This window comes from Ambystoma mexicanum, chromosome 4p, assembly GCF_040938575.1.
Source record: "Ambystoma mexicanum isolate Mex_15411 chromosome 4p, UKY_AmexF1_1, whole genome shotgun sequence".
NCBI classification, from domain to species: domain Eukaryota; kingdom Metazoa; phylum Chordata; class Amphibia; order Caudata; family Ambystomatidae; genus Ambystoma; species Ambystoma mexicanum.
Window position 1 is genome coordinate 82134384 of NC_090927.1, and position 576716 is coordinate 82711099.

The window sequence follows — 576716 nt, forward strand, 5'->3', positions numbered from 1 at the left end:
GCCTCATTCAGAGTTAACAATCTCTTTGTTTTGACATGAAAAAGCGTCTGGTTAAATCTTTGTTGTAAGTAGAACCGGTGCAATTCTTATACATTTCTTTTGATGCTTTTATACATTTCTAGGTAGCGTCTTGTAATTATTCAGCTGCCTCATTCAGAGTTCACATTCTCTTGGTTTTGGCATAAAAGAACGTCAGGTTTCATCTTAGTTGTAACTGAAACTGGTACAATTCTTATACATTTCTTTTGATGCTTTTATACGTGTCTAGGCAGCGTCTTGTAGTAGGAAATTCAACATGATGTTAGGAGGAAGATTATGCAAAAGGAGGTTTTATAGATAGGGTCCTAAATAGTATTCCTCATTAAGCCCGTGGGGTGATAAAGCATCAAGTTTATGTATCCAGAATAATTCCCTTTGGGATAGTCTTTTGGTTAGGTCTCCACCTCTTGGAAGGGGGTGGATTAATTCAAGGATTGCCCATCTAAGTTGGGTAATGTTATGTTCACTCTCTTTGAAGTGTCTGTATACCGGTGATGTGGTATTACATGTCCTGATGTTGGATTTATGTTCCGTAAAGCGTTCCTTTGCCTTTCGGGTTGTTTTGCCCACGTAATATTTCCTACAGGGGCATCGGAGTGTGTAAATCAAGTTTTTGCTGTCACAGGTCGCGAAATCATTCAGAATTATTTTTTTTACCACGGCTGGGGTGTCTTATGTGGTCACCTTTTATGATTTTAGCACAATGCTGACAATGCAAGCATGGAAATGTACCGCTTTTTTTTGTTTCCTCAGTGTCGTTTGGCCAGATTTTTTGGGTCTTTCTGCTCTGATGAGAGAGTCCCTGAGGTTCTTTCCTCTCTTATAAGCCAGCATTGGTGGTTCGGGGAACAATCGGTTCAAATTCGCGTCTGATTTAATGAAGTCCCAATTTTTGGTAATAATCCTTTTTATCTGGAAGCTCTGACTAGAGAATTTCAGAGTATGAATTAATCTTGTCGTTGTTTTTTTGGGTTGTTCCTCTAGAAGTTTAGTTCGAGATATCGGTGCTGTTCTTTGGATTGCTTTGTCTAGTTTTTCATCTGGGAATCCTCTGTTTTTGAATCTTTGTTTCATATCTTCATATTCATTCTGGAGATTGCTTGTGTCAGACGTGATCCTTTTTAATCTGAGTAACTGGCTATAAGGAAGGTTATCCTTTAAGTGTGTCGGATGAAAACTCCCAAAGTGGAGTGTGTTGTTTGTATCTGTAGGCTTTCTGTAGATGTTGGTAACCAGATCAGTGCCCATTTTCGTAATGTTAACATCCAAAAAATGTATATTCGGTTGGCCGATTTCCAAGGTAAAAGTAATTCCTTTGTGACATTTGTTTAGGTAATCGAAGAATTGTTGAAGTTCTTCTTGAGTCCCCTGCCTAGCAGAACTGTGCAGAACAAATCTCTTAGTTAAAATAGTCTAATCCAAACTATTTTATCCTAAGTAGAACTGCCTCCTAGAAATCGTGTCATCTGTCATTTTTAAAGCTGCACAACTGTCACCTGTCAATTCTGCAGCTGCAAGCTGTCACCTGTCATTTTGAGTTTTACTTTAAATCCGAAAAACTACCTTTATTAAATTGTCCGTATCTCTGGAGCCGTTTGGGCTAGGAACTTTCCCCTGAAAGCTTAGAAATCTAAGCTTTCCAACAAGCCTAGAACCGACTTCCTACTCCTTATACTTTTACCGCAATCGCGATTCATGCACTCGCGAAATTTACCGCGATTTGCGATTTTGGCTCAATTTCTCCACTTGTCAAAATAGCAGCTTTTTGCTTTCCTTTGCTAAAAAATCGTTTATCTCTTAATAACCATCCCTGAATCATTGCTAAAGTGAGCCTGAGCTCATCCCAAGTATCTCTCACTCACCCTGAACCTCCTAAAGGGAATTAAAAGCATTTTCAGCATATTTCTCACTTCACTGCCACCACATTCAAAGCATTTGGGCCTGTGTTTCAAACTCCTACCTGTTTCCTCTAAGCTTGCTGGGGGGGGAACTGAATTTCGTATTGTATTTGATTGCATTCCTGAGAACTGTGTGCTCCTCTTTCCATCTCCTTCCATTTCTTACATTGCATAGGGGGGGGGAATTGCCAGAGAAAAAGTGATTATCTTATCTTTTGCTAAAATCATATCAAGTATTTCTGTACTGCATTTTATTCCTCATTGCTTTTCCCTTGAAACCATAAAAGTATTTTTGCTACTTTATCCATCCTATACTAACTCCTCATTGATTGTAAAGAAGTGTGCTAGTGCCAGATTACCCATTGTTGATCAACATCATATGTCTAAGTGTACTATCAGATATTAATTTATTATAAAGTGTGATATATATATATATATATATTGTTTAAATTCTCAAATAAACCTTTTAATTTGCAAAACAAACCTACTTCTTGGCTCAGTGGGGTCAGGGGGATTCTAAGAGGGGGTGTTATACAAGGGTGGTCATCCAGAGTACTGAACTAGACATAAAAATACATGAATAAGGGTTTTCCTCAGCATCCCAGACTAGGCATTTACTTGGCTGTAGTGTTGATTGAATATCGCTTACAGCTTCAGTCGAGATATTTACAGGGAGCAAAATATCCAACTTTACCATGAAGCTGGCCAAACCCGTAAATCTGGAGGGGCAATGTATGGTGGCGCACAATGAAGTTCAGTAAGTCCGATCGTGGGTCACTTTAGCCCTGGGGGAAGCTACCTCTATGAGAAAATGAACAAACCCTCTGAGGCTGTGGCCCGTCGGATTTCGCAAAGGGCAGTATTCAGGTGTACAGGAACCTGTGAGAGTCATCAACAAGGCTGTATTAAACATACCGGAATATGAGGACACAACACTAAAACTAGACCTACAGCAGCATAATCTTTTTCTACAGGGTCCAGACCCATCTGTTTCAACACCGGGGAGACTGCGCAACATATTGAACACTGCAACACATTGGAAATAAAGAACCGTGGGATAATACCTGTGCTGACATTAACAGGGTTTTTTATAGCTTATTGTTCTATAGTGATGTTGTGGAGTATCAACGGGTGGGGGATATCTACGCCCTGCTACTTAGAACCATGGAGATTAAAGGGAACAACAACAATATTGTGAACAATCAATACAACACATATGATTATGTTCCTGCATGTAAAAACCATTTTGACACCATAAACATACAGATAAGAGAAGACCAAGGGCAGTTTGTATCACTTAAATACAGAAAAGTCTGGCTGCCGTTGCACTTCAGACCGCTCCGGCTGAAAGATTAATAAAACAGCGTTATAATGGCTGTGGTAAAGCTATGGAGAGAAAGAGTCACACTGATGTTGCACACCTTGGTTAGTTATGTGTAAACTAAGTTAAATTGATAATTTGATAATCTTGGGGTGCAGAAGAGAGTAATACCACACTGGCACAAGGCGGCAAGCTACAAAAGAGCAGAAGAAGATTCCCAGAGTAATAAGGACCCTCGCATCCCCTGCACACCACTTCATTGCAATGCAGTCCAAATTCAATTAACTCTATGATTTTTCTGATTGTAATAGAAACCAAAGCAGCATTTTTCTTTCAGAAACAATTTTTTTCAAAACTATTTTAATGAAACAATATATAGAACAGAGCTCTACTCGTTTACGGATTACCCCTTCGTCAGGAGCAACATTATTTCATGATTCCAGCTCATTTCAATCTCTATGTTCTACAAGGTAAGTTCTACAAATTAAGATCAACAACATTTCATTATATCAATCTCTCAAATACAAAATCATTCAAATTTCAAAGTATTTAAAATATACCAACTCCCATGTTCAAGAGACATTATTCACCTGGATTATAGAGTGAGTCAAAACTCATTGTGTGTAGAATTCCTCCAAAGAGAAAACCCTCTTCAAGGATGGATGTCCAATGTGTTATCTATCAATCTAGGAAAAAACAAGTGTGTAAGGTACAACTCGATTATGATCTGTGCCCTGCAGCAAAGGCTGTATTGGCACATATAACTAATCATTTCCCACAGGCTATAACGTAATAGGAAATCTTACCTCTAAAATAGGTGTGAGTAAATGTGCTGAAATCTAACAAGAATTCATCATGCTGTGGATCACAAATGGATCTTCAGTTCTAAAAGTCTCTGATCAAAACGTCCACTCTTTCAGGGAATGCTGAAGGTTGTGTTGAATCACTTTCCAGTATCATCACCCGTTCAGAGTACAAGCTAGAGGCTGCAGATATATTAGAGAAATAAGAGGACTACATAGGTGTAAGATCTATCTAGTGTCTTTACTAGGATTAGATTAAGGTGGACTAATGGAGAGATTTGGATATAAAGGTGCCAGAGAATCCATATCTAGGTTACTTCTGAACCGCAGAATTCCTGTCCCTCTCCTGGATATCAGCATATGCGTGAACATATGAAAATGGCTGCGTTTATTTACAACGTGGTCCTTGACGTCATCAAGTCATGGCATGATGATGTCACAATGTAAACAACAGTCTACGCCCATGGATAACAGAGGCAAAGCAATATGCATCTGTTCTGTGAGCTTCCTCCTTAAGTGATGGAAACTGGAGTACTGTGAGGAGCTGTACTAGGTGTTTCATCCCATGTGTGATACTAACAAAGGGTTTACTACCCAGCCAATGTCAATAAAGTATAGAGCCAAATGTCCCTCCAGTTGCGCGATTCTATCAGGGGTCCAATTCTAAGAGATTTGAAGATTATTAATACAAATAGAAATACTGTAAATTAAAACAAATGATGCCAGTAGTAGGTAGAGTATACATTGAGAATAGAAGTCTTAAAATATGTAAGGGAAAAATGAATGGCTCTATATAGACTAGTGGTTGGCAATCCATTTGTATAAATACTCATTGATCATGTTCACCTTCTAGCCATTATATAAGTAAGCCGTGCCCATTGTACCCACTGTTCTACGGTAAGAGCATCCTAAACATCAGTCTCATCATCTGTAATCTATAATATCAAAATATATGATAGATAACATTCGAGTAAGCAGGATACTGCATAACATTCATACACGGAGGATGGCAGTTCCCAAATAATTAGGTGTCTGAACACACAATCCCACTTTTAATGTTAACATCATTATAAATGTGATTCAAAGGGTCTCATAAATGAATTAAAGATCTAATGTTCGATCCATTCATGGGTAAAATATCGATTCCATAACAATATAAGACATCAAAGAGATACTTGATAAAGCTCTCCACAATTAATGGATTAACCAAAAGACAAAAGCTTTCCTAACTAAACAGTTACGGATCACACTGATGTTCTACGGTTTCCCTAAAATTCATAAAGATTTGAGAAATCTGCCATTAAGACCAATAATAGCGGGAACAGACAGTGTATTTCACCCCCTAGCCATTTACCTGTTCAAAGTGTTACAACCGATTGTACCGAGCACATCAACATATCTTGATAGCTGGTTCCAAGGGTGTTCTGTAACTCCACTGAAGGTTTCTGGAAGCTTCTGATTTGGTGCGGAATGATTAATTCCCTGCAATGCAGCTTTGAAAGACCTGCTTTTTCCATACAATACTCTTGCAGTAGTATTTATTATGTATCATACATGCTAGTATTTCGGGGGGTGGCTTGCTTTTCCTCAACTTATGTTCAGGTTCCATGCTGTTCTTTTTATATGGCCAATTCCTCATTGAGCCTCTGAATTAGTGATTTTATCTTTCTGGATTTCTTTGAGGCAATGTTATTGAGTGTTTTTAGAATTTCTTTCCTCGGATTATCAAGTAGGAAGGTACCGTTGTTACGTAGGGTGGTATCCGACTTTGGGAGGGCTAAAATGTTGGGATAGGTTTTGTTGCTCACATTCTGTATTTGTCTTTGAAGGGTGTATTCATTCTTTCTGGGTACTTCTTCCAATCTGGGAGGTGGTGAATAGGTAGTTCCCATACATTGAGTAGTAAATGGTTGTGTGATCATCATAGGCCCACATGGTTAGTTTTGGCTATTAAGTGTCGCTAAAGTGCCCCCTATAAGCTGTAACTATTGCATTAGAGTACAGCCAGGGAGAAATGGCGTAAGAGGAGAGACACAACGCTTGTAGGTGTTGTTTGGTTTATTTACCCACCCATCGACTGCCCTTGGCCATGCTAATCCCTATGACCACTACCACACATTTCCTGCCCCTTCCCGCCCAAAACACAACATCCTGGGTACACTTTGAGCTGGCTTTGATCAATCCTTACCATCAATCCTTGCACTTGAACTGTCTACCAGAGTTTTTTCAAAGCAGTCTTCTGAGAGTTAATGACTTAACTGGAACTGTAAAGGCTCTACTAGTGTAATCAAAATCTCTCAACCTGTTCTGCCATTAGCCACTTGGTTTATGAGCACTATGTGTGTCCTTCACTGAAGTCCTGTAAAAACAAGAATTGGCAAAGCCAATAGTTTTGGCTTGGGTAAGTATTAGGCATTTGTCAGGCACTGCTATTGGATGCCCGGGTACTTGCACCATTTTGCAACTGCTACCATCTATAGCCAGTTAATACCACTTCAGCAGTGCCTTGCAAGTGCTTTTCTCATGCCTACATAAAAGCCCAAACTGTTGGCATTGCCATTGCTTTTTATTTTCTAGCGTGCCATTGACATCTAGGCAAGAGGAGTCTTTGATTCTGATTGTCGATTACCCATGGCTTGTTTGAAAAGGCCAGTATTGGGACTGTCGGGTTGATACAACCAGAGGCTGATGTCCCCTAGGATCAAACCTTTGCTAGCAATGGCCCGAATACTGCTAAGGATGTCAGGCCATACTCTCTAGAATGGGAAGCCTGCTATAGCTGTAAGGACACTCAGTGTCAGAGTTCAGGTAACGCCTGCTTCCACTGCTCTGTGGACCTTATTCTTCTTGTTCCCTTGTTGGGACTAGAGTATCTTTTTCTGTGTTTTATTATGTGCTGTACTTGTTATGCGTTATTTGTCTGTGTCCTCAAGCATCCGGTTCACTGATGCACATTATAAATTGATTAAAGTAAAAGTAAAAAAGTAAAAGCCCAAAACTTGTTTTCTTGTAGCGGAAGCCACTTTCCACAGATGTATGTGATTTCTTGGAATATATTTCACTTAATGGAGATTTCACCGAATCCATTTCACTGAAAAACGAAATTTACATTTTATTTTTTCTACTTATAAAATATAATGCGGGTGGGGGCAAGCCTCGCAGTCCCACCTCACCCCTCCCTACCCTAACTTATACCCTTATCCCACACCCCACCTACTATGCATTACACATATACCATTTCCCCTACCATTTTCGGTGAAATGGTATTTGAAGAAATCTACGGTAATGACTTTCCACTTCAGCAATTGCCGTGCCTGCAGCACAGCCTGCCTGAGGGCCTGCCTGTGTAAATTATAGCCACGCCTGCCTCATGCCTGACTGCCCCAATATAGAATACTGCCTTTCAGCCAAACTGAACCTTACTCATCTCAAACCTGGTAAAACCTGACCTCTGACCATTTATTGAATGCAAAAAAATCCTCCAAAATGGCAAATGTCCCCAAAAATAGTTGAATACACAACTGGCTGAAAATCGGATGCTTTCACGTTCAGTAGGAAAGAATTCCCATTTCAAGGTGTACAATTATGGAACCCCTCGGATGATCTGAGTGGCGCACACTAGCCTCTATAAAATCACTAACAGACTCTGGGGCTCCTTATAAGTTTGCCGGAATCCTGGCTGTAAATCCATCAGGATACCGCCACACAGAATTATTTATACCAGAACTCGGTCTGGCTGTATTACCGCTGGAGACCGAGTGCTGGTAGCCGGTGTAGGTCACCGTTCCACATTGGAATCCATGGGGGACTTTGCAGGGATTACAATTTTACTGAATTAGTTTGGGTTTAGGTACCGCATTCCCATTTCTACTGCACAAAAAGCCCAAAATCCATCTCAAAACAAGCCTAAAATAGGAAGGTGGAACGGAGATGTTTGGACAGTTTCTCTATCCGCTTCTGCAATTTAGTTTTTTCTTTCTGCTATTGCACCCAGACCTTCTCCTAAATTGCCTAATTATTAGTGCTCGCTGCAGAAATAGCTCCCACCTGTGTTGGCCACCCCCCTCTTTTGGTCAACGAATGCATTGCTTCCAAAGGTGACTCTGCTATCATAAACCAACAGGCACAGGTTGGATACAGTGAATTCAGGGACCACAGGTCCAAAGTCCACTGGTATGAAAATAAGAGTTGCAGGAAGAGATAGGATACAGGGTTTGAGCGTGGGTTTGTGATATGTTCCCCGAGATCCCAGCCGATCCACCCAGCGCAATGCGTTGCACGACTGTGCAGAGACGTCCTGTAGCCATTGCATCATCAGAATCCAGACACAATGCTCCAGGACAGGCTGTCATCCACTTGCGAAATCTGGCAAACTGTCCGGCAGCGGTGACTGATTCCAAAAATGGATATTATTGACTGCATCATTTCGTAATTTCCAGTGGACCAACAACTCTAGGGTGATGGCGTTGAATGATCCTAAAAGCAGAGAAAATCAGCAATGTTTTCTTAATATTTTATTCTCTCTCAATAGATGTATCTGAGGCAGTTTATACTCTACTCTGCTAGTATTCTCAATGGCTTGTCATGCCGATACATGACGACCGTCATGATATAAAAGAAGCATTGGCAATGCCAATAGTTTTGGCATTTTCCGTTGTTCTTTGCATTTTGCATTTATAGGCACCCGGCTGCAAGGAGAGTGCAAAGTTTGAAAGGAGGGTGTGATAAGGGGTGCAGGTGTCCAATAGAACAAGAAGGGGAATAGAGTAAGGGAGGAAGCCATTGATAGAGGGTGACATCGATGATGAGCAGGAGGAAAGATGAGCGAGAAAGGGTAGTAAATAAAGCGAGAGTGAGAGAAGAAGGATGAGAGGGGATAGGGAGAAGGAGTAAGAGAAGGTAGGATGGGGTAAGGTGGGTTGTGGGGGTAAATAGAGGTGGTAGGGTTCAGTAGAGAAAGAGGAGGTTGGGTGGGTAGATGGGGTATGGAGAGGGGAGTGGCTTGGAGGGGTAGAGACGGTGAGGGTAGGGTGGATGGAGGTAGAGAGAGTTAGGGTTGGATGGGTGTAGAGAGAGCAAGGGTAGGGTAGCTGGGGCTAGAGAGTGGGGTTTGGGTAGGTAGGTGGGGCTAGAGAGTGAGGTTGGTAGGGCTAGAGAGAGTGGGATGTCGGGTGTGTGGAGGTAGGGAGAGTGTGGGTGGCGTAGGGTGGATGGTGATAGATTTGGAGTAGGGTGGGTGGTGGTAGACAAAGTAGAGGTAGGGTGGGTGTTGATAGAGAGAGTAGGGCTATGGTCTGGATGGGAAGAGACTGGGGGTAGGGTTGGTGGTGTGGAGAGTGGTGGTAGGGAGTGGAGATAGTGCGGACTGGTGGGGTAGAGGAGAGTGGGTGGGGCAGAAAGTGGGCATGGGCAGGTAGGTGGGTGTAGAAAGGCAATCTCAGGAGATAAAAATCAGATCTGCCATGTTGGCAAAAGCAGAAAAATGAAAGCATCTCCTTGTCAATGTGAGCAGCGCTGTACCAGCATTCACACGTTTCAATAATGAGGCTTACACGGCTGAACTGGTCTCAACTCAACTTTCATGATAACTAACTCCCTTATTCCCAGTTCCCCATCACTTCCCCTTCCTTGGGTCCCGCCCGCAGCCAAAACCCACCTTCCACATAACGATGCGGATGGGAACCATGTCTGAATATGACAAACTTCCCCCTTTTTAAACACTTAGACTGATATTAGCCAATCTCTTCAATGAGTCTTATGGGTTTCGTTTTTGCTGCAAGGTGCAGCTTGCTGTTGGCAGTTCTGGGCTGTATGAGGGGGGTCTGTCTGCAAACCACTCACCATTGTCATCTGCGACCACTCCGCCCAAGACTTCCTCATCTCCCCAGTATGGGTCATTGGAATCGTCCCGAACCCATGTGTCCACACAGTCTTCCTGTTCATCCTCCGATGCTTCCCAGGGTGTCACTGCACCATGGCATTCCTTGAACTGTGACACATTTCTTGTGATTGCCTGTCCTTCCTCATCCATAGCCATGACAATGGCACCTTTCACTTTCGTGACTGTGAGAGGGCTAGGTGCGTGCGAAACGGGAGTCTCCCGTCCTTCTCTGGGTCTGGCGTACTAGCACTATGTCACTTAACTCCAAGCTGTAGTGTAACTTTCCAGTGTTTGAAACACATGTATTGGGCAAATTTTGTGAAATCCAAACTGGTAAACGGTGGGCGGTTGTCAGATTTGATCACCTGACGGAAGATATAGGCCATGAGTATGTGGTCCAGGACTGGAATGACCGCTGTCGGTGCTGTAGACAGTACTATTTGTACATCCGGGTACCTTGAGTACTCATCACGACCAGGGCACACATGCCGTCTCGGTGGGGTCCAAAGAAATCAACCTCTAGCTCTTCCCATACACCCCTGGGTAGTGTGGACATTAGCAGTGGGTTTGGGCGTGGAGCTGGCGCTTTAGCGCAGCATATTACACAGTTTTTTAGGGTGTTGTCAACTTGTTTGTATAGACCTGGAAATCAAATCTTCTGCCGCAGTAATTTCTTTGTCGAGACCACACCTTAGTGTCCCTCGTGGGCCAGCTCGGCCACTTGTTGGCGCAGTGACTTGTGCAGAACGATTTGACAGCCCTTCGTGACTATTTTATTTTTTTTGTTTTGTTTTATTGGTCAGACACAAAATGTCAACCTTTAACATACAGAAATGTACTATTCCATCGTTACATTTGAGTCTCTTTAGGTGACCTCCTCATTACCTTGTTTATCATTAAACTGTTCGTCACCCTCCCTTAGGGATTGAAAAATCTGTTCCACCAGTTTAAGGGTGTCTAATGTCTGGCTGACTTTATCAGCGGTCATCAGGCGTTCCCACCACTCCTCCTCGGTGGTGGTATCAAGCAGGGCAGGAATGTCCTTCCAATATAGACTCCTTATTCTTTGGAATTCTGGGCAAGAGAGTGTCTGATGCCTCATGGTTTCCAGTACTTCAGGGATCCTACAGAAGCGACACCATGCGTATTGCGTTTTAATCATTCTTCTTAAGCACTGTACTTCTCTTGACAGCAGTAAATTAAGTCTGCAGCGCATCAGTAGGTCCCTGTAGTGAGATGAGGGGAATCTTGTAAGGTACGGGGGTGGGGGGAGGTTACATTTTTCCTTTCCCAGTTGATATGACATTAGATATTTTGAGCCTTCTGGGAGTCATTTTCAGCCCAGTCCTTCTCTCGCAGAAGTTTCTTGGCCTTATCCGGATTATCTTTGAGTGTCTCTATTGAAATATTGTTCTGTAGTAGCAGATGACTACATTTCTGTTTCCAGATACAAAAAAGTTTCTCACCCTTGTTGTTTCTTGAGTTTACCAAAATCTCAAAAGGGATTGGAGGATTGTCCAATAGACATTTGCGATAGAGGGAGAGTGTTTTCCATAAGACTATCGAGACCATAGATTGAAGTCTTAACTCATGTCTAATTGTTATCACTTTAAGGCAGTTTGGAAGTCTGAGAATTTTCTGCCAAAAATAGGCCTTAATTTTCCCCCATACTGCCCAGGACAGATTTAGAAATGTCTCTGCTCCGTGGGTCAGGATAGGTATGACCTTTTGTTTGTAAAAGGAGATGATCAGAATCATGGAGTAAGTTATGGTTCTTTGATGCAGGGCCCTCCCCTGGTTTGTTAGTTTAGCTAGCCTTTCCCTGATGAAATTATATTGCGCCTGTTCATTGATATTTTTATTAATTCGGATCCCAAGGTATGTTGTACTATCAACGATTTTCAAGATCTGGCTTTCGATTTTCCAAATGAAGGGGGTCTTTTTCTTCCTGGCGCCTAATGCAGATTGCATTACCAGGATCATTGATTTATCTGCATTGATTTTCATTTTGTTTTGGTCGAGATAGTTCTTGAATTCCACTATACGCCACTGGAACCCTATTGCCGTTTGATCTATAAAAACGACATCATCTGCATAAAGAATCCAAGGAAGTTCAGTCCCTTCAAGCTTCGGTTGAAATGCTCGCACTTTTTCCTGGGATGCTTTTATGTCCTCCAAGTATAGGACGAATAGAAAAGGGGCTAGCGCACAACCCTGTTTGATCCCCTTAAACGTCAGAATCTTCTCTGTTGTGTCCCCTCGCTTTGAGACGATTATTTGGATTGATGTGTTGGTATAAAGCGCTTTTATTGCTTCCAGGAGGTCTTCTGGGCAGTGCCATTTTTCCAGTTTGGCCCACAAAAGATCTCTCTGACTGTGTCAAAGGCCTGTTCAAGGTCTATGAATCCTAAATAAATGTTGCCTTTCGTTTCTAGAGCACGTAGCTTTAGCAAGTTTAGTAGAAACAAGTTCAAAGAGGTGCCCACCCCAGTCATGAAGGCCGTCTGGCGTTTGTCCAAAATACCTGCCTTAACAGCCCAGTTTTTCAAGTCTCTCAGCAAGATTGAGGAGAAGATCTTCACAATGGAATCGGAAAGGGCGATAGGCCTGTAGTTCCTGGGTTTAATGCAGTCTCCTTTCTTGAAAATTGGGACAATCAAGGCTTCCTTCCAGGATTGCAGTATGGATCTGGTTCTCGTGACCTGTTCGAATAGAGTCAGGATAAAATCATTCCATGCTTCCCCATTTTCTTTTAGCATGTAATTAGAAATGCCATCGGGACCAGCAGCTCTTGAGGAACTCAATTGTTTCAGTCTTGATGATATGTCTTCCCTGTCGATCTCTATGATCCAGAGGGAAGGTTTACACTTCCTTTGGGTGAGCTTTGGGGCTTCTTCAACTTTAAAGAGGGCCATGTAGTACTTCGTCCAATCTTCCTTTGAGACTTGGTTGGTAACTAAGGCAGGCTGGAATTCTTTGCCTTTATTTATGATTTCCCAGAGGGACCTTGTATTAGCGGTGCTGATCGCAGCTAACATTTGTTCTGCGTCTGCCTGTGCTCTCCAGATCTTAGAGGATTTTAGCCAGTTGTTATACCGTTGTTTATATTGCTTAGATCTTTCCTCTCTATCAGGTGAGTTTCTTTGTCAGATTCTTCTAAGCTCGGCTCGATATTCCCTTCTCCTTTTGACCAGATCTATGTTATATGCATGTTCTCTTACAATTGCTGTGATTTTGTTTGTATCTCTCTTAAATTCAAATTCCTTCAGCATCCACGGTAGTCCACTGCATTCTGGTTCCTTTCCTTTTAATGTGTTTGTCTACATGAGTCACTAATTTAGGAATGGCAGATGCCCCATGATAGTTCTATTGGGCAAATGTTTTATTGGGTCACCTCTTTGGATTTCCACAAAAGTTCCACTCCCAACAGCACGTGATCGCTGGTAGACTGTTTCTTTACGGTGAGTGATTCAATCCACTTAAGTGTATTTCCTGTCACAAAGCAGTAATCCAAGTAAGCACTACTTAGATTACCAAACCAAGTGTCTGCACCTGGAAGGTCACCTTGTGTCTGCCCATTTAGCATTGCCATTTCTGTAATATTCATTTCTGTGATCCATCTATTTTCCCAGATTTCCAGGTTTGATCTTTGCTTCAATTGACCTTTTTTGTCCAAGAACTTCAAATTCAGGTCACCACATCAAATCACATTCGGAGCTACTCCGATATGTATTGATTAAAAGGAGTCTGATCTCCTGGCACCCTCTATTTTTTTACCAATATTAACACCTGGATGTATGAGTTGGGTGTTTGATGGTCCAATACTTGTAAATCACAATCCTCTTTAATTAGACTCAAGAGCCCAGCACGGGGCCTCCCCATCGGGCCTTTCAATGCAGGGTTAATGAAGGCTTGATATCCCTCGCATAGTGGGGTTGTTCTTAACCAAGCTTCCTGCAAATATATAATTTCAAACCTGCTGAAAAAGTCACTTTCCTCTGAGAATAGATGTCCAAAACCCCTGGTGTTCCATGAGGCCAGGAGAGGTCTACGGTCGATTCCATCCTGCAGGGTCTATTGCTTCTTTTTTTCCAACCTGATGTCTGGCTTTGTTGCTCTCTTATCGCTCTGCGCCTGTTTGGTGTCATTGGTTCCTAAATATTTCCCTTTTGATCTTGAGCTATCGACCATGTATCTAAACTTGGTCAGAATACTGTTCTTCAATGGGTGGAGGGATGTCAGATGGTCGTCCCTCCGGAAATATTTACGGACCTATCCCTGCGGGATTCTTCGGTGCGGTGGATTTCTTTGGTTGGGGGATTTGAAGGATGCCTTTGCCGGTGCATCGATGGATTTATGTCCATTGGTTTGATTTTATGGTTGGACCGTTCTTGCCCGGTTCGAGAGGATTCCTTCGGCCGTTGTCTTCCTGCCCTCAACCTCCAAGGTACTAAGCCTGAAGCCTATGTCCCGCAGCTTGTCCTTTGTTGACATCACCAAGTCCTTTACTCTCTGCAATCTTACGTGCATGGTGATTACATCCGATCTGCGTTCGTCTGTAAATTCAATGATTGCTATATCATCAGGTAGTAAGTTCCCTGAGGATATCAGCTGATTCAGCAGTGTTAGAGTATTTTTTCTATTCAAGAGGATCTTCTTATGATCTGTTGTAGTCCTTTCTAATTTTACTTGGTAGAAACTTAGGGTCTTTAATCTTGAAAAATCTAGTTGGGCCGGCTGATCTCCGAGCCTTTTTAGTAACCTCTCTTTCCCCTTCTCATACTTACTGGACGGCCTGGGAGATGGTGTTCTCTCTCGCTGTCTTTGTTGTCTTCGATTTTCCAAACCTCTTAAAAGATCCTGAGATCTTGTATGCGAGTGGTGCTCGGTGTCGTTCCGATTAGACGATCTTGCTGTCTCAACTTCATGTTCAATTCTTGATGTTCTTTTATCCTCCATTTGTCGTAGGAGGTCAGACAGTTTACCGGCCTTCCTCGACTGACTTTTACCCTGCGCATACTTCTTTCGGTCTTTCCTTCTTTTCTCATTCTTTTCTGGTGTATTTCTGTCTGTGGACTTTCTTTCCTTTTTATCAACCGGCTTTGAATATTTGTCTATGACTTGCCAGTCTGTCAAGCAGATGTTCTCCTATGATTCCTCCTCCTGATTGTTCTTAATTATTTCAATCAGGTCACTCAAGCAATCCAAAGAGTCCAAGTCCACTACAGGGACATGGTCACAGTCAGATCCCCTTCATGGATCTGGTTCCAGTAGGGGCTGGTCATGGGTCTTTTGACTTAGTTTCATTTCTCTTCTCGGCTTCTTAGCTGGAGGTATCATTTCTTCCCGGGGTGGGGTTTGAATATTCCTTAAGAAAGACCGAGAGCCGTTTGCTTTTCATTTGGATGCTTGTTTTTTTGTTTTCTTTTGAGAGGCCTTTGGGAGGGCTTGAGAAGTAGTGCAATCTATATTCGTTATTATAGGCTTATTCGTTTGATTTGGGTATTGAATCATTGAATAATTTGGTTTGCCTCGTTGTCGCCCAGTTTAGCGTTAGAGGCGTTTTTTGCTTTCCCAGTGCCCGATTGGCCTTTTCCCACAACCAGGGTTCCCTGGCTTGTTTCGGAGCATTTTTTGCAACTGGAGATTTGATTAGAGGCTTCCCTAGCTGGTTGTCTAGTGGCCTCATACTCAAGGAAGCTTTTATCTCCGTGGATTTCCTGATCCACTTATGGTCTTCCAAAATAGCCTCCATAAGTAGCTGTTTGTCATTTGAGTCCTGACGGGCCAGATCACATCGGTGATTTTGCCATTGACAAGAGATGTCCGATTCCTTCTTGAGTCTTGCGTCCAGTCTATTCACGAAACCAACAAGATCCTTTACCTGCTCCTTCACTTCCATGCTCGATGCATGGACCGAATTTAATGAGTCGTTGATGGTCATATATAGTTTTAGGAAGGGGGCAATAGCAATGTTCAGGGCTGCCATGACTACATCTGGGTGTGGATGACGTCATCCATTCTTCCTTTACTACAGAGTTCACTGATTTTCCCTAAGGAGTGTTCATCAATCGTCATACAGTGCGTTTCTTTTTCAAGCCTGGGGGCAGACTCACTAAGTAGGTCCACCATCTTTATCCCCTCCATACGTGGACAAGTTGCCTCTTGGGTCTTTAAAGTCGGGGAGTGGAGATTCATTGGCACATCTCCATCAAGTGCTGCTATTTTCTCCATGATGAAGGATAGACCTCTCTTTTTTTCCGTCATGATTCTCCCCGTAAGGTTCGAGATGTCTTGAATCAGTCTATTAGCCAGGCTTGTATTTGCCTGTAAAGGCGTCCATAACCCCCGGAGGCCCCTTAAGAGAGGCAGCGGGTGAGGGGTCTGCCAAGATCGATGCAGGGATCTCTTCATTAGATGTATATTGAGGGCCCTTCAAGCTGTCATACTCAGGATTACCGTACTAAACCTGTGAATCCGATACCCGCTTAAGCGGTTCCTTTATCAGGTCAATGTGAGGGGGAGTCACAGGTGGATCATGCAAATTCTCCCAAATATCCTCCTCCCAATCTAGAGCCTTGCTGGATCCAGAAGACTTGTCACGGTCTCCCTCTATGGGGGTGCATTGGAAAAGCTCCCTCAAATCAGTTGAATTCTTGGATCAGGTGGCTTTCTTTAGATTGCACTTCTTCAAAAGGCATTTGGATCGAGGTAGCACTGCGGGGACGTACACACCTGCGCGGGTGTCATATGCCGGCTTTCCCCTTCCACTTCATTCTCTGTGTCCTGAGCTGCATCCTCTGAGTCCATGGTGCTTTTTATTTTGTGGCAGTATTAGGTGGGGTTGGTATAGACGGTCTGATCCTTCACCACTACTATACAGGTAGACAGGATTACAAATTTTCCATTTGCCACAGACCGGGCAAGGACAAGAATCCAGCCGACTATCTCTCACGCCACTCCAAAGGAACATCTCTCCCGGAACACTCAATCGCTGATGCATATCTGCAATACATCATCCACCAGCTAATACCTTTCCCGATAATGTGGAAGAGGTATCAGGTAATATTAACCCCATATATATGGTCACCGTATATAATATAGCCGGGAAAAGGTTGTGGCAATATTATATGGGTGACCATATATATGGGGACAGGGGCAGCAAAGGTGTCCCCTGCATGTTACGTGCAATAATGTCCCCACAAAAAACTGCCATATTTCGGCAACATTGATGATGCTGTTGAGTCACTCATCGTGCACTTTCTTGGTCCCGTAGTGCAGCTCCTCTAGATGCCAATACAATGCAGCGGGATGGAGAGTTCAGGCTACCCTTCGCCGGCGCCCCCGGAATTAGGCTGCTTCAAACTCCTGCTCTGGAGCCTTAAGTGGACAGGCTCACGGCACAGCACAGCAAATCCAATAGGAAAAAAACAGCAAAGGTCCAAATGTTGCAAATAATGGCGTGGTCATTGTGCTGCTGGCAGGGGTCTCCCACCGTCAACACCACTTACGCACCACTTCCGACTATTTGGTCTTCGGTGGTGCAGAGTTCTTCTTGGACCAACAACATTGCTTTGATATCACTTTGATGTCACTCTGCAAGGTCTCCGCTAAGCGTTTTGTCTAAGTTTGCCTTGGCTGATGCATTGGGGGAGGTTAGCCAGCACTTGGTCGCTTGCTGACTCTTGCTGAAGCGTCTTCCACGGTTCCATGTAATAATGTCCCCTCAGAAATATTGGCATGCAAAAATGTTGCCGAAATATGGCAGTTTTTTGTGGGGACATTATTGCACGTAACATGCAGGGGACACCTTTGCTGCCCCTGTCCCCATATATATGGTCACCCATATAATATCGCCACAACCTTTTCCCGGCTATATTATATACGGTGACCATATATATGGGGTTAATATTACCTGATACCTCTTCCACATTATCGGGAAAGGTATTAGCTGGTGGATGATGTATTGCAGATATGCATCAGCGATTGAGTGTTCCGGGAGAGATGTTCCTTTGGAGTGGCGTGAGAGATAGTCGGCTGGATTCTTGTCCTTGCCCGGTCTGTGGCAAATGGAAAATTTGTAATCCTGGAGACAAAGTCCCCATCTTTCTATCTGTGGTGGAATCTGAGCTTGGGGGTTGCCATACATGGTGAGAAGGGCTTGGTGGTCAGTGAACACTGTAAATGTTTTTCCAAATAGAAATTGTTGTAAGAGCTTGCAGGCCCAAATGACCACCAGGCTTTCCTTTTCTGCCTGCAAATATTTCTGTTCGGTGGTGGTGAGGCTGTGGCTAGCATATGACACAACTTTATTGATGTGCAAGGTTCTGGGGTCATATTGCACCAGTATCGCTCCCAGTCCCACAGTCACTTCTGTGTTTTTAACAGAGCTGAAGTATGCCAGGTCAGAGGCTGAGGCAATGCGAGTGCGTATTTCTGCAAAGCAGCCCCACATTCTGTGTTCCAGATGAATTATTGACCATTCTTGGTCAGTTCTCTGAGTGGGGCGCTCACTGTCGTAAAGATTTCCAGGTAGCACGAACAGTAGCTGGCGAGGCCCAGGAATGACCTGAGGTTCGACACATCCATTGGGTGAGGGGCTTCTTGTAGTGTCTTGACCTTCTTTGGGTCCGGCTGCATGCCTTGGTCCGAAAATATGTGGCCAACGAATTTGAGGGTTTGTTTTCCGAACTCACTCTTGTCCTTGTTAAGAGTGATATTGACTGCTTCTACGGTGCTGCAATCCTTGCAATCCAGTCACAAACGTGGTGATGTATCTAGACTCCCGGGCTAGCTCCAGCTGATGGTAGCCTTTGTTGAGGTCGATCTTCAAGAACACTGTTGCACCACTGAGGAGGTGGATCATGTCCGTCATTCTTGGGGCTTGGTGTCATTCTCGCTAGATGGCCATCTTGGGCTGGCGCATATCTACGCACAGGCGAATGGAGCCCTCAGATGATTTCCTGGGAACTGGTACAATCGGGGACACCTATGAGGTGGGCCCCACTATGGGCACGATGATGTGGAGGTCTAGTAAGCATCTCAGTTCCTCCTCCACCTGTTTTAGAATGTTTATTGGGATACCCCTGTAGTGATGGGCAACTGGCTTGACTTCTGGATCAATGTGAAAGTCTCAGTTTGTAGTTGCGCAGTTTGCCTAGACCTTTGAAAAGGTTCAGATATGTTTTAGTGACATCTCCTTCAGTGGCCATATAATTGTGGGCCATCATGTGGTATAAGATGTGAATGATCCCATGTCAACGGCCGTTTTGAAACTCAAAATGCATCCACTGTTCGCTTCTGTGGAGAGGACATGTAGTCGTATAACGGCCGTGTGCGATTTGTTTCTGCAGGCCATGGTAAAAGTGTCCAAGCACGGCAAGAGTGTGTTTGAGTCGTAAAGGAAAATGTCGACCTTCGAGGGCCGCAGTTTTTGGTGGGTGGGGGAGGCGATTATAGGCCTCTTTGCTCAGAACATTCACTGTTGCACCTGTGTCGATGAGAAACTCAGTCGGTATGTTGCGCACTTGGAGGGTTAAGATGGGGCTCTGTTGCCACTCTGTCTCATTTCCAAGTGCCCACACATATCCTTTCCTCTGTTGAATTTCGTGCGAGGATGAGGAATCACTTCCTGATGCATATCTCCACATAGCAGACTCTCCGTCGGGGTCTGTGAGTGATTCACCTGTCAGGAGACCGGGGCGATCTTCTGGGCGGTTGGCAGCTGCTCTCGCTTTCCGTGGGATGGTACCTTCTATGTTTGTGGCTCAATCTCCTGTCGTCTGGTCAGTGATTGGGATGGCGTCTGCTGCTCCTCAGGGAGGCAGCCTGGGCGGTTGCTGCCAGGGCATTTCTGCAGACTGATCTGTAGTTGTTGTCACCCCTGGATGCTGCACACTTCTGGGCAAGTGCTGGGCACGTGCCTTCATGGGGAAACTTACAGCAGCACCTGTAGCACGATTTCAATGAGTGGATGGGTTTGTCCGGTAGAGCTGGTGTTAGTTTCTTGACGACCTCCTGATCTCTTGTGTCCGTTGAGATCTTCACTCGTCCCAGGCCGACCATCTACTGCGTGACTGCTGAGTCAGTGCAGGCCATCACTAGGATTTAATTGAGGCTCCTCTGTTTCTGAAGCAATTTCCATTTGAATTCTGCAGATTCTCACCCCACGATGACTTGGGAGCATAGTGCTTCATCACTGGAGTACCGGTGGAAGGAACAGTGCTTCATTCGGATGCGGAGCTGCATGACATAATTGTCCATGGTTTTCACCTCTCTTCTGCATGGTTGTATGAAGGATATGTCTCTCATAGTCCACATTGGTGTGTGGTGCAAAATAGGTGTTAAGTGCTTCTTGTATTTCCTGGTACATTATCTTTTCCTCATAACCCAATTCTTAGAGGATGTCTCTCACAGTGGCCCCCACTGCTAAGGTGATCATGTTTTTTATCTTTTTTCATTCATGGGGCCCATCTCCCCCACGTACACCCGAAAGTCCTTCATCCATTGGACCCACCGGGGCACCAGGATACCCGTGTCTATGAAGCCGAATGCCTGGGGTAGCTGCCACAGGGTAACATCACCCTGGCCATGGGGAAAAGTCTCCAAAAGTCATGCAGGCATGGTGGCTGGGATGGTACCTGGTCATTGCATTGAATGCAATACCATCGAATGACTTTCCATCTAAAAAATTGCATTGAAAAAAAGCATTGAATGCATGTTTTTTGAAGGTAAAGGGTTTCGTTTAATTTTAATGGGTTTTAAAAGATAAAAAAGGGAGCCATTAAAAATAAATATAAAAATAAAATGCATTCGATTCAATTTTTTTGAATGCATTTTATTCGATGGAATGGTCTGTCGATGGTAAGAATTCGATGAAATTACTATAAACCGGCCGCGATGTCTTCCTCTGACATTGTTAGTCACACTGTCCTTCCCCTTGCTGTCTGGAGTGCTGATCCATGCTGGTGCCACATGTGGGTGGGCTTCACCCAATTGTTCCAGGAGGGAGGGGTGTCCTTTGGGCCTTCTTTCCACTTCTTGAGATGTGTGTCCACCGGGAGGGGCTCACAGGCCGAGGTGCTTCTCCTCCCCGTTCTTTGGGCCTTCACACCCTTATCTGAGCGTGGCCACAGGCGGAGCCTCACATGACACGTTATGTTATGTTATGCTATGTTACTTGGCATTTATATAGCGCCTTATGTATCATTGGTATGACCTCAAAGCGCTGGTAGGTTGAACGCCCTCGGGAACCGCAGTTCAGGTCAGTAGAGAGAGAGTGTCGTATGGTACGTGGGCGCACCAGATATGTATGCAGCTGGTGTGGTTATTGCATGATAGCTGCTTCTTAGCGGTAGGTGTGGTGCTGAGGAAATCAGTTGGATGTGTTCAGTCTGGAGGGTGAACATGGCTCTGAACATGTTGTGGAAACAGTCCACTGTCTCACATCCCTTTCATGGTGACTTTCCCTTTTGGAATTTCCTTCCGGAATCTCCCGTATAGACTCCACAATAATACGTACCTGGGCCAACGCAGGCTTCGGTGTCGTCCGAGATGTCTTTGACCAGGTCACCTTCCACAAATGGCCAGACTTGCTGGTGTCCTTACGAGGTAAACCTTCCCATTGGTTGCAATATGCCAGTCTCCGCCGCTCACTTAAAAACAGGTGCCCGGATTTCAATGCAATCCCTTCCGATGACCTGATATTATCCGAGGTCCTGAACACCACGACCTTTAGAGGAAAGGTCTCCAGATTATACACCCGCCTTCAAACTAAGGCTGCTGTCCCTTTTTGTTAAATTTAGAGACACCTGGGGCGTGGATCTAGGTATTGAAATGACAGACCAACGCTGGGACCGCATGTGTGCCCGTATCCATGACATCTCATTTAACTCCCGATTTAAATTAATCCAATTCAAGGTACTCCACTGATTTCACTACGCCCTGATCAGATTACATTGGATGTCAAAGGACCACCCGCTCATATGCCCAAGATGTGGTTCAGATGACGCAAACTACATGCACTTGATGTGGTCCTGCCCACATCTCTCCCTGTTCTGGGAGGAAGTATGTACTACCATGTCTGCAATATTGGACTGCACTATTACCCCATCTCCATTAACCTGTCTTTTTCACAAACTTCCCGGCTTGGGCAGGACTCCAGGAAATTGGCTGGGTTATGCATGATGTTGTCAACTCATTGCATTCTATTGCTCTGGCTCCGTCCCAGGGTCCCCACACACACTCGGTGGCTTCGGGCCGTCACGTGGGCCTCTGATACGGAGGAGTGCTGGGTAGGCCTGCAACCAATGGTGTCTAGACCCAGGAATGTCTGGTCCCCATTTTGTTCTTATATCTCTTCCCTAACTGTTGACGCAGATGATGATGCCAGTGACCGGGCTTCCACAGCCACTACAGTTGTTTAGCTCAATTGCGTTAATTGTCACTATGTTATGTCTATTTCTGACTGCTGTGCCATCAACCGGATCTTTATAGCTTTGTACAATCTCTTGCCAGCCTGCGCTTACTGAATGTTTACCTACAATTATCCCGTAGGTTGCTTGTTTTCTTGTTGCAGTGTCAAGCATACTAAAAAATAAAGTTTAAAACAAAAAACATTGGGATAAAGGGGCAGGCCCTTGAAGAGCTGTGCCCCGGTTCAAAAAGTGGGAAGCACGACACTTTTTTGACACAGGAATATCAGTGCGCCAACCTACAAGCAGCACTAGTCTCAATGGTAACCATAACACTGTCACCATTTCTCAAACTATACGAATCTCTTCATGAAAACTATAAAGATCAAACAAGTCTTATTGCTCTGTTGCAATCAAAATTAATATTCGTTGAATCACATATTGAAGCAGCGAGAGGGAAGAGAGCAAGAGAGAAGGAATCCGAAAGTGTCATTCTCAAAACCTTAATCAATTTAATAGAAGAGGCAAGAGAAGACAAACGAGCATTCTTGGCTTGCTTCAGGCACACTGTCAAACTACTGAGAACACAAAACATGGAAAAAAAAGTAAGTCACATGCCCAGGTTCAAGTCAATACAGACTTCCTGCAAGGCCAGTGCATGCCGCAATTTGAGATATGTCCTATAATACCGAATGTAAGCAGTTGCACGGTAGGTCATACATCAGACACAGAAACGATTGCACTGTCGTCTGTTCCATCACTTGTCCCACATTGAGCAACAAGGGACCCGGAAAAAAACATGTGAAAGCAAAACAGATGCAACCTCCAACAAAGAGAACTACAACCTTATTATGGACGCACAACCAAAAAAACAAAGAACCTGCCTAGACACAAACAAATAGCGAGTGGCAGTACATGAAACTTTATCAGAAACCCAAGATCCATATCGGAACACCCACAGAGTAAAGTGCTTTTATCAACTCAACAAAGAAACAAAATGACAGGATAAAAGGATAAAAGAAACTGAGATGACTGTGCCCCAAATAGAAACAAGAAGTGAGCACTTAGAACGGGATATTGATCCACTCCTAAAATTATCCACCAATGCGGATGACGACGCCCCTGACACCGATAGTGACATATCCTGTAACATTACCATAGTCGATACAGAATACGAAGAATGTGTAGAAAGGCTTGCTGATCAAAGTTACCATTTTGAAACTTTGGAAGCAAGAAGAGCCAACATGGAAGCTAAAATATCTAAAAAAACAACAGCACACTCTGATGGAGGCCATGGTCAGTCGATCCAGACAAGAGAGATCTAAACAAACAAGATATAAAGAACAAGACAAGTGGGAGATATGGGGGAACAACAGCAAGTCAAAACCCTATAAAGCCCTTTGAATCGAGAAGCTTTACACACGTTTTCTTAGGTTCCTCCGTCCCCTTCGCTCTCTTCTCCTCACCCTCGATTGGTAATACTTGGGGTCGAGTCCCCTTTTCCCTATTATTTGTAGCAGGTGTCTCTTCGAACATCCTCCGCTAATCTAGCACTTCTCGCCTATTTTGGAGCCGCTTACCCTTATACTTGGCCGCCAGATAAGTGGCTAAATGTTCTAGGATCTCCTTATTAAAGGACCCTTCTTCCAGCCATGCATGGGACGATCCCTCCCCCTTTGTTTCCATTACCCATTGGCTATGATACTTCTTTATCCGGTAACTGTACAAGGGGAGGTGTTTACAAATGTGCGAGAGTGGGGTATCCATTCCCGCAATTTACAACTACTTTTTTATTCAATCCCTTTTTCACTGTCACTTTTAGCTATTGGGTTTCTCTATTGATATGTATACATATGTGTATATATGTAACAAGACACTCTAGCAATATTTTTTTACTTAATTTCAGAATAATCACATAAAACATAAACCATTGAACAATTTACATGACCAACTGACAAATGTACTTACAACATAAAACATAAAACATACATTCTTTTAAATATTCTTCCCCTTTGGTACATACGGAATCCATTCTGCGCGGAAATGGCAAGGGGGGAGGGATAGACCACCTCTCCCTCAACATTCTCCCCTTTCATTACTCCTAAAGTAACAAATACCCTCATCCGGTGTGTCTATGGTCCTCTGCCCTCTTTACTGCTTCATCCCAGGCAGGGGTACCCTTTATAGGCATCCAGGCTCTACAAACATTTTGCAACATCTCCACACCCCTAGCATATTCTTCAGGGGTGCAGGTCATGTAAATGCAATCTCTATCCCCATCTAGATCCACCCATACCTCCTTATAATTTTCAATTTTCAAGGTCTAAGGATTTTTTAATCGTCGTGTGGTACAAATTACCTACTTCATCTCCTGGGTTATATATTATGACCATGCAGTATTTGTGCTCATTGTGTTTACCAGTTTGTACCTGGACGTTCTTTGTGTTTACATTTTTTATTTTGGCCACATTCTGACTGCCGATTGTCACCATCATCATTGCACTGTTAGGTACTGCTTTTGTGCAACACCTCAACCCTAATTGGCACACACAGAAAAATAGCAGTAGGAAGACTAAATGTGTGTACAGCCTGGATGCATATAAAGGATACCTCTGCTTGGGATGAAGCAGTAAAGAGGGCAGAGGAACGTAGACGTACTAGAGGCGGGTATTTGTTACTTTAGGAGTAACAAAAGGGGGGAATATTGGGGGTGAGGTGGTCTATCCTGCCCTGTCACCATCCCGCATGAAATTGATTCCATATGTACTAAAGGGGGGAGACGTCACCACTGTTTCTTTGCGTGCATCATGCTAAATAATAGCAAATCGGCAAACAGATAACCAGGCCTTTGGTGCTATATGGAGACTCCATTTTGTGTTACGCAGGATGCCATCTTTTTGATAGGCCTAAAAATGACCTGTAAAAGCTGCCTCTCCCATGCCCAGCACCTTGCACAGACAGCCCTGAGCCCCTCCACCTACCTGCCAGCTCCACACATGCCCTGTTCTCACGGAAGTCCAGCTATGAATTGTTACAAATGTTCAGTATCCTTTCGTTGCAGATGAGCTCACTGCCCTATGTGTGACCAGAGCAGGCCCCAGTTTATGTGCCCATCCATTTCCACTAATATGCCTGCGCTCCCTCGACCCCCACCCGCGTCAGGTCACAGTTCACTGAGTCCATGCCCCTCCACCCTTTCATAGAGATACACATCTGGCCATTTTGTAGTGACCAGATGGAACTCCCAGCACAGCCTTAATGTAGGCCTTTGGTGCTATATGGAGACTCCATTTTGTGTTACGAAGGACGCCATCATTTTGCTCGGCCTTAAAATAATCTCCAAAAGCTGCCTATCCCACGTCCAGCGCCTTGCACAGACAGCCCTGGCCCACGCCACCTCCCTGCCAGCTCTGCACAAATCCTGCTCTCATGGACGTCCAGCAATGAATTGTTGCAAATGTTCATTATCCTTTCATTGCAGTGAGCTCATCTGAGATCACTTTGCAAGGGAGGGCTGCATTCGGGCGGTGGCAAATTACCAAAACAACCACAGGTATAGCAATGAACAACAGTATGGCCACCCCCACCCAGGTAGTCCTTATGGGCTGCACATAGGACCCTACAACCCAGATGGGCAGCCAGACAGCTGACCCATACCAGGATACAACTCCCTCAGACACCCCCCCCCACATTGCTTACGGACACACCCAACCCGTCCGAACCAAGTGACAAATACACATGCACGCACATTTGTCACTACCGCTAATGGTGCACCTGCACCCTATAAGAGAATGTGTGTGTTGAGTGAAAACATTTTCTCTTTCCCCGGAACGAATACCCACACAGACTAGGACAGCCCACAGAGAGCACTTGCATGTCCAGTCCTATCGACTACCTTACGGCCAGACGAGGAACCACTGGTGGGGGCAGAGATAGCAAACAAACAGTTCATCTTTATGGTGGACTCAGGGGCAGAGAAATCATGTCTATGTGAAGGTGATTTCTGGCTATCTGCAAAAATTCTCGAGACGCAGGGATTCTCTGGGGCTGTGGTCCCAGTTCCTTATACATAAGATTTGGACGTTAGCTCATGGAATAGGGAATGAGAGAACACACATGACAGCTCTCAAAAGAATTATCGCTCCCCACTTGAGTCATGTGTTGATACCACATATTATATGTTTCTATTGTACAGTCGGTCACTTACGTGCTGATAATCCTCTATTGCGCTTCTTTTTAGTCTTTTACTCTGACTAGTGATAATGGGGACAGGTTGGAATTTTACTTTGTTCACTATAGGAACGGGGGTCAAATTAGTATGCTATGGTTGGGGTTCTTTATAAAGAACCAATTCTCGTAAGGCAAAAGGGCAAAGAAATAAAAGAAACGTAATGTAAAGAATGTAGCTATAAGCAAAATTGCTACTGTGTCCACCTTCGGGAAAGGAGCACGTGTGTTTGGCTGTTGTGCGTGCTAACAGCATATATCTCACAAAGGTAAATATTCCCTTTTTTTTCAATGACAGTACTCCAACTGTGAGTGTCTGTACCTGCAAAGAGAATTGACACACGTATTGTACTGGACAATCTCAGTGCAAAATGAATTGTTTAACAATTGTATAACAATTGCTATAAGTGTAGGTCTTGGGGTTTTCAGAGTATTACCAGTGTGATGTTTCGGGATTGGAGCGCTGGGTAAGAAATTACCATATAGTAAAAGATTGCCTGGAATAATCCTTGCAGGGATGGCATTGGGTTTTTGACCAATCATGTGCAAGTTGGTTGCTTGTGCAGATAGAGTTCCTTGGATAAGAAAAAGCCAATGTTTTATGTTTGTTCTCCTGTGAGCTGCAGTCTGTTCATTATAGCCGGCCTCGTCCGCACTCTCATTGCTTCCACCTTTTCTTCCACTTCAGGGGTTGCCGGCAGGGGGGGTCTCACCTTTGTAGAGTTTAATGTCACTGAGGTGAAGCCAAGCCCGTCTTCCTTGAACCTTGACAGCTGTAGCGGTGGCGTTTCCAACTAGAAATGGGTAATCAAAGCTATATTTGTTCCATGTTCTAAAAAAGCTTTTTACAAGACCTAGATCTCCCTCATATAATCCGGGAGGCTTGGGAATAGTTTGTGAGTCATGCTGTTGGTCGTCTTCCTTGCTCTTCTTTGACCCCTCCTTCCCGACTTGTATCTGTTGAGACATAAAAATGACACGTGCTATCATATCAGTCAGATAATCCTGCATTTCTTTTTTTTTTAAAACTGTTTATTTTGCAGAGCGATACATTACAGGCAAAATCAACATATAATACTCATCCCACAACCCCTCCCGCCCCCCAGCCCATCCCTCCTATGTTTCTTCTTCCGCTCGGTTCATTTCTGTCCCTTCCAGAATTCTCGCGGTGTTCCGGGGTAGGTGGGTTATGGCCGGGAACCTCTGGTTATAGTCTAGGAATGGGGCCCAAGTGTCCTGGAAGCAATGCAGATTCCCGGCTCTAGCCGCTGTTATCTTTTCTGCAATCAAAATGTCCCACATCTTCCCCCACCACAGCACCATCAGTGGTCCCTTGGCGGTTTTCCATGTACGGGCCACCACAATCCGCGCTGCCAGGAGGCATTGAGTCAGGAGTGTGGTCTTTCTTCCTGATCTTGGGTAGCATCCCGGGATTGGGTCCCCCAAAAGGATGGTTTCAGGTTCCAGTGGGGGTGTCCTCTGGGTGATGCCTGCGAATGTGGTCAGGCATTGGGACCAGAAGAGTTGTACCTTTGGGCATGACCACCACATGTGGTAGAAGGACCCCGGCTGTCCACATAGTCTCCAACAGGCGGGGCTCAAGGCCTGGTTTATGTAATGGCACCTTAGGGGGGGTAGTACCAACGTAGTAGGAGTTTGTATGCACATTCACGGTTTGCGATGCAGGAGGACGCTCAATGAGTTTGTGACCAAATATCCACCCAATTCTGGTCAGTTAGCGGGTGCCCTAGCTCTGCCTCTCATTGGGCCATTGCTCGGGTTTTGGAACTGAGAAAGTCTTCCGAAAAGCGTTTGTATAGGGCCAAGATCCTTCCCCGGGTCGGGAGATCTTTCACTGTTAGTTCGAGTGGTGTTGGTGCATGCGTTGCTGCTTGCCGGGTTTGCGGGTGAGAACACCAGTGCCGAAGTTGAATATAGGTAAACCTGTCTGTTTCTTTTAGCTGGAAGGTCTCTTTACATTGTTCAAATGTTCGCGGGTGGCCTTCCGTGAAAAGTTGGCCCAGTGACTCTAGGCCTCCTCTTATCCAGCTCTTGAAATTGTGGGGATTGGTTCTGGGGTCAAAAGAGGGGTTCATAAAGACCGGGGAGAAGGGACCGAGGCCCCTCGGGATCTTTTGTTGCTGCCGTGCCCAGTCCCATGCTTTTAGCGTGTGTTTGGTGGAGAGTAGTAATTCTTCTCTGTTTTGTCAGAGGTGGGGTGGAGTGTGTGGGAGGAAACGTAGAGGGAGGGGCAGTCGGGATTGTTCTCCACCCATTGGGGGCGCCCTGAAGATATTAGCCAGGCATGAATGTGGGCTAGTTGGGCCGCTATTTGGTAGTTCTGATGATCGGGTACTCCTAATCCTCCTAGGCAAGCGTCACCCAGCATTGTTCTTAGAGGAATTCGGGCCTTTTTGCCCTTCCAGATGAATTGAAGTAGTTTCCTCTGGAGTCCCTGAAGGGCGGACGGCGGAATCGTTACGGGGAGAGCGGAGCATGCATACAAAAATCTAGGGAGGAGATTCATCTTGCTCGCTGTGATGCGCCCCATGAGGGAGATTTCCGGCGTCGCCCACCTCTTCAGGTCTTTTTCCAATTTATGAAAGAGTGGCGGGAAGTTTGCTTGATAAACCGTTTTAGGGTCCTCCAGGATCTGGACTCCCAGATAGGGGATCGCGTTTTCTCTCCATTGTATGGGGCATAGTGAGGCAAGTGCCTCATGGTCGCCCAGCGACAGGCCAGACCCCAAGGCAACTGACTTGTGGTAATTAATGGAGAAGCCTGTGACTTCCCGTAGTTGTCAATTTCTGTCAAGGCGTGGTGCAGGGAGCAAGCGGGTTCTGTGAGGGTGAGCAGGACGTTGTCTGCGTAGAGGGCTATTTTATGTTGTGTGAGCCCAGTCTGAGGGCCTTTGATGTTGGGGTTGGCTCTGATCCTCTGGGCGAATGGCTCCATCACCAAGGCGAACAGTAATAGGGATAGAAGGCATCCCTGCCTGGTCCTGCAGCCAAGCGCTATCGGGGCGGAAAGGGCACCGTTGACTCTAAGGAGGGTTTTTGGAGCTTGATAGTTTGCTAAGACCATCTTCTGGAACATGGGTCCAATGTGGAAGGCTTCCATTGTTTGGCTCATAAAGGTCCAGTCCACCCTGTCAAACGCTTTGACAGCATCCAGAGCCACCAGAATTAGTTTCTGTGATTTCCGGGTTGTAAGATCAATCAGGTTCAGGGATCTGCAGACATTGTCTCCCGTAGATCTATTGACGAAAAAGCCAGATTGGTCCGGGTGGATTATTTTGGGTAGTATGGCTGAAAGGCGGTTGGTGAGGATTTTTGAGTAAATGTTAGCGTCAATGTTCATCAAGGCGATGGGTCTGTATGAGGCTGGGTCTTTTGGGTCTTTTCCCTGCTTGGGCAGCAGGATCATGATGGATTCGGCCATCGAGGGGGTGACTGTGGCGGTGACCCTCAAAGAGTTAAAGAGGGCGACCATAGGGGCCACCAGTTGTAGTCGGAAGCGTTTATAGAATCTTGCTGAAAACCCATCGGGCCCCGGGGCCCGTGATTTGTTAAAATGGATTTCTGAAATCTGACCTGGAGGGGCAGAGGTTCAGAAGGCCAGCCTAGTTTCTTGGAACAGGGTAACCTCTGGACAAGCCAGACCAATCAGGGTAGCTATGGCGGCGGTCAAGACTAAGTCTCAAGAGGGGTGAGGGTGACTGAAAGACCTCAATGAGCACACAAAGCAAGGACACTTACAAATTACTCCAGACAGGTGTTATATTAAAAATATAGACCCGTTTATTACAAGGCCTTTGTAACATCGACCATAGCAAAGAATCACAATAATACTGAAGTAAACCAACACATCACAATCAATACAATATATATACAAGACCGAAGGGTCTAAGGAGTTAAAAGCACAAAATATGTAGACCACCTAGATGGGGAGGAAAACATGGAAGTGCAAGTAATCATTAGACCCAGTTTGACATCAGAAATACACCTAACTAAGAGGCAGTCCAAGCCCTACGAAGAGAGGAGCTTTATACTCAATAGTACATGCACACGCTTCTTCCAATGGACAAAATAGGGTCTCTTCAAGGGTCTCTGACAGTTCAGGAAGGTGGATGAGGCGATGAAGAACAAGTCCCCACTACTCAAACAAGACCTCCACTTGCGGGCAGAGGCAGGGTGAGAGTGAGGGATGGGGCCGCTATTTCGCAACAGCGGTTCAAAAGAAATGGGCTCCTGCGCGAGGGGCCACTGGTTGGGGTATGGACTACTCACTGGTCCCCGACGCAGGCAGACCCAGACTTCGCCAGTTCAGCTCACTTTGCTGGCAGGTTTGAATGCGATCCTCAGGATGTAGTTTCTGCGGTAGCAGGCTTCAGGGTCACGGGGGTCCCAAATGCAGCAATCGTGCACAGGTCGTTACCACAGCAGGGCAACACGGCAACTGCGTTTACTCTGGTCTGGGCGCACTCGTCTCACTTCAGACCTGGGAATACCAAGTGTATGAAATTCGGTGTGAGAGTGCCGTGGACACAGAGTTAGCAGTATGCCAAGTTTCGAGGGATTCCGCGAAACGGTGGCGGTGACAGAGCAAATGTCCCGTGTAAGCTGGTCAGCCCACTGGTTGGCACAGGGACACTTCCGAAGAGGCTTACTTGCAGGGTTTGATGAAGGTTCCGAGAATAGTTGGTTCCACTATTCCAATGGGTTGAAGCGCCTTCGCAGTCCTTCTAGGACGATCAGATGCAGAGGAGTCTCGCAGGACGACAGCGGGCTCAGGGTGCCAAACCTTCCAGCAGGTCACCAACGGTTCCTCGACTCGGCTTCTGGTTGCAGGATACTTGGCGCCTTATCCTTTGTTCGTGTGAACTCAGGAGATCGACATGGTAGTGGTTTTTTCGGCCTCCTCTTATCCAAAGTTCCCATTGCGCCAAAACGGAGAGGACCCAATGGGAGATCTGCTCACAAACACTCACTCCATACGTGGACCAATCATGGACCACGGTGGTCCCAGGCATTCAAGACACTCCAGCCTCTCTGTCACCCAGGATGTGTATTGGGAACAGACATCCCAGCCCACATCCTGGAGGCGTACACACCAGGCATGCAGAAACCCGCGAAAGCATTGGGTTTCGCGGGAAAGTGCATGACCAAATAAGGACTGACCCAGGTCGGCTCAACCTGGGGAAGGTGACGGGGCAAGATGGCCAAAGGACAGGACAAAGAACCTCGTGGCATGGCCATTTTGGAGCCAGGCCACCTATTCTTGCCAAACGCGGTAAGCACGGATAACATGGCAAAAAAGGGTTCAAAACATAAGATAAACGATAGCTGCCACCAGTCCTGTCCATGACACATCTGCACAGTTCATAATAAGTCCAGCGAGAGTTTCTAGGGCCTTTGGAAAGACTAGAGACCCAGGTGTACGCAGGGCTGGACTGGGAACTAAAAGAGGCCCTGGAAATAATTACTGGGGACCAAAAGAGGCCCTGGAAATAAAGCTCAAAGTGGCCCCATATGACGCATTTTCAGCAAGCCCAATGCCTTTCCTATGAGACATTCTGAAAATACCACAGAAAAGAGGCCCAGGGTGCAGAGGCCCACCGGGAAATCTCCAGAGTTCCCTATAGGGCAGTCCACCCCTGGGTGTACGGTAAGGTAAGTTACATTGTACACCTGTTAGATGTTGCACAAAAACTGCAACATGAGGCAAGGACTAAGGGAAACAAAGTCTCCCAGTACTGACTGTCTTAAGGGCATGTCAGTTTCCCCATAAGAATTGATCGAAAGCCCAGAGGAGTGCGGCCGAGGGCTGCGCTTCTCTTGCAAAGGTTCGATCAGGGTGTAAAACAGCAGTAAAAAAGTTTGGGGGTTGACACATGGAGGGAAAATTACATTCAAATATGAAATCTTTCCTAACACTCTAAGGGTATTAATGAGCTCCTCAACTTCTTCGCTTGTGATAGGTGTGTCGAGTGTTGTTTGGGCTGCCTCCTTCAGGTGGGGCAGCGTCGCCTTTTGTAGGTACTCCCGTTGTTTGTTTCGGTCTCTGGGAGTGGGGGACATCACTTGAGCCAGGTGGTCCGCCGCTAGTTGTTGTTTCTCCCGCTCTGCATAGTGGACCCTACCTTGGGAGTCCCGTAGCCCGGTGATGGTGTTGGTCCGTCTTGCCTTAGCTAGTTTGCTCTCTAACAGTTTATCCGCTTTGTTGTTTTTGGCGTAATAAAATTGTTTCGCCTTGGATGGGAGATGAGCTGTGTGTTCGGCGTAGTGTGCCTCGATTTTATTTCGGGCAGTACGGATCGCCCGTTGTGTCTTCGGGGACCATCCCTTCAACTTGTGAATTTTTTCTGCTTCTTGGAGCTCCTCCTCCAGGGTGAGGTGGATTTGGAGCCTAGCTTTATGACATGCAGCTCCCTGGGCGATGAGTTACCCACGGACCACCGCTTTCATAGCATCCCATGTAGTCGCCGGGGAGGTGTCTTCATTGGGGTTTTCCTTGAAGAAGTTACGGATCGTGGAGGCGACTACATCTCTCAGGGGCATGTCATTGAGGATTGGATCAAATAGGGCCCAGCGGCACGATGGAGGGGGTGCAGCCTGGTGGGCTCGAAGTTCCAGGATTATTGGTGCATGGTCCGAAAGAGTGCATGTTCCAATCGAAATGTCGTTGACGTAGGCCAGAGTTTGCAGTGAGATTAGGAGGAGGTCAATCCTGGAGAAGATCCTGTGAATGTATGAGTAAAATTAAAAGTCCCTTTCCGTGGGATGGAGCACCCTCCAGGCGTCCACCACCCCAGGGTCCTGAAGAGGCGCAGGATTCCCAGCGCTAATGTTAAGGTCTTTAGAGGAGGGGGGAGGGGTTGACTTGTCTTTCGTAGGGCCCGGGACTCCGTTGAAGTCGCCTCCAATCACCTTCAGCCCTTCTGAGACGGATGAGAGGGCCCTGCCCAAGGAGTCATAGAAAGCCGTCTGGCCCACGTTAGGAGCGTATGCGGAGACCAGCGTGTAGAGTTGTCCCAATAGGTGTAACGCTCACCTGATTCTCGCAGAGGCGCCGGTCTTGACTGGGCAACTACCGTATCTTCAAAGGTGATGTGTAGCACCCGGTTGGCTCTTTGGGCTGGACCTCTGTGCACTGTATGCCTGACTTCAAGAGTGAGACGTCTGCAGATAGAAAATATGGGGTTAATGAACTGGGGTTATTGGGGTGTCCCTATCTCTTCCTTTTTTGCTCTCCTGTAGACCCCCCAAAGGTTAACGCTCTCACCTTAGGTAAGTGAATGCCGAGCTCTCCATCTGCCTCGGGGCAGGGTGCTGTAACCAGTTTCTTCACTGGGTAGGTAGCGCAGGCCTCTTGACTTCAGAGGACTGCTGTCCGTCGTTTACTGCATGAACGGTAAGTTTCGAGTAATTCTATTGTCTTTAAAGTCTTTAGTAATGATGTCTCTTGTTTTGCAGGGTTCCGGCGATGGCGGATGATGGGCTGAAGTGAGTTGAAGATGGAGTCCGTGTGATGAATAGAAGCGCCTGGAAGCACGTAAGAAAGCGCTTGTTGCCTGCTTCACGATGCGCTCTAACTGTCTTTTATTTTGCAGGTACGAGTTCGGAGCGGCTGCAGGGTGCCGGAATACCCACTGGGTTAGATGTGGAAAGGAGTAATGGCACGTGAGTATTAAAGTTCCCCAATGTCTTTAAACGCACCTTGTTTTGTCTTTCAGATGCGGGATGCAGCGCCGAAGGCCTCCAGAGCGTGCGAAGAGTTGGTAAGCTTTTGTCTTTCAGATGCCGGAATGCAGTGTGAAGACCTCCGGAGCGCACGAAGAGTAGGTAAGCCTTTGTCTTTCAGATGCCGGAATGCTAACCTGTTCTTTCTTGTCTTTATAGGTGTTGCTGAAGACTGGATTCAGGATGGTAAGCCTTTTTTCCTTAGGCCCAGGATCCGATGCAGAAGACACGATGAGCGTTCTGCTGCAGAGGATGCAGAATAACGCAAAGCAAGATTCATCCACCGGGTGTGGTTTAAATAGCCTCCTGTAGTGCTTAGGTGTCTCCTTCCACAGCCACGCCTAGGTAAGAAAAGAGTTCCTGCCTTCCAGAAGAGTTCCAGTGTTCTGAATCTAGGGAGTGGCTCCTGCCCCACCCAACAGGAAAAGTAGTTCCAAACAGAAGAGGATCAGAGGCTCAACTGGCAGGCAAGTAAGCAGCATGGTCTGCTGCAGGTAAGTCCACCCAAGCATTATGAGCCCGGCGCTTCCAGCGCTGGGACTGGGCATATTTATGAGCCTGGTGCCACTGGCGCCAGGGCTGGGTCCAAAAGGTCCCAATTGGGACTGGTTGGCACTCGGAACCTGGGTTATGGATCTGCTTCCAAGGGAGTTGGGAAAACCCTGACCTTTTGGAAGCAAAGATCATGACAGTACCCCCCCCTCAAGGCCCCTCCCAAACCGGGCTTCTCCGGGGGTTTTGGCTTGTCAGGAAATGTTCAGTGAAATCTTGTGATTAGGCGAGGAGCGTGGACATATTCAGCAGGTTCCCAGGATCTCTCTTGGGGGCCGTAGCCTTTCCAGTCAATTAGGTAAAATAGTTTAGATTTGGAGATCTTGGAGTCCAGAATGCTTTTGACTTCAAACTCGAGTTCTCCATCAACTAGGATGGGTTTTGGAGATTTAGTTAGTCGGGTTTGAGGTTGCACGGGTTTTAATAGAGAGACGTGGAAGACCGGATGCATCTTCATGTGCGGGGGCAAGTCCAACTTGACCGCTACTGGGTTTGCTATGGTAGTGATGGAATAGGGACCAAGGTATCTTGGGTTGAATGTGCGTGGCCCTTTTAGAGGTAGATATTTGGTGGATAACCAGACTTGGTCCCCTACTTGATATTGAGGGGCTTCCTTCCGATGTTGATCTGCTCCTTTCTTGTATTGTTCTTTAGCCCTTTGAAGGTGAGAAACAGTTTCCTTAAAGGCTTGGGTGATTGTAGAATGCAGGTAGTCTACTGCTGGTGTTTCAAGATCTTGGAGGGGATCCAACTCCGAGGTTCGAGGGTGACTGCCGTACAAAAGAAAAAACGGTGTTTTCCCAGTTCCCGAATGGACAGAGTTATTGTAGGCATATTCGGCTATCCAAAGGATGTCTTTCCAAGTTTTTTCAGTTTGTTGCAGCATGCAGCGTAAATACTGTTCCAGAGTTTGATTGGTCCTCTCGGTTTGTCCGTCGGTCTGAGGGTGGTGACTGGTCGATAGTCTCACATCAATTTGAGCCGACCGACAGCAACTTCGCCAAAAATGAGAAATAAATTGACTACCTCAATCCGAAATTAGAACCGAAGGAAAACCGTGTAGTCGGACGATGTTTTCGAGAAATTCTCGGGCCAGAGTTGCTGCTGTTGGCAAGCCTTTGAGCGGAATGAAATGCGCCATCTTGGAGAATAAGTCCACGATTACTAGAATCGTATTGTATCCGGAGCATGGAGGTAGATCAGTGATGAAGTCCATAGAAAGCGTATGCCAAGGGCGAGGTGGGATGTCAATAGGGCGTAAGAGGCCTGCTGGTCTTTCCTTTTGACTCTTGTTTTGGGTGCATACTCCACAGGACAGTATAAAGTCTCTGATATCTTTTTTCCAAGACGGCCACCAGAAGTAGCGCTTGATCTTTTCTGAGGTCTTGGCCATACCGGGATGACCTTCCATTAAAGAATCGTGATAACAAGAGATTACTGTAAATCTGTGCTGGGTAGGTATAATCGTTCTTGGAAATACAATAGGTTGTCCTTTACTGCAAAGTCCTTTCCCTGCAGATGCCAATTCTGTATGTCTGCTGGAGTTACAAGTTGCCTGGCTTTATCCTTAACTTCTTCTATGGATTCTGTGGCGATTACACCCAGAATTCTTTGTTCGGGAATGATTGGTACAGGTTTAGGGTTGATCAAGTGTTCTTCCACTCCCATCCGAGAAAGGGGATCAGCTTTACCGTTCTTTGTACCAGGTCGATAGGTAATTATGAAGTCAAACTCGGCAAAGAATAATGCCCAACCGAGTTGTCTAGAGGATTGGGCTTTTGCGGTTTTCAAATATTGCAGGTTTCGGTGATCCGTAATCACAGTAAGGTGTGTCGGGCCCCCAGCAGATAATGCCGCCAAGCCTTAAAGGCAGACTTGATAGCCAGAAGTTCCTTGTCAGTAATCGTGTAATTGATTTCAGGAGGCGAGAATTTGCGGGACCAAAATGCCACGGGATGCAACTGATTGGGTACCGGGTCCTTTTGTGATAGAACTGCCCCCATGGCAAGGCTTGAAGCATCAGTTTCCACGATGTAGGGGAGTTCGGGGCGAGGGTGTTTTAAGATTGGTGCAGAGATAAATTTAGTCTTCAAATCCTGGAAAGCTTGTTCCGCCTCGGTAGACCATTCAAAACGTTTGTTTTTCTTTAACAAGGCAGTGATGGGCTGGACTATTCGAGAGAATTCGGGGATAAACCTGCGGTAAAAAGTTAGCGAAGCCTAACATGCTTTGCACACCTTTTACGGAGGATGGTGATGGCCATTTGAAAACTGCATCGACCTTCTTTGAATCCATACGTACTCCGCCAGGTGATAATATGAATCCCAAGAATTCAACTTCAGTCACGTTGAAAACACATTTTTCCAACTTAGCGAAAAGTTTGTGTTGACGCAATCTTTCGAGGACCATTTTCACGTGTTTCCGATGTTCAGATTCCGATGAAGAATAAACGAGGATGTCGTCAATGTAAACAACAACACACACATCTATGAGCTCTCTGAGGACATCATTCATAAAATATTGAAAGGCGGCCGGGGCATTGCAAAGTCCAAAGGGCATGACCTGATATTCAAATAGCCCATACTTGGTGCGGAAGGCCGTCTTCCATTCATCGCCCTCTTTTACTCGTACCAAGTGGTAAGCTCCTCTAAGATCCAGCTTTGTATATATGCATGCTTTTCTGACTTGGTCCAGGAGTTCAGGGATCAAAGGTAACGGATATCTATTCTTAACGGTGATCTGGTTCAGGGAGCGATAATCGATACAAGTTCTAAGGTCTCCTTCCTTTTTTGGAACGAAGAACAAAGCTGAAGAAGCAGGGGACTTGGAAGGACGAATAAACCCATTCGCCAGGTATTGATCCAGGTATTGTCGAAGGTGAAGGTTCTCAGGCTCGGTGAGGGCATAAATTCTACTACAAGGAGGAGTAGATCCAGGTATCAGGTCTACCTGGCAGTCATAAGACCTATGAGGAGGTAGAGATTTAGCCTGATCCTTCCGGAAAACATCTTGGTATTCTAGGTATTCGGGAGGTAACTGGGGAGTCTCTGAAGAAATTGCTGCCAGAGCAACACCAGGTGGAGGGTGACAAGTAGAGACACATTCTGGAAACTGGACCGTTCTTGCTCGCCAATCGATCAGAGGATTGTGTTTCTCTAACCAAGGTATTCCTAGAATAATCTGAAACTGAGGGGCCTTGATCACATCGAACACGATCTGCTCATGGTGTCCATCTTGACTTACTAGCGTCACCTCTTGAGTGGTATGCGTTACTGGCCCGGAGGCTATCTCCGTACCATCCACTGTAGTAATGACGTCCTTTACAGCCTTGGGACAAAGAGTTAGATTCATCCTCAAAACCATTTCATGATCCACATAATTGCCGATGGCACCGCTGTCGACGTAAGCTTCAATTGCATGTAATCGATCCGGATTATCAGGGCTAATGAGGACCATAGGTATCACGAAATGCGAGGTCATGGAACTGGTTTTCACGCTCGGCAAGAGGACCTCTATTCTTGTCGGGCGAGGTTGTTTGCCTGCTCAGAGTTTGTAACTTTGGTAACTGCAGCTCCTACTGCCTTCTTGGCAGGTTTCACCGGACAGTCTCGAAGAAAGTGCCTGAGTTTCCGCAATATAGGCATAATTGCAACTGTTTTCTCCTTTCCCGCTCCTTTTGTGTTAGAGGACCTTTCAGACCCCCTATTTGCATGGGTTCCCCAGAGTCTACTCCTTTGGAAGGAGTTGGCGACTTGGAAAATACTCGAGTATCAAACTTGGAACGGTCGGCCTTCCTGTTCTGCAGTCTATGATCTATTTGAACGACCAAGTCTATATAATCCGAACAGTCTTGTGGGGGATTCACTACTTGGGCTAAAACGTCTTTGAGCTCTCCACGTAGACCTCTATAAAACAGCGTAATCCTTTTGTCCTCAGGCCATTGAGTTTCCACTATTAGTCTATTGAAAGATGCAATATAAGCCAAAAGGTCTTGATTACCCTGTCGCAACGAAAGAAGCTCATTGTCCAAGGCCTGCCCCTGTGAATGTCTTGCGAACAGTTTTTCCATACTAAGCTGAAAGGCTTGAAAATCATGGAGAACCGGATCATCTTGATTAACTAGAGGGATCGACCAGTCTGCCGCATTGCCACTAAGGTACGAAAGTACAAAAGCTACTTTAGCTTGATCAGTTGGAAAGGCTGCTGGCCGGCATAAGAAGTGCAACCGGCACTGATTGATAAATACTGCAAACCTCTTTGGGTCACCAGAAAATCGTTCGGGCGGAGCCAGAGGTACATTCCCAGGTAGGTTGATCTGCACTGGATTCATAGAGGATGTTGAAGGAAGATTTGCCCCTGATGCGGGTAACGGGGTCTGTCCGGCTTGTGACTGTAGCAATTGTCTAGCAAGACCGTCTGTTCTCTCCTTGGAAATAATTAGTTCCCTTCTTAGAGCATTCGTTTCCTGATGAGCTGCATGCACTTCTGCCCTTAGTTCCCCAAGTACCCGGGCTAGGTGGTCAGTATCCGAGGTTTCCATAGCGCCTGGGCGAGAGTTTTGCGGTAGGCTTTGCGTTCTGTAATGCTCACCTGATTCTCGCAGAGGCGCCGGTCTTGACTGGGCAACTACCGTATCTTCAAAGGTGATGTGTAGCACCCGGTTGGCTCTTTGGGCTGGACCTCTGTGCACTGTATGCCTGACTTCAAGAGTGAGATGTCTGCAGATAGAAAATATGGGGTTAATGAACTGGGGTTATTGGGGTGTCCCTATCTCTTCCTTTTTTGCTCTCCTGTAGACCCCCCAAAGGTTAACGCTCTCACCTTAGGTAAGTGAATGCCGAGCTCTCCATCTGCCTCGGGGCAGGGTGCTGTAACCAGTTTCTTCACTGGGTAGGTAGCGCAGGCCTCTTGACTTCAGAGGACTGCTGTCCGTCGTTTACTGCATGAACGGTAAGTTTCGAGTAATTCTATTGTCTTTAAAGTCTTTAGTAATGATGTCTCTTGTTTTGCAGGGTTCCGGCGATGGCGGATGATGGGCTGAAGTGAGTTGAAGATGGAGTCCGTGTGATGAATAGAAGCGCCTGGAAGCACGTAAGTAAGCGCTTGTTGCCTGCTTCACGATGCGCTCTAACTGTCTTTTATTTTGCAGGTACGAGTTCGGAGCGGCTGCAGGGTGCCGGAATACCCACTGGGTTAGATGTGGAAAGGAGTAATGGCACGTGAGTATTAAAGTTCCCCAATGTCTTTAAACGCACCTTGTTTTGTCTTTCAGATGCGGGATGCAGCGCCGAAGGCCTCCGGAGCGTGCGAAGAGTTGGTAAGCTTTTGTCTTTCAGATGCCGGAATGCAGTGTGAAGACCTCCGGAGGGCACGAAGAGTAGGTAAGCCTTTGTCTTTCAGATGCCGGAATGCTAACCTGTTCTTTCTTGTCTTTATAGGTGTTGCTGAAGACTGGATTCAGGATGGTAAGCCTTTTTTCCTTAGGCCCAGGATCCGATGCAGAAGACACGATGAGCGTTCTGCTGCAGAGGATGCAGAATAACGCAAAGCAAGATTCATCCACCGGGTGTGGTTTAAATAGCCTCCTGTAGTGCTTAGGTGTCTCCTTCCACAGCCACGCCTAGGTAAGAAAAGAGTTCCTGCCTTCCAGAAGAGTTCCAGTGTTCTGAATCTAGGGAGTGGCTCCTGCCCCACCCAACAGGAAAAGTAGTTCCAAACAGAAGAGGATCAGAGGCTCAACTGGCAGGCAAGTAAGCAGCATGGTCTGCTGCAGGTAAGTCCACCCAAGCATTATGAGGCCGGCGCTTCCAGCGCTGGGACTGGGCATATTTATGAGCCTGGTGCCACTGGCGCCAGGACTGGGTCCAAAAGGTCCCAATTGGGACTGGTTGGCACTCGGAACCTGGGTTATGGATCTGCTTCCAAGGGAGTTGGGAAAACCCTGACCTTTTGGAAGCAGAGATCATGACAATAGGAGGCATTTAATTGCCACGTAGCGGCCCTCCAGGTCTATTGTGGTCTTAAGAATTTGTGGGTCTAGGCCCCTCTTGAAGAGGATCGCCGTTCCTCCTTTTTTGGTGCTATCCGAGGCCCAGAACTGCAGTGGGAAGTCTTTGGATCTAAGGTGGCCAAAATCCCCCGGGAGCAGGTGGGTCTCCTGCAGTAAGGCTCCACCTGTGTCTTAGTCTAGGAGTCGTTGGATGGTTGACTTGCGTTTAGCTGGGGAGTTCAGGCCCTTGACGTTGAGGGAGATGAATCGGAGAGTCCGGGAGTCCGGGGGATCCATCACGGCGGAGGGAGGAGGACTAGCTGTCATTACAGCGGGGTTGCAACTGCTGATCGCTCTGCTTCTGAACTTTTAAACGGAGCCTCCAACAGGAGGGCCCCAACTTGTACAACATGGGGGGGTCTGGAGATTCAGAAACAGACCCCCCCTTGGCCAGTTTGGCCATATCCATGCACTCCGCCAACGTGGCGGGGTCTGGCAACTGCCTAAAAAAGTAATTCCAAGGACTCATTGATGGTCTGTACCTCGGAAATGGGCATGAGCCGTGGAGGGCCCCTTGGTAGGCATCGATTTAGAGGCTGAGGAGTTGGTGTTTTCGGGAGGGTAATCCGGGGGCCTCAGAGGACCTGAGAAGGGCGAAGGCTCGCTGGAGGTACGCGGAGTGCGCGCAGGTAATCATTTCCGTCTTCCGTATCTCGGGGCTCGGGACCACGAGGTCCCCTTGGCTTTTGCTGGGAAGGCTGGGGCTTTGTCAATGTTATTGGCTACTGTGCGCGCTGAGGCGCCCTCAGGGGAGCCTGAGTGTAAGATTTTCTCAGCGTCCTCCAGATGGGTAATTCTCCGGAGGGTTCCGTTGAGGATGAACTGAAGAGCAGTAGGAAAGAGCCACCTCTATCAGATCTGGTGGTTTTGGAGGAGAAGGGTGAGAGGGCGGAGGGCTCTTCTCTCTCTGTAAAGTGAGTATTGAGAGGTCCTGGTAGATCTGAAGAGGGGACCCCTGGACGGATAGTCCATCTCGGGTGCGGCTTATATTCCGAGATGGCTTCCTTAGTTGTGAATAAGTGCACTCTGGTTATCACATCAGGAGGGGAGTCTGTTGTCACCCCTCTTCGAGGGCGCAGCATGTGAGTTTGGTCCAGTAGGAGCAACGATTTATCTAGGTGCGGGAGTAGGGCTTGAAAAATGTTCCCCACGTATTCGGGGAGGTCTTTGTCCGCAACAGGTTGGAACACCCTGGGTTCGGAGATTGTTGCGGCGAGCCCTGTTTTCCAAGTCCTCCTGTTTAAACTCAAGAATCTCACACCAATCTTGCAGGGACTGTATTGAGCGTTGGATCTCCCCCATTGATGTTGACTGGTCCTGAGAACGATCTTTAATTTCCCCTATGCGCTTTTCCACTTCTGTGACCCTTTGGTTGGTATCTTCAAGCTTTGTAGTGGGTTCCGTCATGCATGATCTGAACTCGGTTTTGATGTCTGCCATGAAGGCCTGGATATCTTCTTTGGTTGCTTGGGATTCTGTATCATCCGCTGTCTTTTGTGGGGCCATTTTGAGGGGGGTGTCAGTTTTCTTGGTCTTGTCGGTTGCCAGTAGCATTGTGGAGATGTCCGCATTCTTGTTGGCCTTTGATTGCTTAGCCATAGTGGTTCTGGGTAGGGGAAGGGGTTGCCGAGGTGTTTGATTTTAATCAGCTGGGGCCGCCGAGTGGAGATCACTGGACCTATCCTTAGCGGCTCTTCGGTTTGGTGGGTGTTCAGGGCCTTTGTTTGGTGGAGTGCAGGTGCAGGGGAGGTCTCTGCTACAGCAGCGGGTGGTTATGCGCTGTGGAGGCAGCCAGAATTTACCAGGCGTCCGGTAGCCAGGGGGTGGGAGGCAGATGAATGGGCCGGGGCACCCCACGAAAGGAGAAGAGGGGAAATCCCTGTTTAGGGTGATGTTGCTGGCTATGTACCAGAAGGGGCCTTAAAAGTGGGACAATGATGGTTAGGTGGAGCAGGCTTACCTCCGAGTGGGAAGCCCCCACGCCGCTGGCGCAGCTCCTGTAGGCCTTGTCGTTTGTAGTTGTCTGTAGTGCCTTTTCCGGGGTGGAGAGATGTCCGCCAAGCTCCGCTGGATGGGCAGGGGCGCCCCAAGATTGTGGCAGCAGTCTTTGGAGGGTGGCCCTGGATGGGGGCGGGCTGCACTCTGGGAGGGGGGCGAGAGGAGATCAGTGCAGGAGCTTATTCCACCAGCAGTACAGCAGAGTGGGCCAGGGTGCCCCAGATGCTGGCAGAGGGCCCTCCGGGCCCTAGTGATGTTCCGAGGCCGTGATGTGCTGGCCTAGTTGCCTGGAAGGAGGGAGGGTAGCTTGGAGGACAGCCCCCCTCCAAGGTGACCCCTTGTCTCTGCACCCTGTGGGTATAAGGGTCCGCTCTGCCCCCTGGCACCTGCATTCAGTGAGGATCTGGGCCGCGGCCGGGAAGGTAGCAGGAAAGGGGAGGCGTAAAGTGGAGGACCAGGAACGCGTCTGCCTCAGCGTGGGATCCCCGCAGGCCTCCGATGCCGCGGCCGCACTGGTACCACGGGAAAGGTCGGGGCACGCGGCTCCGGAACAGGCAATGATAGGAGGTGGTCCGCAGTCTAGGCTATGGGCGGAGAGGGGGCCCTCCTCTAGTCTGCCTCAAATCAGGCACCCAGCGGGGCTGAGGTCTTTTGTGTCCGGGGACCACATCAGCGCAAGTCCCTGGTTGCCATCTTGCTTTTCGCCGTTCCCAGTGTGTGAGGCTGTTGGAGGGGATTCACTGTCCCCTGGGCACTGCGAGCCTTCAATCTTGCCCTCCGGGTACCCCAGATCCTCCCATCATGTGATGCGGCGGGGGGATCATTGATTTTATGCCCAACTCCATGAATTTCTTCTTTTTTGGCAGGCCCGGCACGGAGGCCCTCTGAGGACCAGCCACTTCATCATCCTGCATTTCTAAACCAAGAACAGTAGATGTACTCTGGGCAACCGTTAGCGCTCTGGTGGGAGGAGCAAGGGGTGTGTACATGCAACAACCCATCACCAGCTTGTGAGGAATGTTAATGGTCAGAGCCGGGCTGATTGCGTAATTCAAATGGAACCAAGGGTAGGCAATAGAGCGATCCCTCTGTTTAGGGTCAATTATATTTTTGCTGTTCTCTTTTTGAGAAGATTATTGAGCCTCTCACAAATTCCATTTGCCTGTGGGTGCTAAGCAGATGAGAATGTATGCTTAATCCCCAGTAGAACTGTAATGCGTTTGAAGAGTCCATTTACGAAATGTGGCCTGTTGTAAGGCTGAAGAAACTTGCACACCCCCCATCTAGGGAAAACCTCACATATGAGGAATATGGCAGCACATGTGGCATCAGGGTGTGTACATGGGCTGGCCTCGATCCACCTGGAAACAGAGTGTGTCCTGCCATGAACTGTTGGCATATCATGCAGTTAACAATAAACACAGAAACAAGCTAAGTCAAATTGGGTGTAAACCAGTCTTCCGAAATCAACACTGTAAGACTCTCCCATGTTGTGGGTGTAGGGTAATGGAGCTGTTCTAACGCTACTTTAAGTAATGTGAGGGACATCACTGGCTTGTTGGTACTGTCCGGTCGCCACATTGCATTGGTAGGAGAGACGGAGCGGTTCTATTTGATATTGTCAAGTATTAAAGGCCACACAAAAAAGTCAGATATTTTTTGGCCAATTTGCCAATTAATATTTGCCAAAAATAATTTTGAACCCCCCTCAACACCTGCATTAAGCCTTCACCCTCTCCCCCATAAGGTTCGCAAGCACCCCCACTAACACAAACACATATACACACACCCTTTCTGCCAGGCCCTCCCCACACACACCAAACACCACCCCACAACACACACAAATACAAGCAAACACACACTTACCTCACCTCCATCTTCTGTCTTCCTGTGCTTGTCTCTGTTGTACATGTCAGCCCCTGTGTGCCCTTGTGTGCAACAGGGGCATGAATGTTAGATTTAGAAAGACTGCTGCAGTCACAGAACAGTCTTTTTAACTTGGTCTGTTTTAATGTCGTTTTTTTTTTTTAAAGCATGATGTTCACTTAATACCAACTGAGCATCCACGTCGTTTCCATAACTCTTGTTCCTTTTGTGGTGCGCAACCCTGTAGTTCTGCAATGTGTGCTATGGGCAGTGAATTAAAGCCTTCCTTCATCTTCATGCTACATGTTCTTGTGTACTTGTTAGGTGGTGCATTGAATTCAGAGATCTCTTCGAGATACACTGCTTTTTTAGCACTGTGTCTATGGCTGTGAAAGATTATGTCTCTTCCTATTGTATGGGCCACACAGTTCATTACAGCGATGGCCAATGGTAGCTGTAGTGAATCTATGTGCCTGGCTAGCAAAGGAGCATGCAGCACTGGTGTACCATCTTCCCATAGGATTCCCCACTTCTTCCAGCGTGATAGACCTGCATGTACTGTTTACATCACTTAGGCAGAGTCGGAATACACTGTTATTTCCTCATCCTCATGTATTTCGAGGGCTGCATTGAGCGCTACCAATTCTGCTGCTTGCACTGAAAAATGTAAAGACAGTCTCGCACCTGCCGGTACTTCAAGGATGCTGTTTTGTTGCCTTTTTATTATAGCAGTCCCAGTATGTCTTTCCCCAGAGCTTTGATCAATAGTTGAAGACCCCTCAATAAAGAATCAGCCCCTAGCCCCCAAGAGCATTTTCTCCAACATGGGGTATGTCATCATAATGTTCTGTGTATTTGGTGCAGTCATATACATAATCTCCTTCTTCCATTGGTTCTGCTATGAACGTTGCTGGGTTTACCACCCTACACCTGATCATTATGATTGCTGGGTTTGATATAATAACTTCATACACCAACGCTCTTTGCGTCTTTAGTGTGCTTTTTGGTTTTTTAAGAATGGCGAACAAGGCATGTTACACATACAATAGTATAATAGTACTCAACAGACCATTTTCATAGCTCTCGATTTCTCAATTTGCAAAAGGCTGCAGCAGCCAGCAACTAATCGTAGGAGTAATGACCTCTCATTACTGGGGCTAAAAGTCTGCTGTAATAGGCCAGTGGTTTGTGTCCCAGTGTAGACTCTTCTGTGTGAGTACTGCTGTCATTACCACCTCATTTGAGTGAGAGAACAGGAAAGATTCTGCACTGTAATCTGGGATGCCCAGGACTGGTACAGAGCATATTGCCCACTTTAATTCTTCAAAGGCTCCTGTCATCTCTTCTGTCCATGCTATGTGTCTGTTGTCCTTCTGGGCCTCCTTGAGTCCCTTCAACAAGGGCATGACCTGTGTGCTGTAGACAAAGACCCATGCCCTGCAGTAGTTGCATAGACCCAAAAACTGTTGAATCTCCCTTATCGTCTTTGGCTGGGGTGTTTTCATGATCGCCTCTCCTCTCTCATGGGTCACTTTGCAACCATCTTGTGATATCAATTGTCCAATATACAAGACATCCTCCTCATAATTTCGTAACTTTTTCTTGCCCACCTTGTACCCCTAGTCTGCCAAGACTCATCAACTGTAGTCATCTCTACACTGCTCTTCGGTTTCACTGCATACCAGAATTCAAGGTGTACATTCCCTAAGTCCATCTGGAGGACCCGATAAATATCGAGGGGGACTCACAGTACCCTTGTGCAAACAAGTGTGTTTCCACTTGTTATTTTGGTACAAAAATTAGGTCAGGTCTTGTAATATTAACTGTTTATTTATACAGCACTTATACACAGGCGGAGTGCTTCAAAGTGCTTCAAGGCGGGAGGGAGCAAGGGAATATAGTAATAATTCTTAGGCCTTGAAGTTTCCGAATGATCTAACCAATAAAACTAGCATACTAGGCCTGGCAGCGTTTCTCCTAGTACGCATTAAGTATTACAGTCACAACCAAGCTGGGCGGGGGGACAAAGAAGTTGAGGTCAGAGAGGCAGGAGAAGCAAACTTTCAAGTCATAACTGTGTTTGTATTGGTGCTTGCTGGGCCTGTGCTTGCATTGACGGCTATTCTATGTTTTGGATTTATGGTTCGTGTGTCTGATATTGTGTGTGATCTTGGGTGTAGTACTCAGGTGGCCCAAACTGTATGGTTGCGGGTATACCATCCGCCCTCTTGGGGCCTGCCAATTCTGTTCACCATTCCTCTGCTCCTCCACACTCAGGCAATGTATCCCAATGTTTCCCACATAAAACACTGCTGGGGTGTTCCTCGGAATCCAGGGGGTCCCCCATTGAATTCTCCTGCTTGCGGTGCCGGAACCCCAACCTCTCTGTCTTGCGGTGCAACCCCTCTGCCTCGTGGCCAATAATTATATTCTCTCCTTCCTGTAAAATTCCCTGCAGACATTATCTGACCCTGCTGTGTGTCTTAAGTAACCCCTCCCTCTCCACTTGTGAACACTTCGCCTTCTATGAAAAGGTTTGATAGCTTTTTCTGAACTAGCTTTTGTTCTTCTATTCTCCCCTCCTCAAGCTACTTTCTCACCTTCTCTTGCAATAATCTACAATGGTGAACTATTGTCAGGTGAATCTCTGGCCACGTTTTTACCTACATCCCATTAGTTTCTTCAATTGTCTCTGCACTTGCTTGGGTAGCCCTTTACATAGTGATAGAAAATAGCTATGGTTTTGTCCCACAGCTCTTGAGTTTCGAGACGCCAACGGTCTTGGATCTCTTGAATATACACAACGGGGTCCTCGTCTTCATGCATCTTGCGTGTAATGATCACATTTATGCTTGATGTCTCGACGTATTGTACTCTGAGTGCTTTCCATACAGCCATCCTGCAATTGTTAAACAGGGCTCCAGCATGTGCCGTGTTTTGAGTGGTCCCTCCGGGGTACCTGGCTCTTCTCTATATATTGTCAACCCTTTCCCCAATGGTGGCTGAAAGAAGACTTTTAATGTCACCCACTGCCAGTGTCATCTCTGCTGTCATTCTTTCTAGTTCGTAAATCCACTTTCCCTCCCACAATGTTAACGTCAGCAACTTACATCTTAAGTTATATTTGTCAATCTGTGGCCACGGTATGTATTGTGGCTGCCCTTCTCCCTTCTCTAATAATGGGAACTATGTCACTGCTATGTTGTCTCAGGGTTCAGGAAAGCTCTTGGTCTAGGTAAATACACCTGTCATGCTAATTTTCCTGCGTCCTGGCAGTGTCCTTAATCTATTTGCGTAAGCGGTTATTTCTTCTACATTATGTGATCTGCCCTTCGGCCCCCTGGGGTGCGCTGTGTGTTCGGCTGTCTTTTAGTCTTGTTTTTATAAATCTAACCACTCTAGGCTTCTTTCTAGATCCACTCCCATTGATGAGCTGGGCCATGCTAACTCTCCTTCCTTGTGATGTTATGTTATCTTTATTTCTAAAGCACACGTACGCCGAAGCATCTTGGCGCTAGAAGCAGTATAACAGGAATTGTGTAGGCCAATATTGAGATGTTTAAAACAAACAGGTTTTTAGGGCACGCTGGAAGGCCAGATGATTGCTTGTGGAACGAAGACTGAACAGGATGGAGTTCCATAATTTAGCAGCTGCCTCCAAAAAGGATCGGCCACCAACCTGCACAAAACAATACTGAGGCACCGGAAGGAGATAAGCATACTTGAAGTGGAATACTCGAAACGGTTGGTAGGGGCCGAATCTTTCCTGCAAGTATTCTGCTCCTAGACCATAGAAGGCTCGGTGGACCAAGGACAGTGACTTAAACTGTACCTGTTGCAGTACCAGTAGCCAGTGAAGTGAGTGGAAAACCGGTGAAATATGAGAGCCATACATAATGCCTGCGCAGATCCGGGCGGCAAGATTCTGAAGTAGCTGTAATTGGTGAAATAGATGGAGAGGCTGAGCAAGAAATAGAGAATTTCAATATTCTAGACAGCTGAGGACCAGATAGGATGTAGCCACAGGGTGAATGTGAGTCGGGAGGAATGGTAAAACCTTACGCAGGACTCTAAGTTGAAAGAATACGGCTTTACAAACAGCATCTACCTGCTCGCAGATGGATAGAGAAGAGGAGAATTTGAATCCCAGATTCCTTACCTCGACCACCAGTGTAGGGCAGAGTTCATATGGCCAAAAGACCGAAGACTAGGCCGAGGCAGAGGGTGATAGAGTAGAGTGGGCACCATAAGGGGGTACACCACCAGGACCCCCATCATGTGCCCTTTGAGTTTCAGCCTGTTGTCGCCCATCCACCTACACACTGCTGCCAGGCAACTCCTAAACTGAGACGCTGTGTCCGGCTGGGCAGACAAACGTATCTGGTCCCGTATGTTACTGACTTTGATTGTAAGGAAGCTGGATAGCTCATCACAGAATGAGTCACATTGGAGGTTATGGTAGGACCAGAAGATAGCGTTTGTGGCAGAGAGAATAGCCCCCTTGGGCGACTATGGGCCTTTTCCAAAAGGTGCATTTAACAAGATGAATAGCTAAATGTTGGGACTTCGACGCTTAGAAAAAACAACGTTATCATGGGTAGAGTATGAAAGTCGCCACTTCCGCCCAGCTTGTCAGCAAACCACGACTGGGAAGGACGACCTACCGCTTTACGTAATTTAAGTGGGGCCAGTATGTCAGCTACCAAATTAAAGACAACTTATAGTGCTAGAATATCCCAAGCTAAATCATGTACGAAATAACTTTTCGTTATCCGTAAAGAGCTTGAAGCCCCTATCCCTGTGCCAGACAACTGTACCAAGCATAAACTCTGGTGCTCGAATATACAGCAAGCACTAGCGAACAAAGTTACGACTCTACAAGTAAAAATTGCTAATAAAAAAGCCTCATTAACTAGTAACACGCAGAGCAGAACTTCAGCAGACTCCCCTAATAACACTGTCAAGCCTCCTAGATTCAAGTTCTCTAAAGTCACCATAATTTAAACAGAAAAAACCACACTATCACTCAAACCATCCAACTGTCAGGGCGACCCATGCCCCGCTCAATTTATAGGACGCAGCCAGAGATCTGTCACCCTTTATCACAAAACTTATCAACGTATCATTTATGTCCAATACCATCCCAACTAACCTCAAGGAATCATGGGTGCTCCCATTACTAAAAAAACAGACCTTATACCCGTTGATTCCCACCAACTACCGACCCATTACTACGGTGCCATTTCTCTTGAAAATCTTAGATAAAATGTCTTATTCACAAATCCAAAAACACCTGGAATCGAATTCCTTACTAGGGTCAAGGCAATCAGGTTTCAGACCTCAGCACAGGACAGAAACTGCATTAATAGACTTAAAGTCCCAAATCAATGAACTGAGAGATAAGGGAGACTCAGCCCTTCTTCTACTTTTGGACTTATCGGCCGTCTTTGATTTGGTTGATCACCAGGTCCTATGTAGCCATCTGGACACGGTGGCTTACTTCTCCACTGAAGCCACAGCGTGGATACAATCCTTTCTTAGTGATCGTACCATGAGAGTTTTCTCACCTATGGCTGCAGCCAACCCCATTCCTATCACATGTGGTGTGCCTCAGGGATATTGTGTCTCACCCACACTATATAACATCTTCACCAAGCGCCTTTTCGATGATCTGGATCATCTGGGTATCACCTACACCAACTATGCTGATGATACGCAGATCCTCCTACCTCTTACTGGTGATTATGAAAAGGATTTGGCCTTGGTGAACAAGGTTTATCTCATCATCCAGGCATAGATGGCCACGCATGGACTATGCCTGAATGATGACAAGACTAGGATCATCATCCTGGGCACCCCAAACTCCCTCAAAAAATTGAGCCCCAATATTCAGCCTTTAATATTGACAATAACATCATCTCAGTCGCCAAGGAAGTAAAAACCTTGGGGTTCTACTTGGATTCCACTCTATCCCTCAACAAACAGGTAAACGCCATGGCCTCGACCACAGCCCACACCTGCACACTGATAAGATCAGGCAAAGCATTCCTTTCGAATGACAGTTGCATTACCCTGGCCAGAGCACTCATACTCTCAAAGCTCGACTATTGCAACGCCATGTACATAGGGGCGAACAAACAAATAACCAAGAAAATCAAATTCCTGCAAAACAATGCTCTTAGAGCTGCATTGGGAATTGCAAGAAGAGAACATATCTCTGAGACGAGAAGAGCCAACAACTGGTTGTCTACATCTGACAAAATCAAACTAAAAGTTGCCTCGCTCACTCACAAACGTTTAAATAAGGCAGCCCCACTTTATCTGTCGGACAGAATTGTCATGAAACCTGCGACAAGAACAACCAGACTATCCAATACGAAATGCCTTCTGATTCCCAGATTCAAATTAACCAGAGTGGGAGGCAGCAGCTTCCAGGTTAAGGCAGCCCAGCTTTGGAATTCGCTCCCCCCACCTTAGAATGGAGTATTCTTACCAGAAATTCCGACAGAGTATAATTAGGGGGCTTAAAGACTCTGACCTCTAAGTGGCCCTATGACATCTTGTCAAATTGGCCCACTCCAGCCACTGATCACTGCATGCATTCCAGTTAACCTGCTTTTCCATAGACTACACTTTCCACGATCAGCCCAAAGCTTGAATATCATACCTGTAAATAGTCTATATGTAAATATTCTGTAGATATGAAAACTTACTTATACTCCTACGTCCCATGCCCTTTCCTCCATACTTATGGGACATTCCTCCATCCTGTGGGACGGGACCGGTGCACTTTGTAAAAGCACCCAAAAAGATTTGCAAAATGTTTAGTCCTTCCTCTCTTTCTACACGGGGTACGGCACAAGGCCGTAACCCCGCCCATCTGAGCTCTGCCACGCGCATCACTCATCAGTCCTTTTCTCCGCTCTTTCGGGACTGGACGCACTTGCATCTGCGGAAGAATTTCTTCCTTTTTTCCTCCTCTCTGGCTCTCGCTAGCGATCGCGTAGTAGTCTGTCTATGTCGTTTAAACTAGACTTTCCAAATTGTAACTCGTGTCAGCAGCGCTTTGTGAGGACTCCTGTTTCTATTGTGATTCCCTTTCGGTCCGGGCCCTTCAACGTCGGTTAGAGCGGTGTGAGGAGGTGTTTCAGCGCACTCCTCCTACGCATTTTCAATCCTTCATCGACTAAAAGAAGAAATGCCCGGTGAGTAATTTACTTTTTAGAGCACCGCGGCCAGGGGACTCCTTCTCGGGGTCTTCCCGGGCTGGGAGGAGCGTCGACCGCTCTGTCACCAGGGCTTGCCCTGAGGTGCCTTCTGGGCCTAAAAAGCGTACCAGAGTTTTCTCTGAGGGACTCCATAAGGGGCCTGTGGACACCAGAGTACAATCCGAGGCCCCTCCTGTGGGGGCTGCATGTAGACCTAGTTCTACTGAATCATGGGGTACCGAAGCTCGCTCCGAGGCCTACTTATCGGCTTCCCTCAAAAGTACCTGAGTGCGCCCCGAGGCCTCGGCTGGGCTTGGTAAGACCGAACGTATGCTCGAGGCCCGCTGTGAAGAGGCTTCTACCAGACTAAGGTACGAGGTCCCTCGTACAGAGGCTAAAGTAACCAACAGTTCTGAGAGGCCTGAGAAGGCCTTATCAGTGAAAGGTTTTTCTCACCGGTCCCACTCTTGTGGCGACACCAGAACCGTTGAGGGGTCAATGGGTGAGCTTTTGAATCGAAGTTCTTTCTTTACCGGCAGTGCCGAGGTCCTTCCTGTGAAGGCTAGTTTGGCTATTGGTATGTCGCAGAAACATTCCAGGCCGCATAGAACCAGCTCGGCCGAGGTTCCTTGTGTAAAGGCTAAAATGAAGACCCCTGATCCATCGGCAGGGACCCCTGCTTCACTTCCACACGTGCCGCAGTTCCCCTCAGGTGATGGCAAAATGGCAGCCGTTCCCGTCACAACCACCGCGGCTATTTTAGGTGCTTCCTGGTGCCATCAGCCTCAGGTGTAGGGATTGGTTCTGTGGGTGAACATGAGTTTCCTTGTGCGCATCCCTTTCATCCAGTTTACGACTGGAACGCTCGGATGCCTCTTCCGCACAACATCTTGCTGCCTGTGGGTTCGGCACCTTTAATTTATGTGGACACCTCGGGGATGGGCCTATTTGGCAACCCTCCCCTCTGCGTCCCTGGAATTATCCTCCTCATGAGAGGCCTCCTCCGGCAGCTCCAAAGCCGTCTCCGGAGGAAGCCTTTTTCGGCAAGTTTCAGATGCTCATGCGTACCGACCCCATGAGGGAGTATTTCAAGGGTCTTTTTAGGGAGATATACCCGCCTGCTCCTCCGGCTCCACCCGCTCCTCCGGTGGTTCTGCCGGCGTCGCCTTTGCCTGCGGTGCCTCCCCCTGCCCTTCCGCCCTTGCCCCCGTTGTCCCCGGTGGACAAGGCGGTGCCTGACATAGTTCAGCAAGACCCTGACTTCTCGGATGATGCGCAGGGTGATCAGGACAGCAAAGAACTGCCCTGCTCTATTCGAGCTTTCAACGACCGGGTGCTGGACATGATGTGTCTATTGGATCTTCCAGTGCCCGAGGCACCCGCTCTGCAGGAGGGTGTGCTTTCGGGGGCGTTCACCTTTACTCCTACGTCCCGTCCCCTTTCCTCCATACTTATGGGACATCTCTCCGTCCTGTGGGATGGGACCACAGCACTTTGTAAAAAGCATCCACATTTTTTTTTCAAAAATGTGTCCTTCCTCTCTTTCTTGCCAGGGCCCGGCACGCGGCCGTAACCCCGCCCACCTGTCCTTTTCTCCGCTCGTTCAGGACTAGAAGCACTTGCATCCACAGAAGATTTTCTTCTGTTTTTCCTCTCTGGCGATCGTGTACTAGTCTGTCTATGTCGTTCAAACTAGACTTTCCAGATTGTTCATCGTGTCATCGACGCTTCGCGAGGGCGGATCCCCATGCTCTGTTTAGAGTGTTTCGGTCCGGATCACCGTTGGGACTCCTGTATTTACTGCGATTCCCTTTCGGTCCGGGCACTTCAACGTCGGTTGGAGCAGTGGGAGGAGGTGTTTCGACAAACTCCTCCTACGCATTTTCAATCCTTCATCGACTAAAAGAAGAAATGCCCGGTGAGTAATTTACTTTTTAGAGCACCGCGGCCAGGGGACTCCTTCTCGGGGTCTTCCCGGGCTGGGAGGAGCGTCGACCGCTCTGTCACCAGGGCTTGCCCTGAGGTGCCTTCTGGGCCTAAAAAGCGTACCAGAGTTTTCTCTGAGGGACTCCATAAGGGGCCTGTGGACACCAGAGTACAATCCGAGGCCCCTCCTGTGGGGGCTGCATGTAGACCTAGTTCTACTGAATCATGGGGTACCGAAGCTCGCTCCGAGGCCTACTTATCGGCTTCCCTCAAAAGTACCTGAGTGCGCCCCGAGGCCTCGGCTGGGCTTGGTAAGACCGAACGTATGCTCGAGGCCCGCTGTGAAGAGGCTTCTACCAGACTAAGGTACGAGGTCCCTCGTACAGAGGCTAAAGTAACCAACAGTTCTGAGAGGCCTGAGAAGGCCTTATCAGTGAAAGGTTTTTCTCACCGGTCCCACTCTTGTGGCGACACCAGAACCGTTGAGGGGTCAATGGGTGAGCTTTTGAATCGAAGTTCTTTCTTTACCGGCAGTGCCGAGGTCCTTCCTGTGAAGGCTAGTTTGGCTATTGGTATGTCGCAGAAACATTCCAGGCCGCATAGAACCAGCTCGGCCGAGGTTCCTTGTGTAAAGGCTAAAATGAAGACCCCTGATCCATCGGCAGGGACCCCTGCTTCACTTCCACACGTGCCGCAGTTCCCCTCAGGTGATGGCAAAATGGCAGCCGTTCCCGTCACAACCACCGCGGCTATTTTAGGTGCTTCCTGGTGCCATCAGCCTCAGGTGTAGGGATTGGTTCTGTGGGTGAACATGAGTTTCCTTGTGCGCATCCCTTTCATCCAGTTTACGACTGGAACGCTCGGATGCCTCTTCCGCACAACATCTTGCTGCCTGTGGGTTCGGCACCTTTAATTTATGTGGACACCTCGGGGATGGGCCTATTTGGCAACCCTCCCCTCTGCGTCCCTGGAATTATCCTCCTCATGAGAGGCCTCCTCCGGCAGCTCCAAAGCCGTCTCCGGAGGAAGCCTTTTTCGGCAAGTTTCAGATGCTCATGCGTACCGACCCCATGAGGGAGTATTTCAAGGGTCTTTTTAGGGAGATATGCCCGCCTGCTCCTCCGGCTCCACCCGCTCCTCCGGTGGTTCTGCCGGCGTCGCCTTTGCCTGCGGTGCCTCCCCCTGCCCTTCCGCCCTTGCCCCCGTTGTCCCCGGTGGACAAGGCGGTGCCTGACATAGTTCAGCAAGACCCTGACTTCTCGGATGATGCGCAGGGTGATCAGGACAGCAAAGAACTGCCCTGCTCTATTCGAGCTTTCAACGACCGGGTGCTGGACATGATGTGTCTATTGGATCTTCCAGTGCCCGAGGCACCCGCTCTGCAGGAGGGTGTGCTTTCGGGGGCGTTCACCTTTACTCCTACGTCCCGTCCCCTTTCCTCCATACTTATGGGACATCTCTCCGTCCTGTGGGATGGGACCACAGCACTTTGTAAAAAGCATCCACATTTTTTTTTCAAAAATGTGTCCTTCCTCTCTTTCTTGCCAGGGCCCGGCACGCGGCCGTAACCCCGCCCACCTGTCCTTTTCTCCGCTCGTTCAGGACTAGAAGCACTTGCATCCACAGAAGATTTTCTTCTGTTTTTCCTCTCTGGCGATCGTGTACTAGTCTGTCTATGTCGTTCAAACTAGACTTTCCAGATTGTTCATCGTGTCATCGACGCTTCGCGAGGGCGGATCCCCATGCTCTGTTTAGAGTGTTTCGGTCCGGATCACCGTTGGGACTCCTGTATTTACTGCGATTCCCTTTCGGTCCGGGCACTTCAACGTCGGTTGGAGCAGTGGGAGGAGGTGTTTCGACAAACTCCTCCTACGCATTTTCAATCCTTCATCGACTAAAAGAAGAAATGCCCGGTGAGTAATTTACTTTTTAGAGCACCGCGGCCAGGGGACTCCTTCTCGGGGTCTTCCCGGGCTGGGAGGAGCGTCGACCGCTCTGTCACCAGGGCTTGCCCTGAGGTGCCTTCTGGGCCTAAAAAGCGTACCAGAGTTTTCTCTGAGGGACTCCATAAGGGGCCTGTGGACACCAGAGTACAATCCGAGGCCCCTCCTGTGGGGGCTGCATGTAGACCTAGTTCTACTGAATCATGGGGTACCGAAGCTCGCTCCGAGGCCTACTTATCGGCTTCCCTCAAAAGTACCTGAGTGCGCCCCGAGGCCTCGGCTGGGCTTGGTAAGACCGAACGTATGCTCGAGGCCCGCTGTGAAGAGGCTTCTACCAGACTAAGGTACGAGGTCCCTCGTACAGAGGCTAAAGTAACCAACAGTTCTGAGAGGCCTGAGAAGGCCTTATCAGTGAAAGGTTTTTCTCACCGGTCCCACTCTTGTGGCGACACCAGAACCGTTGAGGGGTCAATGGGTGAGCTTTTGAATCGAAGTTCTTTCTTTACCGGCAGTGCCGAGGTCCTTCCTGTGAAGGCTAGTTTGGCTATTGGTATGTCGCAGAAACATTCCAGGCCGCATAGAACCAGCTCGGCCGAGGTTCCTTGTGTAAAGGCTAAAATGAAGACCCCTGATCCATCGGCAGGGACCCCTGCTTCACTTCCACACGTGCCGCAGTTCCCCTCAGGTGATGGCAAAATGGCAGCCGTTCCCGTCACAACCACCGCGGCTATTTTAGGTGCTTCCTGGTGCCATCAGCCTCAGGTGTAGGGATTGGTTCTGTGGGTGAACATGAGTTTCCTTGTGCGCATCCCTTTCATCCAGTTTACGACTGGAACGCTCGGATGCCTCTTCCGCACAACATCTTGCTGCCTGTGGGTTCGGCACCTTTAATTTATGTGGACACCTCGGGGATGGGCCTATTTGGCAACCCTCCCCTCTGCGTCCCTGGAATTATCCTCCTCATGAGAGGCCTCCTCCGGCAGCTCCAAAGCCGTCTCCGGAGGAAGCCTTTTTCGGCAAGTTTCAGATGCTCATGCGTACCGACCCCATGAGGGAGTATTTCAAGGGTCTTTTTAGGGAGATATGCCCGCCTGCTCCTCCGGCTCCACCCGCTCCTCCGGTGGTTCTGCCGGCGTCGCCTTTGCCTGCGGTGCCTCCCCCTGCCCTTCCGCCCTTGCCCCCGTTGTCCCCGGTGCCTGACATAGTTCAGCAAGACCCTGACTTCTCGGATGATGCGCAGGGTGATCAGGACAGCAAAGAACTGCCCTGCTCTATTCGAGCTTTCAACGACCGGGTGCTGGACATGATGTGTCTATTGGATCTTCCAGTGCCCGAGGCACCCGCTCTGCAGGAGGGTGTGCTTTCGGGGGCGTTCACCTTTACTCCTACGTCCCGTCCCCTTTCCTCCATACTTATGGGACATCTCTCCGTCCTGTGGGATGGGACCACAGCACTTTGTAAAAAGCATCCACATTTTTTTTTCAAAAATGTGTCCTTCCTCTCTTTCTTGCCAGGGCCCGGCACGCGGCCGTAACCCCGCCCACCTGTCCTTTTCTCCGCTCGTTCAGGACTAGAAGCACTTGCATCCACAGAAGATTTTCTTCTGTTTTTCCTCTCTGGCGATCGTGTACTAGTCTGTCTATGTCGTTCAAACTAGACTTTCCAGATTGTTCATCGTGTCATCGACGCTTCGCGAGGGCGGATCCCCATGCTCTGTTTAGAGTGTTTCGGTCCGGATCACCGTTGGGACTCCTGTATTTACTGCGATTCCCTTTCGGTCCGGGCACTTCAACGTCGGTTGGAGCAGTGGGAGGAGGTGTTTCGACAAACTCCTCCTTTGCATTTTCAGGCGTTCATCAACGAAAAGAAGAAACGCCCGGTAAATTCTTTACTTTTCAGAGCACCCCAGCCAGGGGATACCTTTCCGGGTTTCTCCCGGGCTGGCAGGGGCGTTGATCGCTCTGTCACCGGGGATTGCCCTGAGGTGCCCGTTGGGCCTAATAATTGTACCAGAGTTTTCTCCGAGGGTCTCCGTAAGGGGCCTGTGGATACAGGAGCACGCTCCGAGGCCCCTCCTGTGGGGGCTGCTTGTAGGCCCAGTTCTACTGAGTCGTGGGGTACTGGAGCTAGCTCTGAGGCCTCTCTATCAGCTTCCCTCAAAAATCAGACCGGGGTGCGCCCCGAGGCCTTGGTGGGGCTTGGTGTCACTGAACGGATGTTTGAGGCCCGCACGAATAAGGCTGTTACCAGACCTGGTTCCGAGGTCCCTCGTACAGAGGCTAAAGCTACCAACATTTCTGAGAGGCCTGACAAGGCCTTATCAGTGAAGATTTTTTTCTCACTGTTCCCGCTTTTGCGGCGACAACAGATCTGTTGAGGGGGCAAAGAAGGAAAATTCTTCTTTTACCGGCAGTGCCGAGGTCCTTCCTGGGAAGGCTATTTTGGCAGTTGGTATGTCGCAGAAACATTCCAGGCTTCAGAGTACCGGCTCTGCCGAGGTTCCTTGTGCCAAGGATAAAGTTAAGACCCCTGATCAATCTACGGGGACCCCTGCCTCACTTCCTCACGTGCCGCAGTTCCACTCAGGCGATGACAAAATGGCGCCCGTTCCCGCCACAACGGCAGTGGCCATTTTGGGTGCTACCCCTACAACTACACCATCAGCCTCAGGTGTAGGGCTTGGTTCCGTGGGTGAACATAGAGTTCCTTGTGCGCATCCTTATCGGCCAGTTTATGATTGGAATGCCCGGATGCCCCTTCCGCACAATGTTTTGTTGCCTGCTGGGTCGGCACCCTTGATTTATGTGGATACGTCAGTGGAGGGGCCAGGGTGGCACCCTTCCCCGTTACATCCCTGGAATTAATCCCCTCATGAGAGGCCTCCTCTGGTTCCAAAACAGTCCCCGGAGGACGCCTTTTTCGGCAAATTTCAAACGCTCATGCGTACCGACCCCATGAGGGAATATTTCAGGGAGAGCTGTCTGCCTGCGCCTCCGGCTCCACCCGTATCTCCGGTGGTTCCGCCGGTGCCTACCTTGCCTACGGTGCCTTCCCCGACTCTTCCGCCTTTGCCCCCTTTGTCCCCCATGGACAAGGCAGTGCCTGACACGGTTCAGCAGGATCCTGCCCTGTCGGATGACGCGCAAGGCGATCAGGACAACGAGGACCTGCCCCGCTCTATCAGAGCTTTTCATGACTGGGTACTGGACATGATGTGCTTCTTGGATGTTCCGGTGCCCTAGGCACCCGCTCCGCAGGAGGGCGTGCTTTCTGGGGCGTTCACCCTGTCTCCTTTGGAGCGTACCAGCCTGTTCTTGCAGAAGGACGTTCTGGCCGAGGTCCGCAGGGTCTTGGGAAAGCCACACTCTGGACTTTGCGTCAATAAGAAAATTGATGCACGATACAGGCTGCATTCTTCGGAAGAGGTGGCCCTGTCATCTTGTCCGCCCCCCTCCTCCACAGTGGTGGCTGCGGCCACTTTGCAGTCCAGGCCTGCAGCATCCACTTCCACGGCGGCTACTCAGGTTCTGGGAAAGGAGGATAAGCTCATTGACTCCCTTGGGAGAAAGATTTTCGCCAACTCGGCCTTGCAGCTCAGGCAGGCCAATCCCGAACTGGTGTTAGCGGGGGCTAATATGCGGATGTAGAAAGGTCTGTCGGAGTTTGAGGAGTTCATACCGGTCGAGAAGCTGGAAGACTTCAAAGCGGGATTATCCGACGCCAGGGTCTTAGCCCAGGATCTCCTGGAGGCTGCGGCTCATCACGTAGACACCTCGGCTCGGGCCTTATGCTGGGGGTTGATACCTCACGGCAGGCGTGGCTGCATGCTACCAAATTCTCAAAAGAAGTGCAGGACAAGGTGTTAGACCTTCCGTTTGATGGTAAGGAGCTCTTTCATTCTACAACAGATGTAGAGCTGACCAAGACGAAGGATAGCACTCAGACAGCTAAGTCCTTGTCGGTCCTTGTTAAAGCCCCTTTCAAAACCCAGAGACCGTTGTCGCAAAGCTGACCCTTGTCTGGCTTTAGGAGCTTCCTAGACCGGAAATCTTGGAGAGTGGATACCCCTTTGGGGAATAACCGCCGGAGGCAACAACGGACTCGGTTTTTCTCCTGCTTCTCAGCCTCCTCCTCAGGTTCAGGTGGCAACACCACCGAGAAACCTACAAAATGAGGGTTCTCCGCGCTCGCACGAGACCCTGGTGGGAGGATGCCTCGCGTCTCATTGGGAGGCGTGGCAGACCATCACCGAAGACAGATGGGTCTTGTCAGTTGCTCGGGTGGGCTTCCGCTTACCCCTACGCCCTACCCCACCCTTCAACCCCCGTTTTCAGCTGTCAGGCTCACCCTCCCTCAAAGCAGAGGTTCAGAAACTTCTGGACCTCAGAGCTGTAGAACCCGTTCCCCTTGGGGAGCGACGGGAGGGCTTCTATTCCCGGCTGTTTACGGTGCCCAAACCCAACCAGGCTGGCCTGCACACCATCCTAGACCTTTCCCAGTTCAATCTTTTCCTACCCTGAGAGAAATTCAAGATGATCACGCCCGGCCAGATACGGTCCCCCTTGCAGATGGGCGATTGGCTCAGAGTGGTGGATCTTCAGGATGCGTACATGCATATTCTGATTTGGAATCCACACAGGAGATGCCTCCGTTTCTCTTTGGGAGAGGAGCACTTCCAGTTTTCAGTGCTTCCTTTCAGCCTCAGCTCTGCGCTGCGTGTCTTCACGAAGATGATGTTGGCGATTGCGGCCTATCTTCGTCTGCATGGTATCCATATGTGTATCCGTATTCGGACGACTGGCTCTTACATGGTCTTAGCCCGCGGAAAGGAGCAGGCAATCTTCAGTCTCTCTTTCAGCTCCTGTTCCATCTTGGGCTGTCGGTGAACTGGCGGAAATCATCCATGACGGTCTCGCAGGACTTGATTTTCCTGGGTTTTCGCTGGAACACGATCGACTGCAATGTGTACCTGACTGGGGACAGAATGGCGGATCTGTTAGCCACGTGTCAGATGTTTGCGCAGTCAGAGAGCTTGACGGCCTTGTAGTTCAGAGGCTTCTGGGCCGCATGGCCTCGTGCATGTTGGCTCTTCCTCTTGCTCATCTCAAGATGAGGCGGACTCAGATGGCTCTTCGGAGTTCTTGGCGTCAGGCTGTGGACCCGGATTTCAAGCTGATAATGATTCCGGCTTCCATGAGAGTGGACCTGGAATGGTGGTTATCTCTCAGCAACCTTTCAGGACCCAGCCCCTACGGTGACGATCACGACGGACTCCTCCCTCCTGGGGTGGGCTGCGACGTGAGATCTTCTTCAGGTCTCGGATCTCTGGTCGCCTCAGGACAAGCTCCTCCACATAAATCATTTAGAGCTTCTGGCGATCTTCCTGGCGCTCAGGGCGTTCAGACCGATCATAGCCAACAAGGTGGTCCGCATACACACGGACAAGCAAGGGGGAAGCAAGTCTCTCCCTCTCGTGGACCTGTCCATCCAAATTTGGGAGTGGGCTGTGCTTCATGGTTTTTGGCTGCTTGCAGTCCACATCCCGGGCCAGCTGAATGTTACAGCGGATACCCTCACCCGCCGGACAGTGGTCAACTACGAGTGGGAGTTGAAGGCGGAGGTCCTCTCATGGATTTTCTTGCGTTGGGTCACACCAGAGGTGGACCTCTTTGCTACGGCGGTAAACAAGAAGCTTCCTCAGTATGCCTCCAGAGGGGGGCTGAGAGTCTCCTCTCTGGGGGATGCTCTCGAGATTCCATGGCACAACATGAGAGCTTACGCCTTCCCGCCTCTGCTTCTAGTCCACCGAGCAATTTGGAAGCTGAAGAACTCAGTGAATTGCTCCCTTCTACTCATAGCCCCGTGGTGGCCGGCCAGGTTTTGTTTCTCAGAACTTCAACACCTGTCGGTGTATCCACCGATCAGGTTACCAGTGACCCCCGATCTTCATCATGGGGAACAGCAGGTGTGGCACCCCTCCACACAATCGCTCAGCTTGGCGGCATGCTGCCTGAGTTCAAGTCTTTCGAACATCTTAACTTGTCTGCGGATAACATGCGTATTATCCAGGCAGCCAGAAAATCCTCAACCAGGTCCCAGTACAGAAGCAAATGGCTCAGGTTCTGTCATTGGTGTTTAAACAGGCAGTTGGACCCAAGGGGGGCTACAGTTGACATGATTTTGTCCTTTGTATCCTTCTTAGCAGAGTCGGGTGTCCATGTTTCCGCTTACCTTTCTACGGACCAATGCTCTTACTCTCTGAGTAACCCAGTGGTTAAGAGGCATTTTGCAGGTTTGACATGCCTCTATCCTCCAATTCGTAGTCTGCACCCATCGTGGGATCTAAATGTAGTCCTGACGGCGTTGTGTCGTAAGCCTTTCGAGCCAATGACCACAGTGGGCCTCAAGTACCTGTCCTGCAAAGTGTCCTTTTTGGTCGCCGTTATGCAAGCAAGGCGGGTGAGTGAGCTCTAGGCCTTGTCGGTGGTGCATCCCTTTTTGGTCTTTCACAAGGATAAGGTAGTCCTACGGACGAATCCTGCTTTCCTGCCGAAGGTGGTAACTGAATTCCATCTGAATCAGTCGATCTCCCTGCCGGTCTTTTTTCCGAACCCTACCTCAGAGGCAGAAAGGGTTCTGCATTGTCTCGATGTCAGAAGGGCTCTTAAGTTCTATCTGGACAGAACTTCCGAACTTAGGAGTTCTTCTCAACTGTTTGTGACTTTTGGTAACCCTCAGGGTAAGCAGGCGTCTAAGGCGACTATTTCTCGGTGGATCGCCGCCTGCATTACAGAGTCTTTCACCGTCCAAGGGCTGAAACCTCCTAAGGGTATTCATGCACACCTGGTGCGGGGCAAGGCAGCCGCAGTTGCTTTTCAGAAATATGTCCCCTGGGAGTCCATCGCTAGGGCAGCTACTTGGGCCTCCCCATCTGCTTTTTGTAAGCATTATTGTCTTGATATGAGCTCAAGAGCTGATGCTCAGTTTGGTCAGGCTGTGCTGAAGAACCTTTTTCAGTAAGGGGTATTTCCATCCACCCGAGTTCCTGTTAGGAGTGCTTGGGAATCTCCCATAAGTATGGAGGAAAGGGGACAGGACGTAGGAGTATAACCAGGTTACTGACTGTAGTGACCACCTTACTCCTAGTCCATAGTCCCCTTTCCTCCATACGCCTGCCCGCCGTCCCCTCTAATAAGGTTCCTCTGTTATTGCTAATAGGTCTCTGACCTGGCGATAGAAAAGGACTGATGGGCGATGCGCGGGTCGGAGCGAAAGGTGGGCGGGGTTACGGCCGCGTGCTGGGCCCCACGCAAGAAAGAGAGGAAGGACACATTTTTTAAAATAAATTTTGGATGCTTTTTACAAAGTGCTCCGGTCCTGTTCCACAGGACGGAGAGATGTCCCATAAGTATGGAGGAAAGGGGACTATGGACTAGGAGTAAGGTGGTCACTACGGTGAGTAACTTGGTTAATCTCCTTCGGAGCGTACCGGCCTGTTCTTGCAGAAGGACGTTTTGGGCGAGGTGCGTAGAGTCTGGGAGAAGCCACACTGTGGACTTTTCGTCAATAAGAAAATTGACGCGCGATACAGGCTGCATTCTGCGAAAGAGGTGGCCCTAGCATCCTGTCCGCCCCCCTCCTCCACGGTGGTGGCTGCAGCCATTTTACAGTCCAGGCCTGCAGCATCCTCTTCTACGACGGCTACTCAGGTCCTGGGGAAAGAGGACAAGCTCCTCGACTCCCTTGGGAGGAACATTTTGCTAACTTGGCCCTGCAGCTCCGGCAGGCCAACGCAGAACTGGTGTTAGCGGGGGTGAATATGAAAATGTGGGAAGGTCTGTCGGAGTTCGAGGAATTCATTCCGGTCGAGAAGCTGGAGGACTTTAAGGCAGGATTGTCCGATGTCAGGGTCCTGGCCTAGGATCTGTTGGTGGCTGCTGTTCATCAGGTCGACACTTCGGCTCAGGGCCTTATGCTTTGAGTTGATACCTCTCGACAGGCCTGGTTGTATGCCACCAAGTTCTCAAAGGAGGTGCAGGACAAGGTGTTGGACCTGCCGTTTGATGGTAAGGAGCTTGACCAATACGAAGGACAGCACCCAGACAGCTAAATCCTTATCCATCCTGGTTAAAAGTCCTTTTAGAACCCAGAGACCGTTGTCGCAAAGCCGGCCCACCTCTGGCTTCAGAGGGTTTCTAGATCGGACATCCCGCAGAGTGGATACCCCTTCGGGTAATAACCGCCAGAGGCAGCAACAGACCCGGTTTTTCTCCCGCTCCTCAGCCTCCTCCTCAGGTTCAGGTGGTAATACCACTGAAAAGCCTGTCAAATGAGGGTTCTCCGCGATCGCATGAGACCCCGGTGGGAGGACGCATTGCGTCTCAAAAGGGAGGCGTGGCAGACCATCAACGAGGACCGGTGGGTCTTGTAAGCCGCTCGGGCGGGCTTCTGCTTCGCTTACCCCCTACCCCACCCTTCAACCCTCCTTTCCAGCAGTCGGGGTCATCCTCCCTAAAAGCCGAAGGTCAGAAACGGCGGGCCCTCAGAGCTGTGGAACCCGTTCCCCTTGGGGAACGAGGGGAGGGCTTCTACACCCGGCTGTTTACGGTGCCCAAACCCAACCAGGCTGGCCTACACACCTTTCTAGACCTTTCCCACTTCAATCTTTTCCTACCCCAAGAGAAATTCAAGATGATCACGCCCGGCCAGATACGGTCCTCTTTGCCAGGGTGATTGGCTCAGCGTGATGAACCTTGAGGATGCGTACATGCATATTCTGATCTGGAATCCACACAGGAGATATCTCCGTTTCTCTTTGGGAGAGGAGCACATCCAGTTTTGAGTGCTTCCTTTTGGCCTCAGCTCGGCGCCGCGTGCCTTCATGAAGATGATGTCGGTGATTGCGTCCTATCTTCATCTGCAGGGTATCCATGTGTATCCGTATTTGGACGACTGGCTCTTACACAGCCCTTGCCCGTTGAAAGCTGCGTGCAATCTTCAGTCTCTCCTTCAGCTCCTGTTCCATCTTGGGCTGTCGGTGAACTGGTGGAAATCTTCCATAACGGTCTCGCAGGACTACATTTTCCAGGGTTTTCGCTGCAACACGATCGACTACAGAGTGTACCTGACCGGGGACAGTATGCCGGATCTTTTGTCCACGTGTCAGATGTTTGCGCAGTCGGGAAGCATGTCGGCCTGGTGGTTCAGAGGATTATGGGCCACATGGCCTTGTGCGTATTGGCTCTGCCTCTTGCTCGTCTCAAGATGAGGCGGACTCAGATGGCTCTTCGGAGTTCTTGGCGTCAGGCTGTGGTTCCGGACTCCAAGTTGGTATTGATCCCAGCTTCCATGAGAGCGGACCTGGAGTGGTGGTCCTCTCTCAGCAACCTGTCGGTGGGTGCTGGTTTTCAGGACCTAGCCCCTATGGTAACGGTCACGACGGACTCCTCCCTTCTGGGGTGGGGTGCGACGTTGGATCTTCTTCAGGTCTCGGATCTTTGGTCGCCTCAGGACCAGTTCCTCCACATAAATCATCTGGAGCACCTGGCGATTTTCCTAGCGCTCAAGGCGTTCAGACCGATCATTGCCAACAAAGTGGTCCCAATGTATTACATCAACAAGCAAGGGGGCACCAAGTCTCCCCCTCTCTGGACCTGTCCATCCAGATTTGGGAGTGGGCGGTTCTTCATGTTGTCTGGCTAGTTGCAGTACACATTCCGGGCCATCTGAATGTCACGGCAGATGCCCTCAGTCGGCGGACGATGGTCAGCTATGATTGGGAATTGAAGGCAGAGATCCTCTCATGGATTTTCCTGCGTTGAGGCACTCCGAAAGTGGACCTCTACGCTACAGGGGCAAACAAGAAACTTCCTCTGTATGCTTCCAGAAACGGGCTGGGAGCCTCCTCTCTGGGGGATGCTCTCGAGATTCCATGGCACAACATGAGGGCCTATGCTTTCCCGCCTCTGCCTCTGATTCATCGGACGATTTGCAAGCTGAAGAACACAGTGAACTGTTCTCTTCTGCTCATAGCCCCGTGGTGGCCGGCCAGGTTTTGGTTCTCAGAACTTCTACACCTGTCGGTGTATCCACCGATCAGGCTACCGGTAAATCCCAACCTGCTTCACCAGGATCAACAGCTTTGGCATCCCTCCCCACAATCGTTCAGCTAGGCGGATCGCCGCCTGCATTACAGAGTCTTTCACCGTCCAAGGGCTGAAACCTCCTAAGGGTATTCATGCACACCTGGTGCGGGGCAAGGCAGCCGCAGTTGCTTTTCAGAAATATGTCCCCTGGGAGTCCATTGCTAGGGCAGCTACTTGGGCCTCCCCATCTGCTTTTTGTAAGCATTATTGTCTTGACATGAGCTCAAGAGCTGATGCTCAGTTTGGTCAGGCTGTGCTGAAGAACCTTTTTCAGTAAGTGGTATTTCCATCCACACGAGTTCCTGTTAGGAGTGCTTGGGAATCTCTCATAAGTATGGAGGAAAGGGGACGGGACGTAGGAGTATAACCAGGTTACTCACCGTAGTGACCACCTTACTCCTAGTCCATAGTCCCCTTTCCTTCATACGCCCGCCCGCCGTCCCCTCTAATAAGGTTTCTCTATTATTGCTTCAAGGTCTGTGACCTGGCGATAGAAAAGGACTGATGGGTGATGCGCGGGCCGGAGCTAAGATGGGCGGGGTTACAGCCTCGTGCCGTACCCCGTGTAGAAAGAGAGGAAGGACTAAAACAATTGCAAAATGTTTTTGATGCTTTTACAAAGTGCTTCGGTCCCGTCCCACAGGACGGAGGAATGTCCCATAAGTATGGAGGAAAGGGGAATATGGACTAGGAGTAAGGTGGTCACTATGGTGAGAAACCTGGTTATTTTACTATGTGTAACTATATTGTATGTATATTTTTATGCGTAACTAAGCTTTGAGTGATCATATGCAATACGGGCGTATACCATTGGGTAATAAACAAACAAACTTCCCTACCTCTCTTTGTCTGAACATATTGTCCCACATTTGTCATCCCTTTCTTCCCCCTCTCTATTCTCAAAGTCTAGTTTTTTCGCAGTGTTTGCCCCATATATTCCTTTCAGCGCCTGTTCGTGTAGACTCGGGTTGCTTGGTGGGATCCTACTACACTCCTTTTCAACCTATGGGTGTCCCCACGATCCCTTCTGCTCCTATATAGGTTGCCAATCCTCCTGCACATTTACACTACTTCATCTTCCTCTGGAAGAGTATGATTCCTCATTATGTCCTCCATCTCTTGAGTACGTCTCTCTAAACTTCTCTCGTCTGCGCATTCCTGATCCATACTTTTCACATTACCTTGAAGTATGCAATCCTTAACAAGCCTTCACACTTCTTTCTGCTTGCTTTCTCTACTTCGCTCTATCTGCCTTTCTCTTTTTCTTTTGTCTCCTTCACTTTCTTTTCTCCTACTTCCTGTTGCTTTCTCTCTCTCTGTTTTCCCTCTGCTTTTACCTTTCTTCTAGTTCCCTCTTTATTCCTTTCTGTTGTTTCTTCTCTCTTTGTAGGTTCATCTCACGCTGTCTCTCTCTTTTACTTCCTTTATTATCCTTCCCCAATCCCTTTCTTCCTCTTCCAACTCCCTTCTCTGCTGTCACTCTGATTCCTCCTTTTCCCTTTGACTCTTTTCTTCCCCATCTTCATCCTTCGGGCCATCCACATTTCTTCCGCCCAGTTTGAGTAATATTTGTCCTCCCAACCACTCATTCTGTATAATTGCTGCTTCCCTCTTCTCCTTTAGCTAGCTTTTTTGTCTCTGAATTTCCTGCTCTGCCTGGGTAAACCTCGCCTGCAACTCGCCGCGGCTCACTGTATTCATCGCGCATGCACACATTTTTGGGATTTTTTGGTTCTTAATTTAGCCCCATTGAGACATATTCATAACTATAAGCGGGTGGTGCATATGTGGTGTTAGTATACCCTGACGCTGATTTTAACTTTTTGGGTGGGTAGAATCCCTGTCCTTCATTTGGCGGACCGATGCTCTGGGGAGAGGGAGGAGGAGCCAAGGGTGCTGTGCCCTCTCCTTCATGTTGTTTAAGCAGCCACTCCTTTCATGGCGGCTCCTCTACCTTGTGCCCAAACATTTTCCATAACTCTAAAATGGCCAATCTCTTCTGCAATTTCTTCCCCTTATGTACATCATGTAACTATGTGGTCATGTGTTGCAGCACTACTTTCGAAAGACTGCTGTCTTGGGGCCAGGGCAATAACATTTTATCTGCTGTCGCCCTGACAACTGAGCGTGGTTCTTTTGGATTTAGTTCTTCTACCTTGGCAACATTTGCACAAAATTATTGTCTATTCCCATAATGGCACGTCACTACCTCTCCTCACGTTTTCTTCCTCCTCTTTTATCCCCATTATTATCCTCCGTTGTAACCACGTTCTGCATCTTTCCTCACACCTTTTGGCTTCAGCAACACCAATCGAGGTGCATCCGCTAAACGCTGCACCTGCTCAAGACTCCTCTCCTTGGGCCAAAACCACAACTCCACGCTCTACAATATAAAGCAACTGTCCACAAAGTCTCGCTATTCCCACTGAACCCACGTGTTCACCTTCTCCCCTCGCACTAACACTCTCTCAAGGAAGGTAACCTCCTCTATTTTTTCCAACCCCACTGCCAGAGTTTATCAAGTAGTCTTCCCGAGCCCTTATGTAACGCTCACCTGGTTCCCACGGAGGCGCAGCGTCGAAGGACAGGAAGGGCCCCTCTATTCTGGCTTCCCTGGCTCGTTGGATACCCTCCTGTGCGTGAAAAGGGAGTATTACCAACTGTGGAACAATGCTCAAGCCTCCCACTCCCTTCCAACCCTCCACGATACCTCCTCCACGATTCCCCGTGAAGCCTCACCTTAGGGTTTGGAAGGATGAGCTCTCCATCCTGCTTCTGATGCAGGGGCGCGTTAAAACCCAGTTACTTCACTGAATTGAGGATTGATGGGAGTTCAGGTAAGCTTGACTTGCCAGGTAAGGCGCTGTAAAAGTTCTGTTCAAAAGTTCAAGCTTAATAATAATGTTCGTTGTCTAATTGCAGCAAGCGCTAATGCTTATGTCTTTTTCCCATTAGGGGCCGGGGTTCAGAGTGCCGGAGATATGGCGCCGACCCGAAATGAAACAGTTCTGGATGAGCGCTCAGGTAATGTCTTTGCATTCGCTCATTCAATGTCTTTGTCTTTTTTCCCCATAGGGGCCGGGGTCCGGAGATGCCAGGAAGCGGCAGGACCCGAAATGCAGTGGGAATAATCCAACAGGTAAGACTTAAAAGGAAACTGAGCTTTCCTTATTCCTTTTTTCCCTCTCACCTTTGTTCTTGTCTTTTTTCCTCTAGGCGCCGGGGCGTAGCTAAATCCGGAAGATCGCTGCTGAAGATGGAAGCGCCTTGCAAAGGTGAGTAAAATGCAGCGCTGCAGCGATCGAAACAAAATGCCTTTAAAATGATGTCTTCCTTTTCAGGGCCATTGGAGAAATGACTCCGGGATGCAGATTAAGCAGGTAAGGGCTTTTCTTCTCCTATTCTCTTCCTTTCTCCCCTTGCAGGTGTTCCAGGGTGCTGGCAGGCGTGGCTGAAGTCAGGATGCAGGAGCTGACACGGTGAGCGTCCAGCCGCTAGGTGCAGAACAACGCAAACGCGTGTGGCTGTTCGGGTGGGGTTTAAATAGCCTTGGAAGAAGTTCCTGGTATGTATCCTTCCACCAATCAGGTTTGTATCCTTCCCCGACCACACCCGGGTGGTGAAGTAGTCCCATTCAGGCCTCAAGAGGGCCTGGATGAAGCAGCAAGGTCTGCATCAGGTAAGTGTGCACCCAAGCACTTAAACACATATCCTCTTCTATGAGCCTGGCGCCTAAGGCGCCAGGACTGGGGTCCGCTATGAGCCTGGCGCCTAAGGCGCCAGGACTGAGTCCAAAGGGCCCCGACTTGGGCCCGCTGAGACTTCCCTGGGAAAATGATGTCTGCCTCTGGGGTTGCTGGGCCCGGCCTGGCTCCTTGGAGGTAGGCATCATGACACCTTACCAGAGGATAACCAATAATGGATAATACCCTGTGCCGGAGTTTACTACGAGATCTTCCAAGACCCTTGTCCTATGCTATTCACTTCTTCAATCTCTCTCATATATAACAGCAAAAAGAAACCTTTCTTTGTCAGGTCAATGCTGTATACTTACATTCTGTGGATCGTCCGAGGTCCCCGATATCGTTCTTACCCCAATCGGCCACTCGCCTTCTGCCCTGTGGGATTGCACAGGAATTTCTTCAAAGGGGTTTCTGACGACTGTATTTTATTCATGCGTGATTGTTCTGGTCTCTACGGGTCACCTCTGCAGTCTTTGGGCTTGCGACTGCAAGATACAATTCTGAAGGTCCTCGCCAACCATCAGCCTACTACCATATGTAATGGAAGGGCGGGAAATCCAAACCCTTAAGTAGACCATGTATTCTGGTAAATCCCAGACCCAATAAATGGACAAGTCAAAATAAAGTACAAAGGCCTGTTTTATTCATCAGTTATGTAAAACAGGGTCAGCTGTAAGTAAAAACCCTCAGTGCTCTCAACTTTATCGAGCATGACAATGGTTTAAAAACAGAAAATAGGTTGTTATTAACGCCACATCACAAACTTGGTTACAACAACCTACAAGATTAGGGGATTGGTTAAGTGAATCGTATACATATAGAAGCTATAGGGTTCGTTTTTTCATTGATTATGCTTTATCTGCTGGCTCCACCTGAGACCACCTCTAAACTGATAATAGAGAATACATGTAATTTCTTTACCTCTGGATTGGCCACTGTATTTCCTTATAAATTATCATGAATAGCGGCTAAGGATTGGTTGGCGTGGACATTACCATCCTTGATTACTTGGTGGGTCATCAACACATGAGTAACTGTACAGGCCTGGGGAGAGACATCAGGAGGCTACTTCCCCAATTAAAACTTACCGGCTAACATGGCACTGGGCCTGTTTTCTGGGCCAATATGGGGCATATTCACGCATGATTATTCCAGTCTCTAATTCCCTAGGCCATGTGACAGAGCTTCCAGCTTTGAACTTAACCATGTCCCATACCGTGATTCCGAGACCTTTTAAGGAGTCGCTGGCAGGTGCGCCCCTGCATCCCTCTGTAATGAATAGGCACTGTCTTCCTCCGCTTAGATCATGTGTGGGTGAGACCACGTTTTGAATCATTCTGCTCGCCTTTTACTGGTATTTCTGATTATTTGGTTCTGGGTGTCTTTACCCCTCCCATCCACTGGAGACTTGGTCGAGCTACTTTTCTTCAATATTGTCTTCTAATTAATGAGCATCTGGTCTGCAATGAGTTGTCTTTCCTGGATTTAATCTAAGAGAAATGTTTTCACCCATGGGCGTTATCTTTCATTCTCTTCAGCGGTACTGACTCCCCTTTCTAATGTAACTCTGGTGGGGTTTGAACAGTTTGCTTCTGTGTTGCTTGTCGCATGGATTTTAGTTAATTCAGCAGGTCTGTGTGACTTGTGCACTCCGCTTCTCCCCTAGTGCCTTCCATTCACTTGACTTTAGCCTCTCCATCCATCTTGTTTTAAAAGGCCACTCATTCTTGTTGCTCCTGTTGCACTCTAAGCAGGCTTTTATGTGCATTCTTTTTAGCGTATTGCATTTCAGCATATAGAGTGTAGATGTTTTCTAACCTGTTGGGTGTGAGTGTGTTCTTTATGTCTAAGTGCAGTTTGACCTATTGTTTGCATAGCTTTATGATGGATGTGTATGTGTTTTGTATCTAATGCATCTATGTGTGTAAACTCCAACAGTGACGCCATTTGCTTTGACCCCTGGGTAACACCAGGTCCAGTTCTTCTTGATTCTGCACATTCTCTTCTTCTCTGTTAACTTCAGAATAAGTCTGGTACGGTTGTCTGAGCGAATACCGCCTTTTACTTCCATGATATAGCGGCAGAAGGGGAAAGCTCCATGAATGAAGCCCTACTGTCGTTCCTTCAATATGGAGGGGGGTGAGGGGCTGACGCTACAGATGATGCATTCTACTGTCTCTCAACACTGCAAAGAACTGAAAGCGTCCTTGTTGGCGTTGCATACATGCCAACATTCCGACGCACCTGGGAGGGAGATTTCGTCATGGAAATCAGGAGACGTACATTTTCCCATAACAATTACTTTAGGCGGGAGAACGTGAAAAATAGAATATTTTTCAATGATATGATATGACATTTATAACGTGCCTGTACACAAGTGTTTCTAGGTGCGACAAGATAAGGAGGGTGAAACAAAGGGAGTACACAACAATGATCTTACTAGGCTTCGTGTCCTTCAGATCACACAAGAAGAGGGAGGGGAGAAGTGCCCGGGGGGAGGGGAAGGGGGAAGTGCAGGTAACTCAATAAGTGCTGGCAGCGGGTGGCTCATAAATTCAGAGAGAAGAGACTGTAGGGTTACAAATACAGACCCTTAAGCGCTGGGGGAACCCGGAAGCAGTGCAAGGGCAACTGGACATGCAGGAGCCTGGGCCCGAGTTCAGAGGGTAGCCAGGTGACCAGTGCACAGAGCAGTCATGGACATCAGCAGGGGTGAGGAAGAGAGAAAGCGGATGCAAAAAGAAAGGTCTTGAGTTGCTTCCAGAACCGCAGGTGGTTCTACTCGAGTTTGAGAGAGGCTGGGAGGCTGTTCCAGAGGGAGGCCCCCGCCAAGGAGAGAGATCCACCCCCCACTCTCTGCTTGGTGAAGCGTCTGACCCTCAGAAAGTTGGAGGTGGATGAGCGCAGATCTTGGGAAGTAAGATGTTTAGGAAGAGAAAGTTGGAGGTAGTGCAGTAAGTGAGAAACCTGAAGGTCTCTCACCCGCTAGTCCCCGGAGATCTGTTGTCCAGGTGGCCAGGAGACAGTCATCGCTATTGGATCCAGTTCCTGCGAGCAGACCAGTGTGGGAGGATCACCCAGGCGAGGGGTCTTCAGTAAGTGGAAGTGGGACACTGAGTGTTGAGACACGGTATCCCCGTCCCTGTAACACCTTTTCCCCATCATAACCTATAGGATATTTAGAAGCTCTACCACTACCCCCTTTTCCCGCACGAACAATTTCTTACACTGTAACAGACAACAGACTAACACCAGAGCCCTTTACCTGACATGTTCCAACACTTCCGTCAGACAGAATCAGGCAGTTGACAGTAATTATGCACACCCAACGGCCCTTTACCTTCCCCACAGGGATAAAAGGCAGAGCACGAAAGCACACTTTGAGCAAGGCCGAACGCACAAGGAAACATCTACACCATATTGGCAGTAGAAAGGGAGAGGAAAAGCAGTAAGACCTGGACAGACGACAAAGGGGGAATTGCCCTTGCCTTTTTCAGCTCAGAATCGCAAAGCCTCCCGAAGGGAAATAGTAAGACCGGGAGTTACAGCTGGCGTGCGGAGCAACAGAGGTCAATGATACACGGGGGGCCCTCCCACTTTGATAACGCAGGCGGAAAAGGTAAGCAGGCTACTGTGGTAATATCCTTGTCCCCAGAGAACAAAGAAGCCAACGGGTTCAGCACAGACAGCGATTCGGGAGAAGTTCATGTCAAACCGAACTGTGTTAAACCCAAGGTTTGCGAGTTGCAAAATTTCAGCAACAGGAAAGAACTTATATATATGTTTGAACTTTAAAGAAAGCGCAGTTGAGGTCCAGGTGCAGAAGGGTCCGGCACCATGTGAGCGCTCATTCAAAAGGCTCTGACCAGGACCTGTTTTGTTTGAAAACTACAGCAACCAGAATGCCCTAGGAAAGGGTGGCGTGAGGTGTCACAGTGGTCCTATGAGCGTTACACCAAATCCCTTATAGAATCGAAAATCTCTGACCGGTTGCCAGAAGAAAGCTAGGGGAAGGGAACCCAGCTTTCCACTATGATTGTGAACTGTGATAATTAGCAAGTGTGAACCTAAAAAGGGGATGCCGAAAGAAAGCTAAAGAGAAAAAAAACACGCTTTCCGATGAGAATGAGCAATGCACAAACTGTGTTAAAATACATGAACTATTTTAAAGAAAGCTGTAGTGAACCCGACGGAGGGAGGCCCAAACTACAAGAAGGATCCGAGCCCAACAGACAGAGATCCTAGGGCGAGAGACAATCGCCCAAGGTGCAAGATAACCAAGAGAACTTTTTATTTGTTTGTCTTTGTGAAACACCCCCGGCCTTCTAACGCAAGAAGGAGACTTAGCCTCTGAACGTTTTTGATATCGTTGAACTGAACTGTGAACCTCGTGCTGACGAGGCCAAGGAGTGTGCCATGCTTGAGAGTCCCGCCCTTGTCCCGTGCTTCAAACTGGGGAAGGGAGACCCAGCCTTACCATCCTCACTCATCATTTTGTGAGCACTTCTTTCTTTTCTGGTGAACATTATCCAACACTCTTTTTGTAATTTAGTAGTAAGGATTGGCAATAAGTTTATTTTAGTTTAGGCCCTTTTTATTTGACAAGACGCCACTAGGACTGTCTTATTATTTGATGGTCGTAGCTTTAAGCTAAGATTTAGGTTTAGATTAGGCATTTATCTCACCCATTATAAAGTTCAATAAACACTCTCGAACTGTGATCACTTGTGTTTGTCTTTACTGTTGCCACCATGAGTTACTTACAGGTCCCAGGCCCCAGAAGGCCTTGTGGACGATGCAGAGGGTCTTGAACTTGATCCTTGCAGCCACAGGGGGCCAGTGAAGAGATTTCAGAGCTGGAGAGATACGATCCCTGTGCTTGAGGCCAAGGAGAAGTCTTGCAGTCCTGTTCTGGATAAGTTGTAAAGGTCGAAGAGTAGAGGCAGGCAGATTTAGAAAGAGGCTGTTGCAGTACTCCAACCTAGAGAGGACCAGTGCTCTGGAGACAGTGAGCTTCTGGGGGAAAGTGGTAAAAGGAAGAATACCTCTGAGGAGGTGATAGTTTGACTTCTCAGAGACATCACGATGTGAGGAGAGAAGGAGAGGGCGGAGTCGAAGATGACACCACAGTTCTTGGGCTCACAAGAAGGAGCAGGAAGAGGGCTCAGAGTGGGCAGCCAGAGAGAGAGAGGAAAAGAGGGAGCAGGTGTTCTGATGAGGAGGATCTCATTCTTACTGGCTTTAAGGCAGAGATCATTTGCGGCACACCATTCCTGAATTGCGGCCAGACAGTCTGGTATGAGAGAAGGAGCAGAGGTGGCTGAGGGGAGCCTGAAAGAGAGCTGGGTGTCATCTGCATGACACTGAAAATAGGAGTAGAAAGTAGCGATGCAGTGTGTAAGAGGAGGCAAGTAGTGGTTGAAAAGCCAGGGAGAAAGGTTAGACCCCTGGAGAAACCCACAGGTAGAGAGAGGAAAGACCCCAGTTGGACCTGAGAGGGTCATTCAGTGAGAAAGGAGGTCAGCCAGGCCAGGCCTGATCAGGATCAGTGATACCCAGGTTGTCACGTAGGCAATTGAGGAGGATGGCATGGTTGACTGTATCAAAAGCAAAGGATAAATCGAGGAGAATGAGGACAGAAGGAAGATTAGAGTCAAGATCAGGGAGCAGGTCATCACAAGTGTTCAGGAGAGCAGTTTCTATGCTTCTGACAGCTCTGAAGCCAGACTTGTGGTCGTGGAGACAACCAACAGATTCAGTATGAAGATTAAGCCGGGAGGTGGCCAGCTTTTCAGGAGTTTGCCCAGGAAAGGAGTGATGGAGATCGGGCGATAGTTAGCCGGAGAGGAAGGATTGCACAGGGCTTTTTTCAGAAGGTGGTGCACAAGGGAGTGCTTAAGGGGCAAGGGGAAGGTTCCAGTGGCAAAGGAGTGATTGCAGAAATCAGTCAAGGCTGGAACAAGGGTGTCGATGTGGTTTTTGATGGCTCTGGATGAGCAGGGAAGAACCTACTTTGACGAGACTCTAATAGATCAGACTTGTCTAGAAACATCGTCAGGGGTGAACAAGGGAAAGGAGGAGAAAGGAGGAGGATAACAGCCACAGATGGGCCAGGAGTGGTAGAGGAGGAGGAAGAGGTGGTGTAGGAAGAGAGGGTGGACAGAATGTGCTGTGTTTTAGTAGTGAAATGAGAAGCCAAGCTGTGCAGAGGGCCTGGTAGGGAACATGGGAGGTGGAGACTGCAACATGATTGGCCAGCTAATTGCAGATTTTGAAGAGTTCGGCTGAGTTGTTAGATGTCGCAGAGATGCAGGCTTGGATGTAGGCTCTCTTCTCTTCTTAGAGAGGACAGAAGGTCTGTACTGCCTTTGGAGCAGGGGGAAGGCCAGTTTGTCAGGGGGTGAGCCTGATGCCCTCCACTTCCTCTCAGCCACCCTACGCTTGCATTTGAGGTTGGCGAGGTCGGTATCGTACAAAGAGTTGCACTTGGATTTGAGCTCCAAACAGATCCTCATGACAGGGGCATGTACATCCAGAGTGTTAGAGATAGAGAGATGAAGGTTAGAGAGGGTTGTGTCGTGTGTGAGTCAGCCAAAGGTGCAGGAGGAGGAGAGAAAGTAGTGGAAAAAGACTCAACTGACACACCCTTCATGGGTCGTATGACCGAGAAGTTAGATGGCAGTGCTGGAGTCGGCTTGAATTGTGGGGTAGAGAGGGTGGGAGGAAAGGAGAAAATGGTCACTCCAAGAGAGTGGAGTGGTGAAAGGGTTAGAGAAGGGGAGGTCTGATGAGATCAGAACATCCAGGGTGTGCCCTGCAGAGTGAGTCGGGCCAGGGGGAAGAATTGAGAAAGAGAATCAGAGGTTGCGTAAGAGTCCCAAAGAAGGGCTACTAGCATCCGGGTGGATGTTCAGGTCTCTGAGGAGGTGGAGATGAGAGGAGGAATCAAGGAGGGAGGAGGAGAGCTCAGCCCACTCTGAGAGGAAGAGGGTGACCTGGCCAGGTGGGGGCCTCAGTGAGGGAGAGGCCAGGAGAGATAGACTGCAGAGCAGGCCTTCAAAAGAGGAGTAGTCCTGCATTGGAAAGACAGAGGCAGGGATCCAGTATGGCAAAATCATGGCTACACCCCCTCTGGAGAGGATCTTGTAGCCATTAGGAAGGCGAGTGTCAAAACTCATGACAGAGCTGGCCGTGAACCAAGTTCCTGATGACGTAGTACATCCAAATCAAGCTCTTGCAGGAGACGGCAGATGTCAGAGGAATGTTTGACAGCTGAGCAAGAGTAGCGATGTGGAACAGTTTGTCACATTTGAAGGACTTCCGTGGAGGGGTACAGGCCAGAGGTACGCCCTGCAGAAGTGTTAGAGGTGCCTGAGGATGGGCCAATGAGGGAGGAGACACCAGGGTGGCCAGAGAAGCAGCAGGCGGTGCAGAAGAGTGGGCTGATGAAGGAGGCAGCAGAGGAGCCAGAGAGGGGTAAGTAGGGATAGCAGGAGAAGAAAGGAAGTTGATAAGGCGCGTGTGAGCATCTATCAACAAAAAGATTTACCTAAGGGCCCTGGACCAATACGGTGTCATTTAAGTAGACATTAATTATGGTCTTGGAGGAGTGGAAGGGGGCCAGGAGGGCCTCCCACCGGGTGCCATCATTAATGGGAAAAGAGGAAAAAGGAGAGAGAACAAAAACCATATGGGGTTTCATAGACCTGGAAAGGGAACGACAAAGAGGATGTTGGTAAAGGTCTGTCTGGAGGAAGCGCTGGTAACAGGAAAGTGTTTCAAAGCGCTCTGGTGTCGGTATCAATGATAGGGTGGCCGGGTTAGAGACCAGGGTGTCCCTTTTAAGCTTCTTCCTGCCAGACCTGGTGAGAGGGATGAGACAGAGAGCACCATAGAGGGTGCGGGGAGAAAAGAGGGAGGGCCAGTAAGGGGAGTGGAGGTAGTGCTGGGGGGCAGACAGGAGGGAGGCACAAGGGGGACACACGAAAGAGACGGAGGCACAGCAAAGAACGAGAACAACAGACCTGCGAAATAAGATGCAATACAAACCCACAACAAAGCACAAAACACAACAGGGAACCTAAAAGTAAAGAATACAGGCAATGCAATGTAATGCCAAAAACTGTAGAGAACACAACATCAAAACTGTAGAGAACAACACAAAGTCAATGCCATAAACAAGGCACAATACACAACAGGAACCTAAAAGTAAAGAATGTAAGCAATGCAATGTAATGCCAAAAACCATGGAGGACAACAGCAATGTCAACACTGCGGCCTTGTCCTTTGAGGGCTTTGCCACAGAGGGTCCATACCTTCTCAAAGGCTCTAAAGCATGGATGTAGCGATGCGTGCTACGAATAATCGGGCTGCGTCTCATGCACACCTGCGTCGCTCAATACTGTCCTGCAAGGGCTTTGCAGCAGAGGGTCCGAACCTTGGTTCTTAAAGGCTCTGAAGCGTGGACCTAGCAATGCATGCTACGTATAATCCGCAGCACCTCCTGCGCACCTGAGTCGCTCAACAACGTGGAATTGTCCTGCAGGGGCTTTGCCGCAGACGGTCCGATCCTCGGTTCTTAAAGGCTTGGAAGCGTAGCAATGCATACTATGTATAATCTGGCAGCAGCTCCTGCGCACCATCACTGCTCAACACTATGGCCTTGCCCTGCGAGGGCTTTGCCGCAGAGGGTTCGAACCTTGGTTCTTAAAGGCGCAGAAGCATGGACGTAGCGATGCGTGCTACGTATAATCGGCAGCACCTCCTGTGCACCTGAGTCGCTCAACAACGTGCAATCGTCCTGCGAGGGATTTGCCGCACAGGGTCCCAACCCCGGTTCTAAAAGGCTCGGAAGCATGGACGTAGCAATGCGTGCTATGTATAATCAGGCAGCATCTCCTCTGCACCCGCGTCGCTCAACACTGCAGCGTTGTTTTGCGAGGGCTTTGTTGCACAGGGTCCGAACGTTGGTTCATAAAGGCTCGGAAACGTGGATGTAGCGATGCGTGCTGTGTATAATCGGGCAGTGTCTCCTGTGAACCTGCATGGCTCAACACTGCTGTGCCTTGTTTTGTGGGGGCTTTGTTGCATAAGGTCTGAAACTCAGTTCTTAAATACTCAGAAGCGTTGATGTAGCGATGCATGCTACGTATAATGGGGCAGCGCATCCTGCACACCTGAGTCGCGCAACGCTGCAGCCTTGACCTGCGGCGGCTTTGCTGCAGAGAGTCTGAACCTCGGTTCTTAAAGGCTTGGAAGCTTATCAATGCGTGCTATGTATAAACGGGCCACGTTTCCTTTGCACCTGCGTCGCTCAACACTGCAGCCTTGTTTTGCGAGGGCTTTGTTGCATAGGGTCCGAACCTTGGTTCACAAAGGCTCAGAAGTGTGGACATAGCGATGCGTGTTATGTATAATCGGGCAGTATCTCCTGCGCACATGTGTCGCTCAACACTGCAGCCTTGTTTTGCGAGGACTTTGTCGCATAGAGTCTGAACCTCGGTTCTTAAAGGCTCGGAATCGTAGACGTAGCGATGCGTCCTAAGTAAAATCAGGCAGCATCTCCTGCGCACCTGCATCGCTGAACACCGTGGCCCTGTCCTGAAAAATTTAGTCTCCCACCTAAATTGGGAGGATTTGCATGTATGGCATTGGTGTAGGCAGTGGACATATGGAATTAGCTGGAAGTTTCTGCAATTAATTGCGAAGATTTAATTTCACACTCAGGACCAGACATTAGTTGAACACGCTACTAATCCAAATTACTGGCACGCAGTCCTCGTGCTTCCCTATCAATCTTAGAGCCATCCTGGGAAAGGCGACATGTTTACACTCTTTAAAACACAGTAAAAAAGTAAACAATGCAATAACAAATAAATAAATGAGCACCGCAACATACACACAAGGGACATAACATACATACAGGAGACATACAAACCTAGTAAATGTGTCCCAGAATGTAGCTGGTAACCATAAAGCATTAATTGGCTCTCGCAAAATTTTGACCATCAAGGGAGTCTCCCGCATTTTGGCCCACAAATGGCACTTCCTTCTATGAATATTGATGTGAAACAATGCTGTGTTGTGTGAAGGAGTTGTGAAAGGGATGCAGGCCCTGCTGTGCCTTGCGTGTCTCATCCCTCTGTCCTCGGCACCTGCCTCACGGTGTGCAGTGGCGGGAGGCCAGGGACACGATGACACAATCACTGGCGCTGTCTCGGGAGCTGACAGACATGGGCTGATGTGTGTACACGATGGTGCATGATAACAGAAAGCTCTCGCTCCTTCAGTCTAGAGGGAGCAGGTGACTAGTGAGGCAGGCCAAGGATAGTTGGTTTATGTTTCAAGTTTTTTCTGAGTGATTCTGATTTGGTCACTACTTTATATTTAAATTATTTTAATCTCTTTGCTGCTCGTTGAAGTAAAGAAGAATTTGATGCATTATAGGAATACTCTGGTTGTGACAAAAGAATTGCGGAAAAATACACTTTTGATAAAGCAAGGAACCCTGAGACAAAAAGAAAAAAAAGATATATCTCCTGTTTCCAGAAACATCAACTTTTCCCAGATATCATGTAACCATTGGACGGACTGTGTTGGGATAGAAATGAGCCTATCCCACCCTCGTAGGCACTTCCAAATAAGTCAAACCCCATATGAGGCAATGTAACCTACAAAGGGGGAGCAGAACGCACCACCAGGTATCATATAAAGACCTTGCACTGCATAGAAGTAGGTGCTTAGCACTGGAAATGCCCACCACCCGTGACGCCATTTTGTGTTAGGCCTGGAAGGGGCAGGCTGCAGGCTCACACTGCTCACGTTCCTGGTTCACATAGCCCAAGTCCTGCACAACATGCTGGCTCTGCTTGATCCCTGTTCCCACGGAAGTCCATTTCCTCTCGTCCTTTCAGTGTTCCGAACATTTAGTACCGCCTCAAGGAATGCACCCTGCAAAGAGTGAGACAGCACCAGGCACTGTGCTGTGTCCATTCATCTCCACTAACCTGCTATTAGCCCTCTAACCCCCACCCCGCCAGGCCGGAGCTGGCATCACACCCCCAATACAGCCCCCACACATTTGAATTCCTTTATAAGCACAAGATCCCCAGGTCCTAACCTCCATAAAGTGTCCACCAAAGATCTAAAGCCTACACAACTGTATTTCTCTCTAGCAACAACACATGTTTCCTGTAGCATGAGGTACTGGGAAGGGTAAGTAAGAGATCAATGCCCAGGTGGGAGACGTTGGGTGCTGGAACTGCAGTATCAATGAAGCCCTGAATGTATGGATCAGCATGACTGTATTTTATCCTCTCTTCTCCCTGGCACCATTTCCTGTGCCGCCCAGGTGCCTGACATAATGAGTGAATAACCTGCCATAGCTGTTTAGTTTAGCCAGACACATTGGGCCTCATTACCAGAATGGAGGCAGCCATGCCCTTAGTAAGGGCATGGCTGCCTCCATACCGGGTCCCAGTACCGGGTTCCTTCAATGAGGAATAACTGGGTCATTCCGAGTTTGGAGGACCCGGTAATTCCTTCTTGAAGGAACCCATCCCCATTCCCATTTGAGCCCCCATAGGGCTCAATGGGGATGGGGAGGGAGCTATTAATGGGCCATTAATAACAGGCCCATTATTAGCTCACTGGTCCCCTCGCGGGACCCGCAAAGGTTGTCTGGTCTAACCAGGCGTCCTTACCGGGTCCCGCAAGGGGACCTCGTAATAAGGCATCCCGTAATGAAGGGTGCCGGTCCCGTACCGGCACCCTTCATTACGGGAGCTTTTAGTGTTTATAAACTCATGTTTGCGAAAGTAAGAACTGAGCGTTCTCGAACGCACAGTTCTTTACTGGCATTTGTATTTCGTATTATTAGACCTTGATATCCTTGCAGAACTATCTCTTGGCTTATTTCCCTAGCGGGGAGTATTTACTCTGGAGTGCGCACATAGAGTGACTTGCCTTCATTTGGTGACCCCTATGACATGATTCCATAACTCCAGTACTTGCTGCCATATCCAGGTGGCCTCTCCGGAAGGGACGTGCCCACCTACAGTGACCAGTCCCCCAAAACGCATACACAGTGGAAGTGGCATTTGTGGGTGCCGTCTTTGCAGAAATTCCACCTGCTCGTTGGAGTGGAGTGCGGCCCCAGGGAGATGCCCAGACCTGTTGTGGACTCCCCGCAAATGGAGGCTTTTGGAAAAACATGGACACGTCAGTGTGGATTGCAAGGAATAACAATGTTTGGGGGAAAGGTGTGGAGTAGTATGAAAGGAGGAACACGCAGTGAATGGAAGCGAAAGTATTGTTTGTCTTGTGATTGGAAAGGATTTTTGTTTTGTGGCCATTTATTTTCATTTTATTTCTTTTTATATATATAATTATATGTGAGATAAAAGAAGTAAAGACACGGAGCCTCTCCGAGAGAGGGGAAAAGGTGGACCCACAATGCACTGTCCCGACCAGTCCGGAAAACAAAGATAAGAGAAAAAAGTATATGGTTTTTAGCTTATTATTTTAGGTTATTTTATTATTGTATATTCTTTCTATGTGCTGAGGAGGCCCAGGAGGGGCGTGTATGGTGTGTGTGTGTGTGCGTGTGTGCATGTGTGAGTAAGAGGAGTGTTCAGAGAGTAAAATAAAGTGTTCTGGGGGAACTTAAAGTAACTATTTGATTTTTTGGTCATGAATATCTTTGCCTGCACTGACTGACTACATAGGGATGACCAGAGTAGATGTGTGCTAAGATGAAAGGTGACGGGAAAGAGCGAGTCACGCCGTTTCACCTTAAGTGGGTAGCACTTGCGTAAAGACATTCCTGACATGACACGGACTAAGCACCAGCATGGGGACAGACACACCACTGGACCACATACGTAAGACCTTACCCCTATAGTGTGACAAGATCAGAAAGTACGACGGTCAATGGGTAGCCGAAACTAAAGGTGAAGGAATGCCCCAGTCCTGGCCAGAGGGGAGACTTCGCTAAGTGTGCCTTAGACCATATGTCTACTTACCTAACTGCCAAATATAAGGGAAGGCCACTACAGAACAGATGAGAAACATTGGACTTATGGAGAATGTTTGAAGAAACTTAAACCCCACAGAAGGAAGGGGTGACACCAGGCAATGGGACAGTGACAAGCACAGTGGAGGGTGAGAAGGAGGGGGAGAAAATGAAAATGTTTTACCCTTTATAACTCGACCAGCGGAAGGGTATACGAAACCGACCTGTGTCTGGAGGATGATTTTAGCAGACCCTTGCACAGCCCCGCCCCCTCCAACCATTGCACCCCCACTGGTGTCCCCACATACAGGGGTGAACGCCAGAGGCTTAGAGGTGGCATTGGCCACTAGATGCACCCAGTTAGCAAGACTACAGGTGGCCTGTGAAACAGCGAGAGCAACCGAGGTCCCGATGCTGCCCCAGTACCCCTCCCATACCACCTGGGGAAGAGAGGAAATCTGGGGACTTTTTGTTCAGGATTGACAGTGCACCCATAAGAACCATACATCTAGAACGGGAGGGGGAAATGGATAGTTTGGGGTATAAAAATGTGCGGTCCGTGAGAGGAGACGAGGAATACCGGAGTGATTTCGATGACACAGCGGAAGGGGCAACAGGAGGGGCTGAGTTAGCACTGAGGGTGGAAAGCTTGTAAGACAGACGGTTAAGGCAACAGTTTGGGAGAATGCCGTTGGCAAAGAAAAAGGTTAGTGGCTTGAAAACCAGGAAAGTTAAAACTAAATTGCAGATGCCCCTAATCCACAAAGGCGCAGGACACACTTATTATGTTCTGTGGGCGCAGATGGATAAAAACAACCTCCTCAAGTCCCTCCCCAACTTAGGCCAGGGGCGGGGAAATTGATTTACGCTTTTGAAAAACACACCGCAGGGGTGCCCATCGCTATAGGAGACATTACAAGCTTGTTGGTATCAGCAGTGGGCGATCAGGCAGAATCGGTATGGGTGAAAGCAGGGTACCCCGGAGTAACACTAAGCATTGACTCCCACGATGGGGGGTCGTTCAACAATATTAGGGCACGTGTCTGGGATGCACTGCGAAGGACCTTCCAGAACTCCCGATTTACAATCAATCATGCAATGCACAATGAGAGATGAGGAAAATGCTTTGCAGTACATTCTTTGGGTTCAGGAGATGTGGAGAGCAGAAACAGGCAGTACCTGGGATCAATCAACATCTTTGTTTTATTTAATTGTGAAGCGGGTGCTCCCTAAGGAAGTGCAGAAGGAGCTCGATAAGATAGCGTGGGTAGAAGCAAAAGGTTGGCCTGAAATTCAAAGTATTAAAGTGAACCATTGTAGAAGAATCAAAGAGCGTGCAAAGGAAACTATTCAAAGAAGGCAGGCGGAGGAAGCAAAACTAGTTCCAAATAAACTAATGAAAGTAGCTGCAGTGTCTGTTCCACCACCCCAGAACAGATGTGAGAAGAAGGGTGTACTTCTGTGGCCACACAGGCACAGATGGCAGCAATTTGGGCTGTTAGGCAGAATCCTGTGCAGTGCCCGTAGGGACCACTACACACAATTAAGACTACAGGTGGCAATTTAAGTTTTACCTTTGGTACAAGCCTGTACTACTATGTTAAAGTGGTATCAGTAGCGGAGCAGTCAGGCTTATCTCAAGAGTATATTAGCAGTGGAAGAGATTACACAAAGGGACCACAATTACTGTGACTCAAGCAAACACTGACTCAAGATTTCAGGTAGATAAATATAAGTGCATTTATATTTAAACCATTAGTTAGCAACACTTCTATTAAATTTAAAAGCACACATTAAATACACTACAACTGACCAATTCACTTTGTACTTTATGAATCAAGGTAAGTAACCTGTGTTTGAGAGAACCAGTATAATGAAACAATACACGTTACCGTGAAAACGATTGTTATCACTTTTTGACAGTTCGGTCTACTAAATAAATGCGTATCCGCAGCAAGAAATGCTACCGGGGCAAAAACACACTTAGCACCTGAGATACCCAGAGAGAGTTGGGGGCAAAAATCGTAGCCAATATGTTAGTTAGGCAAACAGGATCGAAGAACACTGATGGACAGAAATGCAAGAGTCAAGAGGCCGGAGCCAGTGTCAATTGGAACCGTGTTCCTGTGTCGAGGATCACACGTCGGATAGTTTGTGATTCAAAGTTGCGAAGAGTGTCAAATGTTCGGAAGCAAAAGTTATAAGAAGGAGGGAAAAATAAGGGCAAGCCTTATAAGCGTGAAATAGGGATTTCACCCAAAATTCCTCAAGCAGGACACAGTACCTTTTCAAAGAAGAAGCTGGTGCCACGGCAGTTGCTCCTGGTAGTTTCCTGTAGACCCACGATTCCTGGCTTCGGCACGAAGAAGGATGATGAAGGGGGTCTACACCACACAGGGATGAGGCCGGCAGCAGTGACGATGAATAAAAGGTGCGTTCCTTAAAAACAGGAGAGACTCTTCCGGTGGCTATGCAGCGATTTCGACCATGAAGAGGACCTCTGGCTGAAGAAGGTGATCTGGTTATCCCTACCAGGCTCAAGGGAAGAAGACTCCGGACTGGATCTTCTCTTAGTCGTTGAAGGGTAGATAGCTCAGGACTGCAGCAGGGCTTCACCGGGACTGGATAGTTGCAGCAGTTGACCTCTCCTCCGCTTCTCTTCAGATCCTTGTAGTTCCAGTGGCGACTCTCTGCTTTCCAGCCCAAGAGACCTGCCTTTTAAGCGAAAATCCCCCATTCACACAGCCTGGCTGTCAATCACCCTGCCGGGGGGTTGTCCAGCCCGGACAACCACCTCAGCCAATCATGAAAAGTGCGACTTGGTTTTCCTAGGATACCCTGTGCAGGGGGTGACTACACCCCTCCCTCACATTCAGCCCACCTAGACACCCATGCGCCTTGAGGAGGGCTTCTTGGCAGAAGCCTGCCAAAAGACAGTGAACAAAGAGGGCAAACCTGGTTTGGCGCGCAAAGTAAAACACAAGAGGGTTTTTACCAAAAAGAAATGGTGAATAAACTGCACCGGGGTCAAAGAAAAAGCATTTGGTCAAGTGGGTTTAAGTTTGAGGCTAACATAATAGCCTACAATATCACCACGGTTATATAAGATAACCGCGGTAGAACATTAGGGTAGATACCCCTGCCACCAGCCATGTCTACATGTTAAAATAGCAAAAACAATGCTATACGAGGTACAGATAAAAAGGGCTAAGAGTTAACCCTTCCAGTACTCCATGTAAGATGGGATGTACTGGATCTGTGGTTAATTTGACTAAGTAAAGTTAATGGTAACTTTACCTTTTTCTGGGGGACAGTAGTCAGCCTCAGAAATGGAGTTGGTGGGAAGTCTCAAAGACAACACTGTGTCACTGCACGGAAGGTACTTTGGAACACACAAAAGATGGGGGCTACTGAAGTGGTGTAATCCAGAGTCCACAACTACAAAAACAGGTAAAAACACATAGCAAAACACGAGTAAGAGTGGGGGAAAAGCTCACACTCTTAGCAAGTGGAAAGACATAACTCCAGAGATCCAGCAAAGCTGCTGAGGGACTCACTAGGTAAGGGAAATTAGTCATGAAATGAGAATTCTCCCTAACATGTGCAGACAACGGGCAAGGACAGTGGGGAGGAAACCAAGACTATACAGGACCCCAGTAGCAAAGAGGGTGAGGTGGTCCCGAGGACATAGAGCATAGGGATTTGGTGGGCAAGGGCCAAGGGGTGGCGGACAGGGGCAAGTTGGTCATGCACCGGTGGGTTCACTTCTCCAGAGAATGTCGCAGCACACAGGGAGGGAACTATAACTATAATCAACAAATTTATGGAAACCCTCACCCTGGGAACTCACAAGGGCCCACTCATGGGTTGACTATGATCCCATACGAAATTCACCAAGCATATACTCAGTTACCTCCCCAAATCCCCGGCCCCTATCGCCCACCGCCACAGCAACAAGCAATGCAGCAACACCAGACATGCCCCAACCCTCAGGTCGAGGGAAGCAGACACCCTTTCGCCAGTGCACCAAATGGGGCAGCAACCCCCTATCAGAGAGCAACCGTGGTAGGAGCGAACCCCTTCTCGTTTCCAGAAACGGACACTTATGCTGACTAGGACAGCCCACAGAGAGCATGTCCCGTACTATGAATGACCTTGCATTCAGAAGAGGAACCACTGGTGGGGGCAGAGATAGTAAATACGCAATTCATCTTTATGGTGGACTCAGGGGCGGAAAAGTCATGTATAAGTAAAGGTGACTTCCCGCTATGAGGAAAAACTCTCAACACGCAGTGATTCTCTGGGGCTGTAGTTACAGTTCTATACATAGAAGATTTAGATGTTAAAATAGGGGGGAAAGTCGTGCAAGCGCCCCTCCTCTACAATGAAAGCTCCCCCGTCAACTGACTGGGAAGGGACCTGCAAAGCAAACTAAACATGACCATGACTATATAAATACAATAAATACAAATATCATTTACAGACAGAGAGGTTGTCTGTGCCACCCCTGGCATGTGCTCCCTCCGGGTGATGCTGGTGATACATGCAGTGGCTAATGAGATGGTGGTGAGAGGGATATCTGTGAACCCAGACATGTTCGTGTATGGCATTAGAGTGCTTGCCAGAGCAGTGACCCAGATCACCAGGAAAGAATGGAGGGTGCCTGCTGATTTCATTTTCCGACCTGTAGCACTCCCCAAAGTGGTTGCTGGTACTATCCTGTCACTAGACTTAGAAGGGTTGCAGGTGTCCGCCAAGAGAATTGTAGTACTGGGAACAGACACCCATGGGTGCCAATGGCGTACAGAGTTATGCATTGACCTTAATATACCCCTATGAGAACTGACAGATGGAGATTTGTTTGAAGATGACAATAATGATGGGGAAATAGTACTTGAGATATGTATACCTTGTGACATCGTAGTACAGTACCGAAAGGTGCAGAGCCCCCTCATAGCTATTGTTAGCAGGCCACCCCCGTTCTGTGAGAGCGATCCACAGCAGTTTCCATCACACTTATGGCCCACAAACCCACATGATGTAGGGATGATAAAGGAAGTGACCCCAGTAGGAATAACACTCAAACCAGTTGCAGTGCTGCCGAGGGTCAAGCAGTACCCTCTGTCCAGAGAAGCAGAGAAGGGGATTCAGGAAACATTACAGCACCTATTGCAACAGGGGATTATAAGGCCTTCCACATCACCATGTAACACTGTTATCTATCTGATCAAAAAGGCAACAGGGGGTAGTTGGAGGATGATCCAGGACTGGTGCCCCCTTAATGATATTGTACAAAAGGAGTTTCCTCTCGTTCCTAACCCACCTCCATCCTATGCAGCATCCCGAAACAGGCCACTCATTTCACTGTAGTGGACCTGAAAGATACATTTTTCTCAGTGCCCCTTGACCCAGGATAACAGCATTTACCCTAGGAGGAAAGCGATAGGAACTCCATTGCTTGCCCCAGGGGTACTGTAAAAGCCCCAGTACATTCAATAGAATACTGCATGAAGATCTTGGTAACATTCACGATCATTCAATATGTAGATGACCTGCTGGTCTGCAGCAACAGTGGGCAGAACTGTTGGAGGGACTCCCTTGTTTTACTCCAGTTACTGGCACAGAACGGGTACACAGTGGATCAGAAAAAAATCCAGTATTGGGTACCAGAGGTGCTCTACTTGGGGCAGCTCATCTCCAAAGATGTCAATAGAATAATACCAGATAGAGCTGCCACAGTGCGTGTCACCCCTAAACCAAAAACAGTGAAAGAGATGCAAATGTTCCTAGGGCTCTGCAACTATTGCAGGGACTGGATTCTAGATTATGCAGAATACACCAGGTCACTCCTACAAGGCCAGGCAAGAAAGGAGGAAACAACAATTCAGTGGACAGCAGAAATGATAATGGGTTTTAATGCCCCTAAAAGATGTCATTTCAACAGCTCCAGTTCTAGCGACCCCAGACTACACACAGGTGTTCTACCTATTTTCACATTCAAACAGTACCCTCATGACCACAGTGCTAACACAGAAAAGTTCCATGGGGCACAAGCCTTTGACATACTACAGCAGCCTGGTCGATTCTGTCACGCAGGGACAGTTCACTTGCGAACAAGCCCTCGTTGCCGCAACCTTCACCATTGAAAAGAGTTCCACTATCGTGATGGGATGCTCAGTAACGTTGTACGTCGAGCACTCACTGTTTGGAATACTAGAATGATCAAAATCTACACTGACAACCCAGAGGGCATCTGCATATGAAATGATTCTGTCCAGCCCCCACTTCCATGTGGTGAGATGCAGAACAGTAAATCTGGCAACGTTCCTCACAGAACCCTGCACTGCTGAGGACATGCAACAGCATGACTGTGTGACATATGAAGGGGCGGGTGGGCAATATTGCCAAAGACAGTACTTTAGAAGAAGGGGAAGTATTTTTCCTTGATGGGTCAGGGGAAGAGAGGTTTTTCACCTGTCTCATTGATCAAGAGACAGGTGAAAAACATGTTGGGGTAGCAGTGGTGCAATTGAAGGAGGGAGAATACGAAACACTCATTATGAAGAGATTACCCAGACATTATTCCGCACAAGCAGCAGAGCTTTTAGCACTAATAGAGGCCCTGAGGGCCTCAAAGGGGTGTTATGTTACCATTTATTGGGACTCTGCTTACGTCACTACGATAGTGCAGGTCTATCAAGGCAGAGGAGGAGAGGGTTCAGGAGGGCAGATGATTCCCCCATCCAGCATGCTGATCTATTAAATACATTGATTTTGGCCCTCACAGAGCCTTCAGTAGTAGTGGTTGTTAAATGTTTAGCTCACACTGAAAACACAGATGTAATATCATTGGGAAACGCAGCCGCTGACGTGGCAGCCAAAAAAGCAGCATACCTTCCCATCCACATGGGTGCAGAATATGTCTTAACTGCCTCTGTAACGCCCCAGACAGCAGATGCATGCACAATACTCCCTATAGCACAAATTGTCGAATTGCAGCGGAGAGCCTAAGCAGAAGAACAAAACCTCTGGCTTACACGTGGATGCATCCAATCACCCACAGACCTCCTGTGGCGACAGCAAGCGACAGGAAAAGTGGTAATGTCTGTCGAGCTACTGTACACGGCATTTGAACAATTACATTTTCCATTCCATAGTCTGAAGCAACACATTGCTGCCGATCTCCAGGAAGATTGGTTCATTCCAAATTTATAGGAACACCTAACACAAATCGTGGTCCAATGTACCTCGTGTCAAGTGTTCAGCACACGAACGATGCTGAGAACCCTACGAGGAACATTACCCCACCCTGTGGGCCCTTTCCATGAGCTGCACATTGACTACGCAGACATGGGAAAGAAGTGCAGTGGGGCAAGATACCTGATTGTGGTGGTGTGTCCATTTTCTCGATGTGTAGAAGTGGACCCATGTGCCCACCCTGATGGCAAGTGTGCAGCAAAATACCTTGTAAGAGAGGCCTTCTCCGATGAGGAGTGTTTGATGTCCTACGATCAAACAATGGGACCCACTTTTTCTATGCACTTTTCAAAGAAGTGACAACACTACTGGGAATAAAACCCAAAATGTGCTCCATGTACCACCCACAAGCAAACAGAAGGTAGAAAAAATAAATGGCCTACTTAAAAGCAGACTCTCCAAGCTATGCAACACCCTGAAAAAGAATTGGGTGTACTGCCTATCCCTGGCTCTAGTTCAGCTGTGCACCCAGCCCAGCAAGGATCACCACCTGTCCCTCCACAAAACAGTGACTGGCCGGCACATGCAGACGCCACTGTCGCCAGTAAGAAGAGCATCAGATGCTCACAGAGCTGCCACTATCCTAGGGGAGGAATTCAAACAATGCCTTATGCAACTCACATGAGAAATACGATGCATTTAAAAACAGATCGCACCACCCTACACAGAAGACAGAGAAACCACAACTACCTCACCGACTGACACCAACCCAACACAGCCCGGAGAGTGGATATACGTCAGATGTTTTGCCTGAAAATGGAACACACCCAGGTTCCACGGATCATATGAAGTTTTCCACCCCTCTTGCAGTAAAGGTAAATGGGCTTAGGTAGTGGATACACCTATCAGATGTTCGCAAAGCACCAAGCAACGCCACACAAGCCATACCAACTGAGAACAACAATACTACCTCAACATGAGTAGCTCTACACCAACCATATATGTGAAATGAAAACAGGATATGCATTGCTGCTACAGAATGAGCTACAAAAAATGAAAACTCTCTCTCTCTCTCTCTCTTTCCCTCTTTCCCTCTTTTCCTACATCCCTATCTTCCTCTACTCGCCCCATTTTTTCCATCTGCGCAGGTGTAATGCCTATGGAGATGACACTGCTGAGAGAAGCTTCAAATGTAGATAGTAGGAATAGAATTAGTTTCACAAGAGCATATAGTTATGATTGTGCTTTGCACTTCACGGCTATTTTATTTAATGATTTTAATGTTTGCATTGAGATTTATTGGGGGATGTCTTTTTTCTGGGCTGGCCATATAAATGAAGGGGGGGCAAATGGACATGGGATGGATACCAGTGGATCTGGAATGGAAGCATACCCTTAAACTTCACAAGGTAAACAAGACAGGGACGATCCTAAATGTTACTAGATCAGCAGGACATGTATCTGAAATGTCACCAGAAACCCCAAATGCCCCCATATGCCCTCCCTAGTGGTCGAATCCCAAACGCCCTCTCTCATCCCGAACATGACCACATGTTTTTTCCTTCACTTAACATCGAATGAAAGAATGAAGGGGAAAGCACATTTGTAGTGGGTGTAGAACAACCTGATGTGGTAACAAATCAAACCAAGTATAATGCCACCAATGTTACCTGTAGCAACTCCCAATCCGCTCCATGTAATAGCTTAATGTTTCAACTACTAAAACCACGCATACAAAAATCTCTATCTAACACCAGTATCTCTCCAAAAACAATGTTGGGGGAGAAGGATCCCCTTGCGCATTAATAGAAGGAAAAGACAAATACGCCAACATAAATATGATGCCTATCATGGCTTAGGGTTTGATGCAGTAGAATACCTTCACCATCCTGAGTACTCGAACAGCTGGTATTCCCATATGAGTGCAATAGAAAGGCAAACAACTAATGGGAGTTGCTACATTTGTTCCTTCATACTGCATGCCTCTGGGGAACCCAAGGTCTTAGTACCATACTATACTACCACAAGAGGTGCCCATATTAAAAACACAATGGGACAATGGGGGTCATTACAAGGTTGGAGGTAGCCATGCTGCTATTTGCGGCATGGCTACTCCCATACCGCATACCGGATCCGGGTTCCCTGAATGGGGAAATACTGGGCCATTCCAACCTTGGATGACCCGGTATTTCCCCATTCAGGGAACACATCCCCATTCCCATTCAAGCCCCCATAGGGCTCAATGGTAATGGGGACCATGCTAACAACGGGCCGTTAATAGCGGGCCCGTTGTTAGCATGCTGGTCCTTTAGCGGGTCCCGCTAAGTGCGCCTGGTAATGCGGTGGTAAGGGGTTGACAGCTCTGGCACCTTTACCAGCGCCGTTAACCCCTTACCGCCAACCTTGTAATGACCCCCAATGTCTAATTCATCTTGCACTATGTAGGATCAAGGGCACTTTTCAGGCACGCAGTGTACACCTAGAATTCATTGATCCCAACCCACGAAAATGCAAAATGAGCTCGAGCAGCCCCAAGTGCTTAAAGAACCACACCTACATATTGAAGAAAAGCGATACATCAACAACGAATGGCAAGACGCAATGGGCAGAAGGCCTGTTAAGGGGACTTGAAGAAATTCCAGAACTCATCGTGCAGAGCTGTAACCACGTGTGTTCAGAGCACATCAAGAAACTGACGTGAGTCACAGCCCTCAAGAGGCCTATAAAAATACGCCAGCTAGAATCACAAAAACTATGCTTCTAAACCAAATGTACCAGAACTGTCATGATCACAGACCTCAAGAAAGGTACAGCTGCTATAATGGACTCATATTGGATTTGCGGGAAGAGAGCATACTTGCACCTCCCACCTTCTTGGAGGGGCTACTGTTCTCTGGCAATGTTACACTCAGCACTACTGGTTGTGCCCAAAGAGCATCTAAAGGGGGGTGCCATGCTCAAAGATCCCACTGCACTCCCCACCGAAATACCTCCACCCACTGGACAATAACCAACAATGTTCTACATGCCCCTTTTGACACAACCCCATGGTCAGCTGCGCTGACAGAGAAGATCGTCAAATTACATATCCAAGGACACATATGATCTGCTTGCACAAATAACAGATGAATATAAACTCTACAACATGGCAGAGGCATTTTTTGCATCCCTAGTGCCCAGCATCCAGACAAGGGCCAGTGCCAAATGGTTCCAGATTGTTAGATGGGAATTGATGGCAAATGATACTGAAGAGGGGCTAAACGTCTTTAAGGTGGAATTAAGGGCCTTTAGACGAATGACAATGCCGAACAGGTATGTCCTTGACCTCTTGACAGCAATGGAGAGTGGTGTTTGCAAAAAGATCGGGAGTTCATGTTGCACCTTCGTACCTTCTGAAGACGCCGCATATGGGACATTATGACACATCATTGCAGCAGTACATGAACTCAGGGTAAAAATGAAAAAGGAATCTGGGGTCCAGTAAGAAGATTGGTTTACTGTGGCCTTCAACTGGGTCCCATCATGGCTCGGAACGTTGGTGAAAATGCTGGTTCCTATCATCATGGTCATCTTGGTAATTTTCTGCACGTGCCAGTTGGGTCTCCGGTGTTGTGCCAAAGCAGTACCTAATAGTGCAATGATGGTTACAATTGAGAAAATTAATAATAAAGTACCTTGTGACACACAGGAAGTACCTTGTGACACACGTGTGGTAGCTCTCCCTATGGGCGATGAGGTAGATGCTCTGTACCACACCACCATTGTACCGCCTCCAGGCCCCGAAAACTACAGGGAAGTTTGGGTATATTTAGCAGGGGATGGGGGCTGCATGTACATGACCTGCATGCCTGAACAGTATGCACAGCATGGGGAAAGTTTAAGAAGCATCTGTAGAGCATGGATGTCTACAAAGGGTGCACCGGCATGGGAAGAAGCAAAAAGATATGCAAATGAGCAGAAGTATGGGGGTGAATTTGTTACTGTAGAAGTAATGAAAGGGGGGCATGTTGGGATGGTAATCAACCTATCACACTCCCCCAGGCGCTTTCAAATAAGGTGAACCCCATATGAGGCAAAATAACGTACAAGGGGAGAGCAGTATGCACCAACAGGTATCATATAAAGACCCTGCAGTGTATAGAAGTAGGAGCTTAGCACTAGAAAGGCCCACCACCCGTGACACCACTTTTGTGTTAGGCCTGGAAGGGGCAGGCTGCAGGCTCACACTGCTCACATTCATGGTTCGCAAAGCCCAAGTCCTGCACAACAAGCTGGCTCCACTTCAGCCCTGTTCCCACAGAAGTCCATTTCCCTCCCGTCTCGTCAGTGTCACGAATATTTAGTATCGTCTCAAGGAATGCACCCTGCAAAGAGCATGAGACAGCAACAGGCACCGCGCTGTGTCCATTTTTCTCCACTAACCTGCCATCGGCCTCTAACCCCCACCCAGCTAGGCCAGAGCTGGCCTCACACCACTGACTCGACCTGCACACCTTTGAATTCTTTATAAGCAGAAGACCCCCAGGTCCTAACCTCCATAAAGTGTCCACCAAAGATCTAAAGCCTACACAACTGTACTTCTCTCTAGCAACAACACACGTTTCCTGTAGCATGAGGTACTGGGAAGGGTAAATCAGAGATAAATGCCCAGGCGGAGGCTTTGGCTGCAGGAGCTGCGGTATCAATGATCCTTGCATAACTATGTCTTGGCTTCTTTCCCTAGCGGGGTGTATTTACTCTGGAGTGTGTGCATAGAGGGACTTGCCTTCAACTGCCAAACTCGGGCTGGCCCATAGTTGAATAGGGCAATGCCCAACGGGCCGGCTAACATGGCACTTGGCATGTTTTCTCGGTCAATATGGGGCACTTGAATGACTTAGTGCCCTTGGGAGTTTTATGCAATGGCAATGTGCTTTAAAATAAAAAACTTTCCATGAGTCTGCCACAGAATTGTGTCCCCAGGTAGTCTTACTCACACCCCTCAAGTAACACGCTTTGGGCGGGTGTCACCCACCACAGAATCAGTCCTCTCACCCGCCAAGCTACCTACATGCCCATTTATTTCAATGGGCTCTCACCAACCCTAGTGACACCACTGCATTCAATTCAATGGCCTACCACATCCCCAAAACAAAATAATCTGTTTTCTTTTTTTCCAAGTTATCTTTTTTATAGAAATCTCGACGAACAATATGCTAACATTGCCATACATTAATGGCATGAATGAGGAATCGTAGGAACTTCATTTTCTATTGAACCCCCCACCCATCCAAATGAATTCCAAGCATCTGCATTTCATCGCCCAGATTGCAAACCCACAGTGTCCCGGCCTTCACATAACAGCTAGATTTCCAGTAAATGCTTCATAACTTCTGCCCTATAGAACATGTGCTCATTCCCTCGAGTAAACTCCAGGAAGGGTTCCAGGTACAGGAGAATTTTACCGTTTGATCAGACAGGTGTGGAGACAGCTTTTCCATGGATAGAACCGCCCACATTTTCACCCAACACTGAGGGATATGGGGACCTTCTGGATCTTCCAGAATCGGGCACGATGCATCCTCGCTGCAGACAACAAGTGAGATATAGGGGCCTGCCACTGAATCTATACCATCCTCTGGAGCCTCCCCCAAGAGTAGGATCAGCGGACCCATAGGTAGCAAGCAGCGTGTCATCTCTTTTATCCATCAAATTTCCTGCCAATATGTCCCATATATGTGCGAGATCCTCTAGTTGACCACACCCATGCCAGCAGCGCTCCAAGTATTCAGAGTGAATGGCTTGTCACCTTTGAAGTGTCATTTACTACCCCAGCACAATGTAATGGCTCCTTTCCTGATTATCATGCAACAAGAGTTTGTGTGCTCTGGACCGGATCTTTGCCATGAATTCTGTGTAATTTGCACCCGCAGATCCTTCTCCCAGTGCACCATATATGGTAGTTTGTCCTCCAGGGAGGCACATTCCAGTAGGCGATAGCAAGTGGACACCTTTCCTATTTATTATTTTATTTTATTGGTTTATATAAACCTTTAAAATATTTAATTCAGTACAACAACAGATAAGATTACATTTCATATGCCCATGTGAGCATTTTCATATTTGCTCCCAGTAGGGTATTGGCTTAAGTGCAGGCATATTCACTAGTGCAGGCATTTCACTTATTTCCTTTCATTGTTCATGTGTCTTTATCCGCCCTTTGTGTTCGCAAGGCCCTGGTTGATGGTCTCTAGCATGAATTTCAGGGCAAATGCCAGCTTGTTAGATTCATTGAAACACTTTTGCCACCATTCCTCTGCATGCAGAGAGCACGTTTTCATTATTAGTGGCCCAAATATCTTCGATCTATCAACTCTGAATGCCCCACAGAATAGTAGCAAATGCTTAAGGGTCTCCTCATGGTTGTTACAGAATCTACAATTTGGATTCATATTTTCATATTTCTTCCAGCGAATGATCACTTCTTTAGTTTTGAACTGATTAATTCTGAATTTCATAAGTAGATTTCCTTTGTGTTTGTCTGGGAAGTATTCCAAGCATTTACAAAGCTTGTTATATGCTTTCCCCTCCACTGGCACATTTCTCATGAGTGTATGTTTAGATTTTTAATCTACTGTATTGATCCAATCCTGCTCCCATAGTTTTTTTTTGCGCATCAGGGTTATTTACAAGTGTATCTTTATCCGTGCTTAGATAGCCAAGTATTATCTCACAACGCTCTACCCATGATAGGATCACACTATTTGACTCCCCATCAGCAGGATTGTGTAAGATATCAAATTGCGGAGGACACCTTTCTTGATTCTTGGCCCTCCAGCCCTTTAAGCCCTAGTCCCATAGGAGGTTGGCAAGCAACTCGCCTAACTTGATTATTGGATACCCAGTGCTGAAGTTGGGAATAACAAAAGCATTCCATTTCAGCAAGGTTAAACTTCTCTTTACACTCTGCAAAGGTAGGCGGTATCCAGTCTCTGTATATGTCCCTCAGCTGCAGAACTCCCAGCAATTCCCATTGTGCGAACCTCCCACCTCCCATAACCAGGGAAAGATCTGAGTTGGGCAACACTGGCGAAAGGGGATCCAGCCTTAATTTAAACCCACGCTGAACACAAGCCTTATACTAGTGGTGTAAGGTGGCCCAAGGAGTCTCCAGGAGGCCCTGATGGGAGCCCCTCATAGCTTTGGCAAGGAATGGGAGATGAACCAAGGGCCCGAGTGAACCAGCTTGTTACAACACCATCCATTTTGGCATCCTTTCCTCTGAAGCTCAGTCTAGCATCGGGTCAATCGGAGTCACCCGAAAATAGTGCTGAATAGATGGGACACCTAACCCTCCCAGACCCATAGAGTGCAGGAGAACCTTGCAGGGAATTCTGGGGAGTCAACCTTCCCAAATAAAGCTCCACATTGATTTCTGTAATTCGAGTAAGTCACACTTAGGATAACAATTGGTAAGGCCTGGAAAACATAGAGCCTCATGAGCAGGGTAATCTTACGTGCACTGATCCGACCCAGCCATGAGTTTTCCTTCATCTCCCATCTCTGCAGCATGTCCTTAGCTTCCTTCCACAGCAGGGGAATGTTGGCTCGTAGGAGAGAGGAGTACGTGCTTGTTATATAGACCCCTAGATATGGGATCATTTGCTTGACCCACCCAAAATGGAAGGCAGCCTCAAGGTGCGAAGAACTTCAGGGTGTTCCGTTATGGTCAGCCCTATAGACTTGTCATGATTAATACGAAGTCCTGATACCAGGAAAAACTGTTTAAGGAGGTCTACCAGCACCAGCAGGGGTGATAAAGGGTCCTGCAAAAAGCAGATGACATCATCTGCGTACACCACCACATTATGTGTAATCCCCATATGTGAAGCCCACAACACGAGGGTGAGAGCATATCCTTTGCGCTAGTGTTTCCATTGCTAATGCGAATACTAAAGGCGAAAGAGGGAAACCTTGTCTAGTTCCCCTACCAAGGGTAAGCAATTAGGACTGTTGGGGGTTAACCCTGATTCTAGTGGATGGAATTTGAAGGTTTGCCAGAATCAGCCTACTGAAGGAGGGGCCGAATCCATAGGCTGGTAAGAGGGCCACAATGTAATCCCATGACATACTATCAAAAGCTCGGTGTGCATCTAGTGAGAGAATCGATTACCCACTGAAGACCTGGGGAATTAGGGCAACCAAATCCACCACCCATCGGATATTATCATGGGCCCCTTATTTTTAATAAAGCCGATCTGATCACTATTAATTATGCATGGGAGGATCTCACCCAATCTAGTTGCTATGATTTTACTGTGTATCACTTTGCGTCAGTGTTTAGGAGGGCAATAGGGCGATAAGATGTGCAAACTTCTGGGTCTTTCAATTGGTGGCTGATTCGGTCATGGAGTCAGATACTTTCCATGAATTTAAAAATGAATTAAATAGCTTTGTGAGATGTGGGACTAGGGAACCAGCAAAGGTCTTATAACATTTATTGGTGAAGCCATCTGGGCCCGGAGCCTTGTCTGATGGGAGAGACCTAATTGCCTGGGCTATCTCCTGGGCAGAGATGTTTGCTTCCAGGGCGTCCCTTTGCTCCTCATTGATCTGCGGTAGACCTGCCTGATCAATGACACCCTGAATGGCTATTTGGTCCCCCTGATGTGGGGTGGATACCCTCCAGAAGAAGTCCTCCATCACTTGTTTCCCTGACTCTGTAATAGTTTGTTTGACATCTACTCCACTCAAGACACCAATATAGATCAGAGTGGCCACTTTCTTCAGTTTAGCTGCCAGTGGCCTTTTGACCTTGTTCGCCCCTGGAATAGAAATACTGCTTCGTTAGCAATATTGACTGGGCCGGCCTCCCCATCAAATGCGCTTCCAGCGCCTGCTGAGCCACCCTGAGCTCCCGAAGAGATCGCAGACTCCCTCTGTCCACATGTTGCTTTTCCTTCTCTTGGATCACCGCCTCCAATGCAGCCTGCTGAAGCCTCTGAGTCCTCCTCCAGGTCACCGACTGTTTAATGATGACTCCCCAAATCACAGCTTTCCCAGCATCCTATACAATCCCAAAATTGAGCACCCCGCTATCATTAATACAAAGGTAATTTGTGATGGCTTCTGATATCTGAGCTTTCAAGGCCACGTCTGTTAATATGGAGTTGTTATGTCTCCAGGGAAACTTCTGTGGTGGGGTAGCCATGGAGAATCTAAGCAGAAACTGAAGGGGGGCATGATCTGTGAGTGCTTTCGGTAAAATGGTTACCTCCTTCACTGATGGTATAAGGGTATCAGAGATCAAAACATATCAAGCCTGCAGAACCCCTTATGTACAGCTGAAAAGGTATACTCCCTTTCCCCTGGATGGAAGAACCACCATGCTCCCTCCACGGTGTCGTTATGGCATAGAGGTTTCATCTATCATTGCTAGTGGGGGCTAATGACTTGCCCACAGTCAGTCATTAACACAGTTAATGTCACCCCAGGATGATTTCTCCTTCAGCAGATTCGGCTCAAATCTCTGAAAACTTAGTAAAGAACATAGCTTGGTTTTCGTTGGGGCCATACATTGTAGCTACAGTAATTTTTCGTTCATCTAAGCGGGCTATAAGAATTAGATACCTCCCTTCCCCATCCCTCAACACCTTTGTCACCTTTAAAGGTAAGCCCTTATGGATCATGGTGGCGATACCTTTTTTTAAGACCACTGGAGGTGAAATATGCCCTGGGATATAACCTTCTACTGAGGAGCCCCTCATCTGCTGCCAGTAGATGCGTGTCCTGTAGGAAGACTAGGGTTGCGTCTAGGCAGGACACCCTGTGCAGCAAGGCCCTACTTTCTACTGGAGAATTTAGACCCCGCACATTCAGGGTCAGGCAGGGTAATCCAGAGGACACCATCATATCTCCCTTCAGGCCTGAAAACATCAAGGCAAAACATTATAAGAGTTAAGAGTATTCCATATAGATAATGTCACCCGATGCTAGGTCTGATGCATATTCGTTTGAACATAAAAAAATCAATAACCCTAACAAAGTGAGCAACACAAAGATAAAACCTTCTACACACTGTAGTGTACATTTGCATTGAAAAGTATTGGTGTTTTGGAAAGATTTATCATTGCTGCACCTTTCCTTCGATCTTTATGGAACCCCCAAACTTTTTGCTTTTATTTTTGATACTGACCAACTCATTTTGCAATGCAGTGAAGCCTTAAGCTTCACTACACTGGCTTTTGCTCATATGTTATGGGGAAACCGGCATGTCCTTCAGGCTATCAGTACTGGGAAACATTGTTTCCATTAGTCGTGTTACTGTGTTACTACTTTTGGTTACTTTTTATCACTTGTGGTAACTATTTATCATTGTACAATGCAGCTTACACTGCAGTACAATGGTGTTCACTTTTAGTATTATTTTAGCCCCAGACTAACACTGAGAGTATTTTTGGTTACTCTAGGTGTGCTAAAAGGATGAGCTGGTGTCAGCAGTGACTTTTCCCCCACTTTTTGGGACTTTTCATTTTAGCTTTACCGCGTTTACCGCCTTCGGCTACTTACTGTGGCCAGTGTCCACACATGCTCGTTCCACATGTTTTTTTGCATGTACTTTGGGCTACTGGAGGGATGCGTACAGGAGGCGGAGTAACCTCTGACGGGCCCATAGGATCAGAGCTCACTCTTGTGTACTTTAAGACAAGATAGCTGCACCTTGAGGTGGATGGGGTGCGGGATTCTCTTACTCCAACACCAATCAATGAGGACAACTCAATGGTTTGGCAAAGGGAAGTCTGTTTAATGACAAGTACAAAAAATGGGGAAACATGGAAATCAACAGTGATGCGATCGCCCGTCTCGCTTCAACTCCCAACAATCTTCATTCAAACAGCAATAGTTATAGTAAAAATTTGTCATCATTGACATCTAACACTCAAAGGTTTGTCATGCAATTCTATTGGTTGGAAAAGGTAATTTAAGTATAGGTGCTATATCTGTATATAGTAACAGAGTGTGAGGATTGGATAACTCTTACCGGGTGGGCGTCTACTCCATTCCCTCTACACTACTCATGCAAAACGTCATTAAAAGTATGACGTCTCATTGGTTCGACTATCTATAGGACCTTAGATTATTTGGCCACTTTGGTTGGGCTGGCTATAACCCTAAGTATACATTTCCACTTTAATTAGCAGCATGCAGAATGGTCACGCAGATGTGGTATGCCCTGATTCACCCTGCCTCCCTTCCATCAATCAGTACTTTAGAGCTATGTGTCAATTAGTTGGCTGAGGTTGGCCTCGAAACTGTAGCTTCTTGTCAGGAAAAGTTATGGTATCTCCTGTCTTTTGGGTGACATAAGAATTTGGTACCTCTTCGCGCTCGGCTGGTCTCGTGTTAGTACACTGTGAATCTGCTTCTTTTTCCTTCTATTTGTGCATTTAATTCACCTTAAGGCCCGCCACCTGCATGGGCCTCCTTATCTCGACCTTCGTGGGGCAGGCTGCTCTGTTCTTAAGTTTTGATTCTCCCAAGTTACTGTCTGCCTCCCTCACTTGGTGCACGAGCTGCTCCTTGCCGAGTTTCGATTCCGCCATTTCTCTTCTTGTTTCAGCTGGGATAAGAATCCTGGTCTGTTTTGACCCTTAGGTACCTGGGTTAATCCTGCTTTTGTATAAAGTGGATTCACACTTATATAATGTGCTTCGTTGAGGTAGATATATATTTGGCGCTTGCTGCTCTATTTTTCTACTAGCATAGCAAGCCGTACTGTTTTCTTAGCTTCTAGCGTTCAAAGCCTATGTACAGGCGTTAACTAGTTGCACACTTTCATCCTACATTATAGTTACGTTTCTTTGTATTTCAACATCGTCTCTTCTTCTATGTCCATTACATTATTTTCATACATTTCGTCATTGTGGGTCACCTTTTTGGTTGTCCTTTCTTTCATCGGTGAGTCTGTCCGGGCCCTGTGTCATCACCATTCGCCTCCAATTAAGGCCTTTTGGGTCTCTTCTGAGTTATTTTGTAAGTAGTCTTTATTTCGTGTCAATTGCTGGCACGGTTGTCTCAATGGATACCTTCCTGCCCATGGTTGTCTGCTTCCTCCTTTGGATTTGTCTTACTTGGTTCTTTTGTATCAATTTCTTCGTCTTCTAGGTTTGTACATGATGGTGTGAAGAAGCTTGTCTTTGGAGTCCATATTTTTGTCACTCCTTTCAACCTTCCTGCTGTTTTTACATGTTCGTCTTTGTTCCAGGTCATTAGCTGGCATTGTCCATTTGGGCTGCATTAGATCCATTTTCCTTCATATTTTCTTTGTTTTCTGGGATACATAAACTTTGTTCCTTCTGGCGCATATTCGCTGGCCTTCACAAAGTCTCTTATTTCATCATCAGTCAGGTCTCTGGGCTTCCATCCTGGCTTGACATCGATCATGATTTTCATCCCTATGGCTTTCTTTGCAGTTTTCTGGCATTGCGAGATTATTGTTTTGATAACACAAAATCCTACTAGTATCATCAATAGCAGGGCTCCCAGGAACTTGAATATGTCTGCCATCCATTGTGGGACCCATGAGAATAGTGATCCAAACCAGCTGTCGTCATCAACCTCGTCTGTTTTGTCTATCACCTGGTTCTGCAGGTTTGTTAGCATACCTATGGCTTCTGTTACAGTTCAATTTTCTTCGTCATGAGGAAGTATAAATGTGCAACATGATTCTCCGATTTTTGCACAAACACCTCCATCCATCGCTGTGATCATGTCAAGTTCATATCTGTTCTGGAGAGTCATCAGTCGAATGGCTCTTAACTCTTCCTTGAATGCATTGAATCCTTTCATGGTCGTGTTGATGGTCTGTAATAACCCCCATCTGGTTATTTGCAACCATTTAGTATTTGCTCCAATCTGGAATCTTGGCATGAGGATTGATGTGAACATCGGTGAGGTGAGGCTGAACAGCCTGTGTTCATATGGGATTGAATGAAATGCTTCTTCCGACTTGGCACAGAAGTAATTCTCTCTCTTCATTCGGGATATCAGTTCCACAGATCTCCTTTTCCTCAGGTGAGCATCAGCTTTCAGGAAACTGTCGAGATTCAGATCACCCTTTGGAATCACCAACGCTCGAACATGGACATTCACTATGGTGCATATACGTCCCCAATTCTTTGGCAGCCTGATATATGCTTTGGATCCACATGCCCAGTAATGATCCATGATTAGTGCAGTTCCGTGAGTCATTCCTGGAGCTTCAAAAATGTGTCTGCAGTTCTTATTCTTTCCCATATTCCTCGTGCCATTGTTCCTGAAGCACAATTTTGGGCTTTCCAGTGGAACTATCTGCAGGGGTCCTCCTCTGTCTTCGACCCAAGTCAATAATCTTGTGAGTTTGGCCATAGAGGTTTGCACAACCTCTGTGAGTTTTCAATTGCTTCCTTGCATGCTCCAAGGACCATCCATGCTCGGCAGATCTCCACTCCTCCTTCCCATCTGTCTGGTGAAAGTACTGTTCCCCAGATCTGCATTTGGCCTCTGTTCTTCCAAATTTGAGCCTCTTCTGGAGTTTTTCCTTGGACGTTCAGTTTCGGGTCTATTTCCCATTTTATTCCTGCTCCTTTAACTTCAGACTTCTCATACCTGATCACGTGATTCTTAGTATGAGCTCTATTTCTCGTCCTAATGTCCTGAACATAATCATCTTCGTCGGATTAATCTGCTTCAGTTGCCCATATCAATGAGGCATCCCTCCCCATGAACGGGCCTCTGGTGTTGCACATTGCTACGTGTGACAGACAATGGGCTGTTGGGACATCAATTTCTACAGCCACGAAGATCTTGGATTTCCCCATGCTATACGGTAGAAGTGCACAAACGAAGCATTCTCCTTCTGAAGTTCGTCTTCCAACTTCTTTCATGTGCTGGTACCGAATGTTGTTCCCTAGATGTGTTGTGCTGTCCAGGTAATCGTTCAGTTCATTGTTATCTTCATGTAAGCTTCTCTTGATTCTTAGTGTCTTTCTGTAGTTTGCCATAACTACATCCCTAAAAGTGTCTGTATGGCTTTTTGTTGCTTGTAGACTCTCAGGTATCCTGGTCCACAGTGCAGGCTTCTTCATCTGTATCGATGGTGTGGATGGAGGTTTTGCAGTTCTCTCCTTTTCTTCTTGCATCCTTCTTCTGTCCTCTATGTGCCTTTATCAACCACCAGCCTGTTGCTGGCCCAGTGTATGGCTGTATCGTAGGCCTGGTACTTGTCCCTCGTGTTCAGACTTGTGTGCTTGTCAATACAGTCTCTGTTGTTCTGCTCTTCAGTTCTTGTAGTTTTCTTACTCTGGCTATGTTTGGTAGTAGATCTACTAACATTTGTGTCCTTGCGGAGAGATCTTCTGCAGCTGCTTCTGTTTTCCGTAGGGCGTCTGACAGGACTGCTTCTGTTGACTCTCCTCTTACTTAATTTTGTTTTTTCTCAACATCTCCTGTGAAAGTTTTTTCGGTAGGCAGTCTCGTCTTCTCTGTTGCTTTTGTTTGAGGTTCTGTAGTCATTGGCACTAGGCCTGGTTTGTGTGCATTCAGTGTGTGTGTGTGCGAGTGGGTGTCAGTGGTTTGTCTTCATGCCTCCATGTCTCCAGCTGTTCTGCTCATTCATTACCTCAAGTATGTGTGTACCCCTGCTAATTACATTCATTTGCATTTCATTTACTTAACCATCAAATATCCTTGGGACTGGAATAACTATATACAGTCTGGGTGCTTTTGTGGGTTTCATGCGTACATCATCAGGTGGGTGCACTGAAATTGGAACGCTTCGTGCACCAATAAAAATGCAGTTCTGATCGTAAATGACAGTAAAATTATGATAAACACAATGCATAGGTACATTATAGTGTGATAAGTAAAGCAGCAGCATTTTCTTCCAGAGAAGCGAGAGTGCCCCTCTGCTTGTGGGAGGACCAGGTTACTGTTCTAGGCCCCCATCTCGATCATCTACCGAATGTAAGTGTTATTGTTCTCTCATTCAATATTTGACCAGTTTGTGTCATAAAGTGTCACGTGCTTCACAAGTGTCCCCCCTCTTGTGGAAGGTAATTGTCTCTTGATGCAGGATACAGTTCCTTTGCTATTATGCGAAAAATAGATTAGAATACTACTCTCGATAAGTCACTTTTACGGTGCATGTTCAAAGTAGGTGAGTTCCCAGTCCACCCCCCCGCATCTGCTTCAGTCCTGAGGACATGCTGTACACTGATCAATGCAGAGAAAATATCAACAAATACAACAAACAAAGGTCTTGATTCTGCTTCCTCGATCTGTCCTTCGGCGGAATGTTTCTTCAGAATCTCCTCAGATACTCTCTCTGAAAGTTAGAAAGCTCCACTTGTAACATTATGCCATGGAGGAGCATTCCCATCTGTACGACATTAGCTGGATCTCTGATGAAGGTGAGGATGTCAACCTCGATAGGTCTCCCCACCATCTCTGGAAAGTCAGTGACTAAACGAGAAAAAAAAGGACATTATGTGCCAGTCAGCTGTCTTCTGGTGACAGGGACATTTGTCCTGTCTTGCTGCTTCAGGATTATAAGTTCTTCCCTTGACGTGAACAATGTTTGCACTGTCCAGTCAGGTGGAGTGTGACTAGTATGCTGATTTTGTTTAACAAATTGCTCAAATGTTCAGTATTTGCTGGATCTCGAAGAAAGGTCAACGTGTCGGTGGTTCTTCCAACAACAGATGGGCGCTCCTCGATTATGCAAAAGAAAAGTGTATTGATGATTTCATCTAGTATCACCTGTGGTGGAAGCATTTGTGTCCTTATCACTGTACTCTGGTAGTACAATGAAGGCTTCCACGATGACAGTAAGCAGGTGCCAGATTACTTTCTTGTTGGCAGGATCTTGTAGAAATTCTGTGACACTGGTGACCCTTCCCACCAGTGACGGATATGATACCAATACTAAGTGGAAATAGGTGAGCACATCCTTTGTGATGTCTTTTCTGAGGGACACCATAAGTGTTGCCAAACAAAGTCTCGATATAGCATGAATCAAGATACTGTATTTTGCTTTCAAAATGTAAAAGTCCTTGGTCAACTTTTGTTATAGTCTTTTCCTCAACATGGCTTAAGTGTGATTTGGTTCAAAAGTCTGTGTCAACAACGTGCTGTGGCTTACTTGCACAATTTTCTTCTTCACCCTGCAACTAGGATGCACAGAGTCTCCGCTTTTATGTCCTTATACCCTTTTTGCTTAGGGGCAATGTCCAATGTAAGCCATAATTTGCAACATGGTTCTTTGTCTTGCATTACTGCTCATGCGTCCTTCTTCCTCGTCATGGATCTAGTCTGCACGTGCTGTGGTTCTTCTCCGTTGTCTGTAGTCTTTTTGCGGTGGGGTGCAGGCAGGGTGCTTTCTCCGATATAGAGCTTAATGTCATTGGGAAAAACCCATGCTCTCCTGCCCTGTAGCTTCACAGCTGACGGAGTACAGTCCTCCACGATGAAAGGACCATTAAATCTTGGCTCGTCCCACCTTTTCCTCATATGGTTCTTCACCAACACAGTATCTCCAGGGAAGACGAGTGGAACATGTAGACCTTGAGCTGGGTCTGTTGCAACGTCCCCCTCTGTGTTTTGTGCTGCGCCCTTTTCGTCGTTGCTGCAGCTGGTCTGAAATTACAGTAAGGCTGGATGTCATTCAGTTCAGGTACTTTTGCATTTCGGATCCCAGGACCTCTCGGGTTGGCTGGGCATCACATCTAGCTCTATCTCGAGGGGTAAGGGGAGTCTTCATCCTCCTCCCTGTGACTATCTCATGTGGCGTAAGATGATGGTCGGAGCCTGGTTGATTCCGAAGAGCAGACAATGCCAATGGGAGGCAGTGCGACCATCCCCTCTTTAGAGTAAGCTTCAACTTGGCTATCCTTTCCTTTAACAACGCTGTTGATCCTCTCACAAATCCCATTACCTTCTGGATGATACGCCAATGAGAAGTTGTGTTTTATACCATGCAACAAGCTAATCTGTTCAAAGACTGCATTTACAAAATGAGCCCCATTATCTGATCTCATTACTTCACACACCGCCCACCTAGGGAACACTTCCCTCAATTGGAATATGGCCGCACAGGTAGAGTCTGGGTGTGTACATGGACCTGCGTCTCTCCATCTAGAGAATGGACACACCACAACAATTAAGTATCTGTACCCGTTGCATACTTGAATCATGTCAACGTAATCGACATGCAGATGCTGAAAAGGCCCATTTGGCCGGGGAATTATTCCTCTCATTACTTTTAATGTGTGCCCAGCGGTCAATTGCTGGCAGATTATGCAGTTCACCATAAAAAATGCAACTGCTCAGTTAAATTTGGTATGAACCAGTCTTCCGCAAGCGTTGCTGCTAGATTCTCTTTTGTTAGGTGCATTGGTAATGCAATTGTTCCAATGCAATTTTTAGTAGGGCTACAGGCATTACTGGTTTATCAGAGCTGTCTTGCCACCACAGTCCGTCAGAGGGGTTTAAGGAACACCCTCGACATTTCCACAGGTTCTTCTCATCCTGTGGTGCCTCCCCTTGAAGCTCCATTAGTTGCGTTTGCCCAAGATCACTATAGGCTTCTGGTGTGGTTCGTGCTACCATCATCCTCTCATGGATGCAGGCCACTTCTACTTGCATAACCATCTCACTCTTGGATGCCATACGCTTGGCTTCCGTATCTGCTGCATGGTTTCCGCGTGACACAAAATCTGTCCCCTTCGTGTGGGCGGTGCATTTTATGACAGCTATGCCCACTGGGAGCTGTAGTGCCTTAATCAGCCTGTCCAATAACGCTGGATGCTTCACTGGCGTGCCGTCTGCTCAGAGGTAGCCCCTACTTTTCCAGCGCGCTAGGCCTGCATGCACTGTTGACGTCACATAGGCAGAGTCACTGTACACCGTCACTTCCTGGTCTGCGTGATTCTCAATGGCGAGTATCAATGCCAGTAATTCTACAGCTTGTGCTGAATAATGAGATGGTATTCATGCACTGACGAGTACTCAGAATTCTCCATTCGCTATGTGTCATCACAGCAACGCTTGTATATCTTTGCCCATCACTTTGTTCGATTCTCGAAGACCCGTCAATAAAGATGATCTCTCCTCCTGCCAAGGCATTTTCTTTTACCCTGGGGATTTCATCATAGAATTCTACATAATTTGTACAGTCATGTATCAGTTCTCCTTCAGTGACCTGCTCAGCTATGAACGTGGCTGGGTTCACAGTTTTACATCAAACTATTTTGATCGATGGATTTGATATGATCACTTCATAAGCAGAAGCTCTCTGAGATGTCAATGTGCCCTTTGGTTTCTCTAAAATGACAAATAATTAGTGCTCGACGTATAATGTCATGGAACATCCCATTACAATGGTTGTCGCCTTCTCTATGGCGAACGCTGCAGCAGCTAAACTTTGTTCGCATGGAAATTGGCCTTTCATTACTGGGTCCAGGTTTCCACTGTAATATGCCAGGGCTTGTACCGCAACAAGGTTCTTTGAGCGAGCACTGCAGTCATAATTCTGCCATCTGTGTGCGAGAACTGGTAGAATTCCTCTGCATAATTCGGAATTCCGAGAACTGAAGCCGTACAAATCGCTCTCTTCAGTTCAGTAAACCCTTTTTCCATCGCCTCAGACCATTCAATCTTTTCCTTTGTCACATGGGCCTTCTTTAGGGCCTGAAGTGAAGGCCTGGTATAAGAGCTGTAATCGAAAACCCATGCTCTAACATAGAAAGCTCTGCATTTGCTTTATCGTGTGTGGCTTAGCTGTGTTCAATATTGCTTCAGCCCTTTCTGGGGTCACCTTTTTTCCTTCATGAGAGATCAGCTGGCCTATCTACAGCACTTCCTGTTGAAAATATTCTAACTTTTCCTTGTCAACCTTATATTCTTTCTGAGCCAATATAATTAGTAGCTGAACAGAATCGTGTCTGCGTTGCTCTTCTGTGGCGCTGCAGATTAGAATGTCATCCACATACCGTAAGACATACCTTTCTAATGCAACATTGCTTAGGTCCATCTGTAGCACTCGTGGCAACCTTGTGCTTTTCAGGCGCATTTGTCTGAACGTGAATGACGTCAGATCTTGTGAGTCACGGTGCAACGGGATTGAGAAAAAGGCATTTTTCAAATCAATTTCTGTGAAATATTTTGCCTCAACGGGTATATTACATAGGATTGTAGATGGATTAGGTACTAGAGGGAACTCAGCTTCAACAATATTGTTTAATGCTCTTAAATCTTGGATTAAACACCAAGAACCCCCATTTGATTTTTTGAGAGGATAAACCACCGTTTACATGGTGACTCTGACGTCACTTGGATGCCCTGGTCCATCATGGCGGAAATTGTCTTCGCGATCCCTTCCTCCACCTTTCTGGACATGGGATATTGCTCTTCAAACAGATCGCCATCAGTGATGTCAGTCACTCGATACCCTTCTTCAATGGCGAAAATCCCGCACCATTGTCTGCCCTCATCATCGTAACCTTCAACCAATGCTACTTTCTGTCCCACTGCTGCAGCATGTATGATCAAGGGAAATACATGTCCCTCCTCTTCATGCATGGGTATTCTTGGTCTGAATAAAAACTCATCGGGGGTTCTCATAATTCTATCTGCGAGGCCTGGCAATCCTGCCATAAACCCACGCATGCCATATGCAAACATTTCTGGCTCTAAGGGTACAGCTCTCAAGGCTATGTGTCCTGAGTATGCTCTGATAATTTCACATACATTTGAGTAATGCATTCCCGGAGTGGAGCATATTATACCCTCCTCTGTGTACGAAATCGTCATGTTCAATTTTGTCATTAAGTCTCAACCCAAAATGTTTACTGGGGTCTGACATGAATACAACAAAGGTACATTCATTTCACACTCTCCTACAGAGACTGGGAGTGTGTCTGTAAAGGGAACTCGACTGTAAGATCCTGTAAACTCTGAGTATCTATGGCCTCGCCGTACAAGGAAAACTTGCCTTCTCTTATGCACGAGCGTGTTGCACCCATGTCAACTAGGAAGGAATATTCTTTCCCCCCTATAACGACATTCACGCTAGGTTCCCTAGGAGGGTCTGGTGTCACTGATAGGATAGAGCACATCAGGGTTCCCAGTGAGCTGTCCTATTTCATATATAAGTTTGGCCCACTGTACACTTGCAGATTTTCTCCATTCCCACTGTTGCCTCCCCTTCCAGTGTTTATGCCCTGAAAAGGTTGCAGTGGTGCTTGTTGGGATTGCCCTTGTGGTAAATTTCCCATGTTCGGTGGTTGTACCCCTTGTTGCGCACCTTGCTGTATGCCTGGCGCTTGCTGCTGCACCGTGTGATTCTGTGAAACACCCTGTTGTGAGACTGCAGGGTGATTCGCTGTGCCTGCTCCCATTCCTTGGCTTTTTTGCCACGTGCCTTGACTTTTGAACATGCGTGGCAAATGCCCCGTCATTCCACACAGCCAACATACTGGCGGTGTTAGGATTATTTGTCCATTTGACATATCTGGATTACCCATTTGCACGTTTTAAAAACCTCCTTGATTACCTTGGAAACCTCCCTGATTACTCTGCCATCCTCTTCCTCTAAATCCTCTTCCCATCGGGTACAGTCTTACGTTACCCTGGTTATTCTGCTGTGGATTAGCCACCTGTTGCATGTTTTGTTCAGCTGGGTTAGTTAGCATGGCTCCTTCAAGAGCATACGTTGATAATTTCTTTTGCACCAGCTTCGCTTTCTCACCCTTTCGAGTTGCCTCCTTTTTTCGATTCTTTTCTTGCAACAATCTACAGTAATGCGTGATAGTTAACTGTATTTCAGCCCACGGTTTAGCCTCAACTCCTACCAATTTCTTGAGCTGTTTCTGCACTGGTTCTGGCAACCCTTGGCACAATATGTGATAAAATACAGGTATAGATTTTGCCCAAGCTTCATGTTTTTCGAGTATTTACGCGTTTTGGAAATTGTGGATATAAAGTAACGGATCTTCTGATTATAGCTCCCATATTGGAAGTGTCTGGGTAAAGCACTCTTAGCGCTTTCCATACCACTGCTCTGCAATTGTTAAATGGTTCTCCGTCGTACACCCTGTTGATTGTGGTTACACCGGAGTAGCCCGCCTGTGTTCACACATCGTCTGCTCTCTCACCAAGTATGGCTATCAGGAGACCTTTAATGTCCCCTATAGCTGGCGTGTTTCCTCCTGTCATTTTTTCTAACTCATGTATCCACTTTCCGGCTCCCGATGTCAACATTGGAAGCTTGTTCTTCAGGTTTTCTCGATCCATGTGTGGCCATGGAATATATTGTGGTCTTGCTCCCCCTTTTCTAGTAGCGGAAATTGGAATGCGCAGCCTTCTCTCTCTTCTCACAAGCTCTCCTATCTATCGCAGGGGTAATATTCCTGCATCGCCGTCTGCTTGGCAATGTCCTCAATCTGTCTACATAGGCTGGTGACGGCAACCCCTCTGACCATGGGTTGTTCCTTCATGCCGGTCAGACTGCGCAGCAGACTCTGATGTCCTGGATTTGGACTCACTAGCGTCTGACCATCGTATCCCTTTGACCCTTGGGAGCAGCCTTTCGTGCCTTCTCCCTTCATTTGCCTCGCTCTCCTCCTCTTCGGAGTCAGACATTGGTTGTTCCCAATTCACGCAACTCCTTGTGTCATCATCGTTTCTACTGATTTCTAACCTGTCCAGGGACAGTTTCCTACTCCCACTACTTCGGGTGACATCCTCAGTGTCGTACAGCTGAGTGCTTTCCAAACGCTCGTCTTCCCCCTCTCCTTGGGATATTTGTTCTAGCCCCATTTCATCATATATTTTATCAATCGTTTCCCCGATGCTTCTGGTGTCGAAGTCCTCATCAATATTTGCCCTAGTCACACCTGGTACTGAATCGTACGCGGGAAAGAATTCCTCAGTGTCTTCCCAATCTACCACTGGATCAGGTTTTTTAACTTCCCTCTCCAAATATTCGAGATTGCGTGCCCTTTGTCTATGCTTGCCTTGGATATCGTCATCGAATTCTTTGCGCTGCCTCGCCTCTTCTCTGACTTTATCTTCTTCCCTTCTCTTTTCATCTCTACCTTCATCTGCCCTTTGAACTTCCTGATCCCTTCATCTTCTTATCCTTTTTTCACATGCCCTTTGTTCTTCTTCTAACTTTTGCAGTTTCTGTCTATCTTGCCCATAGGCTATTCTCGAGTTGCCATCAAGCTGCTTTTCTTGCTCTTCGCGATATAGCTGTTCTTGCCTCAGCCTATCTTTCCTTCTTATCCTTTCGTCCCTTAACTCCTTCTCTTTCTCCTTTCTCTGTGCCTCATCTAACCTCTCTTTAGGTCTCACTTCATCACTTCCTTTTCCATTGAGTTTCAATAATATTTGTCCTCCCATCCATTAATCTTTTGCGAATGCTCGCTCCTCAGTTCTGTCTTCGCTTCCTTTCCGCTTCTTTCCCTTTCTCTCCTTATCGAGAGATGCACTTGTCCGTGCCTGATCCTTTCTTTCATCATCGCGTCTCTCCTTGTCCCTTGGGACTGCGGAGGTAAGATTATTGTCCTGATCCTTCCCCTGATTTTCGTCACTACTTTGCGTAGGTGACTCATAAGTGGGGTTGCTGTACCCTGTGGCTGCTTTAAGCTCTCTTAATCGGTAGAGTCCCTCAGGCTTACTTCCCTCGGTTTCTGTTTTAGGCGGGCAGGTGGCGCGGTAGGCGTCTCACTCCCCTCTGTGCATAAATTTAATATCCAATCTGCAGGTGGCTCTTCCTCCTTGGATTGTTCGAACATTTTCCAGAGTTCTAGAACAGCAAGGCATTTCTCTAACTTCTTGCCTGTATATGTAGCATGCAAGTAAGTCATCACATGCTGTAAAACGGCTTTAGATAAAGACCCATTTTGTGGCCACGGCATAAACATCTTGTGGTCGGTACCCTTGACCCACTCGGTGCTATACTTCTTAAGCTTGGGTGCGTGTTTCGGCAGCTGTTTACATAAGTGTGCTAATGGAGTAATGTCTTCCTTGCTTAAATCTGTTTCTATTCCTCTTATACAATGCTCTTCAATGCTTCCATGCAACTTTAACACTTCCAACAATATGAGCGAGCACCAAAAACCGCAAGCTCCAATCCAATTTTTTCCGCCAAAATGTTATATTACCAATTTACTAAAAAAAAAACATCAATTCGTATGTGATTCTATCTTAACTATCGAATTGCATAAATCTTAATCGGGTCTCACACAAAACACACAAAAAGAATTCTTCCACATGTAATGGCACAACAGAACATATAAGACAGACACTTAACAGACTAGACAGACACCAGCTGGACACAACCATCTCTGCCTCTAATTATTACCCCTACATGGAGTTTAAACAAACTTCGTTCACAACGTTTTTAAACATGGTGGTAGCCTAATCATCCCCTATTATGTGGGGCTCTGAGTTCAGGTTTCTTCTGACTGCTATATTAAAGCGCAGGAATAAGGCGTATCCTCTTTCTTCTCATGTTTCCGCCCTGGTACCCTCTCTCTTCTCAGGTGTCCGCCCTGGTATTCTATCTCTTCTCGAGTGTATACCCCGGTGACCTTTCACTTATTCAATTATTTTCGAGTCATTATCCCGATATATATATATATATATATATATATATATATATATATATATATATATATATATATATATATATATATATATATGCATATATATATATATATATATATATATATATATATATATATATGGGGATAATATATATATATATATATATACATATATATATATATATATATATATATATATATATATATATATATATATATATATATATATATATATACAGTCTTCTCTACTTCTATTTTGTTTTTCCACCTACCTCCGTTACCTTTTCCCTTGCTTGTTTTAATGCCTAAGAACTTTGCCCAAGCACTCACTTTTTTATTTCACTCACCGTTCGCATCGTTCTTCTCTGGAACCTCAGGATCACCGCCTCCATTACCGCCTCTTTCAGACTTTCACCTGATCTGCTGCCCGTAGGAATGGAAATGGTTATGGTTTTTTTAAACAGGTCCCTTCAGACCCCATTGCGGTTTGGGATCAATTATGCTACCATTGTCCACGGGAAGCTTCACAGTCTACTCAGCCGAATGGCGAAGGACTCGTGATATTGCCGAAGACCTAGAGTTACTTTGTGTCAACGGTCAATAGGTGTCTTATTTTAATCAATAATCAATAATCAATGGTTTGGGACCATCCTCTGCTACCAAGTTTACAGGAGGGGGAGTGACCTCTGACGGGCCCATTGGATCAGAGCTCACCCTTAAGTACTTTAAGACGAGATAGCTGCACCTTGAGGTGGATGGGGTGCAGGATTCTCTTACTCCAACACCAATCAATAAGGACAACTCAATGGTTTGGCAAAAGGAAGTCTGTTTAATGAAAAGTACAAAAAACGGGGAAACATGGCAATCAACAGTGATGCGATCGCCCGTCTCGCTTCAACTCCCAACGATCATCATTCAAACAGCAATAGTTATAGTAAAAATTCATCATCATTGACGTGTAACACTCAAAAGTTTGTCATGCAATTCTATACTACTCATGCAAAACGTCATTAAAAGTATGACATCTCATTGGTTCTACTATATATAGGACCTTAGATTATTTGGCCCACTGTGATTGGGCTGGCTATAACCCTATGTATAAATTTCCACTTTAATTAGCAGCATGCAGAATGGTCACACAGATGCGGTATGCACCACGATTCACCCTGCCTCCCTTCCATCAATCAGTACTTTAGGGCTATGACTTTCAATTAGTTGGCTGAGGTTGGCCTCGAAACTGTAGCTTCTTGTCAGGAAAAGTTATGGTATCTCCTGCCTTTTGGGTGACATCAGACGTTGGTACCTCTTCGCGCTCGGCTGGTCATGTGTTAGTACACCGTGAATCTGCTTCTTTTTCCTTCTATTTGTGCATTTAATTCTCCTTTAGGCCACCACCTGCATGGGCCTCCTGATCTCGACCTTCGCAGGGCAGGCTGCTCTGTTCTTAAATTTCAATTCTCCCAATTTACTGTCTGCCTCCCTCACTTGGTTTGACCTTGACTTCCCAGGCACAAGCTGCTCCTTGCTGAGTTTCGATTCCGCCATCTCTCTTCTTGTTTCAGCTGGGATAAGAATCCTGGTCTGTTTTGACCCTTAGTAACCTGGGTTAATTCTGCTTTAGTATAAAGTGGACTCACACTTATATAATTTGCTTCGTTGAGGTAGATATATAGTTGGCGCTTGCCGTTCTTTTCTTCTACTAAGCATTGCAAGCTGTACTGTTTTCTTAGCTTCTAGCGTTCCAAGCCTATGTACAGCCGTTAGCTAGTTGCATACTTTCATCCTGCATTATAGTTATGTTTCTTTGTATTTCAACATCGTCTCTTCTTCTATGTCCATTACGTTATTTTCAAATATTTTGTCTTTGTGGGTCACCGTTTTGGTTGTCGTTTCTTTCATCAGTGAGTCTGTCCGGGCCCTTGTGTCGTCACCATTCGCCTTCAAGTAAGGCCCTTTGGGTCTCTTCTGGGTTAGTTTGTAAGTAGTCTTTATTTCGTGTCAATTGCTGGTACGGTTGTCTCAATGGATACCTTCCTGCCCATGGTTGTCTGGTTATTGGCACTTCAAACAAAAGGTGTTGCTCTTCTGATGGGCACTGGGCAGAGCCCTAGTACGGCTCTCTGGTGATTTAATTGCTCATCATACGTCACATATCTTGGTGTGTACGTTCCTGGTACTTCAAAATGGGTAGCTGGAGCGCAGGCCATATCTGGGACCTCCTCTACAGATGTGTGTGTTTGCTGGCAGGATGTGGGCTGGGACTGTCTGCACCCAATCCACAAACTGGTTTCAGTGTGTCTGAGTGGTATGCATGCATCTTCCCACCAGTGGCCCTAATTGGATCACTGGAAGGGTGTGTGTGTGGGTTACTTCTGTCATTGGAAAGTGATGTCAGCTGCTCTTACCTTGCTTTTAGGATAAGAAGGGGACCCCTGCACCAACTCTTCAGAGATCCTGGAGAAACCTCAAGGAGCCCAGAATCCTATCCAGCTGTGAGACCTGCGAAGAAACCGGAGACCTGTCAAAAGGAGGCTTTGGTAGTGTCATAGGACCGTCCTGTGGCTGATCAGCTCTGAATTTGAGCTACCATGCTGCCGACGTCACAGTTTCAAGTTTCGACCTGGAACTTTGGGGCTCCTCAGCTGGCCCTACAAGACTTACCTCTGTGAGATATCAGCATCCTAGCATCAAGGGGACCTGAGATAAGATGGAAAGTCTGACTGCGGGAGTTGAGTCCCTTTGAGTCGCTGTGCTGCAGTGACCACCGTCCGAAATTGCTTACCTGACCAGCGTCCAGTCCTGAGAGGGGTCCTGCATCGAGTTTTGCTGCATTCTTCATTTCATTTGAGAGTCCTTGCAACAGTGAAAGACCCCAACTGGAGATCAGCTAGAACCTGCAACCCCTGCGATTCGAGGACTGCGACTATCGGCAGGAAAAACAACCTCAGAGCCACTTCCTTTGTCCTGCCAAGTTTGAGGAATAATCTGAGTATGTGGGGTAAGTTACAGTGATTCTTACCTACCCCTAAACTCCCATTATAAGTCTGTGGGCTTATAAAAAACTTTATTATAAACATATTGGCTTTGCCAGTGCTTGCTTGCGCAAGACTTCTGAAAGTTGGGGCTACTTCTTTTAGCTACTTTTACTTGTACTGTGACAACTAGAACCCTTCACTGGACCCCAGAGACCCTACCTGCATGTTTTCCTGCCTCAAAGTTTCTGTGGAACTTTATCTGAACTTTTGGGCAAAAGGCCCCAGACAACTTAGGTCTGGACAATTTAAGTTGGGGATCGCTCTCTATGGACCTAAAGTGCATAATATAACTTTATCTTTCCTTTGCACAAGTTTGTGATGTATATTATGCTGTATGGTATGTGAATGTATATATGTAATCTATATACTCATAGGTCCTGTCCACTTTCCTCCATACTTATGGGACATACCTCCGTCCTGTGGGACGGGACCGGAGCACTTTGTAAAAGCATGAAAAATGTTGCAACATTTTTAGTCCTTCCTCTCTTTTACGCGGGGTACTGCACGTGGCCGTAACCGCGCCCATTTTAACTCCACCCCGCCCCGCGCATCGCCCATCAGTCCTTTTCTCCGCTCGTTCAAGACTGGACTCACTTGCATCTGCGGAAGGTTTTTTCTTCCAATTTCCTCCTCTCTGGCTCTCGCTTGCGATCGCGTGATAGTCTGGCTATGCCTTTTCAGCTAGACTTCCTGAATTGTTCTTCCTGTCAGCAACTCTTCATCCTCTTTGTTTAGAGTGTTTTGGTCCTGACCACCGGTGGGACTCGTGTTTTTATTGTTTTATTGCGATTCCCTTTCGGTCCGGGCACTTCAACGTCGGTTAGAGCGGTGGGAGGAGATGTTTCAGCGCACACCCCCTACGCATTTCCAATCCTTCACCGACGAGAAGAAGAAACACCCAGTAAGTTCTTTACTTTTTAGGGCACCCCGGCTGGGGGACTCCTTTCCGGGGTTTCCCGGTCTGGGAGGAGCGTCAAGGGCTCTGTTACCCGGGCTTGCCCTGAGGTGCCGTCTGGGCCTAAAAAGTGTACCAGAGTTTTCTCTGAGGGTCTCCGTAAGGGGCCTCTTGACACCGGATTACAATCCTGTGGGAGCTGTTTGTAGACCTAGTTCTACTGAGCCGTGGGGTACCGGAGCTCGCTCCGAGGCCTCCTTGATTGTAGCTTCCCTCATTTGTACCGGGGTGTGCCCCGAGGCCTTGGCGGGCTTGTCGGTACCAAACAAAAGTTCGAGGCCCGGCGTGAAGAGGCTTCTACTGGACTCTGGTCCAAGGTCCCTCGTTTAGAGGCTAAGGCGACCAACAGTACTGAGAGGCCTGTTAAGGCCTTATCGGTGAAAGGTGTTCCTCATCGTTCCCGCTCTTGAGGTGACCCCAGAACTGTTGAGGGGGCAAGGAGTGAGGTTTCGAACTGTAATTCCTCCTTTACCGGCAGTGCTGAGGGCCTTCCTACTAAGGCTAGTTTGGCTATTAGCATGTCACAAAAACATCCTAGGCCACACATTACTGGCTCGGCCGAGGTTCCTTGTGTTAAGGCTAAAATGAAGACCCCTGACCCACTTGTGGGGCCCCTGCCTCACTTCCACACGTGTCGCCGTTCTCCTCATGTGCCCACAAAATGGCGGGCGTTCCTGCCAAAACCACAGCGGCCATTTGGATGCAACCCTTACAACTACGCCATCAGCCTTAGGTATAGGGGGTGCTCTTTCAGGTGAACATCGGTTTCCTTGTGCACATCCGTTTCGTCCAGTTTATGACTGGAACGCTCGGTTGCCTCTACCGTAGACAACAGTAGGGAAGGGCCCTCTTGGCAACCCTCTCCCCTGCGCCCTTGGAATTACCCTCCTTATGAGAGGCCTCTCCTGTCACGTCTGAGTTATCCGCGGAGGATGCCTTTTTTGGCAAGTTTCAGAAACGTATGCGTTCCGACCCCATGAAGGAGTACTTTAGGGGCCTATTTAGGGAGATATGCCTGCCTGCGCCAACGGTCCTGGCTACGGTGCCTGTGCCTCCACCGGCGCCGCCTTTACCGGCTGGGCCTCCCCCAGCTCTTCCACTCCCGCCTCCATTGTCCCCAGTGGACAAGGCGATTGTGGTGCCGGATGTGACTCAACCTGATCCTGATCTATCGGATGATGTACAGGGTGACCAGGACAGCGAAGACCAGCCCTGCTCTGTCAGAGCCTTTCATGACCGGGTGCTGGACATGATGTGTCTGTTGGATGTTCCAGTACCCGAGGCACCCGTTCCGCAGCAGGGTGTGCTTTCGGGGGAGTTCACCTTGTCTCCTTCGGGAGCGTACTGGCTTGTTCTTGCAGAAGGACGTTTTGGCCGAGGTATGTAGAGTCTGGGAGAGACCACACTCTGGACTCTTCGTCAATAAGAAAATTGACACGCACAACAGGCTTCATTCTTCGGAAGAGGTGGCCTTAGCGTCACGTCCACCCCCCTCCTCCACGGTGGTGGCTGCGGCCACTTTGCAGTCCAGACCTGCGGCATCCTCCTCTACGACGGCTACACAGGTCCTGGGCAAAGAGGATAAGCTTCTTGACTCCCTTCGGAGGAAGCTTTTTGCTAACTCGACCCTGCAATTGCGTCAGGCCAATACAGGACTGGTGTTAGCGGGGAAAATATGAAAATGTGCAAAGGTCTGTCGACGTTTGAGGAATTCATCCCCACTGAAAAGCTTGAGGACTTCAAGGCAGGTTTGTCGGATGCCAGGGCCCTGGCTCAAGATCTGTTTGAGGCGGCGGCTCATCATGTCGACACTTCGGCCCAGGGCCTTTTGCTTGGAGTGGATACTTCTCATCAGGCTCGGCTGCACGCCACCAAGTTCTCTGAGGAGGTGCAGGATAAGGTTTTGGATATGCCGTTTGACGGCAAGGAGCTTTTTCATTCCACAACGGATGTGGAGCTGACAAAAACGAAGGATAGCACCCAGACCGCTAAGTCCTTGTCTGTCCTGGTGAAACCACCTTTTAGGACACAGAGGGCCTCATTACGAGTTTGGAGGCAGCCATGGTGCAATTAGCACCATGGCTGCCTCCAAACCGGGCTCCATTACTGGCTTCCTGCAATGGGGACTTACCAGGTCATTCCGACAAAAGAGGACCCGGTAAGTCCTCCTTGCAGGAACCATTCCCCATTCCCATTTGAGGCCCCATAGGGCTCAATGGGAATGGGGAGGGAGGCAACAACGGGCACATTACAAGTGTCCCGTTGTTACCTCCCTCTTCCCCTTGCGGGATCCGGAAAAGACGTCTGGTTTTACCAGATGTCTGATCCGGGTCCCGCAAAGGGAACCTTGTAATCAGCCCTGACGGAATGAAGGGGCCTGGTCCTGTATCGGCCCCCTTCATTCCGTCAGCTCCAGGGTCGTAATGAGGCCCAGAGACCATTGTCACAGCCCCGGCCCTCCTCTGGCTTTAGGAGTTTTCTAGACCGAAAATCCCACAGAGTCGATACCCCTTTGGGAAATTCCTGCCAGAGGCAGCAACAGAGTCGATATTTCTCCCGCTCCTCAGCCTCCTCCTCAGGTTCAGTTGGTGCCACCACCGAAAAACCAGCCAAATGAGGGTTCTCTGCACTTGCACGAGACCCCGGTGGGAGGACGCATCCCGTCTCATTGGTAGGCGTGGCAGACTATTACCGAGGACCGGTGGGTCTTGTCAGTCGCTCGGGCAGGCTTCCGCTTCCCCCTTCCCACTACCCCACCCGTCAATCCTCCTTTCCAGCAGTCGGGGTCGCCCTCCCTCAGGGCCGAGATCCAGAAGTTATTGAATCTCAGAGCGGTGGAACCCGTTTCCCTAGGGGAACGAGGGGAGGGCTTCTACTCCCAACTGTTTACGGTGCCCAAATCCAACCAGGCTGGCCTGCGCACCATTCTAGACCTTTCCCAGTTCAATCTTTTCCTACCCCAAGAGAAACTCAAGATGATCACGCCTGGTCAGATAAAGTCCTCTTTACAAATGGGCGATTGGCTCAGCGTGGTGGACCTTCAGGATGCGTACATGCATATTCTGATCTGGAATCCACACCTTATCTGGAATCCACACCGGAGATACCTCCGTTTCTCTGTGGGAGAGGAGCATTTCCAGTTCCGAGTGCTTCCTTTTGGCCTCAGCTCAGCACTGCGTGTATTTACGAAGATGATGTCGGTGATTGCAGCATATCTTCGTCTGCAGGGTATCTATGTGTATCCTTATTTGGAAGATTGGCTGTTGCGCATCCCTTGCCCACTGAAAGCCGCGTGCATCCTTCAGTTTCTCCTCCAGCTCCTGTTCCACCCTGGGCTGTCGATGAACTGGCGGAAATCTTCCATGACGGTCTCCCAGGACTTGATCTTCCTGGGTTTTCGCTGGAACACGATAGACTGTAGAGTTTACCTGACCAGGAACAGAATGGCAGATCTGTTGGCCACGTGTCAGATGTTTGCACAGTTGGACAGCAAGTCGGCTTGGTGGTTCCAGAGGCTTCTGGGCTTCATGGCCTTGTGCGTATTGGCTCTTCCTCTTGCTCGACTCAATGAGGTGGACTCAAATGGCTCTTTGGAGCTATTAGCGTCAGGCGGTGGATCCGGACTCCAAGATGTTTTTGATTCCGGCTTCCATGAGGGCGGGCCTGGTGTGGTGGTTGGCTCTCAGCCACCTGTCAGTGGGTGCGGGGTTTCAAGACCCCGCCCTGATGGTGACGGTCACGGTGGACTCCTCCCTCCTAGGGTGGGGTGCGACATTGGATCTTCTTCAGGTCTCTGACATTTGGTCGCCCCAGGACAAGCTCCTTCACATAAATCATCTGGAGCTTCTGGCGATTTTCCTAACCCTCGAGGCGTTCAGGCCGGTCATTGCCAACAAGGTGGTCCATATCCGCACGGACAATATCGTGTCAATGTATTACATCAACAAGCAGGGGGGCACCAAGTCTCCTCCTCTTGTGGATCTGAACATCCAGATTTGGGAGTGGGCGGTTCGTCATGGTGTCTGGCTGGTAGCAGTACACATCACGGGCCAGCTGAACGTCACGGCGGATGCCCTCAGTCGGCAGACAATGGTCAGCTTTGAGTGGGAATTGAAAGCGGAGATCCTCTCATGGATATTCCTGTGTTGGGGCACTCTGGAAGTGGACCTCTTGGCAACATCGAAAAAATAAGAAACTTCCTCTGTATGCCTCCAGAAATGGTCTGGGAGCCTCCACTCTGGGGGATGCTCTCAAGATTCCTTGGCACAACATGAGGGCCTATGCTTTCCCTCCTCTGATTCATCAAACGATTTGCAAGCTGAGGAACACAGTGAACTGTTCTCGTCTGCTCAAAGCCCCGTGGTGGCCGTCCAGGTGCTGGTTCTCAGAACTTCAGTATCTGTCGGTGTGTGCACCAATCAGGCTACCGGTGAGTCCCGATCTGCTTCACCAGAGGGATCAACAGCTGTGGCACCCCTCCCCACAATCATTCAGGTTGGCGGCATGTGTTAGGCAGAATCCTGTGCAGTGCCCTTAGGGACCACTACACCTGATTAAGACCACAGGTGGTAATACAAGTTTTACCTTTGGTACAAGCCTGTACTACTAAGTTATAGTGGTAGCAGTAGCAGAGCAGCCAGGCTTATCTCAAGAGTATATGAGCAGTAGCAGAGATTACACAAAGGGACCACAATTACTTTGACTCAAGCAAACACTGACTCAAGGTTTCAGGTAAAAAATATAAGTACATTTATTTTTAAACCATCAGTTATAAACACAACACCTCTATTAAACTTTAAACAAAACCACACATTAAATATACCACACTAACCAATTCACTTTGTACAGTAAGTCTCAAGGTAAGTACCCTGTGTTTGAATGAACCAGTGTTATGAACAAAACATGATACCGCAGATACGGTTGCGATCACTTTTTGACAGTTCGGTCTACTAAATAAACGCGTATCCGTGACATGAAATGCTACCGGGGCAAAAACACACTTAGCACCTGAGATACCCAGAGGGAGTTGGAGGCAAAAATCACAGGCAATATTTAGGTTAGGCAAATAGTATCGAGAAACACTCAGAGACAGGAGTTCAAAAGTCAAAGGGTCAGAGCCAGGTTTAGGCCGAAGGCCTGTGCCGAAGATCACACCGTTAGACAGTTCATGATTCCGTAGAGCCAAAGAGTACTTGAATATTGTCAATGTTCGGAAGCAAAAGTTATAAGAAGGAGGGCGAGCCTTGTGGATGAAGAAAAGGGATTCACCCAGTTTCCTCAACAGAACACAGTACCTTCTTCCAACAGTGCAGCTGGTGCCCTGGCAGTTGTTCCTAGTGGTTTCCCGCAGACCCACGATTCCGGGAGCTTCATTGTGAAGGAGGACGTCTGAAGGGGGTCTGCACCACACAGGGATGAAGCCGGCAGCAGTGACAACGAATAAAAGATGCGCTCCTTAAAAACAGAAGATGATCAGCAGATGGCTATCCGGACCACTACAGCAGTGTGCAGCAATTTCGACCATGACGTAGATCTCTGGCTGAAGAAGATGAGCTGGTTATCCCCACCAGGCTCAACGGAAGAAGACTCTGGACTGGATCTTCTCTTAGTCGTCGAAGGTAGATAGCTCAGGACAACAGCAGGGCTTCACCGGGACGGGGAAGTTGTAGCAGCCGTTGTTCTCTCCGCTTCTCTTGTAGTTCAAGAGGCGACTCTGACTTCTAGCCCAAGAGACCTGCCTTTTATGCGCAAAAACCCCATTCACACAGCCTGGCTGTCAATCACGCAGCAGGGGGGTTGTCCGGCCGGGACAACCACCTTAGCCAATCATAAAGTGCGACTTGGGTTTCCTAGAATACCCTGTGCAGGGAGTGACTACACCCTTTCCCCACATTCAGTCTACCTAGACACCCAGGCGCCAAGAAGAGGGCTTCTCTGCAGAAGCCCACCAAAAGACGGTGAACAAAGAAGGCGAACCTAGTTTGCCGCGCAAAGTAAAACACAAGAAGGACTTTAACAAAAAGAAATGGCGAATGAACCCAACCGGAGCCAAAAGAAAGACGATTTGGTCAAGCGGGTTTATGCTTAAGGCTGTTAAAATAGCCAAAAGGATTACCACGTTTATCTAATATAATCGCGGTAGATAGGTTAGGGTAGATACCACTGCCACCAGCCAAGTCTAAATGTTAAAAGAGCAAAACAATGCTCAGGGAGGTACAGACAAAAAAGGGGTACAGATTAGCCCTTTCCAGTACTCCATGTAAAATGGGGTGTACTGGGTCTGTGGTAAAAGTGACTATGTAAAGTAAATGGCAACTGTACCTTTCTCTGGGGGACAGGAGTCAGCCTCAGCGAAATGGAGTCAGAAGGAAGTCTAAAAGACAACCCTGGGTTACTACACAAAAGGTGGTGTGTAACCCATACAAGAACATGGGCATGTGGAGGGGTGTGCTCCAGTGCCCAAGATTTGAGTAACAACACATAAGCCAAAACACATATAAGAGTGACAAAAAGGATGCACACTCTTACCAGGTGGAAAAAATAAACTCCAGAAATCCAGCAAAGCTGCTGGGGGACTCACTAGGTGAGGGAAATTAGCCCTAGAAGGAGAATTCTCCCTAACAGCACGGTGCCTGAGTTCAGGTCTTTAGAGCATCTCAACCTGCCTGCTGATAACATGCAAATAATTCAGGCAGCCAGGAAGCCCTCAACGAGGTCTCAGTATACAAGCAAGTGGCTTCCGTTCTGTCACTGGTGCTTAGCCAAAAAGCTGGACCCCAGGGTGGCTACGATTGACACAGTGCCGTCCTTCGTGTCTCACCTAGCAGAATCGGGCATTCATGTTCTGTCATGCAGAACTTATCTTTTGGCGGTAGGCGCCTGTCTATCCATGGACCAGTGCTCTTATTCACTGTCAAATCTGGTGATTATGAGGCACTTTGCAGGTTTGACACATCTTTATCCTCCGGTTCGCAAGCCGCACCTGACCTGGGATCTGAATGTGGTCCTTATGGCGTTGCCCCATAAACTGTTCAAACCTATGCCTACGGTGGACCTTAAGCACCTTTCGTGGAAGGTGTCTTTTTTGGTTGCCGTTACTTCAGCAAGGCGTGTGAGTGAGCTGCAAGCTCTGCCGGTGGAGCATCCCTTCTTAGTTTTCCACAAGGATAAGGTGGTCCTAGGGGCAAATCCTTCTTTCCTGCCAAAGGTGGTCTCTGATTGCCATCTGAATCAGTCAATCTCCCTGCCGGTCTTCTTTCCAAACCTAGCTTCAGAAGCGGAAAGGGTTTTGCATCCCTTGGATGTTAGAAGGACTCTTATGTTCTATCTGGATGGAACATCTGAATTTAGGAGCTCTTCGTAACTATTGGTGACCATTGGTAATCCACAAGGTAGGCAGGCCTCTAACGCAACTATCTCCAGGTGGATCGCAACCTATATTACTGAGTCTTACACTGTCCGAGGTCTGCAGCCTCCTAAAGGAATTCATGTGCACCTGGTGCGGGGAAAGGCAGCCGCAGTTGCCTTTCAGAAATATGTCCCCTCGGAGACCATCACAAAGGTTGCTACTTGGGCCTCCCCATCGGCTTTTTGTAAACATTATTGTCTAGACCTGAGCTCCAGATCTGATGCTCAGTTTGGCCAGGTTGTGCTGAAGAACTTTTTTCAGTAGGGTTTTTTTCCATCCACCCGTAGTTCCTGTGAGGAGTGCTTGGGAATCTCCCAAGTATGGAGGAAAGGGGACGGGACGTAGGAGTATAACCAGGTTACTCACCGTAGTGACCACCTTACTCCTAGTCAATAGTCCCCTTTCCTCCATACGCCCGCCCGCTGTCCCCTCTAATAAGGTTCCTCTGTTATTGCTTAAAGGTCTCTGACCTGGCGATAGAAAAGGACTGATGGGCGATGCGCGGGACGGAGCCGAGATGGGCGGGGTTATGGCCGCATGCTGTACCCCACGCAGAAAGAGAGGAAGGACTACAAAAATTGCAACATTTTTGATAGATTTTCAAAGTGCTCCGGTCCCGTCCCACAGGACAGAGGAATGTCCCATAAGTATGGAGGAAAGGGGACTATGGACTAGGAGTAAGGTGGTCACTACGTTCAGTAACCTGGTTAATGTCCTCTTCCCAGGCATGTCTACAAAAAAACATGGCAAAGCTACAAGTCATCCAAAACAATGCCTTGCGCACAGCCATCCCGAAAAAAAGAACACATCACGGCCGCAGGGAAACAGGCGCACTTGCTCCCTGTTAAAGAGAGAGTTATCTTTAAAGCCCTTGCCCTCACACATAAGTGTATCCGCCTAACTGCCCCCCCTACCTCTCAGAAAGAATTCACCCCATCTCCTCTACAGGACCGACTAGAACACTCTACAGGAACATGCTCACAGTACCTAAAATTAAGAGAGCCCGAGCAGGAGGCGCCAGCTTCCCATACCTAGCAGTTCTGCAGTGGAACGCCCAACCACCTGCCCTTCGTGGAGAAAACTCCCCTCTGGCATTCCGCAAGCACTGACCACACGCCAGCTAACTCAAGATCTATTCCCACAAGACTAGAATGCTCTAATGTATTTTATGCAACTGTATGTAATGTATATACAACCCACATGCAAATGTTTTCTATCTGTAACTAAGCTACTCACAAGTAACAGCGCTGCGATGCCCAAGGGCTGCATGTACGCTATACAAATGTAAAATAAAAAAATAAAAAATAAAAATAAAATGCAGCTACTCGTGTTCAATGGACAGTGATAGAAAGGTAATGTGTCCCTGGAGGGGAGGGGATATTCCGCCTCCACACAGACCGTGTGGGGCTCAGTGAAGCAATACACTGATACAAGGTGACAACGATTGGCAAATACACAGAAGGAACAAAAAATCCTTTTTCTGCTTCATTTGAATGGATGTTCCCCGGACATTTCCCCAGCACTCTCCGGTTGCGAAACAACCTGTTGTGAAATGGGTTTGGCGGTGTTCCGGACACCTGTCACTGCCCCCTCCCTTCCCACCTGTGTGCGCCTTTAAATGGCAGGGAGCAGCATGCTGGGGAGTCAGACACTGTCCCCGACAGCAGCATGAAGGCGTCTGCAGTAAGCACCCTTGCCCTGGCCTTGGGCCTCCTCTGCACAGTGCAGGCCAGGCTGATCATCTCATCAGGTAGGAGCGAAATATTGCCTGTGGGGTTTCACAGAAGAAAGGAAAAAAGAGTACACCGGATAGTCAGCAATGATTCAACCCCACAGGGCTTCTATAAGCGAGCTTCTCTGTTGGGAATTAGCCACATAATGCCCCCCCACAAGCCCCACTCCCTGCCCATGGCAACCCTCAGAGACAGCAAAGAAGAGGAGGGGGTGCCTTGGGTGGACTGGCCTATAGGGAACTCTGGAGAGTTCCCGGTAGGCCTCTGCACCCTGGGTCTCTTGTGTGAGGTGTTTCCAAATTTCCCCATAGGAAAAGCATTGGGCTTGTTGAAAATGTGTAATATGGGGCCACTTTGAAAATAATTTCCAGGGTCTCTTTTGGCTCCCACTCCACCCCTGGCCCTGCTTAGGCACTTATATTACTGCCAGCTTGCATCTCAAGCCGTACGCATCACACCCCTTCTCTGTTGGGGTGCTCGAAGGAAGATATTGCTGGTGAGGGAGCAAACACCAGTGTCTATAGGTGGAAATATCAGGCCTCTGTCGGCCATTTTGAGAGGGTGAGCAGGGAGACTGGTAGAGTGCCGAGAGGGTGAGCAGGGAGACTAGTAGAGTGCTGAGAGGGTGAGCAGGGAGACTAGTTGAGTGCCAAGAGGGTCAGCAGGAAGACTAGTAGAGTGGTGAGAGGGTGAGCAGGGAGTCTAGATGAGTGCAGAGAGGGTGAGCAGGGAGACTGGGAGAGTGCTGAGAGGGTGAGCAGTGAGACTGGGAGAGTGCAGAGAGGGTGAGCAGGGAGACTGGTAGAGTGCTGAGAGGGTGAGCAGGGAGACTGGTTGAGCGCCGAGAGGGTGAGCCGAGAGGGAGAACAGGGAGACTAGTAGAGCGCTGCACTACCGCAGGTACTCCTTCCCTCCTCATCTCCCATTGGCAGGAATCAGGTCTGATGGAGGGGCTGCAGTTCAGTGCATGCAGAACTTTCGTGACTATGGACCTCAGTACAAGTTTGGCGGTATTTCTGCTTAAATACCGTCAAACTTGTTTACCCTAACAGCCACATGGTCCAGCAGATTTACTGCATGATTACAGTTGGGGTAAAGATAGTGTAATTCCCCATGTTTTGAGTACATAGGACTCCATGGGGCAGTAACTCCACTGCAATAAATCGGATCATTTTTGGACCTGAAGTGAGAAATCTACCTCTACAAACTTGCTGGAGGCAAATCCTCCACATAAAGGCCACATGTATTCTGCGCTACGGTAAAAGTGGCGTTAATTTTGTTACCGCCTCAAAAGTAGCAGTAACAAACTCAGTGCAAGGACATCGCATTGAAAAAGCATTCATTGATATGATATGGCAATTATAACGTGCCTATACACAAGTGTTTCTAGGCGCGACAAGACAAGAAGGGGGAAACGGAGGACAAAACAACGATCTTACTAGGGCTTGTGTCATTCAGATCGCACAAGTGCATGGAAGTCGAAGGGGAGAAGTGCAGGGGACAGAGATGTGCAGGTAACTCAAAAGTGCGGCCAGCGGGTGGATCAGTGCAGGTAAATCAGAAAGTGCACCCAACGGGTGGCTCATAAGTGCAGATAGAAGGAACCGTAGGGTTGCAGGTACAGACCCTTAAGTGCTGGGGCTGCCAAGAGGCAGTGCAAGGGCAACTGGACATGCAGGAGCCTGGGTCCAAGTTCAGAGGGTGGCCAGGGGACCAGTGCATGGAGCAATCGGGACATCAGCAGGGGAGAGGAAGAGAGAAAGCGGGAGCAAAAAGCAAGGTCTTGAGTTGCTTCCGGAACCGGAGGTGGTTCTGCTCCAGTTTGAGAGAGGCAGGGAGGCTGTTCCAGAGGGAGGCCCCAGCCGAAGATAAAGATCTCCCCCCAACTCATTGATTGGAGAAGCGACTGACCCTCAAGGAGTTGGAGGTGGATGAGCGCAGAGCTTGAGAAGGGAGATGTTTAGGTAGAGAGAGTTGGAGTTAGTGCGGTCCAAGGCCCCAGAAAGCTTTGTAGATGATGCAAAGCATCTTGAACTTGATCCTTGTCGCCAGAGGGAGCCGTAAAGAGATTTCAGAGCTGGAGAGATGCAATCCCGGGGCTTGAGGCCAAGGACAAGTTTCACAGTCCTGTTCTGGATAAGTTGTAGAGGTCGGAGAGTAGAGGCAGGTAGGTTTAGAACGGGGCTGTTGCAGTAGTCCAGTCTAGAGAGAACCAGGGCTCTGGAGACAGTGAGCTTCTGGGGGAAAGTGAGGAAAGGATGAATACCTCTGGGGAGGTGCAGCTGATAGTTTGACTTCTTAGAGATGTCAGAGATGTGAGGGGAGAAGGAGAGGGTGGAGTCGAAGATGACCCCAAGGTTCTTATCCTCAAAAGTAGGAGGAGCAAGAAGGCACAGACTGGCCGGCCAGAGAGAGAGAGAGGAAAGGAGGGAGCGTGTGTCCCAATGAGGAGGATCTCAGTCTTACTGGCATTAAGGCAGAGTTCATTGGCGGCGCCACACTCCTGAATTTGCGGCCAGACAGTCTGGTATGAGAGAAGGGGAAGAGGCAGCTGAGGGGAGCCTGAAAGAGATTCATTCATGTTTATATTACACATTGAAGATACAAAAATGAATTGTAGTTAAAGAAGGATATTTACAGAAATACTACAATGATAATAAAGTGATAACTGGTAAAACTGGTAAAACTGATTTGAGAAGGGTGGGAACTGCTACGTTTGTTTAAGTTACTTTTTTATCTAGATACATATATATGTTTGTATATTTGGGGCACACCTTGAGACCCTGGCACAAGGTTGAAGTATGAACAATAGAAAAGGGATCAGAACTCAATCTGGCACTAGGTGTGCTCTCCCCCGCTCTCCAAATGGAGCTGCTCAATTTTGAATTGTTGTAGTAATATTTATTTCATAATCATCACTCAGTACTCATTGGTTAAATTATGAAGAATCTTATCTTCTATTTTATTACTGAGGCTTAGGCGACGTTTATTGATATAGCGCCTGTTAGAGTATTATGCCGTCATCAGGGCTCTAGGCACTATCGTCATCATGTTACATTGTCATACAAAAATAACCAGCAAACATTTGTCATGTCAAACAACAATATTGACCACATTCCAGTGTTATGTTCAAAGGAAAATCAGTCCAAAGTCATTCATATCATATCATTTTGTTAACGGTGTTGTCCATAAAAAGACACGTGCCCCCATATTTCAAAGTACCAAAAGCATTAAAGTCATGAAAGTTCAAGAATCAACATCAAGTAATTGTGAACACATACCATTTGCGTAGATATCCAGTTAATTCAGATCCCAGGATATGAATCACCACAAATAAACAAAAGATAAAATGCAAGTAAGCTTCATGGTGGAACACTTATCTATGGTGTTTGGGTACTCTTAATATATGTTTTATACCTGTTTATAAAGTGGCACTATTTGCATTCCGTCCTGTTTCACTCCGCTATGATCTCAATGGTAACCTGCGAAGAATCACACCACCATAATTATGTTTATGTGTCCCACGTGTTCCCAAAGCTATTGTCTGTATTGTCCATTTATCTCCGCTTACCTGTGTTATCCATACGCTTCGCGTGACGCTCCTCGCTACGTAAATCCGCGTCCTGCCCAGATGTTTCGCTCCCGTTGCTTGGCGACCCGCGCCTGCTCAGGTCTGGAAAAGAAAGTTACTTTCACTTTCTTGCATACGCTGCAAGCCGGCGTTGCCACCGGCTCCAATTACACTTAAAGTGACAGCGGTGTATTATAAGATTCATATATTATTAACCTAATGCAAGTAAACTGAATACCATTTACCATGGCATTGATATTTGATTTCTATCGCGCTCATACACAAGTGTTTCAGAGCGCGACAAGGCAAGGGCAGGGGAACAAAGGGAGAGCAAAAACAATGATCTTACTAGGCCCAGTGACATTGAGAACGTGCAAGTGCAGGGTAGAGGGAGAAGGGGGAGAAGTGCATGGAAGGGGGAACAAAAGGAGAGTGTGGAGCGAGAAGGAAAAACAAAAATAATAATAAAATAATAAATGAATAATAAAGTAAAACTGACACTAGCTTAAACAGGCATTGAAAATGATCATAGTTGTAGCTTTTGTGTAGGCATGGGCTAGAACATGTTGTGATTACCCGGGCACATAATAGAAGTGCCGGTAAACGTCAATCTAATACCTATAGATACAATTATTGGCTTTGGCAATGCTTGTTTTTAACAGGACTTCAATGCAAGGGGCGGATATAAATCAGGTGGTTGAAGTCGCACTTGTTCAAGACATTTTGTTGCACCAGTATTGCAATTTAAGTGGTATTTAAGCCATTAACTCTCAGCACACTGCTTAGAAGTACACAGGCAGGCCAAAGTTTGATGTTACCACTTGATGGCGCTAGCTCAAGAGATCCCAGGAGGATGTGTTTAGGGCAGGTAGGGGGTTGGAATGGCAATGGAACTTAACATGTGCATTGCCAGTCAATGGGTAGACAAATAATAAAAGATGTCTGTCCCCTCTAAAATGTCATCTCCCACCAAACTGTAATCCAATGCAATCGTTTTTGGCGTTTACCAGCCAAAACTAAAAATAGACAGAGAAATAAAACACTAATAATATTATAGAAAAATAAGAACGGAAAAGAGTCAAGAAAATCAACGATGAGGAGAGGAAATATACAAGAAAATAGCAACATTTAGAAAAGTTTGCTATATAACAAACTATACATACGAGTCATCTCCTGAGAAATGGTAAAGTCAATGGGCCTCATTATAAGGTTTCCAGTATCCCACCAGTAATTCCAGCGAGATACCAGCAAACGGACCTTCCGTTACCAGCCCGTGAGGTAGCAGCAACCGCAGACAATTCCCAATTCCATGGAGTCAATTGCTGGTATTACCGTTGCAGGTAATACCGGCTCTTTTTTGGTGGTTGGGGCCCAATTTACTCCAACTCTTGGCTGGAGGTAAATCAGCCAACTCCTGCTGGCAAACTACTGCCACTTTTCCCGCCACTTTTCTTGCGCCGCCAAACTTATAAGACCCAATGTATTAAGTCACATTCTGGTGAGTTGTCTGGGGGTGAAGTGATGTAAATCAGTTTTAAGAGTGTGGGCCTGTGCTGGAGGAAGCAAGACTGATTTGCAATAAGAATACTTTTATTGGCTTTGCTTTGCACACAGGTAGCCCGGATTACTGCACAGTGTGTTCTGCTCTGCCCTGCTGCATTAAGCTGTAGTACATGATGTGATGGAACACTATGTTCTTTTTCTTGGATATGTAGACCGCTAGCATGCCATAGGTTTCACCGAGTATGTATATGTATGAGCAGGAACATGTAAGCATCAGAGCGCTGTACAAGGGGAGCGCCCCCAGGGAGTTGAACGAAGGCAGCAGGGGTAGCAGAGGAACTGGGGAAGGGGCAATCGCACCTGCTTATCCCATCTCAGTGCTCTTGGCCATAATGGGCCTTCATCACTCTCGCCATGGTCTCTGTAATCATTGTCACCAGGTGAGCAGTTCATGACCCCCCTTGATTGTGTGCAAAGGAAAGCTACTGGGCAGCTTCTTCCAGGGATGTCCTGTTAGGACCCAGTCGGCAAAGTACTGTGGACGAAAAAGCAGGACTGGCAATAGTGACCCTTACAGCACGAGGTCAGTCGCCCCTCATGTATACGGGTCCCCTGGGACCTTTGGGGAGATGTCCATGAGTATCAAAGGTCTGAAGAGAAAAAATTGCTTTCTTCAGAGAGAACCAAAAAAGGATCGATTTAGTAAATGTATGTGTGGGAGAGTGTGTGAAGGTATGTCGCGGGAATGGGAGGGGGCGGGGGCGCAAGTTTAAATGCTGAAAGTTACAGGACGGTCTGTAGTAGATGTTGCTAATCAGGCTCTGATAACTGATGCCTCTGACGTTATAAAGGACCAGGCAAAGCATAATACTACTCAGGAAGGTCTGCTGAGGCCTAAAACTGCCGACAACAATGAGGGCTAAGTCACATCTATTCTGAATTTCACTGGTTAACTCGCATTGCTATTTTCAGGGTTCAATCCCACCGCATGGCAGAGTCCCAGCACCCTGTAAATTGTATGTCAAGTAAAAATAAACATTAAGAAACGCTCTTCTACCAAAGGTGGAGGAATAAATAAACTAACTAAACTCTCGTTGCACTGATTGGTTCTCAGAATGCAGACACAATTGGCTGGGAAGCATCCCCTCCTCAGGGTGCATGGAGATCCTTACAGAACATCCAAAAGATGACTTTGAGATCCCCACTCCAACAACACGTGAGGTGGGGGTTTTGCCTGAACCCATAACAAATTCCTGCAGCCTCTTCAGGGGGGGTTGTCTTGGCATCAGGATATAATCGCAGGCAGATCCCTTTGCTGCTTGTTCAGGAGGGGTGGTATTGGCAGGGGGATATAATCACAGGCTGATCCCTGTGCTGCCTGTTGGGGGAGGGGGTGTTGTTGGCATTGTGATATAATCACAGGCTGGTCCCGTTGCTGCCTGTTCAGGAGGAGTAGTGTTCGCAAGGGGATATAATCGCAGGCATATCCCTTTGCTGCCTGTTCAGGAGGAGTAGTGTTGGCAAGGGGATATAATCGCAAGCAGATGCCTTCGCTGCCTGTTCAGGCAGGGTGGTGTTGGCAGGGGGATATTATCGCAGGCGGATCCCTTTGCTGCCTGTTCAGGAGGAGTAGTGTTGGTAAGGTGATATAATTGCAGGCACATCCCATTGCTGCTTGTTCAGGAGGGGTAGACTTGGCAAGGGGATATAATCACAGGCAGATCCCTTTGCTGCCTGTTCAGGTGGGGTCGTGTTCATAGGAGATATAACCACAGGCAGATCCCTTTGCTGCCTGTTCAGGTGGAGTAGTGTTGGTAAGGTGATATAATTGCAGGCACATCCCATTGCTGCTTGTTCAGGAGGAGTAGTATTGGCAAGGGAATATAATCGCAGGCAGATCCCTTTGCTGCTTGTTCAGCAGGGGTGGTGTTGGCAGGGGAATATAATCGCAGGCAGATCCCTGTGCTGCCTGTTCAGGAGGGGTGGTGTTGGCATCAGGATATAATCACAGGCTGATCGATTTGCTGCCTGTTCAGAAGGGATTATGTTGCAAGCAGATATAATCGCAGGAAGATACATGTGCTGCCTGTTCAGCAGGGGTGGTGTTGGTAGGGGGTATAATTGCAGCCAGACCCTTTGTTAGGGAGAATTCTCATTCTATTTCCCTTGCCTATAGAGTCCCCCAGCAGTTATGCTGGATTTGAAGGGTTTGTTTCTTGTTACCTGCTAAGAGTGAGACTCTTTTTTCCATTCTTAGGCATTTTTGCTACGTGTTTTCTAGGCTATTTTTGTGTTTAATGCTTATGGGATTTTCTCAACCCCATAGGAACCATCTTTATTCACATGTGTTACACAGCACCCTCTGTGCAGTGACACAGGGGTGTCGTAGCGACCCCCAAACATAGACTCCATACCCTGGGACTGACTACTGTCTCCCAGGGCATGTAAAGTCCCAATTGACTTTACTAGTCAAATCCTATGGACTAAACCAGTACAACCCATCTTACTATGGAAGTACTGGGAAGGGTTAATAGTTTTTCCCTTAGGTTCATTTTCGAGGGGGTACCACACAGTCCCTCTCTCAAAAGTTTCTGGCTGGTGGCAGTGGTTACTACTGTAAATATTCGACCGCAAATATTTCCCTATGGGATTTTCCCATTGTTCAAGGCTACCACCTTTTCTGACAGCCTCTAACATACCAAGGTGCATTTTAATATTAACTTTACTCCGGTAGGTTTTTATTGCCAGAACTTTAATATAACTTCTTTCTCGTGTCTTTCTCTAAACTCCTAACCCAGGTCGGGGATCCTTTGTTCGTCCGTTTGACGGGCTTCTACCGAGAAGCCCTCCTTTCAGCGCCACTGAGTCTGGGGTGGGTCCATTGTGTGGGAGGGGGCGTAGGACCCATGGACAGGGTTGCCTCAGCAACCCATGTCGCTCTCTATCCTGATAGGCTGGAGGGTCTCCCGCCAAGATGATCACTCCACTGTGCGAGTGACAGCTAGGCTGTATGAATGTGGATCTTTTTGCATAAAAGCAGGGTCCTGAGGAATGGAAGAGAAAGACGTCGCCACTATAACTAAGAAGCCGAAGAGGAGAGAAGCCAAAGACATCTGCAACGACTGAACCACCGGTGAAGCCCTGCTGCAGCGTCTCACCACTTTTCTCCACACGACGAGAGAAGATCTTCATCTGCAAGAGCCTTCCTCCCTTGAGCTGGTGGGGTCAATCAGTTTGCCAATCGCATTCTCGGACCTGCCTTGGTCGAATCTCCCGTACGCTGTACTCAGAGGCCAGATAGCCAGGCACCAGTCCACCCGGACCGCGATTTAAAGGAGCATACATTTTATTAATCGGTCAGCACCGCGGCTGGTTTCATCCCTGGGTAGTGCAGTAACTCGAACATTCCTCACAACGAGAGCTCCTCTTCCGCTGCTGGATCACCGGAATTGCAGGAACTACCAGGAACAACCGCCACCGCAGGAGCCACTTCTTCATGTAAAGGTACATTGTTCCGCCAGACCGCCCTTTCTTCGCCTTAGCCCTAAAGTTGTTTTAAATCCTTTATCTACCTGTTGGGTCGGGCGCCCCTCTCTCTTAACATTGTCTTTCGCCCTCCGGATCCACCTTTTCAATATCGTTAACCAAAGACTTGATTGCTGCTACAAGAACAGTTTGCTCCTGGGCCCTTGGGACTGTGTATATGTTTCCTTTGACTTAATTTAACTTGCTTGATACTGTGATATATGCATTTTTCTTAGACATGTATTAAAATAAATATATATCTTATTTTTAAATACAAAGCTTTGGTCAGTGTTTCCTTGTGCCATAGTGCTGTAGGCCTATTGTGTAAACCCTGAATACTGCTCATCTCCCTCTTGAGATAAGTCTGACTGCTCAGCCACAGCTACCAACTAAATCTTTGTGGTACAGACTGATACCAAAGGGGATTTATTGCTCTCACCTGTAGTCCTAATCTGGTGTAGTGCTCCCTAAGAGAACTGCACTGGATTCTGCCTAATACCCCTTTGCTGCCTGTTCAGGAGGGGATATGTTGCAAGGGGATGTAATCGCAGGCAGATCCCTTTGCAGCCTTTTCAGGAGGAGTAGTGTTGGCAAGGTGATATGTTGTCAAGGGCATAAAATCACAGGCAGATCCCTTTGCTGCCTGTTCGGGAGGAGTAGTGTTGGCAAGGGTATATAATCGCAGGCAGATCCCTTTGCTGCCTGTTCAGGAGTATTAGTGGTGGCAAGGGGATATAATTGTAGGCAGATCCCTTTGCTGCCTTTTCAGGAGGAGTCGTGTTCGCAGGGAATATAATCGCAGGCATATCCCTTTGCTGCTTGTTCAGCAGGGATGGTGTTGGCAGGGGGATATAATCGCAGGCAGATCCCTTTTCTGCCTGTTCAGGAGGAGTAGTGTTGGCAAGCTGATATGTTGTCAAGCGGATTTAATCGCAGACAGATCCCTTTGCTGCCTGTTCAGGAGGGGTCGTGCTCGCAAGGGATATGATCGCAGGTAGATCCCTTTGCTGCTTGTTCAGCAGGGGTAGTGTTGGCAAAGGGATGTAATCACAGGCAGATCCCTTTGCTCTCTGTTCAGCAGGGGTGGTGTTTGCAGGGGGTTATAATCGCAGGCAGATCCCTTTGCTGCCTGTTCATGAGGGGCGGTGTTGGCATCAGGATATAATCACAGGCTGATCCATTTGCTGCCTTTTCAGCAGGGGTGGTTTTGGCATCAGGATATTGTCACTGGCTGATCCATTTGCTGCCTATTCAGCAGGGGTGGTGTTGGCAGGGGGATATCATTGCAGGCAGACCCCTTTGCTGCCTGTTCAGAAGGGGATATGTTGGCAAGGGGATGTAATCGCAGACAGATACCTTTGCTGCCTGTTCAGGCAGGGTGATGTTGGCAGGGGGATATAATCGAAGGTACATCCCTTTGCTGCCTGTTCAGGAGGAGAAGTGTTGGCAAGGGTATATAATCGCAGGCAGATCCCTTTGCTGCTTTTCAGGAGGAGTAGTGTTGGCAAGCTGATATGTTGTCAAGGGGATATAATCGCAGGCAGATCCCTTTTCTGCCTGGTCAGGAGGGGTAGTGTTAGAAAAAAACAATATAATTGCAGGCAGATCCCTTTGCTGCCTATTCAGGAGGAGTAGTGTTGGTAAGGGGATATAATCACAGGCAGATCCCTTTACTGCTTGTTCAGGAGGGGTGGTGTTGGCAGGGGGAAATAATTTCAGTCAGAACTCTTTGCTGCCTGTTCAGGACGGGTGGTGTTGGCAGGGGGATATAATCACAGGCAGATCCCTTTGCTGCCTTTTCTGAAGGGATCGTGTTGGCAGGCGGATATAATCGCAGGCAGATCCCTTTGCTGCCTGGTCGGGAGGGGTGGTGTTGCCAAGGGGATATAATCACAGGCAGATCCAGTTGCTGCCCGTTCAGCAGACGTAGTGTTGCCAAGGGGACATAATCACATCAGATAGATCCCTTTGCTGCCTTATCAGGAGGGGTAGTGTTCGAAAGACGATATAATTGCAGGCACATCCCTTTGCTTCCTGTTCAGGAGGACTAGTGTTGGCAAGGGGATATAATCACAGGCAGATCCCTTTGCTGCCTTTTCAGGAGGAGTAGTGTTGGCAAGGGTATATGAAAGCAGGCAGATCCCTTTGCTGCCTGTTCAGGAGCAGTAGTGTTGGCAAGGTGATATGTGATCAAGGGGGTGTAATCGCAGGCAGATCCCTTTGCTGCCTGTTCTGGAGGGATAGTGTTGGCAAGGGGATATAATTGCAGGCAGATCCCATTGCTGCCTGTTCAGGGGGGTGGTGTTGCCAGGGGCATATAATTGCAGGCAGACCCCTCTTCTGCCTGTTCAGCAGGGGTAGTGTTGGCAAGGGGATGTATTTGCAGGCAGATCCTGTTGCCGCCTGTTCCGGAGGGATGGTATTGGCAAGGGGATATAATCGCAAGCAGATCCCTTTGCTGCCTGTTGAGGCGGGGTGGTGTTGGCAGTGGGATATAATGTCAGGCAAATCCCTTTGCTCCCTGTTCAGGAGGAGTAGTGCTGTCAAGGGGATACAGTTGCAGGAAGATTTGTTTGCTGCCTGTTCAGGAGGAGTAGTGTTGGCAAGGGGATATAGTTGCTGGAAGATTTGTTTGCTGCCTGTTCAGGAGGAGTGTGTTGGCAAGGGGATATGATCACAGGCAGATCAGTTTGCTGCCTGTTCCGGAGGGATGGTATTGGCAAGGGAATATAATCGCAAGCAGATCCCTTTGCTGCCTATTGAGGCGGGGTGGTGTTGGCAGTGGGATATAATGTCAGGCAAATCCCTTTGCTCCCTGTTCAGGAGGAGTAGTGCTGTCAAGGGGATACAGTTGCAGGAAGATTTGTTTGCTGCCTGTTCAGGAGGAGTAGTGTTGGCAAGGGGATATAGTTGCTGGAAGATTTGTTTGCTGCCTGTTCAGGAGGAGTGTGTTGGCAAGGGGATATGATCACAGGCAGATCAGTTTGCTGCCTGTTCATGAGGGGTGATGTTCGCAGGGGATCTAATCGTAGGTAGATCCCTTTGCTGCTTGTTCAGCAGGGGTATTGTTGGCAAGGGGATGTAATCGCAGGCAGATCTCTTTGCTGTCTGTTCTGGAGGGATGCTGTTGGCAAGGGGATATAATCACAGGCAAATCCCTTTGCCCCCTGTTCAGGAGGAGTAGTGCTGGCAAGGGGATAAAGTTGCAGGAAGATTTGTTTGCTGCCTGTTCAGGAGGAGTAGTGTTGGCAAGGGGATATAGTTGCTGGAAGATTTGTTTGCTGCCTGTTCAGGAGGAGTAGTGTTGGCAAGGGGATATAGTTGCTGGAAGATTTGTTTGCTGCCTGTTCAGGAGGAGTGTGTTGGCAAGGGGATATGATCACAGGCAGATCCGTTTGCTGCCTGTTCATGAGGGGTGATGTTCACAGGGGATGTAATCGTAGGTAGATCCCTTTGCTGCTTGTTCAGCAGGGGTATTGTTGGCAAGGGGATGTAATCGCAGGCAGATCCCTTTGCTGTCTGTTCTGGAGGGATGGTGTTGGCAAGGGGATATAATTGCAAGCAGATACATTTGCTGCCTGTTCAGCAGGGGTATTGTTGGCAAGGGGATGTAATTGCAGGCAGGTCCCTTTGCTGCCTGTTATGGAGTGATGGTGTTGGCAAGGGGATATAATCGCAGGCAGATCCCTTTGCTGCCTGTTCAGCACGGGTGGTGTTGGCAGGGGTATATACTTTCAGGAAGATCCCTTTGTTGCCTGTTCTGGAGGGATGGTTTTGGCAAGGGGATATAATCGCAGGCAGATCCATTTGCTGCCAGTTCAGGAGGGGACGTGTTCGCAAGGGGATATAATCGCAGCAGATCCATTTGCTGCCTGTTCAGCAGGGGTGGTGTTGGCAAGGGTAAATATTCACAGGCAGATCCCTTTGTTGCCTGATTAGGAGGGGTGGTGTTGTCATCGGGATATAATCACAGGCTGGACCCGTTGCTGCCGGTTCAGGAGGGGTGGTGTTGGCAAGGGGAAATAATGGTAGGCAGATCCCTTTGCTGCCTGTTCAGGAGGGGTGGTGGTGGCAAGGGGAAATAATGGTAGGCAGATCCCTTTGCTGCAAGGAGGCAGAACATGAGCAGAGCTCAGGCGGCATGGGAGGTCTGGTGTAGGAAAGGTCTTTTCCAACATTTTGGATACCACCCACATTCGTAGTTCAGCCCTACTTCAGCGCCACTGGGTGCAGTGTAATCTGGCAATTGCTGCAAAAGAGGGCGCCAAGTCCTCCAGGCAGATGCCCCCTTTTGCGTTAGAGTTTACAGCCAATAAACCATGGCTTGGATTTAGCTATAAATGGAGTGGGAGCTTCCCTTTGTTATTGTATGCCGTTATTCATTTTGTGGTATTTATTTATTGAGTGTTCTGGGGTGTTTTACCCAGAAATAATTAAAAAAGAAAACAAGAGCCAACAGGAAAAACCTGGATCAAGTGCCATGCATTAGTGGGAACTGACCGCTGGATGATGGGAAAACCAGGGACAGGGCAGACATGTGGCGGGGGAGTGCCTACATGCAGGTGTGGTGATACGTGCAGGGTAGGTAGCGAGCAGGAGTCAGTAGTCAGAGCTCCTTTCTCATTGGGTGGTGGAGTTTAGATCTGATTTGATGGAGTGTATAGTGATTGTGTATTTAACATGGGGAAAGGGACTCCTAGTGGTGCAGGCAAGAACAGAATAGGCGTGGAAGCTAGAGGTGTCACAGGGTACTTGGGTGATGGCGAGATAGTGGAGAATACTGAAGTGGAGGATCTTTGTATTTTGAGTAATGACTGTGTTCTATAGGACACGATTACTTGTATCCTGGTACTTACAACACTTTGGCTGCATAGCATCTGGTCCACATCTTTGGAGAGTATAGTCTGCCCTTGCCCTGGCTACCAACTTAGAGTGGAAGGATTTAAAGACCAAACGTGTGTGAGATGCTGTTAACTGGGCGCTATTTTCCAAACTGAAGTGTGAAATGAATACCAGCTGCGAAAGTCTTGATAACTGGGAACCCCCCACTAGGGTTCTCAAAATTAACAAATGTCACAAGTGATGTCACCAGACTGTAGTCGCGCTTGGTTCGATAATTGTCAGAATTCAGTTGAAATATAAGAATAAGTATCCAATAATTTATTTATTCCGAACAGCCGACATGTGTTTCGAGCAGCCAGGTCGTTCTCAAGGCCTAGACCGGATGCAATCTTGTTAAATCTCAAGGATTATTAAATTCCGTATTGAATAATTGAGTTGTTATTAAGTTGATGCAGATTGCACGGACGGAACTTCATGAATGATTTTTGTAAGGGGATTTAACCCGGGATTCACTCTATTTTCTGGAATTAAACCTTATAATCAAATCCTTCAATTTGGATTAATTTAATAACACATGCTGAGATTATGAAGTTAATGCTAGCACCCGGTCCATTGTTTGAATGACAGCCATCATCAATTAGACCTTTCAATGGAATGTTTCTCTATTATTCAATAAGGGACTTAAGAATCCTTGAGATCTACCCACTATAGTAGAGTGGAAGGAGGCTCACTTTCTACTCCATCTGTTCAACCATTCTGGCTAAAACCCCATGACAGGCGTTGTGGTGCAGGTGTGAGCACAGTGCAAAGCAGCATTGGCTCCCCCTTCTGCACATAACTCGGTTTGGTCACAGAGATGCTTCATCTTCATACATTGCTCCCAACGAAGAGTGTTCCTGCCCCTTCATGCATTGCTACCACTGAAGAGCAGTACTCCCCCTTCACACATTGCTTCTGATGAAGAGCAGTACTCCCCCTTCCCCAATTGCTTCTGATGAAGAGCCGTACTGCCCCTTCACACATTGCTTCTGATGAAGAGCAGTACTGTCCCTTCACACATTGCTTCTGATGAAGAGCAGTACAGCCCCTTCACACATTGCTTCTGATGACGAGCAGTACTCCCCCTTCACACATTGCTTCTGATGAAGAGCAGTACTCCCCCTTCACACATTGCTTCTGATGAATATCAGTACTCCCCCTTCACACATTGCTTCTGATGAAGAGCAGTACTCCCCCTTCACACATTGCTTCTGATGAATAGCAGTACTCCCCCTTCACCAATTGCTTCTGAAGAAGAGCAGTACTGTCCCTTCACACATTGCTTCTGAAGAAGAGCAGTACTGTCCCTTCACACATGGCTTCTGATCAAGAGCAGTACTGTCCCCTTACGCATTGTTTCTGATGATGAGCAGTACTGGCCCTTCACACATTGCTTACGATGAGGAGCATTACTGCCCCTTCACACATTGCTTCTGAAGAAGAGCAGTACTGGCCCTTCACACATTGCTTCTGATGAGGAGCAGTACTGGCCCTTCACACATTGCTTCTGATGAGGAGCAGTACTGGCCCTTCACACATTGCTTCTGATGAGGAGCAGTACTGGCCCTTCACACATTGCTTCTGATGAAGAGCAGTACTGCCCCTTCACACATTGCTTCTGATGAAGAGCAGTACTGTAATTTCACACATTGCCTCTGCGGAAGAGCAGTACTCCCCCTTCACACATTGCTTCTGATGAAGAGCAGTACTGTCCCTTCATGCATTGCTTCTGATGAAGAGCAGTACTGGCCCTTCACACATTGCTTCTGATGAAGAGCAGTACTGTCCCATCACGCATTGCTCCTGATGAAGAGTAGTACTAGCCCTTCACACATTGCTTCTGATGAAGAGCAGTACTGGCCCTTCACACATTGCTTCTGATGAAGAGCAGTACTGGCCCTTCACACATTGCTTACGATGAGGAGCATTACTGTCCCTTCACACATTCCTTCCGATGAAGAGCAGTACTGGCCCTTCACACATTGCTTCTGATGAGGAGCAGTACAGGCCCTTCACACATTGCTTCTGATGAAGAGCAGTACTGTCCCCTTACGCATTGTTTCTGATGATGAGCAGTACTGGCCCTTCACACATTGCTTACGATGAGGAGCATTACTGTCCCTTCACACATTCCTTCCGATGAAGAGCAGTACTGGCCCTTCACACATTGCTTCTGATGAGGAGCAGTACAGGCCCTTCACACATTGCTTCTGATGAAGAGCAGTACTGTCCCTTCATGCATTGCTTCTGATGAAGAGCAGTACTGGCCCTTCACACATTGCTTCTGATGAAGAGCAGTACTGTCCCATCACGCATTGCTCCTGATGAAGAGTAGTACTAGCCCTTCACACATTGCTTCTGATGAAGAGCAGTACTGGCCCTTCACACATTGCTTACGATGAGGAGCATTACTGTCCCTTCACACATTCCTTCCGATGAAGAGCAGTACTGGCCCTTCACACATTGCTTCTGATGAGGAGCAGTACAGGCCCTTCACACATTGCTTCTGATGAAGAGCAGTACTGTCCCCTTACGCATTGTTTCTGATGATGAGCAGTACTGGCCCTTCACACATTGCTTACGATGAGGAGCATTACTGTCCCTTCACACATTCCTTCCGATGAAGAGCAGTACTGCTCCTTCACACATTGCTTCTGATGAAGAGCAGTACTGTCCCTTCACACATTGCTTCTGATGGTCAGCAGTACTGTCCTCTTCACACATTGCTTCTGATGAAGAGCAGTACAGCCCTTTCACACTTTGCTTCTGATGAGGAGCAGTACTGTCCCCTTACGCATTGTTTCTGATGATGAGCAGTACTGTCCTCTTCACGCATTGCTTCTGATGAGGAACAGTACTGCCCCTTCACACATTGCTTCTGATCAAGAGCAGTACTGCCCCTTCGCACATTGCTTCTGATGAAGAGCAGTACTGGCCCTTCACATATAGCTTCTGATGAAGAGCAGTACTGTCCCTTCACACATTGCTTCTGATCAAGAGCAGTACTGGCCCTTCACACATTGCTTCTGATGAAAAGCAGTACTGTCCCTTCACACAATGCTTCTGATCAAGAGCAGTACTGTCCCTTCACACATTGCTTCTGATGAAGAGCAGTACTGGCCCTTCACGCATTGCTTCTGATGAAGAGCAGTACTGTCCCCTTCACACATGGCTTCTGATGAAGAGCTTTACTGCCCCTTCACACATTGCTTCTGATGAAGAGCAGTACTGTCCCTTCACACATTGCTTCTGATCAAGAGCAGTACTGTCCTTTCACACATTCTTTCTGATGAAGAGCAGTACTGGCCCTTCACACATTGCTTCTGATGAAGAGCAGTACTGTCCCTCACGCATTGCTTCTGATCAAGAGCAGTACTGGCCCTTCACACATAGCTTCTGATGAAGAGCAGTACTGTCCCTTCACACATTGCTTCTGATCAAGAGCAGTACTGGCCCTTCACACATTGCTTCTGATCAAGAGCAGTACTGTCCCTTCACACATTGCTTCTGATCAAGAGCAGTACTGTCCCTTCACGCATTGCTTCTGATGAAGAGCAGTACTGTTCCTTCACGCATTGCTTCTGGGAAGGGCAGTACTCCCCCTTCACACATTGCTTCTGATGAAGAGCAGTACTGTCCCTTCACACATTGCTTCTGATGAGGAACAGTACTACCTCTTCACACATTGCTTACAATGAAGAGCAGTACTATCCCTTCACGCATTGATTCTGATGAAGAGCAGTACTGTCCCTTCACGCATTGCTTCTGATGAAGAGCAGTACTGTCCCTTCATGCATTGCTTCTGATGAAGAGCAGTACTGTCCCTTCACACATTGCTTCTGATGAAGAGCAGTACTGGCCCTTCACGCATTGCTTCTGATGAAGAGCAGTACTGTCCCTTCACACATTGCTTCTGATGAGGAACAGTACTACCTCTTCACACATTGCTTACAATGAAGAGCAGTACTATCCCTTCACGCATTGCTTCTGATGAAGAGCAGTACTGTCCCTTCATGCATTGCTTCTGATGAAGAGCAGTACTGTCCCTTCACACATTGCTTCTGATGAAGAGCAGTACTGGCCCTTCACGCATTGCTTCTGATGAAGAGCAGTACTGTCCCTTCACACATTGCTTCTGATGAGGAACAGTACTACCTCTTCACACATTGCTTACAATGAAGAGCAGTACTATCCCTTCACGCATTGCCTCTGGGAAGGGCAGCACTGTCACTTCATGCATTGCTTCTGATGAAGAGCAGTACTGGCCCTTCACACATTGCTTCTGATGAAGAGCAGTACTGCCCTTTCACACATTTCTTCAGATGAAGAGCAGTACTGCCCTTTCACACATTGCTTCTGACGAGGAGCAGTACTGTCCCCTTCATGCATTGCTTCTGATGAAGAGCAGTACTGTCCCTTCACACATTGTTCCTGATGACGAGCAGTACTGTCCCCTTCATGCATTGCTTCTGATGAAGAGCAGTACTGTCCCTTGATGCATAGCTTCTGATGAAGAGCCCTACTGCCCCCTTCACACATTGCGGTGATAAAGAGCAGTACTGTCCCCTTACGCATTGCCTCTGATGAAGAGCAGTACTGGTCCTTCACACATTGCTTCTGATGAAGAGCAGTACTGTCCCTTCACACATTGCTTCTGATGAAGAGCAGTACTGTCCCTTCACACATTGCCTCTGGGAAGGGCAGTACTGTCTCTTCATGCATTGCTTCTGATGAAGAGCAGTACTGCCCTTTCACACACTGCTTATGATGAGGAGCAGTACTCCCCCTTCACACATTGCTTCTGATGAGGAGCAGTACTGTCCCCTTCACACATTGCTTCTGATGGTCAGCAGTACTGTCCCCTTCACACATTGCTTCTGATGAAGAGCAGTACTGGCCCTTCACACATTGCTTCTGATCAAGAGCAGTACTGGCCCTTCACACATTGCTTCTGATCAAGAGCAGTACTGCCCCGTCACGCATTGCTTCTGATGAGGAGCAGTACTGGGCCTTCACACATTGCTTCTGATGAAGAGCTTTACTGCCCCTTCACACATTGCTTCTGATGAAGATCAGTACTGTCCCTTCACACATTGCTTCTGATCAAGAGCAGTACTGTCCCTTCACACATTGCTTCTGATGAAGAGCAGTACTGGCCCTTCACATATAGCTTCTGATGAAGAGCAGTACTGTCCCTTCAAACATTGCTTCTGATCAAGAGCAGTATTGGCCCTTCACACATTGCTTCTGATAAAAAGCAGTACTGTCCCTTCACACAATGCTTCTGATCAAGAGCAGTACTGTCCCTTCACACATTGCTTCTGATGAAGAGCAGTACTGGCCCTTCACGCATTGCTTCTGATGAAGAGCAGTACTGTCCCCTTCACACATGGCTTCTGATGAAGAGCTTTACCTCCCCTTCACACATTGCTTCTGATGAAGAGCAGTACTGTCCCTTCACACATTGCTTCTGATCAAGAGCAGTACTGTCCTTTCACACATTCTTTCTGATGAAGAGCAGTACTGGCCCTTCACACATTGCTTCTGATGAAGAGCAGTACTGTCCCTCACGCATTGCTTCTGATCAAGAGCAGTACTGGCCCTTCACACATAGCTTCTGATGAAGAGCAGTACTGTCCCTTCACACATTGCTTCTGATCAAGAGCAGTACTGGCCCTTCACACATTGCTTCTGATGAAGAGCAGTACTGTCCCTTCACACATTGCTTCTGATCAAGAGCAGTACTGTCCCTTCGCACATTGCTTCTGATGAAGAGCAGTACTGGCCCTTCACGCATTGCTTCTGATGAAGAGCAGTACTGTCCCTTCACACATTGCTTCTGATGAGGAACAGTACTACCTCTTCACACATTGCTTACAATGAAGAGCAGTACTGGCCCTTCACACATTGCTTCTGATGAAGATCAGTTCTGCACCTTCACACATTGTTTCTGATGGAGAGCAGTACTGTCCCTTCACGCATTGCCTCTGGGAAGGGCAGCACTGTCACTTCATGCATTGCTTATGATGAGGAGCTGTACTGGCTATTCACACATTGCTTCTGATCAAGAGCAGTACTGTGCCTTCACACATTGCTTCTGATGAAGAGCAGTACTGGGCCTTCACGCATTGCTTCTGATGAAGAGCAGTACTGTCCCTTCACACATTGCTTCTAATGAAGAGCAGTACTGTCCATTTCACACATTGCTTCTGATGAAGAGCAGTACTGTCCCTTCACGCATTGCCTCTGGGAAGGGCAGTACTGTCCTTTCATGCATTGCTTCTTATGAAGAGCAGTACTGCCCTTACGCACATTGCTTCTGATGAGGAGCAGTACTGTCCCCTTCACGCATTGCTTCTGATGAAGAGCCGTACTGTCCCCTTTACACATTGCTTCTGATGAAGAGCTGTACTGTCCCTTTACACATTGCTTCTGATGAAGAGCTGTACTGTCCCTTCACACATTGCTTCTGATGAAGAGCAGTACTGTCCCTTCACGCATTGCCTCTGGGAAGGGCAGTACTGCCCTTTCACACATTTCTTCAGATGAAGAGCAGAACTGCCCTTTCACACATTGCTTCTGACGAGGAGCAGTACTGTCCCCTTCATGCATTGCTTCTGATGAAGAGCAGTACTGTCCCTTCACACATTGTTCCTGATGACGAGCAGTACTGTCCCCTTCATGCATTGCTTCTGATGAAGGGCAGTACTGTCCCTTCACACATTGCTCCTGATGAAGAGCAGTACTGTCCCCTTCACACATTGCTTCTGATGAAGAGCAGTACTGCCCCTTCACAAATTGCTTCTGGTGAAGAGCAGTACTGTCCCTTCACATTTTGCCTCTGGGGAAGAGCAGTACTGCCCGTTCACGCATTGCTTCTGATGAAGAGCAGTACTGCCCCTTCACATATTGCTTCTGATGAAGAACAGTACTGGCCCCTTTACACATTGCTTCTGATTTAGAGCAGTACTGCCCTTTCACACATTGCTTCTATTGAAGAGCAGTACTGTCCCCTTCACACATTGCTTCTGATGACGAGCAGTACTGTCCCTTCACACATTGCTTCTGATGAAGAGCAGTACTGGCCCTTCACACATTGCTTCTGATGAGGAGCAGTACTGGTCCTTCACACATTGCTTCTGATGAAGAGCAGTACTGCCCCTTTACCCATTGCTTCTCATGAAGAGCAGTACTCTCACTTCACTCATTGCTTCTGATGAAGAGCAGTACTGGCCCTTCACACATTGCTTCTGATGAAGAGCAGTACTCCCCCTTCACACATTGATTCTGATTAAGAGCTGCACTGTCCCCTTTACACATTGCTTCTGATTTAGAGCAGTACTGTCCCTTCACACATTGCTTCTGATGAAGAGCCATACTGTCCCTTCACACATTGCTTCTGATGAACAGCAGTACTGCCCTGTCACACATTGTTCTGATGAGAGCAGTACTGTCATTTCAGACATTGCTTTGGATGAAGAGCAGTACTGGGCCTTCACGCATTGCTTCTGATGAAGAGCAGTACTGTCCCTTCACACATTGCTTCTAATGAAGAGCAGTACTGCCCTTACACACATTGCTTCTGATGAGGAGCAGTACTGTCCCCTTCACGCATTGCTTCTGATGAAGAACAGTACTGCCCCTTCACACATTGCTTCTGATGAAGAGCTGTACTGTCCCTTCACACATTGCTTCTGATGAAGAGCAGTACTGCCCTTTCACACATTTCTTCAGATGAAGAGCAGTACTGCCCTTTCACACATTGCTTCTGACGAGGAGCAGTACTGTCCCCTTCATGCATTGCTTCTGATGAAGAGCAGTACTGTCCCTTCACACATTGTTCCTGATGACGAGCAGTACTGTCCCCTTCATGCATTGCTTCTGATGAAGAGCAGTACTGTCCCTTCACACATTGCTCCTGATGAAGAGCAGTACTGTCCCCTTCACACATTGCTTCTGATGAAGAGCAGTACTGCCCCTTCACGCATTGCTTCTGATGAAGAGCAGTACTGCCCTTTCACACATTGCTTCTGATGAAGAGCAGTACTCCCCCTTCACGTATTGATTCTGATGAAGAGCCGTACTGTCCCCTTTACACATTGCTTCTGATTTAGAGCAGTACTGTCCCTTCACACATTGCTTCTGATGAAGAGCAGTACTGTCCCCTTTACATATTGCTTCTGATTTAGAGCAGTACTGCCCTTTCACACATTGCTTCTATTGAAGAGCAGTACTGTCCCTTCACACATTGCTTCTGATGAAGAGCAGTACTGGCCCTTCACACATTGCTTCTGATGAGGAGCAGTACTGGTCCTTCACACATTGCTTCTGATGAAGAGCAGTACTGCCCCTTTACCCATTGCTTCTTATGAAGAGCAGTACTCTCACTTCACTCATTGCTTCTGATGAAGAGCAGTACTGGCCCTTCACACATTGCTTCTGATGAAGAGCAGTACTGTCCCTTCACACATTGATTCTGATTAAGAGCTGCACTGTCCCCTTTACACATTGCTTCTGATTTAGAGCAGTACTGTCCCTTCACACATTGCTTCTGATGAAGAGCAGTACTGTCCCCTTTACATATTGCTTCTGATTTAGAGCAGTACTGCCCTTTCACACATTGCTTCTATTGAAGAGCAGTACTGTCCCTTCACACATTGCTTCTGATGAAGAGCAGTACTGGCCCTTCACACATTGCTTCTGATGAGGAGCAGTACTGGTCCTTCACACATTGCTTCTGATGAAGAGCAGTACTGCCCCTTTACCCATTGCTTCTTATGAAGAGCAGTACTCCCCCTTCACACATTGATTCTGATTAAGAGCTGCACTGTCCCCTTCACACATTGCTTCTGATGAAGAGCAGTACTGCCCTTACACACATTGCTTCTGATGAGGAGCAGTACTGTCCCCTTCACGCATTGCTTCTGATGAAGAACAGTACTGCCCCTTCACACATTGCTTCTGATGAAGAGCTGTACTGTCCCTTCACACATTGCTTCTGATGAAGAGCAGTACTGCTCTTCACACATTTCTTCAGATGAAGAGCAGTACTGCCCCTTCACGCATTGCTTCTGATGAAGAGCAGTACTGCCCTTTCACACATTGCTTCTGATGAAGAGCAGTACTCCCCCTTCACGTATTGATTCTGATGAAGAGCCGTACTGTCCCCTTTACACATTGCTTCTGATTTAGAGCAGTACTGTCCCTTCACACATTGCTTCTGATGAAGAGCAGTACTGTCCCCTTTACATATTGCTTCTGATTTAGAGCAGTACTGCCCTTTCACACATTGCTTCTATTGAAGAGCAGTACTGTCCCTTCACACATTGCTTCTGATGAAGAGCAGTACTGGCCCTTCACACATTGCTTCTGATGAGGAGCAGTACTGGTCCTTCACACATTGCTTCTGATGAAGAGCAGTACTGCCCCTTTACCCATTGCTTCTTATGAAGAGCAGTACTCTCACTTCACTCATTGCTTCTGATGAAGAGCAGTACTGGCCCTTCACACATTGCTTCTGATGAAGAGCAGTACTGTCCCTTCACACATTGATTCTGATTAAGAGCTGCACTGTCCCCTTTACACATTGCTTCTGATTTAGAGCAGTACTGTCCCTTCACACATTGCTTCTGATGAAGAGCAGTACTGTCCCCTTTACATATTGCTTCTGATTTAGAGCAGTACTGCCCTTTCACACATTGCTTCTATTGAAGAGCAGTACTGTCCCTTCACACATTGCTTCTGATGAAGAGCAGTACTGGCCCTTCACACATTGCTTCTGATGAGGAGCAGTACTGGTCCTTCACACATTGCTTCTGATGAAGAGCAGTACTGCCCCTTTACCCATTGCTTCTTATGAAGAGCAGTACTCCCCCTTCACACATTGATTCTGATTAAGAGCTGCACTGTCCCCTTCACACATTGCTTCTGATGAAGAGCAGTACTCCCCCTTCACACATTGATTCTGATTAAGAGCTGCACTGTCCCCTTTACACATTGCTTCTGATTTAGAGCAGTACTGTCCCTTCACACATTGCTTCTGATGAAGAGCCATACTGTCCCATCACACATTGCTTCTGATGAATGTTATGAACTTCTGCAGCACAATACTCTCTAGGGATTGGAGTCTAAGTTCTTGGCATATGACCACCATTGAGAGGGCGTTGGGCAGCCACAGACATTTCCGCAGAAACAAACCTTCTAACAGAACCCAGATTTTCCAAGCCATACACAACATACCCTCCGCACCATATGAAAAAATGGGGACCACCTTCTGCTGGTAGAATTACAGGATCGGTATGAGGGAACATTTGCCATATGTTTGGAGGATTCTCATGCCTTGTGCTGCCAGGCGCTTGAAGTAATTGAGGCAGGGCACACAAGATATATTTCAGGAGCTTTAATGCATGGCCCCCGGAGGTCGGACCAACAGCAACGGAATCACATAGAATGTTATGTTTCACAGGGATCGATTGTGATCACGGAGTTCCGTGAGCTGGATCAAGTATATCATATGTAACATCTCCCTTACTGGGAGAAAACAAAAAGATTAAAGATGGGGGAAAGAGAGGCGGGGAACAGGGTGGAAGAACAAGGGAAGAGAAATATGTGGTTTGCAAACAGTAGATAGATTAGTAGTAGATGTAGTCGTTGTTGAAGTTTCGGAAGATTTTCCGATTTCTCCTCGACAGTCTTCTAATAGAGGTTCCGTCGGTGTCTCCATGTATTTCATTTTCTTCTGGTTGGCTGTGGTGGAGTGTTCCTCCAAGAGTGGAGTTTTTCCATGATGGGTTCCGTGTGTCATGTGCTCGGATGTACTGGGTCTGTGAATGTCCATTGTTATTTTTACCAGATCATCTCCCGACCACTTCTTCCCATCCTCTAATACAACAGATTTGCCTTGACAAAGGATGACTCTTTGTGGAGATCTGAAGTTAGTTTCGCCCTTGAGTGTCTTTTTTGGCTCTTTGACACAGACCCAGTCGCCTAAACAAATTTGCATTCCCTTTACAGAATGTTTTGAGTCATAATATGTTTTATACTTTGCCTGTTTCTCGTGTACTCTTTCCTGAATTTGTTCCATGTCTAATTTAGCTTCTCTACTGTCCATTAAGATCCACGCTGGTCTTAGACGGTTGGTTGCAGCTCTGCCTCGCATCATGGTGAATGGCTCAATGTTGGTAGTGGTATGTGGCGTTGTTCTGTACGCACATGGGGCTTCTTTGAGTGTTTCTCTCCATGGGAGAGTATTAGCGATGGCTAATTGGACTTTGCTCTTTATTAGTCTGTTCATTCTCTCCACTAATCCATTGGATATTGGGTGGTACAAGGACGTGGTCACATGTTTGATGGATCTGTTATTAAGAAATTCTTGGAATTCAGAAGATATAAATTGAGATCCGTTGTCCGAGACTACTTCCTTGGGATCTCCTTCTCTGTAGAAAATTTCTGTCAGGAATTCTGTGACTTTTCTGGTGGTAACAATCATTTCGGCAATTCCCCATTCAGTCCACTTGGAAGTATAGTCTACAAGCACTATTATATATATTTTCATAGGTTCAATATTTTCAAAGGGACCCATAATGTCTATAGCGATTTTAGACCATACATTTTTGGGTGGCTCTATAGGTTGAAGGGGGGTCTTCCTTAGGATTTTAGATTTGTCATTCATGGTGCAGGCGGGGCAGTTTTTTACCGTCTCTTCAGCTTCTTTCCACATATTGGGCCACCAGTAGTTACTTCTCACCCTATTTTTTGTCAGACTTCTACCTAAATGGCCTTCATGGGCTAGTTCGAGCAATTTTTTCCTGAGCGGTATGGGTGGAATCAGCCTGTCTCCTCTGAAGATATGTTTCTCATCCATGGTTATTTCATTCTGATAGGTATAAATTCTGCCAGGGCTTGACTAGGTTCAACCCAGCCATTGATTATCGCTTTCCTGATTTCTTGTTGCTCTACATCGGTGCTGGTGATGTTTAGCCAGTCATCTTTGGGAATGGCAGGGTTGACAATGGCTATAATGTCCTCATCGGAATGTTTGGTCTCATCTTCTTGGTTGGTGGACAACCTGGAGAGGCAATCAGTCACTTGATTTGAGGGACCGGGAGTATAGCACACTTGAAGATTGTACTGCATGATGTCGAGGAACCAACACCTAATCCTCGGTGACATGAGGTGGGGTGTCTTGGATTGAAGGACGTTCACTAGAGGCTTATGATCCGTTTTGAGTGTTATGGGTATGCCCCATATTAAGTTCCTGAAGTGCTGTAGAATCCACTTCACCCCCACAGCTTCTCTCTCAATGGTGGAATAATTTAGTTCTGCACCTCTCAGAACTCTTGAGGCAAAGGCGATGGTTACAATGCCCCTTTCTGTTGTTGTTCAAGGACGCCTCCAAGTCCGATCTTGCTGGCGTCTACAGAGATAATGGTTTTAGCTTTGCAGTCAAACATTGCTAGGGCAGGAGCTTAATTGACATTGGACTTGACTTCTTCAAACTCGTTCTTGCATTCAGTGGTCCAGACAAACTTGGTGGCCTTTTCCATGAGGTTCCACATGTGTTTCGTCTTGTTGGCATAGTTGCTTATAAATTTGGAATAGTATTCGGTCATGCAGAGAAAACTCCTGAGTTGGTCCTTGTTCTCAGGTTCGGCTATATTTAGTATGGCATCCATGAGCTTTTTCTTGGGACAGATTCCTTTGGCGTCGATAGAATGGCCAAGATAAGATACTTGATTGCACTTTATGTTTCATTTTTCTAATTTGAGAGTGAGTCCGCTTTTCTGGATCACTTGGAGGACGCCCATGAGTTTTGCATCGTGTTCATCTTCAGTACTGGTTGATATGAGGATGTCATCTTGAAAACAATGTACGCCCTCAAGACCTCCGAATAGATGTGACATTAGCCTCTGAAATACTGCTGCAGCCGAGGCGAGACCAAAGGGCATCCTGTTGAACATGAACGCCCCCAAAGGTGTTACAAATGATGTGAGGTTCTTCAAAGTCTCTTCCAATGCAATCTGGTGGTATGCTGACGAGAGGTCAATGGTACTAAAATACTTAGCTGGTTTCATGGTCGATAAAAGTTCAAATATGTTAGGAAGAGGGTGTCTACCCAACCATATGTTCTTGTTTAAATCTCTCAAATCGACACATATTCTTATGGAGTTGTCGGGCTTTCCCACCAGGATGATCGGCGCAAGCCACTCAGAGCTTTCTATGGGCTGGATGATATTTTCGGTATACACGCATTTTGTCGACCACTTCACATAGGCGAGTGAGTTCCTTTTTTAGAGCGTCTTTGGTACCAAAAGGAATTCCTTGGACACAATGGGCTACAGGAATGGTGCCCTTCTTCAAGACTATCTTGTGTTGGAAACCTTGGAGGAGTCCCACCTTATCACTGAATACTTTGGGGAACTTCTTGGCCAAGGTGGACTTTATGTCAGAGGACTTCATGTTAGTGGCATCACTGAGCACACTCAATACAGGGATTTCTTCTCCAGGGTGGATCTTTATTTGCAGAGCAGCCTGTTCTTCCCAGCCTACAACTGAAGAGCCATTCTTGGCCACGAAAAGCTTGCAATATGTCTCTCTGTAGTGAAATCTGAGTCTCACCCATGTGTATCCAATTATTTCAATGGGAGTTTTTCCATACCCCGTGGCCCTTACCGGTTGGGTCGTAGGTCTTGCATCTTTTTGGATAGCATCCCCAAAAATGTCTGGACAGCCACCATCGTGTAGGGGGAGCCTGTATCCACCATTACTTGCAACGGTGTCTCATCTATGTGCATGTCGACCCAAGGACCTTTGGGCTCTTGTGAAGAGGTGATGGTGAGTATCTGTATTGGTAGACAGGTTTGGTCAACGAGCAACATATCATCGTGACTCGGATCATTTCCTATGAATCTCACAGACCCTGATCTGTTAAAAGGTCTTCTGGAGTACCAGTTGGGCCTATCAAGCCTTCCGCGCATGTTTCTGCACACCTTCGCAAAATGTCCAAACTGGCCACATTTGTAGCACTCAGCATTGTTGACAGGACACGTCTTGTCAGCATCTTCGTGTTTAAACCATCCACATCTTTGGCAGTGAGCAGAATCTCTGTTGTCGCTAGCCGAAATTCTCCCTCTTCTGGGGTTAAATTTTGAGCCTTGAGAGGGGGGAGCTCTTCTTACTAGGTATAGCAGATTGTCGGTGGGGTTGATTTCAGATTCGGTTTCGACAGACTTGACTTCGATGCTCTCTCTTTGGGACAGCCTCTCCCTCATACAGTGGTCACCATATTCCATGCTTCTCGCTATTTCAGTGGCTTGGTCTAGGGAAGGGTTTCTCATCTGCCATAATTTTTGCTGAATGCATGGGTCAGCCACATTGAGGACGAGCTGGTCTCTCAAATACTCATAACCGACCCCAATAAATTCACAAGTTGACATTAGTACTCTTAATGAAGCGATGTAAGAGTCGATTGACTCACCCTTCAATTGTTTCCTGGCAAAGAACCCGTACCTCTCCAGTACTATGTTTGTTTTGTTGCCAAAATGCTTGGCAAGTTTGGCCAGAGCTGTGTCAAACTTGTGGTTGCCATCGCCCCCAGCATCATCTGTTTCTGGCAGTGCCCTAAATAGTCTTAGAGCCTCAGCTCCTATGCAATTCAAGAGAGTTGCTTCCTTAAGGTCATCATTAAACTTGTTGCTCCCAATGGCTCTGAGGTAGACGTGGAACCCGTCAACCCACTGTTTCCAGGGGCATGTTGGAGTTCCAGGGCATGCAAGGAACCTGGTAGGATGAGAAATGTTCTGCATGGCTGTTGAGGAAGGTCTGGAGTCGTGAGGTGTTCTCTGTGCACTGTGGAGATGGTAGAGTGTGCAAACACTTGTGGGTGATTTGTGGGGTTTTTGGCACTCTGGGGTGTAGAGATGTTTGTGGAGCACAATTGGATTGGGCTGGAGATGGTGGGGCACAGTTATTGTGATCTCTTGGGGATTGCAATCACTTGTTCGTAGAGTACATTTGGATTGGGTTGGCCTCGGATCTAGGGTTATAGCCCTCTGGTTTTATGCAACAGTTTTCTTTGTCCTTTTATTTATTTATTTTTTTTGCTAAATCCGCAGGTTGGGAGCTCTTATTCTATGGAGAGTGAGCTCAGCAACATTGTTGTCATGGTTACTGATCTCAGGAAACAAGGATGGCTGCGCGTAATCCTACGCATTGAGGTTCTTTCCTCGAATCGCTGTTAGTCGGTGATTCGTAAGACACTTTCCCGTGGCGAGCAGAGCCATGAAACCCCCCAATAAAGTGTAAAAAGGTACCTCTGGTGAGCGGTGGGATGCTGGGGCTGGTCTGCTGCGCCGGGGCCACTTTGCTTCGCTTCGCAGCTGGGGAGGGCGCTTGATATTATCTGCGTTGCTCTCTCAGGGCTGGGGAGAGGCCGAACCTCGCAGCCGGTGCTGCGGTCGTTGCAGGGCCGTGGGTTGGCAGGCAGCACAGTCCGGTACACTCCGGGGGCCGGGGTTCCCTTCCTCGTCAGCAGATGAAGTAATTGAGGCAGAGCACACGAGATATATTTCAGGAGTTTTAATGCAAGGCCCCCGGATGTCGGGCCAACAGCAACGGAATCACATAGAATGTTATGTTTCAAAGGGATCGATGGTGATCACGGAAGTCCGTGGGCTGCGTCACATATAATCATATATAACAGCGCTTGGTCTTTAATCTGAGCGCAGGATAGTGGGCACTGTCATCACAGTGCTTATTTATGACAACCCCCAAGTACGTCATTGTGGAATTTCCAACATATTGTACATAGTATTTATACACATTGAAAAGTAGCGTCAATAATTATAACGTCCGTATTTGGTACAATGTAAAACATTGTATTAAATTACATTGTATTGCATAACGAACATCCCATGAGGGGAAATATGAGAGGGAAAAGAGGGGGGAAAGGGGAAAGAAAGAGAAAAGACACAATTCGTAATGTTTACATAATTCTTGACCACAATGACTTTCGATTAGGCGTACATTTCATACTCGCTTGCCCAAAGGGACTCCACCTCACCCGTAATGTTATACGTCTCTTGATTCGATCAAATTGGAAGTGAGCAGTTGTGGTGCCTGTTAATGAGTAGGAAGAAAAATACATTGTAAGAAGTGCTTATTGTGATGCTGCCAGACAGTTCCCAGTGCATATTGTGCTAAGCACTGTTACCTTTCTCAGAATTAGTGGCCACAGGAATACCAGTGGCCCCTTCCTGATTCAATTATGTGTGTTCAACTTTAATCTGAAAAACCCGAACACGTGTGCATAAGTACCCATGTCTGATTATAGTCTCTTAACTAAGGAAGCTGAATATGAAGGGTCAATAGGAACACGGGCCCGAACCTACAATTTTTATTTAATTAGCATTTTTAAAGCGCTCACACAGCCTGAGGGCATCGAGGCACTGTTACAGGAATATGTCTCTTAATTGAATATTTACAATGCGCTTATACCCCAGAGATTTTTAAGCACAGACCTGGGATCGAACCTGTGTTGCTTCGCGTCATCTTGTTTCCAAGGCGAGCTCATTGCACTGAGCTATCCCCCGGGATAGTTAAATCGTTGCAGATTAATTGTTACCTGATCGTACACTTCAATATGCCTCCATAATATCCATATGCCTAATCCTAAATGTTGAGTGTATGTGAACCTGTGATCCCTAATTTAACTCGGATCCATCGTAATCTTACCTTTTTGATCATGGGAAAGGTCAATACATCAGGCTGTGGTCAGACAAGATCCGGCATTCAGCGTTCATCGCAGTGATACTCAGCGCCATTTTGCGGACGTGTAATACTTGCTGGGTGACGTCACTGGCTAGGTTAGGGTGCGAACAGCAAGATTGACCATGTTGCCAATTGGGTTGGACATCTTCATGCCGTAGCCTCAGTTAAGGTGGTTACACAATGTAACAAGTTGTTACTATAACACTTAAACGTATGATGGTGAAGTGTTATGAGTGGTGTTAAAATGGAAAAAAGGTCAGAAGCAGCAACTTTGTATGGAGAACATTGAGAACTAGGAGCTCCCATCTTGTATCTAATAGGAAGCCCGGTTATGATTCTGGGTGCACGTGCCACGCATACTGAACACAGTGAAGACCAGTCTTTAGCTGGGTATGACTCCAATTTCATACGCAGTCAGCATGCGGTAAGTAACTCCTTTATGGAACTAAGTGTATCATTAATACAAGTTATTAGTGGATGATGTATTAAGTATCCCAGGAAAGCGAGCTGGTAGTTGTTCTAAATCTTGTGTAAGTCTTCCCTACGGGGGCAAGGTATATTCCATAAATCAAGTCCCTCCGAAGGTCATCCCCCAATTGTTGAAATCAACTTTCGTTACAAGAAGACCTTGAACTCATGATCCAAATGTAATCCTTGTGTCACAGCGCAAAATTCGCATGTGAGTCTTGATTCTAAAAAAATTCAGCCGTGTTTACATGAACAGTGTTTTTTTGTCCAGGTTCCATGTTTATTTTTATTTTGTGTTATCTGAATTTGTCTCAAGCGTTGGCCTTACCCAGAGGGCTTCAGTTCATAAGGCAGCTCTGAAAGCATTGTTTAGCAAGAGTTGGAGTTCAGAGAGGTTCTTAGCTGAGGTACCTGTGAATAGGACATTACAATCATCCAATGTACTGCTGCTGAGCCTCTGGCTACTATTAAGCAATTGGCAGGTGCCAAGAATGTTCAGCTAAGGCTAATCAGCTTAGTAGTGTAAGCAGTGTGGAAGGCAAGGGAAGTGATGTGCGTGTGCATGTTGAGTTCCGCATCTAAGTAGACCCGAAGGGTTTTTCCTCGCTTGAAAACGGGATGGGGTTGTCGTCAGTGGTAAAGGAAGCGTGTGCAGGGTGAAGGGATTTCAGGCTGTGAGGGGAGCCCACAATGAGTGTCTCAGTTTTGTCCTTGTTGAGGCAAAGGTGATGGTTGGCCATCCAATTTTGTATGATGCTGTAAGTTTGCTTAACCAAGGTGGAGTAGTGGGAGTAGTTGCCTGTGAGTTTTGGAGAATCTTGGGGTCATCAGCAAAATTTGTGTAGGGAATGGCAGGGGAGGTGGTCTGGCTGAATTGTTAGGGGGCTTCTTGGAAAAGTGACGATGCAAGGTACAGTAGGGATCTGGAGTGGCATGGAGGTTGTGTGGGGTCCTTTACACACAGTCATGTTTGTTGTGTACGTGGTACACGAAGCGCGCATGCGCGGCCCAGCGGGCCGGCGCATGCGCGCTAGTTAATAAAGGCGGTGCCCGTGCAGTTCACGCCGGAGCACCGGAACGAGCAGACGTCTCCGGCGTGTGTTCTTGCGCGCCGCCACCGCGCGCTGGTGTCCCGACCCAGGGAGGCCCGCACACCACCTCAGGGCTCTCCCAGGGCACAACACTGGCGACGAGGAGGTACGGACTGCTTCCGTGCCCTGACAACCTCGGAGAGGCGGAAAGCCTTCCGTATTACGGACCCGCGGAGCGCCGGCGGCCATCTTGTTTTCACTCGCTCCCCCTTCACACGAGGCGGCAGTGGTTGCGGCCCGAAAGGGTGCTTGTGCGCCACTCGCCAGCTGTGTTTGAAGGACACAGACAATTTTTGGGAAAGCCCACAGTCCTGCAGGCGCAGGGCTGTGGCAATTAAGAAGAAAGAAGTGTGTTTTTACACCCCAACACTACCACGAGAAAAGGATAAGCCGCCATTCTCTCCAGACAGACAACTGTGAGTACTTGACGCAGAAATGGGTGAAGAGGCCGACGATGAGGGTGCCGCTGCCCCAATCCCCCGCAGATCTCGCAACTCCCTAGCCCCCATGCCGGAATTCGACACTACTGGCCCCCCTTCCAAGCTGGGCCCAAAGTGGCTATTGTGGGTCAAGAGACTAGATATGTTCTTCAGGGCATCTGAGGTGGACGATGATGACACCAAAGTTGCGACTATGATCTACTCGGCAGGCGCAGAAGTACATGGGCGCTGAAAGACAACTGGACGACGAGCCCCTAGACAAATTTTGCGCCCGTCTGAGACACCTGGCGACCTCCTGCAGATGGGTCAATGAGGAAGAAATGGTCCGCAACCAATTACTGCAGGGGTGCAGCTCTGGAAAACTTCGAAGGCAGGTACTGAGAGAACCTGGCCTGACCCTCCAGCAAATTTTGGACCTGGGTAGAGCACATGAGCTGGCGGAAGCCAGAGGTGCGAAAATGGACGCTGCCACGCGACCGAAGAATGACGAAGATGCATTCGCTGTGGGACGGTCAGCAGCTGGAAGGTCAAGGTGGGCGCCGAGAAGGCCTAGGACCGGAGAGAGCTGGACGAGGAGGCGCTCGCAGAGTGAGAGGCATCTCTTCGATCGATCAGGGCCTGCAGGACCTGGACATCGCGGAAGAAGAAGAGGAGGAGGAAGAGGTTTTCTACATCTCCGGCATCGCAAAAGGTCCTGGCACGAGGCGCCAACCCACATGCACTGTCAACATCGATGACGTTCCCACCCCCATTCTCATTGACACTGGGGCTTCGGTCTGCGTGCTAGCCACCAAACATTACGAGGCCCTGCCAGGCCCACCGGAACTATCAGCGTCCACGGCACAAATATATGCATTCGGGGGGGAAACACCCCTACCCATCCAAGGTGTGTTCGTTGCCCCGGTTTCTCATGGACAAAACACCATCAAAGCTAGATTCTTTGTCACCAGCGTCAGCCCACATTCCCTGTTGAGCTGTGCAGCGTCAGAGGCACTCGACATTGTCCACTTCACGTTTGGGGTATACCACGCCGATCTGAAAAGCATGTTACACAGGTTTGAAACTCTCTTCAAGGGCATTGGTAAACTGAACGCAGAGCCCATTCGCCTACACATCGACAAGTCCGTTAGGCCGACAGCCCTCAAACACCGCCGGATTCCTTTTCATTTAAGAGCCCAAGTGGAAGAGGAGCTGCAACAGCTAGTCGACCGGGACATCATTGAAAGAGTGGAAGGCCCCACCCCTTGGGTTTCGCCCATCGTAGTAGCCCCAAAGCCGAAACAGCCGGGGCTGTACGCATCTGCGTGGACATGAGGCTCCCAAACGCCGCCATCAAAAGGGAGCGTCACCTCACACCCACTCTAGACGACATCGTCAGAGAACTCCAAGGCGCCAAAGTCTTCTCCAAACTGGACCTCAGGTCTGGGTACCACCAGTTGGAGCTACACCCCGAGTCGAGGTACATTACGACATTCACTACTCACGAGGGGTTGTACCAGTACAAGAGACTTAACTTTGGAATCTCGTCCGCGGCAGAGGTCTTCCAGAACGCCATCAGAGGAGCCCTGTCCGGACTGAAAGGTGTCATTAACATGTCCGACGACATCTTGGTCTTCGCCAGGTCGGAAATTGAACATCTTAAACGGCTAGAGAACACTTTTGAGAGACTACAGGCGGTAGGCCTAACCCTGCACCAAGAAAAGTGCGAATTCCTCAAAGACCGACTGGAATTCTTTGGGTTCACCTTCCATGCGGGGGGCATATCCCCGGACCCTGGAAAAGTGAAAGACATAAGGGATGCGCCTCCACCCACATCACCGGCGGAGGTTCGGAGCTTCTTGGGGATGGTCAACTACTGCGGCCGATTCATCAAAGACCTAGCCTCTCTGTCGGAACCACTGAGGGCACTTACGAGGAATGACGTGGCTTGGCAGTGGACTGAGATTGAACAACGATCCTTCAATGCCATCAACGAAGCCCTGTCGGAGCAGGAGACAATGGCCTATTTCAACCCCAGCCGAGAATCAGAGATTGTGGTCGATGCCAGCCCGGTGGGACTGGGGGCAGTCCTCATGCAGGCAGACGAACTAGGGGTCATGAGGCCCATAGCATATGCCAGCAAAGCCCTCACCGACACGGAAAGACGGTACTCCCAGATAGAAAGGGAAGCCCTTGCCATCTTGTGGGGATGCAAACACTTTAGGATTTACATCCTCGGCAAACCCGTCGTCGTGATTACAGACCACAAACCCCTGATTCCTATCCTGTCCGGAACGTCATCCAAGCCGCCCCCCCGCATCGAAAGATGGATGCTGTCCCTCATTGAATATGGCGTCAAGTTAGTATACCGCCCAGGCACTCATAACCCCGCCGACTACCTTTCTCGCCACCCAGGCTCGGGGAACGCCCAGAGTCCCGTAGAGACGACAGACGCTGGGGACGCCGTGCATCTCGTCATTGAATCAGCCCTGCCAGTAGCCTTGTCGAGAGAGGACATTGCGGACGACTCGAACTCCGACGAGGCGTTCCTAAGAGTGAAAAGGGCGGTGGCCACCGGAGAGTGGCGGGACATCCTTCTAAACAATGCCAGGAGGAACCCAGAGGTACAAAGGGACCTACAACTGCTGTGGAAAGTTCGACACGAGCTCTCGGTGTCCACGGACGGCCTGTTGCTGCGAGGGAACCAAATCGTGATCCCCAGGTCGTTGATCACGAGAGTCCTCCAGTTGGCCCACACAGGGCACCAAGGCGTGGCCAGGATGAAGGCGCGCCTCAGGCTGAAGGTCTGGTTCCCCGATCTGGAACACAGGGTAGCCGAATTTGTGAGGACCTGCATCCCCTGCCAGGCCACAAGTCCTGTGGAGAGGGGTCCACCCATTCAGGCCATGGAACGGAGCAACGTGCCATGGGGAACAGTGCACGCAGATTTCGGCTCGACCGGAAGAGGTCTATATTTCTTGGTGGTCACGGACCAGTGGTCGAGGTACCCGGAAGTGGAACTCGTGGAATCCACCGCCAGCGATCACACCATAATGGCCATGGACAAAATCTTCGCCACACATGGGTTCCCATTGGAGATCTGCTCAGATAATGGAGCGCCGTTCCAAGGGCAGCGGTTCGCTAGATACTGCGTGGAACGAGACATCAAGCACCGGAAGGTGACCCCGCTGTGGCCAAGGGCCAATGGAGAGGTGGAGCGGTTCATGCGGACGCTTAACAAAATTTTTCGCATTTCTGTCAATGGAGGGGAGGACCTGCGACACAACCTAATCTACTTTCTCCGTGAGTACCGGTCCACCCCACATCGGTCCACCGGAATCACACCCGCCGAGGCGCTGTTCAGGCGAATACCCAGAGGGCTGATACCCGAAGCGGGAGATCGACGCCCAGGAGTGATCGATAGCGCACAGGTGACAGCAGACAGAGCAGCGAGAAACGAGAGTGAAACAACAAGGCGGAGGCTGCCGGAAAAGGAGATATCAGTAGGAGACACCGTCCTAGTCCGGAATAGGAAACCGGAAGGAAAACTCTCGATGACTTACGAAACCCAACCAATGGGAGTAACTCATGTCAAAGGTTCAATGGTCACAGCTGCGAACGCTCGAGGAACGGTAACCAGAAACGTGTCCTTCTTCAAGCGCATAGGACCCGTGGCAGCGGAGGGAGAAACCACTCCTGACCAAGGACAAGCAGCAGAGGCGCCGCAGGAAAGCAGTGAACCGCCCGAAGACCCTGGGGGACCAGAGAACCTCGAGAGATGCTCGCCCAGGTACCCGCGCAGGGAAGGGCGCCGCCCACCGCAAAGGTTCCAAGACTTCATCATGGACTCGGCAGCCTGAGTAACGAAGTCTGTTAAGTACAGTTTGATTTGAGCCACGTTGGCTCCCCTGTTTGATGTGTTTGTTGTTTGAGGGGAAAAAGGAGGGATGTTGTGTACGTGGTACACGAAGCGCGCATGCGCGGCCCAGCGGGCCGGCGCATGCGCGCTAGTTAATAAAGGCGGTGCCCGGGCAGTTCGCGCCGGAGCACCGGAACGAGCAGACGTCTCCGGCGTGTGTTCTTGCGCGCCACCACCGCGTGCTGGTATCCCGACCCAGGGAGGCCCGCACACCACCTCAGGGCTCTCCCAGGGCACAACAATGTTTTCATGTCTAATGGATGGCGGCACCACAGGGTAAATCTATAGACGTGAGGCAAATTCATCACGAATATGTGGTCTACATTATCTCAGAAATATAGTACCTGCCCAGGGATCAAGTTTCCTAATGTTACAGTGAGAGCGTGAGAGGGTGCGTCAAGAGCTGTCCATGTGTGATGCAGGTCTTATCCATCTGTTTGCATATATCATTTTAATACATTTAAACCTCTGTAGTGATGAGATTAAGAGATGATTCATGGATTTCTTTGTGAGATTTTAATGCTTGTTTATCTCTTTGTCGCAGAGAAGCGTGGCGAGTGTCCACAGCGCATCTCATGGTGCGATCGCCCACCACCGTATAATCATACGTGCAACAATGACTATGACTGCGGCGGAACCCAGAAGTGCTGCATCGAAGTTTGCATAAAAGAATGCAGGAACATCGTTCCAGGTAATAGCGTGATGTAATGTCTGGGATTACAATCAGAGTCTGGGTTAGTGATGCCCAGATCAAAAGATCACTCAAGAAATGAGATCCCAGGGGGAATGGATAGATATTGACTCCACCTGCAGTGTCTCTGTCACATTATGACTTTCTTTGCATGGGTTACTCCATGTATCCCGGTGGTGGTGGACTCAGGCAAGATGGGAAATGTGGGTCTTGCATAAACATAGAATAGCATGGCATATCAAGATAATATGTTGGCCTCATCTGCCGGCGGTAATCCCATATACTCTAGTCTTGCAATTAAACTGTGTTTGCCAGCTGTGATTGCCCTGTGGCATCTTCAGAACTAATTATGGCTTCACTGCATCTGTTGTAAACAATTTTTTTAATTGTAATTGTTTTTTTATACAGCGCTTATACACAGGTGAAGTGCTTCAAAGCGGTTTGAGGTGGGAGGGGAACAAGGGAATACAGTAATCATTCTTAGGCCTTGAATTTTCCGAATGAATCTAAACAGAGAACTAACATACTAGGCCTTACAGCATTTATCCAAGTGCAAGTGCATGGAGTGTTACAGTTGGGAGAGGTGGGGACAGGACAGACAAACATTGCTAGTCCCAGTACATTTAGATCAAGAATACGTACAGACGGAGGTGCAAGGAAGAAGGTGTGGAGGCCCTGTGCTGCCCTTTCTCTGTAGAAGCAATACGCTACTATGCTACTGAGCCTCTGCCTCAACGATTCTGAAGTCATGGGACATCATTTAACAACACAGCTCTGCTAGAATATATTAATATTCACCTCCACTTTTGCTTTGCACTTGTGCTTCTTAGATAAGACTACCTCCTCTCCAGCCTCTCCTCCACGCTACACATGTTTCGGTTCTTGTATTTCACCTCATAACTGTTCTTCTGCAGGCCGTGCACAAACGTTGTTCAACTGTAAAATTATCCCTAATGTATTCTCTCCTCACAGAAGAGTGCTCTCCGGGGGTTAAATCTAGGTAGATTGAAACAGAGGGGCAAGAGAAGACATTCTAAAGAGACATTTCATACCAAGTGGAAGCACAGCACACATCTTCAAAATACTGCAGTGCATACATAATTCCACTTCAAGGACAGTTTGCTTTGTTTGAACATTTCTATGCATTTCTTATGTGTGCACTCTACTGACAAAGTTCTTTGTGCTATACATTTTTATGTTGAGGACTATCCTTGGTTATAATTTTTTAGTCATTTAATTTATTCAAACTCTTCAGGCTGAGGCCAACCACATATGTCCATGTTACAATAGCCACAATTGCACCATGGTTATTCCTGGTTTGTCCCTGAGCAATGTAACATCTGTAGTTTTCCATGAAACACCGTGGCAAATGCCGTAGACAAAGCATGGCCATCCATGACCTTTGTCTGTGCATGTTCAGGAAGAAACCACAAAATAGCCATCGTTTTTCAATGAACTACAAAATGGCTGCCATGACATTCATAGCACAGTCAGAAGTAACCCTTTTATTTATTCAAGCAAAATTGTACAGTACATTTATTTTTTTTTTGTAAGTATTTATTTTAAACAGACAGGATAAAATGATATAAAACTTGATCAATCACGACATATGGTACAAAAGCAATACAGTTGGTTGCTCTTCCCTCCCCTCCCCCGGGTCTTAATGTTCCTCTTCCTGTCCCAGCTGCGAATATCGTCCCGTAAAGTTCTCCTGGCTAATTGGGGCTTGTATGTCAGGGCTGGATAATTCTGATCAAAGTCTAGGATCGGGCCCCAGGTGTTCTCGAAGCGATGTAGGCGGCCTGCCCCGGCAGCCGTCACCTTCTCCGCGATTAAGATGTCCCAAATCTTAGTCCACCAAAAAGGCATTAGTGGTCCTTCTGCGGTTTTCCAAGTGCGAGCTATTACATTTCTGCCTGCCAGTAGGCATTGGGATAGTAGTTTGGCCATAGGGCCAGATCTAGGGTAGATCCCGGGGACCGGGGCTCCCAGGAGGATGGGTTCGGGCTCCAGGGGAAGTCGTACCTGAGTGATGTCTGCGATTGTGCTAGGCATTGTTTCCAAAAGGTCTGGGCCCTCGGGCAGGACCACCACTTATGAAAGAAAGACCCTACTTGGCCGCATTGCCTCCAACAGTTCGGGTTAAGTGTGGGGTTCATATGGTGTAGTCTTAGGGGAGGATAATACCAGCGAAGAAGGATTTTGTAGGCGCCTTCTCTGTTCGTAATGCAAGATGAAGAAGTGTGGGCCCGCGACCAAATGTCAACCCATAGCTGGTCCTCGATTGGGTGGCCTAGGTCCGCCTCCCATTGGGCCATGTACCGGGTTTTAGAGGTTAGGAAGTCATTTTGGAGGCGTTTGTATAGAGTGGAGATTCTCCCCCTGGTTGGAAGGTCATTTAGGGTCAGTTCAATAGCCGTGGGACGGCGGGTGGCAGCTTGGCGGGTCTGTGGATGGGAGCACCAGTGGCGCAGCTGAATGTACGTGAATCTATCCTGTTCCTGAAGTTGGAAGAGTTCTTTACAACGCCCAAAGGTGCAGGCTTGTCCCCCTTCGAATAGTTGCCCCAGGGTCTCCAGGCCTCCCGCAATCCAGGATCTGAAGTTCCGGGTGGACCAGCCAGGGGAGAAAGCTGGGTTCAGGAACACCGGGGAGGAAGGGCTGAGTCCCACTGGGGTTTTATTTTGTTTCAGCGCTTTATCCCAGACAGCAATAGTGTGTTTGGTGGTCATCAGGAGGTTCTGCCACTGTCGGCGCTCGGAGGGATTGATATGCGGGAGAAAACGTAGCGGGAGCGGTAATTGCGCCTGTTCGAGGTCCACCCATCTCGGGCAGTTGGTAAGTATCTGCCATGATCGGATGCAGGCGAGTTGGGCCGCCATCTGATATTTTTGTAGATCTGGAACTCCGAGGCCACCCAGTCTAGCATTGCCCAGCATCGTGGTCCTAGGGATTCTGGGCTTCCTCCCTTTCCAAATAAACCGTGGCATTTTCTTTTGTAGATTCTGAAGGGCAGGTGCCGGGATTGGTACTGGAAGCGAAGAGCAGGCATATAGGAGCCTTGGTAGCAAGTTCATTTTACAGGCCGCGATGCGGCCCATCAGTGAGAACTCTTGTGCCGCCCACCGCTTTAAGTCTGCCTCGAGGTCCGTGAACAGTGGGAGAAAGTTTGCTCGATAGACTTCCCCAGGGTCAGCTGGGATCTGGACACCCAAATAACTGATGCTCTTAGTCGTCCATTGTATCGGACATAATGGGGCCAGAGCCTCCCGGACCTCCGGGGACAGGCCCACCCCCATGGCAGCTGACTTCCGGAAGTTGACGGCTAAGCCTGTGACCTTTCCATAGCTCTCTATCTCAGCTAGGGCCTGAGGGAGGGAAGTACGAGGTTCTGTGATGGTTAGTAGGACATCGTCTGCGTAGAGGGCCAGTTTATGGTGTATTGTATTCGATTGGAAGCCCTTAATCGCCGGGTTTCGCCTGATCCGTTGGGCGAATGGTTCCATAATTAGTGCGAAGAGCAGTGGCGATAACGGACAGCCCTGTCTGGTTCCACAGGTCAAGTCGATAGAGGGGGAGAGGATGCCATTGACTCTGAGAAGGGTCTTTGGCGCTGTATAGTTAGCCAAAGTCATGGCGCAGAACTCTGGACCAAAGCCAAAGGCCTCGAGAGTAAGCCTCATGAAGTTCCAGTTCACCTTGTCAAAGGCCTTAACTGCATCCAGGGCCAGAAGCACCAGCTCTCGGGAGTCTCGGAGGCAAGTTCCACCAGGTTCAGAGCTCTACGAATGTTATCAGCGGTAGAGCGGTGTGTGATGAAGCCACTCTGGTCGGCGTCGATTATCTCTGGCAAAATCCGGGACAGGCGGGTTGCTAAAATTTTGGAGTATATGTTGGCATCTATATTGAGCAGAGCAATCGGTCTGTCTGACGCAGGATTCTTCGGGTCACCGCCAGGTTTGGGCAGCAAAACTGTGATTGATTCTTGCATCGACTGGGTTATAGTGCCCGTGGTCCTGAATGAATTAAACAGCTGTGCCAGAGGTGGCAGGAGTTGGGGTTTGAAAACTTTATAAAACTTTGTCGTATAGCCGTCTGGGCCTGGGGCTCGAGATTTAAGGGATTTTATCGCCTCATCGACTTCCTCGTCGGTGATTGGGGCTTCCAACGAGTCCCGAGCTGCGTTTTCCAGTCGGGGGAGCGCCGCCCTTTGCAGGTATTCCCTCTGTTCTTTGACGTCTCGGGCCGGGGCGGTCATTACCTGGGTCAGGTGGGTCGATGCGATTTGAAGCTTGTCGAGATCTGAGTACTGAGTCTTGCCCTGCTGATCCCGAAGGCCCACGATTGTGTTATTCCTTCTTGTCTTGGCAAGTTTAGCCACCAGTTGTTTGTTTGCTTTATTATTTTTGGCATAATAGAACTGTTTAGCCTTCGTCATTTGATGGGCGGTATATTCAGCGTAGTGGTCTTCAATTTTCTTTTTTGCTATTCGGAGAGCTCGCTGCGTTTTAGGGGTCCAGCCCTTCTCCTTATGGATCCTCTCCGCCCTCTCAAGTTCCTCTTCAAGGCCCTGACAAATTTGTTGTTTATGCCTATGATAGGCTACCCCTTTGGCAATCAGTTCTCCCCGCACCACTGCCTTCATTTCATCCCAGTTGTTGGCTAAGGAGGTATCTCCGCTAGGGTTTTCCTTAAAGAAGTTGTTGATCGTGGTTGCGATTGCGTCTCTGAGTGGCATCTCATTAAGGATGGGATCATATAGAGTCCATCTACGCCGCTGGGGATCAGGAGATCCCTGGACTCGGATTTCCAAGGTTACCGGGGCATGGTCGGAAAAAGATTCTGGAACCTATAGTCACCTCCTCAGTGAAAGCGAAGATCTGCGGAGATTTCAGAAGAAGATCTATCCTGGAAAATGTCCGGTGAACATAAGAATAGAAGGAGAAGTCTTTTTCAGACGGGTGGAGTACCCTCCATGAGTCCACCACCCCTAGAGTTCTAAATAATCGCAAGAGGGCTAAGGCCGTGGTGAAGTCCCCGGCGGAGGGTGGATGCGATTTGTCTTTTACGGGGTCTGGGACCCCATTAAAGTCCCCACCGATCACTATCTGGCCCTCCAGAAAGGGAGAGAGAGTTGTGGTTAGCGAATCATAGAAGGGTGCTTGGCCAGAGTTCGGCGCGTACACAGAGACCAAGGAGAACAGCTGTCCCACTAGCAGGCATTTCACTGCTATGTAGCGTCCCTCCGGGCAGCTTATGGAGTCCAGTATCTGGGGATTCAGCCCCCTCCGGAACAGTATTGCTGTAATACCCCGCTTGGAGCTTCCAGACGCGAAGAGTTGCTTTGGAAAGTCGCAAGAGTGTAGGCGGCTGAAGTCTGCCGGGAGCAGGTGAGTTTCCTGTAGCATGGCCACAGCGGTAGTATCATTTTGGAGTTTTTGTAGAATTGATTTGCGTTTAGCCGGTGAGTTCAGGCCCTTGACATTCAGAGAGACAAACTTCCAGGTTTGCTGTTCCGGGGTGGGACCTGGGGTCGCTGATGAGACTTGTGGAAGGGGGGGAGCTACTGAAGAGTCAGCCATTATGTCGTGGGAGATATGACCATCTGTTATCCTGCTTTTGGGGTTTTTGCTCGGACCGCCAACGGGAAGTCCAAGATTTAACTGAGGGCGGGGGACCTATTATGGGGACAGGCCCTCCCCTGGCCAACGGGGCCGTATAACAGAGAATAGCCAACATGGCTAAAGGTATGAATAGTCTGAGTGAAATGCTCCAAGGACTCATAGGTGGAATGTACCTTGGAGCTGGGCATGGGCCGTGGGGGAGGCCCGCTGCATCGGGGATGGAGTTCATCCATGTTTCCAAAAGTGGCGGTCGGCTCCACAGCGCCGGGTTCGCTAAGCCGGGTCTCAGGGCGCAGAAGAGTCCCTCATGGGGTCGCTCTGGGTCATTTCCTCCTCCTAAATCTCGGAACCTTCGACCATGTGTTTTGTTTGGACCTAGGGGAGGCTATGGGGTCCGAGTCAGCCGCCGCTTCAGTGGCCTGTGGGGACGAGGTGTTAGCGGAGTCCGGATGCAATATACTTTTAGCGTCGTCCAGGTGATTGATCCTACGTATGCTACCCTTATAGGAGAATTGCAAAGCTGTGGGAAAGAGCCATCTGTATCGAATTTTTTGGGCTTGGAGGAAGGTGGTTAGTGGGCGAAGGGCTCGCCTTTTCTGAAGGGTCAACGGAGATAGGTCTTGATAGATCTGAAGGGGAGTCGTATGGAAGGTGATTTCGTTCTCGGAGCGACTTATTGCCGATATGGCTTCCTTTGTCGTAAAGAATTGCACCCTAGTGATGACATCAGGTGGGCCGTCTGACTCCACCCCACGACGGGGGTTTAGCCTGTGAGTGCGATCCAGTAGCAGTAGTGAGTCCTCTAGATCGGGGAGGAGAGATTGAAAGAAAAGGCCTACATATTCGGCCAGCCCTTGGTCTGGGACTGACATGGGAACTCCCCGAATGCGGAGGTTGTTGCGCCGGGCTCTGTTCTCCATGTTCTCCTGCTTATATTCCAGGATTTCGTACTTGTCCTGCAGAAGCCCAACGGAACGCTGGACCTCAGTCAGGGAGGAGGCGTGGTCCTGGGCGCGATCTTCAATCTCTCCCACTCTCTGTTCCATCTCCGAAACCCTTTTATCAGTATTCTCCAACTTGGCGGTAGGCTCAGACATACATGATCGAAATTCGGTTTTAATGTCAGCCATGAATTCACGGATATCCTCCTTGGTTGCTAGAGGTCCCTTGTTGTCCAGGGATTCTCGTGAGATGAAGGGGAGAGTGTCCAGTTTCTTCGCTTTGTCGGATGACATTAGCATTGTTGCTATGTCTGAGGACTTGGTGGATTTCGGTTGCCTAGACATAGTGTGGTCTGACAGGAGTGGGTCAACGGCTGCAGGTAGCTAAGTCGCAATGGTGGCGATGGTTTGAGGGTAGCTTGAGGCCTCTCAGAGGGTTGGGATGAGGGTTCCGATGTCTTGGTTGGACTCTGGTTAGCGTAGGTGATTTCAGTGCGAGTGAAGAGGAAGAGGATTGCAGTGTTGTCCCGGTCTCCCTGGTACCAAGTCGTCCAAGGGGAGGGTGAATGTGGGCCGGGGCGCCCCAGGAAGCAAACGGGGAGATGAGAGGGAGCAACTTAGATACTGGAGCACACCAGTCCAGTGTAGTCTTTTGGGGTGGAGGGTGAGGACCCAGATTGCCACGGGTGTTAGCAAGACTCTTGGTGGTAGCGGTGGCAGTAGAGGGTCTATTTCAGGGCGGATTGCTCAATAAAGAGGGCAGCAGAACATGGCGCCGCTGACCGGAACCACGAGCCAGTGGGTCCACTCCCGCAGAGGTGCAGAGTCCGGGGGCAATAAGGTGTTGCAGCCTCCTCACAATTGAAGGCAGGGTTGTTCTGCGGTGCACCCCCGAGGACTCTCCGGCTCCAGCCCCCTCTTCTGGAGTGGAGGCGGAGGGATACAGCAGAGGGCGAGAGCAGGGAGACCGCAGCTGCGTGTCGTGGCGCGCCGCCGGCGCGGTTGGGGTGGCTGCAGGGTTTTATCCCCTTGGGGATGTCCGGGGAGATGGGCAAAAACAGAGGGGGCCCGGGGCACCCACCTCGCCCTCCGCCATCCGCGCATCTCCCAGAGCGTTCCCCAGAGCGCCACCGGGAGTATCAGCTGGAGCTGGAGCACAGGCGTGTGGCTCGGGTCCCTCCGGTCATGTGAGGCGGGAGGCTCTTGGGTCCAGATCGACTCAGGGGTCCACAGGAGGAGCTCCGATGGCGAGGCCACGTCTCGGTTGTTGTCGCTGGGTCCCGTCCGCCATCTTGGATTACGCGGCGGAGGGGCCGCGGAATAAGGAGAGCCCGATTATCTTCATCTTGGCGATTCTGGGTCCCAGCAGCACGCCGGCGGGGCTCCGGACCTTCTCACACCCCCTCACCTAATTAGGTTCGAAAAACGCTGCATGAGAGCCTTAGGAAGCTGAGATGCAGCGGGCGTCCCACGGAGGCCATCAAGGAGGCGACTGCATAGTCAGCGCTCCAGGCCACGCCCCCGTACAGTACATTTATTAACCACTACTGTTTATAATCATCAGTCAGTCACATCAGCTTTATTCGGCATACAAACCATCAAAGCATACATTGTTAAAAAATCAATACAAATTGCAGAATTTAAAGAGACATTCCCACAAGACATTAAATATATCAAATGTAAGAACAGTGTGAGGAGCCAGGAATGAGATGCGGATACAGAGGGCTCACATTTTGAGCTATGAACCTTTATTTACAATAATAAGTGGTTGGAAAAATGCCTCACTATCCCTAATCTTGGAGGTATTTCCTTACCTCAACCAAAATGAATGGGCCTGTCCTTTGTCAAGAAGTTCAAAGTAATATACGTCCTGTGTCCAGAATCCTATTTTGGCCCTCACACACTTAAAGTAACTCTATGGTGCAGAGGGATATTGTCTCTGGGTCTCAAGGTGTACACATGTTCCAATCAAACAGAAAGGTATAACTACCAGCACAAGTTCAAAGTGAATGATGTTCACAATTCCAGGGAATGGCTCCCTCCCCAGGTTCCTCTTTACCACAACAAAAAGTTCCAACAAAGAATAATCAAGTTCCTTGTAACCCAAGAGGGTAACTGCCTCCTCTTGGTGTGTTCACAATTCCAGGGAATTGCTCCCTCCCCAGGTTCCTCTTTATCACATTCAAGACAGTTCAAGCATCCCCAAAGGTATGCATCTCCTTGAGTTTCTCTATCACTGTATCTTTAAGTGCGGGGTCCCAGACTCGCAGGTCACCTGGTAGACTCCCCTGCCAGGTTCTTCTTCTTTTTCCCCACTACTCACAATCTCAAGGGTATGGATCTTGAGGCTCTCTTCTTTAATGAAGTGTATTACAAATGCTTGACCTGGCCTGGTATACTTTTCTTTCAGGACTTCCACTTGACTTACAATCTCTTTCAAACACTTGGCTTTGCCTGTTGTACTCCCCTGCCAGGAATCGATGCCGTTTCCAAATACTTGGTTTGTGTTTCTTTCAAACATTTGGCTTTTCTTACTTGTAGGTAATTGCCTTTCTTTTTATCCACAAAACAATATTTGCCAAGTGTTGGCTTATCGATTCTTGTTTGCCAATGTGCGTTTCAATATTTGCTTTCATGTATTGGGTCTCTGCCCCTTTTCCAAGACCCCTTGTATTTATGGGATTCTCCCCTTTTATATATGGGTTCAATGAGCCTTTTGTGGTATAGCTCACATAATCATTAATTTCTTTACAGGCTTCACTTTGCGGCTTTTCTTTCATAACACGGCATGCATTATTAGGTAACCCAGTAACCCATCCATCTTCAAAGGGCTTAGTGGGTACTTTAAGCGTTTCTCGTGCCTCTCTGCTTCGCTTCACTTCAAGTTGTTGACTTGGCATGCGTCCCGTTAGTCAGTGGGCCTTCACCATGTCCATCTTGGCTGCATTTGGGTTCTGCGGCCACAGAGTCTCAGGTGGTGGGCCTTTTGCAGCCTGGTTTCTCTACGCATCTGGCTTCGCTTCCAGGACTCTTCTCTTCAGTGTTTGGATTGGTGTCAGCTCCGGCTGGGTCACCATAGAGCCTCTGCACTTCCCTCTCTTGGTTGTCAGCTGTGGCAGGTTCAAATCTGCCGGCATGATTGAACAATTTCCAATGGCTAGAGCATTGTGTTGGTTTACCGCTTTTAGTCGTCTTTGCTGCTCTGGCTTCTTACTCATTTTGGTTGCTGACACACCATTGGGAGTGATCATTACTGCTCCCTGTCTCTTCCTCGTCTCCATTAGTGGGATATTACTTCTTGTATAATATTGGGGAATACCTGAAGTAGACCTGAGAAGTGGTTGGGGAAGAGTGCTGCATTAGGCCTTCAAGTCATGGCTAAGGGAAGGAACAACCCTAAAAGGGAATGGGGGTTCTGTGACTTTATCTAACGATGTCATGTCATGCCCCGAGGGTCACTTCCCCCCATGTGATCCTCCCTCCTATAGCCTTCCCCATGGTCAGGATCAGGTAGTGGCCGCCGTCCCCTGGCCACATGTGGAGAAGAAGTGATGACATTTTCAGATTCATCCCAACTTAAAAAAACAATTGTTTGCCGTGGTTTCTACTATCGCGGCTATTATTGCTGTGTAGTCATTTATCAAAGAAGGGCCGCCACAAGGAGGGTATTTTTGAATACTCTGGCCTCCTCAGCCATGCTCAATAGAGACATTTGGCAACAAAGTATACAACATTAAGGTCGTCAGTATTTTTAGACAGCCATTGCTTTTTCCGTCCGTCTGTTAAATGCTCACCTGCCTGAAAAGCGGGAGCAAGTATCTAGCTCTTAAGTCCTTGTAGCCAGCACAAAGTATTATAAAATGAACGGGGGGACTCTAGTTGTGTATAACAGACCAGGCACACTGGACTGTTCAGACTACTTCAGTCCTTTGTTAAGCTTGCAACTCTCCAGGTGTCAGACCTGAGCTCGATGTAAAGTGCACATTCAAAGCAGGGATTATTGACATCCAGCTATAACTCAAACCCAAAGTCGGGTTTAGATCTCAAGTAAGTCAATAGACTACTGAGCTTGACACAGGCTTCTTCCCTAGCCCGCCTTGAGGCCTAGTTTGCAGCACTTTTAACCTTCTCCTTGGCGTCTTTGGTCCTGTTTTGTGGGAATTCCCAAAGATGCTCAAGGTTAAGTTCACCTAGCCAGTACTTCACATGCTTAAGCAGTGAATGGCACTCCTCCAAGGTCAAGATGCATCTTATCCCATCTCTGTATCTTGACAAGCCTGGGATTGTCCATATCCCAGTGCAGTATAGTATAGGCTTGAGGCTTACTTGGTCTTCTATTGGGCACAGGTCATACTCTAGGTGAAGAGCAGCATTTGGCGCAAGCTTTGACTGCAAGAGCAATGATTTAATGAATCTGTTTTCCGTGACCCCAGGGACCCAAGTGTCTGCGCCGTAAAGTGCTGATGGCAGGGCTTTGCTGCACCCTCACCATGGTTTGCAGAGAGTTACTGGGTTTGTCCAAGGTCATATTGGCTTTGATTAGTTGCTGTGTCCAGAGACCAGTTTCTAGGAATCTGTTGCCTAGGTAGTCATAGGCAGTGACCTGCTCCAATTGTGTACCATCGATGTCTATGTTCAGATTGATGCGTTTTGCTGGTCTGTATCTACAGATCATTGCTTTGTTTTTTGCCTTATTTAACTCCAGTCGAAGTTCTTTACGTCTGCTGCTAAATCTGGCCATGGTGTGTTTGAGGCCCATCAGTGTGGTTGACAGCAGCACTGCATCGTCGGCCAAGAAAAGCATCTGGAAATGTATCTTTTCCCACCTTGGGGTGGGGGAGGGCCCTGGCAATTGACTATCAACTCCTCAAGTACCTGATATAGAGGCAAAAGAGGAGGGGCACCAGGACACACCCCTGGTGCAGACCTCTCTGAACATCAAAGGGCTGGGTAACTTCTCCCCCAAGACCCCAATGTACTGCCGCAATGTTTCTTGAATATAACGACTGTATAATCAGGCCGGTCAGGTTTGGAGGATTTGCCAGGACAAGCCAAAGCTGTTTCCTCGGGACACAGTCAAAGGCAGTCTTAAGAGCAACAAACATTGCATACATTTTTAGCTCTTTTCAGGATCGTATATATCATCAATATCCAAAGGGACCGAAAGCTCTAGTCAGCTGTGTTGGTAGCTTGCTGGAAGCCAGCTTGGAAGTGGCTCATTGTACCTGCTGGGTCGACCCAAGCCTGGAGGCGCTCAAGAATGACATTTAGAGAAGAGTTTGCCTGCCGCATCAAGTAGGGATACTGGGCAATAGTTCCCCAGGATGCCCTTCCCTTCCTTTTTATAAATGGGCGCTATCTCTGCAACTGACCAACATTTTGGAACGGTTCCCCAAGCAAATAATGGCATTAAAACACACCATAGCACCGGCCCCAGACTAATGGCTCATCTTTGTAGATGTCAAATTTGGATTTTGTCCGGGCCCCGGTTTTTCCCACTAGTCCATTGCTCTTATGGCCTCCTCTACCTCGGTTACAGTGATGCAGTGATTTTCTTCTTCTGGTAGCAATCCCCAACTTATTTCTGAGTCTTCCTCATCTGATACCGGTGAGACTCTGGTAGCAATCCCCAAGTTATTTCTGGGTCTTCCTCATCTGATACCTGTGAGACCTCACTCTAGTAGCAATCCCCAACTTATTTTTGAGTCTTCCTCATCTGATACCGGTGAGCCTCTGATAGCAATCCCCAAGTTATTTCTGGGTCTTCCTCAAGTTATTTCTGGGTCTTCCTCGTCTGATACCTGTGAGACCTCTTTCTGGGTCTTCCTCGTCTGATACCTGTGAGACCTCACTCTGGTAGCAATCCCCATGTTATTTCTGGGTCTTCCTCATCTGATACCTGTGAGACCTCACTCTGGTAGCAATCCCCAAGTTATTTCTAGGTCTTCCTCGTCTGATGCCTGTGAGACCTCACTCTGGTAGCAATCCCCAAGTTATTTCGGGGTCTTCCTCATCTGATACCTGTGAGACCTCACTCTGGTAGCAATCCCCAAGTTATTTCGGGGTCTTCCTCATCTGATACCTGTGAGACCTCACTCTGGTAACAATCCCCAAGTTATTTCGGGGTCTTCCTCATCTGATACCTGTGAGACCTCACTCTGGTAACAATCCCCAAGTTATTTCGGGGTATTCTTCATCTGATACTTTTGAGACCTCACTCTGGTAGCAATCCCCAAGTTATTTCTTGGTCTTCCTCATCTGATACCTGTGAGACCTCACTCTGGTAGCAATCCCCAAGTTATTTCTGGGTCTTCCTCATCTGATACCTGTGAGACCTCACTCTGGTAGCAATCCCCGTTATTTTGGGGTCTTCCTCATCTGATACCTGTGAGACCTCACTATGGTAGCAATCCCCAAGTTATTTTGGGGTCTTCCTCATCTGATACCTGTGAGACCTCACTCTGGTAGCAATCCCCAAGTTATTTCTGGGTCTTCCTCATCTGATACCTGTGAGACCTCACTCTGGTAGCAATCCCCGTTATTTTGGGGTCTTCCTCATCTGATACCTGTGAGACCTCACTATGGTAGCAATCCCCAAGTTATTTTGGGGTCTTCCTCATCTGATACCTGTGAGACCTCACTCTGGTAGCAATCCCCAAGTTATTTCTGGGTCTTCCTCATCTGATACCTGTGAGACCTCACTCTGGTAACAATCCCCAAGTTATTTCGGGGTATTCTTCATCTGATACTTTTGAGACCTCACTCTGGTAGCAATCCCCAAGTTATTTCTTGGTCTTCCTCATCTGATACCTGTGAGACCTCAATCTGGTAGCAATCCCCAAGTTATTTCTGGGTCTTCCTCATCTGATACCTGTGAGACCTCACTCTGGTAGCAATCCCCAAGTTATTTCTGGGTCTTCCTCATCTGATACCTGTGAGACCTCACTCTGGTAGCAATCCCCGTTATTTCGGGGTCTTCCTCATCTGATACCTGTGAGACCTCACTATGGTAGCAATCCCCAAGTTATTTTGGGGTCTTCCTCATCTGATACCTGTGAGACCTCACTCTGGTAGCAATCCCCAAGTTATTTCTGGGTCTTCCTCATCTGATACCTGTGAGACCTCACTATGGTAGCAATCCCCAAGTTATTTTGGGGTCTTCCTCATCTGATACCTGTGAGACCTCACTCTGGTAGCAATCCCCAAGTTATTTCTGGGTCTTCCTCATCTGATACCTGTGAGACCTCACTCTGGAAGCAATCCCCAAGTTATTTCTGGGTCTTCCTCATGCGATACCTGTGAGAATTCACTCTGGTAGCAATCCCCAAGTTATTTCTGGGTCTTCGTCATCCGATACCTGTGAGACCTCACTCTGGTAGCAATCCCCAAGTAATTTCTGGGTCTTCCTCATCCGATACCTGTGAGACCTCACTCTGGTAGCAATCCCCAAGTTATTTCTGGGTCTTCCTCATCTGATATCCGTGATTCCTCACACCATGAATCTGGGCCTATGCTGCACTGTAGGTCACAGAGTTCGCTTTCACCTTCGCCCGCCACCAGTTTCCAGAATAGAGATGAATCACTGTTCCTGCAAGCATTAAGTAGGGTGTCCAATCTGCCCCTATGGACGGCTTCCTTTTTCATTTTGATCGTGTCTGGTAGGATGCACGAAGCTCCCGGTGGCAAGTTTTATCGACTGGCGGACCCTCGTTTAAGCATGAGCCAATTCTCCCCTTGGCTGTCCTGCAACCGGCATCAAACCATCCGTGTTGCTTAAATAATTGATGTTTGACTGTCCTTGATGGCTTTGTAGAAAAGGGATGTTACATAGCTCTCAACCATTTGTGACAACACCCGTTTTTGTTTTTGGCGGGTGAGTCCGCTCTTTACAAGGCGGGTGACACTCGCCAAAAGCATGTGAGTTGAGAGCTATAGATGCAGGCTTGGAGCCATGGCATCATTCCCCCTCAGTGTTGTGGACTCATTTGTCGCAGTATCACAAACTTCTTTTATATTCTGAATTATTGCTTCATAAATGTCTGGCTTACGATTCTCTTCTTCGATCTTAGCCCATTTCATGGTTCGTCTAACATGGCCCTCAACTGCTATATGCCTGCCTCCATTTCCATCCTCAGAATTATGGAACAAATAATGTAGGCTGATTTTCATAAATACTGCAAGCAGACTTTGTAGAAATCTACATCCATCACTTCTGATCGCATGGACAGCCAAAATGTGGCACGTTTTCCGGAATAACACATGCAGAAATGAGTTATCCCACGCATCTGGCAAATTCTTGAGGGCCAGCTTGTTCAGCTAGTCATAGTATTATCCAGAAATCAGAGGAAAGCACCTCACAGTGTGTAGAATGGTAGGGAGAATGTGCCAGGCCGCCCCTCGCTGCACGTGCTGAATAGAGGCTTGGAATATTACCACTAGTCATAGTATTATCCAGAAATCAGAGGAAAGCACCTCGTATCGTGTAGAATGCGTAGGGAGAATGTGCCAGGCCACCCCTCGCTGCACGTGCTGAATAGACGCTTGGAATATTACCACTAGTCAGAGTATTATCGCAAGAGTGGGCAGTCAATGACAAATCTTTGTCACTTCTTTTCCCAGTGAAACTGAAACCAGGAATGTGCCCAGAAGACCCCCGTGGATGCCACATGATTGAAGACGACGAGTGCTATGGCGACAACCACTGCCCCGGGGATCAGAAGTGCTGCGTCTTCCACTGCGGCTTAAAGTGCAAGAACACGACGACAGCAGCCGCAGGTACCGCCGATGGAACACTTAACTCTTGATTTTATTTCAGGATGAGACAGGTCTTGCCACAAGTGGGGAGTGTCTCATATATAAAACATTTCCTCATTAAATAACACGACAGGTGGTGAGCTGCATTTTCAAACTATCCCTTCTCACTAGTCATAGTTGAATGCTTGAACTCTGAATCTATCGAAAATTGTCAGGTTCGTCCAAGTCGAACTTCTCAATTGTTAATTGAGTTTCGGTTAAGCACTCGCTTTAGAAACTGGAATGTGGGGTTCAGGGCAGTTTCTATTCCATTTGGTGCCCAGGGCGAAACACTAGGAATGTGCCCCCCCTCAACACCACCGCGCGCGCCACTCTGACAGCACCACGCGCACCACTCGCACCACACCCCATGCGCCACTCCCAAACTTCACCATAAAGGGACTCCTACCCAAAGTCAAACAGTCCGTCACACAAGCAATGAATTGCCATTTGCAACGGTGGCCACTTTTTCATTGGTGCCCGAGACAATTGTATGCCCCAGTCCCACTTAGGCTGCAGATAATGAGGACTGGGCACACCAAGAGACAATGAGTATGGCACGGGATGCAGTATATACAACCAACAAAGAACACAAGATGCTGAAGGAGGTTTGGAGGCAACCTAAGCCAAAAGGACAATGACAAGGAGACACCTGAACCCAATAGACAATCACTTTAAAATTCTTTGAATGGGAATCAAGTGTATGCTTTGATACAGTAAAGTCTGACTGTTGACTTGTTATAAGAACACATGGACCCGGATTATTTATTTATTCATGCAATGTTTGTCGGGTACCTGTATATTCATTTATTTATGCAATGTTTGTCAGATACAGGTATCCGACAAACATTGCATAAATAAATAAATTATCTGTGTCCATGTCCCCGACAAACATTGCATAAATAAATAAATAAACCGGGTCCTGGCTTAAAGAATATTTACCCAGCAACACTGGTCTTTTATCAGCATAATGAAGTAACTCATCACCAGTGCCATGAAAGTGGTTTAAAGGGGAAGTGATATATAGTTTGGGAAAGAAGCAGCATGAATTAAATAGCGCCGCTTTAAACTATTATTTTGGCCATTTTCTGCACTTGCAGGGACACAGCATGGGCCCTAACGGGTCTCCGTTTGTATTGTATCGGGGCCAAGGGTGCGTCCCTGCAAGGCATGCCCAAACCCCCTACAGCCCACTGCACTTCCCCTCCCATCAGAATGCAAGCACGAAACCATTCAGGGACTTATGCCCCACCATTACCAGATTCCTGCCGGCATTGTGATGGGAGGGGTTGGCCTTAGCTGCAGGGGGACCTGAAGTGCTTTCATTGTTGTGCTTATGCCCCCACCCGAGGTCAGAGGGAGCATTACATTCGGAAGGGGCAGCGTCAGCACCTGACCCGCAGAACTTTCACCACAGCAAATCGGCGCCCCACAAACTGGGGAATTTCCTCTCCAGAGGCTCCAGGGACTGGGGCAATTGCGCCCCCCTGGTCTATTGCTCCCCGGGCAGCTGCCCTCCTCGCCCGGGCGAAGAAACGGGCCTGGTGGCGTTCTATAAAGCTCACACTTTTGAGGTTTGGTGTCAGTCTGTAAAATTGTATTCAGAGAGGCAGGGGGCAGGGGATTTTACCACGTGCAGGCACAGGGAATGGACTGCAATTACATTAGGAGGGTAGGATCTTTGTATGTAGAGAGAAGGTTGAATTGGAATCCCTGTCAACATAGATGCCCAGTGAATAATTTCATGCCTCCCCTCTGGGGCACCTCGCACCTAGCAGACACACATAAATTGTGTGCATGCAAAGTGCTGTGGGACCCAGGTGTGGAATGTTTTACTGGGTATCTATCATAGATGCCCATTAAAATATGCCATCACTGCCCCCGCTAACTTACAATGAGGGCCAGTGTATGCAGTAAGGATTGTATGTATGGTTTCGTCTCATGAGAGGGCGGAGTTTGCCAAATTAGCAACTTTTCTCAGTGAAACTGAAACCAGGACAGTGCCCAGCAGACACCATCAGTGCCAGAGCAACAGCGACTGCTCCGGGGATCTGAAGTGCTGCTACTTCCGCTGCGGCTTTAAGTGCAAGAACGCGACCGCAGTTACCTGTAATGTCTGATGCAACACTTAACTCATATGCTTTCTTCCAAGCGGAGACAACATTGCACAAAAATAACATGACGTATGCTGAACTCAGGGGCGAATTGGCAAGGGGGCAAAGGGGCAACTGCCCCCCAGGCTGGCTGGGCTGTTGCCCCATGGGCCAGAGCTTCAAAATGTAAATAATATAATTGCAAAGATGAAATCCTTCAGAATCTAGCCTGCTATGATGGAAGCGAGAGCTGCACAGCTTGCTCAGACTCTGTGTAAATGGGGCCAGGCATTCTTCTTGATTTCAGCAATACTCTAGATAGGCCCGGGAGGCCCCCACAATGAGTCTAGACTGCAGTGGCATGTTCATACCGCCCAGTGGCAATGTATGCATAACCAATCATGTGATCCTGCATAGCAATGTTGGCACCACTGCTCCCCGTACACGATTGGGAAAATGGCCATTCTGTTGTTATTGCGGAAAATGGCAGAGTTACCTTTAATTCGTGCTGGACTTGGATATAGCTTTTTTGGAGAGATCGATGTTGCGAGCAACACTGAAGCGGGGTCGGCACCGGCTCAGTACCCTCATCCGGGCCAAATGGGAAAACGCCCTCATTGCTAATGGAGACTTTCGCCTGACATCGACAAGGCGGTCTCTTGAGATATAACAGAGACACTGACAAAGGAATTCACGGGAACAACAGAAGGGGATACAATTGGCTCTATTGACCAAGACTATTGATGTGAGGTCCTAAGCCTGGGGAACGGTGCCAAAACTTTTGCACAAAACGGCGATAGATTTCGGCCAACTGTTGCTTGCCAACTACATTCTTGTGAGGCTGGAACATGAAAGGCACAAGAATAAAAATAGCTGACTACTCGCTAAACTAATCCAACACACACCATTTCGAGTTATTTACAAAACTGTATTTTTTATATCTGCATGTCCTGATGAGGTGCACTGGTTGGAATTCCTTCAACTAACTAGTTGCCCGAAACTCGAGTCGACACAACCACAGTCCCTACTCCATCCAGGAGTTGGATCTTACTTGGGTTTTATATAGAAACTACGTGGCAATTGAATATATTTAAAAGAGATCTGACAATATATGCCATTTTCAGAATATATGTTGATGCACTTTATTAGATGAAAAATATTGTCAAGCATCTAAAGGTCTGTGGAATAGACCAGGTGTTCTTATTTTAGAACAGACAATAGATATTGCGTTCGTTTGCACAAGTATGAATGATATTGGTTTGAATGGGGATGAAAGGGTATGAGATTAATATTATGAGATACGAGATCACTGGTTGTTGTGGTGTTTTGTTACAATTAGATTTTAATGATTGCAAACTAACGATTTTCTCTTTTGTACACATTTTTATGATGATGATGGTTATATTATAAAAATAAGAAAACACATTAAATAAATAAACAATGTCTTTGTCTACATTTTCATTTTCCACGAAGTTTCTTTAGTGGAAGGGATTGTTCATTGTTGTGTGACACACATTATAAATGCTAAGAGGGTTGGTACTTGTCATTGACACTTGTACGCTTTGTTTTGCCCCATACACGATTGGCCTGTTACAATCTACAGCAACCTTCACGACTCCTACTTGCCAAGGAAGTAAGGGTCCATATCTTATTAGAGTTTGTCCTCAGTTCAATGCTGCCCGAATGCTTCTCCTATGTTCTGGTGAATTTCTTTATCACCGTGGTGTTCATTTAAAAAGAGTTTAATAGCACCCTGAATAGCACCCAGGGATGTTACTTATACGGTGGTTATAGAAACGGCTGCTGGGCTGTTTGTGGTACTTAGTTTTGGACGCAGTTAAAAAACACACATAGAAATATATACTATTCAGGTATTAATTATTAGAAGACTACAAACTAAGGGGTTCATTCAGAGTTGTGCAGATTTTTTAATACCACTCAACAAAGTTAAGCAGCTCCGCCAGTGGTATTTCAGAAATATCACCTCTGATGGCGGGAATATAAAAGATGTTCTTTTCAGCCATTTTCAGCATCAATGTGAAGGGGAAATGGACTATGTCCAGCAGTGGCTCACATCACTACTGTTGATTTTCTTTAGGCACAAAAGGGTAAACACTGCCCCATTATGCATTATATGGGTACGGTGGTGAGAGGAGGTGGTCAGAGATGCCCACCTGTTTACCGTCTCAACATGGCCCTTTGTAGAAACGTGTTTCACTCTGCTGAAGGGAAGCACCTGTGTTTCCATTCTGTAGAGTAAAAAAAAAGATTACAAAAAATTGGGGCCTCTTGATTGTCTTGAGGACAAAATAGGTGTTTATATGCAAAAGTTCCACCTAAAATACCACCACCAGCATTCCCATGAAATGCCACTGATGGTATTTGATCAAACTCTGGATGGTAAAATCAATAGTACTTGCCAAATACTGGCAATTTTACTGTTGCCACCCAACTTTGAATGACCCCCTAAGTCTGTGATCGTTTTTCATTGGGCCTCATTCCAAGTCTACCGATGTGGCAAAAAGTGGCGCTGTTACCACCACTTTTCCCGCACTGCCAAATTATAATTTGTGTCAGATTTATCGGCGGCGGAATTACTGTGTGGTAAATTTTCCAATTTTCAAAGGAAAGTTGCGGCTTTACCTCCAGCAAAACACTGGAGATAAATCCCCCACTTTATACCTCAAAAAGGCGTCGGATTTACCATGTGGTATTTCCCCAGGCTGTAAATCTGCCAAAAATCCCCATGGAGTCCTATGGACTCCAAACATGGGGAATTACCACCACTTGTAATCTAATGGTAACTCCAGGGGCCCAACTGGTGGTAACGGTAACTACGTTTGGCAGTATTACAGCTGATTTGCTGCCAGAATACCACCAAACTCGTAATAAGAGCCATTGTTTTGTCCACAACACGCTTCTCTTCCATAACCAACAAAAGACACACTTGAAAATCAACACCAGTTTTCCGAAATATAGATACAAAGCCACATGAGCATAGATGCATCCCTCCACCTATACTTTACACTGTCACAAATACACTCAAACACATTACTGCAGTTACAGAAACTGAAACGCACACACACTCCACCTTATTTGAAGAACCACATGAATATAATAAACTCCTCTGGCTCCCTCGCCATTGCCAGGCCCAAGGTGTATTCCCTATGCAGTTCCCACTGCTTCCGTGAGTTGAAAGATGCAGCCGGCCTCCCAAGAAAGTGCCACTTGGGAGCACTAAAAAGATGCGCCCTCTTGCCGTCCTTTGCTCTGCATTGTCCAAGTGTAGACCCATGGTGTGCAGTCATAATATCGAAAAAAAGTCGAAAGTCATAATCTCGAGAAAAAAAACACTGAAAAAAAGTCGAATAATTAATTTTTTTATTTACATTTATTTTTTGGCTCTAGCATGCAAAAAAAAGGTAAAAGCAAAAAAAGAAAAAAAAGGGGATTTGGGGGGGAACCCCCAATTCGAATAAAAAAACATCATAAAAGAAATGTGACTTTTTTTTCGACGTTTTTCTTTCAAGATTTTGGCTTTCGACTTTTTGGTTTTCGATGTTATGACTATAAACCTAGACCCATTGCCTCAATTACCAGCAACACCCTGACCACGGCCTCTTGTCGTGTCTGGCAGAGGCTGAATGGCAAATCAAGGGGGTCTACTGTCTAACTTTAAGCCTGGGCAACGGACGGTGGCTAAAGGCAAGGAATGGACTTGGTGTGAAGGTCAATTAAAGGGCGTAAATGGCCAGGAATTGGTGACTGAGCAATGTGGGCAAGTGAAGGAGGTGTGTGCAAGGTACAAGAAGGGGAATTAGTTAATAGTTAAAGGATGGAGCAAAAGAGAATTGGAAGTTCTTTGTAAAAAACGGTGGCATTGAGAATATGATGCAAGGGAAGCACACTGGAGGATGATGGGTAAAGAAAATAGGGGAAAAAGATGGAGGTACACATCTGGAACAGTAGGTTGACTGTTGCTGGGATATATGGCTAACCTGCATGCCATTGACCCGATTGTGGCACTGGCTTGACCATATTTCTTTTTTCTGACTAAGTGATGCATGCTTGCTTTATGAGCATATGTTACAATTACTACTTCTCTAATATTTGTTCAGGTTGCTTTATCATGTGACTCGGTGCTTTGCAAGTACACGCAATTGTACAGACTAAGATTATAATTATAGTAATTTTTCATTATAATTATAATCATAGTTTGTTTCTCAGGTGCATTTGCCTCAGGATACAGATAATTAATAGGCTTCCTCCTTTTAGATAGATTGGTGCTTTGAAAACAAGATTTATTGAACAGTATACTAACTTAACCCTTGAAAAACAACATTTCTGAAAGCATTTTTTTGTTTCTAATATTGAAGATGGAAAAGGAGATGAAGTCTCCCCTGCTTTCTGAATTCAAAGCCATGGAACCAAGAAGGCAGTGCTCAAATCCCCACATCACACACTTCATACATTATGTGATATTGAGCAAATTGCTTGTCATTGCTGTGCCTTATTTTCCTTATCTATCTGCAGAGAAAGCCTTACTCATCCGAATTGTTCTCTATAGTGTTCCTCTATAAATGATTATAATGTTAACAATGTATGTTAAGCATACTGGTGAGGAGGCACAATGACAAGTGAGGGTCTCGTGATGTGGGAGATGGGTGCACAGGGTGCAGGTATGGATTTTTAGTTGTGGGCTGGGGAGGTAGTATGTGTAGTAGGTATGTGCATTTTGCTATGCCAGCTATGGGAGCAAATTATCACCCACAGGTTCAGCAATGACTCTGCTCTACCAATGCATATTCTAGCTTTGCCGCATCTTTACAGTGTTCTCAAGGATGGGGTCTGGCATGGATTCACATGCTCATGAATATTCCCTGTCGTCAGGCTGGGAATCCTCAGTAAAGAAAAATTCATTATCAGTTTCGTTTCTGATCTGTCTTTCTTAGTAGTAACCAATCACTAGTCTCTGGGTCATACTGTCCCCAGCCAATGACTGCCCTCTCCCTAAGCCCCGCCCCGGCAGCCATCCTCAGATTTTTACCGCACATTCAAGTGTTGGGAGTCCTCGTGCTATAGCTCTCAAGCTTTTACTGCGTTATTGCGCTTTTTCAAAGAGATTTATCTCATTTTTCGGTTTAATCGAGCCTCAAGCTCCACCATTTCTACTTCTGATCAACGGGGACCTGTTTCAGATTTATCTATGCCCCTCAAGGGTGAAGTTTTCGTCGAGTTACACTTCTTGGAGGATTCCAGAAGTTTCTGAGCCTATCTTGCGGACGAGAAGACTATGGCCCAGGAGAAGGGAAGCTCGACTCACGGCAAACTGTTCAGGATCTGCCCTGGATGAAACCTACAAAATGTGTTCAAGGAGGACGAGCATTCGAAATGCCTTTACTGCCTCCACGAGGACAAAGCTCACATGGAGAAGCTCTGTGCGTTTTGCATGAACATGTCGAATCGGACTATGAGGGATTTTCGGACCCGTCTCTCCAACTTGCTGGAAGGCAAGAGCCCAGCAGGTTAGAAGAAGAAGTCCGAGCGGTCTTCTAAGTCCTGTGAGGGCACACCGGCGATGGGGGCCCAACAGAAGGCAAAGCACCGCAAGTCCGTGGGCACCGGGAGCGCCAAACGGTCGGGCTCCTCAGCTGCCAGGCAGGACGCACCTTCACCGACGCCATCAACCTCGAGCCAATGCTCTGGCTCAGGGAAGAGAAAATCTGAGAACCCGGCTAAGCTTCTGGAGAGGCCCCGGTCGATCTCGAAGGAACCAGCGCCGAAGGGGAGCGAGGTGGTGACCCTCCCCCTAAGATGAAGGCCTCAAGCACGCCCAAGGTGGTGAAGGCATTGATTCACCCGGCTAAGGCCTCTATCGAGGGGGTCGCTGCGGCTCTGGTGAAGCCTGTGGAGGCTATCCCAGTGGAGGCGACCTCCGGGCCCAGAGTTTCCCTGCCTCCGCGGAGGGAATCCTCTTTTAAGCCCATCGAGAAGACCCCCGTGAAGACCCCGGTGGAAAAAGTGGGGGCGGTGGCCGTTACGAACACGGACACAACCTCCGAGGAGGAACTGACCGAGACTTTGGAAGAGGCCCGGTCCCACGGGAGGAATCCCGACGAGGGGGACGACTTGAACGAGGGTAGCAACGACAACGAGGTTCCCGTGGATGAGGAGCAACCGTCGTGCCCGTTACGCCCATCGCAGCCCGAGCCGCAGGACAGCTCGGCGGCCATTTTGACGGCAATTCAAGTCTTATGCACGGAGATAAGGACGAGACTGCCCCTACCCCCGACGGACGACCCAGCTGAACCGGGTCCATCAGGAAGCCCTCCAAACAGGAGAATTCATCCAGTGTCCCTTCAGCCCTCACGGCCTTCTCAGCCTTTGTCGCCTTCCCCGGTCCCGAGGGACGACACGGGAACAGACACGGCCACGATGGGGATGGATGACGACGGCGGTGATGACGTGACTGACCTTCCATCTCCGATTCTTCGGGTGTCCCCGCCCAACAAGATTGGCTCTTTCCACGCCATGATTGCCAGGGCGTCCGAGCTTTTTTAGCTCTGCCCCGAAGAGAAGAAGGCTTCCTCTACCAACGGCGCAAGGCCAAGAGGAAGACGGTCCTTGCGGTGCCGTTGCTGGATGACATCTGGGACGAGGGACTTGCCCTCCTCAAGAACCCGTCCACGACACCTGCCAAGAGGGACCGGTACCAGAAGAGCCTTTGGGCACAGCCGACCCCGGATTCAGTCATCTCAGCAGCGGCCAAGAAGAAAGCGGGGGGGGGGGGGCATCGGCTTCATCTTCAACTTCTCCACCGGACGGCGAGGGAAAGAAGCTGGACGCCATCGGACAATGAGTCATCTTGCCGGCGGCGACGACGATTAAGGCGGCCAACGCCCTAGAGATTATGGCCCACTACAACAGCGAATTGTGGTACAAGATTGCCCCCCTGTTGGACTTCCTCTGGACCACAAGAGAGCAGAGGCCCTGGCGATCCTACAGGAGGGTGAGGTGGCATCGGACCATGCCATAACTGTGGCCACGGACATTGCTGACACCGGTTTCCACCAGTTGGGCAACGGCTTTTGCCTTTCGACGGCAGGGGTTGCTCAAGGCGACGGATTTCCGCAGGATGTGCAAACCAAGGTTTTGTACATGCCCTTCGACGGCAACAATCTGGAAAGACAGTGGATGAGTCGCTGCAGACCATCAAGAGCGACACAGAGACGGCTTGGGCCTTGGGAGTTCTGCAGCAACGGCGGCCGCCCTTTCAGAACTCCGGAGGCAAGCAAGGTGCCTCCAAAGGATTCGGCGGCAGCTCTTCGACCTCCCGTCAGGCAGCCCGTTCCTCGTGGCAAGAAGCCTACAGGGGATGAGGAAAGTCAGGTGGATCTCGCCGTCGTCGCCAGGCAGGCCAAGGAGGCAAGTCTGCTTCCAAGCAAGAATGAACCGGCCGTTGCGTCGGACCCCACCGAAGCACCCCGGTGGGAGAAGTTCGTCAGCGTGTGGGAGTCCATCTGCACCGACTGTTGGGTGCTGGATGCCCTGGCCCATGGGCACACTCTGTAATTCCTAAAGAAGTGCCCCCGAATTCCTCCAGTGGCCAGGAAGCAAAACCACGTCCCTCAACTGCTGTTAGAGGTAAGGGCGATGCTCAAGAAAGGAGCCATCAAGCTCGTCCCAAAGAGGCTCCAGGGCTCCGGAGTATACTCAAGATACTTCCTCATCAGGAAGAAGACAGGAGGTTGGCGTCCCATCCTGGACTTGCCTCAGCTAAACAAATACATCAAGGCACAGAAGTTCCGGATGGTCACCCTCCAGCATGTGCTGGGCCAGCTGGAGGAAGGCGACTTCCTATCGTCGTTGGATTTGAAGGATGCATACTTTCACATCCCCATCCTAAAAGGACACTGAAAGTTTCTCAGGTTCGTAGTCCAAGGGCGGCACTACCAGTTCAAGGCCCTTCCGTTCGGATTGAAGTCGGCACCCCGGGTTTTCACCAAGTGCCTAGCACCAGTGGCGGTGCAGCTGCGCCTGCAGGGGATCCACGTCTACCCCTACCTGGACAACTGGCTAATCCGAGCAGGGACAAGGGAACTCGCCGTCGAACACACAGCAAAGACCGTCCGGCTGCTCACGGACCTGGGATTCTCCATCGACTTCCCCAAATCCCACCTGGTTCCGTCGCAGGTCGCGCTGTTTCTGGGAGCCAAGCTCGATACAGTGGCGCATTTGGCCTCGCCATCGGAGGAAAGAACGCAGACCATCCTGGGCAAGGTACAGCGTCTGCTGGCTACGGACGTGGCCAGAGTGAGGTCCATCAAGTCCCTGCTCGGGATGATGTCCTCTTGCATCTATCTGGTGCGCCTGTGCAGGCTTCGGATGCACCATCTGCAGGTTTTCCTCATCGCCCATTGGATGCAAGCGACGGGCAGCTTCGAGGACAAGATCTCGCTCAACGAAGTATTCCGCCAAGCAATTCAATGGTGGGGCACCCGCGTGCATCTCGCTGCGGGCACAGACTTTCAGACCCCAGCATACCAGATGACGGTGACGACGGATGCCTCCCTGGAGGGGTGGGGAGCGCACACTGGAGAACTTCACGCGAGAGGACTGTGGCTCCCGGAGGAGATGCCACCCCACATCAACATACTGGAGCTCCGAGCGGTGTTCTGGGCCCTCAAGTCATTCCTCCCGTCCCTCAAGGGCAAGGTGGTGAGGATCTTCACCGACAACACCACCACAATGTTCTACATCCGAAAGCAGGGAGGAACCAGATCCACAGCCCTGTCCAAGGAAGCCCAGGATCTGTGCCACTGGGCCGTTGTAGAGGTGATGTTTCTGGTACCTTTTCATCTAGCAGGGATAAAAAACACCATCGCCAACTGACTCAGCAGGGAGCTGCGCTCGTGCCACGAGTGGGAACTACACCAGGATCAAGTGGATCAACTCTTCCGGCGATGGGGCAAACCCCAAATCGACCTGTTTGCGACGGCGATGAACTCCAAGTGCCAGAGGTTCGTCCGCAGGTTCCCCCAGCCGAGGAGCATGGGCGATGCTTTCTCGTTCCCCTGGGACGGCCTGTTCCTGTATGCGTTCCCTCTGTTGCCGTTGCTGCTCAGGCTCATCAACCAACCCTGTGCAGGATGATCCTCGTCGCGCAGAGGTGGCCGAGACATTTATGGTTACCGGACCTTCTGGACTTGTCAGCGTTGCCACCAGTCAAACTGTCGACGGACGCAGATCTTCTCTCCAGAGAAGGAGGCACCATTCTTCACCACAACCCAGAGTCGCTGAACTTGCAGGCCTGGCTTCTGCAGCACTAGAGTTTGGAGGGTACGATATCCCGGCCGACTGCAGAGAGGTTCTTGCAAAGGCCTGTGCGTCCTCAACTCTCAAGTGCTACGGACACAAGTGGAAGAGGTTCTCTGTCTGGTGCCGTGCACAGAAGATTAACCCTCTACGGATTACAGCCCTTCAAGTGCTGCCATACTTACTGTCGCTGGCCAAAGCTGGACTAGCTCATGATTCCATCAAGATATATCCGGCAGCGATTTCCGGATACACCAGAACTGCAGGACAGTCGTCCCTGTGGTCTCATCGCATAGTGAAAGAGTTTATGAAAGGACTGTTTCGATCGTTCCCACCGGTGAAGACTCCAGCCCCGGCATGGGAGCTCAACGTGGTGCTGAGCGGGCTCATGGGCCCACCATTTGAGCCCTTGCATTCGGCTCAGTTGAAGTTCCTGTCGTGGAAGACAGCGCTCCTTGTGGCCATCACCTCTGCACGACGCGTGGGAGAGATTCAGGCCCTATCCTGCAAGCCTCCATACTTGACTTTACACGAGACAAGGGTAGTGCTGAGGATGCACCCCTCCTTCATGCCCAAGTTGCAGTCGGACTTCCATCTCAACGAGCCCTTGGTGTTACCAGTCTTTTTCCCGTTGTCTTAGTCGCCGGCCGAGAGGACTTTGCACTCGCTGGAGGTAGCTAGAGGGCTGAAGTTCTACGTGGACCGAACAAAGAGTTTTCGGAAGACATCAAAGCTGTTTGTGAAATTTGGACCTGTGAACCAAGGGAAGGCTCTCTCGAAGGCTTCCATTTCTAGATGGCGCTCCGGCTGCATCATGCACTGTCATTGGTTGGCAAACCGACCGTTGCCCGGCCGTCCGAGAGCGCATTCGACCAGAGCGATCGCTGCTACCACAGCGTTCTTGTCTGGTGTGCCCCTGCTGGACATCTGCAGGGCTGCTACGCGGAGGTCGAGGCACACCTTCACGAGATTCTACTGCGTCGGCCGGGATTCCAGTGAGGAGTCCAGAGTCGGCCAGGCAGTGCTGCGCAACCTGTTCGCTTAAGGTGAGCCTGGTGAGGAGGTAAAAGATGCTTGATGTTGAGTTTTATGTAATGCTTAATGTTGAGCCTTGCCACCTCCCGTGGTTGTGCATGTGTGTACTGCTATGTATTCTATATTCATGAGCATGTGAATCCATGCCAGACCCCATGCTGGAGAAGGAACAAGTTACTTACCTGTAACTGTTGTTCTCCAGGAAGGGTCTGGCATGGATTCACATGCAAACCCTCCCTCCTTCCCCTCTGCGGCTCTTTACTTGGTCATACTGCCACTTTACGTGCTACCAAATCTGAAGATGGCTGCTGGGGCGTGGCTTAGGGAGAGGGCAGTCATTGGCTGGGGACAGTATGACCCAGAGACCAGTGATTGGTTACTACTAAGAAAGACAGATCAGAAACGAAACTGATACTGAATTTTACTTTACTGAGGATTCCCAGCCTGACAACGGGAATATTCATGAGCATGTGAATCCATGCCAGACCCATGCTGGAGAACAACAGTTACAGGTAAGTAACTTGTGCCTTCTAAAACTAAAGATGGGCATGGGCTGGGAGGATATTGTAGCCTGCTGTCAAATTAAAAACTGCAACACATTGAAAACTGGGCTCAAATCCCATCTTTCCCATTTCACCAATTATGTTATCCCTTTGAAATAACTTTACTATGTTTGGTAAGTGGGAGAATTTCCAGGGGTTCGATTTCTAAGAAGCCAAGAACACAACAGAAAAATTATGTTTCATGAAAGGAAAGTAATGTCAACAATGTCTACTATGTATACTTGAGAATGTGTGGGAGGGTGAGAGGTTGGTATTGCGTTGACTTGTTCTGGAAGTTGGGGGTGCTGCACCGTGGGCTTGGGGCATTGCACTATGAACCAGAAAAGTAATCTTGCCTCCTCCGGTCCAATGTCGCCAGTCATCCCCTGGCTGAACTCCATATATAAGCTCTCCCTGGTCACTACTCCTAGATGTACTCATTTGCATGAATTCTGAATTACTCAAATATTGGTGGCTTTGTTCATAACGGGCTGGCTCTCTTTGCTTAGCTCCTCTCCAATGGGTGGCAGGTCGTGGCCCTTACCCCTTCATGGATAAGCCACAGAACTCAACAGTGAATCAAACACCAGTGAACATATTGCAATAGAAAAGCCGGCTAATCCTAGATTCTCTACAGCCAGGCAGAGGCAGAGATTTGACCGATACACACGGACGCACAAACGTCATTTAGTAATAGCCACAACCCTTTTTTTCCTGCTTTAATTAATTTAGTTATAAACGTCTTCCAAAAGTATGAACACAGTATAGAATTACAACAGCACTCTGTACAGAAAAACCTATAAAAAATAATGAAATCAACACAGTTTGAATTAACAAAACAAACAAGTGCCTGGATGAAAAAGCAGGACAGCAGGGCCTACCCAGATGCAAAACTGCAAAGTCGTTTTTTGAGAGACTTTCTAAATATCCAAAGTTATCCAAGTTAATTCTGGGTCTTCCTCGTCTGATACCTGTGAGACCTCACTCTGGTAGCAATCCCCAACTTATTTCTGGGTCTTCCTCGTCTGAGACCTGTGAGACCTCACTCTGGTAGCAATCCCCAACTTATTTCTGGGTCTTCCTCATCTGATACCTGTGAGACCTCACTCTGGTAGCAATCCCCAACTTATTTCTGGGTCTTCCTCATCTGATACCTGTGAGACCTCACTCTGGTAGCAATCCCCAAGTTATTCCTGGGTCTTCCTCATCTGATACCTGCGAGACCTCACTCTTGTAGCAATCCCCAACTTATTTCTGGGTCTTCCTCATCTGATACCTGTGAGACCTCACTCTGGTAGCAATCCCCAACTTATTTCTGGGTCTTCCTCATCTGATACCTGTGAGACCTCACTCTGGTAGCAATCCCCAAGTTATTCCTGGGTCTTCCTCATCTGATACCTGCGAGACCTCACTCTTGTAGCAATCCCCAAGTTATTTCTGGGTCTTCCTCATCTGATACCTGTGAGACCTCACTCTGGTAGCAATCCCCAAGTTATTCCTGGGTCTTCCTCATCTGATACCTGCGAGACCTCACTCTTGTAGCAATCCCCAAGTTATTTCTGGGTCTTCCTCATCTGATACCTGTGAGACCTCACTCTTGTAGCAATCCCCAAGTTATTTCTGGGTCTTCCTCATCCGACACCCTTGATTCCTCACACCATGAATCTGGGCCTATGCTGCACTGTAGGTCACAGAGTTAGCTTTCACCTTCGCCCGCCACCAGTTTCCAGGATAGAGATGAATCACTGTTCCTGCAAGCATTAAGTAGGGTGTCCAATCTGCCCCTATGGACGGCTTCCTTTTTCATTTTGATCGTGTCTGGTAGGATGCACAAAGCTCCCGGAGGCAAGTTTTATCGACTGGCGGACCCTCGTTTAAGCATGAGCCAGTTCTCCCCTTGGCTGTCCTGCAACCGGCATCAAACCATCCGTGATGCTTCAATAATCGATGTTTGACTGTCCTTGATGGCTTTGTAGAAAAGGGATGTTACATAGCTCTCAACCATTTGTGACACAAAGGCGGGTGAAAACACCCGTTTTTGTTTTTGACGGGTGAGTCAGCTCTTTACAAGGCGGGTGACACTCGCCAAAAACGTGTGAGTTTAGAGCTATAGATGCAGGCTTGGAGCCATGGCATCATTCTCCCTCAGTGTTGTGGTCCCATTTGTCGCAGTATCACAAACTACTTTTATATTCTGAATTATTGCTTCATAAATGTCTGGCTTACGATTCTCTTCTTCGATCTTAGCCCATTTCATGGTTCGTCTAACATGGCCCTCAACTGCTATTTGCCTGCCTCGTATAATCCATTTCCATCCTCAGAATTGGGGAACAAATAATGTAGGCTGATTTTCATAAATACTGCAAGCAGACTTTGTAGAAATCTACATCCATCACTTCTGATCGCATGGACAGCCAAAATGTGGCACGTTTTCTGGAATAACACATGCAGAAATGAGTTATCCCACGCATATGGCAAATTCTTGAGGGCCAGCTTGTTCAGCTAGTCATAGTATTATCCAGAAATCAGAGGAAAGCACCTCACAGTGTGTAGAATGCGTAGGGAGAATGTGCCAGGCCACCCCTCGCTGCACGTGCTGAATAGAGGCTTGGAATATTCCCACTAGTCAGAGTATTATCGCAAGAGTGGGCAGTCATTGACAAATGTTTGTCACTTCTTTTCCCAGTGAAACCGAAACCAGGAATGTGCCCAGAAGACCCCCGTGGATGCCACCTGCTTGAAAAGGACGAGTGCTATGGAGACAACCACTGCCCCGGGGATCAGAAGTGCTGCGTCTTCCACTGCGGCTTAAAGTGCAAGAACGTGATGAAAGCAGCAGCAGGTACCCCCGATGGAACACTTAACTCTTGATTTTATTTCAGGATGAGACAGGTCTTGCCACAAGTGGGGAGTGTCTCATATTTAAAACATTTCCTCATTAAATAACACGACACGTGGTGAGCTGCATTTTCAAACTATCCCTTCTGACTAGTCATAGTTGAATGCTTGAACTCTGAATCAATCGAAAATTGTCTGGTTCGTCCAAGTCGAACTTCTCAATTTTTAATTGTGTTTCGGTTAAGCAATCGCTTTAGAAACTGGAATGTGGGGTTCAGGGCAGTTTGTAGTCCATTTGGTGCCCAGGGTGAAACAGTAGCAATGTACCCCCCCAACAACCCACCTCACACGCCACTCCCACCGCACCACGCGCGCCACTCGCACCACACCCCATGCGCCACTCCCAAACTTCACCATAAAGAGACTCCTACCCAAAGTCAAACAGTCCGTCACACAAGCAATGAATTGCCATTTGCAACGATGGCCAGTTTTTCATTGGTGCCCAAGACAATTGTATGCTCCAGTCCCACTTAGGCTGCAGATAATGAGGACTGGGCACACCAAGAGACAATGAGTATGGCACGGGATGCAGTATATACAACCAACAAAGAACACAAGATGCTGAAGGAGGTTTGGAGGCAACCTAAGCCAAAAGGGCAATGACAAGGAGACACCTGAACCCAATAGACAATCACTTTAAAATTATTTTAATGGGAATCAAGTGTATGCTTTGATACAGTAAAGTCTGACTGTTGACTTGTTATAAGAACACATGGACCCGGATTATTTATTTATTCATGCAATGTTTGTTGGGTACCTGTATATTTATTTATTTATGCAATGTTTGTCGGATACAGGTATCCGACAAACATTGCATAAATAAATAAATTATCTGTGTCCATGTCCCCGACAAACATTGCATAAATAAATAAATAAACCGGGTCGTGGCTTAAAGAATATTTACCCAGCAACACTGGCCTATTATCAGCATAATGAAGTAACTCATCACCAGTGCCATGAAAGTGGTTTAAAGGGGAATTGATATATAGTTTGGGAAAGAAGCAGCATGAATTAAATAGCGCCGCTTTAAACTATTATTTTGGCCATTTTCTGCACTTGCAGGGACACAGCATGGGCCCTAACGGGTCTCCGTTTGTATTGTGTCGGGGCCAAGGGTGCGTCCCTGCAAGGCATGCCCAAACCCCCTACAGCCCACTGCACTTCCCCTCCCATCAGAATGCAAGCACGAAACCGTTCAGGGACTTATGCCCCACCATTACCAGATTCCTGCCGGCATTGTGATGGGAGGGGTTGGTCTTAGCTGCAGGGGGACCTGAAGTGCTTTCATTGTTGTGCTTATGCCCCCACCCGAGGTCAGAGGGAGCATTACATTCGGAAGGGGCAGCGTCAGCACCTGACCCGCAGAACTTTCACCACAGCAAATCGACGCCCCACAAACTGGGGAATTTCCTCCCCTCCAGAGGCTCCAGCGACCGGGGCAATTGCGCCCCCCTGGTCTATTGCTCCCTGGGCAGCTGCCCTCCTCGCCCGGGCGTAGAAACGGGCCTGGTGGCGTTCTATAAAGCTCACACTTTTGAGGTTTGGTGTCAGTCTGTAAAATTGTATTCAGAGAGGCAGGGGGCAGGGGATTTTACCACGTGCAGGCACAGGGAATGGACGGCAATTACATTAGGAGGGTAGGATCTTTGTATGTAGAGAGAAGGTTGAATTGGAATCCCTGTCAACATAGATGCCCAGTGAATAATTTCATGCCTCCCCTCTGGGGCACCTCGCACCTAGCAGACACACATTGGGCCTCATCACGACCCTGGCGGTAAGTTACCGCCAGGGCCGTGACTTTACCGCCATGGCGCAAACTACGTTTACGCAATGGCGGTAAGGGGATTTACCGCCCCATTCCGACCTTGGCGGGGCGGTAAATCCCCAATCCCCATTTACCCTTCCCCATTCCCATTTTTGCCCCATAGGGCATAATGGGAGTGGGGAAGGCGTTAATTACGCCACCGTAAATTACGGTGGCGTAATTAACACCAAGTTCCCTTACCGCCATGGTTTTTTACACCCGCTAAAAGCAGGTGTAAAAACCGCCATGGCGGAAAGGGAACTCGTAATTGGCGGAAAGGGGTTGGCGCAGCTAACGCTGCCGCAAACCCCTTTCCGCCAGGGTCGTAATGAGGCCCATTATCAATTGTGTGCATGCAAAGTGCTGTGGGACCCAGGTGTGGAATGTTTTACTCGATATCTATCATAGATGCCCATTAAAATATGCCATCACTGCCTCCACTAACTTACAATGAGGGCCAGTGTATGCAGTAAGGATTGTATGTATGGTTTTGTCTCATGAGAGGGCGGAGTTTGCCAAATTAGCATCTTTTCTCAGTGAAACTGAAACCAGGACAGTGCCCAGCAGACACCATCAGCTGCTTCAGGCCTGAAGCTGACGAGTGCCAGAGCAACAGCAACTGCTTCGGGGATCTGAAGTGCTGCTACTTCTGCTGCGGCTTTAAGTGCAAGTCAATCCTTACCGCTATGTTACAAATAGTGTGCATAGTGTTCATAAGAAAAGAAAGAAGTGTTCACAAAATCATAAGTCAGGATGGTATGGCCGGTGTCTTCCTTCCCCATGTTTTTAGCACAGGACAAGGTGGCACTCTAGAGCACAGTACACTCCTAAGCTTCTCTAGCACAAGCTTACAGTTCCTTTCTCTATATCAGGGCCTTCTGTAGCCAAGTCTCTTCTCTTGCAAAGTCTCTTGCTTCAAAGAGCCTGATATGCAAAAACAACAAAACAAAGGTCCCTTCTGCTGATCTTCATGTCGGGTGATTACCCTTCACCTTTGGATATCGCTCATCCGGGTTCTGATCCTTCTGTCAGTGTCAACCTACCAGAGCACTTGCCAATTTAAACAGAGGCCTCCGAAAGGCGATTTTGTCTTGCTGGGTCAATGTGTTAGCCTATGGCAAGATCACAGTTCACTCGGTGTTCCCCTCCGCTGGGTGCAAAAGCCTTTTCCACAATTCCCTCAGTCGGGTTCACACTTTCCCAATGTTCAAAACTTTAGCAACGTGTCAAGGACTTTCGATTGTACAAGGGTTTGGCTTGACCCTTGTATTACCACCTTGACACCTCATGCCGGCCTTTCCTATGGCCTCTTGGTACTTGTAGTTTCAATACTCTTTTAGCTCAACACATTCTATTTGTTCAGGAGAGGGATTGCAGCCAGAGACCTTCGAATGAACGCTCACGTGGCGCCGGACCACTCTATCTCTGGTACCCAGTTTGTTCATGAAAAGTGTTTGTATCTTAATCTTCCTAATGTTGCCACAGCAATCTTGAGCGTAACACAGTCCGGCCCACTATCAGGTTCTTCTGAATCACTAGCTCTGCTGAACTCGTGGCTTTTCTTTTGCTGCTGGAGTCAAGGACGCTACCACAATGTCTCCATGCCCTGGCTTTCAGTGCAGGTGGGTTCCATGTACCGTCGACATCCGTCACACCATTCACCAGCTGCGATTCCCGTTCTTATGTTTCTTTTATTGGAGGCTTTGCAGTTCTGTGTTCGGAAGGGCAAGGGCAACTCCATCCTTGATGTCCTTTCAGATCTTGCTGCCTTTCTCCTCCGTTTGAACTGCCGTCCTGGAATAGCTGCTTCCTTGTGCGTTCAGCCTTACTCAGAGTGTGCTCTCGTGCTTTGCCTTTTATCCCTATGGGGAAGGGAAAGGGCAGTCAGGTGTGTGTAGTTGTCTGCAATTGCCTGAGCTTACTTGACCCTTTTATTGGGACATGTCAGTTAAACGGCTCTGGTATTAGCCCATTGTCATTCACAGTGTGAGAAAGTGTTCATGTTGGAAAAGGGGGGGTAGAGTTTCTAAATATCCCACTGGGCAGGATGGGGAAAAGGTGTCATAAGGAAGGGAATACCGTGTCTCACCCTTCCGTGCCCCATTTCCACTCCCCGAAGGCTCCCCATCCAGTTGATCCTCCCGCATTGGTCCACCCCCAGGAACTGGATCCAATAGCGATGGTCGTGTCCTGGCCACCTGGATGACAGATCCCTGGGTACTAGTGGCTGAGACACATTCAGGTTTCTCACAGTGTCCTCTGAGTTCTGTATCTCCCTATGTTCCCTGTTCCCTGGTGGATGTTTAGGGGTGGGATCGTGCTTCCCTCTTTGGATATCCTGGCCCTCGTTCACTGTTGGAAGATTTCAGGCAGACTCTACCATCAGCCAGGGTCCAAGATTGAGTTATTCTTTGTTACATTTGGTAAAGTCTTCAGAAGGTTATGATATGATATTTTATTTATATCGCGCCCATACACAGGTGTTTCAGAGCGCGACCAGGCAAAGGGAGGGGGAGCAGGGGAGAAAACAAAAACAAACGATCTTACTAGGCCCAGTGACATTGAGAACGTGCTAGTGCATGGGAAAAGGAAAGGGGGAAAGTGCAAAAGAAAACGGAGGGGGGCAAAGAAGTGCAGGCACAGGATAAATAATACGTTAGTGGATAAATAAGTGAATAAATAAGGTGATAAGAGCAGTGATTAGTGCAGCCAGTGAAGGGTGCAGTACAGGGCAAGTCAGATAGGGTAGTATCTGATAAGTGCAGGAGAGGAGTGGGGGGACCTGTGAGGGTACAGATAACAGGCCCCTGTGCAGGGGTGGCCGGGAGGCAGTGCCGGAGGATATCCGGGAAGGCAAGTAACTGAGCCAAGGGGGCCCCGTTGGCAGGTGAGGCAGTGCTGAGAAGAGAAGGCAGATCAGCAGGGGAGGAGAGTGGCAAAGGCAGATGCGAAGAGGAAGGTCTTAAGGAGCTTCCGGAATCGTAGATGGTTTTCCTCCAGTTTCAGGGCGGCAGGGAGGCCATTCCAAAGGGAGGCTCCAGCCGAGGACAGAGATCTGCCCCCTGCACATTTCTTAGAAAAGCGGCGGACCCTGAGGGAGTTTGAAGTAGAGGAGCGAAGCGCTCGAGAAGGGAGGTATTTACGTAGGGGTAGTTGAACGTATTTTGGACCCAAGCCCCAGAAAGCCTTGTGGACAATGCAAAGGGTTTTAAATGTAATCCTTGCATCCATTGGGAGCCAATGGAGGAATTTCAGTGCTGGAGAGTACGATCCCGGGGCTTGAGGCCAAGGACAAGTCTTGCAGTTCTGTTCTGGATTAGCTGTAGAGGGCGGAGGGTGGAGGCAGGTAGCTTTAGAAAGAGGCTGTTACAGTAGTCCAGCTTAGAGAGAATCAGAGCTTGGAAGACAGTGAGCTTCTGTGGGAAGGAGAGGAAGGGAAAGGTACCTCTGAGCAGGTGTAGTAAGAAGTCAGATTATTTTGAGACTTCAGAGATGTGTGAGGAGAAGGAAAGTGTGCAATCAAAGATGACCCTGAGGGCGGCAGGCCAGCGAGTAAGGGGGAAGGAGGGAGAGGGTGTGCCAATGAGGTGGATCTCAGTTTTATTAGCATTTAAACAGAGATTGTTGGCGGCACACAAATTTTGAGTGGAGATTAGACAGTCAGAGATGAGGGAGGGAGAGGAGGTGGCAGAGGGAAGCCTGAAAATGAGTTGTGTGTCATCAGCATAGCACTGGAAGTTGGAGCAGAAAATGGAAGTATTGATTGAAAAGCCAGGGCGAGAGATTAGACCCCTGAGGAACACCACCGGTAGAGAGGGAGATAGAGAAGAGGAAGGACCCAAGTTGTACCTGGGAAGGTCGATCAGAGAGAAAGGAGGTAAGCCAAACCAGAGCCTGATCAGTGATGCCAAGGTTGTCACAGAGACGATTGAGCAGGATGGTGTGGTTGACCGTATCAAAGGCGTAGGAGAGATCAAGTAGGGTAAGGACAGAGGGAATGCTAGCGTCAAGGTTGGAGAGCAGATCTTCATGGATGTTCAGGAGAGCATTTTCCGTACTTCTGGAAGCTCTGAAGCCAGATTGGTGGTCGTGTAGTGAGCCGACAGAGTCAGAATGAAGGTTGAGATGAGAGATTGCAAGCTTTTCCAGGAGCTTACCCAGAGAGGGGGTGATGAAAATGGGGCGATAGTTAGCTGGACAGGAGGGATCAGCTGAAGGTTTCTTGAGTAGAGGATGCACAATGGGGTGTTTCAGGGGGGAGGGGAAAGAACCAGAGGCAAAGGAGAGGTTGCAGAAGTCTGCTAAGGGCAGGTGCAAGGGTGTCAATGTGGTCCTTAATGGTTTTGGAGGAACAGGGATGAACCTGTTTTGATGAGGCTTTCATAGATCGCACTTGTCTGGCAACCTCATCAGGGGAGAAAAGAGGAAAGGTGGAGAAAGAGGGAGGAGGGGAATATGAGGGAGGATCAGCAGGGAGAGGAGGGCAGGGGAGGGGAGAAGTAGAGGAGGAGAGTGTGGACAGGATGTCCTTAGTTTTACAGATAAAGTGTGAGGCAAGGTCATTACAAAGGGCCTGAGAGGCGAGAGGAGAGGTGGATACTGCGGCATGGTTGGCCAGCTCCTTGCAGATTTTAAAGAGTTCGGCCAAGTTGTTAGATGCTGCAGAAACAAAGGCTTGAATATGTGCTTGCGTCTTGGTTCGTACAGAGAGGCGATATTGCCTTTGGAGCAGGCGACAGGCCAGTTTGTCAGGGGATGAGCAAGAGGCCCTCAATTTCCTCTCAGCCACCCTACACTTACGTTTAAGTGAAGATAGGTCGGAGTCAAACCAAGTGTTGCACTTAGCTTTGGGCTTAAGGCGGATCCTCATGAAAGGGGCAAGAGCATCAAGGGTAGCAGTAATAGAGGAGTAGAGCAGGGAAAGGGCTGAGTCAGGGTGAGAGTCAGCCTGATGTGGAGGGCGGGGTGAGAAGGAGGCAGCAAAAGGCTCGACTGACACACGCTTCATGGGTCGGATGTCCGAGAAGGTGGGTGGCAGTCTTGGGGCAGGCTTGGCTGGAGGGGAGGAGATGGGAAGAAAGAGGATAGAAGGGAGTGATCTCTCCAGGAGTGAGGAGTGATGAGGGGGGTAGAAAGGGGGAGGCCTGATGAGATCAAGACATCAAGTGTATGGCCAGCAGATTTAATAGGGCCGGAGGGAAGGATAGAGAGGGAGAGTGAATCGCAGAGGTCGTGAAAAGTGTAGATGGAGAAAAGGGAGAATCAAGATGGATGTTGAGGTCCCCAAGGAGGACGAGTTGAGAGGTAGAGGCCAAGAGGGCTGAGGAGAGGTCAGCCCACTTAGAGAGGAAAGAGGTGACTTGGCCAGGGGGCCGGTAGAGCGTAGCAATAGTAAGGGAGTGGCTGGGAGAGAGAGAGAGCCTACAGACGAGGCATTCGAAAGAGGAATAGGTCTGAGTGGGGATGATACAAGTAGCAATCCACTCAGGGAAGATCAGAGCAACACCCCCTCCAGGCCGGTTGGATCTGGGTGCTGAGAGTATCTTGTAACCGTCAGAGAGGAGAGTGTCAAAACTTGTGACAGAGAACGATTTGCTAAAAGAGGGGCCCAGCCCTCTTTTAAAGCCACGTGGGCAACAATGATTGGTGTAGGCTAGGCCTACCTTAGTAACCCCATCCTAAGGTCCCTCCCAACAATCTTCTGCATGCCTGAGGTAAGAACCAGAGTGATTTGCAACAGGAAAGGTAATGGGGTGAAAAATGGGAACAAGGTGTGCCGCAGAACTAAACTGGCTGAACCCTTCACTCAACAGAAAGAGCTATGGGCTCACTTCCTTGTGCTACTAAGTCCCACCCATCTTCTTGTCTGTTGTGCTCAAAGAGTCACTTTGGTTAATGCTCCTCCCTGTGCAGTCCCTGTTAAAGCAGAAGGTCTCCCATGAAGCTGTGGTGAGACCAGACTCTCTGGCTCCTGCAAACCACATTCTCGCACGTTATGAATGGGGTCCCCCTACCGGGGTGGCATACCTTAAACAACAGACCCAGACATGACAGTTCACTGCCATCAATACTGAGAGACGGGAGCTGACTTCAGGTTCACACACTTACATATGAACAGTTGTTAGTTTTCCTGCATCCTTTCTTATCCTCTGCAGCCAGGCCCCGTGTGGGCCTGTTTGAAGCACCCTCTATTGGTATGATAATCGCTGCAGGGCCTAACAAAGAAGCAGGGTGGTTCCATGGAGCCTTTGTCAGTTAATCATGCTGACCATTGCAGGCGGAAGGTTGGTCCATCCCTTTGCTTGGAACGACATTGTGCACCCCTCGTGTGTCACATTCAAACTAAATATGACAAGTCAGATAGTACCTGTAGGCATTGTCCATCCCGGAGTGCGCAGGTCTATGCTTTTTTCGTGGTGTGAGCATGGGAATATATGTGTGGATTTGCCCCACACATTTTCCTGAGGTTGATCTACCATCCTTCCATTTAAATAGAAATTTCAAAAAGCTCAGGCGAGCGCACATCCATCCTGCCGATGGTCAAATTCCTCATAATTCCCATATAAGAACATACTCATGTTTGCTTTGTGCATAATGCCAGTAATGATACTGTAAGAAACCATGTCCATGCTTCTCGCAATATATGGCAGTTTCCCCACATAAGGACATGCTCCAGTTGGCTTTACCATTAAGAATGCCATGTCGCAGTATGAAAACATGTCCTAACTGAATGCACCAAAATGCCAGTTGAGTTGCACAATAACACTTATCATTTTTACTTTTATCAAAGATGCCCAATACAAAAGGGTTTTGAATTTATGTAATCTTTATTTATTTTTTTCTTATGTTAGCTTGATGCACATACAGCACTAACCCACCAATGAGCTTTGCAATTGGATATTATGCTTTGTATTTAAAACAATGCTCTTTATATATATTACAAAATACTTGAAAAACGAATAACTCATTAGCAAGACTGCTAGTAGAATAAAAGCAGTAACCTGAGTTTAAACTAATACTTTTAGTTTCTATGAGTGGATTGATACTACAGTAGAACTTGTTCTCTTCAGGGATACTTGGCTTACTCTTTGAAGCACGTATATACAATTAAGTCATTAGAATCTACAGGCTCTAAAATAAGAATGTGCTGTAAAGAAATATACATGTGGATGGAGCCCCCCCTACTGTTTTTCAATACAAAATGTCATACAACAGTAAGAAATGGTTACACTGGTTACACCAAAATGTCAGTCCAGCCATCCAACACTTGCCAGGCTTGCTTTATCAAAGGATGCCCAATACAAAATGTCATGCCATGGGAAGAAAGGGCTAGACTAGCTGCACCAAAATGCCAGACTACCCACGCAATAGACCATGCTTGCTTTATTATAGATGCCCAGTAAAAAACGCCATGCCTACCTGCTAGTGTGCTAGCGCCTGACACATAATCACATTCATTATGAATGTGATTGTGTGTGTGTGTGTGTCTGCGAGGCACTGGGGGGCCTAAGGGGCAGATTATGTGAGCGGGCACTGCAGCCCCAGGGGACAACCATGGAATTTCTTACTGGGCATAGATGCCCAGTGAATTATTTCATGCCTTCCCTCTGGGGCACCCAGCACCTCCGAGACACCCATTATCAATTGTGTGCATGCGAAGTGCTGTGAGGCCCAGGCGTGGAATGTTTTACTGGGCATTGCTGCCTCCGCTAACTTACAATGAGGGCCAGTGTACGCAGTAAGGATTGTACGTATGGTTTTGTCTCATGAGAGCGCAGAGTTTTACACATTAACAACTTTTCTCAGTGAAACTGAAACCAGGACAGTGCCCAGCGGCCACCATCAGCTGCTTCAGGCCTGAAGCTGACCAGTGCCAGAGCGACGGCGACTGCTCTGGGGATCAGAAGTGCTGCTACTTCCGCTGCAGCTTTAAGTGCAAGAACGACACCGCAGTTACCTGTAATGTCTCGGGGTTACATTTGATGCAACACTTAAGTCATATTCTTTCTTCCAAGCGGAGACAGGTCTTGTCAAAAGACAGGGATCTCTCCATCTCCAAGAAAAACATTGCACAAAAATAACATGACGTATGCTGAACTCAGGGGCGAACTGGCAAGGGGGCAAAGGGGCAACTGCCCCCCAGGCTGGCTGGGCTGTTGCCCCATGTGCCAGAGCTTCAAAATGTAAATAATATAATTGCAAAGATGAAATCCTTCAGAATCTAGCCTGCTACGATGGAAGCGAGAGCTGCACAGCTTGCTCAGACTCTGTGTAAATGGGGCCAGGCATTCTTCTTGATTTCAGCAATACTCTAGATAGGCCCGGGAGGCCCCCACAATGAGTCTAGACTGCAGTGGCATGTTTATACCGCCCAGTGGCAATGTCTGCATAACCAATTATGTGACCCTGCATGGTAATGTTGGCACCACTGCTCCCCATACACCATTAGGAAAATGGCCGTTCTCTTGTTATTGAGGACAATGGCTACCTTGAATTCCTGCTGGACTTGGATATAGCTGTTTTGGAGAGATCGATCTTGCGAGCAACACAGAAGCTGGGTCAGCACCGGCTCCGTACCCTCATCCGGGCCAAATGGGAAAACGCCCTCATTGCTAATGGAGACTTTCGCCTGACGTCGACAAGGCGGTCTCTTAAGATATAACAGAGACACTGACAAAGGAATTCACGGGAACAACAGAAGGGGATACAATTGGCTCGATTGACCAAGACTATTGATGTGAGGTCCTAAGCCTGGGGAACGGTGCCAAAGCTTTTGCACAAAACGGCGATAGATTCCGGCCAACTATTGCTTGCCAACTACATTCTTGTGGGACTGGAACATGAAAGGCACAGGAATAAAAATAGTTGACTACTCGCTAAACTAATCCAACACACACCATTTCGAGTTATTTACAAAACTGTATTTTTTATATCTGCATGTCCTGATGAGGCGCACTGGTTGGAATTCCTTCAACTAACTAGTTGCCCGAAACTCGAGTCGACACAACCACAGTTCCTACTCCATCCAGGAGTTGGATCTTACTTGGGTTTTATATAGAAACTACGTGGCAATTGAATATATTTAAAAGAGATCTGACAATATATGCCATTTTCAGAATATATGTTGATGCACTTTATTAGATGAAAAATATTGTCAAGCATTTAAAGGTCTGTGGAATAGACCAGGTGTTCTTATTTTAGGACAGACAATAGATATTGCGTTCGTTTGCACAAGTATGAATGATATTGGTTTGAATGGGGATGAAAGGGTATGAGATGAATATTATGAGATACGAGATCACTGGTTGTTGTGGTGTTTTGTTACAATTAGATTTTAATGATTGCAAACTAACGATTTTCTCTTTTGTACACATTTTTATGATGATGATGGTTATATTATAAAAATAAGAAAACACATTAAATAAATAAACAATGTCTTTGTCTACATTTACATTTTCCACGAAGTTTCTTTAGTGGAAGGGATTGCTCATTGTTGTGTGACACACATTATAAATGCTAAGAGGGTTGGTACTTGTCATTGACACTTGTATGCTTTGTTTTTCCCCATACACGATTGCCTGTTACAATCTACAGCAACCTTCACGACTCCTACTTGCCAAGGAAGTAAGGGTCCATATCTTATTAGAGTTTGTCCTCAGTTCAATCCTGCCCAAATGCTTCTCCTATGTTCTGGTGAATTTCTTTATCACCAGTGTGTTCATTTAAAAAGAGTTTAATAGCACCCTGAATAGCACCCAGGGATGTTACTTATACGGTGGTTATAGAAACGGCTGCTGGGCTGTTGGTGGTACTTAGTTTTGGACACAGTTAAAAAACACACATAGAAATATATACTATTCAGTTATTAATTATTAGAAGACTACAAACTAAGGGGTTCATTCAGAGTTGTGCAGATTTTTTAATACCACTCAACAAAGTTAACCAGCTCCTCCAGTGGTATTTCAGAAATATCACCTCTGATGGCGGGAATGTAAAAGATGTTCTTTATAGCCATTTTCAGCATCAATGTGAAGGGGAAATGGACTATGTCCAGTAGTGGCTCACATCACTACTGTTGATTTTCTTTATGCACAAAAAGGTAAACACTGCCCCATTATGCATTATATGGGTACGGTGGTGAGAGGAGGTGATCAGAGATGCCCACCTGTTTACCGTCTCAACATGGCCCTTTGTAGAAACGTGTTTCACTCTCTTGAAGGGAAGCACCTGTGTTACCATTCTGTAGCGTAAAAAAAAAAAGATTACATAAAATTGGGGCCTCTTTTGATTTTTTACCTGCACCTTTAACGAAGAGGACAAAATAGGTGTTTATATGCAAAAGTTCCACCTAAAATACCACCACCAGCATTCCCATGAAATGCCACTGATGGTATTTGATCAAACTCTGGATGGTAAAATCAATAGTACTTGCCAAATACTGGCAATTTTACTGTTGCCACCCAACTCTGAATGATCCCCTAAGTCTGTGATCGTTTTTCATAGGGCTTCATTCCAAGTTAACCGATGCGGCAAAAAAGTGGCGGTAATTCTGTTATCACCACTTTTCCCGCACTGCCAAATTATAATGTGTGTCGGATTTAGCGGCAGCTGAATTACTGTGTGGTAAATCTGCCAATTTGCAAAGGAAAAGTTGCAGATTTACCTCCAGCAAAACCCTGGAGATAAATCCCCCACTTTATACCTCCAAAAGGCTTCAGATTTACCATGTGGTAATTCCCCAGGCTGTAAATCTGCAAATAATCCCCATGGAGTCCTATGGACTCCAAACATGGGGAATTACCACCACTTGTAGTCTAATGGTAACTCCTGGGGCCCAACTGGTGGTAACGGTTACTAAGCTTGGCAGTATTACAGCTGATTTGCTGCCAGAATACTGCCAAACTTGTAATAAGACCCATTGTTTTGTCCACAACACACTTCTCTTACATAACCAACAAAAGACACACTTGAAAATTAACACCAGTTTTACGAAATATAGATACAAAGTCACATGAACAAAGATGCATCCCTCCACCTATACTTTACACTGTCACAAATACACTCAAACACATTACCGCAGTTACAGATACTGAAATGCACACACACTCCACCTTTTTTGAAAACCCACATGAATATAATAAGCTCCTCTTGCTCCCTCGCCATTGCCAGGCCCAAGGTGTATTCCCTATGCAGTTCCCACTGCTTCTGTGAGTTGAAAGATGCAGCCGACTGTCTAAGAAAGTGTCACTTGGGAGCACTAAAAGACTTGTCCCCTTGCCGTCCTTTGCTCTGCATTGTCCAACTGTAGAACCCATTGCCTCAATTACCAGCAACATCCTGACCACGGACTCTTGTCGTGTCTGGCAGAGGCTGAATGGCAAATCAAGGGGGTCTACTGTCTAACTCTAAGCCTGGGCAACGGACGGTGGATAGAGGCAAGGAATGGGCTTGGTGTGAAGGGCAATTAAAGGGTGTGTGTGAAGGGCAAGGAATTGGTGACTGAGCAACGTGGGCAAGTGAAGGAGGTGCATGCAAGGTACAGGAAGGGGACTTAGTTAATAGTTAAAGATGGAGCAAAAGGGGAATGGAGGCCTGTAAATTATTTGGAAAAATGGGGGCATAGAGAATATGGTGCAAGGGAAGCACTCTGGAGGATGATGGGTAAAGAAAATAGGGGAAATGAGATGGAGGTACACATCTGGAACAGCAGGTTGACTGTTGCTGGGATATATGTCTAACCTGCATGCCATTGACCCGATTGTGGCACTGGCTTGACCATATTTCTTTTTTCTGACTAAGTGATGCATGCTTGCTTTATGGGCATATGTTACAATTACTACTTCTCTAATATTTGTTCAGGTTGCTTTATCATGTGACTTGGTGCTTTGAAAGTACACAGAATTGTACAGACTAAGATTATAATTATAATAATTGTTCATTATAAGTATAATCTTAGTTCATTTCTGAGGTGCATTTGCCTCAGGATACAGATAATGAATAGGCTTCCCCCTTTTAGATACATTGGTGCTTTGAAAACAAGATTTATTGAACAGTATACTAATTTAACCCTTGAAGAACAACTTTGCAGAAAGCATTTTTTTTGTTTCTAATATTGAAGATGGAAAAGGAGATGAAGTCTCCCCTCCTTTCTGAATTCAAAGCCATGGAACCAAGAAGGCAGTGCTCAAATCACCACATCACACACTTCATACATTATGTGATCCTGAGTAAATTACTTGTCATCGCTGTGCCTTATTTTCCTTATCTATCTGTAGAGAAAGCCTTACTCATCCGAATTGTTCTCTATAGTGTTCCTCTATAAATGATTATAATTTTAACAATGTATGTTAAGCATACTGGTGAGGAGGCACAATGACAAGTGAGGGTCTCGCGATGTGGGAGATGGGTGCACAGGGTGCAGGTATGGATTTTTAGTTGTGGGCTGGGGAGGTAGGAAGCCGGTTATGTGCATTTTGCCATTCCAGCTCCTGTTTGGCTCTGGGAGCAAATGGTCACCCACAGGTTCAGCAGTGGCTCTGCTCTACCAAAGCATTTTCTTGCTTTGCTGTCTCTTTACATTGTTCTAAAACTAAAGATGGGCATGGGCTGGGAGGAGATGTAGCCTGCTGTCAAATTACAAACTGCAACACATTGAAAACTGGGCTCAAGTCCCATCTTTCCCATTTCACCAATGATGTTATCCTTGTGAAATAACTTTACTATGTTTGGTAAGTGGGAGAATTTCCAGGGGTTCGATTTCTAAGAAGTCACGAACATAACTGAAAAATTATTTTTCGTAAAATGAAAGGAAAGTCAATAATGTCTACTATGTATACTTGAGAATGTGTGGGAGGGGGAGAGGTTGGTATTGAGTTGACTTGTTCTGGAAGTTGGGGGTGCTGCACCGTGGGCTTGGGGCATTGCACTATGGACCAGAAAAGTAATCTTGCCTCCTCCGGTCCAATGTCGCCAGTCATCCCCTGGCTGAACTCCATATATGAGCTCTCCCTGGTCACTAGTCCTAGATGAAGTCATTTGCATGAATTCTGAATTACTCAAATATTGGTGGCTTTGTTCATAATGGGCTGGCTCTCTTTGCTTAGCTCCTCTCTAATGGGTGGCAGGTCGTGGCCCTCACCCCTTCATGGATAAGCCACAGAACTCAACAGTGAATCAAACACCAGTGAACATATTGCAATAGAAAAGCCGGCTAATCCTAGATTCCCTTCAGCCAGGCAGAGGCAGAGATTTGACCGATACACACGGACGCACAAACGTCATTTAGTAATAGCCACAACCCTTTTTTTCCTGCTTTAATTCATTTAGTTATAAACGTCTTCCAAAAGTATGAACATAGTATAGAATTACAACAGCACACTGTACAGAAAAACCTATAAAATATAATGAAATCAACACAGTTTGAATTAACAAAATGAACAAGTGCCTGGATGAAAAAGCAGGGCAGCAGGGCCTACCCAGATGCAAAACTGCAAAGCCAATTTTTAGAGACTTTTTAAATATCCAAACATCTGAAAATAGACGAAGATTGAGAATTTGTTCGAACGGAAGAAAACACTCCCAGAAACGATCAACAGAGGGTCGAAGATCTCCAGAAAATGAGGACCTCCATTTGAAGTTGATCGAAGCTCCTCACCCTTGTCAGACTGTCAAAATCACGAAGGCCAAGAAGCCTGCACTGCAGGCATGGCTATGCTAAGAGCAAAGGCCAAAACGCCTGCACTGCTGTCATGGCTATGCTAAGAGCTAAGGCCAAGACGCCTGCACTGCTGTCATGGCTATGCTAAGAGCAAAGGCCAAGACGCCTGCACTGCTGTCATGGCTATGCTAAGAGCAAAGGCCAAGACGCCTGCACTGCTGTCATGGCTATGTTATGAGCAGGACAGGAATCCTTGGAGTAGACCATGGAATCCACAGAGAGATAATCAAGCTGTATTTAGACATTTGGGTTTTGATGACATTTGTTGGCTCTGGAAATAAACACACCATAAGCACAGTCAAAGGGGATTTGTGAAGACCTCTAAAGATGGGTTAGAGTAGGCAAAACATGAAAGATCAGAAGGTCTCAGCCAACAAATGAAAATCAGCAACTTGGCCTAGAGTTTCGATAGCTTTGAGAGATTATAGTTCAAATGAAAAGATTAAACTAGAGGTGCAACGTATGCTTGAAAGACCAGTGGACTGCTTGGGGACCTCTCTTTTGTTACCGCTCTTACAGCTGAGCCTGTAAATGCAATGATTTGTGATTATGTTTCTTTTAGTCGCTGGGTGTTTTCCCCATCATTAGAATTGCGAGTTTCAATGTTTTCAATAATGATAGTTTAAAAAATATACAATGGTACGTTAGAGAAGTCAAACTGTTTAGTTTGACGCCTCCTGTGAAGTCTTTATGTGGTGAAGAACAGTCTGATGTCACTTCCTGTGATGCCCTTCTTGTGATGCCTTTGAGTGGTGAAGGGCAGTTTGATGCCACTTCCTGTGATGCCCTTCTTGTGATTCCTTTGTGTAGTCAAGGGCAGTCTGATGTCACTTCCTGTGATGCCCTTCTTGTGATGCCTTTGAGTGGTGAAGGACAGTTTGATGTCACTTCCTGTGAGTGGTGAAGGGCAGTCTGATGCCACTTCCTATGATGCCCTTCTTATGATGCCTTTGAGTGGTGAAGGGCAGTTTGATGTCACTTCCTGTGATGCCCTTCTTGTGATTCCTTTGTGTGGTGAAGGGAAGTCTGATGTCACTTCCTGTGATGCCCTTCTTGTGATGCCTTTGAGTGGTGAAGGGCAGTTTGATATCACTTTCTGTGATGCCCTTCTTGTGATGCCTTTGTGTGGTCAAAGGCAGTCTGGTGCCACTTCCTGTGATGCCCTTCGTGTGCTGCCTTTGAGTAGTGAAGGGCAGTTTGATGTCACATCCTGTGAGTGGTCAAGGGCAGTCTGATGTCACTTCCTTTGATGCCCTTCTTGTGATGCCCTTGGGTGGTGAAGGGCAGTCTGATGTCACTTCCTGTGATGACCTTCTTGTGATGCCCTTGGGTGGTGAAGGGCAGTCTGATGTCACTTCCTGTGATGCCCTTCTTGTGAAGCCTTTGAGTGGTGAAGGGCAGTTTGATATCACTTCCTGTGATGCCCTTCTTGTGATGCCTTTGTGTGGTCAAAGCCAGTCTGGTGCTACTTCCTGTGATGCCCTTCTTGCATTGCCTTTGAGTGGTAAAGGGCAGTTTGATGTCACATCCTGTGAGTGGTCAAGGGCAGTCTGATGTCACTTCCTGTGATGCCCTTCTTGTGATGCCTTTGAGTGGTGAGGGGTAGTTTGATGTCACTTACTGCGATGCCTGTCTTGTGATGCCTTTGATTGGTCAAGAGCAGACTGATATAAACGTCCTGTGTTGCCCTTTTTGTGGTCCCTTTGAGTGGCGAAGGGCAGTCTGATGTCACTTCCTGTGATGCCCTTCTTGTGATGCCTTTGAGTGGTCACGGCCAGTCTGATGTCACTTCATGTGATGCCCTTCTTGTGATGCCTTTGATTGGTCAAGAGCAGACTGATATCACTTCCTTTGATGCCCTTCTTGTGATGCCTTTGAGTGGTCACGGCCAGTCTGATGTCACTTCCTTTGATGCCCTTCTTGTGATGCCTTTGATTGGTCAAGAGCAGACTGATATCACTTCCTTTGATGCCCTTCTTGTGATGCCTTTGAGTGGTCACAGGCACTGGCACTGTTATGTAACATCCTCTGACTGAGACAGGCACCTTCCACTGATGTTTTGTAGAGGCCAGCTACAGTGTGGTCTTTAAGTGATCAATGACAGTGTACTGTCACTTCTTGTGATGTCATTTAAGGGTCATGGTTAGGAGGGTTGTCACTTGCTCTACCCCTTAGTATTGTGGCGAATGGCACCACAGCAGAGCCAGGTGAGAACGGTCTTAATAGGTACATGTCTATGCAACACAGTGACAAGTTCCTCCACCTCTGGGGTCCTGGAGATTGGCAAATAGTGATAGGGATAACTTATAAGGTGGATCTCTGGGGTGCACTGTGATGCTTGCATAAAGGACAGGTTTGACCCGAGAGTGTGCATTTTAAGCTAAGATGTGCACTGAAGGTCTTTTCATGAACATAATAAACAGTTCAGTGGGAGGTAAACCTCCAGTTCAGTGGCACTAGGACCCCACTATTGCTGCCTTATGGCATTTGTATCCCCTTCAGTCACAGGGTTTTCTAATCTGGCACACACTTTGTTACAACAAAAACTGGTCAATGGCCAAAAGTCGATTACATATATGTTCCTATCTTGTCCAGCTCAGGACCCTATAATCATGCTGGATACAGCTCATGGCTGAATAGCCAGTAGTCTCCAGAACAAGGCTTTATATGTGTGTTGTGTCCCGCTCATGGGTGTGTAATCATGCTTGGTAAAGCTCATGCTGACAAAATAAAGCTGTGCCCAGCTGGCAGCTGTATGATCATGTTGTATAGAGCGAATGGCTGCATAATCATGTTACATGATATGGGATACTTAGTGCTAGCTGGTGGTGTTACATGCTAAGGGGGTATTTAGTGCTAGCTGGTGGTGTTCATGCTAAGGGACTTATTTAGTGCAAGGTGCTGCTGTTACCTGCTAAGGGACATATTTAGTGCAAACTGGTGGTGTTACATACTAAGCCACGTATTTAGTGCAAGCTGGTGGTGTTATATGCCAAGGGGTGTATTTAGTTCAAGCTGGTGCTGTTATATGCTAAGGGGCATATTTAGTGCAAGCTGGTGGTGTTACGTCCTAAGGGGCGTATTTAGTGTAAGCTGGTGGTGTTACATCCTAAGGGGTGTATTTAGTGCAAGCTGGTGGTGTTACAAGCTATGGGTGTATTTAGTGCAAGCTGGTGGTGTTATATGCCAAGGGGTGTAGTTAGTGCAAGCTGGCCGTGTTATATGCAAAGGGGCGCATTTAGTGCAAGCCTGTGGTGTTACATGCTAATTGGTGTATTTAGTGCAAGCTGGTGGTGTTACATCCTAAGGGGTGTATTTAGTGCATGCTGGTGGCGTTACAAGCTATGGGTGTATTTAGTGCAAGCTGGTGGTGTTACAAGCTATGGGTGTATTTAGTGCAAGCTGGTGGTGTTCATGCTAAGGGGTGTATTTAGTGCAAGCTGGAGGTGTTACATGCTAAGGGGGTATTTAGTGCTAGCTGATGGTGTTGCATGCTAAGGGGTTATTTAGTGCTAGCTGGTGGTGTTCATGCTAAGGGACTTATTTAGAGCAAGGTCCTGCTGTTACCTGCTAAGGGACATATTTAGTGCAAACTGGTGGTGTTACATACTAAGCCACGTATTTAGTGCAAGCTGGTGGTGTTACAAGCTATGGGTGTATTTAGTGCAAGCTGGTGGTGTTACAAGCTATGGGTGTATTTAGTGCAAGCTGGTGGTGTTATATGCTAAGGGGTGTATTTAGTGCAAGCTGGTGGTGTTATATGCTAAGGGGCGTATTTAGTGCAAGCTGGTGGTGTTACATGCTAAGGGGTGTATTTAGTGCAAGCTGGTGGTGTTGCATCCTAAGGGGCGTATGTAGTGCAAGCTGGTGGTGTTACATCCTAAGGAGTGTATTTAGTGCAAGCTGGTAAATCATATAATGTGAAATCATATCATATAAAATGATGTAAAATATATTAAAACAATGTGAAATCTGGTGATTTGCTTCCATAATCTCTCCCCTCTCACTAGTCCTATAAACTCTGAAACATTTGCCGAAAACAACTTCTCAAAATTCTTTAGAGGTTCAACCAGCAGGTTATCTACTAAGTGTGTGCTTCCGAGGAATGGCATCAGTGGGTAGAAGGTACTGGGGAGGTAGGAGATCGGTGGCAGGCACAGGAACAGGGGATGGATTCGAATTGGGCTCCTGGTCTTTAGTTAAACTCAAAGTAGCGTCGAATTCAATGAAAAGTGGAAGGAGAGTGCAGCGTGCAGAGAAACTATTCCAAGATGGCCGCCATAAAAAAAACTGAAAGCTCCAGAGACAGCATATTTTCTGTCATTGCGGAGTTGCCTGTTCAGGGGAAGAGGGAGGGCACATCTGAGGGAAATGCCACATACGTTCCCCTCTCTGTAGAATGTGTGAACTGTAATCTGTTGCCACTACCTCAGAAAGCAAGTCACATCAATGGGGAATTCTGATCCTCACAAAGCATTCTGTGTGAGAGGAGCTGCCTCACTCCGGGATTTTCTGGGCTCTCTTCTCATGAGTGCCACTCAGGCTAGTTACTAGTGTAGGGGGCCTGTGCATCCTGCTGCGTGCGTCAAATTCAAATAAATATTTTAAAAAACAACACATGGAATTCCAATTATCCAGTTATTTAAATCTTATCAGCGTCCATGCTGTGCCGCTTTTCTGTGGTGCAGATGATAATCACCGGCAGGGCAAGTGAAGCCGACGGGTAATGGCACCACACTGCCCTTGGTAAATGCCCTTACTCTAGCTGGAGGTGGTTCCCTGGTGAGACACTTATCTTGCCTGCCCTTATGGCCCCTTTGTGCAATAGTTCCCCTGGAAAGTTCACTTATTTAGTGACAAAGCCTACAATAAACTGTTTCCAATACCACGGGGTATATATTTTATGTTGATCTATCAAATCTCTACACATGTTTTTATGTCTCTAATCAGAGCCTTTCTATACCAGTGTGCATCTTTTTAGATGCATTACCCCACTCTTAAAGCTTCTATATGTTATATTGTGTTTGGCCCTATATAGGGGCACTTACTAAGGAAGCAACCAATCACTATGCGATGTTGGTTTAGAGTTACAGCAGCAAAGTAAGCCGGCTCCAGGGAAGACCTATTCTACTGTAGATCTGGGGGGGGGGTCCTGCTCCATAGAGGTCCCAGCTGAGGATCCGTGATATTCCCCAAGTTCTTCCTCGAGACGGGCCTTGAGATTTATCCTGAACATCAAGAGCACTGGCGCCACCCCAACAGTGCCACCGGGAGAGTGTTTCAGCGGGCAGGTGAATCCCAAGAACATGCTTGTTTTTTCTTTACATGCCAGCCTCGTCCTGAGCCTTGCTATAGTCTAACTGCTAAAGGTGCAAGTTCAGAGGGTTTAGCTCCCTGTACAATGTTGCTACGTGGGGGCATGGTCAGGCATGATGTGGTCAAAGGACGATAGTAGGGTGCCAACATCCCAGTTGACTGGGCTAACCGAGGCCAATGTTATGAGGATTTATTGCAGAGCATCCAAGTTCTAGAAGGAGCTTGGTGGAGACATGGTGGGCTTACCCTGCCCCTTGGATCCAAGTTCTAGAAGGAGCTTGGTGGAGACATGGTGGGCTTACCCTGCCTCTTGCATCCAAGTTCTAGAAGGAGCGTGGTGGAGACATGGTGGGCTTACCCTGCCCCTTGCATCCGAGTTCTAGAAGGAGCGTGGTGGAGACATGGTGGGCTTACCCTGCCCCTTGCATCCAAGTTCTAGAAGGAGCTTGGTGGAGACATGGTGGGCTTACCCTGCCCCTTGCCTCCAAGATCTAGAAGGAGCTTGGTGGAGACATGGTGGGCTTACCCTGCCCCTTGCATCCAAGTTCTAGAAGGAGCTTGGTGGAGACATGGTGGGCTTCCCCTGGCCCTTTCCTCCAAGTTCTAGAAGGAGCTTGGTGGGAACATGGTGGGCTAACCCTGGCCCTTGTATCAACGTTCTAGAAGGAGGTTGGTGGAGACATGGTGGGCTTACCTTGCCCCTTGGTAGTAGGGAGGATAGGAGTTAGATGGTGGGCCCTGGCAGTGTGGTTGTCCAGTCAAGTGGAATAGGGTGTAGGCATTTGACTAGAGGCAAAGTGGGGAATTGGTGATTGAATGTGTTGTCCCTAAAATGTGAAGGTTTCAGTGCACGCTGTTTCATGTTCTTTGATTCAGTGAGGTCAAGGAGGGCATCTGCAGTGCTTTACATGACTTGGTTTTCTGGTATGTTGAAGTCATCAAAGAAGATTTATATGAGTATGACACTGATCTCATTGAGAAATGCCCTACACCTGGGAGGTGGGCGATATGGGGGTCTGTCTTTGCTATAGTGCCATGTGAGGCGCTCCATGGCCTCCATCGCCAGATGGCTCTGTACGAGACAAGCCAGATTTGTGGATGACTGCAAGTCCTACTCCTACCTTCTCATGCAGTTGGCATGTTGGACAGTGCACCGAAGGGGGAACGAGGATGTCTAGCACGTGGGAGGAAGTGCGAGAGAATCATGTCTCAGTGATAATGCTTCTATGCAATTACACAGATCAATTACTCGTGTGCACGCTCTGATCTGGGGCTCCGTCTGGGTCTCTGCATCACTCTTCCATGAGTTCAACTCGTCAAACATGAGTTTCTGTCTCGCTCTAGTGATTCCTCATGCATAGGCGGACTCAGCTGCTGCTAGTGCTTAAATGGCGTTCATGTTCCTCGAGCTAGCCAACTCTGTGGAGATGGCCGACACTTGTTGGTTAATGTGTCCACAGTAGATCGGCACACACCATCAATACATTGCTGCCACATCCTCATTTACAGTGAATAAAAACACCATTGCCTTTACTTTGCCCATCACAGGTGAACATGTTGAGACAATGCTTGATTCTCTGTAGACTGCTTAGATTCCAGGGTGCAAGTGCCAAAGCGTGATTTGGTAGTTTCGAGGAGTAGGAGTAGCCATGACTCCCACCTAAATTGCTGCTTTCAATTATACATTACCATTGTTCTAATGTGAGAACAAAACATTGAATTGCTGTACAGTAAATCTAATATCAGATCATCAAAAGCTACAACTACAAATACAGTGCAAACAAGTGCCTAGCGAAAGAAGGCAGGATATCAGAGCCTACTTCAATGCCAACCTGCAAAGCAGGTAGTCAAAGATGGCTAAATTGCAAACCATCGGAAATCAGATGAAGATAAACAGGGAGCATGTTCCAACAAGAGAGAACCCTCCCAAAGAAAGAACGAGAAGGGCTGAGAAGTACATGTCCTTGGGGACTTGCATTCGAAGTTGATCTCAACTTCCCAAGCCTCGTGAGGCCAACAGAATCCAGATTCCGGAGCCCAAGAAGCTTGCATGGCCAACATGGACCACATTATGAGCAAGGCAGGAAGCCTTGAAGGGGATCCTGGTACTTAGGTAGAGACAGCGACTCCCCAAAACAGCCAGGCTGCAGCATGAAGCAGGGCCTCCAGAGGAGCAAGAGGGGCTTCAGACCTTAGTTATAGTTGGAATATGAAAGGAGAAAGGAACAGGCAACCAAATGAAAACCCGAGTCAGTGGGTTGGATTGAGCAGAATGAACAGGAGGGGTGAGTTTCAGAACTGGGCTTTGTGATCTCTAGACATGTAAATAATCTTAAAGCTGATATTTTACATGTACTCATTTGAAATTATGTTTATTTTAGTGTTCACTCCCATCATCATATGTACATTTATGTTTTAAATAAAGATTGTTTAAAACACATGCATTGGTCCATCAGTGGAGTCAGAGACGGTGTAATATCCCTCCTAGGGAAGTCTTTGGTCGGTCAAGGACAGTGTGATGCCTTTTCCTTTGATGTTTTATTAGATTCATGGGCAGTGAGATGCCGCTTCCTTTGATATCTTTACAGATGCATGGGCAGTGTGATTCCATTTCCTTTGATATCTTTACAGATTCATGGGAAGTGTGATGCATCTTCCTTTGATGTCTATACAGATTCATTGGAAGTGTGATGTCTCTTCATTGAATGTCTTTACAGATTCATGGGTAGTGTGATGCCACTTTCTTTGATGTCCATACAGATTCGTGGGAAGTGTCTGTAAAGATTTCTGGGCAGTGTGATGCCTCTTTCTTTGTTGTCTTTGCAGATTCATGGGCAGTGTGATGCCTTTTCCTTTGATGTCTTTACAGATTCATGGGCAGTGTAATGCCTTTTCCTTTGATGTCTTTATAGATTCAGGGCAGTGTGATGCCTTTTCCTTTGATGTCTTTACAGATTCATGGGCAGTGTGATGCCACTTTCTTTGATGTCTTTACAGATTCAGGGACAGTGTGAGCCACTTCCTTTTGATGTCTTTACAGATTCATGGGCAGTGTAATGTGCCCTGCTTTTATGTCTTAATAAAGTCAATGGCAGTGTAATGCCTTTTCCTTTGATGCCTTCATGGCGACTGCAATGCCTCATGCTTTGATGTCTTTATAAACTCAATGACAGTGTGATGCCTTTTTCCTTTGATGTATTTGCAGATTCATGGGCACTGTGATGCCACCTACTTTGATGTCTTTACAGATTCATGGGCAGTGTGATGCCACCCCCTTTGTGTCTTTACAGATTCATGGGAAGTGTCTTTACAGATTCATGGGAAGTGTCTGTACATATTCATGGGCAGTGTGATGCCTCCTGCTTTGATGTCTGTATAGTGACAATGGCGTTGTAATTCCTCTTCCTTTGATGTCTTTACAGATTAAGGGCAGTGTGATGCCCCTTCCTTTGATGTCTTTAAAGATTCAGGGGCAGTGTGATGCCACTCCCATTGATGTATTTATAGAGTCAATGGCAGTGTGATGCCTCTTCCTTTGATGTATTTATAGATTCAGGGCAGTGCGATACCTCTTCCTTTGAGGGCTTTACAGATTCAGGGGCAGTGTGATGCCTCTTTGTTTCGTGATTGTCTGTCCAGTGAGGTTTATAAATGGTCAAGCATAAACAAACACATGTGATCGGTGGAAGGATATCAACCCTGACCACTGGCAATACTCTGGTCAACATCCCTTACGATTGTATTTTTTGTATCTCATCTGCACCATTGCAGAACTGTCTTGGAATGCCATCAAATAATACGGTTCATCCATCCATGGTTGTAAATGGTACAGTACAGTGTGATGTCACTTCCTGTGATATCTTTCAATCTTGCATAGCCTTGTGTTGCAGTAATACTCTTGGAAGCAGCTAGTTCTTCTAAAAGGATGATATTTGCGAACACATTCATGCCCAAGACCTTCTCCTCTGACTTCTCTAAGGACTGTCAAAGTGTGATGCTCATGACATGTGAGGTGGTGCTCCCTGGGGAAGAGTAATGTTTAGGTAACTGGCAGGTATGCCTTCTGATGTGGGGCTGCACCAGGAAGACACTATTATTGCCTTGCTATAGTGGTATCCCCTTCAGTCACAGAGTTTTTAATCCTGCCGCATACCTTTGTTACAGACAAAGCTGGTCAATGTCCAAAAGACAATTGAGTATGTAAGCAAAAGGACCCCGATTAGTGCAATAACGACGGCAGCTGCACAGGGAATCAGAAGTGCTGCAACCTCCACTGAGGGTTAAAGTGCAAGGAGCCAGAACCAGCCAGCACTCTGACTTAGGCTCACTGACCCAGAAAACCACCACACCCATTCATTAACAAGTAGCAGGCTGAAGAACTGTAGGGTTGCCTACAGCAATGCCAGAGGTTAAGATTAAGTCTAAAACTTCCAGCCATCACCCCTTTTGTCTTGCCTAAGGCATCCCGAGTGTGCAAAGAAATGGGTCCCGATCCTTAGCCACACCACCATGCACCTGAACGCTATCATGAATCTAGGATTAGACGTCAAATCATACGCCATCCAGCTCACAGCCGTAAAATCACTATGAGTGCAGGATATAACCCTACATAAGATGTCACCGGACTGGATCCTCTGTATTCAATGGAATAGCAGTCAGATTGATTCTGGGTACAGGGTTTTATCTAAGTAGATGGCATTCAAAGTGAAGGTGGTGTCCGATATCAAGGCAAGCGGTTTGAGTGAACATGTGAAAATAGCCCGAACTCATGGCATTAGCAGAAGCCCCTGGATAATTCCACAGGACAAATGTGATGAGTTCCACACATACTGAATGTGGGCAGATGTCAGACATTCCAAAATACAGTTGCATCTAAAACATTTGATGGCTCATGGTGCACACTTGTTTCTACAGGTTTCCACCAAAACTCCTAGGATTGTCTATTTAGGATCATATAAACAAAATCAAAACATTCACTAAGAAAAGCCAAAATGAATTCACTAACTGTACATCTTTCATTGACTCGATAGAAACTCTGCTTTTCTGTGTCCTAGGCATGTCCAGCCTCTGGCGTTATTCCACGTTCCTTAGCAAACCTTCTCAGGTCTTCCCGTACACTACACTTCCTTAAAGCTTATTTCCAGGGGTGTTGCTAGGTCTGGAAAAGTTCCGGGGCTACGCTAATTATGGGACTGTCAGGACTGGGGGCTAGCTAGCTTTTTTGGTTGTAACCCCTGAGCTTCTATCCGGGGCTATAACGGAAAGACCCGGGGCATTAGCCCCCTGAGCCCCCCCTAGCAATGCCTCTGCTTCTTTCATTTGCAGAATTGTGAGAATGAGATCATGTATTGACAGAATTGTACAGATTTTCAGTCAATGAGCTAATAAATGTAAACACATGTCATTATTAGGCATAACTGTGATCAGAAAGTCAATTTTAACTGTGACCGTTATACGCCTATATTATTATGGTTTGTGCTGCAATTTCGTAGGGCTGCAATTCTCTCTCGTGGGAGTGCCCACCTATTCTCTGAAGTCTGTCTACAAGAGACCCCAAAGATCCCACTCTGACACTGATCACAAATGGTCCCCTCTGAGGCATCCTGTCCAGCTCTGTTCTCCTGTTTCTTAGCCAGAATCGTTTTGGTTCCATCCGACTCAGACAGAAAAAGGTTTCAATGGTATTTGGAAGAAGAGCTGTAAACAATTCAGGAAGATCACCTGTTCCCCAGTGAGAACCAAGATGTCCTGCCCCCCACCCCCAGCGAGAACCAGGATCTCCTGCTCACAGCGAGAATCAAGATCTCCTGTCCCCCAGTGAGAACCAAGATCTCCTGACCCCCACAAGAACCAAGATCTCCTGCCCCCCAGCGAGAACCAAGATCTCCTGACCCCCACAAGAACCAAGAACTCCTGTCTCCCAGTGAGAACCAAGATATCCTGCGCACCCAGTGAGAACCATGATCTCCTGCTCCCAGCGAGAATCAAGATCTCCTGCCCCTGCGCAAGAACCAAGTTCTCCTGACCCCCACAAAAACCAAGAACTCCTGTCCCCAGTGAGAACCAAGATCTCCTGCCCCCAGTGACAACCAAGATCTCCTGTCCCCAGCGAGAACCAAGATCTCCTGACCCCCAATGAGAACCGAGATCTCCTGTCCCCAGTGGGAACCAACGTCTCCTGCCACCCAGCGATAACCTAGATATCCTGCCCCCATCAAGAATCAAGATCTCCTGCCACCCAGCAAGAACCAAGATCTCCTGCCCCCCAGCAATAACCAAGATCTCCTATCCCACAAGAGAACCAAGATAGCCTGCCCCCAGCAACAACAAATAACTCCTGTCCCCCAGCGAGAACCAAGATATCCCGTCCCCAAGCTTGAACCAAGGTAACTTTTTGAAGTCAGACAAAGGCATATTTACCTGCAAAAAAGGATGACCCATTTGTGTTTTTTATTCTGAAGACCACCAACTTGAAAGGGTCCCCAGTGCAAGGAAGGAGCATCAGCGACAAAGCAATGCAGAATGCATCAACACCACCACACTAGACCGGCTTCACACACCACTTACTAGCTTGTGTAAGGAGGTATGCGGCTGCATCTGGAACATGATGCAGTCTCAGCGTGAAGAAGGCCAGGAACCCCAGACACAGGTTGTTACCGCAGGGCTTGAGTTGGCTTTAAATTCGGAAGCAAGGAAAATCATCTGGGGATGGAAGCAGAACTCTAGGTATTTCTTTGCAGAGCATCCCTTGCACACCAACTGCTGCTGTGGTCACAATGAGCGGATTTTGTCCTTTAGCTGCTGCTGTGGTGGATATTGCCTTTAGCGGCTGCTTTGGTCGCAATGGGTGGAAATTGCCCTCTAGCTGCTGCTGTGGTCGCAATGGGTGGATATTGCCCTCTAGCTGCTGCTGTGGTCGCAATGGGTGGATATTGCCTTCTAGCTGCCGCTGTGGTTGCAATGGGTGGACATTGACCTCTAGAGGCTGTTGTGTTCGCAATGGGTGAATATTGCTCTTTAGCTGCTGCTGTGGTCGCTATGGGTTGACATTGCCCTTTAGCTGCTACTATGGTCACAATGGGTGGACATTTCCCTCTAGCACCTGCTGTGGTCGCAGTGGGTGGATATTGCCTTCTAGCGGCTGCTGTGGTTGCAATGGCTGTATAATGCCCTCTAGCTGCTGCTGACGTTGGAATGGGTGGATATTGTCCTTTAGCTGCTGCTGTGGTCATAATGGGTGGCTATTTCCCTCTAGCGACTGCTATACGCGGCCAGATGCCTGAGGGCCCGGTGCGCTATATAAATAAACAAAATACAAATGGTTGCAATGGGTAGACATTCCCCTTTAGCTGCTACTGTGGTTGAAATGGGAGGACAATGCCCTCTAGCGGCTGCTGTGGTAGCAACCGGTGGATATTGCCCTTCAACTGCTGCTGTGGTCATATTGGGTGGATATTGCCCTCCAGCTGTTTCCTAGCCAGAGTCTTTATTTATGGTTCCATCCGACTCGGATAGAAAAAGGTTTAAGTGATCTTTAGAAGAAGAGCTGTAAACAATGAAGGAAGATCTTCTGTTCCCCAGTGAGAGCCAAGATCTTCTATTCCCCAGTGAGAAACAACATCTCCTGTCCCCCAGCAAGAACCAAGATCTCCTGTCCCCCAGCAAGAACCAGAATCGCCTGTCCCCCAGCAAGAACCAGGATCTCCTCTCCCCAGCGAGAACTAAGATTTCCTGTCCCACAGCGAGAACCAAGATCTCCTGTCCCCAGCAAGAACCAGGATCTCCTCTCCCCAGCGAGAACCAAGATCTCCTGTTCCACAGCGAGAACTAAGATGTCCTGTCCCCCAGCGAGAACCAAGGTATCTTTTTGAAGTCAGACAAAGGCACATTATTTGCAGAAAAGGATGGCCCAATTGTTTTTCTTATACTGGGGAGCACCAGCTTGAGAGGGCTCCCGATGCCAGGAAGCAACATCAGCAACAAAGTTTACCCTTGTGGAATGCAGAATGCATCAACACCACCACACTAGACTGGCATCACACACCATTTACTCGCTTGTGTAAGGAGGTATGCAGCTGCATCTTGAACATGATACAGTCTCAGCATGAAGAAGGCCAGGAACCCCAGCACAGGTTGTTACCGCAGGGCTTGAGTTAGCTTTAAAATCAGAAGCTAGCAAAATCATCCAAGGAAGGAAGCAGAACTATAGGTATTACTATGCGCAGCATCCTTTGCACTCTAACTGCTGCTGTGGTCGCAACGGGTTGATTTTGCCTCTATCTGCTGCTGTGGTCGCAACGTGTGGATTCTGCCCTCTAGCTGCTCCTGTGGTTGTAATGGGTGGATATTGCCTCTAGCTGCTGCTGTGGTCACAACGGGTGGATATTGCCCTTTAGCTGATGCTGTGGTCGCAATGGGTGGATATTGCCTTCTAGCCACTGCTGTGGTTGCAATGGGTCGACATTGCCCTCTAGCTGTTGCTGTGGTGGATATTACCCTCTAGCTGTTGCTGTGGTGGATATTGCCCTCTTGTGGCTGCTGTGGTTGCAATGGGTGGATACTGCCCTCTAGCTGCTGCTGTGGTCGCAATGGGTCGATATTGCTCTTTAGCTGCTGCTGTCGTCGCAGTGGGTGGATACATGGGCGTAGGACATGGGGGAGCAGGTGGAGCAAATCCCCCCACAATTTTAAGTGGGGGGATACAATGGCATTTATTCCCCCCAGTTTGTGTCTCTCTCTGCAGCGTGTAAAATATGGTCTGCAGCCTGTCTGTGCTGTGATGTGGCCAACTTCAGACTGTCTGCAGGCTACATCAGCGGGTAAAACAAGAACTCTGCTTGGTCATTCGTGCCCACTCCACCCCTGGGCCTGCGCCTTTGGAGCGTGCCCTGCCCAGGCCAGGGAACAACATACTGCACGTGTCCTGAGTGTGCAGTGCACTGCTGCGCAGCATCACGCAGCTTCCAGAACGGAGGAGATTGGAGAAGCAAGCCAGGCAGCAACGCGTGCTCCTGAGAGACTGACAGCATGTGCATCAAGGTGGGAGAGAGACATAGTGAGACTCTCCGACTGCTGCGACTCGACCTCCTGAGAGACCTCAGCAGACTCAGTTTAGCTACTACCGTACTTTTAAGGTAAGTCAAAGTGGCCCCTAAGTCCTCTCTGCCCAGGTGCAGCACCTCAAGGCCGTGAGTGCAGGGGGTGGATGAGAGGGGCACAGCCTCTGCTCCATTTGCACACTGTTAAGTATAAAAACATTGCAGGCTGACTACAATGGGGTTAATGCACTGCGTACACGTAGCCCTCATTCTTCTGGGTCTGTTTACCAACACCCCCTGCCTCATTCCTGCACCTTGTCGCGCAAAAATACACATAACAATAAAGGTCTAGCGCCGCTGCCTGGTTTAAGGCGGTGGCCAGGGTACAGGGGAGCTAAAATGTGGCCCACCAGCACTGATCGCTACATCCTGCGAGGCGAGCAGTGGGAGTTAGAGATGTCTGATTCTAAAACGAGTGTGTTGTGAGAGGTGGGAGGGCCGGGCGTTGGTGGGATATCAGATGTGATCTCTAGAGGTTCTGCGTTAGGGCAGACCAGACTAGCCTGGCTTAGTGGTATTCTCCCAGGTCACGGTGCAGAGTGTGTCTCATTCTTGCCTTAGGGCCATCGCAGTGGATTTCATATCCCATAGCCATTCGGTGTATGGGGGGCTCTATGCTGATACTGAAAGCAACAATACACTATTAAAGGTTACACATCTTTCTTAGGAAAACATGACATGGCCCATTTAAGTACAGCAGCAGCCTATCTCACAATGGCCAGCACTGCCCCGTTACAATTATGGTTGCAGCCGTTCTGCTGCCCCATTAAAAGACTAAAAGGCCTGTTGAAACATGCAGAACTGTCCCAGAAAGAGTAGAGGGATTCTGCTCACAAGTGCTGCTACTCGGCCTTTAAAAGTATATCCCTGCTCTGGACATCCCATTCAGCTCAAGGGTTGGAAGAGGCGCATGCTGGGCGTACCACCGCATTTGTGTCAATTTTGACGCTTTGTGCAGCCCACCCACCAAAACTGAACAGAATGCACAAAACAACCCAGGTGTTTCCTCCAATCTAAATGGCCAACATATGCTATAAAATAAACACAGTGGTTGTAAATCTGATTAGCCTGATCACCTACGGCCGGGCTGGGGGACATCAAAAGGAGCAGAATGTGATGCATTCCATGTTGGTAGGTGGCGCAGGAAGTGTTGCATTCCATGTTGGTAGGTGGAGCAGGAAGTGTTGCATTCCATGTTGGTAGGTAGAGCAGAATGTGATGCATTTCATGTTGGTAGGTGGAGCAGGAAGTGTTGCAGTCCATGTTGGTAGGTGGAGCACAATGTGATGCATTCCATGTTGGTAGGTGGAGCAGAATGTGATGCATTCCATGTTGGTAGGTGGAGCAGGACGTGTTGCATTCCATGTTGGTAGGTGGAGCAGAATGTGATGCATTCCATGTCGGTAGGTGGAGCAGAATGTGATGCATTCCATGTTGGTAGGTGGAGCAGGAAGTGTTGCATTCCATGTTGGTAGGTAGAGCAGAATGTGATGCAATCCATGTTGGTAGGTGGAGCAGAAAGTGTTGCATTCCATGTTGGTAGGTAGAGCAGAATGTGATGCATTTCATGTTGGTAGGTGGCGCATAATGGGATGCATTCCATGTTGGTAGGTGGATCAGAATGTGATGCATTCCATGTTGGTAGGTGGAGCAGAATGTGATGCTTTCCATATTGGTAGGTGGAGCAGAATGTGATGCATTCCATGTTGATAGGTGGAGCAGAATGTGATGCATTCCATGTTGGTAGGTGGAGCAGGAAGTGTTGCATTCCATGTTGGTAGGTGGCGCAGGAAGTGATGCATTCCATGTTGGTAGGTGGAGCAGAATGTGATGCATTCCATATTGGTAGGTGGAGCAGAAAGTGTTGCATTCCATGTTGGTAGGTGGCGCATAATGGGATGCATTCCATGTTGGTAGGTAGAGCAGAATGTGATGCAATCCATATTGGTAGGTGGAGCAGAAAGTGTTGCATTCCATGTTGGTAGGTGGCGCATAATGGGATGCATTCCATGTTGGTAGGTAGAGCAGAATGTGATTCATTCCATATTGGTAGGTGGAGCAGAAAGTGTTGCATTCCATGTTGGTAGGTGGTGCATAATGGGATGCATTCCATGTTGGTAGGTAGAGCAGAATGGGATGCATTCCATGTTGGTAGGTGGATCAGAATGTGATGCATTCCATGTTGGTAGGTGGAGCAGAATGTGATGCATTCCATGTTGGTTGGTGGAGCAGAATGTGATGCTTTCCATATTGGTAGGTGGAGCAGAATGTGATGCATTCCATGTTGGTAGGTGGAGCAGAATGTGATGCATTCCATGTTGGTAGGTGGAGCAGGAACTGGTGCATTCCATGTTGGTAGGTGGCGCAGGAAGTGATGCATTCCATGTTGGTAGGTGGAGCAGAATGTGATGCATTCCATATTGGTAGGTGGAGCAGAAAGTGTTGCATTCCATGTTGGTAGGTAGAGCAGAATGTGATGCATTCCATGTTGGTAGGTAGAGCAGAATGTGATGCATTCCATGTTGGTAGGTAGAGCAGAATGGGATGCATTCCATGTTGGTAGTTGGAGCAGGTTGGGTTGCCGGTTCCCCTCCTCTACCAGCAGAAGGTGGTGCCACGTACACTTACTCTCCTTAAATGTGGTAACATTGCTGTGACGTGTTGCTTTTGTCCCAGTACATGTATTTAGGCTCTGATAATTACTAGCATATAATCCTTTTAAAGGGATATGAGCATCGGCATTAATGTGCTATTGAATTCCATTAAAGGACTGCTGGATAAGTGGAAGGCACATCGGCTCGGCTGGGTTTCAACTTGTAGCCTACATATTAAACATATATCTCTGCAGAGACACACAAAGGGTGTATACCCCAGACTTGCAGGTTAAAAGTAGATCTCTGCAGCAGGTGCAGTTACCCCCTGAGCTGTATGTACAAACCGGCTTGCACGGCTGGAAGGCCCCTACGGTGGAAGCAATGCCAGTAGTAAGCAAGGATTCCCTGACTTTCGAATGGCGGTGCATCAGCGTTACTGGTGACTTAAAAGAATATCCCATACAGGAATCAGGAGATCAATAAACCGGCCATGCCTCTGAAGGACTGTTAGGCCTAAGGTCTGACACAGTAATGCAGGCTACACACACTGCCCACCATTGTACAACATACATGCCAACACAGCGGGACAAATATATTCAAACACTGTTCCTGTTTAGGTTTTTTTGTTCTTTTCTTGGCAGCAAATGTTGGTTCTGTGTCAGCATAGGAGCTCTTCTGAGAAGTGCAGTTACTGTTCCTATAATTATGTACATCTGTCCTGTTGGAAAGTGCGGGTACTTGAGCAGCATTCCTTAAAAAGCATTGGCAATGCCAATCCTTTTGGCGTTCAGATGTTCTTTGCATGTTGCATTTATAGGCACCAGGGTGTAAGGAGGAGAGTGCAAAGTTTGATGGGAGGATGCGATAAGTGGTGCTGGATGAGAAGGGGAATAGAGCAAGGGAGGAAGCCATTGACAAAGGGTGGCACTGATGATGAGCAAGAGGAAATATGAGCCAGAAAGGGTGCAAGTGAGAGTGTAAGAAATAACGCGAGAGTGTGAGAGGAGGATGAGAGAGGAGGTAAGGTACGTGGATGGGGGAATAGTGGGTATAGGTTGGGTGGGGCTAGGGAGATAGAAGGGGTAGGTGTGCGTGGGTGGGGGTAGCTACGCCTGAAAAATTCACCAAAACCAAAACATCAAAAAGTAAAGCATCACTGAAATGCTACCTTCAAACTGCACAGAGCTCAGCTTCGAGCCTACTCTTCGCCTGTACCAGCATAACCAGCTGTCTCTGTACCTCTCAGGAACTGGGAAAAACAAGTATCAGCAATGCCAACAGTTTGAGCTATTGTAGAGGCATGGGAAATGTACTTGCCAGGCACTGCCGTAGTGGTATTAACTGGCCATTGATGGTAGCCAGTGCGAGTACTTAGGCATCTAAAAGCAGTGCCTTACAAATGCCTAATACTTGTATGCAAGCCAATCCTGTTGGCTTTGACAATGCTTGTTTATTCATGTGTGTGGTTCGTTGCTCTGCAAGCTTTTTTCACGCTTATTACTGTCTCTTAGCATGCATCTAGGATGTTTAGAGCAGGATGTTACAATGGTTTTCATGGTGTGGGTCGTGGCAGGTCATCTTTTGCTGGATTACAAGCAAAGGTAAGCAGGCCGGCATGGGTTGGGAGGATTTATTAGAGGGAATGTCATATTTATACAGTTAACATGCTCGATTTGCACATGGAAGTTGAAACAGAGAAGGAGCTGCTTCCTCTGTCATTATCCAGACAGACAGTACTTTTAACACTGTGCGTCGGCTCGACACAGTGCTCTGTGTAAGCGAGAAACAACTTTCATTGAAAAGCTTTCTGTTCAACCCTCATTAAGCAGACGGCGAGCCGCCCTCCAACAACCCTGGGCTATCACGACAAACATCAACACAATGCTTGCTGTATGTTTTCAAATCTTTTCAAGATGTAACTCTACTAAAAGGGGCCATTCTCCTGGCAAGTTTAGGACTAGATGAAACAGCGCACACCACAGCCACGCCAGCATCAGCCAGAGTTTTACATTAAGCATTCTCCTCCTGAACTCGATTTTGCTGCCTGTTTACTGCTTCCACTGGCTAGTTATTTGCCCGCACATACAGGAAAATCCATCAAACTAGCATAAGGCCTAACATCATGCTCTGTCATTCCATCAGTATATCATGTTTCTAGAGTTTGTTAATAGTTCAGCTCAGTTAATGGCCATAATCTGAAATGCTGAGTCCTCGGTGTAAGGCGTTTGTTTTGTATGGTATCCTCGACGCCAGAATGGTTGCCTCTTAGTGTGCGATATGTTAAATAGTAATATGCGTCTCCCATGGTCGATGATTCCAATAAGGATTTGGAGACCTTACATACGTATTTTAAAGCTTAAACATTACAGTGGTGCCTCCAGTGGAGCTTGTAGAGAGGTCCCCACCCTAGTGTGTGAGCATGGAGGAGTAGGTGCGTGCAGAGTTCTTGTGAGATGCGACTGAGACCAATAAACAAGTTGCTTGTTCAGGTATTCACAGGAGGATGGGCACTTCAGGAAGGAATCCTGGCCTCTTACTCTGTTTCATGAATTGAGAAACCTGAGGGGCAAACCCTCCTTTTATTTCATGAATCAATCATGATAACAGGAAAGGACAGTGGCTGTGGCTGAGCGGAGGTGTGTGCATTACCTTTAGTTGTAAATGTTTAGGCCCATTGGAGGCCGATATGGTTCCGCGATCACTAGTATGTTGAAAGCCACCTGTACTTTTAAAACGGCTCCTACATTTTTTGTGCAACGCTCGCCTGTGCTTTTTAAAGTCCATACAAGAATTAAAGTAGTTTTAACGTCGTCACCAGAGGTAAGTAACTTACTGTTCTTGGTAACATAAGGGAATCTGTGCAAGCCACATTTGGCTGGGTGGCTACTCCCGCCGTGGCAGATGTGGTAGCTGAGACAGCCACTCCAGTCCTGTGGCTGCAGAGACTGCTCCGATGAGCGCAGCAGAGCCTACCACCCTCATGGCTCAAAGTCCCATAAAGCAAAGTCCCAAGGTCCCAAAATGTCCCACCCAAGGTGTCCCCTGTGCCCCCCTTGCCAGATGCTTCTGTGGTGGCAATGGGTGGATATTGGCACTGAAGGATGTGATGGCAAAACCATACTTGGTGGTGTTTGCACCCTATGGTTGGATTTGAGTGGGTTTGCAAACATTCTGCACCCAGTGGGTGCGTGGTGTCCAATCTTTGGATAATCTGTGTGTACAGTGTTTGAAGGAGCATGCATTATAAGCATTCTAATGCCACTCAATAAGGCCTTTGAAAGTCTTATGAATGCTATGGACCCGCTGCACCGCTTTACCCTATATGGTCACGGAACGCATCGGTTTTCTTGCCACAGACTGATTACCTACTTTATCCCACACATTTATATGATGGTGACATGTCGTGGTCCATTGAATTCTTCTGTTCTCCACACACTTCTTCCTCTTCCATTTGCCAGAATGTGTCTTGTTTTGATTAATCGTTATTTTCTCAGCTCCAGAAAAGAGTGGCTCGTGCCCGTTGCCTCCCATGTTTCCGGTATGCATTTTCCCTGCCCCGCCATGGAACCAATGCGCCACAGACCAGGAATGCCAGGATGACCAGAAGTGCTGCGACGCCGGCTGCAGTCCACAGTGCAGGAAGCCCCTGCAAGGTACAGAAGCAGCCTAGGTCACTATTCATACATGTCGTGGGGTCCTGGGCGGGAGAAGGGGACAGGCAGTGAGAGGATTAGCCGGAGTGCTCACTAGGAGCCAGGACCTGAACTCTAACTGAGGACATTATCCCTGAGGCCAGAATACGATGAGTAAACACAGTGAGGGCCATTATGAGGCAGAAGTAGGCCAGATCACCCTTCACTGGCAGCAAGTGACAACCTGTGCCGTATTCATACGTTTTATTATTATTATTATTATTATGGTATTTATTGAGCTTCGAGAAGCAACTGAGTGCTTTACAGAGGTATACACCAATACAGATGCACAACAGAGCACGTGACAGCACACACAGGGTGAGAGACAGAGCCTGAAGTCTGCTTCTACCTCTCCCAGGCGCTCCGTGCTTCAAATCCACGTACAGCTCCGTCTATGTGCAGTTTCCGTGTGCACAGTGGTGATCTATGTGCAGTTTCCGGTGATCTATGTGCAGTTTCCATGTGCACAGCGGTGCTGGCACCCCTGTGGAATGCACCTGTTTTTTTGAGCTTGCTGAATCCCCACAGGGATGCGTGTGATGCCTCCTGCAAAGCGCATAAACGGTGAGCCGGATTAAGGGTACTGTATTGGCAGGGGCTTAAACAGGCTTTGTAGCCTGAAATCTCCCTGATTACAATCACCATTGCACAGAGAAGACGTGGGCCTGCTCGTGGCAGCAGTCCTTTAGTGCTATAGACGAGTGTGCTCGTCCTATTTCCATAGACTTGCATGATAACTCAGCATTTAAGGGGTTAACAGACCATGCAAAATGGCCGCCATCGGCATGGGGAGGACTTTTAGATGGAATAGTGAACATATCGATATGACAACAATGGGCCTCATTACGACCCTGGCGTTAACCATGGCGCTATTAGCGCCATGGTTGACGCCGGTATTTTTTCAACTCCGCCATGGTGAATGGCAGAATTACTGCCCCATTCCAAGGTTGGGGGGGGGTGGTAATCCCCCATTCACCATGGGCCCATCCCCATTCCCATTTTTGCCCCCATAGGGCTCAATGGGAATGGGGAAGGCGCTAATTACGGCACCGTAAATTACGGTGCCGTAATTAGCTCCTAGGTCCCCTTGCGGGTTGGTTTTTTAACACCTGCTAAAAGTAGGCGTTAAAGTGCAACCTGCAAAGGGACCTCGTAATCAGGCGTTAAGGGTTTAACGGCGCCGCCACCTTTTACGACGCTGTTAGCCCCTTAACGCCTGGTTTGTAATGAGGCCCAATGTGTTCTATCAGTATAATCACTGCTACGAGAAAAGACTATCAATAAAGATAATATCAGGAACTGTCCCAAAGAATGTCTTTTGATTTTATTGTTTAAAGCGCAGACTTATCTCGAGCGCAGCGGAGCGCTGTGCAGTGTGGGCAGCCAGCGTTTGGGCTGGCATCGTTTAACAGTAGTGCAGTACTATGAGTTACAGGGTTACAGAGTCTGCGTGCACTGACGTAGAGGGGCCACCCGCACCCCACCCGCGGTGCAGGGGTCCCATGTTGCTCAGGCCTAGCAGGGGGAGTCCAGTGGGGTGGGGGCACAGCAGGGCTTGCAGCGGGGTCCCCACATTTTGTGTTATGCCACTGTTTGTGTGTCGGTATGCTTTGGGCTCCGCCGTTCACTCTACCGCTGAGGGTTGTGGGAGTCGAAGTCCAAAACATGTGGTGAGCCAAAGGGTGCAGAAACACGGCCTAGGGTGTCTTTTCACCCTAGACCCTGTCCAATTTATCCACTTATGCATGCAAATATCTGAAAACCACATTCTGTGCACACAAAAGAGGACAACGTGGTTTAAATAGACACAAGACAATAGCCTCAATTAAAGGCCTCTATAATGGTATATGAATTCTGACGTGAATCTATCAAAGGTTTCAATATTCTGCAACAAGTCACCAGGCGATGTTTCTTTTACAAACCATAAAATGCATTGTGACCATCAGACCAATGCGACAGTCATTCTGCATGAAACTACACTATGGGCGAAATAGAGAAATTGGGTAGAATAATGGTTTGTATAACTATGCCCAATTTCTACAATGCATCACTAGCAACAGCACTTAAAACATGTACCTATTTTCGGAATTCGTCTTTTCCAGATAAATCTGGCCACTGCCCACCCTTCAAAAGCTCCATCTGCAAAACTGACCGCCCGTATCCTGGTACATGCAGCAGCGACAGCCAGTGTGAAGGGACTGAGCGCTGCTGCTGCCTTGGCAACGGCAGGATGGAGTGCACAGCGACAGGTAAGGAGATATGAAAGGCCGTCTGCAATGAACGTGTTTCTATCCCAGCCAAGGGAATCCCATGGCAGCGTCAGAGTGGGCCAAGGCGACAGTAAGTAGGTGGACTGGGGCTAGGCTCATTATGGCAGGCTCATGACCACATCATCTATAATGGAACTGGTTTAACTTATTCACCAGCAACCTCCAGTGCTTCTCACCAGACTCCCCTTAACCATGAAGGTACTTATGTTTGTACCGCCGATTTTTTGGCAAAGTAATTTTTTACTGCCATTTTGTTATGATTTTTTTAATGCCTAAATGAGGGGTCTGTCTGTCCACACTACCTCATCATGCCATTCCCCTACTCAACCCACCTCAACCCAACCCACCCTCCACTCTACGCACGCCATATTGCCTGCCCATGACGTGCATAAGAAGGCAGGCCTGTGTGCCTCAGAAACCCTGCGATGCAACTCTTCATCTGCATCCTGTAGCCTGTGAGCTCCTCGGATAAGAGGGTCCAGCGCCCATGATAGCCAGAAGCATGTCTTCTGGGCCAGTGCTTGGCTCACTCTCAACTTTAGAGTCTTTGGGTGGGTGGGGCCTGCTGCTGTCCTCAGAGGTCACCTATTTCCCAGAATCAGGCAGGGTCTTAAGGGTGGGGGAAGCAGCTCGGCTGTTGTGCTTCTGCCTCCACTGCTGCCGGGTTTTGGAATCTCACCAACACATTTCGGAGAGAAGCTGATATGCTTTGTGAGTTCCAGCAACTCAACAATGCAATGATTTCCCTACATCCAAAGTCTCTCCCTATCCATACTCCTTATCATGGACTGGTCTCTCACATCTTTTTAAAACTTGCCTGCAATGTGGCAATAATCCTTCTCCGTTCCAAGCACCACTGCTGCAAACAGGCAAGGTGGGGGGTTGGGATCTTTAAAAAATAAATGAAAATAAAGATATGGGAGGGGAAGGAAGGAAGATGGTGGCCCACATTGGGGTGACAGCCTGCGGGTTCTGTGCACCGCGGGCTGAGATTATAGGTTTCAGCCAGTGATCCACGGGACCTGATTGGCTGTGTGCTCCAGCATCTTGAAGCCTCTATTGTGCTAGATGGAATTACCAATAAAGATCACAGACCAAATAACCGCACAGACTCTAGGAATATGGCAACACGTTACTTTATTCACATTTAATAAAGCAGGGAGACCTGGCAGGCATTGTACTGATGCATGCACACACACAAGCCTGTTTATATAGAGGTTTTTTACCCCAATGTGCGTCATCTATGACGTCATCTTACGTGGCAATTAATAAAACCTATCGAGGGAAGGGATTGGTTAGGGGAACAGATCTACTAATAGAACATATAAGGATTAGTGCATCATTGGCTGCCCTTTATATGTAGGGCACGCCTTGAACTACCTGTAAATGCATACAGTACTGGTTATTTTGGACAAAATAGTTGGGGATTAGTCTATGCAACATTTTATGTTAGGTTGCGCACTAGACCCACTGATTGCTTGGCATTTCCACCCAACCTTGGACTTTCGGCTCGTTACAGCATGTAAATGAAATGAAACCTAGGTGCTTTGAATCACATCAGACTACTCCCTGCATTCCCAATTAATCCATCCTCTCACATCTGTTCGCCATAAGCCAAAGTCTTCCGTCTTTATTTGACCTTGTAGCCTGTTCACTGTCCTGGAACATTTGAGGAAGTGTGAGCACACCACTATCTTCATCTGAGGCTTAATGAATAGCCCTTGTTTTCGACTTCTAGATCACGTGTTAGGTGTAAGAGGATTCAATTCAGCACTACAGCCAAGTCAACGCCTAGTCTAGAATACTGAATGAAAACCCTTATTGATATGTCTTTATGTCCAGTTCATGCGTTCTGGATGACTACCCCTATATAACACCCCTCTCTCAGAATCCCCCTGACCCCACTGAGCCAAGAAGTAGTTCTGTTTTGCAAGTTAAAAGGTTTATTTGAGAAGTAAAGCAGTATATATCTATCACACTTTATAATAAATTAATAATTGGATATCACACTTAATCTGGTATGATAAAGATTAACAACGGAGAATCTGGCACGAGCACACTTCTTGATAATCACTAAGGAGTTGACATGAAATGGATAAGATAGCAACAATACTTTTATGGTTTCCAATGGATGCAATGTGGAATGAAATGCAGTACAGAAAATAACTTGATAGGATTTCAGCAAAAACAATGTAATCACTTTCTTGTACAATTCACCCCCCCTTTTTATGCAATGCAAGGAAATGGAAGGTAGGCACACAGTTCTCAGAAATGCAATTAAATGTGATTCAGTTCACCCAGCAACTTCGACTACAGACGTTGAAAACACAGGCCCAAATGCTTTTAAATGTGCTGGCAATGTAGAAAAAAATATGTTAAAATGCTTTTAATTCCCTCTAGGAGGTTCAGGGTGAGTGAAATCAAGTTATTATTAGTCCAGGCTCACTTTAGCAAGTATCTAGGAGTAACTAGCAGGTTAAACGAATTTCTGGCAAATGGAAGGCAAGCAGCAGCAGATTTTTACACGTGAAGAAATTTGCAAATCGCGGCAAAATTCGCGAATGCGTGTTCTGCGATTGCGGTAAAACTATAAGGGGTAGGAATGTGGTTCTTGGTGCGATTAAAAGCTAAGATTCTACGCTTTCAGATGAAAGTTACTGCAAGTCTCTAAGACAAACGGTCGCGGAGATATGAGCGATTTAGTGAAGGTCGTTTTTGGTTTTGCAAATTTTAAACGCAACACTTTTTCAGCTTTAAAAATGATGGCAGAATAACACAATTGCTAAGCTGCAGTTCTACTTAGATTAAAAATGGATTGAATTATATGATTTTAACTAAGAGATGTGTTCTGAGTTTTGCTGAGTACTCACAAGAGATTTTGAACCGGAAAGCGACTTGGTCACGGACTTCAGTCTGGTCAGGTCTTCCCGAGTTCCGCTCACAGCGCCTGGCCTCTGGAACTGCTCACAGCATCAGGGTCTGCACTCTGGATACAATGGCCTGGTCTCTGCTAGGCACCGGTTCTCTGGGTCGGGTCCTGCCTTCTCTTTGGATATTTCTGTCACCGGGTTCTTGCAAAAGTTCTTGGCAAAATTCAGACGGCGTCAGCCGGCTGTCTGAAGAGTTCAGTTGCAAAAAGATTTTCAGGCCTGTTGACAAATACTCTTGCTGGCAGTGGCCTTTTTGGTTAAGGTTCTGTAGTCTCTGTTTATCTTGGAGTCTAAGTGTTGGCTCCTTGAAGGTTGATGGAGGTAAGTATGGATTTTTCCGGCAGAGCGTCCCGCTGCAGATGGAAATGAATGTCTCTACCTAAGTTTCAGTGGTCCATTTATATGTTCTGCAAGTGGGTGTGTGTGTTGGTCATAACTAAACTTGCCCCTCTCACTTGTCATTGGTCCAGCTTTCATTTCTCCCCTGATTGGGGGAGCTAAGTTGTGTCAGAGTGATGTCAGCCATTTATGATCTCTTGAAAAAACTCCCCTGTCATCTGTGCACCCAAATCTATATATGATCAAAATACATATTTCACAGTTACACAGTTGTTTGAAATTACATACCCATGTCACATATCACATGAGGTATACTCTGTCCCAAATCTGCTGTTTCTAAGAGCTTGCATTCAAAAATGGCAACTTTTAGCACTTTTTAATGTGCTAAACAACATTGGATCTTCATTAAATTTTATATAACTGTTCCTCACATATCTACCCACATACCAATGCATTTTCGTTTGTCTAGCTGAAACAGGGAGTCTGTAATATTAATAAACAGCAGGGTTTTGTCCCAGAATATCCCACAATTTGGAGTTTGGGCTTGAATTAAAGGTACATTTTTTTTAATTAAGTCTCTCAAAGTTATACATTTCTGTCATTTGATTACAAAGAGTTATCAGTGTTTTTGTAAAATATATATTTTACTTTCAATTCAGTCCTCAGAGTGTTGGAGTCCGCCTCCAAGACTTGGGTGGGTCAGTCACATGTCTCCTGGCAGGCAGGCCTTTGTTGACAGTAAAACAGTAAAAATCAACATATTCCTTTCAGAGGAGAGGGGCCATTGTGTGGTCTCTGGGAAGCTGACATCAGGAGGCCAGGGAGCCACTTTGCATTTAATTAACAGAACCCTGTGATTTCCTGGCTTATTGTGTTGAGTCCTGAAGTGTCAAGAGTTCTCAGGACAGGCAACCCCTTTGAACTTTTGATTAAATAAGACCCCTTTCTTTGCACTAGACAGTTTTGCAAGACAGCTCTCCTGTCAGAGTTTAGACCGCTAGTGCCGCCTTGAGGATTTTGTTGGTATGCAATTTTGGGATCTTTCTTGGATTAATGCATTCTAAACAGGAATGGTTCTTACATGGTAGTAAATCCTTGCTTAACATTGTTTTGATGGGGCTCCTTACAGTAAGATTGTTATGTGGAACCCCACAAAAAGGTTGAATCTTTAAAGTGGTCCAATGAGTCACGATTTCAGCAACTTTTTTTCATCAGTAACAGTGGATTTTGTTAACAAAGACCTTTCTTTACACTGGTGGGTGGCAAGTTAGGTAACCATTTTGGTGTGCGCACAACTGCGCAGCTCTCCTGGATTCTGGGATGAAATGATGGGCGGCGACAGCGCATCCCCATCTTTACCCACTCCAATGATTTATTTTTGTTCTGGGGTAAAATGATGGGCAGCGACAGCTTAATCCCCACATTTACCCCGTCTAATGATTCCACATGGGTCAAAACCCTCCACAAACCCCCCCGCCCGACTGCGCTTTGACTTGAGTCGAGGGGGAGTCGGTTGCAAGGGAGGTTTTGAACCCTGGCGCTGGTATGTCCACATTATCTTCTTCCAATTCTGTAGATGGCACAGTTCAGCATCTTCCTCTCCATCCGGTCAGATCGATCAGTTCTCCTCGCCGGTCCTGATGGGAAGATTGGGCGGTACCCCGGGCCCCTTGCGTCTCGGCTCCCGGTCTCCGGATCGTCCTCCTTGTCCCGTCTCCAGGTTTTCTTTCTCCTAGAACGACAAAGGAAGAGCGGCAATACCTACTCATAGACGTCTTTCCACCACTGTTGAGATAGTGGGGCAGCATATGCATTTCATCAAAACGAAACATTACATTCTTATTTTGAAAAAAAAAACAGTATAACTAAGAGACAGTTTCATGCAAATCACAATATTTTAGAGACTAGATGTGGTATGTTTTATGATTGGAACTGAATTAGTCTGAGACAGTACCCGCTAGGATTCCAGAGGATTCCTCCAGTTGTTGCAGAGTGTGCCTGGGATGGCAACATTTCAACTGGTTTATGTGGACCCACTTGTCTTCCCTCGCTGCCAAAGGACCTTTGGGGATGTGGATTTTGTAGGCCACAGGGGAGATCTTGTCGATGATCTCAAAGGGTCCCTTCCATGTAGGCAAAAATTTCCGCTGTTTTGCCTGGTTTCTTTGGAAGTTGTATAGATAGACCCGGTCCCCCACCTGATATTCCTTCCTGGAAGTTTTCAGGTCATAATGGGTCTTCATGCTATCAGCCGATCTTTCTAGATTCCGCTGAGCATAAGCAAAAGCATGTTGAAGGTGTTTCCTTAAATTCTCCACATACTCATGAGTAGTGGAGGCATTTATCAGTGTCTGCTCTTGGGTCCTGTAGAGCAAATGCTGCGGAAGCACCATCTTGCGTCCAGTCATCAACTCAAATGGTGACATTTTGGTTGCAGATGAAGGGGTAGATCTGATGGCCATTAGGACCAGAGGTAATCGGATATCCCAACTTGGCCCAGAATCTGCCACAAACTTTTTTAAGATGCTCACAATTGTCCGGTTATATCTCTCTACTGCCCCAGAAGAAGCGGTCTATAAGCAATATGCAGCTTTCTCTTGACCCACAGTATCTCCCACATCTTTGTCATTACTTCACTGGTGAAGTGGCTACCTCTGTCTGACTCAATCCTTTGAGGTAGACCAAAACGGGAAAAGATGTGGTTAATCATCAAGGCAGCTGCAGTTTCTGCCTTGCAATTTGGGGCTGGGAGACATTCCACCCACTTGGTGAACAAGCATGTGATGGTCAACATGTACTTATTCCCCCTAGCAGAGCGAATCACGGGGCCTACAAAGTCGATTTGTAAATCTGACCATGGCAGTGTCATCCCCCGCTTTTGGAGAGGCGCGCGGTGCGTGAGGGATGATGGCTGAAATTGTGCACACACAAGACACCCCTTCAAGTATTGGTCGAGGTCCTGACCCATGTGTGGCCAGTATGCAACCTCTCTTAAGATTTCCAATGTTGTGTGAAACCCCCTATGACCGGCGGTGGCCGCATCATGGGCGTGACTTAACATCAGGCTTCGGAATGAGGTAGGAACCACCCACTGGTCATGGCCAGCTTTGGATTTCCTTACCAACAAACCGTCTTGGATTCGGAACATTTTTGGACATTTCATCAACACTCTTAGGTCCTCTTTCCCAATGTAATCGGTATCCGTCAGGGGAAAGTTCTCAGGGTCCTCAAGGTGCTGGTAAAATTGACCAATTATTGGATCCCCCTTCTGAGCGGTAATCAAATCAGCATCAGGGGTCTCCTTACTCCATTGTGCAATTGAAAGGTCATTGTGAGCATTTGTCTGGGACCTAGTGATAGCAGTGACCTGGATTTCCCCCAAAAGGGACTCAATCTCAATTAGATCCCCTTGGATGGCCCCGGTTTTGGCCAGCTGATCAGCTAAGTCATTTCCAGTTTTGTCTGGTCCCTCTACTTTGGAATGACCCTTGATCTTTTTCCAATAGATGGTCATCTCATTCGAGGTGACCAGATCATCAATGTTTTGGATCAACTTCCCATGTTTCAAGGGTTTGTTGTTAGCACATAACATGCCTCTGGTTTTCCAATTAACCAGGAGCTCCACGAATCCGTTCCGTACATAATCCGAATCTGTGATTATGACCAGTTCGTGGAGTTGATGCTGGACAGCAGTGAGGATGGCCTGATGCACAGCCATCAATTCTGCCACCTGACTACTTCGGGGACCAATTTTGTATCCAGCGGAGGGTTCTGGGGACTCATTCACCCATGCATTCCCTACGCCGGCCACCAGTTCTTTCTCCCCGTTGTTGTCAACATGGTAAGAGCATCCATCCACATAGACAGTGGGCATTCCCTCACACTTGTCCTCTTCAAAGACTTTGTGTGGGGAATTAAGGTATGCCTCCATGTTGTCCTTTATTTTTAGACTTTCGTCCTCGAGACAGTTTTCTCTGGCACAATCATGCAAGTCAGCCAGACCTTGCGCGAGGGGACTCTTCTTGTTTTGGCCATATCTGACCTCCACAGGAAAGCCTTGCATTGACAGAATCCAGAAAGTAATTCGGGAATTACTCACATTTCCGGCCCGGATTCTGTCACTTTGGAGATATTGCAGAGGCTGGTGTGGAGTCTCCACTATGATGTGTTCCCCCTGGATAAACGGGCGGTAATTCTTCAATGCCCACACCGTCGCCAGGAGTGCCTTCTCACAATCGTTGAATTTTTCCTCCACAGAGGATAAAGTTTTGCTCGCATAGGAGATTACTTTATTGACCTTGTCATGCTTTTGGTATAATACCGCCGTCAAGCACGTATTAGAGAACCCCGTCTCCAGGAAGAACTCCTTGTTTCTGACAGGGTAAGCTAGGCAAGGCGCTTGTGAGAGGCTTCTTTTGAGTTGTTTTACTGCCTCGGCTTGTTCTGGACCCCATTCCCACTTGACCCCCCCCTTCAGGAGATGAATCAGGGGTCTGGTGATCTCTGCGTAGCCCTCAATGAACTTTCTGCTGTAATTGGTCAGTCCAAGGAGGCTCCTTAGTTCCCGCAGAGTTGTGGGGTCTTTCAGTTTCTGAAGTGCTTCCACTTTCTTTTCCTGGGGACAGAGGCCCTGAGCAGTAATCTCATGCCCCAAGAAATTAACACGGGTTCTACACCACTGTGCTTTCTGAAAGGAAAGTTTTGCTCCGGCGGCCCTCAACTGCGTCAGAACATAACGGATCTCCGCTATGTGTTCCTCCACAGATGAACTTTTGATGAGGACATCATCTACATAAGCCAGGTTATCCCTCGCACCCAGGTCGGGCATGGCCTTATGTAGGAAAATATTGAACTCATTACCGGAGTTAAGGTATCCGAAGGGAGTCCGGGTCCATGTATACTGCTGGCCCCCAAAGGTAAAAGCCAGTTTGTATTGGTCCTCCCTACTGACAGGCACGGTCCAGTATCCATTGGTCAGGTCTATTGCAGTGAATACCTGTGACCCCTGGATCTGGGCCAGCCCTTGGTCAATGTAGGGCAGAGGCCATCGGGAAGTATGGACCCGTTTGTTGAGCTCCCTGAGGTCGGCGCAGAGTCTCCACTGGCCGTTTGGCTTCAATATTCCCAGCACCGGGTTATTGAAGGTGCTGTGGACTGGACGGATTATTCCCCTGGACTCAAGGTTCTTAATTATTTCAGTAAGGGACTCCATTGATGCGAGAGGCAAGCGATATTGCTTCACAAACACAGGAGTCATGCCAGGGTCCGTGGGGATTGTGGTTGTGTGGATGTCGGTGCGACCACAGTCATATGAGTCTACCGCAAAGAGATCTTGGAAATCCAAGAAAACTTGTTTCAACTTTTGCTTTTGTTCCAGAGTCACACAGGCATCAGCTAGGTTGACTCTCTCTTCCACCATCTGCCTGAAGCCTGGAAAGACTTCTGGTTTGGCTATTTCAGCGGCCTCCTCCAGCTGGGTGGAGAAGTCCCTGGTCAGGGTGCTGATTTGGACTGGAGGCTTCAGGTGGGAAAGGCAGCCCTCATGGACCTGGAAAATCACCTCATCCCTCCTGAAGTCACAAGTCACATCTTCCTTACCATAGGGGCAGGAAGTGTACACCAGGAAGTTCCCCCCATGCCGGGTAAACATCCTGTCTGGTGTTGTTTTGTCCTCACTGTCACTGTCAAAACAGTCCTTGGGGATTGGTCCTAACAGTTCATTTACTAGGTCGATGGAAAAATGTCGGTCATCAACCGCCATTCCAATAATAGTGCCTGCGGCTAGAGTAATACTCTTTAAGTCGCTGTTATCCACCTCTATTAGAATTGTGTCATGTTCTATGTTGACTAATGGAGTTGGGTTTACCCCCAACCCTTGCTGTTGGAAAGAAGCATTTAGATGTATGTAAGCATCAGGGTTTTTCAACTCTTGTCCCCTTTTAACTTTCACTTCCAGGGAGGATTGTCGGGTCCTTTCTGGGATGGTGACTTCCTCTTTAATCTGAATTTCAACTGCATAAGGTAGTAATTGAGCTGACCTAAATGCTTTTTCTGGATCATCAAAGCCCACGGACGACAAGCATTCCCAGTGTATGTACTGTGTACACCCTACACACAAGGAGGAAGATTAGTGAGATTTGCCATGGCTTCTCCAAGCGCACAACGAAGGACCGGCATGCCTATCTGGCTCAAGGCCAAGGTCTCTACCCCATTTGGACCACAGGGATAGAACTCACCAGGGTCCAGCCAACCTGAGCGGGCTTCTAAGCCCTTTCAGGGCACTCCTGTGGGGGGCCAAGACAAGGCCAAGCACTGCGAGTCTGCTTCCGTTGGGGTCCTGCGACAGTCAGGGCACACTCATTGTCCCCATTCGCCTCGATCTCCAGCCATCACTCCAGTTCTTCATCAAGAAGGGAGTCGGCTACCCCAGGGAAGCTGTGGGAGAAGCAGAGAAGGCCAAGCAGGACATGGGATCCATCCTGCCGGCAAAGGCCCAGGTGCCCCAGGCCAAGACGTCCTCTTCGATCGAGATGCTAGTGGCCGCCCTCTCGGCCCAGACCCCTCAGGACCCAAAGAAAGGGGGGGAGTGGATGAGCTACAGGGCACGGACATTTCATCGTCGAATGAGGAAGACGTTCTTTCCGTCCACGTAATCCCGGAGAGACGGGTGATGACGACAACGACAATGAGAATGTTGAGGAGTCACCCGCCGGACGACAACGACGAAGACGTCAGGGGAGGGGGTGACGACACAGGTGCTGGGCCCAGCATTCCTGTCCCCCAAGAGTTCCCCAGAGATCTGTTGCAGGACATTCTGTTGACTCTCCACACTCTCGTATCAGAGATTCAGAAGAGGATGTTGACGGCACTGCCAGAAACTCCACCAGCAGAGACTCCGTTGTCACCGGGGCCACCGGCGCCAAAGAAGAGGAGGAAGAACCCTACGCCTCCGCTCCAACCATCGCTGCCTTCATCCGCCCAGGGAGACGGGGATGGACACAGCGATGATGGACACCGACGACGACAGACTCTCTCTGCCACCACGGGGGTCTCTGCCGGACGAAGTGGGATCTTTCCATTCCATGATTGCCTGCGCGTCTGAACTTCTCCTCACCCCAGAGGAGAAGAAAAGGGAGGGCTTCCTGTACCAATGCCGGGAGGCGAAGAGGAAGACCGTTCTGTCGATTCCACTCCTGGATGACGTATGGAATGATGGGCTGGTGCTCCTGAAGAATCCCTCCTTGGCACCGGTTAAGAGAGATCAGCTTGAGAAGAAGTATCGGGTGCCTGCGGTCGCAGCCATCGCTGGATTCAGTGGTTTTGGCAGTGGTAAGGAAGAAGTTATCCAACCCGTCATTGTCGTCAGCATCTGTTCCCCTGGATGGCGAGGGTAAGAAGTTGGACGCAGTTGGTCGGAAAGTTATTTACTCAGCAGCGACTACCATCAAGGCCCTAGTGATCCTGGCCAGGTACGACCAGGAACCTTGGTACAAGATGGCCCAATCCTGGATTTCCTTCCTGAGGACAAGCGGGTTGAGGCAGTGGAGCTCCTTCAGGAAAGGGGAGGTCCTCGAGGAGTTTTGGTGGTGGATCGTCATTTTACCACCAGCCCTCCCACTCCATGACCCAGGAAGCCTACAGGGGGCGTTCCAAGGCTTTAGAGGTGGCCTGGCATGCTGGCCACGAAGCAGGATTGAACCAGCTGAGACTTCAGGCCCCCACCCCTGCATCCTGGTGGGAGGCGGCTGGCGAACTTGGTCACCGTGTGGGAAAACATCTCCACTGATCGATAGGTGCTGGATGCTCTTGCCCACGACACACCTTGGAGTTTCAACAAAGGTGTCCTCGTATACCACCAGTGGCCCAGCAGGAACAGCACATCTCGCAGCGGCTGCTGGAGGTGCGGGCCATGTTAAAATAATTGCAGGGCATCAAGGTGATTATATCGATCAAGAAAGATGCCGCCCTAATAGATGCGAGTAGGATGAGCTCTGAGGGTTTCAAAAGATGTCCCACTATTCCCCTATTCAACTTCTTCCCTATTTCCCTGGAGAAATTGGCAGAGGTAGTGACTCAGCTTAAAACCACTAGTTGTATAGGAGACCTGTGTTCAGCTGTCATCATAAAAACCTGTCCACTGACCCTGCTTGTAGCAATCTGCACATTTGTGAACACCTTGCTCATGGAGGGTCATTTGCTGTAAGATCTTAAACACCCATGGGTGACCCCCTTCCTGAAAAGACTGGGTCTTCCCATGGGAGATCCCTCAAATTATAGGCCTATCACAAATACAGCATTCCTTTTGAAGATCTTGGATCGGGTAGCATATAGGCAAGTTGCCTAACATCTTAATTACTTTCCCATCCTGGACTGCCGACAATCAGGATTCAGAGCAGGCCATAGGACAGAGATGGCATGATTGGAATTAAAATCTAGGCACCTTGCGCGCGTGGACAAGGGACTTTCTTCTATGCTCATGCTCTTGGATCTCTTAGCCGCTTTTGACCTGGTAGACCATCCTTTATTGGTCTCCAGGCTCAAAGAAGTGGCAAACTTTTCCCCAGCTGCGCCTCATTGGGTTGTATCCTTTCTCAACAACAGAGAAAGTAGAATCTGCTCCAAGACAGCTGAGGCTGCTGCTGTACCGACCAAATTCAGCGTCCCTCAGGGAGAGAGCATTTCCCCATGTTTATACAATATTTTCATGGTCCCCTTTTTCACATTGCTGGACCAGAAAGGGATTTGGTTTACCAATTTCGCCGACGACACACAGTGCATCATCGTGCTGTCGGGTTCTCACAACCAAGACAAAGAAAACCTGAATAAAGCTTATGCCAGCATTGAAAACTGGATGGTTTCGAATAGCCTGGCACTTAACAGGTCCAATACTGAACTCCTGATCATTGGTATGCAGTCCACATTATCCAATTTGGGCACGGCCTCTGAAGGTTTCCACTTAGGCGATGTCATGATTTCTGCCCCTCATGTCCCCAGCCCTCCAAGATGTCAGGCTGGAGCCAGGCCACGATCACCTACATGGCTCGCAAGGGCCTCTCCATCCCTCCAAAGACCCACTTGGAGTCAGACTTGGCGCTTGTGGCACCAGACTCCCTCACTCCCATAGGATAACATTGGGGATTGGACTTGTAGTGCATTGATGGGGACAAGATGGATGCCTCCACATATTTTGGTTCCCAGAACTGCATGTGCAGTCTAGTCTTTTGGGTGTGGTTCAGCCCAGAGACACCTGGGATACCCAGAGACTATTTAAGCCACGCCCAGGCTGAGAAACATGCTTTGTGTTTTCTGCACCTGCAGCGTGACACTCACCATGTTCGGATCGATCTCCAGTAGGCCTGCATCTTTCTTCTGCGCTCAGCTCCTGCAAGAACAAGAACACTGTTAGGAACAGCCTTACCTTGCAGTGCTTCTGCCCATCATTCATCGCTCCTTCTGTTCTGCGGGCATCTTCGGCGGTTTCATTCCCATCCCGGCACGCTGCTTCCTAAGGAAAAGGGAAAAGAACAGAAAAAAAGCATTAGTAAGCATTCAGCAAATCTTTGCTTATTTTTAAAGACTGTACAAGCTTCAAACGCTTACCTGAATCTCAGCCGCTCTGGGGGAACTCTGTCTCCGGAACTTCTCATCCATCTGCAAGAGGGAAAAGACACTCCAGGTTAGCGTGGAAACATCTAGAGGCGCCGCATACCGCGCATACTCACTGCATTTCTTCTTCATTACCGGCATCCACGCTGAAAACGTTGCGGCACCTAAAGGACACAGAAAAAGAACTCAGTTCAATACAAATACGAAAGGGTTGCATTGCGCATCGCGCTCTCACTCACCTTCAGCATTACTCATCTCAGCAGCACGTCGCCATCCCCAGACGCCGGCCATCATCTAAGGAAGGAAAGGAACGAAGTTAGAGAACTGTTCAAAAGACTCATTATACTTACCTGTTGGACTTTTGCCAGTGAAGTAACTAGGCAGCAACGAGCCCGCATCAATCAACGCGCCCCTGCGCTGAAAGCAGGACGGAGAGCACACTTTCCAAGAAAACAAGGTGAGCTGTGGATCAAAGGGAAGGGTTGGACCCCGGGGAAGAAGGGGTTCAAGCAAATAGAGACAATAGGGAGTTAAACTCTACCAATCCTGTGTTTCAGGCCCAGTCTCCAGTCGAGTAGACTCCAGGGAAGGGTTGGAGGCTGTAAGAGGTCAGAACAGGCTGAGTGACATCCCTGTGGATACCAGGTGAGCGTTACAGGCAATGTGAAGATTATTCCACTTAAGAAAGTTAAATCTTTAGGGGTTATTTTCGATCAGCATCTTACCATGAAGGCCCATTTGGGGAGCCTGGTCTCGGCTGCCACTTATTACCAAACTCCCTGCTCACTACCTCTCTGAGCACAGTGAGCAGGGAGTTTGCACACATTTGCAAGGAACTTGGGGTTGGTCACCCTGAGTTACTTGGGGGCAACCAGACGTGGACTCCCTGCTCACTGTGCTCAGAGAGGCACAGCTTCACCTCACTGATGAGGCCCAACAAGGCTGAAACAAGTGTAGGGGGTTGCTGGTGGTACTCTTGTTCAGAGAGGAATTGCCATAGCATTTCGGTGCTGGACTGCCCATGTGGGTGGGACAAAGACTGATATGCAAATGAATATTTCCCATCTGTGAAAGGTACAGTGAGCAAAAAGCGTGTGCTGCAAACTCTCATCTCAGAACAGGTTATCATGCCATGTTCTTTCTGGAGAGGAGCGCCTGCTGCCTTTTTTAAAATATTTGCAAGGAACCTGGGGTTGGCCACCCTAAGTTACCTGGGGGCAACCAGACGTGGACTCCCTGCTCACTGTGCTCAGAGGCACAGCTTCACCTCACTGATGAGGTCCAACAAGGCTGAAACACGTGTATGGGGCTGCTGGTGGTACTCTTGTTCAGAGAGGAATTGCCATAGCATTTCGGTGCTGGACTGCCCATGTGGTGGGACAAAGACTGATATGCAAATTAATATTTCCCATCTGTGAAAGGTACAGTGAGCAAAAAGCGTGTGCTGCAAACTCTCATCTCAGAACAGGTTATCATGCCACGTTCTTTCTGGAGAGGAGCGCCTGCTACCTTTTTTAAAATATCTGTAAAGCACTGAGCCTGTGCAGTGGCGATGCACCCTATCTAGCACATGTGATGGTGACATACAGCTTGCATGTAAAGCACTTTGCCTGTACAAAGGGACAGCCTGGGTATTGGAGCACCTGGGTATTGGGGCTCCCTGTAGCTCAACGGGTTGAATTTAAGACCTTGTGCATTGTACACCGGGCCATTCATGGTCAGGGGGCAGAATACCTTCAAGCTAAGTTCATGCATTACTGCGCCACTCGTCATCTGCGCTCAGCCACTTCCGAACAACTGGTTGTTCAAAAGCACAACAGAGACCGGGTTGGTGGCTGGGCCTTCTATATTGCTGCAGCAGATCTGTGGAATAATATCCCACTTATCATAAAGAAAACTCCTAATTATCTGGAGTTTAGAAGGCGGGATAAAACTTACGTATTTTGAACGTCATGGGGCTGTCTCCTTCTCTCCTAGTGCCATGATGCCTTCGGGCGACCGTGTGCTTTACAAGAATCAATAACATAACATAACATATAAAGACTGTCCATGTGGGCAGGACAAAGACTGATATATAAATGGATTTTTCTCTTCTGTGAAAGGTGCAGCGAGCTAAAGTGGGGCTGCGGACTCTCGAGTGGGTACCTTCCCAAAGAACAGGTCATTTACCATGTTCGTTCTCGCACAGGGGCAACTATGACTATTTCTTGATTGTTTAAGGGACTTAGGTTTAGCCACCCTAATTTCCTAGAGTCCTCCAGATGTCGACCCCTTGCTCACTGTGCTCAGAGGCACAGCTCCACCTGAGGGTGGGACAAAGACTGATATGCAAATGGAGATTTCCCTTCTGTGAAAGGTACAGTGAGCTAAAGTGTGGCTGCGGACTCTCGAATGGGTACCTTCCCAAAGAACAGGTAATCTAGGCGTTTTCGTTCTCGCAGCTTCTGATAATTTGTTGACACTATATAAAGCACTTACATTGGGTGATGGGCATGCACCCTTCATGTAAAGCACTTTGCCTGGGAAATGGGGGCACACCATGCATGTCCAGCACTTTCCCTGGGTATTGGGGATACCAAGAGCCCGATTCATGGAATTTTTAGCACAGACTTTGCACTGCAAAAATACAGTTTGCACTGACTTTGTACTGCAAAAATACACTTTGCACCACTCTGTGAATCAGAGTGTTCATTGGCAGTTAAAGTCACTTTGCACCAGTGCAAAGTGTGCTAAGAATTCCATGAATTAGGCCCCAAGTATGTAAAGCACTTAGCCTGGATAATGGGGACACACCCTGTCAGTAAAGCACTTACCCTGGGTAATGGGGACACACCCTGTCAGTAAAGCATTTACACAGGGTAATGGGGACACACCCTTCATGTAAAGAATTTAGCCTGGATAATGGGGACACACCCTTCATGTAAAGCACTTAGCCTGGGTAATGGGGACGCACCCTGTCAGTAAAGCACTTAGCCTGGATAATGGGGACACACCCTGTAAAGCACTTAGCCTGGATAATGGGGGCACACCCTGTCAGTAAAGCATTTACACAGGGTAATGGGTACACACCGTTCATGTAAAGAACTTCACCTGGATAATGGGGACACACCCTTCATGTAAAGCACTTAGCCTGGGTAATGGGGACGCACCCTGTCAGTAAAGTACTTAGCCTGAACAATGGGGACACAACCTGTAAAGCACTTAGCCTGGGCAATGGGGATGCACCCTGTCAGTAAAGCACTTAGCCTGGGTAATGGGGACACACCCTGAATGTAAAGCACTTAGCCTGGATAATGGGGACACACCCTGTCAGTAAAGCACTTAGCCTAGATAATGGGGACACCCCCTGTCAGTAAAGCACTTATCCTGGATAATGGGGACACACCTTGTCAGTTAAGCACTTAGAATGGGTAATGGGGACAGACCCTGAATGTAAAGCACTTAGCCTGGATAATGGGGACACACCCTGTCAGAAAAGCACTTAGCCTAGATAATGGGGACACACCCTGTCAGTAAAGCACTTATCCTGGATAATGGGGACACACCTTGTCAGTTAAGCACTTAGAATGGGTAATGGGGACAGACCCTGTCAGTAAAGCACTTAGCTTAGATAATGGGGACACACCCTGTCAGTAAAGCATTTAGCCTAGATAATGGGGACACACCCTGTCAGTAAAGCACTTATCCTGGATAACGGGGACACTCCCTGTCAGTAAAGCACTTAGCCTAGATAATGGGGACACAGCCTGTCAGTAAAGCACTTATCCTGGATAATGGGGACACACCTTGTCAGTTAAGCACTTAGCCTGGGTAATGGGGACAGATCCTGTCAGTAAAGCACTTAGCCTGCTTAATGGGGACACACCCTGTCAGTTAAGCACTTAGCCTGGGTAATGGGGACAGACCCTTCATGTAAAGCACTTAGCTTGGGTAATGCTGGCACTCTGCTTGTGGCTCACTTGCCACTGACTCTGTCATCCGGCTCACTTTTCTCTGCGACTGCACTTCCATGGGGGCGCGATCCTGCCTGTCCCGCCTCTCCGCTAGCTAAGTAAACCTCACTCCCCACTGAATTTGCAAGTTCCACTGCAGACTTCTGAAATAATGAACACTGAGATATTTTGTGCAGGATGTGTGGAAATAATTATAGATGATCAAATGAATGTATTTTATGTTCCTTGTGATAGTAAAACCGGGTACGTGCCCAGCTGCCAAGCTCCCCTGTACAGATTATAGCACCCCGGATAACTGCACAGATGATGGGGACTGCGAAGGAAGAAAGAAGTGCTGTGAAGGCTGTGGAAAGCACAAGCGCTGCAGGAGCCCTGATCCAGGTACCTTTGTAAGATATGTATATATGTATCCCAGTGCCTAAAGTGGCGAGCCGGGGCTCTTAGAGGGGCGTGGTCGAAAAGGGGTGTGGCGCCACAATTAAGAGAACACCTGTCTCTGCTGAATGCAAAAGGGCCATCACCTAACAGGAGGTATTCAGCGGAGGCAAGTGTTGCATCTTAATTGTGGTGCCATGACCCTATTTGGCATTCAAGTCAGGTAAATGTTGCCGTCTAATTGAGGCACTTTTGCACTGATCATCACACTAGCATCTGGGGCGCTAGGGTGATTGATGATCCCAGCATTTCTAGTGAACGGGGTGCCTTGCAGGGGGTGTTAAGTAGGCAAGGCTTTTTTTCTAAAGCCCAAGGTCTCACGTATACGTGGGAGCTTCGGCTTTAGAAAAAGGGCTTGGCTTCTAGTGGGATGGGGTTAGCAGGGGATATTAGCGAGTCCCGGTACGGCCCTGTCTCAGTCACAATTGTCTGTTCTGACTAGCCCCGCCCCACTTAAAGCTGTGATGTATCCCCCACTTGAGGTAGTGAAACTGCATGCTCCTCAGCTGCTCCTGTGATTGTCTTTGAATGATAGTGGGTGAAGCAGCGTGGACCGTACCCCAATATCTGGCATAATTCTTCTCTGTGTGGGTTTGAGGAAGATCCATTCCCACTATGGCGCCCACGATGAGTGTGTTGGTGATGGTAAAAACTGGGGTGGTTTTTAATGCCTCCCATTTTAATTGCTCCGCCTAACAATGGCTGAGATTGCATGGCGTACATCGAGCAGAATGCATGGGTTAAACCTCCAATCAGTCCCATCAAATACTTTCCATGTACCCCATGCAGTAAATATTCCAGCCAATCCAAGCTCCTAATTAGAGGGTATTTCAAAAACAGGTGGCATTCATAATGCAGCCACAAAACAAGGGGCACTGAAAAAACAGTATGCAGGGTGATGCCCTAACAAGCAGGTTTATTAACACAAAAAAGAGGGCAACTCACAACTGTGTGTGATTCTTACAATGCAGCAAGGTTTCCCTATACCAAAAGGTCTCAAACACACAGTGGCCCAGGAGTTACAGGGTCAGTATCGAACACAGAAGGATAGATCGAATAACTGACTACCCCTGCCTAGTCCCTGAGGGGAAGATTCCCTAGAAAACGCTGCTGGGCTGCTTATCTAAAAGGGACAGAAAAAGAGGATAGAGCGGCCATCAGCGCTTTCTAGGGAATCTTCCCCACAGGGAGTAGGCAGGGACAGTGAGTTATTCGAACTATCCTTCTGTGTTCATAATGCAACCTCTTGTTTCCAGATACCACCCGATTCATGGCGCGGCCTCAGCTTGATCCTAAGCACATAGGCAGGAAAGTCTGGATCTGCAGGCCATAACAAGCGATAATGGCCTGCTGCTACATGAATAGGGCGAAGCATAGTGAGGGTCTTTAATGAGGGCTGCAAGCTGTTACCACATGGTATGACCCACAGCTCCTGGCATTACTCTCATTTGCAAAATGGCATAACTTCAAGGTTCTACATTTTAGTGTGAAAAAAGCCTTGGTTTGTGCCATGAGAAAGTTTTTTTTGCTTTCCTGGCAGCCATTTTCTCTTTCAGGTCAGCTGAATTCCTGCCACTCCTATGAAAGAAGCATATGTGCGCTTGTCGATGCTGCTCCGGACGAGTGCCAGAGGGACAGTGATTGTTCGGAGACTCAGCACTGCTGTTGCTCCAATTGTAGGAGGGCCTGCATACCGAAAGGTAAGGACTTCCGGTGGCAGTCAAGATCTGTATAGACGCCAAGGAGGATTGAATGTGTCTGTTTAACATTTTAGCGCCAAGAAACCACACTCTCATGTACTAGAACTAGATGGCAGGTGGTACACATTCTGAATTCGGACTAACCATGTGAGTTGAGAGAGACAAGCACCACTGCTGTGTCAGTTGAGCACCTCTTGCCAGTAGAAGTGGGCACTTACACGAACATGGGACACACAGTGCATCTATAGTGCTTCTTCCGGAAAATGTGGATTCACCCTGCCCGTAAAGCACTGAGCCTGTGCAGTGGCGATGCACCCTATCTAGCACATGTGATGGGCAGATACAGCTTGCATGTAAAGCACTTAGCCTGTACAAAGGGACAGCCTGGGTATTGGGGGCACACCATATAAATCACTTATCCTGGGTAATAGGGACACACCCTGCATGTAAAGCAATTACTAGGGGTAATGAGGACACACCTTTCATGTAAAGCACATAACCTGTACAATGGGACAGCCTGGGTATTGAGGGCACATTATATAAAGCACTTACTCTGGGTGATGGGGACATACCCTGTATGTAAAGCACTTAGCCTGTACAATGGACAGCCTGGGTATTGGGGGCACATTATATAAAGCACTTCTCCAGCATTGGATCTTTCATAGATTTAGATGCTTGAATATTCCCCGTCGTCAAACTGGGAACCCTCTGTGATTAAAATTAATTATTAAAATGTTTTAATATACATCCCTTCTCCCCTAAAGAATGCATGTAGATACTCCATTGCGGCTTATGAGCCAGTCCATTGTGTAGTCCCTCCACCTCACTTTGGTCCTTTATGACCCCAACAATGAGGTGGCAGGGCTTAAGCTCCGCCTCAGGCAGCCATCCTCAAATTTTTCACTGCAGTCTATCAGACAGAAGGAATCCTCCAGCTCTCTGAGCTTTCAAAATTCTTTTCACCTTTGGTGTGTAGTATATATTTTCTAATATATTCTACTGTTTTCCCCTCCTTAAGGGCTTGCTATTCTGAGTCTTTGGACTCAGAGAAACATTTTTGTTGGTACTTTTTCATCGAGTGAAAGTTCTCCTCAGCATGGCTGAGCTTCAGCATGCCAAGAAGCCTTCCCTGTTCAGGAACTGCACGAGGTGCAGAAAGAAAGTGGTCTACATGAAGGATCCACATGACCACTGTATTTACTGCTTATATCCACATGATATCAACAAATGTGACATTTGCAGGACTTTCTCCTCCAAAACCCTGCAGGACAGACACCAGAGACTTCTGTTACACCTAGAAGCAAAAGAGCTGTCCTCGAGGAGTCTACCAAAACAGCTCCTGTATCATCTACCAAGCCATCTGAGAGACAAACTTCTAAAAGAAGGGCCTCTTCAGTGGAAAGGAGTTCCTCTCCCTCTCATAAGGCTAAACGAAAGTTGGAAGCCACTTCTTCTATGCCTCCCTTGGACCCAGGACACCACAAAACATGTCATCCTGAAGAAAAAATCACCTCCAAAGGTAAGGAGGCATTTTCAAAAAACCGTGGGGGGTGGGGCGGTCGGGGCAGCTGTCCATGGAGAAGCCGTCCACGAGCGGCAGCAAGATCAGGGATGCACTGTTGACCAAGCGTTCACGAAGCCACCGTCAACGACAACGACACTCCAAACCTCATTGTCCATGACAAAGTCCTCGTCGACAAAGTCATCGTCCACGAAGCAGTCGTCATTGAAGGAAGCACATCACTCGTTGAAGCTCTCGTCCACGAAACTCTCGTCCACGAATCTCTCAACGACGGGTCAACCATCTTCAAAGTCTTCGTCCACGGAACTACCGTCGACAAAACCGTCGTCGACGAAGCCATAGTCAGCGAAACCACCCTCGACGAAAGAACCGTCGATGATTCCAAAAAATTCTGTGTCTTCTGAAGAAATAGGACCCACAACACCATTTGCAGACATCGCGGATAAATCATCCAATGTGAGCAGTCTTCACAAGTCTTTGTGACCATCGTTTCCAATTCCAGTTACACCTGAGCCAGTTGGAGCACAACTATCCCCTTTAAAAGAGATGACGGTACCTCCTGACATCATTCTTCAGGAGGAGTTCTCCGACACGGAAATGCCGGGTGAGCAACCTTTTCTCATTCCTAAGGAAAACAGCCCTCCTCGGAAACCGCATTCAGAGGACATGGATGATCCTTATGACCCGGTGCTCATGGCATTGATGCAAAAAATCATCGAGGAGTTTAACAGGCGCCAAGAGCGGCAGAATAGATCTTCTGTACCTAAGGAAACCCCCTTGAGGGATCCTTCACCTCAGCATAGCACATCCAGGCACCCCCCTTCCAGGAGTAGACCGCAGAAAAGAGCACGATCACCTGCGCCTCCACGTAGATCCAGGAGCAGAACATGCAGTGCTTCACTGACAAGAGTCACATCTCCAGCATCACCTCATAGATCTTGATCACCAGTTTGAGACCCGACTACGGTACCTTCATCTGTGTCAGTATCTGATTGGCAAGGGGACCCGTTCAAGGATTTTTCGGATCCAGAGGAAGGAAAGATTACGCACAAACCGGATGCTCCCAGTGAATGGGATGATTATATTGTCGAGAAACCCAGGAAGAAGGACTCACCAGGTGATGCGCCACCTCCAGACGATTTGGTATTGTTTCATACTTTAATTGGTAAAGCTGCGGACTTGTTCAAATTACAAGTTTCTTCGGAAGAAAAGAAGTCGGTGCTCTACGAGCACAGGGACAAATGCAGAAGAACGGTTACCACCATTCCGCTTCTCAACACCATATGGGAGTCTTGAGTGGAAGATACTGGCCACACCCTTGTCCACACCTGCTTTAGTCTCAAGGCCTGAAAAGAAGTAAAAGGCACCTGACTCGGCTCCGCTTTGTTTAAGGGGTCATACGAAGCCAGACTCAGTCATCACAGTAGCGGATAGAAAGAAATTAGCCAACCCATCATCACCACTGTCAGCACCACCAGACAATGAAGGTCGTAAGCTGGAAGCGATGGGTAGAATGGTGCCTTCCTCAACATCTCTCACTATCAGAGCCGGCAACGCATTAGCCATGACAGCCAGATTTGACCTCAAGATTTGGCTTCGCATGTCCAAGCTGACCAAACACCTAACTGCAGATTTACAGTAGGAAGCCAGGTCCATCATTGGGGACGGAGAAGCAACTTCAGACCACATGATCGAGGCAGCTGTCGATGTGTCTGAATCAGGTTTCAGACAAATGGCCCACGGCACAGTGTTAAGGAGACAGGCATGGATGAAGCCACAAATTTCAGGCCTGAGGTACAGGCACACATTTTGGACATGCCATTCGATGCGCAAGACTTATTTGGCAAGAAGATAGATGACCACCTTAAAGGAATTGAAACGGACACAGATACAGCTCAAGCCATCAGTTCCTTGAAGGATAAATATAAAGACCGCAGGTCCTTTTGGCACTTTCAAGGTGAAGCATCAAAAGACAGAGGATACACATGTTCGTCCTATGGTCAAAAGTCACAAGGTAACACATTTCAAGGCAACAGATAATAGTCTGCCGACAGGTATTCCCAGAGAGGAAGGTGCGGCTCTTCCGAAGGAAAGTCCCAGAACAAACAGAACTGACCATTCGATTCTCCCCCCTCTATGCCAATCTCCTGTGGGGGGAAGGGTAAGCCAATTCTTTCAACGCTGGAATTCGATAACATCAGACAAGTGGGTATTACAGGTGGTTCGCAGCGGACACACATAGAATTCCTCGACCATCCTCCATCCATTGCCCCCACCCCTCGCAAAGTTCACATGCTGCAGAACGTCATGGCAGAAGTTCAAAAGTTACTGCACAAAGCAGCCATAGAGACAGTCCCATGTCCCATATCCCCAGTAAGGAAAAGGTTTCTACTCCCGCTTCTTTCTAATCAAAAAAGAAAAACGGACAATGGAGGCCCATATTGGACTTAAGGGCACTCAACAAATACATCAAACACCTCAAATTCAAAGTGATGTTCCTGCAAGGCGTCTTACCGTTGCTGAACAGAAACGACTTCCTAGCCACTCTGGACTTAAAAGACGCATATTTCCACATTACAATTCATCCTGCCCACAGACAGTTCCTCAGGTTTACCATAGGAGACCGACATTTCCAATTTCGGGTACTCCCGTTGGGGCTAAAATCAGCACCAAGGGTATTCACCAAGTGTCTGGCGCCTGTAGCAGCGAACCTCAGAAGGTTGGGAATGGAGGTCTTTCCATCTTTGGACGACTGGTTGCTAAGCACAAGTTCGCTCAATCAAGCTCAATTGGCAGTGTCGAAAACGTTAAAACTCCTAAAAGAGTTAGGTTTTTCGATAAGAAATGTAAAATCCTGCCCAGTACCCAGCAACAAGGTTCTTTTTCTGGGAGCCGAGTTTGACACCACCATTCCCAAGGTAAGGTCATCGGCGGACAGAGTAACTGCCATTCTTCGCTCAACATCATTGTTCCTAGAAAAAGAGACGACCACGGTACGCTCTTTCAAATCCCTCCTGGGCATGATGTCCTCATGTATATTTCTCATACCAAACTGCAGACTTCGCATGAGACCGATCCAGGAGTCCCTGGACCACCAATGGAAACAAGCCAAGGGTTCATGGGAAGATGTAGTCCAGATACCGACGGCAGTGCACAAGGCACTTCAATGGTGGAACACGGAACCTGCTCCAAGGGATGCCATTCCAGGCACCAACATCCACTCTTCTCTTAAGGACAGATGCGTCCCTTTCGGGATGGGGGGCAAACTTGGCGGACCTGCAGATAAAAGGGACTTGGTCAGACCAAGAATCACAGCTCTACATTAATGTCCAAGAGCTCAGGGCCATACGACCGGTTCTAAAAGCTTTTCTTCCAGTAGTGGTGGGTCAAGTCTTAACCATTCAGACAGACAATACAATCCCATGCACTACACAAAAAAGCAAGGAGGCACGAAGTCAGAGATCTTATCTCAGGAAGCTCGACTACTATGGTCATGAGCCTTGCACCACAAAGTCCAGATCAGGGCGGAACATCTTCCGGGAGTGGACAATGTCTTAGCGGACAAACTGAGCAGGGAGGACGCATCATCCCATGAATGGGAGCTAGACGAAAAGGAAGTTTAACAGATTTGCTCTGTATGGGGCCAGCCACAGATCGACCTTTTTGTCACTAGGATCAACAGGAAATGTCAAGCATTCACCTCAAGGTACCAGGAACATCAATCAGCAGGAGATGCATTCTCGGTGGACTGGACAGGGAAGTTCCTTTATGCCTTTCCCCCCATTCCACTCATAGCCAGAATTCTGCGCAGAATGAAGGAGCAGTATTGCTCCATGATCCTAATAGCACCAGACTGGGCGCGACAGATCTGGTACCCGACTCTGCAACATCTATCCATGTGGCCTCCAATTCGCCTCCAGGATCATCAATACCGCTTGACTCAGCAGAACCACAAAGTCCTCCACCACGACCCAGCGAGCCTCTCCCTCAAAGCCTGGTTCCTGAGCAGCGCAAACTCATGAACTTGAACCTTTCGGCGGACTGTTGGGACATAATCAGGGCCTCTAGAGACCCCTCAACAAGGATCACCGATGTGCGGAAATGGACCCGCTTTTCTAAGTGGTGTGAATCATCGGCAACTAACCCACTTACAGCTTCGACAGAACAGATACTACCTTACTTATTACATTTGGCTAAGGCAGGGCTCTCCCTCTCCTCCATCAAAGTTCACCTGTCGGCCATATCAGCATACACGACGACTCCAGAAGTGCAGTTGATGCGCTGATGAAAGAGTTGATGCATACTTATCCTCCTACACCCTCATCAGTTCCTTCCTGGAGCCTGAATACTGTGCCAACGGCTCTAATGGAACCCCCTTTCAATCCCATTCACAGATGTGAAATTAAATTCTTATCGTGGAAAAAAGCCTTTATGATAGCCATGACTCTGGCCAGGAGGATCAGTGAATTACAAGCCTTGTCTTCAGAACCTCCTTTTACTTTGTTTCAGCAAGACCGCGTCATTTTGAGGACACACCCAAAATTTCTGGCCAAGGTCTTATCAGAAATGACACTCACAGAGCGCATTGTGCTACCATCTTTCTTCCGGAACCATACCTCGGAGGCAGAAAAAGCTTTACATTCCCTAGATGTGACTAGGGTTTTGAAATTTTACTTGCAGAGAACTAAAGAGTTCCGATTATCTAACAGACTGTTCATTGTTTTTGTGGGCTGCACGAAATGACAATATATCCCCAAACAAAGTCTGGCAAGATGGGTCTCGCTATGCATTACCCATTGTCATCAATTGAAGGGCGACCCCCCTCTCCAAACCACTTTCAGCACACTCCACCAGAGGAAGAGCGGCATCTGTAGCATTTCACGCAGGGGTCCCCTTGAAGACATCTGCAGAGCCGCTACCTGGCGCCCTCTTCACACATTCGCTAAACACTACTGCCTAGCAGAAGATACCAACAAAGAATCTGCAGTTTGACAGGCAGTGCTCCACCACCTCTTTGCATAAGGTAGGACCAGCCTCCTTTCCCACCTTTCCCTGAGTATGTAACCTTTGTGTTGCCGCATGGTAAAGGTTTGTCAGAAATATTGTTTTTTCTTCATCTATGCTTATATGTATTTCTGATGCTTGTTAATCTGCTTAGAATCATATGCTGTGCATATCGTCCGACATCCAGTGGTAACCACGGAGTATTGCATCTTGTCTTTCGAAAAGGGGAAGTCGGCATAGGCGTGTCTGTAACACTATTCATATCGTGACGTGTGTAGTACCCAAAATCCCTCACACGCCGAGGTCCGTCAGATTGTTTTTTTCCACCCAGAAAACTGGTCGCCCTATAGCAGAGCTCTTACTAGAGACATTGTTTATCTTTACCGAATTGTCGGTTTATTTCCCATTAAGTCACTTCGCCCAACAAGAACATCAAGAACATCTTCGACGAAGACTACGGGGGAATCACCTACGGCTGTGGATTTCGGCGCCTAAGATCCGGCGGCTGGATTTTCCACGTGGTCGGGCCCTCTGGCAGACCTATACAGTAGGGAGAGTGGGGTCGGGGTGGCCATATTGTTTAGTATGTCTTTCCTCCTTTCCCCTCTTTTCCCTGTTGGTCTGGTCATCCTTCCCTTTTGCTATGGAAAGGAATCCTTTTAGATTCTGCCCTAAGTGTAGGGTCAGATATCCTTGGAAGGACGTACACAGGACGTGTAACGCTTGTCTACCCCTAGAGCACGACAAGAAGTGGTGTGCGGCGTGCAAACTCCTTCAGCCTAAGACCCTTAAGAAGTGCCGTGTAAAACGGTGGCCCGCGTACGGTATGTCACGCATGGAGCCTCCTTCCCCCACCGCCACGCCAGCTGAAAGTGACGGGGGTACTTCGGATGACCAAACGTCCAATGCGGATGTTATAGACCTTGAGGCGGATGCTTCTAGGTCCGCCACGCCCGTCCCCGGCTCTTCCAGGCTCGACTCTGGTCTTGCTACAGGGACTACACCCGCCGGCAGGGGCGTACAAGCGCAGCGCACTAAGCACACAACCCCTACGCCAATTTCGACGCCTTCATCGAAAAAAGCAAAAGCGCCAAGGGGCCGCCGAAGCCTTCGCCGGTTCCCTCGGATCGTTCAGATCCAAAGCCTTCCCCGCATCCGCAGCAGCGTTTTGCGACTGGGCAATCTAAACAAACTAAGGGCGCTACTCTGAAATCTACACGCGTCGAAGTGCGGGAGCCCGACGCTTCGACGGTTTCCAAGGCCTCAGTAGGCCCGAAAACTACAGCTAGGCCTCTACCGGAAAACCGACGGCTAGGCCCTCTAGTGCAGCGGACGGTATTACAACTGCCAACAAATCATCTAAGCCTTTGTCTCACGACAATTCGGCGACTATCGAAAGTAGCATCGGAAGAATCACAGCGGCGGTGGGCCTTACTCTGGTTCTGCCTAAGATTATGGACCAATCCGCTGGAAACATTTTCGGAGGATTGGGTTCCCGATTCCGATGAGGCTTACGAAGATAGTCGAGAGCCTCTTTCCGACACCCTGAGAGGTTCCTTTCGACGCCGTAGTGCAGAGAACGTCATTTCTCCTCGCGTAGGCCCGTTTGGGTCCTCTAAATGGACTACTGAAAAATTTGAGGGGTGTGTGGATCGGCTGGCGCAGATTATCAGTTCTTCTGATCATCCTCCTCCAAAAAGGGCTCGGGTAGACCCTAACCTCCAAATTCAAGAAGATCAGTGTCATGTTTTCCAACGGGAAGACGTGGTCCAGATGGACACATATAGAGACATCTATAATGAAGAAGAAGAAGCTTCTTTTCTCGAAAACCATGAGGAAGATCAACAGGATACTAGGGACAACTGGGAGGAAACCCAGCAGGAAGGTCAAGACCCATGGACACAGCAAGATCAGGACACTGATGTTTTGTGCCTAGACTCTCCTCCGTGCACCCCGGCTCACCAGGCCTCTCCTGTAGATGACCAGATGGCATTCAACTCCATGTTGAAGAAAGCAGCTGAATACTTCAAAATTGCCACTCAAGAGGCAGTACCTGAGCAGGATTTTGTGGAGGATATTATAAAAGAAAAGCCTCCAGCGAGTCAATCCATACCCCTCCTTAACTCTATTAAGAGACGGGTAGCTCCTTCATTGGTCTCACCTGCTCAGACACAGGCAGTGAACCCGAGAGTCCAAAAACTATTTCGACCTTCTCCCTCCGGCCCTCTATATATCAAAGGGCATGCCATCTCAGATTCACTGGTGGTGACTACCACTCGTAAGAGGGCAGGGGTACCCCTTGCCAAGGGAGAATCACCACCGGACAAGGAGTCTAAGCGGCTGTATGCCCTGGGCAAACGTGTGACGTCAGCAGCTGCATACACCATACGGGTTGCTAATAATACTATTCTATTAGCAAGCTAGGCTGATGCCCAATGGAATTTGCTCCATGAGGGCCTCCAAGAGGTTCCCGAACCCGCCAAGTCAAAGCTTCTCTCCATTGTAACGGAGGGAAGACTAGTTAACCAGAATGTGGTGAAAAACACCCTGGACACTGCGGAAACTGCAGGCAGGTCTCTTGTACAAGGGATCCTACTGAAAAGGCACGCTTGGCTGCGTACATCAGGATTTAGACCTGAGACTCAGGCCTCTCTCATTAATAAACCCATTGAGGAGACTAACCTCTTCGGGAAAGCGGTAGATGAGGCTTTGGAAACAGCCAAGAAGGAGCATGAGACTATTAGATCTCTGCATCAAATTACACAAATTTCAACACCAATCAAACATCTGATTGGCAGGGTAACCCTTGTTATACCACAAAAGACAACTTCAAATCCTCAGCAAAAAAATACAAAGACGCCATCTTCCTAGCTAAATCTGAAGCCTACAACCACCGCATCTCCACTGCCAACTCCCACTCTAAAGAACTCTTCAATATCTTCAAAGAACTGACCGTACCACCGACATGCCCTAATGAGATCGTCAAAGACAAGGCTTGGTGTACAGGCATTCAATCAGCCATGCTTGCAAAAATAAACCTCCTACAAAATAAGATATCACACCACTTCCATACTTTACCTAAGCAAAGCACACATGCACAGATAAAACCAAATGTAAAAGTAAGAAACCTGCCCAGATTTGCATTTACCGAAATCTCCGAGGCCGAGGTCACTGACATCCTCAGACACCTCAAACCGTCACTATGTAAGGGTGATGTTTGCCCCCCGAAAATCATCAAAGATTGCGCTGAACAACTCGCCCCCCTTCTCACAGCCTTCATCAATGCATCTTTCAAAACGGGCATAGACCCAAACAGCCCTAAAGAGGCCTAGGTACCCCCCTCATAAAAAAAACGACGCTAGACCCTGCTAATCCTAACAACTACCGACCCATAACCACAGTCCCATTCCTACTGAAAATACTTGATAAAGCCGCCCACAAACAAATTCAACTATACCTTGAATCGAACGCAATCCTAGGAAAAAGACAATCAGGGTTCCGCAAGGGACACAGAATGGAAACCACCCTTCTAGACTTAAAAAACGAAATTACCAACATCCTAGACAAAGGCAAGCCTGCTCTCCTCCTTCTCCTTGACCTTTGAGCCGCGTTTGATTTGGTAGATCACACCACACATACCAGTCACCTGACGCACGCTGCACACTTCTCTATGGACACAGCCTCATGGGAAACTTCATTCCTACAGGGTAGGTCTATGAAAGTGTTCTCTAACACAGCACATACAGCACCCTTCATTATCCATTGTGGTGTCCCACAAGGTTCCTCTACTGCCCCCATGCTCTACAATCTTTTTTACCAAGCCTCTCTTTGATAAACTAGACACGCTAGGGATCACTTACACAAACTACGCCGACGACACGCAGGTCCTTCTCCCCCTGACAGGGAATTATCACCAAGACGCCACCACCCTACAGCAAATCTACTCTACCATACAAGCATGGATAGCGACTAATGGCCTCTGCTTGAACGGGGACAAGACCGAAATCCTCATCCTAGGCCAGAAAACCACCCTTTCCAACCTCAACCCTCTGTACAACAACTTCAACATAGATAATTGCACCATCCCAGTCCTATCCTCAGTCAAAACCTTAGGGGTTCACAGAGACGCTACCCTATCTATGGACAAACAAGTCAGTGCCATAGTCTCGGCCTCAGCACTGAGTAATAAACTCATTAACGCAATAAAACCATTCCTAACCAAGGATAACTGCCTCTCCATCGCCCGAGCAACTATAGGAGCCAAGCTAGATTACTGCAGTGCACTCCTAGCCGACACCTCCCAAAAAAACCTATCTAGGCTCCAAACCACCCAAAACAATGCTCTCAGAGCAGCCCTCAGCACACCGAAAAGAGAGCACATCACACAAGCCAGAAAAACAGCTCACTGGCTCCCAGTCAAGGACCGTATCTCCTTCAAAATTCCCACAACCACCCACAAATGCATCAACCTCTCAGCTCCCTCCTACCTCGCAGACACGATAGGTAGATCTCAATCCACGAGACCGACAAGATCACAATACACCAATCAACTCACGATACCTCGCATCAACAGAACCAAGGCAGGAGGTATAGGCTTCCCCTTCCTCGCACCAAAGCTCTGGAACTCTCTCCCCACTGACCTCAGAGCTGAAACATCTCTCTTCTCCTTCCGAAAAAAACTCAAAATCGCCCTCTTTAACTAAAGCTGTTCTCGTGTTTGGCTGCTGCTCAACACACACATGTAAAATAAATAAGCAAAAAACATAAATGTATATATCGTCCAATGTAACCGTATGGACAGGAACTGTATGTAACTAAGTACAAGCAACACTGTAACTAGCGCCACAAGGCCTTCGGTCTGCTGTGCGCTCAACAAATGCGAATGAATAAATAAATAACTCTGCAAGCCCCACTTACTACCCCTCAAGGGGTCAGAAACGCAGCAAAGGTAGAGGCAGAGGCCCCAATCCCAGAGGAGCCACAGCCTCTGGTCAGAAATGACCACCAAGTCCAGGTCCCCTCCCATGTCACCCCGGTCGGGAGGCGATTAACATCTTTTCTCGGGGCATGGGAGGGGATAACTTCCGACCAGTGGGTCTTAAAGACGGTCGCCCACGGTTACTGCGTGGAATTCGCCCGACCTCCACAGTTCAGACCGCCGCGCTCCCGGCGCCTTTCACCGGACCATCTGGAGATCCTGATCCAAGAGATGGAAGCATTGCTGGGAAAATACGCCATAGAAGCCGTCCCTATTCTTCAGGTAAACAAGGGTATTTATTCAGTGTACTTCCTTGTACCCAAAAAGGATCTCACCATGTGTCCTGTTCTAGACCTGTGCCCAGCGAACAAGTTTATAAAACCACAGATGTTTCGCATGGTAACACTGCAGGAGGTGATCCCATTGCTGAAACAGGGGGACTTCATGGCAACATTGGACATGAAAGATGCATACTTTCATATTTCAATGTTGCCAGTACACAGAAAATATCTGAGGTTCATGATCCAGGACAAACATTACCAATTCAAGGTGCTCCCCTTCGGAATTGCCTTGGCCAAGGGTGTTTACCAAAGTCCTGGCAGTGGCAGCAACACACCAGTGCAGACTATCAGTCCCAGTTTACCCTTACTTCGACGACTGGCTCATCACCGGGGACTCGTTCGACGCTTATTTTTTTCGAACACCCAAAAAACAGTAGATCTCATCTTCAGCCTGGGTTTCTCGATCAATGAAAAGAAATCCAGTTTAGTCCCCAGCCAAGTAAAACAATTTCTGGGAGCTCTAATTCAGACAGAAGACGGTTTCGTCTTCCTCTCCAGCGAGAGGGTTCAGAACATGCTTTCACAGATCCGCCAATATATCTAGCCAGTCGGGAGGTGACGGTACGCAAAGCAATGCGCTTGCTAGGAATGATGCCGTCATGCATATACTTGGTTCCCCACACGCAGCAGCGCATGCGTACCATGCAAGAGTGCCACAACAGACAGTGGTGTCAGGCCAGCGGACAATGGGAAGATCTGGTAGTTGTCTCACCAGCCCTCGTTCTCCCTCTGCAGTGGTGGTCAAGAGAAAACCTCTTGAAGGGTAAGACCTTCACCACCCCTGCAGTGGAAGCCACTCTCACAACAGACTCATCTCTCACAGGGTGGGGAGCTCATCTGCTTCAACAGAGAGCGCACATAGTTTGGTCTCCTCAAGTAGCGTCCAATCATATATACTTACTGGAGCTGTTAGCGGTGTTCAAAGCTTTGAAAGCCTTTCAGGTGCAACTGCAAGGGAAGACAGTGCTGATTCTGATGGACAGCACTACAGCTATGTGTTACCTGAACAAACAGGGGGCACTCACTCTACAGGGCTATCCAAGCTGTCCCAGAACATTTGGATATGGGCTCTCAAACACAAGATGTTTCTGTTGTCCGAACATATTCTAGGGGAACTCTATCCTCTAGTAGTAGACGTACTCAGCTGAGATTTCCCTCTGCCCCAAGAATATGAATGGAAACTGCACGAAGACATTGTGTCCAACGTCTTCGCAGAATGGGGGTTCCCAGAGATCGACCTGTTCGCTACTCAGCAGAACGTCCAATGCCAAGACTACGCCTCCAGGTACCCCCAGAACCGATCCAAGGGGAACGGTCTCTGGATAACATGGTCCGGGAGATTTGTCTACGCTTTTCCCCCCAACTCCCCTTCTCAACAAGATAGTGCACAAGATGCACCAGAAACCAGTTACCCTGATACTGGTGGTCCCCATGTGGGCCCGCCAACCCTGGTTCGTGCACCTGATGGAAATGACCCTCTCCCCGCCAGTCAAGCTACCATGCCCATACAACATGTTGTCTCAGGACAGGGGGGAGACCCTACACCCATGCCCACAAACTCTGAATTTAGCAGCCTGGCTCCTGAGGTCATAGAGTTTGGACACCTACAGCTCCCCCAGAGGTGCATGGACATACTCAGGGAAGCGAGAAAACCTAAATCACATTGCTATGCCAGCAAATGGAAAGGTTTTGTCATCTGGTGCAATTCCAAAGGCATCAATCCCAACGATTGCTCACCCTCACATATCGTGCTGTATCTAACCCACCTGTTGGACACTGGGTTAGTATTCAGTTCCTTAAAGGTTCTCTGGCTGCTCTGGAAGCTGCACCACATCACAACAAAAGGTGTCGTGGTGGAAAATACCGGTGATTAAAGCCTTTATGGAAGGGGTTCAGAGGATTTATCCTCCCATTTATCACCCAGTCCCTGGAAGGGATCTGAATGTGGTTTTGACCAGGCTCATGAGAGCTCCCTTTGAGCCTATGCATAAAGCAAGTATGAAATACCTGACTTATAAGACAGCCTTCTTAGTGGGTATCACTTCTATCAGAAGGGTTAGCGACCTACAGGCTCTTTCTGTTCTAGACCCCTTTGTTACAGTCCACAAAGATAAGGGAGTTCTGCGCACACATCCCAGGTTTGCGCCTAAATTTATCTCGAAGTTCCATGTGAACCAGTCTATCGAACTACCCACTTTCTTCCAGAACCCTACTAACATGGCCGAAAGAAGCCTTCACACACTAGACGTGCACAGGACAGTCATGTTTTACCTGGAAAGAACCAAACCACTAAGGAAGACTAAACAATTCTTTGTTTCAGTAGCAGCTGGTAGAGAAGGGGATCCTGTCTCTAAATCAGCTATCTCAAGGTGGATTGTCAAATGCATCACACTGTGTTACACTGTTGCTAAGAGAGAACTGCCCGTCAAGCCTAGAGCACACTCTTCTCGAGGCACTGGGGCATCCATAGCATTCATTGCAAATGTTCCTCTTGAGCCCATTTGCAAAGCGGCAACCTGGAGTTCTGTACACACCTTTACAAAACACTATTGCCTAGACACTCATTCTAGGTCTGATTCTCAGGTGGGACAAGCAGTACTAAGACATCTTTTCTCTACTGTTCCTTCTCACAACCCACCTCCAACTCCGGTTACTGCTCGCTAGTCCATGCACAGCATGTGATTCTAAGCAGATTAACAAGCATCAGAAGACATGCATTACTCACCGTAATAGCATTTCTGATGATTGTATCTGCTTGGATTCACATGCGCCCTCCCTACCTCTCCGCTCGGGGTGGAAGGAACATAGATGTTTTACTACTTTCTCTCTTTATGTACTCACTCACTATAGCCTTGGGCTCCCTCATGGCAGAAAAAATACAATCGGAGGGACCTTGGGGCGCGAGGGTTTTTGGGTACTACACACGTCACAATAGGGATAGTGTTACAGACACGCTTATGCCGATGTCCATTTCCGGTCCCTGAAAGACAAGATGCATTACTCTGCGGTTACCACTGGATGTCGGACCATATGCACAGCATGTGAATCTAAGCAGATACAATCATCAGAAATGTTATTACGGTCAGTAATGCATGTCATAAATACATATATGATGGTGGCATGCTTTAACTGCTTGGTACTTTATTCAAGCATCTGAATCTATGAAAGATCCAATGCTGGAGAAGTCTTAGTTACTTACGTGTAACTGTATTACTCCAGGATTGGTATCTTTCATAGATTCAGATGCGCCCACCCGCCTCCCCTGAGAGGCTGCTCCTATGCTCAGCACCCATCATACTGTAGTTCCTACGGTTCAAAATCCAAAGATGGCTGCCTGGGGCCATAAAGGACCAAAGTGAGGTGGAGGGGCTACACAATGGAGTGGCTCATAAGCCACAATGGAGTATCTATGCATTCTCTAAGGGAGAAGGGATGTATATTTAAACAATTTAATAATTAATTTTTATCACCAATTTTATCTGACGACTGGGAATATTCAAGCATGTGAATCTATGAAAGATACCAATGCTGGAGAAATACAGCGACAGGTAAGTAGCTAAGACTTACCCAGGGTGATGGGGACATACTGTGTATGTAAAGCACTTAGCCTGTACAATGGACAGCCTGGGTAGTGGGGCACACTATATAAAGACTGTCCATTTGGGCAGGACAAAGACTGATATGTAAATTGATTTTTCTCTTCTGTGAAAGGTGCAGTGACCTAAAGTGTGGCTCTGGACTCTTCAGTGGGTACCTTCCCAAAGAACAGGTCATTTACCATGTTCGTTCTCGCACAGGGGCAACTATGACTATTTTTTGATTGTTTGAGGGACTTAGGTTTAGTCACCCTAATTTCCTAGGGTCCTCCAGATGTGGACCCCTTGCTCACTGTGCTCAGAGGATGGCCCCACCTGACTGATGAGGCCCAACAAGGCTGAAACACGTGTATGGGGTTGCTGTTGGTACTCTTGTTCAGAAGGGAATTGCCATAGCATTTCGGTGTCGAACTGCCTATGTGGGCAGGACAAAGACTGATATGGATATTCCCTTCTGTGAAAGGTGCAGTGAGCTAAAGTGTGGCTGCGGACTCTCGAGTGGGTACCTTCCCAAAGAATAGGTAATTTAGCCGTTTTCGTTCTCGCAGCTTTTGACAAGTCTTTGAGATTATATAAAGCACTTACCTTGCGTGATGGGGATACACCCTTCATGTAAAGCACTTTGCCTGGAAATGGGGGGGACACCATGCATGTCCAGCACTTTGCCTGGGTATTGTGGATACCAAGGGCCCGATTTATGGAATTTATAGCTCAAATACACTTTGCAGCACTCTGTGAATCAGAGTGTTCATTGGCAGTAAAAGTCACTTTGCACAGTGCAAAGTGTGCTAAGAATTCCATGAATTAGGCCCCAAGTCTTTAAAGCACTTAGCCTGGATAATGGGGACACACCCTTCATGTAAAGCACTTAGCCTGGATAATGGGGACACACCCTTCATGTAAAGCACTTTGCCTGGAAATGGGGGCACACCATGCATGTCCAGCACTTTGCCTGGGTATTGGGGATACCAAGGGCCCGATTTATGGAATTTATAGCACAGACTTTGCTCTGCAAAAATAAACTTTGCAGCACTCTGTGAATCAGATTGTTCATTGGCAGTCAAAGTCACTTTGCACCAGTGCAAAGTTTACTAAGAATTCCATGAATCAGGCCCCATGTCCTGAAAGCACTTAGCCTGGATAATGGGGACACACCCTGAATCTAAAGCACTTATCCTGGATAATGGGGACACACTCTTCATGTAAAGCACTTAGCCTGGGTAATGGGGGCGCACCCTGTCAGTAAAGCACTTAGTCTGGATAATGGGGACAGACCCTGTCAGTAAAGCACTTAGCCTGGATAATGGGGACACACCCTGAATCTAAAGCACTTATCCTGGATAATGGGGACACACTCTTCATGTAAAGCACTTAGCCTGGGTAATGGGGGCGCACCCTGTCAGTAAAGCACTTAGTCTGGATAATGGGGACAGACCCTGTCAGTAAAGCACTTAGCCTGGGTAATAGGGACACATCCTGTCAGTAAAACACTTAGCCTGGGTAATGGGGACAGACCCTGTCAGTAAAGCACTTAGCCTGGGTAATGGGGACAGACCCTGTCAGTAAAGTACTTAGCCTGGGTAATAGGGACACACCCTGTCAGTAAAGCACTTAGCCTGGGTAATGGGGACACACCCTGTCAGTAAAGCACTTAGCCTGGATAATGGGGACACAGCCTGTCAGTAAAGCACTTATCCTGGATAATGGGGACACACCTTGTCAGTTAAGCACTTAGCCTGGGTAATGGGGACAGATCCTGTCAGTAAAGCACTTAGCCTGCTTAATGGGGACACACCCTGTCAGTTAAGCACTTAGCCTGGGTAATGGGGACAGACCCTTCATGTAAAGCACTTAGCTTGGGTAATGCTGGCACTCTGCTTGTGGCTCACTTTGCCAGTAGAGTCTCTGTCATCCAGCTCCATATTTACTAATGGCTCACTTTTCTCTGCGACTGCCCTTACATTGGGGCGCAATCCTGCCTGTCCCACCTCTCTGCTAGCTAAGTAAACCTCACTCCCCACTGAATTTGCAAGTTCCACTGCAGACTTCTGAAATAATGAACACTGAGATATTTTGTGCAGGATGTGTGGAAATAATTATAGATGATCAAATGAATGTATTTTATGTTCCTTGTGATAGTAAAACCGGGTACGTGCCCAGCTGCCAAGCTCCCCTGTACAGATTATAGCACCCCGGATAACTGCACAGATGATGGGGACTGCCAAGGAAGACAGAAGTGCTGTGAAGGCTGTGGAAAGCACAAGCGCTGCAGGAGCCCTGATCCAGGTACCTTTGTGAGATATGTATATATGTATCCCAGTGCCTAAAGTGGCGAGCCGGGGCTCTCAGAGGGGCGTGGTCGAAAAGGGGTGTGGCGCCACAATTAAGAGAACACCTGCCTCTGCTGAATGCAAAAGGGCCATCACCTAACAGGAGGTATTCAGCGGAGGCAAGTGTTGCATCTTAATTGTGGTGCCATGACCCTATTTGGCATTCAAGTCAGGTAAGTGTTGCCGCCTAATTGAGGCACTTTTGCACTGATCATCACACTAGCATCTGGGGCGCTAGGGTGATTGATGATCCCAGCATTTCTAATGAAAGGGGTGCCTTGCAGGGGGTGTTAAGTAGGCAAGGCTTTTTTTCTAAAGCCCAAGGTCTCACGTAAACGTGGGAGCTTTGGCTTTAGAAAAAGGGCTTTGCTTCTAGTGGGATGGGGTTAGCAGGGGATATTAGCGAGTCCCGGTACGGCCCTGTCACAATTGTCGGAGCCTGCCAGGGCTCTGTTCTGACTAGCCCCGCCCCACTTAAAGCTGTGATGTATCCCCCACTTGAGGTAGTGAAACTGCATGCTCCTCAGCTGCTCCTGTGATTGTCTTTGAATGATAGTGGGTGAAGCAGCGTGGACCGTACCCCAATATCTTGCATAATTCTTCTCTGTGTGGGTTTGAGGAAGATCCATTCCCACTATGGCGCCCACGATGAGTGTGTTGGTGATGGTAAAAACTGGGGTGGTTTTTAATGCCTCCCATTTTAATTGCATCAGCTAACACCGGGTTGAGGTTGCATGGCGTACATTGAGTGAAATGCATGGGTTAAACATCCAATCAGTCCCGTCAAATACTTTCCATGTACCCCATGCAGTAAATATTCCAGCCAATCCAAGCTCCTAATTAGATGGTATTTCAAAAACAAGTGGTATTCATAATGCAACCTCTTCTTTCCAGATACCACCCGATTCATGGGGAGGCCTCAGCGTGATCCTAATCACTTAGGCAGCAAAGTCAGGATCTGCAGGCCATAACAAGCGATAATGGCCTACTGCTACATGAATAGGGCGAAGCATAGTGAGGGCCTTTAATGAGGGCTGTAAGCTGTTACCACATGGTATGACCCACAGCTCCTGGCATTACTCCCATTTGCAAAATGGCATAAGGTTCTACATTTTAGTGTTGGTTCGTGCCATGAGAAAGGTTTTTTTGCACAAAGAAAAATGGCCATCAGGATAGTGGGGAAGGCAGTTCTCGGACGAGCCCATTTCTATTTTCGTTGTGTCTGGAGGCCAACTTTACAAAATAGTTTCGCGGGACACTGGTAGCACATCAGATGTGGCCAGCCGTGCGCGCGGTTCCATATGTTGTCAGTCATAAACAACCAAATGCCCTCTCAACATTTTTGGCAACACTATTGGCAGATGGCATTTTAGCAAATACACAGCACAAAAAAATAACAAAACGGCAGGGCATGCAGGGCACTCATCTGTTAGAGCTCTGTCCATGCCCTACGGGGAAAAGTCATGAAAACCTCCTAATATGCAAATGCGTTCACAACCAGCAGGAGTGACTTCACAGAAAAAGGCATGGCAAGGAGCGTCATCAGTCTGCGATACTTGGAGTCACCAGGAAAAGTGACTTCACAGAAAAGGGCATGGCAAGGAGAGTCATCAGTCTGCAATACTTGCATTCACCAGGAGAAGGGGCTTCACAGAAAAGGGCATGGCAAGGAGCGTCATCAGTCTGCGATACTTGGAGTCACCAGGAAAAGTGACTTCACAGAAAAGGGCATGGCAAGGAGAGTCATCAGTCTGCAATACTTGGATTCACCAGGAGAAGGGGCTTCACAGAAAAGGGCATGGCAAGGAGCGTCATCAGTCTGCCATACTTGGAGTGACCAGGAGAAGTGATTTCACAGAAAAGGTCATGGCAAGGAGCGTCATCAGTCTGCGATACTTGGAGTCACCGGGAGAAGTGACTTCACAGAAAAGGGCATGGCAAGGAGCATCATCAGTCTGCGATACTTGGAGTCACCGGGAGAAGTGACTTCACAGAAAAGGGCATGGCAAGGAGCGTCATCAGTCTGCCATACTTGGAGTGACCAGGAGAAGTGATTTCACAGAAAAGGTCATGGCAAGGAGCGTCATCAGTCTGCGATACTTGGAGTCACCGGGAGAAGTGACTTCACAGAAAAGGGCGTGGCAAGGAGCGTCATCAGTTTGCAATACTTGGCGTCACCAGCAGAAGGGGCTTCACAGAAAAGGGCATGGCAAGGAGCGTCATCAGTCTGCGATACTTGGAGTCACCGGGAGAAGTGACTTCACAGAAAAGGGCGTGGCAAGGAGCGTCATCAGTTTGCAATACTTGGCGTCACCAGCAGAAGGGGCTTCACAGAAAAGGGCATGGCAAGGAGCGTCATCAGTCTGCGATACTTGGAGTCACCAGGAGAAGTGACTTCACAGAAAAGGGCATGGCAAGGAGCGTCATCAGTCTGCGATACTTGGCGTCTTGGAGTCACCAGGAGAATTGTCTTCACAGAAAAGGGCGTGGCAAGGAGCGTCATCAGTCTGCGATACTTGAAGTCACCAGGAGAAATGACTTCACAGAAAAGGGCGTGGCAAGGAGCATCATCAGTCTGTGAGAAGTGACATGGCAAGAAGGTATCATGAGTAAGCCGGGTGCCAAACACATGAATGGCACTACTACCGTTATTATATATGGAGCAGCAATGTAGTTAATAAACCATGTGTGAGGCTTTTTATACAAATGTAAAAGCAAATAACATAATGATATAAGCTATGAACTGAAACACTTACAGTGCACCCAGATAAAACACAGTGAAATGATATGATTTGCCCAGGATCCCACACTTTGGCTAAGTGGTGAAACCAGGATTTGGGCAGTTCAAGCACTTGACCACATACCTTCCCAGGTTTAGTTAATATAAATATTTATTAAGGCTTTGGTTGAGCTTCATATGCTTAAATAATACCTTGTTTACAGCAATGCCTTGCAAAGAACACACTATATAAATTGTCGTACAAAGGTTGAGAAACATGAGTATGGCCTTAGCTTTATTTTGCCCATCCTGCTTTGAAGGCCACCGTTTTCAACTTTTCACACAACATGCATAATAATGCACCCTTCTCATTTCTCATCACTCATCATTCACATTCGTTAAGGGACCCAAGTCCCTGCTAATATTCGTCCCTCCCACTCTCTGTGTATAATTGCTCCCATTATAATATACTCTGTTGACACAAATAAAGTGTTAAGTCGTGTCACAGACCCCTGTAAGAGACGCCCAGGGGCCTAGAACTCCAATACTTCACACAAAATCGTGAGCTTTGAGGTGGCAAGGATTTGATCACCCCCAAAGCAAAGTCAGCACTTTTCCCTGTCCCGAGATGGTTTGTGCCGGACTCAGGACCAATTCGGGACAGTCCTGCAAAATACGGGACAGTCGGCAGGCCTAGAGGCAGATGTATGGATAGTCGCGGAGAGGTGATGAGACGCAGGTAAGTAGCATTTTTTGACTCTTCTTAATGTAAGGAATCTGGGAAGGTGGCTTACGGGGAGAGTGGGAGGAGCCACCTGAAGCAGCCAACAGCTTGTTTCATCGCCAGGACTTTATCACTGGAATCAGTCTGCGTTCCGAGCAACCCGATTGGCTGTTTACCACAAAATAAATGCTAAAATAGAATATAGTTGTGCAGATGGCTCTTTGGATATCGTGCATGAAATGGATGGGGATGCAGAAAAACTCTGACACCAAATAATAAAACCAATTCTGGAAGATGGCAAAGGTTGCTGTTTTATTAACAATTATCTAAAACAGGGAGTTACAACAGACACCAACAGATGTTCGCTCAAGCTCTCAGTGGATTTTGCATAAAAACATCCTTTTATACAAGAGATACATCAGACGTGACGTCATACTACATGGCAAATAAGAAAAACCTACAAGGGATTGTGATACATTCAAGGGGAACATCTAAGTATACTTTCTATAAGGGGTGGGATTGTGATTGGTCATCTACTGTCAAGTGGACAACTCATGCCTACCTCTAAAACATGTAATCTTCAACACTATTAAGTACACAATATATCATTGGTCTTCAAACTATAAGGCCCTTCATTATATGGCCCTCTATAATTGGTTGGCATACTTGTGCCGTGTCTGGAACATTCGGTTCACTTAGCAGCACATAAGCTCAGACCCGGGTGCCAAGAGGTGGACTGGACTTTACATCCCCATCCAATTAGCCCAACATCTCTCATCACCCATGCCTTCTGCCATGAAGATTGTCTTTGAACTTGGCCTTGCAAAGTATTCTTGTCTCTGGGAAGGGAATATATGGGAGTGTGAGCACGGACTATCGTTGTTCTAGGACTCCAAACTCAACTCTGTTTCCATCCTTGGCTCACAGGACAGGAGACCACAATTTGGTCCATTTTGCAGCATTTAAATGTCTTAAAGGAATAAAACTTGGCACGCTTGGTGTTCTTTCTTTGCAGCTTAACAAGTGATGATTCAGCTTCTCATGTTCACTGCCTTCAAGAATAGATAACGGGCCTTGACTGCTTCATCTTAGGACACCAGGCCATACAGCCTTCCCATACATCTACAATCTCAGTGTATTCTTGCTGTGACACAGTTCTCAGCCTTTCTCTCCATGGCTCCGGGCTTACCAAAATTCATGACACCGATGTCCAGCTTCAATACAATAGCGGCTTTGCCTGCAGTCTATTCACTACATATAGCCAGCTTCTATGATCACTTACTCTACTTGCGTTACAGCATCTGTACAATTATTGAACGGCTTGCATTCTCTGCAATGCTTTGCACATGTGCAATCTTTTTTTTGCATATAAGTGTTTACTCGATCCTTAACTGTGTCATAAGTTTCTGTAAGATCCATACATTTTCTTCAACCAGTATCCTAAGTGTGTCACGCTCGTCTCTTGTAACGTCACTAGCTTCTCTTTCACTCTTTTTCATATTCCTTCAGGGAATTCCTCCCTCAGATTGTCGTCACTTCAGGGATACATTTGGTAGGGTTTTCTCAGTGGATATCTTCTTTTGAACATTCGCTCTGGTATGGTCACAGCAGCTGGTGTCAAGCATGGCACAATGTCAGGATTCCAACAGGAGGTGGGGGTTTGGTATTTCGTGCAGATGCATGCAGCTGCTCCTCTATAAATTAGTTAGCTAACATGGTTATATTTTTGTAATTTCCTACATGTGGCTAAAGTACCCTATTTTTCACTAAGTTACAGTCTCCATCTTTACCCAATTTGTGTTCAGGTACATGCATGACTGCTATAAAAGTCCCAGAAATTGTATCTGGTGCGTCAGAGCTTGCTTCGTTGCTAGTGAACCATAACTGACTGGATCTGCGGGTCTGAATCTGAGAGCTTCTAGCCACAGGGGGGGACTCGCAAGACCCCCTGTTTTAAACCACTCCAAAAGTGACCTGAGTGCAGGATCCCTTTAAGTCAGGCGAAGCTTGCAATGCGTGCAGAGGAGTTATGGGGATCTGAACCACCATGACATGTTTTGGGATCTAAGGAAGCTGACAGGATATCTCATACGCAGTATGACCAGGTATCCCAGCTCACTGGATCAGTGCACGGATGGATTGATCTGCAATTGACAAGTAAATGTCATGGCATGCCCCTCTCAAATGTTTATAAAATACGAATGATGTTCCAACCTGCGATGCCGCAAGCCGATGCGGCTCAACACTGTATCCGTGATACAAGGTGAGTAAGCAGATGCAATATTGGGTGTCTACAGTCATACGAGTAGATCTACTGAAACTTTGCACCAGGGCAGACACACTGCTGAACTCTTACTGGCTGCTTTACTATTGTGAACCAGCCCTGCTCATGTCTACATCCCTTTCTCCTGTTCTGAGTGTAATGGAAATGTGGTCTAAGACAGCCAACTTTGACGTCTCCCACAAGTAAGCCTCCGTCTTCATTTTTTGGCTTGAAATCTAATTCCGAAAACGTGTTTCCTTATCTGCAGCAATTGCTTTTTAGTTCAAAGAACTTCATAACCATCCGCGGCCGACAAGAAGGGAGAACATTAAAGATGGCAAGAGATTTCGGATCCGTCCCAAACATTTAATTGATTTGAATTTGGAATATAAACCCAAAAATCACACACGAATCTGCGAAAGGGTCAATCACATGAGGGGTTAAAGTATATGAAACCAGGAGAGGTTATCTGATAACATCCGGCCGCACAGCACCTCACAGCATCATTGAGAATAAAGGAATGAGTGAACGAGGGCTGGACATATACATGATAAAGGACATGTTTAACTGGCGAATGGAAGAAGAGATTAACTTTGTAGGTGCTTTTATCTAAGCTAGTCTCCTGTGTGTTCTGGTTGCCTGGTTACGGAGGATGAAGAGGCGGGAGAGCCTTTATGCCTGGGCTTAATAGAAGGTAGCCCTGAAAAATGGTCTTCAGTTAAAGAGTTTGTTTTATATCGAAGAAGGAACATTGATCGGAGTATGAGCTGCTCTGGAAGGAAGCCTGAAGTCAAAACTGCATAAATAAGTTGCTATACTTATAGACATTTACTTCGTTGTGGTCCGTGAAAGGAGAAGCTCCACGAACAGCTGATAACTCACAGCTAAGTTTGCGAGGAGCACTGAGAGAAGTGAAGCAGAGAAGTGATATTGGACTGAACCCAGCTGAGAGATCGGGGTAGATGAAACAGCTGGTCTCACTTCCTGAATGTAGAGAAAGGTAAGGCCCGGGTTGCGAGGACCTCTAGGAGCCATCAGTGGAACTGCAGCTAGGAAAAGAGAAGAACGAAAGAATAAAGAGAAAGTCAGACTTTAATAATAAGAAATAGAGTGCAAAGTGGAAGGAGAGAAAAATAAAAACAAAGAAGAAAGAATGCAAAGACTTTTAAGATGGGATTGAAAGTGGCTGGAGAACGTTCAAGTTAAATTTAGTAGATAAGAAAAGTTCCGTCTAAGTGACAAGTTGAGAGACTGATTCTGGCACAGCTTCTGGAATAATCTAAATAAATTTCACTTCAGCAGTGATGAGAAGCTAGACTTCTAAACAACTACAGATAATCTATCTTGCAGTTAAAAGTTTGTGTTCAGTTTGAATAAAAGTTGACAGTTTTTACAGACTATCAAGAGTGATGGCCTTTATTCCCGTGTTCATCCGCGCCCAACAAGAAGTGAGAACATAAAAGAGGGCAAGAGATTTCAGATCCGCCCCAAACATTTAATTGATTTGAATTTGGAACATAAACCCAAAAATCACACACCATATCCCAATCCAAAAACATCTGAGTAGAGGAACATAGTGTCAATTTTACAATTCTGAAACATGTCTGATGATCAAAGCCTCAACCCAAGCTGTTTGAGTTGCAAATGAGACAGGGAATGGGGCCATCCATAACCCTAAATTCTAGAACAGACCTGTTTGTTCCTCAGTGTGGAACAAGCCATTGGCCTTTAGTGGCTCAAAACCTCTCATGTTACATCTGCACCATTACATTTTGCAAACTCAGTATGTTGAAAATAGAATTGTGTTTTTTCACTATATTAAACGCCCTTCATATCAGAAAGCATGTATGTCATTATGTTAATTTGTTTGCAGACAAATCCAGAGGGCGCTGGTGAACCTTTGGAGGGGCGCCAATATTTCCCAATAAATTGTGCAAGTGACCGAATGACCGAGGGAGCGTGACCCAACCTAGGAGTGAACAGGGCGCCTTCAGTTTTGTGTGAAATGAAAGAAAATACTCAGCAGGTGCCAGTGTAACATAATGACCACAGTACATGGGTGAGTAGTGGCTAAACTGCGTACTCAGCCCCCCACTACTACTACGCCAGTAATAGTAAAGCGCCCTGATGCCCTCGGGCTGCCGGCGCTATAGAAGCAGACACATAACATAACATAACAATGATACTGATGATAAAGGTGAGACTGGCACAGCCAGAGAGGAATATCGCCTTCGCCTCTTTTGGCAAGCGCAGCCGAGGTCAGGCTAAACTCTTCAGAAAGGGTCTGAGAGGGGGGGCAGAAGCAATTCAAGCATCAACAGTAATGTGGGACCAAAACAAAGATTTCGGCAGCAAAATGTCAACGTTTATCAAGATGTCTTTTAAAAGCTATAGAAGGTGCACTTAAAAGTCACTGTGGTCCTTTTAGACAGGTCAGGGGGTTAGGCCCTCTTCAATTACGCTATGTTCTTATCTTTGGAGCACCACAGGGTCGAGCTAATGTAGCAGGGATGTCTACCACACGCCTTATTGGGCGACAGGTGTGGGCGGGCCCACAATATCCTAATATAACTTTACTGAAGACTTGACCCGCCTCTTATGTGTTTCGAGTCCCCACTTAACTGGGTCCAAGATCGCCCACCCTGTTGTGATGTAGACAAGAAATGAGCAAAGATCAGGGCAGGATTTTCCCCAAATACCCCTAACAAAAAAGACACTAGATTAAAGTAAATGGCACACAAAAGGAATGGTGGGAAAAGGAATGCTGGCGTACAATTCTTTTAGTTGTTGTTTGCTTACCTCCTCCGGTTCACCAGCAGGGTTTTGAGAGGTGTTTTAAAAAAAGAGGAAATCACAAGACACTATACATGATTAACTTAACCCTAAGCAGCTGCATATCCAGGGACATCATTTCAAAAGTGAGGTGTAGCGGAAGTGACATCACACGACCCTTGACCTCTAATAAATCTTACGGGAAATGATGTCATTTGATCACACCGTGAAGTGACATCACGTGACGCGATGGAACATGACCTTTCACCCCTTGACAAAATAGGAAGTGACATCACATAGCATTGTTCCTACACTACGAAAAAATATGTTTAAGATATCACTGTAATTCAGGTTGTATTTTAGAGCACATTTAAAAAAAAATGGGTGACTAGCCCAACAGTTTACAATTGGCGCTGTGGTTCAAAGGGGGAAAACATGGAATTTTTCACTGGATATCTATGATACATATCCAGTAACACAAAAAAATACCATCCCTATTCCCTGGGATCCACAGCACCTCAGAAGGAGAGCTGATTTTGACAGGTGGGTAGGGGATTGTGCAACAAAGGCATTTTAATAATGCCTTTGTTGTAGAACCCTCCTTCCCCCATCTACCCCGCCTTGCCAAAATTAGCTGAACGGACCAAAACAAACCAACACACTCACACACATACTGACATAACAATCACTCTATCGTTCATACACGCCCCTCTCCAGGTTGCTGTCTGTATGTGCGAGGAGGCGCAGGAGCTCCCTCTCGCACATACTGACATGCAGTACCCCAGCCAGCGTTTCTAATGAGCTGTGCAAGGCTGGCGAAGCAAAACGCCCCCAGCCTTGCATGGCTCAGGGAGCATGTGCAGTTGGGAAACTGAACTGAACTGTCAAAGGGAAACAGTGTTTCCCTTTCACAGTTCAGCCAGCCCAGGAGCACTCCCTCAGATGGAAAAAACAGCTGAGGGAGCTGGGCTGGCTCCTTCGCCCCTCCATAATGGGTGAGGGGGCCACAGGGTGGACGCCCCCTCGCCCATTATGGATGAGCCACCAGCTCAGACTGGCCTATAGGGCAATAGGGTATTGCCCATACCAAAAATGAAAAGTGCTAGTATAGGCCAGTCAAAATGGGCCACTTTTTTTGATAATGTGGCCCAGTTTGATGAGTTACTTCACTATGCAGCCAGTAGTTTTGACCACTGTTGCTGAAGAAATATTATTGAAATATCACAATTTGGTTACATTTTAACAAAAACCACCCCCTTGGGTACTATTCAAACAGTCTTTGACTAAAGGAATGAATATCATTTGCAACTGCTGGCTGCTTTTTCATTGGTGCCAGAGACAGTTTGTCCGACCATGTGAGCCAGATGTCATGCTGTTCTCTCATGCCCCCCTAGTCCCCACCTCGGATGCGACAGATTGAAGACCTCTGCTGTAATGTGATATGCATTTCATATCAGAATGGATCACCATATGTATCATTAATATCAGTATGTATAGGCCCATATTACTAAATTAGTGTGAATGCAAGCAGACGTCCAAAGCCAAATGATACTGATGTGTTATTATATAGAACTTACGCTTAAGCTCTTTACATACAACAAATATACATACAATATCACCCAACCTGTTTTGGTATTCACTTATAAACCTCAGAAGAATAAAAGGCTGAGTTGGCTTTGCCGGGAATTGAGCCTGCAAACTGCAGAACACACTCACATCACAGCAGTGAGCACTCAACTCACTGAGTTATCTTACCAGCTACAGCTATCGATAGTAAAATGAATAATTACATGTCTGAATGTTCTCAAAGTCAGAAAGCAAATTACACTCTGTAGTGGATACCATTAAACTGGCAAGTGAGATTTAACAGCAGGCCAGGTCATCTGCAGGTCTGGTGCCAAGTTGCCACATGTCAAGCATCCGTGGATCTACTTTCAGGCTTCAGATGTTGGAAAAATGCATACTATTGGGAGGGTTCATAACTGTGTATTAAAGAATTTAGAGAAGCTCAGGGAAAGCAGCGCACTCACACACCATCCCGTACTCTGGGCACTCGTGACCTCATACTTGCAAACAAATATCCTGAGCAGCATGCAATGGAGACAGGAAAGGTAGACACATTACAACAAAGCATTAATTGTGGCACACTGACATCAAGGGCCACTTTATGTGTTATGGTCAAACATTTCTACACTGTACACAATCTTTTAGGCACAATGATTTTGTCAAGTGGCCGAGGACACAGAGATGGAATATCTTGTGAAGATCGTAACAGAGAAAACGGCAGAAAAAACCATGCTATAACTGCAACTTGTGAAATGCAATATACGTAGTCCGGAATGGACACTTATTCTACTCTACATGATTTTGGGATGCCCTTTGAGTGGGATCTGTATCTGTGGATGTAGGGACCAACACTAGTGTCTGATTTAACCATTGGTCTGTGTAGATGGCAGCCTGAACGCCCTCAGTGCCAGCATCATCACTGTCTTCTGGCTGGCCTTCTGCTTTTCTCACAGGGATTGAGCGTTCAAAGGATCTTCTTTGGGTCTTCCAGCGGGGAGTCACAGCTGTATTGTTACTGGCCACTGGACCGGCTCTTCTTCAGTCACATCTGGTGTCATCTCTGCCTCATCCAAGACAGAGCAGGTGGTTCTGGTGCAAGGCCTTGATTTTCCTTGGCCATCCCGCTTCTTGCAGTAGGAGTTCTCCTAGCTGATGCTCTATGATGAAAGACTGGGACTCCCACTTGTCACCTAGCTTGTTGCGTCCTCTCTTTCCCAGGCTGCAGATCGTTAAACAACCCCTTGGTGAAGTGCATTAAACCGAACGTTGTCATAGCAGTGTTTGTTTCCTTCCGCTGTATTCTCTGCTTTAGCTCGGACAATCTGATCTCATCGCTCCAGCTGACGCTTAAGCTGGTATAGTTCCTGCTGCCTGTTCCATCTGCAAACACTCCGAAACACAAGGCTACAGGCAGTCTGGTGTCCCTTCCAAACATTAAGGTCTGCGGTGAAAGCCCGGTGGCATCATTCTTTGTACTATTGTAAGCATGGGTCAAGGTAGACACATAGCGATGGAACCAAATCCATTCAAGTGGGGTTCTCGTTGGCGATGGAACCAAATCCATTCAAGTGGGGTTCTCGTCGCCTTATAAATAATGGGCTAACATGGTGCATTTTACAGCACACTTCTTAGAAAAATTGGGTTAACTGCCAAAGAGTTGGTTTTGTAGGGTAAGACATGAAAAAAGTTCACAGAAGCATTTCTCAAACACATTATCATGATGCTTCTGCCCACAATATGTGCCAGTATAAAACATGTTCACACTGGCTGTGCCCATACATTTCTATTCTTGCTGCACCAATCTACGCTAGTAGTCCCATATAAGGATTCCCATGTTTGCTTTCAGCATAATGCCAGTAATGATACTACAAGGAAACGTGTGCATGCTTGTTCTACCAGTATATTGTAGTATCCCCTGTTAGGCAGAATTATATGGAGTACCCCTTGGGAACACCACACACAATTAAGACTACAAGTGACAGCACAAATTCACCTTTGGTACAAGCCTGTACTACACAGTAAAAGTGGTAGCGATGGCTGAGCAGCCAGACTTATCTCAAGAGCAAGTGAGCAGTATCAAAAAGTTACACAAAGGACAGCAATTACTATGATTCAAACAAACACCGACTCAAGGTTTCTGAGTAAAAGAATATACATTTATTTACACATCAGTTGTATAACATTTCACTAAAGTAAAGCAGTTAAATATCACACTCTTAATACACCACACCACTCCCAATAGGTTCCAGACAAGTTAAGCTCACAAATGAAGTGGGAGCAAAATGGTACTCCAGAAAGTGAGCGAAAGACAAAGTTAGGCAGAAATTGAACAGTACCAACAGGTAGGTAAGCAGGGCAATCTAGAAAGAGGAACTACAGTGATGGAATCAATTAAAAAATGCTTAGGGCCAAAGTCAATATGACAAAAGTCTTTTGCTCAAGATCACACAGCTCAGGGTAGTTTGCGGTTAAGTCTTTGCCAAGAGTTCCGGACGAAGTTGGTCAGCAGAAAAGTTAGTTTAAAGAGTAGAGAAGGACAAGCCCTCGGATTGAGAAAGATTTCTAACACTTTCCCCGCAGCTGAACAAAAGAAACAACCGGATTTGCAAAGTACCTTTAAATGGAGAAAACGCTGTAGCTGAGGCGGATGTTCCTGGTAGTTCCTGCAGGCTCACGTTTCCTGAAGCGACTGTTGGACTGGCACGAAGTAGGAAGACTGGAGGGTCCTGCACTACCCAGGGAAGAAACCAGCAGCAGAGCAAAGCAACAAATAAAAGGTGCGCTCCTTAACACCCAAGCAGGGTCTGACCTTCCTGGCTATCCGGTCCACTGTAGCGATGCACAGCAATTTGACCAGAGGAGGGAGTCCAGGCTTGCAGTTTGGGCGAACTGGTTGGTCCCACCAGCTAATGGGAAGAAGATTCCTGGAGGATCTCCTCTGTCGTTGGAGTTCGAGGATCGGACCTGCAGCAGGGCTTCACCGGGCAGTTCAGTCGTGGTAGAGGTCCTCTTCCGTCAGCTCTTCTTCGGTTCTTTCGCTCCAGTGGTGACTCTGCCTTTCCAGACCCAGAGACCTGCTTTTTATGCAGTTTTCCCCCATTCACACAGCCTGGCTGTCAATCACACAGCAGGGTGGCTGTCCGGCCTGGACAGTCACCACAGCTAATCAGTTCAGAGTGCTAAACCCCTCCCTCACATCCTGTCCCCCCCAGACATACAGGCGCCTAAGGAGTTCTTCTGCGTAAAAGCCTGCGAAAAGACTGTGAACAAAGGAACCAAACCTGGATGGGCACACAGAGTAAAACACGAGAAAGACATTTTCAACAAGAAATGGCGAATAAACCCAGCCGGAGTCGAAATAAAACATATGGTCCAGCGGGTTTAAGTCGAGGCTACCAAGATAGCCTAAAACATACCAAGGTTATTTAAGATAACCGCGGTAGGAAAAATAGGGTAGTTACCATTGCCACCAGCCAAGTCTTGATGAAAAGGGAGCGAAACAATGCTCCAAGAAAAACAGACAAAAAGGGATAAGTATAAACCCTTTCCAGTACTCTATGTAAGATAGGGTGTACTGGGTCTGTGGTTTTACAGAGGTTAATAAAGTTAATGGTAACTTTATATGTTCTGGGAGACAGTAGTCAGTCCCAGAAAATGGAGCCTGAGTTGGGAAGTCTAAAAGACAACCCAGTTTCACTGCACTGAAGGTGCTGTGTAACACATAGTCAAAAGATGATGCCTGTGGAGTAGATGAGGCTCCACAGTCTATGAACACAAACATGTTAAACACACACAGCAAAACACATGTAAGAGTGGGAAAAAAGGCTCACACTCTTACCAGGTGAAAAAAATAAATCCTAGAAATCCAGCAAAGCTGCTGAGGGACTCAGTAGGTAAGGGAAATTAGCCATTCTGGAGAATTCTCCCTAACACTCGCCCCCCCAGACTAAGGGACAGGAGGATTTAATCCGCTCCTATATGAATCTCTACCTCTAGTCGGTTGAAAACATCCTAGAGAGACCATCAGCATTGTGGTGGTGACATCCTGCTCTGTGCTCAATGGTGAAACTAACTCTTGCAGGCCGATTGACCATCTCAGAAGTTTTGGGTTTTCCCCTTTCATTTGCGTTAACCATCTCAGGGGTTGGTGGTCTGTTTGAATCACAAAAGTAGATCCATACAAGTATGGTCTAAACCTCTCCAGAGACCACACAATGGCAAAACATTCACGCTCTATGGTTGCCCACCTTGTTTGTGGTTCCTTCAGTTTTCTACTGATGAAGCAAATGGGGTGCTCCCTACCTTTCTCATCCAGTTGACTAATGACTGCACGTATACCTATATTAGAGGCATCCGTCTGCACAATGAAGGGTTGATGATAATAAGGAGCCCTTAGGACTGGAGCTTGACAAAGGACTTTCTTCAAGGCTTGAGTGCCCTCCTCATTCCATCTAAACTTTTTAGGGAATTTTGGAGAGGAGATCACATTCAAGAGAGATGCTATGGTCCCATAGTTCTCTATGAAGTTCCTGTAGTACCCAGTGAGACCTAGGAAAGCTCTCACTTGGGTTTAGTAGTAGGGGTGACCCAGTTGTGGACAGCTTGTACTTTGCTAGGCAATGGCCTTATTTCACCTCCTCCTACCTCATGATCAAGGTAGACCACTTTGCTCTGACCAATTTGACATCTGCTTGCCTTTATGGTCAGATGCGACTGCTCAAGAGCCTGCAAAACATATCCCCAAGTGATCAATATGTTCTTTCCATGTAGGGCTGAACACTGCAATGTCATCCAAGTATGCCATGCAGAAGTCCTCCATCCCATTCAGAACTTGATTGGCCAACCTTTGGAATGCAGCAGGTGCATTCTTTAATCCACAGGCATAACCCTAAACTGGTAGAGGCCTGCTGGGGTGGAGAATGCAGTTTTCTCCTTGGCATGGTCTATCAGGGCTATTTGCCAATAGCCTGACGTCAGATCAAATGTACTGAGGTACTTGGCTGAACCAAGTCTATCCACCAGTTCATCTGTCCGTGGCAAAGGATGAGCATCAGTCTTAGGGACTGCATTTAGATCTCTATAGTCCACACAGAATCTCAACTCCTTGGATCCTGCCTTTGGTACTAGAACAACTGGACTAGACCATGGACTTGTAGATGGCTCTATAACCCCAAGATCAAGAATCTTGTTGACCTTTCCTTTGATGTAGGATCTCACATGTTCTGACATTCTGTAACTTCTGCTTTTCACAGGTAAACAGTGACCATGAGAATATCATGCTGGGCCCAGGGGGTTGTGATGCTGGAAATGCATCTGAGGGACAGGGCCTCTGAATCCTTGTCCTTTTTCTGTTTTTACCGTGTGTTCTGTTATGTTTTCTGCCCCGGAGTCCATGTGGGACTCCTGGCAGTGCAGCTCTCTCTTTTGGTTTGGTGAACAGACCCATGGGATACCCTTATGGCACCCATGGGTGGGGGTACAACCCTGTGCCCCTAGTGTATGTTTTTGGGTACCTGTGGGTGACCCCAGAGCAGGGTATAGGCTGGTGGCAGCTCCGTGCTGAATTTGACAGGTGCTCCGGGTGTCCTCCATTTTGGGATACCACGGCCCTGCCATTGGGATCTGTTGATTCCTGATAGGAAACAAGATGGCCCCTGTGGCCCCTTGCTTTCTATGGCCTGTTATCTTGTTTTCCCAAAGTCCTGGGAAGCCCTGTCTCTGTCCCTTCCCCCTGACTGGCTGTTGGGTGGAAGTTCCATGTATGGTATTGTTGTGAAGGCCCAGCTAGACTGGCTGGAGCCTTCTCAGTGACTGTATGTTGTGGGTACCTCCTGTGGGTGGGACCTGGGTGAATGGAGTGTGTGACCAATATACACTTCTTGTTGTGGTTGTCTGGTTTCTGGCATGAGAGACAAAGACTGAGACAGCCCTGCCCGAAACTGGCCTGAATGCAGTGTGTAGTGTTGAATGGCTGGGTACTTGTCCCAATCCACATTTCTTGTTGTGAGTGTCTGGAAGGGAGGAGTGTGGCCTGAATGCACTGTGTGCCTGATTGGCTGACTGACTGCATGAATGCCCTGCAGTATGATTGGCTGCTGAGTGTGTGCCAGCAGCGTGGATGAGAGAGAGGATAGTATATCTGGGGACCTCTCACCACTGGAAAAGTGTTCAGAAGGAACCATTGGCTCAGAAGCGACCATTGTGTTCAGAAGGGACCTTTGGTTGAGAAGCGACCATTGTGCTCCTAAAGCAGCCAGGGAGCTGAGTCTCCACTCTACGAGTAACTGGAACTGCTGATCCTCGACGTCCAGCTGGAAGAAGAAGACTTGCTGTGGCATTTGCTTCGACCGATCCGAAGGCTGTCGAAATCGTCGAAGACTGACCCGAGAGAGGACCTGGTAAGGCGCCCTCTTCCCGTGCTCCGAGGGACCATCGAGCACCGCTCCATCTTGGCCGAAGCGCCCTGGAAGACAGACCCCCGAAAGGTTGTCGACCCGAGACGGGACCGCTGAGGAGATCGAAGTGAAGCACCCGGACATCGACGCCGTCGAAGTCCATTGTCGTCGACCAGGGTTTGCAGGTTTGTGTAACCGCTGGAGGCCCGTCGAAGTTGTGTTGCCCAGCCGTGGGAACCACTTGACGCTGTGCCGCCGACGACTGGAGCCGTCCGCTCCTTTGCCTAAGAACATTCAATCGAAGGACTCTCTCGACCGCATCGTCGACCGCTGATCCGGCCGGAGAAAGTCGAGGACGACCAACGCGCCGAGGAGAAACCTGCCGGTCGGTTTCCCGCCACCCGACGACCTTAAAGACTCGGACGACTCGACGCCCTTGCTGGGCTTCCGTCTCTACAATCTTTGCGGTCCAGAACTATTGTCATCGAGGTGCCCCGCACACCTCCGCCTTGCAGGACGCCGACGCTCCGACGCCGACGAGCACCGCTTGGACGAAGTTGCCGCCTCTTCGACATCGTTCTACCTCGTTTGTCGACGGACGTTCGACGCCCCGTGCTTCCCGCTTGAAAGGGAAGGCATTCAAGAAGGGCCATCGATTCCCCGTCGCCGAACAACGAGTTCCTCGACGTTTGTCGACGTCTCTTCCAGGAGCTCGACTCCACCAGGTACATTGGGGGGTAAAAACATTTTAGGAGAGAATAAGAGTTGCAGAGCAATATATGGACTGGGCTTGTGGTATCTCTTTATTTACAGGTTGCCCAGGTGGGGGGATCTCCACACAGAACTGTGTCCAGTGGTAGGGGCCAGTATTCTGCCTATTGCTTAACCCTCTGATTTTCTCTCCTCTCTCTATTGCTGGTTTCACTCTATTGGTCTGTGTGACATTGTACAGTATTGTTAATGCACTGTATTGAGATCTAGGGTGGTACCACTTTAGGATTGTAAATATTGGCCATTGTAGATTTTGCCAGAGTACAAAGTGAGTTATCATGATAAATGTACATAACCTTAACTATTGATTATATAAAGACTGTGTTCTAACCGATACAGAGTGTGGATATTCCTTTGTGGGGGCTTTGGGGATACACTGTACTTAAGAACCAGCCTGCATCACCTCCTGAGAAGCTAGGCCTTGATTGCTCGACCATTGCTACCGAATAGAGAATCTTGGCTGGGGTCTCCTGTGCCTCTCCTCCACCATATAGGGAGCAGAAGTACAGACACCCCCCACCGGTCGTTGAGATCCGTTCTCTCACAGGGGTAAAACCTGGTGATAGTGAAAAAAGGGAGGCAAACTGATTTAACAGAACTTTGCACTCCTCCTGTTGTTCAGAAGTCAGTTGAGAAGAGAGATTGACTCCTTCTATTTTTTCAACCAAAGGTTGGCCCCTGAGGAGGTCAGGTAGAGGTTCACGTTCCTCTTTCTCTTGAGCAGAAGCTAGAAGCAAAGCTCCCACTTCTGGTCTCGAGACATATGCCTTCAAACGGTTGGTGTGAAAGACTCTGGGAGCCTCCTTAGGTCTGCCTAAGTCCACCAAATAGTTCACCTCTCCAAGTTTGTCCACAACCTCGAAGGGTCCTATCCACTTGTCCTGCAAGGCCATCTGCCTTGTTGATACCATAACTAATACAAGCTGGTCTTGAGTAAACTCAACCTTGCTGGTCTTCTGGTCATGCCAATGTTTGACCAGAACCTGACCTGCTTTTAAGTTATCACTAGCTTCTGCCATCCTGTGTGACATTCTCCTCCGGAGACCTATCACATAGTCAGTCACTCAGACTGGCTTGGGGGAAGGAGCACTCTCCAACCCCTCCTTAATCAGGGCCAATGGACCTCTGACTGGATGGCCATAGAGAAGTTTAAAGGGACTGTAACCACTCCCTCCTGAGGGACTTTCCTATAAGCAAAGAGAAGGCAGGGCAGTAGAAGGTCCCACATTCTTTTAAGGGGTTCCTCTAAAGCACCTATCATGCTCTTCATAGTACGATTAAACCTCTCTACCAGTCCATTTGTCTTTGAATGGTAGGCTGTAGAGAACTTGTAAGTGACACCATAGTTTTTCCACATGGCTTGCACGTAGTGGGACATAAAATTGGATCCCCTGTCGGATAACACTTCCTTAGGAAACCCTACTCTGGTAAAAATGCCAAGTAGAGCCTTAGCCATAGCCTGAGCTGTAACAGATCTCATAGGTATGGCTTCTGGGTATCTTGTAACATGGTCCACTACAACCAGGATAAACCTGTTCCCTGAAGATGTGGGAGGGTCAAGGGGACCAACAATGTCGATGCCCACCCTCTCAAAAGGAACTCCCACCACTGGGAGAGGCACCAGGGGTGCCTCATTCTTGGCTCCACTCTTGCCAGAGGTTTGGCAAGTGTGACAGCTCCTACAGAATTTGTCAACTTCTGAACCCATCTTAGGCCAGTAGAAGTATAAGGAGAGCCTTTCCTTGGTCTTTTTGAAACTCAAATGACCAGCCAAAGTAATCTCATGGGCCAACTGTAGGAACTGGAGTGTGTTGGCAAGTGGCACTACAATTCTTTTGCAGTCCCCAGGGACAGACTCGGTCGGTTCACTGTAGAGGAGGCCATCTTCCCAGCTTCACCTATGCTTTCCAACTTCTTGCCCATCAAATTGGTTAGCAGCCTGTTGTCAAAGACTCTCGAGAGTAGGACACTCTCTTTGTCCTCTGCTGAAGTCTGCCCTGTTGGGTCCACCTTCTGCCAGTAAAGACTGCAGCTCAGGATGGTCAACAGGGTCAAGATCTCCAACTAAGACAGTGTCTTCTTCCAGATCTGATTCTTTAGAAACTGGCTCAACCACACAATGTTGGACCGCACACTCTGCCTCAGCAGGTGGAGGAGTCACAGGTGTGAACATGGACAATCTTGGGGATGTCCTTGTTGGTAGCAAAGGAGTGCTGTCTGACTTTTTCCTTGAGGTCTTGGGTTTCCCCTTTGCCTCATTCTTTTTAGAAATAGCAGTGAGAAACTCCCGTGGAGTGAGAGTGATAGTTTCCTCTATCAACTCCTCTGGAGAGCCTCTCAAGATCCTCTCCCTTGCAGGCCTAGTGAGCTCCTGTCTCCTTTTACTGGGAGTTGGATAACGGAAAGACATCCAAAGGAAACAATTCAAGAAATGTGGTATCAAGGATTTTATTAAACCTGATACTAATTTAATGTATGAAACAAATCATGATTAAATCTGCACTTGTAAAAACAATTTACATAGCAGGAAACAACTTTTATTTAAAAATAACACATCTATATAATAAAAATCATCTTATTCAATCATCCAAGCATTCAACCTCATCCATCCATTAGACAAACCACTCATACCAAACACCAATAAATGTACAATAAAAATATATAAGAAAATTCATCACAATTGATTCATCTGAAAAGTTTATAGAAAGAATATGAAATCAGTTTGACGGGCCACAATCTGTAACATCAGTGGCCTAGGCAATTAAGATGGGTCCCAGAGTTTTCTGACCACGACCTCATTTTAGTCCAAACTCAACCGGTTTCGACGTATATACTTTAGTGTAGTGACGTCTTCATCAGGAGTAACAAAAGTATATTCTAACATAGGAAAGCAAAGAAAAAAAAAATGGGAAACATCAATGTATGAGCCCCCTTTGCTTGGAAAGATAACATATAACAACATATGGGTTCTAGTTTACAAACCACTAAACAACACTAGTAAAAATTATGTATATAATGAAAAATAAAACAATGGGTAATCGTATACAGAAAACTGCTTCCAACCCGGGGTGTCTCTGGGATGGACCTGAGGTGTCTGGCAGAAGACAGTGCTACCCTCATGTATTGGTGTCTCTGGGGGGCAGGTGGAATGTGGAACCAGGCCATAGGCAAAGTCAGTACTTCAGATGTGCACACAATTGACAAAGCCATTATATAAAACCTTCACTATTGCAGCTAATGGAAGGCTTGTGGACAGAACACAAAAGTCACATACTTAAGATCTAACTTAGAAAGGACATAGCAATGGCCAACAATGGACCACAAAAATGCGTCCACGGGTGTAAGGCTGTGACCGCAAAGAATATTAACTAACCTTCATTCACACAATGGAAGGCTGTACGTTTCTTCCTTTAATTATAAGCTGGGTCCACTTGTATGAATTAAATAACAGCGTCCCAGCAGAGGTTCCTGCAAACAACGGAATGCATAAACGCCATAATTCCTCCCTGTAGGATGTAAAAAGGCAAAAAGGCATGTACGCATCACCTAATTGGCTCCCACAGTATAGGTCATAAGTTTAAAATTAAAATGGTGGGCTAACAGGTCTTACCGGAAATGTCCGAAAACTCATTCAACCAGCGGCCGTAAATGTGAAGATGACTCCCCGGAACCAGGGAGAGCTGCGCCTGATATTGTGTGGGCCTAAACACAACACAAACATTTAAGTATGTGTAAAAGGACCCATTTGTTCTTACAATTATATCATGGGCTACACCCAAAGGAGACTACTGCAAATTGATAGAATAAGTTCATAAACCAAAGCCAGCTAGTATGTGCAGTATCTGATTATTTTTTACAAAAATACGGACAATCGAAAAGCTTACTACTTAAGAAATTTGAAAAAGTAAAGTGCCCAATATTTCTGACCACAAACAGAATCACTTAGCTGAAGTGGAGCCTGTAGAAGACCCACATATATGGGACTCCCTTCTACATGTAGTAATTTCAAAGAGCGATTCGAAAAACAAACGCACGGCAGAGTGTTTACCTGAGCAAAGAAGCCCTAAGGGCTCTCACGGCAGCTAGTCACCCGTACACCAGCTGGGTCCAATTGGAAGTGGCGTGCAACAACGTATCACCATTTCCGAAATGTATGCGTAAAAAACATCATGTGATCACGTAATCAGTCACGTGACTTCAAACTAGGCTGGCCTACATTCTAAATGGCCGCACGATCTCAGGAGAAAGATGCACATAATTCGAACACAAGAAGTGTGCTACAGGACATATCCACACGGTTGCGAGGGAAATGACGCGCTACGGCAGAGCACTTAGAGAGAGACACTGTCAATTATGTATGGGCAAAATTAAATTTATGCACATTATAATAAGTACTGTAGATGTAATAAAAACAATAATTAATGTCTCTTATCTACACTCGAAGGCAATATCTCATTTACCCATAAATGAGAAATCAATTGGATGCTACCAATGGGCAGAATAAACTAACCAGGGGTAACTATAGGAGGTCCCATCAGGAAAAAATGTGGAAAAAATGGACCAGAAAGGTAGTTGGTAACACTTACCACCTATAAAACTAACCCCCACAAAAGGCTGTTTGTGAAGAGCTATAAAGATTAATATATACAGATTCGCACTCAGAAGCTCACGGTCCAAAGATACCAGATATTATGGTGAGTAATGGTTAGTTACTCGAATTCCATGGTTCCAGGGTATTGAGGCCCAATGTTAATGTTTTTAGGTTAAATATCCACATTTGTTCTTTGTAATCTAAGTTTTTTAATAGTTGGATTTGGTTTTGTGCATATACTTTTTCTATGCAAAACCATTCCATCTGGTCAACCGTGTGACCCATCTCAGTGAAATGGATTACCATTGGGGCATTGAGATTTCGGGTTCTGATCTTAGAGCCATGTTCATTAATACGGGTACTCACTTCTCTGGTGGTTTTGCCTACATAGAGCAACTGACATGGGCAGCGAATGGCATAAACGACATTCTTACTTTTACAAGTGGTAAAAGTACGAAGGGTCCACTTTCTGGTCTGTGATTCAAATGACATAGTTTTTTTTAGAAAACTTGCAAGCGAAACATGAAGTACTAGGGTAGTGTCCCACCACTGGGTTGGAGCTAGTATCGCAAATTGTATGGACTTTAAGAAGAGTTTTACTGGCACGAGTAATCTTTTGCTTAAAATTTTTACTTTTTTTTAAAGCAAATAGAGGCCTAGGTATAGAAGTTCCTGATGTATTAAGAATTCGCCAGTTTTCTAAGATGATACCTCTAATAGCATTTCTATGTTGACAAAAGGTTGATACACATACTAGTTCACCTTTCTTTTCAATGTCTTGCTTGGGTGTCAGTAGAAGGTCTACTGGGAGGCCTGGCGTTGCTTGACACAACTCCCAAGAGTTTTCAGGTCATTACCCAACAGGACTCTCCCAGGAACTTCACTCTGCACACTAACAGGTACTTTGACAGTCATATCATTACACTGGATGAGAGCTGGTAACTGCAGAAGCATTTGCAGAGTGCCTCCAGCTAACTTGGTGAGGCGTTTGGGTGCCTTAGCAACATCCTTCACCTTGAAAAACGATTCATCCACCACGGTTATGCTGGCTCCAGTGTCTCTGATGGCAGGACTCTCCTGGCCATTCACAAGAACACTATCTTTATAATACTCTTTAGTATTATCTGGGATGGAATTATAGACATCTAGGTTATGTTGTTCCCACAAGCCCAGGGACACTAAAGAAAGACTAGGTGAGACTCTTATGGGTTCATCAGCCAGTAGGTGAAAGTTTCCACTTGCCATAGGTACTTCTTCCTCTGGGGAGAAGGCTAGGGAGACAATGTGGTTCCCTGAAGGTTTACGCTTACATCTGGGATCCCCTTTCACATGGTCAGTTGACCCACAAACATAACATTTTCCAAATGTCTTGATGAATGGGGGTTTGTTCTGACCTCCATCTGGTTTGGGTCCAGATGGTACACTAGCCTGATTTGGTTTCCCTTGTGATTTACCCTTATGTTGCTGTTTGTGGCCCTCTTTTGGATTGGAGGTATTAGAATTCTCCTTGTTATCTTTATTTTGGCTGCTGTCCCTGATCCTCCTTCTGATTGGCCCCAGAATCCTTGTGAGTAGCCCTGTTGGCAACCCACAAGTCAGCAGCCTTAGCTAATTTCTTGGGATCTATCTCCTTAGAATCAGCCAAGTGCTGTCTGAGTTCAGGAGAGCAGGCATCATAAATTGACTCTGTTAGGCAGAATTATATGCAGTACCCTTTGGGAACACCACACACAATTAAGACTACAGGTGACAGTATAACTTCTCCTTTGGTACAAGCCTGTACTACACAGTTAAAGTGGTAGCAGTAGCGGAGCAGCCAGACTTATCTCAAGAATAAGTGAACAGTATCAGATAGTTACACAAAGGACAGCAATTACTATGATTCAGGCAAGCACTGACTGAAGGTTTTCAAGTAAAAGAATATACATTTATTTCACTCTTCAGTTGTATAACATTACAATATTATAAGCAGTTCTAAAATCACTCTCTTAATACACCACACCACTTCCCTTAAATTCCAGACAAGTTAAGCTCACAAAAATGAAGTGGGAGCAAAATGGCGCTCCAGCAATTTAAAAGGGGGGGAAAGACAAAGTTATTAGAAATTAAATCAAACCAACAGGCAAGTACTCAGGGCAATTGAACAAGAGGACCTACAGTGATAGAATCAGGTAGAAAATGCTTAAGGCCAAAGTCAATGGGTCAAAAGTCTTTTGGTCAAGATCACACAGTTCAGGGTAGTTTGCGGTAAAGTTCGTGGCACGGTGTCCAGATGAGGTTGGTTGATGGAAGAGTTAGTTCAAAGAGAAGAGAAGGACAAGCCCTCGGATTGGAGAAAGATTTCAAACACTTTCACTGCGGTTGAACGAAATGAGCAACCGGATTTGCACAGTAGCTTGAAACGAAGCAGAAGCTGTAGCTGAGGCGGACGTTCCTGGTAGTTTCTGCAGGCTCACTGTTCCTGAAGCGACTATCGGACTGACATGAATTAGGAAGACTGGAGGGTCCTGCACTACCCAGGGAAGAAACCAGCAGCAGAGCAAAGCAATAAATAAAAGGTGTGCTCCTTAAAACCCAAGCAAGGTCCGACCTTCCTGGCTATCCGGCCCACTGTAGCTCTGTACAGTGAATTCGCGAAAGCTGCTTGGGTTTTAAGGATTCACACAGTCTGGCTGTCAATCACACAGCAGGGTGGCTGTCCCGCCGGTACAGTCACCACAGCCAATCAGTTCAGAGTGCGACATGGGTCTCCAAGGAGACCCTGTGGAGGGAGTCCTAAACCCCTCCCTCACATCCTGTCCCTCTCAGACATACAAGGGCCTAATGAGGGCTTCTGCGTAGAAGCCCGCGAAAAGACGGTGAACAAAGGAACCAAACCTGGTTTGGTGCGCAGAGTAGAACACAAGAAAGACATTTTCAACAGGAAATGGCGAATAAACCCAGCCGGAGCCGAAATAAAACATATGGTCCAGCGGGTTTAAGTTTGAGGCTACCAAGATAGCCTAAAACAATACCAAGGTTATTTAAGATAACCGTGGTAGGAAAAATAGGGTAGTTACCACTGCCACCAGCCAAGTCTTGATGAAAAGGTGAAAAGGGAGCGAAACAATGCTCCACGAGAAACAGACAAAAAGGGATACGTATTAACCCTTTCCAGTACTCTATGTAAGATAGGGTGTACTGGGTCTGTGGTTTTACAGAGGCTAATAAAGTTAATGGTAACTTTATATGTTCTGGGAGACAGTAGTCAGTCCCAGAAAATGGAGTCTGAGTTGGGAAGTCTAAAAGACAACCCGGTGTCACTGCACTGAAGGGGCTGTGTAACACATAGTAAAAAAGATGATGCCTGTGGAGTAGGTGAGGCTCCACAGTCTATGAACACAAAAATGTTAAACACACACAGCAAAACACATGTAAAAGTGGGAAAAAAGGCTCACACTCTTACCAGTTGAAAAAATCAATCCTAGAAATCCAGCAAAGCTGCTGAGGGCTCAATAGTTAAGGGAAATTAGCCATTCTGGAGAATTCCACATAAGAACATACTCCTGAGCTTGGGGCCCTTGGTGGTTAGCGCGTCATGCAGTAGATGGGATGCAGAGTAACTCTTTACACCAAATAATCAAACCACCTCAGGAAGATGGCCAAGTTCTTTTTACTGTTTTATTATCAATTGTCTAAAACAGGGAGTTACAACGGATGTTGCACAGCATTCTCTCAAAGCATTTCATAACAAACAACACACCTATAGTAACTACTCGTCCTGCGTGACGTCATGCTACGTGGCAAATAAAAAAAAACTATAGGGGGTTGTGGTTGTTTCAAGGGGAACATCTAAGTATATTTTATACAAGGGATCGGGTAGTGATTGGGTCTCTACAGTCAGTTGGACAACTCATGCCCACCAATTGCAATTCATCCTCAAAAGTTACTAGAAACACAGTACCTCATTGGCTCTCAAACTACAAGGCTCTTCTTTATATGGCACTCTACAATTGCTTGGCATGCTCGTGCCATGTCTGGAACATTCGGTCCACTAGCAGCATGTAAGCTCATACCCCAGGTGCCATGGAGTGGGCTGGACTGCACCTTTCTACCAAATTAGCCCAACATCTCTCATCACCCATGCCTTCGGCCGTGAAGATTGTCTTTGAACTTGGCCTTGCAATATATTCTCGTCTTTAGGAATATAAGGAAGTGTGAGCCCTCGATTATCATGGTTCTAGAACTGTGTGCCCAACTCTGTTTTCATCCTGAGCACACGTGATAGTAGACCGCAATTCGGCTCATATTGCAGCATTTAATTGTCTTGAATAAATCAAACTTGGCACTCATGGTGTTCTTTCTTTGCACCTTAACAAGGGATAATTTAGCTTCTCACGTTCTCTGCCTTCAAGAATAGATACCCAGTCTTGGCTGCCTCCGGTCTTGACACCAGGCTAGGCTGCCCTTCTCGATTCCTCCATGCTCCTAGCTAATTCTCTGCTGCAACACAGCTTTCAGCCCTTTTCTTCATGGTTTGAGCTTACTAAAATTGAGACAATGATGTCCAGCTTCAATATAATGCCGGCTTCACCTGCAGTCTATTCACTACGTATTGCCTGCTTCTATGATTGCTTAGTCTACTTGCGTTGCTGCATCTATACAGTTATTGAACAATGTGCATTTTCGACAGTTTTCTTTATATGTACAATCTTCATTTTGCACATAAATGTTTACTTGATTCTTTTCTCCGTCATCAGTTTCTATAAGGTCCATACATTCTCTTCTTCAGACACTCTTCTCAGTGCGTCATGCTCGTTTCTTGTGACGTCACCAACTTCTCTTTCTCTCTTTTCCATATTCCTTTGGGGACCTCCTCCAAGAGATTGTTATCTCTTCAGGAATTCATCTGCTAGGTTTTCTAAGTGGATACCTTTTTTCGAATGGATTGTGTCCTCCCACGTATTCCTCATCTTAGATGTTCGGCCAGCTTGCTGCTTCTTTCTTCAGAAATATTTTTCGCCAGAGGTCGCTGTGCTCGTGGCCACGTAGTTTTAGTCCCTGGAGGGACACCATCTTTGCCAGCTGTCATCCAAAGTATAAAGGGCTCGAGCCGTGCCCGTTGGTCTCAGTTCCGTTTTTCCGAGCTTCTGCTTTGTGTTTCGAAACAGCGTGTCAGTTCTTTCATTGAAAATGTCTTCACCTTCAACTGCTACCAGACCCAAGAAAGGTTTTAAAAAGTGTCTTAAGTGTGGAAGGAAGATGTCCATTACGGATCCTCACCGCAATTGCCTTTGGTGCCTAAGCCCTGACCATCGGGTCGACGAGTGCGGTTTGTGTCAGGCGATGTCGAATAAGGCTTTTAAGGCACGCCAAGGTAAGCTAGCGGTGGGAGAGGAGTCTTTTAAGTCTGCAAAAAGACTCCGGGGAGTCGAGTAGTAAATCTCGTCACAAGTCAAAGCGGTCGAGGTCGAAGAGTCCCTCGAGGAAATCTTCCTCCTCTTCATCTAAAAAATCAAAGAAGCGACGTCACAAATCTTCTTCCTCTTCTTCCTCCTCGCCTGACAGAAGGTTCATTTCATGTCCTTCTAAGCATGATTCCCCAAAAAAATAGGAGGCCTTTAGGGCTTCAATGCTAAAGATCTTTGAGTCAGGCATTGACTCGACACGTCCTTCGACGACTACGTCGAAGCCAAAGATGGCATCGATACCTTCAACCACAGTGTCGAAGCCTCTCTCGACGACATCAAAGCCTTCCTCGATGACATCGAGGATTCCTTCGAGCATATCGAAGCCAGCGTCTATTCCATCAACGCCTTCGATGCCTTTGTCGGGGAAATCTTTAATACCGATACCCAAAACGACATTTATGGCTAAACCTAGGTCAATGCCGCCACGTTTACCAGAAAAAATCTTCCATCCTATGCCCAGGCAGGAATTCTTTTAATCTATGTCTTCTATTTTTGAAGAGAAATCCTCTGATGAAGAAATTACATCAGCTGGTGTTAGATTTGGGACAAGAGAAGTTCCTAGAGAATTAATAGACTCAAGTACCAAAATGGCCGACCTTTATGACTGCCTACAATCGGCTAGTAGCCTAGATACCTCACCTGAGGTAGAATTTGAAAGACCAGACCCTACTGACCATGCAGAATCTGGGTATAGGAACCTCATGCGAAGAGTCATCGACTTCATGGGGTGGAAGACAGTGTCCCTGAGTTACGACTAGGATGACATGACAGATATTATTGATGAAGGACCTCAGAAGGATCCGATCCTTCCTTTCCACAAAGCTCTACAAAAGAGAGTTATGGCAAATTGGGAAATCCCAGAATCTTTGCCAGCTGTAAATAAATAAGTTGTGGGAAAGTACAGACCTTCACCTTAATATCCAGAGTATCTGTCTAAGCATCCCTCACCTGAGAGCTTGGTGATTCAAGCTGCGACTGCAAATAAGCAATCAGCTTATCCCTCCATGCCCCCTGACAGGGACGATAAAAATATTGATGCTTGGGCAAGGAAAGTGTTCACTTCGGGCAGTATGGCCCTTAAATCTACTAATGTGACTTGTACATTAGCTAGGTTTACTTACACCCTGTGGGACTGCTTGAATGCAGCGGCTGAACACATCACGGAGGGTGAGGAATGTGATGGTTTCCTGGCGATATTAAGAGATGGAAAGGAGGCTATGGAGGAGTGCCTCAAGTCAGGACTGGACACTGCTGATAGTGTGAGCAGGTTCATGGCGGCTAGCACGGTTTTACGCAGATTTGCTTGGCTGAGGAAATCTAGTTTTGCATCTGATGTACAGTCCAAGTTACTCAATATGCCCTTTGACGGCTTGAGGCTGTTCGGCAGCAAGGCAGACGAGAGCTTGGAGAAGCTGCAGACCTCAAAAGCGGCAGCAAAATCACTCAGCGCCGCTATGAAACAGCCTCAACACACTCATACGCAGGCTCATATTCCTGGAAGAGTCGCCCTTTTCGCTTCTATTCCTCCTTTGGAAAAGGGGGGGTGGCAGGCCAGTCAGAGAGGCCAACAGAGAAAACGCTTTCGTGGTGGAAAAGGGAGAGGTGCTAGATCAGCCACAGCAGCGGCTACTACCTCCTCAGCCACTGCTGCAGCCGCTGCAAAGCCACTTTGAGGTCTTAACCCACAAAACCCTGGTGGGAGGCAGAATCACTCGGTATCTGGACGAATGGCGGGCATTACGTCAGATGCCTGGGCACTAGAGATAGTGACCCATGGTTACTGCCTTCCTTTTCATCAAAGACCTCAAGATGATCCACCGGGAGCCAATTCTGTAAAAATTCCAGACCCGCTCCTTGTGCAGGAGATTTTAACCCTGCTAGAGAAAGGTGCAATAGAACATGTACCTGTAGCGGAGAGGAACAAGCGTTGGTACTCCTCTTATTTTCTCATCCCCAAAAAAGATGGAGGGTTGAGACCCATCTTGGACTTAAGAAACTTGAACAAGTTCCTCGGGAAGGACAAGTTCAAGATGGTGACCCTTTCTCAAATCCTTCAGGCTCTTCAGCTTCAGGACTGGCTGGTTTCATTAGACCTTCATGATGCTTACTTTCATGTGCCAATCCATCTCAAGCACAGAAAGTACCTGAGGTTTGCAATTGGCGGATCTAACTATGAGTTTCGAGTTCTGCCATTTGGGTTGACCTCCGCCCGAGGGTTTTCACCAAGCTGATGGCTGTAGTGGCAGTGAGTCTCAGGAGAGGAGGGATTCATGTCTACCCTTACCTGGACGATTGGCTAATCAGGGCGAGTTCACCAGAACGAGCCCAGGAACACTTGACCATGACCTGCCACTTCTTACACAGACTGGGCTTCTCCCTCAATTACAAGAAGTCACAAATGATTCCAAGCCAAAGACTCCACAATTCATCGGAGCAGTCCTGGATACTACCTCAGGGAATGCTTCGCCTCCCGAGGAGAGAGCTCACCACATTCTGCAGATGGTAACGAAGTTTCAAAATGCCCAACATCTACCGGCTTTCGACTTTCTATGGTTGCTAGGCCCCATGGCATCCTGCATTTTTCTGGTGCCAGGGGCTCGACTGAGGATGAGATCCCTTCAATGGGCCCTCAGGACTCAATGGTCCCAGTTTTCAGGGGCGATGTCAGATCTTCTGCAAGTCTCGGCCAAAGTAGCTCAAGATCTTCTATGGTGGGCTTGCAAGGAAAATATCCTCAAGGGGGAACAGTTTTGGCAACCATGGCAGGAGATAACGGTTGTGACGGACGCCTCACTCACGGGTTGGGGAGCTCACACCAACGATCTGATAATCAGCGGTCGTTGGTCTCCATCGGAGTCCAAACTACACATCAACCTTTTGGAGCTGAGGGCAATCAGACTAGCGCTGGAGGCCTTCCTGCCCTCTGTACAGGGAAAGATTGTCCTAATAATGATGGAAAACACAGTGGCCATGTATTATCTCAACAAAAGAGGAGGCGTAGGATCATTCCCACTGTGCAGAGAAGCAATGCAGCTCTGGTTCTGGGCAATGCAAGAAGGAATCTCTCTATCGGAAATTCATCTAGCCGGAGAGAAAAACACGGTGGCAGATGCTCTGAGCAGGCAGAGCACAGTCTCCCATGAATGGGAACTAGCTTCACCATTTGGGGAACCCCTCAAGTGGATCTGTTCGCGACTGGTACCAACCGAAAGGAGCTCTAGGGGACGCGTTTGTGGTGGACTGGATATTTCCACTCCTATACGCGTTCCTTCCAGTCCCTATGATTCCTCAAGTAATCAGGAGGTTGAGAACGTTCCGGAAAACCATGATCCTGATTGCCCCGGCTTGGGCCAGGAGAACGTGGTACCCGGACCTTCTGGACATGTCCATCTGCTCTCCAATACATCTTCCACAAAGAGAGGATCTCCTCTCGCAAAGGTCAAGTTCTCCATCCAGAGGTCAAAGCTCTCAGCCTTCATGCGTGGCTTCTGAGAGGCTGAGATATTATGATTGGGACCTTCCGGACGACGTTATGGAAATTTTGCTTTCAGCTAAAAGGCCAGCAACAAAATCCTTGTACCGGTGTCGTTGGAAGAAATTCAGTAACTGGTGCAGGGGTAAGAATGTGGATCCTTTTCAATGTAGCACTCCCATGGTGCTTTCCTTTCTTTTACATTTGGCCAACTCGGGGCTCCAAGTTGGTACTATTAAAGGATATTTAGCAGCGCTATCTATCTTCAAGCGCTCCTCAGAAGAAATTTAATATTTTAAGATGACTTTAGTTGTCCAATTTCTTAAAGGGTTAACAAATGTGTTCCCTCCTACACCTTTTCAGGTTCCCATTTGAGACTTAAATTTAGTTTAAAAATGTCTCATGTGTGCCCCTTTTGAGCCTTTACATTCTTGACCTTTAAGGCTCCTAACTGTTTTACTAGTGGGTTTAACTTCAGCCCGCAGGGTGAGTGAGTTTCAGGCCCTCGTGTAAGCCTCCTCACACTATTGTCCACAAGGATAAAGTTATTTTGAAGGTCAAACCTTTTTTCAGATTTCCATCTGTCACAAAAGTTTACTTTGCCTTCAATTTACCATCCTCCACATGCTAGTAAAGAGGAGCAAAGGTTCCACAGGCTAGACCCTAAAAGGGCTCTCAGCTTCTATAGCTCTAGACTTGAAAGATTTAGACAAACTGATCAGTTATTTGTCGGTTATACTGGGCATAAACATCTTACCTGCCATGCCTTTTATCCATTCTGCACTATACTGTTTGAGCTTGGGCATGTGCGTTTGGCAATGTCTTACATAAATGCATCAGAGGAGTGTTTCCCATTGTGATAAGTCTCAATTGCCTGTCAATAATTACCAGGTTTTACAAAATATTTTTGCCACTTTTCAATATTCTTAAAACAACAAATATGAGCGTGCTCCAACAATCGCTGCTCAAGCCTCTACCTTTTCAATTATGTCTGCCTATCTCTGGATTGGTGCCAACCACTTCCCTAGATAGTCTTTTTAGCTCCTTAACTTCGTTTCAATTCCTTCACAACTTTTGTCACTTCTTCAACACTTTAACTCAACACATAACACAAACAGACTAGTCGACTTTACACATTTACTAAAAATACTCAATAATCACCTCTTTTCTCCTCGCCCCTATTCAAATATCCTGTCACAGGATTTAACTTGTCCCCTTATGTTAACCTGTTTACACTTAGCCTAGAGACTGCTACTGGAGTGTGAGACGACTTCTTCTAGACCCCATTGGGTCAAGCTTCTGGGCACTTCTATCTCTATCTCCACACATTATTTCCTGTTACTTTTAAATTACCACAATCCTGTCCCCTTAAGTTGCCATTCCCCTCAGTCTATTCACCATTCAGTTGTTTTAACTTAAGGCCTTCGGTATCGTCTCCTCCTCCAACCGTCCCCTTTCGCCTTCCATCCGCAGAGTGCCTATGGAAACCAGGTAGGGATTTCGTCAAATAAGGACCCTGCCCACCGTCTCAGTCTGTCTTGCAAGATTTCTATACGGCCGTTCTCTAAAGGAAACACTGCGATCTTCCAGCTAGATGGCAGAGGATGCCCGATTGTCTGAAACTCTGGAGCTAACTGATCTATGGGTCTGAACCACCCTACCAGTGCTACCACGTGAGTTTAGGGCCCTTCATGGGTAGCGCATCATGCAGTAGATGGAATGCAGAGTAACTCGTTACACCAAATAATCAAACCAACCAAGGAAGATGGCTTTTACTGTTTTATTATCAATTGTCTAAAGCAGGGAGTTACAACAGACATCAACTGACGTCGCACAGCGTTCTCTCAAAGGATTTCATAAAAAAACAACACTTTTATGGAAAAAAGTTGTCATACTACATGGCAAATAAAAAAAACCTAAGGGGGTTGTGGTTGGTTCATAGGGAACATCTAAGAATACTTTCTATATGGGATCGGGTTGGGATTGTATGCCTACAGCCAGGTGGACAACTCATGCCCACCCCTAGTGCAAGTTAGCCTCAAGATTATTAGAAACACAGTACCTCATTGGCTCTCAAACTGTAAGGCTCTTTGTTATATGGCCCTCTACAATTGGTTGGCACGTTCATTCCATGTATGGAACATTCAGTTCACTAGCAGCATGTAAGCTCATACCCCAGGTGTCAGAGGATGGGCTGGACTGTACCTCCGTACCCAATTAGCCCAACATCTCTCATGCCTTCTGCTATGAAGATTGTCTTTCACTTGGCCTTGCAATATATTCTCGTCTCTGGGAATATAAAGGAGTGTGAGCGCACGATTATCATAGTTCTAGAACTACACGCCCAACTCTATTTTCATCCAGAGTTTACGTGACAGGAGACCGCAATTTAGCCCATTTTGCAGGATTTAATTGTCTTGATTTAATAAAATTTGGCACTCATGGGGCCTCATTAAGAGGTTGGAGGTAGCCATGCCGGTTAGACTGGTAAGACCGGCATGGCTACCCCCAAACTCGGGTCCGGCTCCGGCTTCTGCGAAAGGGGAATCACTGGGCCATTCCAACCTCGGCGGGCCCGGTAATTCCCCTTGCATGGGAGCCGGAGCCGGTACCTCCCCATTCCCATTTGAGCCACCATAGGGCTCAATGGGAATGGGGAAGATGGTAGCAGCAGTACCGTTCATAACGGTACCGTTGCTACCATCCAGTTCTGCTCGCGGGTGCCGCTCTGCACGCCTGGTCTGACCAGGCGTACAGAGCGGCACCTGCGAGCAGAACTTGTAATGTGGCGGTACAGTATCAACAGCACCGGCAGCACTACCGGCACCCTTGTCACTGTACCACCAATATCGTAATGAGGCCCATGGTCTTTTTTCGTTACACCTTAACAGGGGATAATTCAGCTTCTCACGTTATCTGCCTTCAAGAATAGATAATCAGTCATTTCGAGCAAGGGCTGTTTCGTAAGGGCTGATTGTGCTGAGGATCCCCTGCTCGATGTGAGACCTCTTTTGCACTTGGAACGCTGTCTACGCTGCTACTGTGAACACGTGACTGTGTGGGCTCCTCCTCCCTTTCCCAGCAATCCCTACATCAGCCCTGCGCACGCGCATTCGCGCGCACGCATTTCGAGCAAGGACTGTTTCGTAAGGGCTGATTGTGCTGAGGAACCCCTGCTGGATGTGAGACCCGTTTTGCACTTGGAACGCTGTCTACGCTGCTACTGTGAACACATGACTATGTGGGCTTCTCCTCCCTTTCGCAGCAATCCCTACATCAGCCCTGTGCTCGCACATTAGCGCGCGGGCATTTCGAGCAAGAGCTGTTTCGTAAGGGCTGATTGTGCTGAGGATCCCCTGCTGGATGTGAGACCCGTTTTACACTTGGAACGCTGTCGAGCTGCTACTGTGAACACGGTGCCAGCCCCTTGTGGAACTGTAACCACTTTTATTTTTATGAGGTCTTAGCGTTATAGTGCTAGAAACAAATACTTGATTAGTGTTTTATTTCTTGTTTTTCAGTGACTGTGTGGGCTCCTCCTCCCTTTCCCAGCAATCCCTACCTCAGTCCTGCGCATGCGCATTCACGCACGCGCATTTCGAGCAAGGGCTGTTTAGTAACGGCTGATTGTGCTGATCGTGCTGGAAGGGTTGGAGGGTAAGCCCTATTATTGGATTTAAGCAGGTTGTATTAATAAACTGCATAAAGATGTTGCTTTACAAACAAAGATAATATAATATAAATGGTTAGATTGTATACCAACATGCCGCCTGTAGAACCTCTAGCTAACTGCCCGTACGATTTCCATAGTACACCGAAACTAATCGCACAGGGCACGCATCTGCGAGGTTCAACTCGAGGCTGAGCAATGTCTCACACAAGCGACATTCGAAATTTTTTTTCTGAATATCCGTCTTTAGGGATAAAAGCACAGATGAGTGAGTCTGATAAGCCAGTAAGCGCTCTTAGTGACCGGAGGACGCTGACGGCTGAAGAGGCAGTGGTTGCCGTCCCGAGAGAGACTCCTGTAGACTTATGTACGCCTTCAGACTCACTGCTGGCGGCTTTCATGGAAAAGGATTTACTGGGAGATTATGCGTTACCCATAAATCCTAAAACAACAGTTGAGGCTTTGATACACATACTCCCCAAACAAACGCAAGAGGATGCCATAGTAGACCTCATGAGCCCTCCGCGAGGTGCAGCGAAAATATACAGGAAGTCGTGCCACAAATCTCAGCTGCACCGTCCCTCCCGATGAGTGAGGAAACAGACAAACAACTAAATGACCCAGTGGATGTGGAACACTTATCACAATCTCCAGTAAAATTTCCAGGCTCTTCCTTGGAGTCTTCAGTGCTCTATATTTCATTCACACAACCCTCGCCGTCGCACTCAAAACATAATATGGAAGGATCGTTGAGGCCAGCAATACCACACATGGATACACTCAATGAAGCGACGTTGCAAGCCATGAACGTGGTGCTTTTGCCATTGGTGAAACTATATGAAAACTTACATTCAAGAATGATGGATCAAAATTTCCTTCTGAAAGAATTACTAGAAAATCAAACATCACAATTACTCGGGGAAAACTCCCTGTCTGTGCCAAATATAAGTGGGCTGCAGGATAATAAAATAGACCCACGATGTCTGACAAATACAGATAAGAATCACGAGATAGAAGCTGAGTCCGCACAAAAGGAAGAGAAGAAAAAATGTGGCATGAATGAGAAGATGAAAAATGCTATGAACGAAAAAAATGTAGGGCAGTGGTGTGTGCTGAAAGAGAATGGTGGAAATGAGATAAAGGAATTACACGCGTTCACTACCGTAGAACCCGTAAAAAAAATCGTCACCACTAAATGTGCCAAGTTGCGCGAGTGACTCACTATATAACATCCTCAGCGCTAATACGAAAAACAAGAAATGCAACAGCGACTTACCGGTGGCAAAGAAATCCAAAAAACAAAAATTAACGAAACTACAGAAAAATAGAAACTCCAGACAATTTGTGAAAATATTATCCATTGCTGATAAAAGGGCGCATAAAATAGCGCAGCGATAGTGCGTAAATACAAGGCACTATCACGGAGCAAGCCCAACTCTCCAAGTGGGAAACCAGAAATAAAGGAAATACCAACTATTGCCGAAACAGATCTCAAATATGGCCCACTAGAGCGGTTAGTAGAAGAAGTGACGAAAATAGAAAAACCAGGTACCACATTGAAAACATATCCAGTAACTACACAAGAGAGCGTGAATTTGACGGGTGAACGATCAAGTCAAAGTGAAAATAACTCATTTGCGACATTAGAAAGTAGGCGAGAGGAAATTCAAAAATATATGAGCCTATTTGTGTCACATTGGAATCCAAATTTGAGAGCATGTAATAATGAAGAACATGATTTTACTAACAAGACAAGGTGGATAAACAAAGCTTATATAGACAAATCACAAACATGGCAAAATAGCAAGATTTATGGTGCTGGGCCTACTATGCCAAATAGCCTGGCTATAGAGCAAAGCAAGAAGCAAGAAGCAAAGAATAATTATAAAAATCGGCACAACAAATGTAATGTTGAAACTCATGTAAATCTAATACTACAATGCCGTGGTGGCGAATTTGGATTATATGATCTGAACAGATGTTCGGTGTTAAACATCTTAAACAAAATTCCAAATTTACAAGGCACTAAATCTGAGGACATAGCGCAAATGTGATTCATTCATGACCACGATAGATCCGTGGCGAAGATGTGGATGCTGTCAACTGTCGTAAAACATGCAATCTGGCAAGCAAGAGATGAAATATACAAGCTATGTTTTCTGCTTATAAATCCAAAAGAAACCACATAGGTCACAAGTAGGCAGTTAAATGTGTATCAAAGAACATTTCAAGAGACGACTGCATGCTTGAATATCTACTGGAACCATCTAGATATTCGGGACAGCCGCTTCTTTAAAGATCTGAATATTTGCCTAAACATGATTGACAAAAATCCAGAAATAAAACACACCATCAAAGCTGGGGATTTAAATATGGATTGTATGAATAGCAAAGGTGGAAAGACGAAGGAGGCAAAGAAGCAATGGACTACTTTGATGAAAGAGAGGGGATACAACCAACTTAATGGTGCAATAACAGGAGATATTCCTCCACAGCCGACTTGGTCCCAGTGTCAACGGTCTTCAATCATTGATTATATATACGTGGACCATGCCCTATTCGATAACACTATACTGTTTAAAATTATAAATCGACTACAGAGCGACCACAACATTTTACAGATGAAGTGGACATGGCCCAAAACAACTTTCAAAAATGCGCGGCAGCCTTATGACAAGGAGCTGACCATCTCCTCGAAGGGGAACCAATTTAGTTGGAATCCATCAAGGCTGAAGGAATTGCGATCAGCCATATCTTACCCAAAAGACATTTTAGAACCAAATATCTCCTATTTAGATGGAGAATATGTTGCCATCCTACAAATATTCAAAAACAAGAGGCATTTAAAACTAGGAACAAAACAATTGCATCTACATGTGAAGGATGAAGAGATCCGAAGGCAGAAGGCCATTCTAAAAAAGACCATAAGATTCTTGATGCAACAGGATGGGCTTAATAAAATACAGGAGATTACAAGATGCAAAAATAGATACAGAAACTGGATAAAACAGCATAAGGCATCAATGATCATAAAAGATGCTCAATCTATGCTGCACTCAATAGCCTCCAAAAGTTCAGCATTATTCTGGGGTCTAATCAAAACAATATACAATGACAGGCAATCGATTTTGCAGATGAGTGCTGTGCCAGAAGAAGTATGGATCCAATATTATGAATCTCTATACGCGGAAACCCCATGGCCTCGACCAGCACGAGAGGAGAAGACATATCTGATCAACTAACTTTTGATGACCTTGACATTACAATGAATATCAGAAAACTGAGCACATCCAAGGCACCGGGGCCTGATCGCCTGTCGAATGAAATGCTGAAAAAGAACCTAGAAGCATGGGCCTCCATCTTATATATCATATTTAAACAAGTGATACACAGTAAGGAAATATATACAAAAAGGGGGACAGATCAGACCCGTGCAATTATAGACCAATTGCCTTACTGGATGCGCCGGGGAAGATCTTTGCACGGTTTGTACTGAAAGATTTCAACAAATGGTCCAACAAAGCAGGCATCAATGATCCCTCCCAAACGGGTTTCGTAGTGGGCCTAGGTACCGCAATCAACCTGCAGGTGCTACATGCTATCAAACAACACGAACAACAAGTAAAACAAGCACTTTACATGGCTTTTGTGGACTTCGAGACTGCCTTCGATTCCATATCGAGGCAACTACTATTCGCTAAAATATAAAAAAAAAATCTTGTCCATTTTACCTACAACATTGGATAACTGAATTCCACTCCAACACTGTTATTCAAGTAAGATAATCAATGGATGGAACTATATCAAGAGCTATTAACACCTATAAAGGTCTGAAACAGGGTTGCCTACTGTGAAGAGCTCCACCACTGCACCATTATCCTTACCCGTGCCAGAATCTTACCCCAGTATTGAGATCTCTGCAGAGCTCCCACAATGCGTCTCTATCCTGCACTTCACCACACACAGTTATGTAAGTACTGAGCCCTGTGCAGAGCTCCACCAATGCAGCATTATCCTTACCCATGCCATAATCTTACCCCAGTATTGACATCTCTGCAGAGCTCCCACAATGCGTCTCTATCCTGCACTTCACCACACACAGTTATGTAAGTACTGAACCCTGTGCAGAGCTCCACCAATGAACCATTATCCTTACCCATGCCAGAATGTTACCTCAGTATTGGCATCTCTGCAGAGGTCCCACAATGTGTCTCTATCCTGCACTTCACCACACACAGTTATTGAAGTAGTGAGCCCTGTGAAGAGCTCCACCAATGCACCATTATCCTTACCCATGCCAGAATCCTACCCCAGTATAGAGATCTCCACAGAGCTACCACAATGTGTCTCTATCCTGCACTTCATCACACACAGTTATGTAAGTACTGAACCCTGTGCAGAGCTCCACCAATGAACCATTATCCTTACCCATGCCAGAATATTACCCCAGTATTGAGATCTCTGCAGAGCTCCCACAATATGTCTCTATTCTGTACTTCACCACACACAGTTATGCAAATACTGAGCCCTGTGCAGAGCTCCACCAATGCACCATTATCCTTACCCGTGCCAGAATCTTACCCAGTATTGACATCTCTGCAGAACTCCCACAATGCGTCTCTATCCTGCACTTCACCACACACAGTTATGTAAGTACTGAACCCTGTGCAGAGCTCCACCAATGCACCATTATCCTTAACCGTGCCAGAATCTTACCCCAGTATTGAGATCTCAGAAGAGTCCCCACAATGCGTCTCTATCCTGCACTTCACCTTGCACAGTTATCTAAGTACTGAGCCCTGTGCAGAGCTCCACCAATGTACCATTATCCTTACCCATGCCAGAATGTTAGCTCAGTATTGACATCTCTGCAGAGCTCCCACAATGTGTCTCTATCCTGCACTTCACCACACACAGTTATCTAAGTAGTGAGCCCAGTACAGAGCTCTCAGTATGCGCCATTATCCTTACCCGTGCCAGAATCTTACCCCAGTATTGAGATCTCTGCAGAGCTCCCACAATGCGTCTCTATCCTGCACTTCACCACACACAGTTATGTAAGTACTGAGCCTTGTGCAGAGCTCCACCAATGCACCATTATCCTTACCCGTGCCAGAATCTTACCCCAGTATTGAGATCTCTGCATAGCTCCCCCAATGTGTCTCTATCGAGCACTTCACCACACATGGTTATGTAAGTACTGAACCCTGTGCAGAGCTCCGCCAATGTACCATTATCCTTATCCGTGCCAGAATGTTAGCCCAGTATTGACATCTCTGCAGAGCTCCCACAATGTGTCTCTATCCTGCACTTCGCCACACACAGTTATCTAAGTAGTGAGCCCAGTGCAGAGCTTCACGAATGCACCATTATCCTTACCTGTGCCAGAATCTTACCCTAGTATTGAGATCTCTGCAGAGCTCCCACAATGTGTCTCTATCCTGCACTTCACCACACAGAGTTATGTAAGTACTGAACCCTGTGCAGAGCTCCACCAATGCACCATTATCCTTACCCGTGCCGGAATCTTACCCCAGTATTGACATCTCTGCAGCAGTCCCACAATGTGTCTCTATCCTGCACTTCACCACACACAGTTATGTAAGTACTGAACCCTGTGCAGAGCTCCACCAATGCACCATTATCCTTACCCGTGCCAGAATGTTAGCCCAGTATTGACATCTCTGCAGAGCTCCCACAATGCGTCTCTATCCTGCACTTAACCACACACAGTTATGTAAGTACTGAGCCCTGTGCAGAGCTCCACCAATGCATGATTATCCTTACCCGTGCCAGAATCTTACCCCAGTATCGAGATCTCTGCAGAGCTCCCACAATGCGTCTCTATCCTGCACTTCACCACACACAGTTATCTAAGTACTGAGCCCTGTGCAGAGCTCCACCAACGCACCATTATCCTTACCCGTGTCAGAATCTTACCCCAGTATTGAGATCTCTGCATAGCTCCCCCAATGTGTCTCTATCGAGCACTTCACCACAAATGGTTATGTAAGTACTGTGCCCTGTGCAGAGCTCCACCAATGCACCATTATCCTTACTCGTGCCAGAATCTTACCTCAGTACTGAGATCTCTGCGGAGCTCCCACAATGCGTCTCTATCCTGCACTTCACCACAGACAGTTATTGAAGTATTGAGCCCTGTGAAGACCTCCACCAATGCACCATTATCCTTACTCGAGCCAGAATCCTACCCCAGTATTGAGATCTCCACAGAGCTCCCACAATGCGTCTCTATCCTGCACTTCACCACACGCAGTTATGTAAGTACTGAACCCTGTGCAGAGCTCCACCAATGCACCATTATCCTTGCCCGTGCCAGAATCTTACCCCAATATTGAGATCTCCACAGAGCTCCCACAATGCGTCTCTATCCTGCACTTCATCACACGCAGTTATGTAAGCACTGAACCCTGTGCAGAGCTCCACCAATGCACCTTTATCCTTACCCGTGCCAGAATATTACCCCAGTATTGAGATCTCCGCAGAGCTCCCACAATGCGTCTCTATCCTGCACTTCATCACACGCAGTTATGTAAGCACTGAACCCTGTGCAGAGCTCCACCAATGCACCATTATCCTTACCCGTGCCAAATTCTTACCCCAGTATTGACATCTCTGCAGAGCTCCCACAATGCATCTCTATCCTGCATTTCACCACACACATTTATGTAAGTTATGTAAGTACGGAGCCCTGTGCAGAGCTCTCAGAATGCACCATTATCCTGACCCAAGCCAGAATCTTACCCCAGTATTGAGATCTTCGTAGAGGTCCCACAATGAGTCCCTATCCTACACAGTTATGTAAGTACTGAACCCTGTGCAGAGCCCCACCAATGCACTTCATCCTGTCTTGGAATGTGAGGTGCCTATTCTTAAGGGCCATAAACAGGTCAGGAGTACAAGATTGTTAACCTGAATATTGATTAGCTGAGTCTGCATCCAACAGATTCAAATAGTAAGTTATTTGCATATTGAATGGTTAGCCTGAAAACCCAGTGGCTCTGAAGGCTTGAGCACCCCTGGAAAGCACCATCCTGGCTTGCAGTGTGACCTGGTAGCTCAATACTGAGACCTGCACATTTCCGCTCCCCCGGCTCATTATGAGTTTGGGGATTTCTGGGTGTTAAATCCACTGGGATACCACCAAATGGAATTAATGTTAGCACACTTGGTCCGTTGGTATTACCACCAGATTACAATGGCGATAGGCAGTGTTGGTCTCCATTAAATTGAGTCCATAGGGCTCCTTGGGGGATTTCAATGGTATTACTGCTAGCAGTAATACCGTCATTTTGGGTGGTAAAGTGGCTTTTTGCTGGAGGTTTTTTCTCCACCTTACCCACAAAGTCGTAGTTGGGTGGTGCAGTAATGCGGCGGTATACTGCTGCATTTTACCCACACTGTTAAACTCATAATGAGGCCTATATATATATAGTTAAACAGCATCTTTAAGAAGAAAGTGGTTTATGCACCGGCTGCAGGTACATGGGCAACCTGCAAGTTTAATTCCTGAATGGGTCGAGGAGGCGTTACAGCCATCCAAGGTTGATAAAATAAGTTGCTTTATATTGTCTGATAACACTTGTTATGCACTGCCTGGAAGTAGTTCAGTTAAAAGGTGCTCTGCAATTTGAGTCTATTTCTTCTGCACACTTCAAATATTTACTAAAGCACTGCAAAGCATGGCTAATATGCCCTCCAGCCGCAGACAAGCATTGACAAAGCCAGCAAGCAGTTCTGACTTTTGTGTTGGCATTGGATAGGCATTTGGCAGGCACCGCCATTTATTTATTTTTGCATTTATAAGTAGCGCACTAAGCCCTTAAGCCTCTAGGCCCAGTTCCATAGCTGAGATAGCAATGTGTGATGGCACATTCAGATGAAGACAGTTTAGGTAATAAAGTCCTTAGGTGAAAAGCAATGTTTTTAGATCCTTTCTAAAGGTCCAGTCTGAGGGTTCACTTCTGATTGACAGAGGGAAGTTGTTCCATAGTTTGGCGGCAGTGACTGGGAAGCTGGTACCACCATCTCTCAATCGTTTGAAGGTGGGCACTTTGATGAGGTGAGCGCTACATGAGCGTGTAAAATGAGAAGGGTGGTATCTTTCGAAGCGCTGAGAGAGGTAGGGCAGTGCAGTGTTCGTGAGCAAGGCGGTGAATGAGGGACAGGGTTGTGAATTTGATCCCTTTGTGTATTGGTAACCAGGGAACCTTTCTTCTGGTATCAGAGATATGCTTGTATTTGGACATCCCTAAGGTGGCTCACAAGCGTTGTTTTGGATGGTTTGGAGCTTGCATAAATTGCGTTTGGATGTGCCTGCCTGCAGAGCGTTACAATAGTCGAGTTTAGCTCTGATCATTGCTCTAGCTATGGTGAGGCCATTGCCGACGGGGAGGAAAGGTCTGCTGGCATGTGCAAGTTTGGTAGTGTCGGCGGCCCAGGGTTTTGGCAGAGGTTGAGCTGGGAATTGGGGTTCCTGTGATAGTGAAGGCATTGTATGCAAGGTCAAGTTTGCAAAGTGAGGCACGTGTGCCAATAAGGCCAGTTTCTGTTTTGCCGTTGTTGAGAGAAAGGAGGTGTGATGCCATCCAATCTTGAATGATGTCGTAGGGAGAGTTGATGTTGCTGCATCTTGTTGGTAGTTGCCTGAGACTGGGAGGAGGATTTGGATGTCATTGGCATAGTTAATGCATGAGATGCCCAGGGTGTCGAGGTGGTCAAGGAGGGGTTTGTATATATGTTGTAGAGGGTAGGCGATATACAGGATCCTTGTGAGATGATACAGGTTACAAGGGTAGAGGGGGCAGTGTGGTCACAATGAAAACACGGGTGGATCTTCTGGATAAGAAGGAGGCAACCCAGTTAGTGGCAGCTGGGGAGAGGTTGGCAGTTGTGGTAATGTGTTTGGCAAAGGGTTTGGTGGTAAGTGAGGTCAAAGTCTGCTGAAAGGTCAAGCACGATTAGGAAGGAGAGTTCACCAGTCTCTAATATCCTCTAGGTGGTCTTTCAGATGGAGCAGGGCGATTTCAGTTCTGTGTCTTCGCCTGATGCCTGATTGTTGGAGACCAATGATGTGGCTTTCTTCTAAGTAGCATTGGAGCTGGAGGTAAGCGGCTCAGTCTAGGATTTTTAGGATGAAGGGACAGTGATGATGGGGTGATAGTTGGTTAGGATGGTGGGGGTCCAAAGATGGTTTCTTGAGTAGAGGGGGAATCCAGGCTTCCTTGAGGCTAGTTAGGACTTGAATAGTGGTGAATGAGGTATTGATGATGGCAGTGATGATAGGGGCAAGTGCTTCAGCACAGTCCTTGATGATTGGGACTGGGCAGGCATCTCCTTTGCAATGCAACGGTTTCAGGCTTTGTATTATGTTGGTTACTTCCTGCTCTGTTTGAAGGTGGAAGTTGAATGGGGCAAGGGGTTGGCAGAGGACTCTGGTGGGGGGACAGGTAGTTTGTTGAAGTTTCGAGCGAATGGCTACTTGTACTTTGGAACACCAGGTGTCATATTCTGAGAAATCAGTGGGTAGTGCAGAGGGGTTTCAAGTTCTCGAAGGAAGGAGAAGAGTTCATGAGTATTAGATTTCACATTGGTGATTCTTGAGTTTTATAAGGTGGATTTGGCTGTGTATGGCGTTTCTATAATCTTTGGCCAGGGAATAGAGATATTTGTTGGTATTTGATGGGATTTTTCTCCAAGTAGCTTTGGCTGGACTTTTCTTGGTGCAAATGGCGAGGAGGTCGGGGGTGAACCATGCATTTTTATGGGTCGAGGATTTGGCTTTGCATACTTTAAGGTTGTTTGTTGCTTGTATGATTGCTTTGGTGTAAGTGTCAGCAAGGGTCTCTGGATTAGGACCTACATTTGAGGTGTTCATGTGATCCGAGAGCAGTGGTAGGAGGCGGTCTTTGGTGATATCTTTGGTGCAGCGGGACACTGATTCCAGTAGGAGTGTGTGAATGCTGGATGTGTGTTGGATGTGTGTTTGCTGGTGGGGATGGAGAATGTGATCAGATGGTGATCTGACATGGGGCAAGGAGTGATGGAAAGGCTAGAGGTGTGGCAGCTGAGGTTGGCTAGCCAGTTTCAGGTGCGTCCTAGGATATGAGTAGGTGCAGGTACTCTGTGTGTTAAACCTTGGCTGTGGCTTGGTCTGTTGCATTTTTGTCATTTAGACATAGATTGAGGTCACCTAGGACTAGGAGTGTAGATTTGGGTTTGAGATTGGAGGTGATGATTTGTAGGTGGTCTTTCTCAAGCGATAGGGGGACCTGGTGGTCGGTAGAGGAGATACAATGTGACAGTGTCAGTGGGAGATAAAGAGATTTTAGAGACGAGGAGCTCACAGGTAGTAAGCATGTGTTGGATACTCTGAGGGCAATGGTGTTTTTGTGTATTATGGCTACTCAGCCTCCTTTGTTGTGATTTCTGTCGTTGCATAGGATGGAATAGCCTGGTGGGATAGCGCTTGTCAAGGCAGGACTGGCTGCTGGGTTAAGCCAGGTATCTGTGATAGCCAGTGAAGATTGTTGGTAGTCATTAGGTCAAGGATGTCAGGTGCATGTGCTGGGACGGATCTTGTACTGATAAGGGCACATTTGAATGGTCGTCTTGTTGCAGGGTGTTACGTTTTGTAGAGATTTGTAGCTGCAGGGTTATGAGAAGATTCCTGGAGTGAGGTGTAATGTTGCGAGGGCAGATAGGTTCTTGGGAGGTGGTTGTAGTGGTGTAGGTCCACGTTCGGAGTAACCTTTTGTTATCATGGGGGTGCTGGAGTGGTTCTGGTAATGTGTGGCAGCTAAGTGGCTGTGGTGCATCTTGGTGGCAGTAGTGGGGTGGGCTCAGTTTCAAGAGAGGTTTGAGGCTTGCATGGAGGTGGAGAATTGCTATGATGTGTTTTACTCTGTTTGTGGCTCAAAGTACTGACTTGGCTGGTGAGGCATGGGGTTGGACACCCTGGGTGAGAGATTGTGCAAATGTGAAGGGGTGTGGGCAGGTAAGAAAGTAGTGAAAGGGGGTGCTGCTGTGGTCAAACGTAATGGCTGCTCGAGCGTGAGCGTGTGGCTCCATGCAGGGGAAGTGCTTTTTAACTAATTCTTCCTTATTGGTGCCGTGTCTACACGAGAAATTCTACGGATCGATTCCCACCGTTATACAGGTGGTACTGTCCAATTTGGGTGTCACAAGAGGACACTGCTGCAGAGAAAATCCTGCTCTAAAATCTACCGCCTCATCATCCCGCGGTGCCCTGTGGTACGCCTCCACAGCGTGTGGATCCCAGAACACTCGAGTGGCGGGGTGCTCGGCCCTGTGACTATCCCTCACTTCCGCGGCACTGCCTGTGCCCACCCCAGCCTCCCCACAACTTTCACCCTGCACAGTTACGCCGGGAAGCCCTGCACACCACCAACCTGCTCAGGGTCTGCCCACGTCCATTGCTGCTGACTGTGCACCCCGCACCCCCACAGACTCTGCCAGCTCTACACCTCAGGGGGCCCCACTACACGAGTGGTGTCCCCCCTTTGTATGACCAGCAGGCGACCAGCGGACCGCAGTGCAACCAGCCTGCAACACAACGGGACAACATTGCCATTCCTTTGTCGGTAGACAAGGTACAGAGTCCTCATTACACATAAGCCTGCGGGCTGTGCTGCACATCCGGCATTGTAGCCCTACAGCTGTTCTCCTGACACTGAGCATTGAGGGGATTGCGACCTGTCTCCTATAACCAAGGGCAGCCCTGAGCGGATCTTGCTGAGTTGCACTGCATTTCAATGACCCGAACATTTCAACAAGCGGCAAATATCTAAACATTGTTAAATCGGCCCACTCCTTGTGGCTCCATTACTGCGACAGGCCTCCCTGCTAACACTCCGGATTTGGCTGCCTTGGCACCCGTCAAATGACAGCCGCAGCGTTCTCCCGCTGAGGCAACAAGAACTCTTGCTAATACTGCTGCTGGGTGAGCCCACTTCATACTGCCCCCCTTTCACCACTCGTGGCTTCTGCACTATCCCAGACCCCGGTGCCCACCTGAAGTGGATTGCAGCCGTCTGTAGGGCCCAGTACTGATCCTGTCCATAATCTCTTGTGGTCGACGTGATTGGCAAGTTATCACCCGAGGTCCCATAATACGTGGGAGTTCACAGTCCACTCGACTGCAGATTGGGTAAGACCTGACTGACCAGAAGTGTTCACACCGCTGGTCCTGGTATACCTGATCCGCTTTGGTGTCCTTACTGAATTCTTCTCCTGGCCTCTGGTGCCGAGAGCCATACCATTCTGCCCTGGACAATGGATTGTCTACTACATCAACTTTTTTCTGCGGTAACCTACTACTGCCACATCTTCACGTGAACCTGCCTCGCTTTGTACTGCACTGAAGTCACACTATTGGAAAATCTCAATTGCCATCTTCAGCTGGGGAGCTCATACCACAAATCCTTGTTCCCTGTGTAGCCTGTCTTTACACCACCAAAGTTTGCAGTTCTCGCCTACGGTGTAACTAATGATGCTCACTTGGTGCTGGGCCCACTGCCTATGCCCGGCAAATTGGTGGCTCCTTGCCAAACTCGACAGAATCCTGATACGTCTGTCCTCTCAGCGCCACAGCTCAGCTCTGATCAGCCTGCATTGCCTCGGTTAATGGACCCGACTACTCTGTACATTATTAAACACACACTCTCCACGTTTCATTAAATGCCTGTTTAATAATCACTGGCTAACTTTGACTCAACGGGGTGTCGCTCCCGCGCCTTGACCTCCTCACTGTCCAGTGCTAATACATGCTCTCTACTTACATCCAGTGCACCTCTGGGGAATCCGCAACCCACAGGAATCTGGTCTGAACTGGACCAGTTGGTTCTGGAGGTCACTACTGGCCACCCCCTGCTGAACCTTATCTCGACTGGAACCACTTATGGGACACTTATATGTGAATGCTTGACCCCTCGCCAAGATCTACTTCCTGCATGCCTCATCGGCCTGCATCCAGGTCAGTCTGCTCTTTCTGTAACACACGCAGACCTACCACTCTCCTGCAGACTGTGTGGGATAACCCTATTGCTCATCATCACCCGCTGTAGCCAGGCTCCCCTGCCCGGATCAGTCACTGCCGTTCCCTGGGCGCTGCACGGTTCGCCTTTGTGGGAGCTGGTGGGACCATGACGAAAGGCGCTAACAGGAAGCAGAGCTCTATCAACATGTTCACAAAAGCGGCACCGAAACAGAGTGAGCCCTCGCCTGAATCTGAACCTACCACGTGAACACCTCACGATTCCTCTGAATCCCAAAAGATGATGGACTACATGCGCAAGGGATTTACTGTGCTACATTCTAAACTAGACGACATGAATGGGACCATATCGTCGATCAAAGCCCATATGGCAAAAACTGACAGCCGGGTGGCGGAAGTGGAGACGAGGGTTGGGATGGCTGAGGATGACATTATCGCCCTTCGGACAGAGGTGACTACTCTCTCTAGACAGAGCCTGGACGTTAACAAGAAGAATGAGGACCTCGAATCACACTCCAGGCGTAACAACCTCTGCATTATCGGGGTCCCAGAGGATAAGATCGACGTCTCCATGGAAGACTACATCAAATGCACCCTGCTTGCACTACTGGATTCCCCAAAACTCTCCACGCAGTTTGCAATAGAGAGAGCCCACCGGGCCGTGACAGCCAACCCCAGGCCGGGTGCACCTCCTTGCCCAATCATTGCAGGGGTTTTAAACTACCTGGATAGAGACTCACTTCTCTGAGCGGCGAGAGCAAAGGGGGAACTCTTCCTTGGCTCCTCCAGGGTCCACCTACATCCTGACTTTTCGGTGTCTGTTCAACAGGAACGTAAGACCTCTCTGGCTGCCAAGAAGAGGCTGCGAGAGCTAGGGGTCAAATACTCGATGCTTTATCCTGCTAAATTTAGGATTGAACACTCAAATCAAGTCTTCTTCTTCACCATCCCCAAGGAGAACTCCAAATTTATCGACAAACATTTCCCGGGATGATCACGCTAGTCTCAGATGCTGGGGCCACACAGATTTGTTCCTTGAGTATTGTGTAACATTACCAAGTGCAGAGCTGGATCTTGTTTATAGTACTCCCCGCAGTTTGCTGCTTATCCCGGATCAACTGATATCTAGCTCTGTCACGCAAGATTGTTTTCTCTACCTGTTATACATTGCTTTCACACTATGCACCACTTGCCTAGTCAACTCCCTGTCTGGGATGCATCGCCTCTCATGGCCAGCGCACGGTCCCCCAGGCGATGCTGCCACTGTCTTTAGTTCAGCTGGGTGTTTTGCTTTCCACCTCTCTGATTGGGAGAGGGGTGGGGGATGGTTGGGAGGGGTGTTTTGTTGAAAATTGCTTGACTTGCGATAGGGAGCTACAGTACTGAAACATACCCAGATTAGCACATATAGATCGGGCTTCCACTCGCATTTATACCAGGCCCTATGACCCAACTTATGCCTCACTATCTGGTTCTATTAATAGTCACCACCTGTCAGAATGACTGAGGACAGCTCTGTTTGCATGAGTTGGAACGTCAGGGGACTGGATAATTACACTAAAATGTGTAAACTACAGTTATATGCTGAACGGTACAAAGTTAAATAGCTTTTCCTGCAGGAAACCCATGCTCGTGCTGGTGGGTGTGAGGGGTTCACTATAGCATGGCTTCCCCAGCGTTAATACACTGACTATTCCACCAAGAACCGTGGAGTCATGACCCTGATACACAGGAGTCTTAAGTTCCAGCATAAGGTGGTCCATGTGGATTCCCTAGGTCGCTATGTCTTATTGTTTGGGACCCTGCTGAACAGTGAGGTGGTGCTACTTAACATATATGACCCCGTTTTTTATATGCATCTGTCATCTCTGCTTTCTGAGTTCCCCCTTGTCCCAATCCTCTGGAGCAGGGTCTTTAACACAATTCTAGACGTAGATCTTGATAGATCAGGCTCCAGACCCCGCCAACTCTCCAGAGCAGCTAAAACATTATAGAAGTGCAGGCCCAGTTGATGGTGTCAGATGCATGGAGACTGATTCATCCAACTTCCCTTGCGCACTCCTTCTACTGCTCAGTTCATGATTAACATTCACAGATTGACAGATGGCTTGTCTCGGATATACTTATCAGAAACATCACACATATGGCGATTCTCCCCGGAACGTTCTCTGATCATTCCCTGCTAAGAATCTTCCTTGGATGAGGCACAGATAATAATGGGGCTCATTCATGGAGATTAAAACCACACTCCTTATTGGACATTGCCTTTGAGACAGAGCTGGGAACTGCCATAGATGACTTTTTTGCATTAACCACTGGGTCAGTCCGCATGCAAGCTACTCTATGGGAGTCGTTCAAAGTCTGCATCAGGGGCATAGCTTACACCTCTTCTCAGTTGCCCGATGCCCTTTCTGGTATCGGTTTAGAACTAGATACATTTCAATCCCACACAGAACAGGAAAGGAAGTTCCTAGACAACCCCCAATCAGCTTACAGATATGGGGAGGCGGAACTCCCTGGTCATGCCTTAGCTAGGCTGCTCCGCCAGGAGTCTGGTTCACACCACATTCCAGCTATAGAGAAGGCTGATGGCACCCTGGCCCTGTCATTGCAAGATATTAATACAGAATTCCGTTCATTCTATGAATCCCTCTTTTCCAATGCCGACAATACCTCTGAGGTCGATGTCCAGGCATACTTATAGACAGTCTGCCACTCTCCGTCCTCTCCACCGAGACTAGGGACTCCCTAGACAAACCAATTACACCTGTAAAAATATCTAAGGCCATCGATTCCTTGGTCTCTGGAAAGGCCCCTGGATCCGATGGCCAATCGGTCGAATTTTATAAGTGTTTCAAGGCCCGCCTGGTCCCCCAACTGTTTGCTCTATAGGAGGAAGCATGTGAGTTGGGCATTCTCACCCCCTCTGTGAAGCTATAATTTCTGTATTACTTGAACCAGGTAAACCCCCCACACAATGTGGCTCATACCAGCCTCTCTCCCTCATCAATTGTGATGTTAAGATCTATGCTGAAGTGTTAGCTCTGAGACTGGCCCCATACATGTCATGTATCATACACCCAGACCAGGTAGGGTTTATCCCCGGGCGATCCACCTCCCTTAATCTACTTTGGTTATTCAATATTCTCACCCGGATTGACCCGAACATACAGGCAGTGACAGCCACCCTCGATATGCAGAAAGCATTTGACTCTGTCTCCTGGAGCTACCTCTGACGGGTCCTCGATGTTAAAATGGATTTCTGAACTCGGACCTGGAGGGGCAGAGGTTCAGAAGGCCAGCCTAGTTTCTTGGAACAGGGTAACCTCTGGACAAGCCAGACCAATCAGGGTAACGATGGTGGTGGTCAAGACTAAGTATCAAGAGGGGTGAGGGTGACTGAAAGACCTCATTGAGCACACAAAGCAAGGACACTTACAAATTACTCCAGACAGGTGTTATATTAAAAATATAGACACATTTATTACAAGGCCTTTGTAACATCGACCATAGCAAAGAATCACAATAATACTAAAGTAAACCAACACATCACAATCAATACAATATATATATACAAGACCGAGGGGTCTAAGGAGTTAGGAGCACGTAATATGTAGACCACCTAGATGGGGAGGAAAATAGGCAGTGCAAGTAATCATTAGACCCAGTTCGACATCTGAAATACACCTAACTAGGCGGAAGGCCGATCCCTACGAAGAGAGGAGCCTTATGCTCAAAAGTGCCTGCACGCGCTGGTGCCAATGGATAAAGTAGGGTCTCTTCAAGGGTCTCAGGCAGTTCAGGAAGGTGAATGAAGCGATGAAGAACAAGTCCCCTCTACTCAAGCAAGGCCTCCACTTGTGGGCAGAGGCAGGGTGAGAGTGCGGGATAGAGTCGCTATTTCGCAACAGCGGTAGAAAAGAAACAGGCTCCTGCGCGAGGGGCCTCCGGTTGGGGTATGGACTACTCACCGGTCCCCGACGCAGGCAGACCCAGACTTCTCCAGTTCAGTTCACGTTGCTGGCAGGTTCAGCTGCGATCATCAGGACGTCTTGACACTGTGTAGATTCCGTGTAGCAGGATGCAGGGTCGAGGGTGTCCCAAATGCAGCAAACGTGCACAGGTTGTTACCACAGCAGGGCAACACGGTAACCGCGTTTACTCTGGTCCGGGCGCACTCGTCTCACTTCAGACCTGGGAATGCCAAGTGTATGAAATTCGGTGTGAGGGTGCCATGGACGCAGAGCAAGCAGTAGACCAGGTTTTGAGGGATCCCCGAAACGGCGGCGGTGACAGAGCAAAGCGTCCTACGTAAGCTGGTCAGCCCACTGGTTGGCCCAGGGACACTTCCGAAGAGGCTTACTTGCAGGGTTTGATGAAGGTGCCGGGAATAGTTGATCCCACTATTCCAATGGGTCGAAGCGCCTTCGCAGACCTTCTAGGACGATCAGATGCAGAGGGGTCTCGCAGGACGACAGCGGCTCAGGGTGCCAAACCTTCAGCGGGTCACCAGCGGTTCCTCGATTCAGCTTCTTGTTGCAGGATACTTCGCTCCTTAATCCTTGTTCGGTGTGAACTCAGGAGATCGACATGGTAGTAGTGTTTTCAGCCTCCTCTTATCCAAAGTTTCCTTTGCGCCAAAACGGAGAGGACCCAATGGGAGATCTGCTCACAAACACTCACACCATGCATGGACCTATAACGGACCACGGTGGTCCCAGGCATTCAGGACACTCCAGACTCTCTGGCACCCAGGATGTGTATTGGGAACAGACATCCCAGCCCACATCCTGGAGGCACACACAAGGCATGCAGAAGCCCGCAAAAGCGTTGGGTTCGCGGGAAAGTGCATGACCAATTAAGGACAGAACCGGGTCGGCTCGAACTGGGGAAGGTGAAGGGGCAAGACGGTCGGAGGACAGGACAAAGAACCTCGTGGCATGGCCATTTTGGAGCCAGGCAACTCATTTGTGCCAAACGCGGTAAGCGTGGATAACATGGCGAAAAAAGGATTCAAAACACAAGAGAAACGATAGCTGCCACCAGTCCTGTCCGTGACACACCTGCACAGTTCATAATAAGTCCAGCGAGAGGTTCTAGGTCCTTTGGAATGACTAGAGACCGAAGAACGCGGTAAAGTAAGTTACAGTGCACTCTTGTTTCATGTTGCACAAAAGCTGCAACATGAGGAAAGGACTAAGGGAAACCAAGTCTTCCAGTACTGTTTTAAGGGCATGTCAGTTTCCCCATCAGAATTTAGCGAAAGCCCAGAGGAGTGCGGCGGAAGGCTGCACTTCTCTGGCAAAGTCTAGATCAGGGTGTCAAACAGCAGCAAAAAGTTTGGGGGTTGCCACATGGAGGGGAAATTACATATAATAGGAAATCTTTCTTAACACTCGAGAAGAGCAACTTTGGTCCCCGCTTTCAGTCCTGGGCCAAATTCCTTTATTCTTCTCCCGTGGCTAGAGTCCGCACCGAGGACAGGTGTTTGGCCCTCTTCCAAATAGCCAGGGGCATGAGTCAGGGCTGCCTCTTCTCACCCCTATTTTTTGCCATAGCCATGGAGCCCTTTGCTGACAGGATACATCAAATGCATGCACATAGAGGTCTGAGACTGTCTGGCTCCCCTGAGATCATATCCTTATATGCTGATGACGCCTTCCTCTTCATTCATTCTCCTGCAGAAAACCTTGCCCTAATTCTCGATGATGTCATCCACTTCAGCGAGATTTCGGGTTTAAAGGTCAACCCGTTCAAAATCTATTCTAGCTCCACTAACTGAAGTCACCCCCCCCCCCACCAGACCCTTTAGATTTCACATGGTCACAGTCTGAGACAGGCTGGGCTAAATTACCAATCTCTCTGGCAGGGAAGATTGGCATCCTTAACATTAGCTTACTTCCCCAACTCCTTTACAGGTTCCTTTATATCCCTTTATGCCCTGGCCGCAAATTCTTTCAATCACTGACCTGCATTGTAAATACCTTCTTGTGGCCTTCTGGCGCATTCCGCTTAAAACTAGACACATTATATGTTCCTATGTCTGGGGGGGCGGCTTTGGCACCCCTAACTTTGAAAAGTATTGGATAGTTGCTCAGGCGCACTACGCCTCGCACTGGTTTGTATCTATAGACTCTCCACCGCATACTAAACCCAAGCGCCTTGCTCTTTATTCTTCCCCTCCCAACGTGTTAAGTTTGAATCTCTCAACCCCGTAGGCTCCACGACACTGGCCTTGGCTAAGCTGTGGAAACTGGCTAATGTCTTACATCCCTTTTCATGGCAACCTTTCCCTTTGGAATTTCCTCCCGGAGGCCCCTCATGTAACCCCTGCCACAAAACGTCTCTGGGCCGATACAGGCTTTGAGGTCGTCCGTAACGTTTTCGACCGGGGTAACTTCCTAGAATGGCCAGATTTACCAGCATCCCTGTGTGGGAGGCCCTCCCATTGGCTGCAGTGTGCGGGTCTTCGCCGATCCCTTAAAAACAGGTAGAGACAAAGAGGGATCAGTCGCATGGGCCGCATTGCTAGATTGATAGGTGTGGGTGACGGTTGTGTATGTTCGCTTTGCATGAGTAGTGGGATTGTAGGTGTAGGGCAAAGGGGGAGGCTAATGAGACCTGGAAGGCTAGGTGCGATGGGGAATTAATATAGCATGTACTGCAGCTTGCTAGGGTCACAGTGTGCTTACCTGTAGCTTGAAGTTGCAGGAAGAAGCCATTGCAGATAGGATGTGTGGAGGGTACCGGGTACCGGTCAGGGGCACCAAGGGTTTTGGTCCTAGGTAGGGTATGCTTTGGTGTGTAGTGGATGGGATGGTCACATGGGTTGATGGTGGGGCACCTCCCATGCTCTGATAGGCCCGGACAGGTATAGGCCCTAGATTGGGGCCTTGTGTGGGGGCCGGTTGTGCCTGCTGGCATATTTCTGGCTACCCATTAGGCTTAGATGCGTGGCAATCAGGTGGCAGGTCTCTGTATGGGGCTTGAGCGATCTCACATTGTTTGAGTGCATCGACAATGATGCATTTAGTAGAAGAGATGGTGGCAGCCATCATTAAGCGGGACTACTGGGCTATAAAATGGTAGCAGCTGGGCAATGTGTGATGATCTGTGCATGCGACTACAGTGCCAAGCAAATGCCGATTAAATACCTAACGCAAAGCGAAACTGTTGGCTTTGCCAGCGTTCAGCAGACGTGGCGTGTAAAGGAAAGGGAGCAGCACACCAAGCTTCCTCAGGGTGCGCTTTCTTCTTGCAGTGCAGCATTCTTCTCTGCCCACACCCCTTTCCTACCTCCCCCACCATCTCCAGTCCTCTCTATCTGCACTCCCCACCCCACACTCTGCCTCGCTCTCAGGCCCACTCCTCAACCCTTTCCACCCACGCAACCACTTTTAGCTCATCCCCTCCCTTCTCAAACCCTCTAGGCCTCTGCATGCCCCTCTACTCCAAATGTCCACTTCACAGCTCTGTCACTTCCTTATTTGGATCCCGTTGTGCACCTCGCCAGTGTTGGGGGCCTGGCCCATCCAACCCTCTGTGACCAGGGTGCTCTGGGAGGCAAGGCGGCAGCCCCAGGATCGCTACGCTTGCAGACCGTAAGACATTCTCTGGAGCCGGAGTTGGGAGGCAGCTGGCGAGCGGGAGGTCCCTTGCTTTCTCTGCGTGCGTGTGGCGATGGTCATGGGCGTAATTTTAGGGGAGACTGGGGGGTTTGTCACCCCCAACTTTCATGACACACCATTTTGTCCCCATTCATTTGGCTGGGGCACCTTTTCTTCAGATGTCATGTCCCCCCCCAACATTTTCAGCAAAGTTACTCCAATGGCGATGGTGGGTCTTGTGGCGAGCAGACTCCCCTTGAGCTCAATGCTGACAGCAGCCAGGGGATGCCTGGCATGGTTGTGGGGCCAAGTCAGAAGGCTGACTGTGTTCCACAGCACAGAAGGCTGCAAGGTGTGGTCCTTCATTCAGCCAGGCCACACAAGACCCCTCTTGACTGAGGACTGCGGCCAGGGAGGTTGCCGGCAGGGGGTGCTGGGGCTGATCTTTTTCTAGAGCTCGTCTTTTGTCCACCGCTACACAGGCAGGCTGGACTGTATGTTTGTCAGGGAGGCTGGCGATGTGTGTGTGGCCATGGTGGGAGGCACTGGGCCAGTGAAGTGTGCACCAAGGAGGCTGGCTGCGTCTGTCCACAGTGGGACAGCTGGCCAGTGGAGTGCACGCCAGGAAGACCGGCTGCGCCTTTACATGATGGGAGGCACCTGGTGAAGGGAGTTATACAAATGCAGGTGGCCGTGGAGCCACACTTTCAGGGCTCTCCGATCCGCCATCCGCGAGCATACCATGGCAAGCACCAGAGGGCCGACACAGCGAGTCACGTCAGGGACTACGGTGGTGAGGGCTCCATTGCCCTGGGGGCCATGCTCCAAATCACGAGGTGGGAGCGAGCTTGGCCGCACGCCAAGATGGGTGGGCGCAGACTGTGCCCCATGTGACCGGGATCGGCATAAGGCTGGATCTCATCCTCATCGCCTTTTTTTAGGGGAGCAGTCTATCCGGCACACTGTGACCTGGGTGCTCTGGGAGGCAGAATGACAGCCCCAGGATTGCAGTGATCACAGTGTGCAAGACATGCTCTGGAGCTGGAGTTAGGAGGAAGTCGCTCGCCTCCTTGTATTCATTACCTCCACGTGACTAGGCACGACTCTCGTGGTGAGGTGCTTTAGTCAGAAGAGCCAGCACTCCTCTGACAGCGTGGTCTTCTATGTGGTCTTCTTAGTCACTTCCTTGTTCCGGTCCTGTTGTATACCTCGCTAGCACTGACAGCGTGGTCTTCTCAGTCACTTCCCTTTTTCAGGTACTTTTGTCCACCTCACCAGCACTCCTCTGACTGCGTGGTCTTCTCAGTCACTTCCTTGTTCCGGTCCTTTTGTCCACCTCACCAGCACTCCTCTGACAGCGTGGTCTTCTCAGTCACTTCCTTGTTCCGGTCCTTTTGTCCACCTCACCAGCACTCCTCTGACAGCGTGGTCTTCTCAGTCACTTCCTTGTTCCGGTCCTTTTGTACACCTTGCCAGCACTCCTCTGACAGCGTGGTCTTCTCAGTCACTTCCTTGTTCCGGTCCTTTTGTACACCTTGCCAGCACTCCTCTGACAGTGTGGTCTTCTCAGTCACTTCCTTGTTCCGGTCCTGTTGTACACCTCGCCAGCACTGACAGCGTGGTCTTCTCAGTCACTTCCCTTTTTCAGGTCCTTTTGTCCACCTCACCAGCACTCCTCTGACAGCGTGGTCTTCTCAGTCACTTCCTTGTTCCGGTCCTTTTGTACACCTCGCCAGCACTGACAGCATGGTCTTCTCAGTCACTTCCATGTTCCGGTCCTTTTGTACACCTCACCAGCACTGACAGGGTGGTCTTCTCAGTCGCTTCCCTTTTTCAGGTCCTTTTGTCCTCCTCACAAGCACTCCTATGACAGCACGGTCTTCTTTTGCACTTTTTCCGGACGGTCTCTTTAAGACTGTACACCCATCAAACAAGCGGTATGTGAAGGAGTGCGGGATATTCAGAGTTGCCGTAAACACAGCATTTAATTTATTGCTACATATGGTCATGTCTGCTGTGTTTTTGCGTTCTTTCCGGGTGGGCTATAAGCCCTGTTTATGTGGGTCTTCTTCACCGTTCTCTGTGGAAAGGCAGGAGTTTGTAATGCCCAGATGGCACAGATTTGTTTGATAAGAATGATGGTCCGATTTACTGCCGTGATGCACAAACCTTTCATGCTGAAGTTTTGATGTATGTAAATATGAACATGTGCAATATTCTTTATGGCACTTTCTGACTCATGGCACACACTTAGGCCCTTAGCCATCTGCTTTAAGGGTCAGTTTTAATTTCAGTTGCTAATTCGACCACATCTGCAGTGGTACCAAAGTGAGTAGAACTTTGCATTACCTACAATGTGCATGAATTATACTTTGCACATGAATTTAGAAATATGTCTTATTGATCTTGTCTACTTTTAACATGTTTACTTCACCTGGATAATCCATGTAATTGCTCACACGATCCTACGGGCTTCATCCAATCAAATCAATGCATTGAATCGATTAATGGATTTAATATAATATACCTGTGCATTTTGTGTCTGCCAGTTGGGACACCTCGCTCACAGCGCTCATGATTGTCTCTGTTCCAGTGAAACCGGGGGCTTGTCCGGATATAAAAGCCAGTTGCCTGCTCCCCCTGCCAAAGGCAGAGTGTAAAGATGACCTGGACTGCGGAGGGCTGAAGAAATGCTGCAAGCTGTGTGGGAACCAATGCATGAACCCGGCTTCAGGTACCCCCTTTGTGTACAGCGTAACAGAATTAATGTATGCGCCGCGAGGCCCCCAATAGTGGCAGAAGGGTGTTATACAAAAGCACTTACATTACATGACATTGCATTGCTCTGGGGTTCTGTTCAGCCAGACACACCACACACAGCCACAGGCCTTCAGAGAAGTGTGAATGAGGGGCAGGAAGAATTGTCGGAATGCGGCTTGCAGGGCAAATCCTCAGGCAGCTTCAATGGGTATTCTCCAAAAGACATAGGAGCCTTTGGGTTAATTATTCTTGCATTTAATTAACTAAATTAATTATTTATAACTCGCTTAATTACCAGAGGCCAGGCTATAAGTGCGGGATGTCTTACTTCCAAGGGGAGGAAGGATAGCTCAGGGGCCACACTTTTGTCTTGGAAGCAAGACAACGGTGGTCAACACAAGTATTTAGCGCATTAAAATGAACAATAAAATAAACAAGACAAACATGTTGCCCCTGAGCTATCCCCACTCCCAATGCCCCTTTTGTCCAGTCACATTAAGTGATGTGATCATTTTTCTTCCGGCCTTCATAGGGTGTCTGGGTTGTAATCTGCTTGGTGCACAGAGGACAGGGCACACTAACCAAATGTTGTCTTTAATTAAGCAATAAGCCCCGAGCCGAGGGAGGTATTACTGCATCAAGTAATGCCCCAGGGACCATAGTTACAGGCCCTGGGGCATTATCTGTCACAGTAAAGCCCCCCCCCATGTTTTGGCTTTATTTCAATTAGTACTCTGGCCCATTGGACCGCTGGATCGTGGTACTAATTGTGTCTTTATTCGGTTGCAAGACGCTTCGTCGTTCAGCAACCGAAAAAAAGAAAATATCCACCGTTCTCACTTGACATGGCAGCCATTGAAAAGAGCAAAAAACTGAAAACAAAGAAGAGGGGCGTCAATGAAGGGGAGAAAGGATTACATGTAGTCCCTTCACCATTTCCTTCATCGCCACTCACGGAAGGACCACAGAGCAGCAGCAGCAACCGGAGACTTGTCAGGCTGGTAACGACCCGGCGAGGGCCAATCAGATTGTTTGTAAAAATCTGTTTGTCTCTTGCCAGGTACTAATACAGAGTGTGGAAAGCATATATATATATGAATTGGTCCTCCAGCTGCCTCTGTTTAAGGAGGCAGGCAGGTGCCTCCAATACATTTAACATGTTATACTCAGACACTGACTGATTTATTTCTAGTATTCATTTATTCATTTCTCTGTTTTATTGATATTTTGTATAGTACACAGGCTGTTGAGCAGTATTTCTTGGTGAGGGGGGGAGGGTATTGAAGGAAATAGGCACACAGACAAACCTTGTGCGGTTTACAATGGATTATAAAAGCCAAGCTGCAAAAACCTCTGTAAAGCTGATCATGCAATGATCCCAGATAAAGCGCTACGGCAAGAGCATGCAGCTGGGCCTAGGGATGTACTAGGTTAGTCATGCTTGAGGCCTAGATCATGTGTGCTAGTAACATGCTAGTAACATGCTAGTAACATGCTGGCCAGCTGAACTCGCTCTGATGCTGCCCATCCAAGTTCGGTTATGACATTGTTTTAGGGTTCATGTCGTTTTAGGAAGGTCAGTCTTTGAACTAAAGTGTAGCATTTCAAACCCATGTAGAGAGATCAGACAATTCATTGAAACTGGAACATTTCTTTATAAACTTAAGTCACTCAGCCCCAGTCGACAGATTATAAATGGCAGGAACTAGACGCATGGATCAGAATCTGTGCTTAATAATGGCTTCAGAAATCATCATCACAGAATGAAGAAAGCAACATTCCCTCCCATCCAGGCAGTGGCTGTGGAGCCATACAGGGAGAAAGGGAAGATGGGGAGGGCGGCACTAGCATGAACACTGTGAACCCCCAGTCCTCGAGGACAAACCATCATCACCCCAGGGTGCACAGGCTTTACTTTCTTCACTTTCCTTTACCTCATGAACCCTTCAGAAAATAAGGCACTATATGCAGCCCCATCATGAATTAAAATACAGAGGCTGTAATAAGGAGGTTCTGCATAATCCCCCCCACCAGTGTGGAGCCAGCGCTGTAAAAACATGTGCTAGCGCTGCAATCCAGGAGACTAAATGACCAGGAAACACCCATCGAGGTTCTCTCATAGCACACTGGATTGCACACTTATGAAAGCTGCTAGTATAGAGAGAAGACTGGTGGGACAGCCCAAGCACAACATATAAACAGACAATCTACACACTGCTTACTCCAGGGACCTAGTGGATACTCCGAAGTGGGCAAAGATGACACTCTCCTTATAAGGAGTCACCTTATCGGTAGTCAGCTTGGAACATTAGGGGAGTCCAATCTCTGCAACTAGATCCTGATCAGTATAATTTCCGACTGCCCGACTGTCGATGTAAGCCTCAATGGCATGCATTCTTGAGGACCGTTGATTGTTGATTAGGATTACTGGTATTGCAAAGTGTGAGGTCGGTGGCTCCTTTCTCTCACTCGACAAACTGACCTCTACGTTTGTCGAGCTGGGTAGTTTTCCGACTTAGGTTCTTTCTCCTCATCTTTCTCAGTGGCCCCGACGACCTTCCTAGGGGGTTTTACTGGGCAGTCCTTCAGAAAGTGTCCTGATTTTCCACAGTATAGGAATAGTTGTTGCTGCCTTCTTTTATCTCGCTCTTGTCTGGTTAACGGGGGTCGCACTCCCCCAAGTTGCATGGGCTCCACAGGGTTTTCTTGTGCACGAGTTGCATTGTCTCTTGACCGAACATACACTGCCCGTGGATCCATTTTGGAGCGATCTGCTTTTCCGTCTTGTAGCCGGTGATCTAATTGCACGACTAAGTTTATGAACTCCGAACAGTCTCGAAGGGGGTCTACTACTTGAGCTAGAAGGTCTTTTAACTCTCCCCTTAACCCCCGATGAAACAACATGGTTCTTTTGTTTTCAGGCCACCTAGCTTCAGCGACCAGTCTGTTGAAAGTTGCGATGTACGTTACCAAATCCTGATTCCCCTGTCGGAGGGAAAGGAGTTCATTGTCCACTGCTTGTTCTTGAGTGTGACGGGCAAACAGTTTCTCCATCTCCCTCTGAAATCCCTCAAAATCATGCAATATAGGATCATCATGGGTCACTAATGGTACTGACCAATCTGCTGCGCTACCACTCAAATACGATAGAACAAAGGCCTCCCGAGCTTGGTCATTTGGAAATGCTCCTGGCCTGCAAAGAAAGTGAAGGCGGCATTGAGTCATGAAAGAGGCATATTTCAGTGGATCGTCTGTAAATCGCTCCGGTGGGGCTAAAGGAACTGCTGCTGGTAGAGCAATTTGCACCGGAGTTGAAGAAGTGTAAGGCAGTGTAGGGTTCTGCATCGTTGGATTGCCTCCCGGCAGAGGTGTCTGGCCTGCTTGTGATTGCAAGTATTGTCTGCTAAGGTCTTCTGTGCGCTCCTTAGTCACAATTAAATCTCTTCGGAGAGCATTAGTCTCCTGACGGGCAGAATGAACCTCGGCGCGTAATTCTCCTATCAGTTGGGCCAATTGGTCTAGTTCTGAGGTTTCCATGGCGCCCAGGTGGATTTTAGTTTGGAGGCTTCGCGTTCTGTTACGCTCACCTGGTTCCACGGGGGCGCCACTCAGCAATCGGGGTCCAGGTATCCCTCCCTGCGATGCCCAGTAGTGACCAGCGGAAGAATCCTGCCAGAAATACAGGTAAACAAGGTTTAGGACCGGGCAACTGGGATTAACAGCCTCCCACCACCCGGTAAGTCTGCGGCCCCTCTGGGCTTCCTCTCACCTTGTTCTTGATGTTGGCGGGTTCTCTGTCCTGTTGTCTCGGCAGGGGCGTGTAGTGCTTTGCGGGCAATGGCGGTCGAGTTACTTCACTGATGCCGGCCCGACGTGAGTCTTTCAGGTAGGTCTTATTGCTATGGTGTTTTGCTGTCCTAGCATGCCTTTCCGGAATTAACAATGTCTTTTTCTCTTCCTTAGGTACGTGGAAGTCCAATTTGTGGCGAAGAGTGGATTCGGGATTCGCTGGTACGTATTAGCGTTTTTGGAGCGCCTGGAAGCGGCGAGTAGGCGCTTTACGCAGCGCTAAGGTGTCTTGCCTTTGCTAACCTGTTATCTTTTGTCTTCACAGGTCGCGGTGCTCCGCCGGAGTGTAGAATTCCAGAGGTGTTGCTGAGTGAAGTGCGAGTGGCGAGGTAAGCCTTTTGGCGGAATTCGTTAATTGTGCACAATGTCTAATGCTTTGTCTTTCCCTTTCTGCAGGTCCGTCGATCCGAAGGAGCACTGGTTCCAGGATACCGGTCGGAAGAGCTGAGGACCGCTAAAGATGAAATTCAGGTAAGCTGCAACCTTTTCTAACAATGTCTTTTCCTCTTTTGCAGATGCTGTTCTTCCGAGGTTCGTGGCTGAAGCTGAACATGGTGAGCGTCACGTTGCAGGGTTGCAAACTAACGCGAAGCATGTACTGGAGTTCGGGTGTGGTTTACATAGCCTGCATGCATCCCAGGTATCACTGGGCCTGCCACACCCAAAATGCTAGACTGCATGGTTCAGTTTAGGAACTGAGCCATGTGGAGGCATCCATGCTGTTGCGCAATGCCCTTATGTGCCCTGATTACTGCTCTAGCATATGAATCTGGCGCCAAAGGCGCCAGGACTGACTCCAAAAGAGTCCGGGGGCAAATGTCAAGGTTCTTGAAGGACTGATGGGGTAGAAGTAGCCCACCTGGCCATCCAGGCTTAGGGCAGGGATTGTGACAGCACTCCCCCCTAAGGCCCCTCTCAAGGTGTTCCTTCTGTCCGGCCCAGGTTTAGTTGGGAAGTTTCGATGGTAGCTTTTAATCAGACGTGGTGCGTGAACATTTTCACAGGGTTCCCAGGATCTATCTTGGGGTCCAAAACCTTTCCAATCGATTAGATAGTATAACTTCCCTCTTGAGTACTTAGAATCCAGAATGCCTTTAACTTCGAATTCTGGTTCCCCGTCGACAAGAATGGGTTTCGGTGCTGCTTCAATCCATGTACCAGTCTGCATTGGTTTTAGAAGGGACACATGAAATACCGGATGGATGCGTAGATTGGATGGTAAATCTAATTTGACGGCTGCCGGATTGATAACCGCCTTGATGGTGTAGGGTCCCAAATACCTGGGTTGGAAGGTCCAGGTTACTTTGATGGGTATGAACCTGGTGGCTAGCCAAACCTTGTCTCCTACTTGATAATCAGGGGCCATAGTCCTGTGTTGGTCGGCGAATTGTTTTTTAGTTGGTTGGGAGATCCAATTCCGAGGTACGTGGATGTCTTCCATACAGAGAATAAAAGGGTGTTTGTCCAGTACTGGAATGTATGGAGTTGTTATAAGCGTACTCGGCTATCCATAGCAAGTCTTTCCAGTCTCTTAGCTCGCGATGTAACATACACCGCAGGTACTGCTCAAGGGTCTGGTTGGTCCTTTCGGTCTGGCCGTCTGTTTGAGGGTGATGGCTAGTGGATAGCTGAACGTCAATTTGTGCCATAGTACAGCACTTACTCCAAAAGTTAGAAACAAACTGACTACCTCGATCGGAGATCAGGACAGATGGAAAGCCATGTAATTTAACAATATTGTCCAGAAATACCTTGGCTAACGTGGATGCATCTGGAAGTACCTTGAGTAGAATAAAGTGGGCCATTTTTGAGAACAGGTCAACAACTACAAGAATGGTGTTAAACCCTTGACTGGTAGGTAGCTCAGTGCTGAAATCGAGGGAAAGAGTATGCCACGGCGCTGGAGGAATGTCCAAAGGTTTCAGAAGGCCAGATGGTTTGTGCTTTTGCAATTTATTCTGTGCGCAGACTCCACAAGACTGAATGTATTGGATGATATCTCTTCGTCAGGTAGGCCACCAGAAGTTCTGTTTAACCTTGGCTAAGGTTTTGGTAATTCCAGGGTGTCCTTCGATTAGGGAGTCATGGTAACTTGAAATAACCTGTTGTTGTAAGTTCTTGGTGGGTATGTATAAGCGATCCTTGAAGAATGGTAAGTGGTCTTGGACGGAATACTGTTCTCCTTGCGCTTGCCACGCAAGGTAGGCATCCGGATTCATGCTCTGTTGAATTTCTTTTTTCAGTTCCGTGTGGGTTAAGGCAGTAGTAAGGCCTAAGAGTTTGTCTACTGGTATGATGGGCACTGGATCTGGAGCCGTATAAACCAAGTCATTAGTGTCAGTACGAGAAAGTGCGTCAGCCTTTCCATTCTTGACGCCGGGTTGAAACGTTAGGACAAAATCATATTCGGCGAAGAAGAGAGCCCATCGCAGCTGACGTGAAGATTGGGCTCTGGCTGTCTTAAGGTATTTCAGGTTTCGGTGGTCAGTGATTACTGTAATGGTGTGTCTGGTTCCCAGAATGTAGTGTCGCCAGGCTTTAAAGGCGGACTTGATTGCCAAGAGTTCTTTGTCTGTTATGGCATAATTTATTTCTGGGGGTGAGAACTTCTTTGACCAGAAGGCTACGGAATGTAGCTGGCCAGTTTTGGGATTCTTTTGAGAGAGGACAGCTCCCATTGCTATACTGGAAGCGTCAGTTTCCACGATGTACAGGAGGTCTGGACGTTGATGTCGCAGGATTGGTGCTGAGGTGAATCTCTTTTTTAGTTCCTGAAAAGCCTTTTCTGCGTCTTCAGTCCAGGCACATTTTTTGTTGTTTTTTCGCAATAATGCAGTGATTGGGTGTACGATTTCGGAGAAGTCTGGTATAAACCAGCGATAAAAGTTTGCAAAGCCTAACATGCTTTGTACTCCTTTTACAGAAGTTGGTGATGGCCATTTCAGAACGGCGTCGACTTTGTGCAGGTCCATCCTGATGCCTCCGGGAGTAAGAATGAAGCCTAGAAACTCTACTTCGGTTACGTAAAAAAGGCACTTTTCCATCTTGGCAAATAAACGATGTTCACAGAGCTTGGCGAGGACTGAACGGACCTGTTTGACATGGTCTTGTTTGGAAGTTAAGTACACCAGGATGTCATCAATGTACACTAAGAAGCAGACATCAATTAGCTCTCTTAGGACGTTGCATAACCCAAAGGGCATAACTTGATATTCAAACAAACCATATTTAGTACGGAAGGCAGTTTTTCGTTGATCACCGCTTCTGACCCGAACCAGGTGATATGCTCTCCGAAGATCCAATTTGGTGTAAATTTGAGCATCTTTGACCTGGTCCAGCATTTCCGAAATGAGTGGCAAAGGGTAACGGTTCTTTACAGTGATCTGGTTCAATGCGTGGTAGTCAATACAGGTCCTTAAATCCCCTTCTTTTTTCAGTACGAAGAACAAAGGACTGGCTGCAGGGGACTTCGACGGACGGATGAATCAGTTTGCGAGGTATTGGTCTAAATGGGACTTCAGGTGAAGGTTTTCGGGTTCAGTTAGAGCATAGATTCTCCCATAGGGGACTTGGGCACCAGGGACAAGGTCGATTTGACAGTCATAGGGCCTGTGGGGTGGCAGGGTGTTTGCCTGGTTCTTCTGGAATACATCCTGGAAATTGTGGTATTCCTCAGGCAGATTACTGATTGCACCCAAGACAGACGTCGTTGTTTGGGGAGTTGTTGAACTACTGCAAGCTGTCTTCTGTTCTTGGTAATAACAGATTTGAGAACAGTCACTGGGGAAGGTTAATTTCCTGTCTCGCCAGTTGATCAGAGGGTTATGAGCGACTAGCCATGGCATCCCTAGCATAAGCCAAAATTGAGGCGCTTTTATGATGTCAAACTAAATGACTTCTCTATGCCCATCCTGACACAGCAATGTTATTTCAGCTGTGCATTGGGTAACGGGTCTGGAAGCAATTTCAGTTCCATCAACTGTAGTCACCTTATCGGTAGTCGGCTTGGAACATTAGGGGAGTCCCATCGCTGCAACCAGATCCTGATCAATATAATTTCCGACTGCCCCACTGTCGATGTAAGCCTCAATGGCATGCATTCTTGAGGACCGTTGATTGTTGATTAGGATTACTGATATTCCAAAGTGTGAGGTCGGTGGCTCCTTTCTCTCACTCGACAAACTGACCTCTACATTTGTCGAGCTGGGTAGTTTTCCGACTTAGGTTCTTTCTCCTCATCTTTCTCAGTGGCCCCGACGACCTTCCTAGGGGGTTTTACTGGGCAGTCCTTCAGAAAGTGTCCTGATTTTCCACAGTATAGGAATAGTTGTTGCTGCCTTCTTTTATCTCGCTCTTGTCTGGTTAACGGGGGTTGCACTCCCCCAAGTTGCATGGGCTCCACAGGGTTTTCTTGTGCATGAGTTGCATTGTCTCTTGACCGAACATACACTGCCCGTGGATCCATTTTGGAGCGATCTGCTTTTCGGTCTTGCAGCCGGTGATCTAATTGCACGACTAAGTTTATGAACTCCGAACAGTCTCGAAGGGGGTCTACTACTTGAGCTAGAAGGTCTTTTAACTCTCCCCTTAACCCCTGATGAAACAACATGGTTCTTTTGTTTTCAGGCCACCTAGCTTCAGCGACCAGTCTGTTGAAAGTTGCGATGTACGTTACCAAATCCTGATTTCCCTGTCGGAGGGAAAGGAGTTCATTGTCCACTGCTTGTTCTCGAGTGTGACGGGCAAACAGTTTCTCCATCTCCCTCTGAAATCCCTCAAAATCATGCAATATAGGATCATCATGGGTCACTAATGGTACTGACCAATCTGCTGCGCTACCGCTCAAATACGATAGAACAAAGGCTACCCGAGCTTGGTCATTTGGAAATGCTCCTGGCCTGCAAAGAAAGTGAAGGCGGCATTGAGTCATGAAAGAGGCATATTTCAGTGGATCGCCTGTAAATCGCTCCGGTGGGGCTAAAGGAACTGCTACTGGTAGAGCAATTTGCACCGGAGTTGAAGAAGTGGAAGGCAGTGTAGGGTTCTGCATCGTTGGATTGCCTCCCGGCAGAGGTGTCTGGCCTGCTTGTGATTGCAAGTATTGTCTGCTAAGGTCTTCTGTGCGCTCCTTAGTCACAATTAAATCTCTTCGGAGAGCATTAGTCTCCTGACGGGCAGAATGAACCTCGGCGCATAATTCTCCTATCAGTTGGGCCAATTGGTCTAGTTCTGAGGTTTCCATGGCGCCCAGGTGGATTTTAGTTTGGAGGCTTTGCGTTCTGTTACGCTCACCTGGTGCCACGGGGGCGCCACCCAGCAATCGGGGTCCAGGTATCCCTCCCTGCGATGCGCAGTAGTGACCAGTGGAAGAATCCTGCCAGAAATACAGGTAAACAAGGTTTAGGACCGGGCAACTGGGATTAACAGCCTCCCACCACCCGGTATGTCTGTGACCCCTCTGGGATTCCTCTCACCTTGTTCTTGATGTTGGCGGGTTCTCCGTCCTGCTGTCTCGGCAGGGGCGCGTAGTGCTTTGCTGGCAATGGCGGTCGAGTTACTTCACTGATGCCGGCCCGACGTGAGTCTTTCAGGTAGGTCTTATTGCTATGGTGTTTTGCTGTCCTAGCATGGCTTTCCGGAATTAACAATGTCTTTTTCTCTTCCTTAGGTACGTGGAAGTCCAATTCGTGGCGAAGAGTGGATTCGGGATTCGCTGGTAAGTATTAGCGTTTTTGGAGCACCTGGAAGCGGCGAGTAGGCGCTTTACGCAGCGCTAAGGTGTCTTGCCTTTGCTAACCTGTTATCTTTTGTCTTCACAGGTTGCGGTGCTCCGCCGGAGTGTAGAATTCCAGAGGTGTTGCTGAATGAAGTGCGAGTGGCGAGGTAAGCCTTTTGGCGGAATTCTTTAATTGTGCACAATGTCTAATGTTTGTCTTTCCCTTTCTGCAGGTCCGTCGATCCGGACCGCTAAAGATGAAATTCAGGTAAGCTGCAACCTTTTCTAACAATGTCTTTTCCTCTTTTGCAGATGCTGTTCTTCCGAGGTTCGTGGCTGAAGCTGAACACGGTGAGCGTCATGTTGCAGGGTTGCAAACTAACGCGAAGCATGCACTGGAGTTCGGGTGTGGTTTATATAGCCTGCATGGATCCCAGGTATCAATGGGCCTGCCACACCCAAAATGCTAGACCGCATGGTTCATTTTAGGAACTGAGCCATGTGGAGGCATCCATGTTGTTGCGCAATGCCCTTATGGGCCCTAATTACTGCTCTAGCATATGAGCCTGGCGCCAAAGGTGCCAGGACTGACTCCAAGAGAGTCCGGGGGCAAATGTCAAGGCCCTTGAGGGCCTGATGGGGGTAGAAGTAGCCCACCTGGCCTGGCTATCCAGGCTTAGGGCAGGGATCGTGACACAGAGTGCATTCAGGTTTCCTAGGAGAATAAGCACAGGGAGTTTCGGGCACCTCCCTCACATCCTGTCCACACCACTTCAGCACTGAAACCCGACAAAGGCCAACAAACAAAGGGACCAAACCTGGTTTGCCACGCAGAGTTAAACACAAGAAGGACCTTTCCTAAAATAAACGGCGAAAAAAGTCAACCGGAGTCTGATTTTACAGATAGGTCTTGGGCGCTATCTTGAAAAACATGGCTGACCCGATTTTTTGCTACCATTGTTCGCGGTTGGGTAAAATCATGGTAGTTTGATCTAAACCACTGTCACCAGCTATTTAAAGTAGAAAAGGGTAACATTTGACTGTTACATGAGTGTTTTGACTCAGGGGATGCTAGGCAACCCCTCCAGCACTCTATAGGAAGATAGTTTTTGCAGGGTCAGTAAATATAAAGAGACTAGTAAAGTCAATTTAACTTTACATGCTCTTGGAGACAGTAGTCAGTCCCAGAGAAAGTGTTTAAACCTTGGGGAGTCTGAAAGACACCCCAGTGCCACTGCACTGAAGGTGCTCTGTGACACAAAACACCATAACCAAAGAACACAAAAGTAAAACACACATCAAAATACATGGAAGAGTGGGGGAAAAAAGGCTCACACTGTTCCCGGGTAGAAAAATCAAATCCTAGAAATCCAGCAAAGTTTCTGGGGGTCTTAAAAGGTAAGGGAAATTAGCACATTTTGAGAATTCTCCCTAACACAGAGGAGGAACAAAGCCTTGTGGACAAGGCAGTAGGAGAGTTTCTAAAGAAAATGGCGATAAGGCCAGCGCAGCAATGTCTTACCGGTGAAACAGAAGCAAAAGGTCAGGCCGGTGATAATCTCAGATAATTTAACGCCTTTCTCGTGTACCGACACTGCAAGATAGAGGAAATCCATCTCTTCAGGGACATTTTGCAGAAAGGGCACTGGATTTGAGGGATGCCTATCTAGCAGTACCCATTCCTGAGATGCACCAGCAATTTTTAGAATTCCTCTGGTGATGGCAAAGTTTGGAGTTTATGTGTCTCCCTTTTCGGACTAACTTCAGCACTGTCGTGCTTCACAAAGCTACTCAAGAGTGACACTGATTTTATACATCAAGGATATTTGTCTCATGGCGCAGGATCCGATGCGGCTGCCAGAGCAAATGGTCCCAACGACGGGTCTCCTAGACAAGCTGCGGTTTCTCATCAATTGGGAGAAATCCGAGACCAGGCCACAGCAGAGAATGGAGTTACTCTGGTTTATCACAGACTCAAAGCTGGGGCACTGTCTCTGTCCCTGTAGAAAATGAACGACCCTTTGAAACATCACAGTATTGACTTTCCATTCAAGACTAAACTTCAATCACCTCTTCTGTTTAAAAGTTCTTTTAACTAACTGATCAATTTTCCATCAATCATATGTCATAAAAAGTTGCATTTGCCAGTAATTTTAGAGTCACTTATCTAAGAAGGAATCTGCTGAACCTCCAAAGGAACCTGACAGCAGGTGCGGTCACTAAACAGGCAGACAACACAGGGCGGATCCCTGCCGGATTTGGAGGCGGTTCATTGCATGTTTTATTCTTCGTTATACCCTGTTCGAGATGGAGTCATTCATTAGGAAGCTACAGCGAGACAGTAAAAACGAAAGAGGAATTGGGGATGAGGAATTGTGAGGTGATAGGACCATAACGTTGTGATTCATGGACTAGGACAAGTGTCATGCCTGAGGGCAATAGAGTTTCAAACTGCAAAGACTACATTGTCATAGAAAATGTTTTTTTCTTTGATTTATGTGTATTTTTTTTTCTTTTTTAAGACTGCTGCTTGAGTTTTAATAAAGAAAAGTACGCATAGTACGAGCCTCTGTGTCTTTAATAGAATCATAACTTTCCTGAAAGTAAGTATGGAAAATCTGGACCCTACCACAGTACTAACTGCCACGGAGTTTACCATCAGACAGCATTTCTGGCTAGTCCCTTTTTTCTGGCAATGTATTCCATATCGTGTCATGGAGGGCCCCTACATTCCTCTGTCAAAAGAGCTGCCAAATCTCCCTAAAAACGTGGGAGTCTCTAGCAAAAGGAGACAGACACCTGCACTCTCGTATTTGAGCAGGATTTTCTTTCTTCATCTGCAAAGATCTTCAGCTGTGCCTCAGACAGTCCCTTTGTTTGTGGCAACACTGGGTTGAAGTAAGTAACACACGGCTGAACACAGCACTCAACAGCACATGCTGGTCCGACTGGGGCTAAGCTGTGTCCTGTGCACCTCGACTGCTGAATTTCCAGCTGATCTCAGTGGCACATTTGGATAAAGAGGGATAAATGGGATAGATGAGATGATCATGTGTGTAATTTCAGCACAGGTGGTGTGCGAGAGGCTATACAGCCCATGTGATGGTCTGACATGCGTATTCTGGCACACAAACATGACTGTAGTGTCTGAAGGGAAATGTTCTTGCTTTGCTTCTAAATTTGATTAGAAACCAACCTTAAGCCTCAGCCCGAGGAAAATCCAGACACTTTCCAACAGACTGGTCCCTCTGAATGTTGCTATGCCTCATATGTCTCACACTCTGCCCGACTTCTATTGTCCTTCAAAGGCATGCATGAAATGGACAACTGCCCTCAGGGCCACAGCTTTATGGAAGAAATGGCAGCAATTATATGGCTTTTCCCCTAGTCCATGTTGGCAAGAGAGTAACAATATTCTTATATTGTGTCACAAGTCTCTCCCCTTCTCACCTGTTTCTCCTTGCTTGTGACCTTCTTGGATGTGGCTTCTTTCTTTCGCACGGTCCGGGATTTATACAGGCCCGTGTGCAGGTCTTCGGATTCCAGCTTGAGGAGTGCAAGTCCCACGCCAAGTAGCGTTCAGATATCCAGGACCGGGAACCAGGAAGGATACAGCTTCCTAACTCGGAGGCACGGAAACCCGTGAACCGAGCACAGGAGAAATCCAGGAAGATGAGCACGGAAGAAGGTAGTACAAGGAAAGGGGACGGAAAAGGGAGTATATTCAGGAAAATGGGAAACAGAACTCGGAGGGAGGCCCAGAACAAACTCCGGCAACACACTTCTGACTACACAAAGCGGTAGCGTTGTGACGCGCAGAACCACGGGGGTGTGACTGTTTTGTAGGAAGTTGAACGTAGTGCATAAAGGCTGGTAAACCGCGTTCCGTATTCAACGACCATGTTGGAAGGATCACGGAATTCAGTCCTCTATGGGTCAGGGACCACGAAGTCCAGAACGGACGTAATCGGCGGTTCATGACATACTGCAGGCCCATGTGAAATATAGCTCTGTCTTAAAATATATGTATCATTTGTTTGTCCTTCTGTAGGCTGTTGATTTCTAGGAGTCATAGATGTGTGTGATGTGTTGCATTTTGATAAGTCGTTCATTTTGTGAGGCCCATTGCTTCCAAGTCACATTTTACGTGTTACTGTGTGGGATCTCAGCAGTGGGTCAAAGAATAGAAGAAAAGCATGACAGGCTTTAGTTAAAAACAATATTTCCAGAGACACATGGGCTAGATGGAGCCTAGGGTCCCCTGGCATATTAAACAGGCCAGGCATTTCAGGAGCTACATAAGGAAAGAAGAAAAGCCCTTTACCCTGGATTAGGGGGTGCAGAGATTGGGGACTCCCAAAGCATTGATACAAATAGAAATGCGACATTCACAAATAGAGTGTGAGGTGTTCCTTGGTCTGTTGTGGTGTCGTCATGTCCACCTTTACATTTTTCATCATCCAGTCACGATCGTGATGGACCCAACACCCCTACTGCCAATTTTCCAAGGGTAATTTCTTCGCACACCACTCCCATTAGAGCACTTGATTGCAACTGTCAGATTACATGGTCACTGTCCATTTCGATGCAGTGCCTGGCAACCCCATGGACTACCTGTTGGGTTATCCAGATCTTCGGGCATCGACTTCGGAGGCAGTGGAAGTTAAGGCGAAAGCTCTGGTTAGCATGGTCAGATCGATGACTCGTCCTGCTGCTATTTAAATTCGTTTTCAGCTGTGTGCACATCGTGATTGTCCTGCTGGTGTTTAAATTCATTTTCAGCTGTGTGCACATCTTGATTGCCCTGCTGCTGTTTAAATTCGTTTTCAGCTGTGTGCACATCGTGATTGTCCTGCTGGTGTTTAAATTCATTTTCAGCTGTGTGCACATCATGATTGTCCTGCTGCTGTTTAAATTCGTTTTTAGCTGTGTGCACATCTTGATTGTCCTGCTGCTCTTTAAATTAGTTTTCAGCTGTGTGCCCATCTTGATAGTTCTGCTACTGTTTACATTTGTTTTTAGCTGTGGGCATAACCTGCTTTTCATGAGAATGCGTTAACAAGTCCACCCCTCTGTACTCAGTCTAGTCTGCTACCGGTTCCCTCACCCTTCCTCAGTCCCATTGTCCCTCTGTGCTGTTATTCCCCTCAGCCATACACCTGCTACCTCCCCTTCCTCTGCGTGTTCCCTGTTTTTCTGTGCATATTACCTCCCCCAGCTCCCATTGTTTTTCTCCCAGTCGTGTTCCCTGTCTCCCCCACTTTACCTACTGCTCTCGCTGCACCTCTGTGGCCTCAGCCTGGTTAAGTGTACCTCACTCTCTGCAGTTTGCTATGGCGCTATCTATCTCTCCTATCTTCTCAAACTGCTTCTCTATCTCTTATCCTTCACCCCTTACTAAGTCTGTCAGGAAGAACCTCAAGAAGGACATACTGAGCTCTAACCCAGGCCTTCCGATTGCAGGCACCTACGTCATTGCCTCTGACAGAGAGACACTCACAGACATACTCTGACATTCTCTCACCCGTCCTATGGACTCTCCATATGATCGCTCTTCTCTCTCCTTTCTCTTCTTTGCCCATCAATGGTGGCACCCGCTGGGAGGTCTTTCTTGCCCTCTCCACCTCCAGGGTCATTATAAGTGTCTACTGCAATGGTACTATCATGGTCCAGGGTCCTCAACCCAACCTTCTACTCTTTAATAGGCTCCTGCCCCACATTATCAACCTCCCTCTGCCTTCTGCACCAGCTCCTTCAGCCGCCCTGGCTCCCATGCCAGCTGTGCCCACCTTGGCTTCATTGCCACCTCCTAACTACCCTTCTACCCTCGCCATGGCTTTCTTGCCACCACCCCACACATTGACAACCCGTCTGCCTTCTCCTCTTGGGTGAACCAGTCACCCATTAACACTGTATCTGGGGCTCCCTTGCCCCCTGTGGTGCCCCCCGCACTGGCTCCCTCCTCACCCATTATGGTCCCGGCTCCCTTACCGGCCTTGGCTCCTCTGCCCCTTTCTACCTCTGTCCCTCAGGCACTATCGTCACTTAGCGGGGCCCACTGTCCCCTGCTCCCCCGTAAGTCTTTCACTGATTGCAATCTGCTCCACATTACCATGTAATTACCATGGTAAGCCCTTACTCAGCTGTCAAACACTCCTCTGACATCTGCAACATCCTTGAACTCCTGTATTGTGATGTTCTTGTCATCACTGAAACCTGGTTCAAGGATTGCTCTGTCACAAGTTTTGACACACTTCTCCCAGAAGGCTACACAATGCTCTCATTTCCTAGACCACATAGACCAGGTGGGAGAGTAGCATTGATCTTACCTGAGTGTATCGCTGTGTCTGTCATTCCCACTCAGGCCTACTCATCCTTTGAGTGCCTGATCTGCAGGCTGTCCCTCTCTCCAAGCTCTTCACTGCTGCTGTCCATCTTCTATCGGCCACCTGGTCAGCCCTCCCTAATGGGCTGACCAGGCCTCCTCTCTCCTTTCCTCCTCTTCTCATCTCCTCCTACTGGGTGATCCCAACATCCATCTTGACTCACCTGATTCCTTAAGACGTTTATGCAACCTTTGCGACTCTCCCTTTCTTTGCATCTTACCGTCTGGCCCAACACACAGCACTGGCCACGCCTTGCATGCTCCCTTCTCAACTGACATTCCGCTATCTATCCCTCTCACTACTTCTCTCTCCTGGACTGATCATTTTCTCCTCTCTTCTCACTTGAAGCTCTCTTCTCCCCTTGCATAGGTAAGCCTGGCACTGTCTCCCGTCTACAAGGTCTTCCGACCTATGCAAAGAGTCTCAGTAGCTGCCTTTGCCTCTACCTATTAAGCTCCTTCCACTCCTGCAACTGACTCCCACCCTGCCACAGCCCACTCAAACTTTACCCTCTCTGTTTCCAATACTCTTTATATTCTTGTCTCTGTCATGAGGGTATGACTGAAGCATACCAAAAAGTGCAACTCTTGGTATGACTCCAAATCAGCTTCCGTTAAACACAAGAGCAGGGCAGCCAAATGGAAATGGGATTCCTCTGGCGCACCCTCTGACAAACTGGCCTGCCACCTCCTCCAAAGGCAGTATAGACTCTGCATCTGCTCCCACAAAAGAGTCTTTATACAAGCCAACATCTCTGCGGTATCCAATAACACAGACACACTTTTCAAAGTCTGCAAGGAATTAGCCAACCCTACCACAGCCTCCTGCACTATTGCACCCACCAAGGCAATTTGCTCGGCCCTGGCTGCACACTCACCGCATAAACAGTGGATATCCTATCCTCCCTCTCTTCCTCACCACCTCATGTAGCAACATCTTTTGTACCACCCTTGGCCACCTCCACCCCTCCCCGTCTTCTCCCTTCTGTCTCCCCTGTCACACCTGAGGAGGTTACTAGACAAGTCTGGTCTATGAAAGCCTCCTCCAAACAGGTGTACCCCTGTCCCTCCAAAATCATCAAGGACAACATTGACTCTCACGCTCCAGCCTTGGCGACCTCTGCAACCTCTCCTTCGCCACTGGAGTTTTCCCCACCACGGTTCTTAAGCACTCCCTTGTGCACCCTCTCCTGGAAAACTATCGCTCGTTCTCTATCACACCTTTCATGGGCAAACTCCTGGAGAAGTTTGCTATTTCCCAGCTTACCCTCCGCACTGAATCTGTTGGCTCCTTCCACGACCACCAGTCTGGTTTTAGGGTATCCAGAGGCATGGAAACTGCTCTTCTGAACACCCGTGAAGATATGTGCTCAAATCTTGGTTCTAACTCTCCCTCTGTCCTCATTCTACTCGACCTCTCCTCTGCCTTCGATACGGTGAACCACAACACACTCATCGCACGTCTCTGTGACACCCTGGTGATCATTGATCAGGCCCTGGCATGGCTAACCTCCTTTCACTCCGACAGCCCATCCCAGGTGGAACTGGGGTCTTTCCTCTCCCCTATCACTCCCTCTACTTGCATTTTCCCCAAGGGATCTGACCTACCCCCCTGATTTTCAATGGCTACATGGCCCTCCTGCCCCGTATGATAGCCACCTTCACCTCCAACGTTCAGTATTACACGGGTGACACACAGCTCTCCTTCAGGCTACCCTCAACCTCTTCCTCTTTCTCACTAATACCTGACTGTCTGGCCGCAATTCATTCGTGGTGTGCTCCAAACGACCTCTGAACGGCCTCCACAGTAGAATCACTCACTTGCGACTGAGGTCAATGAGGGTTTCATGTCCGTTTCAGCACCAGAGGCTTAGGCTTCCTCAGAGGTGTACTCAGAGACACCCCTGGCCAGGATGGTCTGTAGTACCAATGGATTCTCATGGGCTACCACACCACGTCGTCCTCCTCCACTGCATCCAGTGCCTCATCACCTGCCCAAATAAAAAAACATGAATACAAACGTTAGTCCACGCACATAGGTATTACAATGTTGTCAGCCAACACATGAACCTGCCATGTCACACATTACACAAAGTCAGGCACGCACACAGTGTCAATGAAAGGGAAGGGGAGCCTGAAAGCAGACATGGATGCGTGTCAAAGGGCAAAATAACACATATACTGCATAGCACCTGCATCACACACAAGCATGTGACTGGCATAGTCCTTCCACAACCATGACTGATGCCATACACAGATGGCACGTAGCACAGCCATGCCAGAATTGTCAACCAGCCTCAGATGGAAGTTGAATACTACTGACCGGGTGCAACAACGCTAGGGTGTGGTAATACAGTGAGGGCAGGCATACGGATTCAATAATGCTAGGTCACATTGACTTCACGCAAGTGAATAGGCATACTCAAGCTCTGGTTCTCTCTAACTTGGACTATTGTAAAAACCTCTTTCTAAATCCACCTGCCTCTACTCTCCACCCTCTGCAACTAATCCAGACCAGGACTGTGAGACTTGTCCTTGGCCTCACGCCCTGGGATCGTATCTCTCCAGCTCTGAAATCTCTCCACTGGCTCCCAGTGGATGCAAGGATTAAATTCAAAACCCTCTGCATTGTCCACAAGGCTTTCTGGGGTCTGGGTCCAAAATACCTTCAGCTATCCCTCTGCAAATACCTTCCCTCTCGAGCTCTTCGCTCCTCTATCTCCAACTCACTCAGGGTCAGTCGTTTTTCTAAGAAAAGAGCTGGGGGTAGATCTAGCTGATATACCCTAAAGGTAGATAGTTCTTTCTAGAGATGTGTTTGAAAATGTACATATCTAGCGATGTGGTAAGTGCTGCCCTATCTGCTCCTAACTCTTGATTCCTAACCAAACTGGCTTTGCCCCTTTTGTGTTGCAGTGAGGCCAGGATTTTGCCCCATCGACTTGATGCTGGAACCGCAATGTGGTCGTGTCTTAAGAAATAACTGCACCAGCGATGGCGACTGCGGTGATGGCGAGAAGTGCTGCTTGTTCGGCTGCGGGATGCAGTGCGTGATGGCCCTAGATGGTAAAAAGGAAGGCAGTGTTTCTGAGAACCTTGATACGGTGGCAGGAACTGGGCTTACATGAGGGCTACCCCGCCCCCATGCTGCTGCTGCTATCTGGGAGAGACCAATATTCAGTTAAAGTAAATGTGGGCACTCAGTCCTCTGACGTCATAATCTTTTCTAGAGCATGACATAGGGAGGCGGTTGTTTCTGCAAGTGCCGACACCACATGCCTGATATAACCTATGCGATTGTGGCGCGATTCTTTACCATCACATTAACACCCGGTGGAGCATTAATGATTGTGGAGAAATCATTTACCACTCATAGTATTTTTGGGGAATGAGGCCCTAAGAGTCTTAGCTGAAGAATGGAATCATTACTTGAAGATGGATTTGTATGATCTCCAGCATTAATGGAAGCAGAAAGACTAATTCTGAAGCTGGCAAGATGTTGTGGGTGTAGATACTGGAGAACTCAGGAAGAGTAACGTGCGAAACACGGATAGTGAAAAAGGACGGATGAAGGAGGGTCAAAGTCATAGCACATATTTTGGAGGCTGATAAGAAAAAGATAAAGTGAGGAGAGAGACAGAACAAAGGTTCAGAGAAAGAACAGAGGAAAAACAGAAGTAGAGGAGAAGGGTGGTGGGAAAAGAGAAACAAGGGAAGAGATAAGAAAGGCAGAGAAAAGGCAAAGCAAAAACAGGAGAGTTCTTAGATGCAGAATCAAGAGAGAAAGATCGTAGAGTTATGTTACATGCTTGTGTGAATCATGAATACCTGTTTATTAGTTAAGGTGTCATGGGCCCACAGGAGGGCATGTCATCAATGAGGAAGGGGGTCCAACACTGGGATCCAGGGTGTAGAATGTTTGGAGTTGAAAAGCTGGAATGTTCAGGTAGAAGGGGAGAGAGATGGAAGGAGAAAAGTGAGTCAGGAAATGGTGGAGACTGAGGGCCCATTACCCCTGCACTAAAGATGAACTACTTATGTGAATGAAGACACTGTGGGGCCCCTTTATCATGTTAGAGGGAAGAGCAGCAGAGAGAACAGAGGAGAGGAATATGCTGAACAGAGAGGCAGAGATACATCAAGGGGCGAGCAGGGAGAGAAGAGGGCATTTGAGAAGGAGGAGATTTAAAGAAAAGATAAACAAAGAGAAGATGAAAATAAAAGTGGCATAACAGAGAGAAAGAGGGAGTTGGTACAGAGAGAACAAGTGCTAAAAAGAGCCGTCACACAGAAAAGGCAAAGCGAGAAGAGAAGCAAAGAGATCTGAGAGGCCGGCGCAAGATAGGAAAAGTGGAGAGAGACAGAAAGATAAGAGATAAGAAAGAGCTAGAGTGGATTCTGACTGAGAGCAAAGGCGCACGATAGACATACAGAGTGAAGAGAGAAATAAACAAAGGGCAGCATTATATGGAAGAGTGGCAGAGAGGCAGCAGGAAGGAAGAAAGAGAGGAGGGAAGCGTAGCCGAGAAATGCTAAGACATATGGTATTTCCCACTAAACAGGACTTAATCAGCTTCCACCTTAATGTTGGGGGATATTCCATTAATAACGCCAGACATCTGAGGTATGATGGCTGTATCCAGGCCAAGTGCATCAAAAGCAGTGATGCATTATCGCATCTGCTTCCCCGAAGTTGCAGGGTTTGAGGGCACAAGAGGAAGTTGCCTATCGGGGGCATGAATTTGAAGCTGTAGTTGAATCTTTATTACACCTAGTCCAAAACTTCATCATAATTGTTATAACTCATAGGGTATTTATTGCGCAAGTCCTTAGCTTCGGGAAGCATCCGAGCACTTTCCAAGCCATAGAGGGACGTTCACAGTGAGGGTAGCAGATCACAAGGGATCAATAGGTGAGCAGGGAGCTAATAACAAGGGAGGGGTTGAGTGGGCAATTTGGCATAAAGCAATCTACATGTAAACAGGGGCGGGAACAGGGAGGAGGAGATCGTCCAGTCTAAGGTTAGGAGGGGAGCTAAGGAGGAGCTAAGGAGGAGCCATTCTACGAAGAGAAGGGTCCTGAGCTTCTTCTGGGGGAGGTGGGTCTGGAGTCTGAGGACATCGACAAAAACGGCCTGTGTCCCTGTTCTTTCCTTCCTGCACCAGTGGAGTGCAAGTCTGCACATCTACACATGTCCCGACTTCTGGTGAATGGGAGGCCCCCGGAGATGCTCACCTTCCGGCCCACTCACCATTGCTATGGCCAGTGAGCCGGGCCTACAACCAAGGCCCATATCCCCTTGCAATTAAATTATCATCTCCCACCACCCATGGGCGATGTCCCTGTTGATTTCTGTTGCACCCTGGGCGACCACTACCTCATAATATTACAAAATGATCTGAAAAGCATTTTTGGGAGTCTCCCTTTGATCTTGCATACATTTTGCCATGAAATTGCCAATAAATCACTGCGTTTTCATTGCGAATGCGCTCAGATTGATTAACAAACCAAGATGGTGGGTTTCATTTACCAGTCAATGGGAAAGCCCTCAACAATTTAAAGTCTTGCAATCCCCAGTGCAACTTTCCATGTGTCCACTCCTCCTTTTGTCTTCCCCTGCCTGACCCTTCCCATTACCCGCTGGTAAGATGAGAATTGTCTGCAGTCCAAACCTAACTCTGTCACTTCGCATGTCACCCTCTTCCCCCTCACAACCTCTTCCTTATTATAAATCCACTCCATTCATTTTGAGCACTTTTTTTTATTATTTATTATTTATTTCGTTGATTTAATCAAATTAATGATTTTTACAAAACATAGTTGAAGAAATCAGTAGAAAAGTAGAGATGAAGAAGCATTTACAATCACAGTAGAAGACTCTTAACAAAGGAAAGTCATAAAGACAAAATGGACTTTAAGGTTTGAGTGGTCGCGATTGTCCAGGTATTTCGTTCTCCGCTCATTAAGCGACCCCACCAGAATTCTTCCTCCCTGATGTGGGATGCCTGGAGATGTTGTTGCAGATACTTTTCACCAATATCTTGGGTACCTGGACAGTTGAGAAGCAAATGCCGAATAGTTTCGACTTTTGAGCTGTCTTTACAAAAACGACATGTATCTGAGTCACTCAGTCCTCTACGTTTCAGAATCTCATTTGTCTGCAGTAGATTTAAACGTACTCTCAAAAACAGGTTTCTGGCAGCTTTGTTTGGAAACCTGCTCAGATAATTGGGAACCGTGTTTAATTTGCTGTTGTAGGGCGGGAGATGTTGAACTGATTTCGCTTTTTCTGCAAAGTCCAGAGTCTTTATCCAGTCACACTCTGCCATTTTATTTTTTATTTTTGAAGGATTTCGCACCAGCTCTTGTTCCGAGAAATGGAGTTCCAATAGTTTTGCTTTTCTTGCTGTTTCCCAAGATTTTAGCTCCAAGCATCGCGTCCTTTTGACCTCAGCGTGGATCATCGCTAACACGCGAGGGCAATCGGGTAACAGCATTTTCCTGTAGAGCATCATAGATTTAATCTCCACAGATCCTTGCAGTGAAAGTAAACCTAATTCCCTTCTGATTAAGGGTACCGATGTGGATTTTGGCAACCCCAGAACCGTGCGCCAAAAATACCCCTCTAATTTCAGGCATAAATGGAAAGGCACATGAGGGAGAGCGTCCGCTGCATAGGTGATTGATGGAACTACCTTTGTACAGTAAAATTTAATCGCTGGAAGCAAAGAAAAACGTCCGTACTTTCTGTCTAATGCTCGCGCCTGTGCTGCCAGTTTCTTTGCCTTATCTATCAAACACGTCTGGAATGCTACATTTGTTCTAGAACTGTCCAAGGTGACTCCTAAGTATTTTATAGTTGACACTTTCTCAAGAACCTTGCCTTCCAAATACCAAGACAATTTTTCTTGTCGCCGTTTGAATTTTTCCATCGTCAAGATTTTGGTCTTTGCAACGTTGATGGTTAAGTTGTTCTCGCAAACATAAGCAGCAAGGTTATTGAGCTGACGCTGCAGACCGATTGGTGTCAAATCCATTAGGATTAAATCGTCTGCATAAAGTAACCTTGTAGTTTTGCGGTCTCCCAATAGTGGTGGAAAAGAGCGAATTAATTGCTCTGAATCTTTGAAGTCACTGAGGTAGGCGATAAAAAGTGCGGGAGCAAGTGGACATCCCTGCTTTACTCCTCTGCCAACCAGAACTTTTGATGATAGCAAGCCTGCTTGATTTAACCTAACACGAAGCTTGGTGTTCTTGTGTAATGCCTGAATTGGTTGGAGTATTTCTGCTGGACAATTCCACTGGGACAGTTTCTTCCACAAGTTTGCTCGATTGACTTGATCAAAGGCTTGCGCCAAGTCGATAAAGGCCAGGAACACTCTTGGAGCTCCTGCTAGCACCTTACTTTTTAGCGCACTGAGAAACATAATATTTGTGGATGTACCATTTTTCTTGGTAAAACCCGTTTGAAATGGGTCAGAGCGATCTGTATTATCGAACCATCGATGAAATTGCTGAAGTAGTAAGGAACCAAACACCTTCCCAATCGTGTCCAAGAGAGCTATAGGACGATAGTTCTTGGGATCGTCTTTTAGCCCCTTTTTAAAGATAGGGACGACTATTGAAGTTGTCCATGAGAGCGGGATTTGTCTGGCCTTTTTACATCGTCTGAAGATGTCACTGATCAATGCAGACCATTCTGTTGGAAATTGTTTTAGGTCCAGGTTTGTAACACCGTCCGGACCAGGGGCTCTGGACGGTTTAAGCCTACGAAGTATTTTAATGATCTCTTCTTCATTGCTCAGATCAACCCACGGTTCCAAGTTTGTATTTTCCAGTGAAGGCCCCGAGTATATGGGTGCCTGAAAAAGGTTTGAGTAGAATTTTATCCAAACAGTTTCACCAATTGGGTTTGTTAGTGGTTCGCCAAAAGGCGAGATCGTAGATCTAATTAAAGCCCAAAATTCTCTTGGGTGATGACCACTAACCAATTTTAGCATGGCTTCCGTGTCTTTTTGGTAAAGATTACACCGTTGTTGTTTAATCCACGTTCTATAGGTTTTCTGCACTTGCCTAAAGATCGCCTGATTTTCTGGCGTAGGGAATGCTTTCACCCTTCTTTTTGCTTGTCTTAATTGGCGCCTTTTCAAAACCAGTTCTTTACTGTACTCGTGTGAGATGACTTTGTTTTGTCGTCCCTGACCCTTGAAGTGCGACCTGTAAGGTAACAGAAGTGGTTGGTAATCTGGTAATCGCAGAAACTCCTGTTCCTTTTGTTCTTTGCCTGTGTTCTCATACTGAAACTTTATTGCAGAAATTGCAGCTGCTGTTAGTTTTAGACGTGTTTGTTGGCTGTTCGCCTCGACAGGAGCGGGCATAACCAAACTGTGAGTTGAGTTAGTCTTCCACTTTAACACCAACAAGTTGTGATCACTCTCCTTGGTTTTTAGTACTTCAAATGATGTTGTAAGAGTAGACAAATGTCTACTAATGAAGATATGGTCAATGTCCGCGTGCGAATTTCCTCTTTCCCAAGTAAAGGGTCTCCCTTGTCTAGAGAAAAGATCACCTGCACTCAGCAGGTCACACGCTGACATCAAAGATAACCATTTGTCCCCTCGTTTATTTCTGAGGGATGAAAAGAGAGGGGGATGCTCTACTACTTCGAGCGGCACCCAAGTAGCATTTAAGTCTCCACAGATGACCAACAGTGCTTCCGGGTTGTTCACCAGGACTTCATTAATGGTCTCTCTAGACAAGGCAATAAAAGAGGCATCGCTCAAGGCTGCGGGATTCCAGTAAATATTTATAATAATTAAGGGCTGAGTTTTGAAGTTGCCCCCGTCCTTCTTACTAGTCGTCCAGCTGACTTCTGTGGCCAGCAAGTAAGTGGATGAATGTAAGATTTTTAGATGTTGTAGTCCTGAGCCACACCGGATTGCCGTAACGAGGCCTGAAGAAGGGCGCCCAAGGGAACCTTTGATTGCTGGCGCATGGGCCAAGTCGTAGCCATCGATGGATGGGCGTTCCGTCATCCAGGTCTCTTGTAAGCAGATTATATCCAAGCATCCCAAGTTTACATCCCCTTCGTTCGTCAGATGTTGAAAACCGCGCGTATTCCATGACCCCAGGGAGAGAACTTCTTTTCCCCGTGTCTGTTGTATGGAAAGGGGTGTGGGGATGTGGCTGGCGGATTGCTATTGAATCTTATGTTGTATGTTGGTAGCCATGCCCAAGATTGCAACAGTGGGGCTTGTTTTGAAGTATCCTTCATGTCGGAGCCTTCCTTACCCAAGGATTGGGTTATTGTCCGTTGGATTGTGACCGTAGGGCCGCGAGGGCGTCTTCCTATTCCCAACGGGTCTTTGTAAAACACTTCCTCTCTTGTGGCTTCTCCCCAGGGTTGTTGACTCCCAAAATCGTAGCGGTTTGTCTGCTGGATTTCTGCTATTTGATCCGCGTCGATTTTTCCAAAAGAGCGAACCTGTCGCTCCAAGTTTCTATCCTCCAGATCTCTTTTAGACAACTTCGGTTTAATTCTCGCATTTTCAAGATGCGGGGGTGTTTTTGATCCTAGCTGTTCAGATGATTCGCGCCACATAGAAGAAGGGACACCTTCTTCTAGTTCGAACAAGTCGAATCCCAGCTTTAAAAGATGTTCGGCTGCCTCTGCTAGTCTGATTTTTGCCCAATTTGTATGGACATGAAGGTAAGCACTCGCTAGTTTCCCTTGATGGAATGGTTCTACCCTCGCTAAATCCTTGGTTTCAACTTTCCTGAGGGAAGGAATACATTTGAGAAGTTGCAACAAAAATCCTCTGTTTAATATAATATATTTGTTGTTATCTGGTAATTGTTCAATAAGGAAATTGCGTTTGGTTCTAAGAGGCTGGGCTCCAGACCTTACCGATTTTTTTTTTTGGCTAGATCTGGGGTTATGTCGATTCTGCTTGTCTTTTGCAGATGTTTCCGCATATTTTCTTGTTGCTGGGGCATCTTTGGACCTTGTCGCATGCACCCATCTGGACCCTTGGGGAGAGCTCCTTCTGGAAACAAAGATGTTATTTTGACGGACTGGTCTTCGGCCGGTCGTTATCTAAATTTCGTGAGTGTTGTCTTTTTTCCGGGACCTTCTTCAGCACTTCAGGCCCCCCGCTAGCTTTGTTTTGCAGGTTCCTACAACGACTCTCTAAGGTTTGAAAATGAGGATTCTCATCCATAGTACAATTTGGATCTCGAGTCTCATCTTGGTCATCAGACAGTGTGTAGACACTGAAGTTTAGCAAGTCCACGTCTGTTTCTCGGTTGTCCTCATTAGAGGCTGTTTGAATACCGGCTGTGACGTCGTCTGTTTCCTTAGTTGAATAGTTCACTTTATCTCCTTTTCCTTGAACTGTTCTGCCCAATAATTTGTCGGGCAATTTAGACTTCCCCTTCTCATTTAGAGGCACTTTTTTGCTGCTATTTGCTTCTGCAACGGGAAGCTTGCTTGTCGTTTGCTTTTGCTTAAAGAAAGGGCCTTTTAATGCTGGTACACTGTCGATTTCAGATGAAATTGAAATTTGATCATTAAAAATCGATCCATTGGTTTTTGCTGCCGTGCCCCCTGCTTTGGTTATTTGAAAACCCCTAGCAGGGGACTCCTTGTCTCCCTCCGGGATAAAACCCTCAAGGTCGACAATTAGCCCATCTTCGAAAGTCTGGGTACTGGCGTCTGAAGGAAGAGGTCGTGTCTCGAGTGACCTAGCTCTCGTCTTCCCCGGACATTCGTCCGTGTTGATTTTTCCCATTTTGTTATTCAAGGCGTTAATATAGCCTTCTAGGAAAATCAAACGACTGTTCATCATCGCTGTAATAGATGTGTGGTCTTTCAAAGAGTCGTTTATCGACTCTTATAGTTTACTGAACGGTGCCATCGCCAACGTTACTGTAGACATAATTAATCTTAAATCAGTCTTCTTGGGTGAAGGGTCCTTAGATGGATTTCCTGTAAGTTCGCTGGAACGCCGATTTCTCGTTGGACTAGGCGCCGTATGGCTATTACAGTCGTTTGTCCCCCCTCTTGAAGTTGAAGAGGTCCTTGAAGCGTCGAGGCTAGGTCTCTTCCCCACGCCAATTGAGTTTCGATGATTCGAGGCTTGGACTGGAAAAGGAGTATTATCAGGCTCCGGATTGGGCTGGGTATCCTCCTGCCCTAGTCCCAAACCCGCAGTCTTTGTCGCAGTCCCATCGGCATTCGTTTCAGTCAAGCAGGGATTAAGTATGAGCAAAGATTGTTCGGACTGATTGTCTTCTGCGTCACTTTCCACCTCACTGCAGATTGTCAGGGGGCGTTGGGTCTCATCAGTCTGAAAAGTACTCTTAATAGTAGAATGGCTTTGTCCTGCATTTGGGGCCGGGATCACTGAATTCCCAGGGTCGAAGTTTTTGGCCGAAAGAGGTCGTGTATCTGACCCAGGCGTTTGGCCTAGACCACTTTGTCCTTTCACTAGGTTTGTTGATAAGCTTGGAAGTTGTCTCGGAGATGGAAGGTGTGCGGGACTTGGGGAGCCAAAACGCCACCTAATTTTCGCGTTTGGGACCATGCTAGAAAATGAAAAACTCGCCGGTTTTAACGGAAACACGGCTCGCTCATCATTTGTTTGTGCAGGTGCTGCGGCCGGGATTTGGTCCAAGACCGCTCCCAAAATCTCGGCATCCGAAATTTCTTCCGAGGTTGAAGGTTTCTTCTTTAAGAATTTAGCAAAGAATCTGTTGGTTATAGGCAAATTTGGTTGGGCGACCTCTGATTGGTTTGCAGACCTGTCATCAGCGTTCGTAGATTTTTGGCGTTTTGATATCAAAACTTTCAACCCCATCTTTGGCTTTTGGTGCGCGCATCGTTTCCTACGCGACGGCCCTCCCTTTTTCCTGTAATAAACAGTATTTAACGAAACATGGGAGGGTTTGGTTTGGCTATCCTTTGGCCTTGTTGCCCTGGGGGTTTTAGATGATTCAAGATCCAGGTTCCCCGAGACGGTGGGCTGGACGTCCTCTCCAAGGCCAAGCCGCGGCAAAACCTCTGCGGCCAGCACAGTGCAAGACTCCGGCGGAGAATGTTGCAAAATAACGACCTGTATTGGGCGTTTAAGAGTGAACTGTCCGTTTTTCTTTCAAGTGGGTTTTTCTGGGGCTGCCGCCCAGATTGGTCATTGCACCCCTCCACCACATAGGGGGCCAGGGGGACTTTGGCCGGCAGAAGGGCTCGCAACTCTGGTCCATTTTCCGGGGAAGCACAAGCAGACAGTCCAACCAACACGTCCACCCCCCCCCCACCGCCCACTAATACCTCCTCACCTGGAGCGAGCGGCGTTTCCTCTCCTCTGAGGGGCCGCGCTGCGCTCGCGTCACTCGGCGGGGGACAGCTGGCGGCAGACGGGGGCTCCATCTCATTTGAAGGATTACCGGAACCAGAAGAGACAACGACGTCCAACAAGGAGGTTACAGCGCCCGGCTCGGCCAGTCCGAGTTCTGTATCTGCTTGACTTGATACAGGCAGCTCCAACACTTTATCTGACTGATGAAGAAGCGCCATGCTTGTTTTAGCGCTGCGTAAACGTGGCCCAAATGTCTCGTTTTTTTCCACGAATACCAGTGAGTGCACAGCACTGTTTTTCCTACTAGCTGCCATAAACTACAGAGATTGCCACTCCGCAAAGCAGCAAACAGCAAAACAGTCCTCGTTATCTGCTTCTCGCCCTTTACTCCTTACTTACTTTGAGCACTTTTCTTTTTCTGCTTCCCTCGGGATCACCGCTTGCATAAACAAAATAAAATGGCAGCTTTTAATTTCAGAATGGCTTCAGTAATGCAATGCACCATGGGAGAAAAATAAATGAATTGTGCTCCTGGTGGCACCTACTTCTCCATGAACTGCAATGGGGAGAAATACTACACAAGCATCCATGTATCTGTAGTAAAAACATCATTACCAAAAACCTGAATTCCATTAAGTTAATGAGTTTTAGAACAGACATCATTGTATATCATAACCCAGTGGAAACTTTGATGCCCATGTTATAAGCCGTTTCATGCAAGCTGAGAGACCACAGCCAATATACATCTCCGTAGCTGTCTCATTTCCAGGGGGAAACCAACAGGCCAGTGGCTCCCTCCCATAAGACACTGGGTTCCTATCTCCCCTTACAAAATTGTTTCTATCTCCCCAAGTACTCCTTGTCCTGGTTTCCATCAACAGCCATGTTCTGATATCCCTTAATGCCCCGAGCTTTGGCCTACCCCATCAGCCCTGTTTCTATCTTCCTCAGCACTCTTAGATCTTGTCTCCTTCTACTGCCACTTTCCTATCTCCCTCATCACCCCTACTTCTGATCTCCGTTGAGAGGCCTGTTCCTATGTGCCCCATGGGACGAATCAAGCAAACTCATCACTGTTTCTCAGATGGAAACTTCCCTCTCTTGTGGCCCGGAAAAGGCATAAGCTTATTGACTCTGACCCTGGGGGTGGCTACCTGTGGGAGGACCAGGTGGGGGAGGACAACCCTTGGGAAGCGAAGTAAGACCATGGCATCAGAACAAGTCTTTAGCTATATTTCTGGGTAGCACCTATTCACATTGTCCCCATTCTTGTGTGGCCTACTGTAATGTGGATAGAGAACCTCCACTAAGTTGATCATCAATCTTATGCCTGTTCTCCTCGCTTTTATAACATTGACACAACCAGCACTGAGCCTTACGTGTCCCCCTCCCTTCCAACACTGAGACAAGGAAGAGGGACGGGGTACTGAAGATCACCATGAGCGGCAAACCAACACTGCGTTCTAGTTGTTGGAAGTTGTTAATAGGTGCCGGGACATTCAATAGCAGAACAGCTGAGCAAAAAAGTAGATTTGAGACTCCCAATGCTGGCTGGGACACGAGAGGAAGTGAAGCAGTTCAAGGCAAAGAGAATAGAGAAGACGGCAGACGAGAGAAGACAGCATCCGGGCCAAGAAGTGTTGACCATGCTGCCAGGAGGAGCAACAGGTACCGCTGAGCAAAGCAAAAGGCAATGCAGACACCAAAAGGCAGACGAGATGCACTCCCAGTCAGCAGATGGACCGCAGAGGTACCAGAGAAACCTGAAGGACGTCATAGCTGCCAGAATCCACTGTTAACCCCAGGGCAGGCAAATGGGACACCATGGCACTTCCGTCTGAATGCTGCATATCATTAACAACAAACAGGAGCCCTTACAAGGGAATTGGGACAATAAGATTAACTCGAGAAGGGTCGGTGGCCCGAAATATAGGAAGTATAATTACCTGGATACAAAAACTAGAAACTGCTAATGAAGAAAGTGAACCTGCATGCAAATATTAAGAAGACTTAAAATGCTCTGGCAGGAGAGTAAACCAGGCGCCCAGCAAGTCTGGGACTCGCACCCAAGTCAAGTAGCAGAAACACCTGTCGGGAGGGCAAATCAGGGACCCACACCCAAATTGAAAAGTACAAACCCTGGCAGGAGACTAAAACAGGGATTGGAGAACTGGGGCAGGACCCTTCTGTCCCCCAGAAATTGTGAAGAGTTTAGAGAACAGGGGAAGAGACCCCCCCAACTTTGTTTTGTGGATCACAACGCAAGAGTCATACCCCTTTTCTGTAAAAAGATATCAGAGGCCCAAAGAAAGAACTGTGAAATAGTTGTGTGAATGGAGGAGACTCAAAGGAAGACCATTCTCCTTGGGGATTGTGAAATGTATATAGTGCCATTGCGAATATGCCAAAAGACTCTAGGGGAAGGGAAGGACCCTTCTCTGCTGGAACTTTGTTTACTTTTCTTTTCTTCACTTTCAGGACGTTATGTTTGGAATTTTGGGGGGAAGCTGTTGGTGTACAGCTCAAAGATCCCTGTCACGCTATATTGAGTTTAGTGTGTGAGCGTCCGCTTAGGATTTTGGACACAGGACAGAGAACTCATTTGATTTCAACATCCTGACAGACATTCAGGAGTTTTGTTGAGGCAGGTTAATGTTACGGTCACCTGACTCCCACAGAGGCGCCGATCTGGTCTGGACTGCTGCGGCCTCCTCCAGTGTAATGCGAAGGACTGAGATGATAGACTGGGCTGGCCCGTAGGAGTATTCTTCTGCGAATGGAGGAAGGGGAATTAACCACCCATGGAGTATAGCGTTAATCCCCCCACCCCCCGTTGTTCTCTCCACTGACCACCTCCGATGTCCCCTCTGAAGTCTCACCTTATGGTTTGAAAGGATGAGCTCTCCATCCTGCTTCGAGCGCTGGAGGCGCGTGAGGGACCATTTGCTCCACTGATCGACGGAATTGGGGAGTTCCAGTGCTATTTTGACTCTCTCGGCAAGACGCCGTAAGTATGCAGTTTGTAAGAGTTCAAATGCCTGACCTTCACTCCTATCCTTTTCCGTAATCTGTGGTCTTCTTCCTTATTCAGGTGCTGAGAGAAGACAAGAGTCAAGGAGTTATACCTCCGGCGGTAAAATCAGGTAAGTCTATGGCGGGAGGTGGCTCCCCTTAATTGTCCTTCTGATTCACCCTGTTGTGCTTTTGTTTCCCCTTACGGGCCGGGGTACGGCGATGGTGCAGTGGGAGCTGCGCCAACCCGAGAAGAGGAATGGTTCCCCCGGTGGTAAATCAGGTAAGTGTTTGGGTGGTAACCAGTATTCCTCTATATGTTCCCTTGGCTCACCTTGTTGTCTATATCTTCCCCCTAGGTGCCGGAATGTGGTGGGAACATGCAGGAGGCTGCGGTGAAGTGTGAAGATGCTGCGAGGAACGGTGAGTGTAGCGCGGTGCTGCTGCTGGCGATGCAACACGTTTAAAAATAAAGTCTTTCCTTTGGTTCGACGATGCGGTGGCTCCGGAATCAGGTAAGAAGCTGGTAATTTTCTTGTTGTAACCTTCTCCTTCTTTCTCTTCTTTCTAGGTGCTCCGGGTTCAAGGCGGGCGTGGCTGAAGTCTGGATGCTGCTGCAGGCATGGTGAGCGTTACGCTGCAGGATGCAGAATAACGTGAAGCGTGTGCTGCTCTTCGGGCGTGGTTTAAATAGCCTCCAAAGTAGTTCAGGGTAAGTAATCCTCCACCACCACACCCAAGTGGCAAATAGTCCCTAAGGTAAAGTAGTCCCTTCTAGGCCACAAGAGGGCTTGGATCCCTTGCAGCATGGTCTGCATCAGGTAGGTTCAGGTAATTCCCTTATGAGCTTGGCGCCTATGGCGCCAGGACTGATGTCTTATATGAGCCTGGCGCCATAGGCGCCAGGACTGTGTCCAGATGGCCCCTAACAGGGGTTGCTGGGCCTTCTCCCGGGAAGGTGATGCCTGCTCCCGGGGCTGCCGGACCTGGTCTGGTTCCCTGGGGGTAGGCATCATGACAGGTAACCCCTCATAGAGATAGGGATAGGCACAGACATTCAGGAGTTTTGTTGAGGCAGGGAAACCCCTCATAGAGATAGGGATAGGCACAGACATTCAGGAGTTTTGTTGAGGCAGGGTAGCCCCTCATAGAGATAGGGATAGGTACAGACATTCCGGAGTTTTGTTGAGGCAGGGAAACCCCTCATAGAGATAGAGATAGGCACAGGCATTCAGGAGTTTTGTTGAGCCAGGGAAACCCCTCATAGGGATAAGGAGAGGCACAGACATTCAGGAGTTTTGTTGAGGCAGGGAAACCCCTCATAGAGATAGGGATAGGCGCAGACATTCAGGAGTTTTGTTGAGGCAGGGAAACCCCTCATTGGGATAGGGATAAGCACAGACATTCAGGAGTTTTGTTGAGGCAGGGAAACCCCTCATAGAGATAGGGATAGGCACATACATTCAGGAGTTTTGTTGTGGCAGGGTAACCCCTCATAGAGATAGGGATAGGTAGGATTTCCCCAACCCCCCTTTTTTCTTTTTACAATAAATGGCTTTGATAATCACCGAAAATTCCACTGTGTCCAGGTCTTACTCTTGATCCCTCATCACATCCAACATGCCTAGTATTGGTGTACCCAAACAGCCCTACTTTTAGCCCCACAAACACATTGTTCCTGTCTCTCACTGCACCCCCGTTTTTATGTAGCCCAACATGTGTATTTCCTGTCTCCCGCTACAGAGCTGTTCCTATCTCCCTCAACAATCTGTGTCCTGATCTACATCAACAGCCCTAGTTCATGTCTCTCTTTATAGCCCATTCCTTACCTCCCCAACACTTCTAGCTCCTGTCTCCCTCTACAGCCCATGTCCTCGCTCCCCAACACGTCTAGCTGCTGTCTCCCTCTACAGCCCATTCCTTACCTCCCCAACACTTCTAGCTCCTGTCTCCCTCTACAGCCCATTTCCTTCCTCCCTAACAGGTCTAGCTCCTGTCTCCTCTACAGCCCATTCCCTACCTCTGCAACAATTCTAGCTCCTGTCTCCCTCTACAGCCCATTTCCTTCCTCCCCAACACGTCTAGTTGCTTTCTCCCTCTACAGCCCATTCCCTACCTTCCCAAAACGTCTAGCTCCTGTCTCCCTCTACAGCCCATTACTTACCTCCCCAACACGTCTAGCTGCTGCCTCCCTCTACAGCGCATTACTTACCTCCCCAACACGTCTAGCTCATGTCTCCCTCTACAGCCCATTACTTACCTCCCCAACACTTCTAGCTCCTGTCTCTCTCTACAACCCATTCCTTACCTCCCCAACACTTCTAGCTCCTGTCTCCCTCTACAGCCCATGTCCTAGCTCCCCAACACGTCTAGCTGCTGTCTCCCTCTACAGCCCATTCCTTACCTCCCCAACACTTCTAGCTCCTGTCTCCCTCTACAGCCCATTTCCTTCCTCCCTAACACGTCTAGCTCCTGTCTCCTCTACAGCCCATTCCCTACCTCTGCAACAATTCTAGCTCCTGTCTCCCTCTACAGCCCATTACCTTCCTCCCCAACACGTCTAGCTGCTGTTTCCCTCTACACCCCATTACTTACCTCCCCAAAACGTCTAGCTCCTGTCTCCCTCTACAGCCCATTACTTACCTCCCCAACACGTCTAGCTGCTGCCTCCCTCTACAGTGCATTACTTACCTCCCCAACACGTCTAGCTCATGTCTCCCTCTACAGCCCATTACTTACCTCCCCAACACTTCTAGCTCCTGTCTCTCTCTACAGCCCTTTCCTACTTCCCCAACACTTCTGGCTACTGTCTCCCTCTACAGCCACTTTCCACTCTCCCCATTACTCCTAGTTCTGGTCCTATCAACCACCCTGTTCTGATCTCTGCCAATAACCCCAGTTTTTCTCTACCAGAACAGCCCTGTTTTTATCTCATCCAACACTTCTTGGTCCCGTCTCTCACTGAACCCCTGTTTCTTCTCCCACCAACAATCCTAGTTCCTTCAACCCGTTTCTTATCTCTGGCAACACTCTTAGATCTGATCTCCATCAACAAGTGTGTGCCTATCTCCACAGCACTCCTAGTTACTGCCTTCCTCTACAGCCCATTCATAGCTCCTCAAAACCCCCTGTACCTGTCTGCCTCTTCAGCCCCTTTTCTATCTCCCCCAACACTTCCCATATTGGTCTCTATGAAGAGCACTGTTCTCATTGCCCCCAACACTCCTAGTCCTTGTCTCTTCTCTAGAACCCGGCCCAAATCTCCCCAAACTGTCCTAGGTACTATCTCGCTCTACAGCCCTTTCCCCTATCCCTCAAAACTACCAGTTCTGGTCTTCTCACACAGCCCCTTTCCTATCTACCCCAACCCTCCTAGTTCTGATCTCCATTAAAAGCCCCGCTCATATCTCCCCCAAACCTCCCAGTTCCTGTTTTTCCATATGGTTCCTTTCCTATATCCCTCAACACTACCAGTTCTGGTGTGCCCACACAGCCCCGTTCCAGTCTACCACAACACTCCTAGTTTGTTTCACCCACTACAACCCCTTTCCTATCTCCCCCAACACTTGGAGTTCTGCTCTTTGTCAACAACCCCATGCTTATCTTCCTCAACACTCCTAGATCCTCTGACAGCATTTTTCCTAAATACACCAGCACTACTAGCTCTACTATCATCATCCTAGTTCTGGACTACACCAACTTCACTGCTACTATCTCTGCCAACACTCCTAGTTGATGTCTCCCCCAGCAGCCAGTTTCATATAATCTCAGGCACTCCTAATTCTGCCATCCCATATATCCCTTACCTATCACCCTCAACACTCTTATTTCCTGTCTCCCCACAGTCCCTTTTCTAACTCCTCCAACACTCCAAGTGCCAGTATGACCATAATGGCCCTTTCTTATCTCCCTGCTGTCATACGTCGTGGGGGCTGGCGTGTGTGGCATCGATGGCGTTTGGGTCGCCATTAGCCTGGGCCGCCATGCTCCCACGCACTGTGAGTTAACGGTCTAGGCTTCCGAGGCTAACGCCGTCGGAAGCCTTTTCCGTAGGCCCAACCCGGAAGTCTACGCGTTGCAACCTTCGCGCGTTAGGCTTTCGGGTTGATACTCTGTCTTTCTCTGCTCCAGCGAGACGGCCTCTGTCCTCCTTCTGTCTCCCGCGTCCTTTCGCTTTCTCTGTGCTGCCACCTGTGCCTGCCCTGCTTTCCCCCTCCTATTGTATTTTTTTGCCACTCCTTATTTTTCCTCCCACTCAGTTCATTCAGTCATTTCTTCCCCTGGTCACATACTAGCTACAGCCTACCTACCCTCTTACCTCTATCTTAGTAGGTATAGCGGAAGTCCACGCAGGCATCTCTCTGGTGCATTTCTACCCCTCGCAAGTTCCATTCATCAGTCAACACTCTGTGGAAAAGCAGCGAGACACAGCCTGGATAGAGGTTTTTTATGCCTAACAGCTTTTTCCCCTGGACTTGTTTGCTACAGAAGAGGGGCCCCCCTAGACCTCTTGCCCAAGGGTCAGGGTGGCTTTCTTCCGAGGTAGACCCTACTTGCATTCCCATAAAAAAGCGCTGTGGAAGAAGAGGCTTGGGGGTATGCTGGAACAAGAAACTACAGGTGAGGAGGAAGTGGGGTGGTGTGACCAGGAAACTGGGTTGGAGGGGACATATTCTGAAATCTGCATACTCCTAGTACCACTCTCCCTCTACAGCCCTATCCTATCTCCCTTAGTACTCCTATTGTAGGTCTCCCACCACCTCTACCATTTCTCGTTCCAGTATGTCATAAAGCTCCTTTCATAACTCCCTTAACACTCCAGCTTCTGGTCACCTCCTACAGCCTTCTCTATACCTGCCCAACCATTTGTAGTTCTGGTCTCCCTCGGATCTGTGTGATCACTGTGCCACTCGTAATGTCGACCATGAAATGACGATTTCCATTACAGCATGGTGCAATGATCACATACATCACAGTGCCCCGCATCACCTACCCGCACCCCACCCCAATGCACTTACCTTCTCAGCAGCACACACAGAAGTGTGCTGCCGAGTCCCCTCTAGCCCTGTGGCGTCAGTTCCCACCCAATGACGTGGGTCGGTGCTGGTGCCGCAGGGACCTTTGTTTCATTTTTGTTTTCTAAAATGTTCTTGTCCCCTGCTCTCCATCTAATGGAAGTGAGGGACACACCTGCAAACCCTACCCCCATTACCCTGACAAAGGGAGAAGGGGATACCCCTGCAACCCTCTCTCCCCTTAGTTGGTGTAATGGGGGTCGAGATTGTGGTACTGCGCAAAGGCACATGGGTTGACATTTTAAAGTCGCAGTAACGGTATGTTTCCGTCTCCCTCTACAGCCCTTTTATACCTCCCTTAACACTCTTAGTCCCAGTTTCCCACTACACCCCTTTCTGATCTCCCTTATCACTCCTAGTTTCCATCTCCCGCTACAGCCCTTTTCTCCCTCCAATAACACTCCTAGTTGCTGTCAACCGCTAACCACTACAGCCCGTTTCTACCTCCCCTAACACTCCTAGTTCCAGTCTCCTGCTACAGCCCTTTCCTCCCTCCCCTAACAGTCCTAAGTCCCATCTCCTGCTACAGCATTTTTCTTACCCCCGATAACACTCCTAGTTCCAGTCACCCACTAAGACACTTTTCTACCTCCCCTAACACTCCTAGTTCCAGTCTCCTGCGACAGCCCTTTTCTACCTCCCCTAACACTCCTAGTCGCAGTCTCCCACCACAGCCCTTTTCTAACTCCCCTAAAACTCCTAGTTCAGTATCACGCTACAGCCCTTTTCTACCTCCCCTAACACTCCTAGTCACAGCCTCCCACCACAGCCCTTTTCTACCTCCCCCTAAAACTCCTAGTTCCAGTCACCTGCTACAGCCCTTTTCTATCTCACCTAACACTCCTAGTTCTTGTCTCCCGCTACAGCCCTTTTCTACCTCCCCTAACACTCTTAGTTCCAGTCTCCCACTACAGCCGTTTACTATCTCCCCGAACACTCCTAGTTCCAGTCTCCCGCTACAGCCCTTTTCTACCTCCCCTAACACTCCTAGTTCCAGTCACCCACTAAAACACTTTTCTACCTTCCCTAACACTCCTAGTCGCAGTCTCCCACCACAGCCCTTTTCTAACTCCCCTAAAACTCCTAGTTCCAGTATCATGCTACAACCCTTTTCTACCTCCCCTAACACTCCTAGTCGCAGTCTCCCACCACAGCCCTTTTCTATCTCCCCTAAAACTCCTAGTTCTAGTCACCCGCTACAGCCCTTTTCGATCTCCCCTAACACTCCTAGTTCCTATCTCCCGCTACAGCCCTTTTCTCTCTCCCCTAAGACTCCTAGTTCCAGTAATCCGCTACAGCCCTTTTCTACCTCCCCTAACACTCCTAGTTCCAGTCACCCGCTACAACCCTTTTCTACCTCCCCTAACACTCCTAGGTCCTATCTCCTGCTACAGCTCATTTCTACCTCCCCTAACACTCCTAGTTCCAGTCACCCACTACAGCCCTTTCCACCTCCCCTAACACTCCTAGTTCCAGTCTCCCACTATAGCCCTTTTCTAACTCTCCTAAGACTCCTAGTACCAGTCTCCGGCTACAGCCCTTTTCTACCTCCCATAACACTCCTAGGTCCCATCTCCCGCTACAGCCCTTTTCTATCTCCTCTAACACTCCTAGTCCAGTCTCCTGCAACAGCCCTTTTCTACCTCCCTAACACTCCTAGTTCCAGTCACCCACTACAGCCCTCTCCACCTCCCCTAACACTCCTAGTTCCAGTCTCCTGCTACAGCCCTTTTCTACCTCCCATAACACTCCTAGTTCCTGTCTCCCGCTACAGCCCTTTCTGCCTCCTCTTACACTCCTAGCTGCTGTCTCCCCTACAGCCCTTTTCTACCTCCCCTAACACTCCCAGTTCCAGTCTCCCGCTACAGCTTTTTCTATCTCCTCTAACACTCCTAGTTCCAGTCTCCCGCTACAACTCTTTTCTACCTCCCCTAATACTCCTATTTTCAGTCTCCCCCTACAGCCCTTTTCCATCACTGCTAACACTCCTAGGTCCCATCTCCCGCTACATCCCTTTTCTTTCTCCCCTAACACTCCTAGTTCCAATCTCCTGCTACAGCCCTTTTCTATTTCCCCTAAGACTCCTAGTACCAGTCTCCCGCTACAGCCATTTTCTCTCTCCCCTAACACTCATAGGTCCAGTCTCCTGCTACAGCAGCCCTTTTCTACCTTCCCTAACACTCCTAGTTCCAGTCTCCCACTACAGCCCTTTTCTATCTCCCCGAACACTCCTAGTTCCAGTCTCCCGCTACAGCCCTTTTCTACCTCCCCTAACACTCCTAGTTCCAGTCTCCCGCTACAGCCCTTTTCTACCTCCCCTAACACTCTTAGTTCCAGTCTTCCACTACAGCCCTTTTCTACCTCCCCTAACACTCCTAGTTCCAGTCTCCCGCTACAGCCCTTTTCTATCTCCTCTAACACTCCTGGTTCCAGTCTCCCGCTAGAGCCCTTTTCTACCTCTCCTAATACTCCTAGTTCCAGTCTCCTGCTACAGCCATTTTCTTTCTCCCCTAACACTCCTAGGTCTAGTCTCCCACTACAGCAGCCTTTTCTACCTCCCCTAACACTCCTAGTTGCAATCTCCCAATAGAGCCCGTTTCTACCTCCCCTAACACTCCTAGTTCCAGTCTCCCGCTACAGCCCTTTTCTACCTCCCTTAACACTCCTAGTTCCTGTCTCCCGCTACAGCCCTTTCTACCTCCTCTTACACGACTAGTTCCTGTCTCCCCTACAGCCCTTTTCTACCTCCCCTAACACTCCTAGTTCCAGTCTCCTGCAACATCCCTTTTTTACCTCCCCTAATACTCCTAGTTCCAGTCTCCCACTACAGCCATTTGCTCTCTCCCCTAACACTCCTAGGTCCAGTATCCCACTACAGCAGCCCTTTTCTATCTCCTCTAACACTCCTAGTTCCAGTCTCCCACTACATCCATTTTCTCTCTCCCCTAACACTCCTAGGTCCAGTCTCCCGCTACAGCAGCCCTTTCTATCTCCTCTAACACTCCTAGTTCCAGTCTCCTGCTACAGCCCTTTTCTACCTCCCCTAACACTCTTAGTTCCAGTCTCCCACTACAGCCCTTTTTGTATCTCCCCGAACACTCCTAGTTCTAGTTTCCTGCTACAGCCCATTTCTACCTCCCATAGCACTCCTAGTTCCAGTCTCCCGCTAGAGCCCTTTTCTCTCTCTGCTAACACTTCTGGGTCCCATCTCCTGCTACAACCCTTTTCTGTCTCCCCTAACACTCCTAGGTCCAGTCTCCCGCTACAGCCCTTTTCTACCTCCCCTAACACTCTTAGTTCCAGTCTTCCACTACAGCCCTTTTCTACCTCCCCTAACACTCCTAGTTCCAGTCTCCCGCTACAGCCCTTTTCTATCTCCTCTAACACTCCTGGTTCCAGTCTCCCGCTAGAGCCCTTTTCTACCTCTCCTAATACTCCTAGTTCCAGTCTCCTGCTACAGCCATTTTCTTTCTCCCCTAACACTCCTAGGTCTAGTCTCCCACTACAGCAGCCTTTTCTACCTCCCCTAACACTCCTAGTTGCAATCTCCCAATAGAGCCCGTTTCTACCTCCCCTAACACTCCTAGTTCCAGTCTCCCGCTACAGCCCTTTTCTACCTCCCTTAACACTCCTAGTTCCTGTCTCCCGCTACAGCCCTTTCTACCTCCTCTTACACGACTAGTTCCTGTCTCCCCTACAGCCCTTTTCTACCTCCCCTAACACTCCTAGTTCCAGTCTCCTGCAACATCCCTTTTTTACCTCCCCTAATACTCCTAGTTCCAGTCTCCCACTACAGCCATTTGCTCTCTCCCCTAACACTCCTAGGTCCAGTATCCCACTACAGCAGCCCTTTTCTATCTCCTCTAACACTCCTAGTTCCAGTCTCCCACTACATCCATTTTCTCTCTCCCCTAACACTCCTAGGTCCAGTCTCCCGCTACAGCAGCCCTTTCTATCTCCTCTAACACTCCTAGTTCCAGTCTCCTGCTACAGCCCTTTTCTACCTCCCCTAACACTCTTAGTTCCAGTCTCCCACTACAGCCCTTTTTGTATCTCCCCGAACACTCCTAGTTCTAGTTTCCTGCTACAGCCCATTTCTACCTCCCATAGCACTCCTAGTTCCAGTCTCCCGCTAGAGCCCTTTTCTCTCTCTGCTAACACTTCTGGGTCCCATCTCCTGCTACAACCCTTTTCTGTCTCCCCTAACACTCCTAGGTCCAGTCTCCCGCTACAGCCCTTTTCTATCTCCTCTAACACTCCTAGTTCCAGTCTCCCGCTACAGCCCTTTTCTTCCTCCCCTAACACTCTTAGTTCCAGTCTCCCGAAACAGCCCTTTTCTCTCTCTCCCCTAACACTCCTAGTCTAGTTCTAGTCTCCCGCTACAGCCCTTTTCTACCTCCCCTAACACTCCTAGTTCCAGTCTCCCGCTATAGCCCCTTTCTCTCTCTGCTAACACTCCTAGGTCCCATCTCCCGCTACATCCCTTTTCTCTCTCCCCTAACACTCTGAGGTCCCACCTCCTGCTACAGCCCTTTTCTACCTCCCCTAACACTCCTAGTTGCAGTCTTCCGCTAAAGCCCTTTTCGCCTCCCCTAGCACTCCCAGTTCCAGTCTCCCGCTTCAGCCCTTTCTACCTCCCCTAACACTCTTAGATCCAGTTTCCCACTACAGCCCTTTCCTATCTCCCCGAACACTCCTAGTTCTCGTCACCTGATACAGCCCTTTTCTACCTCCCCTTACACTCCTAGGTCCAGTCTCCCGCTAGAGCCCTTTTCTCTCTCTGCTAACACTCCTAGGTCCCATCTCCCACTACATCCCTTTTCTCTCTCCCCTAAAATTCCGAGGTTCCACCTGCCGCTACAACCCTTTTCTACCTTCCCTAACACTCCTAGTTGCAGTCTTCCGCTAAAGCCCTTTTCCCCTCCCCTAGCACTCCTAGGTCTCATCTTCTGTTAAAGCTACTTTCCGATCCCCCTATACGTCCCTACACGTGACTGCACATAAGTGTCACATGTATGAAAATGGTTTGATGACTTCTAGCCTTTAAACTATTGTATCAATTCTTCCATCAAATCATGTTATGCTGGGGTCATCATTCTGTGCCCTAATTTGCATATGCCTACGAAGCATTTGAAAAAAGTAATCAAAGCTAACAGATTTAGCAAAGGAAGCAATAACATTCACTGTGTTGGGTCTCTCTATAACAGTGGCCCCAGGCTCGTGTCCAGGAATGAAGGCCAAGTGCGACCCTGAAAAGCTTGCCCGCGAATGCAAGGCTGACAACGACTGCGACCCGAAGGAGAAATGCTGCGAGTTATGCGGAAACCGATGTTTAGCTGCTGTGTCAGGTACCAGTATCAACCCAAGGGAAAGAGCTGAATCTGCAGCGTGCTAGGGATCCCGCCTGCTGGCTGTGCGTGCCTTTTTGCGTGGTGTGTGAGTGTTTGTGTGCTTGCGTGCGTCCGTGCGTTATCTGTGTGCTTATCACGTTATTACGTGGACATTTGCTCAGTGTAGGCCAGTGGCCGCAAGTGATGAAAGAGAGCAGATTGGAGTAAGAAAGAGTGTGAGGAGTCCAGCACGCCTGGTTTCAAGAGTTCATGGAATTTCAGATGTGATAGTGCTTTCAAATCAGTTGTCAATGTATTCCATGGGCTGGAAGTCTGCTTCCATTTCCACCACTAAGACACTCTTTGAAAAAGCATTCTGGGATCCACAAGGTTCATCGCCTCTGCATTATGTGTGGCCAGTCACTGGCTTTTCATATTGTAAATAATCAGACCTACCTGAAAGCTTTGTCACTGAAAAGCAAGAGAAAAAGACTAGCACAGGCTAAATGTTCTTATTACATAGACATCAAACATAAACACAATCTAATTATTACATTTGATATTGGTCTCAAGATGTTAGTTTCTACTTTTTCATGTTGGGTGAGTCATTGGGTCTTCTTACGTACACTAATGTTTAAGATGAGGGCCTCCCCTTCCAACAAAGACCCTATAGGCCGTCTACATTATCACTGTGAGACAACAAGACAAACGGAAGAGATTATTTTTTTTATTAAGATGCATGGTTTCATTACAAACCTTTATCTAATTACATACTTACGTTTTAATCTCAGATCCCTTCTTTCTTTACAAGGGAACCTGTCTCGAATCAGTTAAAATCCTTCAGTCATTTAATAGCGATAGAGAGTGAAGAGGTTTCCTTCCCCCTTCCCATCACTGAATATCTGGTGGGGACCAAGGGAGCCACTCTTCCTAGTGTAATTCCTCTTCTTCTTCTATTAGGTTTGTTCCTCTTCACCTAGAAGTAAGGTCTCCATTATGAATTTTACTGTGGGACGCATTATTTTAAAGTCCTCTCCCATGCCAACTGTTTCCCACCAGTCATCCAGCGAATATGAGGCTATAGCCTGTATGATGCTATGCAGATGGTTTGTCTGTTTAGTTGTTAATGCCGTGCAGCTCAGGATTAAATGTTTTAATGTCTCCTTCTGATCAATTATTTTGCAGAACCTGCAGGTGGATTTTTCAATGTTTCTGAATATTTTTAGCAAGCTTCTGGTGGGGAGACAGTTTAATCTTATTTCCAGATAGATGTTATGCATTGTTTTGCTGGGAAATTTTAACAGATAAGTTGGTGGATCAATATACGATCGTTGGTCGCTCCAGCTTTCCAAGTTTAGCATGTGGCATCCCCTTGTGTGGATTGCCTGGATCCAATCCACCATCCCATGACATTCGCTTGATCTTATCCGGGTTAGCAATTAGAAGATCTCTCGTGGTTCCTGCGTTGCTCAGAATCCATTCTTCCACTAGATATCCACGCGGAGGATCGTGGTCCTTTAATATTGTGTAAGGGTCCGGCGTGTCTTTCATGATGCATTTCCTGAATAATGCCACGGTCTTCCATACAACAATTCCACGAATTGAAATTAAAGTCAGTTTGTGCCTTACTGATGCTGAAGATCCTCTTCTAGAGAGGGTTAGACCCTGTCTACAGAATGCACCCCCCAATTGCCTCCATAGTGTCCACACTAGTGCTGTTTGTGTTTCTGCACCATGTGTTGGTGTGAGGACCACGTTCAACTTGTAAAAGTCCAATGTCGGTTTTAAGGTATATTTCCCATATTGTTTGTCAATCACTCTCACTTGGGCTGCTAGAACTGTAACCCCAGCTTTAACACATTTTTCCATGGCTTATCTTCACTGCTCGAGCTTACCACAATACCCAGGTATTCAATTGCTGATACTTGGTGAAGAGTCACTTTGTTAATTGAATATTTGTATGGGTTCTTCTGTCTTCCTCTCCGATTGTTCAAGATCATGATGGTTGATTTACTCTCATTGATTTGGAGACCATTATTCACTACATACTCCTGGAGGCTGGTGATGAGTCTCTGTAGGCCAGTCAATGTCTGCTCAACAAGGACCAAGGCATCCGCATATAAGGCCCAAGAGATTGAGTCCCTTTTATTTTCGAGGGGAAAGCTGTGATTTTATTTAGTTCTTCACCTAAATCTGCCATAAAGTATTTGAATATAGATGGAGCTAAGGGGCAGCCTTGTTTTGGGCCTCTGCATGTTCGAATCTCCCTGTTGGCATGCCTTCCGAGCTCACTCTTATCTGGACTCTGGTTTCTGAGTATACCGCTTTTATTGGGTTTAGAATGGTTGTCGGGCATTTCCACTTTGCCAGTTTTTTCCAATGGCGATCTCTTTCTACGCTATCAAGAGCCTTTTTGAGATCGATGAGGGCCAAGTAGATTTTCATCCCAGTCTCAATAGTTTTTGTTTTTAGTAAATTTATTAGGAATACGTTAACATCAGCTTACTGCCCTACTTGCACTTTGACCTACTCGGCATCCCTTATTAACTATCCTGTAAATCACTGCCTTATCGATATTCATTTGAATGTATATGTTGTAAATTTTGTAAATCTTCCTGCAATAATCTTGTAATACTCTGTCACATTGCCTTGTCATGCTTTCATCTTGTTGTAACTAAGTTAAGCGCCCGGATGCCCCTGGGCCTGGTGCGCTATAGAAATAAATAAAATACTAAAAATACTAAATGAGTTCCAACGCCTTTTGTGAATACCGTTTGCCTTTGGTAATTTATTTGTGCTCCTTGTGCCCATTCTAGCAAGCGTCTGAGTATAATGGCAGAAAACATCTTTCCCAGAACGTCCACTAATGCAATGGGTCTATAGTTGTTGGGGTCCATTCTCTCACCCTTTTTGTAGATCGGGATTATAATAGCTTTCCTCCAGGTTTCTGGTATTTCCTGTTTTTTCAGCACGTCTTTGAATAGTTGAGCGATGGAAGGATCCATGCCTCGGGTCCTGTATGTTAGACCATCCGGTCCCGAAGCCGATCCACTGTTTGCTTTCTTTATTACATTTTCTAGGTCTAGATTGTTAAATTCGCTAGACCATTTAGTGTTTGATTCCAGTGAATTTTCTGGCTCGATTGTTATTGGTGACCCAAATCATTTCTGGTAAAAGCAGACACAGACTTCTTCCAACACTGCATTCGTTAGAATCTCTGCTTGTGTTGTTAATAAGTTGCCAGATTCCCCCGATGTTTTTCGATGCCATTACTGTCATCATCATTTCTGCATCATTCTGATTTTGGTAAAGTGTGCGAGAAATTAGCCAGTTTTTATACTTTTGTTTTCTTTTTTTTAAGACCTTATCTCGTTCTTTTGGTTCTAGTTTTATAATTGTCCTGATGTCTGCCCTCAATGTTCACTTCTTCTCTGCTACTTCATTATCTTGCAAGGTAATCTACCCCAACATTGTTTTTTTTGGCAGTGATATACCTTGGTAGCAACTTGCCTGCTTCTTTTGGGATATTCAGTTCCCTCCTTCTGTTACCGCCAGTTTTCTCAATTTGGGATTAATTGGCAGGCATATGAGTTTTTTCCTTAAAATTACTCTCAGCTGGGCATGGTCATTTTTGCTGTTTTCTTTATTTTAAAGTGTTTTACCAAGTGACGGCTGTCTTGGGATACAAAAATGGAATCCAACGTTTTCGAATCCCTATTGTTCGTCCGTGAAGGATTTCCCTGGAGGTCCCCTTATTTTTGTCCATTTAGCATAGATAGTTTCCTTAAGTCCATAACGTTTATCCATAAGGATGCTCTTTCCTCTGCGCTGTTATTGATAGTGTGAGGATTTTCTTTCGAGTTTCCCCCACCTTTAAGCAAGCAATATGATATGATATGATATGTTATTTGTATCGCGCTCATACACAAGTCTTTCAGAGCGTGGCAACACAAGGGAGGGGAACAAGGGAGGACAAAACAACGATCTTACTAGGCCCAGTAACATTGAGAATAAACAAGTGCAGGGGAGAGGAAAGGGGGAAAGTGCAAGGGAGAGAGAAGGAGTGGAAAGTGCTGAGCAAGGGATACAACAACAACAAATGGTAGTGCAGCCAGCAATGTGGTAAGTGCAACTTTAAAGCTCAGGCAAGGGGTGTCTGATAAGTGCAGGTAGGGGGACTGTAAGGTTACAGATACAGACCCAAGTGCAAGGGTTGCCAGGAAGCACTGCTGGTGTGTGGCTGGATGGGCAGGGACCTGGGCCCGAAAATCAGAGTGTAACCAGGTGCCCAGTGCCGAAGCAGACATATTAGCAGGGGAGAGGGAGAGCAAAGGCAGAAGCAAAGAGGTAGGTCTTGAGGTGCTTCCGAAACCAGAGATGGTTTTCCTCAAGTTTCAGAGAGGCGGGGAGGCTGTTCCAGAGATAGGCCCCAAGAGATCAACCCCCAACTCGTTGCTTGGAGAAGTGACTGACCCTGGGGGAGCTGGAGGTGGAGGAGGAAAGAGCTTGAGTAGGAAGGTATTTACGGAGGGAGAGTTGAAGGTTTTTTGGACTCAGGCCCTAGAAAGGCTTGTGGACAATGCAAAGGGTCTTGAATTTAAATCTTGCAGCCACTGGGAGCCAATGAAGAGATTTCAGGGCGAGAGAGATACGATCCCAGAGCTTTAGGTCAAGGACAAGTCTTGCAGTCCTGTTCTGGATGGGTTGCAGAGGGCAGACAGTAGAAGCTGGCAGATTTAGAAGGAGGCTGTTACAGGAGTCCAGCCTAGAGAGAACCAGAGCTCTAGAGACAGTGAGCTTCTGGGAGAAGGAGAGGAAAGGAAGAATACCTCTGAGGAGGTGCAGTTGGTAGTTTGATTTCTTAGAGACGCCAGAGATGTGGGGAAAAAATGAGAGTGTGGAGTCAAAGATGACCTCGAGTTTCTTAGCCTCACAGGTGGGAGCAGGAAGAGGGACAAGGGAGCGTGGCCAGAGAGTAACAGGAAAGGAGGATGCAGGTGTGCCGATGAGGAGAATCTCTGTCTAACTGGCATTAAGGCAGCGATCATTGGTGGCACACCATTCCTGGATAGCAGACAGACAGTCAGAGATGAGAGAAGGAGAAGAGGTGGCAGAGGGAAGCCTGAAACAAGCTGAGTGTCATCTGCATAGCACTGAAAGTTGGAGCTGAGAGCGGCAATGCAGTAGGCAAGGAGTGCCAGGTATTGGTTGAAGAGCCAGGGAGAGAGGTTAGACCCCTGGGGAACACCACAGATAGAAAGTGAGACAGAGGAAAGGAAGGACCCAGGTTGAACCTGGGAGGGTCGATCAGAGAGGAAAGAGGTTAGCCAGTCCAGGGCCTGATCAGTGATACCCCATTTGTCACGGAGACGGTTGAGCAGGATGACAGGGTTGACTGTGTCAAAGGCAAAAGAGAGATTGAGTAGGATAAAGACAGAAGTGATGTTAGAGGCGAGGTTGGAGAGCAGGTCTTCACGGATGTTTGGAAGAGCAGTTTCCCAGGCTTCTGGCAGCTCTGAAGGCAGACTGATGGTCATGGAGACAACCAACAGAATCAGTGTGAAGATTAAACTGAGAGATGGTAAACCTTTCTAGGAGGTTGCTCAGGTAAGGAGTGATGGAGATTGGGAGAGGGTTAGCCGGGCAGGAGGGGTCGGCTGTGGGTTTATTGAGAAGAGGGTGCACAGAAGAGTGCTTCAGAGGGGAGGGGAAGGCTCCAGAGGCGAAGGAGAGGTTGCAGAAGTTAACAAGAGCAGGAGCAAGGGTATCAAAGTGGTCCTTGATGGTTTTGGACAAACGGAAGAGCCTGTTTTAACAAGACTTTCATAGATCAGACTTGTCTGGAAATCTCGTCTGGGGAGAACAGAGGAAAGGAAGAGAAAGAGGGAGGTGGGGCCGGCTGCAGGAGGGCCAGAAGTAGCAGAGAGAGAAGGCAGAAGAGGAGGCGAGGATGAGAGGGTGAACAGGATGCCCCGGGTTTTTGAGATGAAATGAGAGGCAAGGGCCATGCAAAGGGGCTGGGAGGCGACATGAGAGGTAGAAACTGCAGCAGGGCTGGCCAGCTCCTTGCAGACTTTAAAGAGTTTGGCTGAGTTGTTAGATGCCGTAGAGACACAGCCTTGGATGCGGACTCTCTTCTTAGTTAGGACAAGGAGCCGCTATTGCCTTTGGAGCAGACGGCAGGCCAGTTTGTCAGAGGAGGTACAAGAAGTCCGTCGTTTCCTCTCAACCAACCTACACTCGCCTTTAAGGGTAGCTAAGTCTGAGTCGTACCAAGAGTTGAACTTGGCTTTGGGCTTCAAGTGGATCCTCATAACAGGGGCAAGAACATCAAAAGTATCAGAGATAGAAGAGTAGAGCATGGAAAGGGCAGTGTCAGGATGTGAGTCAGTCAGAGGAGGAGGGGAGAGAAAGTGGTGGAGAAAGACTCAACTGACACACGCTTCATGGGTCGGATGACTGAGAAGGTAAGTGGCAGTGTTGGAGTTGGCTTGGCCTGAGGGGTAGAGAGGAGAGATGGGAGGAAAGGAGGGAGAGATCACTCCAGGAGACAGGAGTGGCCAGAGGGATGGAGAGGGAGAGGTCCTGAGGAGATGAAAGCATCAAGTGTGTGCCCTGCAGAGTGAGTCGGGCCAGAGGGGAGAAAAGAAAGAGAGAGAGAATCACAGAGGTCGCGAAAGAGTCCAGAGGAAGAACATTGAGCATCCAGATGGATGTTGAGCTCTCCAAGAAGGAAGACCTGAGTGGTTGAGGCCAGGAGGGAGGAGGAGAGGTCCGGCCACTCAGATAGAAAGGAGGCGATCTGACCAGGTGGCCGATAGATAGTAGCCACGGTAAGAGAGTGGCCAAAAGAGAGAAAAAAGCCTGCAGACAAGGCTTTGGAAAGAGGAATAGGTCTGCATAGGAATGACAGAGGCAGGAATCCACTCCGGGAAGATCAAGACTACACCCACTCCGGACCGGTTGGATCTGGGTGAAGAGAGGATCTTGTAGCCATTAGGGTTGAGAGTATCAAAGCACATGACACAGCTGGCCGTGAACCATGTCTCAGTGAGACCAAGGACATTGAGGTCAAGTTCTTCCTGGAGGCGGTGTATGTCAGAGGATGTGCAAACCTCCACAAATTAATATTTGCATTAGGTCTGAGCCTGTTACCTGCTAATCCAATACATCCGTGACACTATCAATTTAATCTCTGTCTTTGATTGCTTCTGTATTCCAGTATAAATTGAGAATGAAACATTTTTGCTTCTGTTTATTTAGTTGGTCCGTAAAAAACAAGAGTACTTCTTGCACAAATAGTTTTATATTGCTGTTCTTTATCACGGTAATTCCGATTCCAATTTGCATTAGGATTTTTTGGCATAAGATGGTCTTCCCTTGTCTGCCTTGCATGCCGGGTTGAAATACATACTGTATCCCTCCACATCAGGTAGGGTGGTGGTCCAGCTCTCCTGTTAGCATACAATTTGCATTTTTCTCAGTTGAGTGTCTGTATCTTTGAATAAATGTGCAAATCCTCTTGTGTTCCAGGAAATTATCCTAAATTCATCAGCCGGTCTGAGCGTTGACAGCTATTTGTTATTTTTTTCCAGTTGCCTTATTGTACTTCTTGGGTCACTTTCACTCTCAGCACAGGGTTTGTTGTTTCTCACTTCCTTTCCACGTGTCTGGCACTTGAATGTGATCCTTAGTGGCTGAAAGAATCTCCCACCCAATTTTGAGTCTTATTTTCTTCCATCATCATCTGTGTAATCTTAATTTCCTGATTTTATTTTCACCTGGTCTGTCCTTTTCCCATAGCTTTTTTGGATGTTTATTTTTTTTTATTTTCAGGTATTTGATCTGCATCTCTCCCCTCCAATAGCTCAAATCCCAGTGGGAGTAAGGGATCAGCAGTTTCCATCAATGCTGTTTGAACTCCCTTTTAATGTAGATGGAGGATTACCTTATCTATTATTTCTTCCTTTGGGAATTCAACCGTTTTGATGTCATCCGAATTCATGAAACGGTATGCCGGAACATGATGTAGTAGTTCAATGACATTGTATCGGTTCAAGATCAAGCTGTCCTGACAGTTTAGGATGCGATTCCGGTGGAGGCAGCGGCTCCCTGCCTCTAAGCCTCTGGTATTGAATATGGGCTTTCTGTTTTCATACCTCAGGAATGATAGTTAGATCCCCTGCTTTCTATCGTACTTGGCAGGAGACTTTCACTTTTGGGATATTTATTTGTGCCTGTGGTTTGCTTCTTTTTGACGATCTTCCTTTCTTTTTTGGCCTGTTCTTTCTTTTCGTTCTCTCTCGTTCCTTTTTTCCTTGCCTCCTGACTGGTCTTCAACCTTGAACACCATATTTAGCTCTTCTTCTGTATCCTTCGCCTTCCCTTCTTTACTTCTCTGATAATGCCTCTTGACCTCTGGAGGAGTGTTGGTGAATCCGCTTGAAGAGTCTCCAGATCTTTGCGATCTCTTTCTGTCATCCATGTTTCTTTGGTCAGCATCATTTCTTTGCCTCTTTCACTTGTAGATGGTGAGGCTTCTGTATCTTCCAATGAGTATGTTGAAAGCTTTGTTAAATCTATCTCCTCCATTGAGCATTCTCCTATCCATGTTTAACCAGCTTGTCGGTTGTTTGCTTTCCAGCTTTTGTGAGGACGTTTTATCATCAACCCCCTACCATGTATGGTATTAGTTGGTGTATCTTTTCTCATGTTTTTAATACATTTCTTCTCTTCTTTGGGAGGAAATGTGATGTTCCGGAAAAAAACCTTGCGCCATTTGACTTTGATTTTTTTGATATTTCAGTTTTCTTTCCTGGGCTAGAGACCGTTTCCCCTTCCTCTTTTTTCTTGTGGCTCTTATTTTCTCTGAAATACTGGGTAGGGGTTATGAGATGTCCCTTACGTTTACTTACGTTTTGGGCAGCAATAGGGCAATTTTTTGCAATTGTCCCTTTGTTTTTCGTGTTTTTCGTGTCTCTTTTGGGTTTCATTCGGTTCCCCAACCTCTATGCTACTCGTATTTTCAGTGAGGATTTCCATTTGTAGATCTTCATTTTCCTTTACAGTTTGTCTCCTGGGGGCTGGGGCCACGGTTTCTTGGCCATTCCTTTCCTTATCTGGTATCCCATCTCCTTACACAGTCCTAATATCAATTGGGGCCTAATTTGATGTTGTTTTCCTGTTTTTTCTCCAGGGAGTAGGCCTCTCTTTCTTTCAGTATTTCCTGCATTGTGTTCCGCAACATGTCTTTTTCCTCTCTCTCTCTACATCAAGGGTTTCTTGCATTTTTCTTTCTATATCTGCTGCACTTGCTGCTTCCTGGTCTACTTGTGATTGCAGCTCAGTAATGAATTGCTCCACAAACACTATTTTTCTATGAATCATTGCTGTTAGTGTTGCTTGGTCCTTGTAGTTTTCGTTCATTACTTTGTACATTTTTAAGAATGGGGCCAGTGATATGTTAATTGCCACCATTATGTTTATTTGTATTTATTTATTTTATATTAGGTTTATATGGCGCTTTAATCCAAAGCGCTTTACAATATAACATCAGGATACAAGAATAATGAATGAAGCATAATAGCAATCATGAGACAAACCAGTGAGACAATATGGGGTCGAGTTCCTTGGATTGCGACTGGGATTCCTATTCCACAGGGAGAAGACCGAGTCATCTAGTGAGATGGCAGTTAAAGCGGATCCCCTTGGATCTTTACATGAGACAACAAGAAACACAGGAAGAGATTAGAGGGTCTGAAAGTATCCAACAGAAAAAATATTGCTTGGGAGTCTCTCATTTGTATGAGTTATTTCATAGTGACAAGTAAAATAGCCCATTTAAGCCAATGAGGCGCACACAACATTGGCCACCTAGGGGCCATCCCTGGAAGTTCACCACCCGTTCAGCGCCACACAGCAAGGCATCATGGGTTATTTTCAACTACTTTGCGCTCACAAGAAGCATTGCTGTGTGGCCCTGATCTGGTGCTGCTGCTTGTGTATGCGGCCGATTGGCTGACATAGCATTTTCTACTCTCACAGTAAAGGTGAAGGGGTTTTTATTCTTGCCTTATTTTAAACCCACCATTGTAGTGATGCTGTTTGGTATTTTTAAACGTGTCACAGCTTAACATTGGCTTGCGTCACGTCTGATTAAAATATAATCTCTTCTATCGCCACTGCTACCAAGCTGACCATGTTGCATTGTGTAAATCTTGTTCAAAATGTGTGTAGTTTATTGCATACCAATTTCTAAAGTTGAAAAATAGACTCTAGGGGGTCATTTTTGGCTGGTTGGTGACAGTAGAATCATCCTGCTCAGTGTACAAATTTACTATGTATGGTATGCAATAAAAATACTGCATGCATTAAAAACTGCATGTTTATGTTTTCAGATATTACCTAAAAATTCCACAAAGTTTTACCTACATGGCAAACGGTAGAGGTAATGGGATTCCCCTCCACCCCCCAACCTACTTAAAACACCTTTTCTGCCGCCTAAGTGATGTGTTCAGCATCCCTGTCACTTACACTCTTAAAGCAGGCCAGGGTGTCACAAAGCATGCACCTGCTCCATGTGCACCTGGGTCCATAATTGTTCTTCATTCTATTTAATGTCTACATTCAATCGCATGGCTTCCAGTGCTATACATATGCCGAGGATACGCAGATTGTGGTACGTCTTGATCTTGCTCATTCTAAGGCTGCAGCCAGTCTTCGCTTTTGTCTTAAGTCTGTTGGCAACTGGATGAGCTCAAGACCTAATGGCGACAAGACCAAGATTCTTGTGTTCGGCCCTTCCTTTGCCTCTTCTCTCTGGACCTCATCTTTCTGGCCTTCTTGTTTGGGTTCTGTAGAGTAACCCTTCAACACACACACCAGAAAAAATACAACCCACTTGGGAAAAAGGCCCAGCACACCTTTTGCAAGGAGAACAAGGTTTAGTCTCACAAAAATACAAGTACATGCCAGCCATAAACTTGAGTTTATTCATACAACCTTGATTGGTAAGCTCTGGATATCTCTTGCATGAGCTTCATGACCTCTAGTAAAACACCTCTCGACTCGGTGCTCTCTTTACAGTTATGCTGCTTACAGCTTGCTTTGTGTCTCACACACTCTTGTCTTCACTTCAAGCTCTTTAACAGTTGTCTATGTATCCTTGGCTACTGGGCCTGCAACCTGATCTCATTTTAGATTCCCCCACTCCTGGGTTCTTTCTTCTATACTCCTTCTTCTAGCATCTGGTTCTCTTGATAATCTTATTTCATACTCCTTAGAAACTGTACCTGGGCTTTGCATAAACCAGTGTGGCTTTTTGCTCACAAGACCTTTCCCTTCTTCCCAGTGTAATTGTCTCCAATCCCTCTTGAGTCTTCTCACAGGGTTATTTGCTTGATGAGCTGTTCAAATTGGCAATCAGATAACTTTATTTCTCATAAATCGTTTTCATGATTGGGTTGAATTGTACTCTTCATGTCTCATCTTTATGACTGGGACGAGTTGCACTTTTCATGTACTTTTGTCTTCCTCTTATCTCATCTTTATGACAGGGACGAGTTCTAGTGTTTATATACTCTTGCCCCGGTGGCCTCTTACTTTTGTCATTCTCCCTGGTAACTTCATCTGCATAGAGGAACACGGCAGACCACGGCACGCATTCAGATATTCTTCTCCATTGTCGGTTCTCTCGTTCTGGCTTCCACTCGGTCTGCAGCCGTCTACAGATGTGGGTGACAGGGAGCTTTGAATGCTCCCAGCTGTGATGGCCTCGACATCATTCTGCGGGTGACTTACCCAACACGAGGCGATCATGGTCATGCCACCACCAGCTCTTAGATTCTTCTTTCTTCTCAGATAGCAGTAGCAAATCCTCATTTTTGATGATTGTTGATCATACAACAATGATATCAAACAAATGTATTTTCTGGAATCCTCATTGCTGGTGATGCAGATATATCATCATGAAAGAAAGGAGCCCCCCCAACCGTCATAGGTGGTGATTGTAAATGATGCAGTGATGGGTAAAGAGAACAGGTTTGTTTCTTTTTCACTAGAAATGCCCCTTAAATTGTTCTGGACGTCATTTTTATATGGAGGGATTACATTTTTATGTTTAACTTCAGTTTTAAAATATTTTGCTCCTAGGATGTATTTAGGAGGGGATGAGACAACCTTAAGGGTGCTGTTGCAGTGGTGAGTGGGATGGCTCATTCCAATGGCGCATGGCTGCATTATTCATGGGAATGCTTTTGGGAGAACATTGGAACTACTGGAATATTAAAAAAAACACTAATAAACCTGGATTAATTGATATGATTGTGGAGTGGCAGATTAGATGTATCGTTTGAAGAGAGGCCTTCTGTTGTTGCCAAATTTGCACCACCTGGAGCTGGAGCGTTCATGTTTTTCCTTGTTTTGTTGCAGATCACGCTGGTTTCTGTCCAGTGTCTCGATTCCATATCTTGATTCTTTGTACTCCGAATAATACCGTAGTTAACTGCAGCCATGACTTGGACTGCCCCCCCGATAAGAAGTGCTGCACCTCTGTCTGCAAAACGGGCTGTGTGAAACCGTTGCAAGGTACAGTACCGGTGTAGGGGATGACCTTCAAACACTGTAATCAAATGGTACATGTTAAGAGGTATTTAAATATGATTGTAACATGAACGATTGCATTATATTTACATGAATTGTTCTTATCATAATAGTGCTCTATGGTACTTGTTACTGTATCTTATTGTGTTGCTTTTATCACGTTTGTTGAAATAAAGCTGAGACTGAATGAATGGACTTATGAATCATTTGAGCAGATGCACAGGGTCTCCACGGGATCCAGTTCAGACTACATGCTTGTAGATCTCTGAAATACTGTGGGTAATCCACCAGATAACTTTAAATGCCTCTTGGAACTGGCTGCTGGTTTATATTGGGTTTAAGTTGAGTAATTTTAACTATTATCATTTTCTATTCATCCACTTGATGAAATCGGAGTAATCTACATGCTGCAACTGGATCCAATAGAAATGTAAATGGTACTTGGCCAACTGAATTTTCACAAGACAAAATAGACCAAAATAACACTGATCTGCCTCCTCCTTTCAGTGGGTGCATCTGGGCTACTGTTGAAGCTCTTTCATAGACAGGAGCAAAACAACAAAACCTAATATAGACGCAAAAACCCATTGGTGTCAACATGAGTTGGTTTTGAACAAAATCCCAGAGACATGTTCTCGTAAAGTGCAACAGGGCCAAATGGCGATTTATCTTGTGGCTTAAAAGTGTAGACAAATAACATTAATTTCAAGAAACATGTACAAGAGGAAAAGAAAACTTAAGACACACTTCTTGCTGCCACACGTTCCGTCCCATTTAACAGGACTTCATCAGGAAAGATCAGTCAATAGTACGTTTTTACTTCTAAATAATCATTTCCTTTTCCTGCAAAGCGTGGATCTGTCATGTGATCCGAATCCTAAATCATTAACAGAGTAGGTCTCTAGGAGACGCACCATCTTAACATGGTTTGAGCAAATACTGTTCAATGAAACGAACAGCAATTATGATACTACAACATATAGCTCCCAGGTTTACACTATAAAGGGAGTGGAAACAGTTAATACACCAAAACAAACTGGGCAAGCGCATGAAAATGTAAAAATTCTTAATATAACTAGCTTGCCACGTTTTTAGGCATGCGCCTAAAAAGAGGAGGGAGGGAGAGCAAAGCAGCAAATTCATTATCGCCAGAATTCAGCCTAAGTGGGCATGAACCACTATGCAAAACAATTTACAATATATCAATTATGTCAAAGCGAACATTAATATCACATTCAATTTAGAGTGCGTCATGCTAATTAACGGAATAAATCAGAATAAAAATCTGAAATACCACAAACCTAACTTAAATAGACAAATACATTTACATATATTAACCGTTTCTTACCTATGACAGAGGAAGACAAATAGTTCTTCATCCGCATTATGTCCTTTCAATTTATTTTTTCCAAGTTCAACAATTAATTTACATTCTATTTGTCATAATTTTAGTTCTCTGTTGTATTGTTATTTGTGTTCCTAGTGTGTTATGTTATGTCCTTGTGATTTATACTCTGCACCACTGCCATTTGCATGGTTTCCAGGTACTCTGGTGGATCAGAAAAGGAAGGAGGGCTGGGACGGCTTAGTTAGTGGGCTAGAGAGAGAAAGCGCTGAAGAGCTTTGATGTGCTATTGGTAGCTTGAGTTCATAAAACCGGAAACTGTGTTCTGAGTTTGTTTTTAGTTGGTAAGGGTTTGGTGGTGTTTGTTGTATGAGTGTGTGTAGGATGATTTGTGTGTAATTGGTTTAGTTTTCTGTAGTTTATTGTATTTATTTGGGTATTGCAGAGTGTGTGTTTTGTTTGGTGTTTGACAGTGCATATGCAGGATGTCGGAAATCATTTACTAGTGTTAATTAGTGATGTTACTAGTCTGTGACCTTCCGTGCAGTGGTTATGTTGGTCTGGCAGGGTTCATATTCTTCTGTGGTGGTTTGTGTCAAAGTTATTTATTTAATTGGGGCATCCAGGTTTCAGTTGTTTTTAGTGTTTGTCTTGTGTTGTTTTGGTTGTCACTTTGACAGTGTTTCCTGTTGTCATGAGCGCTACTCCCGAGGAGCTAAGACTGGCCCAGCGTCCCCGGAAGCAGGCTCATCATCCACACCCCCGGTTCCAGCAGACCCCTACAGGGGCCCTTTGGACCATGTCCTGGCGCCTCTGGCGCCAGGCTCATAAGGAACCACAGTCCCGGCGCCATGGGCGCCGGGCTCATATTCTTAAAGTGTGCAGTAGTGATTGGGTGGATTTACCTGTGGCAGACCATGCTGCATACTCACCTAGAACAATCCAAGCTGGGTGAAGTCCCAGCCACTGGCTGGGAGGGACCAATCCTCTGTTACAGGAACTCTTTTCTTACCTGGGTGGGGCTGATGCTAATCCTCTGACATTGGAACTCTTTTCTTACCTGGGTGAGGCTGGAGGAAGAATACGCACCAAAGCACTTCTCCACTATTTAAACCACGCCCGATAGAATTCACGTGCTTCGCGTTATTCTGCAACAGCAGCAGGACGCTCACCGAGTCAGCTCCTGCATTCCAGGTCCAGACACACCCTCAGCTTCTCGAGCAGCAACCTGTGGATGAAGAAAAGGCACAGGAACATCTACTCACCAGAATTCAGCCACAAGAGTCCAGTCTCCGACAACCTGCAAATAAAGACATAATGTAGAAAACGGGCAACACGCTCACAGCTGCGCTCGCTTACCTTATCCATCCGTGATCACACCGGAGTTCACCGCGGCCTTCGCTTCGGCAGCATCGCAGCACCTGGAAGACAAAAGACATTGTTAGTGGTGTCCGAGCCGAAGGGTTCGCAACTCAGTTATACTTACGCGCTTCTTCACGCACAGCAGCGGCAGCATCGCCCTCAGCATTTCGGCACCTGAAAGGAAGGAAAAGACATTATCAGAGGCGCCCATTTGGAAACGGCCACAATTCAGTTATACTTACGTGCCACCGCACGTGCAACAGCAGCGGCATCGCTCACAGCATCTCAGCACCTGAAAGACAGAAAAGGACATTGTAAAAGGGTGCTCCTCCAGAAGCGGCCCCAGATCTTCTATACTCACGAGCCTCTTCTTGCACAGCAGTGGTGGTGTCGCCAACAGCTCCTCGGCACCTGAAGGACTATTACAAGCCACAAAAGGACACTGAGCCTAAACACTGAGATCATCCAGTGACGTAACTGGATACCACGCGCCCCTGCACCAGAAGCAGGATGGAGAGCTTGGCTTTACTAAACCAAAGGTGAGAGTTTGTGGAGACCAGTCGAGAACCAAGAAGTGGGAAAAGCAGAAGATTGGTGGGAGAACTTATCCAACCAGCTTATAATTACCCCTTTTTCTTCCACCTGCAGAAAACTCACCTTACAAGCCAGACAGTCAATATTCGGAGGTCCTGCCCAGAGCGTCTTCCGAGCTCTACGCCTCATCATAGTCATAGAAGCAACTGTAGCAGTCCAGTTTGGGTCAGCGCCTCCGTGGGAAATCAGGTGAGCGTTACAGAACGCGAAGCCTACCCATAATCTCCTACCCAGGCGCTATGGAAACTTCTGACACAGACCAATTGGCCCAGTTGTTGGGGGAATTAAGAGCTGAAGTCCATGCTGCTCGCCAGGAAACGAACGCCCTTAAGAGGGGATTGATAATGTCAAAAGAACGAACTGACGATCTCGCCAGACAAGCGGGGCAAACTCCTCTACCTAACTCAGGGGGAATTATACCCCAGTTACTTCAACCAATCCCGTTCAAATCAACCTACCTGGAAATGTGCCATTGGCACCACCTGAACGCTTTTCTGGTGACCCTAAAAGATTTGCAGTGTTTATAAATCAATGCCGACTGCACTTTCTTTGTAGACCCGCAGCCTTTCCAACTGACCAGACCAAGGTAGCCTTTGTACTTTCGTATCTTAGCGGCAGCGCCGCTGATTGGTCGATCCCTCTGGTTACACAGGATGACCCAATTCTTCGGAACTTCTCAGCCTTCCAGGCGAGTATGGAGAGACTTTTTGCAAGACATTCCCAAGGGCAGACCCTGGACAACAAACTCCTCTCCCTGCGACAGGGCAACCAGGACCTCTTAGCCTACATCGCATATTTTAATAGGTTAATCGTGGAAACTAGATGGCCCGAGGACTTGAATCCTCCTCAGGACTGTTCGGAATATATTGATTTGGTGGTCCAATTGGATCATAGGCTCCAAAACAGAAAGGCGGACCGATCCAGGTTTGAAACCCGAGTATTCACAAAAACACAAAGCAACGCCAAAGGGGTCGACTCCGTTGAACCTATGCAGATTGGGGCCGTAAAGGGTCCCTTAACCCAGAAAGAGCGTGACAGAAGACGACAAATGCAATTGTGCCTCTATTGTGGAAACTCTGGACATTTTCTTCGAGATTGCCCGGTAAAACCACCTAAGAAGACAGTAGGAGCTTCTGACAAGAACTCTGAAAAGCCTGAGCCGGGAAACGACCTCGCCTGACAAGTGTAGAGGTCCGCTTGCCGAGCTTAAAAACCAGTTCTTTGACCTCGCACTTCATAATGCCTATGGTCCTCGTAAACCCAAAGCAACCAGAACGTTTGCATGCTATTAAGGCATACATTGATAGTGGAGCAATAGGAAATTACGTGGACTGCGAATTGGCTTCCAGGATGAACCTACCTCTTTGTCCAAAGGCGGTTAAAGACGTCATTACCACGGTGGATGGGACTGAAATCGCCTCCGGACCGGTAACCCATACCACTGCTGAAGTGACGTTACTAGGCCAAGACGGGCATCGGGAGGTAATTGTGTTCGACGTGATCAAGGCTCCTCAATTCCAAGTAATCCTAGGAATCCCTTGGTTGGAGAAACACAACCCTCAGATTGATTGGCGAGCAAAGACGATATTGTTCCCTGAGTGTGCACCAACCTGATATCCACGACCCAGCATTGGCCTCGCGTCAGCAACGACTGACGGTCCACAATTACCTCAAGAGTATCGAGAGTTCCAAGATGTTTTTCAAAAGGAACAGGCTAACACCTTGCCACCTCACAGATCATACGATTGTCAGATAGATCTGATACCCGATGCAACTCCCCCTTGCAGTAGGATTTACGCCCTCACCGAGCCTGAGAACCTTCATCTGCGACAGTGTTTAGACCAGTATCTGGCCAATGGCTTTATCCGTCCGTCAAAGTCTCCTGCATCCTCGGCTCTGTTCTTTGTACCAAAAAAAGAAGGTGACCTCAGAACCTGTATTGATTACCGTGCTCTGGATCAGATAACAGTAAAAAACAGATACCCCTTACCGCTGATCCCGGAACTCCTCGACCAAGCTTGATCTCCGGGAAGCTTATCATTTGGTACGTATCAAGGAAGGTGATGAATGGAAGCCGGCATTTTGCACTAAGTATGGGCTATTTGAATACCAAGTGATGCCCTTCGGACTATGCAATGCGCCGGCCGCCTTCCAATATTTCATGAATGACGTCCTCAGAGAGCTCATTGATGTCTGTGTTGTCGTCTACATAGACAACATTCTTGTGTACTCATCTTCGGAAGCAGATCATCGAAATCATGTTAGGGCGGTCCTTGAAAAACTTCGCCAACATAATCTCTTTGCCAAGCTCGAGAAATGTGCCTTTCATGTCACCGAGGTCGAATTTCTGGGATTTATTCTGACACCCAAAGGGGTCCACATGGACTCGAGAAAAGTTGACGCAATCCTCAAATGGCCATCTCCTACTTTCGTGAAAGGCGTTCAAAGCATGCTAGGCTTTGCCAATTTTTACCGCAGATTTATTCCAGAGTTTTCACGAGTGGTACAACCCATCACATCCCTCTTAAGAAAAAATAAGCGCTTTGAATGGTCTGCAGAAGCTGAACAAGCCTTCCAAGAGCTAAAGGCCAAGTTCACCTCGGCGCCAATACTGAAACACCCACGCCCGGATCTCCCTTACATCGTTGAAACCGACGCCTCAAGCTTAGCAATGGGAGTAGTTCTATCACAAAGGGATCCAGAGACTAACCAACTGCATCCTGTGGCGTTTTGGTCTCGAAAATTCTCGGCGCCTGAGATTAATTACACCATCACGGACAAAGAGCTTTTAGCTATTAAATCCGCCTTTAAGGCCTGGTGGCATTATCTCCTCGGGGCTAAACACACTGTTACGGTGATCACCGATCATCGAAAACTACATTATCTGAAAACCGCCAAAGCTCAATCCTCCAGACAGCTTCGCTGGGCTCTATTCTTTGCTGAATTTGACTTCGTGATCACTTACCGCCCGGGCAACAAGAACGGCAAAGCGGATGCTCTTTCCCGAATTGGAATGGGGGATAACGTTGTCAATCCCGAACCCGTACCAATAATTCCTGAACAAAGGATCTTGGGTCCGATATCTTCGCAATCCATCGAGGATATTGAGGCAAAAACTAAACAACTTGTGACCCCATCAGACTTACAGAGTTGGTTACAAAGAGGAGAGAACCTCACCGTAAACAATGACTTGCCTTATTTCCAAGGACGATTATTCCTACCACACGCCGAATTACAAAAACAGGTAATCTCCTGTTATCATGATTCATTAATGGAGGGTCACCCTGGCATCGCCAAAACCACAGAAAAAGTGAAGAGACACTTCTGGTGGCCTTCATGGAGAAAAGACATAAAAGAATTTGTGATGTCCTGTGGTGTGTGCGCTCAAAACAAGGGTCAAAAGAAAAGGCCGGCTGGTCTTTTGCAACCATTAGACATTCCACCGTGTCCCTGGCATACCCTTTCCATGGACTTCATCACAGACTTACCCTCTTGTTCCGGGTACAACACTATTCTCGTTATTGTGGATTTGTTTTCTAAAATGGCCCACTTCATTCCCCTAAAAGGCTTACCTTCAGCTTCAGTACTAGCCAGAGAATTCCTTGAAAACATTGTCCGGTTACACGGCTTCCCGTCGGTACTAATCTCTGATAGAGGAAGCCAGTTTATTTCTCACTTTTGGCGTAGTTGTTGTCGGTCAGCTCAAATCGATGTAAGACTTTCAACCAGCCATCACCCCCAGACCGACGGGCAAACCGAGAGAACAAACCAGACTCTCGAACAATATTTACGATGTATGCTACAACAGTCTGAAAGCAACTGGAAGGACATCCTTTGGATAGCTGAATATATGGTGAGCGTTACACCTGTTTAGCTTTGTGTCAGCGATGTTGCTAGGTGGGGTGAGGGGTTCTAGCCCCGGATCCTTTGGCTGTAGCCCTGATAGAAGCTCAGGGCTACAACCAAAAGGCTAGCTAACCCCGAGTCCTGACAGTCCCCACATGAGCTCAGCCCCAGATCTTTTTCAGACCTAGCAACACCCCTGCTTGGTGAGTTAAAGAGTCAAGGTTTAGCAATTTCCTAATTTTCAGGTGTTCTTGTTCATATTTCCTTTGAGAGTGAGTTTCAAAGTTTTGCCGGGATACCAGAGAATGCTAATCCAGCACATTTCTGCTTTGATTATTGTTTTGGTTTCATGTGAAGGTCGTTGCTGGACCTTAGTGTTCAGTTTTTAGATGCAAATTCATCTTGTATGACTTCCATTCCTTGGCCTTGAATTGCTCTGTGGGTTATGCATGTTTTTGAAAGAAAATTATTTTTTGACTCGTAACCAATGTAGGGTTCTCAGTGCTGGCTTGATGTGTTTTGTCACGAGTGTGAGGAGTAGTCTTGCTGCTGCGATCTGTATTCACTGTAGATGTCTGTAATAGCAAAAACGTTCATCAGTGATGCATCGCTGTTGTGTTTTTCTGAAAAGTCTAATGTCGGGGATAACTTGTTTCATTGATTTTATTTGCTCAATAGTGTTGAAGAATGTGCCATTTCTACAGACCAATAGTAAACCCCACATGCATCAATTCACAAGGACATGGAATTATATAAACTACAAATTTAGCTAAGCAGTTTATCACTTGTTTTATATTTCATGTTTTAGTATTATCCATGTAGTTAAGGTCATCCACTGGTCTCGCAAACTCATGCATTTTGCATTATTACATTTCTAAAAGCCATTCGCTCTTTCCTGTTCATAGCATATTGGGAGAGATCCATTCTTTCAAAGTAGGAGCTTTTGATTAGGTTATATTAGGGTAGTTCCCAATTACCTTGTAACATAAAATAACAGTTGTGTTTGTAGAGCACATGTTCACCCCCAGAGGGGCATCTTGGTGCTATTCACAGATAACAGATATTTATTGTTACCCAACTTAATAGTACCTTGCATAGATCCTTAGCACTACAAAGGATCGGTCAGTGCTATTTAAGTACCCACTTAACAGCATTAGATTTGGCAGTACATTTGGTTATACATCTAATTGGAGTGTTGTCTGATGGAGCTGATTTATCTGATTTAGACATTTTGAATGATTCACTCCATTTTGATATTTCACTCTTATTGATGCTTTCTCAACAATACCACAAGAGTATCCTTTTGCTATAAGGTGGCTATCAATGATTTTCACTTCTTGAACAAACTAATTTTCTACAGAACAATATACCTTGGCCCCAGAATTCTCCATAAGGGATACTATTTATGAGGGTTTTGGGATGATAACTTTTAGCATGCTTATTAGAGTTGGACACTGTAGGTTACCTATAGATCTTGCTGAGTAATGGACTATTGGCCACTTGGAACTTAACATCTAAAAAGTTCATGCATATTGGAGGTTACGATCAACTTCAAATTAAATTCATTCATGGTAGGCAGATGAATATAATCATGCAAAGCTTAATTGAGCCATTCCAGATAACAATTAGGCTAGCTATATACCAAAACTAATTTATGATATGCTCAATATATTTATCATTCTTTTATGACCAGACCACCGTTTCTTCGCACTTCATTTTGTTGTCTAAAACGTACAGATCTAGAGTGCACAAAATTTCTGCTAACTTGTTGCACATATTTATGTTTAATGCCAGTTTATAGAGACAACACCAACAGAAATGAGAACACATTTTTCCCCATGTAACTTTTTGTAATTTCTCTAAAAGATCAGATGTGTCCCTATTATAGGAATTCAGATTTTTTACAAAGGGCTGCAAAAATTGATTTAAGATTTTTCAAATAGCCTCTAATAGTGAGGTATTGGACGAGACAATAGGTCTTCCAGGTTGAGTGATAATACTCTTGTGAAATTTAGGTAAGAAATATAGAATAATAGTCACAGGATGATCACATTTTAGAAATATTACTTCTTTCCAATTCAATACATTTCGCGTTTTCCAATCTGTTAGTAAACTATCACAAGCAAGTTTAGTTTTTGTGAGTACTTTCTCATCGACCAACTCATAAAAATCTGGACCTTGCAATTGATGGAATTCTTCTTTTAAATAGATTCTTCTGTTAAATAGATTCTTCTATTTATTAATTTCAGGTGATTGTTTTTGTTTGTCAAGATTTTTAAAACCCACCATAATGTTGCTGGTGTTTGCTAAACATGCCCCAATGCTCCAAGTACAAAGCTGTCAAGACTACACTGCACTGATGATCCCTTATAAGGGTGCACCCAGGTATGCACCTGTCTGCAGCCTTGAGAAATGTATGTCTTGGATTGATAGAGCTATGTGTACCTTGCACTGCCTGTAAGACAAAGACAGTTTTCTGTAGTAAAAGGCTTGCATTTGGGCTAATTTGCATATCCACAATGCTTTGCTGGTGCTGCTCTGAACTGGAAGGGAACTTCCAACGATGCTTACTAGGCGGCAATGTGGCATATGTGCTTTGATGTTCTCTGTGGACCGCCTAAGCCTCTGGAGCCTTCATTCACACACATAGAAGCAGAGACTGGAGGTGGGGTACAACACATCTTTATTCTTTTACATACAAACAGGAACTGACCAACTAATGGTCCTTATGCCCCTCCTCTTCCTGCTGCCCCGTGTCCCTCCCCACGTGACATGAGTGAGTGAGGACATGTCACGCCCCTGCGGAGACCATGGTCTCTGTGGCATAGATGGTCTCTTAGACGGATTGCGGCCATCTTTACTCCCAAGATGGCCGCCGCTACGGATGGTGTGGGTCTAGGTTTACACCAAGACCGCGCGGTGGAAGGACCGCCCCCCGGCTCCGGTTCATCTGTTCCTGCAGACAACGCGCAGACGCGTTGCTACTCTTCCACAACAACGCTTCGTGAGTTCGAAACTAGGATCTATTGCTTACTAGTTTGTTTGTCACTCCTTCTGTGTAATTCTACCCTTTTCACTCACCTATTTTCAGACCTGACTCCTTCTCCCAAATCTTGCACAACGTCGGAGACTCGAGTGGACTCTCTCAGCCTCACTCGTTACAAGCTGAACTGATCGGTTTGCTAGTGAGAACTTCTCCCTGGCGAGCGGTACGTGAGAATTGATAGTCCCTTGTAGACCCGTGGGTTAGAAATAGACCCAGGATTGACACCTAATATTATCTCACTTCTGCAGAAACAGGGATATGCGGGGTCCGATCCGCAGCATTGAAATTTGAGAATCGTTCTCTTTCGGGAACGTCCTCAAGGTTACTCCTATCCGAGTCTTATCGGAAGATCTGCAATATAGCTCGATAAGTGGTCCCCCCTTTCCGATCAGGTACTCTTCGTTTTCTCTACCAATATTCTGCCTTCTAGTTTCCCTTCTTATACTTACCACTTTCCTCTGTCTTTATTCAGACGGCTCCCCTTGAGCGGATAGTCCGGGTACCAAGAACCTCTCCAGACAGACGACATCCATCCACAGCATCGACACAGGGTTTTCTTCCCCAGAGGGTTTCCCTGGGGTCCTTCCCCTCCTTACTTCTTGTATTGTGGGCGGAGGAAGGGTCTCAGGGAGGCACTCATTCTCTACCCCTGTCGGATTCTTTCGGAAGAAGGCAGTTTAGGAAGGAGAACGACTGGTGTTTCTCTAAGGTAACCTTTTGGTGTTATTCAAATTTCTTGTAAATTGTCTAATTATTACAGTTAGCAACACCCAAAAAAGAGAAACAAAGATTAGAAGTTACTGGGGTTTCCCAGGCACTGAACGGTTGCCTTAAAGAACTCAATAGTTCAAGGAGATATCATGGACGCAGCCCAACAGCAGCAATTGGTTTCTGCAGTCCAGTCTTTGACTGCGGAAGTCCAGGCATTACAACAGGAAAATGACTTCTTGAGACAACAGGTTGGAAGGGTACCTAGTTGTTCAGAATTACCCCCAGGTCCCATTCCAGGGGGTTTATATGATGGGAATCCCCACAAACTTAAAGCTTTTATCGAAGCATGTACTGTCCAGTTTTCGTTCAAGACGGCCTTCTTTCAGAGTGATCGTGACAGGGTGGGACATATGATAGCTAATATGACTGGACCAGCATTGGCATGGGCTACACCACTCGTTGTGACAAACAACGCTCTGCTAGACTCCTATCCCGCCTTTCTGAACAGTCTTAGATCCATGTTCAGTAGACAAGAGATCACTGTTTCCTCCCAAGAGCAATTATTGGACTTCAAACAGGGATCACAGGATCTACTGTCTTATATCACCTCCTTTAAACAGCTTGCTGCGGGTACCTCTTGGGCTGATGATGCTCTGATAACACTATTTCGTAGGGGTTTGAATGAGGAACTTAAAGACGAGGTGTCTAGAGTGTTTCGACCTCCCAACCTAGCGGAAATGATTACATTAGTGATGCAGATGGACTACCGTCTACAGGAAAGGCTCAGAGAACGACGTTGAAATCGTTCTGTGAGACCATTGACTACGTATCCTACTAGTCCCATGAAAAACCCAATTGATGAACCAATGCAGATAGGAATCACAAGAGGAAGAGGTAGACTCACCTTGGAGGAACGTAATCGACGGAGAGCTAAGGGCTTGTGTATGTATTGTGGGTCCAAAGACCACCCAGTACAAGATTGCCCCATCACCCCTACCAAACAACAGGGAAACGCTTCCTCCCAACCGCATGGGGAACCGCGGCTAGGGAGCCAATAATAGGTTCCTCATCCAAGTCTTTGACTTCTCAAATCACAGACACACCCGATCCTCCCATGATTGTCATTCAGGTTTCAATGGAATGGGGCACCTCCGAGCCAATTTTGGTTCCCGCATTGATTGATTGCGGAGCTGCGGGGAATTTTGTAGACACCCATTGGAAGAATGACAAGAATATACCATGCTCCCTAAAGACCATTGCGGTTCCAGTAGAATCTGTTGACGGAAGTCCATTGATTTCCGGTCCTATCAGGGAACAAACAAGACCGATTCAAATGAAGATTGCATCTCATCAAGAGACTATTGTATTTGATGTCATTCGTACAGCACATTATCCCTTGATATTGGGGTTACCGTGGCTTATAGCCCATAATCCATACATTAATTGGAAGGCCGGCACAATATTTCTAGGATCAGAACATTGCCTTACTCATTGCCTTTCTGGTGGAGCGTTAGGGTTCTGTTCTACACACTCCATCCAAGAAAGGAATTGCACTACCTCGGTGTTACATAACATCCAGGAGATTCCTCCTGACTACCAAGAATTTCAAGTAGTGTTTTCCAATTCAGAGTTCGCAGAATTACCTCCTCATCGTAGAGATGATTGCGCCCTTGAACTAGCTCCTGGTGTTCCAAACCCTTTTGGGCGCATGTATATACTATCAGCGCGCGAACGGGAAGTCCTAAAGGAGTATCTCCAGAAGAATTTACATAACGGTCTCATTCAAGAATCCACTTCTCCTGCCGGCGCCTCACTGTTCTTTATCCCTAAGAAGGATTCGACAGAACTCAGACCATGTGTAGACTATCAGGGTTTGAACAAGATCACCACTCCGGATCGCTACCCGATGCCCTTAATCCCGGATATTCTTGAGGCAGTAAAGGGTGCCAAGATATTTACCAAGCTAGACCTACGCGGAGCTTACCATCTTATCCGAATCCGCGCAGGGGATGAATGGAAAACTGCCTTTCGTACTCCCTTGGGCCACTATGAATACAAAGTGATGCCATTCGGACTTTCCAATGCACCAGCTATTTTCCAACGTTTTATGGATCACATATTCTCGGATATTCTTCTACATACCGTCATTGTCTATTTAGACGACATACTGGTCTTCTCTGTATCCATGTCCGACCATATCCGGCATGTGAAGGAAGTATTGCAGAGACTGGAGGAGAATCATCTTTTTTGCAAGTTAGACAAGTGTGAATTCCACAAGGATAGAGTGGCCTATTTGGGTTATATACTATCCGCCGAGGGAGTTGCCATGGATCCCAGGAAGATCTCTGCTATAACAGAATGGCCAGTTCCACTGGGTGTTAAAGATCTGCAGAGATTCTTAGGATTCGCCAACTTTTATAGGCATTTCATTCCCCACTATTCAGAGAAGATTCTCCCTATGACGGCTCTCCTTAAGAAGAATGCTAAGTTTTTTTGGTCAGACGGGGCTCAAATAGCCTTTGAGAATCTCAAGGAAGATTTCACCAAGGAACCTATACTCCTCACCCCTGACCGAAACAAGAGGTTCATTGTAGAATCGGACGCCTCGCATCACGCGGTAGGTGCCGTTCTACTGCAAGAGAATGAACAAGGAGACAAGTGTTCTGTGGCTTATCTATCTAAAACACTCTCACCTTCAGAGATCAATTACTCAGTCCTTGAAAAGGAATTATTAGCTATTAAGAGAGCCTTTGAGGAATGGCGACATCTGCTACTAGGGGCCAAACATGCCATTGAAGTACGGACCGATCACAGCAATCTCCGAGCCCTACAATACTCTCAAACACGAAATAGCCGCCAAGCTCGTTGGGCCCATTTTTTTTCGCCCTATGATATCGTCTTCTCCTTCATACCGGGAAGAGTCAACCTCAAGGCAGATGCATTATCCAGAAAGGATTACAACTCAACCACTCCTTTCCGTTCCGAACCCTTGTTTCCCAAGGCCAGATTTTTGCAGGAAATCACCATCTTTCTTCAACTGGTGGCTATGGATACCTCTCAATTTATTCAGACCAATCCTCGATTTGCCGCTCTCTGGAAGCTTACCTCATCTCAAGGCTGCTTCTATAGAGACAAACAGTTATTCATTCCCTCCGAAGAATTAAGAAGAGTAGTCCTTCAACTATGTCATGATTCTCTGATGGCAGGGCATCGAGGTATGGCTAATACCAAGGAATTGATTCAACGCCATTTTTGGTGGCCAAGGTTGAGTAGAGATATCAGAGACTATGTTTCAGCATGTGCCATATGTTTACAAACAAAGGTCCCTCGATCGGCCCCAGTTGGTCTCCTATCGGTGATGCCGATTCCGGATCGTCCCTGGCAGATAATTTCGACAGATTTCATAGTCGAACTCCCTATCTCGGATGGCTGTACAGTAATTATGGTTACAATCGACTACTTTACGAAGATGGCACACTTTATTCCTCTACCATGCATTCCCACTGCAGCTCAGATGGCGAAAATATTCCTTTCACGGATCTTCACGCTCCATGGGCTTCCAGAAACCATCATCTCCGATCGTGGTTCCCAATATACTTCACGTTATTGGCAACAGATATGTAAAAGCCTCAAAATTTCCCGGGCATTGAGTTCTGGCTTCCATCCTCAAACTAACGGCCAGACGGAACGGCTGAATCAGACATTGGAGGGTTATCTGCGCTGCTACATCTCAGCCTCACAGGACAACTGGGTTTCTCTATTACCATTGGCAGAGTTTGCCTACAATAACTCCCGTCATTCCGCTCTGGGTTCCAGTCCTTTTTTTTGCTCATATGGATTTCACCCTTCCTGTGTTCCTACTGGCCTTCCTTCTTCATCACGATTTCCAGATGTGGATAACCTACTTCAAGTTATCCAGACAGGACATTTGGCGGCCAGATCTTCGCTACTTGAGGCTCAGGATAGAGTCAAACGATTTGCAGACAAGCACCGTTCTCCAGCGCCCTCCCTGAAGGCGGGTGATTTGGTATGGTTGGCCTCTCGTTTCTTACCACGGCATCTGGTCCCGTCCAAGCTGTCTCCTAAATATTTGGGACCTTTCCCCATACTACAGAAGTTGGGTTCCTCTGCTTTCAAACTCAGACTTACCCCTTCTTGGTCCCGGATTCATCCCGTGTTTCATGTATCCCAACTGAAGAAAGATGTGTGTGATCGATTTTCAAGATTAAGGAATACTCACCCTCCCCCGGTGTCTACCCCGTCAGGTCCTGAATATGAGGTGGCGGATATTTGTGACTCTCGTATCTTTCGAGGTCGCCTTCAGTTTTTGATTGACTGGCAAGGTTATTCTCCTGCTGACCGTTCCTGGGAACCTGCCTCTGCAGTGCATGCACCGGCTCTTATTCGCCGATTCTTCCGTAACCATCCAGGGAAGCCAGGGGCCCCTGCCCTTCGGAGGGGGCATACTGTCACGCCCCTGCGGAGACCATGGTCTCTGTGGCATAGATGGTCTCTTAGACGGATTGCGGCCATCTTTACTCCCAAGATGGCCGCCGCTACGGATGGTGTGGGTCTAGGTTTACACCAAGACCGCGCGGTGGAAGGACCGCCCCCCGGCTCCGGAGCCGGTTCATCTGTTCCTGCAGACAACGCGCGGACGCGTTGCGACTCTTCCACAACAACGCTTCGTGAGTTCGAAACTAGGATCTATTGCTTACTAGTTTGTTTGTCATTCCTTCTGTGTAATTCTACCCTTTTCACTCACCTATTTTCAGACCTGACTCCTTCTCCCAAATCTTGCACAACGTCGGAGACTCGAGTGGACTCTCTCAGCCTCACTCGTTACAAGCTGAACATCACTGATCGGTTTGCTAGTGAGAACTTCTCCCTGGCGAGCGGTACGTGAGAATTGATAGTCCCTTGTAGACCCGTGGGTTAGAAATAGACCCAGGATTGACACCTAATATTATCTCACCTCTGCAGAAACAGGGATATGCGGGGTCTGATCCGCAGCATTGAAATTTGAGAATCGTTCTCTTTCGGGAACGTCCTCAAGGTTACTCCTATCCGAGTCTTATCGGAAGATCTGCAATATAGCTCGATAAGTGGTCCCCCCTTTCCGATCAGGTACTCTTCGTTTTCTCTACCCATATTCTGCCTTCTAGTGTCCCTTCTTATACTTACCACTTTCCTCTGTCTTTATTCAGACGGCTCCCCTTCAGCGGATAGTCCAGGTACCAAGAACCTCTCCAGACAGACGACCTCCATCCAGAGCATCGACACAGGGTTTTCTTCCCCAGAGGGTTTCCCTGGGGTCCTTCCCCTCCTTACTTCTTGTATGGTGGGCGGAGGAAGGGTCTCAGGGAGGCACTCATTCTCTACCCCTGTCGGATTCTTTCGGAAGAAGGCAGCTTAGGAAGGAGAACGACTGGTGTTTCTCTAAGGTAACCTTTTGGTGTTATTCAAATTTCTTGTAAATTGTCTAATTATTACAGGACATCACATGTGCTTGGGTCAAATGGACTATTCTACTTTCACATTTCAGGTGAAAGGTTTTAAAAACATTTTTTAAATCCTCCGTAGTATTGCTGTGTGCAATCATTTAATCAATCAATGTCATTTATGGATTTACATTGAAAGTAATATAAATAAACTGTATTAATGTACTCCTCATCTTAGATATATCCTTACCTTCAGCTTTGCTGCTTCGGAAATGTTTTCTCTCGCCACCAGAGGGCGCTCCACTCGAGGCTGCGGCGTCAATGTCCCTCGGCGGCATCCGTCGAGTGCCGACGTCATCCGCTCTATAAATGACTCAAGCGCGCCTGTTGGCCTCAGTTCCGTTTTTCCGTTAGCTACGCTTCGGATCAATATAAACGGCGCTTCAGTTCGAACAATAATGTCTTCATCTAATCCTTCCACACCGAAGACTGGATTTAAGAAATGGCAGAAATGTGGGAGAAAGATATCGCTAACTGATCCCCATCGGAATTGCCTCTGGTGCCTCGGTTCCGACCACCGTATAGATGCGGTTCTTGTCAGACGATGACACATAAGGCCTTAAAAGAACGAAGAGTTAAACTGGCGGTGGGGGAAGAATCCTCAAAGTTTTCTTCGAGGGGGAGAAAAGACTTGGCTGAGTCTTCAGTAAAACGTCATAAAAAATCTAGGTTGAGGAGTAGATCCAGGAAGTCCTCTTCTTCGTCCACTAAAAAGGTGAAGAAAAGACGACACCGGTCTACCTCTTCCTCTTCCTCGACATCGTCTGAGGAAGTTACAACATATCCATCGAGACATGACTCCCCTGGAAATGGGGAAGCTTTCAGAGATTCTATGTTAAAACAATTTAAGAACGCAGCCCAGACCCCCTCAAAGTCTAACGAAGACCATGCCCCGCCTCACAAAAAAAGTGACAGGGAAGATCCAAGACGAGAAAATCCGACAAAAAATTGTCAAGGGCGTCATCCAGGGAGTCTTCCCAGACACCTCATAGAAAAGACCTACCAGTGCATAAATCGGAGGTAGAACTCAAGAGAATGGCGTCAGACTCTCATACGTCATCAAAGTCCTCGTCTAGAATGTCCTCGAAGCCCCTATCGAAGGCGGTCGAGCACAAGGTGTCGATGAACCAACCTAAAAAGGTTACATCAAGTGCACTATCGACGGTATCAAAGGCTCCTTCAATGGTGTCAATGGTCGCGACAACTCCTTCGACGGCATCGACAATTCCTTTAAAGGAATCAAAAATGACATCGACAATATCGAAGGTAGTGGCTACAACATCAACGCCATCAATGCTTTTGTCGACATCTACACCCATTGGTAAAATCGACACCAATGTTAAAACCTATACCACCTGAAAAGGTGTTTCACCCAGAAAGTAGACATGATTTTTTTCGAGCCATGTCATCAATATATGAATGAGAGTCATCAGCAGAAGAAGAAAAGGTTTCACCTGCTGGTGTTAAATTTGGTACAAGACAAGTCCCTGAGGAGTTAGTTGATCTTCAATCTAAGATGCAAGATCTATATAAGTGCTTGCAATCAGCAAGTGGTCTGGATACTTCTCCAGAATAGGAATTTGAAAAACCCGACCCAGCAGAACATGCTGATGCAGGTTATAGAAAATTGATGAACAGGGTAATTGAATTCATGGGATGGGGTAGAAATTCACCTGTCAATCAATATGATGACATGACTGACATTCCTTTCAGGAGGACCTCAGCAAGACCCCATACTTCCTTTTCATGTAGCATTACAAAGGAAGGTTAATACTGCATGAGAAAACCCTGAAATTATTCCGGCAGTAAGTAAGAAATATGTGTCAAAATAAAGACCCTGTCCTTCAGATCCAGAATATTTAAGTAAGCACCCATCTTCTGAAAGTCTGGTAGTTCAAGCAGCAACCTCTAATAGGAATGCTGCATACCCTACAATTCCCCCTAATAGGGATGATAAAAAGGTCGATGCATGGTCCAGAAGGATTTTTACGTCAGGGAGCATGGCTTTAAAATCCACAAATATAACTTGCATCCTTGCAAGATTTACATATACCCTGTGGGACTGCATGTCAGCGGCAGCTCAACACATCCCGGAAGGTGAGGAACGTGATGGGTTCCTATCTATAGTAAGGGATGGAAAGGAGACTTCGGGGGAATGTCTTCAATCAGGTTTGGACACTGACACTATCAGCAGGTCCATGGCATCTTGCACGGTGCTACGTAGATTTGTGTGGTTAAGAAAGTCAGGTTTTGCACCGGATGTGCAATCCAGGCTACTTAATATGCTTTTTGATGGCTTAAGGTTGTTTGGCAGCAAGGCAGATGAAAGTTTGCAGAAGCTGCAGACCTCCAAAGCGGTGGCAAAATCACTCAGTGCCGCTAAACGACAACCTCAACAATGCCCCTACACAGGCTCATCTTCCTGGAGGAGTCGTCCCTTTTGATTTTATTCCTCATTTGGGAAAGGGAGGGGATAGGCCAGTCAGAGAGGTCAAAGGAAATTTCCTCGGGGGCGAGGAAAAGGTGCTAGATCTGCCCCAGCAGCGGCATCTGTCCCTTCAGCCGCTGCTGCAGCTGCCACAAAACCACTCTGAGGTTTTGACCCACAAAAACCCAGTAGGAGGCAGGCTCTCACAGCATCTAAAAGAATGGCAGGGCATTACTTCAGATGCTTGGGCACTGGAAACAGTATCCCAAGGTTACTGCCTTCCTTTTTAAAAGAAACCTCAGAATCACCCACCGGGATACAACTCTGTCAAACAATCAGATCCGCTCCTGTTGCAGGACGTTTTAACCCTGCTAGAGAAAGGTGCAATAGAGCATGTACCTGTAGTGGAGAGGAACAAGGGTTGGCATTCCTCATATTTCCTCATCCCAAAATAAGGACGGAGGACTGAGTCCCATCTTAGACTTGAGAAGCTTGAACAAGTTTCTCAGGAAGGACAAGTTCAAGATGGTCACACTTTCTCAGATCCTTCAGGCTCTCCAACTCCAGGATTGGTTGGTGTCATTGGACCTTCAGGATGCTTACTTTTATGTGCCAATCCATCTCCAGCACAGAAAGTACCTGAGGTTCACAATTGGCAATTCTCACTATCAGTTTCGAGTTCTGCCGTTAGGGTTGACCTCTGCTCCGAGAGTTTTCACCAAGTTGATGGTGGTTGTGGCAGCTAGTCTCAGGAGAGGGGGCATTCACGTCTACCCCTATCTGGACGATTGGATGATCAGGGCACATTCTCCAGAACAAACCGAAGAACATCTGTCCAAGACTTGCCACTTCCTTCACAAACTAGGGTTTTCTCTGAATTTAAAAAAAGTCAAACATGATATCATCACATAAACTCCAGTTTATTGGAGCAGTCCTGGATACTTGTTTGGGCAAAGCCTCGCCTCCCGAATAGAGAGCTCACCACATTCTGCAGATGGTAATAAAATTCCAGAATGGCCAGTATCAACAGGCCTTCAATTTTCTCAGGTTGCTCGGTCTCATGGCATCCTGAATTTTTATGGTGCCAAAAGTCAGATTGTGGATGGGATCCCTTCAATGGGCCCTCAGGACTCAATGGTCCCAATTTTCAGGGGAAATGTCAGATCTATTGCAAGGTCCGACCAGAGTAGCACAGGATCTGCAATGGTGGGCTTGCAGGGAACATATCCTCAGGGGAAAATCTTTTTGGCAACCATGCCCTGAGATAACAGTAGTAACGGAAGATTCACTTGCGGGGTGGGGAGCTCACACCAGCGAGTTGACAATCAGTGGTCGCTGGTCTCCATCGGAGTCCAAACTACACATCACCCTTTTGGAACTGAGGGCAATCAGACTAGCGCTGAAGGCCTTCTTGCCCTCTGTACGGGGAAAGAATGTCCTGATAATGACGGACAACACAGTGGCGATGTACTACCTCAGCAAGAGAGGAGGAGTAGGGTCACTGTCACTGTGCAGAGAAGCAATGCAGCTCTGGTTCTGGGCAATACAAGAAGGGATCTCTCTGTCGGCAGTTCACCTAGCCGGAGAGCAAAACACAGCGGCGGACGCTCTGAGCAGGCAGAGCACAGTCTCCCACGAGTGGGAACTAGCTCAGGAAGTCCTTCAAGAGATCTTCACCCTTTGGGGAACCCCACAAGTAGATCTGTATGTGACCAGTGTCGAACTGTACTGCTCAAGGGAATTTCCCTCCGAGAGGAGCATTTGTGGTGGAATGGGAGTTTCCACTTCTGTATGTGTTTCCTCCAGTCCCTGTGATCCCTCAGGTAATCAGGAGGTTGATAAAGTTCAGGAAAACCATGATCCTAATTGCCCCGGATAGGGCCAGTAAAGAACGTGGTACCCGGACCTTCTGGACATGTCCATCTGCCCTCCAATACATCTTCTAAAAAGAGAGGATCTTCTCTCGCAAGAGGAACATCACGTTCTCCACCCAGAGGTCAACACACTCAACCTTCATGCATGGCTTCTGAGAGGTTGAGATACAAGGCTTGGGAACTTCCGAATGACGTCATGGAGATCTTGATTTCGCCCAGAAGGCCAGCAGCTAAATCTATGTATTTTGTTTTAATGAAGTTATTTTTATTTAATGTTGGTTAATTAGAACAGGAGACCCCACCTCTCCTCCTTCACCTGTTCCTGTCTCTACTCCCATTCTTTTCCTTGTTTTGGCCAGACCTATTTCAGCTCATGAAGCTTTCAAAATGAAAAGAAATCATCCGTCCTGTACACACTATCACTCTCCTCACCCTCCCACACCCAAGTCAGCATTTTTCTTATTGACAGGTGTCTTTTCTTTTGATATTTTTCATGTTAATTTATTTAACTATTGAAGTCCAGTTACTTGTATATACTTAATGTTTACCTTAGCTATTGTCAGTGAAGATCATTTTTGCTATTTGTTATTTTTGCACTGTTATTTATACTTTGTACCAATGAAGCATAGGGAACATATGAGTGATTTGAAATCTGTGGGGCATGCTGACTGCACAGGTCATTATGGTTATGTTACTTTTGATAAAACATTATAGATTTGTCAACAAGTAACAGGATAGGTACGGTTGGAGTGTACCATACACTTCTATGATGAGCATCATCATGGAGTAACAGTGCTCAAATACATTCTCCGAGATAGAAATCATACAAAAGAAAGGGCAATTGATCACTTATGTTAGGAGGCCCACAGGGGGATAGTCTTGTATATCCAACCTTGCTGATGATGTTAGGGCACTCATTTCTTGAATCTTACTTTCAGCGCCTGCTTCTCTGATTCCATTATCGGTCTTTAGTTTGTCTACAGCTTAGCTTAATACGCTGGGTTGACTAGTCTTTATCAACGACCCTCCTTTTGTGACCATTTTGTGACTATCTGATCTTCTCTATATACAATTCAAGGGGAGCCTTATCTAGACCAAATTTTAGGAGGAGAGCTCCATTTTAATGGCAGAAGTCCTGTGTACATTTTGTGATGCAGAATAGAGATTATGTGTAAGGTGGACCGGAATTTTATCGTAGAGGAATAGCTGCATTCTAATGGCAGAGATACCCACCTCCAGTTAAAAAACAATTCCAACAATATTTTTCTTTGGGGGTATCTTTGTTTTTTAATGGTTTTTGTAAAGTTCAAGTTCTCCTGCAAATTAGTCAAGTGAGGAAGGGTGTTCCAGAGGTTTGATCCATGAGAGTAGAGAAAAGTTCTTTCAACTTTCCTGTACTACGTTTGGTGGATGACAATTTGGCCAGTCCGAGGCTGGCTGGCTGGAAATGTTAGTTGATCTTGTCAAGGAGAACCTTGTTTGCGACTGTATTGTAAATTTGAGTTCAGCACAAGGTCTTGAATTGCAATCTTTGCTTCATGGCATGGGCATCCAATAGATTATTTTCAAGGCAGATGAATAGTGCTTGCACTTGCTGAAAACTAGAATAATATAGACTGCAAATGTGCCACTGGATGATTCCCAGATCATATGTTAGAGTATCCCTGGTGTCAATCAGACGCTCTGTGGTGCATAGAGTAACACTCATTGGCCATTTTGCTTTTGGGTTTTGTCCATTTGTCGCTTTGCAGCCTTCTCACTGACTTATGCTTAACCCACAACTCTCTGGGGGCAAGAGCCAAATAAATGGAGACATTATTCTTTCTATGGTTTCCAGTAATTTCTTATCAAAACTTTATTTAGGGTCCAACAGTGGAAGGCAGCCCCAAAAACCCTCTTGTTATAGTTTATTTGAAGGCCGTCCCAAGACCTGGTAGACATAGTGTTTTTTTTTTCTATCTCAAGACAGGACCTTAAAAGTATTAATGTACTTTATGAAATGTTCTAGAGCCATAGAGCTTTTGGTGAATCCCCATCTCTTTGTTGGGCTTTAAGGCACTTTCATCTGCCGCTGATTTGTCTAGCTCTCCATCTACCCAGCCATTTATTTATTTATTTATTGCATTTATACAGCACACCTAACCCTCAGGAATCTGGGTGCTTAGCTTGGGTATACGATTTCATATGAATTACTTGATTTGTGCAAAAATACAGTTGCATATACAGTTCTTAATTTGTTGCAGGAATACAGTTGCATGTACATAACTTAATTTGTGTATTGCGAAGTAAGGTACACAAAGAGTTACAGAGTTATGCATTACAGTCTTATATGCAGCCTGCAGGAGTTTGCTAAAGGGTTGCGTGGTTAACAGAAGCAATGGTCTAGGTATGAGGACCCTGAGTGTCTATCAATTGGGCAGGTGGTATCATTAGTCTCAGGATTGCAGGGTGGTTTGACGGTACAGTTGCGAAGGCTGGGAAGAGGAGGCAAAGGCATAAGCGTAGTTTGTGACAAGCTGGATACATGGGAAATGGGTCTGAGGTGGAGATGGCCTAGTGTTTGAGTGAGGGATTTGTTAGCAGGAGCTGGTTAGTTCCTGGAGTCCTGGTTGAAAAGCCAGGTTTTCAGTTTTTTTTCTGAACGACTGCGTGAGTTCAGTTGCCCTAAGTAGGCTGATCTGGTGGCTCTGGCTGATTGCGTTTTTGAGATCATGTTGGCGAGGTAGCGTCGGGCGGTATTGGCCAAGCTTTTATGTGTCAGGGACAGTCCTTTGAATTTAATACGCTCTTTGACTGGTAGTGAGTGGATGTTTCTTCTGGCTGCAGAGATGTTGTCTGTCATTGGAATATTGAGGGCCGCTCTGATGGCATTGTTTTGAATGGTTTGGAGCTTCTTGATGTTTTTTGTAGACGTACCTGCAAAGATGGTATTGCAGTGGTTGCGGGTCATTTGGTCGAAAACATTTGGTCGACGGGACAACTGGTCGACACCATTTGGTCGAATGCCAAATGGTCGAATTTCTTATTTTTTTTTTTTTTAACCCTTTTTTGATTTTTTTTGGGGGGGTCCCCCCATCCCTCTTTTTTTTCTTTTTTTTTTTTTTTCCCCACACGAAAACCCACAAAACACATATATAAATAAAAAAAAAAATTCGACCATTTGGCATTCGACCAAATGGTGTCGACCAAATTGCAGTCTACCAGTTTGTTGTCGAACAAATGACCGGACACCCATTGCAGTAGTCTATCCTTGAAAGTATTAGACCTCTGACTAGCGCGATGCGATTTTCCACCTTGAGGTAGGGTCTGCATGCTGTGATAAGTTTTGTGGTGTACGCAGAGGCTGAGGAGATGGCGTTCACTTGCCGGGAGAGGGTGAGTGACAAGTCAAGGTACACGCCTAGTGTCTTGACTTCTTTGGAGACTTTAAAGATGTTTCCGTCTATGTCAAATGATTGGTAGGTTAGTGGGAGGTTCTTGAGTTTAGCTGGGCTGCCTATGATCAGGATCTGTTTTATCGTTGTTAAGACAGAGTTCGGTTTCGGCCATCCATGCTTGGATTGTGAGATAGATTAAGTTGAGAGCTTTGGAATCTGTATCACAGTCTGCCGTGAAAGCTAAGAGTATTTGAGTGTTGTCAGCATAGTGTGTGTATGTGATAACCAAATGATCTAGTTTTTCAAAGAGTGGTTTAGTGAATGCGCTGTACATAGTAGGGCATACACAGGATCCCTGTGGTACTCCACACAAGACTGGAGAAGGGTGTACAGCTGCCGAGGCTGAGAAGATATGCATTGATCGATTTGAAAGGAATGATTCAATCCAACTGATGGCGTTGTTAGAGAAGTGGGCATCGCTGGCCAGGTGACGGCAAAGGATCTTGCGATCTATTAGATCAAATGCCGCTGAGAGGTCTAGTAAGAGAAGGATGGCTAGGTTGCCTCTGCCTCTAATTAGGTCCATTTGGGTTTTCAGATCGACAAGTGCTGTTTCTGTGCCATGGCCTGGGCGGAACCCTGATTGGCGGAGGCCAAGAAGGCTGTGTGATTCGAGATTCGAGAGTTTTGAATTTGTACATAGGCCACTCCATCTAGAATTTCTAGAAGAAATGGCACTGTTGTAATCGGCCTATAGTTAGTAGGCACATTTGGGTCTAATGTGTTTTTTGTTAAATAACGGGAGCACCCATGCTTCCTTCAGTTTATCCGGTGCTCGATTTGTAGTAAAGGAGTAATTTATCAGAGCAGTGATAAATGGTGCCAGATTGTCTACTCGATCTTCAATTAGTTTTGCTGGACAGATGTCTCCTTGACATCTCGAAGGTTTGAGGCCCTTAATGATTTTGACCGTCTCCTCAGTAGTGATAGGAGATAATTCAAATTTAGGGAAAGGTTTAGGAGGTTTCTTTTCAGAGCTCAGTTGAGCTAGGATGTTGAATTTCAGTTCTTTTTGGTTGATCTTAAGTTGATCTTAAGTTGGAGAGAGGATATGTTATCCATGAGCGCCTTTTGTATATTTTCACACCAGGCTTGGTCTTTGATGCAGTGGTCAGGGGTCTGTGAAGAAGATTCTAGTTCCCCTAGGACTGAGAAGACCTCTTTGGTGCCCGAGTTGGAATTTTCTATGCAGGAGTTGTAGGCATTGCTTTTAGCTCGAAGTGTGCCTTCTCTGTATTCAGAGGCAAGGGTTGCAAAGTGTAGTTTATTCTGGTCTGAGGGAAATGTTTTCCAATTGCTTTCTGCATTTCTTTTTTTTATTGCGTAGGTCTTTCAATTCATGGGCGTACCATTGGTTAATATGAGGCTTAGGTTTAGCTTTTCGTGTGGCCAGAGGTGCCACTTCGTTGATGGCTGCCTCCATGGTTTGGTTGTAGGTGATGACAAGGGAGGCTAGGTTAGCAGTGTTGGCCGTATGCATCGTGAGTGGTAGGAGTAACGGGAGCATGTTGTCAGGAGTGAAATTACGGGTGTTACGGGTTTGAGTTGCAGGTGCGACCGCAGGTGTAGTGTTAACTTGAGTCAATAGAGAAGAGGATGGTGTTGTGGTCAGACCAAGGGGATGGGTTGTTGTTAGTGATTAGCGTAGGACAGTTGTTGTCAGCGAGCCAATAGAGGGTTCAACCTTTTGCATGTGTAGGCCCTAAAGATCGCAAGGTGAAACCTTGAGTTTCTATGATGTGGGCCAAGGTCGTTGCATGAGGGTCAGAACTGTCATTTAGCCCTAGATTGAAGTCACCTAGGATAAGTACTTTGGATGTTGGTTTTAGGTTGGTGGCCAGTAGGGTGGCAAAGTCCTCATCAAAGGAGGATATAGGGCCCGGGGGTCTATATATGAGATGGAGAGTTAGAGAGGAGGTGGGCGACATGGTGATTTTGGGGGACACTGAATCGGCTGAAGGCAGTGCAACGTTCGAGATTTCACATAAATTCAGGTCTGTTTTGAATGTGAAGGCAGTTCCTTCTACTTTTGCATTAGTTCTCTCTTTCCTGATGATGGAATAGCCACCTGGTAGGGCGAGGGCTAAAGAAGGGCTGGCTGCAGGGTGCAGCCAGGTTTCCGTTATGGCGATGATGTCAAGGTTGTTAGTGACAATGAGGTCTGAGATAGCCAAGGCGTGTGCCGGGAGAGATCTCGCCTTATTCAGGGCACCCTTAATAGGTTTGTCAGTATTAAGCATTGTCGTAATCTGTGCTCTTAGGGGCGAAGTTGATTTATGTATGACCTGTTGGCTCTGCTGTTCAGTATCTGTGAAGCGGGGGATATTGATAGTTGTGATGTGGGCTTGTGTGTCAGGTACTTTGGTAACTGAGGGTTTGTTTTTGGGTTTATGGTGGTGTTTGGTCCTGTACCGAAGTTTTTTGCTTTTTAGTACAATGTTGGGGTATTTGGGACTAGGTGTGATATTCCGCTGATTTTTCTTGGTAAGGCAGGCAAGACTGTTTATGGTCTGCCTAAGGCGTGTTGTGTTGGCAGTATTGGGGCTGAGATTGGTGCAGGTGTTCAACTGTTGCAGTTGAGGGAGGAGTGGGGAAGGCGGGATAGTATGTGGTTTTGGAAGTATTTTGGCCATGCCTAGCGTCACTCGAGTTTTGGCCAAGCTCGGGTGTGGGCGGGCAGAGAGCATTTTTGCTAATGGCATGAGCTAGTCTCGGTTAGTGACATTTGTTAAAGGAAGGGTTGGTTGAGGGTTTGACTCAGGTGAACCTGCAGGTAGCAAGCAGTTAGTATGGCAGCAGGGCTAGCAAGATGGGTGTTAGCTAATTATCAACAGCATGCATGGTAGGCAATAGGGCAAAATCAGACAATCACAACTGAAAACAAAATGATGTACTACATGAGTGTACACATGCATAGGTGTAGAATTGCAGCTTAGTCATAGCATATTTTACATGCTGCTAGGAGCAAGTTAGGTGACCAAGGTTTCATGTAGGGGATGCATCCATCAATGTAGGCAGTTAGACAAGGTACAGCAAACAGTCTTCTCTATAGTTAAGCAGCAGCTAACATGCGACCCTCAGTTTAGCAGTAAAAATGCATTGAGCAGACAACGTTTTCTGGCGAAGGGCAGCGGTGCCGCATCTACACGATCACCACGGTCACGGCCAGGACTTTTAAAGGCGCTCGGTACCTTGCTACCGGATACAAACAATAGCGCGAGATGCAGCTCTGTGGTAGGTATTTGGCACGAGGTATGGCGAGTAGGGCGACCATGGCAGTTATATTATGTCACAATCCTACGAGTCACATATCTTCATGAGAGTGGGTTATGTATGGAAGGATGACAACGGCCTTTGACTGGTGTAGACTAGTGGGCATAGGGGTAGGCCGTCAGGCAAATACAGACAGAGGTGAAAACAAAGTAAAGGTACAACATAAATCTGCACATACGTAGGCGTGGAATCACGGCTTGAACCTAACATACTTTACGTAGTGCTGGAAGCAGATTAGGTGTCCGTGGTCTCATCCGGGATGTATACAAAGTTAGCTGAGGAGATAGCCTGGAAGGGCTTAGGACAGGCGCTTACCGCAATAAGAGTGTGTATTAGTTGCTCGGTCAAAGGTCCCTCTGCGCGAACAACTAATGGTGGGGTTTCACTGCAGTCAAGTGTTGGAGGGCGGTATGGTGATAAGAGAGACCATGGAATGACAGGGTTTCTGGATCATGGCGTTCGGCGTTTCGGACAGGCTCAAACAGGGCCTTGTAGAAAACGGGCCTTTGAGAACGAAGGGCCGACTTCCGCTTCCGGTGAGGGCGTTTTGCTCAAGAGCGCGTGAATGGGCAATCAGCTGGAGCGCCAAAACTCTCCCAAACGGAAGTAAACATGGCAGCTATTTTCATATGGCTATGTTGCAGCAGCAAAGGAATGAGAATTTACGAGGTGCGATGCAAAGAAGGCAGCAATGTGGGAAATATTCTTTTGTGCCCCACGGATTAGTGCATGCTTTAAAAGTAGGGATTAACCACAGTGTAATACGTTTGGGACAGGTGCACTACATGTGCTTCTGCATCTCACCCAAGTGACGGTGCAATCCTTCTAGTCCGATGCCTCTCAAGGTGCGGGTGCAGTTCATGCGGCAGAGAGCACTCCTGCGCTCTCTTGGTACTGCTGGATTCAAGAATGGATGAGGCTCAGACAGGGCTTTGTAGAAAACGGGCCTTTGAGAATGACGGCCCGGCTTCCACCTCCGGTGAGGGGGGTTTGCTCAAAAGCATGTGGATGGCCAATCAGCTGGACTGCAAAAGCTCTCCCAAATGGAAGTAAACTTGGCGGCCACCCATGCACTGTCCTCTCCACCTACTTAGCCACCAATTCCATCCCAATGGTGACACCCTGTCCAGATTCACCATACACTATCCTCTCCATCTACCCATGCCCTTACCTCTCCATCTACCCATGCACTACCCTCTCCATCTACCCATGCACTATCCTCTCTACCCATGCATTATCCTCTCCATCTACCCAGCCACCAATTCCATCCCAATGGTGACACCCTGTCCAGATTCACCATACACTATCCTCTCCATCTACCCTTGCACTATCCTCTCCATCTACCCCTGCATTATCCCCATCATCTACCCATGCCCTTACCTCTCCATCTACCCATGCACTACCCTCTCCATCTACCCATGCACTATCCTCTCTACCCATGCACTATCCTCTCCATCTACCCAGCCACCAATTCCATCCCAATGGTGACAACATGTCCAGATTTACCATACACTATAAGATTTTTTTAGTTCTCTGTTTTAACTGTGAAAGGTGGTTCCTAAAGGCATCTTTATTTTGTTTTTTTTAAAAAAATGTTTGCAGGAGAGGGTTGAACATAAAGTGGGGAGGGAAATGAGCGAAGAGGCACCAAGCCATAATATGGAGGGGCAGGCGAACGGGGGAAGGTGTTGCGCAGTGTTATTTCTAAGGTAGTGTTTCTCATGCTACTTGATTACAGCTTCAAAAGCAGTTCGACATTGCTTCCCCCTGCAGAGTGGTGTGTTGCAGTATATACAGAGGAGTCTTGTCTTCGAATGATATGGATCAACAGCCTCTTTTATTACTTACAAGGTAGCTGGTGGGATTTTGTGTCCCACAGAAGTAGGCTCTGTTTTTACTGTATTGGTTGAGGAAGATGGTGTGGAGGAACACAGGCTACTACTTGCAAAGAAAGGAACAATCTTTCTGAGAGCATTGCAGTGGTTGAATTTGGTGTGGAAGTGCATGGAGGTGGTTTGTAGGAGTATTGTCCAGGTAGTCCGTGTTAGGGAGAACTCTCATTTATGGCTAATTTCCCTCACTTAGTGAGTCCCCCAGCAGCTTTGCTGGACTTCTGGAGTTTATTTTTTTCCCCTTGGTAATAGTGTGAGCTTTTCCCGCACTCTTACCTGTAGTTTGGCAAGTATATTTCTCTGTTTTTCAGATTGTGGACTCTGGAGTACACCGCATCAGTAGCCCTCTTCTTTTGTGTGTCACACAGCACCGTCAGTGCCGTGACACAGGGTTGTCTTTGAGACTTCCCCCCGACTCCATTTCTGAGGCTGACTACAGTCCCCAGAAAAGGGTAAAAGTTACCATTAACTTTACCTAGTCAATCTACCACAGATCCAGTACACCCCATCTTCCATGGAGTACTGGAAAGGGTTAATTCTTATCCCTTTTTATCTGTACATGCTAGAGCATTGTTTCACTTTTTTAACATTTAGACTTGGCTGGTGGCAGTGGTATCTACCCTAACATTTCTACCACGATTATATTAGATAAACGTGGTATTGTTCTTGGCTATTATATTAGCCTCGAACATAAACCCGCTTGACCAAATTGTCTTTCTCTTGGCTCTGGTTGGGTTTATTTGCAATTTCTTTTTGTTAAAGTCCTTCTTGTGTTTTACTTTGCGCAGCAAAATTGGTTCACCTTCTTTGTTCAACGTCTTTTGGCGGGCTTCTGCGCAGAAGCCCTCCACCAGGCGCCTGGGTGTCTAGGTCGGCTGAATGTGAAGGGGGGTGTAGTTACCCCCTGCACAGGGTATCCTTGGAAACCCAAGTCGCACTTTGCCATGATTGGCTGAGGTGGTTGTCCAGGCTGGACAACCCCCCTGCTGGGTGATTGACAGCCAGGCTGTGTGAATGGGGGTTTTGCGCATAAAAGGCAGGTCTCTTGGGCTAAAAGTCAGAGTCGCCACTGGAACTACAAGGAACCGAAGAGAAGCGGAGAGAACGACGACTGCTGCAACTATCCCGTCCCGGTGAAGCCCTGCTGCAGTCCTGAGCTATCTACCCTTCGACGACTAAGAGAAGATCCAGCCCGGAGTCTTCTTCCCTTGAGCCTGGTGGGGAAAACCAGCTCATCTTCCATAGCCAGAGGATCCTCTTCCTTGGTCGAAATTGCTGCACACTGCTGTAGTGGTCCGGATAGTCATCTGAAGAGCCTCTCCTGTTTTTAAGGAGCGCACCTTTTATTCCTTGTCGCTGCTGCCGGCCTCATCCCTGTGTGGTGCAGACCCCCTTCAGACGTCCTCCCTCACAACGAAGCTCCAGGAACTGTGGGTCTGCTGTAAACCAACAGGTACAACTGCCAGGGCACTAGCTGCACCATTGGAATAAGGTACTATGTTCTGCTTGAGGAAACTGGGTGAAACCCTGTTTCTGCACCTTCAAGGTTTGCCCTTGTCTTCCCTCCTTCTTATAACTTTTGCTTCCGAACATTGACAATATCGAAGTACACTTGGCTACGTTGAATCATGAACTGCCTGACTGTGTGATCTTCAGCAACAGGCCTCCGGTGTCACTTAACCCTGGCTCCGGCCCTTTGACTTTTGAACTCCTGTCTCTGAGTGTTTCTGGATTCTGTCTGCCTAACCAAAATATTGCCTGTGATTTTTGCCTCCAACTCCCTCTGGGTATCTCAAGTGCTAAGTGTGTTTTTGACCCGGTAGCATTTAATGTCACGTATGAGCGTTTATTTAGTAGACCGAACTGTGAAAAAGTGATCGCAATCATATTCGCGGTAACATGTTTTCTTCGTAACACCGGTCCATTCAAACACAGGGTACCTACCTTGAGATTTACTGTACAAAGTAAATTGGTTAGTTGTAGTATATTTTACGTGTGGTTTGTGTTTGAGTTTAATAGAAGTGTTGTGTTTATAACAAATGGTTTTAAAATAAATGTACTTATATTTTTCTACCTGAAACCTTGAGTCAGTGTTTGCTTGAGTCACAGTAATTGTGGTCCCTTTGTGTAATCTCTGCTACTGCTCATATACTCTTGAGATAAGCCTGGCTGCTCCGCCACTGCTACCACTCTGACATAGTAGTACAGGCTTGTACCAAAGGTAAACTTGTATTGCCACCTGTAGTCTTAATTGTGTATAGTAGTCCCTAAGGGCACTGCACGGGATTCTGCCTAACAGTCCGTGACTGAGTACAACGTTGCACTCAGTTCATTTCACTTTGGTAGCTTTTGCCTTTCGTACACTCCCAACAGTGGTAAGAATGGCCACACCCATGATTCTCTCTGGGTGCTAGAGGTAGGCACTTCCTCTACCTCATCTTCTTTGTTCTCTTCATTGTCTTTGGAAATATTGCGCTTTTTTTGTTGTGTAGGTCCTCCAGCTGGTGGTGGTGGCTCTTGGGGAGGAAAGATGGCAAGAGCTGATGCCATTTTTAAGATAAATAGCAGTCTTGCTACTATTCTTCCAAGTATGTGCTTTGTACTAGATTGTTTATGGACAATGAGTAAGAATAGATGTAGGAGCTGTGCAAAGGGACATTTAAGCTTGAAAGTTCCTAGATCAGTAGATTGCGTTCATGGACACATCATCATGCAGCGCGCGAGCGCATGGTCACGTGGCACTGTCCAAAAGGTCCGAAATGACGTCAGACATTCGCGGATTTTGACGGAAGCAACGGAAGCAAAAACAGTGGAAAAAATGTAGAAAAAAATATATAGAAGTGTTAAAAATGCTAGAAGGTGGGAAATGGATGACATCACAAATGTCATAGATGACATTACTGATGACATCACATGGGGTTGTGTTTATAATGTTGGTAACAAGATGTCAGGGGTGATTGTGTAATGTTAAACATGTAATAACTAGCTAGCAATTCAAGACTTACTACACACTTGTCATAGTACAAACAATACATATGAAGACCCACAATGCATACACATCAGAGGCACATACAGGGAAACTAAAGTAAGGTAGAAAGAAACAGCATCATCAGAAAATGTTAACAGCATTAAAGTTTATCTTCATGTGTACAAATGAATGGTGTGTTTGCGGCCTGCCTGTTGCCCAATGTATGTGCACCATGAGCTGAGACCAAATCCTAAGGAAAGTACTTTAAGACAGATTTCAAGGTTAACATCTAGATATACAGTACCTTTTTAATTTTAATATTCTGACTGTCAGTGAACAAAACCACCTGGCCTAGATAGGTCAGTGAACAAAAACAAGTGGGCCAACTATGTGATGTCATCAATGACATTTGTGATGTGATCTTTGATGTCCTGGGTGTTAGTCTGACCAGTGCACGGTGGTGGCGCGAGTTATGGTTGCTTAGCTTACCATAACTAGCTAATTTCTGAGGTTTCTCGGTTTTACTTGTAACATAACGTCCCTTTAACACATTTGTTTTCATTGAATTTCATAGGTTTTTATTAGTGCAACTTAACCATAACATCCCTTTAACAACGTTTTTTCATTGAATATAGAAATATGTATATTTATACATTTATTTACAGTTCAGACAACTGACCTTCCAACAATGATTCTCTTTATGGAGCTGTGCCACTTTCTGTGCTTCCATAGGGGACTTGTCTTTTGCTAGATTTTGTTGGAGGGCTCTCAGTTTCCTAACCTGCTTCAGCCAATATCAAGTCTCTCATGTAGACTTAGCTCATTGCCCAAATGTCTAGTCCATTGCCCAAACCGATTCTTTTGTCGGGACTGAATCTTTATTGAATTTGAAAGAGTGTCCTACCATGTCTCTCCTTCTAGTTTGGACCATACACTCCTTGTATTTGTTGAGACTGAATCCTGATTGAATTTGAAAGAGTGTCCTACCATGTCTCTCCTTCTAGTTTGGACCATACACTCCTTGTATTTGTTGAGACTGAATCCTGATTGAATTTGAAAGAGTGTCCTACCATGTCTCTCCTTTTAGTTTGGACCATACACTCCGTGTATTTGTTGAGACTGAATCCTGATTGAATTCGAAAGAGTGTCCTACCATGTCTCTCCTTCTAGTTTGGACCATACACTCCTTGTATTTGTTGAGACTGAATCCTGATTGAATTTGAAAGAGTCTCCTACCATGTCTCTCCTTCTAGTTTGGACCATACACTCCTTGTATTTGTTGAGACTGAATCCTGATTGAATTTGAAAGAGTCTCCTACCATGTCTCTCCTTCTAGTTTGGACCATACACTCCTTGTATTTGTTGAGACTGAATCCTGATTGAATTTGAAAGAGTGTCCTACCATGTCTCTCCTTCTGGTTTGGACCATACACTCCTTGTATTTGTTGAGATTGAATCCTGATTGAATTTGAAAGAGTCTCCTACCATGTCTCTCCTTCTAGTTTGGACCATGCACTCCTCATATTTGTTGGAATTCATTCTCCTTCTCTTCATTCAAGGCTTTTCCCTCTTTAGGACTATCTCCATTTTAATCTATGCATTGGTTGATGTCCTTGCATCATGTAACCCACATTGGGAGATTCCATAATATAGATCAGCGGTCTTCTCCCTCCCCCCTGCCCCCCATGGCATTCAGGGTCCATTCTCTGTGTTGTGGAATTATCTCTCAAAAATATGCCTTTCCAGCGAATGGGTTTTGTGTCACCGAAATTTCCACAAAGAACCTGGAGAATCTGGCTTCAAAGCAACCTTCTCCCTGTCAGGTGCATTGATCGATCCCACCACTATCCTTTGCACACATCTGCTGTGCACCAGTCTGCAATTCAGTGCAATTAGGTGCACTCTGTCCACCAGAGCCAAAGACTATTTCTAGGTCTATGAGCAAACATTTTAGAGTGGCTCTCTAGAATACAAAAGGGAAGGGACCTGATTCACCCTGAATGGGGAGCCAGGAGCAGCTAAACTCTCGCTGATAGTGAGACGCCTCAAGCCTTAGATTGCAGGATCCCAATGGGCATTTTTGAAAAACTGAATATGTCACTTTTCAAAAACATAAATTGTGATTTTAATTATTTTCCCCAAACATTCTCTGCTGCTGTCGGGTTTTGACATCTGTTACTCAAGCGAAGGCCCGTAATCACTGTATGAATCTGGCCTTCTGCTAAGGGGTGAAATGTTGATGATGGAAGCAGTACAGGTCATTTAGTCAAGAAAGCCATGTCAAGTAACCAGCCATGGCAACCCATTGTGCCCTAGAAAGGTGGTCAGAAATAGTTGGTTTTGGGAAAAGGCATGTAATTGATGAATGGACCAGCTGAATTACGGCTGGTAGGCACTCAAGCTTTACGATCCTTTTGCAGCAATATCTAGGCCTCACTGTCTCTTCTCTTCAGATTTCCTTTCTTCTAGGTAATTTAATCTTTATATTTCTTCTAGTCACTCTTCCTGCTCTTTATATTCAAGTATCTACTCCTCTTTCTCTTGTCGTCGTTTCTTTCCATGATTACATTTTCACTACTTACCTTTCTGACTCCCCTATTTTTACATTTCCTTTTCCCTCCACTGATCATCTGATTCCGTCCTCTTTTGACTCCTCTTCTCCATCTCCCTATGCTTAATTCTTGACCTTTGAGTTAGGACCTAGGTAACCAGCCATTGGTGAGGATTGCACCCCCTATAACCACCCGGCCAAAGAATTAAGACAGAGTTAAATGTAAAGTCAAACATTAGTGCTACAGGAAATATATAACACAACTCAGTCAGTAAAAAAGAATGTCCAATTTGATAACTGGTAGCAGATGCCAATGACCAATGCATTTCGGAACTAACTAGTTCCTTCATCAGGGAAATACCTGCTCCTGCAGAGTATGGTGGAAATGGCCACACTCTGTACATCTCATTAAGGATCTTCTGCTCTATAGAGACAATCTCTGGCTAGCATCACTACAGATGGCAAGCTAGGCAACACTCCTCAAGGGCGAGGAGAGTCTCCAACATGAAGTGGTACCAATAGCTATCAGCATCTGCTACCAGTTTATATTAAATTGGGCATTCTTTTTTGCTGACTCACTTGTGTTATATATTTCGTAAAGCACGTGTGTTTGAGTTTACATGGTCCCATGCCGTTTTGCATTCCAAGTACTTTAGCTTGCTGGAATTCCACAGACAAAACTCACCACATTATTTTGTACTGGGGGGGGTTCTCCACCAAGCCTCCCCTTTCCCTATCCTGATCCCCCTTCTCCCACCCATAGCCCCTCCTCACCCCTTTTACCTCTCACCCCTGATGCCCCATATATATTTCGATAGGTTTTGTCGGCGGAATTAATTCAAAGTAAAGTATTTCGAAAGAATTCCTGTCGGCAAAAGGGCAGCATACGTTCTTTACATTTACCTCTGTATTATTTAACCAGGTGGTTCTAGGGTGCGCAATCCTCACCAATGGCTGGTTGCCTAGGTCTTGACTCACACTGCAAGTTGAGTGTCTGTTGCAGAGCACTCTTTGAGGATATGCACCCCAGTTACTTGTATAAACTTATATTCAAATTCGAATAATGATTGACAGCACAGCGGTGCCCACCTACACGCTATCCTTTGTTCTTTCTTCACCTTTGCTACTTTGCCACATCTTAGGTCCCCATCAGTGCTCACCTGTCTCTTCTTCCTTCTTGATAATTTCTCCTCTCCTCGCCCTTGTTCTTCTTCCTTCTCTTCTGTACCTGTTATCTACACTTGATTTTCATCACCCGCTTTCTCTTTTTATCCGACTTGTAAATGTCCGACCTTGGTTGACTTCTTCCTTCCAGTCTACCCGCAGATCTCTACGCAAAGTGGGACGTTGCTGGGGAAATGTCTTTCTCCTCACGCCACCCATGATCTTCACCCATTTCAACCAAACATCTCTTCTGTCAATTCCTGAATTCCACTCTCTCATCCCATCCTTCTTTTTTCTCCTTAATACGTTTCGGCTGCCTGACCCTACTTTGAATTCTCCTATTTCTGTGCTGTTTTGTCTTACTTTACTTTCAAAATTGATCATCTGTTTCCTTTTTCTCCCCTCTTCCACACCCATGCATTTCACACTCCCACTCTCGGCTGTCTGTCTTTCCTTGTTCCACCTCCCATTCTGATGTTTTGGTTATTTATCTGCTGCAGCAAGATAATCCGACTGCTGCTCCATCGGACCTTCTTCCTTCAACTCTTATTCCCTTGTTTCCCTCATTCTCTTTACTTGACTGTTATTTCTAATTCTTCTCTTGCCATTGTCAATTTTAGCTCCTTCTTTTATGCATTGCCATCATTGTCCTTATTCTTAAAGACAGCCTGTGCAGGGCTGTCTCAAGGTCTCTGCTGCGACTCTCTCAATTCTCCTCTTGGTCTCCATGCTCTCTCAAGATGGTCCAGTAGGTGGTAGACAGCAGCAGCAACAGTGTGTACGGGCCCCAAAGTCTCTTTTATGGGCTGGAGTGCATATGCCAGGTTCAGCCCAGCATTGTGTGAAGCAGTGAGGAGCCCCACAACACTAGTCCTGGTGGGCCACTTGACATGGGGGTGGCCCCTTTACTTTATATGCAGCCCTTGAGGACTGTAGCTGTTGGGCACTCCTCTGATGTGGGGAGCGCCTTTAATTTAATGTGCCCAGGCCCCACAGTGATTGTTGGCCACCTGGGGGTGGCAGTGTTTACAAACACCACCCTGCTAGTCAGCGGACTGCCACATGAATGCATCGGCAGCGGCAGTGACGGGTGCAGAGCAAAGCACCTTTACAGGGTTTTACCATTATCCGCACAGCACTCCTCTCGCGCCTGCATTGTTTTTATTTCTTTCAGAGTAAAGGAACACTTGTGTGACCACACACAAGGGTCCTTTACCTTATTTTTTCCCCAGCTCGAATCCTCGGCCCTAAGGATAGCCTTGGCCTGTTCTATAAATTTATCAAGCCATGATTTTGATGGACAGGCCACATGTTGCCACCCTGTACCCTTAATTTCAGGCACCTCCCACAGTGCACCTGAACTCCCAGAAACTTGCTCTAGAGAAGGAGGATCGGATGCCTGAGAGGAAAGGGCAATGGGAACCTCACACTGGACCCCCGGTGAATAATAAGTTAATTGCATAATGGGTCTGCTCTCCCTGGTGGTGCCACAGAGAGCACCCAGGGCCTCATCTAGGTTTTTATCCTGACCTGGCATTGTGCACTGTGCCAAATCAGGGTCCATATCTACAGTGGAGGAACAGGAAAGAGTTCCTCTACCAAGTCCAGTGCAGTACGGGCGATTGAGACAGGATCGGGTACCACCTCTGAAGGAACACTCTCAGGATGGGGTTATGGTTCACTAGGGGTGGGATCTTGCTCTGTGCGTATAGGAACTCTGAGAAACCTAAGGGCCATCTCACTTCTACTCCCTTTGGATCTTTTAGGCAGGTGGCCAGGGAAAGGCCATCGCTCTTGGATCCTGCCCCTGGGGGTGGACAAGTGAGGTAGGATCACCTCGATAGAGAGTCCTCAGGGATTGGAAGTGGGTTGCCCGTAGGTGAGACACAGTATTCCTCATCCTCCTTTCAGAAAGTGACCCCTATCCCAGAAGTGGTTATGGGATATTGTTCATCTTGTTCCCTGGTGTCTGAGAAGTGTAGAAGACATTTTCAAACCAGACATGTTAAACAGAGGAAGCAAAATAATCGGGATGAGACACTTTGTAACAAATCATGGTACCCCCTTATCCTCATGATAACCAATCTAACCTCACCCTGACATTTATGGGTCATTATAGGAATGTTTTACTTCATTCTCCCTTTCAAATGCATAACAGTACCGAGACGAGGAAGAAACCACTAGGAGCCATGAGGATTACCTCCTTTAGTACTGGGACGAAGAAGATGTTGGGAGGTGGCATGTCCCACTGGTTTGCTTAATTGTGGTCAGGCAAGTCAGGTAATGCAAAACCCTAACTCACACCTGCAGCCTGTTAGCCCAACACAGGTAATAAAAGGAGGAGCTTCTGGAACAGGAGAGAGAAGGAGAAGGAAAGTGGAAGCCGTGCGGGCGAGAGAGAAGCCAAGATGCCAGTATGCCAAACAAGACCCTGGGAGCCTCACTGGATGGTGAATGCAGACCGGAGCTCTCACAGAGGGGAAGGCGAGCAGCAGGCACTGTCGGAAGGCGAAGGCGAAGCTACATGTAGCAGCTGGCAAGTGCTCAGTGGAGCGCCCAGCTATATGGCTTTCCCTCATGAGTTGCCTCAGGAGTTGCCAATGGCGTTCGATGAAGACAGTGAATAGAATAACAGTCAATGAAACATGTGAAAGTAACTTATCGAATTGAATGAAACGCAAGTTGCTTCTAATGAATACCGAAGTGAATGAAACAAGTGAAAGTAACTCATTCAACTGAATGAAATGAGGTTAATTATTTCTATTGAATACTGCATTGAAGGAAACCAGTAAGGAGACATTTATTTGAATACTGAATTGAAAGAAACAAACAGAGGTGTAGTTTATTAAGTGAAAACCTATTTATAACTGAAAGCAACATCTTTGGCAAACAGAATTACTTATCTGAATGAAAGACTTTTAAATAAAGCAGGACCAAGATTAAGAAACAACATATGGGAGAAGGTTGTGGAGTTGTGGTTTGAGAAACGGGCTGTTGATCACAATATTGAACTCTGAAAGAAACCTGAAAGGTCCCGGTTGCTTGACCTGTAGTGGGTGCACTGTGTGGTCTAAAACTGCACCTAGACCAGAGAACATATCTACGCCAACAAGGAAGCATACTCTGATGAAAACAGGAAAGCAACTGATGATGAACATCAAACTTGGGGAAGGGCACCCTGAGGTTTAAAGAATTGAGAAAGTTCAGTTGAAAGACAAAGCTACAATATATTTATTTTGGTATTAACTTTAAGCTTAGGGAAGGGAACCCTAAGTATTGGTACCTTGAAACAGTGTTATCCTGGAACTGTGTTGACCTTGGGGAAGGGCACCCGACCGTTGCAAAGGTATAAAACTGTATTTTTCTAATATTCTAGGAGGACAAATTGAACCCTGTGGTGAACTTATTGACATTTGGGAAATGAAGATAAAGAGTAAGCCAAGAAACAGCTCAGAAATGTATGTTTTGAACCCTGTTTTGGTTGACGTCCCCACACATTGTTGTGTATTAGTTGTGAGGGCAAGTATAGGATTTGGACACAGAGAGACTTTTAAGTTGAACACATTGACACAGATATTCCTTAGTTTCTTTAAGTAGGGAAATCCCAATTTAGTATAGGACAAGTTAGGCCTTACGCCATCCTGACCTTTTCTTTAACAAAGTACTATTATTCAGCTTTGAATCTATTGTCTGTGTCTCTTTCCATGATGCCAACCTCACAGGACCCACATGAGTGTCTGATCTACCCTTTGGTCTGGGTAGATGCCAAATTAATCACACTCAACGTCAGCGTCTTCACTGGCTTCTGACAAGCCTTCTGATGATCTCACAGCATCAGTAGCTGGAGAAGTATCTGGGGATTGAGCCTTTGAAGCGCAGAGTCGCTACTGTCTTGTTACTGGCCCTGGCCTCTGGGTGCCCAGCATTGCCAAGAGGGTTCAATTAAACCTCTCCACCTGGGCATCCCCCTGAGGATGATATGGAGTTTTATGGGTCTTCTTGATGCCAACCAGCTCCAGCATCTTCTTGATGAGTATTGATTCAAAAGCTGGTCCCTGGTCAGAATGAATCTTGATTGCCCAATCATTGTGCACAAGGTATTTTTCCCACAACACTTAGGCAACAGTGGTGGCATGCTGATCTTTGGTAGGAATCGCCTGCGCGTACCAAGTGAAGTGGTCTGTCACCACCAGGATGTTCCGTACTCCTCGCTTGTACATCTCCAGCATGAGTAAGTCGATGCAGATGAGGTCCATAATACTCGACATCTACCACTAGACTTGGGCAGGAAAACCTTAATGGACCAACTCAAAGGTTCTGTTGCTGCCGAGATGTCCGTGCTGGTCGTGGAGTGCATACAGTACAGCTTGGTGGATTCTCTGTGTCAAAACATAGGTGCTGCTGTAGACGGTCTCCAACTTTGCTTTTCCTGTACAGGATTCCACCCTTCTGCACGAGTGTCTTACACTCCTTCAGCATCGCAGCTTGCTCGGGGTCATGCAAGGTGTCTCTGGAACACATCCGCTCCGGTGGTCTTGGCTTTCAGGACCTGAGCAATGTCAGGATCCACTAGCTGTGATATACGGATCTCATCTCAGGTCAGATGTGGTAGGTCCGATGATCCCAGACTGGTGATGTTGCTGTAGATGGTGGGTACCACCTCAGCTGAGGATCCCATGCAATCCACGCTCCTGGCACTGCCAGACCCCTGCTGACTTGCAGGCTGGCAGATAGCTCTGACACCTGCTGAACACAACTCCTTCCACGAGATGGATCCAGCTTTATCATCCAGCTGAGCATGAGGCCTCCGATATAGGGCATTGATGTTAGTGCTCCCAGGACTGTATTTTAGACTGAAATTGTATGCGGACAGTGTAGGAAGCCATCAGTGTCTGGTAGAATCTAGCTTCGCCGACTCCACACATACCTAAGAGGGTTGTTGTGAAGGTGGCTCTGTGGATGTAATCCTGAAACTTCCCTGTAAGGGCCCACTTCAATGACAAATGGCTAACATGTGGATTGGATAGTTATTTTCTGCCACATGCAGGCCTCGGCTGGCGAAGTGACCCGTCTCATCTCTGGTAGAGAACAGCTCCCAATCCCTCTGGACTCGCGTCCATGTGCAGTATGCAAAGAAACTGCAGATCCGTGTAGTCCAGAACTGGTGCTGTTGTGATGGTCCGCTCGAGCTCCTTGAAGGCCTGCTGGCACCGGTTAATCCACTGCTCTCCGAAGGGCTCCCATGGATGATATTTATAATTTGCTGAGTTGGCAGTATTGCTCTAGCTCCTCTAGGCAGAAGGGTACCCTTTGGTGAGGTCTACAAGTGGTCGGGCGATGTTGGCATATCCTGCGACAAACCGCCTGTAGTAATTACAGAATCCCAGCAAACTCTGCAACTCCTCGAGGGTCTGAAGTCTTGGCCAGGTGAGGAGGCTGTACATCTTTGCTGGATCCAAAGTGATGTGGTCCACGGAGACGATGTGTTCGATGTGCTTGACACTTGTCCAGCAAAACTGGCACTGCTCCATACTAACCTTTATCCCTTGCTCCTGCAGGCCATCCAGCAACTTTATGAGCCTACTGTTGTGTTCTTCAAGGGTCCTCCCAAACACAATAATGTCACCCAGGTACACCAGTACCTCCAGGAGGTTCATGTCACTGACAGTGTTTCACATGAGATGCTGGAAAATTGCTGGTGCACCGTAGATGCCCTGAGGCATCCTGACAAATTTGTAAAATCCTAACGGACATATGAAAGCTGTCTCTTCAAGATCCGCCGCAGGTACCGGGATCTGGTTATAGCCTCTCTGCAAGTCCAGGATCAAAAACCACATACTTGCAGTCAGGAACTCCAATACCTCATCTATGTGGAGTGTGGTGTTCTGGTCCGGAATAGTGCTGGTGTTAAGTCGACGGTAGTCGATGCACAGCAAGACATCCACATTCTTCTTCAGGGCGACGACGATGGGAGATGCGTAGGGGCTTTGGGACTCCTTGATAATCTCTGCCTGCTGAAGATCATCCAGATGGTGACGTACTTCCTCCTCGTCTCCTGGGCCAGGTGTTGTGACCTCTCCCAGCCAAATGCCACATTTGTCCATGACTCCTATTAGGCAGAATTATATGCAGTACCCCTTGGGAATACCACACACAATAAAAACTACAAGTGACAGTACAAATTCACCTTTGGTACAAGCCTGTACTACACAGTAAAGTGGTAGTGATGGCCGAGCAGCCAGACTTATCTCAAGACAAGTGAGCAGTATCAATAGTTACACAAAGAACAGCAATTACGATGATTCAAACAAACACTGACTCAAGGTTTCTGAATAGAATAATAAAAGAATGTACATTTATTTACACATCAGTTGTAAACATTTCACTAAAGTAAAGCAGTTGGAAAATCACACTCTTAATATACCACACCACTCCCAATAGATTCTGGACAAGTTAAGCAAAATGGCACTCCAATAATTTAAAAGGGAGAGAAAGACAAAGTTAGACTAAAATTGAGCAGCACCAACAGGTAAGTAAGCAGGGCAATTTAGAAAGAGGAACTACAGTGATGAAATAAAATCAAAAAGGCTTAGGGCCAAAGTCAATAGGACAAATGTCTTTTGCTCAAGATCACACAGTTCAGGGTAGTTTGCGGTTAAGTCTTTACCAATAGTTCCGGACGAAGTTGGTCGGTAGAAATGTTAGTTTAAAGAGTTGGCAAGGACGAGCCCTCGGATTGGCGAAAGGTTTCACACACCTTCACCGCGGCTGGACGATATGAACAACCGGATTTGCACAGTACCTTTAAATGGAGAAGAAGCTGTAGCTGAGGCGGACGTTCCTGGCAGGTCCTGCAGGCTCACGGTTTCTGAAGCGACTGTCGGACTGGTATGAAGTAGGAAGACTGGAGGGTCCTGCACTGCCCAGGGAAGAAACCAGCAGCAGAGCAAAGCAACAAATAAAAGGTGCGCGCATTAAAACCCAAGCAGGGTCTGACCTTCCTGGCTATCCGGTTCACTGTAGCTTTGTATAGCAAATTCGACCAGAGGAGGGAGTCCTGGCTTGCAGTTTGGGCGAACTGGTTGGTCCCACCAGCTCAGGGGAAGAAGATTCCTGGTAGATCTTCTCTGTCGTTGGAGTCTGAAGATTCGGACCTGCACCAGGGCTTCACCGGGCAGTTCAGTCATTGTAGGGGTCCTCTTCTGTCAGCTCCTCATCGGTTCTTTTGTTCCAGTGGCCATTATGCCTTTTCAGCCCCAGAGACCTGCATTTTATGCAGTTTTCCCCCATTCAGACAGCCTGGCTGTCAATCACACAGCAGGGTGGCTGTCCTGGCCGGACAATCACCTAGCCAATCAAACAGGAGTGCGACTTGGGTTACCAAGGGAACCCATGGCAGGGATCCTAAAACCCCTCCCTCACATCCTGCCTACCCAGACTTTCAGGCGCCTAAGGAGGGCTTCTGTGTAGAAGCCCGCAAAAGGACGGCGAACAAAGGAACCAAACCTGGTTTGGCACGCAGAATAAAATACGAGAAAGATATTTTCAAAAAGAAATGGCGAATAACCCAGCCAGAACCGTATAACAAAGTATATGGTCTAGCAGGTTTAAATTTGAGGCTACCAGGATAGCCTAAAACAATACCACAGTTATTTAAGATAACCGCAGTAGGAAAAATAGGGTAGTTACCACTGCCACCAGCCAAGTCTTGATGAAAAGGGAGCGAAACAATGCTCCAAGAGAAAGAGATAAAAAAGGGATAGTATTAACCCTTTCCAATACTCTATGTAAGATAGTTTGTACTGGGTCTGTGGATTAAAGAGACCAATAAAGTCAATGGCAACTTTACATGTTCTGGGAGACAGTAGTCAGTCCCAGAAAATGGAGTCTGAGTTGGGAAGTCTAAAAGACAACCGTGTGTCACTGCACTGAAGGTGCTGTGTAACACATAGTAAAAGGATGATGCCTATGAAGTAGGTGATGCTCCACAGTCTATGAACACAAGAAAAATGTTATGCACACACAAGCAAAACACATGTAAGAGTGGGAAAAAAAGGCTCACACTCTTACAAGGTGAAAAAAATAAATCGTAGAAATCCAGCAAAGCTGCTGGGGGACTCAGTGGGTAAGGGAAATTAGCCATTCTGGAGAATTCTCCCTAACAACTCCCAGATCTGTTTTCCCTTTCTCCTCTTTTTCTGATCAGCTTCATTCCACTTTTACTGACTGTCTTGCTGCCATTAAACTATGGCTGCTCTCTCATTCCCTTCATCGTAATCCTATCAAAACTGATGTTCATTTCTTTCCCACTCCACCCTCACACACATTTTCTCCTCCTTCTATTTACTTTTATCCCAATACTCTCTTTTTATCTGTTCACAACCTCAGTGTCTTTGTTTACTCATCATTCTCTTTCTTCACTCTCACTTGCCCATTCCTGTCATTTTTAACGCTATAACATTCACAAAGTCTCTCCTTTTCTCACCTTTGAAGTGACATTTTTCTTCTCACTCTAGTCTTCCCCCCATCTCTTCTACTGGGTCTTGCTGCTTCGGCTTTGACCCAACTTTAGTCTGTTATCATTTATTTTACTAGACTTCGTTTTCTGCTCCGTTCATCTCTCCTCTTACTGCTCCTCATTGGCACTTATTTCCTGTCCATCTCCAGTTTTATTATTCATGCACTGTTTTTAAATGTTTTCATGGTCTTGCCTCCTGCTATCTTTCTTCTCTTGGGTTTGTCTGCATCTTTCTTCTTCCTCGTTGTTCCTATTGGCTGTTTATGCACTTGACGTTCTTGTAAGTACAATTGTACTCAGGAAGGTCTAAACATGCTTGGAATTTCAATACATATACAACCAATACCTGGCACCTCCCGCCCACTGCATTGCCGCTCTCCGGTCACACTTTCAGTGCTATGCAGATGACACTCGTTGTCAGGCTCTCCTCTGCCACCTCTTCTCCTTCTCTCATCTCTGACTGGCTGTCTGCTATCCAGAAGTGGTGTGCCACCAACACTCTCCGCCTTAATTCCAGTAAGACAGAGATACTCTTCATCAACACACCTGCACCCTCCTTTCCTGTAACTCTCTGGCCGGCTTCCCTTGGTCCTCATCCTGTTCCCACCTGTGAGGCTAAGAACCTACGGTCATCTTCGACTCCACACTCTCCTTTTCTCCTCACATCTCTGATGTCTCTAAAAAGTCAAACTACCAACTGCGCCTCCTCAGTGGTATTCTTCATTTTCTCTCCTTCCCCCAGAAACTCACTGTCTCTAGAGCTCTGGTTCTCTCTGGGCTGGACTACTGCAACATCCTCTTTCTAAATGTGCCTGCTTCTACTCTCCGCCCTCTACAACTTATCCAGAACAGGACTGCAAGACTTGTCCTTGGCCCCAAAGCCAGGGATTGTATCTCTCCAGCACTGAACTCTCTGCATTGGCTCCCAGTGACTGCAAAGAGTGAGTTCAAGACCCTCTGCATTGTCCACAAGGCCTTCTGGGGCCTGGGTCCTCAATACCTCCAACTCTCTCTTTGTGAATACCTTCCTACTTGAGCTCTTAGCTCTTCCAACTCCAACTCCCTCAGGGTCAGTCGCTTCTCGAAGCAACAATTTAGGGGTAGATCTCTTTCTTCGGCTGGTGCCTCCATCTGGAACAGCCTCTCTGCCCCCCTGAAACATGAGGAGAATCATCTTCGATTCCGGAAGCACCTCAAAACCTTCCTCTTTGCTTCTGCCTTCTCTCTACCTCTCTCCTGCTGATTTCCTGTCTGATACTGCACTGGTCACCTGGCTACCCTCTGATTTCGGGCCCAAGTCCCTACCCACCCAGTTGCACACCCGCACTGCCGCCTGGCAACCCTTGCAATTGGGTCTGTACTGTAACCCTACAGTCCCCCTACCTGCACTTAGGACATCTGCTGTCTGCACTTACCTTGCACTTGCCTCCTGCTGGCCACGCTTCTTGTTATCGTTTTGATCCCATGTACAGCAGTGCCCCCTCCTCTTTCCCCTGGCACTTCCCCCCCTTGCACTTGTGCGATCTCAATGTCACTTGGCCTTAGTAATATCATTGTTTTAGCCCTCCCTCTCTTCCCTCTTCCTTGCCTTGTCAAGCTTTGAAACACTTGTGTATAGGCGCTTTACAAATGCCATTTCACATCATACCATATCAATTAATTCCTGACCCCGCCATAGATATTCCCAAGTTCTTTTCAAACAGGAAGACATTGTTTGGATCTCCCTTTCTTCAGCGGATAGTGCACCTCAGGCATCTGCCATGCAGAGCATCTAAAGACAGGAGACTGACCCTGGGCTCTTCTCCCACTGGGGACTTAGCGTTGGCCACAGTGCCATGGATTGATTCACATGGTCCTAGAAAGAGAAAACCTACACATGTGGTCTCCCTGCCCACCTTGTGAAGGACAGTTCATCACACAATGCATACTAGACTGTAGTAAGACAAGGGCAAACGTAACAGGAATTATCACACCCACCCTTGGCCACCACATCACATGAAAAACAGCTGCTGTATATTTCAATATGTCTGTTACAATCACTGCCCAACGTGGTCACCAGGTGCAAAGATTTGAGACTGCTAGGATCTCTGGGGACAGACTAGTGAATTTGCTGGTATGAAGATCAGAGAGATCGTTCCTCAGCTCTTCTTCGCAAATTGCTACAGTTTTGTACAAATGGACTCCACTAGATCACCAACTCTACCCATCACCTGTGAAGTCCTGGAAGGATCCATTTTCTCCCCCGGGATCTGCAAACTTTACATGGAACAACTTGGAACCATTCTTTCACCACATAAAATTCATATCTACCCAATATGCAGATGACACATAGTTGTACTACAAGATACCCTCCATTGAAGACGTCCACAGGCTCCAGGCCTGCCTCAAAGCTATCTAATCATGGATGCCCATTGCTTACCTGAAGCTCAGCCCCTCCAAGACTAAATTCCTACTGCTAACCGCCAACACCCGAACAACCTGACATTGAGATCTGACTCGCTGCTATGACCCTGGAGTGCTTCACACGCAACTGGCCACCTGGCACCGAGTTCCTTTGCCATGGACAGATAACTCTCCTTCAAACAGCACACGGCATGGAAGACTCAAATGGCTGGATACCAACTTTCTCTCCTGTTGAAAATCAAGACATTCATCTAAGAAAACCAACTTCCAATCTGCTGTCCAAACGATGGTCCTCTAATACTTGGATGCTGGCAATGCCCTTTTGGGAGGTCTTCCAGTCTCTATCCTGGCACCCCTTAAATGTGTCCTGCATGCTGCGGCATAACTCATCAAATTACTCCGCAAATCCGACCAAGTCACCCCAACCTTCAACAAACAGCAATGGCTCCTGCTGCAAGCCCATATCATCTTCAAATATTGCTGCATCATCTACCATCTATGAAGTCCCCAATCTAGCTCACTGAGAAACTCAGTATCTCCGGAGGCCTATGATGCACCAGACATAAGGACATTTATAGACTAAACTCTGCCAGTGCAGGAAGGAAAGAACCTTATGCCCCAAGACTGTGGAACCCCCTAGCCGTCCAACATCAGACCCATCCCCTCACTTCTACAGTTCAGGAAGGAGCTCAGGACCCAACTCCTCAAGGAATGGCTCCTCCCTAACGCCGAGATCTACTCACCCTCCACTCTCATTCCTACCTGAGACTAAGTGATCTGCTCTCAGGGTCGGATTTCAAAAAGCCTTCTTAGGCCGATAAATGAGTACCAACACAAGTTGGGTGAAATTGTATGCATATCTGTTCTATAAAAAAGAGCTTAAGCGTAAGTGCTATACCATAACATATCATTTGGCCTTGGACGTCTGCTTGAATTGATGACACTTCCTGTTTTGTTAAGGGGTGAAAGGTTGTGTTTCATCGCTTCCCGGGATGTCACTTTGGGTTCAACTCTGATGACATCACTTCTGGTGATGTCATCAGAGTTCAAGGGTCGTTAGGCGAGGGGTGGGCCACTTTTTTGAGGCGAGGGGTGGAGAACTTTTTTTTGGGGTGACTGTGCCTATTTCTTGTCCCAGTCCGACCCTGTCTGCTCTCCACTGTTTCTTCCTCTGGTTGTTTCTAGATCCCTTGCTGACATACTGCCCACCCCTCCCCTGTTGTTATCTCCCCACCCCTTGTTTCTCTGCTTCGCTCACTGTGCTCGTCCCCTATGATTGTAAAGTGCCCCATTGCTTCCCGAAGCTATGTCAGAGATCAATAAATACTCTAGTAATAATACTATTAATAATAATAAAGGGACAGTGGCACAAATGAGCATTGTTTTTTTTTTTAGTAAGAATCATTCAACTACTTACTGAACTCTCTCTATTTTTTAAATGTGTTCATGGCAACATTTGTCATTTTATCACATATGTATATAGCCCTTATTTTGAAGTCACAATTGTACAGTATTACAAGACTGAAGATAAAGCACCTTTGCTATGCTCGAGATAATGTGGCAAAGTCGGGGGCAGGTGGAAACTACTTAAATATTCTCATTTTCTTTCTCTTTTTCAGAGAAAACAGGTGAATGTCCAGCGGCAAAGCCAGACCAGCCTACTGCATATGAACCGTCAGACATCTGCAACAAATGCAATGATGACAAGGACTGCACGGGAGATTTCAAATGCTGCCCGGGATCCAAAGGGAAGAAGTGCATCCAGCCAATGATAATAGTGTGTAAGTCATTTCCTGGAATAATGCCTGGGGATAAGGACACATCCACCTGATACAAATGGTCGAGTGCCTCAAGCCCCTTCAGGGAACCTCATGGGCTCATTGTTCAAGTTCTGCATCAACATCCATGGTGATAAAGGCACATTGTGTATTTGTTTATAGTCTGTATTGGGTGTTACACCCACCCTCCCTCCTCCTCAGAGCACTCAGGAAAAGGGAATGGTGAAATATGGGTAGAGGGTATACAGTACCAATAGAACAAGGAAGTGTTTGGAGAGCTTTACAAGAGGCGAGGCAGGGCACTAGAATAAGTATATCGCTGTGCTGATCCTAAGTGAACTTAGGGATCCTGCTGTCGGTGATGGGTTTTTGGGAGACAGTGCCGTGCCATCTCGAAATTGGGTTAGACAGAGATGGGTAAGAATCTAGGTCACACAGGCACTAGGTTAGTAGGTATATCTATTGGATAGTGTTATCTGTTCTGTAAGAAATTGAGTAGAGTCTTGATGGTTAGGATCATGGTGATTTTAATTACACAGTTCAATAAAGTGAGCAGTCTCAGCAATCATTCGATGCCATGCATAGGCTCAGATACAGGGCAATTTTTAACAATACAGATCAGAAGCTGTATGAAAAAGGAAGACATCCCCCAACGTAGACACAGAACTATTAGCCACCTCACAGAATATAAAAACGCAGAAGCAAGGGTGCTGGCGACAGACTGGAAGCAATGGGAAAGGTACACATACCATAGCATAGATCGAGGATACAGATAAGACGCTACCAGCAAGGAACACATATCTGGATTCAGATCTAGTGAGCGAAGACACACATGCCAGTTAAACTATGAGTGAGACTTTTGTAAGAGAACCCTGATAACTAAATGACCCTTAGGGGCTGACAATTCTGAAATATTTAGTGACTCGCAAATTTGACAGGTCATTGAGTTTCCCAGGATCACACACTTTAATTAAGAGGTGAAGCTGAAATTTGAAAGGAGAGTGTCAATTCTGCACTTGACCAAACTATTTTCCATTTGTATCATATAGCAAGATGCAAATAATTATGAATGTTTGACTTTCATGGGCCAATTCAATGCACTGCTTGTAGACATGACTTTGAAAGTACAGAAATCACATAAAAACCAACACAAAAAGACCTTGTAGAATAACTTTATACTAAAGGTTAATGAATTAGTGGACTTTTCTCCATCAGCGAGCAAAGTCTCCAAGTACACAAGACTACTTGGCACAAGCCTAAACAGTGTTATCTATGTGTTTTCCATTGCATTGTAAAGATTTAAATACACCAGACACAGTATTGTGGATTGTTATTCATGATGTGCAGAAGAACAGTTGAACTTGTCCAAAAAGTAAACCGTTTTTGTGACTAATAAGCAGACCTGAAAATAAGCTGGTCACAGACCTGAGTTATTGGGTTGACTCTTTCCTGTCTGCTACCCCTTCCAGTCAATTAGACTATATCAATAAATACCTAATGGCACAACATTAGAGCAAGACTGCTCCTTATACAACAAACTGTGATCAATCAAAGCCCTATTGTTCACAGGAGACACCACAGTGATGCACAATGAGATAAGGTGATTTGGCCAGGATCACAACATTGTCTGGTAGTGAAGCCAGAATGTGGGTCTTGTCCCTTTCATTCCTCTGTCTTGAATGTGGCTACCTAATAGCCTCTCCTGACATATGTGACTCTAGTGCCAGCATATATCCACGTGATCAACCGGTCGGAGTACCACGAAATGCGTTGTTCCTTTTACATGTTTTTCCTTTCAGCACACTGAGAATAAAACACAAGTGACTGCTGGAAATTATTTGTGCTGTTTTCTTTCTCAACGCTTTAAGGATATTTTACTCCCCAGCTACTCTGGGAGTGCAGCCCACTTCGCCTCACGTACTTCGTACAAAGGGTCTTTTTTCAGTATATATATATATTCAATTAAAAAACTTTGTTAAGGGGATGTTATGGTTAAGTTGCACTAATAAATTCGCCAACTATGGTAAGCTAAGCAACCATAACCCGCGCCACCACGGTGCACTGCTAAGACTAACACCCAGGACATCAAAGATGACATCACAAATGTCATTGATGACATCACTGATGACATCACATGTCTGGCCAGTAACAGTCAGGAACTAAAAATTCAAAAAGTACTATATTTGTAGACTTATACTTCAAATATGTTCTTAGAGTATTTCACTTAGGGTCCACTCACAGCATATGAAACATATACAAAGGGGAAAACACAGACTTGGAATACAGCAATGCTTTCTATGTATGAAGATGACTAGTGAGGTTATCAACACTGTGTTATAGTCCTGTTGTTTTTTTATTACTGTACTTTCCCTGGATATGCTCATATTTGTATACATTGCACTTACACTACTTTCCTTAGGGTCTAGTCACAATATGTGATAGTTATACAAAGGGAAGTAGTAGTTTTGAAGCAGAGCAATCATTTCTGTGCATGAAGATAATCAGTTAGGTTATGAAGATTTTCGGGTAATACTACTGTTTTTTTGTTTACTTCACTTTCCCGGTATATACTCTATTTGTATGTGTTGTTGTCTGTTTGTGTTTTGTGTGCAGTAATGCAATAATGTAGTAAGTGGGTTTGATTAGGTACTTATTAAATGTTTCACAGTATGCAGAACTCTAATAAGAAAGCATTTATAATTTTAGTATTTAACATGGCAAGATTATTAATATTGCATCTCCATCATGTCTCCTGCAAACTATGCATATGTTACTACATGTGTACCTTGGTATATTGGAAAAAGATTCATAATACAATGCTATTTGGATTAATTAATTGCTCAATACACTACTTACCTCATGATTATTCCAATGATCCTTGACACTACTTTTAGCATTACAATAAGAATACCATGTACAGACTTTTCATGAAAGGTAAATGCACATGTGATGTCATCAGTGATGTCATCAATGACATTTGTGATGTCATCTTTGATGTCCTGGGTGTTAGTCTTAGCAGTCCACCGTGGTGGCGCGAGTTATGGTTGCTTAGCTTACCATAATTGTCGAATTTCATGGGTTTTTCAGTTTTACTTGGAACCATAACGTCCCTTTAACAAAGTTTTTTCACTGAATTTCATAGGTTTTTAGTAGCGCAACTTAACCATAACGTCCCTTTAACAAAGGTTTTCATTGAATTTCATAGGTTTTTAGTAGCGCAACTTAACCATAATGTCCCTTTAACAAAGTTTTTTCATTGAAGTTCATAGGTTTTTATTAGTGTAACTGAACCAAACGTTCCCTTAACAAAGTTTTTTTAATTTAATTTCATAGGTTTTTATTAGTCCAACTTAACCATAACATCCCTTGCATCAGTAAACGTCTACGAACATCTGACTTCATAGCGGACCTTCCGGACAGTGCCACATGACCATACGCTGGCGCGCGGCATGATGACGTGTGCGAGAACCCGTCTGCACTTCACGATAAGTTCTCTGCTTCGCGGACAGTTCAGAACTGCATTTTTTACTGATCTCTGAACTTTCAACTTCAAAATTTCCCTTGCACAGCTCCAACACCTATGTCTACTCATTATCCATTAACAATCTCGTACACAGTACATACTTTTAGCAAAACTGATATTTATCTTAAAATGGCATCAGCTAATGCTCCTCCCCAAGAGCCACCACCACTGCTGTAATCAAGGAGCATGATAAACACTGCCCCCTACCTTAGAAATAACACACGTGCAACATTTTCCCTTGTCCACCTACCCCTCCATATTAGTGTTTGGTTTCTCTTCCCTCATTTCCCTCCCCACCTTTCGTACTCTGCTCTCCTGCCAAAAAAATACATCCAAAAACAACAAAAGACATATTCCTTTAGCAACCACCTTTCACAGTTAAAACATAGAACTAAAAAACATGTATAGACTCCATCTACTTTATCTTTCTCAGTAAAGTACATAGACTCAATAAGATTTTCCAACATTTCCATTTGCATGTTGTGTTATGCTAATGGAAATATTGTAGCGTTCGTCCTCCGTTCCAGGGACTGGATTGGTGGATACCGACCCAGCAGCCCAAGTAATCAGCCCAAGTGAAACGAGGTTGGATAACAAGGTCTCTGGACCATTATCCCCCTATTCCAGCCCCTGAAAGGTGGGATGAAGGCCATTAGCACCCCAGGTTCCCAAAGCGAGAACCCGGGGTGCTAAAAAAGAGGATTTTTCTTCCTACACCGGGACGCCGCTCCCGGTGTAGAAAGGAAAATCCTTTTCCAAGATGTCCACCATAGAAAGGGAAGACGAAGGTTCCATACAGGCCCCTCTTCGCTTTCTATAGCAGCCTGCAGAAGGCAAAATGAGAACCCTATGACCATATTACCACAAGCACATTTTTCTTCCCTTTCAGATCTATCCTAATTTTGAATAACTTTACCACAAAGCTAGTCCCAGGTGGACATGGCCACTTGAATCCTATGTTCTGTCCCTTGTGGTCATGGCCACTAGCCAGATTGTCTGGATCATGACCTTATTCCATGACCCGGACAATCTGGCCACTGCCCATTGCCACAGGCTACCCCTCAGTCACTAAAGGTATACTGCTATTTTTTGTAGCTATATTATGACACTTGGCAAATAATAAAACACTGGCACATCTGCAAAACCATGCTTGTAGGTCCTGTCCAATGCTGCTTACGCAAGTTCGCTGGAAATCGACCCATGTTTTATTTTTCCAAAAGAGTCAAATGTATGCACATACAATCGTCATATAACCTAGCCCCTACTTGACAAAATCCATTCAGACTTTACGAAAACATCTATATCTTGATCTATAATCGTTTTGCAAACCTTTCTGTAGATTCGTTAAATGGCACCACATTTATAAGCCTTTACAATATTTTGGGACCCCCCCTCTAATTTTGCCCCCTCTTCACAAAATCCCACCAAACTTCGCAAATACAATCATATCTAAATATATGATCAATTCCCCAAAGTAAGTGTAGATTTGTCAAATGGCACCTCATTTATAAGCCTTTACATTATTTTGGGACCCCTCCTCTAATTTTGCCTCCTCATGACAGAATCCCACCAATCTTTGCATACTCACTCAAACTCAGGTCAGGAATATACATGCAGAATTTCATGCAGTTCCATTAAGTGGCGCCAAAGTTATAAGCCATCCAAGAACTGCATTTCACCAACCCTGTAATGCTGAGTTGTCCGCGAACTTGCACAGGACTGTTCGCGAACATCCAAACTGTTCGCAAACTTTCGTGGCAAAAAACACCAGTTTTTTTGCTTCTTGCAGCCATATCCCATCCCATCCTCCTTACCCCTCACCTCCCCAGAGATTATTTCATAAATTTGACAACTGCAATGTTATGTTTTTTAACATGTTTTTACAGCGATGTCCGCGGACAGCGGCGAAGTCCGCGAATCGAAGATGGCGGGCGTTTCCAAAAATATGACGCACTTCACGCTCTTCACCATCCAATCAGCAAACACGTCAGATGTCCGCAGACATGACGTAACCCGATTAGCCAATCAGGACACCGTCCGCGGACCGAACAGGGAAGTCTGTCCGTGTTACGCTCACCTGGTGTCCACAGGGGCGTCGATCTGAACTGGGCTGTTGTTACCTCTTCCAGCGACACACGGAGCGCCGAAATGATGGACTGGACCGGGCCACCCAGCTTAGCTTGTTTTGCCCGTACGAATATTGTTCTGTAATGGAGAAAAGGGAATTAGCCACCTGCGGGGACAGGGCGCCAACCCCACCTTCCCCCACTCCTGCGATCTCTTCCCACAAATGACTTCCGAACTCTTGCTATGTTCTCACCTGATAGTTTGGAAAGATGAGCTCTCCATCCTGCCTCGAGCGCAGGGGCGCGTAGATGACCAGTTACTTCACTGGTGTGGGATGTTGGAGAGTTGCAGAACGGTATTGACTCCGTAAGGAAATAGTTTGAAAAAGAGTTCAAAAACGTCTGGCCTTCACTCTGTCCAAATTCCCTAGGTTGCCTTAATAGTTCTTGAGAAGAGTTCCACGTGGCAACCAGTAAGATGCAGGTGTTTATGGATTCTGTTCAGTTCAATAATGATGACCTGCTCTAACCTGTGACCCTTTCTTTTTGCAGGCGCTGAATCGGTGGAGGTTCTGGTGATTGCGGTCTCAGGCAGTAGCCGGGTAAGTCTGCAGGGGAATTCGGTTTCCCCTACCTGCGCTTTTGTGTTGCTTTTGTTTCCCCTTTGGGGCTGGGGTACGGCGGAGAAGCTGTGGAGGCCGCGCCGACCCGAGATGAAGTAAGTATCCCCTGTGGTATCAGGTAAATCCTGGGGATTGCCTTTATTGTCTGGGAATGCTCCCTTGCTCACCTTATTGTCTTTATTTCCACAGGTGTTGGAGAGCGGCCGCTGGATGCTGAAAAGTGTGAAGGAATGCGGAGGATTGTTACAGGTGAGTTCCCGCGCGGCGCGGCAGGATGCTAAGCGGCGCGCGTCTGATGATTTCTTCCTTCTAGGTCTGAGCCAAGAAGATTCAGGTAAGGATTGCAGATAAAAACACTGGTTCTAACCTTCCCTCTGCTTTCTTTCAGGTTTTCAGGAGCTCCGGCATCCAGGCGGGCGTGGCTGAAGACTGGAAGCTGCTGCAGACACGGTGAGCGTTACGCTGCAGGTGCAGAATAACCCGAAGCATGGGTTGCTGTCAGGGCGTGGTTTAAATAGCCTTGGAAGTAGTTCCAGGTAAGTATCCTTCCGCGGCCCCACCCGAGTAAAAAATAGTTCCTTAGGGAAAAATAGTCCCTCCTAGGCCTCATTTGACTTCTGGTCACTGGCAGCCTGGTCTGCCTCAGGTAAGTTAGCAGCATGGTCTGCTTCAGGTAAGTCCTTGACCATGAGCCTGGCGCCCATGGTGCCAGGACTGATTCTGAACTTATGAACTTGGCGCCATAGTCGCCAGGACTGCACCCAAATAGCCCCTAATTGGGGTTCATGGGCTTGCATTAAATGGCATGATGCCTGGGCCAAACCTGATTTCCCGGGGGCAGGTATCGTGACAGCACTCCCCCTCAAGGCCCCTCCTAAAGTCGTTCTTCCTCTGGGCTTTGGTTTGTTAGGGAACTCCCGGTGGAATTTCTTCACCAATTGGGGTGCGTACACATGGTCACTACTTTCCCAGGACCTTTCTTGGAGTCCGTATCCTTTCCAATCGATTAGGTAAAAGAGTTTTGACCTAACCCTCTTGGAGTCCAAGATGTCTTTAACTTCAAATTCAGGTTCCCTGTCAATGAGGATGGGATCTGTTGGTTTGGTTAATCTAGTTCCTGGTTGGACTGGTTTCAAGAGAGAGACATGGAAGATGGGATGAATTTGCATATGGGCGGGCAGATCCAACTTGATGGCCACTGGATTGATAATGGTTTTGATCGAGTAGGGTCCCAAATATCTAGGATTAAAGGTTCGTGTTCCCTTGAGTGGGATGTGTTTAGTAGATAGCCATACTTGGTCTCCTATCTGGTATTGTGGTGCTTCTCTCCTAAGTAGATCAGCGTTTTTCTTGTATTTATCCTTAGCTCTCTGTAAATGTTCTGTTGCTTCCTTGAAGGTTTGTGTAATGACAGTGTGGAGATGGTCTACTGCAGGCATCTCCAAACGTTGGGGCGAATCCAAGTCCGAGGTTCGAGGATGATGTCCATATATAGTATAAAAGGGGCTGTGTCCAGTTCCTGAGTGTACTGAATTATTGTACGCATATTCAGCGATCCATAAGATGTCTTTCCAATTGCTCTCAGACTGATGTAGCATACAACGCAGGTACTGTTCAAGAGTCTGTTTGGTCCTCTCAGTTTGACCATCGGTCTGCGGGTGGTGACTAGTTGAAAGCCTGACATCTATTTGTGCCAGCTGGCAATATTTTCTCCAGAAGTGTGAGATGAATTAACTCCCTCGGTCGGAAATTAACACGGATGGGAGCCGTGTAGGCGAACGATGTTTTCTGGGAACTCCTTGGCCAGGGCTACAGCTGAAGATATCCCTTTGAATGGAATAAAGTGGGCCATTTTAGAAAAAAGATCCACAATAACTAGGATAGTGTTGAAACCATGGCACGGGGGTAAGTCTGTGATAAAGTCTAATGACAAGGTGTGCCAAGGAATCGGTGGGATGTCCATAGGTTGTAATAGACCAGCTGGTTTTCTTTTTTGACTCTTGTTTTGGGCACAAATGCCACAAGATAGGACAAACGACTTCATGTCCTTTCGCCAGGTGGGCCACTAAAATTGTTTCTTGATTTTAGCTTCCGTTTTTGTAATACCGGGATGCCCTTCCATTAACGTATCATGGTAACGAGAGACGACTAGTTCTTGTAGTTCCTTTTGTGGCAGAAATAGACGTCCTCTGTAATATGGTAGCTCATTGGTGACGGAGAAGTCTGGGCCTTTCTTAGCCCAGTCTTGTAAGGCAAGAGGATCAAAGAGTTGTCGGATAATTCCTTGAATGTCTTCCAGCGTCTGTACAGATGTTATGCCAAGAATTCGCTGTTCAGGAATTATAGGTACGGGTTCCAGAGTCACTTCTGCTTCTCCCATCCCATTTCGGGATAAGACGTCTGCTTTACCATTCTTATAACCGGGCCAATAGGTTATTACAAAATCAAATTCGGCGAAGAATAGTGCCCAACGGAGATGGCGAGAAGACTGGGCCTTAGCTGTCTTTAGATATTGTAAATTTTGGTGATCAGTGATGACTGTAATGGTATGTCTGGCTCCGAGTAGATAATGCCGCCAAGCCTTGAAGGCGGACTTGATAGCTAACAGCTCCTTATCATTAATGGCATAGTTTAATTCAGGAATCGAGAACTTTTTTGACCAAAAGGCCACTGGGTGAATCTGATTAGTTTCGGGGTCCTTTTGACAGAGGACGGCTCCCATTGCCAAGCTGGATGCATCAGTCTCCACAATGTACGGGAGTTCAGGACGTGAGTGCCTTAGGACTGGTGCAGATGTGAATTTAGCCTTTAACTCTTGAAAGGCGCTTTCCCCTTCGTCTGTCCACATAAAGCGTTTGTTTTTTCGTAAGAGCGCCGTAATGGGATGAACAATATGCGAAAGTCTGGGATAAACCTGCGGTAAAAGTTGGCAAAGCCGAGCATGCTTTGCACACCTTTGACAGAACCTGGCGAAGGCCATTAGAGAATTGCATCCACCTTTCGTGTATCCATCTTGATTCCTCTCGGGGTTAGGATAAATCCTAGGAATTCCACTTCGGTGTTGTGAAAAACGCATTTTTCCAATTTGGCATAAAGTTTGTGCTGGCGTAATTTTTCTAAAACTGCTTGGACCTGTTCGATATGATCACATTCTGATGAGGAATATACTAGGATGTCATCAATATAAACGACAACGCAAACATCGATGAGTTCTCTAAGGACATCGTTCATGAAGAACTGGAAGGCTGCTGGTGCATTGCACAGTCCGAAAGGCATCACCTGGTACTCAAATAGTCCGTACTTAGTGCAAAAAGCTGTTTTCCATTCGTCGCCCTCTTTGACACGTACCAAATGATATGCCCCCCGGAGGTCAAGTTTAGTATAAATGCAAGCTTCTTTTACTTGATCTAGTAATTCTGGGATCAAAGGCAACGGGTACTGATTTTTAATGGTTATCTGGTTCAGTGCGCGATAGTCTATGCAAGTTCTGAGGTCACCTTCTTTTTTGGGCACGAAGAACAAAGCGGATGATGCAGGGGACTTAGACGGGCGAATAAAACCATTAGCAAGGTACTGGTCCAGGTATTGGCGTAGGTGAAGGTTTTCGGGCTCCGTAAGGGCATAGATTCTGCTGCAAGGGGGTTGTGCGCCTGGGATGAGATCTATTTGGCAATCATACAATCTGTGCGGACGTAAGGTGTTTGCCTGTTCTTTTTGGAAGACATCTTGAAACTCTTGATATTCCGCAGGTAATTGCATGGCAGCTGGGGTTACAGAAGCCAGGGCTGTGTTCTGAGATTTCCTGGGGTAACAGGTGTGCACACATTCTGGGAAGGTGATTCTCTTCTCTCGCCAATCAATGCAGGGATTATGTTTTTCCAACCAAGGTATCCCCAGTATTACTTGGAACTGTGGGGCCTTGATTAAATCAAACACCAAAGCCTCTCGGTGCCCATCCTTCGCCAGCAATGTCATCTCTGTGGTGGAGTGAGTTACGGGACCAGAGGAAATTTCCGTTCCATCAACTGTGGTGATGACATCTAAGGTGGTTTTTTGGGTGAGAGGTAGGTTCATCCTGGAAGCGAATTCACGGTCCACATAGTTTCCTATGGCTCCGCTATCAACGTATGCTTTTACCGCATGCATCCGAGATGGCTGTTCTGGATCTACGAGGACCATTGGAATGATGAAATGCGAGGTCTGAGTGTCCTTCTTTAAGCTCGGCAAGCGGACCTCTACGCTTGCCGGGCGAGATCGTTTCCCGAGTCAAAGTTTTTATCTGCTGCCCCCACGATCTTCTTGGGCGGTTTTATAGGACAGTTCTGCAGAAAATCACCAGTATTCCCGCAATATAAGCATAGCTGCATTTGCCGTCTCCTTTCTCTCTCTTTTTGAGTCAAGGGTCCTCTCACCCCACCGATTTGCATAGGTTCTGAGGCTTCTGCTCCCTTGGAACTGACGTGGTTCTTGACCAACACTCGGTTCTCAAACTTGGCTCGATCGGCCTTCCTATTTTGAAGTCTGTGATCTAGTTGGACCACTAGGTTGATGTATTCCGCACAATCTTGAGGCGGGTTCACAATTTGGGCCAAGACATCTTTGAGTTCTCCTCGAAGCCCTCGATGGAACAATGTGATTCATTTTACTTCAGGCCATTTGGTTTCTACTATTAGTCTATTAAAGGTTGCAATATAAGAAAGAAGATACAGATTCCCCTGTTGAAGGGACTAAAGTTCGTTATCCAGGGCCTGACCCTGGGAGTGTCGGGCAAAAAGTCTTTCCATGCTTGTTTGAAACCCCTGGAAATCCCGAAGAATTGGGTCATCCTGATTAACTAGAGGAATGGACCAATCTGCTGCACTGCCGCTGAGATAGGACAGTACAAACGCTACCTTGGCTTGATCACTTGGGAATGCTGCAGGTCTGCATAAAAAGTGTAAGAGGCACTGATTCATGAATACGGCAAACCTTTTAGGGTCTCCGGCAAAACGTTCGGGCGGAGCCAATGGAACAGTTCCTGGCAGATTTATTTGTACAGGGTTACTTGATGGTACAGGAACTGGAGTAGCCCCGAGTCCAGGTAGTGGTGTTTGCCCCGCCTGGTTTTGCAATAACTGTCTGGCCAAATCGTCTGTTCGTTCCTTTGAAACTATCAGTTCCCTTCTAAGGGCATTAGTTTCCTGGCGGGCGGAGTGCACTTCAGCTCTTAGCTACCCTAATAATTGGGCTAACTGATCCGTCTCTGAGGTCTCCATAACGCCCAGGTGGCCTTTTGTGGGGAGGCTTCGCGTTCTGTTACGCTCACCTGGTGTCCACGGGGGCGTCGATCTGAACTGGGCTGTTGTTACCTCTTCCAGCGACACACGGAGCGCCGAAATGACGGACTGGACCGGACCACCCAGCTTAGCTTGTTTTGCCCGTATGAATATTCTTCTGTAATGGAGAAAAGGGAATTAGCCACCTGCGGGGACTGGGCGCCAACCCCACCTTCCCCCACTCCTGCGATCTCTTCCCACAAATGACTTCCGAACTCTTGCTATGTTCTCACCTGATAGTTTGCAAAGATGAGCTCTCCATCCTGCCTCTAGCGCAGGGGCGCGTAGATGACCAGTTACTTCACTGGTGTGGGATGTTGGAGAGTTGCATAACGGTATTGACTCTGTAAGGAAATAGTTCGAAAAAGAGTTCAAAAACGTCTGGCCTTCACTCTGTCCAAATTCCCTAGGTTGCCTTAATAGTTCTTGAGAAGAGTTCCACGTGGCAACCAGTAAGATGCAGGTAAGTGTTTATGGATTCTGTTCAGTTCGATAATGAGGACCTGGTCTAACCTGTGACCCTTTCTTTTTGCAGGCGCTGAATCGGTGGAGGTTCCGGTGATTGCCGCCTCAGGCAGTAACCAGGTAAGTCTGTAGCAGAATTCGGTTTCCCCTACTTGCGCTTTTGTGTTGCTTTTGTTTCCCCTTTGGGGCCGGGGTACGGCGGAGAAGCTGTGGAGGCCGCGCCGACCCGAGATGAAGTAAGTATCCCCTGTGGTATCAGGTAAGTCCTGGGGATTGCCTTTATTGTCTGGGAATGCTCCCTTGCTCACCTTATTGTCTTTATTTCCACAGGTGTTGGAGAGCGGCCGCTGGATGCTGCAAAGCGCGATGGAATGCGGAGGATTGTTACTGGTGAGTTCCCGCGCGGTGCTGCAGGATGCAAAGCGGTGCGTGTCTGATGATTTCTTCCTTCTAGGTCTGAGCCAAGAAGATTCAGGATTCAGGTTAGGATTGCAGGTAAAAACTGCGGTTCTAACCTTCCCTCTGCTTTCTTTCAGGTTTTCAGGAGCTCCGGCATCCAGGCGGGCGTGGCTGAAGACTGGAAGCTGCTGCAGACGCGGTGAGCGTTAAGCTGCAGGTGCAGAATAACGCGAAGCATGGGTTGCTGTCAGGGCGTGGTTTAAATAGCCTTGGAAGTAGTTCCAGGTAAGTATCCTTCCGCGGCCCCACCCAAGTAAAAAATAGTTTCTTAGGGATAAATAGTCCCTCCTAGGCCTCATTTGACTTCTGGTCACTGGCAGCATGGTCTGCCTCAGGTAAGTTAGCAGCATGGTCTGCTTCAGGTAAGTCCTTGACCATGAGCCTGGCGGCCATGGCGCCAGGACTGATTCTGAACTCATGAGCCTGGTGCCATAGGCGCCAGGACTGCACCCAAATAGCCCCTAATTGGGGTTCATGGGCTTGCATTAAATGGCATGATGCCTGCTTCCGGGGTAGCTGGCCCAAACCTGGTTTCCCGGGGGCAGGCATCGTGACAGTCCGTGGACCGAACATAGATATCACTAATATTTTGTGACCTACTTTTTGGTCATTTTAAAAGAAACTACTGGGCGGATTTTCACCAAATTTTCAAAAGCACACTTTCGGGACCACGCCACTGCTCCTGGTCCAAATTTGGTGAAAATCTGTCCAGTGGTTTGGGCTGTAGGCGTGAGCAAAGCTTTTTCCTCATTTAGTCTATGGGAATAAAATAAGTTTCGGACCCCCCCTATAACTTTGCCCCCCCTGGACCAAACCTCACCAAACTTTGCAGGAGTGGGCCATATACTTTCTTTGCAAAGTTTGGTGTGGATTTGTCCAGGATGAGCGAAGTTATAAACCGGCCAAAAAGTGCTCTTCCTATGGAAACAGCAACTTAACCATAACTACACAGCCACTGCCGTGGCTGTGTAATATATATATATATATATATATATATATATATATATATATATATATATATATATATATATATATATATATATATATATAATCAAACTTTATCAGCCTGAGACATATGCAAGGGAGGGTCAGCCTTCATAGAATTCAGTACAGTGATCAGGCAACAATCACTATAACCAGTGCTTAACAGACTGAGCTATCAACTGAGCCATGGCACTCAGTTATATCCCTAGGCATTTCAATTTTCTTTTTGCACACACACACACACACACGAAAAGGCTACAGGAGTTGTACTATACTAATAGCACCAGCTGTGTGCACTATAGTGAACACAGGAAGCATTACATGATGAAATTATCTGAATGGAATGTACTTCTCAACAACAGCTGGGCAGCAGGTTTTTAGCCTCACCATGGTACCATAAATATCTGTATTATTTATGATTTTTAAAAAGAATTGGCATGACATCTCAGCACCATGCAGTCATATGGGGGCCGCCCCCCAGGGTGAGGGCTCAGAATATGTGCCTCTTGTGCCCTCCTATAAAGATGTATCTGCCTCGTCCCCTGTGGTACCCATAATTAGAAGATGCCCCTGAAGAGTCCTGCGGCCTCTCATTAAACCTGTTTTATATTCATGTCTCATTTCATTGCCTCACTCTCTCCCTCTTGATCCTTTTTTGCAGGATTCCCAGTCCTTCCTGGCAGCGAATTCTTCAGGAACCTCGAGCACAGGATTCCTGGAGGACGGACACTGCACACGGCTTATGCAGCGTATCTGAGGGTTTCTACCTGAATCTAACGGCCACGCAATTCTTCAGTAGCTTAAGTAGTCGGTTTGAGTTTGGATTAAAGTCAGAAAAGCCACAATGTAACATTGTAGAGGATCACATTAGCATAAATCTTCAGAGAATTCTGATTGGCTCAGAGTGATCTGCAGTGCGGAATTTTTAATCTGTAGCCAATGGGCGTGCAGCATATAGCAGGCGCTGCCCTCCTTGGCCTTTGGTAATCCAAAACAGGTATTCATCAATTAATAAAAACATTACTACTGCTTTGCAATGATTTTGTTGTCCTTTGTAAAGTTGTCCAGTAGACCTGATACTGACACGAGTGCATTCTCCGTAATGGCTGCCAATGGAAATGGCTGTTCATTTATTGACTGTGTAATTTTAGGGACAGGTGCTTAGTGTGGATTAATTTCTTGCACTGTAAACCCCAGCCCCATTGCCACCACACTCATTATCGGGCTTTTAATATTGAAGAAATTACAGGCAAAATGGCTTGTGCCAGATATGTTCCTCCATCGGCTATTCCATGTATTATGGCATATATACCGTGACACCACACAATCACACGCATATGGTTACACGGCACGTGGCAATGCATGCTGTTTCAGAGATTGTTGGTTTTTGCCCTGTGTTGCTGTATCGACGAAAACCAAACACAGTTTGACAAATGGTATTGCCGACTGGGACACAGGCCATGATAGTGGAACAAAGGTTGCGATAGTGGCATACACCTTTGCACGTTTACAGCTCATGGGATTGTGCATGTATGCGGCTGCTCCCTCGCACATCTCTGTTGACTGTGGATTGTAGCCAGAATGTCCCACAAATAAAGGGATATGCTGGGCAGGTAGTCTGGTATTTCCCCCCGAGAGATCTTAGACTTTATATGAAGAAATTCCCCTCAGCCAAGCTTAGCGACTGGTACCTCAAATTTAGATTGGATTGGCTGCCAACCCATGATGTAGTAGGGCCTAAATTGGGGATTCCACCAGAGCTTAGACTCTGCAGACTGTGTGGTGGGGAACTGGAGTCACTGCAACATATGGTGATGTATTGTCCCAGGGTATTGAAGGAGAGAATTGCTTAAATAAACACCCTTCATTAACTCCCCGACAGGTCTCATAGCGTCTGACTTATGGCATAGACTTAAAACCACCACCCACCTGTCCCTTACTCTGGCACTGGTAAAGGTCTTGATCCTTATATTGTCCAGCCTGCAGGAGGTGATGGAAGGAGCCCTCTTAGAGGCAGAGCCACTGTTGGGCGTGGGATGAGTACCTACACACCTTGGGCCTCATTACACGGTAGGTGGTAACCATGGCGCTAGGTTGTCGCCATACCGTACCGAGTCCGCCATGGTGAATGGCGAAATTACCGCCACATTCCAAGGTTGGAGGGGGCGGTAATTCCCCATTCACCATGGCACTTCCCCATTCCCATTTGAGCCCCCATAGGGCTCAATGGGAAGGAGCAAATAACGGTACCGCTATTAGAAGTACCGTTATTTGCTCTGGAGTCCCTCAGCGGGTCCCTTCCTTAACATGTGATCTGACCACACGTTAAGGACGGGACCTGCTGAGGGTCCTCTTAGTATGGCGGTAGGGGATTACCGGCACCGGTGTCCTTACCGGTGCCGGTAATCCCCTACCGCCATCCATGTAATGAGGCCCCTTGAGAGTTATGCCCTTGGTTCCTGGGCGGGACTGTGGAAGTGGAAGGTTGTGGAGTGCATTTCCCAAGGTCAGTGAGAATAGCATTAGCGAGCGACACAAAGACAAACATGAGATTATGTGTGTGGTGAGGGAGAATCTAGAGATGCTGATTTATGATTTACCTGTATTTTCTTCTTTTAATCATATTTGTGATAGCATGTCTCTCATGTTGAGCATTAGAGCACCTTGTGTACTGATTTTATTTTCTTTTTAATAAAAAATAAAAAAGGGGTTTTTAATTGTTTCCTGAAGGACATAAAGTTGAGACTAGTATGTAAATCGGGAGGAAGGGCATTCCAGTGCTTCGGCACCTGGATGCAGAACTAGCTCCCCAGGGCTCTGGACCGTTTGAAACATTGAACCGCTAACGAGGAGGCATGTCATGAAGGTAGATAATGAACAGGAGAGAGACAGTAACTCTGAAATAAGTGTGATAGATAATCACATCTTTAAAAACAAGAGTGAGGAGCTTGAGTCTAATTCTGTTTGCAACAGACAACCAGTGAAGAGAGAAGGCAGAATGTGGGATCTGTGGGGTAGTCCCAGAACAGTGCGTGCCCGAGTATTCCGTGTTACCTTTGTCTACCACATTTCTAGGGGTCACCTTGCAGCAGTGAGCTGCCGTAATAATCACGCAAACTGATGACGGCTCATGCAATATCTGCAGCATGCTCTTCCGAGATATATGGTCTAATTTGACATAGTTTATTATAGAAACTAGTTGCACTGATGACTTTACATGTTTCATCATAGAGAAATCTAGATCAAAATACAAACCCAGGTTTTCCACAAATGGTGATAGTTTAACATTCGCTTTGTCAGGCAGAAGCTGCTTGTTTGGGTATTTAGATACTAAGGTATTAGGGCAAACTGAGCCCATTCTGATCCATCCATTCTTCAATGAAATCCAGTGAATGATTCATTTTAACATGTACTGAGTCACTGTTTTGGGGGGAAATGCGGAAGATGTGTTGAGTGTCCTCAGCATAGTTCTGAAAGGTGATATCGTTATGCTGAAGCCAGTCGAGCAGTGGCTTTAAATAGGTGCTAGAAAGCAGAAGGGATAAACACGCTCCTTGCTGCACTCCACAGTCTAGCTTAACAGTTTAAGATTCAGTCTGATTGATCCTGACAGAGGCCGTTCAGTTGGTTAAGAATGAAGAAACCCAACAGAAAGCATATATACTGATATATTGGCAGCGGCTTTTCACCTCTCTAACAGGGTGGAGTGATTCAGGGTATCAAAGCCGATAAATCAAGCACAAGCGAAAGCATCGATGAACCCGGATCCATGATGTGTAAAATATGATCTTCTACATAAAGTAATGACGCTTCAGTACTACGGCCGGGTCTGAAGCCTGAATGGAAATTGACTAGTAGGGAATTGTTCTCCTGCTGTTCTTGAAGCTGATTGGAGACTACTTTGTTGATGATTTTAAGCAAAATGGGAATCTTCAGAGCACCATGTTTTGTCTTTGACACAGTTGTCTTGGGATATGATAGAATTTTCTAATTCTTTTAAAATAGTGAAGAGCTCCTTCATACTAGAATTCGCTTGCGTGATTCTGTTGTTGTAAGTTTCTTGTTTAGCCAAGAGGATATCCTTCTTGTATTGGGATTTTATATTAATTAGCTTTAATTTGTTTTCTGCGTTGGGATGAAGTTTCCAGGCAGTTTCGCATTTTTTTTTGTCTAGTCTTACATTTTGTAAATGAGGAGTAAACCAGTTGATAGGTGGCTTTTAGGTTTACTATTTCTGAGTTTTAACGGGGCAATATTACCAAGAGGTTTTTTTTGTCTGCTGTGATATTTTTCTTATTTCTAGTAAGTATAAGCGGGGCACAAGGTGGCTGTGAAGTGGTCTTTTGGTTGCTAGTATAAAAGTTATCAGGTAATGGTCCGTCCAAATTTGGGATGAGATGGAAGAGATAGAGACATTACAGTTATGATCTGCAACCCAATCGAGAATTCTCCCTTTGTTATGAGTTGGGTGAAGCCGAGTTCTGTCAGGATTTTGGCCGCTGCAGTGGCTTTTTAGTCGTTAGTGTCATTAAAGCCTATGTTACGGTCTCCTAACAATAATGTTTGGGAGGTATCCTTTAGGTTTTCTGATAGACTCGTGGAAAGGTCTTCAATGAAGGTATTGATGGGGCCAGGGGGTCTGTATATAAGATGGATGTCAGCGTTTGAGAGTTGGATGTGGGTATTTTAACTGACATAATACTTCACATGATTTGAAAGTAAGCGAGGATGATATTCTCAGCCAGAGGTTAGCTTTGGCAATGATAGCTAGTCCTCCGCCTCGAGCTTCACATCTATCCACTCTAAGGATAGTGTATTCATTCGGTACGGCTAAGGTCAGCGCAGAGCCTGCTGCCTCATGAAGCCAAGATTCTGTGACAGCTATAAAGTTGTAGTCTTCTGTTAGGATGACTTTGTCTATTTTTGTGGCATGGGCGACTAAAGATCTTGCATTTATTAAGGCTCCTTTGAGGTTGGGTGTAGGCTTATCTGGAGGAGATAGGGTAGTACTGTCTGTAATTACTGAACGATGAGTCCTAATTCTTTTTGTATGGGGCTTGTTGTTGCTACTGTTAGTATTAGGGCTAAATGCGTATTTGTGAGATGCTTTACTTTGGAGGTTAGAGTTAACCTCGTATCTGATAAGTGGGTCAAATATTCTGGGTAATCGTGCCCGGAGTCTGGAGTTTCTGGGCACAGTGTTACAAGGGATTGTTTGAGACGGTAAGTTGGACTTGTGCAAAGGTAGTTCAGGAGGCAGGGTATAGTTGTCTAATGTATCTGCTATCCCAGTTAGTGTAGACATTATGTAAAGTACCATTAGCATAGGTAGGGCGCCCAGGTAGACTAAGTTAGACAGTGTAGGGTTCATACTGTATGACTGTAGCGTACAGTGTGAGGATGAGATAAGTCAGCTATAGATGTTACCTTTGCATGGAAGGCGACTGGTTGCTATAGGGTAACCGGCGTCATTCGCTAGTAGAGTAGTCCAGTAGGGGCAAGAGTAGTATGCTGGTCAGTAGTAGATAAGGATTATCGTAAACATCATTTGGTTATAACATTATTCCAGTGATAGTATGCCTAGGAGCTATCAGACTATACAAAACTACTGGCTGTCCAAGTAGCGTAGGAAACTATACCTCCTATGCAATTTGGTGAATTGTATAATAGAATATTTGCGAGTGGGCAAATTCTATGTGCAGGAGGAGCAAATGGAGGGTGCAAATATGCAAAAGCCTAGAATCAAAAATTAGCAAATAGGACAGTTTCTATGTGCAGTGGGCTGTTACCAATGATAACAATTAGGACACACATGTATGCAGAAGCCTAGGTTTGAGATTTGGCAAATAGGGCAGGTTCTGTATACAGTAGGAGCATTCCCATTCAAAAGTAGGAGCATTTGAATGGGAAATCACAACAAGCGGCAGGACTCTTCTACTTGGTTCTGTGAAGGCAAATTTATTAAACCACAAAAAGCTTTCAAGTATTTGGATTACTGTTTTTCTGGTTCTGACTCAGCTCCATTAACAAAACATCAGTTGACGATAAAAATGGAGGTGGCACTTAGACAGATGAGACTGATAGAAAGAAAATGTGGGAAATGTTCTCTGAATCCACTTAAGGATTTCTATATGATGAAAGCAGTACCGAGAGTAATACATGGCTTAGAACTCTTTGCTGCAGAACTTTATGGATTACTTAAAAGTGTTAGAAGGCTTTCTATGGAGGGGTATTCTGTTCTTTTTGCCGAAGTGTGTCCCTATTGAGATCATAAGATAGGAGCTTGGTCTGCAGTCTCTATGCTGTAACTATTAAGAGGCTCTTATTATGGAGAAAGTGCATTGTGGCTGAGGGGAACAATCTGTATTCCCTTGCAAGTAGGGATGCAGTTACCCGTTTATGACCAAATTGAACACTGATGTGGTAAAAATACTTGCAGAGCTGGGTATTGCTAACTGTACCTTGTTAAACAAACCTAACAAGGTTAAACAGATTATACGAGGACATGACTGGTGAATGACTTTGTTGAAAGTGGCTGAGTCTAAGTTGTATAACCAGACCTATACATTTTGGAAATTTTGTTCCTGAAATGTAAAATTATCTAATTAACTATCCTTCCAGGTTGGTGACAAATGCATTCATGTGATTCAGGCTGAATGTGTTGCACACTAATTAAAAAATACTAAACATCAGAGACAAATCTGTTGATACAAAATGGTGTAGATTTTGTAATTTGGAGGGTGTGGATGAGTCTTTGTATCACATTATGATAAGTTGTCCAGCACTTATAAACCAGGGGAACGGATTATTTTGCGGATTGCATCCAACTAACTGCATGTGTAGATCTGTACAGAATTTGGTATAAAATGGTGCACGGATACACTTCCATTTTGATCGTACAAGTGGTTACTTTTTTGAAAAATGTGTGCAAACTATGCCACTGGTGTACATGAGAAAGAGCAAATCTCCTTATGAAATTGTCTCTTGTTTTTAAAACAGGTATGACTTGCTTTGGCTAGTTCGCCAAGGTCTGGTAAATCGAATTGATTAATGAAATTTTGAGGTGTAATATAGTGTAATTTATAATGTATGTGGTTATATGGAAATTGTTTTATGAGTTTTGTCTATGGTAATTTGCTGTAAAAATGTTTTTGGAAAACAATGTCTATGCTCTGTTTGTAAAGGTTTATAACAAACCATAAAAAAATAAAAGTAAAAATATACAGTAGGAGCAGTTGGGGGCACAAATGTACAGACGCCTAGATTCGAAAATTAGCAAATAGGGCAGTTTCTATATGCAGTGGGCTATTCCCAATTATAACAATTAGGACGCAAAAATATGCAGAAGCCTAGGTTTGACATTTGGCCAATAAGGCAGATTCTATATGCAGTAGGAACAGTTGGCGTACGGACGCCTAGATTCGTAAATGAGGAAATAGGGCAGTTTCTGCATCCAGTGGGCTTTTACCAATTATAACAATTAGGACGCACAAATATGCAGAAGCCAGGTTTGACATTTGGCCAATAAGGCACATTCTATATGCAGTAGGAACAGTTGGCGTACAGACGCCTAGATTCGTAAATGAGCAAATAGAGCAGTTTCTGTATGCAGTGGGCTATTACCAATGATAACAATTAGGACGCACAAATATGTTCGAGATTTTACCCCTAAAATAATTCCTACATTTTATTTGAAAGACGATGCACCACAAGTGGGAATCTAGCGGCACTCCCACCCAGAACACCTGCACCACCTCCTGACCCCTGTATCCCTCCCACCTCTCGTCCCTATCTTCTCCTCTTTCTCTCCACTCTCTCAAACCAAATTCCTTAAGCTACTTGTTAGCAGCCGCCCTTCTGGATCCATAAGTGGTCTATGCCCTTCTACCCTCCTCAAAGAAACATTTACTTCAGCCAGCGCTGGCAGCATCGCAAGATCCATCATTAACACCTCCCTCTCCTCAGGCATATTCCCAGCAGCATTCAAAACATCACATGTCAAACCCTTCCTCAAATTACCCTCACTTGACCCCCTGCTTCTGGCAACCTACAGACCCATCTCCAACAACCACTTCTTAGCCAAACTTACTGACTGAACGACCTACTCCCAGCTTTACCTCTTACTGAATACAACCACCTCTTCTGCCCTCCCCATTCCTTGACCCCTCTGTGGAACTGAATCATCCCTAGTCTCCAGCCCCCCCTCGACCTTGCATCCTGTCTCACAGACATCACCATATGCCCAACCGCCTCGTTCTGAACCTCAGAAAAACAGAAATTATGATCTGCATGAAGACAGCTCTCTTCTCCAACCCACCCCATGACCATCCTGCCTAGGCTCCCCCCTGCCGTATTCATCACAGTAAAGAACCTGAGATGCACCATGGCAGCTCACCTGTCACTCTCACACCACATTAACACTATGTCTAAATCTTGATACCTACACCTCCATATTCTCAGACTCATCTTACTCTCCGTCTCCTACCCTCACAGAGCCGCTACATTCTTGGCCGTCATACTCTCCCGCCTAGACCACGCCAATCTCCTTTACCTGGACGCCCCTGCAAATCAACTCAGAAAACACTGACGGGTTCAGAACTCCACAACTAGGTTCTTCCTTGCCCTCTGCCCCAGAGAGCACACCACAACCGCCCTCCATTCCCTCCAGCGGCTCCCTGTCAGCAACGGGCCACTTTCAAAGACATGTGCATCACCCACCGTGCCCTTCACAAGACAGGCCCTAATATCTTGAACAGAAATTCACCCATTACCAACCCAAAAGAAATCTCTCCCTCCCTCTGAATAGACTAGAATAGGGGGATCTTCCTTCTCCATCCAATCCCCCTCTATATGGAACTCAATTTCATTAGCAGCCGATGAATATATGCTCACCTTTCCTTCTGAAGGGCCCTCAAGACCTGACGATATGGGTAGCTTATTGGGACTTGGCCACCCCTCCCCACCTTCGCATTAACTAAAGTGCACACACATATTATAAACTCCTCTGATGAATGTTCCCATACCTTGGACTTCGGTCCCCCAAGGCTGTTCACCTATAGCGCTTTGAGACCATACCAATGGGGAAAAGTGCTATACAATGGCAAACAAATGACATTACATTTAACAGCCAGATCTTGGTCCCATGCTTGTGGGATGAGACCGTATATCAGGCAGCATTAAACCTGGGAGGTCTACTTAGTGAAAAGACCATACATTTACCAACATTATCGGCAGTCCCAACCTCTATCATTTCCCAGGCACATCTCGCTGTGTGATGCCTCCCTCTTAGTGGCAGAGGCATCTCCCTCTTACAGTGGGCGGGTCAGTGAGAGTGAAGTGCCAGGAGAGTGCAGCATTCTGCCTAACAATTTATGTTTGCTTGCTGTGGTCATTCTCTTGCCCCTGTTTAAAAGGCTTGCCCCTGCCTGTGCACAATGAGCAGGAATCGACTGATCTGGGCAGGTGAAAGTAGGGATCATCTGTAGATTCCCTTCCTGCCCTGGATCTTACCATCAAAAAGCAAATGACAATGGCTTCCAACCTGCTGACACCCAGAAGTCCTTACTTCAAGATAATGGTTCCCAGCCTGCTGACACCCAGAAGTCCCTACCTTAAGATAATGGCTCCCAGCCTCCTGACTCCCAGAAGTTCCTACCTTAAGATAATGGCTCCCAGTCTGCTGACTCCCAGAAGTCCCTACCTCAAGGAAATGGCTCCAACCTGCTGACACCCAGAAGTCCCTATATCAAGATAATGGCTCCCGACCTGCTGACACCATAAGTCTCTACCTCAAGATAATGGCTACCAACCTGCTAACATCCAGAAGTCCCTACCTCAAGATAACGGGACAGGAGTTTCAAAACGTACTGTTGAAGAAGCTACCACACTTCAAGGGCATGAGATTATACTCCTGGTTTAACGGGACAGGAGTTTCAAAACCTACATTTGAAGAAGCCACCACACTTCGAGGGCTTGCCAAAGTTATCTAGGACAAGATGTAGATGAATGACAGATGAGGGGCATCCGGATAAGAATGATATCACATCCACAAAAGAAATGTTGGGTGATTAAAACCCCAGAGAGTTTAAGTGAATCCGTGTTCACCGCAAGGAAGATGGAACCCAAGCGAACAAATGGAAGGACTAAGGCCTGCTGTCCTGAAAGGAAGTTTGATTTGTTTTTCGCCCATTTGACCTCAGTCAAAGCAAATCCATTTTTCTTCTGGTGTTCTAATAAAGACCTTTGGTGCTTGACAGCTGGCTTTTGAGTAATCTGTTGATGACTCAGTCTTTGACACCTGTTAGTTCTAATCAATGGTGTCTCAAGCCCATACAAGTCCTCGAAAGTTGATGGACCTCCGAAACTCCCAAAATCCAAAGCAGTCAACACAAATGTGTGACACAAAGCTTGTGGTAAAACTAGTGAGCCACAAATAAATGGACACATCTTCAGGTCCCTGGCACTACTAGCATACATGTTCATCATATTAGCACGTTGGACACTACACTACAAGTGACACGTCATTGTCATGAATAAATAATGTCCACCCCACAATCAGAAGAAACGCAGGTTTTACAATGACATGGGAATCGCACTAGTCACTGTGCTTTCCTGCGTTCTCAGTAAAAACCCAGTGCCACTAAAACCCAGTCACTGTGATGCTCTGCTCCCTGAGTGAAAAGCAATACCACTCTTCCCAGAAGCACTGTGGTGTCCTGCTACTGCTGGTGAAAAAACAGGTCTGTCCTGTGAACATAGTCATCGGAATGTGCTGCTGCTTAGCAAACTCACTTCTGTTTTTTTCTTCCATCATGGAAAAAAGATTTGTCACTAAAACCCAGTCCCTGATTCCCTTTTCACTTAAGAAATAAAATACATGTGTCACTAAAATCCAGTCACTGTGATTATTTTTTTCGGTCCCCTCAAGAACATAAAGATGTTTTTCCTAAATAGCTCTCATAAAAAAAAACATGTGTTTTGGCCTGAACCTTGCCACTGTGATTTGTTTCTCCCTAACCAACTAAAACATTTCAATTATCATAAATGTTCCCTAAGTTAAAAATATAATTGTATGTCACAAACATCTTCTTGTCACTGAGAAGGTATTTCCATCTTTGGGGAAAACATGTGTGTGACATTCAGAACCCAGTTCCTGTGGTATTCTGTTTTAAAGAATGACTTTGATAAATATAGATATACAAGGGGTGTTGACGGGTTTGCAGAAGCAGAAGTGAGGGGGAAGTGAAGGTTTGGGGGGACCCCCCAAAAATAAAAATGTTTGGAAGGGAATAGCCCTATCGCACCCCTCTAGTGTTACCTGAGCGAATAAACTTAATCTGAAGCTACGGGGGAAGTAGCCCCCACCTTTCTCTCGAATATAGAAACTCCATAGTTTATAGAATTATATGAATAACATAAGTCATGCCCCTGCTCTAAATACTCCATTTTACATTAGGCCCAAACGCCTTGTTTTACTAGGCCCTAAAGTCACTGCTCTGAGGCCTACTGCTCTCGCATCTCCAGTACACACCGAGGCACCAAGCCCTCACCACACTAGCCCAGCTCTGCACGAGCCTTTTTCCCACAGAAGTCCATCCCCTGTCCTTTCAAAGTTGCAAATGATTAGTATCGTTTTCAAGAATGCACCCTGCGAAGAGCGTGAGTACCAGGCCCCAGCAATGTGTCCATCCGTCTCCACTAAGCTGCCAGCGTACTCCTGACCCCGTCCTGCCAGACTGAAGCCCACCAAACCCCATTTGCCCAGACCCCACATACCAATGGGTCTCTGGCCCTCTGATCCTGATCTTTCCAGAGTACCCACCACAGATTTGAAGCCGCACAACTGTATATCTCTTTAATAACAACACATGTCTCATGAGACGCCAGGGGGATAGGCGGATGATCAAACTCCCGGGGGGAAATATTAGGTGCGGGACCTGAGGTATTAACGACACCCTAAACGTAAGGGTCAATGGGCCTCATTACAACCCAGGCGTTAAGGGTTTAACGGTGCCGTCGGCGCCGTTAACCCCTAACGCCTGATTACCATTTTAACACCTGCTTTTAGCAGGCGTTAAAATGCAAGGCGCTAACCCGCCTTGGTGCTAATTACGGCACCGTAATTTACGGTGCCGTAATTAGCGCCTTCCCCACTCCCATTATGCCCTATAGGGCAAAAATGGGAATGGGGAAGGGTAAATTGGGAATGGGGATTTACCGCCCCACTCACCTTGGAATGGGGCGGTAAATCCGCCATCCACCATGGTGTAAACAGAGTTTACACCATGGTGGTAAAGTAGGGAACTTACCGCCTGGGTGGTAATGAGGCGCAATATGTCTATATATCATGTCCCTTTAGTTAGACCTATCTTCCTTATGATGTTCAGGTGCTTGTCCGTTTCCATTGACTTATTGGTTCCTGTTGCTTAGCTCAGCTTAGATAGAAGGTATCGCCTGCATGGCTCAACCTTCACTGCAAAGATGAGACCAGCGGACCCACGTGCAACAGGATCGACTGGGAAGCAGCGGCCAATTAGCGCCTGCCATCCCCTATGGAGCAGGCACAGCTATATGTTCCCCACCACCCAGCGCCATGAGTTTGTACCCCATGTAATATCGTCATTGATGCTGCGTTTGCCCTTTTTAATGTGCTGCATGTGTAACTTTTGGCAGAGTGCTCTCAGACAGCAGAGTTCTTTGCTGGCATTTATCTATATAAACTTTGCTATCCTTGCATTATTCCCTAGCGGGTGTTTTACTCTTTGGAATGCACCTCAGGGGGCAGAACCATTCAAAACTCACAGTAAATATTAGAATTACTTTGAAGTAAAATGCAACAAATTAGTTTGGTTCGTTGAAATGACATGGAACCGTCACTGTTATTGTTAGTTCTATCAGGAAAAAAGAGCAGTGTCATTAAAAACCAGTAACATGAGTTTTTTAATTTATCAGGGATAAAACAATGTCACCAAAACACAGTCCCTATGATTAAGTGCCCGCTCAGGAAATAAAATGTGTCACTCATACTCAGTCACTGTGATGTTATGTTACTTCAGGAGAACAACACATGTGTCACTCATACTCCAAACACTGATGTTCAGCTCTTTCAGGAAAAAAACACATGCTACTAAACTCCAGTCACCGTGAATTTAACTTCACTTCTGAAACAAACACGTGTCACTGTGGGCTTTATCACTGGGATGTCTTGTTTACATCAGAAACAAATTATCTCACTACAGCCCCAGTTCTGTTCTCCATGGAAACAAATTGTGACCATCACTAAAACCCCTAGCTACTGTGATCTCCTGCTCACTCATTCACTGTGAGTTTATATTCACACAGAAAAAATCAAGTGTGTTGATCTGAACTCGGGCTATGATTTTCTACTCCCTGTACCCTCAAGAAAAACAAAACACGTGTCACTAAAACCCAGTCACTGTGATTTCCTAACCTCTCAGTAAAGAAATATGTGTCACTAAAATCCATTTGCTTTAATTTGATGTTCCCGTAGGAGAAAATAACCTGCGTCACTCAGAACGCAGCCTGGAATTTTATCCACCATCAAGAAAGACACGTGTGTGTGTGAACTCAGTAACTTTGAATTTCTGCACCCTCTAGAAAACAAAACATGCATATCACTAAAACCCAGAGTTTCGCAGAGGAAAAGAATGTGTGCTCCATTCTAACCAGTCTTCTCCTCACCTGAATCAGCACGAGAACGATTCTCAGGCGAGGCATGAAGGGATGGATGCGGCGCAGCTGCAAAACCTTATCATGGCATCATTGGCCGTATCAACTTATCCCTTCATGAAACTACATGAGAATCTCCAAGAAACGATTAAGGATCAAGCCACTTTGTTGGCATTGTCGGTCGTATCAACTTATCCCTTCATGAAACTACATGAGAATCTCCAAGAAACGATGAAGGATCAAGCCACTTTGTTGGCATTGTCGGTCGTATCAACTTATCCCTTCATGAAACTACATGAGAATCTCCAAGAAACGATGAAGGATCAAGCCACTTTGTTGGCATTGTCGGTCGTATCAACTTATCCCTTCATGAAACTACATGAGAATCTCCAAGAAACGATGAAGGATCAAGCCACTTTGTTCCATTGCCACACAAAACGTATCTTTTTGGAGTAATTTGTGAGTACAGTTCAAGCAAGACTTGATAAAGAAGCGGAGCTGACAACCAAATGGCAGTCCAGGCTGTTTGACCTAGCAAGAGGGAAAATATGGAGAAATCAATAATGATGTTGGCTTTATTGGACTTAGTGGAATTGCAGAGACATTAGGCAGGTGCTTCCTGATCCTCGTGTGGAGATCTCAGTCCAGAGGATTCCAAGATCCAGACCTGTAGAGGTGGGAGAAGGGAGCTCGACGGTTGGTGACTTCCCCTCAAGGGTCCTGACCTCGAGCAACAGCAATACCTGCCCATCAACAGCTAGGAAATCCGGGCCTGTGCTGGTGGTGGTGACTGACAAAGGCAAAGCGGCTATGGAGTGGGGCTGATACCAAGGCTGGACAGAGATCATGGAGGGGAGGTCCCCGCCTTGGCGAACTCGCATGATGTGTCAAAATGCCAAGATAAGGACGTCCTTCCTGGGGCAGAGGTGAAAGTATTGTCTTTGGAAACAAGAAGAACAGCCCTCTGGTGAAAGCAAAATAATTGCCCTCTCAACAAAACAAATCCAGAAACCAGCTGGCAAGTAGGAGGGAACATCCCTGCGGCTCAAGGGCTTTCCTGAGAAATCTTACGCTCCCTAAAACAGATCAAGAGGCGACGACCCAGAAGAGGGTCGGTCATGCACCTGCAACAGGAGAGGATAGAGAGATGGGGTGCTTGCACCAAAAAGAGGCCCCGGATGAGGATATACAACTGTTAATGAACCTCTCAACTTATTCAGAAGAAAGCTCTATGGTAGAGAGTGATAGGACAAATGTAACTTTTGAGGTCGAGGACCAGGAGCCCAGTCTGGTGGTCCCATGGGAAGAGAAAATAGTAAGGGAGACGAGCCACAAGGTCATCAAGGGCAGGGGGTTGACTCGTGGTTGAGGTCGCCAATTTTCCATACAATGGAGCAAAAGAGATGTTTGGCTGGGCAGGATAGCCATCCCTCTGTGCCTAAAGCAGGAAAGAAATTACAAAGTTTTGCCCTCGGAAAGAAGATAGTATACCTGCAATTGGAGTTGGGGAAGGCACAGGCTTGAGGTTTATTACTATTGAGCAGTTGATACCGGAAAGGGATGGTCTAATAATGAATAGATCAAACATCTTAAAACTTCTCCACTGTTCCCCTAGACTTAGGTTTATCTCCCAGAAGGATATAAATATTGTGGAATTTGTAAAGGAGAAGCGACTTGACTGTGTGACGCTTCACTTGTATCACTTTGGTGACAAACTGTCTGCTGGAAGCTGCAACGGACTTCTTACCCTTGGGTTTTGAGTTGTCAGAGGGGAGATATTATGGGATGAGTGGGATCAATGATTCTTGTATGGGTGAAATGAAGGCTTCCATGGTTGACAAGATGGATACTACTTCAGCCAGGGGAAAGATGGGCAATCCAAGGAAGGCTTCAAGCTATGGCAGGGGGGAGTGAGGGGAAACCTCGCTTGAAGGTCACATTTGAATGTCATAAGGTTGGTTGTATTGTTGTGGGCGAGAGAGGGGACAGATCACATTGTACTGCTCTTCAAAGTGTACTGGAATCCAGCAGGCATTGGGGACGATGTTTTTTTGGACCAGGTTATACATGCAGTGGATTCAGCAATGGTGGAATATAACAATTCCTTAGTTTTGATATGTGGAGATCTTAACATTAAATGCCTTGATGCGGGGGGCATAAAATTGCCCAAAGATAATCTATCCGAGAAGGCAGTGTGTTGGGTGTCTGAATTAAAAGAGCAGAACATCTCGATGGTAAATGGCAATGTCAAAGAGGACATTCCGGGAAAAACAACTTGGTCCATGGGTTCTCTAAGAGCTCACTTGGACTACATTTGTATGTCCAAGGATATGTCTGATTGGTTAGGGAACTTAGCTGTAACCCTGATGGCAAACAGTGATCATTGTTTGCTAAAAATAACCTTTCAGGGTTTAATTAAGGAAGTGATGGTTTCAACTGACGGGCTCTTGCAAGTCAATCAGGAGTGTAACCACCTGAAAATTCCCCGGAATTAGGTTAGTAAGACCTTTAGCATACTGGAGGAAATAATGTTGAATAATGGTGGGGTTGACTACTCTAGTGTATTTCTGGCTTTCCAGCAGAAATCTTCCACAGCGGTTAAACCGGATCTGAAGTGGTTACGTGTGGCAAGTTCGGTGAACCCGTAGAGGACCGCAGGTCCTGATGGTTAAAATAACTATGGGTCTCATTATGAGTATGCTGGTCCAGTAACAACGGTGCCGGCATGCTCCGAGTTCTGCGTGCTGGTGCCTTTCCGCCTGCCAGGTCTGACCTGGCTGGCGGAAAGGCACTTGCCCGCAGACCTTGATGGATGCACCGGCACTTTGTGCAACAGTGCTGGTGCATCCGTCCTCCCCATACCCATTGAGTCCTATGGGACTCAATAGGAATGGGGAGTCATTTATTCCAGCCCCTGGCTATGGGAATTACCGGGACCGCTGAGGCTGTAATGGCCCGGTAATTCCCCATTGCCAGGCGCTGGAAACAAAACGACTACGGCAGCAGCCACACCCTGCTGTTTTTACCGGCACAACTACTGCCAGGGTCGTAATGAGGCCCTATATCATTAAATAGAACCCTGCGAATGGTCTGATTTTTGTTTGATCTTGTTTACACAAATACTGGCAGCAAGAGATATCACAGCATCATGGAGGACTACACTGGTGGTCCCAATTTACAAAGAAGGGGAAAGGGACAACCCACGAAATTACAGGTTCATTGCCTTACTAGACTCCCTTGGAAAAATATTTGCCTCAATATTATTAAGACATCTTAATATATGGGTCCGGGAGTCGGCGCATTTTGAGATAAGGCAAGCAGGCTTTTTTCCAGGGTTGGGAACCAGTTTAAACCTCTTTATTCTCAATATCCTTAAGGTAAGAGCTAGAGAGTCTAACCAAAATCTATATATGACCCTCATTGATCTGGCACAAGCCTTTGGTAGTATCAACAGAGAGATACTGTGGGGTAAGATGTCTACCTGGGCTTGTCCGCCCGATCTTTTGGAAGCTATAAAGAGCCTCTACTCGGGAACGTCAATCCAGGTAAGATTGACTGCCAAGGGGTTACTTTCAGCCTCGACTCCAACACTTAGGGGGCTTAACCAGGGCTGCCCCTTGGCACCGACAATCTTTAATCTATTCCTGTCAGACATGGCTTAAAGTCAAGAAGGGGCTAGAGCCTTTCCACCGCAACTCTTTAGGCAGAACTTTCCCTGGGCCATGTACGCAGATGATTTGGTGGTGATAGATCGTACACCAATAGGCCTCCAAAGAAGACTCACTCATCTGAATTTGTATTTTAAGACCAATGAGTTGAGAATAAAGACAGACAAACAAAAATCATGGCATTTACTAGCGCCAGGAGGAATGGCAATCTTAAGTTGTCATGGTACATAGGCACGCAGAAGATTGAGCACGTAGAGTCCATCATTTACTTGGGCGTCTTAATTAACAACAAAGTAAAGGAAACATTATGGATGGATGAGCTGAAGCATAAATGTATTAGATTAGCAACTCAAACCAAAGCAATATTAAGGAAATTTGGCAGGTTTACACTCGTCCCGATTCTATCCTTTTACAAGCAAAAGGTTGCTCCAATTTTATTATATGGAGCAGGAACAGCTCTGAGGATTCCACCTACTTTTTGGAATTCGCTGGAAGGGATTTTTTGGAGGTGTGTGTTGGACTTGCCTAATCCCTTGCCGGTTTCGCTAGTTAGATTTGAATTAGGACTTCAGACTCTTAAATCTATGGTGAAGTGGAAGTCCTTATGTCTTTACGGGAAAAGTATGGTGGTGAACATCTCCCCGGCCCTGGATATATTGAAAAGTGACAAGAATGATTCGAGGGTTTTGAGGGATGGGATTGTCGATTCCTGGACAATCAAGTGTAGAGAGGATTTAGAAGCTTTTGGTTTAATGGAGGATATGCTATTGAATATACCAGATAAAGCTACAATCCAACTGAGAAGGCTAGATTGGATTGAGATCATGGCAGTAAGAGAAGTATATAAAGTAACCATCAATTTTAAGAGAGAGTAAAGGGCCATTAACCAACTCCCAAAGTACCTGGTAAAATGTGCCTCTAATAGCCATAGGAATGTGTTTTTAAGATTGAGGTTAAACATTCTCCATACAAAAGAGGTTCTCTGGACGAGAAGGAACAAGGCGGTTTCCGCGCCTTCTTGTAGGGACTGTAAGGCTCAGGTAGAAACAACGAAACATCTTCTGCTGGACTGTGGGGCCTGAGCAGAGATGAGCAGGACGTTTCTAAGTGACGTAGTGTTGGAGTATAGGACTCTTAACAAATGAAGAATGGTGGGACTGGTCCTTGCTGGGTGACAGGGTACCAGGGGGAATGGCAATCACAAAGTTTTTCATTGAAGTGTTGGAGCTAAAATGAGAATTGGAGAAATGTCTAATGGCCGGAGGGGTGAAACGGTGGAAGGAGGTCAAGAGAAGAGGAGTGTTGATTGACACTTCGAGGGATCTGTATGAATGATTGGGCGAAAGGGGGTGATTGTCAGGAGGATTAACAACCCGGCTATCTAATGTTTCTATTGCTTCTTGCATCTGTGTGTTTTTCCCTCTTCCTTTGCCTGTCCTTGCTTTTATTGGAGTTTTTATTTTATTTTAACGATGCTTTAAGGATTATGTATGGATTGTCATCATCTTCTTTATTAATTTTGGAGAGAGGGAATGAATCATGAAAGGTTTGTAATAAACCGTAACATATTTAATAAAATAAAATGAAAAAAACAGAAAACACTGACTGATATGTTGGCGACTCTGGAAATAAACATGTCTTTCACTGCGACTTCTACTTCATCAGGAAAAACATGCGTGAAGATAAAACTCAGCCACTGTAAGATTCGGGTCACACTAGAAAAAAGAATATTCCATTGGGAACCTAGTCACAATGTGACACCTGCAAACAAATCCATGTGTCACTAAGACTCAGCCACTGTGGTTTTCTCTTTGCAGAAAGACAAGCAAATCAAATATTGCTCAGAATATCTTGATCAGGACTTGTGGTAATCAACAAAACACAGGTCTCGTTCAATTTGGTACAGCAATTTTATTGGATAGGATAGCTTTAGAGTTTGTTATGAAATCACAGAACTACAAGAAGTTGGTAACAGCCTATTACAATACATACAACACAAAATACAATAAATTGGGCCGAGGACAGAGAAGAAAATTCCTTCCTGTCCGCCCAGAGTGAGCTATAATGTACAGCGTGTCACTGTTTTCAATATGTGCACTACTGTGCATGTATTGCTATGCCCCCCAGCTGTCTAATTATCTATCACAATGCCGCCGGATCAGCAAGAGAGAAGGACTTAGTGAGAGCAGGTCTTCAAGGCGCTGGTCTCCAGAAGGGTCCCCTGATGTTGCTGAGTGAGGGGACGATGACAATCTGGTGCCAGCCACGCATCTCTGGAGTTATCCTATGGGTATGGCACCTAGAAACAAAAAAACAACAGAAGGACTAAGCTAAGAGACTTACATAAAAAACACTAAAATATTAAAATGCCTGTTAAAACACTTGAACATTGCACATTACTGTATAAAAAAAAACCTCATGTCTTAACACTGTAAAATCATTGGCCAACTTTCACTAAGTAAGGGGGTATAAAACACCCTGTGCACTGGTGTAAATGTAATTGGCACCAGGACAACAATTACCTTAGTGCAAAAACATCATCACAAGATCAACGGTGCAGATAGAAAGTGACAGCAATTCCACTAAAGCCACTATTAGAAAAATCCAAACTCTTCAAAATAATGCTCATAGAGCGGCATTGGGCATCTCCAGAAGAGACCACATTTCCGAGATTAGCCGACAGAATAACTGGCTTCCAACTAATGATAAAATCCTCCTCAAAACTCTGTCACTTACCCACAAATCCCTTAACAATGCTGCGGCCACCTACTTGGTCGACAGATTCCACAGACAGATCTCCTTGAGACCTTTTAGAACTGCTTATAAAGATTGCCTCTCTATTCCTAAGTTAAATCGTTCTACAATTGGTGGTAACAGGTTCCCTGTGAAAGCAGCTAAACTGTGGAACTCCCTACCTCCCACATTGAGAACTGACCTACCCTACCAAAACTTCAGGACTAATTCCATCTTGTGGCTAAAAGCGAATGTTCATTAAATACAGCAAGTAGCTAGGATTCACTGCCAGGAGCCACTACTACCTCTCACCTAGCTGTATACCTGTTCACTTATACCCCACTATCACCTATACCTGTATATACTGCTGTTGTAAGTAAGTTGTATGTATCATCTGCACTCTTGCTTTTGCACCAACCACCTGTAAATAGGTCTTATCTGTATATACCCTGTATTTAATACCTGTATGTAAATATTTACGCTGTTGTAACTAATCTTCACATATACTTGTAACTGCTGCGCCCTGTTACCTGAGGGTATGTCGCGCAATATAAATAATAAAAGAAACAAACAAACTACCACCACTTTTTTTGTGCAGAAATGGAATTATCACCCTTTTTACTGCACCCTGAATTCCGAGGTGAATCCTCAACTTTACCACTTTAACCACGAAATGAGTGAATTAACTGCACGTTATTATCACGTGAGGTAAGTCTGTCAAAGTCCCTGAGCCATGCTCTGGACCCCAGACACTTGTACCGCCCCATCACTTCTCATAATTCTGTGATAATGCCATGGTACCGAGTGGCGGTAACAGTAAGCATGGTTGGTGGTAATTCGGCAGGTTTACTACCAAACTCACAAGTCAGGCCTCTGTCTTTCAAGGCCTCTTTGAACCAGGGAACAGATCTCGGATTAGAGTAACCATTGCCCTGGTGCAAAGCTGCATCGAAGGAAGGTCATGTTTCACTGGGGGCAATTGCACTAGTGCAAAGTGTCTGCACTAGCGCGCAGGGGTCCAGTGCAGAGAGCCCTCTTCTCTACACACAAGTCTTGTGTGTCTGGAGTCTGACACGCTTTCACACATTATCTGCATGGAGTTCCTAGAGCAGAGGCCCAGTGCAGCAAGACCTCTTCTCTATGTTGTGTCCTAGCGTCGTGTGGGTGGCCAAACACACGTGCACACATACACGCATGCACAGACGAGCCAGACACGATGTTGCCGGTTGCATCACCCGGCGGCAACTGCCGCACGGACTTCCTTTATTCCATTACGCATGCGCGGACCCAAACGAGGCTCGCGCATGCCCAGTACACACACGGGATGTCACATCCCTTTTTATCTTTAATGACAAACAACAACATGAACTTAACTTATTAAACACTAACTGGAGCGAACTCGGAGCAGGATACTTCCCGTCACTTACTGACAGTCATGGGTCTCCTGACTTCAGTCCCCTGAGTCCAAAACATAGTCCTTGAGATGGGCAGGCGGTCTCCTGGACACTCTTGAGGGATACCTGGGCGAGACTGTTGGGGTCTCCATGCTTGATTCCGCCGCAGGGACTCCGAGGTTCATGAGTTCCTCGCCCAGCTCTTCAGAGCCTCCTTCCGGGGTGGGCACGGCTGGGGCACTGGACACTCCGGTTGACGTGTCCACCTTCTTGAAGAAAGATACATTACGCGTGACCGTACCGCGCTCGCAGGCGGCTGTCTCCATGGTCCCCTTTACATGGGTGACCTTCCATGGGTGTGGTTCAAACGGGAGGGCTAGCTTTCCTTCGGGGTGTCGGTTCTTGACTAACACTAAATCTCTGACACGAATCTCCTTGCCCTGTAGACCGCGCCTGTCACTTTCCTTCTGGTTGTGCATGGCCCGCTCTTGTCATACCTTTTCATTGTCTATGACACCCGGACTCCTCCCCTCCATTTCAGGTATCATTCCTCTGGGGCAACGCCCAAACATGGCCTCCGCCGGGGCGACACCCGTGGACTGATGGGGTGTGGTCCGATATTCCCTCAAGAACTCCACTAGCTTCTTCTGCAGGTCGTCACCTCCGTTTGCCGAGATCCTCAGCACTTTATTCAGCGTGCGCATCATTCTTTCCGCTTCCCCGTTAGCACGAGGCCACAGTGGCGATACTCTGCGGTGCTGGATTCCCCTATTCCCCTATAACGGAGGTATTGCGCAAATTGGTTGCTGGTAAACGGCGGTCCATTGTCGGAGCAGAGCATCTCGGGAAACCCATGTGCCGCAAACATTCTGTCGAATGCCCTCATGGTGAATTCTGTTGCCGTTGATTCTACCACTTCCACCTCCGGGTATCTCGACCATTGGTCAACGGCCACCAGGAAATACATGCCCCGACCCGTCGAACCAAAGTCTACATGGATTGTCCCCCACGGCTTCTCACTCCGCTCCATCGAGCTTATCGGAGGAGCCCTGTCACCCGGGGTCGCTGCCTGGCAAGCCAAACACCTTTTCACGAAGCCCTCGACCTTTTCTTCTAGATCCGGAAATCACACCTTTGGTCGGAGTCTCGCTTTTGTTTTGACCACCCCTTGATGTCCGATGTGTGCCAGTTCAAGCACCCGCTTCCTTAGTATCTGCGGGATTACAATTTGCCTGCCTCTCAGTAGCAGGCCATCGTCGGAGATCGAGAGCTTCTCCTTCACCCGCCATAGTGCCTGAAGATGTCTCTGGGCCTCCTGCTGGCGCCGGGAGTTGTTACGCAGCATTTCCTTCCAGTCTCCACTTCTAATGGCTTCTTTGGTGATGTCAAAGACTTCATCCTTGGATGACTCAGCGGCAATGGTTGCTCTCGACAACGCTACGGGGAGTGCCCCATCCACCACATTACAGAGTAGACCCTGGCAGTCTGCCACCTCTCCGCCTTTCTTGGAACCGCCAGCGTTGGGGTGACGTGACAAGTAGTCCGCCGGGTTGTTGGTGCCTGGCCTGTATGTTAGACGCACCCCGTACTCCAGCAGGGCCAGCATCCACCTCTCTATCCTTGGTGGCGGCTTCGAGGATAGACCCGCCAGAATTGGTAGTAGGGGCTTGTGGTCTGTTACTACTGTCACGGGCTTACCCAGAATACACAGGCGAAAATGGTGGCAGCCCCACAAAATGGCGAGCGCCTCCCTCTCAATTTGCGAGTATCGCATTTCAGTATCGGAGAGGGCCTTGCTGGCGTACGCGACAGGTCTCATATCACCCCTTTCATCCGGCTGTAAGAGCACTGCCCCCACTCCCACCGGACTGGCATCGACAACGATCTCCGACTCTACAGCGGGATTAAAGTAGGCCATAGTGTCCCCATCCGACAGGGCATTCCTAAGTGCCTGAAACGCCTCCTGCTCCTTACCTTCCCATTTCCACACCGCATCACTTCTGGTCAGTGCTCTGAGGGGTTCTGATAAGGAGGCCAGGCCCTTGATAAAACGTCCGCAATAGTTCACCATCCCCAGGAAGCTCCTTACCTCCGTGGGGGATGTTGGCGCCGCCGCCTCCCGGATGTCCCTGATCTTCTCTGGGTCCGGGGACACTCCCGCTGCGTGAAATATGAACCCAAAAAACCCAATCCGATCTTTGAGGAACTCACATTTGTGGCGGTGCAAGGTGAAGCCTAGGTCGTGCAACCTCTTGAGTGTGCTCTCAAGCCTTTTCATGTGCTCGGCTTCTGTGTCCGCAAACACCAAGATATCGTCACTTATGTTCAACATCCCTTTTAGGCCGGCGAGTGCCCCTCTAATCATGCTCTGAAAAACCTCCGCCGCTGAGGAGATACCAAAGCTCAGGCATTTAAATTGATAAAGCCCCTCGTGCGTCGTGAATACGGTGATGAACCTCGAGTCTTGGTGGAGCTCAAGCTGGTGATAGCCCGCTCGTAGGTCCAACTTTGAAAATACTTTCACCCCCTGTAGCTCGCCAATTATATCGTCCAGCGTGGGCGTGAGGTGCCTCTCCCTCTTAATGGCGGCATTGGGGAGACGCATGTCCACACAAATCCTCACTGCCCCAGGCTGCTTCGGCTTTGGCGCCACTACTATGGGGGATACCCAGGGTGTCGGCCCTTCGACCCTCTCAATGATGTCATTGTTAAACAGCGAGCAAAGCTCCTCTTCCACCTTCCCTCTCAGGTGGAACGGAATCCGCCTATGCTTCAGGGCAGTCGGCCTGATCGTATTGTCAATGTGCAGCCGCACCGTTGGTGCCTTCAACTTTCCAACCCCTTCAAAAGTGCCTGTGAATTTGTTTAACAGTACCTCGATGTCCATTTGATAAACTGCCATCGTGAAATGGACCAAATTCAGGGCCTCGGACGCTGCGCAGCTGAGCAACGAGTGGTGGCTCACGTCTGTAACGAAGAAGCGTGCCTTGATGGTGACGCCGTCCTTGGACACGGGCGCTATAAACACGCCATCAATGGGAAGGGGGGTGTCCCCTCCAAATGTAAAGATCTTGGCAGTTGATGCACATAGCGCCGGAGGTCCCGGAATCCGCCTATAGTGGTCTGCGGCCAGCACGCAGACCGATGCACCGGTATCGATGAGCACTTGCGTCGGCACCCCTTGGATGTCGACTACGCATTTCGGCTGTCTCTTGCTCTTGGCACCTGAAGCAATGTTTGAGATGAAGAAAACTTCTTCATCTTCGTCCTCCTCCTCCTCTTCTGCCATGTTCAGCCTCTGTATCTCCTGCTCCAGCGCTGCGATGCTCCGCAATTTTCTTGAGCCACCGCCACGTGCTCTGGCCGGGCCTCTCTGCACTGACACTGGGGCGCGACACATTCGGGCAAAATGTCCAGGTCTATCACATCTGCCACATGACCTGTCCTTGGCAGGACATTCTGCAGAGTGGGGCAGGTCATAGCCGCATTGCTGACAAATGCTGTCGGACCCCGCACTCGAGCGACTTTCCTGTTTTCTCTGCCCCCACTTGTCTCTCGACATCGACCGCTTCCCCATGGCGAAAGCTTCCTCCGATGCTCCTGGACGCACCGCCGCATCCATTTTCACCCCTCTGGACTCGGCCACTCAAATGTTCTGCCACTGTCCAATATCTGCTGCAGGGACCAGCCTGGCTCTCTTAATACTTGTCTCCGCAGTTTGCTGGAACTGCAACCCTGTAGAACCTGATTACGTATGATGCACTCATCATTGTCCCATCGACAAGAGGTGGCCATCATCCGAAGCCGGGCACAGAACTGGTCGAGCGACTCCTCCTCTCTCTGCTTCTCCCCGCAGAAGAGGAACCTCTCGTAATCGACATTCGAGAGCGGTATGAAATAGTTCTCCAGCGCCTTCTTCACCTCGGTGTATGTCTCTACCTGTAAGTTGAGGGACTCGTAAATGCGTAAAACCTCTAAGCCTGCTGAGTACAGCAAGGTGGCCCTCTTTGCATTGTCATCACTAATCCCCGTTGCTGTAAAGTACATGTCCAGTTTTTTGATCCAGAGCCGCCATCTTGGGCCCAACTTCGAAGGGGGTCCTGACACATCAAATTCTTGCATGGGTAGCAAGGCTCCCTGTTGTGCTCTCGCCGCCACCGCTGCAGTTTCTGTCTCTCCTTCACTGTCCGACATGATCACAGGTCGCACAGGCACCTCCTGCTGGGCTGGAGGCCGCAAACCTGACTCTGGAGTGTCTTGCACGTCCCTTGACCTCTCTTACTGCATGTGGTGGCCCCTTGTTGCGTTCTGCTGCTTTCAGGTCCCCTCCGTGCTGTGCCTGCCATCAATGGGTCATCCTCTGGGTATGCTCCTGCTTCTAAACGTCGCCGGAATGCACCCGCCGGGTCCGTGACTCATCCGCCGTGACGTCGTTGCTACGACGTGCTATGTGTTCCACGAGCACTCGTGTGGCATCCCGCCTCGTCGCCAGTTGTTGTGTCCTAGCGTCGTGTGGGTGGCCAAACACACGTGCACACACACACGCATGCACAGACGAGCCAGACACGATGTTGCTGGTTGCATCACCCGGCGGCAACTGCCACACGGACTTCCTTTATCCCATTACGCATGCGCGGGCCCAAACGAGGCTCGCGCATGCCCTGTACACACACGGGACTTCACACTCTACACACAAGTCTTGTGTGTCTGGAGTCTGACACGCTTTCATACATTACCTGCATGGAGTTCCACCACAGGCCAGCCTGCATATTTGGAATTGCCTTCTCGAGGTCACATTTTCTTTTAGAAACATGGCAGTGATTACGGTAATCAGCACTTGCTTCCGGTGGCGTGAATGGTACTTTTCAAAGAGACCTTTGTGCTATTATCGCCTGTAATTCCTCACATTTCTGTCTTAAGTAGATAATGTCCAGTTCAAAGAAAGTCATATCACTTCTAAAAGACCCCCAAACAAGACTGTTCTCATTTATTTGACAACTTGGAATCATTATAATTGTTCTTATAATGCGCTTAATACCAACGAGTGGTTTCCAAGCGCGGGATCGGGATTCGAACCCCACACCTGTTCCACTGTTGGCAGCCCACGACTTGTGAAGCAGGATCTAGATTTCCGGGTCGCATAATGATGATGATGTAGTCTCACATTTACTACTTTTTGCGCGAGAGAGAATATTGTGCGCCCTTTGCCTCACACCACATTGCGCGTAGGCCCGCTAGGCCATTCCCTAGAATCCCCCTAGTTAGTACCCAGTGTGGCTGGCTGCCCTGTATGGTGTGATGCCTTATGAGACATGTGCCATGTAGGGGACTCGGCTCCATGGGGGGTATGTTCACATGACCAAAATCCAAAGCCCTGGCGCTGGGGCAAAAAATAAACTCATAAGAAAATGGGTTCAGTACATCGACTACATTTTTGGAGTTTGGTGCGGCAGTAGAGAGGAATTGGAAGAATTTCTGAGATACTTGAACTGCATTGAAAACCGCATCCAATTCACTATGGAAAGGAACACTACAACTTTGTTAACTAAAGTGATGGATAGGAACAACCTATTGCATACAATGAGTTTTCATCCTCCACACATTCTATGTAATTTACCATACAGACAAATGTTGAGAGTCAAAAGGATTGCGAGTGACCCAGAGGAATGCGAAGAACAGCTAACCAGACTACAAGATAGACTGTGCCAAAGAGAATATCCTGATAGCGACTTAGAAATGGCACTATCTAAAACCAACACAAAAAGTTGTGAGACATTTTTGATTAACACACCAAAAGGAGAGAGTCCAGGTCGAGTATTTGTGACAAAATATTCTATACAAAGCAGACATATCAAGCAAAGCATTACCAAACAGTGGAGTATCCTGACCAGTGATACAAGAACAAAATACCTTTTTCCACGTCCACCAGTATTTGCCTACCAGAAGAGCAACAATCTACGAAAACACGTTAGTAGCCACCCGGGACAGAACAACTTCCCAAAATCCAGAGAAACATCTAGGAACTTTCCCATGTCTTAACTGTGGGAACTGTAATAACACCATAAAGGGTTCAACAGTGTCACACCCAAGAACTGGCGAGAAGATCCATTTGAAATACCATGCTACATGCTTAACAGAGAACATTATATATGGTTTTGTTTGTTTGTTTGTTTTATTAGTTATAATGCGCATCAGACCTGGGGTTATCAGGGCGCAGCAGTTACAAGAATATGCAAAGCTTAGTTACAGAGAATCATGGTATAAGATAACTTACAAAGCATTACTTACAGAAAAGAGTATATGCAGGTATTTACAGATAATACAAGATAAGCACAGATATTTACAAATATTACAGGCAATGTATACAGAGTTATGATTACCACCGTGGGGGTAGCCAGTAATGAGTCAAGAAAAGAGATGCATTTCTTACAAAGGCAGAATATATCCTTATTTACTGTTAGCAGACGGGCATTGCTAGTTGCCGTGCAGGATTCTATATTGTGCGATTTAGTGGTCATTGGATTTCAGCCACAAGATAGTATTAGTTCTAAAGTTTTGGTAAGATTGGACTATTCTCAGTGTAGAAGGCAATGAGTTCCATAGTTTGGCTGCTTTAACGGGGAAACTGTTACCTCCAATCATGGATAGTTTGAATCTAGGGATGGATAGGCGATCCCTGTTTGCTGATCTGGTTGGTTTTAGGGAAGTCTGTTTGTGGAATCTCTCAGAGAGGTAGATGGGGGCAGCTTTATTAAGTGATTTATGGGTGAGCGACAACGTTTTTAGAAGGATTTTCTCGTTAGTCCGGAGCAAGTTGTTCTGACGACTGCTCTAGGGGATGTGGTCTCTTCTGGAGATGCCTAATGCCGCTCTAAGGGCATTATTTTGTAGGGTGTCGATTCTTCTAAAGGTGGATTTGTTAGAACCTAAATAAAGGCGGTTGCAATAATCCAAGCAGGACAGGATGAGGGCTCTGGCTAGGATGGCGCAGCTGCTGTTAGAGAGAAATGGCTTACTGGTTCTAATGAGTTTGCACGTATAGGCCGTAGTGGACGCTAGCGAGTTAACCTGTTTGGCAAAGGAGAGAGTAGAGTTGAGAAAAAAAACCTAATGTTTTTACCTCCTGTGCTACCTTAATGAGGTTGCCGTCAATTATGAATGAAGAATAGTCAGGTCCTAGTTTTTTTTATGTTAGTAGGGGTACCTAAGATGATGAGTTCTGCTTTATCGTAATTCAGGCATAGACCATGCATGGCCATCCATGCCTGGATGATGATGTACACTCTGTTCACCAAGGCCAAATCCTTGTCCTAATCCCCTGAAAGTGGGAGGAGGATCTGAGTATCATCTGCATAGTTAGTGTAGGTGATACCGAGATGGTCCAGATCATCGAAAAGGGGCTTGGTAAAAATAATTGTACATTGTGGGTGAGACACAGGACCCCTGTGGCACGCCACAGGTGATGGGTATGGGGTCTGCCGCTGCTAAGGGCGAGAAGACCCTCATTGTTCTGCCACTTAAGAAAGATCTAATCTAGGTTATGGGATCCTTGGAGAAGTGTGCCGCTGTGTCAAGATGGTTACATAAATTGTATGATCCGCCAAATTGAACGCAGCTGAGAGGTCCAGAAGGAGGAGCAGAGCTGATTTACCACTGTCTCTGAGCTCATCGACTTGGGTCTTCAGATCAATGAGGGCAGTCTCCGTTCCATGTTGTGGACGGAAGCCTGATTGTCCGGCTCCTAGCAAGTGGTGTAGTTCCAAATATTTTGTATTTGCATATAGGCCACCTTGTCAAAAATATTTAGAAGAAAGGACGCATTGATAAGCTTGGTTATGAAGGGTGACAGGTCTCAAGCCGCATCCTTGATAAGCTGTACTGGACAGAGATCACCCTGACAGATGGAAGGTTTGAGGGACAGAATAATTATTTCCACCTCAAGGATAGATACTTTGGAGAAGTTGAATCGGGTGGGTTGGGCTTTGTCGGTGTTCCAAGTTATTTTAGGTGGTGGTAAGTCCTTTAAAGAAACCTTTTTTTTGGATATTTTATTTTGTAAGGTAGATATTTTATTGGTATGTTTAGTACAGGTGTCTAGTAGTCCGATGGGAGTATCTATTTCTTTAAGAATGGTAAATAATTCCTTCATATTGGATTTAGCTTGGTATATACGAGTGTCGTAGGATATTCGTTTAGCTAGGCATCTTTCATTTTTGTAGAGGGATGACTGTTTGGTAAGCTTGAGTTTGTCAGCTTCTGATGGTAGTAATTTCCACACAGCCTCGCAGTTTCTTTTTTGTTGTCTTAGGTTCTTTTAAAATGTTGTAAACCATTTATTCAGATGAATTTTCGGCTTACTTGGTCTAAGTTTGAGGGGGGCGATCTGGTCCAAGGAGGGGGCCATAATTTTATTATACTCCATGACCAGGCTCTCAGGGTCAGTGCTGTCGGGCAGTGAGTTAAGGGTGGGGAGTAAGACAGGGATAAGCCTATCCACTGTGATAGTCTTTTTGTTTCTATTTAGTGTAGGTGGAGCCCCGGGGGCAGGTGTAGGCGGGGGTCTGTTGGTAGAGAGCGTGAATGAGAGTAGGCAGTGGTCGGTCCAGGCTAGCGGTGAGATGGAGAGGATGTTGGCATGGCAGTTGTAGTCTGCCACACAATCTAGTATTCTACCTTTGTTATGGGTAGATGTTTTGCTTCTCTGGGTAAAGCCAAGTTCTGATAGAATATTTGATGTTGCTAAGGCAGGCTGGTCCGAGGGGTCATTGAAACCTAAATTGAGGTCCCAAAGTAGAAGTACTTGCATTGAGCTTTTAAGATTACTAGATAGAATAGTGTTAATATCTTCCTCAAACGTCTCTGTTGGGCCCGGGCGGCGATATATCAGATGGATATTGAGGGTTTGGGAGTTAGTCAGAGATACTTTGCCTGACAATACTTAACATGATTGAATGTCATTCGGGGGGGGTGCTAATCTCATAGAGAGGCTGCATTTGCAGATAATGGCGATATCTCTGCCTCTAGACACTTGTCTGTCTTGTCTCAAGATTGTATAACCGTCAGGGACTGCTTGCATAAGCATAGGGCCTGCTGCAGTGTGTACCCATGTCTCTGTGATGGCGAGGAAGTCTAGGTTGTCACTCTGGATCAGGTCGGCAATTTCTGTGGCATGTGCTACTAAAGATCTAGAGTTTATTAGAACTCCTTTAATAGGCAGGCTCATGGCAGTTGTGGTTGTCGGGTGGGAAGCTAGATGAAGCTAGATGGACTTCAGGTTAGCGGTCTTCGACTATACCGTTTTTTGTCTTAGAAGGGCAGTTGTATACTAAATTAGTGCTTGCAGGCGTTGGGCTGGGAAAGGTTTTAGGTGTCCTTTTTCCTGTAGAGGTAGATAGTTAGCTGATGGGAGGTTCATATATTTTGGCTAGGCTAGCTCTGAGACGAGTGTTCCTAGCATCTGTTGTGCAGGGATTACTCGGTGTTGGGTGTTTAAGGTCATTCATATCTGAAAGTCGTTTGGTTGTGGTGTTGTTGGACGAATTGGTGGGTGCCATGGTGGATAAATTCCCATGGGTCGGTGTATGAAGTCTCATAAGGTACAGTATAAAACTCTGTATGAGTAATGTGATGCAGACAGTCTGGATGGTAGCTGTAATGAGCATACTAGTGTTTGGTGAGAGTGTCACTTTCTAGGGAACTGGTACCTGAGGGGCAGTAGTGAGCTAATATAAGTAATATTAATAACAGCGTAAAGCAACTCTTAGGTAGTGGCAACAGCGTTTAAGCACTTAAGCACAGTGCAGAATGTAAGGTGATGGGACCAACATAATGCAGCATTTAGAGTAAGGGCACCAGCATAATATGGTATCTAACGTAGGGCAACAGCAAGATAAGGCAACAGCACAATGTAGCATTCAAGATAAGGCCACAGTACAGCAATTCAGAGTAGGACAATAGCACAGTGCAGCAATTCAAAGTAGGACAACAGCACAGTGCAGCAATTCAAAGTAGGACAACAGCACAGTGCAGCAATTCAAAGTAGGACAACAGCACAGTGCAGCCATTCAATGTAGGACAACAGCACAGTGCATCAATTCAAAGTAGGACAGCAGCAAAGTACAGCAATTCAGAGTAGGACAACAGCACAGTGCAGCAATTCAAAGTAGGACAACAGCACAGTGCAGCAATTCAATATAGGACAACAGCACAGTGCAGCAATTCAAAGTAGGACAACAGCACAGTGCAGCCATTCAAAGTAGGACAACAGCACAGTGCAGCAATTCAAAGTAGGACAACAACACAGAGCAGCCATTCAAAGTAGGACAACACAGTGGACATTCAAGATAAGGCAATTCAAAGTAGGACAACAAGGAAAGTGAGACTACGGATCAATGAGCACAAATTCTGCATTATGAATAATACCCAAACATCAGCGGTGGCTAGACATTTTACAGAAAAGAGACACGCTGTGTCTCAACTTAGATTTTAGGTGTTAGAAGTAGTACAGACAAAAGGTTACAGTACTGATGTCAAAAAAGAAGAGCCCAAAAAGAGGCATTCTGGATTGATAAATTAGATGCCCTCTCTCCTGGAGGAATTAATAAAGAACTGGATTTAAGTTGTTTTCTATAAATATATTGACCATCTACCGTATAATGACAAATGTAAATTGTATAACAGAATAAATATCTGTATTCCCAATCTGAACAGCTAAAAATAGTTTGGCGAGAACTACCATGATTCCATACCAATAACTTAAAGTTATGTTGCCAATTGATGAGTTACGTATTGGTAGAAAAATGTATGATCATCATACAACTGTCCTCTTTGAAATGATATATCTTCATGATGAGCATAATATAATCTCTGTACTCCTAACTTGGATAGCTGAGCACGGTTTGTTACAATCTTTCAATACCCCATATTAGCAATGCAACGTATTAACATTCCAAACATGATAGCTGAGAACTGTATGTAGTAATCTATCAGCAACCTGTGGGATATTTCAACCCATGCCAATGCACCCTACTACACCCTTTTGTCAATGGGGAAAGAACACTGCTATAAATGGAGGCAATAACCCTGTGTGTGCCAAATCTGCAAGACGGCACATGGTTCATAAACCACAAAAGAGCTGCACACCCTGCCACACAGGCAAAGTTGGTGTACAAACAGGTGTCACCTGTCACAAAGCCACAGAAGGGCTAAAAATCTGAAAATGCCCTTAAATAAAGCTCTCTAATTAAGGGCAACCTTCAAAGTGCTGTTTTGGTGCTAAATTCTGTCATCTTTCCAGTGAATTATTGGAAGGAAAAGTGTGCTGAAATCAAAGATTCTCCAGGCAGTCAGAGGAATCCAGGCATCAATGCCTGACAGCTGCTTAAGGAAATTAGCTGTCAAACCCAGTTTAAAAGTGTTTCCTTTTTCCTGAAGAAGTGAAAAATCCACCTGTTTAAAGTATTTTTCTTTGAAGGGCTTAATTCCTTTAAAATGTCAAAATCCATTATAAACTCTGTTCATTTTATATCTTTTAAACACAAGCTTGTAGGTGAATCTTACAGTAACCCAGTGGAAGTAACTGCTAAATTCTGATTGGGCAGTGCATGGCCTGGGAAAATTGACATCTCAGCTTGCCACTCCCCTGAAAACAGGAAGCCTAATGGTTCCCGCATAATGACAACAAGCAGCACAATGGGACCTCAGTAGACTTTCGTCTGGGGCTGAACCAAGGACAATGGCAAGCTGCCCAACTGATCTCTACAGGGGAGCTTCCCTCCAGGAAGGGGACACACCTCCCTAATCAAAGGACTGGACAGCTGTTGCCTGGGAAGGGGACGTTACAAAAGAGAACTTTGATGTTAAATCCTTATGAGTGATTAAAGTTTAAAACTCTTTAACTGAGCAACCTAAAGAGGCATACATCTGATAATTGGTAGAAATTAACCTAATTTCAAGCTCTTGATTTTAAGACAATGATCAAATATGTACCATTTAAGGAACCAAAGTTATGAAAACAAGTCTCATTATAGCAGAACAATTAATGTTGCAAACCCAAGATTGTATGTACATGGTCCACTGATAAGCGCCCACAGATGTACCAAGTTAAAAATTACTAATCCAAACTGTGATGGTTAAATTTGATTACAATCCGTAGAATGAGAAAGATAGCTTGCACAAAGATGGGGATTGAATGTGAATGTAGACAATCAAAAATGAAATATTTGGGTCCAATTGTACTAGGGTACATAATTTTTGAAATGTACATTTGTGCAAAAGTTATGTTTTTGTCAAAATCAATGTGGGAGTTCCTAAATCACATCATAAAGAGGACAGCTCTGTTCAGACTGCCAACCAGGTCAAAGCATGTGCCTGCAGCCACTCACAGCTGTGGGTTGGGTTTTTGAAATTCTGCTCACACCATAAACTGGGGGATGGCATTTGACAGTATAAATATAGGAACTTCACAACACATAGGACAGACTGCTTCCAGAAACACATCTAGATTCCCGCGCAGCACCTTGGTCCAAAATCCTCCATCTTGTAGCTGACTCCAGAATTCTTGGAAGATCCAGATTTCTTTGCAGAATCCAGACTTAGCATTGCTGAACTCTTGCTAGCTTGACCCAATTGCAAACCTCCAGACTTAAAAGAATAATTCTGATTCAGCTTGGCATGCTACCATTAAGGCTTGCCCGCTGAAACTTGCATCCTGTCATCTACCGTGTCCAGCGACCAGAAGGGCCCATCCAAAACTAGTCTGAGGTGCAGTCCAAAATTGGCCAGAACCGCACTGCTGATCTAATCCCTCCAGAGGTGCCCTACTGCCGGCAGACCTGATCCACCCAATGACCAGAGCTGATGTTCCAATTTAATTACAAAGGACTGTAAGTATGAATAGGAAGAAAGTGACCCATAGTATATCTGTGTTGTATTATCCCAATCTCAATGCATCCCATCTTTAAATTCAGAACCCTAGTATCGTTAGAATCCTTCTTGCGCTGATTTTCTCTCACCTGTGTTACAAAACCATAACTCCTTAGTGATTTGATTAATTAAAGTAATTCTCAAACCGAACGGAAACTAGAGTATCACGCATGAAGAGTTATGAGTGGCCGTGAATAGCTGATTCCTGTGTGGCATTCTCTTTTTCATAGTCCTTAATATAGTATAAGAAAACCTGTCTGTCATTTTAAAATTGAATTTCTGTTTTCATTTTCGCGCCTATTTTGCAAAAATGCCTCTCACTAAATCCTCCGTAACTTCTTCAATTTTAAAGATACAAAAGGAATTTTAACTCTGATACCTAAGACCCTTAACTACATCCACAACTAAAAACCGCTTTGCGTAACAGTGTATGTGACCCGTTCTTCTCCAAATCGCATAGTAAAAGTTTGCTGCAAATTTGCAAAGTTCAAAAGTTTACCCGTGCCTCTTTCCCATTTCAAGGTGCTTCTTCCATCCCAGTCTGACCTAAAGTGTGTAGTATTGTTTATATTATAGCTCATGTGCAGGACCTGTTTAGTGTTGCTTTCCTCAGAATTTTTCTCCATTTAAGCATTTTTGCACCCTTTTGCATTATTTTTACAAAGCAATTTTCACCTGCCAGTTTAAAAGTGTCATTTGCCAAAAACGGTTTTCTCTCTTGTTGGGGGAGGGAAGATTGCATCTAACTCTAGACATTTGGGCCTCATCACGAGTTGGGCACCTGAGTTTGACTATCCTCAAACGAGGATAGATTTTGATCAATACATTAGGAAAATCAGACTACATACATGTTTTGCTGTTAACCCCATTAAAGAAAAAATAAAAATTATACAAGGAGGTCGTACTGAGATGACCAAATCAGATTTGGGCACTCTATCCACTCTGATGTTTCTCCAAGAAGGCAGAGAAGTTACTTCTGAAGAAATTGAGATCGATCCGGATGAACTTGACATCAATAGGGAGTGGTACAAAACCACTAAACTCAGAAATAAATCAAAATTTGTTCCACCGATCATAACAGGTAGCCCCATAGAGACATTCCAAAGCTTGGTCATAGAAGATCTGAAGAAAAGGCTTAAGGACGTGAAAAAATACACTCCCAATATTGGGAAGGACTATATGAAAGCCCTCAAAGAACTGAACCTCCTACCAAATTGCATCATCAAGGCATCGGATAAAGGCCTAAATATCATATTGATGGACAGAGAACAATATGTGCAGGAAGCAAACAGGCAACTCAATGATAAAACCTGTTATGAGAAGCTAATGGAAAATCCTATAAAAATTTTGGAACAGAAAGTCCAAAACTTCCTTAGTGAATGGTCAGAAAAAGGAATGTTGGAAGATGAAGAAGTTAAGTTCCTGTATAGACCTCATTCCACCACACCAATGATATACTTTCTTCCGAAAGTCCACAAGAGCATCTCCAAGCCACCGGGCAGACCCATCGTCACGCTTACAGGTTCATTGTTAGAGAATATGTCAAAATATATCGATGAATCCCTTTTTCCCTTAGTACTCACACTACCCTCGTATCTAAGGGATACAAAGGACTTTCTGTCAAAAATTAATGAATTGCCATGTGACTCAGATTTCCTCCTAGCAATGATGGACGTTGTTTCCCTATACACGTCGATAACACACAAACAAGGAATGAAGGCCTGTACATATTATTTGAATACTAAGTCATTGAATTACACCCGACACTCGGAAATGATCATGGCCATGATCCAGCTGTGTTTGACTAATAATGTTTTCCTGTTCAATCAAAAATACTACGGGCAAAAACAGGGAACCGCGATGGGCACCACCTTTGCCCCATCGTATGCAAACCTCACAAAGGGGTATTGGGAAAAGAATGAAGCTTGGAAAGAAGAAAACGAAAGGTTCACTAGCAAAGTCGTCATGTGGCATCGCTACATTGACAACCTTTTTGTTATTTGGAAAGGCACTCCCGAAGAATGGATGGACTTTGTGAAACATCTAAACATCAATAAATTCAATGTACAATTTACTGAGACACACAGTCTTAAGAAAGTGTTTTTTTTGGACGCGACAGTCCTGATTGAAGATGGGAAAATCAAAATAAAGTTGTTTCGGAAACCCATGGGAGTCAATGCCCCATTATATGCGAACAGTGCGCATTGCCAAAATTTGATTTGGAGTATTCCATACGGTGAGTTCATTTGTTTACGAAGAAATTGTACAGAAGTTGGTACCTATGATGAAGAGAGCAAAATGACAGCATGAGGTTTTAAAAAACAATGCTACCCCAACAAATTATCCAACGAGCATATTTGAAGGCACGCAAATGTGACAGATCCTTGTTATTAATGGACCGTATAAATAAGTCACAGAGTTCAGAGAAAGAGGAAGCAACACGCCTGATATTAACATATGGACAATCTGCTAAAACCATCAAAACCATCATCCGGAAACATTGGAACTCACTTATTGTGGATACAGATCTGAAACAACCATTGGGGGATTATCCTAACTTCTCGTTCCGGAAATGTCATTCCATTAAAGATAAACTAGTCAGCAGCTTCATGGCACCTGAAATTATCTCCCAACAATCCATGTGGCTTCATCGCAGAAAGAAGGGTTTTTACAAATGCACAAAATGCAAGATATGCAAATTTGCGGATGAGTGTGCTACATATGTACATCCAGTACTCAGAAAAACTATCACCATCGTGGACAGGATTACCTGCGAATCTGAGTACATCGTGTATGCACTGAAATGCACATGCAACAAATGGTACATAGGAAGTACCAAGTGCAAACTAAAGATACGCATCCAACAGCATATCAGAGCCATTAAGAACCATGACTTTGCATACCCTATAGCTAAACACTTCTGGGAGAAACACGAAGGGAAATTGTGTGACTTTTCATTCATTGGGTTAAAACAAATCAATATTGGGCCAGGGGAGGCAACAGAGAGAAATTGTTGAAGCAAAAGGAGACAAAATATATTATTGACTTTGATAGTAAGTTTCCGTTTGGACACAACACTGATGAGGAACTTTATACATTCCTGGGTGAATGACTGATGTTATTGCAAATGTTCTGGGACAATCTGAAAAAAATCATGTAAATCATTCAGTGAAAACACTTTGATAGCCAATTCCCACACACTGTTTCTAATTTTTGTAATATTTTAATTACTCCTTCCGATCAAATGATGGTTGGGAGCCTTTTAGATGTAATCTTTAGACACCTTATTCTATCCCCTATACCTTTGGGGACACTTTGCAGTCCACCTTTCCCTAACCATATATCTTATGGCCGAGCCCAGAAGGCAGACACTGTGCCTACGAGTAATTTGATAAGATCTTATTGGGCCATCCCGACCTCTATAGGTCAAAGAGGAAATGCACTATGCACTTTATGTTAACACCTCATGTAATGCACTAAGCACTTTAGAATTGAGGTACCGGCACAAATTATCGGGCCATCCTGACCTCTATAGGTCAAAGAGGGAAGGCACTATGCACTTTATGTTAACACCTCATGTAATGCATTTAGCACTTGAGAATTGTGGTACCGGCATGTACTATCGGGCATTTTGTCTGATATATGGGTAGATAACACACCATACTATTGCCATTGATATTATGAGCAGGGATGTTGCCGAAAACATGAATCTGCATTATACATTTGATGGCTCCTGTATACTTGGAACATTGTGAATACACGTAAAGGGAGATGAAGTGGCTTTTAACTGTATTATGCAATGCACCAATGTTACGGAGGGACGATACCTCACATATGCACCTTGAATATTGGAGTGCATGCATAATGACCAGCATATGAGGCTAACCCTGGGCGCATCACAATCAACAGGGCCCTTTATATGGTTAATTAGGGAGAACGACGAGTCCACTCTGTAATGGCGGGCCGCATTACGAGATCAGACAGCACTGCCACAAAGTGTTCCCAGTTCTCTTTCGATTTCCCATTTGCTGTGTACAACAGAGAAAAAAGACTGTCGGGATAGGGAATAAAGGTGGTTCCACTCTGAAGGCAAAAATCATGTGACCAAGCTACGAGCAGTAACGAAACAAAATCATTGGTGGACTTCCTGTTGGGCTGGGCGAAGGATGGAAGAGTTCATGCTATTTTTAAATGAATTATTGATTAAAGGAAACTTTTAAACATTATTCTTTTGGACTGCGGTACTATCTGTGGAGCACAATTTTTGTGTAATTGTAAAGTGGTACTTTGCTCCGGGAGTGCCGCTCAGCACTACAGCACTATGCCGTCTTGTCGGTGCAGAAAAGTTTGTATATATATATATATATATGTATATATATATATATATATATATGTATATATATATATATATATATATATATATATATATACATATATATGTGATTTGAATATTAAATAAATAAAATAAATATTTACCTTTACAAACTAGCCTGATTTCTGGTTCAGTGTGACCTGGGGGGTATTTTGAGACGGGTGTGATATGAGTGGTATGTCATTCAGAATATTGAACTTATAGACACAAATAAATAAGGGTTTCATTGCGCACTACATGCTAGGTGAGAGATTTGGGTGTGTGCCTGATTGAAATCCCTTATAACCCCAAACAAGCAATGTAACGTACTACCATAACTGATCAGGCTGAACACAGTTTGAAACAAAGTCGCGATTGTAGCATACTCGAGACATAGAAGTCGATGGTACACTCATCACACATTTTTAGAAAGCGAGAATGGCACCGAAATGATGCGCGCGTCACAAAGGCACATTTGAAGTAACAAGATCGTATGATTGAATGATACAAACAACAGCGGTTTGTCCATACACATTGAAAGTCCTTTTAACTGTACAGGTTAGAGACCAGAATTAGTTGTTAGAGTGATGTTATTACAATCAGGTCAAATATCCTATGAAATTAGAGACTACCAACAATACACAATTACATCTAAACATGATCCGAACTAATATGACGACTCAAATCCCTAATTGCAATGAAGGATTACATCTATTGTGGTCTTCATATCAGACAATCTTATTTTTTTGTGAAACCTCATATCAAAAAGTAGTGCGTTCGAGTCATTTCACGATGGCGGACCGCATGCAACAATAGCAACCATTTTGGTTTCCATGACAACGTTCAGCAGTTGATATTAACAACCGCTCTACACAACGCATCCCTGCTGCATTTTTACAGGACACAGAGACCGCTAACCTGGTAAGAACCACGATCGAAGAGCACATTGTGATTATAAGATAGCACAAGATCGCTGATGATTTATAATCATAGGACCATCCGTTCTTTGATAATTTGAACTGTGTTTTTACACAGAACAGTTTTCACAGAGATAACACATCTAAACACGAGGAACGCTGAGTTTCTGCCGTGATTGCTTCATTTCTTTAGTAGAACGCAGTATTAAGAAATAGGTAAAACACTAAGGTACCCATGTACCAATAATTGTTGAACAGCCACCTTTTGATGATTCTTGCGTATAAAACACACCAGAGTGACACCATACACATTATATCTTTGCAGACATCATCCACTGCTGTGAACATCAACAAGTCAGCTTAACAGCTAGTTTGCTTTTGTATAAAATGCAATCATATGATCTTTGAGATTAGCTAACAAGATGGTTTTGTTTCTTTTCCTCTTTGCTCCCATCAATGCAATACTACATTACGTACATACCTATTACATAACAATGTCATACATTTATGTTTAATATGCCTGTGTTGATATTTCGCATGATATATCTCTCATATCAAATGTAAACCATCTTTTAATACATTTCTGTTTACTATGTCCATGTGGATTATGTAAATGGTTACTGACTGGCTATGGATAATGAATTGGAATGATCTTATCTAGTAAAAAAATAGCACTGGCCCTGACGAAGGAAATAATTGTCCGAAACGCATTGGCCCCAATATGCATCTGCCACCCATGATTGAACATTTAATTGGCTCCTAAAGATAATTGATCAGAAAATAAAAGAATATTGAAGATTTTGAAGACTTCCAATATTTTTTCTCAAAATTATCAAGAATACCATACACCACCAGTTGGTATTTGTGGGTGCAGCCCACACCCCTGGCTCTGTAGCCAAGGTATTTTCTTTTTGTCTGAACTGTGAGTGCTTTTCACAGAGGCACCTTTTTAGCGGGTTTGCACCCCACGCAGAGAAAATAATTTTATCCCAAAAATTATATTGAAAGAGTATATAAATATAGGCTCTGCACACTCACCACCCTTCAGCTTGGGGACAGTGACAGCTTTGTAGATGATGCAGTAGGATTTGAAGATGACACAGGCTTGCAGCGAGAGCCAGTGCAGTAAAATGAGGGTATGGACTATCTGGTAGAATTTGCAGAGTCCTTTGATGAGCCATGCTGCAGCATGCAGGACACATCTCAGGGGAGCTAGTGTAGTCGCTAGGTGGCCTTCCAAGTGGGTATTGTACCATCCAGGTAGGAGAGGAGCAAGGCTTGGACAGAAGATCTACATTTGTTTTCTGGGATGAAGGGCTTTATTTCCCACAGGAGAGAAAGTTGGTACCAAGTTGTTTGTGTCTTCCTTGCAATGTGCTGTTTGAAGGAGAGGTGTTTGTTGACGTCAAACCCAACAGACTTAACACAGGTAGCCAACTTGGGTGTGAAGCCCTTGAGGTGCATAGCAGAGAGCCAGGTCTGGATGTCTAGTTGTTCGGTGTTACAGTTCCAACAATTGTTTTTCTATGACGCGCTTAATACCGAAGAGGTTTCTAAGTATGGATGCGGGTTTCAAACCTGTGTTGCTGTGCGTCGTCTTGTTTCCAAGACGACCACGTTGCCACTGAGATATACTACCCGTGTTGGAGTTCAGAAGTAGGAATTCAGTCTTGGAGCGACATGTATTTTCTATGTCTGTCCATATTTATCCATGTTTAATATGGCTTGTGATCTGAGTTGCCGACCAGGTTTATACATTGTGCGATAAAAACAGTTTAATATTAAGTGCAATGCAGGCCGCCTCGCTATTCGTACTGTGTGATGTAAACACATTTATAATCAGTGAAATGTACAGTGCAATACAAACACGTTAAAATGCAGGCCGCAAGATTCGCTTTTCCATGTTGCTGTGAAATACATTCGAGTTTTGTCATTATTCTGGGCTGTGTGCCAGTGACCTTGAAACTGGATACACCGTACTATGCTTAAATACACATCCTGATCAGTTACTATTTAGGCTGTCTCCTGGAAGAGAGCCAATGCTCTCTAAAAACACAAAACATATATAACGGCAAACACTGAACTACAAAGTGCAGGCCTTTCTGTAGTTCTATTTGGAAGCTCGATGACATAGTCATGGAATAATCCAAAAACCGCCATTGAAAGACAGAGAATTGTCCTTAGCGAGTCGGTACAGTGTTGTCAGCTAAAATACAATTGTTGGCAAAACCCCCAGTAATCGTTGAAGGGATGGACCATGCCCTTGGCTAGTCTTTGCAAGAGGAAGATGATGTCAGCTAAAATCCAATTGTTGGCAAAACCCCCAGTAGCCGTTGAAGGGATGGACCATGCCCTTGGCTAGTCTTTGCAAGATGAAGATGTTGTCAGCTAAAGTCCAATTGTTGTCAAAATCCCCAGTAGTCGTTGAAGGGATGGACCATGGACCATGCCCTTGGCTAGTCTTGGCAAGAGGAAGATGTTGTCAGCTAAAATCCAATTGTTGTCAAAACCCCCAGTAGTCATTGAAGGGATGGACCATGCCCTTGGCTAGTCTTGGCAAGAGGAAGATGTTGTCAGCTAAAATCTAATTGTTGGCAAAACCCCCAGTAGTTGTTGAAGGGATGGACCATGCCCTTGGCTAGTCTTGGCAAGGGGAAGATGTCAGCTAAAATCTAATTGTTGGAAAAACCCCCAGTAGTCGTTGAAGGGGTGGACCATGCCCTTGGCTAGTCTTGGCAAGGGGAAGATGTCAGCTAAAATCTAATTGTTGGCAAAACCCCCAGTAGTCGTTTAAGGGATGGACCATGCCCTTGGCTAGTCTTGGAAAGAGGAAGATGCTGTCAGCTAAAATGCAATTGTTGGCTAAACCCCGAGTAGACGTTGAAGGGATGGACCATGCCCTTGGCTGGTCTTTGCAAGAGGAAGATGTTGTCAGCTAAAATGTAATTGTTGGCTAAACCCCCAGTAGTCGTTGAAGGAATGGACCAGGCCCATGGCTAGTCTTGGCAAGAGCAAGATGTTGTCAGCTAAAATCTAATTGTTGGCAAAACCCCCAGTAGACGTTGAAGGGATGGACCGTGCCCTTGGCTAGTCTTTGCAAGAGGAAGAAGTTGTCAGCTAAAATGCTATTGTTGGCTAAACCCCCAGTAGTCGTTGAAGGGATGGACCATGCCCTTGGCTAGTCTTGGCAAGAGTAAGATGTTGTCAGCTAAAATCCAATTGTTGGCAAAACCCCCAGTAGTCGTTGAAGGGATGGACCATGGCCCATGCCCTTGGCTAGTCTTGGCAAGAGGAAGATGTCAGCTAAAATCTAATTGTTGGCAAAACCCCCAGTAGTCGTTGAAGGGATGGACCATGCCCTTGGCTAGTCTTTGCAAGAGGAAGATGTTGTCAGCTAAGATACAATTGTTGGCAAAATCCCCAGTGGCCGCTGAAGGACACAAGCCATGCTTTTCACCATGATGCGTGAACAGTGCAGTCAGCTAAAGACTGTAGGCTTGGAAGGCAGGAGAATAGGCACTGCTCAGAGGGTATATAAGGGAATGAGCTCAGCGCCTGCAGACGGCTGTTCAGGATGACAGAGCTGGGATGAAGAAAGAGGCATACGCAGATGGCTGGAAGGAGGGGGAAGCAGAGAGGCTCCTCAGTCGGGAGGGGCCAACTCCCTCTCTTTTCTTTTATTGGATTTTGAAGCCTCCAAGTTGGATCCTGGCTTTTTTTAAACATTTATGAGAACTTGTTTCATTCTGCACTGATTTTTGAGTTGTTTGAGGAGAGGATCTCTCATTTCCTCCTCCAAGGCACTTCAGCTCAATTTAGCTCACTTCAGCTCACAGCCTAAGGGCCTAAACCAAGAAACCTTATTCTGGATTGGCTATATGCTGAGCATCAGTAAATCAAATGGACATTTAATTCTTTTTAAAGCATTGTATCCTCACTTTATGCATGTTTGACAAAAAGCCTATGGTGCATTAAAAGGTGTCTTTTTGGATCTTATCAATGTTTTGTTTTGTTCCGATTTTCATTTTTATTTTGAATTGTGGATTTTTTCCAGGCATCCAGCCTTTTCTCCAGCCCTCTTCAACTCCCCACCTTCTTCAGTTAGTGAGTATGGATGAGGCCCTTTTACCCTGAATTTGATATCACATTGAGAAAGGTATTGATTATTGATTGAGGCAGAGGCCTCTATGAGATTGCCTATCATAATTTGATGTGGCAGGTTCTAGATTGCCTAGCATGTTCTGTGGGATTGCCTATCATGATTTGGTGAGGCAGGTGCCAGATTGCGTAGCATATTATTTGAGGTTGCCTATCACACCCTGCTGAGTCAGGTAGTTGGTTTCTAAGGTGACTTTGATTTCTTGGAAAAGGTTGATCAGTCTCAGGGCCTCATCATGACTTTGGTGGTAACCCTTAAATCCGGCGGTAGCTCTATTACCGCCGGATTTAAGGGTCCGCCAAATCAGGGCTTCAGCGGATTTCGCCCCAGCTCTGAGTTGGGGGGAAATCCGCCGAAAATTCACGCTCATACCGCCGGTGGGAAATTTCCCCATTGAGTCCAATGGGGAATGGGGCATTCCCGAATGGGCTCAATGGGGAATGAAGAATACCATTACGTCCGAACTTGTGATCTCATTGAACCATTGTCCTTTGGCTCTACCTCAAATGAAGACTGAGGGCCTCATCACGACTTGGGCGGTAACGCCGGCGCTATTAGCGCGTGGGAGTTTGGCGGTAGGGCAGATAGCGCCAGCGCTAATAGCGCCGGCGTTACCGCCCAAGTCGTGATGAGGCCCTCAGTCTTGATTTGAGGTAGAGCCAAATGACAATGGTTCAATATTTCCATTAATGGTTTATTGCATTGTAAGTGTGCTGTTTGGAGTGATGATGATGTTTCTTTATTAAATTATTTCTCATCATTAAAAGTATACATTTTTTATATGAGATTGTAACACAAATTCCTTGCGGGTTCATTACTACGTGGTATCAGATGACATAGAGCATGATTATTAAGCGTGGGAAATCTATTTGAACTACTTTGTATTGATGTGTTATACAAGGCACGTGTCTTTTAATACACACCAGGGGTCAATGGATGCTGTGAGCAATGGACTATCAATATAGATGTACGTGACATTGGTAAACCTCTCCTGTGTTGCCAATCCTGAGCAGCCGCCTACTGCAGGGGTTGTTGCCTGCTCTCCTCTCTGTTGCACAGTGACAGGTACATGCTTTCCCTACCCCTGCACCTACCACAGCCCCTGCCGGGGAGGTCCTGGACACTGCCCTGGGGGGTGGAGGCAAGGCTCTGGAGCTAGGGGTGATATTAATTACGTCAGGAGGGGTTGAGCTTTAGGTAAGCACTGGGCATCCACGACTGGATCAATGAGAGGCAGGCGTTGAGTATGGAACCAGTTACATTTTCCAGTCAAGGAGGCCTCTGGAATGGCAATGAACAATGATCTGTGCTATGAACGCGTGGCGTGGGGATGTCAGAGATTAATGCTCACTTTTTATTGTTTTCTCCCTAGTATCACCAATTTACGAAGCTGTAGCTTCTGCCTGGTAGCAGGACATTTTTTGAAATTATACGTAAGCACTGACTAATCGCTTAAGGCTGGAAGACCAATGGCATTCACATAGATTTGAAATTTTGTTACGGTAGCATTAAAGGCCTGATTCATGGAAGTGTTTTATAATGGTGCGATCCCATAGGAAAATGTTCCATTAATCAGGCCCCAAGTGTTATAAATTCGAACGGTTTCCTAGTAGTTATTTTAAAGGGAAAATGTAGGGGCTGAAATGTAGTCTGTGACCTTGCACTCGCACCTTATAGCAGCTGAGGGCCTCATTTACAATATGGCAATGCAGTACAAAAAAGGGATAGTAACAGGATTACTGACACTTTAACAACACTGCCAAATTCAGAGGTTCAAAATGATGCTGTAATTGCTGCATCTAGTAAAATGCAATCCTTTTGGTGCCTAATGGGATTCCAAATGGGGAACAACTAAAGGGTCCTCATGATGCTATTATCATGCAGACCCCTCCCATTACCACATGCTTACCCAATGTGGTAACACTATTTGTGTTTCAGTGTCCTTCCTAGGGAACTACCGCAAACTCTCAATGAGGCCTTTAATGTTCATTCGGACGATGTACTATGCAGAACCCGTAGCACAGTAAACGTTCATTTAATTAGTTGTTAAATCATGTTCAATGTTTGACTATTAAATATTATTTAAGGTACACTGTACTTTCACAGGTTATTGTAATATAGGGTAAATCACATGGGGTGACTGTACTATTGTAATTGCAATTGTTTATGTGTAAAGCGCTTATACACAAGTGAAGAGCTTCAAAGTGATTCAAGGCGGGAAGGGAACAAGGGAAAACAGTAGTCATTCTTAGGCCTGAAGTTTCCGAATGATCTAACAAAACTATCTAACAAAATTAACTAGTGTAGTAGGCCAGCAGAATTTCTACTAGAGCAAGTGCATGACAGGAGGGGAGGAAAGAAGGGAGGCGGAGAAGGGAAGAGCAAACAATCAGTAAGCTGCCGTGCTAGGCCTAACAACTTGCCAGATAGTACAAGTGCATGACAAGGAGTGTGGAGAGAAGGAGAGGGGGCGAGGGGAAGAAGGACATAGAGAACAATAAACTACCGTCCTAGGCTTGGCGACATATTGAACGATGACAGGTCATCATCAATAATGCGCCTATGCACAAGTGTTTCAGGTGCAACCAAGCTAGGGAGGGAAGACAAAGGGAGGACAGGACAAGTGATCTTGCTAGGCCAGGTGCATTCAAGCTTGTGCAAGTGCGCAGACAGGACGTGCGAGGGAAGGGGAAGGGTTGTATTGAAGGGTTCCTAACAAACTTTGGTTGCATGAATTTCAGCTTGTGAAAATAGTAATCATTTGTTATTTATATAGAGCTCTCATCAAAGGGCTGCACATAGAAAATGTTTCAATACAAATATTACTGCCCAACTGAAGTTGGTATTCATTTATCGACCTAGGAAGGATGTATGGTTGGAAGGAATTGAACCTGAAGATCACACACACAGATCTCAAGAGAGAGCGCTTAACCCATTTGAGCTATTTTACCGGCTGATTTTTATTTTAATGATATGGGTTATTTTATATTGTATTTTTAATGTTAACTTGTGTCAGTATGTTTGTGAAGATGTATAGTTTATTTTCTGTTAGTTTATTTATGTTATTGTGATGTATACCCTGCACTGCTGCCATTTTCATGGTCTCCAGGTGCTCTGGCGGATCTGAAAAGTAAGGGGCTAAGGAGGGTTTTATTAGTGGGATAGCGATGGAAAGTGCTATAGAACTTTGATATGCTGTTGGTAGCTTCCGTTCAGAAAGAAACTGTCACTGAGCTTCATTACAAGTTTGCCGGTCCGGTGACAACGGTGCCAGTAAATTACTGGCACCGTTGTCACCGGACTGGCAAACTACGAGTTCTGCTCGCGGGTGCCTTTTTTCCCACCATGTTTGACCTGGCGGGCGGACCGGCACCCTCGAGCAGAGCATGTCGGATGCACTGGTACCGTTCACGGCTAGCTCAGCGGCAACATGCTCGCCTTGGAAGCAAGACGACACAGAGCAACACAAGCTCAATTCCCTGGTCCGCGCTTAGAAACCTCTGGGTATTAAGCACGTTATAAATAACCTATCATATATTTGATAGGGTTATCTAGTGTTTGTTGTATAAATGTGTGCATGGGTGGTGGACTATGAACCGAAAGCGACTCCATATTACACATATTCAGCAAACTGAACCCTTTCCCAGTGCGAATATTTGGAAATTAAATTGGTTATCACACAAAAGAGGCCCAGGGTGCAGAGGGAAAACAGGAAATCTCCAGAGTTCCCTCTAAGCCAGTCCACCGTGAGTGTGTGTCGGATGATTTGTGTTTAATTGGTTTAGTTTTCTGTAGTGTGCTGTGTATTGCTGAGTGCGTGCATTTTGTGGTGGTTGTAGGTTTCTGCTGCGGTAGAGGCATGTGTGTATTTTGTTTGGTGTTTGGTGCTGAGTATATAGGATATTGGAACGTTTTTAGGAGGGTTAGATAGTGATATTAGTAGTCTGTGCCCTTCTGTGCAGTGGTTTTATGTTCAAATGCTTTATTTCATTGGGGCATCCATGTTTTGGTTCTGGCTGTTTTGGGTGTTACTATTGTGTTGTGTTGACTGTTTCCCCTAGACGATGCTTCCTGTTTAGCTTGGTGAGTTAAAGAGCCATGTTTTTAGCAAGTGTCTAAACTCTATGTGGTCTACTGTTGTTCATATTTCTTTCGGGAGTGAGTTCCAGTGTTTTGCCGAGATACGGGAGGATGCTGAGCCACTAGATTTCTGCTTGGAGCATTGTTCTGGTTTGAGGCAAATGTCGTAGCTGGACCTTAGTGTTCAGTTTGGTTTGAAGATGGAGATTTTTCTCTGTATGTATTCCACTCATTGACCTTGGATTGCTCTGTTTTATGCAGTGTTTTGAAGACATATATTTTTTTTGACTGGTAGCCAATGTAGGTTTCTCAGTGCTGGTGCGACGTGTTCTCTCTTCGTGAGTCTGGAGAGTAGTCTTGCTGCTGTGTTCTATATTTGCTGTTGTTTTTTGGTAAGGTAGTCTGCCATTCTGAGATAGATGCTATTGCCATAGTCTATTCATGACATGACGAGAGAGATGATGGGGAGTGTTCTGTGTGGAAAGGTGAAGAAGGAGAGCATCTGCTTGATGGTGTGCAGGTGGAAGTAGCACTTCTTTACTACTGCATTGACTTGCAGTTCGAGTGTTAAGTCGCTGCCCATTAATACTCCAAGGCTTTTAACCACTTTGGAAGGTTGCGGTCGATTTCCCATTTTGATAGGCCATGGAATGTGGTGTTGGTTCGACGGGTCAATGGGCATGATCATGATTTCTGTTTTGTCTGGGTTGAGTATAAAGCCGTTGGCACTTATCCAATGGTTCATTTCTGTGAGACAGTTGATATGGGTTGAGTCTTGTTCTCCACTAATGTTGATTTTGTAGATGATTCCTGTGTAGTCTGTGTAGGTGTCACAAGTGAGACCATGGCCCTCATTACGAGTCGGGCGGTACAGGATTAACGGCAACGGTAAAGGTGCCGTTGCCGTCAACCCCGTACCGCCCGATTCCGAGTTCCCCTCGCGGAACCCGCTGTGCACGTCCGGTCTCACCAGACATGCAGAGCGGGTCCCGCTAGGGGAAGAGGGAGCAAACAACGGGCCAACTTGTAATGGCCCGTTGTTTGCTCCCTCTCCCATTCCCATTCAACCCTATGAGGGCTGAAATGGGAATGGGGAAGAACCGGGTCCGGGTCCTCGGAGGGAGGAATTACCGAGCCTTCCTACCTCGGAATGGGCCAGTAAATCCTCATTCCGAGGGCCCGGACCCCGACGCGATTTAGGCGCATGTCTTTTGATTTGGTTGATGAGAGGGGTCATGTAGATGTTGAAGAGCAGTGGTGAGAGTGATGAGCCTTGTGGAACTCTGCAGGTAGTGTGCTGGGTTTTCAGTTGCAGGGGTTTAGCAATGTTGTTTCTGTTCTTTTGGCTAGGAAGGATTTGTACCATGGCAACGCTGTGTTGCCAATTCCTATTTCTTTGAGTCTTTTGATGAGTGTTTCGTGGTGGATTGGGTCAAAGGCTGCTGATAGATCTCGTAGTATTAGTGCAGAGGTGACGGAGTCTGCATTGGCTTTCAGATCATCCCCTGTAGATAGTAATGCTGTTTCAGTTCCTCTCATGGGCCTAAAGCCAACATGCGCCTGGTCTAGTATCCAATTATTTTCTACATGTTCCAGGATTTGTTTGTTACCATAGCTTTTTGGAGTTTTGCTGGGTGTGGGATGTTTGAAACTGCTCTGTAGTTGGTTAGGTCCTGTGTGTTTCCTTTAAGGGGTGGCTTGACGTATGCCTATTTGAAGTCTTGTGGAACATTTTCTGTTGCTAGTGAATGGTTGAAGTGGTTGCGGAAGAATTCTGCAGTTGTTTTCTGGGTGATGATGGTGTTGTACATGGTGTTGTACATGTCTGGTTGGGAAGGATCTGCTGGCGAGCCAGCTCTGTTGCTTATCACTAGGCTTGTGTATTTTTATGTCGAAATTGGTGAGTACTTGTTTAGCCTTGTAGTTGGTTCTAGAATTGGCTGGTTTGGGGAGTTGTTAATATTTTTGGGCATGCTTTTGATGAATTGCAGGATATTTGTGATTTCGTTTTTTAAAGTGGTCTGCATGGCCATGGCAAAATTTGGTGACGGTGTTGGCGTGGGTGTCTTTTTGCAGGCAGTTGGGTTTCTTAGCTAATTGATGTATGGGTGTTGCTTGCATTTGTGATATGTTTGTTGTAATATTTGTTTTTGCTTTGAGTATTTAATCTTTGTATAGTCGTATCTGTCTTTGGTATGCAATTATTTTCTGTTGATCGTAGTTTTTCATCCATTCTTGTTCTAGTTTCGTGCCAGTTTTCTTCAGGGCTCTGAAGTGGGGTGTGAACCATCTCACCATTGTTTTGTTTAGTGAGGGGGTGAATGGTTTTCCGGTGCAATGTCATCTAGTGTTTTTATGATCCATTTTTGGATTGTCTCAGTTCTTTCTTCGATGATGGTCAAGCCCAAGACACTGATTCTTGGTTTCGTAGATTCCAGTATGGTGTTTAGTTCCACAATGTTTATGGATTCCAGGTTTTTTTCTGAATAGTTTTTTGGCAGGTTAATTAGTATTTGCATTGGTGAGTGGATCACAAAGGGTATTAGGAAGTGGTCCAGGTTTATTTTGCAAAAGATTGCGGGTCACAGTGATCCACAGGGGGAGCAGGCATTGAGTCGAGTTTGAACTGGGGCTTGGTGCTGTTCAGGATAGGGTTCAAAGGTTGTTGGTCAAAGGAGAATCAGGGTTGGTTTGGCAATTGAGCTTGGGCACTGTTCGAAACATGTTTGTTCTAATACTTCTGCAACAGTAAGCTTCTTGTCCAATCTATGGCAATTGACACAATCAGTTGGTGCTGTGTGGCAGTGAACTGGTTCAAAGAGCAGCAACAGGTTTGAAGACGTCTGGAGAAATGCCAAAGTCAGCACCGCAGGTTCCGTTGGTTGGAGTGCATTTGAAAGCGGCCGATGATGCCTCGATGCAGATCATCATGTACAATTCGGGAAATCAGTTGCTTTTCTCAGTGAGAAGAGGGATCCTTATTCTCATTCTTCCAACCTAGGGATTTCAAGGTTCCTTCACCTCCAGTGAGGTCTTGGTTACCAGTGTTGGTGGCAGACAGGCAGGAGTTGCTCAAGCAGCCATTCACCCCCAAAGTAAATTTTGCGATAGGTAGGGAGCAGAACTTGCCTCTGTTTTAGCACACTCCTTCTTCGCCTCAATGGCTGAGGACTTTGGAAATATCAACTTTCCCAAAAGACCTCCAAAAGCATTCTTCTTGAAGTCCAGGAATACACCAAAGAAGGCGTGGGCTTCCTTATAAATGCAAAGGGCCATCCAGGATTGGGTGAAAACAATCCTGCTTTGAGAGGCCCAATCCCTGTTACGATAAACAGTTGTATTTGCCTTATTGCATCATGCCGAAGTGTTTTGGAAGAGTATGAGACAAGAAGGAAAGAGAAGACGAGAGACAAAAAAGATGGTAAAACTATGCTGAACTGCCTCTGATTACATTAGTTCCGCCCCCTTCCTAAACCCATAGGTTTAAATGCCCTTAGGTATGCAACACACATCTGAGAGGTCGATATTCTTGTTTAGGGAGTGCTTCCTGGCTGGAGAGTGGTGTTAGCCTCCCTCACAAAGGCTCAGAAAAGAGGTAGGTCCAACTGGATATTGTCCTGTTGGTTGCAGCAGAGACACCCAGTCTATGGAGAATACCACAGTCTGTTCATGGCTGAGCTGGTGTCACAGTGTTGATATGTGTGTGATATAGGTCAGATTAGGCTTTAATAACTATGTGAAATATCAGTCACCAAGCTCCAAAAACACAGTTGTGGCCTATAAGTTAAGATTAAACTACCACCAGGATGACCGTTCATCATAATTATGTGGTTCTGGAACAGAGGTGCAGATATAAATGCAGCATCTCTGCTGCAGTGATTTTGCTGTCACATCTGCTGTCAAACAGGGCACCGGTGACATCTGAACCTGCTCTGTGCAAGTGGTGAGTCTGACTCACATCCTGACACAGCCCTGTCTCTGCTCTACTCTTCTATTTCTGATATTCTTGATGCTCTTGCCCCTGTCATGAGGATCCGCTTGAAGTCCAAAGCCAAGTGCAATTCTTGGTATGACTCTGACCTAGCTACACTTAAACATAAGTGTAGGGCGGCTTAGAGGAAATGGAGAGCTTCTTGTTCATCCCCTGACAAACTGGCCAGTTGCCTGCTCCAAAGGCAATACTGACTGTCCTCACCAAGAAGAGAGTCCACATACATGCTTGCCAAACCTGCTGCAGTCTCTACCCCTCCTGTTGCCTCCCAGGCCCTTTGCAATGCCCTTGCCTCTCATTTCATTTAAAATAGCCAAGACATTCTGTCTGCCCTCTCCTCACCTTCCCATCCTCTCCGCTCTCCTTCTGTGCTTGCTGACCCTCCCTTAGCCACACCTACACCCTCATTCTCTTCCTTTCCTCTTTTCTCCCCTGATGAGGTTGCTAAACAAGCCCGATCTATGAAAGCTTTGTCAAAACAGGTTCATCCCTGTTCCTCTAAAACCATTAAGGACCACATGGATACCCTTGTTCCGGCCCTTGCAGATTTCTGCAACCTTTCCTTTGCCTCAGGAGCCTTCCTCTCCCCTATGAAACACTCTTGTGCATCCTCTACTCAAGAAACCCACAGCTGACCCCTCTTGTCCAGCTAACAATCGCCAAATTTCCATTACTCCCTTTCTGGGCAAACTCCTGTAAAAGATGGCCATCTCTCAGCTTAGCCTTCATTCCGATTCTGTTGGCTGTCTCCGCGACCACCAGTCTGGCTTCAGAGCAGCCAGAAGCACAGAATCTGCTCTCCTGAACCTCTGTGAAGATCTGCTCTCCAACCTTGACTCCAACATTCCCTCTGTCCTCATCCTACTCGATCTCTCTTCTGCATTCGACATGGTCAACCATGCCATCCTGCTCAACGATCTCCGTGATAACCTGGGTATCACTGATCAGGCTCTGGCCTGGCTGTCCTCTTTCCTCTCTGATCGTACCTCCCTGGTCCAACTTGGGTCCTTCCTCTCATCTATATCCCTCTCTATATGTGGTTTTCCCCAGGGTTCTCTCACCTTGGCTTTTCAACCAATACCTGGCAACTCTCCCCTACTGTATTGGCATTCTCTGCTTCAATTTCCAGTAGTATGCTGATGACACTCAACTCATTTTCAGGCTGCCCTCGGCCACCTCCGCTCCTTCCCTCATCTCTGACTGGCTTACTGCCATTTATCTTTGGTGTGCCGCCAACGATCTTTGACTGAATGCCAGCAAGACTGAGATCCTTCTTATCGGTACACCTTCACCATCCTTTCCCCACACTCTCTGGTCGGCCTCTCTTGGCCCTTCTCCTGTCCCCACCTGCGAGGCTAAGAACCTCAGGGTCATCTTTGACTCCACACTCTCCTTCTCCGATGTTATGGAGAAGTATCACACAAGTGCTAAATTCCCTCTACCTTAGAGCCCTCCAGCTCTTTTGCTATATTTTGGGGCTTTGAACTTTTCATTTTCAATGCGTTTTACTTTTGTGTTCTCTGGTTATGGAGTTTTAACACAACACTATGGGCATCATCTTTTTCTGTGTGTCACACAGCACCTTCACTGCAGTGGCACAGGGGTGTCTTTCACATTCCCCAGGGTTTAAATACCTTCTCTAGGGCTGACTACCATCTCCCAGAGCCTGTAAAGTTAAATTGACTTTACTAGTCTCTTTAAATTTACTGACCCAGCACCCCCTATCTTACTATAGAGTGCTGGAGGGGTTGCCTAGCTTACCCTGAGTCAACACACACATGAAACAGTAAAATGTTACCTTTTCCTACTTTAAATGGCTGGTGGCAGTGGTTTAGATCAACTACTGTGATTTTTCCCGACCGCTAACAATGGTAGCTAAAAATCGGGTCAGCCATGTTTTTCAATATGGTGCCCAAGACCTATCTGTAAAAACAGACTCCGGTCATCTTTTTTCACCATTTCTTTTAGGAAAGGTCATTCTTGTGTTTGTCTCTGCGCACCAAACCAGGTTTGGTCCCTTTGTTCGGCTGCCTTTGGCAGGTCTCTGGGACTTGTAAAGCAGAGTCGACCACATGAACGAAAGAACCGAAGAGGAGAGGAAGGAAGAGGACTGCTGCAACTCCTGGATGACCGGTGAAGCCCTGCTGCAGGTCTGAATTGCCTGAAACTCAGACGACAGAGAAGCCCTTCAAGGTTAACTTCTTCCCTTGAGTTTGGTGGGAACAATCAACTCGCAAGCCACCTGGACACCGTCCTATTCTGGTCGAATTTTCATCAGAGTGCTGCTGAAAACCGGATAGCCAGAGGGAAGGAAACTAGCTCGTGGACTTTAAGGCACTCACACCTTAAACCGACGTCTTGCTACAGCTTTTGGCTTCATCCCTGGGCAGTGCAGGAACCTCCCAACGTCCTCCTTGTCCCCACGACTGAAGCTCAGGAACAGAGAGATATGCTTGAACTGCCAGGGACAACTGCCTCAGCTACAGCTTTCTTCATTGACAAGGTACTGTGCAAACGCGGTCTGGAAATCTTTTCGGCCATCGAGAAAGTGCGTGAAAATTTCATCAACTACAAAGGCTTGTCCTTCCCTAAACATTCGTCAAACCTTTTGCCTAGCCAAATCCTTTAAAAATCTGGCGGCAAAGACCGTTATCTACCAGAACTGTGCTATCCTATACAAAAGACTCTGAACCATTGACTTCGGCCAGGCCTATTGAGAAGAATTGCTGGTTGTATTTAACTGAAACCCTTTGCCCTGCCTATGAATGTATTTGGGCTGTCTATTCTTATAGCGTTGTCTTTTCTCTCCCTTATTAAGTATCTGAAGTGCCATTTTGCTCCTACTTCATTTTGTAGCTAAACTTGTTCAGTTACTTACCGGTTGGATTTTTGTGGTGTATTAGTGTGTGATATTGAGCTGCTTGTGCTAGTGTAATGTTTTATAATTGACTGAGTAAATAGATGTATATTCTTTTACCAAGAAACCTTGAGTAAGTGTTTACTTGAATCACTGTATTTGTTGGTCCTTTGTGTAACTTGTTCTACTGCTCACTTAAACTCTTGAGATAAGTCTGGCTGCTCAGCCATTGCTACCACTTTACTGTGTAGTACAGGCTTGTACCAAAGATAAAATTGTGCTTACACTTGTAGTCCTAATTGCCTATAGTGTTCCCAATGGGTACTGCAGGTGATTCTTCCTAACATCTGCCCACATCTCAGATGTCTCAAAAAAGTCAAACTTCCGACTGCATCTCTTCAGAAGCTCATTGTCTCCCAAGCTCTGGTTCTCTCTAGGTTGGACTATTGCAACAGCCTCTTTCTAAATCCACCTGCCTCTACTTTCCGCCCTCTGCAAATAATCCAGTACAGGACTGCGAGACTTGTCCTTGGCCTCAAGCCCTGGGACCGTATCTCTCCAGCTCGGAAATCTCTCCTATGGCTCCCAGTGGATGCAATGATTAAATTCAAAACCCTCTGCATTGTCCACATGGCTTTCTGGGGCCTAGGTCCAAAATATCTTCATCTATCCCTGCGTAAATACCTTACCTCCCGAGCTCTTCACTCCTCCACCTCCAACTCCCCCAGGGTTAGTCGCTTTTCAAAGAAACAAGCTGGGGGTAGATCTCTCTCTTCGGCTGGGGCCTCCCTCTGGAACAGCCTCCCTGCCACTCTGAAACTTGAGGAGAACCATCTCCAGTTCCAGAAGCACCTCAAGACCTTCCTCTTTGCTTCTTCCTTCACCCCTCCTCTCCCCAGGAGATCTGTTCTGCTTCGGCATTATGCACCCTCTGGCTACCCTCTGATTTCGGGCCCAGGTACCTGCTCACCCTGCCACGCACCGCACTGCCACCTGGCAACCCTTTCACTTGGGTCTGTATCTGGGGCCTGGGTCCAAAATACCTTCAACTGTCCCTCCGTAAATACCCCCCCCCCCGAGCTCTTCGCTCCTCCACCTCCAACTCCCCCAGGGTTAGTCGTTTTTCAAAGAAACAAGCTGGGGGTAGATCCCTCTCTTCGGCTGGGACCTCCCTCTGGAACAGCCTCCCTGCCACTCTGAAACTTGAGGAGAACCATCTCTGGTTCCGGAAGCACCTCAAGCCAGTGTGATAGCACAGCGAGTACAGCTTTCGCTTTGACATCTGTGCAGAGCCTGCTAACGCAGGTTCGAATCCAGGCAGGGCCAAACTCAGCCTTTCATCCTTCTGAGGTTGATAAATGAGCACCACGCACTGTGGGTAATAATAAACAGTGGTCAGATACCTGAGGGTTTGTAGCGCTATATAAATGCTAAATTATTATTAAGACCTTCGTCTTTGCCTCTGCCTTTGTACTCTCTCCCCCCTGCTGATCTGTCTCTCTCGGCACCATGCTCCTGGTTACCCTCTGTCTTACAGGAACCTGCTCACCCTGCCACCCCTTGCACTGGGGTCTGTATCTGTACCCATACAGTCCCCCCTTTTTCTTTTTCTTCCTGCACTTATCAGACATACCCTGTCTGCTGCCTCAAACCCAGCACTTGCCACTGCCATTGTGACTTTTTTGCTGCCTTTATTATTTATTTATTATTATTATTTATTTGTTTCTACTTTGTTCCACACTTTCCACTTCTCCCCCTTATGATATGATATGATAGTTTATTTATATAGCACCTAATACAATGTGTTTTAAAGCGCTTCAAGGCAAGGGAGGGAACAAGGGAAAAACAATGATATTCTTACAGGCCATGAACAGTAAGGATGTGAAATTAACTATCGTAACTATCGTACTCGGCCTGACGACATTTCAGATAGACATAGATAAGGAAGGGAGGGGGAGAGTGGGAAGGAAATGGAAACAGACAGGCGACTACCGTACTGGGCCTGACGACATTTCTGGTAGAGCCGGAAAAAAACAAGAGGTGAGGGAGAGGGGTGCAGAAAGGGAGGGGAGGAACAAAACAAGCGACTATCATACTCGGCCTGATGACATTTCAGATAGTGCTGGAGGGGAGGGGGTATGGGAGGGAAAAACCAGCAAGGGGAGGGAGGAGGTGACAGACGAAGTTGCTATAATACTAGGTACAGGGACAATTCTGATAGAGTAAGTGCATAGAAGAAAGTAAGGGGAGGAGATAGCAAAAGGGAGAAGGGAAAGGGGGGGAGAATAGAGAGTTATCAGTCAAAAAGAGTGGAGAAGCAAGAGAGGAGAGTGAATACAATTGCAGAAGTCAGTAGTAACACATAATGTTGCAAGCCAAACAGGAATTGCCCTTTTCTTCGTCTGCCTTTCACTTAGGACGCCGGGGCGAGAGACGCCCTTGATCTAATAGTTAAGAGCAGGAAGGAAGAGGCAAGGCTTAGAAGGTAGGTGGTGCTAGCTAAGTGGTGAAAAAGAGCGGCAGACAGGAAGGCACCAGGTGGGCGGGGCTTAGGCCAGGTGACCTAGATCCACTTGCACCTGCTCCCCATCTGCAAAGGAAAAGAGGCTGGAGGGCTCCTTAAATATGGAAAAAGAGCGGCAAACAGGAAGGTGCCAGGTGGGCGGGGCTTGCTAAGTGGTGCACTTTTCCCCTCTCCCTCTCCCATGCACTTGCGCGTTCTCAAGTCAATGGGCCTAGTAGATGGTTGGTTTTGTTTTCCTCTGTCCCCCCCCTTACCTTGTCGCGCTGTGAAACACTTTTGTACGAGCGCAATATAAATAAAATACCAATCAATCGGGAAGGCATACTTAGGTATCCGCCTGAATAATCTCTTTGTATAAGAGGGGAAGTGGGTTACCGTGATGGAAGGCCCAGCCAAGATGTTCTCCATGTTTTGATGGTCATGTGTTTGCTGCCCTACAGGAAGGATGGGCCTGTAAGGCGTGTCAGTCAGTTAGTAGGGAACAGGCTATTGGACAGGATTCTGTCTGTTTGACTTGAAAGCCACGTAATAAATCACCTTTGTTTATACCATCACCAAAAGAAAGAGACTGAGTCTGATTACTCCAATAGTTGAACCGCGACTCTGGTCTATGGCGCAACACGGGTGCATCACCCTACCTGTGAATGACCCCTTCTGAAACGCAAAGGGGCAATCAGGAGTATAAAACCTGTAAAACCTGCACTTGCGCGAGCCGGGGGTTTTTTATCATGATGGTTCAACAGCAGAAGGATTGGTTTCAGGATTATGTGAACATGGGATGCTGGTTCTGGGTTGTGTATCTCAATGTACTACTTCTTTGCTTGCTCCATGGCTGTGGTATTGACAATCATATGTTTCTTCTACCCAAAGAGAGATTTAGCAGAATATTGGCAGTGGTAACAAAGGTAGGGCTGTTCTTGTAAGGGCTGTTAGGCTCTCTGGTGTATTCTGATTTCTGGGCTGGTTAAGGGCTCTTTAAAAGGGTGAGTTTCTGTATATCTTTTATTTCTGCTGCATTTAGCGAATACATGGGTGTATAAACTGAGAGGAATGGGAAAATGGTTTGGGAAGGATAAACCGCCCGATAACTAAATAGGGAAAATTGAGTGCATATCTAACGATTGCCCTGCAGCTCTTTTCAGGGACTACTCCTTGGAGTCTCAGTGAAAATTCCCTTTTCAGCACAGAAAAGGAGAGGCATCAAAGAGCATGTGGTACAGGGGCTACTGTCTATGGGAAAAGAACAGTCAAATCAGGTGGGGCCAACTACTAAGGGCAGGCTGCTCATTTTATGTACACCAATTTTAACAGTGTGAGTTTCTCAAACCATGGCACTTGCTGGCATAAGGTAACATACACACTTGGTTTCCAGTAGAAGGGACTTTCAATCTGGACAATTTAGGGGCATTGAAATGGCTATGGAGAAGCAAAAGAGAAATGTAAGTCCTGGGCAGTGGGGAGCATAAGAAGATATGAAGAGGCAAGAACTAGACAGAATGCATCCAAGATAAGGGGACTTAAGGACACAAATGACAGATTGTGAGGACAGATGAAGTTCCTCTGGAGCAAGATAGCTGCAGAGTCACCTGTGCTATTGCACCCCCGTGATAATAGACAGAAAGACAGATGCCAGACAGAGGAAGCAAGATGATGAAACTGCAGAAGATATCATAGATTTGTTTTCTAGTGTATGCACTGCAGCACCGGCAGGACAGCTGGCAAAACAGGGTACACAGAGTTGGGGACCTCACAGCCACCTGTCATAGTGCCACACCAATGACTGATGCCACGTGCACGGGTGCAGCCTGAGCCTACTGCCCTCGGCATTCCAGGGATTCCAAATATGACTGATGTACCTCCCCCTTACATGTGGTGGTTGACAAGGGGAGGTACGCCCTATTGGAGTGATGTCACAATGCTTCAGGTACCACTCACACAGATCTCAGGAGACCTAGCAGATGTGGGGGAACAGCCAATCCTGCTTACTGCCTATGTTCTTTGGACTTCTGGGGAACTAAGGAGCTTAGCCAAAGAGTACACCAACATTTCAGAGGAACCATAATGTTTAATTGAGGAGATGTTCACTGTTATAGTGATACATCCCTATTTGGGCAGAAATAAAGCAACTAATGAGAGTGATAATGTCTAAGCCCATTGCCTGTCTGTTTTGACAAGTACATTCTGCCTTGATCAGTAATGCCTTCTGTGTTCACTGTGGTATACATAGTTTGTGTGTTCCTAACGGCACAACTCTGTGGCATTCTTTCCTTACTGTGGGAATTATGTTTATCATGTGCAATAGCTAAAGTTGAAATGCATTTTGATAAATTGAATGCCACAATCATTTAGAAGTTAGCTCAGTGTGTCAAGCACTCATTGCAGAGATATGTGTTCATATGCAAGATTAGAATAGTATATTGCTTTTGGTGAATAGAATCAGCCTGTGCGCTTTTCCCGGGCCTTGACAAAGCCCAAGGAAGGGTGAAACAATAAGCACGTGTGAAATGTTGGCACAAAAGTTTTTGTAAAAATGTATACGCTGTTCATTGGCATGAATGCTTTTCTTATAGGATGAAAAACACTAAGTGAAGTAACTTGTGTCTATATGATGAATGTAAAAACGAACCCAACAAAGACTAGGTGAAATAACTTATGCCTGCAAGATGAATGTTAAACAAAAGAAATAATGTGATAACTTGTATGAAAAACACCAACGAGTGTGTATCTCACAACCATTACATAATTTGAGAAATTGTGAGTACATCTGAATTAAAAGCGCAAAGGCTCGCATAGGCAACTACATTCCAAGATTAGAATAGCACATTCCAGCAAAGCTGGCTGAGCTTTTCCCATGTTTCAAGTTTACAAACCGCCCTGCATATGTATATATATAGGGGTTACTATAAAAAGGAACATATCATCTGTGTGGTGAAGGTCTAGACATTGGTTTGCTCAGATGGGGTGTTGTAAAACCCAGGCAATCACCTCCAATGTACGGTTAGTCCAAGAGGTGAATACGTATCCAAATTCAAGACTGTGGAACACAAGCGTTCATGCTGGTATCCTGGCTTTGTCAGCAGTCGATACAGTGATCCTGGTCAAATCATCTAATGTATCTTACATTACTGTGCTGTCTTCTGTGAGGTTTGCCTTCTTGCATGCAGTGGCATTGTTTAGCCCATTACTTGATCTTTCTTCTTATGTGGGCCATTTGACTGGAAGGGGTGGTAGACAGAAGAGAGCAGACTAGATGTTGCAGGCCTCAAGTAAGCATATGTAAGGTCTGCTCATTTGACACAAACAACAGTTTGCTTTTTTGTAAAAGTCAACGTTTTTATGCTCGTTTATAAATGTCAATGTCACAAGCTATTGTTTTGGAAGTATTTAAAGCTTTATAATCTCAAAGAAAACCCCAGATTAAATCTGTTAAATCACATCGCTTGGTATGCTGGTACTTATATACTTCCCTTGATGGTGGATGGAATGAAGCGATAATCATTCCCATTTTGCATAACAACCTTCTATAATATTTTGTTTTTATAAATGGTCATGTTTGGTAATGTGATTTATGTACTAAGTCAGTTTTATAAAATTAGATTGTTTTAGTTCATGATAAGAACTGGAAAAGAAAGTGTTCAAATGCATAAATTGCAGAGTTGGCACAAATCCACTCCTTAACCAATGTGGCATCCTGGGCATGTCATTTAATCTTGTATTGCCTAACCTTTCGAAATTGTCAGCCCTTCAGGGTGATTTCCTTCTCAGGGTATGATCTTCATAAAAGCCTCAATCATAGGTTCACAGGTTATAGTGTTCCTTCCACTATAAAAGTGAGCATTAATATATTGCACACCACAGCACTTGTTCCTTTGATCTCTGATGGCAACACTGTTTGAAAACCATATCCCACTTTTTATCTCAGTCTGTCTGGATTCAGACAACTTCCTGTAAGATTCTAATCTGCATCCACTATCCATGCCATGGTATGTGTAGATTTCGCCTACCTTCCAATTGGTCTCCTCTATCCATGCTTGAGCACTTTTGCATTCTGTGAGGCAGCTAATGTGAGTTCTTTTTTATGTTATTTGGCTTTTATATAGCGCTCTATATAGCGATCTGTCTATTCTGGATTACAGGTACCTTTTACATATGGTCCTGCATTAATACTACAGGCTGCATACCTTCCTGGATGCTATTGATAAAAAGTCTCCTGTATCTATACTAGAACAGATGTAACCTCTTCGTAGACTAATGTTGGCCTTCAAATGCTTTTTTATTATTCTGGTTAGAGCAAGAATGAAGAGGGTAATGGGACTTAAAGGGAGTAAAGATGCTTATTTTGAATGTTGCAAGGCAGCATATCAACCTATAGGTTGTGATCAGGATGAGATGGGTGGGGGTGCGACCAGATATTCTTGATCACTTAATTCCTTTGGTTTTGTGGAGGGGGTCTCCAAAGATATCGTGCCCAGGGCACCAAAATTGGTTAAGATGGCACTGGATCCCTGTATGGGAGACATCCTTGAGCAGGTGTTACGCTCACCTGGTCTCTGCGGGGATGTAGGGGCACGGTTGGAGCCTTCCCTTGACTGGTCTCCACTGGCTCGAGCTCCTCCCTCGACTGCGATGGTGTGGACTGCTCGGGTTGCTGGTTATACCCTTGAGAGAAGGTAAGAGGCAATGAGAATGCTGCAGTGGAAATGCGATGCCCCTCAGACCCTTCTTGCCAGAATGAGATGAGCATGCGTTTTCCTATATGACCTCACCTGTGGTTTTGTAAGGATGAGCTCTCTGTCCTGCTTTCTCTCAGCAGAGGCACTGTAAGTAGACCAAGTTGCTTCACTGGTCCTTGTGTGTGGTGGCCCAGACTGGCTGTGACCAATCCCGCTTTGGAGGTAAGTTTTGTAGCAATAATTATTGTTCGTATCCTTTTGTGTTGTTTTTTCCCAATGATTATTGTCCGTAACGTTGTAATGTCCTTTCTTTCCCCTTTAGGTATGAAGATTGTCTGTGGAGATGCAGTGATGGAAGAGAGTTTAAAACGGAGCCAACAGGGATTTAGAAGACCTCACTAGAAAGGTGAGTTGGGTTTCCGGATGATGCGCAAGATTTGTAGGTTGAGTGGCTAAGCGTTAAAAGTTTATGCAGTTGCTAACCTTGTGTTTTCTATCTCCCTTGCAGGTTCGACCTGACGGCGCTTGATGGCGGAATCCGTGAGGATGCTGAGCCGGAGGATGTCTCCGGTGATGTCAGGCATCCGGGACAGGTAAGAATGCAAGGCACTGCAAGATTTGGATCAGCAGAGACATGTAAATTGTGCGTGGTAGCTGTAGAGTTGGAATAAAGTAAGCAGTGCTTCGAGCGATGGCGTGACTGATCTCAGGTAAGATGCGCGCGGTAGCTGCAGAGTTAGAATCGGGTTTGCTGAGCGTCGGGCGATGGCGTGGCTGCTCTCAGGTAAGATGCGCACGGTAGCTGAAGAATTGGAATTGGGTTCGCTGAGCGTCGGGAGATGGTGTGGCTGGTCACAGGTAAGATGCACGCGGTTGCAGGATGGAGTTCTGAAGACTGAAGATAAGCACGCAGAAATGGAAACAGGTAAGGATCTATAGATGGCAGAAAGCATTATGCTGTACTAGCAGACTAACGCGATGCGACAGCACGCGGGTGGGGCTGGTTTATATAGCCTGGCCCCAGCCCTCCCCTTCAGCCCCGCCCTCTGGCCCCACCTTAACACTCCCTCACAGTTCTGCATGTGCTCCCAATGCTTGTGGATGGCCGCGCCCAGCTTGGATGCACGTGCCTTAGGCACACTGTGTGCAGAGCACACTTTCAGGTGAGCCTGGTCCCAAAGGCGCCAGGACTGGGTCTATTGGGACCCTCTGGGACATAATGGCCCTTGACCAGTGGCCATGACAGCACTCCCCTCAAGGCCCCTCTCACAGTTGTCCTTCCTCCTGGTCCCGGTTTGGTGGGATTGTTCCGGTGAAATTGTTTGATTAGTTGCGGAGCATGAACAAATTCAGCTGGTTCCCAAGAGCGGTCCTGGGGAAAAAGAAATAAACTGATTGTTGTGATTCAAGAAATCTGCCCTAGAAAATCGGATTGGGCAAGGAAAGGGAAATTCAAACAGAACAAAGGCAAATCACTTGAAAACTATTTAGACTGACTGAAGGTAGAGTTCACTCAGCACCTGTGTGTCACTGAACTGAACAAGACTGGACAGGAAGCCATAGCAATTGCTTTGCATCTGGTCTGCTCCTATGATTCAGGTGCAGTGTGCACCGGGTGGCAGAGTAAGCCCCGATTGGAGCTAGTGGCGGGTGATAATCATTGTGCGGCATGTGAGGAACAGTGGCAGGAGAGCATTAAAAGTAAACTAACGGCTTTACAATCGCAGAACCTACAAGGACAGGTGAATAACTCTGTTAACCGGGGATAGCGGGGTGGAACCAGGGTGGCTGGCTTTGGAGGTAGAGGTGGGGGCAGAGGAAGTAGATCATCACATCAGGGGCAAGCTGGGCAACAAGGGCAGCAAGGATAACTGGGACAAGTGGATTTTCAGGGACAACCAGGGTATTAGGTTTCACCAGGACACCAGAGACATCCGTTAGCGTGTAACTACTGCAAACAGTTTGGTCATTGGACGAATGGGTGCCCTTACAAACCTCAATGACCCATTTTCCAAAATGGCCACAAACAGAATTCTGCCCCTAGTCCTCGCATAGGGGGACTAGACTCCTTCCCTAAGATAAATGCGAAGGTATTCCCCAACTTCCCAAACTCTAGTGCACCTGCCTATGTTCCTGGTGCTCATTTGATCCCTGAAATGGACCAGGACCTGTTCTAACTAAGTTTAGGGGAGGAGGTCCGCTGGAGAATCTGGTGCTTACCGGATACTGGTCCCAGGAGGTCAGCTCTACGGGTGGAGAGTTTCCTTAACATGCCCTTCTCTCCAGCTACAGTGAGAGCAGAGAAATCCATAATGGTATGGTAAATGGTCAAATGTAGGTACACTGCAGAATATCCGAAAACGACATCCAAGCACAGAAATCCAAAACTTTCTAACTATGGTATGGTATAATTCTTGTAACACACATGTTCCACTACTGAACTCAGTCACAAAACCGCACACAATCACTCTAGGTCCCATAACGGATACACATGCTTTCCTCCTGAGTCAACCTCTTGGGTAGTGATTTATTGTGTACGCTCTGGTGCCTCATATAGTGCACCCTGGATGAGTGTTGTTGAGTGTTCCCCACAACAATGCTGAGGCTGTTCTAGCCACCCTCCAGGTCGCCCAGAGGAGAAAATGTCAGATGAGAGAGAGTGGGCAGAGGATTTAAAGTAATTGATTATTAAATGCCAGCGTCCTTAGGGTCAGAGCAAGACAATGAGGTGGATTACCAGGTGGCCACCTGTAAAGATTAGGGTTGTCACTTTTAAGAAACGTTCCCATATGCCTCAATATGCGCTGAAAGCAGGAGCCGAACAATTAATTACCCCTGCCATTGAATCACTCTTGAAACAAGGCCTAATAGCCCCTCCCCCAGCCCCTGTAACACTCTTTAATGAGAACTTTCTTACGTATAGGAGGCATACAATGCATTATCAGAAAGAATGTACATTTTATATATAAAATCCACAGGTACATGTGGGAGATGAACATTTTGTATCGGTACACTAATATATGTCTGAAAACTCACATAAAAGTCAGGACAGACTTCAGGAGCTGTGACTTGCATACATTTGTGGTCTGTAAAACTGATGCACACCTCTTGTACATATTGAAAGTTTACCTCAAAGTCAAACCTGACTTCAATGTAAGTTTTCATATGTATACGGGGCATATAGGACATGTGCATTTTATGACTTTATAACAAACACTGAAACGCTACTTCTGCGCCATACACTCACATACACACCATGCACTCATGCTTCACACCGTACTGTCTAATAACACACTCCAACGTCAAACTCTCCAGCGACACATGCTCCAATGACACACTCTTCAATGACACACACTGTTCAAACACACATGCTCCTACGCTATGTGCTCTAAAACACACACTTGTATGACACACTCATGTGAAACAAACTGTTATGACTCACACTCCTACAACACATTCATATGGCACACACTCGTACAGCACACCCTCCAACGACACACACAATGCATTGTCTTACGACACATGCTCAGCACAGCACATGCACTTATGAGAAACACACCTACTCCATGTGCTGGTATGCAGCATGCTCTTACGCCACACAAACGTATTCCACATGTTCTCACAACGCATGCTATTATGACACATGTTCAGAATTAATGTACACCTTCTATATATACACATTCTGGTGTAATCCAATAGTGATCGGAGTGCAGCTCCAAAAAATGAAGGCTTCACCGCCTTGCTTTTGGGAAATATATACATATGCATACATAATATACAGGTACATGTGGAAGATACACATTTAGTACATGTATGCTACTATACATATGTGAAGTATTGCATACATGTAGTAAGTGTAAAGTTTATGGCTCATATGCCCTAGAGTCATACGTTAATACAGTCATATGGCCAAGACTCATACTAAATTCACTCATACCACACACACGCAGACACTATACACTATACTGTCCACAACAAAACTCTGAAGTTATAGATGACAACATTTTAAATCAAGAGTTAAGGTTAATCTAACAAAACGTAAACTGTAAAAAGAGTGGGAATAACAATATTAAGGTATGAACACTGACCGTATACAACTACAAATTCAACCACGAAACTCAAAGTAAAAACACTCACTCTATACTTCCTTAAATCAACCTTAACACTTGCTTCAATTATAAGACAGGCTACATCATGATACGGTTGAAATGAATGATAAGGTTTGGTTTTGTCTTGGGAGGATAGCTCATGGGCAACATGCTTGCCTTGGAAGCAAGATGACACAGAGCACCACAGGTTCGATACCCGGGTCGCGATTAGACACCTGTGGGTATTAAGCGCATTATAAATAATGTATCGTTTCATATCATTTGTAGTGGCATGGAGTGAGAGTTTGTACCCAAATATATGCACACTTTGCCTTTTGTTAGATTAACCTTCATTCTTGGTTAAAATATATTTCTAATCTCAATAGGACACATGCATCACTGACGAGAGAACCATCCTCATGAGAATTGGAATTTGGCAGGGATGTAGCAGAGCATCCCAGATCAAAGCTTTTCATGCATTGTGCATCCCAAACAATCTCAAGAGAAACACAACATTGGCCGATGTGTGGGCAGAGGACATAGGGATCTCAATGCGCTTGGAAGGTATTTATGATTTCTTTGCTCAGGTGGCTAAAGCGTCCCATAGCCTCATAAATAGGGAGGTATGTTAGGCAGAATTCTCATTCAATGGCTAATTTCCCTTACCTAGTGAGTCCCCCAGCAGCTTTGCTGGATCTCTGGAGTTTATTTTTCCACTTGGTAAGAGTGTACCTCTTTTTCCCACTCTTACCTATGTTTTGCCATGTGTATTTCATCTGTTTTTATGATTGTGGACTCTGGCGTACACCACTTCAGTAGCCCCCTTCTTTTGTGTGTTACACAGCACCTTCAGTGCAGTGACACAGGGTTGTCTTTTAGACTTCCCACCAACTCCATTTCTGGGGCTGACTACTGTCCCCCAGAAAAGGGTAAAGTTGCCTTTAACTTTACTTAGTCATTTAACCACAGATCCAGTACACTCCATCTTACATGGAGTACTGGAAGGGTTAATCCTTAGCCCTTTTTATCTGTACTTCCTAGAGCATTGTTTCGCTCTTTTAACATTTAGACTTGGCTGGTGGCAGTGGTATCTACCCTAACTTTTCTACCGCGATTATACTATATAAAAGTGGTATTGTTTTAGGCTATTATATTAGCCTCAAACTTAAACCCGCTTGACCAAATACTTTTTCTTTTGGCTCTGGTCGGGTTTATTTGCCATTTCTTTTTGTTAAAGTCCTTCTTGTGTTTTATTTTGCGCGGCAAACCAGGTTTGCCTTCTTTGTTCATTGTCTTTTGGCGGGCTTCTGCCAAGAAGCCCTCCTCTAGGTGCCTGGGTGTCTAGGTGGACAGAATGTGAGGGAGGGGTGTAGTCACCTCCTGCACAGGGTATCCTAGGAAACCCAAGTCGCACTTTGCCATGATTGGCTGAGGTGGTTGTCCGAGCCGGACAACCCCCCTGCTGCGTGATTGACAGCCAGGCTGTGTGAATGGGGGATTTCCGCACAAAAGGCAGGACTCTTGGGCTAGAAGTCAGAGTCACCACTGGAACTACAAGGAACCGGAGAAAAGCGGAGAAGAAGTCGGCTGCTGCAACTATCCGGTCCCGGTGAAGCCCTGCTGCAGTCCTAAGCTATTTACCCTTCAACGACCAGAGAAGATCCAGTCCGGAGTCTTCTTCCCTTGAGCCTGGTGGGGATAACCAGCTCATCTTCTACAGCCAGAGGATCCTCTTCTTGGTCAAAATCGCTGCACACTGCTGTAGTGGTCCGGATAGCCATCTGAAGAGCCTCTCCTGTTTTTAAGGAGCGCACCTTTTATTCACCGTTGCTGCTGCCGGCTTCAGCCCTGTGTGGTGCAGACCCCTCCAGGCGTCCTCCTTCGTATCGAAGCTCCAGGAACCGTGTGTCTGCAGGAAACTACCAAGAACAACTGCTGCGGCACCAGCTTCTTCATTGAATAAGGTACTGTGTTCTGCTCGTGGAATTAGGGTGAATCCCTTTTCTTCGCCTCCAAGGCTTGCCCTTGTCTCATTCTTATAACTTTTGCTTCCTCTGTTGACAATATCTAAGTACTTCTGGCTACGTTGAATCGTGAACTATCCGACTGTGTGATCCTCGACAACAGGAACCCGGTTCCACTTGACACTGGCTCCGGCCTATTGACTCTTGAATTTCTGTCCATGAGTGTTCTCTGATTCTGTTTGCCTTGACAAAAGTATTGCCTATGATTTTTGCCCCCAACTCTCTCTGGGTATCTCAGGTGCTAAGTGTGTTTTTGCCCCGGGAACATTTCTTGCCGTGGATACGCGTTTCTTTAGTAATACCGAACTGTCATTACTGTCAAAAAGTGATCGCATATGTATTCCCGGTAACGTCTTTTGTTTCACAACTCCGGTCTGCTAAAACACAGGGTGCTTACCTTGAAGTTATACCGTACAAAGTGAATTGGTTAGTTGTAGTATATTTTACGTGTGGTTGTGAATTAATAGAAGTGTTGTGTTTATAACAAACGGTTTAAAAATAAATGTACTATTTTTCTACCTGAAACCTTGAGTCAGTGTTTGCTTGAGTCACAGTAATTGTGGTCCCTTTGTGTAATCTCTGCTACTGTTCAAATAATGGTGAGGGGGGATAACTCAGGGGCAACACGTTTGTCTCGGTCCCGTGCTTAGACATTAATCTCTGGTTTTAAGCGTGTTATAAAAGAACAATTGGAATATTAGCAGCTAATCTTTCTGCTGAATTCTAAAGAAGTTGAAGTTTCTTTGTTCAACTGCTCATATACTCTTGAGATAAGCCTGGCTGCTCCGCTACTGCTACCACTTTAACATAGTAGTACAGGCTTGTACCAAAGGTGAACTTGTATTGCCACCTGTAGTCTTAATTGTGTGTAGTGGTCCCTAAGGGCACAGCACAGGATTCTGCCTAACAAGGTACAATCCAAAATCATACACAAAGATATTCACTATGCCGACTGCTGGAGACAATGTGGAGGTCTTGGGTCAATAGGTCACACATTCAGGTTGGACTGGAAGACTGTGATACCGCCTAACAGGAAATAATGTCTGGCGCTTTTAGCCACAACTTGAGTAGCTGAGAAAGTGTGTTATCGATGCAACACCAGTGCCTCGCAGATGGATACATTTTGTGAGATGATTGCTGCGGGGATTTAGGCATTAGTACACATACCATTGCCAACCGAGTATTAGGTCATGTAAGGATGGCAAAAAGGGCAAACCTCCACATTCTCAGTATCTGATCAGTGGGGCGGCGAGTGATGGGTGGCATGACGCAGATGCGGTGGACATGTCCTTTGGCCCGGCCCTCCACTGTGCCACTGTATAGTGTGCATTAAGCAGTGGAGGTTTGTTAGCCAGTAAAACTAGGCCTGGAAAGGCAGCTAGTGCAGCGACATGTTTGGAACGGAGGTTGCTGAAATTCACGATGCAATTGGCTATCTGTGCTCAAGAGGCTTAACTCTGGGGTGCTCTCTCCAGTACTGCATGGTAAATAGTTCATTGTTATGTTGATTGCACTGGGATTAGGGGATGGGGGAAGGGAAGAGTAGACTATGCCATATGTGCAGCCTCAGCGAGAAACTCTGAATTTTGGCTTTGGGTTTTTTTCTTTTTGTGTCTACCTGCTAGGGACATGTGTTCTTTCTTTTGCGGCTGGCATGGTTTGATTTACTGCTCTCTTTGTAGTCAGGATTATGTTTAAAATGTTTCAATACAAAAATGCAATCGAAAATAATTTCTTATCTCTAATTTCAGTGTTTATTTGTGGACAGTACGTGTATAGCGTGTATAACTGAATTTAGCATGCGTGTTTGCTGTACGACTGTATGAGCATATATAACCATATGGCATATGAGCCATACACTTTACATTTACTACATGCATGTGTAAAAGACCGGTGGGGGGTGTTGGTACTCCTGCTCTCTATATGGCAGAGTAGAGGCACAGAGGACACCAGCCAAGGTTCTCTATTGTGGTAGCAATGGACGAGCAATGAAACTTAGCTTCTCAGGAGGTGATGCAGGCTGGTTCTTAAGTACAGTGTAGTCCCCAAGCACCCACAAAGGAATGTCCGCACACTGTATTAGTTAAAACACAGTCTTTATGTAATTAATATTCAAGGTTATGTACACTATCACAATAACTCACTTTGTGCCCGAAAGTCAATAATGGTAAATATATACAGTTCTACAGTGATACCACAATTATTATCAGATTTCATTAAAGTGTATCAACTGTACTCTGGTTAAATGTCACACAAATCAATTCATAAAGGTAACCAACAATAGAAATAGGAGGAAAGCAGTTGGTTAGAACAATTGGCAGAATACTGGCCCCTACAACTAGACACAGTTCTGTGTGGAGATCCCCCACCTGGACAACCTGTAAAATAAAGATATACCACAAGCCCAGTCCATGTATTGTTCAGTTAGTCTTATTTCCTTCTAAAGTGTTTCTACCACCCCAATGTACCTGGAATAGCAGAGTTCCTCAAGGAGACGTTGATGGATCATTCTTGAGTGACTCCCTTTAAAGCAGGATCATCAATGGCCTTGAAGAAAGTGAACTTGGCGTCAATGTTCGGTGGCGTTGAGGTAGCAGCTTCGATCGCGACGGTGCTTGTCGACGATGAGTCAAAGACGCCCTACAAGGATGAGGCGTGCAGGGAACCTCAATTTCGATAGTTCGGACTCCAAAGAGTTTGTGAAGAACTGTGGCCCAGCAAGGGCGTTGAGTCGTCCGGCGTCTCTATGGTCTTTGGGTGGCGGGAAACCCACCGGCGGATGCTCCTCAGCGCGTCGATGGCCTGGCCTTCTCCAGCGGGATAAGGCGGTCAGCGGTGCGGTATGAGCGCGTCTGTGAATCAAAAGTCTTAGGCAAAGTAGTGTTGCGGCTCCAGTCATCAGCGGTACAGCATCAAGTAGTCTCTGCTTCTGGGCAAATAACTTCGACGGGCCTCCAGCAGTTATAGCAAACCTGAGAACCCTGGTTGATGACGATGGACAGCTGTCCGGTGTTTCTCTTCGTTTCTCGTCAGCGGTCCCCGTCTCCGGCTGACAGTATTTTGTAGATTGACTTGGTGCTTCGGCAAAGGTTAGCAGTGCATAGGGAAGAGGGCGCCTAACCAGGTCCTCTCTGGATCAGTTCTTGAAGACACAGCAGCGTTCAGATCGACGAAGTAGGGCAACCGCAATACTTTTCCTCCAGCAGGGTTTCAAGGATAAGCTTCAAGTGTCAATGTCAGTTTCAACTCCAGCTTCTGAACGAATTCTAGCAGTGAAAGGCCCCCAGATATACTAGTTGATCTCCTATTCATTCTGCTGGGTCACACTCAGGCAACCAATCACTCGGAAGGGCATTCAGCAGTCAGTCAGCCAATCAGGCACAAGGTGCATTCAGGCCATTCTTCTCCATCCAGAAACTCACAATACACAATGTGGATTCGGGCAAGCACTCTGCCATTCAGCACTACACACTGCATTCATGCCAGTTTCGGGCAGGGCTGTCTCAGTCATTGTGTCAAGCACCAGATACCAGACAACCACAACAAGAAGTGCATATTCGTCACACACTCCATTGTTAGGGAGAATTCTCATTCTATGGCTAATTTCCCTTACCTATAGAGTCCCCCAGCAGCTTTTATGGATTTGAAGGGTTTGTTTCTTTTTACCTGCTAAGAGTGAGACTCTTTTTCCCACTCTTAGGCATTTTTTCTACGTGTGTTCTAGGCTATTTTTGTGTTTAATACCTATGGGATCTTTCTCAACCCCATAGGAGCCATCTTTATTCACATGTGTTACACAGCACCCTCCATGCAGTGACACGGGGTGTCGTAGCGACCCCCAAACATAGACTCCATACCCTGGGACTGACTACTGTCTCCCAGGGCATGTAAAGTCCCCATTGACTTTACTAGTCAAATCCTATGAACTAAACCAGTACAACCCATCTTACTATGGAGGTACTGGCAGGGGTTAATAGTTTTTCCCCTATGTTCATTTTCGAGAGGGTACCGTACAGGGCCTCTCTCAAAAGTTTCTGGCTGGTAGCAGTACCATAAATATTTGCCCGCAAATATTTCCCTATGGGATTTTCCCATTGTTCGAGGCTACCACTTTTTTTTTTTTTTTTAATCACTTTATTTAAAATTTTAACAAAACAAATAGCAATCTTCTGTACATCGCATCAAGTTCAAATTGCAATACCTATAAGAACCTCAGAGATAAATAAAAAATACAGAACACCTGACTATCAATGATATTTGCGAATAACAATTACAATTTTAACAAAGAACCCTGACACTCAAACAATAAGACAAAACAACAAGAAACAAAAACACACAACAAACAGCTCCCCATCACCAGAAGGTATCCCCAACCCATGTGAGGGATTATCCACCAAGGGTTGGAACCCGGCCATTAGCCATATAGGTTATTAGAAGGTCCCCAAAGCCGAGAATAGCGCTCTTCTCTACCTTGTCGAATGAGCATAGCTTTATCAAAGTTCGACAGGACCTGCATATCTGATAACCACCCTTCCACACCCGGTTTCTTCCTTGACTTCCAGACCCGTAAAATGTGTTTCATCGCCAAAACCAACCCTCTGTTAATCCATTCTGCACAGTCTCTAGCTCTGTCCCCTCTACCCCTGTTGGATAACAAAATGATTGGTAGGAAAGAACGAGGAAGTTTCTCTTCCAATACAAGATCCAGTCTATCCAATTCCCCCGTCCAGAAATCGAAAACTCTCGGACATGTCCACAACATATGTATCAAATACCCCTCACTACATCCACAGCCCCAACATGAATCGGTGTCCAAAAGTCCCAATCTGGCCATCTTGGACAGAGTCCAATACTGTCTAAAGAGGACCCTTTGCCTAATATAACGTAGTTGCAAATCCATCTTTGCCTGCACACCCACATGTAGTAAATACATCCATTCCCGAACCGAGATATCCACACCAAGATCATCCGCCCAGGTTTGACGAAGCTTGTCCCATGCCCTCACATCTGCTTCTTCCGCCGGCATCAACTTCAGATAAGTTGAAACCCCATAAGATGCAGAACGGAGAAGTTCACACAAAGCAGGCCTCTCATTCATGCCCCCATCTAACATCCCTATCCTGTCAGTCAAGAGTACCTTCAAAGCTTCATAACGATTTCTTTCTCTGGTTCCAATTCCAAAGGATGCTCTCAGCTGTTCAAAGGAGATCATGCTTCCATTGTGCCACACATCACGGACCCTGAGCATGCCCTTACCTATCCAACTCTTCCAGCACAACAGCCTATACTCTATTTGCAAACAAGCATTTTGCCATAAAGATGCATCATAATGCAACCAAATATTTCCACCCTCAATGTCCAGAAAGTGCAGCAACGCCTCTCTAGTTGCACCCATTGTAGGCAGCTTTTGTACTGAGGCAGGTAATTTAGACATTGAATAGAGGTCTCTCAGCGCATAAGGTGAAAACTGATAACTCTCAATTATATACCAGTTGGGAAAATATTCATTAATATCAGAGAAATATAGGGTCGATTTCTTCAAGAGAAACCCGTGCAATAATTCATCAAGTTCGGGAATCCAAATCCTCCATCTTTTACCGGACCATTCAAAATAAATTTTGGAATTTTAGGCCGTTTACCTTCTCCCCAAAGAAAGTCCTGAAAGGCTTTGTCAACAGGAGCAATAACTTTTTTTGTAAACCTCAAGGGGATGGACTGTATAATGTAAAGAACCTTCGGTAGAAGTACCATTTTTACGGCATTAATCTTAGCCCAAATACCCAATTGTAGTAGGCCCCATTTCAAAATATCTCTTTTAATTACCTCCAATATCCTTGACACGTTGAAAGTAGTCATCCTTTTTAAATCCCGAACCAAATGAATACCCAAGTATTTCATTGCTCCCACCTCCCAGCGACAGTCCCAAGAGCCCAAGACATCACGTGGGATACTAACATCCAAAGGAAAGGCTACTGTCTTCTCCCAATTTATCCTATAGCCCGATAAACTTCCCACCACATCAAACATCTGCTTTAGCAGTACACATCCCTCTGCCGGGTTAGACAATACAATTGTCATGTCATCAGCGTAGCACAGCACCTTCAACTCATTATCTCCAAATCTAAGCCCCCGAAGGCCCTGCTCCTGTTTCAAGTATAAAATTAGAGGTTCCAAGGCCAGATTGAACAGATACGGAGATAGCGGACATCCCTACCTGGTCCCCCTAGATAATAAGAATGAGGAGGACATAATCCCATTGACCCACACCTTCGCACTAATATTGTAATTCAAAGCCCTGATGGTCCTGATAAATGTGTCTCCAAATCCCATCCTCTTAGGGGTGTGGTAAAGAAAGGACCAATTGACCCTGTCAAAAGCCTTTTCCGCATCCATAAATAGTAACAAGGTGTCCCGGGTCTTTGTCTTCGGTAGAGCCATCAAATCTATCAATGTCCTTATATGGTCATAACCGTATCGACCTCTCATGAATCCAACCTGTGATCCACCAATCAGTTTGCCTATACATGTATTCAGTCTATTAGTCAAAAGCCTACTAAAAATGTTCAGATCCACATTCAGGAGAGAGCTCGGCCTATAATTCTCGCATCTCTTACCATCTCTCCCCGGCTTCGGGATAACAACAATACAAGCTTCCTTCACAGTGGGACAAAGCAAGCCATCCCGCATAAAACCATTGTACAGAGTGCACAAGAACGGTACAAGAACCCCACTCAGTGTCTGATAAAACTCTACCGGAAGACTGTTTATCCCCGGTGATTTACCCTTCTTGAGCTGACCAATTGCCACTGACACTTCCTCCTCCTCTATAGGGCTATCCATCATCGCGGCTTGGTCCTCACTCAAGTTTGGCATGACAATCTTATCAAAAAAGGAGTCCATGTCCACCTGCCTTGGAAACTGATCCTCTCTATACAAAGTTTCATAAAACGTTTGAAACCCATTGCATACCTCATCCTTCTTATAAATATGAACACCATTGTCATCTACCAGTTTTTGGATAAAAGAGGCATCCGATAGACCCCGCAACCTATTCGCTAATAGTTTCCCACTTTTGTCACCTTGCTCCCAAAACTTTTGCTTCATAAAAAACATACCCTTCTCATATTGGGCATCCATTTTTTGTTTAAGCAAATCCTTAACAACTTATCCTCAACCCGCTTAGACACAGCAAAATCTTTCTGTACTTTTTCCAGGTCCCTTTCCAATTCCTGCAGTTCCATCAAAGTTTTTTTCCGAACCCGGGATGTAATATTCATCAGTTCCCCCCGCACAGTCGCCTTATAGCTTTCCCAGACCATGACATGACCCCGTTCATTCCCCTCAGTAGCCTGGACAATTTCCTAAAAAAAGGACCACTACTACTACAGCCTCTAACATACCGCCGGTGCATTTTAATATTAACTTTGTTCCGGTAGGTCTTATTTGCCAGAACTTTAATATAACTTCTTTCTCGTGTCTTTCTCTCAACCCCTAACCCAGGTCGGGGATCCTTTGTTCGTCCTTTTGGCGGGCTTCGGCCGAGAAGCCCTCATTTCAGCACCACTAAGTCTGGGGTGGGTCCATTGTGTGGGAGGGGGAGTAGGACAACCCATGTCGCACTCTATCCTGATAGGCTGGAGGGTCTCCCGCCAAGATGACCACTCCACTGTGTGAGTGACAGCTAGGCTGTATGAATAGGGATCTTTTTACATACAAGCAGGGTCCTGAGGACTGGAAGAGCAAGACGTCGCCACTGGAACTAAGAAGCTGAAGAGGAGAGAAGCCAAAGACATCTGCAACGACTGAACCCCCGGTGAAGCCCTGCTGCAGCGTCTCCCCACTTTTCTCCACACGCCGAGAGAAGATCTTCATCTGCAAGAGCCTTCTTCCCTTGAGCTGGAGGGAACAACCAGTTTCCCAAACGCCTTCTCGGACCTGCCTTGGTCGAATCTCCTGTACCCTGTACTCGGAGGCCGGATAGCCAGGCACCAGTTCACCCGGACCGTGATTTAAAGGAGCGGACCTTTTATTCGTCGGGCAGCATCGCGGCTGGTTTCATACCTGGGTAGTGCAGTAACTCAAACCTTCCTCCACGATGAGAGCCTCTCTTCCTCTGCTGGATCACCTGAACTGCAGGAACTACCAGGAACAACCGCCACTGCAGGAACCACTTCTTCATTTGAAGGTACATTGTTCCGCCAGGCCGCCCTTTCTTCGCGATAGCTCTAAAGGTGTTTTGAATCCTTTACCTACCTGTTGGGTTGGCCGCCCCTCTCTCTTAACATTGTCTGTACAACTCCTGCAACCACCTTTTCAAATTCGTTAACCAAAGACTTGACTGCAGCTAAAAGAACATTTTTGCTCCTGGGCCCTTGCCCTGTACCACTGACTCTGGCACAGGCCTACTGACTCTGGTCACATTTGTTAGATCTGCTCTCTTTAGATTGATTCTCACTGAGAACTGTATTGGTGCACCTATTTATTTAACTACCCTTTCCTTCCCATTCTTATACCATTGTGAAATGCCATTTTGCTCAGTTTTCATTTTAATTATTGCCTATACTGATGCACTGTCTTGCTGAACTGGTTCACAAACTAATGGGAAGTGTTGCTAGGGTGTATGAGAAGCTATTTCTAGATAACTTGTGTTTTCCCTCCCTTGTGAGGAATTGTTAGAAGATCCCTTGTGTGTAGTTATCACTGTGCCATTTTGCTTAATTTTCACTCTGGTTCACTTGGTCTACAATTTAACTTGGGAGTGTGTATATTTTTTCCTTTGACTTAATTTAACTTGCTTGATGATTGTGATACCTGTGTTTTATCAGAAGTGTATAAAATAAATATATATATACCTTTTAAATACAAAGCTTTGGTCAGTGTTTCCTTGTTCCATAGTCTAGTGGGCCTATTGTGTAAACCCTGAATACTGCTCATCTCCCTCTTGAGATAAGTCTGACTGCTCAGCCACAGCTACCAACTAAATATTTGTGGTACAGACTGATACCAAAAGGGGATTTATTGCTCTCACCTGTAGTCCTAGTCTGGTGTAGTGCTCCCTCAGGGAACTGCACTGGATTCTGCCTAACATCCATTCACCCAGTTCCCACCCACAGGTGTACCCAACACATACAGTCGTTGGGAAGACTCCAGCCAGTCTGGTCGGCACTTCCCCACACTACCATATATGGAACTTCCACCCAACAGCCAGTCAGGGGGAAGGGACAGAGTCAGGGCTTCCTGGTACTCCGGGAAAACCAAGGTAACAGGCGATGGAAGGCAAGAGGCCACAGGGGCATCTTGTTTCCATTAGGAATCTACCAATTCCAATGACAGAGCCTGGGCATCCCAAAATGGAGGACTTTCAGGCACTAGTCAATTCAGCACAGAGCTGCCACCAGCCTGTACCCTGCTCTGTGGGCCACACACAGGTGCCCAAAAACATACACTACGGACACAGGGTTGTACGCCCACCCATGGGTGCCATAAGGGTTTCCTATGGGTCTGTACACCAAACCAAAAGAGAGCTGCGCCGCCAGGAGTCCCACATGAACTCCTGTGTGGAAAACACGACAGAACACATGATAAAAAGCAGTAAAGGACAAAGATACGGAGGCCCTGTCCCTCCGATGCATTTCCAGCATCACAGTATAATACTTTTCATATATTTCCATAAATTATGTTACTATGGGCCTCATTACACGGTAGGCGGTAGGGATTTACCGGTACCGGTAAAATACCGGTACCGGTAAATCCCTGCCGCCTTACTACGAGGTCCCTTAGCGGGTTGGTACTTTAACGCCTGCTTTTTGCAGGCGTTAAATACCAACCCGCTAAGGGACCTCGGAGCTAATTACGGCACCGCTAAATTGCGGTGCCGTAATTAGCGCCTTCCCCATTCCCATTGAGCCCTATGGGGCTGAAATGGGAATGGGGAAGGGCAATGGCGGAAGGGGGATTTACCGCCCCTCCAACCTTGGGATGGGGCGGTAAATCCCCTTTCCGCCAAGGCGGTGCCGGTATTTTACCGGCATGAGCCATGGCGCTAATAGCGCCATGGCTCACCGCCTACCGTGTAATGAGGCCCTATGTGTTTAGTATTTTGTTGTGTTTGTGTGTGGGATCAATTGCACCTTATTACCAGCCCATGCACCCGTTAGATTGACTGCTCTGTCACATTACACATTGAGAGCATTTGGACTAACTTGATAATTTGAGACTACAGGTTGGTCTTCTGAGACATGTCACAGGATGGTGCCTGACTCCCCTTCACCTCAACAGTCAACACCTCTGTACCTACCAGCATAAAACACCTTTCAAAGAAGGTCAATAATTTCAAACTTGCGGAATTTAACTTAATATGCAAAGTGACACAGGGCTCGGGGAGCTACACTAGAGGACTAGTCATTGGTTATTGTGTCTAGAAATAAAAAAATTAAAAAATCAAGTGCGTAATTTCGGTTCATACTCCAAAGATCAATCAGGTACCTACCTGTGGGTGTTACGCAACGCAGTCCCCAACATGTGCTGCAGCATTTCTGATCTTTTGGGCAGTCACCATCGCGTATGCATGTCATTGCTGTTTTCATCATTAGGATGCACGTTTCAGCTATTGGACAGGTGCCTGGTTTAATATAAATGTAAAATAAATTGAGAAAGGTCACTGATTTAAAAAAAATGATCATATGAATTAAATGGATGAAATAAGTAAACACTACAAGTGATAAGGTCACCAGTCTCTCTAAGAGAAAACTAACACCGCAGATGAACATGGGATGCCCGTAGATTACAATCCAGCATGCTCACCTGGGACAGTACCTATCCTGTGACAGACTTTGCATGTTATTGATACTCAGTTAACTACAATCTAGAAGTGACTGCATTGCTCCATAGTAACTCTTCGCTTTACAATGTGGATGCATGTGAATGCATGTGGATGGATGTTATATGCTGCAGAGGGAGGGTCTGAAATGCTTTGATTACTTACCAGTAATGTTTATTACTGAAAGTTCTGTAGGGGAGGTGCTAGACTTGCTAGACCACGCCTCCCACCCCCTCAAACTGAATGCAGATAACTTGTCAGGCTAATCAATAGTTTCAGTATTGCAAAATTCAGAATTGTATCAGTTTTTAGGACAAAAAGCACATTTTAGGGGATATATATATTTTTAGGGTCAGAATGCTTTATGCAACAGAGGGTATCTCAGGGAGGTCACATATATCATGAATATCGAAAATCTAGTCTGGGAACTGGACAGAAAATTATGCTCAAAAGTAGGTTGCCATTGGGTAAAATGGCCAAGTATTCAGACGGGGATAGATTCTAAAATGGCTGCCAGAAAACAAGATGGTGGAAAAACCCATAGTCATGCAAAGATAATTAAATAATTCTCTAACAGCACTGCAGCCGGGGCATATATTTAGAACTTCTTGCCAGAAATTATGACATTGGTGGATCGAGGGAGGCCAGTTAACAGTCTGGGAAAGTACCAATTAGACAGAACAGCTGTTAAACTAGCAACAAATGTGTTCAGTTCATAGACAGTTCACTGCAGCTGATGTTTATACTGAGAATTTCAAGGCAGGAAAGCATGGTATAGCCTGCCAAAAAGACTCCAGTGATCTAATAAAGACTGCTCCTTTCTAGACATCAAAGGATTTATACTGAGATCTGGTAGGACTTCACACAAATCTAATTAGCCTATTTGCCAGTCAGGCTTGCCAAATTATGTCATGTGGACTTGGTAACAGGCAGTTAAGCCAGCCAATCACAGGCTAGTAAGGGTGTGTCTTTAATCAAAAGAGCCAATCAAAATGTATTGCATAATAAAATTAAATGTTGCACCAGCCGTAAAAAAGTATATAAACCCAGTGATTTTGGGAGCTCATTGCTGTTGCTTTCCTGATATTTGTCTGGCTTTCATCTGCTTCTCACTGAGAGTGAGGTCTTGTTTCCACCCTCCTGGCCATCTGTTGTTCTCCTGCACATGTGGAGTTTGTGCTTGGCTGCTGACCATTCCATTAGGTAGGTGCACTTTCTGTGCATTACTGCACCTCCAGGGGAATTATTGATCCTGAAAAATCGAAATTGGAAAAAAAGAGAAGAAAAAGAAAAAACGAAATTTGCATAAAATTGTTGGAAAGGACTGTTTTATTTGGCATTTTCATCGTGCTGCCATTTTTTGAGCTTTTTAATACCTCTAGCTGCCTTGCTATTTTGAAAGCACAAGTTTTTCCCACTATTGCCTGCTTATTTGACTGTTTTTTGGCCCTTCCAAGATGGCCACCGTGGTTTTATTTGTTGTGTAGGCAAGCTGTGCTGAACCACCTCTCCCTGTGCTGCACTCCCATTGGTTGCTGAGTGTTTTCTTACATCCAATCAGGGACCGGCAGGCTTCAGCCGGCCCTCTCAGCAAAGCCCACTGGCTGGAACTGGTTTCTTTCATCTGCTTCTCACTGAGAGTGAGGTCCTGTTTCCACCCTCCTGGCCATCTGTTGTTCTCCTGCACATGTGGAGTTTGTGCCTGGCTGCTGACCATTCTATTAGGTAGGTGCACTTTCTGTGCATTACTGCACCTCCAGGGGAATTATTGATCCTGAAAAATCACAATTGAAAATTGTGTAGGCAGTCTGTGCTGAACCACGTCTCCCTGTGCTGCACTACCATTGGTTGCTGAGTGTTTTCTTCCATCCAATCAGGGACCGGCAGCCGTCAGCCTGCCCTCTCAGCAAAGGCCCACTTCTAAAGCTCACTTCTAAGGCCCACTTCTAAGGCCCACTTCTAAGGCCCCTGTCTGCTCCCTGTCCGCTTCCTGAACGCTAATTGGGGTCCTTCCTGCACCTTAACCACAATGATGCTGCCACCTCACTCCTCTAAGAAATCCGGACAGCCTTGACTTTGCCTCCTCCAGAACTATGGGTTAGTTCCCTCCTTATGGACTCACTCCTACCGCCTTTGACCATCACTGCTCTTTCTGCTTGTTACTCCCATGTTGTCATCCTGATATGCAGTGCTCCCTAAAACCCTTTGCTAACATGCGATTTCAAGATTGAAAAGTCAAATCTTGCTGTTTTTGCTTTGTTCTAAAAAGTCAAATCTTGCTGTTTTTGCTTTGTGCTAAAAAGTCAAATCTTGCTGCCCATTGCGAAATTCTCTGAATTTCGCTTGTATACTGTTTCTTCTCTGTAACTTGCCAGCCCAGTGACCTCACCCCTCTCTTTTGTCCCACACCTACCTGCCTTAGCCCCCCAGTATCTCCATCCTCTCCTCGCTTCCACCCCAATGGCGCTTTCTGTTTCACCTATCTTTTCCAACTGCTTCTCCATTGACTATCCTTCCCTTCTCACTAGGTCTGGTAGGAAGAAGTTCAAAAAGGATATCTTGGCCTCTAACCCTGGTCTTCCTATCGGCGACACCTACAGCAATGCTTCTGCCAGACAGACCCTGACCGACATCCTCTTCGTCGTTCCTTCACCAGATCTATGGACTCCTCATATCGTCTCTGTGCTCTGCCCTATCTCCTCCTCTCCCATTAATGGTGGCACTCGCTGGGAAGTTCTCATGGCTTCCTTCGACTCCTCTAAAGTCATCATTAATGTCTACCTAAATGGCACTGTCATGGTTCTCAGGCCAATCTCCTCCTCTTTGATAGGCGCTTCCCCCGCCTGATCAATTTCCTCTCATCTCTTGCTGTCCCCTCCTCTCTCCCCCTGGCTCCCTAGCCCTCTCTCTCCTCCTCCTCCGCCCCTCCTAGGGCTCTTTCTCCTCTGCAGGGCATGCCTCTGATCTGTACCCCTCCCCAGAAGGTGTTTAAGGCTGGCAACCTTCTTCATATTGCCACTCTCAACTCTCACTCTGCTGTCAAAAACTGATCTGACATCTGCAACCTCCTTGAAGAACTAGACCTTGATGTCCTTGGTCTTACTGAGACATGGTTCACGGCCAGCTCTGTCACACGCTTTGAAACTCTCCTCCCTGATGGCTACAAGATCCTCTCAACACCCAGATCCTCCTCGTCCGGTGGGGGGGTAGCCCTGATCTTTCCTGAGTGGATTCCTGCCTCTATCATTCCCACTCAGACCTACTCCTCTTTTGAATTCCTTGTATGTAGACTTTCTCTCTCGCCTACCCATTCTCTTACTGTGGTTATCATCTACCGGCCTCCTGGTCACATCACCTAATTTCTCTCTGAGTGGGCAGACCTCTCCTCCTCCCTCCTTGCCTCTACCACTCAACTCCTCCTCCTCGGTGACCTCAATATACATTTAGACTCTCCTTGCTCCTCCTCTGTACTCTTCTGTGACCTCTGCAACTCCCTCTCCCTGTCTTTCCTCCCATCTGGACGACTCACTCTGCAGGGCACACACTCAATGTCTTGATCTCCTCTGACCTCCCCCTCTCCATCTCTCTGATCACTCCTCTCTCCTGGAGTGATCACTCCCTCCTCTCTTCTCATCTCTCCCTCTCTTCCCCCCAAGCCAAGCCTACACCAACACTACCACCTACCTTCTTGGACATCCGGCCCATAAAGCGTATGTCAGTTGAGGCTTCTGCCGCCACTTTCTTCCCCCCTCCACCTTTGGCTGTCTCACATCCTGACACAGCCCTGTCTCTGCTCTACTCTTCAATTTCTGATACGATTGATGCACTTGGCCCTGTCATGAGGATCCGTTTGAAGTCCAAAGCCAAGTGCAATTCCTGGTATGGCTCTGACCTAGCAACACTTAAACGTAAGTGTAGGGTGGCTGAGAGGAAATGGAGGACTTCCTGTTCATCCTCTTACAAACTGGCCTGTCGCCTGCTACAAAGGCAATACGGACTCTCTGTCCTCACCAAGAAGAGAGTCCACATTCAAGCTCGTGTCTCTGCGGCATCTAACAACTCGGCCGAACTCTTTAAAATAAGCAAGGAGATGGCCAACCCTGCTGTAGTCTCTACCCCTCCTGTTGCCTCCCAGGCTCTTTGCAATGCCCTTGCCTCTCACTTCATTTCAAAAACCCAGGGCATCCTGTCCAACCTCTCCACCCACAACCCTCCACTCCCCTCCCCATCTGTGCTTGCTGACCGTCCTTTAGCCACCCCCCACCATCCTTCTCATCCTTTCCTCTTTTCTCCCCTGACGAGGTCGCTAGACAAGTCCGATCTATGAAAGCCTCATCAAAACAGGTACATCCCTGTTCCTCTAAAACCATCAAGGACCACATTGACACCCTTGCTCCGGCCCTTGCTGATTTTTGCAATGACTCCTTTGCCCCAGGATCCTTCCCCTCCCCTCTGAAACACTCCTTTGTGCATCCTCTTCTCAAGAAACCCACAGCTGATCCTTCTTGTCCAGCTAACTATAGCCCAATTTCCATTACTCCCTTTCTTGGCAAACTCCTGGAAAAGTTGGCCATCTCTCAGCTTAACCTTCATTCCAATTCTGTTGGCTGTCTCCATGACCACCAGTCTGTCTTCAGAGCTGCCAGAAGCACGGAAACTGCTCTCCTGAACATCCGTGAAGATCCCAACCTTGACTCTAACATTCCCTCTGTCCTCATCCTCCTCGATCTCTCTTCTGCCTTCGATAGGGTCAACCATACCATCCTGCTCAACCGTCTCCGTGAAAACCTGGTTATCACTTATCAGGCTCTGGCCTGACTGACCTCTTTCCTCTCAGATCGACCCTCCCAGGTCCAACTTGGGTCCTTCCTTTAATCTATCTTCCTCTCTACCTGTGGTGTTCCCCAGGGGTCTAACCTCTCGCCCTGGCTTTGCAACCAATACCCGGCAACTCTCGCCCACTGCATTGCGACTTTCTGCTCAAATTTCCAGTGCTACGCTGACGACACTCAACTCATTTTCAGGCTGCCCTCTTCCACCTCATCTCCCTCTCTCATCTCTGATTGCCTAACTGCCATTCAAGATTGGTGTGCCGCCAATGATCTTTGTCTGAATGCCAGCAAGACGAAGATCCTCCTCATTGGCACACCTTCACCATCCTTTCCCACAATCGCTGGCCGGCCTCCCTTGGCCCTCCTCCTGTGAGGCTAAGAAACTCAGGGTCATCTTTGACTCCACCCTTTCCTTCTCCGCCCACATCTCTGAGGTCTCTAAAAAGTCAAATTTCCGACTGTACCTCCTCATAGGTACTCTGCCTTTCCTCTCCTTCCCCCAGAAGCTCATGGTATACCAAGCTCTGGTTCTCTCTAGCTTTGACTATTGTAACAGCCTCTTTCTAAATCTACCTGCCTCTACTCTCTGCCCTCTACAACTAATCCAGAACAGGACTGCGAGACTTGTCCTTGGCCTCAAGCCCTGGGTTCATATCTCTCTAGCTCTGAAATCTCTCCATTGGCTCCCAGTGGATGCAAGGATTAAATTCAAAACCCTCTCAATTGTCCACAAGGCTTTCTGGGGCCTGGGTCCAAAATACCTTCAGTTATCCCTCCTCAAATACCTCCCCTGTCGAGCTCTTAGCTCCTCTAGCTCCAACTCTGTCAGGGTCAGTTGTTTTTCAAAGAAACAAGCTGGGGGTAGATCTCTGTCTTTGGGTGGGCCTCCCTCTGGAACAGCCTCCCTGCCACTCTAAAACTTGAGGAGAACCATCAAGACCTTCCTCTTTTCTTCTGCCTTTGCTCCCCCTCTCCCCTGCTGCTCTGTTCTCTCTTGGCACCGTGCAACTGGCCACCCTCTGTCCTCCGGGCCCAGGTACCTGCTCACTGTGCCACCCTCCCGCACTGCCTCCGGGCCACCCCTTGCACTGGAGTCTGTATCTGTACCCATACAGCCCCCCCTTTTTTCTTCCTGCACTTATCTGACCTCCCCTGTCTGCTGCCTTAAACCTAGCACTTGCAAATTGCTGGCTGCACTAAAACTGTTTGTTGCCTTTATTACTTATTTATTGTTATTTATCTGTTTCTCTTCTGCTTCGCACTTTCCACTTCTCTCCCCTTCCATGCACTTTTCCCCTCCCACTCTCCCATGAACTTGCGCGTTTTCAATGTCAATGGGCATAGTAAGATCGCTGTTGTGTTCTCCCCTGTTCCCCTCCCTTGCCTTGTTGTGCTCTGAAACATTTGTGTACGAGCGCAATAGAAATAAAATATCAATATCAATATCAATATCCTGTGATGCATTAAAGATAACTTTTGAACCCAGCCCGGGTACCCGCTCTGTCTTATGTCCTGTCTCTGCTTCCTGATCCACAGGTGTCATGCCCAGGGAGGGCTCTGGGCCCTCCTCTTCACTTGGCGACCACAAAGGTTGCCTGAAGACTTCAAGATTTTCTTTCGGGGACAAGAATCTATGTATGCTGACAGAGATGAGGGGATGGTTCCTGGTAAGGGTGGAAGGGTAAGTAAATGAATATCCAGTGTGCCCACACCTTGCCAGGGGTGGTGTCCTCTGGCTGTCAGCATGTGATGATAGCATGGCGCTTTGGCACTTGTGGATTTTGGTATGTATATGGGGGACTAGGGTAAAGAGGGGCAGAATGAAAGACATGTACTATTAAGGGGGTCTTTAAAAAGTAATCCAAGAGTAATCAGGGGTCTTTTAAAAAAGTAATTTAGAAGTAATCTAGAAATAAATTAGAAGTAATCTAGAAATAATTTAGAAATAATCTAGAAGTAATTTTGAAGTAATCTAGAGGTAATTTAAAAGTAATCCAATAGTAATTTAAAGGTAATCAATGGTTTAAAATGTAATGTGGTAGTTTAGAAGAGTAACAAGGGTTGGGTGTTTAGTTAATGACAAAGATCGTCACATAGAGGTGTTGATTAATGATGTGAGACGAAGAGCGTCACAGATAATGATGTCAGACGAGGAGCATCACAGATGAGCCCAAGTGTCCTACGTCCAGGGACGTTTGGAAGAAGTTATTTCAAAATTCAAGTGGATACGTAGGCTACGAACAGACAGGTCTGTTAAAGGGAATAATTTACACTCCAATCGCAGTATTATTTAGGGGCGATAGCAGCGAAGAGCGGTGGTAGTTACATCTGAAGCCGGCTTGTATGTCCATGTTTCTGTCTGTCTATCTGTTATGTGTTATGTGTGCAATTAAATATGTTGAGAAGCAAAAATTAGGTGTAAATAATTGAAACAGGTCACGAAATTGCATTTTTTATTAAGGAAAGGTGGTTTTGCACCAATCCCAAAAATAGGCAGGGATTGTTGAACAAGATAGATAGGAGTAAGCCATTAATAAAGGCACTCATATTCCAGCACGTCCTTTGGCTCCCACTGTCAGTGGAAGTGCATTGTTGTTATTACTTTCCTCTTTATCTCAGGAACAGCCTTCAACAATCCCTAGGGGTGGTCCATCACACCAAACGTCTAGAACTTGCATTGCTGCCCTGTGTAATGATGTCCCCTGCATGTGCATGAGGGTGCAGTGTGGAGGGGGAATCACAGGGGATGGGTGCCACCACCCACGATGTGATGATCAGCCTGGTGGGAGATATGTGGGGGATCACCAGGCCACCCTGTGCATGAGGGTGCAGTGTGGAGGGGGAATCACAGGGGATGGGTGCCACCACCCACGATGTGATGATCAGCCTGGTGGGAGATATGTGGGGGATCACCAGGCCACCCTGTGCATGAGGGTGCAGTGTGGAGGGGGAATCACAGGGGATGGGTGCCACCACCCACGTTGTGATGATCAGCCAGGTGGGAGATATGTGGGGGATCACCAGGCCACCCTGTGCATGAGGGTGCAGTGTGGAGGGGGAATCACAGGGGATGGGTGCCACCACCCACGATGTGATGATCAGCCTGGTGGGAGATATGTGGGGGATCACCAGGCCACCCTGTGCATGAGGGTGCAGTGTGGAGGGGGAATCACAGGGGATGGGTGCCACCACCCAGGATGTGATGATCAGCCTGGTGGGAGAAATGTGGGGGATCACCAGGCCACCCTACCTGCCCACAGGAGTGTGGCAGGGGATGATCACTGTGCCATAGTGAAGGAGTATCTTCAACAGGTAGGCACCCTTGCCATCAGGACCGTGGTGTACCTGAAGCTTTACAATTGAAAGAAACACATCAGTATCCAAGCAAACATCCCCGCTAATGTAAACACATGTGCAGCCCGTTTATTGGAATAAAGTGAAAACCCCCTTGCTGCTCACTGCAGTGTGCAGCCACCAGCATCCACCAGCTATAATGGAGCTGGGTGTGGGTGGCTGTAGGCGGTGGGCGGAGAGCGTAGGGAGCAATTATTGGAAAGGGGATAGAGGTAGCATTATAGAGGGATCAGCTCGGAAGAAGAGGAAAGAGGAGGGAGAAAGGATTGTGCAAGGTGTTTGGAGGGAACGTAAGGACAGTGGAAAGCATCTGAGAAGAGATTGGAAGAAGATCAAGGAGAGAGGTGGGAAAGCATCAAGCAGAAGGAAGAGAGAACTGTGAGGAGAGCAGTTAACCTCAATGGTTGTTATTCTGACAAACCCATCTGCATCCTACTCCTCATTGACAGAATGATTTCATGCTGCCTTGGTGAACACTCACATTCTCCCCATTATGTTGAAATGATATAAGATTAGATAAATGGCCAGTGAGCCGAGGACACTTTACTCCCCCAATAACTCTGAGGTTTTACCACCAGCGGTCATACTATTACTCCTTGAAGCGGGCCAATGGAAAGAACAGGATCTGGTCAATAGGAGCAGATTCCACTGTCATCACCAGTGGTAACAGGAATTCTGTTTGACTGGATTTGCACTCCTGATAGCATCAAACTCATAATGAGGTCCATAGAAGCATATTCAGGAGAAGTACTTGTGCTAGTGAACATTTGCAGTGCAGGGAGCATTGTACCCTGTTACTGTATTTCCCTGTTGCATTGTGATATGTTTCTTCACAGCTAGTTACACACTACATTAAATTAAAAAAGCAGCACATGAAAACATACAAAGTTTTGAAGCTTTAACCCACAAGCAGTGCATGACAATGGATGGTAGTAACCACTAAGCAGCACTAGCAAAGAATAATGTCTGCCTGGGAGAGCGGGGTGGTTTATGCATGCTTGAATGCATACACAATGGCAATTTACACTGCAGGCCAGCTCAGCGACTGATTGGTTTAACAAACATAGGCCCCTACTCAAAATACAAATGAAAAGACCAACAAGAGAAGGCTAAGGAGTACATTCAAGCAGGCCCTGTTCCGAGTGGGTAGTTAGGATAGAGGCTAGGCATATCTGAAACTAGTCTTGACTTTTCACATTCTCAGTTCAGGCATCACTTTCTTGATCCCAAATCTATTTCCCTCTGGGTCTTTGCAATCATTCTGGTGTGTCCAGGTCATTAGGGAGCATATGAGGGTCCTGCACGACGACTGGTGCAAGGTTCAGGAGCGACTCCATCAGTGCATGCTTAGGTTTTCTCTGGGACTTGTCACAAAGCCAAGATGGATCAACAGAAGAGCATCGAGATAGTAAAATCAATAATGGTTAATGAGGGATATTTACAATCTCAATCAGTCTTAGACTCCGTAGCGGACACTACGAATCCACTGGCTGAACTCTTTAGGGTGCATGCATGGCTGCTTCTGTTTTATACAAAGTAAAATGGGGTGGTTGATGTAAATTAACACAAAACTAAATTAGGGTGATTTTTCATTGGCTTTTTAGACATATTCTTTGGGTCCCATCACCCTTGCTCTGGGGCCCGTCCGGGCTTCTTGGTCATGGGGTTTTGCATGTCCACACACTTCTTTCTTGGAGCTGTAGAATCCCGTCCCCTGCATCTTGTCTTTGACCTTGACTCCTCAATCTTGGAGTTGGGCCCTTATTCTTCATGGTAGGCTTCAGCAGAGATACACACTAGCCAAGAGTAGCAATGTAATACTACCTGGATCTTGTGCCAAGGAGCCAGTAATCGAGCTGGTCCCACAGGCAAGGTAGGCCTCTCCTTCCCACCTCTTTGTCTTCAGCTCTGGCTTTACTCTTTGACACCCTATCCTGCTCTACCTTCTTGATGATTCACAATAGATTTGTGCCTACGAGTGTCTACATTTTGTTTCCTTGCTTTTCTAATAACTTCTCTACTTCCCCCTTGCTCCTGTTGTCCCTCACAATTGTACCTCTGCACAAACTCCTCTCACACTCTTTTCACTTAGGATGTATTTCTATCTCTCTGAACACTCTACAGTCTTTTACTCCAACCACCACTTAATCACACGCATCCTAAGAGATCTCCTTAACTCCCTTCTAATCTTCTCTGGGATGTCCCTCTGGACTTCTTATACTGTAGGAATTTTCCACCCACCAAAAACCAGGCATGCACATTTTTTTATTTATTGAATACAATTCGTTTTATGAACCTGGGACTGCCAATTTAACAATATCGATTCACTACAGCCTCCCTACGATTTTGGGACAAGAAACATACAGGGATGCACAGAAGGTCTATTAATTAATAAAATAGAAATAGGTAAATCAATTTAAATATAAACATATTATGCAGCTATACAGTCTTGGCTACAATGAAGAATGTGCATGTACATTTGACTTATCCTGAGCATGTATACACCATCCATTGAACAGTTTATGAGTGCTCGCAATAAAATTGTCTTTTTATAGGAAACCATATTAAATCAGAACATCCCTGTCTATCTAACTCTCCCTACTTCTTATTCACTGAAAAATAAACGTCTTCCCACCCCTCTCAATGGGCATGTCAGTATTTCAAACAAAGTTCTAGAAAACTCATGTTCAAAGACAAGCTACTTGACATTCCTGTTTATAAAGAGGAAAATGTATGTTTAACATGTATGTTTGCTTGATGCATTAATGTGTACATGTGTACATTTGTCAATTTCAATGGGTGACTTAAAGGGCATAAATTGGGAGGCTGTTAATAATCCTTTCCCTTGATTCTTGAGCTGTTTAAGACCAGTACAAGATCTCTGTTTGGTGATGTAACCAGGAAATTACTTCAATTGCCTTATTTTTCTAGGAATGTATACGTTGAGATATCCTTTTGGCTCCCAGAATACTTCTTCTGTGTTTGGGCATTACACAGAGAATGAGGCAGGGGGTCTCGCAGTATACACACAACATAGAACCTATTCTATCAAATCTACAATTCAAGAAGCACACATACACACTTCTGAAATATGTATTAATTTCTCAGGTTGCACAGTTAACATATATACATATGCATATATCCCTCAGTACTTACAAATAAAAAGGGCCCCTGAATTTAATCTATTACCCTTTAGAGTATATTTCACCATAGAATTATATTTCCCCTTAGCATTATACTTACATATGAATTTAGTTTTGGCTATCTCATAGATAGGTCACCTGATTTCCTTCTTTCTATACTGGGCCCATCTGCTGTCTTTTCCACTGAAGAAGGCCTTGGTCTCTAACTCCAGGTAGGACTCACTTACAGTGCTGTTTGTAATCTAAAATTGGTTCAAAGGAAAGCAATCTATACTATTCTCCTTTTTGTTGTTATCAATTCGCCCTTCTTTCTTTCTGTCAGTCAGCCAGTCAGTGAGTGTGCCAATCAGTGTCCAGAATCTATGTATTTGAACTTTTGTAGCTCAGAAACCATTTCCCTTAGAGGTGCGTATTATATCCCTAATCTGATTGGTCGGTATCTGTGATTGGACAGTATTCCAAAGTGACATCACACTAAACCATTCCCTCCGTACTCAATGGGAATATTAATGAAAAGGGCAGTCTAATGGCAGTGACTTCTAAACACAGTTTCACTCCCATTTGATGTGATGTTATCTTGGAGATGTCTACATTAAACAATTGTAATTTTCAGGAACATGCTCCTTGCATATGATCATATTACTAATTGGTTCATCAGATTATTCTCACTAAGGTGAATCAAACAATGTGATTTACATCTCGGCACGACAAATGGTGGGTGTGTAATAGATTTACATGTTTTATCCTCTTATACTTTTATACAAAACTAATATTTCCATCTCAGAGTTACTGGCTCACTGGCATGGATGCTAGGATTTCTGAATCACAAATGTGTGCCTGTTTCAATCATTCTCAAAGCTAGTCGAGGGTACCAACTTTTCAATTGATTGATATAGACCAATTTTTCCTCCGTCTGATCTCCTTTTGGATGCAGATCTTATAAATGATTTCAAAATCACCCTGCCAAGAAGGTAAACACTTCTTCTCCTTGACTTAGTTTCTTTGAAAATGATTGAATTAAACCCTGTCACCTACCTCTACTCCATTTTTGCTGTTTTGAGGTCGTAGTATGTCCTCATCTTTATGCGTTGGGAATATGAAAAAGCATGCACTAGGTGCTTCCTCAAATTCTTAATGTATTCATGAGTAGTTGAGACATTTATCAATGTCTGGGCTGGGAACCAGCCACAGATTTACACCACATATTCATGATTGCTAGTCTACTTATGTTAGGGAGAATTCTCTGTTTAGGCTGAATTTCCTAACCTAGTGAGTCCCCCAGCAGCTTTGCTGCATTTTTGGGGTTTATTTTTTCTCCTGCCAAGAGTGAGACTCTTTTACCCTCACTCTTGGACATGATTTGAGTGTGTTTCTTTGAATCTAGATGTGTTTAATGAGCTATGGGGTCTTTTACTCCATAGGGCTTCATGTGTTTTTGTGATGTGTGTTACACAGCACCCTCAGTGCAGTGACACAGGGGTCTCATAGTGACCCCCCAGTATTGACTCAATACCCTGGGACTGACTACTGTCTCCCAGGGCATGTAAAGTCACCATTGACTTACTAGTCTTAAATTCTGAACAGAACCAGTACAAATCATCATATTGTGGACGTACTGGCTGGGGCAATTCGATTGCCCCAGGGTCTGTTAGTCGAGGGGGCACGTCTCCGTCCCCCCTGATCGAGTTTTGGCTGGTGGCAGTGGATACTACTTTTTATATTCAACCGCGAATATTTTCCTATGGGATTTCCCATTGTTTTAGGTTACTATCTTTATTTAATTATTTACGGTAGCCTCGAACATACCGCCGGTTTATTTAATTAATATTAATCCTCCGGTTGGTATTTTTTGCCAAAACTTGATTCTAAAATGGCGTTTGTGTTCTCTTCTGTAACTCTAACCCAAGTTGAGCCCTTTGTTCCACTTTTTGGCGGGCTTCTCCACAGAAGCCCTCCAAAGTGGTGCCACTCTGTCTGGGGTACTTAGGAGGGGAATTTAGGCACCCTGTACTGAGTTGCCTAGGCAACTCAAGTCGCACTCCATCCTGATTGGCCCAAGTGGTGAGCCGGCCGGCTCACCACTTAGCATGTTTGAGTGACAGCTAGGCTGAGTGAATGGGGGTTTGCTGCATAAAAGCAGGGCTTTGGGGACTGGAACTTCAGAAGTCGCCACAGGACCCAAGAATCCGACGAGGGAGAAGCTGAGCCGACCTGCCACGACACCACCACTGGTGGAGCCCTGCTGGACTGTCTCACCACTTTTCCCAACGACAGAGGAGATCTCCCGCCAGAGAGTCTTCTTCCTTTGACTGGTGGGGATAACCAGTTTCACCGTCTTTTCGCTTTCCTGATGTACCTCGTGGCCGCCTTGCCTGTGCCAAGCACCCCGGCAACCGGGATACCACGTTTTACCACACCGCGAAACAAAGGTACCACCTTTAACCGGAAGACTCCGCGGCTGGTTTCTTCCCTGGTAGTGCAACAACCTTCATCTTTCCTCCAAGTCGAGATCTTCTCTTCCCCTGGACGACGACGCAACTTGCACCCACTACCAGGAACAACTGCCACTGCTGGAGGATCCTTCCCACTTAAGGTAACGTGTCCCGCCTGGCTTCCCTTGCTACCGACTGTACGGGGTAGATTTAGCCCCCGGCTTTCGAACCTGGGTTAGTCTGGGACACCCTGGCTAAACTTTCTTAAAGCCTCTCTAAACCCTTTTTGAACCCTCTGCAAGACTTTCTAAGCATAGTGTAACTGTGTGATCTTGGGCGCATTTGTGCTCTGCTCTCTCTAAGAGGGGGCCCAGCCTTTGGACTTTGGCTCACCAGTGACTTTTTGCTCTCTGCCTTGCTAACAGTGTTCCTGAATCTTAGAGTGGTGTACCTTTTCATATTCTGTCTTTTTCCCTCCCTTTCTCACAAACTTATCGGAGTGCAATCTAGTTAAGCGCTCACCTCTGTATGAAAATAAGTGGTGTTTTACTGTGACTTAGCTGATAAGGAAAAAGGGGTGTATATGTTACAATAGTAACTGTGTTTAGAATATTTTACAATAGGAGTGCTGGAATGTTTCAACTGTCTGTTTTTAAATAAATAATTATATACTTTGATACCAAAGCTCTGGTCAGTGTTTGCTTGTATTATTGTATCTGAGTGCCTATTGTGTATACTTTGCATACTGCCTAACTCTTCTTGAGGGAAGTCTGACTGCTCAGCCACAGCTACCAGGTAAATCTGGGTGGTACAGACTGCTACCAAGTAGGTTTACTGCCAACACCTGTAGTCTTAAATCTTTTGCAGTGGTCCCTAAGGGAACTGCACAGGTTTCTGCCTAACAACTTATACAAGGGAGAATTTCCTCCTAAGAATGCGGCCTCTGTATGGTAATCATACATTGTGGCTAGGGGCTCAGGTGGAAAGGCAGGAGGAAAAGAATAACCTGTTTTGCTCCCAACTGTATGGAAGGAAAACACAAGGAGAAGGCTAGTATCGGACAGAAACAGGGATAGCGCAATGACCAGTAACTTCCCAATGCTCCCCCAATTCCCTTGCCCTTCCTGTATGGTTGGAGGCACACACTGATACACCTAAATTGAGAGTCCTCCTACCAGAATGCCAGAAATCCATAGATTAGGTACCCAACACACTTTTGCATGGACATACCCCGGATGGAAAAAGGACAGAAACTAACACACAGAAAATGATCCACACGAAATCCAAATCCAGGACAAAAAGAAAAATCCGTTCAGCGTCACACTCCAGGGAATAGGCAGACTCAATCCAATAAGGGTCGCAGGGTTCCAGATATCTGTCAGAGACAAACAACCAAGGCAAAAGGAGTAAACAGTAGAATAATCCAATAGGCCAACAAGGTTAAAGTTCCAGAGATCCATCAGAGTAAACAATCAATTCAAGGAGAAGGCAGTAACACAATCCAGAAGGCAAGCAGTGACTGTGTCGATTTGTGCTGGACATCCCTCACAAATGTGAAAGATACCACTATAAATCAAAATGACATGCTGGAAATGGCAGCATGCACCAGGGCAACCTGCAGATTGGAAAACGAAGCTACTCATTCTAAAGTGTGTAGCAGAGAAAATTAGGCATTAACAGAGGAAAAACTGGCCACCACTCTCTACAATGGTGAGCTATACCCCATAGCTCCGACAAAGCTCCTGCCTCAGCCTGGCCCTGATTGGCTGGAAGACAGCCTATCACCAGCAGCACTCAGAGTCGGCAGGCCCAGCAAAGAAAGGCCCACAAGTAAGGCCAATTATTGTCGGTTCCTCTCTGGGCCTGGAGGTCTTGGCCCACTATGCAGAGGTTTCACCTGTGACTCCGACATAGGTAAGATTCAGACCCATGACCCTATTCCAATCACAGACCCCCCCTGTCACTTCTCCACCACTTACACCACCAGTGATTATGCTCACAGGCTTATCCTCTCATGAAAACCTATCGTTCGACACCTGTCCTTTTGATCTACCATCTGGAGCGACCCTCCTATTGCTGCCACCCACTGATATGGGTTTATCCAGTGCGCCAATCATGTACTTTTGTGATGATGCAATAATGTTTGTGCCCCCCTGCTCCACGCTTGCCCTCCTGTGCCCTGCCAGGATGATATTTCTGTGATGATGCAATAATGTCTTGTGCCCCCCTGCTCCACGTCTGCCCTCCTGTGCCCTGCCAGGATGGTATTTCTGTGATGATGCAATAATGCCTTGTGCCCCCCTGCTCCACGTCTGCCCTCCTGTGCCCTGCCAGGATGGTATTTCTGTGATGATGCAATAATGCCTTGTGCCCCCCTGCTCCACGTCTGCCCTCCTGTGCCTTGCCAGGATGGTATATCTGTGATGATGCAATAATGCCTTGTGCCCACCTGCTCCACGTCTGCCCTCCTGTGCCTTGCCAGGATGGTATTTCTGTGATGATGCAATATTGCCTTGTGCCCCCCTGCTCCACGTCTGCCCTCCTGTGCCTTGCCAGGATGGTATTTCTGTGATGATGCAATAATGCCTTGTGCCCCCCTGCTCCACGTCTGCCCTCCTGTGCCCTGCCAGGATGGTATTTCTGTGATGATGCAATAATGCCTTGTGCCCCCCTGCTCCACGTTTGCCTTCCTGTGCCCTGCCAGGATGGTATTTCTGTGAGGCCAATAATGCCTTGTGCCCCCCCTGCTCAACGTTTGCCTTCCTGTGCCCTGCCAGGATGGTATTTCTGTGATGATGCAATAATGCCTTGTGCCCCCCTGCTCCACGTCTGCCCTCCTGTGCCCTGCCAGGATGGTATTTCTGTGATGATGCAATAATGCCTTGTGCCCCCCTGTTCCAAGTTTGCCTTTCTGTGCCCTGTCAGGATGGTATTTCTGTGATGATGCAATAATGCCTTGTGCCCCCCTGCTCCACGTTTGCCTTCCTGTGCCTTTCCAGGATGGTATTTCTGTGATGATGCAATAATCCCTTGTGCCCCCCTGCTCCACGTCTGCCCTCCTGTGCCCTGCCAGGATGGTATTTCTGTGATGATGCCAATAATGCCTTAGGACCCCCTGCTCCACGTCTGCCCTCCTGTGCCCTGCCAGGAGGTGTAGTTCTGTGATGATGCAATAACGCCTTGTGCCCCCCTGCTCCACGTCTGCCCTCCTGTGCCCTGCCAGGATGGTATTTCTGTGATGATGCAATAATGCCCTAGGCCCCCCTGCTCCACGTCTGCCCTCCTGTGCCCTGCCAGGATGGTATTTCTGTGATGATGCAATAATGCCCTAGGCCCCCCTGCCCTAAAGCCCGCCCAGGCTCAAGTATGTCTGTAAAGGCAGGAAGTGAGGGAGGGTCCAGAAACTTCCCTGTCCTTTGTCTTTAGGTGTGGCTGAGAGAAACCAGTTCTGATTGGCTGGCTGGTTGTCCAGGATGACAGCCACCCTGCTGGGTGAGTGATAGCCTAGGGCTGTGAATAAATGGTAACTTGCTCACAAGGCAAGGTTTTTGGGACTAGAGGCAGAGTTGACAACATCCGATGAAGAAGATGTGAAGAGAGGCCAGCAGCTTCTTCCTGGACCGCGAAGTGCCCGGTGAAGCCCTGCTGCTGTGCTGACCCCATTTTCATTTTGACTGGGAAGACCGTCAAGGGACGACTTCCTCCCTTGGACTGGTAGGACCAACTATCCATGAGACAAGCTTTATTTTTGCACAACCTCCGACTTGCTGTGGCTTTCCCAGGCTGCAGAATCCCAATGCCCAGGGACCCCTGACCATCATCGAGTGGATTGTCTTCGGAAGTGTGAATCCAGCCAAAACTTTGTGCGCATCCAGAGGACCCTACAGAAGCAGGACATCTTCAACCTGAGTCCCCTCACCAGAGTCCGAGGGATCAAGTAACTTCTAACCAGAGCTGTTCGTTCTTCTTTGGTGCTGAGAAAAAGGTGCCAAAACCACAAAGAGCCACTGAATCAAGGAGAATCCATTGCTACCAAGTCCCCCTCTTGAGTGCTGCCGCAGGAGCCCACCAGACATCCTCCCTTTCGTCACCCTGACCAATGACCAGGAACAAGGGTCTGCTACACTGCAACAGGAAGGCATCCAGCTGGAACACAATTTTCATTTCACAGGTACTGTGGGGCTTGGGATACATCTACCTTTTGCCAATTGTGGTGCTTCCTAGCTTGGAGAGTACTATTTTACCCTCTTTTGAGTTGACCTAAACTCACTTGCACTGGTCTTTCAGCTTGTCCTTCTTCAAAGTGGCTCCTCTTGGGCTTCTGTGATTTTCTACCCAACTACAGACTATTTTTAAACATTGTTCTAAGAAGAGTGCATCAGAACTTTTAACTGGACCATTGACTTTGGCTGTCCTGGCTCCATAAAGGCCCCCTTCTGAACCTGTTGGCTTTGCCAGTGCTTGTTCCCTTACAGGTTTTAATTGTTGAACACTGTTATTGCTGGCATAAAAGACTGCCTACATCCCTTTGGGAGAATCGAACTGTTTTTCCAAGCACAAAGTATGTTCTGATCTAACTAACTTTTCCCTCCTTATAACTCAATATTGCAACGGTGATCACAAATAAGTGTTATTACTGACCTCAAATGATGTCACTCCGTGTGCTGGAATATGTGTAACATATGAAAGCTTTATTGCTCATGTTGAAACTGAATCCTAACTTTGGGATTAATGTTACTATTAGTTGCTGTTTTTTTAAAGATTGTCTAAATATCCTTGTGTAGATATAAATAAATATTTATACTATAACTTTAAGTGTGTAAGTGTTTACTTGGATAGTTGTATTCAAGGATTTCATTGTACAGCTCTACAGCTCACATTACCCCTCTTAGGATAGGCCTGGCTGCTCAGTCCCACTACCAACTTGTGTAGTACAGGACTACATTAAAAGGTGGGTTACCTAATACCAAGAGATATGTCTTGTAAAGTCCCACACCGGTAGGGCTCTACATATTCTTACCTAACACCCTGTGCCTTGCATTACAAATCATGTCATTATAAAATAAAGGTAGGGTGACCGTTCTCTTAGACCTTTTATGGCTGATTGGTTTATGGTTGGTGGTCTGGGGTCAACTAGTAGCCTCAGAATTCAGGGTTCTTGGGACGGGGCAGTCGTAGGAGCTATAACTTGTAGTTTGCTGGGTGGGGGTCGGAGGCCTGCTTTGCCTGTTTGTGGTAACACGTGTACTAAGGCACCTCGCACTGCCTTGTGGCCTTGCAGGGCACATTCTTTCTTGGGATAAAACATATTGGCAACAGTTTTAGAACAAGGGGGGGTCCTGTGGAAGTTAGCAGCGCAGCCCTCTCCCATCAGTGCTTGTGCCTGTTCATATTTCCCTTTCAGCATCATGGCCTATGTATAGCACACCAACTAATACTGCCTGGCCGTTCAGGCCCAATGCTTCTATTCTGGCTTCAAAATGGTGTCTGCTTACTTGCGCGCTCTAAGTCTAAACATCTACATTTTGCATAATATTATGATCGTGTGGGAACCCTTAGGATACCCCCTCCCCCTGGTGTATCACAGGTCTTTCAATGGGGGTCGCCTCGCCCTAAAATGCCTAGGGGGTTAGAGGGGGTTATTCCATTCGCAACATTCCCCCTTTTGTTACTTCTACAGTAACAAACACCTCCCTACGCATGCGCTCATTCTCCCTTTTTACTGCCTCTTCTTATGGTGGGGTCTCCCTTATTGGTATCCACGCCCTGCACACTGACCACAGGCTTTCTCCTGATCGCGCATATTGTTCAGGCGTGAATGTCATATAGCTATATCCCCCATCACCTGCCAGATCCACCCAAACCTCTTTATAGTTCTCAGAGTCAGGGAGTGTGACAATGGTGATGTGATGTAAGCTGTTTACGTCTCCATGGGGAATGGGAATCATGTGTGGGATGGCATGATCAGTCTGTATCTCACTATCTTTTGTATTGCAAGGTACATTTGAAGCCCCAATTGACATCATCATCATCATTGCGCTACTAGGCACTGCTTTGGTACAACACCGGAGGCCCATTTGGCAGGTGCAGAAGATGACCAAGATGAACTTTATGACAGGTACCAGCATCCTCATGATTACTCCTAGCCAGGATGGGGCCCAAATGATTGTGATATCGAACAAGTCATTTCCTTGTATTCCACCTTCTTTCTTCATGCAGACTCCCAGACCATGTACGGCTGCAATTATGTGGGATAACGACCTGTCCTCAGGTGGCACGAATGTGAAACACAAATTCCCAATTTTTTGGCATATGCCTCCTTCCATTGCCGTCAACATATCGAGGACATACCTATTCTGCATCGTCATCAACCTTAGGGTACGCAGCTCGACCTTTATGACATTGAATCCGTGCTCAGTGTCATTTGCCAACTGGACCAGTTCCCACCGTACGATCTGCAGTCATTTTGCATTAGCTGCTGCCTGCACGCTGGGTAGCAAGAGCGAGGAAAAGAATGTTTCCGCTGAGCTGAACAGTCTGCATTCATCAGGAATGTCCACAAGCAAAGCTGCTGAGTGTTTAGATAGATAGTTTGATGATCTTTTCTTCCTCTGCAAATTCTCGTACTGGCCTTTGCCTGGGAGGATGCAAAACTCGGTGGCAATACTGTATTCTGTTCCTTGAATGCAGGAGAAACGGTCGGGGCAGTGTCAGGTATTGGCACTCCTTGCAGGTGGTCTTCTGGGATTACTAATAGTGCTGAGTGCCACATGGCCTGTCAACAGTAGCTCCTCCATGATGGCGGGAGATGCAAGTATGCGTGTTGGCCACAGACCCAGTAGTAATCCATCAAAGCTGGCGTGCCCTTCTTCTGGTTTGGGAATAGGAGGGTCCTGTTGCACTTTTCATTTGAGACGATAAAGATAGTTCCTTCACTGTGGAAGCAATGTTCTTCTTGGTGCTCCTTCACTGGTTTTTCTATCACTGCAATACATGTCAATTTTGCGATATGATCTTTCCAAATTTCTGCGCAGGTTCCTTGCACTTGAGCCAGGAGTTCCTCTTGGTATCCTAAGAGTCCTTCTGCTAGACAACTAGGTGTGGTTTCTTGCCATTTGCTGTTTATATACTTGAGTCCCTTGATGACCAAGTATGGCTGCTGCAGGCATTTAATGTCTCTCGGATTATTGTTACATTGCAGAGGGTATGGAACGATGAGCTTTAGTTGCACTCTGTGTACCTGGAAGGTGCCTTTAACCTTTTATAGCGCAAGAGGCACTGTGCATCTATAATTGGTACTTCCTCTGGTACTAATACCTTGCGTGCCCCTGACATCTGTGGGATGAGTGAGAACACGTAGCAACTGCCATTTGATGTTTGTCTCCCTACCGCATTAATTTCTGTGTACCAGCTATTTGTCATTTTGGGGTGGCATACGTCTTCGATCGCATCAAGGCCTATGCCATTGTATGTGTCATACTTCGCCCTTCGTGCTTTCTGTTTCCATCTATTATGTGGTCCAATGGGTTTACTAACAACACTTCCAGTACTATTATCATTGTAAATACTTAGGTTATGCAAAACACATTGAAAATAAATGGAAACAAATGTTCTCTTATCATACTCATTCTTTTTCTGATAAGTATGGGTATGCTTGTTGGTGTATGATAACTGTTATTACGCTCGCGACTATTACTATACATATTAACAACATTTTGGTGATGTTTGTATATGTACTCCCCCTCCCCCTCTTTCATGTGATGTCTGCACGTAAAAGATGCACCCCAATAGATACCTAACAAAAACATTAAAATGGTAAACAGTGCTGCACTAAAATTCCTACCGCATATATAGGGATATGAAAATCTAGCGACACTTGGATAGCTGACATGTTTTCTAATTAATACAGATGTATCTTATGATGCTGGTTCCATTGTCTTCTTTCCTGCAGACAAAAGAGAGAAAAAGTCAGGAAGAAAAGGGGAGGAGAGGGAGAGAGAGAGAGAGACACGAGAGAAAGACTGAGAGAGAGGCTGACTGAAAGAGAGAAACTTTCTAAAAATTCAAGTTGATATTCGCTTTGTGTGGTTGTAAATAATCTATGGGCCAAAACCTTTTATACAGGCTGGCTTTACAATTAAAGCTGAGGTAGTGTAGCAGGGACTGGGGGCCTCAAGGTGATGGTGTACTGCTTGGTGGTGCCCTCCATTGCTTCAGAAATAGCAGATCCCCATCACATTTACAGCAAGGGGGTAGAAAATATAAGAGCTGAAAGTGCTTCCCTAAAAATAGACAAATACTGGCAAAAATAAAAATGGGGTGTAAAAATACTGCCAACAAAACATAGGAAACAGAGTCGCAGGACCGTGTGCCCCTGCTGACAAACACGCAGCTCCATGGATATGTTTGGACCAGTATTGCACATGGTATCACAGGAAGAAACTACTATTATAACGGCCTGATCAGAAGAAGTACACATGTATCTTTTAATGTGCATGAATAATTAGTTTCAAAGAAATAATGATTACAAAAACATTTACGTTTTCAAGTTAAAACATATTTTCACCCGCTTATAAGATACTCTCATTGGGAATTCGACTTACATTTTTTCTCCCTAAAAATCATTTTACTCCCAACTTCAAAAAATAGGAAGTAAAATACTACCACTTCCAAATGTTATCTGGAGCCCTGCTCACCAGTATTGGGTTGTTAAAGGTACTGTGGATCAAACAAATTATCCCACAGGATTTCAGATTTCTGATCATCTCTGTGTGTGACTCAATGAATGCGAGAGGCAACTGGAACTGGGCCTCATTACACTTATGGCGGTAAGGGTTAACGGTCACCGGTAATGCTACCGGTGACCGTTAACCCTTACCGCCTTACTACGAGTTCCCTTTGCGGGACCCGACTTTAACGGCTGGTTTTACCAGCCGTTAAAGTAGGGTGCCGCAAAGGAACCTTGGTGCTAATTACGGTAACGCAATTTGCGGTACCGTAATTAGCGCCTTCCCCATTCCCATTATGCCCTATGGGGGCAAAACAGGAATGGGGAAGGTCCTTGGTGAATGGGGAATTACCGCCCCCGCACACCTTGGAGTAGGGCGGTAATTCCGCCATCCACCAAGGCGGACACAGTAAAATACCGGCGGCAACCATGGCGCTAATAGCGCCATGGTTACCGCCTACCGTGTAATGAGGCCGACTGTCTTACAAACACAGGAGCCAAATGTGTTGTTGTTGAATGTATAGTTGTATGCCCACAACCATAGGAATCAACTGAGAAGATAATCTGGAAATCAAGGAATACCCCTCTCAGTTATTGTCACTGTTCATGGGTCTCACTGGCATCAGCCAGATTCATCACTGGGCTCCCTTCTTGCTCCTTCCTGCGAGGCTAAGAACCTTGGTGTCATCTTCGACTCCACTCTCCCGTTCTCTCCTCACATCTCTGACGTCTCTAAGAAGTCACACTATCAGTGTCACCTCCTCATAGGTATTCTTCCTTTTCTCACTTTCCCCCAGATGCTCACTGTCTCCAGAGCCTTGGTCCTCTCTAGGCTGGACTACTGCAACAGTCTCTTTCTAGATCTGCCTGCCTCTACTCTCCGACCTTTACAACTTATCCAGAACAGAACTGCAAGACTTGTCGTTGGCCGCAAGCCCAGGGATCGTATCTCTCCAGCTCTGAAATATCTTCACTGGTTCCCTGTGGCTGCAAGGATCAAGTTCAAGACCCTTTGCATCATTCACAAGGCTTTCTGAGTCCTGGGACCACACTACCTCCAACGTTCTATTCCTAAACATCTGCCTTCTAGAGCTTCTGCTCATCCACCGTCAACTCTCTCAGGGTCAGACGCTTCTCCAAGCGGAGAGTTGGGGGCAGATCTATCTCCTCGGTTGGGGTTTCCCTCTGGAACAGCCTCCCTGCCTCTCTCAAACTTGTGCAGAACCACCTCCGGTTCCGGAAGCAACTCAAGACCATCCTTTCACTTCCGCTTTCTATCTTCCTCTCCGCTGCCGATGTCCCTGACTGCACCGTGCAATGGTCACCAAGCTACCCTCTCAACTGGGGCCAGGCTCCATGTCCAGTAGCCCTCGCATTGCCTCCGGGCTCCTGCAGCACTTAAACTACTTAAACCAATTAAATACATGAATGGTCTGTATCTGCAACCCTACAGTTCTTTCTCTCGGCACATATGAGCCACCCACTGGCTGCACTTATTGAGTTACCTGCACTTCCCCCTTCTCCTCCCCCCTAGCACTTCTCCCCTTACACACACTTGCGCAATCTGAATGACACAAGGCCTAGTAAGATTGTTGTTTTTTCCTCCCTTTGTTTTCCCTCCTTGTCTTGTTGCGCCTAGAAACACTTGTGTACAGGCGTGTTATAAATGTCATATCATATCTGTTCTTCGACCATCTGCCGGAAACCCGCAAATACCTCTGGTTTTGATATTTCAGAAGTATCCTTTAGTTGGATGGAGAGACAGGGTGTCCATGGATTCAAGATAGCTATTATTAACTCAAAATATTAACTCATCTTCCAAGATGACCCAGGGAACATCTTCTATCCTGTAAGGGCATGAAGAATACCCAAAGAAATACCCCTAGTTGGGTATGACTCTTTTGTGGTTAGATACTGTTGATCTAGTTTTATCAATGCTCAGGAATTAGACATATAATCAAATTTTCTAAATCATGAGAACAGTATTGGGAATCGACTGTGTGATTTATCCAGGGTATTCAACCCAGCTCCACAATGAGAAGGCACCCCCTTTGAGACTGGGGAAACAGAGACGCCTCAGCCATACCCTCCCTAGTGGTTTGGGAAAGTGGGACCTGACTGGGAGTGACTCCCCTTAGGGGTCAAGGATTCCCATTCCCATGCAGAAATCCCTATACCCAACTTATTATCTGCCTACACGGGAATAAGAAATACTGATAATACAGCTAGCTATTTGTAATATTGAACTTTACACCTCTTTGACAACCTGTGTTGAACAATACTCTTCCTCTCGTTACAGGAGAAAGAATAAAGGGCTAACAAACCTTGAGTGGAGAAGGAGATTCCTAACGCCAAGCCCAGTCTCAGATGTGAGGACGTCAGCAAGAGGAGAAGCCATGCAGAAGAGCAGAGCCATCTGTAGCATTGAAGGAAGTGGGCACGCAAGGAAGAAGCCGTTCGCCCCGGACAGCAGTGGGCAAGGCTTGACAAGCAGAGCCCGCACAAAGCAAACTGTACCTGGATTGGTGTCCAGAGACGAAGGGAGGACTGGGTCAGCCACTCTCAAACCGTGAGCCAACAAGAATGGGAGAAACGATATAGAGGAGCAAACCTCCGAAGTGAGTATGTCGGTGAGAGTAAAAAACGTGGTTAACAGCAAAGAAGGCTGTGACGCGTGGAGAGGCCAAGGTTGAAGGGAGAGGCCACTGTCTCAAAACAGGGACGTGTAGGGCCTTAGAAGCCAAGGTCGTCTAAAACAAAGTCTGGAACACAGAATCGGATTTGCCGAATGTTTGGATTTAACACTTTTTTGCTGTTCTATCATACATGTGCCGGCCAAACAGCCCTTCCTTTCCTTTTCAGCCTCTGGCTTGGCTGCTAGTGAGACTTAAGTGTTACCCAACAAGTGCCACACAAACTAAGCAGATCAATCCTGGCCAGTTACATACACACTGAGTTTCAGAATTTGTTGATACATATTTGACTGAACTATTGTGTATCTATATAAATAAAAATGTAAATGTTTGTTTGTTCAAAATCTTAAATCTCTGAAAGTTATTCACCGATTGCTTTGAAATTTTGACACAATGTTGCATTTGAATACGCGCATGTTTTTATATACCTACTATATATAGATGTCACACCTGTGACAGGCAAAAAACTGCTTTTTCTGAAAAACACTGCCATCTGTTGGACGTAAAAGCAACACACGCTATACTAAATATTAAAACAGTGCCATCTGTTGGACGTAAAAGCAACACATGCTATACTAAATATTTCACAATTCCTTTTCAATGTTTCCGATTTAAAATGGCTCAAATACGTGCCGAGGAAGCAGCAGAGCAACGTGCAGCCAGACTTCAGGATGCACGGTTGCGAGCACGGCGATCGTGTTCTGCAGATTCAGATCTGCTTCGTTCTCAACAGAATTAACGCGACAGGCTGAGAGTGGCTGAAAGACGTGAACGAGAAACAGCAGATCAGCGTGCATCACGACTCCGTGCTCAGCAACCAGCTGATGATTATAGTTTGAGCCGGCATGCTCTCTTCGGCACTATGACTGAAATGTTTCCTTATTGCAAGGCTCTGAAATTTGATGGGGAAACGAAAGGAATGTGTTGCGCCGCCGGGAAAATTAAACTGCCTCAACTTGGAGAACCGCCAGAGCCATTCAAAACTTTGCTTGCTGGATATACCGCCAAATCAAAGCATTTCCTATCTAACATCAGGAAATACAACTCATGCTTCCAAATGACGTTGTCCGGCGCAGAAATCGCAACAACTTGTATTTGCAATCACTATTAACAAAGCTCAAGACCAATCTTTAGAATTGTGCGGTTTAGATCTAGACACAGATTGCTTCTCACATAGACAATTATATGTTGGCAAACCAGACAATCTCTATATCTGCACAGACAATGGAACACCAAAATATATTGTATACCCACAAGCATTGTTAAATTAAACATATTAGAAACCTGCGCTTTCTCTTTTCTTTCTTTTCCATTTAACCAGACTGAGCAACAGCAACGCGTGGCCGGGAACAGCTAGTATTAAATAGATGTGTATTGTACAACATTTATAAATTCACAGAAATTAATTAACTATAACTTGATTTTTTTGTCTGATGCTGCAGGGATCAGAAATTGATGAAAGATCCACAGTATTTTATATTATTAGGAGAATGTCACTACACAGATAAAATTCAGAAGTGACATCTTGTTGTGTGTTGCTTTCTCTCCTGTTTTTGTGCTGTGAGCTTGTGTGCTTTGGAATGACTGTGCAATGCCTGTCTTTGGAATCTTGAGTGATTGTTTGTGGTTGAGGGTTCTCTGAGTGTCAGTTGGAAGGGTGCTGCCTGGATTAGAGGGTGCCGGTGAATGTCTCTATCGTTTCTACCTAAATGTACTTACCTGTCACCTGTGATCCTGTACTTGAAACTTGAGTAAAGAAGTTGCTCGCCCCAGCATGGTCTCCCTGTGTCTTGACTGAAGCACACATCTTTTTCATTGGCGACAAGCTTGCTGGAAGTAAAGTAGCTAAGAACCCAACAACGGCTGTTCAAGGGAGACAGCAGGGAGACTTAAAGAAGAAAGGAGAGGTTTTTCAGCAGAGAGCGACATCCATCGGCTCCTCCCCTCAAAGTGAGAAGACCCTCTCTCCATTCAGGTGCAGCTGTCAGATACCCACTGCCAGCGCTGCAATAGGCAGTTAGGGACCACGTCGGGCTTGTGGGAAGGCATAGCAGGTCTGCAAGGGGCAGCACAAGAGACAAATCATGTCAGAAAGGGGCAGACACACAATTCCATTGGTCCTGCAAGGCGCAAGGTATTTACTGCTATTCGCTGATGCATCGTCCCTGCAGGAAGTAGTGGCAGCAGGGCTGCTGTCGCAGCAGCCTAGGTGTTGAACAGGCGTCTGCAGTGGCAGCCTGGGAGGTGAGCAGACATCGGTGTAGGTAGCCTGGGATCTCAACAGGTGGCTGTGGTGGCAGCCTGAGAGTTGAACAGCCAAACAGGCCAGACAACCCTGTGTGGGGCATAAGAAAAAGGTTCTGCTTGGGGCTGGATTTAAGTGCGCAAGCGGTACTGTAGTCTGCCTGGGGCGTACAGAGCGTTTATCCGAGCTGTGGTGGGTTGTTACTGGACTGTTGGACTCTTAGCGGAACTATGGTGACGCAGATGAATGTGGCGTTGCAGAGTAGGAGGTAGGAGCGGCATGGGCACAGAGCTCTGTGTATCGGTGAGCGTGTGAGGCTGCTGTCGGTTCTTGATTTTTGATTTTGAGTCATTTATATAGCGCACTTGGATTAACCAAATCGTATCTGGGTGCAGATGGAATCAAAAAACACTCAAGCGATAATATAAGAACAGACATATATACCAGATTACAGGCCCTATCAAAGAAGGAACACCTCCTGTTATCCTGCTATAGTTACTCAAACAGATGGATCTTTAGAGTTTTACAAAAAGAGCTAAGCGTTTTTCTGGACCAAATTTCCAGTGGAAGTTTATTCCACATCTTTGGGCCATATAATGCAAATCGACAATCACCCCTAAATACACAGTTTGAGGGGGGATTTGCAAGAGAGGTTTGTCGCTAGACTGCAGTTGTGGAGTAGGTTGGTACGTGTTAAATTTTCCTGAGAGGTCGCTACGGGCCTACATATTGACACATTTGAACACCAGGCACAGAATTTTGAAATCGATATGATCCTTCAGCGCAAGCCAGTGCAGAGATCGACGCAGGCTTGAAATCAGAGACGATTTCTTGACTCCATGAATGGAGTCTAACTGCTGCATTTTGGGCTTTTTGGAGTCTCTGGATTGGTGTAGAAGGCATGCCTGCCGGCAGTCCATTGCAGTAATCCAGGTGCAAATTCACCAGGGTTCCCACCACCACTTTGTGATCCTTGGCGGGAATGAACTGCAGAGCCTGTCTCAGCAGCGCATGGTCCTGAAAACTGATTTCACCTAAGAACCTACATGGGCTTTGCTCTTCAGGTCTTCCTGCCAAATACAACCCAGGTTTTTCTATTTTTGGAGAAAATACTAGATTTGAGCCCAGAAAGCATTGCCACTCTGGACGCCTGCTACTCTCCAGAAGGTGTTTAGGGCCAAATAATGCTACCTCTAGTTTTACCAGCATTCAGTAAAAGCCAATTGGAGGACATCCACCCTTTGACTTCACTCAAACAGTGTTCGACCATCTGAAAAGTCTCCTCTACCTTCCCAATTTTGATGAACAGTTGGGTATCATCTGCATACGAATGAAATTTCACTTTGTGCTTCCTCAAGATATCCATCAATGGCCTAAAATATACATTAAAAAGGAGGGGAGAAAGTAAAGATCCCTGTGGAACACCACAATCCTGTGGAAGGGAATTTGAAAGAAAACCAGTTGTTCCCGGTCTGACAAATAGTACTGGAACCAGGTCAGTGCTTGTTCAGAGATGTTTCCGATTTCACTGAGGCGTCTAAGCAGGATACGGTGATCCACTGGGTCAAATGCCACGGAAAGGACCAGCATGACCAGTAGAGATAACTCTCCCTGATCTTCAAGGAGGTCATCCTACACTGCCAACAATGCTCTCTCCATTCCAAAACCTGGTTGGAAACGTGATTGTAGGGGGTTCAACAAAGATTCCCTATCCACAAAATCCTGCAACTGAGACGTTACAACCCTTTCCAGAATGTATCCCGGCCATGTTACCCTCGCGACTGGTCGATAGTTCTGCAGATCTTCGAGATCCAGCTTTGATTTTTTTCAAGAGAGACATAACAACAGATGTTATTAATATTGCTGGTACTGAACTAGATAGTAATTATTTATTAATAAACTGTGTCAATAAAGGGGATATTTCCCCAGCAAGCCGTTTTGCTTCGCTTGCCGGTATGGAAAAAAGTGTATCATTTGTAGGTTTCAGATTTTCCACGAAAGTCAACACCACATCTTCCTTACTAAAGAGAAGGAGAAAGGCTCCCTGGCTGAAGGGGCACGTGTTTTCTCTGATCCTTTACTTTCATTTTCAGGACCCATCCCAGTCTGGCATAATAGTGTAACGTTTTCCTGGCTCATAGAGGGTTCCATGGCTGAAAATATATATTTAGGTTTAGCATAATTTGCGATAGCTGAGAAAAGTTCTCTTTGTTGGTTGATAGACACCTTGATTTTCTTAATCTGTCCAGTTCGCTTTCCTCCGGCAAATGATGACGTTCACGAACGTCAAGTGGCGTGCGCTCGGCAAAAACTGTCGGATCTGGAGCAGTTCATGGTCATGACACGTTCTCGCCTTAGGGTCCTTTTCTTCATCAGGTTCGGACCGTGGTGTGAACGTTGGCTACTGGTGTTGAGCAAATTGAGGTCTATCACAAATTTTGGGGTGAATGCACTGGCGGCTCTGGTCACACCAGTAATAACTGAAAGGCACTATGCCTCAGTGAGGGCGAAAGGATGCAGCTGTTGTGGTGATCTGGATATTTTGCCTTTGTGGATCTGCCTCACCAGTGACTTTGGTTTTTGTTTGGGTTAGCACAGGTGTAGTGGCTTGGGACATTTAACAACCTTGACATGTCATCATGTGTTGTTTTGTTTTCATATCCGTTGCAACGTAGGTTAGATGCGATGTGGGTCCTGTGTAGGAAATTAAGAGTAGTTATTGAGTGCACTTGGTTGAGTGTGGGGATGATTTTAAATGGTATGTTAGTGCATGTCGTGGCCTCTGTTCATTTAGCAATATTTTGACAGCCTAACTTGATGTTGTGAGTGACTTTAGTGTTATGTGTTTTAGTTAAGCTTTTATCTCCACAGGACCAACATTATTGTGGACTCCTTTAGCCCAGGGTTTGGACTTGTTAAGAGTAGGATTCTATTAATTTGCATGTCTGTTGTTTGCACATTTAATGCATATTGTTTTGGTAGTGTGTGTGTGTATGTCCTGTTTCGTAAGCATTGCTGGTGGCCTAGCAAATCACTGGTTAGGTTTGAGGTGGCCCATCTGTATTATGTGTGTGTGTGTGTGGTGCAGTGTACCCTGGTGTGGGGACACTCACAGAGTAGTGTTTGGGGATGTTGGACACCCAAGAGGTTATAGTTTTGGAGTAGGGTGTTGGACACCTGGCAAAGTAATGGGTTAGTTTTTCTCCCTGTACATCTGGTTTATGGGGTCAGACACCCAGTAACCCTGTGGGAGTGCTCCTCTCCATTCCATTTGCGTTTTGGTGGTGGTCGCCCAGTACCCTTGTTAGGGGGATGTTTGCTGAACCATGATGTTGGTAATGGGTTAATACCAGGATAAGTGTGGCATTTGTAATAACTTTGGACGTCTTTGCCTCGTCTGTTGTAGGTGTGGTTGCTAGTGGTGAGTTAGTGTGTATGGGTAGACAAATGTTTTGTTCCTGTGAAATTGGAGATCAGGTGTGCCATTTGTGCACCATCTTTGGTTTTTTGCAGTAGTTGTTCAGTTGGTGGTGTGCTACCAATGCAGTGCACCACTTTGTTGTTGGAAGGGTGAAGAGAGATGGTTAAATGTTGTGTTATGGAATCCGTTGGAGCTCAGAGTGTTTCACGGCTGGTCCCTGTTTTGTTTGTTGTTGTGTCCCGCTGTAGGGCCCACATGCGAGGACTGTTGAGTGGTTTGGTGAGTGTTGGTCTTCCTGTGCTTCTGCGTGCAAGACATTGAGGGGGTATGCTGGTGTTGGAGTCTTCTCAGTATTCTGAGTGAGCAATGGAGAGATGGATGGATATTTAGACTTTTTTGTTGGAATTGCTCCGGCATGGTCTTATTGTTTCTCCATTACATTCCCTTTTCTCTTGTTTTGATATAAGGAGAGAGATGTGTTGTGTCTTGCTTTCTCTCCTGTCCCTGTCCTGTGAGACTGTGCAATGCCTGTCTTTGGAATCTTGAGTGAGAGTTTGTGTTTGAGTGTTCCCTGAGTGTCAGTTGGAAGGGAGCTGCCTGGATGAGAGGGTGCCAGTGGATACCTCTGTATCTTTTCTATCCCCATCAGGCTGTCCCTGTGGGGGTACATTTATTTGCCCCTTTAGTAAATCAGGTGGGCATTGTGGCCTCTAACAGAGACAGACCATTTCTATGTGAGGGTCACAAGACATCCAAGAACAAGCCACAGGAGAGGTCACATTGAAGAGGCACGTTGGACACCTCTATCAAGGATAGAGCTAGCACAGTGACGTAGTTGGTGAGAGCTTTGGATTCCCCCTGTTGTGGGGGAGTGCGGGGGAATGTATGGGTAGCCCACGGTAGGCCTAGAACCCATGAACCGTGGGTTTATGGACATACTGCTGTCACATGGATCTGTAGTTTGGAACACAGGTTGAGCATTACTCAATTGGTAGTGGGCAGGGGGCCTACTCTGTCGGTCATTCTGTTTGGTTTGACTCCAGATCCAGAAGAGGAGCACTCTTCACCTCTACCACTTTTGTGGTGGTAGGTGTTGCAGGTGGTTTGGGAGTTTTTAGGTTGTTTGTGTTTTCTGTAGGCTTTTGGACTTCATAAATCCTTGTAGCTTCTGAATTTACCCATTTGAAACTTTGTTAATCATCTTAGTCCCTCACAAATTGGGTGACCATATGTTTTGGATGGGCATGAAAAAATATGGTAATGAACTCCCTAGTGTTGGTATTTACCTGCCGAGAAGTCTCTGCAAATGCAGGTTACATGTCTATACCTCGATAAATAGTAATTGAGGGCATGTTTTATCAATTGTTTTTCACCGAATTTACATATATAAAGTGAAAAAGAGTTTATATACCGAAACACTTTTACCATAAAGAGTTTAGGTATATAAACACTTTTCCTTTTTTGAATGTAAATGCACCTTTTGTAAAAAAGAAATCGGTAAAACATGCATAAAGTTAGAGGGAGCTGTACAGTGCTGAACTAGATTGCACACAGTCATCAATCAAGTTCAGCACTGGACAGCACCCGATGACTTTTATTTGTTTTATTTTTATAGGGGGGTCCCTCCCAAACCCCTGTTTTCCGCCCTTAAAAACACCCCAAACAGTCAAAAGCTTTTTCATCTAAAAATATTTACTGAAAGACTTTTTCATCGAAAAATTTAGTGAATGATTATTTCTCTTCTCTTGGAGATTGGTCCTCTCCACAATCTGTCCTGTATGCAGCTTTACGGGCCTTATGGGGGTTTCTGTGTGTAGAAAAGTGTTTTAAAACGGCCACCTTCTAAGTAGGCCATTTATTGTGATTTTGGATCTCTAGCCCTGCAAAGAAACTGGACTACTCAGCAGATAATGTCTATTTTGCATACTCAATCTTATTGAGGTCACTCTTTATTCTGAATTTGTTCATACAATTCTAGTTGTTACGACACAAAATAGTTAGCATTTTTGTAATAAGGGTGTTGACCTTTTGGATGACTTTTATTTGCATTATTTATCTAAGTCTCTCTACTTCTTATTCACTGAAAAATAAACATCTCCCTGCTCTCAATGGACATGTCAGAATTTCAAACGGCGTTCTGGAAAACTCAATTAAATAAGACAAGCTACTTGTCATTCCTGCATGTAAATTGCTTGTATAGATGAACATTTATTTGTAATGTGTATGTGTGCCGTAATCCCTTCAGTGCTGTTTCTATTGCATTAATGTGTAAAAGTGTACGTTGTTCTATTTCAATGGATAACTTAAAGGGGGGAAATCAGATGGCAGTTAATAACCCTTTCCGCTGATTCTTTAGCATTTCAGTCCAGTAACAGATCTCTGCTTGGTGATGTAACCAGAAAATTACTTCACTTACCTTATTTTTCTAGGTATGTACAGAGCGAGATATCCTTTTGGCTTCCAGAATACGTCTTCTGTGTTTGATCATTACAGAGAAAAGAAGGTGGGTGATCTCCCAGTAGCAACACCAAAGGACCAATTCTATGAAATCTATAATTCCAGAAGCACATACACTTCTGAAATATGTATTAATTTCTCTGGATGCACAGTCAATATATATATATATATATATATATATATACTCCCACCCGTCAGTACTTACAAATAAAAGGGGTCATGGATTTCATCTATTCTCCTTGAGAGTATATTGCCCCTTGGCATTATACTTACCTTGGAATTTCTTTTTGTGTGTCTCATAGATAGGTAGTTACACTCCTCAGGACTGGTGCAATTCTCCCTCCCTCTAGGAACAAGTGGGCATCAGTCAGCAAGATGGGATCAGCTTCCCGCTACAGCCTGATTCCCTTTGTTTTGCATTGGGCATGTCTGCTATCGTTTCCACTGAAGAAGGCCTGGGTCTTTAACTCCAGGTAGGTGTGAGGGTGGAGGAGTAAGACTCGAACACAAGGTTGGCATGTTGATTGGCAAAGTCTTTTATTAATAACAAAACAGAAGGAGGGGGGTTTGAGGAAATTCTAACTAACCCTATCTCTAAGTGGCTCACAGGAGCATCCCTGCCTCAACAAAGCTAGCTAATAAAACTCTCTGTGTCAGAATGTCCAAAGTAAAGTTTTCCCATCCTATGTCCAAATCCTAATCTTTCCCTCACAAACTAAACTCTAAATAAGGTGAAAAGGGAAATGTCTCTTGTCTCTCTGCCTGCAGCCCAGCTTTTTGGTTCAAAATAAAAGTTTCAAAAAGGTGTAGAAAAGCAAGCAAAAGTTCCACAAGTCCCAAGGGGTTGATCCCCTTTCCCCAGAGTCTTTCCAACATTATCCAATATTGTCTCTGATTCTTCCATAGTTAAGACAGGTTCTTATCTTTACTTGGCAGCCCTGATCCCTTGGCCCAGCCACAAGGGAAGATGGCCTGGATATCTTTTCCAAGCCGCCTTGAGGGTCCCAGACCCTTTGTGAGTAGACCCGCCTTCCAGGTTCTGTGACGATGACGATTAGCCTGGTTCCCTCTCCCAAGCTGTGCTGGTCTTCTTCTCAATTGCTGTATGTTAGGAGAATTCTCATAAATGGCTGATTTCCCTTACCTAAAGAGTCCCCTGGCAACTTTGCTGGATTTCTAGGATTTTTTTTTTCACCTGGTAAGAGTGTGAGCCTTTTTCCCACTCTTACATGTGTTTTGCTGTGTGTATTTTCACTGTTTGTGTGATCTTGGGCACTGGAGCCTCACCTACTCCATGTGCACCACTTTTTGTGTGTTACACAGCACCTGCAGTGCAGTGACACAGGGTTGTCTTTGAGACTTCCCACTGACTCAATTTTTCTGGGGCTGACTACTGTCCCCCAGAAACAGGTAAAGTTGCCATTAACTTTATATAGTCACTTTAAACTGCAGACCCTGTACACCCCATCCTATATGGAGTACTGGAAAGTGTTACTTCTTATCCCTTTTTGTCTGTGCCTCTTGGAGCCTTGTTTAGATCCCTTAACACTGAGACTTGGCTGGTGGCAGTGGTATCTACCCTAACTTTCCTACCGCAATTATATTATATAAACGGGGTATTGTTCCAGGCTAGTATAGTAGCCTCAAACATAAACCCGCATGCCCAAATACATTTTATTTTGGTTCCGGCTGGGTTTATTCGCCATTTCTTTTTGTTAAAGTCTTTCTCGTGTTTTTCTCTGTGCGCCAAACCAGGGATGATTCCTTTGTTCGCTGTCTTTTCGCGGGCTTCTGTACAGAAGCCCTCCTTAAGGCGCCTGATAGTCTAGGTGGGCAGGATGTGAGGGAGGGATCTTCGGACCCCTGCCATGGGTTGCCTTAGTAACAAGTCGCACTCTTGTCTGATTGGCTAAGGGGACTGGCCTTGCCAGGCCAGCCACCCTGCTGTGTGATTGACAGCCAGGTTGTTTGAATGGGGGAAAACTGCATAAAAAGCAGGTCTCTGGGGCTGGAAAGGCAGAGTCGCCACTGGAATGAAAGGAACTGGAAGAAGAGGCCCCCTACCACGACTGAACCGTCCGGTGAAGCCCTGCTGCAGGTTCAAATCTCTGAATCTGACGACAGAGAAGATCCTTCAGGAAACTTCTTACCTTGAGCTGGTGGGACCAACCAGTTCGCCCAAACTTCAAGCCAGGACCCCTCCTCTGGTCGAATTTGCTGTACAGAGCTACAGTGGGGCGGATAGCCAGGAAGGTCGACCCTGCTTGGGTTTTAAGGAGCGCACCTTTTATTCGTTGTTTTGCTCTGCTGCTGGCTTCTTCCCTGGGTGGCGCAGGACCCTCCAGTCTTCCTACTTCTGATCAGTCCAACAGTCGCTTCAGGAACCGTGAGCCTGCAGGAACCACCAGGAACATCCGCCTCAGCTACAGCTCCCTCTCCGTTTTAAGGTACTGTGCAAATCCGGTTGTCTGTTTCGTTTTACCGCGGTGAAAGGGTTTGAAATCTTTCTCCAACCCGAGGGCTTGTCCTTCTCTTCTCTTTGAACTAACTTTTCTACCAACCAACCTCGTCCGGAAACTGTGCCACGAACTTTACCGCGAACTACCCTGAACTGTCTGATCTTGAGCAAAAGACTTTTGACCCATTGACTTTGGCCCTAAATCTTTTCTAGAAGATCTCCTCACTGTAGTCTCTCTTGTTCTGATTGCTCAGAGTACTTACCTGTTGGTGTTGCCTAATAACGTTGTCTTTCCCTCCCTTTTGAATTGCTGGAGTGCCATTTTGCTCCCACTTCATTTTGTGAGATTAACTTGTTTGGAATTTAAGGGAAGTGGTGAGGTGTATTTATGATTGTGATTTTTAACCTGCTTAGAAATAAAGAAATGTTATACAACTGTTGAGTAAATAAATATATATTCTTTACTTAGAAACCTTGAGTCAGTGTTTGCCTGAATCAGGTCCGTTTGTGTAACTATTTGTACTGCTCACTTACTCTTGAGATAAGTCTGGCTGCTCCGCTACTCCTACCACTATAGCTGTGTAGTACAGGCCTGTACCAAAGGTGACATTTTACTGTCACTTGTAGTCTTAATTGTGTGTGGTGTTCCCAAAGGGTACTGCATATAATTCTGCCTAACAATGTAGGTCCCAGACCCTGTTCCTAGTACCCCCTTCTTGGTCCAATGTCCTCCCAAGTAGGGCAGTCGACGTTCTTATTCTCATCATTATCTCTCTCTGTCTTCACTTTCACTTTGGTTTACTCTCCTGACCCCCTTCACTTGATTGTTCTCACAGTTCTCTTTATATGGTCTCTCTTCAAGCCACAGGGTTGGTTTGCTCCCCTGCCAAGGTCTGTGAGTATCAATTATATATTCAAAGTTTGTATCTTTATCTGGTCCCTCTTCAAGTCACAGCCTTCGTGTACTCCTCTGCCAAGGTCTGTGAGTATCAATTGTATATTGAAAGTCTGTATCATTATCTGCTCTCTCTCCAAGTAACAGCCTTGGTTTCATCAGTCCCAGTCTTCCCCGGGTAGGTGATGGCCTTTCACCCTGATTTCTTTGGTCCCATGCTTCCTCTGGGTAATGGTGGGTCACAGACCCTTGTTGGGGGTACTCCTCCCTGCCTCTCTTGTTCCCAGGCTTCCCCTGGGTAATGGTGGGTCACAGACCCTTGTTGGTGGCCCTCCGCCCTACCTCTCTTGTTCCCAGGCTTCCCCTGGGAAATCTTTCTCGAATGGGGATAATTGTCTACCCCTGGGTAATGGTGGGTCCCAGACCCTGGTTGGTGGCACTACGCCCAGCCTCTCTTGCTCCCTGAATTCCCATTGGTGATGGTGGGTCCCAGACCCTGGTTGGTGGCACTCTGCCCACCCTCTCTTGTTCCCAGGCTTCCCCTGGGTAATAGTGGGTCCCAGACTCTGGTTGGCGGGACTCTGTCCTTCCCTGTGTGTGTCCTACCAACTGCGGGACACTAAGGGACCATGGCACTGCTCATCGCAGGCATCCCTCATCAGAAACATCCTTGTAATTCCTCCATAGAGGGACTGAATCTCCCTTGTTCAACTCCTATTCAGAGCACCTAGGCCCCAGCTTGCCTTCTGGGCTGGTTGGCAGTACAGTCTTTCCTGGAGCTTCTTGGGAGGCAACTGGTAACACTGTTCCTGTTCCTCTTCTCCAACAGGACAGCTTCCGTCCTCCAGGTTCCTTGCTGGAAGGATTGACCCTTCCTAGGTTTGCACAATAGCAGAAGATTTATTACCCCACCTTCCCTTCTTAGCTGGGTGATGGTACAGTCTTTCCTGGAGCTCCCAAGTAGGTAAGAACCCCTGTTGGTCCTTCAAGGGTCCATCTGCTTTCTGGTTCCTCCCCTCCCCTCCAGCAGCAGCATCATGTCTTCCTTGCTCTGGACTTCGCCAGGGAGTAACAGACAAAAACTTCTGGTTCCCTTCCTCTATTTCTCCTGGGAGGGAACCAATTGGAAACAGGCAACCACTAGACTGTTCCTTGTAGTGCTCCAAGGTGATCCTCATACTTCTGTGCATCTCCCTCATCACAGTACTGATCTTCCTACTCCCTTGTGGGTTAATGGAGTACCTCCTCATCACAGTACCAGGGAAGGGATATTCTCTTGGGGGACTCCTTATCTTACTTGTCCCAGTACTTATCAGGGGAATGCTAGCGAGGCAATAACTCATGATCCTATGAGGGAAGGTGCTTTAGTTAAGGTTTTAGAAAGGGGGTCTAGGGTCAGGTGATTGGCAGGGATAACGCACTTTCCCAAGGCCATCGTCACCAGTCCCATGAAGGGGTTCCCTCGTCATGAGGTCCACTTGTAGAGTACCACCCACGGGGGGACTATGAGGCAATGGCCTCACCACCCTGGCTTCATGGAAAGGGGCTACCCCCATGAAAGCAGTGATGATATCCAGGGATTGGCCACATAGGCCTCACTTGCAGTGCTCTGCTTATGATAAAAAAAATGGGTCCAAAGGAAAGCAATCTGCTCCATTCTCCTTTCTGTTGTCATAGTTTCTCCTTCTCTCCTTCTATCAGTCAGCCAGTCAGTGAGTGTGCCAGTCAGTGTCCAGAATCTATGAGTTTGAACTTTTATAGATAAAAAACTACTCCCATTAGAGGTGTGTATCATACTCTAATCTAATTAGTCCGTTTCTGTGATTGGAGAGTGTTCCAAAAGTGACATCACACTTAACTATCACCTCCGTACTCATTGAGCATGTCAATGAAGAGTGCAGTCTAATGGGAGTGATTTATAACCCAATTTCCCTCCCATTTGAAGTTATATCCTCTTGGAGAGTTCTACATTAAACAATAGTAATTTTCTGAAACATCATGTTTCTAACATATGATCATGTTATTAATCATTCATCAGTTTATCAGATTACCCTAACCTATTACAGATTTTCTTGATTTACCCTCTGATAATCTTGTACAAAAATAATATTTCCATCTCAGAGTAACTGGCTCGCCAGCTCAGATGCTAGATATTTGAATCACTAACACACAGTTTCAGCTCAAAAATATCCACTTTTGCCTAATTTACCTAATTAATATAATATAAAAAATATAATTTTGCATTCAGCTGATAGAGCTTTCCACCCTGAATTCTTTTTTTTTTAAATTCCTTTTAACAACCATCATTCAAAAGTTAGAAGCACAAATGTGATTCTATATGTCATTTTCAAAAGGCCATTTTTGTTTCTTATTTAACAAATATTAAATGTCATCTCCAGTTCCTCTGCCTAGTAAGAGAACTACTGGTATCAAATAATGTTAGTTATTTCGCATCTGAGAGCTGCACCATTTGTGACTCCTGTGAATGCTGGTTGTTATGGTGCAAGTTCTTTGAGGTTACATTTTTCATGGCCACATGTTCATATATACCTGCCCCTTGAGCGATTCCAGACACTTCCTATCATTTTAGTGACACTCTCTAGAGCCTATTTCTTGTACATTTAAGATGTATGCATTGTGGCCTAATCTCAGAGACAGTTGGAAGTTGTAAATAGGGAGTATTTGTTTTTATTACCCAGGCCTGTTTCTGAAGTTAAGGCAACAATCAGCATGTTATGTTATCTTATGTTATATGGTCTTGTACCATGCACTGCTGCTGCTTGCGTGGTCTATTGGCGCTCTGGCGGGTCTGCAATGGAAGAGGGATTGAGGGATTGTTAGTGGGATTGAGAGGGAGAAGAGCAAGAGGGCTTTGATGTGCTGTTGATAGCTACAGTTCGGAAAAACCGTTCAATGAGCGTTTGTGCATTTTTGGTTGGTAGCTGTCATGTGGTGTTGGGGTATGATTGTGCATGGGTGCTTTGTGCGTGCTTGTGTATGGTTTCATGTTGGGTTTTGTGCAGTGTGTGTGGTTTGTGGTGGGGTGGAGGTATAGTTATGTTTGTTTCAGGGTGATTATACAGAATTTTTATTTTTTAGTACTGTTAGTTAAGTGCAACACATTTACTACCCCCAAAGTCCATCTGATTGTAGCACATTTCCTACCCGAGGATCTATCTAGGTGTAACAAATTTTCAACCCAACAAATCCATCGAATTGGAACACATTTTCTAACTCCAAAAATGTTTGTGTTTGGAATGAGAATGTAGAATAGTGTGATGGTGGTTAGTTGGGTCGAGGACTGTTGTGTCATGACTCCATACAAAGGGTTACCTTTGATTTCTATCCAAGCCCACGGCATTGATCATCCTCACCTACATCCAGTTTCAACATTGTATACCCTCTAATTCTAATACATCTGGAGCCAGAGTACTGGTCACCCTCAGGCAATACTAGACTCAGTATATTGATTAGTGTCCATGCTGGTTTGTAGATCGTGAATCTTTGCTGTATGAATTCCACTCCTTGTCTGTGGACCGCTCTGTGTGTTATGCACAGTGTTTTGAAGAAGATTTGCTTTTTTACTGGTAGCCAATGCAGCGTTCTTAGTGTCAGTGTGATGTGGTCTCTTCTGGTGAGTCTAAGGAGAATTCTTGCGGCTGCGTTTTGTACCCATTGTAGCATTCTTAACAGGTTGTCTGGCATTCCCAGGTAAATGATGTTGGCGTAGTCTATTCTTGACATGATGATGAAGATGATGCAAGTGTTCTGTGGGAAAGGACAGGAATAGGAGTATCTTCTTGGTTGTGTGCAGGTGAAAGAAGCATTGCTTAACAATTGCATTGACCTGTAGTTCTTTATCTATTAGGATCATAACATTTATGGTGGAGCTTCAAAGCCAGTGTTCACACTTTTCTCATGGAAAGGCAAACCATGCTCCTCCTTATTGCTGTGCTTCTATAGCTGTGGTGGAAGGAATGCATTTGGCTGTCCAGACCTAAGTTTGTTTCATTCACAAATGCAGACTTTACAGTTCTTATTTTTCCTCTTGCCTATACATTTCCACAAAACAGGGCAACATTATAACATTTCTATATGCAATTGAAGACTTATATCTTTAACATCTCTGTATCTTTCATTATACAAAGCTGATTCTCAGTCCCGTGAAGGAAAATATAAACAATGCAGGGCCCAATTCGTTTTTTCACTTTCCTATAAACTGTTGTGCTTTTCATCCCAGACTGGACTGTTTTTCCAATTAACAAAAGATTTCTGGATTCTTCCATGTAACTGAAAAGATTTATTTTTGTGCCTGTCATTTACTTTGGACATATATTGTTGTTGTAGGTGGGCTGCTAACATCAAACATTTCCTCACACGTTACTTCTTCAGATGCTGTACTCAGACCACATCTTACATGTTTTTTGTTTTATTAATTCAACGCTTTTCTCTACTCCCTTTTCTTTGGTGTAGACTTCCCTGCAATACAATCTATTTTTCTGTACATGCTTCTCCTCTTTTGTTCTCCTGGTGACATCTCCTTGTAACCTAAATACATATCTCCTCCACCTTCCTCCTCCCATCCACTTTATTTCTCCTAATGTTCCTCCTCACCATCCCTCCTTTCTTCTTCTGATGTTCCTCCTCACCACCTTCTCCTTACCTCCCCACGGTTCCTTCTTATCAGCTCTTCGTCACTCTTCCAGTTGTGCCTCCTCTCCCCCTGATACTGACTTCTCCCACACTCCTCCTCACTTTGCTTGATATTCTTACTCTCACATCCTCATGTCTTCTCTCAACCTCCTCTAGCTCAGATCTCCTAAATAATTCTCTCCCTCCTCCTGCCTCCTGTGCCAGCTCCTCTCCTGCACCAGCCGAAAATGTTCTCTTCCAGTCTGTTCCAAACTCTCTCTTGCTGCACCTCCAAACACCCATACCATTCTACAATCCCCCAGCCTAACTCCGTCTTGTGGAATTGCCCTTGCCCGACAGGTTTCAAGTATGTGGGCAGCACAGAGAAACGTGATTGGCTGTTTTTTTACACCGTAGCCTTCTGACCATGTTCCTGAGCCTGCCTTCTCCTGTAAACATTCACGCCTCAAGCAATTAAGTTGGCTCGAGGACAGCTTGGATTCAGAATGCAGAGAGGACCGGGTGCTTTGGAGCTATGTGCTCTGTAGTCTTGTGCTGATTCTCCTGCTCACGAACAAAGACCAGCAAAGAGGAGAATTCCTGAGTGGGACTATTCAGTCATGCAAGGATGTCTTTTCATACAATACCTGTTGTATATTGCTGACACTCATTTCCATATTAGAGTTGCTTATCTTCCTGTCGGGGGCTGTAATGCTCACCTGGTATCCACGGGGACGTCACTCAGCCTGTTCTGACCTTTTACGACCTCGAACCCTTCCCTGGAGTTTACTCGACTGGAGACTGGGCCTGAAACACAGGATTGGCAGAGTTTAACTCCCTATTGTCTCTGTGTGCTTGAACCCCTTCTTCCCGGGGGTCCAACCCTTCCCTTTGATCCAAAGCTCACCTTGTTTTCTTGGAAAGTGTGCTCTCCATCCTGCTTTCAGCACAGGGGTGCGTTGATTGATGCGGGCTCGTTGCTGCCTAGTTACTTCACTGGCGAGAGTCCGACAGGTAAGTATAATGAGTCTTTTGAACAGTTCTCTAACTTCGTTTCTTTCCTTCCTTAGATGATGGCAGGCATCTGGGGATGGCGGTGTACTGCTGAGATGAGTAGCGCTGATGGTGAGTGAGAGCACTATGCGCCCCTTTCGTATTTTTATTGAATTGACTTATTTTTCTGTGTCTTTTAGGTGCCATGACGTTTTCAGCGTGGATGCCGTTTATGAAGAGGAAATGCGGTGAGTAAGCGCGGTATGTTTCCACGCTAACCTGGAGTGTCTTTTCCCTCTTGCAGATGGATGAGAAGTCTCGGAGACAGAGTTCCCCCAGAGCGACTGGGATTCAGGTAAGCGTTTGAAGCTCATACAGTCTTTAAAAATAAGCGAAGATTTGCTGAATGCTTACTAATGTCTTTTTTCTGTTCTTTTCCCTTTTCCTTAGGAAGCGGCGTGCCGGGATGGGAATGACACCGCCGAAGATGCCCGCAGAACAGAAGGAGCGATGAATGATGGGCAGAAGCGCCGCAAGGTAAGGCTGTTCCTAACGGTGTTCTTGTTCTTGCAGGGGCTGAGCGCAGAAGAAAGATGCAGGCCTACTGGAGACCGATCCGAACACGGTGAGTGTCACGCTGCAGGTGCAGAAAAACGCAAAGCATGTTTCTCAGCCTGGGCGTGGCTTAAATAGTCTCTGGGTATCCCAGGTATCTCTGGACTGATCCACACCCAAAAGACTAGACTGCACATGCAGTTCTGGGAACCGAAATGTGTGGGGGCATCCATCTTGTCCCCATCAATGCACCACAAGTCCAATCCCCAATGTTATCCTATGGGAGTGAGTGAGTCTGACTCCAAGTGGCTCTTTGGAGGGATGGAGAGGCCCTTGAGGGCCATGTAGGTGATCGTGGCCTGGCTCCAGCCTGACATCTTGGAGGGCTGGGGACATGAAGGGCAGGAATCATGACAGGGGCATGTGCACAATTGATTATTTTGGAACCAGGCCTAGTTGAAATGCAATGCCCGCAGGGAGGGTGTTGTGCTCACAAGTCTCTTTAGTTCAAAAGGGTCCCTTAAAAGGGCAGTGCCACAAGTTGACTCCATGTGGCAAGTCCCTGACCCATAATGAGGGCATGGTGGGGTAGGCATGGCACCCTTCCCAAACTTCCTCTAGGCACTGAATCACACAGCGCATAGAAGTCCCTGGCCCCTGTGGCCTCTCTACCATCCTCTGCCAATGTCAGGTAAGGAACTTCATTACAGTCTGCAACCTGGCACTGCCCGTCTCCTGATTTCACACTTCTTAACATATTTGATTTTACAATGTCTGTTATTTGTCACCAGTCATCTTTTTTTATACATCTGCGATACATCAAGAAAATCAATACATTGACAACAGTGTCTTTCTGGCTCCCCTATCGGTGCCTCCATTTCCTGGCACATACTTGAGTGCTCTACATGGAATTCCATGGTGAGAGCAGTGCATTGTCTTTACCGCTGGAGGCTCTGTAGGCCAACTACCATGTCTCGGCAGGATAGCTCAGGGGCTCATGCTAGCCTTGGAAGCAAGACAACGACATGGAGCAACTGGGTTTGATCCCCGGGTCCGAACTTAGAAATCTCTGGGTATTAAGTGCGTTATTAATAACCCATCATATCATATCATTTTGGTCCCCATTGTGTGTGAAGATTCCATGCTTTTGATTGGCTGCACTCATGACCTCCAGCTCCTGCTCTCCAGGACAACGGCATGACATTGACATGCATCACAAGTGTTTGTGGCATGCCATGTCGGAGCATAATTTTCCCATGTATAGTTTTCAGGAAGTTTGAAAATCACACACACTCTTCCGGCTCCAAGGGTTCACTGCTCTACAATCAGTGGCAGAGTGAAACAGCAGCAGGTGACTCCTTCATCCCTCACTTTTTACAGTAAGCACCGCACAATAGAATGAACTGTATTTATGTGTGTGAATGTGTTAGAACTAAAACCTGTGTGTGGGTATCCCCCTCACTTTGCAGACACCTGCTGAGCGAAAATAACGAATTCTACAGAAATGGTGCCTCGCGGGCAATCAAATAATTATTCAAAATCAAATTCAATTGAGGGCTTTAGAAGTAACAATGGATCTGTGCAGGCAGATACGTGAATATTATTCATTTATTAATATTTTTAGAAAAAAATGTATAAAAATACACATGCAAATTCAACAATACACACACAAATTACATTTCATAAAATTCATCAACAAATGTGCAACGCATAAATCAGATGTTGTGCAAAAGGGTAAAAATAGAGTGTGCAAATACTATAAATGTGCAAAACAATGCTCTTTTTGCTAAAACAAACAGCCACAATCTATTTTAAACAAGTTTCCAAAAACTCAATATTTCTTCTTATGCATATACATTATTGCAAACATCCCTATATGAAACTTATCAGAAACTCTGAGAGTGCGAAACAACCTTTCTACACAGTCATCTACTAGAGGTAGTTGAGAGGATCCAAATAGATTTGTGAAACAGCTCCTCAATACTCGATGGTAAATATCCCTTTTTCTAGCTTCAACAGAAAACCATCTAGAACAATACTAGAACAATACTAGAACTGATGTCCGCCATCCTAAGGACCTCAAGACCTGACTGTATCATTGGATGGTGCCTGATAAGGTCTAACGTCAGGGTCATTAATGATGATATTGTGACCTGACACCCTGTCCAGGATCCTACCCTTGACATGCGTGGCTTTGGTCACCTGGTGAGAGAAACCCAAATTAGACAAGATCGACTTGGATTTGGCATGCTGGCCCATTTTAGTCTTTTTTGTATCTCACAATATAAGAAATCTTTGACCGAGAGGTCCATGATCACCTCCAGAAATACTCGCAGACTCTCTGCTGTAGTGTTATCTCCACATCTGGAGGATACTCTTGACAACTTGGATAATTTTGTCACAGCCAGAGAATTGGCAGATGTGTAGAGGAGGTCCCAGATATGGCCTGCACTCCAGCCACCCATTTTGAAGTACTAAGAATGTACACACCAAGATATGTGACATATGATGAGCAAATAAACCAGCATAGAGCCGCACTAGGGCTCTGCCCAGTGCCCATCAGAAGAGCAATGCCCATTGAAGTGCCCATAACCAGACAACCCTGGGCAGTAAGATACCCATTGAGACAACCGTACCAGCAGCTGACACGAAATGAAGACTACTTACAAACTGTCCCAGAAGAGACCCAAAGGACCTGAATTGAAGGCGAATGGTGACGACACAAGGGCCCGGACAGACTCACAGATGAAAGAAACGACAACCAAAAAGGTGATAAACAAAGACGAAATGTTACGAATAATGACGTAATGGACATAGAAGAAGAGATGATGTTGAAATATAGAGAAACAAAATTATAAAGCAAGTATGCGACTAACTAACCTCTGTAGATATGCTTGGAACGAAAGAAGCTAAGAAAACAAGTACTGCCTGCTGTGCTTAGTAGAAGAATAGAGCGGCAAGCGCCAACTATATATCTACCTCAACAAAGCACATTATATGAGTGCAAGTCCACTTACAATAGCAGAATTAAACCCAGGTTGCTAGGGGTCAAACAGGCCAGGATTCATATACTAGCACAAAGCCAGAACCAAGAGCAGAATCGAAACTCAACAAGAGGCAGCTCGTGCCTGGGAAGTCGAGGTCAAACCAAGTGAGGGAGGAAGACAGTAACTTCAGAGAATCGGAACTAAAGAACAGAGCAGCCTGCCCTACGAATGTCGAGATAAGGAGGCCCATGCAGGTGGCGGGCTTAAGGAGAATAAAATGCATAAATAGAAGGAAAAAGAAGCAGATTCACGGTGTACTAACACGTGAACAGCCGAGAGCGAAGAGGCGCCAACGTCTGATGTCACCCAAAGGCAGAAGATACCATAACTTTTCCTGACAAGAAGCTACAGTTTCGAGGCCATCCTTAGCCAACTAATTGACACATTGCCCTAAGGTACTGATAGATGGAAGGGAGGCAGGGTGAACCATGGGGCATGCCGCATCTGAGTAACCATTCTGCATGCTGCTAATTAAAGTGGAGATTTATGCTTAGGGTTGTAGCCAGCCCAATCACAGTGGGCCAAATAATCTAAGGTCCTATAGATAGTAGAACCAATGAGACGTCATACTTTTTGTGACGTATGCATAAGTAATGTAGAGGGAAGGGCGTAGACGCCTACCTGATAAGAGTTATCCAATCCTCACACTCCTTTACCATATACGGATATAGCACCTATACTTAAGTTACCTTTTCCAACCAATAGAATTGTATGACAAACTTTTGAGTGTTACACGTCAATGATGACGAATTCTGACTATAACTATTGCTGTTTGAATGAAGATTGGTGGAAGTTGAAGCGAGACAGGCGATCGCATCACTGTTGATTTCCATGTTTCCCCGTTTCTTGTACTTATCATTAAACGGACTTCCCTTTGCCAAACCGTTGAGTTGTCCTCATTGATTGGTGTTGGAGTAAGAGAATCCCGCACCCCATCCACCTCAAGGTGCAGCTATCTCAACTTAAAGTAATCGAGGGTGAGCTCTGAACCTATGGGCCCGTCTGAGGTCACTCCGCCCTGCTGTACACTTGGTAGCAGAGGATGGTTATGACCATCAATTATTGATTATTGATTATTGACTAAAATAAGACACCTATTGACCGTCAACATAAAGTAACTCTAGGTCTTCGGCAATATCACGAGTCCTTGGCAAATGTCATAGGCTTTAGAACAAGTAGGGGAAAAGGTAACGGAGGGAGGTGGAAAAAATAAAATAATCAGAAGTAGAGAAGACTGTATATATATAAGGGGATAATGACTCGAGAATAATTAACTAAATAGAGGATACCGGGGTGGACACCTGGGAAGAGAAAGGATACCAGGGCGGACACCTGAGAAAGAGAGAGGATACGCCTTATTCCTGCGCTTTAATATAGCAGCCAGAAGAGATATTTGTGTCCAGCTGGTGTCTGTCTAGTCTGTCAATTGGCTGTCGTACGAGTTCTGTTGTGTGTCACATGTAAGGAATTTTGTTGTTTGTTGTTTAGAACTGATTAGGTTTTTATGTGATTCTATAGTCGAGAGGGAATCGTACACGAATTGATGTTTTGAGTAAATTGGTGATATAAATGTTTTGGCCGGAAAAAATTGGATTGGAGCTTGTGGTGTTTGGTGCTCGCTCATATTGTTGGCAATGTTAAAATTGCATGAAAGCATTGAAAAGTGTTGTATAAGAGGAAAATAGAACAGATTTAAGCATAGAAGACATTTCTCCATTAGCACACTTATGCAAGCAACTGCTGAAACACGCACCCAAGCTTAAGAAATATAACACTCAGTGGGTTAAGGGTACCGCCCACAAGATGTTTATGCCGTGGCCACAAAATGGGTCCTTATCTAAAGCCGTTTTACAGCATATGATGACTTACTTGCATGCTACATATACAGGCAAGAAGCTAGAGAAAAGCCTTGCTGTTCTAGAACTTTGGAAAATGTTCAAACAGTCGAAGGAGAAAGAGCCACCTGCAGACTGGATATTAATTGTATGCACGGAGGGGGGTGAGACGCCTACGGCGCCACCTGCCCCACCTGAAACAGAAACCGAGGGAAGTAAGCCTGAGGGACTCTACCCATTAAGGGAGCTTAAAGCAGCTGCAGGGTACAGCAACCCCACATATGAGTCACCTACATACAGTAGTGATGAAAATCGAGGGAAGGATCAGGACAAGAATCTTACCTCAGCAGTCCCAAGGGACAAGGAGAGACACGATGATGAAAGGGAGGATCAGGCACAGACAAGTGCATCTCTCGATAAGGATAGAGAGGGAAAGAAATGGAAAGGAAGTGAAGACAGAACTGATGAGATACCATTTGACAAGGACGAATGGATGGGAGGAAAAATACTATTGAAACTCGATGGAAAAGGAAGCGATGAAGTGAGACCTAAAGAGAGGTTAGATGAGGCACAGAGAAAGGAGAAAGCGAAGCAGTTAAGGGACGAAAGGATAAGAAGGAAAGATAGGCTGAGGTGAGAACAGCTATATCGCGAAGAGCACAAAAAGCAGCTTGTTCGCAAACAGAGAACAGCCTATGAGCACGACAGACAGAAACAGCAAAGGCTGGAAGAAGAGCAAAGGGTACATGAAAAAAGGATAAGGAGACGAAGGGATGAGGAAGTTCAAAGGGCAGATGTGTCAATCTGGAAAAATTAATACCCTTCATTTGAATGATAGATGTAACTTGATGGCCGTGGGCCAACCGTCTTATGCACCGAATTATAGAAATATAGACTGTTATGCTTGACCAACAAGCGGCCATTTTAAACGTAGCAGAATCGCCATTTTGCTTGTTAACCATTGCTCATTGCTTTCTGTCTAAAAACTGCTTTGCAGCTTACAATTCTTGCAGATTCTGCTTACTCTGCTCATCTGTTAACATTGTTGTCTGAATATGAAAGGACAAGGTCAGGGGACTGAAGAGTTTGCTGAACTTCTCATGAGTAGCCCAGAAAGGAATGCCCACGCTCCCTCTCTGTAGCCTTGGGAGGAAGCTGGAGGGCATTTAATCACTTCACAGCTGCCAGACAGTCTCGTACGATGGTAGAATATGTTAGAATAATACAGTTAAAGGCTTGAATTATGCTTCTCTTACGGCCCCCCTTCGCTAAACCCCTTAGAACGTGTCTGCTCCCAGGACACGAATAGTACCTCATAGATAGCAAAGCTCGGAATGTGGCTCTTCCCCCGTGTGCAGATTGCTTCCAAGAACAGAACCACTGTGTTCTAAAAGATCCCTCCGCACTTTCTAAATTGAACATTGTTACTGGAATAGACATCGAAAGCATTATGATCGTCATACTCGTCGGATATGTCCATCGTCATCCCGAGTTCAAAGGAACTTAATACATAGGGGTGTTGAACATGACTTTGCTGATTGTATGATATGCATTTTGTATATATGTAACTGATGTACGTAATTCGCTCTCTTGCGTCCCTCGAGGTCTAGGAAACTCACGTTGTGGGGCTTGAGATCAGAATTGACCAATTGATACTATCTTTTGCTTGCAATAAACCCTAGCATTGGGATTTTGAAACCTCGTGTCTGGCGCATCTTTTCGTGTATGGTCATAGCCTTGTTTCCATAGCACGGGGGACCCCAAGGGGCCCCTTTCAAGATGGCGCCCGAACAGGGACCCTCCCCCACTTGCCCCATCGTATACGTTGTAACAGAGTAAAGGCGGAAGAACAGCGAGGACGGGACGGTCGAGCTGGGATCAAGAAGTGTACGGGGCGCCCTGTAGAAGAGAGGAGAGATTCCTTCCGCAGATCTGCACACATCTGATCCCTGATCGACGTACCGGGCCAGAGGGCAAAGGAGGCGAGGGTCCATAGACGAGGCAGAAACCAGAGAAGTGCAGACACGACGTGGGGAGAGGGTGCGTTAGAACAGGTGACTTGTTTTATCAGGTGAGTCATTCCCCGATTCAAAGAGAACCCTGATTTTTGGTAGAGTGTTGATTTTGCAAACTCAAACGTCCAGGTAAAGTTGGCTAACCAAAGGGGAAGGTTAAAGAAACATGCCTGGAGTACTGTCCACTTTAGCGGGGCTTTTCAGCTGCGGTAGACAGTCCTTGGAATATGGCCAAAGTGCACCCCCTGGGGGAACGCCGGCTTATGATATGTATGCGAAATATGGTGTGGGTGCGATAATATTTTGTGAAATTTGGCATAGGCAAACTAGAAAGCAACCTGACCATCAGTGGCCGATTAATGGTAGTTTTGAGATGGGGAGGATAGATAACCTAGAGAGGGTGCTGATTAGAAAGAAAGCACCACCTGCAGCTTTTGAGACCGTCAAAGATTGGAGGAGGGAAGCGATGCTCCGATTAAGGAGTAGAGAGAAGCATGCGCGTAGGCATAAAATGAAGCTTGAGATGGCAGAAGAGAAGAAAGAGGAGGAGTGGACTGAGAGTCTAAGACGGGAAGGGAGAAGGGACCAGATGAACATAGACAGAATATACCCACAGCGGGAACTACACATAGCAGATGAATTAATGGAACATTTGTTAACTAACACGGGTCAAGGCCCAAAACCAGAATCGAAACCAAACACGCCAGCAGTGACTGCGCGGGCCCAAACAATAGCTCTCATACCCCCTTCCGTAGCCCAAGCACTTCCCCTCACGCAAGCATAAATCCAAGCCCCACCCACAGCTCGAGCCCTCCCACAAGCGCAGACCGCGGACACACAATTTCCCAGAACCCTGCAAGGCCCTTCACAGTTGCCACCTGTGTCATTTGTCCCATCCGCACCTCCCGCTTTAGAGACAGATTCAGCACCATCCGCCCCTCCGGAAGTCGAGATTGAGACTGGGGAGGCAAGAGGCGGGGCTGAAGGAACAGGATTTGGACGGGTAACTCGAAGCGCGATCAGCAAAGAGAGAAAGATTGAATTACGGCAAGAGGCAGAAATGTACATAGAAGGAAATGACGAGACGGCAGCATTGGCCTCATTGTATGGGTACCGAAGAGAAGACGAGAGACAGGTAGTGTTGGAATGCATGGGGGAAATTCTGGTGGGAGAGTGGAAAAAGATACTTGGGAATTTACCACCACAGCGGTTGTTAGATTTGAATAAGTTAGCACGCAGTGAGCAAAGAGATGAGGATGTAAGGGAACATGTTCACAAACTGATTGAAGTAAAGAATGAAATGGAAGACAGATATGCTGAAATGTTTGCTACACCTGACTATAGTAGAGAGTTTATTAAGAAAGGTAGGAAGGAGGCGTCAAGGTTGAGTATGAAAAAATCATGGCCGAGAGTTTTTCCAGGTAGTACAAAGCATTTGCCGATATCGGGACAGATAGGCGATAAACAAAGATTACAGGTATGGGTAGGGGAAACAATGCGATGGATGTCGAACAAAAGAACATCATTAAAGAAGTAAGTGAGATATGTAATGGGTACCCATTGGAGATGAGGAAGGTAGCGATGCAAACGATAGTAAGGGTGTTGCTGCAGTAGGTCATTGGATACAATAGAGGTAGAGGTAATGCACAAGGCCGGGGAAAATTGAATAATATGCACGGGGTGATATTGGGAGTAAATCAATGTGCATACTGTAAGGAGGAAGGACACTGGCGAGCTCAATGCCCGCACCTACAGAATAGAGGTGGGTTTGGTCAGAGAAGGCCTCATAGAGGACATCAGGGGTCAAACGGCCCAAGCAGAAGTAACATGCAGCAGCAGCAGCAGGGATACACCAATGGAGGTACTCAAACCCAATCATATGGCCAAAACCAAGCACAGCAGAACCAGACATTGAACCAAAGCGTTTCTAACCAAAATCAGGGCGGGCAGGGCCAACAGAGAAATGATCAGAGTGGAGGACATCGAGGGGGAAATGGGAATATTTTTGATACACAACCAAACACGTATTATAGCAGTAGCGGTGACTACACATCGGACAATGTGTTATTTTCGCGATAGGACAGCCCACGACAGGGGTCGGAACCAGTGTCTATTCCTGTGAATCAGAGAGGACCCTACGTAGAAATGAGAGTCGGGAATAAGGAGCACCGTTTCCTTGTAGATACAGGGGCACAGAAGTGTTCGATAGACCACCACTTGGTTCCGGAGATACCACTGTCGGGGCAAAAGAATGTTTCTGTAGGGTTGGCAGGTACACCAGTAATTAACCCCATGTCCGAAGCTGTCCCAATTACAATAGGACCATTTACGGAACAGTGTCCATTTCTTTTGACAGAGAATTGTGGAGAGAACTTTGTAGGATTAAATTTGTTGAGAAAATTGGGGGCAGTCATACATTGTACGGCAGACGGGGTGTTCCTCACAATGTGGCCTCACGATGCACCAGTGACGGAATTTATGTCAAAAGAGTTGCCAGAAGAGCTAAGTAGAGTACCAACCTGTCTGTGGGCAATGCATGATAATGATGTAGGATGCTTGAAAATAGAGCCAGCAAAAATAACTTTGAAATAAGGTGTAACACTACCACGTATTCCCCAGTATAAGATTTCTGTTGAAGGTGAGAAGGGATTGAAAAGCATTGTTACTGACCTGGTGAGATTTGGGGTGGTTGAGGAAATTGCAGGAAGCACGTGCAACAGCCCGATTCTTCCAGTTTACAAGAAAGGAGGCAATGAAGTACCCTATCGTTTCATAATTGATCTGCGCGCATTAAACAAAGTGGTAGACCCACAATTCCCTTTGGTCCCAGATGTCACAACAATACTGACAATGATACCGGCCACTGCAGAATACTTTAGTGTAGTTGATTTGAAGAACGCATTCTTTAGCATCCCAGTGGATAAAAGCAGTAGATATCTGTTCGCGTTCACTCTAGGAGGTCGATCATTCACATTCACACGCATTCCACAAGGATATACAGAAAGCTGGAGCATTTACAGCAGAGCGCTAAAAGAGCAGCTAGACATGCTAGAACTACCCGAAGGTTGCGTACTCTTGCAGTACATAGATGACTTGTTATTAGCTGCTGACACGAAAGAGATCTGCAAATAAAGTACTGTATTACTCTTGACACATTTAGCGACCCATGGTCATAAGGCAAGTTTGAAGAAATTCCAGTATAATCAAAAGGAGGTATCTTATTTGGGATACCTACTTTCGAAAGAAGGGAGAAGATTAACACCAGAACGCATAGAAAGTATTTCTAGTATGCCTATTCCAAAAACTCAAAAAGGAGTGAGAGCTGTAATAGGTGTGGCCTCTTATTGTCGGCAGTGGATCAGTAATTTTGCGTTGATTGTGAAGCCGATGATAAAGTTGACTAAAAAGGATGCAGAGATGCCTTTTGTTAGGCAGAAACCTGTGCAGTTCCCTTGGGGAACACTGCAAAAGATTTAAGACTACAGGTAGAGCAGTAAACCCCTTTGGTAGCAGTCTGTACCACCCAGATTTACCTGGTAGCTGTGGCTGAGCAGTCAGACTTCTCTCAAGAAGAGTTAGGCAGTATGCAACGTATACACAATCTGTACCAAAACACAATAGCACAAGCAAACACTGACCAGAGCTTGGTTTCAAAAGTATATAGTTATTTATTTAAAAACACATAAGTTAAGAACACTCTAGCAAAATATAGTAAACACTTCAAACACAGTTATAATGAAAGTAGATTCAATCCTTTCTCCTATCTAGACAACTCTAGGTTAACACCACTTAATTTGAACAGAGGTGAGTGCTTAACGTTAGA

At 46.7% G+C, this 576716-nt stretch overlaps 1 protein-coding gene across 2 annotated transcripts; it reads left to right on the forward strand.

The window, feature by feature from the left end:
• The first annotated feature begins 126650 nt into the window (after positions 1-126650).
• LOC138453018 (multiple epidermal growth factor-like domains protein 10) lies at positions 126651-445307 on the forward strand. Of its 2 annotated transcripts, XM_069605429.1 has the most exons (15): positions 126651-126738; positions 163410-163556; positions 178741-178896; positions 194586-194741; positions 230821-230979; positions 233121-233267; positions 250351-250497; positions 252108-252251; positions 269832-269978; positions 327652-327792; positions 346685-346834; positions 369419-369559; positions 381971-382126; positions 430674-430835; positions 444929-445307. In XM_069605429.1, coding segments are annotated over exons 1-15 (2037 nt in total). In that variant the 5' UTR covers positions 126651-126656; the 3' UTR covers positions 444931-445307. The 2 variants fall into 2 exon arrangements, with proteins under 2 accessions (XP_069461530.1, XP_069461531.1); XM_069605430.1 differs by lacking the exons at positions 250351-250497; positions 252108-252251.
• The last annotated feature ends 131409 nt before the right edge of the window (positions 445308-576716 follow it).

Excerpts from the sequence above, each read along its gene's own strand:
- LOC138453018 (XM_069605429.1), top strand. The coding sequence starts at position 126,657 with ATGAAGGCGTCTGCAGTAAGCACCCTTGCCCTGGCCTTGGGCCTCCTC. Across the intron at positions 194,742-230,820 it reads CGTGATGAAAGCAGCAGCAG|CTCCAGAAAAGAGTGGCTCG; the intron begins GTACCCCCGATG and ends TTATTTTCTCAG. Across the intron at positions 327,793-346,684 it reads ATGCATGAACCCGGCTTCAG|TGAGGCCAGGATTTTGCCCC; the intron begins GTACCCCCTTTG and ends TTTGTGTTGCAG.